Source organism: Typopeltis vanoorti, chromosome 10, assembly GCF_054136105.1.
Source record: "Typopeltis vanoorti isolate ZY-2024b chromosome 10, IOZ_Tvanoo_1.0, whole genome shotgun sequence".
NCBI classification, from domain to species: Eukaryota; Metazoa; Arthropoda; class Arachnida; order Uropygi; family Thelyphonidae; genus Typopeltis; species Typopeltis vanoorti.
The window spans coordinates 122,790,001-123,360,266 of record NC_143558.1 but is presented as its reverse complement, the minus strand read 5'-3'; the positions used below and the strand labels follow the sequence as shown (position 1 = coordinate 123,360,266).

At 36.3% G+C, this 570,266-nt stretch overlaps 2 protein-coding genes and 1 pseudogene across 4 annotated transcripts; 1 reads left to right on the top strand and 2 right to left on the bottom strand.

Annotated features, from left to right (window-relative positions):
- Positions 1-54,134: 54,134 nt before the first annotated feature.
- LOC150102758 (uncharacterized) lies at positions 54,135-228,829 on the bottom strand. The gene is made up of 7 exons (XM_090399294.1): positions 228,535-228,829; positions 196,967-197,053; positions 170,275-170,393; positions 149,502-149,658; positions 111,992-112,224; positions 81,418-81,489; positions 54,135-54,511 (listed from the first exon to the last, which is right to left on the bottom strand). The coding sequence occupies exons 1-7, from the start codon at positions 228,740-228,742 to the stop codon at positions 54,323-54,325; spliced, it is 1,065 nt and encodes a 354-aa protein (XP_090255420.1). The 5' UTR covers positions 228,743-228,829; the 3' UTR covers positions 54,135-54,322.
- A 1,259-nt stretch (positions 228,830-230,088) lies between these two features.
- Positions 230,089-233,022, top strand: LOC150102757 (uncharacterized; annotated as a pseudogene).
- A 13,199-nt stretch (positions 233,023-246,221) lies between these two features.
- Positions 246,222-488,230, bottom strand: LOC150102756 (guanine nucleotide exchange factor for Rab-3A-like). Of its 3 annotated transcripts, none has more exons than XM_090398866.1 (11): positions 488,169-488,230; positions 468,952-469,440; positions 441,495-441,621; positions 418,081-418,176; positions 391,806-391,883; positions 364,163-364,354; positions 338,714-338,842; positions 301,919-301,998; positions 289,734-289,830; positions 275,999-276,065; positions 246,222-250,779 (listed from the first exon to the last, which is right to left on the bottom strand). In XM_090398866.1, the coding sequence occupies exons 2-11, from the start codon at positions 469,431-469,433 to the stop codon at positions 250,694-250,696; spliced, it is 1,434 nt and encodes a 477-aa protein (XP_090254992.1). In that variant the 5' UTR covers positions 469,434-469,440; positions 488,169-488,230; the 3' UTR covers positions 246,222-250,693. The 3 variants fall into 3 exon arrangements, with proteins under 3 accessions (XP_090254992.1, XP_090254991.1, XP_090254993.1); XM_090398865.1 differs by lacking the exon at positions 488,169-488,230 and adding an exon at positions 487,677-487,717; XM_090398867.1 differs by lacking the exons at positions 391,806-391,883; positions 488,169-488,230 and adding an exon at positions 487,677-487,717.
- Positions 488,231-570,266: the final 82,036 nt, after the last annotated feature.

Genomic DNA, 570,266 nt, shown 5'->3' with positions numbered 1-570,266 from the left:
CTTATCTAAGTATAAAAGGGAAGGAGATGGAAGGGAAAAAATATGAAAAAAGCAGGTGAGGAGAAACTAAAGAACAAAAAAAGCAGATATAAATGAGACAATGGAGATATTAAATTTAAATAGCCGAAAGTGTAATGGTATTTGAAGTAGACTAATACGCGCAATGTAAGGCAAAATTATGTGAGAAAATGACGTATACGTAATCATGGATGATATTCGTTATGGTCATCATACATATATAACTGTTAAAGATTGTAATTATGCTATATCAAGAACAATGCTATTTAAGTAATATAGGTTAAGGTAATAGCAGGATAAATGTTGTTGCGATAATGATTCTACATAATCTGGGGTTATAATACCACTATGTTCGAATCTAGAATAAGCTTTCATGAAGAGAGTATGACTGAGGATGTTGTCTTTTCTCTTTCATCTCCTACGCAACTGACATCTTGTTTAGCCGTTCACTTTTGCTAATTGTGCTTGCACTCTTCCATAGTTCAAGTTTTCGTGTAACTGTTTAAATGTTTTATGTTGTGTAACTGATTGTTGAGCTGAGTAAGTATGAGATGGATAAGTAAATGTACAAATGAAAAGTATGAATGATAATTTTATTAATAATTTATTATTATTTATTTTAAATAAATAGGATAAATAAAACATCGTTATCTTGAACAATCAGGATACTAAAAAGGTTTCTGCTCCTGATGGCAAATTCTTTTGTTAACTTAGAAATATTCTGGTCAGTGTCTACAAGTAGTTTTATACTACGCTATCACACTGTTGAATCAAGTATGTTAAGAGATTATATATTACAGGTGCTACATATATTGAGGACGCAGATATATATTGTACTCTAAATAATTTGAAATTAAATAAACAGTAAATGAAGATCAAACTACAAAACTGCAACAGTTCACTCAAGCTGCAGGCTGTAGACTCCATCTAACCTGCAAAGCGAATGTGCACGGAGACGTTCCCCCCCCTTTTTTTACGCAAATATGTATACAATGTTTCTTAATATAAAACTTAGTTATTGGATAAAAAAATGAACCATGCTGATTCAATTATTAGAAATAATTTATACCATTTAAAATGTTTTTATTCTCGGTTGTACGATGTGGTGTCAGTTAGGCGACAACTGCAGTTGAAATGTATACATCTCGATCGCCTTATTTCTATAGTCCAGGCATTTCATAGTCGTAATAGAAAATTTTCATCAGTCGTAAAAGCGCGGGGAAGGAGAATCTTAATGCGAGCAATCGTAAAGCGGGAGCCTGTTCTGTATAATAATAAATGCATATCGTATTTATTGCATATTCGCAAAATACATTAATCACATTGCTTTTAACTTTTTACTGACCTTCAGCTTTACAAATATCTGATTGCTTGTTCACACCATGTTCTTTACAAAAATGCGTAGTGTGTACTCCAGATTTTAATTTATCATTCCGGTCTAATTCCTGTTTCACAGTCAGTTGTTTTCCATTTTTATTTACACATGTATACAAATTCACTATACTCACGTTGCGATTGTGGTATCTTACCCACTGGTAGCCATGCAATCAACATAACATGTAATGTGGAAGTACCGACGTAATCCCAGTGTATACATGTCGCACGTTATGAGTTCTCGCCATCTTGTATTTTTACGATTTCCTTTAAGTCAAGTATAATTTTTACAATTCAGTTAAGTTGCGTAACAGTATACAGATATTACGGAAGTATAGTCTAGAGAAATCTATTTACATACTAGACATATCGTAGCTTGCAAGCTGACAACGCCCAACGAAAAATTTTGTCCGTTAAATCGGGGTCAGTTAAATCAAGGATGTACTGAATTTAAAAAAAAAAAAAAAAAAAAAAAAAACTTTGACAGAATTGCACTTATATTCACACTTTTTTTTTTTTTTAGAAGAAATATGTTTTGAAAAATAAAGCAATGAAAAATTCAGATCTCTCTCTCAGGTTTGCACAGAATACTTTATCTGATTTCAAGATGGTAACTTGATAATTTACCTTCGTGGCACTCAGGTGTATTCTGTCGACTGCACTAGGTTCATCCTGTTCATTGTTTATAATTGTTTCGGTATAAGAATGCCATAAAAGTTAATATGATCACTATGGAGAGAGATTGAGTTACATCCCGTTTGTCTGCTTGTGAATGACGCTTTTAATATATAAAAGACTAATCATGCGTTTCACCGAGGCAGAATTCTCTTTATATTAAATATCATTTATTAATAATTCCTCCATAATCCGCTGCGGGCATTGTGTAGTGAGTTGAATACTTCTTTTTTTTTTCTTCAAAACAAACCTAATAGCAGAACAACAACAAAAAAATGTACTTGAATTACTTTTGAAAACCACTTCCTGGCACTGGAACTACATTCGTAGTGTTTTGCTCATCTTTACAGATGGGAAGCAGAGTACTTTGTAAGTATTTAAGAAACCAAAAGTAAGTTAATATACTGTAATATGTTTTAGAATACCTTCCTCATTTCTACACATTCGCATTATTTTGGCAAATGGGAACTTGAAGTCTACCCGAATATCCAAGACGTTACAACAAATAATCATTTGTTCGTTCAACAAACAATACATTCTACAAGGCTGCGATGATCTCATATATGAACTTTTCTGAATGGGAGTGGATTTTAGTCGTCTTGTTGTGGTAAACTAGTTTTGACGTGCATATTTGAAGTTGAAAATTAAATCACTCTGGTATCTAGAAAATTCACTGAAAACAATTTATCGAACGACAATTTACCGAAAGGCAATTTATCGAAAAAAAAAACCAATTAATCGAATAAACCATAAATCGAAAGACAGTTCATCGAGAAAGCAGTTATTCGAAAGGCAGTTCAAAAAGAAATTCATCGAACGGCAATATGTAAAACCAACGAGTCATCGAAACTGCAAATCATCTAATGAACAGTTCATCGAAAAATGAATCATATTAACAGGTGAAGTGTATTTATCAAATAGAACTGCAATTTATTTTATTGGATTAACTTGTGATGCAGTTATGTAAAAAAAAAAATCTTTATATCGACATGGATACTTTACCGCATGCAATCCTCACGTTCCTAATTAAAGGCACTATTACTACTAATTATTATTAGTAGGTGTATTGTTATTATTGTTAGTGGTACTAATACACACAGATTCTGACACACAGAATCCTTAGCATTAAAAACCTGAAACACTACATAATATTAACAAGGAATTACTTCAACATCACCTATCGAAACAACAGAGACACCGTTTAACACGACCTACAACAACTCTCTACATCCCTACACCTTTCAACAACTCATGCGGTTCTTTTGGGAGATCACATCAGGTACCCACGCAACTCAACAACCTACCAAGAAATTTAAAACACATAGACAACTACAGAACATTAAAACACGAACTCTGGAAAATATACCAACAAAGTTAATATATCATTAACACTAATATACATATCACAAATCACCAGCATCCAATGCCTACATCCCATACATAAACAGTAACAACAACATAAATAGTGAAGGCTAAATCTCACTCTCTTCATAAAAGCTAACCAAGCTTCGAAGTAGGTGGGATTAATTAGCCTCATTCATCTACACGTAACCTTATAATCAAAGAATGCAGATTATGTAACAAAACAGTCAGTAAAGTAATGAAGTAAACAATAATGAAGATACTGATATTTAAAAAAAATTGTATATATGTAAATAGGCTGTATAATAATAAGCTATGATATTGATATCGAAAAAAAATTTATGCACATTTATACTTAAAGAAATCACTGTGCTCTACATTTGTACTGAACAGAAAATGCAAGTATACTTTATTGTATATATGTAAATACTCTGTATGATGTTAAATAAAACGTTATCACAGTTTTAAAAAAAATAATAATAACAATTATTATTATTCCGCCTCATCAGTCTCTCTCATAAACCAAATGATCGGTGGGATAGCAATGCTACATTACTATGGAATAATTATAGAACAATAGGTTTCCTATTGTCTTTCTTGTCCGTTAAGTGTTTCCTGTTTATAAACGTGTTTATGGGGGATTTAGCGTGTTTCCCCGGCCTGGATGAGACCTGCTAACTCGCCTTCAGTTGAAGAGGATTGATAATAATTATTCATGTCATAGACGGGATTCAAACCCGAGTCTTTAAGGTAAAAGGCTTCGTTTATACGGATTGAACTACAGAGGCTCCATTATTATTACTGGTATTAGTATGTGACTTCCGCGCGCACGCACGCACACACGCCAGTGATATGGGATGAATTTTACTCAGATTTGTATTTGAAATTTTTACAAACATTTGTCGAACCGTTCCATTTTGTAGTTCAACTATATTGGGGTCTACAAAGAGACAACGTGTCGAAATTCTATATAACAATAACTCTGACTTAGTGGAATTCGAAGAAGTTGTCCTTGCGGTTCAGTTTTAGTTTCAACTGGATCACTTTATGATAACATTTTCATAAAGAATTTTCGAAATGATATTAGTAATTCCGCTCTGGCTGGATGAAATTTAATGAAATTTTATGTTAAAATGTATCAGTTTTAATTTCAATCTGACCATTATTCTTGTGAAAAAAATAAGTAGAACAAAACTTGATGTGAAAGAACGGCAATATGTAAAACCAATAAATCTTCGAAACTGTAAATCATCTAATGAACAGTTCATCGAAAAATGAATTATATTGACATGTGAAGTAAAGTATATTTATCAAAAAGAAAGACCAGCTGTCATTATTATTGGCTTAGAAGAAAGTGGAAAATAAATATAGATCATCAGAACACTGCTCATAGAGAAACCCGTAGAAGCGACAAATTCTTGGTCCCTTCTCTAAATATACACATTCTGTGAGATCAAATTAATGACGAATTGTTTTCCAGACAGCATCAAGAATTTTAGAGAGAGAAAAGCATCTCTAAAAATTACGTTGAAACTGCCTTTGTCCCACTTGGAAGTAATTTCTCCAGCCTAAATTTACTAAACGTTGTCCATATTTTTTAAAGGCTGCAAAATCTTCACTTATGGTATATCTTTTTTTTTTTACCTTATATCTTGATAACACCCAACGCTCTCACACACACAATGGTACAACAGTATAGGTGGACATGTTTATATATGATATAATTTTTCTGTTGTTCTTTGTTCTTCGTAGAGTGTCCTTGAACACCTGGAAGAAATGCATTTCATTTAATATACGTATATGTTATTAGTGAAATGCTATTTCTGCAAACAAATATGAACTCTTTTCTTGCTGACACTGTCCAAATTAACATAATTATGCTAACTGTCAGATATGGGTACCTTCTATGGCGAGGAACATTTCTAAGGCATTTATTCTCTCCTGAAACTCTAGTTCAACACCTGCATAAAAAGAAAGACAAGCTGGACAGAACATACACATAAAAAAACCTTCTGCCAAATACCTTTCACCTCATCTCATGTCCGATTTTGTCTCGCTTAGACCCCATAACAACGTATCTTCTCTCACTTGTTATCCTCCTTATGTTAACATAAATTGATCCATATTGATCCACAATTGATTTAAATTGATTCACAATTGATTATTAATTGTGTGTTTGTCAGTTTGTTTATTTTTGATTAACAAACACACAATTAATAATCGTGAAGGTATAGCTTCAACAGAAATGTGAACAGAAATACAATCGAAGTATATGTCTTGTTAATGAGAGTTGCAGGTGAGGGACTGACGATATTTCACTTATGTTAAACTTATAGTGAAATTCTGAACAGTTTTTCAGTTTTCTAGAAAATTTACCTAATTAAAATATTTCAAATCAAAAACTTCTGATTTTATCTGTTTGATTACAAAAATAAAGATTTTTCTCTGCGTACTAACTGTTTAGTAATACATGCCCAAACTTAAAGATTTTTGCAACTTTTTTCAATGTTATATTCATTCATTATTGCTCTTTTTATTTTCTAATTTCAGTTAGTAATATGTTTAACACAATATTTTTCTTCCTTCTTATCATTGATATCTATCCTAAACAATATCTATCCTAAACAATATGGTATACTCCAACGAAACTTATGTTCTAGCAGTTACTTCTGCTTAAATGACATGGATATATGTTTTTACAAAATCATTTCTATTTCCTTATATCCTCGTTATAATGTCAAAAGATATTAAAGAAATATAAACTTATTTTAGAATGCTATGAAAGATGAGTAATAAAAATGTGTTATAATCAGTGTTTGAAGTGATGCAGAACATTTGTACTTCTTTTTCGGTAGGTCTTAATTACCTCAATAGATTTTTTTACCATCGATACTGCTGATTCTTCGCGTTGAGGTCGATGTGAATCCTCTTAAGTTACAACCTTATGAAAAATGACATAGGCAAAATAAAAATGAATACTGCACATGTGCTATTTAATTAAACTGAAGTAATTCCAGTGGAGGTAATTTCTTAAGTTTTAACTCCACTAAACTGAATACTTTAAACAGTTGCCCAACACATAGAGTTTATGATCTCTCCTGTATGGTTTAATATAAAGATAACATCGTTAGTAATCTAACGATGTTTATATTTGAGAAATATGGCGTAAAACATATTTGAGAAATATGGCGTAAAACCCTGTCTTAAACCATTCCGATATCAACTTTCACTCAAATGAAGCAGTAAATATTGACTGAACCATTTCATTTGCATTTTTTTCTTTCTTGTTTTCTTTCTCTTCAGTCATTGGCTAAATGGAGATATGGTAGCTTCTTTTCCATTTCATGTGATGGCAATGAAAAAAAAATATATATATATACAGTGGTGCCTCGTAGTTCGTATTTAATTCGTTCCAGAAACCCGTTCGAACTATGAATCGTTCGAAGTCCGAATCAAGATTTTACATAAGAAATAATGGAAGGCGAAATAATCCGTTCCCATATCCAAAAAATTTCAATATTTTTTTATTTTATCTATTTTAGATTTTTTAATGTTAATAACTTAGAAAAAATTAAACAAAATAATCTTATATTTATTTTATTAATTTTAATTATTACAACAAAAATAACAGTGAATAATGTTTTTTTAATATAAAAATCACAAAAACGAAAATAATGCTCCCTTTGTTAAGCGTCTTCTTTCTGCTTCTTAGCTGGAGTTGAGAATGCTGATTCATGTTCTCTTTTTTCTGCAGAGAAGAATCTATCTAATGTTGTTTGCGCTGACGATTTTCTTTGATATTTTTAAAATAACCCATCATGTTGTCATCGAATAAGTTGATATTCCTGGTCACTATTGTCTTATTAGGGTGCCATTTTTCGACAATGGCTTGTGTTCTAACCCAAACAGAGAACAATTCTTGAAGGTCGGCATTGGAAATGCATCCTTTGGCGTCCTTCTCTTCCATAAAAATTTATTTTTCCACTTCTTTTTGTTGTTTATCGTGAAGATGTTGAAGTTCTTCTGTGCTGAGTTCGGTTTTATGATCATCTATTAACTCCTCTACATCCTCATCACTCACCTCTAATCCCATAGTCTTACACAAAGACACAATTTCATTTACAACAGACTCTTCTTCACAGTTTACTACTTCACTGACTGAAATACAATCTGGCCAGAGGTTTATCCAAGCAGAAATCATTGTTTTAATAGAAACTCCTTTCCATGTCTTATCGACGATCCTTAAGCAATGAAGAATGTTGTAATGCTCTTTCCAAATTTTTATAAGAGTCAGTTCTGTGGCTTGGTTATTTCAAAGCACTTTTGAAATGTAGCTTTAATATACAGTTTTTTGAAGTTTGAAATCACTTGCTAGTCAATGGGTTGTATGATAGAAGTGGTATTGGGCGTCAAAAACTTTATCTTGATGAAACTGAATTCACCAACTAAATCCTCCTCTAAATTTGGGGGATGAGCAGGAGCATTGTCCATCACTAGAAGAGCTTTTAATGGTAGATTTTTTTCAGTAAGATAAGCTTTTACAGTGGGAGCAAATTCTTGATAAATCCACTCAGTTAAAAACTCTCTGGTAACCCACGCGTTGGTCCTCCACATAACACCGAATTTGCTTTTTATGATATTGTTCTTTTTAAAAATGTGTAAATTTTCAGAATGGTAAACGAGCAAAAGCTTTATCTTACAGTCTCCACTAGCATTACCACAAAGCAGCAAAGTAATTCTATCTTTCATAGGTTTATATCCCGGTGCCGTCTTTTCTTCTTTTGTGATATAGGTCCTTTTGGGCATTTGTTTCCAAAAAAAAAGACTTGTTTCATCGCAATTAAAAAACCTGTTGAGATACAAATCCCTCACTATCCACGTACTGCTTAAAGGTTTTTACAAATTTGTCCGCTTCTTCTACATCGGCACTCGCATCCTCTCCGTGCATGACAACACTATGGATCCCAGTTCGTTTTTTGAATTTATCGAACCAGCCTCTACTTCCTTTAAACTTCCCATTTTCAGTACTGGTCTCAGGTGTGCGTTTCTTAAGTTCACTATGCAAATGTTTGGCTTTCTCACAAATAATTCTCTCAGTAATAACATCACCACGTAATCGCTCTTGTTTATCCACACTAAAAGGAGTTTTTCCATCTCTTCAATAACATGTGATCTCCTGGAGATCAATGTTGTCACACCTTTAGCCACATTTGCTGCTTTTATTGCTTCCGTATTCTTAAGAATGCTACTTATCGTTGACTTTGAAATTTTAAACATCGTCGCCAGATCCGTTAAACGTGTACCGCTTTCGTGTTTCATGATAATTTCTTTTTTCATCTCAATTGTCGATACTACAACTTTTCTTTTAGGTTTTGTTCTTTCCACATTCTTGGATGCCATTAGCAATAAAATGAAATGCTAAAAAAAAAAAAAAAAACAGTTAAAAATTCTCTACGCAAACGTATCGAGCAATGACTAGGCTGTGTAAAGTAAGGGACAACGCACAACGGACTGAGACAGACACACACTGCGCAGGCACGGGGAAATGAGTGAGGATTAGTGGGGGAGAAGCATGCCCAATGGCGTGCCGAAACTGTCTAATGCTATATGACTCTGAGTTCCTGGACTGCAGTTCGAACTGCGAATCAAATTTCTTGCGTTCTCAAGCGTTTGAACTCTGGAACGTTCGAAGTACGAGACACCACTGTGTGTGTGTGTGTGTGTGTGTGTGTATATATATATAAGCTGAATATACATTAGTCGTTTTGGCCTGATGCTTCCCCTTATAACAAACATAATGTCATTATATTTGTTCAAGACATAGGATCATTTTTTATCTAATTGAGCTTCATAAATGACAAAATTGGGAGCTGCATTAATGTAATTTGATATTAAATGATGTAAGCTCTTTTTTATATTTTTTTTTGTTTTGCATTTCCAAGGTTTTGATTTTGAAACATCAATATCAATTTTATCCTCACTAGTTATAAGAAATTAAACAAATATTTGTTACAAATGATGTTTTGAGGTTAATGCATATCGTATCGTGATTGATGTAATGTCGTTATTACGAGCATTTTGCCTGATAGTTCATTTCGTTTTAACCGACATGTATCGCTTTGCGTGTGCGTAGTATAGTAATTGAATATAGTCCAAAGCTCACTGTCCTTTTATTAGAAGGCAATGGCAGGACATTTCTATAGCTACATTGAACACAGTTGAAATATATAAACATGCTATAGATTAGATATCAGATATTAGAACAGAGTTCAATCGCAGTTGTGAACTACGATCTGTGTAATGAGTTACCCAAGAGTCATACAGAATCAGTGGAAGGAGGAAATTAGTGATGTCCTTCAAATTGTAGGTCGAAAAGATGTTTCTCCCACCTCTTTCTATCATTATTAGTATGCATTTTAACATACACACATATATATAAATACATATGTGTGTATGTTAGTGCTTACTTGCAGGTGCGGTTGTCTATACTTTTGTAATTGTCCAATCAAATGTGACCTATTGTGAAGGACGTTGCACGATTTCGTAATCACCCTTAGACAGCTGTAATTAGAACAAGGTTACTGTAGTTGCCCCAGTAAGTATTTCTTGCTTCCGTGAAATTATTTATAATTTTATCTTATACTGTAAACAGATGGAGTAGACTCAGATATTAAATGCTACGATGTTCAAAAAGTGAACAAGAAATCATAGTTCGAGACTGCAATCAGAACTTGTTCATGTATAATTATTTAATGACAGTTGCTTGATGCAGTAATATCCTCATGCGTCTAACAGCTGGATAATTTTCTAGGCCTTTTTCGATTATGGTTAAGTTAACTGGTCTTAAAAAAAAAGCAGCTCTTTTCTTTAGAAAATTCTGGATTCCATTTCTCATGAAGTTCATGGGTCCGTGAAAGCATGCACTTACAGGAATACATGTCAAATGCAGTGTGTCCAGCGAGCAATTGTTGGACCGACAGCTAATTGTTGGAACACTGAAGGTTGGGTTACCATTATTATTGTAATCCCATAGAATCATAAGACTTATCAAAGGAAGCACGCTAAGTAAAATTCTAACTAATGCTGTACTCATATAAATGCTTATTCGGATTCAAACTTTCACTGTATATCTAGGCAGTGCATTTCATACCACCAAGTAATAATAATAAAATCCTTGTTCACCCTACTTTTATATAATTTCCAGAAATTACCTCCTGTTTCACATTCCAGATAACCGCTCGATTAATTATGAGACGTTATTCCTTAATTCCAAATACTTTTTCCACATCTTGCTTCAGTTCAGCACCCCTCCAGTAGAGTAAACAGCTTTCCTCTATCCTACTTTCCAAAGAGAGTAACACGGTTCACTTTTAAAATCGAACTGCAATTTCAGCTCAACAGCTCATAATGCAAGTCTATTCAAATTCTCTGCAGAAGACATTACACCATTTTCACTCTTTATTACCCTACGCAACTTTGTTCGTAAACGATTGAATGTCACTACTCAAATAATTCCGACTATCATTAACATATAATAGCGATGAACAGAATCCTGAAAAACTCCTTGTCACATAATTTTCTGTATTTCTTTAAAAATTAATAAAAAATGTTGAAGTTTACCATTTAATGATAGGCAAGTGTTTTTGTCTTTTATATCCATTGAAAATTTCAGTTCTAATTTTATTCGTCAAGCTGTGCTTTAAAGATATTCTTTTGTCCACTCTGATTGCATAGAATCTTATACTTGGCGGAAGAGATAAGTTACGCCAATTCGAAATTTCCTACTGGTCAAAGCTTTCGAATCTGATATTATGTCCACTACGTAGCAAATTCTTCTTTAAACATTAAAATTTGTGGCGTTAACTTTAGCCGGCCGAGTGGTTAACGTATTCGCCCTCCACCCAACAGGTTGCGGGTTCGAATCCCGCCTCGCGTATGGATATTTGTGATTGCCGTTAGGTGGAAGATGAATTTCATCGCCCGGCGTGAGGCCACCTCCCCGCTTCTAAGAGGTTCTGTGAAGTTACTTGAAAAGTTTCATGTTTGGTCTCCGGAGGGTTTCCGGATTATATAAAATATAAATGAAAAAACAAAAAATTGATTGAAATAAATAAACAGATCTTAGCCCACTCAGGTTAGCATATAGCCTTTCGTGGGTGGGGGAGCCACATAAAAAAAATAAATAAAAACAAACTCCAGTTTTCCGTGAGGATAGCTCTCGAACCGATATGATGTGGATTCGAATCCTACCGCAGGCCTGGATGCATGTAAAGGTAAATATTTTTAGATAGTTGATGAATTTCATGTAATGTGAGATCATCGTGCTTATTAGAGATCTAAAATGGCTTACCACGTTTCGTCTTTAGAGCAGGGTTTCCATATTATCTAACCCTTAAATATCTCCCCACGGTGTTAATGTACAACCTTTCGTGGAATTAATTCACACAAAACAAATTAAGAAATGCTTTTCTTAATATCTGAATCCTCAGATCTTAAAAATTAAATTTTATCAAAACTAAAATCACTTTCGCACGTGATACTATCCTATAGATGTTCGTAAAATCAACATTCAGAAAATTAAGTCATCTTATTGCCTTCCTGTGAAATGAATTTCTCAAAGCAGTCTTTTATCCTCTAAACATGAAAAAAAATGATAGTGCTATTAAAGCACATACACGTACTCACGTGAATGAACTAAATACTAGTTCATTCGGTATCGATGCTGTCCTTTGGTTGGAATCCCGTCTAGATTGCGAAGAACCCTTATCAGGACTTCTCAAGTGAAAGCGAGTTAGCCGGTCTCATATGGAAGTAGAAGGCTTTTCCTCAGGAAAACTCGGATTTTTCATCTCACAAAAAACAGGTAGATTGGTCAGAAGAACATACGCAATTTACATAGTACATTGCCTTCATAGCCTTAGTTGCTTCAGCCATAAAACAAACAAGCAAGCAAAAAAGAAAGCACCAAATATTACATTAAAAAGTAATATAGATGAAACATGTTTCGGACTGTTTCATTAATATTTTCTTTTTTATTTTACGCAAATATATTTTCGTATTCCTGCATGGTTTCAGGTTTGGTTAGAAGTATAGTCGAGGCAAGTAAGACTGGTACATTATTATATACGAGATTAGTTTAATACAGAAATCAGAAGCATGTGATGTCAATTTACATACAAGTGTAGTAGTCGGTATCAATGATCTGGAAAATGGTGAAAGTAACGTGCTTAGGCTTATGATAGAAGTGAGTCTGAAGAAAAGATAATTGCAAAAATGTAGTTTGCTAGAAAAGTTAGTCAAGATTTGAGATAAGGAAAATTGTGATAAATAGCATAAAAATATGAACGTAGCTGAATTTGATGGAAAACTGAAGTGTTGCATACGAGAAAGAGTGACAGTATATAAGAGATTTATGGTCACAGGGAGGAGGAGACACCATTGACAGTTGACTGTAAATGTGCAGGAAAATTAAGATTGCAGGATGAAATAAGGAGCGATTCGGTACATGTAATAAAGAACAGTCTGTGTAGTCTCAGTACCGAATGTCGTCGACCCACATGATTAGTATGCACGCGGATCTAGAAGTTGTTAAATCTCAAGGAATGGTATTGAACTCAGCAGAATCGAGATGGCATGAAAACTTAGGAATAGAAAACGTTGCGGTTAACATGGGAGCTTGGAACATAATGAGCCAGTATTTGAATAGTAACAGATATCAGGTTGTGAATTGTTATGCTTGTCATAAACTCCTTCTACCTTAAGAAATAAGGTAGAAGAGTTTATGACATCATTAGTTCAGTTTGTCAAGAAGTTATTGGTGTAAGTCATTCATCTTTGACAACTGACAGAAACATAACGAATGCATAATACTCTCTAGGAAGAGACATGGTTAGATTTTCTTTGGTTTCAAATTGACATAAACATTACAAGATATTAAGTAGGATGCTACTATACCAATTTAAATGTAAAGCCAAATAACTATGAAATGTTTTGGAAGTTTAGCTTACAGAGTACATGGATTAAAATATTTATTTATATTTGAGAATAGCATACGAGGACGAAAATTTAATGAGGTGTCATTTTCCCTCGTTTAGTAATAATCTTGTGTTGACAACGAACATGTAGAAGTTTTGTCTAGGAAATGAGGTATGTGGAACTGCAGAATAGAAGACTGAGAAATTCGGAAGAGTGCTGAGAGAAAATGCTGTGAACAGGAAACTATGATTTTATAATTTTTCCTTTATGGCTTCTTGTTTCCCAAGAGATAAAATAAACTGTATTCATACAAATTTGACTCAGATTGTGTCACAAATGTCGAAAACTTGTACTGCGGCGGTTCAAGAAGAAATTTGATTTCAACTATGAAAATATGTTTCCATGGGATGGATAAAAAAAACAAGAAATAAATAAATAAAGATTAGTTAATTACTGCAGTGAGTTTGAAAATAAATTGAGAATATATGTGCAGTTTGACACTAAGGTGAATGATGGGATTATATATACATGTTCAGCGAAATAATGCTGTCAGGTATTCTTATACCACATACTCATATCAGGTGTCACGGTGATGACTCTTAAGCCAAGCATTGTAAATAGTTTGACTACTAGTATTATAAAAATCATTAAGATCCAAATTCGACTTATTACTCCAGTGACACCTCGAATCTTATAGATCTGCCACTTTTATTCGACAGAGGTATTAAACCAACGTATATTCAACAGAATTAATGAAAGAACTACAGTACTTCTAAAATGAAAAATAAAAACAGCTAAGGTTTTTCTTTTTTTGTCTTTCTCTTTAGATACTTCTAAGATCACATCATTCATCTGATTTACGACATTCGGAACAAGTCGGTGTGTGGCTTAAGGACTCTGAAAATTTCGTCACAATCGGACAAAAATGAAAGGGGTGAGGGCAGTTGGTTGTGAGGGAGGAAAGTAGGTTGATAGCAAAATACCAATACCTGAATATATATCGCATACCATTCAACCCATTTCAAGCAGTTCTTCGTCTAAATTTTTCTAATAAAATGAATAATATGTATCTCTGAGAATCGACTCATAAAAGTGAGGCAAGTAGTAAGAGAAAGTACTGAGAGCTTTGCTACAAATTAAAAGTGACTACCTCACCTCATTGACATCATTGTTATAATGTTGACACTGTAAATTACATCAACAACGTACCATCAATTAAAATATTAGGAAATAACTCCAGGTTGGTGGGTGGAGATTGACCGTTGGGTTGGTAACGATAGCATTCTTTATGGAACCAACATAAGCTTATGGTGGGAAGTTCTGTTTTGGTAAATTAATTATATTTTACAAGAGAATGGCTACTCTATTAAACAAAGAGGATATGTTCACATTTTTTTTTAGTTTGCTAAAGCCATTTCACTATTTAAATTTGAAGAAATGCAGGTACAGCAATATTAGCAGTCTGACAAAATTGGCTATCTGAGAGGTTTCTTTATAAAAATAAGTCTTCTATACAAAGAACATGAAGTTGAGTTCTCTCATTCCAATATCTATGAAAAATGCCAGAAGTGCTGTTTTCACCTCACTTCTTTGGTTATGATCTTTGAGGAGACATCCCGCAGATAGTCAGATGTTTCTTGCAGTGACCGTTTTATATTATCTTGTGTTATGTCGAACATAGAAGCTGTAAATGATGTGATGAAGTAACAGTTGCAGATTTTGTGATCTTGCTTGTGCGTGACTGCGGTTGAAGTTGTCAACTTCAGTGCAGGCAGCTACAGGCGAGACTCGCAGTTTCCTCGAAAAGATCTAATAACTTCTCGGATAATTCTGATTTTGATTTGTGTAACATGGTTAAAGTGGAAAGGAAACTGTGCCCACATTCTCAGCCCACATTTCTATTTTCTTACAGTGTTGAATTAGTACGTTCTAGTCCCTGTTTACATAAGAATATGTATTTTCTATAGGAATTCTTTAATATTTATTTCCATTACAACAGCAAGGCAGAAGGGGGGGGGGTGCTCGAACCTTTCATTTATCATATCACAAGTTACATGTGGATTTAGTTCGGCTTCAGAAAGTGCCTGATGTTGCTGGTATGTGAGCTGCCTTTATGTGGGAGAAATCTTCCTACTTTACACACAATCCGGGGATGATATTCATCTCCTAGCTGAAGAAACATAACCAGATTGCCACATACAGTATATGTTGTATAACCTTATTCAGCTGTGAACGTCAGTGGCTTTCAAGCAGCAGAATTATGAAAGGATGTTCAATGAGGTCAAAAGCTTTCTATTGTTATAAGGACCATGCTTGTGCTATTGTGTTTACCCATACTTATTTACCCATAGTTTACCCATTCTAATGAATGAATGAATCTTCCTGCAACGGAACAGCTCGTATGCGTCTTTGTTAATTAATTGGATGTTTAGTCCGTTAGCAGTGACATTTGATATTATTTTGCACAGCCAGCATTTATAATAAGAGATGCGTTGCCAATTTCCTATTTTGGTAAGCACGCCATGCATGATGACCAGTGTTGTCATAGTAAATAGAGTCACTGGTACAGATTTCGATACTGATCTGTGGAGAAACGGATATCTATTCCTGGAAACTTATCTTTTGGTAAAGAATTGCAGACTTTGCTGGTGGCACTGATATTGCTGTATTAGTTTAGTACATATTTTAGTAGTAATGCAAAGTGTACAAGAGAATTTTATTTTGGAATCCTCTGTGGTGCTTCTGCTATCTTGTAATGGAGGAGTAACTGGATGCTTGCTAACTTTTTTCTAATAAGAATAACGATTCAGTGTGTGTGAAGTTTAGGTGCTTGTTTCGTGATCCTATTAGGATCCACTTTGGTAGAATATTCCAAATGTGAAAATATTGTGGTTTCTAAAGATTGGCATTCTCTGATTCTATTTAATCATTAATTATTCATCAAATTCTAGAGAAGTTGAACCAATTTCAGACGGTGTTCTTGGCTTTAGTATCTGTGAATTGCAGTTTAAACTTGCTGTTAGTATGAAGTGATCTTCATTAGCATTACCAAGGTACGCTGCTTGGAAAGAAGTCAACGGAAACCACAGTGTATGGAACAAACAGCCATGGCGCCCACCTTAATAAGATGTAGGACTTCCTTTTGCTGCGATGATTGCAGCAATCCCATGGGATATATTTTCCACAAGTTTACGATTGCAATCAATGAGAATTTTGTACCATTCTTCCTGTAGGCATGTAATGAAGTCCTGGACTGTTGTGGGGCGGACGTCCCTTGACGTCACCTGACGCACGAGTTCATCCCTCAGATTAACTGGATAGGGTTAAGATCAGGGCTCTGTGGAGGCCAGGTCAAGTGCGGTGATGTTCATGTCCACAACCCACACAGTAGCAGCAGCCTTATAACGCGGTGTATTGTCTTACTGAAAGAGGCAGTGACCAGTTCCATAGAAAAATCACAAAGTATGAAGCATTGCATTGTTCAGAATGTCCAGATACCTCTTGGAGTTCAATGTTCGTGGCATCTCAAACAGAGGTACGAGGCCAAACCAAGAAAAATAGGACCATACCATCACATCACCACCTCTGAATTTCATAGTTCGGGTTACCTACTCTGTTAAGAGACGTTCACCGGGCATCCGCTACACCCATTCATCTGCGCGGTAGATCATAGCGTAATTCGTCACCTCCATAACACCGCTTTCCTAGCTTCCACGTCCCATTGTACATGCTCTTTTCACCACTGAAGACAATGCTGCATGTTGGTTTGGGTAATGTGGGACTTGCATATTTCAGTCCTACCATGGAAGCCCATGTTGTGAGCATAGGTTCAATATTTTGTGCAGATTCGTGTTTCAGTCGATGCTTGGAACTCCGCACCATGTCGGCCGACAAATAGCGGTTTTTACATATTATCCTTCATAGCACCCTATGGTCACATTCGGTGAATGTTGTGGGTCGTCTCTACTGCGGGTAGCATTTGCAATTGACTCCTTGCGCTTCCATCTCAGCATGGTATCACTGATTGATGACCTGGTATGACCCAATTTGTCAAACAATTATCCGAACAGATAGGCCTGCAACATGGCATCCTATCACAATGCCTCTTTCAAACTCATTCAGTTCCCTTCTCACAGCGATTTCAGCTAGACACAGTTGCACTGACTTGGGAGCATCATATTCTTCCAATTTATACCAGTTACAAACACGTAATTCGTTACATGCCACGATTCACCTTTCCCACCCTTTCCAAGCAGTGTAGTTTGGATGAAATCCAGAATCTGTACTGCAAACAGTTTTACTTGTATGTAGTCATTGATTACGTAAGAGTTCGAGTTTCAATAAATTCAAAAACAATACAATAAATTATGGATGGTTTGCTATAGCTGTGATTCAAATTATTTGATTATGCTATACTTCCATTTCCAGACATTGATGGCATTTCTTTATGCAGCTGGACGGTTTCTTGAATAATCCAAATTGAATAATAAGGGCACTGACATTAATATAGTATTAATATGCTGTGAGGAAGACTAGCATCATCTGTTTCCTCCTCAACATCACCTGAGCATTTGGGAAAACGAGCTTGTCGTTACCCTCTTCAAGTTGCTGAATGAAACCTAGCATGCTAATGAAAACTTATATTTTCCTCTATTGTTTCTCCTCCTCCCCTTTCTTACTGTGCTGAAATGATTTTGTTGTTTGACTCTTCTCATCTCTGTAAGGGAAAAGGCGCAAACAACAAACTTTTAGCTAGGAAAGAAAGAGGAAGGGAGACTTCTGAAGATGGAATTTCATCAGCAGTGATTTAGACTGGTCACTGTTTTCTGGGATGTCTTGAAATAAGGAACTCTGCTGTGTTTACTGAGAATATGCTTTCCTCGTATAGCCATCTTTGTGGCAAATAGAAGAGGCCTACGTGCTTATTATTTTCGCCATAATGTTGGCCTGGCTTTTAGAGTAGATAACCTCCCTTCTAAACTTCAACTCTCTTTATCTGCTAATTCCCCTAAATCCCTGGTTTCATTAATTTCCTGGAGTACATTCCCTCGACGTGGTACGATGTGTACCACATCGAGGGAATGTACTCTTTTTATCCCAAAATGAATAACTTCACACTTTTCTAATTAAATTGACATCCATTATATTTTGACCCTACTATCAGCCTATTTAAATTACCCTGCAAGCTATCTACTCTATCCAGGAAATTAGTGAAACCAATTTGCATCAGCAGCAAACAACTGAATATTTCTCCTCACATTATTTCATATATCATTTATGTACAAATTACACAACAGTCGTTCAAATACAGAGCCTTGCCGCACACCATTAGTCACTTGCTTTCTCCTGGTTTCTACTCTTCCATAAACTACTTTTTGGTATCTGTCAACCACGCATGCATCAGTAGTTTCATATCCATCCCCATTTATGCCATTCTACCCCTCAGAGTATTATAGTCTTATCCACCCATTCCTAAATTCTCTATTTTCTACTTTTACCACCGCTCCTTGGATACTGATTGATCTATAATTCACTACCACAGACTCCTTTATGCCAAAGTAATTGTTTTGTCCTCTTTCCGCTCCCTTGGTAATTTGTCAGAGCTGGCTTAAATTAAACAGCCTAGCCAACGGCATCGCCAGTTGTCTTTCACATTCTCGTAAAATGCAAGCTTATATCCCATCTAATCCTACAGCTGTATTTACATTCAGATTCTGCAGTATCATAAGTACCTTCAATTCATCCACCTCTGTTTTCACATCAGTCTCTGTCACAGCTGACAAGCAATATCTTCACTTGTATTATATACCCTTACAAAGTGGTCGCTCAGTATCTCAACTATTTCGTTTACTTCTGTCACCCTACTTGCCATCAGCACTCATTAAAATGATCTTTCTCATTCTTCTTCCTACTCACCACATAACGAAAAAATTCTTTTGGGATTTCCTTTGCTCTTCTCGGATAATTTCTTCAAATAATCAGATTTCGTCTTCCTTATTTTTATTTTCGACTTCCATATACCGTCTTATCAAACTGTCACCTTTTTTTCGTGATCCTTGTGCTCTTTATGAGCTTGCTGGTCTCCTTATACTACTCAGCCATCTAATACTTACCTGATTTATCCTCCTGAGCTTGGGTATACATTATGATATTGTTTCCTCCAGATACTCCTCGACTTTACCCCATGGTGAACATCCTTCCCTTGGAGATTTTTATGCTAGGGTAATGTTTCAAGCTACCTCCTAAGCTTGTCATAAGCACCTGCCTTGTGGTTTCACAAATAGTCCTTTTAATTGAAAATTCCGCGTTAGGTTATCTCCCAAGTGAAGACTTCATGATAACACTTTCCAGTTGGAGGTAGTGTAGCTACCTAAGTTATGGACAGGTCATCTCGTCCTGTAACCAGAGTGCTGTTTGAAGTAATTATCTCTCAGTAAGTGTATAAATTCCATTTTCTTCTGTCATGTGATCTTTCCTCCTTCCAGTCTGTCTCTGAAATTCAAGCCGTCCATAACAATCACTCAAGTTCCACTCATTGCAGAAATTGCTGATGCATGTCTTCCACGTCATCCTTGGCGCCCCCTAGCCTATAGCAGCAACCAGTTTTATATCTTATTCTGTTAGCCTCAATCTCACCAGATTATTTCAAACAAGCTGCGATCTGCCCGAGTGATTCATCTTGTTGGGTGCGGTTTACTATCATCATCACTATTCCAATCCCCTGTCCTGTCTACTCTATCCTCCCTGAAAATACTGTGACCATCACATTGTATCCATGTAACTAACGTCATCTGCTGTTAACCAAGTCTCACTAATGCCTATAAATTTTCGACAAGGTTGCACTAACCAATGCCAAAAACTCCTCCCTCTTATTCCTGATACTTCCAGCGTTGGTATATATAGAAACTGTAGCATCCTCTTGGGAGAGTAGTGTTCACATTTTTGTCCCTCCACACTTATTTGCTTAATGAATGCCTTCATGTTAGCATTATCAAATCTTTCCGTCCATCAAACTCAGACTATAAGTGAACAAATTCTACATCCCTTCTGCGCAACCTGGTTATTGATTCATTAGCTATCATCACCCTCCTCAGTTCGCCTCTATCATAGCTGGCAACAGACTTACAAACTGCATCCTCTCTCTCGCCCTGCCTTTTCGCTACTTCCAGTAACTCTTTCACATCCTTCCTCATACAATACTGCCCATCTCTCTGTTCATTGATGCCGGCTAAAACGATCAATTATTTCACCTTGCTCTTCTGAGTATCAATAATATTATTAATTTTTGAACCAGGAAAACAACATTTTGTCGGGCTTTCCTGGAGCACTTCTGTTATCATCGAATCATTGTAAAAATTAACTCTTTACTCTCTTGATCTTGTTTATTCAAACTATCTTCTTTTTTACCTCGTATCTCTTGCTTTTTTCTCTTCTCAGTTGACTACCTTGCACGTAATAATGTGGCTATTCAAATTCTACTCATTCAAACACGAAAAAAACTACTACTGTTTTTATACGTCGAATCTAGTCCTGATGGAGTATTTTAGTAACCATGAAAAACTTCGAGCGAACTTTCGCTGAGTGAGTAATGTCTGCGTTCAAACATAAGCACTTATGTGTATTTTTATGGAACGTCTTGTAAATTTTATTCTTAATCCGCACGAGATTTGCAAAAGCAATACATAATGGATTAAACTGAAATATACAATAAATAAGATATAAAAAGGTATAAAATATAAAAATGTATACCATCTTTATATGAATATTTGTTCATATAAAGATGGTATAAAAAGTATTATATGATAAATTCTACAATATATATAGAATATTATAAATACTGTAACTGATTATTTACAACAATTTATATAACATTTATCATTCATGAATTAATCTAGTAAAAGTTAAGTGGGTCTAGTTCAGTGACTTGTTCGCGTGGTATAGACGAGAGCGGAATGGTTCGATAACAAATTATTTCCGTTTCTGGAATCCAGATATCTGGTAACCTGAAAAAAAAAAGAAAGAAAAAGCAAGAATTGTAATAAGCATGGTTCTTCTCTTTTATTCGCTTCATTCTCTATAGTATATCACAGTTATTTCCTTTTAATTAATGAAATAGAAACTTGCCATCTTATCCAAAACTAATATAGCTTCTGTTTAACATACATTATCTAATGACTATAACGAAATAAAATATAACCAATATTAGTATTATAGCAATTCTAATTAAAGTTTCAAATGCAGTTTGGATATTATTTCTTCATTGAAATAAAACTACAGCATTGCATAATATAAACTAGGGCCCTTTCCTTTAGTGTTACACGGTGATCAGCATTCATTTCAGACAAATTATGGAAACTACAGTCGTGTTAGAAATAATTACTTTAATTTCCCAACTTTCGACCTTCATATGAAGGTCATCATCTGGAGTATGCACGTTTCAAATGTGCAGTCTGGAGTATATCCAAACTGCATTTGAAACTTTAATTAGAATTGCTATAATACCAATACTGGTTATATTTTATTTCATTAGATAATGTATGTTAAACACACACACGTGTGTGTGTGTGTGTGTGTGTATATATATATATATATATATATATATATATATATATTTACACAGACAAAAAAAAAAAAGCTATATTACATTCCAAACAGTATGACAAAGAGACAATGATTTGAAATGTTGTTCTACTGGCCTGACCTCTAGAGGAAAAAAACTACATCAAAGCTATTTTCAATTTATAACATCATCAGAGAACAAATTCATACAGATAGTTTTATTAAAGCAAAAGTGGTATCCTAATTTAACATGAGTTGTTATATTAGAGTTAAGATCCTGGGTTTCTTATTCATAATTAACTCGTAGGCGAAAAGGCTGTGGATAGAATATGTACCTTCGATATTCTTGGGATTTTTAGACCATTGTTATTGCTAAGATTAGGGTTAGTAGTATGGGAGGCACTTCTGACAAGATCAAGATAAGATAAGGAATCGTGACGTGATTGGTTGATGACGTCATTGTGTGCATGGCTTCATGGGTCTGGAATGTTTGGAATTTCCGTGTGGGCAAATGTGTCACTGGCTTCAGCTCTTGTGTTTTGGTTCGCGTATGGGATTATGGGTGATGGTAGAGATAAGGATTCGTGTTGTGATTGGTGGTGGCATTCTGACAAGATGAAGATCAAGATAAGATAAGGAATGGTGACGTGGGTGTGTGTTGTTTTCAGATGTAGATAGTGACGTCATTTGTTATTTGTAAATAAATGTCGTCATTTGTTATTTGTAAATAAGTGACGTTGTTGTTTTGATTGGAAAGGATGATATTAATGGATAAGAAATCGTGTCGTGATTGGTGCTCACTTCTGACAAGATGAAGATCAAGATAAGATAAGGAATCGTGTCGTGGGTGTGTGTTGTTTTCAGATGTAGATAAGTGACGTCATTTGTTATTTGTAAATAAATAAATGTCATTTGTTATTTGTAAATAAGTGACGTTATTGTTTTGAATGGAAAGGGAAATATTAGTGTATAAGTAATCGTGTTGTCATTGGTGGACACTTCTGACCAGATCAAGATCAAGATAAGATAAGGAATCGTGACGCGAATGTTTGTTGTTATTGAGTTTGGAATGATAATTTAATTTAACTGTATTCTATGTCACACAAACATACAGTTTTTTTTTTTCTTCTCTAGATGGTTGTACTAATTTTCCAATACCTTTTGGGTATTTCTTTCCTGTTAAAGTGTGGGAATTCTTAGAGAAAGTCGTGATGGCTCTCGTGTTTCGATCTTTTCTGAATAATTAATTATATTCTTAAAGTACATGTCCTTAAACACACACACACACATACACATTAGACATAAAAAATCGCTAATGTGTCCATGTTGATACTCTAATATATAACCTATGATTATTCTTATGGAAAAAAAAAACTATTCAGTATTAGAATTACGCTTACCAAACAACATGCGATCAGTTATGTTTAAGTTAAAAAAGTACTTACAGCTTTCCAGATGACTCTTCAAAATTCGATTATTCCAAAATAGTTCAATTTTATATCCACAACACAACACAAACACAAAAACCACAAAGAATGAAATTTCTGTAAATACTGTAACCTGAACTAGTTACTTCGTCCTTTAGATTATGGAGCGTAGATGGTGAGGTTTCATCATTGCAATATCCCCCAGCGAGCGCTTTTCTTCAAAGGGGATGACATGAGTCACATCCGTAAATTGGGAATTTATTTTCCAACACTGAATATTTCTCATTAAGTCTTTTACAGTAGATTTTCTGAATATTCCAATTGTTGATTAACATGTATTCACAGAACACAAACACAAATCTGAAATGAACATTTCACTTTTTCATTATAGCTTACTGTGGCTAACATATATTCACACCACAAAACACACAAAACATAGGAGTTGATAGATATTTCTGTAAATAACCAGAAAACCTAGTGGACTACTTAATTTACTTTAGTATCCATTTGGTTCTCTGTATTAATCTTTCCCACGGGTGTCCATCCTCGGTAGGAAGCTGTATGCGCTGTTTTGTTTAGGGTAAGTGTTATTTCCGGTTTCGAATTCCGATTGCTGTTAGAGTATGGAATTCAGACAAGTGAAATTATTATTTTTTTTTTTCAAATTGATTGGTTATTTTCTGTATTTTACTTTTAAAAGTCATATTCTAACAGAATAACTGAGTAGAATTAATAAATATATAAAGTATATGTGAATTTATTTTCCAACACTGAATAATTTCTCATTAAGTTTTTTCTTAAAGTTCCCCAAGCTGGGGGGTGGGGGGGGGGGGGGGTGGGGGGGGGGGGGGGTGGGGGGGGGGGGGGGTGGGGGGGGGGGGGGGTGGGGGGGGGGGGGGGTGGGGGGGGGGGGGGGTGGGGGGGGGGGGGGGTGGGGGGGGGGGGGGGTGGGGGGGGGGGGGGGTGGGGGGGGGGGGGGGTGGGGGGGGGGGGGGGTGGGGGGGGGGGGGGGTGGGGGGGGGGGGGGGTGGGGGGGGGGGGGGGTGGGGGGGGGGGGGGGTGGGGGGGGGGGGGGGTGGGGGGGGGGGGGGGTGGGGGGGGGGGGGGGTGGGGGGGGGGGGGGGTGGGGGGGGGGGGGGGTGGGGGGGGGGGGGGGTGGGGGGGGGGGGGGGTGGGGGGGGGGGGGGGTGGGGGGGGGGGGGGGTGGGGGGGGGGGGGGGTGGGGGGGGGGGGGGGTGGGGGGGGGGGGGGGTGGGGGGGGGGGGGGGTGGGGGGGGGGGGGGGTGGGGGGGGGGGGGGGTGGGGGGGGGGGGGGTGGTATATTAAAATACTGCAGGTTATTTCTAAAATTTCTTTGGTATTTTATCATAAAGTACACTGCTGTCCAAATTCTAGGCAAACACTCTTTCTGAATATTACAACCACATATTTAGACGAATTAGCTTCTGTCAATTTGTATCAGTAAAGATTTCGAGCATGAACCGGGATTTAAGGATGGTCTTTTATCTGTAGATGGGTATGTTCATGGGGCTGGTTTCTTTGTTCTGAGGGAGAAAAAACCCGAATTTCCCGGTTTAAAAATGCTTTACCTCCCTATGAGACCGGCTAAGTCACCTTTCGTCTAAAGAGACTAGATAATGTTTCTCACATCATAGACTGGAATTGAACCCAGGCCTTTCCGACCAAAGGGATTCGTCTATACTGACTGAACTACGGAAGCTCTGGAAAGCGGGTACAAATTCAAATTTACGATTCGTGCGCGGAAACGTTTCACTTGGTAGCACTCAACAGGTTAAAAGGCAAAAGGCTGTGCTAAGCGAATTGTGTTTGAAGGAAGCTCTTTGCGCGAATGAATAAAGTTTGCAAACTTGGATGCCTATAACACGTTTTCAGTGTATTGTATCCACGAACATTAGAAAAGACCCCAAGCCCTAATATACTCTATACAGATGAGAATCGTTTCAGACTTTCCTCCGATTTTAGATGATCTGGAGTGAAAGTAGTGCTGTTTACCATCGTGGGAATGTTCTTGAAAGGGATAGATACTGTGGTGATGGGGAGTGGTCATGGTTGGTAAGACATTATGCAAATGTATGACATATTTTTGTGGAATATAATTGATTAGTTTTCTGGCAATAAATTTATGTCCACATTTGGCTGTAGTCAGGAAAAGTTTTTTTCATATATATGTTAAAATGTGGTTCGTATTTAGCTTTTGGACACCACTGTATAATCCAGATTTGCATTCAAATGCTGATTTGTAGTTTATACATAAAATATTATTGTTTTATTAAAGAGAAATAAAATGGATCCCATTGTTAAAATGCGTATGAAGTCCTTCCAGTTTAGAATTCCCCCGATTATTAGCGATACAGGAATAAAATAAGTTATATTGATTTCAAATCGATTGATATTTAAATAACTTTTTGAATTAAATGCCCGCCTGCTTGGCTGGGTGGTTAACGTCCCACTCACCAACCAGAAGTACCGAATTCCAGTCCGGTAGTGGACTGGAAGTTTGTGAACAAAATGCCATTGTTTTATTTTTATTTATGGAAATTTTTATTCGAACTGTTCTACTAGGAGCCTGTGTAGCTCAGTGGATGTGGCGTTTGCACACCATCGCGCTAGGCCGCACGAAGGAAGTCTTGGTTTCGAGTCTAGTCGGCGACTAGAGGAAATTTTTCTAAGCCTTTTTTCGACCGGTTCCCGAGTTAGTCGATCTCTGGCACGGGCAAGCAGGTTTTTCCTCCCGGAAACTCGGGTTTTTCGTCCTGTAAACTCAAGAAAATCGACCGTAGAACCCACATTATTTCAGACATTAAATATATTGTGTTAGGGTTAGTCACCACGAGATGGCGGCACATTTGAGCCGTCTCTCTTCACTGCGTACCGCTTAATTAGTGATAGGCTTGGGCCATCTGTCTCTGATTGGGTACCAGTGGAGATTGAACTGCCCACTCAGTCTCCAAAAGTTAGATAGGGCTAAATGGCCTCGCCTACTCCCGTATATACGGGAATAAAAAAGGAGTTAGCTGACTGTTCTACTATAACATTTAAATTATATATTGCTCTTGTAAATTGTCTTCCTTATCCGATATTATTACCTGATCATCTGCAAATAATAGCGTATTTATTTGTAATTCCGGGAAATTTCTATACCTGAATTGTTTAAGGTGTTCCGCTTGATTAATATTTCATTAATGTAAATATTGAAAGTTGTTGGAGACAGAGGACATCCCTGTCTTACTCCTTCTTTCACAGATTGTTTTGCAGACATTTTTCATTTATTATTATTTTCATTTCATTATCTTTGGATATATTCAGTATTTCATGTAGTAAAATATTTGGTATATTTATTCTTTGTGATATATCAAACAATATGTATCTTATATAACATTATATACTATATAACATTATCTTATATAACATTTTTAGTTATGTATAACTGTATGTACGATAAAGCGAAATATTGCAAACTTATCGTACTTGTAGTTCTGGGGTGGCGCAAGAGATAGCAATAATAATTTCTCTCTGGATTTAAAGATTGGAAACGCATCCTAGATTGATAATAAAGGAATTTTGCCTCGGAGATCAAACTGAGATATTTTTCAAAGCCACTTCAATGATGTTGGGGGATGTCCTCATCCCTCAACATCATTGGAGTTCTCACATGGGCCGTTCAGGATGTTCTCATCGAAACATCGGGATGTTCTCACATCGGCCGCAAAGTTTTTCTACAATCTAAAAACATTCACGAACATCCATTTCCAAACTGGAATTCGAATAAACATCCCCTTGCTTGGCGACACGATATCCACCCTGCCAACCAGACTTGTATTTAGGATTACGTTTGAAATTTATGATTGAAATTATTGGCAAATTTAGACAAATAATTTTGCCTAATTTCATGATCTAAAAAATAGATAATGAAAATTTCATACTTTTGCAAATAAATATTATAAATAAATTTTAGTTAACGATTTAAAAATATAATTCAATAATATTATAAATATAATAATTAAAAAGAACGCAGTGCTAATTTACTTTTTTAACTAATATTTCATTGTGACTAATAAATTCATTTATTAATTAATAATAAATGAATTATTATTGAAGTTGGCGTTGAAGTAATTAATAAATTACTTGAAGGCGTTGAAGTAATTAATAAATTACTTCAACGCCTCCTAGACCTAACTTAAAAATCTAAAATGCCACTTGAATTTTCGAAATTTCTATGTCAATATGACATGACATAGCATTATTATATAGAGAAAGTATTTGGCAAGAAAAGGCTCAACCTATCTAAGCGTTTGGGAAAAATATTCATATCCTAAATACGTGCTTGAAGTTCATCGATAAACAAGTACTGCATCAAACTTCTAGTTTCTAATTTAAACTTATCAATATCTATATAATAATACTGCATTAGTAATTTTCTAAAAAACGCAATAAGAAATGAATTAAATGTTATTATTTGCATGGAATACTTAACAAGATTCATGTACACCTCTTTTAATATTTCATTATTTAATTATATAGAACACTTTAATTGATAATTTCGTGAAAAGATCAAATATATTTAGAAAAGATTGGATCGGCTGTTAGATGCGGTGATTAATACCCTTGGAGGGTAATGTAATGGATGGCAGTGCTATACCAATGAAGTTTAACTTAGGTTCGGCTGTTGCTGTTACCTCCTTGGGCGCAGAGTTTCGAGAGTTTGAGTTCGCTCTCTTAAGGTTTTTACCTTAAGGGAGCAATAAATATGAGTCTCCGGGGAAAGTGTTTTCCGGCACGGCCTGGTAGAGGGGCTTTGTCGGTGAATGCTTTTCTTCGGAATAAGAGTGGTTCTGCTCGGTGGTGGGGGAGCCCGTCACTGAGTGGAACCAACGCTGAGATATGGACGATCTTTCGCCCACTATGGAGTGGCCTAGAGATCGTCCGATTTTTTGAGAGTTCACCTTTACTTAAACAGTCGGTGAGATGCGGTGATTAATACCCTTGGAGGGTAATGGATGGCAATGCTGTAGCCAATGAAGTTCTAACTGAGGCTCGGCTATTGCTGTTATCCTCCTGCCATGATCAGAGCTTTAATAGCTCAATAACACCTTATCCCAACACTGTCCTCTACAGATAACGGGGAATACGAAAAGCATTCTTGCTTCGCCCCTTTAAGCCAGTCCTTATAAGGATACGTTTCGTGAAAGAAGAATGACGATGATTTTTTCAATGACTTAAGAAGGCATGTATTATTACGAAAGCTTGTGGCGCTAAGCAGATTTTGTGGATAAAATAAATAGTAAAAAAATTAAGTAAGTATATGGCAAACCAATATTTATATTTATGTGTTTCATTGTCTTACGAAGGCTCTTGATAGAATAAGTTTCAAGATGTTTTCAAAGTGCTACTATTAAGAAATATATTACTTCTAATAGTCGAAATGATTGAGGATATATTCAGTAAATGAAATAAGTTAACGAAATATCCAATTGAATTGCGTAGAAATTCCTGTAATCAAACAATTTAGACAAGGCGACTCTTTAAGTCCACATTTATTTAACACTATGGATGATATGAAGAAGGGATTTAAGTGAAACAAAAACAAACGTAGATGAATTTAAACTTTGCTGAATTTGCAGATGATACTCTACTTGACGAAAATGAAAATGATCTTTGAAAGTCGTTGCTTAAATTCCAATTGGCATGCAGCAGTTTTAACATCCTGTCCTGTCTTGTCACGTGTGATCATCAGAGATGGTTGACTATTGAGATCTCCACCTCAGATCCGTAATATGCAGCAGAAAGATGAAATTAGGAGGGCGTAATCTCTTCCCTCTAGTAATTACTGTCCTATTTCAGTAGCTGTGTGTGTTCACGGGCCTTTTGATTCGAAAGACCATTCTATAAAGAAAGAGACAAACTCGCAAAGGGGAGTTTGTCTCTTTCTTAGTATTATTAAAGATAGTAAAGATATATTATTAAAGATAGTATTCTCTTAAGTTGATCATAATTTCTAGCTTTGTAGTTCAGCATGTAACCTGTTTTAATCGGAGCATCAATACAATTAGATACTTCCCAAGAAAGTACAACAGAGATCACTGTTACCAATTGGTGGTAAAATAGCCATATTGCTGACAGGAAGAAATTTTAATGACTATATACAGTTTCGTTTCTTAAAAGGTTCTCATATATATACATGATATATTTCTCTATTTGCGAATGTACTTCCCAGCGGTTTGTTTTATTATAAATTTGCTTTCTAAATCAGCATTAGTATATGAATCAATGCATCGAGTATTCAGTTTCTTTTTTTCAGTTTCTCTTTCTGGTCCAATTTTTATGTCACTTTATTGACGTAATCGATGGAAGAGAAATATGTCCATAAGTTTTAACTTATTTTATTTTATTTTACTTAGTACATCTTAGTCCTGGAAGGTATTTCTTCAATCACTGGACGTTGAAAATGTCCACGAATATCCTGCATCATCCTCCTGAGATAATAAAATTTCTTATTCACATATTTTAATAATGCATCATTCGCTTTATAGCAAAAAGACTCATGTACGTACCGAAATTGTACAAAGTTTATACATTTCCGATATATCTGATACTGTATTTTTTTCGTATTTTTATATGCATTAAGTCTATTTGCAGGGGTATGTACTACATCATTATCCTCTTAAATTTACAAAAAAAAAAAAAAAAAGCAAATATACCAAATTCCAGCTTTAAATCATTATAACCTCATTTACACAAACTTGAAACTTTGAATTTCTGGTTTATATAATTGCAATGTAAATTTTCGAATTTTGAAGCTTGTGGATAATTTAAATCTCTGCTCGACATTGAAGTTTAATGGATTGTACTAAAACATACTCACACGATGTTCCGATTACTATTTTCCGAGTAACTCCGTCGCTTTGTTTCGCTTCTAGTATAGGCATGGCGCTTTATCGCGTACGAGTATATTATTGCACAAAACTTCAAAATATTTGCTTGAAAAACTGGTCATAATCGTGTGCTGCTTTGCCATGTAGTGAATGTGAATTACAACTGATCCTAACAAGTGCAACAACTTCGGGGAGGTCGAGAGGCTATCCAATTTTATCATTATGTCTATTAGTAGTTGGTCGCGATGAGTGGAATGATCCCCAAGGATGACTTCGTGTTTAAGAAGATGGGGATGAAAGAAGAGCTTCTTTGAAACGGAAGAAAAACAATAGCAACACGGAAAACAAAATGAACAACTGAAGGCACGGTTAACGTATCCAAATACGTTATTTTGAACATCAGTTCATTTTCATTATAAAATTTTAAACTACACAGTATGAGCTTAGCTTTTCCGTCATATTATGTAAGCTTCAAACTAACTTTCATTGAATTAAAAGAACAGTTTATTTTTCATTAGTTTCAGAAATTAGGATTATATAAAAGAAATTTATTTTTGAATGATATTCATTTTCTTTCTTATGGAAGCGCGAGCGCACGCACAAATTTATGTGTCAGAAAATGAAAATGTTTCCTAATGATCTTGTATTGTTGCTAGTCATCACAGGAAAGGGCGAAATGTGACGAGATCTAATTTGGTCATATGTAGACTCCATATTTAGTTTTTTGTAGGCTTGAAATGACTTATATAAAGACTAGTTTTCTTGAGCGGAGGTTCTGGATTATCCAGTCTCACCCCGGGGGGGGGGAGGCCCGTCCCCTCAAAGAAAAAGGAAAAAGACCAGAAAAATTTCCAAAATATCTTTTCCTAATTAATAAAATTCTTCGTTTTTTAAATTTGTGTTGTGTCGGGTCTTCTATTTCTATACTTATGAATTCGCGATCATTGCAGATGCTCAGTGATAGGTCGTATGCGATGCGTAGGGTGTATTCTCAAATTGTCTACTCAACTTGCTCCCCTCCCTCCAAGATTAAACCCTGAGTGCGCTACTGGTCCAACCCACAGTAATAATCCACTATGGATTTATAACATATATATAACTGTAACGGGGTAAAAACAACGCTGTAGCATTTTATGTAACTAAATAATGTATGTTTCCTTAATAGCTTGCCAGTCGACCTACCTGGTTTCATCACCACCCAGGATTGCCATGAATTTTAAATCGCGATACCGACGGCTGAAACATTCATCACTAAGCACTCATTAAATTCCACCCTACATAGGTAAGCGATCGGATCTCGGGAGAAAAGTGCGGTTGTCCGCTCGTTCAGTATCAAAAATGAATTTAGTATCTCTTCAGGATCAAAAAGAATTTTTTTCCCCTAATCAGTAACGAATTTATTAATAAACAAATTTACATATTAAAAATTGCTTTATTAAAAATATTTCATCCTCGCCACGAACAAACACCAATAATGAAAGTTTCGTATCAATAGCAATGACAAGCCCAAACGAATATCGGCGTTAGATCGCAGTGCATTTGTTTCGTGTAACGATAATTGAACAAAATATAATTCTTTTCATATTTTCAACAGTGACACTCGTCATAATTCAGCCTTGTATCTATAATAAATAAATAATTGTATGTTATTTTAACAACATAAAATAAGAAGATTTACAAAAAATAGTTCACCAGGAACACTCACCAAGAATAAACGTTTCATATCTCAGAAATAATGCGCAGAAGCATGATACACTGCCCAAACTAAGGCTCTAAATAGAGCCTTAGTTTGGTACACCAAACATCTGCCTGAGGTACACCACTGGTTACCTTCAATCTGGCAGATTCACACCCACTGTATACCACTTTTTGATATTTGTCCTATAATTATTAAGGTACAATAGAATAAAATATGATATTCCAATATAACCTCCTGACTTGAATCAGGAGGTAATATTCCAATCCCATATTCTCCAGTTTATTCAACAGCCTTTTGTGTGGTATCCTATCAAATGCCTTAGAAAAATCCAACATTATCATAGTGTATCCATTTCATTTATCCAACTCGGCCATAATATTGTTATAAAATATGAGCAATTCTCGTAGAAAGGCTTATACGCTGGTTATACATAATTATTAATTCACTTAAGGAATTCACAATGTACAATAGAATAAAATATGAGCAAATTGCTAAAACATGACCTTCCTTTAGTAAACCCATGCTGTTCCTTGCAGAGTATAGCACGTTTGTCTACCCATTTCTGTATGCGAGTTCTTACCAACTTCTCTGAAATCTTCATTACCACATCAGAGATACTAATAGGTCTGTAGTTAGACACATCAGTTTCTGCACCACCCTTGTACAATGGAACTATCATACATTCCTTCCATTCCTGTAGTATTGTTCCTGAGCTGAGACTCAAGTTATACAAATGTGTGAAAGGCTTAGCTAGTTCGGCTGAACATTCCTTTAGCAAATGGGCCGATATTCTATCTGTCTCTATAGACAAATTCTTATCCACGTTATGCAACAGCTCTTCGACCTCATTTTCATGACCCTCTAACTCTTCATCCAACATAGCAGTAGCACTGGGAACCATGTTACATACATCTGGTTGATACATCTTAGCAAAGTGAACAATCTTCTTAGCTTCTGACACTCGAGTACCATCTGCATTCAATAACGTTATTCTTCCACATTCATTCTTTCTTTTGCTTGCAGTATAAGGATAAAATTCTTTTGGATTGCCTTTAGCTTACATTGCCAATTTCTTTTCATACTCTGTTTTAGCTTTCCTCACAATACTCGTTACTTCTCTGGCCTGAGCTTTATACATTCCATAACTCTCCCACTCGTATTCTCATGATATTCTTTTCACATCATCTTCTTCTTGTGGATCTCTCGCTTAATAAGGTTGCACATCCATTTCACTCCCAACCTATTTATTCTTCGAACACTAGGGATACATTGAGATACCGCCTCATTCAAGCACTTTTTCAAAGATTCCCATGAATTGCTAACATTTTTCCATGGTATCAGTAACTGATACCATGGGACCAAAGATAGTATTCTCTTAAGTTGATCATAATTTCTAGCTTTGTAGTTAAGCATGTAACCTGTTTTGATCGGAGCATCAATACAATTAGATACTTCCCAAGAAAGTACAACATGATCACTGTTACCAGTTGGTGGTAAAATAGCCATATTGCTGACAGAGACCCCTTGTGATGCTATGAGCAAATCCAACACTCTTTGACCTCAACTTCCTTCTTTCACATGCTGCTTGAGAAAGTTGTCTTGCAACAATTCAATAAATTCCCCTTTCTTTCTTATCATGAGAATTCTCTTCTACCCAATCATTGTCTGGAAAATTAAAGTCACCCATAATGATCATTCGCTTGGTACCCATAAGGCTAAATTGGCAATGCATTTCTTCATCTCCTACAACTGAGCTGCCAGGTCTGTAACAACACCCCACTAGTATTTCATTCTGTTAACCTCCACTTCACACCAGATAGACTCAAACTCACCGCTATATGGGAGATTGTTACCATCACTGTTTTCTTGTGTTTCTACCCTAACTGGACTTAGGTCATCTGATATCATTAGTAGCACTCCTCCTCCTCTACTATGTCTTCTGCCATTGCTAAAAATAGCATACCCACTACACTCGATCCCACTTACCATATCTGATTCTGAGAGCCAGGTCTCACTAATTCCAACAATTGTAGGCCACATCGTATTCCATAAAGCAATGAACTCAACCCCTTTGTTTCTAATGCTCCTGGGCATTTGTGTATAGACATAATGAATTACCACCTAGCCTATTATAATTAGATATGCAATCTATTTGGTTTTGCTCTAGAATTTTCTCTTTTCCCTCCCAAGACATAATGTCAGAACCCAAACATATTTTTTTCACTCCTTCGCCACATACATAACGATATTCGAAGGTATTCTTATCTTTATCACGTTTGCATACCATAGCTGAATTTTCACACACATTTTTCCAATTCCTTCCTTGATGACCTAGTTTCCCTAACTCTCTGCATTAGGTCTCATACCAAGAAGTCCAGGTTTCTGAGCCAAATTATTATTATTATTATGTGACACCTCCAGGGAGTCCAAAGACTCATCGAGGGAGAGTGTGCCAACCGCATCGAATGATTGAACCCCTTCCAACTACTAACCGCGCTCAAACTTGCTTAACTTTTTGCTCTCAGCACAAAGTTAAGCAAGTTTGAGCCATTAGTAGCAGAGGCTCTACCAATTGACTAACCTTTCAAGTGCAGGCCATCATTCTTATACAAGTCTTTTCTGCCATCAAACACACGGCACACTAAAAACTTGCATCCATATCTTCTACACAGCCTGCACGTGAAATCATTTGCTAACATCGCCCTCCTTCTTAACTCAATACTATCATATCTGGGTAGTAATCCTACAATTTTTACTCCCTCACATTTTTTTTCTCACATCTTCCAACAGACCTTTCATATCTTCTGTCACACAAAATTTTCACCACTTAAATTATTAGTACCTACCAGAACTACCATTTCTTTTACTTTTCTTTTTTTGGTTTTCAATTACTTTTGTCATATTTTTAATTTTCGCTCAGGAAACTAGAAGTGGTGACTCACTCGGAAAGTGCAAATTTTAAAATTGAGTCACTATACCATATTATCCCTTTTTTCTTAGATATTAACTGATTTACCTTGTTATAACTATTATTATTAAGAGAGACCTCCAGGGAATCAGAGACTCTTTGAGGGAGGTCACATAATACACGTACCAGCTATCATACTTATTCTTGAATTCATTTTCACACTGCTTGCACTGACAACATCCAATAGCAATCCATTCCAATCACACCACCCTCTGAGAGAAAAATCTAGCCCTCGCACGCTTCTTGGCGGCCTTCATTCTCAGCTTCCAAGGATGCCCTCTCATCCTTTCCAAACCATCCATGAATTGAAAAATTCCATCAATTGAAATCCTGTATGACCCTTTCAGAAGTTGTAAGTCTCAATCATATCATCCCCCTCTTTCTCCTGTTTGTTAATGTCTTCTTAATCTGTCTTCATAATCAGTATTCCACAATCCTGATATCATTTTTACACTCTCCTTTGTGCTCTCTCCAATATATCAGAATCAAAACAAACCAGGAGACCAGACCTGCGCACAGCAGTCCAAGTGAGGTCTTATCAAGGCCTCATAAAGAGGCAAAACAACATCCTTATCTTTACATGTGAACGTTCTTTTCAGCATTGCAATTATCTTTTGAGCTGTATTTGCAATCTTTGACACATGGCCCCCGAACTTCAACTTCCTATCTAATAACACTCCAAGATCCCTAGCCTCATCAGTTTCTTCTAGCCTAATCCCACCAACATATAATATAATACGACATTGGATATCTAATCATGCCGAAGTGAATGACTTTACATTTACTGACATTGAACTGACACCCATTTTCCCATGCCCACAATTCCAGCCTATTCAAATCATTCTGCAAAGACTGCATATCAGCAGCATTCCTGATTACCCTACTTATCTTTGCATCATCAGGAAATAACTGTATGTCACTTGTCAAATCCTTCCCAATATTATTAATGTACAGATCGAATAACAGTGCACCAAGCACTGATCCTTGTGGTACACCACTTGTTATTGTTATTTTTTAAAATCTTTGTATGGTTATGGGCAGTACTATCCTTATATCACGTCCAGACATCTCATCCAGATTTGATATAGGCCTAAGCCTTTACAAGCGTTTTACCCTATGCCTGTTATAGTTATCATTGTAGTCATTCTCTGGTGGCAATGCCATGCCACCAGTGTGCCGTGCAGGGCCCTCAGGGAAAGAACTTTTATATATCCTTCTGCATAAGCCCAAGCTGTTTTAAGTGCTTATAACTATCTGCGCTCCATACCGCACGTAAAGAGATGGTGGCGCTGGGTCATTGGCGCACCCAGGGAGGGGGACAAGTTGCCCTGGCCTCACCCAAAAGAAAAAAAAACACTGGAAAATTTTCAAAAAATCTTTTCCAAATTAAAATTAATTTTTTTTAAATTTATGTTGTGTCGTGTCTTCTATTTCTATTTCTATGCTACTTATGAATTAGTGGTCACATAAGGTGGGAATACCCTATAGCGCTCGGGAATCCTGGCCTATGTGAACGCAAGGCGAACGAAGTAGTACCTGTGCACTACTTCGTTTGTCCTAGCCGGGCCAGAGGAGATCATGAATGTCATATATTGGCGATCACTGCAGATGCTCAGTCATAGCTCATATGTAATGCGTATTGTGTATTCTCAAATCGTCTAATCAACTCGTCCTCCCCCCTCAGATTAAATCTTGAGTGTTCGCCCCCCCCCCCCAAGATTAAATCCTGAGTGGCACTCAGAATTTAATCTTGGGGGGGGGGGGGGAGGTTTACCAGCGCCACTGGCGCTGGTAAACCTCGCAGTTGCCCATACTCCTCCCGTATCTTAATAACTAGGTCTTGGTTATTATTATAGAAGTTTAATATTGAAGAGAAGATGGTCAAGCACCTTTATTATTATCACTATAGGCTAGTGGGCACCCTGTTCCCACCACCTGGGCATCAACTACCCAAACGTCACCATCTCTTTTAATCACTAAGTCTGGCTTATGCAAACCCACGGAGGTCCTATAATGTGGTCTTCCAACCTTTGTTCTTAAAGTGGTTGTTCAGAATGGAGACCACGGCATCATGCCTCCACACACGGACCCCCATGGGTGCGGAAGCAACACTGGGCTATATGAGACAAAGTCTCACTGTAGTGGTAACCAGTCCTACAGTTGGGGTCGTCACTACCCAATCTAGCTGTGCGGGCTCGAGTAGGCAGGGCATATTGATCTTATCAGGACAAGGATCAGTATACTTGAACCCAGCGAGGAGTCTGGTGCCATCCCATACCAATCATGCTGTGGAGGCACCAGATACGACTCTTTTAAAGGAGCACCGTCTACAGAACAGTGCAACAGAGATGCCCACCTCTTGTGTTGTGCAGGTGCTGACTCAATTAAGGTATCCTGATAATGGGACCAGCCTTTAGCCTGCCTAAAGTCATATTGTATTAATGGGCTATAGAAAGCATCTCTGCACATGGGGGAAGAAGATAGTTCTAACTTTGCGATTCTTGACAGCTGCAGGCGTAGGAACAACTATCTAAGTGATGGAACCCCGAGCCCACCATCCTTCACCCTCGCGTGGAAATATGCAGCAGGGGTGTCAGGCGGCAGTCAGAGCCATGATCTCACGGCTGAACGGATAGCCATGTTCATTCGGGATGGTACCACGATATATGTCCTACCAAGCACCAACTTGTAGTAAAAGCGAGGTAGGAGATAGTGGGAAAGGAGAAACAATCTTTGCTTTAGCTTGAGAGGAGCTTTCCTCAAAGAAGCTATCCCAGCTTCTAGGATAGAAGGGACAGAAGACTTTCCCTTTGGGGTGAACATGATACCGAGGTATCCCCACTTTTCCAGGATGGTCAAAGCATGCAACGGCCTCCTGTGCAGGGAAAACCCTATAGTCTCGACCTTAAGCTTCTTGTCATGACCAGAGGGGGCAAGAGCTGAAGAGCAGGACTTCTCTACATTAATAGAAAGGGCTCGAATAGAGAAGTCAACTGCCCGGTGAAGCTGTTTCTACAGGCCTATCTTACTAGAGGTTACGAGAATAAGTTCATCCGCAAAGGCCATAGCATTAAAGGAAGAGGTGCCTAGAGAGTAGCCTATATGGCTAAGAAGATGGTGAAAAAACTCATCTATGCTGTAGTAAAGAAAAGGGGAGATAGAGGATCACCCTGGTGAACACTCCACACTCTGGAAATAGAAGTTGCATGGGACCCTGTACTGATAGAGATGGAGTTACCTAAGTATAGCTGCATAACATAGGAAAGAAAAGGGTTCTGGACATCCAGCAATAGACAGCACTCGAAGGAGAGCAGGAAGGGAGACGCTATCAGAGGCCCAGCAACACCATATAGAGAGTTTGGTGTTGGGAATCAAAGAGAAGAAAGAAGATATATATTCTCGTCACAGCCGTCCGACGGGACAAAAGCTCTCTGTCTATAATTATGCTGTATATGTGGAAGTCTGAAGTAGTTTGATTGTTTAAAAAAAAAACAAAAAAACGACCCATGGTATTAATTTACTGTAGGTTTTTACAGTTTTTCATTTTTTCACTTTCCCTTTCACTTCGATACTAAATAAACTCTTTAACTCAAATACTTATTTACTCTCTGCTTACAAATTAAACTTATTAAACTTCTAGTTTACTCTCAAAGAGGTTAGTTAACTCTCTGTTAAATTATTTTTATAATTCATCTTTAAATTTATAATTTAAAACATCTCCACTTGGGCCTGGCTCCCACTGAAGAGACCTCAATAAAGGTCGAAACTAGTCTGGGTAGTGGCCCTTCCCTTAATGCATAACATTAGACATATCCGCAAGGAGACGTGTTTAGCATTATGGGAGATACTGAGATTAGGAGTGTCGGTAGCTTGCTCCACCTTTGCAAGGGGTCGCCCTCGTGTTGTACCACCTTACCCCAGTCCTGAAGATACTTTCAGGCACAAACTTTGTTTGCTCACACTTGGATAAAGGATTAAACTAAATTTATTATATTCTAACCAATGAAAAATAAACTTTCAACATCATTAGCCTCTATATACAGGGTGTCCCAGAATTAGCTATTTCAGTGAAATGGGAGGAATTTTTTAAAAATTCATGTTTATTGATGTTTATCATGTTTAATGTGTCATAAATGTAAAAATTTCTAAATTATTTCTTAATTTTATTTTCATCTCCTTTCAGAACCCTAATAATGAATACACAAGAATGTATCTTTATTGAAACATTATGTTCATTACCTAATTATGATACAAAAACATATTTATAAATTATAAGTCAAATCTTTATTGAGAACTTTCAACACGTGCTCCGTTTGTATCCTTGCAAATTTCAAATCTATCCTTGTCATTGTGAAACGCATTTTGAAGCATTTCAGGAACTTAAAGAATGCATTCACTGCCAACTGAATGTGTTCTTTAAGTTAAGCAAAACTATTGATCTTTTGGAGATAAACCTTTGTTTTTATGAAACTGCATGCAAAGAAATCCAGGAGTGTCAAATCCGGAGCAAGCATAGGCCAAGGTCGAGGTCCTCCACGTCCAATCCACCGATTCGGAAAGTGTCTGTTGAGGTATTCTTGGACAATTAATGCATAATGATATGGTGCTCCAGCTTGTTGAAGCACAACATTATCAACAATGCCATCATCAAGAAGCTCTGGTTCGAGAAACTACTGAAGCATTTCAAAGTAGACTGTATCTGTTACAGATGCTTCCCAAAAGAAGAATGGGCCATAAGTTTTGGATTTAGTCATTCTAAGCCACATGCTAACTTTTGGAGAGTCTCTTTGCTATCCTATGACTTCAGATGGTTTTTCATTGGACCAGATACGAAAATTTGTGTCAACTGACTTTATGTGCTGTCCTTGAGGCGTTCTCTTCCCACCTCATTGTGAACAGATCCAGTTCTTTTAAATTTGTTCACAAGTTCACGAATTGCTTTGTCTGTAGGACCAGTTCTGTGAAATTTCCTTGTAAATCTTTCTCTGATTTCATTACATCATGCTCCTTTGATACGGGATGTTATAGTCCCACTACAGAAGCGAGAGCCCTTGTTGGCAGGCTGCCAAGAAGAGTCAATTCATCTTGAAGGAGAAAGAAATAAGGTGATGCATGAATTGGTCACCAACACGTGAATACAAGCAGAATAGTTACCACTTTAAAAACTACAATGATCATAAAAGAGAAGTTAATTTTCTGACATGTAATAATAAACAACTCATCCCACAATACGGACTGATTACCCTATAATTGGAATGGATTCTCCTTCTTTTGATATGCACAGAAATGTCGAAGGGTCTCGCATATGTGGGTGTACTATACAACAAAGATGATTTCTTGTGTATTCATTATTAGGGTTATGGTTCTGAAAGGATGTGAAAATAAAATTATGAAATAATTTAGAAATGTTTACATTTATAACACACATTAAAAATGATAAACATCAATAAACATGAATTTTTAAAAAATTCATCCCATTTCACTGAAATAGCTAGATAATTCTGGGACACCCTGTACAAGTAGCCCAGTTGTGAAGTCACTTCATGTGCAAACTCTGTTTGCTTACACTTGGATAAAGGATGAAACCAAGAATATAATTTCTTGGCATCTTTAATTTATAATTTGTATTTGGGGGGGGGGGATTATTAATATTATTATTATTATTACGTGACACTTCCAAGGACTCATTGAGAGAGGACACCTACTGTACAACTCTCCGTCTCCATCACTCAATCCACCAACTACAATGAACCGCCTCATCTACACCAATGGCATCTACTGTGCACTACCACCACTAGGTTTTTCACAAACATCCATGCCCACAGCGGGATTCAAACCTGCAGCCTTTTGGCTGGAGAGCAGATATGCTAACCACTCGGCCAACCAGGCTGCCAATTCTGATAATGCAACCATCGAAATATTTGTAGAAAACACAATTAGCAAAAACTGAGATCTTATATGTGAAAGAGTGAGTAATGGATCATTAATTAACCTAACTGCTCTCTTCTATACTGTACACAAAGGATTTTTAAGAGGTTCTTAGGAGCACAACAACCCCAAATGTGAGAGCAGTATTTAATGGTTGGATGGATTTGTGGTTTTTGCAGAGTCAGTCATTGTTGAGAGGTAAAGGATTGCCTGAATCTAATTTCTTGTATACTGAAGAGGCAGTGTGTGTATGGGATACCAGTCATCTGTACATATTATGCCCTTCCCAACTTTTTGTTGTTGTTGTTATAGATAACTTCTGCTATACAGTATCTTTGAATCCAGATTTATTCCCTTATTTCACTGTGTCTTATGCAATCTTTCTTACTTATGTTATAGACTCTTCTTTTACTCTTTGGGTTGCTATTAGGCTTTGTTATTTCTTTTTTTGTTGTGTTCTGTGTCTTGCTGCCATAGGTCATCGCTGGTAGAATAATGTTGTTAAAAGATTAGCTCTTATTTTGATATCTATTTTTTGTTTGCGATAGTGTCTTTTATCTGTTAAAAGCTTTCTAAGCAGCCTTTTTCTATTTATTTATTTCACCTGATATATCATTGTCCATTTTAATTAATTGTCCTAAATTAATGTGGCTCTTCCATCTCTCTCTTTATGATTTTATTTTGCTATTTGATTTGTTGATCATGACAGCATTCCTTTTTCATCCACTATGTCTTGTCAGGGTGAATTTGTAACCCTTCCATTGAACAGTGCAAGTCTATTTCATTCAACCTTATTTCTAGTTCAGACAGTTGATATCAGAACCACATCATCGACAAATAGGAGTATTTTACTCTCCATCTATATTTAAACTTCCATCCAGGTTTGTGTTTATGAGAATGTTTTTTAAAGTTGCTGTAAAGAGAATGGGGAAGATCACATCTTCTCTACTGAGAGGAAAGAGCAGGTTGCTCTGTCCTGTTGGAATACCTATGCACGAAATGGAATATATTTTGCATGACACATCCTATCCAAATCCTGGGTGAATGGAACCAACACATTCTCAATGTAGCATTCGCTATTCAAGGTCACAGTTATGCCACCCTCTTCAATAAAATAAGGCCCAATAATGCCATGGCCAGAAACTGCACACCATGCAGTGATCTTACTGTGAAGAGATATATCTATTGGACAAATTCAGGTCTCAAGAAACCTGCAGGTTCTTTTGTTTACATGACCTCTTAGATAGAAATGTGCTTTGTCTGAGATTCAGACATTATGAAGGAAGAATGGATCTTCATAGAGATTGGCCAGCACTCATGCACAGTATCCCACCGTGCAGCATAATCTGTTGCTGTTAAACACTGACCCACCTGAATGATGCACGAAAAGGCACCCAGTTCCTTAGGGATTCTCTGTAGTGACCACCTTGGTATCTCAAGTTTTACCACTGTTCTGTGTTGACTGTGCTTTCAGAGACTGTAACACTTGCTCCTGATTCTCATTTGTGTTAGCAGTTCGTGTTCTCCCTGAATGCCCTTTGCATTCCAGCAGAACACTCTTGGTACATCAGAACTTCTCGATTAAAGCAATGATGACACTATTGCTTGGCACATGCTTATGACGATGAACAACTGCTTACAAAGATGTCATAGGCTTGGACCATTTGCTCTACCATCTCCATATGAATGAAAATAATGCTCAACAATAAACATCTTTTCTTCCAAAGTCAACCTACCATTGCTACAGCTAAATGTAATGCTATAGACTTTACGTGTGCTCTTCTGTTAACCTCCCTACCGGCTGAGGTGGATGAAATAGTGAGACAAAATTGCACTTCTTATCCATGTTATTCAATAGGTGTTACAGAATCGTATCTAGATTTAGCTGGACATCTACAGACGTCATGGCCGGTTGGGGGGGGGGGGATTAATGTGCCTGCAGTCGAATGGCATATATCTCATACTTCATTTACTGTACGGATTGTGGAGTTTTGTTTATGGAAGTTTTTTCACTTGGCTATGCTACTAATTATATATTTGGTTTTATCCTTTATCCAAGTGTAAGTAAACAAAGTTTGCACCTGAACTACTTTCAGGACTGGGGCAAGTCGTGGTAAAGGTAGTATAATTTATCACCACTTGCCTTAGTATCCCATAATGCAAAGCACATCTCCACAAGTTGCCCGAGTCCTGAAAGTACTTCAGGCAAACTTTGTTTGCTTACACTTGGATAAAGGATAAAACCAAATATATAATTAGTAGCATAGCCAAGTGAAAAAACTTCCATAAATTTATCTCTAATCCAGAGAATTTTAATAATAGGGTGTGACACCCTTTGGCAACTCGTACAGGTAAATATGACTTCTCCATTACTTTCACTGTAGTATCACCACCTCTGGGTCTGGCTCCCACTAATGAGAACTCAATAAAGGTCGAAACTGGTCTGGGTAGTGACCCTTCCCTTAACGCATAGCATTATACATGTCCGCAAGGAGATTATTATTATTATTTGACACCTCCAGAGAGTCCAAAGACTCATCGAGGGAGAGTGTGCCAACAGCATCAAATGATTGGGGCCCTTCCAACTACTAACCGTGCTCAAACTTACTTAACTGAGCCATTAGTAGCAGAGGCTCTACCAATTGACCAACCTTTGCCAGCTAAGGCAAGTGATGAGAACTTATACCACCTTTACCATTAGTGGTGAAGTTTTTTTTTTTTTTTTTTTGCACCATACTGTATGTGGAATTATAAAGTGGGTTTTAATGAGAAGCTCTGTAGTTAAATAACATCAATACGTTAATAGATCAGCTGCACAGAAAAGATGTTGACAGTGCACTGGAATTTATAAGGCAGTATCTGACAAAGGCAATGTATAATTGCATACTAAGAGTTAAAAGCGTAAATAAAGTAGGTGAGAAATAGATGAACAGTCAAATTGAGCAAGCTATGTAGGATATGAAAATGTTATGGAGTATGCATACAAGACAGTTGGTGGCATGAGGAGTATAAAGTGCAGGCTAGGAAGGTGATGAGTATGGTAAAAAAAGACTAGGTGCAGTATGAGAGTCGATTGGTTAGTCAGGCCAAGTTTAATTCAAGGAAATTCTTTTGCTATATGATAAACAAGAAGAAGAAGAATTATGGCAAGTTGACACTGATGAATAGCCATGGCAACAGAGTGACTGTTGCAAAGGATATAGTGGAATTATTGCATAAGCACTTTATCAGTGTATATCATAGGTAGAATAGATAAGGTAGAATCACGTACAGTGATATTCTTGGACTTCGCAAAAGCATTTGATACATTAACACATGATAAGTTGGTGTACAAACTGCAGAGGATGGGAATATATAATATATTGGTTAGAGGGATTGATGATTAGCTCTCTGAACAATACCAGCAAGTTGTGCATGATGGAGCAGTGTCTGAAAAAAAGAAGGGTAACCAGTGGCATGCTCCCAAGGTTCTGTTTTTTAGGCCCCCTCGTGTTTAACTTGTTTGTAAATTACATATCATGTGGACTGATAGAGGAGCTTCAGTTGTTTGCTGCTGATGATGATTATGATGCAAATTTGGGAAGAATTATAACTAGAAGTGCTGATGCTAAGGTATTGCATTTTTCAGTGCAGAAATTATAAGGCTATGTACTATACTGATGATGCTGTACTGCAGGAGATGGATAAGATTTAAGATTTGGGAGTGGTGGTTGATAATAGCATGAAGTTTAGAGAGCATATTGCAAGTGTTCCAAAAACTGCACAACATCATAGTGCCACTATGATAAGAAGTACACTAACATAGCAGTATTATGAGGTGTAGTCTTTGGGAGGTGGTTGTACCACTGTATAAAGTACTGGTCAGACCACACCTGGATAATTGTTCTCAGATTTGGTCACTTGATTTTCTCTGTGATGACAAAACATTGGAGAGGGTCCAGAGATGAGCAACTAAGATAATATCAGGACTCTGGAATGTTGGCTATGGAGAGAGTTTGAAGGAATGGGATTGCAAAATTTGGTAAATAGGAGGGAAAAAAGTCAGACGATAGAGACATTTAAGTTAGTGAAGGGATTTTATCTGATTATTTCAGAGGGTATTATAAAAAAGAGCAGAAGGCAAGAGAAGAAGAACCAGAGGCCATCTCTGGAAGTAAGTGTGGTGAAAAGGAATTTGTGAGGAGTAGAATTTTTACATAGAGAATTGAGAGTGAATGGAATATATTACCAGAATATGTTGTTAATGCAGGGAGTGTTATGCATTTTAAGATTCAGTATGATAAATATGTTGTTAGCTGAATCAACTTCCCATGATGAGTCTGCTGACTCCATGGAGGGTATAATAATAATTTTTGATATGCCTTCTTTTCCATGTTTTTCCATCTTTTTTTTTTCCAATGTTGTTTTTTCAGAATCTACCATTGAGTCACCAAGGCTCTTGATTTCAAATCCTTTCATTTTTTTTTATTGAATATATATTTCATCTAAGAGGTGTATATTTCCATCTACACCTCTAAGAGCTGCTTGACTGATTCTTTTTGAAACTTTCTTATGCATTTTTCTTTTGAATACGATAGTGAATTTTTTGCTGATCAAAAATAAATGTCACTTCTTATTTCAAATTTCCTGGATACTGTGTCTGAAACAGCATGAAGTTATTATTGTTAACATTCATACTGTTAGCATTTCAAGACTTACTTGTGTCTTCTTTCCACATGAATGTATGCATCTTTGTTGGAACATATGAATAGTCCATGTTATGAACAATAATATATCAAGTATTTACCATTATTACTAGCTTTGCTACATTCCCCAAATTTCATATATAAAATTATAAATATGAAATACATATATATATACATATTAGGATAACCAAGTTATTTTATATAAACTTGTATATAAAACTTGTTGTATCATCTTTAGACTTGAACTTTGTTTCAGGCGCAAACTTAATTGTTTGTATACTTGGGATTAGGAGTTAAAATAACCAAGTTTATATAAAATAACTTGGTTATCCTAATATACAATATCCCCAAGGTAAAAAATTTATTACATATATATATATATATATATATATATTATTGTTCATATTTACTCGGTAGATAACGTTATAAAAAATTAGTTTGAATGACTATATACTGAGAATGAAAAAGAATAAGGTTTAATGTTAAGATACTACTAGTTTCGTTGAATAAATCAACTTCTTCAGGTATCACAGGTAAAGAATTATATAAAATAACAGAGACATGATAAAATTACACCAACAGATCTAGTATAAAAGACAATAGTACATTTTAAAACAGGAATGCGTGCTGGAGTTCCAATTGAAATTGACTACGTGCATGTCACGAGTGCGCCAATACTGGAGAGTGGCAATGTGTACGTCAGAAAGATTGTAGCTAAGGCTGTTGTTAATATAGGATGAATCTAGGGATATTTCTCTAGATTCCATAATCTTTCTTTTGAAGTTCATCATAACACACATGGATATTAGAAGTTGTTCGTGGCCAGTCTATGAGGTGTTGGCGGCCTTCATCCAAGTTAATAGAGAAGAGAACGTGGCTAGAGAGAGCGCTGGCCCTGGTACTATTGTAGGATATGTCTCTTTGGTGTTCTTCCATATGTAACAGGATTGATTTAGCTGTCTGGCCTTAATACGGTTTGCCACATTCACACAAAATCTTGTAGACTCCTGGATACTGAATAGGAAGATGTTTCACTTTAGGTCTACTTAGTATGGAGCGAAATTTTGGAAATGTAGTGAAGAAAGTTCTAATGTTGAATTTCTTAAGAATTTTTGCCAGTTTTGGGGAGAGAGAGAGAGCTGATGTATGGCAATGATATGAAAGCTCTTGGGGGAGAAGAATCTTCAATAGCTGTTGAGTGATGGAAAGAGAAAAACTTATCAATCTTTTTAAGAGAGAAACCATTGTTGACAAAAGTCCTTTTTAGTAAATGGAATTCATTTTCAATTTCTGTTTCATCTGTTAGTAAAGATCTGGCTCGATGTGCCAGGGTTGAAATAATACCAAATTTTTGCAGAGGGTAGTGATATGAAGAAGCATGAAGGTATCCGTCTGTGTGTGTGGGTTTTCTATAAATGGAGATTTTGATATTTTCAGCGCATCTCGTAAGGTTCAAGTAAAGAAAGGGGGGACAGTCGTTTGATTCCAGTTCGTAGGTAAAATTGATTTTCTCATGAAACTTGTTGAAGTGGTCAGAGAAAAAAAATAGAGGTTGTTGACACTATGTTCCAAGATGAGGAATACATCGTCCATATAACGATACCATATTTTGGGTTTAAGAGTTGGGGAATTAATTGTTTTTTCTTCAAAATCCTTAAGAAATATATCACCAAGAATCGGAGAGAGAGGATTGCTCGTAGCCAATCCTGAGTTCTGTTTGTAAATCTTGTTTTCAAATTTTAAGTATCTTGAATTTACATAGTGAGAGAGTAAGGAAAAGAATTTCTTGGGTAGTTTGTTCTGGAGAAGATGGAGGACTTCTTGAGTAGGTACATTCACGAAGAGAGATATTATATTGAAACTTGCCATTAAGTCTGATTTGTTGAGTTTGATGTCTTTGATTTTGGATACAAAATCAGCTGAATTTTTTATATGAGAAAAGGAATTTCCAGATAGGCTTTTTAAAAAGGATTAGAGGTATTTAGATAGGTTGTAAGTAGGGGAGTTTATGCCTTCAACGATTGGTCTGAGTGGAGAGTTTAATTTATGGATCTTTGGGAGTCCATATAATCGTGGGATTAGGGGATGAATCAATCTGAGGGAAAGAGAGATGTTTCTTGGTAACTCTGAGGTGGTTTCAGTAAATTGTTGGTACTGTTGTGCAGTTCTTTTGTAGGGGCACTATTTAGTTCAGAATAAGTGTCAGTGTTTAGTAGTTCTAAAATTTTATTATGGTAATCAGATTTGTCTAAGATGACAGTAGCATTCCCTTTGTCTGCAGAATAATGATGTCATTATTATTTCTTAAGTTTTTAATAGCTGATCTTTCAGAATGAGAAATGTTGTCAGATGGTGGTCTTGCATGATTCATGGTTAATATAGATTCCATACGAAGAAGATTTGCTTCTTGGTTTGGTAATAAAGATGCTGCTTTTTCTATCTTGGTTAAGAATAGTTCTTTAGGTATGGAAGTAGGAGCGATAACAAAATTGAGACCTTTAGCAAGCACACTTTCTTCTGCTGATGAAAGTGGATGGGAAGAATTATTTATTACAACTTTTTTTAAAAAAGGTAGAATTATGATGGGATGTAGGACGATCCTGCATACATATTAGAGAAGCAAGTTTTCTGATCAGATTAATTTTATTTGTATTCTGGACTTAAGAAGCTTTTAGAGTGCTAATTTCTTTTAAACTGTTCCAAGGTGAAGTGTCTAGAGAATTAAATAAACGGATTTCAAGAGAGATCTTCTTAGAGAAATAAGCAGTTAGACTACGTTTGGTATCAAAAATGTGTTCGGATAAAAGCTCCAATTTAGCTCTGTGGTAAATTCTTTGGGCTCTAGCTGTTTAAGTGGATTGCTTAAAATTAATAAAACAGGGGATGATAGAATGGCATTTACATCTTTTAAGAAAGACTAGCCTGTTAATAAATAATCCAATGGTCCTGAGAATTTTCTGAAATTCTTTGATGAGCAAATTTAATTCCTCGTCATCAGGAAAATTGATATTATCGTTCATATTTATTTGGTAGATAATGTTATAAAAAATTAGTTTGAATGACTATATACTGAGAATGAAAAAGAATAAGGTTTAACGTTAAGATACTACTAGTTTCGTTGAATAAATCAACTTCTTCAGGTATCACAGGCAAATAATTATATAAAATAACAGAGACATGATAAAATTACATCAACAGATCTAGTCGATGTAATTTTATTACATCAACTAGATCTGTTGATATAGATATATTGTCATTACGATTCAGGTTAGGACAATTGAGCAAGGCGTCCATGCTTTCCTTGAAGAAACGTTCGAACCTATAACAGGATCTATGTAAGAGGCAAGTCCTGGACCAAAAAATGCTGTGGTCAGTTTCAATCCAGTGTTGAGCCAATCCAGACTTTTCAGTTTTGTTGTGAATCAAAAATCTGGGAAAGTCTAATCAAGATTACTCATAAGTTTTTTTTTTTTTTTCCAATCATGTCTCTACTTCAAAATATTATGTTTCATACTTAGTGATATAACATCACGCTGGGTGTTCTATTTTTAACGATCTATTGTTAGTATTCTAGCTTGTATTTTTTTTAAAACTGTTCTTGTAATACCACTGAGGATGGTCTGCTATTTCCAGTTAACCAAATTAATTAATAAACCAATTAATTAACCAAATTCATTAATTTGGTTATTTAATGAATTTGGTTAATTAATGAATAATTAACCAAATATTAACAAAATATTTGGTTAATTAAATATCTTTCTTGTGTTTACGTGCATATATCATAAATTAGCACTCTAAAAGCTTTAAAGCCCAGAATACAAATAAAATTAATTTCATCAGAAAATTTGATTCTCTAAAATGTATGCAGGATTGTCCCACATCCCATCATAATTCTAAATTTTTAAAAAAAGTTGTAATAAATAATTCTTCCCATCCACTTTCATCAGCAGAAGAAAGTGTGCTTGCTAAAGGTCTCAATTTTGTTATCGCTCCTACTTCCATACCTAAAGAACTATTCTTAACCAAGATAGAAAAAGCAGCATCTTTATTACCAAACCAAGAAGCAAATCTTCTTTGTATGGAATCTATATTAACCATGAATCATGCAAGACCACCATCTGACAACATTTCTCATTCTGAAAGATCAGCTATTAAAAACTTAAGAAATAATAATGACATCATTATTCTGCAGACAAAGGGAATGCTACTGTCATCTTAGACAAATCTGATTACCATAATAAAATTTTAGAACTACTAAACACTGACACTTATTCTGAACTAAATAGTGCCCCTACAAAAGAACTGCACAACAGTACCAACAATTTACTGAAACCACCTCAGAGTTACCAAGAAACATCTCTCTTTCCCTCAGATTGATTCATCCCCTAATCCCACGATTATATGGACTCCCAAAGATCCATAAATTAAACTCTCCACTCAGACCAATCGTTGAATGCATAAATAAACTCCTCTACTTACAACCTATCAAAATAACTCTAATCCTTTTTAAAAAGCCTATCTGAAAATTCCATCTCTCATACAAAAAATTCAGCTGATTTTGTGTCCAAAATCAAAGACATCAAACTCAAAAAATTAGATTTAATGGCAAGTTTTGATATAGTTTCTCTCTTCATGAATGTACCTACTCAAGAAGTCCTCCATCTTCTCCAGAACAAACTATCCAAGAAATGCTTTTCCTTTCTCTCTCACTGTGTAAATTCAGGATACTTCAAATTCAAAAACAAGATCAACAAACAGAACTCAGGATTGGCTACGAGCAATCCGCTCTCTCCGATTCTTGCTGATATATTTCTTAAGGATTTTCGAGAAAAGGCAATTAATTCCTCAATTCTTAAACCCAAAATATGGAATCGTTATATAGACGATGTATTCTCATCTGCAAACATGGTGTTAACAACCTCTATTTTTTTTTCTCTGACCACTTCAACAAGTTTCATGAGAAAAGCAATTTTACCTACGAATTGGAATCCGACTGTCTCCCCTTTCTGGACTTGAAACTTACGAGATGCGCTAAAAATATCAAAATCTCCATTTTTAGAAAACCCACACACACAGACGGATACCTTCATGCTTCTTCATATCACTACCCTCCACAAAAATTTGGTATTATTTCAATCCTGGCACATCAAGCCAGATTTTTATTAACAGATGAAACAGAAATTGAAAATGAACTCCATTTACTAAAAAGGACTTTTGTCAACAATGGTTTCTCTCTTAAAAAGATTGATAAAGTTTTCTCTTTCCATCGCTCAACTGCTATTGAAGATTCTTCTCCCCCAAGAGCTTTTATATCATTGCCATACATCAGCTCTCTCTCCCCCCAAAACTGGCAAAAATTCTTAAGAAATTCAACATTAGGACTTTCTTCACTGCATTTCCAAAACTTCGCTCCATACTAAGTAAACCTAAAGTGAAACATCTCCCTATTCAGTATCCAGGAGTCTACAAGATTTTGTGTACATGTGGCAAACCATATTATGGCCAGACAGCTAAATCAATCCTGTTACGTATGGAAGAACACCAAAGAGACATATCCTACAATACGACCAGGGCTAGCGCTCTCTCTAGCTACATTCTCTTCTCTATTAACTTGGATGAAGGCCACTAACACCTCGTAGACTGGCCACAAATTTCTAATATCCATGTGTGTTATGATAACTCAAAAGAAAGATTATCGAATCTAGAGAAATAGCCCTCGATTCATCCCATATTAACAACAGCCTTAGCTACAATCTTTCTGACGTACACATTGCTACTGTCCAGTATTGGCGCACTCATGACAGCTCACGCACATAGTCAACTTCAATGGAACTCCAGCATGCATTCCTGTTTTAGAATGTACTATTGTCTTTTATACTAGATCTGTTGATGTAATTTTATCGCATCTCTGTTACTTTATATAATTCTTTGCCTGTGATACCTGAAGAAGTTGATTTATTCAACAAAACGAGTAGTATCTTAACATTAAACCTTATTGTTTTTCATTCTCAGTATATAGTCATTCAAACTAATTTATATAAGTTTGTAGATCATATTTCTTTGCAGATACAATCTATCACCAAATCACTGAAAACTTATCCTTTGTATACCTCTACAACAAGGATGGATTATCTCATTTATGCTTTCCTGGTGTTTAGCTGGTGTAGTATCCCCCTATCACCCATAATATATTAGACAAACAGATCAAGCTGCTGAAGTCTGCATTAAAGAATACAACATATACATAAAATAATTAGAAGCCTACAAATCTGAACTTGCATCACATGCTACTGATATGAATCATATAGTTCACTATAGCCAGACAAAGCTATTTCACAATTGAAATGTGAGCATCTTTTCAGAAGTCTGCAAAACGATGCTTTTCTGCGCATGTGATTTCATATTATATCCAAATATCAAACTTTTGGAAATGATTACTGTAATCTCTTGCTAATTTGTCACTGCGAAATTCTGAGACATGTCACTAGAATCTTTTACAGAGGCTGTTATAATATACTATAGTAGATATTTAGGATTGTTCAATGGGTTCTTTTGAACTAACAAATTGCATTATCCGCACATCTGGCTGTGCCCATGACTCTAGTTGTAACTACATACCTTAACACAAGTTTCACTGTGCAAGGTCAATCTTAAACAACTCAATCTATCTTAACATTCCTTAAACTAATTCACTGTTCATGCTCTCACTACTATCAGACAATGTATTTCCCAGCCCAATCATGCTCCATTCAGAGAAACCACTCCTCATGCTTTTACTGACCACTTCCATTTGTAGCTACCAGGAATGGCTGCTTGTGGCTAGTCCTCCTCTTGATCTACCATATGAAGGAATTCCCTAGTGTCTATTCTATAGTCATATCATTTTTGTTATCCACCTTTGCACCCTCTCTAAGGTTAATTTTTCCACTTCAAAAAATCTTGGATTGTTCTTTACTGTGCACCAAATCTGAGCACACTAATCTAGATGAGGTTTGATCAGAGCTTTATACATTGGAATTGCAACTCTTCTATCTCTGATGGTCAGCATCCTTCTCAACATAACAGAACCTTCTTAGTTATTTTCACCACCTTTGCAATATGTTCCCCTAAACTTCAAGTTTCTATCTGTCATCATAATCATCATCATCCCAAGATTCCCTGCCTCTTCCACCTGCTCTGGTACAGTTTTCTCCAACAGAGCATACAGCTTCCCATCAATGGATCCCAAATTTCAAGACCATACATTTAGTAACATTGGACTGATACTCCCATTCATTTGCCAATCTGGTTTGTCGAGTGGTTAGCATATCTGCTCTCTAGCCAAGAGCATGGATGTTTGTGATTATTCTACTAACCAATTACCATATGTACTGCTGTGATGTTTGTCCTGGTGCAGTATGACCTTCGATGTCTTTACACCATAAAAATCAAATGCCCCTGGGCTACTACATTGGCACTATTACTAATGACCCTTCTCTATCCACGATGTTAACTAGAGTGGCTGCATACTGCATATTGTAAACTTTGTGATCCATGGAGATATTTCATTCTTCTATATTCCTGAAATCTGAATTTGTGTACTTTTTGTGAAACCAGGCCTGGCGAACACATAGTATACAATTCTGAAGTTATCATTTTCTTTAATCATGAAAAACTACGAGGCACATCCAGAAAGTAAGGTCCATTCAGAATTTACTGCCAAATAAGATATGGGGGGGGGGGGAGATCATGTGTGATAGCATAGAGTGATTCATTAGTTAGCTATCGTTGATCGTTTTACTTTCCTTCCATTATCATTTGTTGTCTTCTATGAATAATTTATAATTAGTTCTGTGATGAAAATCCTGCCAGTTGTGAAGTTGCGATACAGTTTTTGTCGCAGAAAATAATACTACTCCAGAAATTCACTGACAGGTTGTGTAAAGTTTACAGTCCCAACATGTGTGGTGTGTTTGTTTAAAAGAGGGTGTAACAATATTCACAATAAACAGCGCAATGGCCAGCCAATTGTGGTGACAGATGATTTAGTGGAAAGGACACTATTGCTAAACCTTAACGTCACTCGTTATATTCCTGTAAACCTTACACAGTGGTCAGTGAATTTCTGCAGCACTGTTGTTGTTGTTGTGTAATAAAAACATAACACACCACTAATCTCACAACTGGTGGGATTTTTTTATCACAGCACTCATTATAAATAATTCATAGAGGACAACAAACGATAATGGAATGAAAGTAAAATGGTCAACAGGTCAGTCAACAGGCTGCTGGTGTGGATAATTTGTGTTATTATTTATTACTAAAGGTCTAAAACAAATGTTTGCAGTCATTTTCAGATAATTCTGAAAATATTAAAGAGTAGTTAATAGGAAATAAGCTACCCAAGTAACCCCCACCTATACTGCATCTGAACAATAATACATATTAAATAATAATAGTTGCCTTTCAACTGCTCTAAAAGGCAGTTGACTTTAAATTTTATTTTTTTGTGCCAATTTTGCTTTACTTTTTTGCTCAGTATTATTTTTCTGTACACTGATGATTACATAGTGACTGAAAAAACATGAGCCCTAAATATTTATTCCATTTATTCTATGTGCTTTTATACCAATTAATCTTTAGAGCATAAGATGTTTTTACAAAGCTTTTGTTTTCTATATATAACATATTACATATTTTTAAAGGTCTGGCAGCATCAGTCTTAAGTACCATTCTTTGTGTTGACAGACTTGACATGTGGAAAAAAACTTTCAGTGAAATTAAGGTGTTTCTCCCATCATAAGCTTCTTATTAATATTTGTTACAATGGCAGGAAGATCTTTTACAGAATCAATGACATAATGAGCACCAGAGTCTATCAGTATATCATAAGCATGTGACAATTTTTGTTCCATCTCAGCTTTTGGCATTTCTTCAAGCTGCTGTTCTGTTAGGCCCATGTAGTTACTCTACAAATATAAAAATAAAGAACAGATAACCTCATTTTAAATAAGCATTATCTGAAATTAAATGAAGAACCTACCTTAACTGTTTTTTCTGTTAATAAAATAAGTCAGTAAGCAAGAAATCAAAGAAAAGAGTAGTAAGTTTTTTCACTTGGTGAGAAAAAATCACCAAGTGATTTTCATGTGCAAACTTTTGGTAGTTTATGATTAGGTAAAGGATAAAGACAGGAATATAATTCCTTGTGAAGTATAACTCAGACTGAATTATATTAAAAGCTTAATTATTTCATAGTTTCTTTCCAAACAAGAGTTTTCCTGATAGGAACATTCTTGCAATTTTAACACCAATAGAGGGCAGTCCACAGATCATATAGTGATCTGGGTTTACAGTGTTTACTAATAAAGAAACATGATCACAGAACTTCCTGTGTGCAAGCCATGAGTCACTTGGTTTGCACTTATGACACTTGAAGATGTGATGCTTTTGGCAGGAAATGAAAATTATTTTTTTTGTGCCAATTTTGCTTTACCTTTTTGCTCAGTGTGACAAACTCATGTATTGTACACTTTAAAAATCAGTTAATCCATGAATGTGAATAATTTTATTTCTCTCTGCAAGTGTGTTTGAATAAAATTATGTTTTTAATTTTTTCCTTTTGTCAAGAGAAAGTCAAAGCATTTTACAAAGTGTGTGTGTGTGTGTGTGTGTGTGTGTGTGTGTGTGTGTGTGTGTGTGTGTGTGTGTGTGTGTGTGTGTTCATGCTTCCTGCTTTGAAATCAGTGTTTCTGTGGAAAATTGAGTTTTTACAATGCTTTCAATTTGATTTTGTCCTTTAAAATGTGCAAAAAGAGAAGCTCTAGTAATGGCGATGTTTCTGACTCTTAACAATACAATAAAAGAACATGAATCGCAACACTGGAAATTGTTATATTATTATTATTATTTGACACCTCCAGGGAGTCCAGAGACTCATCGAGGGAGGGCACTTGATCTACAACTCCATCTTCACCATTCAATCATCAAATGACCGAAACTACACCAACGCCATCTATCCTGGTATTTTATTTTATTTTTTTTTATTTCCACAGACAATCACAAACATCCATGCCCACGGCAGGATTCGAACCAGCAGCCTTTTGGCTGGAGAGCAGATACACTAACAGCTCTGTAAACCAGGCCGGCAATTATTAAATAATTAACCAGAAATTATTTTAATTAAATACTATAGAATGAGAATTAAGTATTTGTACTATTTTGTTTAATCTGATTTCATCTTCTAACAGAAGTAACACTTGCAAAGAATCAAATACGTATATATTTGTGAACAAAATGCTGTCTAAATGAAGAACAGCTTTGCTGAGCTATTAAAAATATTTACTTGTCAGTGTTTAATTTTATCATATTTAATTGTCATCTACAATGTAGATGACAATTAAGTATCAGAATCTTAAACACAGGCACATAAATTTAATTTTTAATAGTACAGTAAAAGGAAAATATGATTCAATTTATGAAACATTATAACATGACTTTTAGGAAGGCCTTAATCAATACTGATAATTCAAACAGAAATGCAAATGATAAACCTGAATATCATGCAATTTAGAAAGCTCTTGGTTTGACTACCATGTGTCAACCATCACACTCAATGCGAAGTTCCAGGCATCGACTGGAACACGAATCTGCACAAAAAACATTCAAAACCGAGGGTCACAACATTGGGTTTCCATAGTAGGACTGCAATATGCAAGTTCGCACATTACCCAAACCAACTTACAGTTTCGTTTTGAGTAGCAAAGAGCATGTACAGTGTATGTTGTGACATATCATACTCACCCTCTAACAAGCAGATGGATGAGTGTGGGTATGGCAGATGTCTGGTGAACATCTTTTACCATGGTGCGTAACCCCAACTATGATATTTGTAGGTGACGACATGATAGTATAGTCTGGTTTTCCTGGTTTTAACTCAGACTTCAGGTGTCACGAATGTTGAACTATGACAGGAATCTGAACATTCTGGACAATTCTATGTTTCCTACTTTGTGGTGTTTCTATGGAAATGACTTTGTCTCTTTCAGCAAGACAATGCATCATGTCATATGGCTACTGCTTTAACTGAGCAGTTTGCGAACATGAACATCACCGCACTTGGATGGCCTCCACAGAGCCCTGATCTCAACTCCATTGAACATCTATGGAATGAACTGGAGCATCAGGTAAAGTAAAGGTACGTCTTTCCCACAACAGTCCAGGATCTCATTACATGCCTACAGAAAGAATGGTCCAAAATGCCCATTGATCGCTACATATGCTTGTGGAAAACATGTCCCGCAGGATTGTGGCAGTCATCGCAGCAAAAGGAGGTCCTACATCTCATTAAAATGGGTGCCATGGCTGTTTGTTCCTCACACTATGGTGTCCATACACTTCTTTCTATGCAGTGTATGGAAAGAAGTGCATGTATATATTGAAAGAAGTGTGTGTGTGTGTGTACACACAGTAGATTCTAGTTTATTGGGGGTAGTTGTTTATTTGGGTCAAATATTGAAGAACAGAAATAAATTGTGATAATCCAAAGTTGCTTAACTTATTTAGGCCACCTTGCCTCTTTAATGGGAGTTGCTGTCAGTCAGACCCGGGATACAGAGTAGAGAGGACATGCGTATTTTGATAGTATAATGATTCTACTTACAGTGACTGCTAAGTAGTGTACTTTTGATTAAAACAGGTGTGTGTGTGTGTGTGTGTGTGTGTGTGTGTGTGTGTGTGTGTGTGTGTGTGTGTGTGTGTGTGTGTGTGTTAATTTTTTAGTAAAAAAGTGTAACGGTATAGCAATTTAATTAGTTTTTTTGTTTTTATAAGGCCTCTGCCAAGATGTCAAGGAAAGATTTCACATTAGCAGATAAAAAGATAAAATCGTCTTACATGACAAAATAAAAAGCCAATCATCTAATACCAGTCATCCTCAGCTGGCAGAGATAACTAGTGTTGCAAAATCTACAATCACACATTTATTAGGCCAGTTGGAAAGCTGCAAGAATGGGCATCACGTGATGGACAACAGGGAAAATCCCAAAAATGGAAGTGTGAAGTCAAGGATCCATATGTTGAGGAGGCTCTCAATCAATGGTTCTCTATTGTAACTAGACAAGGCATGTACTGTATTTACTCAAATATAACTCGCACTTTTTCTCCAAAATTAAAGTTAAAAAATCATGGTGAGAGATATGTGCGGGGTTTTTGGAAATTAAACTTTTTCAATTAAATCCTCAGTATTCATTATAATTTATAATTGGTCACATTATTTATAAAATGAATGCATTTAAATGTTAATTATCAATACTATTTACACGATTAGCTGCTCAGCTTCATCACATGATATGTTTGAATCTTTCAGCGACAATGCTTCTGTAATTAAATTAATTATTTCTGGTGAAATCACGTCTCAAGCTCTCAAAATCCAGTTCCACAACAGATCTAATGATGGTCTCTTAATCTTAATCCACCCCCAAGCAACCCAAGATCAAGAATTCAATGTCCTCACTCCCACATTTCCTCTACTGGTTGCTTCCATATGCTATGCATATGATTAGTGCAGTATTAACAAAAGATCATGCAACTCAACGACAAAGGCAGGTCGACGATTGTCGACCTACCTTCAACCAAATTCCAAAATACCTGAAACTACCATAACAACGTTCATTATCTATTTTTTAAAATTTTTAAATTTTTTTGTGTGCAAACAATATGCGAAACTTTAATTTCTTTTTTCGTAAAGTAAAATCGGGGGTGCAAGGTATACACGAGGGCAAGTTATATTCAAGTAAATATGGTATGTTAATGGTCAAATGTTGAAAACCAAATTGGAAGAGTTAGCTAAAAAGATGGGCCATGTGAGCTTTAAAGCTACTGATGGTTGGTTATCGCAATGGAAAATCAGACATGAAATAAAATTTGAGGCGACACGTGGTGAGATGGACAGTGCTGATACTGCAAGTATTGAACAGTGAAAATCAACTAAACTACCCAAATCGCTGCAAATATTTGGTCCTTATGAAATCTATGATGCTGAAGAAACAGATCTGTTTTACCATGCCACACCAGAGAGTTCCCTAAGCTATAAACTAGCACCGCTGTCAGGTTAAAACAAGAAAAGCAATGGATCACATTACCGTGTTGTGCTGCTGTAGCATGTCAGGAAGTGACAAACAGAAGCTGTTGATTATTGGAAAAAAGCACCATGCCTTGATGCTTTAAAGGGATTTGAATGGACAGTTTGCCAGTTCTGTATTATCAAAAGAAGAATGCATGTATGACTTCTAATTGTTCAGAAATGGCTAATAAGCTGAGATGCAGAATTGCAACAAAATTCAAGAAAAATTCTTCTGCTCCTCTACAATTGTGCAGCACACCCTCAATTAAATTGTTTGAAAAAAATACAACTTGAATTTCTCCCTGCTAACACTGCATTCTTGGTATGGCAACTGGACAAGGGAATTATAAAAAATTTGAAGATGTATCACAAGGCTGGTGCACTACATCCATGAAGCAATTGAAGAAATCTACTAATGTCATCTTCAATGGCCAAAGAAATCAGTGCAAAGGTTATCATCTCTACAATTGTGCAGCACACCCTCAATTAAATTGTTTGAAAAAAATACAACTTGAATTTCTCCCTGCTAACACCGCATTCTTGGTATGGCAACTGGACAAGGGAATTATAAAAAATTTGAAGATGTATCACAAGGCTGGTGCACTACATCCATGAAGCAATTGAAGAAATCTACTAATGTCATCTTCAATGGCCAAAGAAATCAGTGCAAAGGTTATCATTTTAAAGGTAATACAATTTGTTGCCAGAAGAAACAGCAAAACATTTCAAAAACTGCTTTGCTCATTGTCATTTTAAGAATTCAGACCAGGAAATGCCAGTAATCCTTGTAGAAAGGCTTATATGTTAGCTACACATGATTATTAAATTATTTAAGAAATTCACAATGCATACCGGAATATAAATTAAAATAAACTTTAATAAATAGTTCCTATATTTCAGCAACGTCCTATTGCCATCTTCATGGGAACATATAACTATGACACGTGTATGCAGGCACTACAAAAAGCAAATGAGGTAGAAGAGAAAAAACTAATGTTGTTCCTAACGTCCTGATGGTGCCCCCTAGCAGGCTATATTAGGTATTCTTGGCCGTTGGGCTGATGCCGAGGCAAATTCTATGAATAATCTTTAATACTTAAACTTGCTGTGGCGGGAATCCATAGCATGATCTGCAAGCCCAGAGTGGCTGTACTGGTGAAATCGGATGTAGTCTTTGTGTTTAGAAATTCGGATATTCGCTGTCCTGCCAGGTTGGCCAAAGTAGGACAGTTTACAGCTGCAAAGGACCTGGTATACCCCAGGAAGGTCTAAGGGAAATGGTTGGTCTTTTGTGGAGCGGATAAGGGATGTCAATTTTTTATATGGTTTGTAACAAGAGATCAGGTCATATTTTTTTAGAGGTGCCCCAGATGTAGGGAATGGTGATAAATTTAGAGTTATCTTTATTGTGAAGGTGGGGAGGGGGGGATTGGAGTTAACTGGTTTTAATATTTATTGGGGATTGTAGCCATTGACTAAGAAAGTGTTAAGGATATGATTTAGTTCAGTGGTTAGGGCATTATCTTTTGAACACATTAGTTTTGTCCTGTTATCATCATCATCATCAAATTCCTGACATGTACCCTCAAGGGGTGTACAGGATATGATAGTACTACATGAAAAATTGACATCATTACTAACTTCCTATCTACAATTTTCCTCCAAATCAGTCTGTTACTTGTCAAGACTCCAATATTATCATTATCAGATCATATATTTCTATCATCTAAGGCACATTGTACCATATCAATCAACCTATATCTTGGCCTTCCTCTGGGTCGTTTTCCTGTCAACCTAGCGGAGAACACTTGTTTTACTAATCTTTCCTCGCCCATTCTGTTTAGGTGACCATACCACCTGAGATTAACACATTCCTGGATGCCGACGATGTCAAGTTCTTTCCTAATATCCTCATTTTTAATATGATATTGCCATTGATGCCATCTGTTCACGCCTCTAATCTTTCTCATGACCCTCATATCTGCGGTCTCTAGTCTTTGGTCAAGTGTTTTACTTCTGACCCAGCTCTCAGATCCATAAGTTAAAACTGGTTTGAACACTGTCTTGTATACAGCTAATTTAGTGTTCCGACTAATTTCTCTCTTATTCAATTGACTTCCTACCATACAAGCTTTGTTGATTCTGTTGTTTATTTCCGTATTTAATTTACCATCTTCACTAAAAATATTGCCTAAGTAGCTGAAATGTTTTAATTGTTCCACAGGTTCCCCATTCACAACACAGTTGACATTTTCAACAATTCTACCTATTTTCATCGTCTTTGTCTTTTTAATGCTGACCTTCATACCATATCTATTACAACAGTTATTCAATTTAGTCAGGGAATCTTGCAAACTTGTAGCTGATTTATTTAGAAGTATAACATCGTCTGCATAAAGCAAAGAGCTGACATTAACATCTCCAATTCTCATGTCATGTTTAATACCACTTTCCTTCATAATGTGATCCATATAGATAATGAATAACAACGGGGATAATGTACATCCTTGTCTCACACCAGATTTAACATTAAACCATCTTCCTGTACTTCCTTCAATTCTAACTGCCAACTTACAACTCAAATACAGACTAAGTATTGCTTGATATAATGCCCCATTGACACCATATAACTGATCCTGACAGCCTCCATTTGGCCTGAATCCAGCTTGTTCTTCACCAAGCTTTTCTTCCACAATTCTTCTCAACCCTTTCTCAAGTATACTTGCATAGATCTTGCCAGGAACACTCAGTAGGGAAATACCTCTGTAATTCTCAAATTCAGTTTTATTTCCCTTTTTTATATATGGATACTATTAGAGCTCTACTCCAATAATCGGGAATTTGTCCCTCTGTCCAGTCTTTCTGAACTATGCAGTGCAACCACTGTAAGACTTTTATACCATCATACCTCAGCATTTCTGGTCGAATATCATCTACTCCTGCTGCCTTTCCACATTTCAAGCCTTTGATGGCTTTTTCTACTTCAAGTATGGATATGTATTCCTGACTGTATGCCTGTTGAGTGTTTTGTACCACTGTGCTATCACTGCTTGTTTCATTTAGCAATTTTTCGAAGTAATTACTCCATACTTCAAGGATATCTTTTTCTCAGTTTTCATGTTACTTTTATCATCGCTAACTCCTTTTACAGCACTCTTTCCTCCATTTCTAAGCTTCTTCAACAACCTCCAGAATATCTTACCACCTTCTTGATATTTATTTTCTATGTCCTTTCCAAAGTCCTCCGATAGCTTTTGTTTAGCTAGTTTTACACAGTGTTTCGCTTCCTTACATTTGTCTCTGTATTCTCTAAGAGCAAAAGCTGACTTATTTGCCAGGAACTTTTGATATGCTTTCTTCTTTTCCTTCACTTCCTCTTTAACTTCCTGTGTCCACCATGGAGTTCTGACTTTTCTATCCTTGCAGACAACCTCACCACATGCCTCTCTAGCTGAATCGACCGAATCTCCAAGGTTTGGTTCCTGTTCTCAAATTCTTTCATTTTTCCTTCAATAATATTTGTGTATTTTAGTCTACAGTTCACATCTAAGAGCTGCTCAACTTTTATTCGCTTTAAAACTTTCTTACATGTTATTCTTTTCAATATGAAATTCAATTTTATCCTGCTCAAGACTAAACAGTGATCGCTTCCAATTTCAAATCCTCTGTAAAATCCTGTGTACACTCTTGTGTCCTGCACCAGGGAGAAAACATCACTATCAACAATAACATAGTCGATGAGACTTTTCTTATTCCTAGCCTCTTCTCTCCATGTGAATTTGTGCACATTTTTATGTTGGAACATGGTGTTAGTAATAATCAGTCTATGTCCTGAGCAGAAATCCAACAGGTAATTGCCATTATTATTTGCTTTGCTCTTTTCTCCAAATTTTCCCAAAATATTTTTGTATGTCTGACAATCATTTCCTACTCTGCTATTTAGATCCCCAACAAGGACCAACTTTTCCTTTTTCATTGTGTCAGTTGCTTTTTCTAAAGCATCAAAAAATTCCTCCACTTCTACCTTAGTAGAACCTTCTGTCGGACCATAGACACAAATATGTCTCATTGTCCAATTCCCCATTCTGATATTTGCCCACATCGCTCGACTTGAGACTGCCTGCCATTCAAGAAGATTAGTCTCGTATTTTGCGTTGAATACTATAGTGTTTTAATAACCCCATATTGTTGTGTGAGGGGGGGGGGATTGCTGGTGAATGTATCTGCCTGTATGGGTGGGGTTTCTATAAACTGAGAAAACCAAGGTTCCCTCAGGCTGGTGAGTAATTAGTGTGTCTACGAAAGGGAGGCTGTTGTTTTCCTCTTTTTCTAAGGTGAACTTGATTCTGGGGGTGTTGGTTGTTTAAGTGTGTTAAGAAGGAGTGGAGTGTATCTGAGCCATGTGGCCAAATAGTGAACACATCATCAACATAGCGAAGCCATATAGTAGGTTTTTTTGTGGGAAAGAATTTAAGGCTTTCTATTCAAAAGTCTCCATTAAGAAGTTGGCCAAGGGTGGGGAGAGTGGTGAACCCATGGCTGTCCCCGCTATCTGTTTGTAGAAGTTTCCTTGCCAAACGAAATAGCCTGAGTTCATTGTTGTGAACTGAAATACGGCTGAGATTTTGGGAGGAAATTTGGCTTGTATGAGCTCTAAGGTTTCCTTGAGTGGGACATTTGTGAATAGGGAAGAGACGTCAAAACTGACCATTATGTCAGTATGTTGGAGCGAGAGGTTTTTCTATACTGGCTTTGAAGTGGGCTGAGATTTTTATGTGTGACCAGTATAGTGTGTGAGTGCTTTGGCTAAATGTTTAGCTAATTTGTATGTGGGGGAATCAATACCATCGTCTCCATGTGGGGCACCTGTTCATGGTGGAGGGACCTCCCAGTGATGGTACTGGCCCTTTTCATTCTTCCTCTTTTTCTTTGCTTTTCTTCCCATATTCTTTGCTCTACTTCTCCTGAGTCTTTTTCACTATCCTTTTTCCAGACCACCATCACTGGGATCCAACACCCTGCTGCCGTGTTTGCCGTGCGTGCGACCCGTGGACATCCAGAAAGGTGGGGATCCTGGTAGTCTTGCACTACTTTGGCCCAGCCAGGATCAATGGTGTTGCAGTAAGTCTCTCGCCCCATGGTCCAGGGTCGGGATCCTAGACCTGCTGCAGTGCCGGTATAGCGTCCAGGGTAGCCCTGGCGTTCCACTCCTGAGCGCATTTTTTGCTTGCCAGGTAGTGGGTGTCCATGTGTTGCTCCGTGGTGGGGAGCTTTGGCACCGAATTAAAAATTCCTTAAAATATGAATTCTTCATCCTCAAATATTTCAGGGACCCTAACAAAGTCCCAACCAGTACTGATAATACAGACACAGCATATGGGAACAGAAGTAAGAAACAAAAGATATCAGATACTAACAAAAATGTACCAACCTTTTTAATCATTCATGCAACAGGTGAAAAACCAATTGGGAAAATGTCACCCTTCTTTGTCCAAAAAGGTTTAGGACTGGCAGGATCTCCCAAAACTGTCAAGAAATTGCGTTCTGGTGATATTCTCATGGAAACAATGTGCAAACAACATTCTGAGACACTACTGAGAGCAACGACAATGAGTGGAATACAAATTGCAGTAACACCTCACAGAACACTCAATTCCAGTAGAGGAGTGATATCAGAATGGGATCTCCTTGAGGTTCCTGATGAGTTGATATGTTCAGAGCTTAAAGATCAAGGAGTGACGGGTGTGAGGCACATCCTGATATGCAGGGATGGTCGCCTGGTCTCAACCAAAAACATCATCCTTACTTTGATACGCCTCGGCCTCTGACATCTGTAAAAGCAGGATATCTCAGCTGTCCTGTTAGAATATATATCACTAACCCGCTGAGATGCTTTAAATGTCAAAGGTATGGACATGCCCAAACTGCCTGTCGTGGTTCTACTACCTGTGTTCGATGTGATACTAAAGAACATGAAAATAAATCTTGCTGTGAAAAAAAAGCCAAATGTGTCAACTGTCAGGGAGATCATCCAGCATACTCTCGTGCATGTCAGAAATGGAAAGATGAAAAAGAGATACAAAAAATAAAAACAGAACAAAACATTACATATCAGGATGCAAAAAGAAAGCTAGCCACCATCACACCTGTTCTACGAATCCTCTTATGCTGAAAAAGTAACAAAAAAGTGCCAATAGCAACTCAAACATGTATGTCTATTTCACCATATCTGAACTTTACAATCGTAAGTGCTTCTCTGTTGAGCACATTAATCACAAGACCTATGGCCTTACTCCAGAGACAACTTCAAAAATGGTCCCATTCAATGAAAACTCATCTGTCAAAAAAATTATGGTGGAGGCTTCACTCAAAGATAAACCACCAGACACTTGCACAGAAAAAATGGATACCTCAATACTCACTGAAAGCAAACTAAGAATACCAACTGACCCTAACACATTTGATGTTTTAAATACTCTACCAGAGGAAGAGATGGACACTGGCTGTCCATACTTCCCTAAAACAGTGGATAAATATGAATCTGATAAAGGTAAGCCCTCAACCTCTCGAAAACCAGACAAGTCAATAAAATCAAAACAATAGGAAAATTTTTACAATGGAACTGTCATGGGATCTGCCAGAATATTGACTATAACAAGATGTTGTTACAGAAACACAAACCTTTCTGTTTCTGTCTACAGGAAACTTACTTAAAACCCAATGAGGACCATACCTTTAGGAATTTCACTGTTGTACGTAAGGATAGAACTGGAGATGGTCCTACTCATGGAGGAGTAGCTATCCTAGTGGGCAGTCATACTCCTTTCCATCAGGTCCAACTTAATACTTCTCTGGAAGTGGTAGCGATTTGCTTCTCTGTGGGATTCCTTATTACAGTATGTTCAATTTATTTACCACCAAATGCTGAGTTAAATGAAATTGATCTTGATAACCTTATCTCGCAATTGCCTGAACCCATACTTTTGATGGGTGACTTTAATGGTCACAATACTCTATGGGGTAGTGCCAACACTAATAGACGAGGACGAAGCATTGAAAAAATTCTTGATAATAATAACCTTTCCCTTCTAAATAATAAACTCAATACTTTCTTCCATATGCCTACCTGCTCATATTCTGCAATTGATCTTACAATCTGTAACCCTTCCATTCTTCCACTGCTCATGTGGGACGTTGAAGAGAACATATATGGAAGTGATCACTTTCCTGTTCTTTGTACAATGTCTTCACAGGAACCATGTTCACCCACACGGATACCTGTATGGAAAATGAACCAGGCTGACTGGAACACTTTCTCTCATTTTGCAAAATTTAATGCTGATGCCATCAGTCAAACACCTATCAATGAAGCTGTAAAATATGTAACAGAATGCATTGCCCAGGCAGCAACAACCCTCCATTCCAAAAACATCATCTCAATTTCCAGTCTATCCAAAGCCTTGGTGAAACCCAGAATGTCAGGCAGCCAAAAAAGATCAACACAGAGCATGGAGCATATTTCATAGATACCCCACTACATCAAATTTAATAACTTTCCAGCGTGCTCGAGCCAGAGCAAGTTTTGTAAGACGTCAGAGTCAAAAACAATCATGGATCCAATTTACTACATCAATTAATCAAATGACCAGTCCAAAAATTGTATGGGATAAAATCCGGAAAATGAAAGGCAGATATAGTACACATTGTTTGTCCACTTAGACTATAATGGAAGTGTTCTTGCTGATCCCAAAGCTATTTCAGATACTTTAGGAGAAACTTTTGCTAAAATCTCAGCAACAGCTTCATATTTTCCAGAATATAATGGAAGTGTTCTTGCTGATCCCAAAGCTATTTCAGATACTTTAGGAGAAACTTTTGCTAAAATCTCAGCAACAGCTTCATATTTTCCAGAATTTTTAATGCTGAAAGAGCAGCAAGAGAAACAAAGGCTTAATTTTTCTACCAACATTCTTCAGCCATATAATCAGCCATTTATCAAGGAGGAACCAAAAAGAGCTCTCCTACAATCTCACCTTAGTGCAGCAGGACCTGATAACATCCATTATGAAATGATAAAACATCTACCATCATCTTCTTCTCTTATTATACAATAGAATACTTGAAGAGGAAGAGTTTCCAAATTCTTGGCATAAGTCAATTGTCATTGCTATCCCGAAACCAGGAAAAGATCCAACACAAGCAAATAATTATCGACCCATGCTCTGACTAGCTGTCTTTGTAAGATACTAGAGAAAATGGTTAATGCCAGACTTCTCTGGTACTTAGAAAGCAACAGTCTTCTTTTTAATACACAATGTGGTTTCCGTAGACATCGATGTATAAGAGATGCATTTCTGAAGCGAGAACATCTTGTCTCTGTTTTTTTTTTTTTTGACATGGAAAAAGCTTATGACACAACCTGGAGATATGGCATATTAAAAGACCTCTATAACCTAGGTCTCAAAGGACACCTCCCTATATTTATTAAAAACTTTCTGTTCAAGCGAACTTTCCAAGTCAGCGTAGGAAGTACGCTATCTCAACCATATCGTCAAGAACAAGGTGTTCCCCAAGGCTCTGTCTTAAGTGTAACCCTTTTTGCTATTAAAATCAACTCAATCATTGAACAGCTTCCTCCCACTGTAGACAATGCTCTATATGTTGATGACTTCACAATTTACTGTCACTTGCGTAACATGAGGGTAATTAAAAGACAACTTCAGCAAGCAATTGATCATGTCTCTCTGTGGGTTCTTAATAATGGGTTTAGGTTTTCAACAGAAAAAAGTATCTGCATACACTTCTGTCAAAAACGCACTCATCACCCAGATCCTGAACTAAAAATGGGACCTACTGTTATTCCAGTAACTACAGAAACCAAGTTCTTGGGACTCATTTTTGACAGAAAACTCACATTTCTAGCACACATTCGTCAACTAAGAGAAAAGTGCAAAAGAACTTTGAACCTCCTTCGCTCTCTATCCTCTACTGAGTGGGGTGCTGATCGAGATTCATTGCTCCATCTTTATCGTGCACTCATACATACAAAGCTGGATTATGGGTCCCAAGTCTATGGTTCGGCAAGACAGAGTAACCTACGATGGTTGGATTCCATCCATCATCAGGGTATATGGATAGCTACTGGTGCCTTTCGCACCTCACCCACTCCAAGCCTCTATGTAGAAGCAAATGAACCAGCTCTATCACTTCGACGAAAACAACTGTCTCTTAATTACGCCCTAAAAATAAAATCTCTCCCAGATCACCCTACATGGAATAGTATCTTCTCTCTGCATTGGTAAGCTCAATATCACACACATCAAACTGCTATACATCCTTTTGGTATGCGTATTAAAGAAACTATGCAAGCTGTTAGTATAAATGTTGACAACATTAGCTACACTAAACATTACAGCATTCCTCCATGGCAGGTTTGCACACCATCCTGCAACCTCTCACTTTGTCAGCTACAGAAATCTTATACCCCATCATCCATCTACCTGCAATTGTTTAATGCACACAGAGCAGCACATGCTGATTTCTTACCCATGTATACTGATGGTTCAAGAACTAACATCTCTGTTGGCTGTGCTGCTATGTTTCCTGACATTATTATCTCAAATCAGATCCCACCTGACTGCAGTAATTATACAGCAGAGTTACATGCCATTCAGCTTGCACTTGTGCATATAAAAGAAAACTGCTACCAAAAGTGTATAATTTATACAGACTCATTGAGCTCTTTACAGGCTATCTCTTCTCCTATGTATAATCCTCATCCAGTACTTTATGAAGTGCTATACCTGCTTCACAAAATGAAAATCCTTAATTTCGATGTTCAGTTCTGCTGGATTCCCAGCCACATCGGAATCAAAGGAAATGAGGCTGCAGATGCAGCTGCTAAATCAGCCCATACCTTCTCCACATACTATTTCACAGTTCCATATACAGACAACTTATAAGATCAAAGCTAATTGCTCAGTGGGAGTTAACATGGCAAGAAACATCAACAAACAAATTATATAACATTAAACCTGAAATTAAACGCTGCCATTCTAGTCAACATACAAAGAGAAGGGAAGAGATTGTCCTTGCTAGGCTCCGCATAGATCACGGTCACCTTACTCATTCTCATTTACTGAGAGCTGATGACCCTCCCATATGTGAAAAATGCAACACACATCTCACTATTCATCATATTCTGGTAGACTGTCAAAAATTTACACGAGAGAGAGAGAGGAATGAAATTTTCACCTATCTAACCAAGCCATATACACGCAGGGAAATGCTAGCAGACTCAGGCAAATTGCATGATGTTTTTAATTTTTTAGAAAGAATTAATTTGTACAAACACATTTGACCATAAATTTGTTTATATGTAAATACTTTTTTGCTTAACTTAACTTTTATACATACATATTATTCATTAGGTTAAATCTGACCAATTATGTATTACCATAGGCCTTGATTTTGTATATTTGTATCACCCTGCTGTAATTTTGTTAATATGTAAATACCATAATGCTAAACTTAAATTTTATGCATCAATGCTGTATAATAATTCCTTTTATTAGTATAATAATGTTTGTTATAATCTTACTAGATGTAGACAATGCTTTCCTTGACTTGTTTTGTATATACATATGTTAACCTATAATTATCTATTTATGTACTGCTGAAACTTCTGCAGTAATTTTGTTTATATGTAGATATTGCATCACTTAACATGCATTTTGTGTATGCATCTTATTTACTACTTTATTTTTTGAATAATCATGTAGTGCTGTAGGACATCTTACCTATTTGTGTACTTTCTAGAAATTCTGTTTATATGTATTCTAAATTCTGTTTCTACTGCATTGCTAAATTTAATTTTCATCCATGTATATTGTATAATAATCCCTTTTTGCCTATTTTTGTACTGCTATAAATGCATCTATTATAATCTTACATATATGTAGATACTGCATTCCTTGGCTTAGTGTTTCATATATTATGTATTAACTTATATTGCTAACTATTTTTGCACTACTGTAATAACCTCTGACCTTGTGTGTTGCTGTGCCCTCTGCAGCAGTTCTGTTTACCTAGAGATGCTGCTTTGAGAAACTATTTTTCTGTAAATGCTAATGTTATAACCTTTAGTATGGTATGACCTTTGTAGTTTTTGTACCAAATAAACTATAAACCAACCAACCAATCAATCAATACCATCCACTATGGGACGTAATGGCACATTTTCTTTATGTATTTTTGGAAGTCCATATATTCGGGGGGATCTAGAGTTGAAAGGTTTTAGTTTGTTGGTAACTTCTACAGGCCAAGAAATGACTTTCTTAAGGAGCCTGTGGAGTTTTCTAATTTGTGAGTTGGTGGGATTATATTCATTAGGGAGGTAGGTCACCCGATCTAATAATAAAGCATTAAGCTTACCTGTGTAGTCCATTTGGTTGAGAACCACAGTGGCGTTTCCCTTATCCACTTTGGTAATTACTATTTCTTTATTTTTCTTCATTTCTTGTAGAGATTTATATTCGCTTTTGGATATGTTGGTTTTTGGTGCTCTTACTTCGGTGAGAACACCAGCTACATCCAGTCTGATATTGTTAGCGATATGGTTTGGAAGGTGACCAACCACTTCCCCTAGACCTTCCTGGGGTATACCAGGTCCCTTGCAGCTGTAAACTGTCCTACTTTGCCCAAACTGGCAGGACAGTGAATATCCGAATTTCTGAACACAAAGACTACATCGTACCAGTACAGCCACTCTGGGCTTGCAGACTATGGTCTGGATACCCACCACAGAATACGTTGGAAGAAAGCCACAATAATACACTGCAGTAAGTTTAAGGATGAAAGATTATTCATAGAATCTGCCTCAGCTCTGAAAAATGTTCCAAACCTCAACAAATTTGGTGCTAGGGGGCACCATCAGGACTTTAGGAACAACATTAGTTTTCTCTCTTCTACCTCATTTGCTTTTTGTAGTGCCTGTGTGCACGTGTCATAGTTATATGTTCCCATGAAGATGGCAACGTGACGTTGCTGAAATACAGGAAGCATTTATTAAAGTCTATTTTAATTTATATTCCATTATATGTTGTGAATTCCTTAAATAATTTGATAATCAGGAAATGCCAGATATGACTGATAATGAAAATGAAAATGAAATCATTTTGGTACTGCAACATGTCAGAAACTGCGAAGAGTTTTATGCATTGACTATAGCCAATGTTACAATGAAAATGAAGATTCTGAGAATGTGATTGTGGAACAAACTGCAGCAAAACACCTAAAAATTCCAGAAGAATGAAACACCTGAACACGATCAAGTAACTAACCAGGAAGCCAGGAAATTTATCGTTGAATTGTTATGCCACTCTATGTAAGAAGACAAGAAAGGCAGTCCTTGATCTGAATTAGATATCTGTGCTGATTTTGTTCGGTTGCAGTCTAGAAAGGAATTTCTTCAAAACAAATGTTAAGAGAGATCCTGTGTCGCTCAGTAGAAGTGGCGTTTGCACTCTACAGCGGTTGACTGCACGAAGAAAGGATTTTGTGGTTCAAATCTAGTTGCCGACTAGAGGAACTTTTTCTAAGCCTTTTTTCGGCCGGTTCCCGAGTTAGTCGATCTCTGGCACGGGCTAGCAGGTTTTTTCTTCCGTAAACTCAAGAAAATCGACCGTAGAACCCACACTATTTTCAGACATTAAAAATATTGTGTTAGGGTTAGAGACCATGAGATGGCGGCACTAGCTTGCCGCCTTCTTCACTGCATACCGATGAATCAGTGATAGCCTTGGGCCAGCTATCTCTCTGATTAGCTACCAGTGGAGATTGAACTGCCCAATCAGTCTCCAAAAGTTAGTAGGGTAAATGGCCTCGCCTACTCCCTATACGGGAACAACATAGGCGTTAGCTGATTTTTTTTTTTTTTAATGTTAAGAAAAATGTGCTTCTTTGATCGATACTTATGTATAATTAACCTCTTGAGGGATACTGATTGTGTACATTTAGTTTTTAAAATAAAAACATTCTTAACAAAAGGTATACTGATAGTTTGTCTATTTCTAAACATTTTAACTCTTTGTGATATTTTAGCTTTTTCCATAAAATTTTGCATAATTGGGACAAAGTGTTCTTCTAGTTCTGATGTGTCCCAATTAATCAGAATCCACTGTGCGTGTGTGTGTGTGTATACACACACACATATATATGATATGACAATATGGCACGTTGTTTCAATTTTATGCTAAGCCTCTCCAACCTTCTTTGACCTTTCTTTCATAATACTAATATCTCCACTCTTTAATTTTCATCTGCCTAAATATACTTTTTGTTAACTTCACTCCTCATAAAATTTCAATTTTTCATATTTCTCACAAGAAAAAAAAAAGCTATCCAGATATTATCAAGTGTATCCTCACTATTACCTTTGTTAATATCTGGTTTTACAAAATATTTTCTTTTTATCCTTGGAAATATTGTCTGAAAATCTTCTTAACAATATATATGACACATATTTTTTTTTTCCTTTATATACACTTGTTTGACATATAACGTCAAAAACAAGAGGTGAAAATAAGATTGTTCAAATTTTCCAATAAGTAATGCAGTCATCCCTCACAGCAGTATGCTTACAATAATATTTCATACTGTTTATAATGATGTCCAGGAGCTTAGTAATAATCACCAAAGCTCTCATAAGCCCATCAAGTTTTTTTTTTTTTTTTTGGGGGGGGGGGGGGGTTAAGAACAGTAACATGTCTCCCTAGAGCAGCCCAATCATGCTCACTAGGATTAAGATCAGGAGACCTGGCTGGTCAGTCCATATGTACAATAGTTTCTTCTTTAAGACATTGGTCTGCAAGCTTCACTCGATGAGGATGAGCATTACGTTTTTTAGAGATAAATGTCTCTCTTATCACACCTGCATAAGGATGAACATAGGAGGGTCCAGGACCCATCTCTATAAGTTGCAGCATTCTGGTTCCGCTAGGGAGCACATACAGGTCAACACATCCACCCAATGAGATACCTCTCCAAACAATCACATTGCCTTCACAATAAGTGTCCCATTCACAGATATAACAGGGATGACAACATGTTTCTGGTTCTCTCCAGATCAGAGTATGCCTAGTATTGTTTTGTAAAGGAAATCAAGACTCATCTGTAAACAATACTGATCCTCATTGGTCTTGGGCACAATTGATGTGGAACTTGGTCCAGTTGAAATGTTCTTTCCTGTGGTCTGGGGATAGGGACACACAAACTACTAGTCACCTAGCATACAGCCCACTTTTGTAAAGCCTTCTGCAACACAGTGGAAGCAGACGCCAATGTTCTTGTAGCCTATTCAACTTCAGATTGTAACCATTTTGGAGTGGCACTTCTTTTTTGGCAAGCAGATAATCAGAGATATCAGTTACCCACTGAGGTCATAGCCCATGATCTTCCTTTCACTGTATCTCTGGGATGTTGTTCATGACTGTTGAAATTGATTCTACAGTCTGTGAACCATAGAGCAACACACATGCAACCATTTACCGCCTCTGCCTGACTTTGGTCAATCTCTAGTCTAATGATGGCTCACCACCTAAATTCATAAGTTAAATGATGTCCTGCAGCCATATCTAAAAATTCTGCTATCCCAAAACATACTGTTCTCACTCCAGACAAGAAACGAAAAAAACACTCCAAAATGCTTACTTTTATGCCATGGTTCATTTGCATGCCTATTGCCAGTGCCACTCATTTGTGAACAATATAACAAGACTAGCATCACTTTTACATAATATACTTTTCATGTTTTTTTTTCTTCCTTTTCCTCTGAGTTATGCTTTTTTTTCTGTTTTCGTTTTTTCTTTATGTATGGTCAAGATATTGCCCCCCCCCCCTCAGTTTTTGTATAAGAATTAGGGTGAACAGTGAAAAGTCAGCTATTGAAGTAAATGCAATCTAAGCTGAAATGAAGATAAGTATCATCAATATAAAAAATATCAACAGAAAAGTAGAACTAACAGGATAATTGCACTCCTCGTGCAATTGATCACTACAAATTGTCTTGTATCTTTTTTTCATAACACTTTCTTTTCACCACACTGCTTGCCTAATTTTACTATTGATCTACTTTATTACTATTCTATTATTCATGCAACTCCTGAAATACAGTTGTATATTGCTTATGTGAGATGTATCCTAATCATTGCCTGCACTTTGTCAACCTATTTTCCCCACATTTCATAAACTGGTATTTATTATTATTGAATGGGTACCTCCCTGGAGTCCAAAGGCTTGAAGCAGAAAAACTGAAACTATCCATGCAGTATCTGCTGTACTTCTCCTTAAACGGTGATAAACAAAAGCATACTCAGACAACTATTCTATTCATTTATCACTATCTAAGAAGGTAAACGAATCCAGAAGAATATTTCTGAAATATTTCCTCTGCATCAATTCTGTAATACATTTTTAGTAACAAAATGTTTTTATCATATCCTATCAGCAAACGTTTGCAACCCACAAACCCTCAACATGTTGTCATAAAAAGCACTGCACACAATCTTGGTGACTCGCTCCTTGATCCTCTCCACCAATTTCTTATTTCCATGAAACCCACACCTGAGTACAGTAATACAGATGTGGAGGAATTGAGACCTTATAAACAGTAATGACAATCTCCTTATCTCTGTTTATTAATGTGTCCCTCGATATCCAAATAATCCTATAGACTTTGGCTACGTTAGCAGTATATCCTCTTGATGTATAGAGTTCAGGGGACATATTACTAAGATGGCCACATATTGTATGTTAATACAATACAGTACAGTTTCATTAATGTGGTACACAGCTTGTAATCTTTTCATCCCAGAATGCATAACTTTACACTTTTTTACATTAAAATGGCACCCGTTATCTTTTAAACAACAAATTACGCAATTAACCACAGTAATTAACTTTAAAGAAATAAAAGTACAGATATTTCGTACTGAAAATAACAGTACATTATCAGTGCGTAGAACAAGCAAATAGAAGAAATCAGAATACAAGGTACATACAACAATCGGTGTTTACTAATTAAAAACTGTTGCCACATGTTAGAAATTAATATATTAATAAATGATATTATTAAAACTATTTTTGATGGTTACATAAGTTTAGGAGATCTCATAAAATGAGAATCTCCTAAACTTTTGGGGAGATAGAGAGAGAAAGAAAGACAATCATTCCAATTCAGATTTGGCCGATATAAAAGAGCTTTGCAACTTTCTTTGAAAATGCATTCTTATTTAAGACTGCTTCTACAGAGAAGATGAGCTTCATCCCACTAGATACTGTGTTTGGTGTCAATACTATGTTGTACCAGACCAGACTTTTGAGGTTTTATGTATTCAATATAATACTGATGTTCATTAATTCTTTTTTCCATAGAATGGCCTGTCTGCCCAACGTATGTCAGATTAATTCACAAGATATCTGATAAATGCCAGCGAATGATGGAGGTGACAGTTTGTCTTTGATGGCAACAGACGAGAAATTTTGTTAATAGGAAAATATGTGGGAATAAGGTGATACTTCTTCAAAATTCTATGAACAGGTTAAGAGATACCAGAAATATAAGGAATTGGAACCCTGCAGTCTGTTGATTGTAGTCATTAAATTCCATTAAAGGTTTGATAGTGAGAAATTCTTGTTGTAAGCTTGAGGGAAACACACAGTATGTGCTCTATTAATTAAAGACTTGATAACACCAATTTTTTGAGGGGTGTCATGAGCAGACTTTGATGAATGTATCTACCAGTAAAAGTAGGTTTTAAATAAACACTGGTTGATAAATTACCAGAGGCTGTGTGCATAAGGATGTCCAAGAATGGTAACCTACCAGCTTTTTCTTTTTCCATGGTGAATTGAATATGTAGATGAAGGCTACTGATGAGCTATAGGAAAGTTATAAGTTCATTTTCAGAATGAGACCAAACAGCAAAAACATCATCAACATAGCGAAACCAATGAGAGGGTTGGGGATGAATGAATGAGAACAAGGTATCTTCCAGATGGTTCAGAAAATAATTTGCCAAAGGTGGAGACAGAGGGCTACGCATGGTAGTGCCTTCAACTTGTCTATAGATCTTGTTTTTCCAGCTGAAATATCCTGATTCTATAAATTCAAAGAAAGTTAAAAAGTTTGGGAAATTCTCGTTTTATTTAACTATCAAAAATAGTTTGATGTATTAATTTCTAGCACGCAGCAACAGTTTTTAATTGGTAAACCACTGACTGCTGTATGTACCTTGAATTCCCATTTTTTTATTTGCTTGTTTCTATGCACTGATGATGTGCTGTTATTTTCAGTATGAAATATCTGTACTTTCATTTCATTAATAGTTGGATAAAGGGAATGGCTACATAATGATTCTGTTGGATTTTGCAAAGACATTTAATAAAATAACACATGGAACTCTGTTACACAAATTTGAACAAATGGAGATGGATATGACACTGGTTATATGAATATGAGGGTGACTGATGGAAAGATATCACAAAGTGGCATATGGAGGAGCAGAATTCAGAAGAATGCAAGTGACTAGTGGTTTGCTGCAAGGTCTTGTGCTAGGACCATTACTATTTATTTTGTGCATAAATTATATAGGAAGTAATCTGAAGGGAAACATTCAGTTGTCTACTGATGATGCAAAATTGGGCACAGTAATAGTTAATCAATGCAATGTGGAGAGCTTGTAGGATGATTTAAATCATCCTACAATCAGTATGGGCAAAAGATAATGGGTTTCAGTTTAATGCGGAGAAATGGAAAGTTATGCATTTTTGGGATAAACAGATTACATGCTTTGTACCACACTGATGGATCTATACTCCAGGAAATAGATGAAACTGAATGGGTTTTGGGTGATGGTAACTGATAGCGAGTTGAAGTTGAGAGGGCATGTTACTTAGGTTGCCCTTGTAGCTCACAGGATTACTTAGCTATTGAAGAACACAGTAACAAGTAGAGACAAGAAACTTGTTATTCCTCCGTATATCTACATCTGGATTAATGTGCTCAGATCTGGTCAAATGGGTTTCTTGGGGATGAGGAAGCAGTAGGGAGGATCCACAGGCAATTGACTAAGATGGTGACTGGCCTGTGAAATGCTTCCTGTGAGGATAGACTGAGAGTTTGTGAGTTACAGAAGTTGGTTGACATTCAAAAAAGAGGGGATATGTTATAAACATAAAGAGAAAGTGTTTATGGGGGTATATAAGACACTTTATAAGTATATAAGTCTCCTCTTGTTCTGCCCCTTGTTCTGCCAAGGGGCAGAACAAGAGGTCATTCCTGGAAGTTGAGTAAAGAGTGTAGTTAGCAGGGATGCGAGGACTAGATTCTTTGTTTGGAGAGTGGTGAATGGATGGAATGGGTTGCTGGAGTCAGTTGTGAGTTCTTTGTCTGTTAATGGATTCAAGGAGAGGTATAATAGATAATGTGTGGATAGTTTGGATTTCCTTTCATGAGTCTTCAGACGCCATGGAGGTGCCTGTACAATAATAATAATTACCAGGAGAAAGGTGATGACCAGACCCAGGAGAAGTGCAAAAAGGTGGCTGGGAAAGTGACAACTGTAGGATGAAATAAGACTATTAAAAACAGATACAGGCAAAACAAAATTCCAGAGAATTTTATCACTACATGGCGAATAAAAGGAAAAGTTACCGTGGAAGAATAGTCTTAGGGAACATAGAAGACAGGAAAGTTTTGGATGCTTTAGATATAGCTGAGTTATTAAGCAATCACTAAGGACAATCTTATCTTAGACAAACAAGCTATCTGAATACTGAGATGGAATCAAATGTAAGGGTAAAGGCAGATAAGTTGGATGTATTAAAACTATTTCAAGAACTTCATTCCAAGAAGGCAGTGGGATTGGATGGAATATCAGTAAGGTTGCAGAAGGAATGTGCTGGGAAAAAATAATAATGATAAAAAAAATGCCTTTGAATTGGTTATTCAACTTGAGACAATAGGAGCAGAGTTTCTAATTAGTAGAAGAAGGCAAGATAATTCTATTATTTAATGATTCAGCTAAGCTGGAAGCAACCAGTTACATACTAAATTGCTCTCTGTGCTCATTTAGGCATTTGAGAGCCTAATTAGGATTTGCATTCCAAAGCACGAGGGTGGTTTGAAAAGTTATCAGCCTTGACCATAGATGGCAATGCTATCAGCAAGATTTTTTTTTTCTAAGTTGGTACATCTGTCATAAGCATCCATGTGAAATTGCAAGTTATTCTATTAAGTAGTTTGTTTTATACAGCTGTCTGAAGCAAAAGTGTTGTCTGTATTTCTTGAAATGGATAAAATTGAGTATCATTCGGTTATGAAATTCTTTGTAAAAGAAGGTTTAATGGCAAAAGAAATTCATTGAAAGTTCATAAAAGTTTATGAGCACTTTCTCCTTCATTTTCGACAATTAAGAAATGGGCTGCCGAGTTTAAACGTGGCCATACCAGCCTCAAAGATTATCCACGTGAAGGATGTCCAAAAAATGTAACAACACAAGAAATCATTGATCAAGTGCATGATATGGTATTGGATGACTGGCGAGTCAAAGTGCGTGAAATTGGTGAGACTATAGGCATTTCTAAAGAAGATATAGGATATATTTTGCATGAAGAATTGCAAATGAAAAAGTTTTGCACAAGATGGTTGCTGCACTTGCTCACAGCAGATCAAAATCGCACACGTATGAAAATCTCCGAATAGTGCTTGGAGCGTTTTAACAAGAATAAAACTGATTTTGTGCATCAATTTATTACTATGGATGAGACTCGGATTCACCACTACACACCAGAATCCAAACAGCAGTCAAAACAGTGGACAGAAATTGGTTGTTTGGTGCCAAAGAAGACAAAGTCAGTTCCATCAGCAGGAAAGGTCATGGCATCAGTGTTTTGGGATGCTAAAGGCATTCTGTTTATTAATTATCTTGAAAAGGGTAAAACAATAACCAGGGAATATTATTCCAATCTTTTAAACAGTCTAGATGAAAATATTTGTGAGAAAAGACCTGGTTTGCAGAAGGAAAAAAAATCATCCTTCATCAAGACAATGCACCTGCCCACAAAGGTGTTTTGGCAATGGAAAAATTAAGGGATCTGCACTATGAATTGTTGGAACATCCACCTATTCCCCAGATTTGTCTCCCTCTGACTTCTATCTCTTCCCAAAACTAAAACTCTTCCTCGCTGGTTTTTCTTTGAATCACGAGGTGATTGCAGCTGTAGAGGGGTATTTTGCAGATCTTACTGAGAACCAACTGCAGGGATGGGATAATGGTGCTGGAGCATTGCTGGATTAAATGTATTAGTCTTAAGGGAGATTATGTAAAAATAATTTTAAAATTATAAATTCGTTTTTTCATTGTTAGGCCGAGAACTTTTCAGACCAACCTCATAGGTAGATAACAGCTTTATCCTCTACAGAAGACAGAATGGTTTTGCTTTTAATGGTAGGTCATGCTTTAGCAATTTGCTTATTTTTTATAATATGGTGACTGCACAGTTAAATAATACTTCAAGATTTTTCCAAGGCATTTGCAAAATATGTAAAATGCTCGATATTTTGCACATGGATAGAAATGGCTGAAAGTAGATAGCAGAGAGTTCTAAGGTATGGAAGTGGTGAGGTCTAAGAGAATGAAGATCAGTGGGATACTCATAGTTATTTAACTTGATCTTGAATGGCAATGTACAGTTATTTGCTGATGATGCAAATTTAGGAAGGATGATAAGGACACTTTAAAAACAAAATTCTTGCAGGGATGCATCCTTGAACATGATGGTAGTCAGGGAGTAAGTTTAGATATTACAGTGGCTGCATCACTCACCTATGAGATAACTGCATTAAGAATAAGGAAGTTATTCTTCAAATATACAAGACTTCAATAAGATCACATCTTGACTACTGTTCTCAGATATGGTGTTCAGATGAGATGAAGTGAAAAGATCTAGTGCACAGTAGACCAAAGAAATGTGGTCTTCTTCCAAGAATGAGTAATAGATTGAAAGAGAGGTGACAGGGTAGAAGCATATATAAGTTGGTACTTAAAGTACAGACATAAGTGAAAGATTTTACAGCCCATGGTTTCTTGGTGTCACCCAAGGAAACCAAGTAAAGGTATGGTTGGGAAGCATGCAAGGTAGGTACAGTAGGTTTTTGCAGTGAGTGTCTGGAATGGACTGTCAATGTTGTGAATACATTTTTGGTAATATTTTTAAAGAAAGATATAGTAGGTATTTAGGCATTGTGTCTCCTGGAGGAAACCCTTCTCAATGATCCTACCCTCTTTAGAGGGAGTCTGTATAATAATATAAGCTCATGGGTTGCTGGCCTAGTGCTTTCCACTCAACAGATTGCAGGTTTGAATTCTGACATGGGTATGGATGTTTGTGATTGGTTTGTAAGACCACTGTCCCAGACTAAAGTGGTTTGAAGAATTCCTTGTTTGATCTCTAGAGTAGGGTTTTCAGATTATGTAAAAAAAAAAAAAATAAATAATAAATAACATTAATAAAAACCAGAAACCAATGAAGAATTCCTTGTTTGATCTCTAGAGCAGGGTTTTCAGATTATGTAAAAATAAATAAAATAAAATAACATTAAAAAAATTAAATTAAAAAAAGAATAATAATAAAAATCAGAAACCAACCCATGGTGCTAATGTGCTTCAGTTCACAACATTTCAAAGGTGAGAGAGTCACATAAAAGAAAATAATAATAATTTTGAAGCATTTTTCTCCTTTGCACCTTGCAAATGATGAAATTGAAAAGAAAATTTCAGATGGCACAATTAAGGATTCCATATAATAAAATCCATCAGGCAGAATAACCTTATCATTATCTTATATAATGTTTATTTATGATTGATATGAAATATCAAGGATAAACATTATAGTCACTGGGATTTGAAGGAGATGAAGTAATCTTAGAGAGGGTACAGAGACTGATAACAAAAATGATATTAGGACAGTTCAATGTTGATTATGAGGGCATTCAGACTGCAGAATTTGGTTGATAGAAGACAAATGGGGTGGATATGATTCAAGACATTTAAGCTATTGTAGGGTTATTATCATGTTAACATTGAGGAGATTTTACATATGGTAGAATCAAGAGAAGGAGCAAGGACAAGGGGCCATCCCTGGAAGTTGCAAAAGGGAGCCATAGGGAAAAGTGTAGGAAGTAAGTTTTTTGCATGGAAATGGAAGGAGCATGGAATGCACTGCCTGAAAGGGTGGTGAATATGCAGATAGTAGATGAGTTTAAGGAGTGGTATGATAGATGCTTTGTGTTAACCTCCCACGATGAGTCTTGTAACTCCATGGAGGTTAGGAAAATAATAATAATCTTATTATACAAGATACACTGCTTTTCATTTTGTTTATCCTTGATGTGAAACATCAGATAAATAAAATGGGGATTGGAGAATGGCATTTTGCAAGCCCCAACTCTACAGATTACAGCAAAATAGGAACAGAAACATTCTATTATATATAAAAAAAAAATGTCAAGTGGAATGAGAGGGAGAAGGCATCTGTAGGAAATTAATCATTCATTAAAGAGAAATGTATTTAATTATGTATTTAACAATATTATTCATCATGTTAATTAAACCATGGCATGAAAACAGAAATACATTTTAAGATGTAACATGCAGACTAACTGAAAAACAGAATTTAGGATAAATTCCTTACTGTTTTAGCAACTCCAACTGTCCAGCAGCCTGCTTCTAATCCTTCTCTAATTCCATCAACAGTGTCATCTACCTATTCATAAGCAGATAAGTATATATTTGAAATATTGTTATTATATGACACCTCCAAAGAGTCTGAAGACTCATCGTGGGAGGACACACACTATGTATTAAGAATGAAAGCTCAAATTACAGATAGCAAATTTCTGTTACTTGGACTGCAAAATGTACTGAACTTATGTCAGAGAAGTTAATAATAAATCAGAATGTGATAATTTATGTTTCCAGCATGTGGAAATTTCTGTTAACTTTTCTTTTAAATGAATTAATCAACAATAATATTTATTTCAAAAATGATTAAAATATAAATAATTCTTATATTTAAATTAAGGGGATATTAAATCCCACATTATTTCCAAGCTGAATAAGAAACTCAAAGATAGAAATCAAAGAGTTTCATGCCAAATATATAGCAAACTATAGAAGTTTCGACAAATTGTAGCGTAAGCTAAAACACTAGGGCACTAGGTGGTTCAATACTAGGGCAACTCATAGCAAAGGTGGGTAAAGTTCTGATCACTATTCTTAGTATTTCCCATAATGTAAAACACATCTCCTAGGAGATGTATGATGTTATACATTATAGGAGGGTCACTACCCAGACTGGTTTTGACCTTTTGTATAGGTGAAGCGGGCTCTAAAAATAAGACGATCCCGAAAGATCGTCCAACTCAGCATTGTTCCACTCAGTGACAGGCTCACCCTATCACCGAGAAGAACTTCTCAGCATTGGCTCTACCCAGTGGCAGGCTCACCCCACCACCAAGCAGAGCCATAATCTCAGCGGTGGCCCCACTCAGAGACAGGCAAAAACCTACCTCCAAGTGGAGCCTCTCAAAGCCAGATCCTTCCCGCACCAGTTTCCACCCTCATTGGGGTCTCATCAGTGAGTAGGTAGACCTAGATAATACTGAGATTATAGTGAAGAGAACTTATATACTTTGCTATACGAGTTGTCAAAAAGGTGCACCAATAAATTACTGAAATAAAGAGCCAAAAGGCTTCACTTCGGTGATGTAAAATTATTTAAATTAAGGGGATATTAAATCCCACATTATTTCAAAGCCGAATAAGAACCTCAAAGATAGAAATCAAAGAGTTTCGTACTGAATATATAGCAAACTATAGAAGTTTCGGCAAATTGTAGCATAAGCTGTACAAGTAACAACCAAATTATTCAGTTTCATTTTAATGGTTTGATTTTCTATCTATTAGCACTGATGAAGCCACACATGGACTACTGCAGATCATGTCAGATCACATTAGAACAGGACTCAGCAAATTAACTCAGCATTTAGCATTATCTAGCACAGGGCCCCTGAAATGGCACATTAAACAAATTTTTATAGAAAGTTTTTCACATGGTAATCAAGTAAATTATAATAGTTAATAAAATATATTCTTGTTTTAATTCTAGCTTACACAAAGTTTGCATGTGAAATATATCCACAATCAGGTTACTTATATATAGAGGCTGTTGATTTCACATCAAATGCCTCAGAATCTTGCAGTGCAAAGCACACTTCCTTTTGGACATATATATAGCTATGCATTATGGGAAGGATCACTATCCAGACCAGATTCGAGCTTGATTAAGGTCTCATCAGTGGGAACTGCCAGGAAGATACTAAAGTTGAATCAATGCAGAAATCTCATATCTTACATATATATCGCTGAAGAATGTGACATGGGATTTGAGCTGTGTTGTTAAAAAGTGCTTTTTTAATTGGTGAATAGTGTGACTTCTGTCGAGATTTGTGCTACGTTGTTTTTCTGTAATACAAGTGTCTTTCAGTGGTTGTTTTTGGAGGTTACTGAGGGGGCAGGGTCAGCATCAGATGCATGTCAGTGGACGAGAAGAAGATAACATAAGTTTTCATTATTTAGATATTTAGTATACTTAAATATGTTTTATACTTATAGCTAACTTATACTAATATAGTTATACTCACATATACTTATTTAGCATTTAGTTGTAATAGTTCCTCAACACTATTTTGAATAATGGCAGCAGCAGCAGCAGCAGCTAAAATTGCAAATGGCATAACACCAAGTCCTCCCTCATTTAAGGACTGCATTTTGCATGATATAATAAGGGATTTTGTGGCATGCAGGACTTGTGGAACGTATGCGTCCCGGTGATTGTATATGTGGCAGGTGAGAGAAAGGGGAAATATGTATATGTGCAAAATGCAGGCAATAGGAAGAACTTGGTGAGTTAGAGATGACTATAACTGACCTTGTTGAGACTATAATGGACATCAATGAATCAGAGGCGGGAGATTCTCCATGTAGAGAGATGAGTGGTATGATAGAAGGCGAGAATAGCGAGAGAAATATGAATGATAAAATGAGAGTGGGGAGTATGGAAAGGTTGAATGATTGTGAAGTTTTCGGAGATGGTCTCAATTGGGAGGATGAATGGCAAACAAGAGTGGCTGACTCGCAGAGAGAGAGAGAGAGACAGATGAGCTGTAAGAACAGGTGGAAGATGAGATTAGGCAAATGGAGGGATGAATGCAAGGCTATTCAGAGTAGGAGTGAAAGAGTTATGGGAATGATAGAAGAGGAGAGGAGAAGAACAGTAGAAGGGAGGGAATGAGAGAGTTATCGGAATGGTAGAAGAGGAGAGAGAGAGAGAATAGGAACAGTAGAAGAGAGGGAATGAGAGCGTTATCGGAATAGTAGAAGAGGAGAGAATAGGAACAGTAGAAGAGAGGGAATGAGAGAGTTATCGGAATGATAGAAGAGAAGAGAGGGAATGAGAGAGAGTTATGGGAATGATAGGAGAGGAGAGAATAGGAACAGTAGAAGAGTTTTTTTTTAAAGCTTCTGACACTTCACATTGACAGACAAGGAAAAACAAATAGATGAGACGATATTTGAGGAAGTATATCATGAATTCATCAGACTAGATGAGATGCTTAATAATAACTGGCCAGGAAAGGTGAAACTTTACAATAGGTTCTGCTACAGCTGAGAAAACAAGAATACCTGTCTCTTCCCTCTCACTCATTTTATCTTGGAAAAAATTGTCAAAGTACTCCGGGATTACATTGGACCTGTTCCTCATATAAGTTCAAAAGATGTTGAAACCACAGTCACGAGCCTCACCAAACAAATTAACTCAGCTATAATGGCAGCCACCTCCTACAAATCAGTCCCCAAGCCTGGTCGTCTACCTGAAGACATTATGAACTTCATCAGGGGAAAAAATAGATCAAGGAAAAGATTTCACAATACCTGTGCACCACAAGACAGTTCTTAACAGACCTAAATGGGGCAGTGAGAGATACACTCAAAGCTTATAGGGATCAACTATAGGAAAAAAAGTTAGCTTCTATCTCACCTAACTGATCACTCTATCTGGGGACTACTGAGGAATATCAGAAACAAAGGCAGATCCCTTTCCCCTATACTTTCTGACCAGGGCCTTGTTCACACATAGAAAAGGCAGAAGCCATAGCAAAAAATTTAGAAGAGCAGTGCAAACCTTCATATGAAAACTTTAGACTACAATCACTTGTATAAAAATCTCAGACAGGTCAGACACTCATTAAAATCCCCCGATACCAGTGCTGACCATATTGCACCCATATCACCTGCTGAAATATATGATATCATAAAAAATTTAAAGAACAAAGAAGCTACTGGTCCAGATGACATCACAAATAAAGTGATCAAACTGCTGCCCTGAAAAGCTGTAGTGCACTTCACCATAATCATAAATTAAATCATAAGGTTTTGCTATTTTCCTACCACTTGGAAATTGGCTGATGTAATCCCTATACATAAGCCAGGCAAGGACCCATACCTGCCTCAAAATTATTGTCCAATCAGTCTATCTCCAACACGGGTAAGGTTGCAAAGAAAGTCATCCTCTCACAACTTCAAGCTTCAGTAAATGAACTAAACATCCTTCCTAAAGAACAATTTGGTTTTCGGCAATACCATAGTACTACCCAACAAATCCTCAGAATAGTTGAATATATTACTACCAGCTAAAACTGGCATCAATACACTGGAGCTGTTTTTTTGATTTATCCAAAGCATTTGACAAAACTTGGCACTTTGGATTGCTACATAAACTTATCTCAGCCAGCATCTCACTACATCTAGTTAGATCATATCTACAGAATAGAAGCATGCAAGTCAAGATAAATGGTACTACCTCATTCAGGGGTCATATCTTGGCTGGAGTATCACAGGGATCCATACTGGCTCCATATACATGTTAGACATTCTGCACAACCCATTGTCATCCATCATGGCCCTATATGCGGACGATACAGCATTATTAGCCAGATCTCTTCGGCCACAACTTTTTACTAAAAAATTTCAAGAAAACCTTCTAAAGTTAGAGAAATGGTTCTCCAAATGGAGACTACAAGTAAATCCTCAAAAGAGCTCAGCCATTCTCTTCATGAAAAGATCAATATCTCCTGAAAGAGACATCTTACTATTCAATACTAAAATCCCTTGGCAGACAGAAGCAAAATACTTTGGTTTCGTGCTTGACAAAAAATTAACTTTTAACCAGCACACCAAGACTATGTGTGCAAAGGCATCTAAAGCCATTGCACAGATTTACCCCCTAATCAACAGGAACATAAAGCTAAACATCAGAATCAAATTGCTTTTATACCAACTTCTGATTCGTCCCACAGTCACTTATGCTTCTATAGCCTGGAGCCATACCTCCAACACTAATATCCTCAAACTGCAACGTGTACAAAATAAGTGCTTACAAATGATTCTAAACGTTTCATGGTTCGTCAGAACCAAGCAACTTCATCGAGATACAAATATTCCATATAGTTTTCTCTTTCCTACAATCTTTAGCAACAAAGTTTTTCCTAAAATCATTCATACACCCCAACAGTCTAGTTCAGTAAGCTGTAGCCTACGATGCAATGGATATATTTAAACATAAATGACCAAAAGTCATTTTAATTTCCTGTAGCGATACATAATCTCCATGCCATTCAGGGCGAGCAAACTGCTCACAAAATTTTTCCCTCACTGTAGCCGTAATATAAAGATAGCAGGGAATATGAAAAGCATCTTGCTTCACCCCTAAAGCCATTAATGTCAAATGTCAAAAAGCAGGGTTCAGCATTTTTCGGCAGGATAGGAAGGGAAAGCGTGGTGGTGGTGGTGGAGTACTGCTATGATAAGTGACGACTTATGTCCTCTAAGAGTGGAGACTTTGGAAGGCAGAGACACTAATGATTTTGAAAGCATATGGTGTGATGTAGAGGTGGGCAAGACAGGATATTTAGTGGGGGTGTTGCTACAAACCAAGAAGCACAGAGGGTGGGGAGCAGGAGATGTTTACAGTTGAGCTTGCCAAGTGCAAACTCAACTGTAAACATCTCCTGGTCCAGCTCCTTTGATCTGGCTTTCCAACAAAAGTCATCTAGCTATGGGAAAGATGCCCAGGGAATGATAGGAAGATAAGATAGTGCCACTGAATAAGGGTGGTAGCAGACTGGAAGCATCTAATTATAGGCCAGTTTGTGTGTCATCAGTAGTTGTTAAGATCTTGGAGAAATTAGTGAGGGACCATATACAGCATTGGGCAGATGAGGGTAATGTTATCTGTGAGAGTCAACATGGATTTGTTAAGGGGCACTCTTGTTTTAGTAATATGCTAGCCTTTTATAATAAAGTTACAAGAGCAGTAGATGAGGGAAAGGCATATACTGCCATTTTCTTGGATTTAGTGAATGCATTTGACAGGGTGCCACATGATAAGCTGATGTTTAAGTTGCAGCACATGGGTTTGGATGTCAGGTTGGTCAACTGGATTCAGGATTGGCTGTCCGATAGGTATCAGTGAGTTGTGTATGGTGGGGAAGTTTCAAGGAGGCAGAAGGTTATAAGTGGGGGGTCCCCCACGGCTCAATACTGGGACCTATTTTGTTTAACCTTTATATTAGTGACATTGTCAGTGGATTGCAAGGGGATATTCAGTTGTTTGCAGATGATGTGAAGCTGGGAAGGGTTATTATTGATAGTGCAGATGTGGTAGCCCTGCAAGAGGATTTGAATAAGCTAGACAGATGGGCAAAATTTAAAGTCTTAGGACACATCGATGGGACACTTCATACTCTGTTGGAGGAGTTGTACTGGAGGAAGTAGGGGAGACAAGAGATCTGGAGTTGATGACTGATAGAAACCTGAAATTCAGGGGACACATTGCAAATGTGGTGAAGGTAACCCAGAGGATTTCTGCAATACTGAGAAGAATGCTGATCTGCAGAGATAAAAGAGTTATCATTCAATTGTATAAGACCCTGATCAGACTTAGACCATTGTTCTCAGATTTGGTCCCCAGGATTTGAAGGGGATAAATTAACTGTAGAAAGGGTATACAGAGGCAGATAACAAAGATGGTTTCAAGATTGTATAATGTTAGTTATGAGGATCAGCAGAGGGAATGTGTACTGCAGAGTTTGGTAGATAGAAGAAGGAGAGGTGATATGATTGAGACTTTTGAACTGTTGAGAGGTAGTTACAGGATTGACACTGGTGAGTTCTTTTGCTTGGTTGAACAGCAGGAAGGAGTGACGACAAGGGGGCCATCCCTGGAAGCTACTTACTAAAGGAAGCTGTGAGAAGAGGATGAGGAGTGGTTTCTTTGCATGGAGGGTGGTTGAACCGTGGAATGCATTGCCTGATAGAGTGGTGAGAGCGAGAATGATCAATGAGAGTAAGGAGTGGTATGACAGACTTTGTGTTTCCTAGGAGAGACCTCCTACGAGGAGTCTTTTGACTCCATGGAGGCCTGAATAATAATAATATACAAGTAATATATGGAAAATATATGATGTATAAGAAATATGATATGCTATATTACAATTACATACTGTTATTAGAAATTAGATACTGTATGTCTCATTTGTAAAGACACTGTTGCTGTGTTGAAAGAATACAATATACGCTGCCACTATGAAACAAAACACACTTCAATGTTTTTGGAATTTAGAGAAAAGGAGCATTCAAATAAATTTGAATCATTATGTCATTGTTTGCATTCTCAGCAAGGCTTATTTACAAAAGAAAACTCAGAAAATGCCTTAACCTTGATAAGCTACAAGGTTGCTTATGTGTTGGCTAAAAAAGGAAACCATTCATCGATGGCAATATCATCAAAGAATGTATGATGGAAGCAGTGGCCGAGTTATGCCCAGAAAAACTTAATATTTTTAAAATAATAAGTCTTTTGCCAAATACTATTGCTCATCTGGTCGAAAATATGGGAAATAACATTATCCAGCAAGATGTAGGCAAAGCACAATGTTTTAGTCGGTATTCTTTCGCGCTGGATAAATTAACTGATGCTTGTAATACCTCGCAACTTGTAGTATTTTTATGTTGTTACGTCTCTATATTTTCATTTTCTTATTAGATTACGTATTTAAGTATGATCCAAATTGATCCAGTCTTCTCTATATCCTTCTACCTTAATTTTATATCTCTCTCATTAATATATAACCCAGTTTGGCTCCTAGGGATATTTCCTCTTCAGAAACTGGCAAATTTATATTTTAACTGTGCCAGCCAGCTTCCTACAACAAGAATATAATTCAGGCTCAGAGAAATATTCCTAGGTTTTAGGCATATACGTTAATCTAGAATTCACACGCAAGTATATAGATCTCAGTACCTTGCAATCGTGACCTTAGATCTAATCTCAATTATATAATTATCTGAATACTTTCCCACTATTTGGTTCAATTTTCATAAGTGGTAGTTTGACACCTCGAATTCAGGCAAGACTCAGGTTCAAGTAAAAAAAATGTTTATTAATGCTAAAAGACAGGTACATAAAATCTTGTATTAAGTTATCAAAACTTCTGAATTGCTAGCTAAGTGAATGTCTTATGCTAAGTATACAAACTGTTCAATACTAATCTAACCTTCTCACATAAACTGACATGCAAAATCATGTAATACAAATGGATAATTACACAATGTCACACTCAAGTCAAGTTCCTTCATTCACATTTACTTTAAGTAGATATTTCACACTCATTTCTCTCTTAGTTAAATTTACTCAATCATATACTTCAATCATATACAAGTTAGAGATTTATCCTATACAATTCTTTGTCTAATACAATTCATCATCATGATCATCATCAAATTCCTGCCATGTACCTTCACGGGGTGTACAGGATATGATAGTACTACATGAAAAAAAATTTACATCATTCCTAACTTCCTATCTACAATTTTCCTCCAAATCAGTCTGTTACTTGTCAAGACTCCAACATTATCAGATCTTATATTTCTATCGTCTAAGGCACTTTGTACTGTATCAATCCACCAATATCTTGGTCTTCTTCTGGGTCGTTTTCCTGCCAACTTGGCAGAGAACACTTGTTTCGCTAATCTTTCTTCGCCCATTCTGTTTAAGTGACCATACCACCTGAGATTAGCTCTGCTAACGCATTCCTGGATGCTGACAATGTCAAGTTCTTTCCTAATATCCTTGTAATATGATATTGCCATTGATGCCATCTGTTCATGCCTCTAATCTTTCTCAGGACTCTCATACCTGTGGTCTCTAGTCTTTGATCAACTGTTTTACTTCTGACCAAGCTCTCAGATCCATAAGTTAAAACTGGTTTGAACACTGTCTTGTATACTAATTTAGTGTTCCGACTAATTTCTCTCTTATTCCATATGAATTTATTCAATTGACTTCCCACCATACCAACTTTGCTGATTCTGTTATCTATTTCTATATTTAATTTACCATCTTCACTAAAAACCGTGCCTAAGTAGCTGAAATGTTTTAATTGTTCCACAGGTTCCCCATTCACAACACAGGTGAGATTTTCAATGCTGCCTATTTTCATTGTCTTTGTCTTTTTATTGCTGACCTTCATACCATATCTATTACAACACTTATTCAATTTAGTCAGAGAATCCTGCAGACTTGTAGCGGATTTATTTAGAAGTATAACATTGTCCGCATAAAGCAAAGAGCTGACATTAACATCTCCAAATTTAATATCATGTTTAATACCACATTCCTTTATAATGTGATTCATAAAGATAATGAATAACAGAGGGGATAATGTGCATCCTTGTCTCACACCAGATTTAACATTAAACCATCTTCCTGTACTTTCTTCAATTCTAACTGCCGACTTACCACTCAAATACAGACTAAGTATTGCTTGATATAATGCCCCATTGACACCATATAACTGTAGCGTATTGAATAGCTTCTCTCTTGGCACCTTGTCATATGCCTTTTCCAGATCAATAAAACTTAAATACAGATCTTTATTATATTCCCATGCTTTCTCAACTATTTGTCGTAAAGTGAAGATCTGATCCTGACAGCCTCCATTTGGCCTGAATCCAGCTTGTTCTTCACCAAGCTTTTCTTCCACAATTCTTCTCAACCCTTTCTCAAGTATACTTGCATAGATCTTGCCAGGAACACTCAATAGGGAAATACCTCTGTAATTCTCAAATTCAGTTTTATTTCCCTTTTTTATATATGGATACTATTAGAGATCTACTCCAATAATCGAGAATTTGTCCCTCTGTCCAGTCTTTCTGAACTATACAGTGCAACCACTGTAAGACTTTTATACCATCATACTTCAGCATTTCTGGTCGAATATCATCTACTCCTGCTGCCTTTCCACATTTCAAGCCTTTGATGGCATTTTCTACTTCAAGTATGGATATGTATTCCTCACTGCATGCCTGGTCAGTGTTTTTTACCACTGTGCTGTCATCACTGCTAGTTTCATTTAGCAGTTTTTCAAAGTAATTACTCCATTCTTCAAGGATATCTTTTTCTCCCATTTTCATGTCACCTTTATCATCTCTAACTCCTTTTACAGCACTCTTTCCTTCATTCCTAAGCTTCTTCAACAACCTCCAGAATGGTTTGCCACCTTCTTGATATTTATTTTCTGTGCTCTTGCCAAAGTCCTCCCATGACTTTTGCTTAACTAGTTTTACACAGTGTTTAGCATTCTTGCATTTGTCTCTGTATTCTCTAAGAGCACAAGCTGACTTATTTGCCAGGAACTTTTGATATGCTTTCTTCTTTTCCTTCACTGCCTCTTTTACTTCCTGTGTCCACCATGGAGTTCTAATTTTTCTATCCTTGCAAACAACTTCACCACACGCCTCTCTAGCTGAATCAATCAGGGCTTTTTTCAAGGCTTACCACTGAATCTCCAAAGTTTGATTCCTGTTCTCAAACTCTTTCATTTTTTCTTCAATAATCTTTGTGTATTTTAGTCTACAGTTCACATCTGAGAGCTGCTGAACTCTTATTCACTTTAAAACTTTCTTACATGTTATTCTTTTCAATATGAAATTCAATTTTATCCTGCTCAAGACTAAATAGTGATCACTTCCAATTTCAAATCCTCTGTACACTCTGGTGTCCTGCACCAGGGAGAAAACATCACTATCAACAATAACATAGTCAATGAGACTTTTCTTATTCCTTGCCTCTTCTCTCCATGTGAATTTGTGCCCATTTTTATGTTGGAACATGGTGTTAGTACTAACCAGTCCATGTCCTGAGCAGAAATCCAACAGGTATTTGCCATTATTATTAGCTTTGCTCTTTTCTCCAAATTTTCCCAAAACATTTTTGTATGTCTCACAATCATTTCCTACTCTGCTATTTAGATCCCCAACAAGGTCCAACTTTTCCTTTTTCATTGTATCAGTAGCTTTCTCTAGAGTCTCAAAAAATTCCTCCGCTTCTACCTTAGTAGAACCTTCTGTGGGACCATAGGCACAAATAAGTATCATTGTCCAGTTCCCCATTCTGATATTTGCCCAAATCACTCTACTTGTCAGTGCCTGCCATTCAGGAAGATGAGCCTTGTATTTTGTGTTGAATAGTATGGCTACTCCTTCTTTTCCTTGATTGTCATTGCCTGAATATAATATTTTGTATTTATTGGTCAGACAGATCTCACCAGTTTTGGTCTTTTTTGTTTCAGTCACCCCTATTATGTCGATCTGGTACTTATCTAATTCCTCAGCTAGCTCCATTTCTTTGCCATTCAGGCTTCTTATGTTGATAGTACCGATCTTTATCTCTGGTGATGTTGAGTTGGGGTGTGTTTTCAGATTTGTTCCAGTAGCTGACTTTTCGCTGTTCGCCCTGGTTCCCTGGCGAAAACAATGGGGGCCTTGTTTAACCGGGCGACACCCCAGCCTGCATGAAATTTTGTCGTGTTGTACCATCATTTTTTATTTTGGTTTAACCAATAAGAATACAATTTGGTCGGCTAAATCCCAAATTGCCAGCCCATCCTCGTTCGTTCAGTATCCAAGTAGATACCCAACAGGGTGCACCACGTGAAGGTGAGGATTGGACATTAGGTCAGAAGCCCTGATCAGTTCTCCGCATTCATTGAAAGGCTATGTGGAGCTCTCCTCTCAGTTATACAGCTTTGACCCTTAAGCACCCCGTCTAATAGAATTAGCTGTATTAATTACTCTATCCTATCAAAGTTCTCTAAAATGTCCTCAGTCTTGCTTTATCAAGACACAAATTCTACCTTCAAACAATCTCAAGATATAATAGGTGTCCTCCCGCGATGAGTCTTCGGACTCCTTGGAGGTGTCAGGAATGATAATAATAATAATAATAAAACAAAAGAATCTTTACTTTACCAAGTCCCTCCGAAGGTCTATTAGCTGCCACGTGTTGCTCGGGTCATCCTTCGTCTTGGTTGGTTCTGGGTCAGGTGTCGTGACTGAGTTGTTCCGTTCTCTCCTACCGGACACAAATCAGGAAATGGCTGGAACTACGAGCCTTCTCCGCTTGCTCGGGTGTGTTGTTCATTGTTTGGCACCATTCTGCATGAGCTCTTGATTCTCGTACAGGTCTCCGCAGAATACCTCTCAGCACAAGTCATGAATACGGCCGGCTGTCCATCAACATAGCACTCTGGGCTTGTCCTATCTCCGATCACTCGTCGAGAGTCCTCGATCTCCAAAATTCCCGAAGAAAACAGGAAAAAACCATAGAGCTTGCCGCGTATTGCCTTAAATATTCTTTCTCAGCACCCTCTTTTTTTGTATTGTTTTTTCGTACGATCCATAACTTATATCGCCCTTAGGTTGATCCCCGTTGCTTTCCCTCCTTGCTATTAGGTGTTGCTTTCGAGGAAAGGCGCTTACATCAGCCTTCCCTGTAAGCTGCAGCCTTCGGTGTTACGGTAGGCACGTGAGGCCCGGATGTGACTTTTGATCTGTTAGTCATTGCCTATCTGGCGACTTACGATTTTATGATAGCTTAAAATACATAAATTAAGCCATTATTCCTTTACATGAATTGCTAATCTGACAATTCTTGATTTTAGCTTTCCGTTTTACAATAAATATTTCCAATACATTACACATACTGATATACACTTTCACATACAACAACTTAGGTGTTTCTCACCTTCCGCTGGTAAGCAGCTATTATGCAAATTTCTTTGCTATTTTGTAAAGCTTACATGTTAGATCCTGAATGAATAACTTGTCAAAAAGTTCTCCATTCAATATCTAACAACGTGGCATTGACGATGAACTTAATGTCACACAGGAATTAGCATCACTTCGCAGCATGCACGGTACTACAACAGGAGAAGACATCTTCAAAGAAATTCAAAAAACACTAACAGAATATACTTTGGACCGGAATCGTCTGCGGTGCGTGACAGTTGATGGAGGAAAAAACATGTCTGGTATAAAAATGGGATTGGTTGGGCAAATCACAAAAGCTTGTGAGGATGTAGAAATATCAAAACCAATGTTTCTTCACTGTGTTATCCACCAACAATCACTTTGTGGAAAATACGTTGATATGAGCTGTGTCTTGAAACCTGTTATTTCTATGGTAAATTTCATTCGCTCTCATGCACTTAACCATCGCCAGTTTAGGTCTTTTCTCGAGGAATGTGATTCTGAGTATGTTGACTTGACATATTATACTGCAGTTCACTGGCTTAGCTGTGGAAAGCTTCTTTCACACTTCTTTCATCTCAGGAATGAAATTGATATATTTCTTACCGAGAAAAACTGTTACGAACCACTTTTATCAGATACCGAGTGGGTTTGGAAATTGGCATTGTTTGCAGATCTGGTGAACCATATGAACAATTTGAATTTAGAGTTGTAGGGTGAAAATAACTTAGTCTGTGATTTATTATCTCATATCAAGGCATTCAGAGCAAAGTTGATACTTCTGGAAGGCCAGGTGAAAAATTGTAACTTTGCTCATATGCCATACTGTGCAGAATTGCATAAAAAGGGTGAAGCAGAATTTCCTTTCTCGTTTGCAAATTTAGTTATTTCAAATATCTTAAACAACAATTTCAGAAACTATTTGCTGATTTGGACGCCAATGCTAGGGAAATAAGATTGTTTCAAAATCTGTTTGACTGTGCTGTTACTGATCCCAAGTCAACTTCAAATGGAAATTATTGAAATTCAGGCAAATGAACATATTAAAGATAAATACAAGGAAGGAAACTTGATCGATTTTTATAAATTGTTGAACTCTGAGCAGTTCCCAAATTTGAAGAAATATGCTTGTAAATTTATCTCTATTTTTGGGACAACATATCTTTGCGAACAAACTTTTCCCCCGAATGAAATATATCAAGTCAAAATTTGAACTTGAGTTTAATCAGATTTTAAAAACACAAACACAGTTACATCATTCACATTAATGGTTTTATTATAATTTGTGATAAAAATATGAGAGCTTGCTGATAGTGTTCGTTGTCATTAATATACGATAAATTAATCTCACATACTCTGTAATCAGTTTCATCTGCTTTCAATAAAATTTTAATATTTTATTGAAAGCAGATAAAACAGTTGAAAATTTCAATAAACTCACTTATCTAGTTCTAGAGGTTTTTTTACTACAGCCCGCTGAACAGTGCTGAAGTACCCAATGTGGCCCTCACGGCGAAAAGTTTGGAGACCACTGTTCTAGAGGATGCAGTTGATCTTTAAGAGAATGTATGAAGGCAGCTAGCTGAATGAAAGGTTTGAAAGTAACATGGATATCATATTTGCAGAGAACTTTGGCAATTTTTTATGATGTACTTATATGGGATGAGCATTCCCATATCCCAGTTGGAGGTAAACATCTAAATTACAGAGAATTCGTTATAGGATTGAGAGACTATTTTAAGAATCAGCGTTAGATATGAATCACAGTGGAAATAACATCAATGGCTTTGAGAGTATATGGTGTAAGTTGGAAATGTTTAGGCCATGTGCAAAACCAGTGATCATTATGGGGGAATTCAACTATAGCAATATAAACTAGGCAGAGAAAACAGCATGCAGTAACAACTAAATTTTTGGATTTCTTGAGGGACAATTGTCTTAGGCAAGCATGTAGTGAAGGGAACATGAGGATCAGTTTTGAATTTGGTCATAGTGTCAGAGGATATGATTGTGTCTGAGATGTCATACTTGCCCCAATTTGTGAGAATGATAATGTAGTCCTGACTTGGAGGATGAATAGGCATGCAGAGGTATCACAGACAGATGGTATTTATGTAGAGTTCACAGGCAGATGACTATCAAAGGTTCAGAAACTAGCTTGAAGCAGTACAATGGATTAAAGAATTTAAAGTAAGAAGGGTTTAAGAAAACGGTTGACACCAACAGCAGATTGTATACCTCAAGTTTAAGAAGATAAAGTAATTTAGAACCAAAAGGAAAACAAGAGAAATAAAAGAGGAACTGCAGATGAAAAAGGGATTATAGAGGAGAGTTGTGTGAGGAATATAATTAATAGAGGAATAAAGCTTAGGATAAGAAAGTGACTACTATTGTAAGGAGAGAAATATTAGAATATGAGAGGAGAATCTCAATGAGTTTTTTTGCTATGTGGCGAACAGGAGGGGAAAAAAATGATAGTGGACAGATTACCTTGCTGAATGGTGATGAGACTCTGGTGACCAATGCAGATGACATAGTTGAGCTACCTAATGATCACTTTTATTAGAGCATTCTATCCTGATACAGCAGGTTTTATTCCTAGATGGATTCAGAAACAAAAAACAAAAAAAACCTTGTTCAGAAACAACGGGATAGAGTTGGTTGCCTTAGTCCATATGCTGCGACCTCAGATTGTAGGTATTAGTGAGACCTGGCTATTAGAATTAGACCTACTAACTGGTATCGAGTATCAACGGTACAGTATTTTAGGGCAGGATACAGAGGACAGGAGAGGAGGGGATGTGCTGCTAATGATATTGGATGGCTTGAATCCATTTAGAGTTGAGCCCTATGATGGGTATTACTACTAACTAACAATATTTCATTTGGCAGTAAGTTTGAAGCCATCTGGTGTGAGGTAGAATCTAACAAGATCAATTACATAGTGGGATGTTGTTACAGACCTAGTGGATCAGTTGCTAGTGATGAAGAAATGCATCCCCAAATAGAAAAGATGAGCACGAAAAGAATAATCATAATGGGAGACTTTAATTATTCAAATATTGATTAGGTAGCAGTAGAATCTCGCGAGAAGAATGAAAATGCATTTATTGAGTTGTTGTGGGAGAACTTCCTCAAGCAGCATGTGACAGAAGGAACTCGAAGACAAAGAGTGTTAGATTTGATTATAGTGTCAGAGGGCATTTCAGTTAAAAACGTAACTATTCTGCCTCCGGTTGACAGTCATTCGGTACTCACTAGGGAAGTGACTAGCTTTATGAATGTTCCATTCAGAAAAGGTTAAATGCCAAACTACAAAGCAGGAAATTATGACTAACTGAGGTGTACACTGAGTTCAGCGGAATGGTATCGATTGCTGGATGTGAAGGAGAATATTCACAGTGCATGGGAAGCATTTCAAAAATACTTAAATTATGCAATATCAGAATGTGTCCAGAGAGTTCAAAGAAATAATAGAGTAGAAGTCAAATGGATGTGTAATTTTATTAAGTAAAAGATTCATAAGAAACGGATGATGTAGAAGGAATACCGCCTGCATAAGGATGATGTATTATGAAAATTATAAGCAGTAAGCCAGAAGAGTCACAACTATTGTATGGAAAACTAAGTCTGAGTATGAAAAGAAACTGTATCTACAAGCTAAAGACAACTCACAAGAATTCTATCTATATGCTGCAAGTAAAAGAACAACTTTTCTGAATGCAGATAGTGTGTGGGTGACAGATACAAAAGAGGTTGTTCAACTAACGAGTGCCCATTTTGCTAAAAGCTATCAACCTGGTCTATGCAACATTGAGTTCACTGTTACCTCTTCTGAAGAAACTCAAATGTATAAAGAGAGGTATTAGAGTTATTGCACAAACTGATGGGATATCAGCCAGGTGCTAAAAGAGTAAGTAAATAAAGCACCGTGCCTCCATGTGCATAAAGATGACGTCCGTTATGAACTTTATAAGGAGCAGGCTAGAATAGTCACAACTGTTGTACGTAAAGCCAAGTCTCAGTATGAAAAAAAACTGGCTGCATGCTAAAGACAACCCACAAGAATTCTATTGACATGCTGCAAGAAAAAGAAAGAATGAATATGAAAGAATATGAATATTAATGAGTGCCCATTTTGTTAAAAGCTATCAGACCCCAGTGTACGCAACATTTTAGCTCACTGTTACCTCTTCAATATATGAAGAAATGCAAATGTATGAGGATGAGATATTAGAGCTGTTGTGCAAATCGAATAAGAATTCAGCAATAGGGACTGATGGGATATCAGCATGTGTGCTAAAAGAGTGTTCAGCGGAACTGGCCATTCCTTTGACCAGGCTGTTTAATATAAGTCTCAGAACAGGGAAGATTCCGCAAGAATGGAAGGAATGTATGGTAATTCCATTGCACAAGGGCAGTGCAGAGACTGATGTATTCAACTGTCGATCAGGAGTGGTGGTGAAGATCTTATAAAAATTGGTTAGGGTTCGAAATGAGTGCCCATTTTGTTAAAAGCTATCAGACCCCAGTGTACGCAACATTTTAGCTCACTGTTACCTCTTCAATATATGAAGAAATGCAAATGTATGAGGATGAGATATTAGAGCTGTTGTGCAAATCGAATAAGAATTCAGCAATAGGGACTGATGGGATATCAGCATGTGTGCTAAAAGAGTGTTCAGCGGAACTGGCCATTCCTTTGACCAGGCTGTTTAATATAAGTCTCAGAACAGGGAAGATTCCGCAAGAATGGAAGGAATGTATGGTAATTCCATTGCACAAGGGCAGTGCAGAGACTGATGTATTCAACTGTCGATCAGGAGTGGTGGTGAAGATCTTATAAAAATTGGTTAGGGTTCGAAATCAGAAATGGGTTGACAGTGACTCTCTACTTTACAATGAGCAACATGAGTTTACTAAGAGAAGGTCATGTTTCAGCAACTTGCTCACATTCTATAACAATGTTACCATTGACCTAGACAAGGGGAATGGATAATTCCTTCCTGGAGAAAATGGATTTGGGTTACAGAATATTAACATGGATAAGAGGATGGTTGACTGACAGATATCAAAAAGTGGTATACTGGGGATGTGAGTCTGCAAGATTTAAGTCGTGACAAGAAGCTTAAGGTCGAGACTATAGAGTTTTCCATGCACAGGAGGCCGTTGCATGCTTTGACCATCCTGGAAGAGTGAAGATACCTCGGTATCATGTTCACCCCAAAGGGAAGGTCATCTGTCCCTTCTATCCTAGGAGCTGGGATCGCTTCTTTGAGGAAAGCTTCTGTCAAAAGCCTTAGCAAAATTCAAAAGTATCATGGTGTATCCATTCCCCTTGTCTAGTTCAATAGTAACCATTTCTGATTGCAAACCCTAACCAATCTCCTACCTCGCTTTTACCACAAGTTGGTGCTTGGTAGGACATATATCTCGGTACTGTCCTGAATGGAGAGGGCTATCCATTCAGCCGTGAGATCATGGCTCCGACTGCAACGTGACACTTCTACTGCATATTTCCATGCAAGAGTGAAGGATGGTGGGCTCGGGGTTCCATCACTTAGATGGATGATTTCACGCCTGCAGCTGTCAAGAATCGCATAGTTAGAACTATCTTCTTCCCCAATCTGCAGAGAGGTTTTCTATAGCCCATTAATACAAGAAGAATTAGACAGGCTAAAGGCTGTTATCATAATCAAGGTACTTTAATCAAGTCAGCACCTGCAGAACACAAGAGGTGGGCATCTCTGTTGCACTGTTCTGTAGATGGTGCTCCTTTAAAAGAGTCATATCTGGTGCCTCCCCAGCATGATTGGGTAAGGGATGGCACCAGACTCCTCCCTGGGTTTGAGTATATTGACCTTATCAGGACGAGGATCAATTCCCTGCCTACTCGAGCCCGCACAGCTCGATGGGGTAGTGATGACTCAAACTGTAGGGCTGGCTGCCACTACAGTGAGACATTGCCTCATATAACCTAGTGTTGCTTCCTCACCCATGGAGTCCGCGTCTGGAGGCATGATGCCGTCCACATTATAGGATCTCCGCAGGTTTGCGTAAGCTACACTTAGTGATTAAAAGAGATGGCGCCCACTAGCCTATAGTCATAATAATAAAGTAAGCTATTGTAAAAATAACAAAGATCTAGTTTGTAAGTACGGGAGGAGCATGAGGCAACTCCGAGGCTTACCAGCACCACCATCTCTTTACATGGCTTATGGAGTGCAGATAGTTATAATGACTTAAAACAGCTTGGGCTTGAGCAGAAGGATATAAAACTTCTTTCCTTCAGAGCCCTGCATGGCACACTAGTGGCATGGCATGGCCACCAGAGAATGACTACAATAATAACTAGAACAGGCATAGGGTAAAACACTTGTAAAAGCTTAGGCCTATATCAAGTCAGGACGAGATGTAAGGGTAGTACTGCCCATAAACGGTAAAAAAAAAAAAAAAAAAAAAAGTGGTGTACCACAAGGATCAGTGTTTGGTCCACTGTTCATTTGGTCAATCTGTACATTAATGATATTGGGAAGGATTTGACAAATGACATACAGTTATTTGCTGATGATGCAAAGATAGGTAGGATAATCAGGAATAGGTCAGTAAATGTAAGTCATTCACTTTGGCGTAATTAGATATCAAATGTGATATTATATTGGTGCGATTAGGCTAGGTATCTTGGAGTGTTAATAGATAGGAAGGTGAAGTTCAGGGGCCATGTGGCAAAGATTGCAAATACAATTAAGTTAAGGGGATAATAAATCCCTCATTATTTTACAGCCGGATACAAAACTTAGAGATCGAAATCTAAGAGTTTTATGCCAAAGAACTATCGGCAAGTCCAAGCGTAAGTCATCACTTGGGTAGTACAACACCCAAGTGATGCAAGTAATTGCAAATACGACTCAAAAGATAACTGCAATGCCGAAATGAACGTTCAGATGTAAAGATAAACATCTCATTTTGCTTCTTTACAAGGCCTTCACAAGACCTCACTTGGACTATTGTGCACAGATCTGGTCTCCTGGTGTCCATTGTGATTCTGATATATTGGAGAGAGTACAAAGGAGAGTAAAATGATATCAGGATTATGGAATACTGATTTTGAAGACAGATTGAGAATTGTAGACTGCAGACACTAGCATACAGGAGAAAGAGGGGTGATATAATGGAGACTTACAAACTTCTGAAAGGTCATACAAGATTGCAATTGATGGAATTTTTCAATGGAGGGTGGGGGAAGGACGAGAGGGCATCCTTGGAAGCTGAGAATGAAGGCAGCTAAGGAGGGGGATGAGGGCTAGATTTTTCTCTCAGTTGGTGGTGAGTGAATCCATTGGATGTTGTGAGTGCAAGCAGTGTGAATGAATTCAAGAATAAGTATGATAGCTGGTGTGTATAATATGTGGCCACCTTGATGAGTCTCTGACTCCCTGGAGGTCTCTCTTATTAATAATAATAATGAGTGGCGAAGTGTTAAAAGTTACTGAAAAGGATATATCCCAAATATTAGAGTATGCTAAATGTCGGTAACACAGAGAGACTACAGGAATTTCACCTTGCATTTTAAGGGAATGTACTGTGGAAATATTGGTACTATTAACTTGGCTGTTTAATGAGTCTTGCAATGGGCTAGTTCCTGGAGAGTGGAAGGAGGGTAAACATAGTGCCATTGCATAAGAGTGGTGGTAGAATGGAGGTATCACATGTCACACTACTACAGGCCTGTTTATATTTCTTCTGTAGTTGATAAGATTTTAGAGAAATTGGTGAGAACTTGTACACAAAATTATGCAGATGAGGACAATATCATTTCTACAGAACATCATGGATTTGTTAAAGAACACTCTTGTTTTAGTTATTTAGCAATAGATTAACAAGAGCAGTGGATGAGGGTAAGGTAATTTTTTTGGATTTTGCAAAGACATTTGACAGAATCCCACATGATAAGTTGGTTTTTAAGTTGAAATATATCCTAATCCATATGTTTCAATTTAAACCAACTTAAAACTAGTCACCAATCCAATCCACTAACTGAGGTTAGTGGATTGGATTGGTGACTAGCTTTCTGATTGATATCAGAGTTATATATGGGGGGGGGAACAGTATCAGGGAGTAGGAATGTTACAAGTGAAGTTCTACAGGGTTCAGTACTGGGACCATTACTGTTTATTACTGTTTATTTATGTCAATGATATTGTCACAGGGCTACAGGGAGATATTCAGTTGTTTACAGATAATCTAAAGCTTGGGAGGGTTATTAGTGATAGTGCTAATGTTTTGGCTCTTCAAGAAGATTCGAATAAGCTGGAAAGATGGGAAAATGAAATGGGAATGTCAGTTTAATGCAGCTAAATGCAAGGTTTTAAAATTTGAGATCCACAGATGGGATGATTCATATTCACTTAGTGGAGTTATACTGGCAGAACTGGAGGAAGCAAGGGATATCATCATAATCAAATTCCTGACATGTACCCTCAAGGAGTGTACAGGATATTATTCTAGTACTACATGAAAAACTTACATCATTACCAACTTCTATCAACAATTTTCCTCCAAATCAATCTGTTATCTATCACGACTCCAACATTATCACAGGGCTACAGGGAGATATTCAGTTGTTTGGAGATAATGTAAAGCTTTGGGAGGGCTATTAGTAATGGTGCTGATGTTTTGGCTCTTAAAGAGGATTTCAAGACCCTATATTTCTGTCTTACAAAGCACTTTTTATTGTATCAATCCACTTCTGAGTTTTTTTTACTGCCAGCCTAGCAGAGAACACTTGTTTTGCTAATCTCTCCTTTTCCATTCTGTTTAAGTGACCATACCACCTGAGATTAGTTCTGGTAACACATTTCTGGATGCTAGCAATGTCAAGCTCTTTCCTAATATCCTTATTTTTAATATGATATTGCCATTGATGCCATCTGTTCATGTCCCTAATCTGTTAATACGGCTAATTTAGTGTTTTGACTAATTTTTCTCTTATTCCATATAAATTTATTCAGTTGACTTTCTACCACACTGGTTTTCTTGATTCTATTGTCTATTTACATATTTAATTTACCATCTTCACTAAAAATTATGCCTAAGTAGCTGAAATGTTTTACTTGTTCTATAGGTGCTCCATTCACGATGCAGTTGATATTTTCAATATTTCTGCCGATTTTCATTTGTCTTGTTATTGCTGATTTTCATAACAAATCTTATTACGCATTATAATACACTATATTACAACAGTTATTCAATTTAGTCAGGGAATTTTGCAGACTTGTAGATTTATTTAAAAGTATAACACCATCTGCATAAAGTAAAGAGCTGAGGTTAACATCTCCAATTTTGATATCAGGTTTAATACTACTTTCCTTCATAATGTGATCCATATAGATAATGAATAACAGAGGGGCTAATGTACATCCTTGTCTGAAACCAGATTTAACATCACTCCATCTTCCTGCCTCCTTCAATTCTAACTGCTGACTTATAACTCAAATAAAGACTCAGTATTGCTTGATATAATGCCCCATTGACACAATATAACTGTAGTGTTTTGAATAGCTTTTCAAATGGCACCTTGTCATATGTCTTTTGCAGGTCTACAAAACTTAAATATTTGAATTATTATAGATAGAAATTTGAAGTTCAGAACATATTGCAAAGGTGGTGAAGATGTTTCACAAAATTTTTGCAATATCGAGGAGGACATTGACCATGAGAGGTAAAAGTGTGGTAGTCTCATTTTACAAAGCTTTGATCAGAACAGCTGGATTTCTGTGCACAGATCTGGTCATCAGGATTTTGAAGGGATGAAGTAACTTTGGTTAGGGTGCAGAGATAGATAACAAAAATGACATCAGAACTATACAATGTTGATTATAAGGAGAGAGAGAAAGAGACTGAGGGTATGCAGTTTGCAGAGTTTGGTGGATAGAAGATAAGGGAGAAGATATGATTTAGACATTTAAGCTGTTGAAGGGTTATTATTGGATTACACCGAGGAGATTTTTCATATGTGGTAGAATGAGGAGAAGAAACAAGGACAAGGGCCATCATTGAAAGTGACAAAAGGAAGTAGCGAGTAAACTTTTTTTTTTTCATGGAGAGTGGTAGGAGCATGGAACGCACTGCCTGAAAGGGTGGGAAAAGTGCAAACAGTGAATGAGTTTCAGGAGTGGTATGACAGACTGATAGACTTTGTATTGACTAGTGTTGACCTCTCACAGTGAGTCTTGTGACTTCATGATGCTCGAAAAGATAATAATAATAATGTTATTTTTTGTGCTAGAATATAGTGCAATTACACAAGAAATTTGTATTTCCCAAAGAGGAAGTTGATATAGTGAGAGAGAAAAATAGAACAGCTGTTGCTGTATTAGAACAGAATATGTTCTGAAAGTTGGAAGTTTAAGGAAGAAATAGTTTAAAGGAATTTCAAAACCAAAAAGTTGGAAAAGAGTGTTATGAGGGAAACAAACAGTTATCCCAAAATTAACAGATGAAATCTTGGAAAAGATGGTTTTATTACTAGAGGGTTGGTGAGGATTCAAGGTTGAGAAGTGCAAGAGCAGAGTGTGTTATAAATACTCAGTTCTCAGAATGTCAGTAAGGTAATGAGCACTGGATGGGATTTCACATTTAGTAGAGAATGTGCTAAGGAACTGACAGCTCCATTGACTTGGCTTTTCGATGAAAGTCTGGCTATGGAAAAGGTGCCCCAGGAGTGGAAGAAGGGTAAGATTGTTCCATTGCATAAGGGTGGTGACAGAATGACAGTGTCAAACTATGGACCAATTCGTATTTCTTCTGTAATTATTAGGATTTTGAAGAAATTAGTGAGAGATTTTATACAACCTTAGGCAAATTAGGATAATGTTATCTGTAAGGATCAGCATGAACTTATTAATGGGCATTCTTGTTTTAGTAATCTAATTGCCTTTTACAATAAAGTAACAAAAGCAGTTGATGAGGGAAAGGCATATACTGCTATATTTTTGGATTTTACAAAAGCATTTGACAGGTTGCCACATGATAAGTTGATATTTAAGTTACAGCATATGGGTTTGGATATCAGGTTAGTGAAATGATTGGCTGTCTGGTAGATATCAGAGAGTCGTGTATGAGGGAGCAGTATCAAGGAAGCAGAAAGTTACAAGTGGGATCCATATTGTTTAACCTTTATATCAATGACACTGTTAATGTTATTTGCAGATTATTTGAAGCTGGGAAAGGTAATAGTGCCAATATTATAGCCTTTCAGAGGTTATAATATTAGCAATAGTCTGTCCAGTTTATTCCTTCAGGAGAAATAAACTGGACAGACTGGCAAATGAATGGGAGTATCAGTCCAGTGGTACTAAATGTAAAGTCTTGAAGTTTGCAATCTATTGATTGGAAGCTGTGCTGGAGGAAGCGGAAGAGGAAAGGAATCTTGGGATGATGATGATGATGACACATAAGAACCTGAAGTTTAGGAGACATATTGCAAAGGTGGAGAAGATAACGAAAAAGGTTGCTGCAAGACTAAGAAGGATGAACGCTGACCAGAAGAGATAGAAGAGTTGTGGTTCCATTGTATAAAGTCCTGATCAAACCTTATCTAGATTTTGTGCTCAGATTTGGTCACGGAATATTTGAAGGGGATAAATTAACCTTGGAGAGGTCCATAGACAGATAACAAAAAAAGATATCAGGACTATATTCAGTGTTAGCTCTGAGGATAGACTAAGATCTGCAGAGTTTGGTCAACTGAAGTAGAAGAGGTGATATGATATGATTGAGACATTTAAACTGTTGAGAGGTAGTTACAGGATTGACACTGGGGAGTTCTTTTGTATGAGGAAGGAGTAAAGACAAGGGGAGGACATCCATGGAAGCTAGAAATGGTGAGTAAGAGGGTGAGGAATAGCTTTTTTTTTTGTTTGTTTGTTTGCCTGTTTTGGCTTTTGTGGTACTCAAATGTGAATGGAGCCTCAAGATCTTTCATAACCAGTGACATAAATACTGATCCCCTCACCTTTCTCAAGTGGTGTGAGGACAATTTAGTGAACTATCTGTAAGACAGATTCTACTTCATTCACACTTACTTTTTGGTAATGTATCCTTTCCAGATCAGTTTTCTCTTAGATATAGAAAGGCTTAGGAGCTGTTGATTATTCATAATAGATTCCAAAGAACAGAGATGGAATGAAGGATGATGAGAAGTTCATTTGGTATGATGTATTTGGATTCGATCAAGGTATTAAACATACCTTCTCTCCCTGCCAGGATGTAAAAAGGGAAGAAAATAAACTCTTCAATAAACTACCCAAAAGTTGCTAAACAGTAGAGTGGAGTCCTAGCCTGCAGAGATAAATTGTCTGATTAATCTCCCCCCCCCCACACACCAAATCTATTCCCATACATTTCTTACATTTTGGATATATAAATGTGAATACTAAATTTTGTCAATTGAGCTTCTGTTGATTGGAAAGACCTGGGTTCAAATTCTAGGTCTTTCCAACTAAATGTAAAGAGCCTTCATCAGGATTTTCCAATTGAAGGTGAGTTAGCCAGTCTCATATGAAGATGGCAGGGTTTCCTCCCAGAAACTGTTTTTTTACTCTGCAAAACAGGCAAACTGTCCAGAAGAACACACATGATTGAACAGGAAGGATACTATGGGGATAAGGATTAATTGCCCTATTCTATCAGATTTGGTTTCAAAAGTCTGCATAGTCTACACATAAGTGTAAAAACAGGAAGGTAGTCAATAATTGAAGTTTGCTATTTGCAGTTTTTCTAATTTTTAAAATTTTAAGATTTTTAAAAGTGTATTTTTCTAGGATTCAAAGTTTTATTTTATTTTATTTTTTAAATTTAATTTTTTTTAAATTTGTTGTTGTTGTTTATAGTACACAATTTTGTAAATTTCTCTCAAATTTCAAAGAAAAATCACACTACCTTCACCAGCACTCTAAATCGCAGTATAAATATTTGTGTAGCTGATAATTATAGAGTACAACTGTTGTTCACATTTTAAAAAGAATTAAAAGACCTATAATACCCTATGATCAAATAAACAGCCTTTCAACTTTAATCACTGAAATGGACTTCTTTTGATGTCTTTGAATTATGGTGAAGCCATCAGTACTCTGTGGCTCAGATGTTTTTAGTACGGTCTATACTAAAATCTGTATGAGAATTTAAAGGCCTTCTACATCTCAGAAATAACAAAAAAATAAAAATCTTGAAAGTGCACAAGGACAATGTTACTGTCAATCTAAACTACGTAGATTATAACATAAAAAATGACCACTTTTCTTAGACCAGTTCCCCTAATCTAATCTAATCCTGTGGCCTCCTCTTCAAGAGGGTTGCAGCTAATGAACAGTCCACTTCCATGCCTCTCTATCTCTTGCTTCTGTAAGATTCTTGCCTGTCCAATCTTTGATGTTGTCTTTCCACTGCTTCCTCTCTTTCCCTCCACCATCCCCTGCAATACCATTCTGGGAAGCTCTTCAGAAGAACCGCCTCATCAAATGTCCTGCAAACGCTATTTTTCTTCTTTGGATACTAGCCATATAGTCTCTTTTCATTTTGGATCTTTTAAGAACCTCTTCATTGCTCGCTCTTTCAGTCCAGTTGATACGATCCATTTTTCTCAAGCACCACATTTCAAATGCATTCAATCAGTCACTCATCTCCTTATTGATTGTCCAGTACTGTGGGTACATCCATATATCCCCATGCTCCAGATCATTGTCTTGAGGATTCTTACTTTTAACTGTTTGTTCAGATTTCTGTTTCCTAATATGTGGTATATTTGGAAAAATGCTGCTTTTTCTTTTTTAATTCTGTTCTTAATTTCATAATTAGATCTACTGGCTTCTGTTATCCAACTCCCAAGGTATTCAAAACTTTTTACATTTTCTATTCTTTGTCCGTTCAAAGTGATTTCCATCCCATCATTTCCTTTCCTTGAAATCTTCATCACTTTTGTTTTCTGAATGTTTATTTTCATTTTATATCTCTCATTTCCAACCCTGTTCAGTCTGTTCAAAATTCTTTGCAAGCCTTCCTCTGTTTCGCTCATAAGTACAATGTCATCTGCATATCTTATATTATTTATCAGGTGTCTGTTTATCTTTATTCCATCCTTCAGATCTTCCAAGGCCTCCCTCATCATCCATTCATTATAGACATTAAAAAGGAGTGGGGACATTCCACACCCTTGTCTCACACATTTTCTTATGGGGATCAATTCAGTATCCTCTCCTTCAAATCTGACCCTGGCTTCTTGAGTTTTGTATATTCTGAACAAAATTCTCATAATATTTTTATCTATTCCTATTTTATGCAAAATATCAAATAAAATAGAGTGATTAACGTTATCAAAAGCTTTTTCATAGTCCACAAAGCATAGATATAAATCTTTATTGCACTCAATCATTCTTTCCCCCAATATCTGTAGTGTTGTGATAGCTTCCCTGGTTCCCCTGAAACCAAACTGTGCTTCATTAATTTCCTCTGTTCCATTCTTCTATATATTATGTTGATTAGGACTTTTGCAGCGTGGCTAATCAGCTGATAGTTCTGTGCTTGTTGCAATCCATTATTCCTGTAGTCTTGGGAATAGGAATAAAAATAGATCTTATGAAGTCTTTAGGTATTATAACCTCCTCCAGACTTCTATTAAAGATGATGGATAGAAGTTTTATTCCTTTCTTTCCCAATGCCTTCAGTATCATCCACTCCTGGAACTTTCCTATCCTTTATTCTTTTAATGGCTGCTGCAGTTTCCCATTCTTTAATTTCTGGGGCATCATCATTTTCTATCTGATCACATTCCAGATTATCTTCATCTCCATAAAGTTCTGTAACATACTTCTTCCATCTTATCATTTTTTCAAACAAAATCTTTCCTCTTTCATCCTTCAAAGCACTGCTTTTTATTCTTCTCTTCTTCCCTGAAATCAAGTTCAAGCCTTCATAGACCTTTCTCATATCCTTTGCTGTATCATTTTCCTTGCAGATCTGATTGAGCCAGTCTTCCTTTGCCTTTTTAGCCAAAATTTTTACTTGTTTATTCATCTCTTTATACCTGATTTGGGCTTCATCGCTGTTCTTATTCTTCCATTTTCTTCTTTCGTCCATTTTTTCTATCACCTCTTCAGTAATCCAGGGCTTCCTTCCTCTTCTCTCTGCCTCACCCAGAAGACCTTTAGCACATTCCTTGATTTTCTCTCTTAGATCAGTCCAGATTACTTCTAGGGGTCTATCAGTATCAATACTGCTGATCTTATTTTCTAGTTCAGCTTGATATTTCTCTCTAATATCTTTTCTTTTTAGTCCATCAATTCATATTTTTATAGTTGCATTTTCTTTATTTATTCATTTTAGTCTGATTTTTATTATAATTGTGAGAAGGTTATGGTCACTATTGCAGTCTGCTCCAGGATAAGCTTTTGCATTTTTTATTACATTTCTATATTTTGAGTTCATTAATTAATCAATCTGATTTCTTCACCTCTCTGCCCAGGTGCTCTCCACGTATACAGTCTTCTCTCATGTTGTTGAAACCAGGTGTTAGTCACTATCAATTTGTGTTTTCTGCAAAACTCCACCACAATAAAAGGGGAGAGCAGGCTGTCTCCCCTTTTATTTCTTTCTCCCAAGCCCCAAGGGCCCACCAGACCATCCTCTCTTCCTTTCCCTATCTTTGCATTTATATCTCCCATCAGTATTATATCTCTGTTATTTTTTTCAAATGTAAACATTCCTCATTTGTTGATCGATCTCTTCAACTTGTTCATCTGTATGATCTGTTGTTGGTAAGTATACTTGAATTATGAGGATATTTCTATGTTTGGCCTTTATTTTCAAAGCAATCACTCTTTCAGATCTCTGCCAATATCCCTTTGCCATTCTTCTCCTCCTGAGTAAATAAATCTAAATCCATCATCTGTTCTAATATCTCCTTTCCCTTTCCATCTAACCTCTGAGAGTCCAAGAACTGATATCTTCATTCTTTTCTAAAATAAATTTAGTTTAATCCTTTATCCAAGTGTTAGCAAACAAAGTTTGCGCCTGAAGATACTTCAAGACTGAGACAACTCATAGCAAAGGTGGACCAAGTTCTCATCACTCCTGTCTCAGTATCTCCCATAATGCAAAGCACATCTCCTTACAGATATGTATAATGCTATGCATTAAGGGAAGGGCCACTACCCAGACTGGTCTCGTCAGTGGGAGCCAGACCCAGAAGTGGAAATACCAAGGCAGAAGCAATGGAGAGGTCCTCTTTATTTATACGAGTTGCCAAAAGGTGCACCACCTTATTCTTAAATTACTCTGGATTCAGAGAAGATGTTGAAAGTTTATTTTCCACTTGGTTAATAAATTTAGTTTAATCCTTAACACTTGGGGAAAAAAAAAGTGGAAAATAAACTTTCAACATCTTTCTCTGAATCCAGAGTAATTTAATAATAAGGTGGTACACCTTTTGGCAACTCGTATAAGTAAAGATGACCTCTCCATTGCTGCTGCCTTGGTATCTCCACTTCTGGGTCTGGGTAGTGGCCCTTCCCTTAATGCATAGCATTATACATATCTGCAAAGAGATGTGCTTTGCATTATGGAAGATACTGAGACAGGAGTGATGAGATCTTGGTTCACCTTTGCTACGAGTTGCCTCAGTCTTGAAGTATCTTCAGGCCAAACTTTTTTGCTAACACTTGGATAAAGGATGAAACTAAATTTATTATAGTCTAATCAAGTGGAAAATAAACTTTAAACTTCATTCTTTTCATTTCTCTGATCACATTGGCCATCTTTCCTGCTTGATACATGGAATTAACGTTCCAGGTGCCCATATTTGTATTTTATTTGAGGTTCAGTTTCTTATGTTGTTGTGTCCTTACATTAGTTTCAGAACTTCTCGGAGGATAGATCTACAAACCTCCTCCCTGGTAGGAGTGAATTATGCACAAGAACAGATGGGACCAGGGGTCCCATCTGTTCTTGTGCATAATTCATTCTTCCGTATTAACTTGTTCATCATTATTTGGAGAAAGAGAAAAAGTATGCATGGTGGTTCTCCGTTGCCTTCCATGCAGTTCCCCTACCACCAACAAAATTAAGACACCCCCCCACTTATACACAGATCACAATCATCCTGACTCCTAAAATATGTCACTTCCTGGCCAACAGATGTGACCACAAACTTTTAGGTAGTATTAACTCACCCACCTACAAACTAGTCAAATATTTAGTCCAAGTGCTTTCTCAAACTGCTCACAATACCTCATCACATATTACAAAAAAAAAAAAAAACCTTTGCCTATTTTAAGTTCAGTATACAAGACCTCATGCTCCCCAAATATTGACTTAATGGTCATTTTAGTGTCTTCTCCTTATTCACAAATAGCCCACTTAAAGACATTCTGGCTTTTATCCAAGCAGAATTTCTTCCTGATATCTCAGCCCTATTTCAGTTCACCATGAACTTGGACTATTTAGTTGGCAAGGAAAATTACTCTACAAACAAACAGAGGAAGCAGTCATGCACCTTACCCCACCAGCTAACTTTTTCATGGAGACATATGAAAAGAATGCCCTTAATTTTTCTCCCCTTAAACCCACTATTTGGCTATGCTGTGTGACTTTTCCTATCCCATTTGAATAGCCAACATCCATCGATCCAATTCACACTAGTCTCCCCTTCCTTAGACACCCTGGTTACAAGACAACCAAATGGATCTCTGACTTTCACAGTCTATAGAAAACACACACACAAACAAAATGATTCAATGTGAAGTCATTAGCATCTATATACAAGTAGCATAGTCATGAAGATATTTCATGTGCAAACTTTGATTACACTTGGATAAAGGATTAAGGAAGAATATAATTTCTTGGCATCTTTAATTTAATTTGACTACATTAGTAAGTGTATCTTTATTGATATATATATATATATGAGTAACATGAAATTAATAAATAAATATTTTTCAGTAGCTGTGAAGTTTTTGAGTGATCAGATGCATTTACAATGATTCAAATACTGGGACACTTACCTTTAATACAGCATCAATTGGATGCACTCCCAATCTCATGCAGCATGCCCATACCATGTATGGACAAGGTCTGGCTTCTGGAACTTCATCAGCAGCAACATCTGCATCTGTGTGATACCCCTGACCAGCAGCAGTCTGCTTCAAAACATTTAAAATCTGTGTAGGAAAGCCTGTTGTAGAACCAATCTTTAGTTTCAAGTCTTTCCTTAAGGTATTTACAGTTTCACTGACACCTGGAAAAAAAAAAGTTATGATTGTTTTGAGCAGTATGCTATAGTAATAGTGTTCTCAAACCTTTTTAACTTTTAATATGTACATCCTTTCAGTATGAAAGAGATGAATTTTCTCTGTTTTGAAAACTTGGTAAGGAGGACTCTTCTTTTACCTCCCACCCCCACCTACTTTCCAATGCTCATTTTGTTTCAGAAGGCTGACTGCAGATAATTCACCACTTACAGTATGTGATAAAAACACACCATTCAATAGAGATGATGATCTTTCAATACTGTTATTATACAGTTGACCCTTAAACAATGTGGATTCACTTATATGCAGATTTTTTTTTCAATAAATATACTAGAAATATTTTTGGAGATTTGCGAAAATTTGAAAAACTTGCAGACAAACTGCACAGTTTAGAAATATTGAAAAAATTAAGAAAAAGTTAGGTATGTCGTGAATTAATAAAATATATGTAGATACTAGTCTATGTTATCATTTATTACCATAAAATATACACGGATCTATTATAAAAAGTTAAGATTTATCAAAACTTACGCACACAAACTATCAAACCATCCATGGCCATTTACAGTCAAGGGAAATGTAAACAAACGTAAAGATGCAGTATTAAATATCATCACTGCATGAAATCAACTGTTTTTAATTAATTAGAATAAAATAAAAATTTTATAACGATTTATTCATTAGTATATAGGCTAGACTACTGTGAAGCAATCGTATCGATTACACTACCATAAAACAATCCTATTGCTGCTGCTTCATTATCAATGCATGAATCGTTATACCTGTAAATAAATATGAATTTCTTTTTCGTATTATTTTTTTCATTTTTGATGTCTAGAGTTAGTAATATGTATAACCTTCACGGTGTTTTGTATCATATAAGACAATACTGATGTAGGTCAATTCATCTTGCAAACAGATGATGTAAACTTACAGTATTGATAAATACAGTACTGTAAATGTATTTTCTCTTCCTTATGATTTTCTTTTCTCTAGCTTACTTTATTGTAAGTATACAGTATATAATACATATAACATACAAAATCTATGCCAATCGACTGTTATCAGTAAGGCTTCCGGTCAACAGTAGAATATTAATAGTTAAGTTTTTGGGGAGTCAAAAGTTATATGTGGATTTTCTAACAACATGGGTGAGGGGTCAGCACTCCACACCCCTGTGTTGTTTAGGGGTCAATTGTATTATTATTATTAACATTCGACTTCCATGGAGTCAGAGACTCATCACAGGAGGTACACACCATCACTCACAAACCATGCCTTAAACTCATTCAATATGTCTGCATTCACAACATGCTCAGGCAACTCATTTCACTCACCAATCCCTCTCTATGCAGAGAACCAACTCTTCCGCTCACACCCTCCTTATACAGTTTCTAGGGATAGCCTCTTGTTCTACCCCTTTGTTCTACCATCTTTGTGAATCTTCTCTGGACTCTTTCTAACATCTCCTTATCACCATGAAAACCAGGTGACGAAATCTGTGAACAGTAATCCATGTGAGGCCTGATGAAGGCCTTATATAATGGAATCATAACCTCTTTATTTATGCATACCAAGGTCCTCTGTATCATTGCAATTATCTGATGTGATAACTTCAAGAACTTGTGTAATGTGGTCCCTGAATTGCAGGTCCTTGTCCACCTCCACTCCAAGCGCTCGCATCTCCTCTACCTCCTTCAAAGTTTCTCCACCAGGTGTATACTTTGCATTCCATCGTTGCTTACCAAATTTCAAAACCTGACATCTCTCCCACCAGTTGGAGAGAGTGACCATATGGTTTTGACTTGGAAAATATCAAAGAGACGGGAACATATGTGGAATTATAAGGCAGATGATAATAATAGTCTAAGACATCAACTTAGGGAAGTTTCATGGAGGGAGGAATTGGAAGGCCGGGATATCATTAGTGCGTGGGAAATTATGAAAGAATATTTGTTAGCAGCAATGGTAAGTTGTATTGTATACCACAAGTGAACAAGAGGACACAATTTGGAGTAAAGTGGATGACAAGCAATATTAAACAGGAATTGCATGCGAAAAAGAGGCTGTGGAAGAGATATAAGGAGAAGAGAAGATGCATGAAGAGTATAAGACACAGGCCAGAAGAGTGACTAGTATGGTGAGGAAGACGAAACTGGAATATGAGAGGAGATTAGCCCTAAGATCCAAAGAAAATCCTAGGGAATTTTTTAGATATGTAGCCAGTAGGAGGAGAAATGACTGAGGAAGAATGATATTGTGGGATAAAAATGGGAATAGAGTGGCTGATGCAGAGGACATAGTAGAATTGTTCAATGAACACTTTATTGGAGTATTTCATCCTGGAGGAGTCAGTTTTAATGCTAGAGGGATAGGTCAGGTTCGAGGTTTAGAGGTACAGGAGGAGAGCATGTTTCAAATACTGAGTACTCTGGATGTCAGTAAAGCTGTGGGACTGGATGGTATTTCACCACGAGTTTTGAGAGAATGTGCTAGGGAACTAACAGTGCCTTTGACCTGGCTTTTCAATGAAAGTCTGGCTGCTGGAAAGGTGCCCATGGAATGGAAGGAAGGTAAGATAGTGCCATTGCAGTATCAATTTACAAAAAATGTCCCTTTTTTCTAAATTCCAAAAAGCATGACACCTAATATATTACAATCCCTTACCTGTGGAATGTCACAGCGCAACCAAGCGCCAAAATGGATAATCCATATTTTTTGAATTAATCCAATTTTTAACAGGAACTCTTTCCTTTCCAACTGTCCCTTTTTTAACATGGAAGTCTATGGGCGACCGCTGTGCATGTCGTGATACGTTAGCAGGCGCCTCGTCCTCGTTCGCAAATGGAAGTGACGTTACCGGAAGGAGGATGAAGCGGATGTTACATCAGGCAGATGTCACAATGACGCACCGATGTGTAGAGGAGGATAGCGTCTCGCTAGTGGAATAATTATGCCCGCCGATTTTGAAACGAACATTCCTTTACCAGAGAAACTGAACTTACGTAGGATATAAAGAAAACAGCTATAACACAAATAAGAAGTATTTTTGCTGGATGTCACCACAGATGAAACCTGTTAGAGAAGCTGACGTATCTTTCGTAATATTACGGGTGCTGGAAGGGCATATGCGGTGGAACTAAATATATCCCAAAAAGATATAAACGTAAAAATTGCAAAATATTTAAAAATAACAGGTGTAATTAACTCTATATTTAAACCAAACCTAGTTCAAAAACAAACCAGGCTAAAAGTATACAATACATTAGTCTTACCAGTCTTAATGTATGGAAGCAAAATATGGACAATAAAACAAAAGGACAAACAAAGATTAACAACAGCAGAAATGAAGTTTATGAGAAAAACTGCAAAGTATATCCTATTTGATCACAAAAGAAATGAAGATATTATGAAAGAATTAAACCAAGAACCAGTAATAGAAAAAATTAAAAAATATAAACATAAATGGATGGAACACGTTCAAAGAATGAAAACAGAAAGATTACCAAAACAAGCCATTAGGAAAAAGAAAACCAGGACGTCCTCTTAAACGATTCAATGATGACTTCTAAGGCCGGAACAGGCCATGCTAGGCCTAAATCCTTGCTACGCATGATGATGATGACGATGCAGTGTTGTCGGTTGAATAGTAGTCGATAACACTTAACAAGCACAAGCAGCACTGAGGAGAATATAAATAAAACCAGCATACCAGAAATGAAGTAAAAATGAGTTGGGTATTCGTTTCGTGTTTGCTATCACCACACAAATGCTATCATGACTCTATATTTTTGGCTACTGTTACGGTTCCGTCACTGGCGGGAAAATGCAGCCGAACATGGTATACGCAGACATTGGTGCGATTGCTGGATGTCGTGGGTTGTATGGTAGCGTCGGTTTCCATACAATGGACAATTCCTAAATACATACATACAGATCCAAACATAACCAATACAAGCAGCACATACTAAGTAAGAGAGGACAAAGTTAGATTTTTTTTACAAAACGAATGCGCACATATCACGAACAGCAACTAACTCCCTACAGCTGGCAACCACCACGTGGATGAAGATGGCCAATAAATGCAACAGCTGTGGTAAGATGGTGCTTTTGGTCATTGTTTTCGCGGGCGATTTGTATAGCAGCATTTACAGAGCGATGAACATGATATATTGTTAATATCACATTTTAATCTACGAAGTGCTTATTTAATAGTTACATTTGAATTGGGAATTCGTGCATTAAATATGTCTGTGATCATTCTTTTATATATATATATACTCTATAATATAAAATGATAATTAAAATTAAGTGATATTACATCCCATTTTGTTCTGCTACAAAACCTTCATATTATATCTAGGTCTACCTACTCACTGATGAGACCTCAGTAAAGGTTGAAATCAGTCTGGGTAGTGACCTTCTCTCATAATGAAAAACAGTAATACAGCTCCTAGGAGCTGGGCGACACACATAATAAGGGTGGAGCCTGCTCTACCCAACTCATAGTCCACCTGCACTACCAGGTGGACTATGAGTTGCCCTGGTGTTGTACTATCCAGATATTTGCTTCATATCAGTTCATATTAAAATTTAAAAAAATAATCACTAATAACTAAAAATAATAACTATCCAGGTTTGCTGGACATGTATATACGTCCAGCAAAAAAAACGGTACACTTACATACATTAATTTCATGGAATACATACAGCAGTTCCTGTTAGCTTTATATTCTAAGGAAAAAACAATGTATTTCAAATGGAAGCAGGAGACCTCACAAATTTTTCAGCGGCCTCTAGTTTTTATATTATGAATTTAATATTTATAAATAAGTATTTTATTTTGCAACTATTATTATTATTATTACGGGCAACCTCCAAGGAGTCCTTAGACTAATAGAGAGAGGCCCTAAACAACTACCCAACATCCACACAGTGAACTCATTGACAGTCATGGCACCCACAACAGACTCTGGCAACTTATTTCACTTGTTCACCACTCTTCAAGTAAAAAACATGGTTCTAACACCCTTGCTAACCACACTCTCTTGAACTAGGGGCCATCCAATTTCCATGGATGGACCCTAGTCCTCTCAACTATAACTATGCTTTTTTTTTTTTTTTATTGTTCTCTGTGAGGAGTAAGGTGGCCCCACCCATAGAGAGTGAGACCTCCAGCTTGTGCATCATGCACCTAATGGTAAATGCAGCCCTGAATATATATATATATATATATATATAAAACGATCTTCTATGTGTATATATATAGAATGATGATATATATGAAACTCCATAGATAGAGAAAATATATGAGCAATATTCTGCACAGACTGATTCAAAATTTATGCTAAACTCTCTCTCCCATGAATTATAAAGAACTACTCTAATTTTCTACTGAAAGTTTTCACTAGACAGTAATCAATATCTATTTTTTCATTTTAACATTTATTAAAATAAGAATACCAAGAATATTGTTGTATTCGGCGAATTCCGGTGTATTTCTTTGTGGGTGTGTGTTGACATTATTCCCAGTTAATAAAATAAAATATATAATAATAAACAAATTCAGTACTGGAGTGGCAGTTTGTTTCTTAAAAAAATTCAAATACTGATAATGTTACTGCGACTGGAAATAAATTTTTATATTTTCATCATCACAAACACTAGACAATAATGTTCTCTTCCCAGGAAACACTTTGGTCTCCGAAATACTAGACAATAATGTTCTCAGCTGGAGGTAAAGGATAAAAGCTTAGATTACTCTCAATGCTATTGAGAAAGAATGGTTGTATTCCTTTAGAAGTCGCATTAAACAGCCTCAAGCAGTTTCGAATTAATTCATCTATATTGATTGTAGATGCAATTTCATGCTCTATAGATATTATTAGACCAGTGAGTCGTTCCTGAGCCATCGTAGAGCGAGTGTAATTTTTTTTAAGTTTTAAGTTTGAGAAACTCGGGGGGGGGAATTGCAAAATTATGTAGGATCATCAGCGAGCAGCAGAACGGCTTGACTTATTTAATTTTTTGGTTTTTTTAATTAGTAATCAAGGTTTTACCAATTTTTTTCGAAGGTTATAATTTTTCCACAAAATATGTAGCAAAATCTGGCTCCCAGAAGTTCGCCTAATGGTAAAACCGGACCTTTGCATAAGAATCCAGCTTTTCTCTTTTTTTTTGTGTGTGTGTGGGGGGGGAGGGGGGGAAGGACCTGCCTATTAATCTGCTGATGTTAAAAAAAATTTATTTTCAGTATCGTTCATAACACAATTGTTACGAATGAAAAGCGCTTAGGTTAGGGAGCATACTCATGCATTTTATTGTACTAAAAGTACATAGCTATTTCAAAAATTGCCACCAATCTTAACTAGCTGAAACATCTTTTATAAATATGCAGTCATTTCTTGTTTATACTGATATGCCAGATAATGATGATAATAATGATTAGAAAAGATGTGGTACTTTCATTGAGTGGAGATTATCAGAATGAAGTAATTTATAACGTACTTTCTTTGTGTGATTTTAGAAAAATGCACATCATTATTTTCTGGCTATTACTGTCAACTGAACATTGGAAATAATGGAAATGACTAATTATAGGGGATTTGTAATGGTTTTGACCTCCTGACATAGAAGAGTGAACTTGTGTTACTTTGGATTTCCTTAATTAGGAAATTCAAGCTCATATTTTGGTGATTTCCAAGACAGATGTATGCTTACAGCTTCAGATATACTGCTGCTGTTTGAGAACAACTCTTTTCATATATTTAGTAACTCTTTCCGCTTATATTAATGTGATATATATATATATATATATATATATATGAAAATGTGATATATATATATACATACAGGGTGTCCCAAAATTCACGCAAGATTTAAATTTAGCGCCGTTTGTGCGGTAAAGTGTTGCCAATGAGAAAAAAAAGACAGCGTGACAGCTGACAGTTCAGGGTTATTAAAAATGGAGCGCTACACGAAAGAAAGAACAATGCATTTTCATTGTTGAGCAATATTTTAAAAATAATGAAGGTTTGGCAGCTACAGTTCACAATTTTCGTACAAAATATGGTCGGAATAGTGATTTAACTTCATCAACTGTGAAAAGATTAATTAAAAAATGCAAGGAAACTGGATCAATTAGTGATCTTATACACTATGGCCGTCCTTCAACAAGTCGTTCAACAGAAAACATCGAAGTAGTTCGTGAGAGTGTTGTTGAGAGTCCAGGAACATCAATTCGGCACCGTGGTCTTGAATTGGGCTTCGAGAAGCTCTCTACAGCGTATTCTCACGAAAGATTTGCATCTTTATGCTTACAAAGTTCAATTGACTCAAGAACTGAAGCCTACTGACCACACACAGCAAAGAGAGTTCGTTGAATGGATTATGGAACAACAACAAATGGATGCTTATTTTTCGAACAAAATCATCTTCAGCGACGAGGCTCGTTTTCATCTTGATGTTAATCGACAAAATTGTCGCATTTGGGGTTCAGAAAATCCACGAGTGATTGTTGAGAAACAAATGCATCCACAACGTGTCACTGTTTGGTGCAGAGTTTGGGCTGGAGGCATCATCGGTCCATTTTTCTTTGAAAATGCGGCTGGTAAGGCAACAACAGTTAATGGTGCTCGCTATCGCAACATGATAATCCAGTTTTTTGTGCCTAAGATATGGATGTGAACGACATGTGGTTTCAACAAGACGGTGCCACATGCCATACAGCCCTAGAAACAATTCAATTACTGCATGAGTCATTTCCTGGTCTTGTAATTTCCCGTTTTGGTGATCAGAATTGGCAGCCCAGATCATGTGACTTAACGCCATTGGACTCTTTTCTTCGAGGTTTTTTGAAGTCTAAAGTTTATGCCAACAAGCCCACGACCACCCACGCCTTGAAGGAGGAAATTGAGCGCTGTATCAACGAAATTTCAGCCACATTTATGCAAAACAGTCATGGAAAATTTCGACAAAAGAGTGCGTATGTGCCAGCAAAGCTGTGGAGGCCATTTACCCGATATGCTATTCCGTGCATAACCCTATGCTGTGTACTTTACGAATCAATAAGAAATTACAATTTTTAATTAAAAACCTGTGTTTTCTATCAAAATTACTTCTTGCGTGAATTTTGGGACACCCTTTATATATATATATATATATATATATATAAACGATCACAGATGCTATGTGCTGAAAAAAAATGCAAATATAATACATGAGAATTTATTTATTTTCATTTACAATATAATAATAAATATTTTGCCAATTGTTGCGAGGTAAACCAGCTAGATATAAGAGGCCTAAAATGCTTAGAAATTTGTGCTGTCAATTAGTTTTGACATCTCTTTCTCTTGAATGCTGTTTCGAAATGCACTATTGGACTTTTCTTCTTAAAATACTTTCTCCAGAGCCATATAGCAGCGAAGACAGTTTCACAGAGCACACTACACGTTTTGACTTATCAGGTCCATTGAAGTAGTTATGGATGATTGGGTGGGGATGCAATGTGCTTTTATTTATTTTTCGGAAACGAAAATCACAAGTGCGGCAAGCTTTTTTCACCCTGGCCACATATGGCAAAATACCGTAAAAAGCAAACATTCCGCGTGTGCTCGGCCAAATATGCATGCAAGCAACCGATCGTAACCAGAGACACATAGGGGAGATCACGCCGCTATGCTAGTCTCCGATGGAGAGAGAGATACAAGCGTCACTGTGACGTAACTTCCGCTTCATCCCCCTTCTGGTGACGTCACTTCTGGTAGCGAACGAAGACAAGGTGCCTGCTCACGCATTAATGCATCTGCTGCGGTCTCCTATAGGCTACCATGTTAAAGAACCAGCCATTTGAAGGGAAAGAGTCCAATTTTCGAAATAGATTAATTCCCAAACCTGCAACGAGCCCCAATTTTAGTAAGTTGCGCTATTCTCACTGAAAGGTAACAAATTGCATGGCATGCTAATATCGGAATTTAGATTCGAGACAATCTTTCTGACGCTTTGTCGATTTGAATAAGCTAGATAGATGGGCAAATGAATGGGATGTTGGTTTAATGCAGCAAAATGTAAGGTCTTGAGGTTTGGGAAACATTGATGGGACACTGCATACTCTATGGGAGTAGTTATAGGGGAAACGAGATCTGGGGTTGATGATTGATAGAAACCTGAAATTTAGGGGACATATTGCAAAGGTGGCGAAGGTAACACAGAGGATTGCTGCAATAATGAGAAGGACACTGACCTGCAGAGATAAAACAGTTATCATTCCGTTGTATAAGACCCTGATCAGACCACACTTGGACTATTGTTCTCAGATTAGGTCCCCATGATTTGAAGGGGATAAATTAACTGTGGAAAGGGTACAAAGTCGGATAACAAAGATGGTTTCAGGACTGTACAATGATAGTTATGAGGATCGGCTGAGGGAATGTGGACTGCAGAGTTTGGTGGATAGAAGAAGGAGAGGTGATATGATTGAGACTTTTAAACTGTTGAGAGGTGGTTACAGGATTGACACTGGGGAGTTCTTTCGCTTTAACTTTCCCTGGAAGTTACGAAAGGAAACTGTGAGCAAGAGGGTGAGGAGTGGTTTCTTTGCATGGCAGGTGGTTGAACCATGGAATGCATTGCCTGATGGAGTGGTGAGAGCGAGAACGGTCAATGAGTTCAAGGAGTGGTATGAGAGAGTTTGTGTTTCTTGGGGAGGGACCTCCCCTTGATGAGTCTTGATAGACTTTGTGTTTCTTAGGAAGGACCTCCCACGATGAGTATTTTGACTCCGTGGAGGCCTGAATAATAATAATTACATTTTGCAACATTGAACTGATAGTTGCACTTACTTGCCCATTCATACAATCTATTCAAATCCTCCTGTAAGGCCACAACACCTTCTTGACTGCACTTTTCCCCAATTTTGCATCACTGACAAACAGTTTGCATATCAACAGTTAAACTTAATCCTTAAAGGTACCTGTGGCATGACTATAAACAATAAATTACATGATAACCACAGTAATTAACTTTAATGAAAAGAAAGTACAGATATTTCATACTGAAAATAACTACATCATCAATGTGTAGAAACTTGCAAATCAAAGAAATGGGAATATATGGTACATACAGCATTCAGTGGTTTACCAATTAAAAACTGTTGCCGTCTGCTAGAAATTAATATTAATAAATAATATTACTAAAAATTATTTTTGATGGTTACATAAAATAAAAATCTCCCAAACTTTTGGGAGAGAGAAAGACAATCATTCCGATACAGATTTGGCTGATGTAAAAGGGCTTTGCAACTTTCTTTGAAAAGGCGTAAATATCTAAACCTGCTTCTATGGAGAAAACGAGCTTCATCCCACTGGATACCGTGTTTAGTGTCAATACTATGTTGTACCAGACTTTTGAGGTTTCAGTTATTCGATATAATATTAATGTTCATTAATTCTTTTTTCCACAAAATGGCCTGTCTACTCAAAATATGTTAGATTACATTCACAAGGTATCTGGTAAATGCCAGCTAATGATAGAGTGACAGTTTGTTTTTTACAGATGGCAACAGATGAGAAATTTTGCTGATAGGAAAAATGTGGGAATGAGATGATACTTCATCAGAATTCTACCAATCGGTTCAGAGATGCCAGAAATATAAGAGATTGGAACCGTGCAGTCTGTTGAAGAATTCTGATGTGTTGGAACATCGGAGTTAATTATCTGCTGGATTTGATTAGGGTTGTAATCATTAAATTCCATTAAAGTTCTGATAATGAGAACTTCTTGTTGTAAGCTTGAACAAGAGGAGCACACATTATGTACTCTATTCATTAAAGACTAGATAACACCATTTTTTTAGAGGTGTGATGAGCAGACTTTTGATGAATGTATCTGCCAGTAAAGGTAGGTTTTCAAGAAACACTAGTTGATAAATTACTGGAGGCTGTGTGCATAAGAAGAATGTCCAAGAATGGTAAACTACCAGCCTTTTCTTCTTCCATGGTGAATTGAATGCATGGGTAAAAGCTATTGATCAAACAAATTGTAGTTCATTTTCAGAAGGAGGCCAAACAGCAAAGACATCGTCAACCATCAAATCATTTACATCATTTATGTAACCATCAAAAAAGTTTTAATAATATTTTTAATAACATTATTTATTAATATTAATTTCTAGCATTTGGCAACAGTTTTAATTGGTAAACCATCAACTGCTGCTGTGCCTTGCATTCCCATTTCTTTGATTTGCTTGTTTCTACACACTGATGATGTACTGTTATTTTCAGTACGAATTATTTGTACTTTCGTTTCATTAAAGTTAATTACCGTGGTTATTGTGTAATTTATTGTTAACAGTTAAACTTGTCTCATTATCATTAATATACAGATTGAAAACAATGGTCCCAATACAGATCCCCGCAGCACACCACTAGTGACTTTTCTCTTTTGGAATGCTGCATTCCCATATACAACTTTCTGATACCTATTTGATAGTCATTCATCATTTCAATTTAACAGCTTATCATGTGGCAATGTATCAAAAGGTTTTTTGAAAATCTAATACCATGATATATGCATCTCCCTTGTCCAATACTTATCACCTTATTATAGTACATAAATAAGTTGGTAAAACATGATCTCCCTTTAACAAACCATGCTGATAATCACAGAGAATAATGTAGGTTAACTCATTTCTGTATCCTTGTTCTCACTAATCTCTTTCTCTCTATAATTTGTAGCTACCTTATCACATTTATGCAGTGGAATAATTTTACCTTCTTTCCACTCTCTCTTGGGTCCTGTGCTACTGTAATACTCTTATTAAACAAGCATGGAAATGCTGCTGTCAACTCCCTAGAACATTCTGTTAAGACATGTGATGATGTCATCAAATTCTATGGCCTTATTCACATCAACCTTATTTAATTTTTCACATACCTCCTGCTTGCTCACAGATTGTCAACTGTGAGCAAGCAGGAGCCATCGTATCCTATCCTATTTCTTCTACACTTGAGCTTCTCAATGACTTCCCCCTGATGAGGATGAAACACCCTTATAAATTGTTTGCTGAATAAATTTTAACATTTGTTTCTCTTGTTTCCTCATTCCTACTTGCCTTCTCATCCATAGTGTCACTTACTTTCATTTCATCAGCTATATTTCTTTCGCTTCCAAAGCCTCACTCACTTCTATTCTGTGATTCATACATTCATTTACTCCTGTAATTACACTCCCTTTCATTCCATCGGTCAGTTCTGCATTTACCGATAATTCATAGTCCAACAGAATATCACACTTTTGACATATTCACATCCTCTCTCAACTCCTGTTCAGTATTTCCACACGCACACACTCCACATTCCGCTGCGTATACATTGCACTCATGACAATGAACCATTCTCGAAAAGTCCATGCTATTGATTACATTTGATTTTCGGAGTATGCAATGTGCAGATCTCATTTGTACTGCCATTTTGTTATCATTTACTGCAAGTTTCAAAAAGTAGTAAAACAAATGACTGTTTCAAACACACAAAACTCCACTATGAAAAATAAACAAAATTAACAAAAAAATGTGAACCACAAATTTATTACAAAATAAAACTTCTTTTCAACAGCAAACTTTCAATGGCCTTTCATTAACTAGCCCTTTAGCAGCATTCGTGATGATCTACTATTACATGTTAATATGTTAAGCACATATTATATGATGATCATTTAATATGTTTAATAGTGATCAGCAAGCAAAAAAACTCTCATCGGTATCCTTGGTAAAACATATAATGAAAATCAGTGAATAAAATGAGCAAAACAAAAAAAATTTCTTCTGTTCATTAACAACAGTAACTTATTCTGTATTGGCTCTTTCTTTTTTGGTTTTACTGACACTTGCTGAATATATCATGAATCTGATAATCTAATGAGGAGTGGTTTCTTTGCATGGAGGGTGGCTGAACCCTGGAATGCATTGCCTGAGAGCGTGGTTGGAGTGGGGATGGTTAATGGGTTCAAGGAGTGGTATGATAGACTTTGTATTTCCTTAAAACGACCTCCCACGATGAGTCTTTTGACTCCATGGAGGCCTGGATAATAATAATAATAATTAATAATCAGAGTCATAGGGAAGATTATTTAAAACTTCACTAACAAATCGGGTAGTGGATGAATAATAACCACTTTCTTTAAATTAGAATACAGAGCAGAATGATATGAGAGATGGGATGCAATTATTAGTCTCATATTCTTTGCTGAACTTGAAGTTAGTAGCATAACACTTCATATGAAAAATTACTCACTAGATGATTTCTCACTGGATGTAAACCACTGTCCTGCTTAAAGTAGGGTTGAAGTAGCTTGAAAATGTTCCATGTTCAATCTAGAGTAGAATGTCCAGATGATATACAATGTATCCTCATTTTCATCAACCCAGTTTCAAATTTTGCATCCTTTTTTGTTCTTATTCACTCTTGCTATTTTATCACCAGTCACAAACACTTGTTCATCGTCAATCCTGCTCATCACCTTATGCATTCTGTTTTTCAATGTCATTATTAATGAAAGACTAGTGAAAATCAGGATCCAGAATTGGGATGACAACAATCATGTTATCTTTGATAATTGGATGTGGGAGATGGATACACTGTAATATATTTAGACCTTGCAAAGGCTTTTATAGATTACTGCATGGTAAGTTGATAGGCTAACTAGCACGGATGGGGTTGAATGTTAGACTAATGCAGTAATCTGATAGGTATCAACAAGTTGTATGCAGGGAAGCAATATCCCAGAAGAAGAAAGTCACTAGTGGTGTGCCTCAAGGGAATGTTTTAGGACCATTGCTGTTAAACCTATATGGTTTAAGATATTGGGGAAGGTTTGAATGGAGATATCCAGTTGTTTGTAGATGATGCAAAGTTAGGAAAAACTATGAGGATTAGAGCAAATGTTGTGGCCTTACAAGAAGACAAGACTTGAATAAACCAAGTGAATGGGTACAGAAATGGGGATGCCAGTTCAATGTTGCAAAAAAATAAGGCTTTAAATTATATAGGAAAAGTGAATATTAGATCCAACATTATTTCAAAGCCAAATGTTGTTTGTAGAAACTATGAAAGTTTCATAAAATTGACCTGAGAGCTTACAAGAATACAGTCCTTGGCTCCTTCAGCATTGCAGTTGCCTTAGCTTTCACTACTTAAGACATTAATGCTGCCCAATCATCCTTATATTTGCCTTTTATTAGAGCATTTTTAAGGTTCTACTGGCATGTTCCAACCAGTTCAAAACAGCTAGGACAGTAAAACCTTAAAAAATGCAATAATAAAAGGAGAATATATGGATGCTTGGCCAGCACTCATGTCTTTTAAGTGGAAGGATTGTATTCTCGTAAGCTCTCAGGTCAATTTTAAGAAACTTTCTTAGTTTCTGCAAACATTCACCTTTGAAATAATGTTGGTTCTAATATCCACTTTGCCTATGCAATTTTACATTGCCAAAATGAAGCTGTATGGCTGCTTTCTTTACTAATTATAAGGTTTTAAAATTTGGAAAACCAACATGGAATATAGAATTTACTCTCTGTGGGGATGGAGGAAATAAGAGATCTTGGAGTGATGGTGTATAAGGATCTGAAATTTAGGGGGCATATTGCCAAAACTGTGAAGGCAACACAATGAATTCTGGGAATAATGAAGAGGACACCGACTTGTATAAGTAAGGAGATTCTGGTTCAATTATATAAGGCTGATTACGCCAAATATGGACTACTGTGCACTTATTTGGTCACCTGGTTTTCAAAAGAATGAAGAGATGTTGGAGAAGGTCCACAGACGATTGACCAAAATAGTTTCTGATATCTGGAATGTTGAATATGAAGAAAGGCTGAGACGATGCAATTTGTAGAGTCTAGTGAATAGGAGGAAGAGGGATGATATGATAGAGACATACAAATTAGTAAGTGGTTGTTATAGGATGAACGTTGAAGAGTTTTTTTTCATAAAAGGTTAGGAGATTTGGGGAAAACAAGAGGTCATTCCTAGAAGCTGTATAACTGTGAGCAGGGGTCTGAGAAACAGGTTTTTTGCATGGAGAGTTGTTAATGATTGGAATGCATTGCCTGAGAGTGTGGTGTCTATAGAGAATTTGAATATGTTTAAGGCACAGGATGATGAGCTATGTGTGTATGACAAAAGGGACCTCCTAGATGAGTCTGTGACTCTATCGGTTGGGATAATAATAATATCTTATCCTTAGCACACCTATGGTATTAATGTATACATAGGTTTTATAACCTATCATGGGTGAGATTCACATTTAAAAATAAAAAGAATCTTTCCAGGAAAACTCAATAAGCAAATTTCTCTAATTTTCACATTTACTTTTTTTTTTGTCTCCTCTGTTTTCCACCTCCGAATCAAAAAATTCGAATAATCAAAGAATATGTGTTGAATGATTTGCAATCCTAATTTATTACATAGAAAATAATTATTACCAAATATGAATTAGCATAATCTAAATCTATGTAACTTGTAGATTATATAACCATGTAAATATATAAAAATATAATATAAATTATACGAAAACTGTTATTTGAAAACATTCACAAAATTAGAATAATTTTTAATGTGGTCCAAAATATTAGAATATTCAAAATTTTTTAGATTTGCTTTGAGGATAGCATAGAAATAGTATTTATTTCAGTAGCTGTGGGACTGACTCATATGTGCAGAATCATTTGCACGTGGATTTCAGTTAATCGTTTGCTAAACATGGGTTGAATGGGTAACATATCAGAAGCTAAGAAGTTTCGTATGGTGTCTCTATACAAGAAAGCTAGACTCAACAGTTTATAGCTAAGGAATTGAAATGTTCTCAAGCAAGCAAGCATGAGTAGAGTATTGAGACAACATTCTAATAACCGGAGTTTTCAAAAGAATTGCTGCAATAGCAGTCGAAAGGTAATAACTACACCAAGATATGAGAGCAGATTGAAGAATATCGTGAAGAAAAACTGCTTCTGAAGTGTAACGTATTTTCACAGGAGACAAAAATAATTAGGTGTGAATGTTTCTAAATCTATGACGTTGAGATGACATCTCAAATTGGGTTTTAAATCACATATGCCTAAGACGAAGCCGCTTATGACTTCCAAGCAAAATGCTGCTAGAGTGCAGTGGTGTAAGCAAAGACAGTTCTGAGATCAAGAGGACTGGAAAAAGGTACTTTTTAGCAATGAAAGTATTTTTTGTGTGTCCCATGGTCCTCAAGGGATATGTGTTTTGCCGTCTTAAGCAAGAAGCATTTGATAAAGAATGCATGAAATGTTCGGTGAATTTTGCAACCTGTGTCATGGTATGGGCTTGTATGAATGCAAAGGATCCAGGAAATTCTTGAGCACTTTATGTTACTGGCATTGGAAGATTTATGTGATGATGATTTTCTTTTCAGCAAGATTGGTGGGAGATTATGAAGAAATTTCTTCAAGAAGTTGTCCCAATAGACAAAAATGAACTTGTTTCTAGTCTGCAGACGATATGGGCATGTTTTGATAAAAAAGACAACTGTGAACTGCTAACAAATAATATGCCCAACCTTTATGAATTGTCATAAAAGCTAAGGGTAATGTTGATTTCCTTTGACTGTAATTTTTGTGCATTTATTTTCACATTATTCCAATATTTGAACCATGTTAAAAATTATTCTAATTTTGTTGAATGTTTTCAAATAACAGTTTTCTTATAATTTATATTACATTTTTATGTGTTTACGTTGTTATGTAATCTACAAAGTATGTAGATTTAGATTATGCTAATTCATATTTGATAATAATTATTTTCTATGCAATAAATTAGAATCGCAAATCATTCAACACGTTTTCTTTGATTATTCTAATTTTTTGATTTGGAGGTGTAATGGTTGGCGCAGTAGAAATCTATTCCAATTATTTGGAATCTGACCTTGTGGATGAAGCAAAATTGGATATTAGGGGGAAAAAAACCTAATCAAAAAAAGTTCAAGATCATCTTCCACCTGAAAGTGCATGCTGATTGTTTTTTAGGACAGCCAAGACATCATTCCAAGACTATTGTAAAATGGATTATAATAAATTTGGAAACATAAATTGAAGATCACAAGACTGCTGAAATAACAAATTAATCAATAATCATAATATACTGAGGAATAGCCACTGCTTTTGCAACATGAGGCTGTACATGAGCATGTTCACTTCAACAGCAATTTAACAGATCAGATTTGGAGTGGTGGAAAAGTCTTCCTACAGTCTGAACTTGGCTCCTTCAGACTTCTGGTTATTCCCTAAATTGAAACACAAATCTCAAGAGTATATTTTGAAATTAAGAGGCAGATCAATGCTGAGGTAAATCAATTTCCTCCCAAAACAACCTGAAATTTATGATGGCTTTGAAAAACATGTTATGCAGCAGAATAAATATATTGAAATGAAGGAAGATTATGTTGAGAAATATCATGTGAAAAAAAAATATAGACTTAAAATGAGCTTTTATTATTTTTTTTTTATTTCACTTAACATTTCTTTTAGGTGGAAGTTATCATAATGGAGACACCACACTCAGAATATTCCTCATAAATTAAAAACTGGAATAGGATATTGGTATAGAAAGAGTCAATAAAATCACAAGAGAATTCATAAACCTTTAATTTCATACTATGACTTTTAATTAAATGAGAATGAACAATTGTAACCAGAAATAATGGGAGGAAAATGAACCTCAAAATTGCTTCCATAAAATTTCTTGTTCTTGTGAGAAATAACTAGTCCTGTGAAGGATGCCTTCACAGAAAAAAAAAAGCATGAAATCAAACAGCTACACAAATGTCAAGCACAGGGTGGAGCTAAGAAGAATAAAAAAAAGAAAGAGGTGTAGGGTAAGAAACAAGAATGTATAACTAAGCAAGAGAAGGAAAGTAAGTAGAAAAATATTTATGGTTATTCTATGATGAGCAACATTTCCATACTGCTGTGATTTCAGAGTTCTGGAATTGATATTTGTGGGATTTCAAGTAATGAAGAAGTTGGCTGATGATAATCCTCTCCATTATTTTTGATAGATGTGAGGTAAGGGCAATAAGGCTTGAAGTTTATTTTATTTATTTATTTTTTTGCCTAGGTGAATATAGTCTTGTTTCTATGCCATAGAGATCTTGTTTATAGATCATAAAGATAATGCAGGTTGGATATTAATTTGAAGTGAATTTGTGGGAAGGATATAATCAAGACAATAACTTGCATCAAGTTATCCAGAATTCCTCTCTCATGTCTTTCTGGTAAAAGGCAAGAGGAAGAATGCAGTAGCTTGTTTTTAGTATAGTAGAGTGATGATGCCAAGAAGTCTAGTTGGTCTTTAGATACAGTATATTATAATTGTACCATCTGAATGAAAGAAAGTGGTAGAAACATGGAAGAGCAGAAGTTTGAGTGACTTTATTGACTTTTTCTTTTATATAGGAGGGGGGAAAAATGCTAATATGTATTAAATTCAAATAAGCACATTATTTTTGTTTTTGATACTCAACATTTCAAAATCATTTAAAAACAGTTTATTTCTTATTGAACTGTAATAATTTTTTTTTTTTTTCTCTAGCAGCTTCAAAATAAAGCCTTAGAAGTATGAAAAACACTTGAAAATATTGTAGTATTTCACTATAGACCTTGTTCTCGTCATATCTTGTAAAGATACATTATTTCATCTATATCTTCTTAAAATATATTATTGGTATTACTGTTGTTGTACAAGCACCTCCATGGAGTCTGAAGACTCATTGAGGGAAAAACTATTCACACAACCTATCATACCTCTCCTTGAACCCATTTACAGACAAAGCACTCACAACTAATTCTGGCCACCCATTTCACTCATTCACAACTTTCCAAGCAAAAAATCTAGTCCTTACACTCTACTAACCACACCTTTATTTAACTTATAGGAATGACCTCTTTTTCTGATCCCTTCAGTCAAGTACCAAAACATTTCCCCTGCATCAATCCTATAAAACCCCTTAAGCAGTTTAAATGTTTGTCATATATCCTCCTTTACTCTTATCAACCACCTTCTGCAATCCACACACTCTCAATCTATCGTCATAGAGATCATTCCATAAACCATTTTAGACGCTCACCTCTGAATCTTCTACACTGCTTTCTCATCCCCAAGAAACCCAGGAGACCAGATCTGAGCACAGTAATCCAGATGTGGATGTATCAAGGCCTTATAAAGTTGAAAAACAACTTCCTTATCTGTACTTGTTAGTGTGTTTTTCAATAGCCAAATAATCTTATGGGCTACATTAGCAATATGGCCTCTAAACTTTAACTCTGTCTACCACCACCACTAAATCTCTAGCTTCATTTATTTCCTGGGGTACAGTTCAATCAATGTGGAACATAGCTTGTAATCTATTTATCCAAAAATGCATAACTTTATATATTTCTCCACATTAAACTGATGCCCATTATCTTTTGTCCATACTGATATCATATTATTTAAATTGTCCTGTAAGCTCTCCACATCACCTTGATTAACCATTACTCTAACTAACTAACATCAACAAACAATTGAATATTTACTTTCAGGTTATTTCATATATCATTTATGTACAAATTAAACAGTAGTGAAGTGGTTCCAGCACTAGACCTTGTAGCACAACACTAGTCATCTGTTTTCACCTTGATTAGGCACCAATGATGTAAACATGATCAAAAGAAAAGACGTAAGAATAGAAGAGAAATTACTGTGGTGCAATGACAACATGATTAGTGTTATTGTCACTGTGCTTCACTTGGGCATGAATGAAATGTTAAAGATCTTATTCAGGCAACTTGGGATCAGGAGGGAATTGCTATAATATTCAACACCAGGCATTAAGGATACACTGTAAAGGACTTAATTTTAAAACTTGACATATTTAACTACCATCCAAAATTGATTACGGGCATAAATAATTTTTATTCCTAGGATGGGAGTTAAGTTTGCAAGACTTCTGCAATGAAAGTTATGCACTATCCAACCGCTTGAGAAAGAAATTGAAGATAAACTAATTTCAAGCAAAGTAATTGTGGGCAATTTTCAAATTGAGCACGTGGGCAATATGACTTATTTGCACATATTAGTCTTCTAGATAATTACTGATAGATAGATTTTTTTTAATTTTTCAAATCAGAAAAGGAATTTGACATAAATGCTAGTTCTTGTTGGAAACCAAAATGGTAGAGCAGAAAATATATTCCACACTTATCAAAATGTTGAGAGAACTCTAAAGAAAAGCCCTGTCTTTTCTTTAGAGTTCTTTAGATGACAGAAACTGCTATTTTTCTGCTAAGACATGGACCTTTACAAAACACCATTTTCCAACATAAAAATATACAGAATTCATTCACATAGAAAGAAAAGTGCACATGTGCTCTTTCTCTTTCCATATGAATTGTGTATATATTTCTTTATGATGGGTGTGTACACACACACACACACACATATATTATAGGGTGTCTTCAGATTAGTCCAAGATATGGAAGATTTAAAAGGAAATGACCATCACCTAGCGTTGAGAAAGGTAAGAATGATGATCCCATTGAAAACAGAAAAAAAAATACATAGTTTGAAAAAAGTCAAAGCATTCTCAGATGTAAACTATAGACTCAGATAGAAATATCACTAGGGAAAATGAAGAAAACATTTAACTGTTCACTTATCTGCAAAGAAAGAAACCTAAGATCTCCTTGGTAGACATAGGAAGTTAAAAAAGAAGTACCTTAAATATAAGTTAGCATGCATTCTTATATAATTACAGAGAAAAATGTAGTAAATCTAAGTTATGTGTAAAAGATGTATCAAAATCTATCCTAAACAAATATCAGGATAGATTTTGCAAAACATAAAAATAAATATAATAAAGGTAGTAAAATTGTTTCAGGAACTACTAAGCAAGCTTAGAATTGGAATAATAATAATTATTATGATTCAGGACCTCCATGGAGTCACAGGACTCATTGTGGGAGGCCCACCCTAGAAATTGCAAAGTGTATTATACCACTACCTGAATTAAGCAAGTCCTGGGATACCAAGAACTATGACAAATATATATATATATATATACATGCGTTCAGGAACATTGACTCGGTTGTTTTGATACATTTTTATAAAGAGATTTAATGACTAAAACCGAGAATAATTGTAAGGCTTTAATGATATAAAATACTACTAGTTTCGGCTTTTGACAGCCTTCTTCAGGTGTCTTCTAAAAATAGAAAATAGCAATAAAAACACTGAAGTTTAAAACTGAGAAGCACAAGAAAATTGCACATAATTGACATGAAAAAATGTTGTATTTACATTTAAGTTGTTCTTTCAAACGTGGCATTGTTAGTTGAGTGTGTGCTTACAGAATCTCGTGAATGCCAGTACTGAACAACAGCAGAGTGGCTATCAGGGATGTTGTAGCTCAAATTGTTATTTAAATGTTCATGATTAAGGATGATTTCTCTGGACTCCACAATTTTTCTTTCAAACTCATCATGGCAACGAAAGATGTTTTCGTATCTTCCCAGCAGACGAATGACCCTGGTGTTCATCATCAGGATTGTTCGAGAAAAGAACATGACTAGACAAGGCACTGGCATGTGTTCTTTTGTAAGAGATGTCTCTCTTGTGTTCCTCCATACATAATTCAATAGATTTATTTGTTTGACCAAAATAAGGGCTATTACAATCACACCACATCTTATATACGCCAGGATATTTCAGATTGTGATGATGATGAGGCTTTGGATGGCTTACTAGTGAGCAGAGATTTGGAAGTGTAGTGAATAAGGTCCTCATGTTGTACTTCTTAAGAACTTTAGCTAATTTTTTGAAAACTGAACTGACGTATGGGATGGAGATGTTACCCTTAAAGTCGGTTATTTCTTCTGTGCGGTGGCTAGGAGGATTTAGAAGAAATTTTTTAATGGTTTTATCAGACTATCCATTTTGTCTAAAGACATGTGAGAGGTAATTAATTTCTTTTTGAAGTTCATCTGGGTAAGGCTGTATTCATGGGTGTGCACACTGTGCAGCGGCACAGGGCCCCGCATCGATTAATTTTTTTTAAATGATTATATAAATTAATATTGTAATTATTATATAAAAAATATTATTATATAGAAAAATATACATATATAATTTTACAACCAACTATTGTTGTTATAGTAAGTGAAATAAGATCGTAGCGGTAGTATTTGAAACTACTCTAAGATATATAACAATATTGTACAACATAGTGTTAAATAGAGAAAAGTGCATTTTAAAACATGTGTTTTTAATAATTTCAAGGAGTTTTTTTTTTTATTTTAGTTTATGATTTTATGAACAAGTAAGTATATACATGTACTGTCATGGCAATTTTTCTATGTGACATTACTTGCAACACATCTTAAAAAATATAAACCTGTAATTGAAGGATTGATATTGAAGAATTTTTCTTCAATAGCAGTTTTCAATCTATGGAAGGAAATGTCATCAGGAAGGTGAGGGACTTTAGATACTTAGGTTCAACAGTGAAAAAAGATGGAGGAGCTGAGAAAGGAGTGGGATGCAGGATACAAGTGGTTTGGAGGAACTGGAGGGAGATGGCTGGAGTGTTATGCGATAAGAGGGTGCCGATCAATCTGAAAGGCAAAATCTATAGGACAGTAGTGAGGCCAGCTATGGCGTATGCTATAGAAACTGTGGCCCTGAGGAAAAATAACATCAGCAGGATGGAAGTAGTAGAGATGAGAATGCTTAGGTGGATGTGCGATGTGACCAGAAAGGATCGTCTGAGAAATGACTATGTGAGGGGAACAGTGAAAGTTACAAACTTAGGAGCGAGGATACAGGAGGCAAGGTTGAGATGGTTTGGTCATGTGATGAGGAGGAAGGACTATAGAATGTGGGAAGAAGGGTCATGCAGATGGATGTGCAAGGAAGGAGGAAGTGTGGGCGGCCAAAGAAGAGATGGAGGGAGCTGATAGAAGAGGACTTGAGGATAAAGAACTTGTATGTGGTGACAGCCTAAGACAGGAGGATGTGAAGGAGACTCATCATCAACAGTAACCCCACTTAAGTGGGAGAAGCTGCAGAAGAAGAAGAAGAAGAGAGCAGTTTTCAATCTATATTAGATTTATTTATTTTCTAATATTATCTATTTTAGATATATTTTATTTATCAGGTAAGCAATTTTGTTTTAATTTATTAACTTATTTTATAATTAAATCTATCGTATTTAATTCTAGAGTATGACTAGTTGTGAGAGAGATTATTATGGAAGAAAATACCCAAGTGGGCATGAAAAACAAAAGCGAAAACAAGAAAAATGAGGAATGTCAAAGAAATTCACTGTTTAAATTTATGAAGTTGAACTCATATATTTGTTCAGTTATATCAGTTGATAACAGGAGTTCTGAAATAACTACAAACAGTTCTTCGGCTTCAACATTAATTAATAATGAGAGTTCTGAAATACTCAAAGGAAGCAGAGAACATGATGCGTTTGGTCAAACAATGAGTATTGAAGATCCTAAAATTGAGACACCAGAGAAAGGTGAACTATTTACTATTGATGATCCAGCAACATGGCCCAAAATTTTGAACAACGCAACACTAACAAAAATTGTACAACATGGTCCACCGTCTCCTCCAACAGAAAATGATTTTCCAAAAGAAGACAACAAGAGATGTTTTTCCACAGCTCACTATGTTAGGACAATTGCAAACGGAGAGAAGCAAAACAGAAGATGGCTTGTATATTCAAACTCTTCCAACTTTATTTTTTGTTTTTGTTGCAAATTATTTTCTTCTGATGATAATTTTTATCTAATAATAGCTTTTCTGCCTGGCGACATGTAAGTGAAAGATTAAAGTCACACGAACGATATCCAGTGCACATGAAATGCATGTATTCATGGACACAAATGGAATGTAATTTAAAAAATCACGATACAATTGATCAGGCAAATCAAAATGTCATAAAATTTGAAGCAGAACAGTTAAGAAATGTTTTAAGACGAATAGTAGCAGCAATTCTTTATTTATCCAAACATAATTTAGCTTTTAGAGGTAATTTTGATACTTTGTACACAGCCCATAATGGTAATTTTTTTTTGGAATCATAGAATTAATTGCAGAATTTGATCCACTTTTAAAAGATCATTTAATGCGATGTTTTGGGAAAAAAATTATAGGTGAGAAAGAAAATTTGTATCTATGACCCATTGTGCAAAATGAATTAATTGTTGATATGGGAACCAAAATTCAACAAAATATTGTAAATATGATAAGACAGGCAAAGTACTATTCAGTAATTCTCGAACTATACTCCTGATGTTAGTCATCAGGAGCAAATTTCAGTAATTTTTAGATTTTTACATATATTTGAAACAGATATTGAAATTCGTGAACACTTTTTTACGTCTTTAACAACTAATGACACTACTGGTAAAAGGCATATATGAAAATATAAAATCACTTTTGAATAAATTAAATCTTAAATTGTCAGATTGTAGAGGGCAAGGGTATGCTCCTTGGTAATACTCCTTGCACCTGTCATAATTTAAATTTGATTTTAGGGGATGTCGCAAAATCATCAATTATAGCAATAAAATGTTTTAATGTTATACAAAAAATATATACATTATTTGCTGCCTCAACTTCCCGTTGGGAATTATTAAAGAAATTTGTTACACAATTAACTCCAATACCATTAAGTGATACAAGATGGGAATGTAGAAGAGAATCAGTTAGAGCTGTACGTTTTCAAATTCCAGAATTTTTAAATGCGCTAAAAGAATTATTTAAAACTGCATCAGATAATACTATAAAAGTAGAAGTGGTTTCAATATATGAACAAATAGATTCATTTGAGTTTATACTAAGCCTTGTATAAATGTAGTAAGCCTTGTAGTAAGTCAAGTATTACAAAATGCAAAAATTCCCATAGACGTAGCAACAAAGCATATTAAAGAGTTTGTGCAGTACTTGGAAGAGAAGAGAATATCAGGATTTGATAGCTGTTTTGAGATTGCTAAAGAATTGTCAAATCTATTAGAAATAGAAATTAAATTTAAAGAAAGTCGAGTACGTCGAAGAAAAGTATTTTTTGATTATGAAACGCCTGATGAATCACACATAGATGATAACAAAGATAATTTTAGGATAAATTTCTTTTTTGTAATTTTAGATACTGCTCTACAATATGTCAAAAACTGATTTGAATTGTATGAAATTCACCAAAAATCATTTGGATTTCTTTATGATATGAAATTAATAAAAAAAATTAATTAAAATTTTGCTGCAAACAGCTGTATCAAAAATTAATTACAGATATTGATGAATCTGAATTTTACAATGAATTAATTATTTTTAGAAATATTGTTTCAGAAGATGCACCCATTAATATTTTAAAATTCATAATTGCAAATAATTTGTGAATATTTATCCAAATATTACTACAACATTTAAAATATTATTGACCAGTCCAGTTACGGTTGCATCAGCAGAAAGGTCATTTTCCAAATTAAAATTAATAAAGACCTATTTTGAATTTTGATAACGTTATAAATGATTTTATTGATAAGCACATTAGGTTAAATAAAATTTAATATATTAAGATTGCTTTTAAATCTTATAAGTTGTTGTACATATATTTCATTCTTTATAGTAAAAATTGATATTTTTTCATATTTTTATACTATTTATATTATTAAATAAATCATTGTTCTGGCATATTTTTATATGATAATGTGTACTTACATAATAAAATAATATATCATGTACATACAAACACATTTATTTTTTAACTAATTTTTTCCCTTTACTTAAATTGATGCTAAAGAGCATACTTGTTTATTTATGTGCATAAATATTTTTTATATTTGATTTAATTAATTAATTAACAAGATATTCTTCTATTTAAAATTTCCATAAAAGTTACTAACTTTCAGGGAGCCCCACTTTTCCATTTTGCACAGGGGCCCTGCAAAATGTAGAAACGGCCCTGCATATGGGTCATTCAGAAGAGAGCGTGCTCTATGACCCAAGGTAGAAATAGTTCCAAGTTTTTGTGGAGGAAAATGATGGGACTGACTGTGAAGATATCTATTAGTTTGCTTAGGTTTTCTATACATTGAGATTCCAAATTTTCCAGAGCAGCGTGAAAGTTTTATATCCAGGAATGGTAGGGAAATGTCATATTCAAGTTCGACTGTGAATTTTATATTAGGATGCTGATTATTGAGATGATTAAGAAAATCCATGAAAACCTAAGCTACCTTCACAGTCAGTCAGTCCCATCATTTTCCTCCACAAAAACTTGGAACTATTTCTACTTTTGGGTCATAGAGCACGCTCTCTCTTTTGAATGATCCACATGAACTTCAAAAAGAAATTAATTACCTCTCACATGTCTTTAGGCAAAATGGATATTCTGATAAAACCATTAAAAAATTTCTTCTAAATCCTCCTAGCCACTGCACTGAAGAAATAACCGACTTTAAGGGTAACATCTCCATCCCATACATCAGTTCAGTTTCCAAAAAATTAGCTAAAGTTCTTAAGAAGTACAACATCAGGACCTTATTCACTACACTTCCAAAAATCCGCTCACTAGTAAGCCATCAAAAGCCTCATCATCACAATCTGAAATATCCTGGCGTATATAAGATGTGGTGTGATTGTAATAGCCCTTATTTTGGTCAAACAAATAAATCTATTGAATTACGTATGGAGGAACACAAGAGAGACATCTCTTACAAAAGAACACATGCCAGTGCCTTGTCTAGTCATGTTCTTTTCTCGAACAATCCTGATGATGAACACCAGGGTCATTCAGTCTACTGGAAAAACATCTTTCGTTGCCATGATGAGTTTGAAAGAAAAATTGTGGGGTCCAGAGAAATCATCCTTAATCGTGAACATTTAAATAACAATTTGAGCTACAACATCCCTGATAGTCACTCTGCCGTTGTTCAGTACTGGCGTTCATGAGAATCTGTAAGCACGCACTCAACAAACAATGCCACGTTTAAAAGAACAACTTAAATGTAAATACAACGTTTTTTCATGTCAATTATGTACTGCAATTTTCCTGTGCTTCTCAGTTTTAAACTTCAGTGTTTTTATTGCTATTTTCTATTTTTAGAAGACACCTGAAGAAGGCTGTCAAAAGCCGAAACTAGTAGTATTTTATATCATTAAAGCCTCACAATTATTCTCGGTTTTAGTCATTAAATCTCTTTATAATATATATATATATTATAAAGATTACTGTTAATCAGAAGCTCTGTAACTGAGTTAGTGACAATGTTCTTCTGGATGAAAAGACTTCATAAAAGTTTTTCATATGTAGGTCTAATATGGAAGTGGATTTTTCTTCCAGAGACTTGAGTTTTCCATCCCACAAGACAGATGGCCATAGAACGTGTGCAATTTACAGACACAGCAGATTATGTAGAAAGGATTACTGTATTTTTCCGTGTATGTATAAGCGGATAAATTTTCCTAAAATTTTTAGACCAGAAATTGGGGGTCATCTTATACACTGGGGGTAACCGGTTGAGAGACCCGTGGTTTCTGTGGCAAAACTGCCGGTACCTTGTCTCCACGAACAGGCTTCTGCCAATCACTAACTTTGTTAACTCTGTCGATTGATGTTATTAAATGCTGATTGTGAATAAACTAATCAGAACTCTGAAAGCATTCATATGTCTGCAACTCGTTGGTGGGGTAAGTTAATGCATTAACAATATTTTGAGCACTAGCCCATAAAAATGTACGAAAATAAACAATTATCATATTCTTCAAAGTTAAACATCAATTACTCAAAAGAACATGGAAATAAATCTTCAGACAGTTTGGACATCCTCCTATTGAGTGTATGATTAGACAGTGGAGAAAACAGGAAGAACTACTCAAGATGCCAAAAAAGAAGAGAGCCTTAAGAGGAAAACCAGCAAAATGGCCAAACTTGGAGCAGAGCAGGATATGAGTGTCAACCAAACTTATTCAATATGAGGCAAAAAGGTTTGCAAGAGAAATGAACATTGTTGATTTCAGAGGAAAGGCAAAATTATGCTTTAACTTCATGAAGAGAGAAGGGTTGGGCATGAGAACAGGAACCAAGTTGACCCACAAAATGCATCTTAAATATATTACCTAATTACTAAATATACTTTGAATATTAAAAAAATATCAAATGTGTTCTGTTTTATGTTTAAAATATTGATTTCTTAATTTTGGGTTAGAAAAAGTAGGGTTCGTCTTATACATGGAAAAATATGGTAATTGTCCTCTCAAGCATTAATTAGAGTTCTATAAAGCTAAGTTAGTTATGACTGGTCACTGAACTTGTAACATAAGGGAAAAGACAAACCACTTTTTAACTTTTTGTAAAAATGGGAGGAGAATTGGGATTTTTGGAATTAAGGCTGATGTAACCAAAGTGAGAAAGCCAGTATATTATTGACTTAACTGTATGTGTTTTCTTGCTGGTTTGGCTATTTCTCCAGTGGTGTGAATAGGACCAGTGAGAACAACCCTGTAACTTTCATATAAAACTTCCTGCCTCACTTTTAGCTGAATAGCTCTCCATGATAGTATCTCCATGAGTCAAAAGACTCATTGTGGGAAACCCACACTAACCATTATTCATATAATAGCTATCATACCTCTCCTTGAACTTATTCACTGCTGGGATGTGCATAATTACCTCTGGCAATTCATTTCACTCATTCACTACTTTCCGAGAAAATAATTTTTTTTTTTCTCTCAAAAGGTTATTAATAAACCTAATGTACATTTGTATCATGGGTGGGCGAAGGATTTTTTCTCCCCATTTTTATCAATTTTATAATTTTTTGTAAATTATGTTTATTTATTTTTTATAGTCTGAAAATCCTGGTCTAAAAACTAAACATTGAACTTTTTCAAGACACTTCAGGCTTCCAATAAGCAGGACGGTGGTCTCACACTGGGTGATGAAATTCATCTCCCACCTAATGCAAGATCTACCTTTTAAAAAACTGTGCTGCTCCTTATAGTATCTTATTCCTATCCATTCATTCCTGAGTTTAATCTCTTTCAATACTTTAAGCACCACTCCAGAGTGGCGCTTAAAGTATTCACATCTCGTCCTCACATCTTTACTAATCACACTTTTACACAACTTCTAGGGATGACCCATTGTTCTCATCCTACTATTCATGTATTGAAAAATTTCTTTTGTAGAGATAGAATTTGTAATAGAATCCCTTTATTAATTATAAGTTTCTATCATGTCTCCCTCTCTTCTGCCTATTAACCAAACTCTGTAACCCACATACCTTCATTCTATCATCATAGGGAGAATTGCACAAACCTGTCACCAGCTTGGTCACTTGTGTCTAATTCATCTCCATCACCTCCTGATCTCCAAGAAACTCAGGTAACCAAATCTGAGCACAGTGGTCAAGATGTGGCCAAATCACAGCCTTATAAAGAGAGGTAATAACCTAAATTTCTTTACCTGTCAATGTGTTCTTCAACATCCAACCATTGCAATATGTCTTCTGAACTTCAAATCTCTATTCACTTTCACCCCAAGATCTCTACATTCATCAGTCTCCTGTAATCCACTACCATCAGTATGATACAAGTGTGCAATATTTCATCCCAAATTGCATTACCTTACATTTTGCAACATCAACTTGACAGCCATTTTTCTTTGCCCATACTGTCAATTTATTTACATCATCTTGTAGGATATCTACATCACCCTTATAACTATTGCCCTCCCCAGTTTGCATTGTTGGCAATCAACTGAATACCCACATACCTCCCTTAAATCTTCTACTATATCACTATATACAAATTAAAGGGCAGTGGCTCTGGGGCACTCCACTAGTCACCTTCTGATGTCTATCTGTTATCCCCCACCCCATCAATGCCACAAGCCTCATCCATTCCCATTTTCTCCAACTTAAGTAATACTTTCCCATGTGGTATTCTGTCAGATGCCTTTGCAAAGTCCAGCAGTATCATGGTTTAGCATTTCCTTTATCCAGTTCCACTCTCACATTTATTATAAAAAATGTGAATAAATTACTAATGCAGGACTAGCCTTTTACAAAACTGTGTTGTCCCTTATAGAAATATCTTTTTCATATCCACTGTTCCTGAATTTTATCTTTAACTAACTTTTTTCAATAATTTAAACACCACTCCAGAGATACTAAATGGTCTTTAATTTGCTACTTTCGTCTTGGAGCCACCTTTATGTAATGGAACTATCTTACCCTCTTTCCACTTCCTTGGAATCTTGCCAGAGCTGAGACTTAGATTAAACAACTTCATCAGAAGCACTGCCAGTTCTCGTGCACATTTTCGTAGCATGAGCTGATATATCATCCAGTCCCATTGATGTATTCACATTGATATTTGTTTGGTATGTTGATGATACAACTCCCCCTCCCGTGAAAAATCATTACTTAGCAACTCAACTATTTCTTCTGCTTTGGTCATTTTCTTACCATCAGTACTGAGTGTAAGATTATCCTTCTATAATCAGTCTTTCTTACTTGTGGCAGTAAGTAGGTTTATCCTTCAATAATCAATAAATTCTTACTTGAATTTACTTTGGCTTGCTCGGCTAATTTTCTCTCTCAAATGAATTTAGCCTTCCTTACCATACTAGTTGCTATTCTTTCCTGGGCTTTGTGTTGCTCATGCACATGCTGATCACCTTTATGTTTACAGTCAACCCTCCAATAACGCGATTAATTCGTACCGTGTTATATGGAAACCGCGTTATAAGAAACTCAGATTTAACGTGCAAACCAGGTTAATTCGTGCCGCGTTATATGGAAACCGCGCTATAAGAAACTCAGAATTAGTACGAATCAAATTGATTCGTACCGCGTTATATGGGAACTGCGTGGAGTGAAACTCGGAAGTAAGTAAAATCACTTGTTAATCAGTTTGATTCGTTCTGCGTAAGATTTGATAAAATTTCCACTCATTGGAATCTTTTTGGCTATACAGTCTTCCAACCAGATCATCAATGCTCGTTCCATTTTAACCATATTAATGTTTCGCGTGCGGGTGACACGTTCCACACCTAAAGGACAGCCATCTGCCATAGTTTTCCTTATCTTTTCCGCATTTTTCTTTACGGTTCGAATTGTAGATTCATTCAAATTTATCGATTTTGCAACAGACGATATTTTTTCTCCACCCTTTAAATGATTTAAAATTTGGATTTTCTCCTCAAGAGATATAAACTTTCTTTTTAACTGTTTTCTTGTTTCTTTTGTGTCTGACATTATGCAAACCTGGGGTTAACAATTATTTTACAACAAATAAAAAATATTACCTACAGTATTGTGTAATGTTGTCCAATTACGATAACACAAATTAAGCGAGCAAAAGGCACTTTATTGAACACCAATCATGATATGTACGTCTGCACGGATTTACAGACAGTTTCCTACTAAGTTGCACTTAAAATTGATGACAAAGTGGGTGGTTGCAACAGCGAAAGTTCGGCAGCGCTATTGGATAAAAAAATTCATGCAAATACGCAACAGCCACTCATACGGTCTATTTTAAGCATTAAAACAGACCACTGTGAAAAATCTTGCATCGTTTCTTCGCTTATAGGGGAATTCCCTGATAACTGAAATTGGAAAATGGTGATGTACCAAAAAGAAGGGAATTCCCCGTTAATTTCAACTGTAAAAATTTAACACATAGATAAATTCATGCTATAGAGAATCTTCTTAAACCAATTAAGTTGATGGAATGTTGTTGAACGGAAACCGCATTATAAGAGTACCGCGTTATAGGAGGGCTGTCGCAATTTTGGCTCCGCGTTATATGGAAACCGCGTTATAAGAGTACTGCGTTATAGGAGGGTTTACTGTATAATCCTTCCACAATGTGTTTTTTATTTTTTTTTTGTAACTCCTGTTTTATATTGCTAATCATCCACTTAATACCTACTCAGTTTATCCTCCTGACCCTGGATATGGTGTGATACTACCGCTTTAAAACAATATCTCACCACTTCCCATGCAATTCTGACATTCATTCCTTTCTTAAGCCATGGCACTGCTCCAAGCTGCCATCTAACTTTATCATAATTGCCAACATTATAGTTCCACATTAATCCTTTCTTGACTGAGAATTCCACATGTTGAGCAAACTCCCAGAACACATCAAGGTCACTTTCCCAATCAGTGATAGGGTTGCTACTGTTGGATACTACTTTCTACTCCGATGTGTATTCTAGTTGTTGATTGACTCCTCATTCAAACACAGAGAATATTTATTTTAACTACACCACTCTATGTTCAAATTTGCATGAGCAACGATGAGGAATCAACCATTAACCAATCTATATTATTACTAACATAATTTTAGGCCAAGGTTCTCTTTATTATATAGGGTTCCTACTAAGATTCGAATTATTTTAATGAGCGGTGCAATGAAGAAATCAGGCAAATACGAGATTCAATTCAAATAAAATTATGTAATGCAGTGTTACATAAATTTACATCAAAGCAAAGATTTCTAGTTGGGAAAATACAGTTAAACAATAATTAATTATTATTAAAACACTTAAGGAAATTGAACAACGTAGTAAAGGATATAAATTAAATTAAACTTTAATAAATATTTTCCGATATTTTGGCAATGTCACATTGCCAAAATATCCGAAATATCTAAAGGAACTTACAAAAAAAGCACGTGCACGTAGGCACTACAAACACAGTAACTGGGAATGAAGAGATGAAGCTATTGTTCAACTAAAAGTACTGATGGTGCCCTCTAGCGGGCTAAGTAGGTGTTCTTGGCCGTTGGGCTGAAGGTCTGCTGATGTAAGCCTCCCAGATTTGGGGCAATCACATACAACCAAATTTGTTGAGGTTTGGAGAATTTCTTAGGGCTGAGGCTGATTCCATAAATAGTCTTTCGTATTTGTATTTGCTACGGTGTATTACTGTAGCTTTCTTCCACCGTATTCTGTGGCGTGTATCCAGAGCATGGTCCGCAAGACCAGAATGGCTGTATTTGTGAAACCGGATGTAGTCCTTGTGTTCAGAAATTCTGATATTCGCTGTCCTGCCTGTTTGGCCAAAGCAAGACAGATTACAACTGCAAGGGACCTGGTATACACCAGGTAGGTCTAGGGGAAGTGGTTGGTCTTTAGTGGAGCGGATAAGGGATGCCAATTTTCTGTAAGGTTTGTAACAGGAGGTCAGGTCATGCTTTTTTAAGATTTTGGTAATCTTTTCCGAGGTGCCTCGGATGTAAGGAATGGTGATGGATTTAGAGTAATCCTTGTCGTGGAGGGGGGGGGGGGATCTGTGGTTTGTAGGTTCTAATATTTTTTGGACTTTTTTTGGGGAGGTAGCCATTGGCTGAGAAAGTGTTGAGGATGTGATTTAGTTCAGTGTTTAGGGCCAAGTCGTTTGAACAGATTAGTTTAGCACTGTTGTGTAGTGTTTTCACTACTCCATATTGTTGTGTGTGGGGGGGGGGGTTGTTGGTGAATGTATCTGCCTGTATGGGTGGGTTTTCTGTAAACTGAGAAAACCAAGGTTCCATTAGGCTGGCAGGTGACTAGTGTGTCTAGGAAAGGGAGGCTGTTTTTTTCCTCTTTTTCCAGGGTGAATTTGATTCTGGGGTGTTGGTTGTTTAAGTGTGTTAAGAAGGAGAGGAGTGTTTCAGAGCCATGTGGCCAAATAGCGAACACATCATCAACATAGCGAAGCCATATGGTTGGTTTTTGTGGGGCAGAGGCTAAGGCTTTTTCTTCAAAGGTCTCCATAAAGAAATTGGCCAAGGGTGGGGAGAGTGGTGAACCCATGGCTGTCCCCTCTATTTGTTTGTAGAATTTTCCTTGCCAAACGAAATAGCCTGAGTTCATTGTGAACTGAAATAGGGCTGAGATATCGGGAGGAAATTTAGCTTAGATTAGTTCTAAGGATTCTTTGAGTGGGACATTTGTGAATAAGGAGGAGACATCAATATAATACATATAAAGTATAATGATAATACATGTAATTTAATATAGTTTTTATCCTGCCGTGGGCTGCACAAAATCATGTTACGGGCCGCATGCGGCCCGCAGGCCTGCAGTTGGCCACCTATGCTCTAGATGATCCTTAGCTGGATGAACCATGCACTACTAACATCCTTTCCTTGCAGTGTTTTTATGCCATGGCAGAAATTTAAGCAATTCTTCTAAGCTTGTCATAATCATCTGCCTTGTAGTTCCATAAATAACCCTTCTTGATTGAATATTCCTAATATTTTACAATCTCCCAAGTCAAGACCGCATGATCACTTTCGCCAATCGAAGGCAATGTGGCCACTTTGGTTATGGGTAGCTTTTCTGATCCTGTGACCAAGTCCAACATTCTCATGCCCCCAGTCCCCTCCAACACATGTTGCCTCAAGTAATTCTCTCTCATTAATTGATGTATAAATTCCATTTCCTTCCTGCCATGTGATCTTTATTTCACTAATTTGCTGATGCATGTTTTCCAGATTCATTTGTGGAACCCCTAGGCCTATAGCAAAAACCAATTGTATATTTTGTCTTACTAGTCTTGATCTCCACCATTCAAATGAACAGCCATTTCTCTCACCTATCCTTTATAACTACAATTCATCCACTATCAGCAGTACCCCTCCCCCATTCCTATCTTCTTCATCTTCCCTGAAAATACTAAACTCTTCAAATTCTATCCCTGTAACTACATCATCAACTGTGTGGTATTCTTTCGTGACTATAATGTATATAAACTATTACACTTTTTTATAATGTTAGTCAAGTGGTTTTTTATTTTATCGTCCTACATGTTTCGCCGATTTTTCTATTGGCATTTTCAGGGAATACAAATTAGTAAGCTATATGAAGGTAACAGACTAGGTTATAACTGATGGTTCTAATTCATACAAAAAATTAGTATTGTGCGAGACAATGCGCGTGTCTCGGGAACGTGATTTATTTGTTATGACACATGATGTAATTGGCGTGAAAGTTCATTTCCTTGATGTTTAATGATCTGATAAAAGCTTTCCAAATTTCTGGTAGTTTTAGACCTTGATTCTTGTTTAGGATTCTAGTTGTGTGGGTGACTGTAGCTGCATCCTTGAAGGTTCTTGAATGGTAGTTCTCTTCTATATAGGGCATATTGCTCTTATTCCACTCAATGAGATGGTTGGTAGAGGCAAAGTGGCAAGAAAAGCCTGAAATGTCTTGTCTGTTGTTTCTGACATACCCTATGTGTTCTTTCTTTCTTGTTTCGAAGCTTCTAGAGGTCTGACCAATGTAAGTAATACCACATGAGCAAGGTATATTATATACTCCAGAGTACTTATAGAATGGATGAGGGTTTTTCGGTGATCTTAAACATTTCCGAATAGTGTTGACTGGCTTGAATGCTACTCTGATATGATGTGGTTTTAGAAGGTTAGCCAATTTTTTGGAAATGCTGCTGACAAACGGAATAGGAATAGTACTGATGTATTGGACGTCATCACGTTGTCTTTGTGGTATATCAGTAAAGAGAATCTTGTTGCAGAGTCTTTTTGGATAACCATTTAAAGATAGCTCTCTGGATATCGTAGTTAATTCCTTTTGTTAATTGCCATTCCTAGACATCCTAATAACAGTATCAACCTATCTGTGTATAGAAAACCTACGAATACTGGATGTTACCTCCATTTCAACTCTTCTCATTATATATCCCAGAAACTTAGCATTATCCATATGCTCAAGAAAAGAGCTATACAGTACACAACAGACCAAGATGACCTACAAAAGGAATTAACTACGATATCCAGAGAGCTATCTTTAAATGGTTATCCAAAAAAACTCTGCAACAAGATTCTCTTTACTGATATACCACAAAGACAACGTGATGACGTCCAATACATCAGTACTATTCCATTTGTCAGCAGCATTTCCAAAAAATTGGCTAACCTTCTAAAACCACATAATATCAGAGTAGCATTCAAGCCGGTCAACACTATTCGGAAATGTTTAAGATCACCGAAAAACCCTCATCCATTCTATAAGTACTCTGGAGTATATAATATACCTTGCTCATGTGGTATTACTTACATTGGTCAGACCTCTAGAAGCTTCGAAACAAGAAAGAAAGAACACATAGGGTATGTCAGAAACAACAGACAAGACATTTCAGGCTTTTCTTGCCACTTTGCCTCTACCAACCATCTCATTGAGTGGAATAAGAGCAATATGCCCTATATAGAAGAGAACTACCATTCAAGAACGTTCAAGGAAGCAGCTACAGTTGCCTGCACAACTGGAAAACTAAAAAAAGAATCAAGGTCCTAACCCTACCAGGAAAGCTTTAATCAGATCATTAAACATCAAGGAAATGAACTTTTACGCCAATTACATTATGTGTCATAACAAATAAATCACGTTCCCGAGACACGCGCATTGTCTCGCACAATACTAATTTTTTGTATGAATTAGAACCATCAGTTATAACCTAGTCTGTTACCTTCATATAGCTTACTAATTTGTATCCCCTGAAGATGATAATAGAAAAATCGGCGAAACATGTAGGACGATAAAATAAAAAGCCACATGACTAACATTATAAAAAAGTGTAATAGTTTATATACATCATCAACTGTTAACCAAGCCTCACAAACCTATAACTTTTGACAAGATTGCACTGACCAATGCCAAAAACTCCACCCTCTTGTTCCTGATACTTCCGACATAAGTATATTGAAACTGCAGATCCCTTTAGGCCTTCATCCACCTTTACTTTCTGAATTGACTACCCTATTCAATATTTCACACAAACTCTCCTGCTTCCCCCCTAATTGCTTAAGTTTTCCTGAATTTGCACTTCTGCATGCTAGGTGAACAAAGCTTTCTCCCTAAACACCTAATGCCAAAACTGTTTAGATGCAGTCCATCATCGTTATACAAATCCTTCTTTCTGTTAAACACAGACCATAGATCCTATAATACATATGAAAGTACTGATATGGCAGTACTTTCATATGTATTAAAGTACTGCCATACCTCTAATTCATATTAAAGATTTATATTATATTAATTTATTTATTATATTAAATAAATGTACATAAAGTTTAATTTCACCAAGATATTTTAAAATAGATGCATAATTTACTTTTATTGCACTGGTGATTTAAACAGTTGGAAATAATTAAATAAAATACTTTCATACCATCTACAACATTTGAGTACTTGTGAAGGGAAGCCAAAACATTTGGTACAAATTGTTCATACATCCTTTCGATATCAGTATTTGTTGGTGATTTGCCATGCTTTTGTATCCACCGCTGTTTAACAGATTCATTCTCCAAAATTTTTGTAATATGAACCTACAGGTTAAAATAATGCTATACAATTATATAGATCATCTCCAAATAAGCAGAGAAGCATAAACAATTTAATTATTCAATTTAACATAATATAACAGTACAATCAGAATTACTTTAACATAATAAGGAAAAAAAATCATAAATGACAAAATTTATGTATTTTGGATCCCCAAAAGATAAGGTGCCATTCTATAAATATCCAGGAGTATATTACATTCCTTGCTCCTGTGGTCTTGCCTACATTGGACAAACTTCATGGAGTTTAGAGATCAGACTAAAAGAACATGTTGGTGATGTAAACCACAACAGAAGTATTTCTTCCAGCTTAACACATCATTTCTGTATGTCTAACCACACGATAGGGTGGCAAAACAGCTCCATGCCATATTTGAATGACGACTACAGACATCGTTTATTCAAGGAAGCTACAATAGAGTTAATAACTGGCAGAAACCTCAACAGAAATCGGTACTATTCTGAACAGTTTGTGGAAAAGCCTGATCCTCTCTCTCTCCATCTGAACTACAGCTAGCCAGTAATCACATTACGCATTTACAACAAACACGCATGCGTGATAATGAATAAGAACAATAAGTCCTCTCAGTCTCTGTCACGAGAAACGTGTAACCTTAGCTACTAGATTGTTTCCAACGTTTTTATGTTCCTTTCAATTTGCATTTACTAGTATTTTTATGCTTTTCCGTCAAAGGCTTGAAAAAGCTAGACAATTTGCTAGCGAAACCGGTAGGCAAAGAATATAAGATGTTTGTACGCATTACAATATGGTCAGTATTAAAACAATAAGTTTTTATGTTAAAATTTATGAAATTATCCAAAAAATTCGCATTACAATATGGTCAGTATTAAAACAATAAGTTTTTATGTTAAAATTTATGAAATTATCCAAAAAATTCCAAACATTTCTGTACATTATTATTTTTGTTTGTTTTGTTTACAGCATTAGTATGCCAATTCTTTCTTTATGGTTACATGATGGTGGTGGTCAACATTCATAGTGAAGAATTTATGGAGATACAACACACATTGCCTAAGGGGTGGTTAAGGGTCAAAGCTGTATAACTGAGAGGAGACCTCAACATGGCCTTTAAAGGAATGCAGAGAACCAACTAGGGCTTCTGACCTAATGTCCAATCCTCACCTTCTCATGGTGCACCCTGTTAGGTATCTACCTGAATACTGAACGAACCAGGATGGGCTGCCAATTTGAGATTTAGCTGACCAAATTGTCTTCTTATTGGTTAAACTAAAATATAACATGATGGTACAACGACAAAATTTCAAGCTAGCTGGGGCGTCACCTGGTTAAACAAGGCTTTGTTTTTGCCAGGGAACCAGGGCAAACAGCGAAACATCAGCTATTGGAACAAACCCTAAAACAAACCCCAACTCAAAATCACCAGAGTTGAAGATCGGTACTATCAACATAAGAAGCCTGAATGGAAAAGAAATGGAGCTAGCTGAGGAATTGGATAAGTACTAGATCGACATAATAGGGGTGACTGAAACAAAAAAGACCAAAACTGGTGAGATCTTTCTGAGCAATAAATACAAAATATTATATTCAGGCAATGACAATCAAGGAAAAGAAGGAGTAGCCATAGTATTCAACACAAAATACGAGGCTAATCTTCTTGAATGGCAGTCAGTCTCAAGTAGAGTAATGTGAGCATATATGACAATGGGGAACTGGACAATGAGACTTATTTGTGCCTATGGTCCCACAGAAGGTTCTACTAAGGTAGAAGTGGAGGAATTTTTTGAGGATTTAGAGAAAACAGCTGACACAATGAAAAAGGAAAAGTTGGTCCTTGTTGGGGATCTAAATAACAGAGTAGGAAATTATTGTGAGACATACAAAAATATTTTGGGAAAATTTGGAGAAAAGAGCAAAGCTAATAATAATGGCAAATACCTGTGGATTTCTGCTCAGGACACGGACTGGTTATTACTAACACCATGTTCTAACATAAAAATGTGCACAAATTCACATGGAGAGAAGAAGCAAGGAAAAGTCTCATTGACTATGTTATTGTTGATAGTGATGTTTTCTCCCTGGTGCAGGACACCAGATTGTACAGAGGATTTGAAATTGGAAGCGATCACCGTTTAGTCTTGAGCAGGATAAAAATGAATTTCATTCTTTTCAACTATTGAAAAGAAGAACATGTAAGAAAGTTTTAAAGCAAATAAAAGTTGAGCAGCTCTCAGATGTGAACTGTAGACTGAAATATATAAACATTATTCAAGAAAAAATGAAAGAGTTTGAGAACAGGAATCAAACTTTGGAGATTCAGTAGCAAGCCCTGAAGAAAACGTTGACTGATTCAGCCAGAAAGGCATGTGGTGAGGTTGTCTGCAAGGATAGAAAAATCAGAACTCCATGGTGGATATAGGAAGTTAAAGAGGTTGGAATTTTTTTTTTATTTTATAGTCTAACTACTTGGCTAGACTATAAATTATAGATTTAGTTTAATCCTTTATCAACGTGTAAGCATACAAAGTTTGCGCCTGAAGTATCTTCAGGACTGGGGCAACTCGTGGCAAAGGTGATCAAAGGTGACTAAGAGTTCTGCATTGCTTCAACCTTGGTATCACCTCTGGGTCTGGCTCCCACTGAAGAGACCTCAATAAAGGTTGAAACCGGTCTGGGTAGTGACCCTTCCCATAATGCATAGCATTATACAAAAAATAATAAAAAAAAAAATAACAAATATCAAAAATTTTAATAAAATAACAGAATCAAATTACTATTTTAGTTTTCCTTTGAATGAATGGACCAGTATTGGAAATAAGATATATTTAGTACTGTTGTTCAGATGAGGCAAAGTTTTAAAATTAAGATCTGTTCCTATCCTCAGAAAATATGGATCATCAAATGTTCAAAATACATTTTGTGGTCGTTAAGAATAATTTTGGAAAAAAAAAGCTTTTTTTTTGTTGTTGTTATAATGACAGATGAAGTAAGAATGAATCAAAATATCGATGTGTAAGTGCAGCTCAAAATTTGTCTTAATTATGATATTAATCTAACAGTTGTTGACACATATTTTAAATATACATTAAATAATAAATATACATTTAAAATAATTTTCAGGTGCAAAATTGTATAGTTTCAGGAATTCCTTTGAATTAGAAAGAAATGTCTTAAATCCCAGGAACAATCCCAGGAAAGAATAGTGACTATTCTCACTATTCTTGTAGAAAGAGTTCATGTTTAGTTTAGCAAACATATCTTGTAAATATATTTGCTATTCATAACAATTATTTTTGGGGAAATTACGACAGAAATTGAATATCAATTAGAATAACTTTAATTAATAGTTCTGACATTTCAGCAAAGTCAAATTGCCATAGTTAGGGAACACGGAACAACGATATGTGCTTGCAGGCACACTGCACGCATATATTATTGTTCTGTGTAAATGAGACAACCAAAGTTGAGAATGCAGTCTTAAATGCCATCTCCTAGTTGGCTAAATTGGGTAGTCTTCACTGTTGGGCTAAAGATTCTGAGGATGAGCTTCCCAGATTTGGAGCAGTTTCATGCACCTAAATTTGTTGAAGTTTGAAAAGTTTCTCAGGGCTGAGGTAGATTCCTGAAATAGTCGCTCATATTTATATTTGCTACAGTGGAGTAGAGTAGCCTTCTTCAAGCATGGTCAACAAGTTCAGAGTGGCTGTAATAGTGAAACCGGACGTAATCCATGTGTTTAGACATTCTGATATTGGCTGTCCTGCCTGTTTGAATGTCTAAACACATGGACTACATCCGGTTTCACTATTACAACCGCTCTGAACTTGCTGACCATGCTTTGGACACCCACCACAGTGTATGCTTGAAGAAGGCTACTCTACTCCACTACAGCAAATATAAATATGAGAGACTATTTCAGGAATCTATCTCAACCCTGAGAAACTTGGTAAAATGAAATGGAACCTAGTAAATGCTTGGCAGGTCTAGTGAATGTTTCTGGTCTTTGGTAGAGCAGATAAGCAATTCCAATTTTTTATGTGGCCTGTATGTAGTTGTAAGGTTGCATTACTTTAGAATTTTTGTTAATTTTTTTTGTGTGTCCCAATATATGGAATGGTGATTGATTATGTGTAGTTTCTGGAAGGGAGAAACCAATATCTTTCACCAGTGATCAGTGGTGTGCCTCAGTGTTCTGGTCTTGGGCCCCCCTGCTGTTCATCAAATATTTCATGTAGATTGATGGGAATCTTCAGTTGTTTGCTGATGATACAAAGTTTGGGAGAATTACAAGGAGCACTGCTAGATTTTAATTGTGTGGAATGTTGAGATATAAGCCTGCATCCTGTATAGATGAAGCTGTGCTTCAGGATCTTAGGTGATTGTTAACAGTGGGCTAATGTTCTGATGGCACACTGCAAATATTGTAAACACTGTACATCATAATGAATATGATTAATATACATTGACAGGTAGAGAAAGTGAGATAATGGTTTCAATGTATAAAGCGATCAGACCACACATGGACTGTACTCAAATTTAGTCATTCAGCTTTCATTGTGATGTGAAAACACTAGAGTGGATGGACCCAAAGATGAAAGATCAAAATAATATGAGGCCTCTGTAATGTTGGTTATGCAGAGCAGCTGAAGGAATATAGACTGCAGAATTTGGTGAATAGGAGAAAAAAGAAGTGATATGATAGAAATGCTCAAATTTGTGAAAGGACTTTACCAGATTAATACAGAAGGGATTATAAAAAAGAGTGGAAGGTAAAAGGGAAAGAATGAGGTCATCATTGGAAACTGTGTAAAAAATGCAGTGAAGTGTGAGGAGTAAGTTTTTTATATAGAGAGTAGTGAGTGATTGTAATTTATTATCAGACTGTTCTGGAGGTAGGAAGTGTAAATTATTTCAAGGTTCAATATGATTATCATTAACTTCAGGTATCTGTGAGGTTATGCACTTTGGTGTGACAAGATATTCACTGGTATACGTTACTGGTGGGACTGTGCTAGAAGAAACCAATCAGGCTAGGGATATTGGCATGTTAGTAGACTGGAAGTTGACGTTTTATAGCAAATATTTCAAATACAACCAACTCAGAGGATAACTGCAATGCAGAAACGAACATTGACATGTAAGATAAGGAAGTCATTTTGCCTCTTTACAAGACCTTAATACAACCTTACCAACTGTTGTTCACAAATCTGGTTTCTGATGGGGATGCAGATACATTGGAGAGAGTGCAAAGAAGAGTGTTAAAGGTGATACTAAGACTGGAATGTAGACTATGAAGACAGATCAAGAACCCATGGACTGTACATGATAGCAAAAAATAGAATTAAAAATTTCTAAAAATCAAGGATACCAATAGATGGAATTATTCATTTTATGACGTGTGAGGAGTTGACAAGTTGTCATCCATGGAGAATGAGAATGAATGCACTCAAAGAGAGTGAGAGCACTAGATTTTTCTTTCTGAGAGCAGTGCATGATAGAAAGGGCTGTCTCTGGAGGTGTTCAATGCAGATAGCACGAATGAATTCAAAAAAAGTATGGCCAGGTAGTGTGGGTGACATGTTGTCTCTCTTGATGAGCCCCTGAGTTCTTATTTTCAAAAGAGATCTCTGGTAATAATATCAATATTTCCCCAAAGAAAACACCATTTCATTGTTTAGTGTACAGAAAATTGGAATTTTAAGAATATAAATCATAAAGAGGGTTTTCTAAGTTTGGAATATTTTGACATGGAATTTCATGTTTGATGAATGAACAATTAACACTGCCACTAGCATTATAAATATTAACAAACATCCCTGATAGTTTTTCCACCACATATTCTGACATGACAAGAAAAACAAAGCATGATTATAAGAAACATAAGGAAGTCTATTACCAAGTGGTGAGTAAAAAAGAAAGAACTGTCAGAGAATAACCATACTGAATGCAGGTAATAGCCATAGAGGTAGTCAGTGAAAGAATTACTTGCTAGATCAGTAATATTAATCTATCAATCTCAATTACATCTATCATATAATCTGATATATGATCCAATCATATGACTGGAGCACTTCATAGCACAGCTGGAATTAGTATATTTTTTTATTTACATATATAGTCTGGAAACTGTGGTTAAGTTGTTGGAGAAGCTTGTAAGAACTAGGATCCAGAGTTGGGTCGACAACAATAATCTTTGATGGACAGCATGGATTTGCTAAAGGGAAGTCATGTTTTAGTAATCTACTTACTTATTACAATAAAGTGACTGCTTCCTTGGACAGAGGAGAAGGATACACAGTGATATACTTGGATTTCACAAAAGCTTTTGATAGAGTACCTCATGATAAGTTGACAGTCAAACTGGAGCAGATGGGGTTGGATATTAGATTAGTGCATTGGATTGGAGACTGGCTATCTGATAGGTATCAACAAGTTGTGTATGGGGGTGCGATATCCAGAAAAGGAAAGTCGCTAGTGGAGTGCCTCAGGGGTCTGTTTTAGGGCCATTACTATTTAACTTGTATATTAATGATATTGGCGAAGATTTGGATGGAGATATTCAGTTGTTTGCAGATGATGCAAAGTTGGGACGAACCATAAAGAGTAGTGAAGATGTTGTGGCCTTGCAAGAAGACTTGAATAAATTGAGTGATTGGGCAAGCAAATGGGGATGTGAGTTCAATGTTGCAAAATGTAAGGTTTTAAAATTTGGAAAACAAAGATGGGATGCAGAATTTATGCTTGGTGAGAATATATTGTTGGAAGTAGAGGAAATAAGAGATCTGGGGATGATAGTGGATAAGGATCTAAAATTTAGGGGACACATTGCCAAAATTGTGAAGGACACTGACATGTAGAAGTAGGGAGATACTTGTTCCATTGTATAAGGCTTTGATTAGGCCACACATGGACTATAGTGCCCAGATTTGGTCACTGGGTTTTCAGAAGGATGAAGAGATGTTGGAAAGGGTCCAAAGGCGACTGACTATGGTAGTTTCTGACCTCTGGAATGTTGAGTATGAGGAAAGATTGAAAAGATGTAATTTGCAGAGTCTCGTGGAGAGAAGGAAGAGGGGAGATATGATAGAGACCTACAAGTTGGTAAGGGATTGTTATAGGATCAATGGTGGAGAAGTTCTACAGAGAATAGTGGGAGATCAGGGGAGAACCAGAGGTCATCCCTGGAAACTGTATAAAGAGGGTGTGAGTAAGGGAGTGAGAGGCAGGTTTTTTTTGTGCAGAGTTGTGAGTGATTGGAATGCCTTGCCTGAGAGTGTGGTGTCTGCAAGGAGTTTGAATGTGTTTAAGACACGGTATGATGAGATGTGTGTGTGTGAGATAAAAGGACCTCCTAGATGAGTCTTTGACTCCATGAGGTCTTGTTTAATAATAATAATAATAATAAACCCTGCTCTAGAAATGAAACATGGAACTTTTAGTTTTTCAAGTCCTTTAAGCCATCAAGTAAATTGAGCAGTGGTCTCACACTGGGCTATGAAATTCATCTCAAACATCCATGCCCATGGCAAGATTCAAACCTGCAGCCTGTCAGTTGCAGAGTGGATATGCTAACCACTACTACTTCTTGTATGGAGGGTCCCAGAAACTCAGAATTTTCATCCCACATATAGGCAAATCAGCAAGAGAACAGTAGCAAACAAATTAATCCGAACAAGCCAAATCTATCCAACTACTTATCCAACAACTTAACCACAACACCTGATGCACAGATAGGCCTATAATTTGATGCTGTAAACATGATTATATAATATAATATAATCATGTTTACAGCATCAAATAATAGTGTTCTTAACTCTAACACGTTTTCAATACAAAAGCAATTTCTTCCGCAAATTTCATTTCTAGAAATTTCTAATACAAGGCCTTACTTGGTCGTATAGTCCACAATTGTAGATCCTTTAGATCATCATCTTCATCTTTTATCTTCCATTATAGCTCACTACTGGGCTCTTTTTACGGAATCGAAGATATTTCATCGACGGAAACCTTTAGAAAACTTGGCTGCTGGAATTTTAGAACTGACCATTGTTACTGCATAATCGAGCCTTCCATTACTTCCAAATGTCTATTAGCAGGACATGGATCTGTGACCTTGAGTCGGTAAGACACACTGGAATTCCTTCCATCTAGGACTGGAATCTAGAGACATTACAGTGTCTGGGTAAAGACGATGACAAAAACCAAAAAAGTGCACACCTGAGTGCCACCAACGAGAAAGAACCTTCTTAACTACCTGCGGGAAAAAGAGCATGCCTTGATCTATTGATCTGTCTCCTTTTTATTCTCTTCCTTCGACCGTGTAACTGCTACCGACTTTAATCCCTTGTGTCTGTACCCACCACCTTTTTCGTCGTTGCATTAAGGCAGGAAACCCTGTACATACTTTATGAAGTGTGAGGTCATAAGTTAATCCATCTGGAATGTTTCTTTTGTTACAATTTAATTTACACTTACCTTTCTTTGTTCTTTACATTAATTTGGCGGTTACATTATTTAACAATTCACTTTAAAATATTTCTATATTATGTAAACATAAAAAACATTGCTGATTAACAACAAGTATTTTGTATGGATTTTTGTTTTCCAGTAAAGTCGGTATATAAGGAATATTTGAACAAAAATCCTTCTACACAAGATTTTATAATGCCTGAGTTCTATCACCTCCATTATGAAGTTACACAATCTTGCCCTCCTTCCACTCTTTTGGAACTTGACCCAGTGCAAGACTCATATTAAAAAAATATGTCAAGGAGATGTCAACTCCCTGGCACATTCCTTCAGAATACATGGTGATATATTATCAAGTTTGACAGCCTTATGAACATCAAATTTTCTCAACTCCCCATACATCTTTTGCTTATTTACAGTCAGTCTCTCCTCTCCATCATCAACTGCTCTCAATCTCTCCATGATGTCACATTCACAAGAATGAAATGCCTTTTATGAACTGCTCATTAAGTATCTCTACTATATCTTCTGCAGTAGTTGTCCTTATACCATTTTCTCCAATCAGTGTCATCTTTCCATAATCATCCTTTTTTTTAATTTTTTTTTTTTTTTTTGCTGGCTACATATCAGAACTCCCTAGGATTTTTTTTTTTTTGCTTCATTAGCTAACTGCTGCTCCTGCTTTACTTTTGCTACCCTTACCAACCAAGTCACTCTCTTTGCCTGGTCTTTGTAATCCTCATGGAATTGGTTATTACCACTTCTCTTATACTTACTCCATAATATCTTTTTTCTCTGCATTGCATGCTGATCCATTTCACAGCTACCTTATTTAACCTTCTGACCCTTGGAATATGTTTAGACATTGCTTCAACCAGACAGTTCTTGAATATCCTTCAAGCTGCATTGATCTCTTTTCCATCTAGCTATTCATTCCATGCTACACCTTCAAGCTGTTTCCTGAGCTCTTCATAATCACCAGCCTTGTAGTTCCACATATACCCTTTTCTCACAGAGGTACTCGCACTGCTGGCAACCACCCATGTAATCACTTCATGGTCATTCTCACCAATTGGAGGGTGATTTGACCTCATTTATAATTACATCCTCTAATGAGATGATCAAATCCAAGATCCTCAATCCTCGTGTGCCCTCAGTTACACACTGCCTGAGGTAGTTGTCCCTCAAAAACTCGAGAAACTCATTTTGTTTACTTCCAGTTGCTATCACATCATCCCAGTCTATATCACCATAGCTAAAACTGCCTTTATTATTAAACCATAATAATCACTCTTTTCATATTTACTTGGCTAATTTGATTATACATTTCATAGTCACTACCATCCACATTACCAGGTCTATAACAACATCCAACTAAGTATTTCATTCTATTCACCTCTATCTCACACCATACTGCCTCAAAATCACTGGCACTATTTCCCTCTTGCATTTCTACTTTGTATGGACTTAAATCTTTTCTACATCAATAGCATGCCCCCTCCCTTTTTACCCTTTCTATCCTCAAGAAACACCTCATACCCTTCCATCTCTATTCCTGTCAGGATTTGTCCTCATCCAACCATATCTCACTTATTCCAACAATTTTTGGGTGAACAGACTCAATTAATGCAACCATTTCATTGGCCTTGTTTCTTACACTTCTGGCATTTGTATTACTGGATCTATAGCTAATTCCACTGACACCGCTTATTTGACATGACTTCTCCATGCTTAACTCAAGCCATTCCTTTTTCTCCTTATTCATTTTTGAACCTTCTTCAGATCTAACTGTTTTCCCTTGATCCCAGATCATCCCTTCCCTTTTTTGTCTACAAGTGCATTCACATCCTCTAGGAGCATCTACCTTTCTCACACTGTGTTCCTCTGTCCATCTTAAGACTTCCCATTTTCCTGTCTGTCTTGCGCACCTGTTCTTTCATTCTCTATACCAGTGGTGGCAAACCTTTTTATGTGCGCATGCCAAAAGTTTACAAATCGAGTTGCAGACATGCCAAAAATTTACAAATCAAGTTGATGACGTGCCAGGCAGTTTTTAGTAGGGGAAAAATTAATAGAAAATCTATTAATTAATTATTAATAATATATAATATTTTATAAATAATATTTATTTATATATAAATTTAAATATTATTCAGTGTAAAATTGATTTTAATGCTGGTTTGAAAAAAAAAAAAAAAACAGTAGGGAGAAAAATATTTATGCATTGTAACTCACCATAGAAGTCAGCTGAGCAGGGGAAGCTCAACTTGTCAGCGAAATGCTTACCGTATTTACTCGAATATAACTTGCCCTCACGTATAACTCGCGCCTCTGATTTTACTTTACGAAAAAAGACATAAAAAAGTTTTGCATATTACCTCACACACAAAAAATGTTTAAACATGTTCACGTCGAGGCAATAGTAACTCGCTCCCCCTTGGATAAAAACACACCCTCCCCAAAGCAATTATACTGCAGATGCAAGAAAAACAAGTGTAGTTTTATTGTATCGCTGAATAAGGTACAGAGGCTTTTGCAGTCTGTGTAATATATCTCTCAACAAATAGTGTGATTCATTAGTTAGCGCCATTTTTATTCCAACTATCTCTAATTTCACTATTATTGTCCCCTCCCACAGAAACTATGCTATACAGACTCAAGTCAACAACTGTTGTTGAGTTGAGACAGTTATCTAACAGTTGAAACAGTTATCTAACTAAAAGTATTGTCCGATTTTTAAATTACATGAAATAAGTGTTTATTTTATTCCATTTAAGATTCTCAATGTCATTATGACAGATCACAAAGACTAACTTCAAATAAAATTCTACCACGAATTAAACATGCTGTATAATTACGATGACCACACGTCTCCTTTATTTAAGAGGACAGTCCTTTATTAGAAAAAAAAAAAAAAGATTTTTTTTTCTAAAATAGTCATTTTGTCCTTTATTTTGTGAATTGAAATAGTAAATTGAAAATTAATGCCAACATATTTAAAGATGCAATTCATAAATTTTATCAAACCTGCATTGATTATTTAAATAACTGGGACAGCTGTTTCGTGGAAATGGAAGTATTTGAATGGGTCCTACTATGAGAAATCCCTCTGCAGGCAAAGGTCGAGGAAAGTGTTTTGTTCATTTTCAGTCCCTGGAACTTAAATATAAATGACGGCGAACTATTTGATGAAGTTTCATGTATTAAAAGTTATGTCACCAGTGAAAAGATTGAAGAATGGCGATAAAATGACGTAGTAGGGTTGAAAATTTTAAATATTTCGCAGATTAACATGTACAGTATCTTTTAAAAACATTTTAAAATTTGTTGAATTTTGCTTATGTCTCCCTGGATCTAATGTCCCCACTGCACAAGTATTTCCATTAGTGAAAAATATATCCCGTGTGGGGGACACCTGTAACTCCCATCGGGCGCATTCCCTGGTGATGGATCAGGGAATGCTCGTCATAGTTTACTATGAAGGGTATGAGGGAAATAAAATACCTGCTATGGACCAACAGGATAGCACTTCCCTCATACGCCGGTCTGGGGACCTCGAAGGTGGCAGCCCCACCATCAGACTCAGGTGTTGAAGGCTAATCCCCTGCACACCTTAAAATTTCACCCATTAAAAGAAATAACAAAGAAATAGCCGAACTGCCTAAATGGTTAACGACAAAGCGAGGAAAAAGGTACATGAGATACGGAACATGGAACGTTAAAAGTCTACATGGAAAAGAAAACAAATTAATAGATGAATTTAAAAAATCAAGATTGGGTCTGCTAGCAGTCACAGAAACAAAAAAGAAAGGTCAAGGGTGCTAGAAAATGAAAGATGGGTATATACTTTTCTTTTCAGGGGTAAACCCAAGAGAATGGGGAAAACAAGGGGTAGCTTGCATAATTAAACCAAATCTCAAAGAATATATTACTAAATGGCAACTAATAAACGAAAGGTTGTTGACAATCACTATAGATTTTAAATCAGACAACCAAGTATTCACTGTAATTGTTGCATATGGCCCAAACGATAATGCTAATAAAGAAATTAAAGATGAATTCTTCGAACTCTTACAAAAAACAATTGAAGAAGTTCAAGGGCATATCATACTACTAGAAGACCTTAATGGCCGGGTAGGGAATCAAGTAGATGAAGAAACGAAACAAGTGTTGGGATCACAAGGAGAAATAACCTGGAATAATAATGGAGAAAGAATAATAAATCTTTGCCTTACAAATAATTTAGTAATAGCAAATGCATGTTCAAGGATAAAGAAATCCATAAGATTACCAAGGAAGAGCCCGATAGAAATGAAAAATCTATAATTGACTACGCCATCATAAGCAGATCATACTGGAAGTATACAAAAAATGCAAGAGTCTATAGAGGTCCTGAAATAGGCAGTGACCACTACTTATTAGTATTGAAAACAATCCATAAAATAAAAGTTGAAAAATGTAGAAAAAGTAGCAAGGAAATAAATGTTAAGATAAAGAACTACAAACTAAAGAAAGAAGAAACAGCCATTGAGTATAAAAGTAAAATAGAAGAGAAGATGAAAGAAGTAGAAAAAGAGATATATGAAGACCAAGATGTAGAAAACCTATGGTACAGGTTCAAAGCACTTCTTCTAGAAACAAGCAAAGAAATGTGTGGTGTATCATTAAATAATAAACAGAAGAAACATAAAACACCTTGGTGGACTGAAGAACTAAAAGAAGAAATTAAAAAGAAAAAGCAATTATGGAAGAGATATATAACATCAAAGCTGCAGGTTGATAGAGAACTATACGACAACAAAAGAAATAAAGACTTCGGACATACTTTAGAACAAAATTTTAAAGGAAACCAAAAACTCTTCTATAATGTTTTAAGAAGAATGAGGTCAGAGAAAGAATGCTTCATAAAGTTTATCAAAAATAAGGATGGAAAGTTACTCACAAATTCCAAAGACATCATGGAAAGATGGAAACAGTACTTTCAAGAATTATTGGAAGATGCAGGATATGGAAAAAATAGAACCCTAAGAGCAAGACATGCAAGCAAAATAGAAGATCAGAGTGAAGAAATTCATGCAAATGAACTGTTAGCAGCAATAAATAAAATAAAACTGGGCAAATCAGCAGGCCACGACCAAATAACATCAGAAATGGTAAAGAATTTAGGAATGAAAGCCATAAAATTTCTTTTACACCTATTCAATGTTGTATGGAAAAAGAAAATTATTCCCAAAGACTGGGAAGTAGCTACGATAATCCCTATATTTAAGAAAGGAGACAACTGCAAATGTGAAAACCATAGAGGAATTTTGCTTTTAAGTGTTCCAGGAAAATTATATGCCCGTATTTTAGATGTGAGGCTTAGGAATCAAATAGAGGATACACTAGATGAAATGCAATATGGCTTTCGAAAAAATAGAAGCACACAGGATCTTATTTTCAGTCTTAGACAAATATCAGAGAAAACATTGGAATATGGAAAAGAACTATATTCATGTTTTATAGATTTTGAGATGGCCTTTGACCGAGTTCCCAGACACTTAATATAGCAAACATTAAAGAAAAACAAGATACAAGATAACTTAATAGCAGCCATACAAAGCCTCTACAAAAGTAATAGAAATTATGTCAGAACCTGTAATAATAGATCAAAAGAATTTGAAACAAATGTAGGAGTGAGGCAGGGTTGTATCCTCAGCCCTCTTCTCTTCATCGTAGTAATGGATGAAATTTTAAAGGTATGTCAAACAAAAACAAAAAAGTTCCACTTAGGATACAGGAAACTGAAAGAAACCAGGATTTCACACATGGCTTTTGCAGATGATGTAGTGATTCTAGCAAATACAGCTGAAGATCTGCAGTACAATATCAACATTTGGTATGAAGAAACAAAGAAAAGGAATATGAACATAAATATAAATAAAACTAAAACAATGATCATATCTAGAAACCAACAAAAACACATAATAAAAATAGAGAATCACCAACTGGAACAAGTCCACTCCTTTAAATACTTGGGATCATATATACAAGAAGATGGTAGACTAGACATAGAAATTAACAACAGGAAAAGAGGGGGGAACAAAGCTATTCTATGCAATGAAAGGCCCACTCCTAGATAAGAAAGAAGTCACCCAAAATACCAAAATGGCAGTGTACCGTTCAGTGTGTCTACCAACATTAACGTACAGCTGTGAGTCTTGGTGTTTAACAACAGGAAACACAAATAAACTACAAACAATCGAAATGAAATATCTCAGGAAAGGGGCACAAAAAATAAGACTAGACCAGATAAGAAATCAAACCATAAGAGACAGCCTTCAAGTTGCACCTCTGAATCAATTCATAACACAAGCCCAAATGAGATGGTTTGGACATCTTAATCGAATGGAAGAAGGAAGAATAGCAAAAACTGTATACGAAAGCCAGAAAATAGGAAAAAGAAACATAGGCAGACCCAGGAAAGGTTGGCAAAAGGAAATTAAAGAAAAATTGGAAAAGAAGGGAATTAACTGGAAAGAAGCGAAAAAACAACAAACCTTGGACAGGACGGCATGGAAATCTCTTTGGAAAAATCTTGATGCTTGAAAGCATAAGAAATCATAGACAAAGAAGAAGAAAATATATGGACCTGTGAAAGAAACCCAATTAAAAAATCGAAACATACATTGAAAGCATACATTTATACCAAATGGAACTTTGACATGAATCGTATACAGTTTTATGAATTTTTAAAACACAAACCTGATTTATTAAAAAAAGTTCATTCTTGTGAAAAGTATCAAAAGTAAATTTTTTAAGTAACAATATGATTGTTTAAAATGCTATGTATATGCTTATATTTTACAATAAACGTTATAAAGCTTTTTAGTTTTAGTGAAACAAATAAACGCAACCTTTTTTTTTTTTATTTATTATGAAACAATTTCTGATTTGTCCTTTATTTTCTCCAAAAAAATATGGTCACTGTACATATAAAGTGTGTGTGAGTTCGCCTGCCAGCTCAACCCAACCAAGCAGCAATAAAATTCAACCAAGGGATGAAACTTTATGTGAGTTGAGCTAGCTGGTAATGAGAAGTTCTGTCGGAACGATAAACGACACCCCATTGTGAATGTGTTAAAACTAGGAAATATATAGCGAATGTTGTTACGATAGTTTCAGATGTTATGGGATTTGGTTGAAGAGAATTAGTATTTCAACTCAACACTTGTCGGTTGCCTATGTCTTTAGGGTCGCGTGATCTTTTGTTAATACTCCACCAATCATATGCATGTCTTCATAGCTGCTCTCTAGTGTAAAACAAAATTTAACTTGTACGTATTGTAATAATTAAAAAAAAGTTTAATAATTTATAAGCGTATAAAAGGATATCGCCTGTAAATCGTTGACGTGCCAGCAAAATTATGGGACGTGCCATAGGTTCGCCATCTATGCTCTATACTCATGCTGATAATATATTTTGCCACCTTCCTGATATTTATTTTCTATCCTTTACTTTAGTGTTACACGTGATCAGCATTCATTTTACACAAATTATGGACTCTACAACCGTGTTATAAATAATTATTTTAATTTCCCAATGTTTTGAAATCATCTGGAGTATACACATATATATATATATATACAGAGACAAGTTAAATTACATTTCACACAGTATGCTGAAGAGACAATGATTCGATCAGTAGTTATTCTACTGGCCTGACCTCTAATGCAAATAAAATAAAATTACAATAAATAAATGAAATAAAATAAATTAACTACATCAAAGCTATATTCTATTTAAGACAACATCAATGAAACATTCTTTCATATAGATAGTTTTGTTACAGTAAAAATGATTATTATTATTATTATTATTATTATTCAGGCCTCCAAGGAGTCAAAAGACTCATCGAGGGAGGTCCTTCCTAAGACATAAAGTCTGTCAAGACTCACTGAGGGGAGGTCCCCCCCTGAGAAACACAAAGTCCATCATACCACTCTTTAAACTCACTGACCGTTCTCGCTCCCACCACTCCATCAGGCAATGCATTCCACGGCTCAACCACCCTCCACACAAAGAAACCACTCCTTACCCTCTTGCTCACAGTTTCCTTTCGTAACTTCCAGGGATGGCCTCTTGTCATCACTCCTTCCCGCTGATCAACCAAGCGAAAGAACTCCCCAGTGTCAACCCTGTAACCACCTCGCAACAGTTTAAAAGTCTCAATCATATCACCTCTCCTTCTTCTATCCACCAAACTCTGCAGTCCACATTCTCTCAGCCGATCCTCATAACTATCCTTGTACAGTCCTGAAACCATCTTTGTCATCCGTCTTTGTATCCTTTCCACAGTTAATTTATCCCCTTCAAATCCTGGGGACCAAATCTGAGAACAATAGTCCAAGTGTGGTCAGATCAGAGACTTATACAACGGAATGATAACCCTCTTATCTCTGCAGGTCAGTGTCCTTCTCATAATAGCAGCAATCCTCTGTGTTACCTTCACCACCTTTGCAATATGTCCCCTAAACTTCAGGTTTCTATCAATCATCAACCCCAGATCTCTTGTCTCCCCTACTTCCTCCAGTATAACTCCTCCCATAGAGTATGCAGCATCCCATCGATGTTTCCCAAACCTCAAGACCTTACATTTTGCTGCATTAAACTGACACCCCCATTCATTTGCCCATCTATCTAGCTTATTTAAATCCTCTTGCAGGGCTACCACATCTGCACTATTACTAATAATCCTTCCCAGCTTCGCATCATCTGCAAACAACTGAATATCCCCCTACAATCCACTGGCTATGTCATTGATATAAAGGTTAAACAATATAGGTCCTAGTACTGAGCCCTGTGGGACCCCACTTGTAACCCTCTGCCTCCTGGAAACTGCTCCACCATACACAACTCTCTGATACCTATCAGACAGCCAATCCTGAATCCAGTTGACCAATCTGACATCCAGACCCATGTGCTGCAACTTAAATATCAGCTTATCATGTGGCACCCTGTCAAATGCCTTCGCCAAGTCTAAGAAAATTGCAGTATATGCCTTTCCCTCATCTAATGTTCTTGTAACTTTATTATAAAAGGCTAGCATATTGCTAAAACAAGAGCGTCCTTTCAAAAATCCAAGTTGATTCTCACAGATAACATTACCCTCATCTGCCCAATGCTGTACACGGTCCCTCACTACTTTCTCCAAGATCTTAACTACTGATGACACACAGACTGGCCTATAATTAGACACTTCCAGTCTGTTACCACCCTTATGCAATGGCACTATCTTACCTTCCTTCCATTCCCTGGGCACCTTTGCCAAAGCCAGACTTTCATTGAAAAGCCACGTTAAAGGTACTGTCAATTCCCTAGCACATTCTCTCAAAACTCGTGGCGAAATACCATCCAGTCCCACAGCTTTACTGACATCCAGAGTACTCAGTACCTGAAACACACTCTCCTCCTGTACCTCCAGACCTCGTACCAGTCCTATCCCTCTAGCATTAAAACTGACTCCTCTAGGATGAAGTACTCCAATAAAGTGTTCATTGAACAATTCCACTATGTCCTCTGCATCAGTCACTCTATTCCCATTTTTATCCCACAATATCATTCTTCCACAGTCATTTCTCCTCCTACTGGCCACATAGCTAAAAAATTCCCTAGGATTTTCTTTGGATCTTAGGGCCAATCTCCTCTCATATTCCAGTTTCACTTTCCTTACCACACTAGTCACTCTTCTGGCCTGTGTCTTATATTCCTCATGCATCTCTTCACCTATCTCCTTATATCTCTTCCATAGCCTCTTTTTCGCATGCAATTCCTGTTTAATATTGTTTGTCATCCACTTTACTCCAAATTGCATCCTCTTCTTCACTCGTGGTATACAACTTACCATTGCTGATAACAAATATTCTTTCACAATTTCCCACGCACTGGTGATATCCCGGCCTTCCAATTCCTCCCTCCATGAAACTTCCCGAAGTTGACGTCTAAGACTATTATAATCACCTGCCTTATAATTCCACATAAGTTCCCGTCTCTTTGATACTCCTGCATGTCTATTCATTTTCCAAGTCAACACCATATGGTCACTCTCTCCAACTGGTGGGAGAGACGTCAACTCAGTTATTATCAACTCTTCTGATGCTATAACCAAATCCAAAATTTTTGAACCTCTTGTTCCCTCTGTTACATGTTGCCTAAGACATTTGTCCCTCAAGAATTCTAGAAATTCCATTCCCCTATTGCTACATGCATCTTCCTCTCTCCAATTTATACTACTGAAGTTAAAATCTCCCATAACAATCATTCTTCTTGCACTTGCCAAACTTAGCTGTCTAAACATCTCCTGGTCCCCATCCTCTGTGCTCCTGGGTCTGTAGCAACACCCCACTAAATATCCTGTCTTGCCTACCTCTAACTCACACCATACGCTCTCAAAATCATTTGTCTCACTTCCTTCCAAATTCTCCACTCTTAGAGGACATAGGTCATCACTTATCATAAGCAGTACCCCACCACAATGTCCTAATTTAACATGACGATTTAGGATCCTGGATTACATATGGTCCTATTTATAATTAACTCTTAGGGAGAAATATTAAGTAGGTAGAATATGCATCTTCTATATTCTTGGGATTTTTAGACCATCTTTATTGTTAAGATTAGGGTAATCAATAAGAATCTCACAGGCCTCCTTAAAGTGTTCAGGGCATGATCAGAAAGACCAGCTTGACTATAGTAATTATATTTAATGTGTCGTTTATGTTTCCCCAATATAGGGCAAATTACAGGTGCACTGAATATGGTATACTCCATGGTGGGCCAGCAGAGGGAGTGGATCCTTGGATGAGCTGAGTAAGTTCTTTAATTTTGCAGGAGGTTTAAAGATGGTTTTAAGGTTGTATTTCTGCAGTATTCTGTTTATTTTGTCTGATATCCCTTTAATGTATGGAATCATTACAGTTTTATTGTCGTCTTGTTTATTTTTGTTTTTAAGTGAGGTCTTGTAGAGAATTTTGTTGATAGCATTTTGGCTGTAACCATTTTTTAGGAATGTATTGCTGATAACTTTTAATTCATCTTTAAGTGCTTGTTCATTGGAGCAAATCTTCAAAGCCCTGTTTTTTAGTGTATTAATGATCCCTGATTTTTGTGTTGGGTGGTGGTGGTGGTGGGAGTTTATGTGTATATATTGGCCAGTATGTGTCGGTTTCTGGTAAACAGTGAAGGAAAGACTGCCAGAAGGAAGACGTGTGACAAGTGTATCTAGAAATGGAAGTGTATTCTGCTTTTCAATCTCAATTGTGAATTGTATGCGTTTGCATTGTTTGTTTAGGTGGCTGAGGAATGTGTCTAATGTCTGGTGGGCATGGGGCCAGATAGCGAAAACACTGTCAACGTATCTAAGCCAGACTTTGGATTTTAAAGACTTTGGGAAATTAAAATAATTATTTATAACAAGGTTGTAGAGTCCATAATTTGTGTAAAATGAAATTTATTTTCTATGTTCTTACCAAAGTCTTCCTATGACTTTTTTAAGGTAGTTTTACACAGTGCTTTAATTTCTTACATTTTTCTCTGTATTCTCTAAGAGCACAAGCTGACCTACTTGCCAGGAACTTTAAATATGCATTCTTCTTCTTCTTTTCCAACCTTGAGCAATACAACCAAACAAAGGTTTGGTTGTAGTGTTCAACCATTTTTTTCTTCAATAATATTGGTGTATTTGAGTCTGCAGTTCACCTCTGAAAGCTGTCACTTTGATTCATTTTAAAACTTTCTTGCACACTCTTCTTCACAATATGCAATTTGAATAGCAAACACTTCTTATTTCAAATCCTCTATACTCTTGTGACCTGAACCAGTGGGAATACATCACTATTGTGTTCCTCTTTTCCAGTTATTGTCCAAAATCTGCAGTCTGCACACCCTTAATCTATCATATTCAACATTCCATAGCACTGTGATCATTTTGGTTATTTGTCTCTTGATCTCTACTCTTTTTTACATTTCTCTAAAACTGAAGCAACCAGACCCACACTTATTTCCTCTTGTAGAAAAAAACCTGAAATCAAAAGTATTCATTTATGTAGGAAGGGAAAAAAAACTAAATTTTTACGAAAGAAAGATACAGGACATTTTAGACACCTGTACTTACTCTCTTATGAACTCCCATTGGTCCTCGTGCCTCCTCTTCAGTTATTGCAACTCCTTCCTGCTTGAACAGTTCCACAAATGCCAGAACAGGAGAGTATACACCACAATCCACAACAGTTCCTAACAAAATATTCAACATATAAATTGTAAACAACAGTATACTATAAAACAGATGTCTGATTGCTATCCAAGATTATTATTTTTATTATTCTATATTTTATATAGCATTATTATATTATTATTGTTCTCTTGGCTATCTCCATAGAATCAAAGACTCATCGTGAGAAACTCATACTAACCATCACTCACACAATACCTATTATACTTTGCCTTGAACTTATTCACTGATGAAGCATTCACTCTGCTCTGGCAACTCATTTCACCCAAAAAATCTAGTCTTAACTTGCCAACTGCTTTATACTATTATACAATTTCCAGAGTTGATCCCTTATTTTCTCCCTTACTGCCATGTATTAAAACGTCTTTGTGTCACTCCTATAAAATCCATTTAATATCTTATTTTTCTATCATATCCCATCTCCCCCCCCCCATCAGTCTCTGTAACCCACAGATCTTCAAGGGAACATGCTACAGACCTACCATAATCTTGGTCACTTGTTCATGAATCATTTCTATGACTTCATCTCCCCTCTCCAAAGAATCTAGAAAAACCAGATCTGCACCAAACATGACCTCATTAAAGCCTACTTATGGAGAACGATATCCTTTCTATCCCTGAGTGGTCATGTGTTCAATATTCAGGTAACCTGATGTACTATTTTGGCTATCTTTGCAGTGTACCCTCTCAATTCTGTACATAGTCATCTCTCTAAAATTTCTGACCTCATCAATTTTCTGCAGTCCATCTTCCACTTTCTTCCCCAAGGAATCTAGAAAAAAAAGATCTGTACACAGCATGACCTCATTAAAGTCTACTTATGGAGAATGATATCCTCTCTATCCTTGATGTGTCCATGTGTTCAATATCCACTTAATCTTGATGTACTATTTTGGCCATCTTTGCAGTGTAGCCTCTCAATTCTGTGCATAGTCATCTCTCTAAAATTTCTGACGTCATCAATTTTCTGTAGTCAAAGTGCATCAAGGTACACCACTAATCATCCACCTTCTCTCAGATTCAGTTCTTCCATATACTATTCTTTGATGTCTATCAGCCACCCTGTTATCCAAATTATAGGTAAATATGACCTCTCCTATTGCTTCTGCCTTGGTATCACCACTGCTAGGTCTGCCTCCTGACGAGACCTCAATAAAGGTCGAAACCGGTCTGAGTAGTGGCCCTTACCTTAATGCTTAGCATTATACATGTCCACAAGGAGATGTGCTTTGCATTATGGGAGATACTGAAACAAGGAGTGATGAGAGTTTGGTCCACCTTTGCTGCGAGTTGCCAAAGTGTTGTACCACCTTACCTCAGTCCTGAAGATATTTTCAGGCACAAATTTTTGTTTACTTACACTTGGATAAAGGATTAAACTAAATTTATTATAGTCTCACCAAGTGCAAAATAAACTTCCAACCAGTTTTACATCCATTTCCCTTTACTCTAAGTTATATAACAGAGTTCTATGTGGTAGTCTATCAATGCCTTTAAAAAAGTCATGCAGTATCAGTGATTAGCCATTAACCAACTGAAGCATCACTTTATTTTAAAAATTAAGCAAATTACTACGGCAAGACCTACCCTTCACATAGTATGTCCCCCTCCCCACCTTATAAAATATCATATTCCTGTCCACTCAGTCCATAATTCTGTCTTTTAACAACCACCACTCACTTCTGTCTTGGAGCCATCTTTATTTAGTGGAACTATTATATTTATTTATTTTTTATGTGGTTCCCAATAAAAATGTTTGTAAACTTACAGTATAATAAAACAATAATAATAAGATGGGTAGAATACTTCAAGGAGATAATGAATACAGAAAAACCTGAAAACGAAATTCAGATACTAGAAAGCATTAAAAAAAACATTAAAAAATAGATGCCAAAAATAAATAAATAAATAAAACAGCAAAATACAAAAAGCACTAAAAGAAAGTAAAAACAGAAAAGCAGCTGGTATAAGATGGTAAATCAAATTAACTATTTGCTTTACCATCTTATAATGTCTATATCTATAATGATATAGATGTAACAGTCGATCCATTTCTTAACCAGTTATCAATGTTCAAAGAATGGTCAAATAAATGGAATATTCAATTACTAATCAATAGTATACTTTCTACCAATCATTACATTGAGGAGAAATGCACAATCAAAAAAAAAAAAAAAAAAAAAAAAAAAAAAAAAAAAAAAGATTTTATTGATTGCAATAACTAACAGAAATACAAACAGGCAGATCAAATAGCAACACACTCAGCATAATAAGAGAACAGAATGGTAGTCAAATCTTTATATCACTTTGTTGATTTCAAAAAAGCTTTTGACACCATTGATAGAGAAGCAAAGTGGAAATTAATGTTGTATTATGGAATACCATGCAAAATTATTAACTTAAGAAAATTTATAAAAAATATAAAATATAAATCATACACAATGGAGAACTTTCAGAAAAGTCTGAAATTAAAACAAGAGTTAGGCAGGGCTGTATTCTCTCCCCACCAGTATTTTTTAATGATGTAGGCTGGGTTACGAGAAATGCCATAAAAAGCACGAAAGGAATACAATGGAATCTTAACAGAGCAGCTATGCAGCTACATGACCTAGATCTTGCATATAACATGTTTACTGGCACATACAACAAAATATGAAGAAAAAATCCCTAAAACTAAATGGAAAAGCCTGGACTGTCATGTCAGATTAAAAATATATAAAATGCAAACATAAATAATGAAAACAAATAACAAAGAATAGTAGCCACTAGGTGGCAAGTGTAACACCAGTTATCATATGGGCTGCAGCGAGGTACGTTAATTTTATATTTATTATGTGATGATATTGTGTAATTTTCAGACTGAGTGTTGCTTTGTGATATTTGAGATTGGAATGCAGTGTTTCATTAAATATTTTAGCATTCTTTGTTTAGTACTTTGGAACACAATGGCAATAGAGAGACATAGTTGCATAAGTTGGCATGAAAAACAAAGCGAATGGTGTGGATTTTTTGAAAATGGTGCAGTGCTGTGAATGTAATATGCATGCATGGAGAGATGTTGCTGATGTTTATGCAGAGAGGCTGAATAAGAGAAAGGAGCAAATGTGGATATGCAAATAGTGTGATATGCTGATGGACCACATGATTTATTTGGATAAAAGTAGGGAACATAGCATAGTGAAACAGATGTTGAGGAAGATTGTGTGAATGTTCGGAAAGTGTGAAGATGAATTGGTGAAGAAAAGAGTGCAACTGACCATAAGAAAGTGTGCAAGAATGATGTTGAAAAACAGAGGGTAGTTAATGGTAAGATGGAAGATGGGGTGATGGCAAACAAACTTATGCAACTGATAAGATAGCAAGAGTGAATGATAGCAATAAAAATGACAGAAGATTTGAAGGATGAGTTAGTAAAAATGAAGCAAGAGATGAAGTGGATTCAGAGTGAAATGAAGAGAATTGTAGATATATGTGAAAGAGTGAAGCAGATGGAAATGAATGATCTTGGTATGAAAGAGATAATGAAAGATTTGGGAGTGCCATTGTATGGTGATTCGATTGTTAGAGGCATAGTGAACGAGAAGATTCACAAGGTTTGTTTTCTGGGAGGTAAAATGAATCGAGTGATTGAGTAGTAGGATATGAGAAGTAAGTGAGCAAAATAGTAGGCTCAATGTAAGTGTAGATATTAGGAGGTGGTAGAGAAGAATAAAAGATAATAATGTGACAGGAAAGGTAATCAGTGTTGCAGAGATATGAGAGTGACGAGATGACACAGAGAGAAAGGATTATAAATGATATGTTAGTAGAAATGTGTGATGAGAAAGGAGTGCAATTTGTGAATGTGTGGGATGAGTCTGAAGGATGAATAGAATTGCAAAAGAGTGATGGACTACATCTGAATGGTTTTGGTGTGAGTCATTTGGAGGGATTACTGAGAGAGTAATGAGTGTAGAAATGTATCTGCAAATAAGAAGCGATGTGGAAGAGTAAGGAAGGAGGGATTGAAGTGCTTATGAATGAAGATGTGTGTAACATGGGTGTAGAGAATGAAAAAACAAGTGTGCAAGACAGACAGGGAAATGAGCAGGAGGGAGAGGAGTCAGGATAGACAAAGGAACATAACATGAGAAAATCTCAAAGAGGAACTGAAAGCTTGATTGGACAAGAAAGGAATAGGATGGCATGACATGTAGAAGGAACAGTTGGGTTTTAATAGAATACTGGGATGGGTAATGAGAGAGGAATGGCTTGAGAATGTCAATAACAAGTGGTATCAGTGAAACATAATCTAGAAAAGACCTGCTATGTATGTATATGAATGCTAGAAGTATCAAAAACAAGGGGGAAAAAATTGCTGCATTGATTGTGTTCATTCACCCAAAAATTGTTGGAATATGTGAGACATAGTTGGACAAGGATGTCCTGACAGGAATGGATATGGAAGGATATGATATTTTTCATGACAGAAACAGTAAAAAAGGAGATAAAGTGCTGTTGATGATAGGGAAATAGTGGCAGTAGCTTTGAGGCAATATGGTGTGAGCTAGAGGTAAACAGAATGAAATATTTAGTTACATGTTGCTACAGACCTGGTAATGTGAAGGGTAGTAACCATTATGTTCAATGCTATTTAATGTATAATTGTATAAGCAAATTAATCAAGCATATAGGAAAAGGGTGATTGTTATAGATGATTTTAATTATAACAATATAGACTGAGATGAAAAGATAGCATCTAGAGAAGTTAAGATAATGAATTTCTCAAGTTTTTCAGGGACAACTACCTCAAGCAGTACATAACAGAGAGTACGCGAGATTGAGAATCTTGGATTTGATCATCTCATCAGAGGATGTCACTATAAATGAGGTGTCAAATCTCTCTCTCCAGTTGGCAAGAGTGACCATAAAATGATTACCTGCTTGGATTGGCAGCCATGTGAGGTAAGGAGATAATGAAAGTTTTTTCACTTGGTTATATTATAAATTAAAGATGATAAGAAATTATATTCTTGGTTTTATCCTTTATCCAAGTATAAGCAAACAAAGTTTGTGTATAAAGTGTAATTCATGACTGGGCAACTCGTACTAAGCCAACTGAAGTGAAATCATTAGCATCTATATACGAGTTCCCCAGTCATGAAGCTAATTCATGCACACACTTTGTATGCTTACACCTGGATAAAGAATTAAACCAAGAATATAATTTTTTGGGATCTTTAATTTATAGTACAGTTACACCCCGAGTTATGTAAGTAATGCGTTCCGTAAACCTTTACGTAACTCGAATTTTACGTAAGTCGAATTTGTAAATATTACATACATACAATAAAATGTTCGATGGCTACTCATACCACTGTCTTATATTAATTTTTTTCACATTAAATCAGATATTTTCCATTTTTAATATTTTTCATTTTTGGGGTATTTGGGATGGAGTGCATTCGGTTTTGCGTTTGCATTCCATTTTAAAAGTAAAAAAATAATGAAACTAGCAGTGATAACAAGTGACTGAGCTAACCGCATGAGGCATCTACTTACTGTACTGCAATAATGCTGTCAAAGTTGCACCTGCACAAACGTGTTCATATGCACTAGTAGATTTATTACATAACTGCAAATTTATGTAAGTTGCATGTTATGCAACTCAGTGTGCAACTGTATAACTTTCAACATCTATCTCTAATCCAGAGTATTTTAGTAATAAGGTTTGACACCTTTTGGCTACTCTTATATAATAATATGACTTCTGCATTATTTCAACCTTAGTATCTCTTCTGGGTCTGGCTCCTACTGATGCGCTTTCGTTTGAAGTGGTCGCCACACTGAGATATGAGAGGCTCTGCTTGGGAAGAGGTGGGTTTTTGCCTGTCTCTGAGTGGGGCTGCTGCTGAGCTTATGGCTCTGCTCAGTTGTGGAGTGAGCCTGGGTAGAGCCAATGCTGAGAGTTCCTCTCAGTGGCAAGGTGGGCCTGTCACTGAGTAGAACCACCACTGAGTACACTGATCCTTCGAGTCACTCACACTTGCTGAGTTTAGAGTGATCTGAGGGGGATTGCCTGAGTTTTTGGAGACCTCCTTTCCATCCCTTCACTTATATAGTAAAACTGGTATCGGTAGCGGCCCTTCCCATAATGCATAGCATTATACATGTCTGGAAGGATATTTTTTGCATTATGGGATACTAAGGCAATTGATGTGAAGCCATTAGCCTCTATATATGAGTTGCCCATTCATGAAGTTAGTTAATGCACAAACTTTGTTTGCTAATGCTTGGATAAAGAATGAAACCAAGAATATAATTTCTTGGCATCATTAATTTACAGGTAAGGAGATATGTGGAAATAAAGGCTGAGGATTATTGAAGAACTCAGCAGCTGTCACATGGAATGAAGAGATTAATGCTGCTTGGGTGATATTCAAGAATTATTCACTAGAAGCAATGTCTTCTGGGGGTCAGAAGGTTAAATGAGGTAAGTGGAAAATGGATTAATGCAGAGATTAAACCTGCAATACAGGGCAGAAGGCATTATGGATGTAACATAAGATGAGTGGTACACCGTCTGAAAAAATTTTAACTTTTTTTTTTGTTTCCTTTCCAGCTGTATCTGATTCTTACTCAATTTATCATGCTGATTTCAAAGATGTTTTTAATTATTTCCTATCACATATAGTTTTTTGAAAAACAACTCTATACTTTTTTTTTATGATATAAATACTATTAACAATATCATACATGCAGAATGAAAGTCAACTAGAATTACCATCCTGATGCCTTCTCTGTTTATAAGATGAACTTGTGTTGTCTATTTCAGACCCCAACAGTAATCAGCTAAAATAGCATGACCCTGCTTCCCACTATTGTCTTCCATCCTCATAATCTGCTGATGAAACCTCTTGCCATGTTCATCACTTCTGCTTCTGTGAAAAATTCTAGATGTGAATCCAGCAAGAGTATTTTCAGAGACATCTTGCACCCCATGTCATGATATGCTTTAAGAAGAAACAATTTCTTTGTAACCTGAAGATTTGTAGTTGTCCAAAAAAGTTTTCTGCAACTAACTTAAAAAACTTTTCTTTTGCATCGTTTATTTTTGGAAATTTTTTCAAATACTGAAACCCTGCTTCTTCCTGATTCATTGCTTTCATAAAGTTTTTTCATGAGTCCAAGTTTGATATGAAGTGGTGGCAAATAGATTTTTTTGCCTCTGACAACAGTGCATATTTAACATTTTTTTTCTCCAGGTGTAAAACGTGCATGCAAAGGCCACTGTTTAACAACAGAACGATTACTCCTGGTTCTGCTGTCCCATTCACACAGGAAGAAATAGTACTTAGTTTAGCCTGTTACGCTTGTAGGCATCATAATTAATGTTTTCCAGCACTATTTTCATGTTTCCTTCATAGTGAATGAATGGACTATTGGGATGGATAGATGGATGGATATATATAGAAGAACAGCTTTCAGATGGATTTTGATGGAACTGCTTTCAAATGGATTTTCAGATGGATTTGATGATTCATCAAATTTCAATAAAAAGTCTTCATTCCGATGGTGTGTGGTCAATGCTATAGGACTCATCAGTCCATCTCAGTTAGTGCAAAAGGTCAGGGTATCAAAGAACATCAATTATTCACTGGAATAATTGATGTACTTTGAAGGTGTCTGAAACATGTGACCTTAGTTCCATCAGGTAGGAGATTCCATCCTTGCAGCTGTGATGCTAACAGTTTTGTGTGATCCTTTGTTACAAGATCATTCAATGCCCTTTAGGTGATTAAGTACGGATCTTCATTTATGACTCCAAAATCATGTTCTGTATCAGATATTTCCTATGTTTCTTCACCACCACTCACTTACTCTCAATGTCTACAAATGTTGGGTGTTTCAGTACTGGCAAATCAACAGAATGAGGTACCAGTTGCAAAGCCAATAGAACATTTTGATACACAACACATTTCTTATTTTTTGATGAAAATCCTGAAACTTTTGTAAGGCAGAAATAACAGTCAGTAAAATGACTGATTGGCTATTTTCAAATCCTTGGAACAGCAAATGGGCATGCAGAATCTGGTTCCTTTCAGCCAAGCCTGCAGATTAACCACACAACTTGCAACACACACATACAAAGCCCAGCTTTGTATGTGTGTGTGTTGCAAGTTGTGTGGTTAATCAATGTATGTGTGTATATACACACACATACATTGATTAACCACACACTATCTGTTATCTTGATCATTACCTTACAACCGAAATAACATTTGTAGGCTTCCTTAATTAACTTTGTAAATGGTCTTTGCTTCTTCTTCTTCAGAATGAATTCCGAAGAAAAACAAATTAGGAGAAATGACACACATACGAAGCACTTTTCTGTCACATAGAGAATACAACCCAAGCTATATCCAAGACTCACACACTAAATGGATTATATAGGCTAATGTGGAATGATTTGATATTTTAAGGATACTTGTGACATAAAGATTGAATAATATAAGCACATAAACACAAGAAAGATATTTAATGAGCCAAATATTTCGGTCTGAAAATTGCAGACCATCTTCAGTGGCACTACAAGAACAGTTTTAAAAAATACAAGGTGGAATACTAACAATAGTTCATTTAAAAATAGAACAAGCTGCATGATGTTATATCACTAAGTATTAAAGGGAATATTTTTAAGCAGAATTATGATTGAAATAAAGATATTAATTACTAATATTAAATAACATAAAATTAATATGAATTAATGAGTTATCCTGATAAGGCTTTCCCAGATTTTTGATACAGATATACAGTCATTCCGATTCAGGTTAGGACGATGGAGTAAGGCCTCTACACTTTCTTTGAATAAACGTTCAAATTTATAGCAGGCTCTATGTAAGAGGTGAGTTTTTGACCAAAGGATGTTGTAGTTAGTTTCTATCCCGTACTGAGCTAATCCAGATTTTTCAGGTTTGTTGTGATGAATGGAAGATTGATGTTCTTGGATTCTTTTTTCAAGAGAGCATCCAGTTTGTCCAAAATAGGAGAGATCACAGTTGCAGGGAATTTGATAAACTCCAGGAAGAGACATAGTTGAGCGTTTGTCTTTAGGAGAAGGAAAATGGGAAGATAATTTGTTAATAGGTGAATACGTAGCTGTTAACTCATATTTCTTCAGAATTCTTGAGATAGGTTTGAAATATTTGGCTAATTAAATATCTTTCTTGTGTTTACGTGCTTATATTATTCAATGTGGAATGATGTAATGTATGCAAATATATATACATCTTACACAATAGTTGGATACATATTTTGTCATCTCTTGATAACTAGGCAGAGTGGATGCAATAACAGCAGAATGTGCATCACAGTAGGCAACAATAGCTCATATATGGCTTATTGTTTTTCTCCAGAATAGTGATAGAAAAATTTTAAAAACATATTTGAAATCTTCATGAAAAACTGATCCAGAAATACATTTTCTTACAAAGGAAACAATATGTGTCAGAAATCAGTTCTATGAGGAGTATGAAGAACAGGCAAGGAGGGTGACTTTGCAAGGATAGCAAAAGTTCAGTATGAGCAGCAGTTAACTAATGAACCTATTTAAAAAGAATCCTAGGAAGTTCTTTCAATATGTGCCAGCAGAAAAAATAATGATTATGGAAGGATGGCACTGTCTGAAGAAAATGGTAAAAGGATAAGTAGTGCATACAATACTGTTGAGATATTAAATGAGCAGTTTATAAGATATTTCATCCCTGTGAATCATTCAAAGTTCGAATGGGGAGAAATTAGCAAATTTGATGTTAATAAAGCTGTAGGACTTGATGATATATCATCACATTTTTAAGGGAATGTGATAGGAGATTGATATCTGCTTATGCATACTTGTTTAATATGAATATTACACTAGATAAAGTTCCAAAGGAGTGGAAGAAAGGCAAGATTGTATTGCTTCATAAGGGAGGTGATAGAACTCAAGCTTCAAATTATAGACCAATTGTGTCAGATGTTGTGGTTGAAGTGTTGGAGATGCTAGAGAGAGGGAGAGCAAGGACAAAATTGGACTGACAAGAGTGGCATTCTCTTTGATGGACAGCATGGATTTTCTAAAGGAAGATTATGTTTTAGTAATCTGCTTACTTATTATAATAAGGTAATAGAGGCATTGTACAAGGGAGAGAGAGAGAGAGATTGATACAATAGTATACTTAGATTTTATAAAAGCCTTTGATAGATTGCCACATGATAAGGTTATAATTAAACTAAATGAATGAGGTTGAATATTAGATTAATGCACTGGATTGGAGATGGCTCTCTGATAGGTAACAGTAAATTGTGAATGAAGTGAGCAATATCGCTGAAGAGAAAAGTTACAAGTGGTGTGCTTCAAGGGTCTGTTTCAGTGCTGCTGTTTTTATATGTATGTTAATGATACTGGGAAAGGTTTGAATTGAGATATTCAGTTGTTGCAGATAATAAAAAAAAGTTAGGCAGAAACCAGATATTGTGGAGAAGAAACTAAAGTTGAGAAGTAAAGCAGATATCATGGCTTTACAAGAAGACATGAATCAACAGAGTGAATGGGTACAGGAGTGTGGTTACCAGTTCAATGTTGCGAAGTTTAAGGTTTTAAAATTTGGAAAACAAAGATGGGATGTAGAATTTATGCTTAGTGAGAATATATTGTGGGAGGTAGAGAAATAAGAGATCTTGGGAATATGATGGATAAGGATCTAAAATTTAGAAAACCCATTGTCAAAATTGTGAGGACAACATGACAAATTCAGGCAGCGATACAGAGGACACTGACTTATAGAAGTAAAGAGATTATTTTTCCATTGTATAAGACCTTGATTAGACCACATAGGGACCACTGTGCACAGATTTGTTCTCCTGGTTTTCAAAAAGATGCACTTTACTGGAAATGATCCAGAGGCAATTGACTAAGATGGTTTCTGGAATGTTGAAGAATTCACAGAGTTGGGGAATTTACAGAGTCTAGTGCAGGGATGATATGATAGAAATATATAAGTTGGGAAGAGGTTCTTAGCAAATTAATGTGGAAGAGGTTTTTCATAGAATTTTTGGGAGAGTTGAGGAGAACAAGAGGTCATCCCAGGAAGTTGTATAAGGAAGGTGTGAGCAATTATAAGAAGGATTTTTGCATGGAGAGTGGTGAATGATTGGAATGCATTACCTGAGTGTGGTGTCTGCAAAGAATGTGAATGTATTTGAGACACAACATGACAAATGAACCACTCACGATGAGTGATTCCATGGAGGTCTTGGAACTAAAATCTTCACTACCACATCAGAGATACGGATAGGTTGGTAGTTAAACACATCAGTTTTTGCACCAACCTTGTATAATAGAACTATCATACATTCCTGTAGTATCATTCCTGAGCTAAGACTCAAGTTATACAAAGATGTGAAAGGCGTAGTCAATTTGGCTGAACATTCCTTTAGCAAATGGACAGTAGCAGTAGCACAATGTTATATACACTTGATTGATATACCTTAAACAAAGTGAGCACTCATTAACTGAACAATCTCATTAGCTTCCGACACTGGAGTACCATCTGCATCCAATAAAGTAATTCTTCCACATTCATTCTTTCTTTTGCTTGCATCATAACGATAAAATTCTTTTGGATTGCCTTTAGTCTGCATGGCCAATTTCTTTTCATACTCTGATTTATCTTTCTGCACAATGCTCATTACTTTTCTGGCCTGCACTTTATATATTTCATAACTCCTCTCACTCTTATTCTCATGATATTCTTTCCAAATGTTTGTAAAATATCTTATCTTATCAACTGTTTGTAAAATAGTCATATTGTTAACAAGAGATCCCTTCTGATATTATGAACAAATCTAAGACTCTCTGATCTCAAGTTCTTTCTTTCACATTCTGCTTGAGAAAGTTGTCTTGCAACAATTCAATAAATCCCTCTTCATTTTTATCATGAGATTTCTCTTCTACCCCAATCACTATTTGGATAATTAAAGTCATCCATAATGATAACTTGTTTAGTTACCCATATGGTTAAATTGACAATGCATTTCTTCATCCTCTGCAACTGAGTCATCAGGTCTATAGCGACAACCCACCATATATTTCATTCTGTTAGCCTCCAATTCACACCAGATATATTTCATTCTTCTTCTTCTTGTGGATCTCTTGCTTAATAAGGTTGCACATTCATTTCACTCCCAATCTATTTATTCTTCAAACACTAGGAATACATTCAGATAATGCCTCATTCAGTGGCGTCACATGCCCATTTCGGTTGGGTGTGCTGTCGTGTGGGTTATGCAACTTGCGCTACAAATTTCATGTCAGTTTGACTGTATGCATGGGCATACGTCTGCAGAAAATTTTCAAGGGGGGGGGGAAGCTTGGAGACAAATAATTGCATCAATAAATTTTTATTTATAATTATTGAAATTATTGTAAAAAAAATTTTACATCGATTTTAATGATCTTTAATTCTTGGGAAAAAAAAAGTATTCGGAATTAATACAGTTTTTAGCACAATTTCATATATAGAGAAAATTGACCGGCATATTTCATTTTAAAATCAACTAATTAATTAATCCTAAATTAAATTATTTCAGTTTAAAAGCAAAAATATAAAACTAACAAGTAAAATAATATTAAATTACATACACTTACCTTTTAAAAATGTTTTTTTCTGTTTAAATTTACAATTCACACTTCACTCAGTGACTCACTAGACACAGAGGACAAAGGAACTAGTCTCTGTTCACAATAGTATGAACATTTTTTTCACAAATCAGAAAAAGATGAACCAAAAACAGGAACACGTGTTTTATTGCTGCAAAAAAACACACGTTCTATGGCTACCCTGCCGTGGGCCGAAACAGGCCAACCCATAATAAAATTTTAAGATAGGCAAAGTGTCCCAGGGTCGAGGGTGTAGGATTACATATCTCAATCAATTTTACGATTATAATTTGTGGAATTTTTTAATTGATCCCGGGAGAAGTGCACCCCCCCCCTGCAGATGCTCATGACCATGTGATTGCATTTTTATCGATGTATGAAAGTTTTGAGCGTGCATAGCGCATCAGCGCTCATCTTAATTGGTCCAATATAATTAATTGCAGGATAACTTTGAATACTTCTGCATAGAACAATCTGTTTGTTTTAGGATTTATTAGAAAAAAAACAATGAAGGTGAATGCTATATATGGTTGGTATATTTGAAATACTCAAAAATGAAAATATGTGAACCATCATTTATAAGACGTAAGAATAGGAAAGAATAAGTGTGATAGAAGCACTTTCGTTAATGGTAAATGAATTATTAATAATAATCATTTGTGATATGTGTGTCCTATAAGTTGCTGGGTATAGCGAATAGCATGACCCTATAAAGTCTAAACATGAATAAGTGAATTTATGATGACATAATTAAAAAAAAAAAAAAGCTTATGAAGAGAGAGAGAGTATTGCAGGAATAAATATGGTTGGATGGAGCAGCAAATCATCTCGTAAAATTTGTTGCACATGTTATGTGTATTTCTCTGGTTTGTGTATATTTCGCTCCATTTTCCAAGAATTTTATTTTGTTTACTGAGACTCAGTATGCATAACATCCGATCATTATCGGAATTATCCACACTTTTGGGAATCCTACATTCATTAGTTTTCTTTTTTTTAGTATCAGCGGTTCTTCTGTCTTATCAATCTCACATTTGCCAGTATTTTGTTGTAGATCAACAATGTCTTATAATACACAGAATATTCATTTTTATTCAGGAATAGATTTTTTTTACTGTCTGTTGTTTCCGAAGACTAGAATAAAAATGTTTCTACACTGTTAAAAAACTTTGCAACCTCAAGAAATGCTATACTGCACAAGCAAAAGAAAAAACAATTAGCATTTTTCTCCTAACATCCACTTTCAAATTTTCAGTTCCAGAAAACATGTGTAACAACTGTTTGTAATACAGCCATTGGATAGAGAAAGAGCTCAACTCATTACAAGTGACAACATACAATTGGATTGGTTGACACAATAACCAATCACAGCCATTAGGTGCTGGGTGAGCTCAAAATGTTAACTCACCCAGCCTCACCTTCTCACCGATTTTAAAAATACTAAAATGCTAAGAATTTGACCTGCTGCACCCTTTTTATATCTTTTTGAAGGGCTCAAAGGTGTATTCATTTTGAAAGCACACCCAGGCTATTAATGTGATGCAACATTCACTCGTCGAAAAGTGCCCTCTTCATGAAGCACTAATGCCTTTATTACCCTCATGAAGAGGACAATGAAGCATTAGTATATTGTGTTCAATTTTAGGAATTGCACGAAGTCTGCAAACAATTGGGGGGATCTTTAATGGGAATAATTGCAAAAATATAATATCGGTGATACTGATATTTAATGGATGAGCACCGCACACCCGGAATATTCGCCTCTGGCCTCATTCAGCACTTCAAAGATTCCCATGCATTGCTGACATTTTTCCCATTCAGTTACTGATATCATGGGACCAAAGATAGTATTCTACTAAGTTGATCGTAATTTCCAGGTTTGTAGTAACCTGTAACCTGTTCTAATTGAAACATCAATATAAATAGATACTGCTCAAGAAAGTATGGCATGATCATTGTTATCAACTGTTTGTAAAATAGTCATATTGTTAACAAGAGATCCCTTCTGATATTATGAACAAATCTAAGACTCTCTGATCTCAAGTTCTTTCTTTCACATTCTGCTTGAGAAAGTTGTCTTGCAACAATTCAATAAATCCCTCTTCATTTTTATCATGAGATTTCTCTTCTACCGCAATCACTATTTGGATAATTAAAGTCATCCATAATGATAACTTGTTTAGTTACCCATATGGTTAAATTGACAATGCATTTCTTCATCCCCTGCAACTGAGTCACCAGATCTATAGCGACACCCCACCATATATTTCATTCTGTTAGCCTCCAATTCACACCAGATATATTTCATTCTATTAACCTCCAATTCATAGCCTCCAACTCACCACTACATCAGACATTGTTATTATTATAGTTACAGGCAATTCCAAGGAGTCCTTAGACTCATCAAGCGAGGCGCTAAACATCATAATTAGAACTATTTGAACCCTCTGAACTATTCGAAGTTCAAAGCACAGTATGATAGATACTGTGCTTGGAACTCATTTACAGTCATGGAATCCACAACAAACTCTGGCAGCTTATTCCACTCATTCACCACTCTCCAAGTAAAAAACCTAGTTCTAACACCCTTGCTAACTACAGTCTTGCTCAGATTCCATGGATGGCCCCTAGTTCTCCCATCACCAGACCTGTTCTGAAAAATTTCCTCTGAATTAATCTTGTAAAAACCCTTAAGTAATTTGAATATCTCAGTCATATCATCCCTTTCTGCCAATCAACCAATTTCTGTAACCCACAGATCTTCAACCTGTTCTCATAAGGTTCATTTCATAGACCAGCTATCATCTTGGTCACTCGCCTCTGGATCCTCTCCACCTCCTCCCCATCAAGAAGAAACCCAAGGGTCAGATCTGGGCACAGTAGTCAAGATGGGGTCTTATCAAGGCTCGATAAAGAGGAACAATAACTTGCTTATCTCTGCTCGTCAAAGTATTCTTCAGTAACCAAGTAATCTGATGAGCTGATTTAGCCACTTTTTGCTATGTGCCCTCTAAACTTCAACTCCCTATCCACCAACACACCCAAATCTCTGGCTTTGTCAACCTCCTGGAGTACAGTTCACCAATGTGATATACTGTTGCTAATTTTTTCACCCCAAAATGCATAACCTTACACTTTGATACATTAAACTGACATCCATTCTCATTAGCTCAGACTGCCAATCTATCCAAATCATCCTGCAAAATTTTGACATCATGTGCATTCACTATTGCTCTACACAACTTTGCATCATCAGCAAATAAATGAACAGTTCCTCTCAGATCCTTTCCCATATCATTAATGAACAAATTAAATAGTAGTCATCCAAGAACAGAATCCTGCGGCACAGCACTAGTAACAGGCCTTCTTTTGGACTCCACTCCTGAATAAACTACTCTGTGATATCTCTCCATCAACGACCTTCCTATCCATCTCACCAACCCTATATCCATCCCCATGTGCTGCAGTTTACTGATTAGAATTCCATGTGGTATCCTGTCAAAGGCCTTAGCAAAGTCTAGCAGTATCACTGTAAATCCATTACCTTTATCCAGTTCAGCCGTCACTGTATTATAAAACACGAGCAAGTTACTGAGGCATGATCTACCCTTCACAGAACCATGCTGTCCTCCATACAGTATCCCATTTTCATCTATCCATTCCTGTATTTTTCTCTTGACTAATATCTCCAAAACCTTGACAATGATTCCTGATATGCTGATCAGTTGGTAATTTGCAACAGCAGTCTTGGAACCTCCTTTATGCAATGGAATCATTTTCCCCTCTTTCCACCCCCTCAGGACTAACCCAGAACTGAGACTTAAATTAAACAATATGGTCAAGGGAACTGACAATTCCTTTGCTGCTTCATGTAAGACTTGAGCTGGTATACCATCCTATCCCACAGATGTATTTACATTAAGGTTCTGTAATATACTATTCACCTCCGTTTCATTCACTTCAATTCCTGTATCAGCCATTCGTCCTCTCATTCCTGCAATATCACACCTGGATGATATACTCTTGTAAAGTGTTCATTTAGTAATTCTACTATTTCATCTGATTCAGTTACCTCCTTGCCATTGGCATTCCTTAGAATCATTTTGCCGTATACATTTTTTCTTTTACTTGCAGCATATCGAAAGGACTGTTTGGGATTCACTTTAGCTTGACTAATTTACTTTAGATTCACTAATTAACTTTCATAATCTGCTTTAGCTTTTCTTACCAAACTAGTTACCCATCTGGCCTGTGTTTTGTACTGTTCGTGTGCCTGCAAGTAAGCTTTCTCCTTAAATTTCATCCACAATTGTTTCTGCTTTTGCAGCTCAAGCTTAATGGTGTTGTTCATCCATTTAACTCCCACCTGATTTACTCTATGGACTCGAGGTATGCAGTCAGCCATTACCACTCTCAAATGCTCCTTAACCACTTCCCATGCACTATTGTTGGCTTCTGAATGAAGAGAAATTAAAGTTATTGGTATTTCTTTCAGAATCCAACATGATCTTCCATAACATAAGCAAGTCTTGTAAATATTGTTTGTCTCTTGCTTAAACTGTATTACTCATACAATTGCTCTGTATTTTGTCAGTTATTAATTACTTGTATAATTTTAGGAAATGCCATAATAATGAAAGGAGTTTGTAGTAAATGCAATTTATTTTATTACTTTATTCCTAATTTAATATTATGAGGAATTGTATATATAAGTTTAATATGCCTTATGCCTTATGAATTATAATATTTTCATTTTTATTTATCACTACCAGTATGTAAAGGTATAATGTTATGCAATATTTCTGTTTTTATTATATTTTGTTTGTTACTATGGAGATAGGCTAGAAATAGCTAGCACGTGCACGGATTGCGAGATATGGTATTCAAAGGGAGATGGAATTGATATGAGCTAGACTGTGAGAACAAGTTTTGGCAGAAAAGAAAGTGAAGGTATATAAGCAAAAAGCGAGAGTATACATGGGATGAGTAGACCAGAAGCATTCATGATAGTGCAGTGAAGAAAGAGGGGGGAAGCACTGACGACAGTGCGGAGAGGCAGGAAGCAGGGAGCACTCATAGCAGCATGGAGTAAAGTAAGAGGCAGTAGTAATAGGAATTAGGTGCTGTAATTAGATTAAGAAGAGATGAGGAGATAGCTTATTAGCAACACTGAGTAAAGTAAGAGGCTGTAGTAATGGGAATTAAGTGTTGTAATTAGATTATGAAGGATCGGAATGTGAGGGGACTCTTCTCTTTTTCAGGACTGACCATTTGGGGACACGAGAGCACTGAATATAGCATAGTAGCATAGAGAGACAGCAAAGTGAATGCAAAGGATTGCTGTGTCTAGAACTTTAGTGCTGTAATTGGACTAATTGAGGACCGGGAAAGTAATAGGCAACTGAGAACAATTCTAGAAATTAAAGAATTACTACGCATTCCATTAGTTTCATGGAACTTTAACAGAGACCTGAATTGGTCGAATAGTGTTAAAGAAGGAATGAGCATTTTCCTTTATCCAAGTACATCTATACATGTGAAGTGCGACCATTAATAGTTCAGTTATCATTGAGAAGATTTATTCTAAATAGTGTTGCCATAATGTGCTAAGTAAATATAGTTATAAAGTGTGCCCATAGTGAAATTAATGAGCAAAGGATTTATCCGGTAAGAACTGTCTAATTTTATGTTACTTCATTGCAGAGATATATGTGTAATTCCTCCTCTTATTCCCCACATTAACTATAACGTTTTTTGCAGAAATCAGCAGGAGTATGAAGTATGAAAGTGTATACTCATGAAGCAGTTGTTGCCACCATTAATGTATTGAGGTTTTACTGACTATGTGATAATATTAAAATTTGTTAATAAGAGATTTGTGATATTGAATGCTATTAAAAGTTATTTTAATATTGTGAAAGCTATAAATCTGATAGCAGAATGCCCATAGACTGAATTTGTAAGATGTTATGACCAGTTAAGTTAAGACATTTATATTATCTTGTTCTCAGAATTGAGTTTATATGTATAATATATTACCCAGAATTAAATGTTTTGTTTTGATGATTTTAAAATTGTGTTTGCCTGAATCTCTTTTACTGCACCGTTCATGAAATTATCGGACCTAGAGGGAGCTTCAAACATAAGAGATAAACTCGGCCTACGTAAGAAATAATACTGATATAAATTTAGTTGATGCTCGGTTTCACTACATTTCATTAGACTAATCTAGATATAGAGTGGCACAGTCTAAAAATATAAATTTCTCTATATTTAAATTGGTAATCAACCAGCAACTTATTACTTGTTTAAGAACAGAGTTAAAACAAGATGGTGGATCAAAAACAAGGAAGTACGATCCAACACTATCAACATCCAGCTCTTGCGGTTTAACATGCCATGGCACTGATCCTAGCAATCACTTAAGCTTGTCATACTTACTAGCCTGGTAATTCCACATGTACCCTGTCTTAATTGAAAATTCCACACATTTAGCCACTTCCCAGGTGAAGACCTTATGATCACTCTCAACAATTCGTAGAAATATGGTCATATTCATAACAGTCAATTTCTCAGATGCAATTACTAGCTTAAGCACTCTCGAACCCCTAGTATATTCCATTACATGCTGTCTCAGGTAATTATCCTTTAGTAACTGCATAAAATTCATTTCCTTCCTCCCATTTGTCCTCTCCTCCCTCCAATCAATGTCACCATAGTTGCAATTCCCCGTAATAATTACCTATCCTCCACTCATTGAGTCTATTTGCTTATGCATATTGTCTCCACCATCATCTATTCCATCACTATAGCATTTGGCCCTATGGCTGCGAAGCTCTAAATACATTCCTTAGCCACCTAAACAAACAACACAAACGTATCCAATTCACCATTGAAATGGAAAAAACAACTCTCTTCCTTTCCTAGACACTCTTGTCACATGTCTTTCCTCTGGCTGTCTCTCCTTCTCAGTTTACTGCAAACCTACACACACACACACACACACACACACACACACACACACACACACACACACACACACACACACACACACACACACACAGGCCAATACATACACAAAAATTCTTACCACCACCCAACACAAAAACTAGGTGTCGTAAGCACCCTTAAACTCAGATCTCTAACTATTTGTTCTAATGAACGGGCTCTAAACCAGGAATACAAAATCATCAACCAAACATTTATAAAAAATGGATACAGTAAAAAAACTATTCACCTCCATAAAGATACCAGTAAGAACAAAAAAGATTTAAGGAATGCGATTGCCATTCCTTATGTTAGAGGCATTTCTGAAAAAATAGACAGACACTACGCAAATACAACATTAAAACCACCTTTAAACCCACAAATAAGTTAAGACACCTACTCAGTTCTTCTAAAGATCCTCTTCCACACCGAGCCCACCCAGGGGTATACAAAATACAATGCATATGTAACATACCATACATAGGGGAAACAGGGTGAACTATTCCAATCAGACAAGACGAATATAAATGACACATTAAATACCTCCATTTTGGAAAAACCGGCCTTTCTGACCACGCACTCCAAACATATCACAGAACTGATTGGAAAAATACCAAGTCCCTACACCACACCAAAACCTGGTTTGAGAGAAAATTTAAAGAGTCATGTGAAATGCTCAAACACAACCCAAATCTCAACAAAAATGATGGCCTAACCATTTCAAGAATGTGGAGGACCCATCTACAACCTGTATAACAACCTAAACTAGCCATAAAAAATCCCACTACAAGAAGACAACTTGGTGAAGTGTTTGTAACATCCAACAACAACTGAAAGAAATCATATAATAATCAGAACTATCCAGAAGAAGATTAATACATAGGACTTGAGCAGTTTATTGTAGTTGTATTTAATTAATTTTTTTTTTATTTATTTATTTATTATTATTTTATTTTTTTATCACCAGAGGTCAGGCTAGGGAAAAGGATTAATTAACTATGTAGATTTAGTTTATCGGTATACAGGGCATGAGCATGTAGCTTGGTTCCTTATACACTTGTATTCTTCCAATGATGACCTCAATACAGGGGTCGAAATGTCAAGTTTTATTTTGTTAGTAATTAATAAAATAATCTGTTCAACACTTGTGTTTTTGTGTCCCTAAATTTACAAATATGAGTGCTGATCACCGTGTAACCTTAAAAGAAAGAATACTCTATAGCAGTACACAACTGTAAATTTTGCTCTGCTGACCTCAATCTCACACCAGACAGCCTCAAATGTGCTATTTTCACTATCCTGAAATTGAACTTCTGTTCTCTTTGTTCTCATCAGCTATCATCAATAACACTCCTCCCCCATTCTTTTCTCTCTGTCTTTCCTGAATGCACTATACCCCTCACATTCTATCCCACTAACTATATCATCTTCTGTTAGCCATGTCTCACTAATGCCAATAACCTGTGGCCAGGAAGAACTAGCCAAGGCCAAAAGTTCCTCCTTATTCCAAATACTCCTGGCATTAGTGTACATAAAGTGCAGAAGTCCCCTAGCCCCACCCTTATTTTGATGCCTTAAACTAACTATCCCATTTTGGTTTGTAATACTTCGTCCTACCTCAGGCATATTATACATATTCTTACACTCAACTGTCTCGCTGATGTCTGCATGTCCACTTAACATCATTCCCCACCCTCCCTAAAAAGCTCTAGTTTCCCTGATTCTGCACATCCACTTTCACTTCATTCAGCAACAATTTTTCCAGTCTCTGAACACCAAATCCATTCAGATGCAAACCATCCTTCTTGTATAAGTTCTTTCGCCCGTCAAACTCACTCAGCATATCCACAAACTCCACACCACTCCTCCTGCATAACCTACACATAGTTATTAGCAATTATGGCCCTCCTTCTCAACTCTACTTTGTTATACCATGGCAACATACTAACTATCTTAACTCTCTCACTCTTTCTTTTCTTTTGCTACCACTAGTGATTCTTTCAAGTCCTCTCTCTCTCTCTCTCTCTCATAGCAAATTTTTCACCTTTTAAATCATTTGTTCTGGCCACTGCTATCATTTCTTTCACCTTATGCTTCTGTGCTCTAATAGCCTCACTTATATTATTAATTTTCGCTCCTAGAAAACACGATTTTTGTCAAACTCTCATCTATTACACCTTTTACTCTGAATCACCATATAATACTCGCTCCTTAATTCTTCTTTTGCTTTCAAGCATGTTCTCATTTATCTTATAATGTACTTGCTTCTTTTTGTTAGCTGATCCACTCAGCAGACATTTTTGTAATCGCTCCAGCTGCCGCTTCGCCCTATGTATCACTCCATGCAACCAAGCTATCTCCATCATTGCAGCTAACTCTTCATTTTTTTATCAGTCAAACCATTCTCTTGCCCTGTTTTCACTTTCATCATCAACTGCATCACACTCTCTCTATATATGCTATCTGGCATTACATCACAATTTTCTATCGCATTCTGACTTTCATCCACCACATCAACCTCACGACCTGAGAACACTTCAGATCCTCGCTTTCATGACACTTTCCCACTCCTATTACTCTCAAACTAAACTCCAGCCACTCTCGGCAAAGCATACATTCCACAGACTTTACACTGGACGAATTCCCTTTGGTTAAATTCTTCAAGCAAATACGGCGATTTGAACGGCATTGTGTTTCTTTGCTTTGGTGCCATGTGCTACGCTACGTAACTAATGTGTCTTATCAAAATACTAAATTAACTCTATTTAAAACAAACTTTTTAAGCTAAACTAATTAACTCCACAATATATTCTAATTCTAGCACAATTTTTAAACTAATAACGCAATTTTTTTTAAAAAACTAAATAACTTATCTTTCAGAGCTCTTCAATCACAGTACTACCATCAACGCGTTTCTTGCATTTCTATCCTAACTGGACTTAGGTTGCCTGATATCATTAGTAGTACTCCTCCTCCCCTCCTAGCTCTTCTATCATTCCTAAAAATAGTATACTGATTATACTTGATCCCAGTCACCATATCTGATTCTGATAGCCAGGTTTAACTAATCCCTACAATCTTAGGCCACATCATATTCAATAAAGCAATGAACTCAATCCCTTCGTTTCTGATGCTTCTGGCATTTCAGACAAATCCTGAAGATGGGACCCAAGCTTCCTGAACTTGTACACCCAGTATCTCGGGAAGAGGTACAGGTAGCCTTAAAACTCACCAAGAATGGCAAAGCTGCAGGAGTGAATAGTATCCTTTCTGAGTTTCTAAAACATCTTGGTCAACAAGGACAAATATGGCTGGCTGCCCTTTTCTCAGAAATTATAATGACTAGTAAACTACCAAATCTGTGGCGGGAAGCCAAAATAATTGCCATGCCCAAACCAGAGAACGATCCAAATTATATGAAAAATCTATGACCTATCTCCTTGCTTTGCTCCACCTTTAATCTCTCTGAAATAATTCTCCTTAAAAGAATTTCACCACTCATCAAAAGAGCACTCCTGATTGAACAAGCTGGTTTCAGGCCAGGAAGAAGTTCCTGTGACCAGGTCCTGGCCCTGACAACACAGATTGAAGCAGGCTTCCAGAAGAAACTTAAATCTGAAGCCACTTTCATTGACCTAACATCAGCTTATGACACAGTCTGGATCAGGGGCCTCCTCCTAAAGCTAGCGAATATTATAAGGTGCAAAAAAACTTTCCACCTTTTTGAATCCATTCTTTAACATCTAAGTTTACGACTTACCACATACCAGCTCAAGCAAGTATATGTATGCTGATGACTTAGCGATCCCACATCAGTTTACCTCCTTTGCCAACCTGGAATCATCCTTGAACACAGACCTGAACATCCTGGAAGAGTACTTCAAGAAGCCAAATCCAACAAAAACTGTGTCCACAGTATTTCACCTGAACAATGCAGAGGTGAATCGACACCTCAACCTTTCTTTCTGTGGAAAAGTGGTAGAACATGAGCCTCACCCAAAATACCTTGGAGTGAGCCTGGACAGAAGCTTAACCTATAAAAGGCACATCACCAACCTGTCCAACAAAATTAAAACGAGAAACAATATCATTTCAAGGCTTGCTGGAACAACCTGGGATTGTGGTGCAGAAGTCCTAAGGTTGTCTGCACTAGCCCTCACATTCTCTGTACCAGAATATTGTGCCCCTGTCTGGGAAAGAAGTGCACACACACTAACATTATAGACACCCAGCTAAACTCTACCATGCATACAATCAGTGGGACAGTGAGAAGCATCCCTCTCTCCTAGCTACCTGTCTTATCTAGCATTGCTCCACCAAACATATGGAGAAGACATGCCTCGATTAAAGAATTTAATAAAGCAATGAGCAACGCACTCCTGCCCCTGCACCAGACTCTCATAAATCCACCTAGTCTTCGCCTAAAATCTAGAAAGCCTCTCGGGTCCATGGACGAACTCTCTTCAGCTGCCCTGCCATCAACACATGACATGTGGAGAGAATATTGGTCCAATAATCTCCCAACAAACAGCTTCCTGATAGAAGATCCATGTGCTCTGCAGCCTGGTTCTGCTCTTCCTAGGAAGAATCTGGTCATCAATCAACAGGATCAGAACTAACCAGGGCAGATGTGGCTGCCTACTACATAAATGGGAGCTGTTAGACCACCCTTATTGTGATTGTTCTCTCATGGCTCAGACGATTACTCATATTGTGTACGACTGCCCAAGGCACCAATTTCATGGTGGTGGCCTACAGGACATCCACAAGGTGACGGATGAGGCCTTGGATTGACCTGTAGTTGGTATGGTGGTGGTTATGGAGAAAACAGAAGATCAAGGTCCCTTTTCACCATGAAGACGTTATTCTCATAGTCGCTCTCACAGTCCTTGTTGAAGTATCAGCAGAACTCCTCCTCATGCTAGAAGATGATGATGATGATGCAAAGTGAAATGGGTTTTCTCTAATGGATCAAGATTTTCACACAAGTCACAACTGCTCTCTAATAAAACCTCGGATACAGCTACATTTGTGTTGTGATGTGTTGAGAGAATATGCAATCTTGTCATATTTGGTGCAGTAGGATGATAATTTTTCCCTCGCTTGATTATAACAAATTACTTTTGCTTTTTTTAAAAAAGGAAAGCAGATTGTGCCTTTTATGTAATGAACTTTTACATGTTAAGGTTTTCATCATTTGTTTCTGGAGATTGTGATTGTACATTTCACTTGCCAGTTTCACAAAGCCATATGCGTAAATAAATAAATAAACCACCTAGCCTATTCTTTTAATCAGATATGCAGTCTATTTGGCCTTGTTGTAAAATGTTCTCTTTTCTCTCCCAGACATACCTAAAAGGTCTGATGACCCAAAGCATATATTTCCACACACCCCCCCATTCCCAGAAGCATAACCACGTTCAAAGTCATTCATATATTTATCACGCATTTTTCTCATTTCTCCCTTGATGATCTAGTTTCCCTGACTCTGCAGGTCCCAGTAAGTAAGTAATTTTTTCCATACTCCTCATGTCAAATGAATTCAAGTGCAGGCTGTGCCTCTTATACAAGTCTTTACTGCCATCAAACATGTTCCGCACATCTAAAAACTCACATTTCTTCTACACAGCTTGTGCATGGAGTCATCTGCTCCTGATGTACTCCTACTCTTTACAATTTCATTTCTTCATGATATCAGCAGCAAAACTTCCTCCTCTCATCCTGTTTTCTTTGAAAATACTCTGTCCTTTATATTCTATTCTCATATCAATTATAATCAACAAAGTCTCACTAATGCCTATAACTTTTGGCTAAGTTGAACTAACCATCAAAAAGAACTTGCCCCCTCCTTCTTCCAAATACTTCTGGCAATAGGAGTAAACCCTTTATCCCACACCTCCTCTCACAGTTTGTGATGATTATTTCACTAGAGTTCAGAACGTGAGAAGATACATTCAGCATCATGTGAGCATTCTCCCACTCACTAACTCCACTTTAGGATGCTTGCACATACTTGCCTGCATTTCCATGACTTTGCACATTCAAACTCTTCCTGAACAATACTTCGAATGTAAACCATCTGCCTTATACAAATCTTTTCATTCATTAAATTCCCTCCACAAATTCCAATTATGCACTGATTCATTTGCAATCACATGGCTCTTCTCAATTTATCTTATCATGCTGTGGCAGCAGACTTACAATCTTTACTCTCTCACTCTTCGTATTTGCATGTACCAGCAAAAAAATAATCACTTTCTCTCTCTTTACATCCTAACAACATTGCTAACCATCGTATTCCCATATTTTCATACTCCCTCTCTTGCTCTGCTTTCTCTTCCCTCACATCTCTTCTTTTGTTTCTCTGCCATACCACTTGCTAAGCATTTCTCCAGCCATCTGGTCTCACATTTTGTCCTATGAAGAACTATAAGTAAGTGTGCTATCGCTCTAATTGGCATGTTGTGGTCATTCTCTTCGTTTCTGCTATCACTCAACACACATGCTTCTTTCGACCACTTTAATTACAACATTAACCTCACCACCATTTGCTTGCATTCATTATTCAACTTTCTGCCTGTCATACTTCTTATGTCAGCAAGAGAAGTATACTTCTTCCTGTAATTTCTTTCCTTGCTGTCATAATTCTTACTCTCCCAAATCGTTTCCCTGTTATGGGGTAACAGTTATCTAAAAAAAAAAAGAAAAAAAAAAGGGTGATGACGCATGGCTGTTACAAGTATTACTGCTTAACCCGTATTACTGAGCTATCATGAACAGTTTGTATGTTTAAGATTAAGCTCTCAGATGCTAATTCAAAATTACAAAACACTCAAGCCTGACATTAGTATGCTCTCCAAAGTTTAATAAATGAACATTACTTTTAAGCAAGAAATGTATACTTCCTACCTGCCCAATCAAATATAACTGCCTTTAATGGTCCCTGGTACCTCCTTATTTGACGATAATCCGCAAACAGTTTCAGACATGAGTCATCTGTTAATCAAAAGATAAAAAAAAACAATAAATAAATAAATAAGAAACTCCTTTAGAGAAATGAACAATGAAGTCAAAAGAAAGTATGTTACAGTATTGTTACTATATTTTTTATTTCACTATGTTCCAAACATAGTGAAATTAATGAATTAATATGGATTTAATGTTTAGTATTCATTGTATTTTGTTTTTATTAAACATTAAGTTGCTGAAAAACACCAATTGGGATACCTATCAAAATGGTGGATTGCATAAAAAAAAAGAGCCTCCATAGCTCAGTCAGAATAGATGAAGCCCTTTGGTCGAAAAGACCGGGGTTTAATTCTTGCCAGTGATGTGAGCGTCTCTGGACAATTCATCACAGATAAAATTGATCACAGAGACTGTTCATCACGAGGAAAATTCATCGCCGAGACTATTCATTGCGAGGAAAATTAATCACGGATAAAGGTAAAAAAAAATTTCCCATGTAAGAAATATTTTTTTAAAAATTTAAGAAATATAAGGATTAAGAAATATTTTATATATTATTTAATATTTCGATTATATTTAGCTTTTTGAAAGTTTTTATTCGGTATAAAGTTATTCATCACGGACATATATGAAAAAAAAAAGAAGAAACAGTTCCCATATAAGAAATATTTTTAAAAATTCTTTTAAATGTAAGACATATTTTTTAAAAAATTAAGAAATAGTCAGCCTGGTTGGCCGAGCGGATAGTGTATCTCATCTCCAGCCAAAATACTGTATATTCGAATCCCGCTGTGGACATTTATATTTGTGATCATCTGTGGAAATACAAGTGATGATTGGGTAGATGGCGTTGGTAAACCAACTTTCAATCACCAACTGACTGCAACTAAAGTTGCAGTCAGTTGGTGATTGAATGTTGAAGGCAGAATTCTAGACCAGGTGCCTTCCCTCAACAGGCCTGGAGGTGTCAAATAATAATAATAATATTTTGATTATATGAGGGTGGTCTAACAAGTTCTCAACCATAGATGGTATCACTATCGGCACGATTTTTTTTTCTAAGTTCATACATCTGTCATAAGCATCCATGTGAAATTGCAAGTCATTCTATCAAGTAATTTGTTTTATACAGCTGTCTGAAGCAAAAGTGTTGTCTATATCCCTTGAAATGGATAAAATTGAGTATCGTGTGGTTATAAAATTCTTTGTATAAAACAAACTACTTAAGGTTTAATGGTTAGCATCCAGGAATTTCAGGTGGTATGATCACTTAAACAGAATGGGAGAGGGTGAGGACAGATTAGCAAAACAAGTGTTCTCTGCCAGGTTGGCAGGAAAAAGATCCAGAGGAAGACCAAGAGATAGGTGGATTGATATAGTAAAAAAAGTACTTTAGAAGATAGAAATATAAGATCTGATAAGTTGGAGTTTTGACAGGTAACGGTTTGATTTAGAGGAAAACTGTAGATAGGAAGTTAGTAATGATGTAAGTTTTTCATGTAGTACTATCATATCCTATACACCCCTTGAGTGTACATGTCAGGAATTTGATGATGATGCATAGCAGTAACTAGATTTCTAAAAAGACACATTACCTGGCCATGTGAGGCCACTGAGCCTAACATGAAAGAGGAAGGAATGGTAAACTTGATTAAGTGAGGATGATATTGGGCAGAAATAGAAATGAAGGAATATCAGAATCTTCCAGAAGGATATGATGGAGAAATAAAGAGAGGAGAGTACTTTTAATGACAGCAGAGAAAATGCGTACACTAAGAATGGAAGTGAAAGATAGTAGCATGTGAGAAGATTTAGAGGCCATTTGATGAAAATTGAAAATTATTACAATAATGCATTTAATAAGATGTTGTTAGCCTGGAACGTACCAGGCAATGAATGATGTTTAGACAAATTAGTTGGGCATTTATAAAGAAGGTATCCTAATGTGTGGAAACTAGGATGGTATTGTTGAGTTTCTGAGAGACAGTTATCTTAAGCAGTATCGGGTGGAAGCAACATAAGGTTTTAGAGTGTTAGATTTGGTGATATCTTGCCAGGATGTGGTTGTGAATGCAGTATAAACACTGCTGCAAATTAGTGAGATGTACTAATTAGCTTATGAGATGATCAAAGAGGCTACTATTAAAAGCTTAAAAGATGGTAAGGCAAGAGATGGTAAGCAGCCCATGTTATTAAAGGGTTGAAGAGATAAGATAAAGTAGTTTTTTTTTTTTTTTTTTGTAACAATAAGCTGTTACTCATTCTTTGCTGATGTTGAAAATTAAAAGGGGAGGGGATCACATTTCATATCCGTAGACAGCGTGTGGTCACTGCCATATCTCACCTTGCTTTGGGAGTGAAGCCTTCTGTTAGAAGAAGTGATGGAGTTGAAGATGTCGTTTTCACACAGAGTTAGCAGGACAATCACAAATATCCATGCCCATAGCAGGATTCGAACCCACAGCTTCTTGGCTAGAAAGCAGATATGCTACCACTTGGCCAACCATTTCATAGCATGATAATGTTTTTTGAATAAGAACAGTAAGTTAAGTATTATCTAACACAGTTTATTAAGTATAAAGTTATTGTACAAATATATAAATAAATAAAATGTGTATGATAATTTTTAACAAAAATTTTATATAAGATATATCAAAAAATATATATATCAAATATCTTAACAATAGAATTAGAATATACTGAAAAAAATAAATTTCGTTAAATAAACTAGGGTTATTTGCATACTAGGTAAATGTGTAAAAAATGACTGAATATTACAAATTTCTAAAGGAAATACTGTGAGTAGACATATTACTTACCATTATAAAAACAGAATTAACTCATATAAATTATTCTTTATTCGTACAAAAAAAAAAAAAAGCAGTATGAAAGAAGAAAATCAAGAGAATGTTTCTGTTAAGTGATGTAAGCAAGAGGAAGAATAATTACAGAAAGGGTGACGTCAGCAGATGGTTTATAGTAGTAAGTGATCATTGAAAAGAATGTGGTGGAATTATTTAATGAGCACTTTGTCATGTGTATTATACTAGTATAAATGGTGCTGTGCAACCTAGAAGGGTTGTAAATGTAGCGGTATCTGAGACAAAAAAAAATTCACATGTATCAAGTGTTGAGGCAAGATGTTAAAAAGTCTGCAAGAATAGATGACATATCATTACATATTTTTAAGGAACATGTGAAAGAGTTAGCTATTCCCTTGACTTGGTTGTTTAATGAGGGTCTTGTAATAGGACAGGTTTGCAAGTTGTGGAAAAAAGGCAAAACAGTGCCATTGCACAAGTATGGAACTAGGATAGAAATTTCCAACTATAGACCAGTCAGTATTTCTGCATTTTGTAATTAAATTAGATATTGGAGAGGTTAGTTTGGAACACAGTACAGGATTGGGTTGATTAGTTTATTAGCAATATTACTTGCGTTTATGATAAGGTAATAAATCTGTTGGAAGGGAGATCCATATACAGTAATATTCTTGGGCTTTGCAAAGACTACAACATGATAAGCTGGTGCACAAGCCAGGGAAGACAGCGCTTGTTAACAAACTGGTTATATGGGTTGTACATTGCCTCTCTAAATGATACCAGCAATTGTATGATGAAATAGTGTGGAATAATATTTCTTTAGGAAGGTAAAGAGAGATGTGTTGAATGTTCTGTTGTTAGGATTTGCTATTTATCTTATCTGTTAATGATATTTAATGTGGACTAAATGAGGCTCTTAATTTACCAATGCAGCAAAGCTGGGCAAAGTTATAAGGAGCGATACAGTAATTCTCTTCAGAAAAATATATCACATTGATAACACAGTCCAACACAATTTTTGCTGACTTTTACATGTGACTTGTTTTTTACTAATTTGGGTGCACTGATTTCAAATATCAAACACATTTTTCTCTATCATGTCAGGTTTTTCCTCTATGGCATTTTCTTTTTGCTAATTTGTAAGTTTTCATCATCATCATCTTCATCATCAAATTCCTGCCATGTACCCTCAAGGGGTGTAGAGGATATGACAGTAATACATGAAAAAATTACATCATTACTAACTTCCTATCTACAATTTTCCTCCAAATCAGTCTGTTACTTGTCAAGACTCCAACATTATCAGATCTTATATTTCTATCGTCTAAGGCCCTTTGTACCATATCAATCCACCTATATCTTGGTCTTCCTCTGGGTCGTTTTCCTGCCAACCTGGCAGAGAACACTTGTTTTGCTAATCTTTCCTCTCCCATTCTATTTAAGTGACCATACCATCTGAGATTAGCTCTGCTAACGCATTCCTGGATGCTGACAATGTCAAGTTCTTTCCTAATATCCTCATTTTTAATATGATATTGCCATTGATGCCATCTGTTCATGCCTCTAATCTTTCTCAGGACTCTCATATCTGCGGTCTCTAGTCTTTGTTCAAGTGTTTTACTTCTGACCCAGCTCTCAGATCCATAAGTTAAAATTGGTTTGAACACAGTCTTGTATAAAGCTAATTTAGTGTTCCGACTAATTTCTTTCTTATTCCATATGAATTTATTCAATTGACTTCCCACGATACCAGCTTTGCTGATTCTGTTGTCTATTTCTATATTTAGTTTACCATCTTCAGTAAAAATTGTGCCTAAGTAGCTGAAATGTTTTACTTGTTCCACAGGTTCTCCATTCACAACACAGTTGACATTTTCAATGATTCTGCCTATTTTCATTGTCTTTGTCTTTTTATTGCTGACCTTCATACCATATCTATTACAACAGCTATTCAATTTAGTCAGAGAATGTTGCAGACTTGTAGCGGATTTATTTAGAAGTATAATATCATCCGCATAAAGCAAAGAGCTGACATTAACATCTCCAATTTTGATATCAGGTTTAATACCACATTCCTTCATAATGTGATCCATATAGATAATGAATAACAGAGGGGATAATGTACATCCTTGTCTCACACCAGATTTAACATTAAACCATCTTCCTGTACTTCCTTCAATTCTAACTGCTGACTCACAACTCAAATAAAGACTAAGTATTGTTTGATATAATGCCCCATTGACATCATATAACTGCAGCGTATTGAATAGCTTCTCTCTTGGCACCTTGTCATATGCCTTTTCCAAATCGACAAAACTTAAATACAGAACTTTGTTATATTCCCATACTTTCTCGACTATTTGTCGTAAAGTGAAGATCTGATCCTGACAGCCTCTATTTGGCCTGAATCCAGCTTGTTCTTCACCAAGCTTTTCTTCCACAATTCTTCTCAACCGTTTCTCAAGTATACTTGCATAGATCTTGCCAGGAACACTCAGTAGGGAAATACCTCTGTAATTCTCACATTCAGTTTTATTTCCCTTTTTGTATATGGGTACTATGAGAGCTCGACTCCAATCATCGGGAATTCATCCCTCTGTCCAGGCTTTCTGAACTATGCAGTGCAGCCACTGTAAGACTCTTATACCACCATACTTCAGCATTTCTGGTCGAATATCATCTACTCATGCTGCCTTTCCACATTTCATGCCTTTGATGGCTTTTTCTACTTCAAGTATGGATATGTATTCCTGACTGCATGCCTGGTCAGTGTTTTTTATCACTGTGCTGTCATCACTGCTTGTTTCATTTAGCAGTTTTTCAAAGTAATTACTCCATACTTCAAGGATATCTTTTTCTCCGGTTTTCATGTCACCTTTATCATCTCTAGCTCCTTTTACAGCACTCTTTCCTCCATTCCTAAGCTTCTTCAACAACCTCCAGAATATTTTGCCACCTTCTTGATATTTATTTTCTATATTCTTGCCAAAGTCCTCCCATGGCTTTTGTTTAGCTAGTTTTACACACTGTTTAGCTTTCTTACATTTGTCTCTATATTCTGTAAGAGTAAAAGCTGACTTATTTGCCAGGAACTTTTGATATGCTTTCTTCTTTTCCTTCACTGCCTCTTTAACTTCCTTTGTCCACCAGGGAGTTCTGATTTTTTTATCCTTGCACACAACCTCACCACATGCCTCTCTGGCAGAATCAATCAATGGTTCCTTCAGAGTTTGCCACTGAATCTCCAAGGTTTGATTCCTGTTCTCAAACTCTTTCATTTTCTTTTCAATAATATTTCTGTATTTTAGTCTACAGTTCACATCTGAGAGCTGCTGAACTCTTATTCACTTTAAAACTTTCTTACATGTTATTCTTTTCAATATGAAATTCTATTTTATCCTGCTCAAGACTAAATAGTGATCACTTCCAATTTCAAATCCTCTGTACACTCTGGTGTCCTGCACCAGGGAGAAAACATCACTATCAACAATAACATAGTCAATGAGACTTTTCTTATTCCTAGCCTCTTCTCTCCATGTGAATTTGTGCACATTTTTATGTTGGAACATGGTGTTAGTAATAACCAGTCCATGTCCTGAGCAGAAATCCACAGGTATTTGCCATTATTATTAGCTTTGCTCTTTTCTCCAAATTTTCCCAAAATATTTTTGTATGTCTCACAATAATTTCCTACTCGGTTATTTAGTTCCCCAACAAGGACCAACTTTTCCTTTTTCATTGTGTCAGCTGTTTTCTCTAAATCCTCAAAAAATTCCTCCACTTCTACCTTAGTAGAACCTTCTGTGGGACCATAGGCACAAATAAGTCTCATTGTCCAGTTCCCCATTGTCATATTTGCTCACATTACTCTACTTGAGATTGACTGCCATTCAAGAAGATTAGCCTCGTATTTTGTGTTGAATACTATGGCTACTCCTTCTTTTCCTTGATTGTCATTGCCTGAATATAACATTTTGTATTTATTGCTCAGAAAGATCTCACCAGTTTTGGTCTTTTTTGTTTCAGTCACCCCTATTATGTCGATCTGGTACTTATCTAATTCCTCAGCTAGCTCCATTTCTTTGCCATTAAGGTTCTTACGTTGATAGTACCGATCTTTAACTCTGGTGATGTTGAGTTGGGGTTTGTTTTCAGATTTGTTCCAGTAGCTGACTTTTCGCTGTTCGCCCTGGTTCCCTGGCGAAAACAACGGGGGCCTTGTTTAACCAGGCGACGCCCCAGCCGGCATGAAATTTTGTCATGTTGTACCATCATTTTTTATTTTGGTTTAACCAATAAGAATACAATTTGGTCGGCTAAATCCCAAATTGCCATCCCATCCTCGTTCGTTCAGTATCAAAGTAGATACCCAACAGGGTGCACCACGAGAAGGTGAGGATTGGACATTAGGTCAGAAGCCCTGGTCGGTTCTCCGCATTCCTTTAAAGGCTATGTGGAGGTCTCCTCTCAGTTATACAGCTTTGACCCTTAAGCACCCCATTTGTAAGTTTTTGATAGTTTTAAGGAGGCAGTACTATTTAGAGGATCAAAAAAATCGATTTTTTAATATTATTTTCTGAAAGTATGTACTTTTAAAATTATTATTCAAAGCGGTGCGCAGATCAGAATTGGAGCACTCACCGCTCTCGCTTGTTAGTAAACGAATAAATGCGTAAGAACCTGCAACGGCACGTACTGGCGCTTTGAATGCGAGAGAGGCCGATATTAGATACATAACTACTTAACAATATTCATTAAAAATTACAAGAATATTTATAAAAAAATAACAATTTTACTTACACATGAGTTTCAGGGAATAAATTTTTGTTTGTAGCAATTTCTGCTGTGTGTTCTGTTTTGGCAATCCCTTTGAATACTCCAACAGTAGTCGGCCATCATGTGAGAATCCCATCTTCCTTGGTACCGATCTTCCATAGTTTTTAAGTCTTGATGAAATCTTTCGCCTTGTTCATCGCTTACAGCACCTAAATTCTCAGGAAATCTATCAAGATGACTGTATAGGAAATGAAGCTTTATGCTCATGTTGCAACCTAGGCACTGGAAATTTTCAAGCATTGTTTCCACTAGATCTTTGTAATTGCACGCTTTTTTTGTTTCCAAGAAAATTATTCACAACCATCGTAAATGAAATCCGGGCCCCTTTCTCAATTTCATTCATAGAGTTGATGAAATTCTCATTAAAGTTCTAATTTGCAGTCCATCAAATACACCGGCTTTAATTTTTTAATAACTAAGTCGTGGAAATTTTTCACATATGTATTGGAAACAGTCACCTTGTAAATCTAAAGCTTTAATATACTGCTTCATAAGACCTAGTTTGATGTGTAGAGGTGGAAAAATGATTTTTTCTCTGATTGATTTATAACATTCTGTTCTCCAACATTTAAGGATATTCTAAGAGGCCAATGTTTCTGACTCCAGTGTTGGTTTCTAGCTCGACTATCCCAGAAGCATAGAAAACACGGAAACTTTGTATATCCTCTTTGAAAGCCAAGCAAAAAGTTCACCATTTTAAGATCCACACAGATGATCCAGTTATGGTCTGTATATTTTAATAACTTCAGAACCTTTTTAATGTCCTCATATGTTTCCTTTAAGTGGACTGAATAGCCACTTAAATTGAGCCATATACATTCCCATTGTGTAGTAAGACACATTTGAGACTTCTGCTTGAACTGTCGATAAATAAATGCCACTCATTTGGATGATATTGTACAACACTCATTTCAGTTAGTAAACCTGACACATTGTTAAAGTAAACAAACCCACACTCGTGTTTAAAATATTGTGCAAGATTACTTTCCCTGCTACAATAAAAAGTTATCTTCGTATCTTGCTCCAGTAAGTTTTTTTCATTTAATCTTGAAGCTAACAATTCCGATGATTCCTTTGATAGGCCCAAATCTCTTACTAAGTCATTCAATTCCGCTTGAGTAAAACGTTGCGGTCCAGAACTAGAAATTAAATTTTCATTGTCTAAATCAACATCCGGGTCTTGCTCCTCAAGAACATCTGGCATATCCCGATCATGCTCATTCTCAAGTAAAGGAAGTCCTTTATAAATTGGCATGGCTATTTCATTGGAATGAGCAACTGGCCGAAGTGCTGAGTCGAGATTTGCATACACAATTTTTTTCTTATTCTTCTTATTATAACCAGAAGTCTGAACTAAACAAAAATAGCAATCATCTACGTGATTTTTCGGTTCACGCCAAATCACTGGAATGCCAAAAGCTAATTTTTGGCATTTTCCCTTGCTCCTGTCGTAAATTTTCTACACATCACTTACACACTTTATTTGGAGCCCATGAATTGTCCTGATCTGCAAGTTTTACGTCAAAGTATGCAAAGTACACTTTCTTAACGAAATCAGTGATATTTGTCCTTTGACTGGGAACAGTAAAGCTGCCACAAATGTAGCAGAAGGAATCTACACTATTGACACATTTTCGAGTAGTAGACATGATGTATTTTCTTCACTGCCAACTAACATGCAATTAACAAGACAAAAAAAACAGAGACTTTATTGAAACGTTATAAGCGCTTATCATACTTTCATGATCGATTAATGATCTACTGATTTCGATCGTTCTTTGTCCTCTATGACGCATACAGCATTAATTTGTTTTAGGCAGTTGTCATCGCCTACTTTTCATCACCTAAATGTATTAGGTCGGTTATCGGCCTCTCTCACATTCAAAGCGCCAGTATGTGCCGTTGCAGGTTCTTATGCATTTATTTGTTTACTAACAAGCGAGAGCGGTGAGCGCTCCGATTCTGATCCGCGCACCGCTTTGAATAATAGACTATATCTTCGGGAATTTTTTGAATGCCTTGATAAAAAGTTAGGAACAGATTTTTAAAAGTACATACTTTTAGAAAATAATATTAAAAAATCGATTTTTTTGATCCTCTAAATAGGTACTGCCCCCTTAAAACTATCAAAAACTTATAAAAATTAGCAAAAAAAAAATGCCATAGAGCAATATCCTGAGGTGATAGAGAAATATGGGTTTGATATTTGAAATCAGCGCACCCAAATTAGTAAAAAACAAGTGTCAGATCATAATCAGTAGAAAAAAAATTTTTTTGTTGGCCAGGGTAATATATCACCACGTATTCTGAAGGAATGTGCCAGGAAGTTGACACCTGCCTTAATGTATTTTTTTAAAATGAGTCTGGCACTGGGTCAAGTTCCTAAGGAGTGGAAGGAGGGGAAAGATTGTGCCACTTCATAAGGTAGGTGATAGAACCGAAGCATCAAATTATAGGCCTATCTGTGTGTCAGGTGTTGTGGTTTAAGTTTTTGGAGAAGCTTGTGAGAACTAGGATCCAGAATTGTTGACAACAATGGTATTATCTTTGATGGACAGCATGGATTTGTTAAAGGGAGATCATGTTTAGTAATCCTTGCTTATTACAATAAGGTAATGACTGCGTCCTTGGACAGAGGAGAGGAATACACAGTAATATACTTAGATTTTGCAAAGGCTTTTGATAGATTACTGCATGACAAGTTGATAGTTAAACTAGAACAGATGGAGTTGGATATTAGATTAGTACAGTGGATTGGAGACTGGCTATTAGGTATTAGCAAGTTGTGTATGGGGGAGCAATATCTAGGAAAAGGAAAGTCACTAGTGATGTGTCTCAGTGGTCTGTTTTAGGGCCACTACTGTTTAACTTGTATATTAATGACATTGGCAAAGATTTGGTGGAGATATTCAGTTGTTTGCAGATGATGCAAAGTTGGGACGAACCATGAAGAGCAGAGAAGATGTTGTTGTGGCCTTACAAGAAGACTTGAATAAATTGAGTGACTGGGCACAAGAATGGGGATACAAGTTCAATGTTGCAAAATGTAAGGTTTAAATTTTGGGAAACAAAGATGGGATATGCAGAATCTATGCTTGGTGAGGATATATTGTCAGAGGTGGAGGAAATAAGAGATCTTGGGATGAATAAGGATCTGAAATTTAGGGGAAACATTGCCAAAATTGTGAAGACAACACAAAGACTTCTGTGAATGATGCAGAGGACACTGACTTGTAGAAGTAGGGAGATTCTTGTTCCATTGTATAAGGCTTTGATTAGACCACACATGGACTACTCTGCCCAGATTTGGTCACCTGGTTTTCAAAAAGATGAAGAGATGTTGGAAAGGGTCCAGAGGCAACTGACTAAGGTAGTTTCTGACCTCTGGAATGTTGAATATGAGGAAAGATTGAGAAGATGCAATTTACAGAGTCTGGTGGATAGGAAGAAGAGGGGAGATATGATAGAGACCTACAAGTTAGTAAGGGGTTGTTATAGGATTAATGTTGGAGAGATTCTACAGAAAACAGTGGGAGATCAGAGAAAAAACAGAGGTCATCCCTGGAAACTGTATAAAGAGGGTGTGAGTAGGAGAGTGAGAAGCGGGTTTTTTCCATGCAGAGTTGTGAATGATTGGAATGCCTTGCCTAAGAGTGTGGTGTTTACAGAGAATTTGAGTGTGTTTAAAGCACAGCTCATCATACTGTGCTTTAAATACTACCCAAGACTTCATGGGGTCTTGGGTAGTAGTAGTAATAATAATAAGAAGAAGATATGAATAGTCATTTTAGCTTGTAGAAATGAGTGGGTTTCAGTTTTAATTTATAAGTGCAGAGATATAACGTTCTGTACTGTTCCATCAGTACTGCGATTCCAGAATTAGATGAGATAGAATTGAGATCTAGGATCAGGGCTCAACAGTGATCTGAAGGATAAAGAACAAATTGCAAGTGTTTCAAAGACTAAGACTTCACTACTGCAATAAGAAGGTAGTTGTGCAACAGTATAAAGCATTGATCAGATTACATGTTGACTGTTCTGACAAAATTTAGTCAGGCTAGTTTATGCTGCAAGCAAGAAAAAACTGTACATGGCAAAATGATTTTCAGGAATGACGGTGGTAAGGAGGTCACTGAATCAGTCGATATAGTGGAGTTACTGAGCACGCACTTTGCAAATGTATATCATCCAGGTGGTGACATTGAAGAAATGAAGGAACCATTAGTTTATATGGGAATTGTGATGAATGAAGTGGAGGTGAATAGTCTATTACAGAACCTTAATGTGAATACATCTGTGGGATTGGATGGTATACCGGCATGGGTCTTGCTTGAAGCGGCTAAAGATTTATCAGTGCCCTTGACCATGTTGTTTAATCTGAGTCTCAGGTCTGGTTTAGTCCCGAAGGTGTGGAAAGAGGGGGAAAATAGTTTCACTGCATAAAGGAGGATCCAAGACTACGGTTGCAAATTACCGACCGATCAGCATATCAGGAGTCATTGTCAAGGTCTTGGAGAAAGTAGTCAAGGGAAAAATACAGGAATGGATTGATTAAAATGAGATACTGTACAGGGGACAGCATGGCTTTGTGAAGGGTAGATCATGCCTCAGTTATAAAACTTGCTCAAGTTTTATAACAAGGTGACGGCTGAACTGGATAAGGGTAATGGGTTTACAGTGATTCTACTGGACCTTGCTAAAGCCTTTGATAGGATACCACATGAAATTCTAATCTGTAAACTACAACATATGGGAATGGATATAGGATTGGTGAGATGGATAGGTGGGTGGTTGATGGAGAGATATCAAAGAGTTTTATTCAGGAGTAGAGTCCAAAAGATGGCCTGTGACTAGTGGTGTGCCATAGGGTTCTGTTCTTGGACCACTGCTGTTTAATCTGTTCATTAACGATATAGGGAAGGATCTAAGTGGAACAGTTCATTTGTTCACTGATGATGCAAAGTTGGGTAGGGCAATAGTGAATGCAGAAGATGTCAAAATCTTGCAGGATGACTTGGATAGATTGGAGTTCTGGGCTAAGGAGAATGGATGTCAATTTAATGTGACAAAATGTAGGGTTATGCATTTTGGGGTGAAAAGATTAGCAGCAGTATACCACATTGGTGGAACTGTACTCCAGGAGATTGATGAGGCCAGGGACTTTGGAGTGTTGGTGTATAGGGAGATGAAGTTTATGGGACACACTGCAAAAGTAGCTAAATCAGCTCACTCACTTGGTTGTTGAAAAATACCTCGACAAGCAAAAACAAGCAAGTTATTGTACCTCTGTACCGAGCCTTGATAAGACCTCATCTCGACTACTGTGCCCAGATTTAGACAACTCGGTTCCTTCTTGATGGGGAAGAGGTGGAGAGGATCCAGAAGCGAGTGACTAAGATAATAGCAGGTCTATGGAATGAATCATATGAGAACAGGTTGAAGATTTGTGGGTTGCAGAAACTAGTTGATAGGCGGAAAAGGGGAGATATGATTGAGACATTCAAATTGCTAAAGGGATTCTACAGGATTAATTTAGAGGATATTTTTGAGATCAGGACTGGTGGTGGGAGAACTAGATGACACCTATGGAAGCTGGGCAAGAGTGTGGTTAGCAGGGGTGTTAGAGCTGGGTTCTTTACTTTTAGAGTAAAGAAAGAGACTCTGGAAGTGGAATAAGCTACCAGAGTCTGTTGTAGGTGCTATGACGGTGAGCGAGTTCAAGGCAAGGTATGATAGATACTGTGAGAATGTCGTATAGTTGTGTGGACATGATGTTTAGGGTCTCCCTCGATGAGTCTAAGGACTCCCTGAAGTCGCCCATAATAATAATAATAATAATGTGGAAACATTGGAGAGAGTCCAGAGACATGTGATAACAACAATATTACAGCTCTAGAATACTGGTAATGGGAAGAGGATCAGGTGAAATAAACTGCAGAATTTGGTGGATAGGTGGAAAAGAGGCAATATGATATAGATATTTAAGTTAGTGGGCAGATTTTATCAAATTAATACAGAGGGATCAGAAAAAAAGAGAAGGTAAGAAGGGAGGAATAAGAGGCCATCCCTGGAAGTTGTATAAAAGTATGATGAAGAGGAGAAAGAGACACAAAGAGGAGTAGATTTTTTACATAGAGAGTGGCATGGTGAGTAGAAGGTGCTGTGAATGCTGAGATCATGAACAAGTTTAAGTGTAACATGTACTCATCAAGTAAAACCTCCTATGATGAGTCTATTAACTCAATTGAAGCTGTTGTAATAATAATAATATTTCATCCTGTCAACCTGCAGCATACTGCCTCAAAAACATTTCCTCCTTACCTCACCATTCTATGTTGTACTGGCATAAAAGTTGTATTAAGGGAAAGAAAAAAATGAGAAGTAGATGTTTTATGCAGAGCATCACAGGTGAATGTAATACATTACTGGAGTACACTGTAAATTAGTTTAAGACTGAATCTCCCGTGAGGCATCCTGTGATGAGTCTGTTGACTCCATGGAGATTTATTTATCGAATAAATATACAATTATTTATTGGATAAAAATTATTACATTATGCAGTTCAGTTTATTAAATATTCAAAACAACCACCTTTATATTATGTGTGCATTCCAACTCATTCAAACTTATAGAAATTGATATTATGAAACTGCAATCAATACTACATCTTGGAAACACTGAAATTCATTGAATTAGTTCATCTGTTAATATATTAATTGTTCTAGATTTTTTATTATAAATAAATCTTCAAAATAATCACCTTCATATTATGTATACATTCCAACTCATTCAACTTTGGAAATTCTGCCATTATGAAATTGCAACAATACTGCATCTTGGAAACATTGAAATTCATTGTACTAGTTCATCTGTTATGTCCTTACTTTCATACTCTGATCTTTTTGTATAACCCAACACCTTATGGTGTTGGGTTATACAAAATATGTACAAAAATGGTCACTGGTTATACAAAATTATACAAAAATGGTCACTGGATCCAGTGACCAAGGCTAATTTCGTAGACTGCCAGGTAATCAAGCAGTCAGAAATTGCTTTTTAGATACTATGTGATATTTCTCATGAAATGTGGGGAAACCTCTCTACTGGCCATGGTGGATGAAATAGTGAAACCAAATTGCACTTCTTATCAATGTTATTCAACAGGTGCCTGAATCGTATCCAGATTTTGCTGAATATCTATAGACGTCATGGCCAGTTGGGATGTTAATGCTGGGAGTACATTTGTAATCCTGTTCGTATTCTCTAAAGAGAGATTGGCAGTTCAATTTGAAAACAGTGTAAAAATTATTACGGCTGGGTATAAAATTGTGCTTTATAATAGCATTTGTTGTCACAAATGAAACTAGAGCATGTACAATGCAAACATAACCTTGGTTTGTCTAATTTTGCTATTAAAATGGCACAACTAAAAATTTATTGCATTCCATCAAAGCAGGATTTATCATTTTCAAATCATTTTGCTAATAAAAACAATCTAATTATACAAAAAAGGGGAAGAAAAAAAAAACTAATGCTTCAAGTTATTTTGCCAATAAAAATGAAGAATCAGAAGTGAAAAGTTGAAATTAAATTAAAATCATTGGAATGATAACAAAAAATTCTTTCATTAAGTAGTTTTGAAATTAAGAATGGGTTTTAATTATGAAAATTACTGCACATAACTTGTTGGACCAAATATACTACACAGTTGCACGCTGTGTTATTAGTTTACAGACAGTATAGTGTTTGAAATTTGTTCACAGTTGAATTTTTGCTGTGGTTATTTTACTCTGTGTATTTTGTTCTGTTGGTTTCTATCTCACAACAGATAGCCTCAAATACACTGCCTCCAATGATCCTGTATTCATGCTGGACTTGCAGTTCTCCTGCTATCATTAATAATATCCACTCCAACCTGTTCTCTATCCTTCCTGAAAATACAATACTATTACATCTTATTTCTCTATTATATCCTACTCCATCAAACAAGTCTTGCTAATGCCTATAATTTTCAGGTTGAGTCCAATACAAAAATCCAAACCTTTGATGCTTCTGGCATCAGTATACATAAAATGCAATATCTGGGCCCACAGGTGCTCTTGGAACTTTTGATGACTATTTCTCAGATTTCAGACACGATAAATTACATTCTGCATTCTTTGACATTTCCCATTCTCATGCTCACTCACTTCAAGGATGTTTACACTTACTTGTATCTAACCTCAAATAGCTTTAGTTTTTTCTTATTTTGCATTTCCATTATTTCATATTGCCAGCCTGGCTGGCTGAGTGATTGGCATATCACTCTCCAACTAACAGGCTGCAAGTTTGAATCTCGCTTTTGGGGAGGCTTTCATCCAGCAACGGACAGAAAATGGCTGATGATGATGGGCATGGATGTATTGTCTTTAGGTGGAAGATGAATTTCATTGTCCAGTGTAAGACCACCATCCCATTTATTGAGGCCTGAAGTCTTGAAAATGTTCCATGTTTAGTCTCTCTCTCTCTCTAGCAGGGTTTCCAGACTGTGTAAAAAATAAATAAAAATACAAAAAAAAATAAAATAAAATATTATAAAATCAATAAAAATGGAAAGGGGGAAAAAAAATCCTTTGCCTGCCCATAGTATGAATGTACTATAGGTTTATTAACCTTGCATAGGTGGGATCCCCATTTAAAAAAAAAGAAAGTCATCTTGTCCATCATATTCATTGCATATATCTACAAACTGCACATCATTCTTTCTGCATATGTAACCTATGACTAATTCATTCCAATCATGGCCGTTTGACCCACCTTGTAACAGAGAATCTATAGTCTCTCTCTCATTCCATACTTGTCATTTGTACCATTTCAAATTATTTGCTTCTTGAAAACACACTCACAGCACAGGCAGATGACATATACAAGCAATCACAAAAACAACCATCTAAATAATGATATCCTGCACCATTAATGACGAGTTCTTTCCATTGAATTCAATTATTTATGTCACGCTTTGTTTTGTCTAATGATTGCTATTTTCAAAAAGTAGATAAAGTACTATTATTATTGTTATCATTAACATACTAACTTTTATGAAGTGAACAGACTCATCATGGGAGGTTCACTTAACCAACAACATATTTATCATACTTGAACCTTAAAATCTTGAACACTCCATGCATTCACAAAGCAGTCTGATAAGCATTCCGATTCACTCACTTCACAACACCCTTACACAACTTCCAGGGATGCCTCTTGTTTTTTCCCTCTCACTTTCTACTTTTTTTGATCATCATCTCTGTAATAATTCAATAAAATCTCCTCACTAACTTAAATGTCTCTATCTCTTCTTTTCCTTCTATTCACCAAACTCTAATTCACACACCTTTAACCTCTCTCCATAACTAACATTCCAGAGGGATACTGCCATAGTCCACAAGTCTATCTGTGACTCCAATGTTTTTACCTTATGATGAAAACTAGGCAACCAAATCTAAGCACAACAGTCCAAGTGTGGTCTGATCAGTGTATTATGCAGTGGCACAAACACCTCCTTAACCCTACATGTCAGTGTACTCCTTATCATAGCAACAATGTACTGTGCAGTCTTTGCAACACTTGCAATGTGCTCTCTCTGAACCTCAGTCCAATGTCAACCATCACCACTACATCTCAAATCTTATACACAGTTCCATTAATGCAGTACACAGCCTTATATGAATGAATGAATGAATGAATCTCTCACCTAAACCAAAACATGAGAGCCTAAAGTATTCAGGAATTTATTGTCTTTGGTGTAACTCGATTTACCTTATTTTAGTCAGAAATCCAGTGAGTTGAATATGGAAGAACATGTGAGAGACATTACATATGGCAGAACCAGAGTCACTATCTAATCACGTTCTTAATTCTGCTTGCCCTAACGAGGAAGATTCTGATATTCATCCAGTGATCTAGATCCAATCAGAATACATTTTTAGATACTACAATGAACTGGAGAGAAGAGTTGTGGAATCAACAGAAACTGTCCTCAATCCAGTCCATTCTAATACTAACCTCATCTATAACCTATCTGATTATCACTCCTCAGCTATCCAACTTTGGCATACATGAGATCATGCCTAGGTGAATGTGTGCCCAACAATACTATGGCATCCAGAATGGCCTCAAATATCAGCAATATGTTTGCCAGTTAATTTATTGCTGCCTCTTCTAATGTATATTTTTGTATTTCTCTTTTCATGTCATGTACCCAATGAAGTTTTCTAAAAAAAAACTAAGAAACTAGTTGTGTGATCAAATAATAAATAGTATTTTTTCTAATTTGGTATCTCTCAAGCTTCTAGTCATTAAATTTATTTAATTGCGTGCGTGCACACACACAAACATTAAAAACCTCAAGTTGCTTCCATCACATGCTGCTTAAGATAGTCCTCAAAAATTCAACAAATTCATTCTCCTTGATCCCTGTAATCAATATTCCTATAATTAAAATATTCTAGTAGGATAACTCTCTTTTCATACTACCCAAGCAATTTGCCTTAACATTTCACCATTAGTGCTCTCTACATTATTTGACCTATAAGATATACTGTTCTGTTAATTTCAACTTTATGCCAACTAGATTCAAAATGTAGTTGGTGTAAAGAAAAACTCCTCCATCCCTGTATTGTACCTGAGTTTGAATCCCACCTATCATACAGAGATGAAACAGCTTCTTTTTTTTTTTTTTTTTTCCCCTGTAAACTCAGATTTTTCATTCCTCAAAACAAGCAAACCAGCCAGAAGAACATAAGAAATTTAAAGTCATAATGTACTGGCATCATAGCTTTAATTGATTCAGCCATAAATCCAAACTTTCTTTTTCATCGGTTGTTGAAAGTTTATTTTTCACTTGGTTAGAATATAATAAATTTAGTTTAATCCTTTATCCAAGTGTGAGCAAACAAAGTTTGTGCCTGAAAGTATCTTCAGGACTGGGGCAAGGCGGTACAACACCAAGGTACTTCACCTTGCAAAGGTGAAGCAAGCTACCAACACTCCTATCTCGGTATCTCCCATAATGCAAAACACATCTCCTTGCGGATATGTCTAATGCTATGCATTAAGGGAATGGCCACTACCCAGACTAGTTTCGACCTTTATTGAGGTGTATTTAAGTAAAGACCTCTCTAAAAATTAGGACGATCCCTAGACCACTCCATAGTGGCCAAAAGACCGTCCAACTCAGCGTTGTTCCACTCAGTAACAGGCTCACCCCGCCACCGAGAAGAACTTCTCAGCGTTGGCTCTACCCAGTGGCAGGCTCACCCCACCACCACCACCAGCCAGAGCCATAATCTCAGCAGTGGCCCTACTCAGAGACAGGCAAAAAAGCTATCCCCAAGCAGAGCCTCTCGAAGCCAGCCCCCACCAGTTCCGACCCCTATCGAGGTCTCTTAAGTGGGAGCCAGGCCCAAGTGGAGATACCAGCCAGAAGCATTAGCAAGGTGATCTCTACCTATAGGAGTTGCCAAATGGTGTGCGACCTTTTTAATAAATTACTCTGGATTTAGAGAAAGATGTTGAAAGTTTATTTTTCACTTGGTTAGAATATAATAAATTTAGTTTAATCCTTTATCCAAGTGTTAGCAAACAAAGTTTGCGCCTGAAAGTATCTTCAGGACTGGGGCAAGGCGGTACAACACCAAGGCACTCCTTGCAAAGGCGGAGCAAGCTACCAACACTCCTATCTCAGTATCTCCCATAATGCAAAACACATCTCCTTGCAGATATGTCTAATGTTATGCATTAGACATCCCTTAATGCATAACATTAGACATATCCACAAGGAGATGTGTTTTGCATTATGGGAGATACTGAGATAGGAGTGTTGGTAGCTTGCTCCGCCTTTGCAAGGAGTAACTTGGTGTTGTACTGCCTTGCCCCAGTCCTGAAGATACTTTCAGGCGCAAACTTTGTTTGCTAACACTTGGATAAAGGATTAAACTAAATTTATTATATTCTAACCAAGTGAAAAATAAACTTTCAACATCTTTCTCTAAATCCAGAGTAATTTATTAAAAAGGTGGCACAACATTTGGCAACTCCTATAGGTAGAGATCACCTTGCTAATGCTTCTGGCTGGTATCTCCACTTGGGCCTAGCTCCCACTGAAGAGACCTCAATAAAGGTCGAAACTAGTCTGAGTAGTGGCCCTTCCCTTAATGCATAACATTAGACATATCTGCAAGGAGATGTGTTTTGCATTATGGGAGATACTGAGATAAGAGTGTTGGTAGCTTGCTCCACCTTTGCAAGGAGTAACTTGGTGTTGTACCGCCTTGCCCCAGTCCTGAAGATACTTTCAGGCGCAAACTTTGTTTGCTCACACTTGGATAAAGGATTAAACTAAATTTATTATTTCTTTTTCATCTTCCTATCTTTCAGAAAAATTCTATATCATTCCATTTCTATTTCCAATAGTTCATCATCCTTAGACAACCAAGTCACACTTATGCCAATTATCTTTGAGTATACTTAATCAATGCCTCAAACTCATCTCCCTTATTTCTAATACTCCATATATAAATATACAAACATAACATTCTACTCTCTTTGAAGCCATTCCACCAGCACAATCACTTTCTATCCCAGCTGTTTTCTCTCTCTTTGGCATGACAAGTCCCATTTCTCTAATCTTGAGTCCAATTTCTATTCATATTCATCTCATCCCCACCTTTTTGCATTCTGTACTTTGTCATGTCATAATTAATTTCGTCTTCCATCTTGTATTCCTCTGCCTCCTGTCCTTTCCACAACCTACTAAACAATCTCTCTTTCTCTCTCTGATCCTTAGCTACACTAACTTCATCTTTATTTTGTGCTCTCTCTCAGTAACATAAGATTAATAAACAGTATTAATCTTACACATCCATGACATCCTATAATCATAAAATTTAATCCTATTCCATATGTTTTAGGACAATTCTTAAAAGACAACCAAAGTGTGTAAATGTGAAAATTATAATTTTTACACGATGTTTAGGCCATATATCAAACTAGCAAACTTGCAGCTATTCACAAAATATGACTGATGGAAAAATAACTCATGAAAAAATAACCAGACTAGTACTCAATATAGGTCTACATCATATTCAGCTGCTCCCATTTCTATATGGGGTCGCTGTTTCTGATGAGTCTTTTCCACTGGTTTCTATTGTAGACTGCATCTTTGTCTATGTTTTTCTCCTTCAGATCTTCCTCTAAATTATCTTTCCACTTCTTCTTTGGTCTTCCGCCTTATATTTCCATCATCATGATACTTCATCCATCATATTTTTCATTTTGCCTCATTACATTCAAAATTTATGTAGACCTAATATAGGTCTACATACATTTGTCAGTTTTATTTTTTGGAATATTCAAGACAACTAAATATAAATTATTTATAAAAATTGCTGTACTGGTTAGCTGAGAGGATAGTACTTCTGCTTTCCAACCAATAGGTTGTGGGTTCAAATCCACTGCAGGCATGTGTATTTGTGATTATCTTTAGGTGGCAGGTGAATTTTCATCATCCAGCATGAAATCACTAATTCACTGCTTGTTAGAGACATGAAGTGGACTCTAAAAGTCCCACGGTTTCTATATGGCAGAGTTTCTGGATGATCTCTCCTTATCCACAGTAAGGCTACAATCATTCATGAGTAACAATTGTTTAAAAAAATACACAGAAAGAATGAGGAGGATCATTTTAAATGTTCTCCACACCAAACTTTGTAGTCAATGATGTCAAACATATATTTTCACACAATCTTCCAAACAATCTCCATTCTGCCTAGGGATCCCAGACGTCCTGTAAAATATGGGATCGTCCCGTTTTTGGCTAATGCATCCCGTTTCATTCTTCAGAATGAAACGGGACGCATTCTTTCTTCAGAATAGTATTGCAAGAGTGAGCAAGACTGAATGATTAATAAGAATATTGTCAGGTGAGAAGAGCATTACTGTATTAACAATCTATTTTGTATCTATAATAGTAAGCAAAAAAACCACTTGAAGGCAACTTAAAGTGGCTTAATGAAAATATGCAGTCAAACAATTGGATTTACTATTTGTTTACTTATACTTAGCATAGTGTGTGCATAGTAAACCTTACCATGCACATACTAGGATACTAGGAAAGTTAGAATCATTTTGTAAGACTGGCATATGTGATGGATGTGCTTTTTTTACTAAGTAATTTAAAAAAATTACAACGTCACTAGGATATACATTAAAATAAATTTTAATATACTTCAATATTTCGGCAACATCACGTTGCCATTTTCAAGAAACTTAAGAACAAGACAAGTGCACACAGGCACAACAAACAGTAAATGAGGAAGAAGCAGGAAGGTATTATTTCTCCTAAAGTCCTGATGGTGCCCCTAGCGGGCAATGTTGGTATTCTTGGGTGATTGGGCTAAAGGTCTTCTGATGTAGGTTTCCCAAATTTGAGGCAGTCTCATGCAGCCAAATTTGTTGAGGTTCGGATTGTTCCTTAGGGCTGAAGCTGATTCCACGAAAAGCCTTTCGTGCTTGTATTTACTACGGTGTACTATTGTGCCTTTCTTCCACCGTATTCTATGGCAGGTATCCAGCGCATGGTCAGCAAGACCAGAGTGGCTGTACTGGTGAAACCGAATGTAGTCCTTGTGTTCTGAAATTCTGATATTGGCTGTCCTGCCTGTTTGGCCAAAGTAGGACAGCTTACAGCTGCAAGGAACCTGGTATACACCAGGTAGGTCTTAGTAGAGCGGATAAGGGATGCCGATATTTTATATGGTCTGTAACAAGAAGTAAAGTCATGTTTTTTTAGGATTTTTGTAATTTTTTCTTTTTCTTTTTTTCCAGGGTGCCTCGGATATAAGGTATGGTGATGGATTTAGAGTAATCCTTGTTGTGAGGGGGGGGGGTTACTGGTTTCAATATTTTTTGGATTTTTGGGGGGGGATAGCCATTGGCTGAGAAAGTGTTGAGAATGTGGTTTAGTTCTGTGGTTAGGGCATTTTCATTTGAGCAGATAAGTTAAATCCTGTTGTGTAGTGTCTTAATGACTCCATATTGTTGCGAGGAGGGGTGGTGGGATTGTTGGTGAATGTATCTGCCTGTATGGGTGGGTCCTTCTATAGACTGAGAAAACCAAGGTTCCATCAGGCTGGCGGGTGACTAGTGTGTTTAAGAAAGAAAGACAGTTGTTTTTTTCTTCTTCCAGAGTGAATTTGATTCTGGGATGTTGGTTGTTTATATGTGTTAGGAAGGAGAGGAGTGCATCGGAGCCATGTGGCCAAATAGCGAACACATCATCAACATAGCAAAGCCAAATGGTTGGTTTTTGTGGGCAGAGTTTAAGGCTTTCTCTTCAAAAGTCTCCATATAAAAGTTGGCCAAGGGTGGAGAGAGTGGAGAACCCATGGCTGTCCCCTCTATTTCTTTGTAGAATTTTCCTTGCCAAACAAAATAGCTTTTATTGTTAGATCAGGCTACTTACCTCCCTATCAAGTACAATCCCACCAACTCACAAATTTGAAAACTCCACAGGCTCCTTAAGAAGGTCACTACTTGGCCTGTGGAAATCACTAACAAATTAAAACCGTTTAACTCCATTCCCCCCCCCCCGTATTTATGGACTCCCAATAATACATTAGGAAAATATGCCATTATGTCCCATAGTGGATGGTATTGATTCTCCCACATACAAACTAGCCAAACATTTGGCCAATGCTCTCTCACACTATACTGGCAACACACCTTCACACATAAAAAAACTCAGCCCACTTCAATGCCAACATAGAAAACCTTACGCTCAAACACACATAATAGTCAGTTTTGATGTCTCCTCCTTATTCACAAATGTCCCACTCAAAGAATCCTTAGAGCTAATCTAAGCTAAATTTCCTCCCGATATCACAGCCCTTTTTCAGTTCACAATGAACTCAGGCTATTTTGTTTGGCAAGGAAAATTCTACAAACAAACAGAGGCGACAGCCATGGGTTCTCCACTCTCTCTCTCTCTCCACCCGTGGCCAACTTTTATATGGAGACTTTTGAAGAGAAAGCCTTAAACTCTGACCCACAAAAACGAACCATTTGGCTTCGCTATGTTGATGATGTGTTCGCTATTTGGCCACATGGTTCCGATGCACTCCTCTCCTTCCTAATACATATAAACAACCAACACCCCAGAATCAAATTCACCCTGGAAGAAGAAAAAAACAACTGTCTTTCTTTCTTAAACACACTAGTCACCTGCCAGCCTGATGGAACCTTGGTTTTCTCAGTCTATAGAAGACCCACCCATACAGGCAGATACATTCACCAACAATCCCACCACCCCTCCTCGCAACAATATGGAGTCATTAAGACACCACACAACAGGGCTAAACTTATCTGCTCAAATGACAATGCCCTAACCACAGAACTAAACCACATTCTCAACACTTTCTCAGCCAATGGCTACCCCCCCAAAAAAATCCAAAAAATATTGAAGCAGTAAACCACAACCCCCCCCCCCCTCACAACAAGAATTACTCTAAATCCATCACCATACCCTATATCCGAGGCACCCTGGAAAAAAGAAAAAATTACAAAAATTCTAAAAGAACATGACTTAACTTCTTGTTACAGTCCATATAAAAAATTGGCATCCCTTATCTGCTCTACTAAAGACCAACCCCCCCCCCCCAGACCTACCTGGTGTATACCAGGTCCCTTGCAGCTGTAAGCTGGCCTACTTTGGCCAAACAGGCAGGACAGCCAATATCAAAATTTCAGAACACAAGGACTACATCTGGTTTCACCAGTACAGTCACTCTGATCTTGCTGACCATGCGCTGGATACCTGCCATAGAATGTGGTGGAAGAAAGCCACAATAGTACACTGTAGTAAATACAAGTATGAAAGGCTTTTCATGGAATCAGCTTCAGCCCTAAGAAACAATCCGAACCTCAACAAATTTGGCTGCATGAGACTGCCTCAAATTTGGGAAACCTACATCAGAAGACCTTCAGCCCAATCGCCCAAGAATACCAACATTGCCCAGTAGGGGCACCATCAGGACTTTAGGAGAAATAATAGCTTCCTGCTTCTTCCTCATTTACTGTTTGTTGTGCCTGTGCGCACGTGTCTTGTTCTTAAGTTTCTTGAAAATGGCAACGTGACGTTGCCGAAATATTGAAGTATATTAAAATTTATTTTAATGTATATCCTAGTGACGTTGTAATTTCCTTAAATTACTTAGTAAAAAATGCATAACCAACGTCTAAGCCTTTCCATGAGAATAGTGATGGATGTGCATACTAAACTTTCACCCCCAGTCATAAGTGTCCCATATTTTTTTCCAATGTATCTGGGATCCCTAATTCTGCCATATTACCGCTACCCAATGTTTGGTTAAGTCATGTATTTCTATCAGTAAGTCTTTCTTGTGATGTATTTTATAAGTTGGGTCTCTCCAGAAACTCTCATTAATGGCTGTAAAACATTTAACTTGAAGAAAAGTTTACCTAGGAGTGATTTATTCAATCCAGTTGGAAAGTGAATTGAATAAATCTTCCCCCCTTCTGCAGCTCAGGATCGAGCTGCAGAAGGGAGTGGGGAGCATTTCCAAATCCATAAGATCAGATAATTGTGAAATGCGATCTCAGACTGTCATGCAAAATAAGGTCTCTGGCTGTGAACATGTGAGGCCTTTTGCTGCAAATTTTCATGCACAAAATGTCTTGCAAAGCACTCCTGTGGTATGCTACTGTCACAGCCAGCTCTTCCGGTATTCTGTTTCTGTCATTTCATTTTTGTTGTAAACCATTATTCATTAATTTAACCTTCAGTTGTTGATACTAACTCCCTTTGTGTGTGTTTTCGATGATGTTACATGTTTCAATTTGAAGATCAACTTTTCAGCTCCAGTTCAAAATCTTATACCCTCCTTTTGTTTATGGCAAGAATTCTGTTCAAAAATTTTTCACATTCAGTCTCATAATTATGGAGAGGTTCTGCCATACTCTTCTGAGCTGCCTAATGGTCTTCTGTCAGCTGATCTGAGACTTATTTGGAAGCAGTAGTATCTCTTTTGACTAACATTACCTTGACAGATACTGTTAATTTACTTTAAACAAGATTTGCTCCCTGACATCAAAAATTTTAATTCAAGAGAAATTATAACAGATTATAGCAGATTGAAGGTACAGCAATTACAAGGAGTAATTAGATCTCTAGTTGTTTTGATGCTCATTGTCCAGGAACCATACAAGAAGATGGATCTGCTGGTTGCATGGTATAGTCTTAATTTTGTCTCTTTCCAAGGGTCTACTGTTGATATGAAGTATAAGATTTTCATAACCTATTGAGAATACTTTGGACTTTTAGCACAGTAGAATTAGCAGCATGGTCCATCCAAGTGTATCCAAGGATCAGTCTAAGACATGTAGTTCTGAAGGAGTTAATTAAATCTCTAGTTGTTTTGATGCTTATTGTCCAGGTTTCAGAACCATACAAGAAGATGGGTCTGCTGGTTGCATGGTATAGTCTTAATTTTGTCTTTAATGATATTAATGGAGTTTTCTAGATGGGACGGGATTTGAATGGAAGACTAGAGCCAGCTGTTTAGGTTTTCTAATATTTTCTGTATTGCTGATGTATAATCCAAGATATCGAAAGTCTTTTACTCTTTCCAAGGGTCTATTGTTGATATGAAGTATGAGATTTTCATAACCTATTCAGAATACTTTGGACTTTTGGATGTTAATCTGCAGACTAATAAGTTTAGCCTGTGCTAATGGAGTCAAAGGCTTTTTTGAAATCCATAAAGGTTAAAATGAGTGGTAAGTTTTTATCACATGAACTTTCTATGATCCTTCTGATGCAATGTATCTGTTCTATTGTACATTTTTTTTTAGAAATTCAGCTTGGTTAAGCTGAATTTCTAAAAAGTGTGTTAAGCGAGGTTCTGTTCTATCGAGCATCATCCTATTGTAGATTTAAACTGTGGTTGATAGCAAAGTAATACCTCTGCAGTTCTATTCTATTATCCATTCTATTAAGATTGCCATTTTTGGATATAGGGACAATAAGGCCTTGTTTCCATTGTTGGTGTATTATTCCAGCATTTAATGCTTGATTCATTATGGCAAGGAGATTGGAATATGTGTTATCATTGGGAAGGATTTGACATGTAACTTATAGCTATTTGCTGATGATGCAAAGATAGGCAGGGTAATTGGAAGTGCTGCTGATATGCAATACTTGCAGAATGATTTGAATAGGCTGGAATTGTGGGTGAAAATGATACTAATTTCAAGGTTACTAAATGTGAGGTCATGCACTTTGGTGTGATTAGATATTCAGTACCATTATATTGTTGGGATTATGCTTGAAGAAACTGAGGATATGGATCTTGGAGTTTTAGCAGACAGGAAGTTGAAGTTCAAGGGTCATATAGCAAAAATTGTAAATACAAGTCAGAAAATGATCGCAATGCTGAAACAAACCTTGATTTAAAGATAAGAAAGTCATTTTGTCTCTTTACAAAGCCTTGATGAGACTTCACTTGGTCTATTACATGCAGGTCTGGTCTCCTGGTTTCTTGAGACTTACAAACTTCTGAAAGGGTTATAGAGAATTTTGGTAGGTGGAATTTTTCATTTTATGGAGAAGGGAAAGGACACGAGGGCATCCATGGAAGTTGGGAATGCTTGGAAGTAGGGCTAGATTTTTCTCTCATCAGGTGGTGTGATTGGAATGGATTGCTGTTGGAAGTTGTGCATGCAAGTAGCATGAATGAATTCAAGAACAGGTATGACAGCTGGTGCAAATAGTATGGCCTCCCTCAATGAATTCCTGACTCCTGGAGGTCTCTTCAACAAGAGAAAAGTACGAGGTTGGTACACATTTGGGTTATTATTGTTGTTAGACTGGTTACATTGTCCCCTAGTAAGAAAGGCACTGTGGAAATACAATTTAAGGAAAGAGTAATATAAGCTTAAATTAAAATAAACATGAAAAGGGTAATAAAAGATAAAGCATGCAATAGCAGTGTATGGAGATTCCGTTGTTAGAGGATTTGTTAATGGCATTCCATAAGGTCTGCTATCCAGGAGATAGAATAAGCAAGAAAGTTCATGCTTTGGACACGAGGAGGAAACAAACAAGAGAATTAGTGGTGGTTGTAGAGAGAAATGGTTTAAGTGGACATATAGAGAATGTAAGGGTTGTATAGTGGATTTGTGTGAGGAGAAGGGAGTATAGTTTGTGAATGTATAACATGTATTTGAGGAAAGAATGGAATTATACAGATGTGATGGATTACATTTAAATGCTCTGGAGTTTCCAACTGTTGCTAGATGGAAGTGCAGTGTGTGATGAATGCAAGAGATCAGAAGTAAGAGATGAAGTGCAAGATCATGAGAGTGGTATTGAAGTGCTTTGCAATGGAAGCAGTAGTAGCGTGAGAGATGAAAAAGGAACGGGAATGCAAGAGGAACAGGAAAACAGAGGGGAGGGGGTATAGGGAGAGTGGATGTTGGAAGTAGTAATGAATATATGAATGGGGATGATCAATATAGAAACAGAATAGATCAGGATGTGAGTGGGAAAGTTGACACCAAGCAGAAATATGTGGTAAGAGGTGAAAAGGTGATTGGCCAAGGGCAGGTATAATAGGAAAATCACAACCTAAAAGTGAACTGCTGTGTTTATTTACAAATGCCAGAAATATCACAAATAAGGGAGATGAAATCGTTTAATCGATTGAGTTTATTCATCCCCAAATCATTGAATAAGTGAAACATGATTGAATAAGGATAATATCCTAATGGGAATAGAAATTAAAGGGAAACACTCTTTTTCACAAGGTTAGAAAGGACAAGAAGGGGAATTGTGCTCACATAAGATAAACATGAAAGAGGGAATGTGGCAATGGTTATGAGGCAGTGTGGTGTGAAATGGAGGTTGACAGAAAGACATATTTAGTTGGATGTTGCTATAGGCCAGGGAATGTGGAGGATGGTGATGAAGAAATGTATAAACAACTTGAGTTAGTGAAAAAAAGAAGAATGATTATTATGGATGATTTTAATTATGGCAGTATAGATCAGAATGAAGAGATAGCATTTATGAATAAGGAAAATGAATTTCTTGAGTTTTTGAGAGACAACTATCTCAGGCAGCATGCAAAGGAGGGCATGCAAGGACTGAGTTTTAGATCTGATAATTTCATCAGAGGATGTAATTGTAAGTGGGGTTTTGCACTTTCCTGCAGTTGGTCAGAGTGATCATGAAGTGATAACCTGGATTGTGGCCTATGAAGACTTCTGTGAGGAAAGGATATATGTGGATGTACAAGGCTGGTGATTATGACAAGCTTAGGAGACAGAGTGGAGCTATAGCATGGAATGAGGAGTTGAGTGGTAAGGAAATAAATGCTGCTTGGGAACTGAAAAAGTAGGTGTAAAATTGCCTTCTTTTTCCAGCATGAAATCTGGAAGAAGGCAATTTGGAGGCAGTACAAGATGAATAATGGTAATAATCAGTTACATGAACAGTATAAAGAACAAGCCAGGAGAGTGACTCAGTAAGGACAACAAAAGTGTAGTATGAGCAGAAATTAGCATATCAGGTGAAGAAAAACTCTAGACAGTTTTTTTTAAAAGATATATGGCAAGTAGAAGGAAGAATGATTATGGTAAGATGATGAAAATGGTAGAATAGTAATTGCTACAGAAGGCATTCAGTGATCAATTTATAACGATGTTTCATCCTCATCAGGGTGAAATCATGAGAAACTTAAGTGTAGAGGACAGCTTAATTGTGAGCAGGTAGGAGGTATCTGAGGAAATAACTTTGATGTCAATAAGGTGATGGGATTTGATAACATGTCACCACGTCTTAAGGGAATGTTTCCACAGGGAATTGGCAGTAGCACTGATATGGCTGTTTAATAAGAGTCTTACGACAGCACAGGTTCCAAGGGAGCAAAAAGAAGGTGAAATTGTTCCACTGCATAGAAGTGGTGATAAGGCTTTGGCTAGAAATTATAGCCCAATCTGGAATTGTGATAAAGGTACTACAGAGATTGGTGAGAAGTAGGCTACAGAAATGGATTGATAACAGCAATATCCTCTGTGGTTATCAGCATGGGTCTTTTTAAAGGGAGATCATTATGTACTATGATAAGGGAGATGCGTAATACAGTGGTATACTTAGATTTTGCAAAAGCTTTTTAAAGATTACTGCATCACAAGCTGTTAAATGAACTGAAATGAATGGGATTGGATAACAGACTTCTGAGTTGCATTGGCGACTGGCTGTCAAATAGGTATGCTGAGCCTCCAGAGGTCAGTGGATATAGCAGATGCCCTATCTGGAAAGTCCTAGGTATGAATTCCATCTATTCAAAGAACCTTTATAATGGCTTTTCAACTGACAGTGAGTTAGCTGGTAACCTCATACAGATGTGACAGGGTTTCCTCCAGGAAACTCTGTTCAAAACAAACACATACACACAATTAACAGACATAACATAATGGTCTCACAGCCTTAGTTGCTTCTGGTATAAATCAACAACTTCCTATGTCAAAACCCCTGTATACTCTTTATCCTGAATTAATCTGAAGGTATCAGTATCAACAATAACAGAGTTAAGAATACTTTTATATCTAGTGTAGTCTCTACATGTGAATTCATGCATGTTTATAATGAAATATGGTATTAGTATGAAGTAGTCCATGACCTATAGAGAAATGCAACAGGTGCTTACCATTATTATCAGTGTTCTGTTCTCCAAATTTTCTCAAAAAATTTCCATGTCTGGTATCCATTTCCAACTTAGAAATTTTTTTTTTCTTTGTCAATAGTCTGTGTTCTCTAATTCTCATTTCTTAGAACCTTAGTATCTTAGAAGTATAGCAACAAATAAGTCTCAACATCTAATTTCTTACTTCGAAATTTGTCCACATTCCACTTGAAGATGTTTACTAGAGCTACTGCTTCCTTTACCTGATCGCTGCCACATGAATAAAACATCTTATAGTGATTATTTAGCATTTTATCTGTTTTATTCTTCTTCATATTATGTTGAGAGGGTATTTCTGTAATTGTTATGCTGGCTAGATTTCTTTTCTGTTGTTGCTTCTTATTGGGATCAGTTACCTTCAATTCTGCTTAAGTTTGTTTCAGTACTGACTTGTCGTTTTGTGGTTTTCTGAAAAAAAACAGCAAGAAGTTTGTTAAACTGAGTGATGCTTAACCAGAACGACTTATGGTTATGTTGTGCCATCATATTTTGTGTGGTTTAAGCCAAAGACTGATACTTTGCCCAACTATGTCTGTCCAAAAATGCCAATCAACCCAGTTTATTCAGCATCTAGGTGGATGCCTAGTAGTGGAATGCACCATAGGGAGTAGCTTCCTGAGATGAGTCTAAGCATTTGGAATCCATGGAGATGTAGCAACAATGAAAACACAAATGGTTATTACTCAGCATATTTGCATACCTATTTTATATAACCTTGGGCAAAACTGAGGCAAGTCACCTAATAATATGCTTGTTTTACGCTTATTTATTTATGCTATATTCAAAATTTTCCTTCCTTTTTTTTATTTTTATAATACCGAAAGCTTTCTAGAATTTGAGAATAACTCAGTGAGCGGGCAAAATATCAAACCATTACAGAAGAAATTGTGGTACTGCAAATCATTCTTAGTAAAATATTTTGATAACAAAATCCGACTTATGATTAACATTGAAAAGTTTTGTCATGAAGGACTTAACAGAACTAGATATTACGTTATGCAACATGTTGCGTGATAAACGCAACATGTTGCATAACGTGTTGACTCCATACCTCTTCCATTTTGTGCATTCATATGAAATGATGCTTTGCGCACTAATTGGGTGAAAATAGGAATCAGTGTTATGCAGGCACTTCGTTTAGCCGCCAAGTGAAGCAATAATGCCATATTCAAATAACAGATCAATTTAAGATATTTTTTAAATGATACGGCTTGCAGCTTGATGTACGCTTTGGTACTAAAGAATAAAGATGCCAACATATAACTGTGAAGTTCGCATTTGTTAAGAGCAGTTGGTGCATTTACTGTCGATATGTCCAACGTTAACTAACTGTGAAGGAATGGACGGGAAATATCGTTACTTCCATTCCTAATCACACATGCTTATCAATATCATGCAAGGTTATCACATGGATCAAAGGTTAAAATCGAACTCTTCCCCGCCACTTTTTTTTAAAAGAAAAAAAAAACATACTGGTGAAGTACAATGCTTATGTCAACCATTGGTTTAATGCAGCGCAGATCTTAGCGGTGCATTAGTAATTTTTTAAGTTATTAAATGCGAGATCGAGCATTCCTGTCACCACAAAGGCGAACCTGTAAAAATCTCTCGTAATTGTTTTACTTATGTTCCTTTTTATACATACACACATATATATGGTGCTTTATCCCTCAGTCGTTTCCGACCCTACGTGACTTTGTAGACTTACCCATAAAGTGTTCTTGGTGAGATGTTCACCATTGCTTTCCCCAACCCCCTTCCCCCAGTTTTATCCGGACTCGGGACTATATATATATATATATATATATATATATAAAATGGGTGGTGCGTGTTTAAGTTTATTAACGTGATTATGCTCCTTAGTATTACCAGAATGGCCATACAGATAACCGGTGGTGAAACAGAAAACAAATGTATTTTAAATAGTCTGCTTGCTTACCGTGATATTGTAATCTTGAAGGGATTACATAAAAATAACGTTGTATGTGTATTATAAATATAAATATTCATAGTAGTTTCCTGTGTCATACACTTGTAACGTGTACTGACAGCAGCCATTTTTTTTTTTCACTTGAGCTTCGCTTTAATCTCGGTAACGGATATATGCGTTAGTTGTGAATTTTGAATTAGCTGATTTTTTTTTTTTTTTTTTTTTGTTGAAAGGTGACTAAAGCCGCCAAAGAAGAAAAGAGCTGCAAAGGAGGAAAACTATTGAATTTCATCCTGTAATCTCGGAAAATATTTTATATGCACGTTTATCTACTGTGCAAGGAGGAACTATGAAGTTAATATTGAAGGACAGAACAATTTATCCAGCCTTCTTATATTACTAAGATTGTAAATTTCACTTTCCATTAATCACCTAACCCAGTCATGTTATACGATTAATTATCATTATTATTATGTAAGACCAAGGAGTCCAAAGCCTCATCGAGCGAGGGCACCCACTCTGCAGCTCTATCTCCGCCAGTCAATCCAGCAACTACACCAACGTCATCTACCACACGCCACCACGACTAGTATTTTCAGACAATCACAAACATCCATGCGGCGGGATTCAAACCCTTTTGACTGGAGAGCGGATACGCTAACCAGACCACGATTAATGGGAAGTAAGAGGTATATGTTCCGTGAAGCAAGATGGCACCTGTAGTGAAGTTCTTTTCTTTGAAGTGCCTTTGGAAATGATCAATTAAATGTATTCGTAAGAACGCTAGGCAAACCAGAGAATAAGGGAGGCCGTTTTAGCCCTAACTTTTGGAGACTGTCCCTTCAATCTATCTCCACCGGTAAGATAGAGCTAAAATGGCCTCGCTTATTCTCTATAGGGGAATAAAAGGCGTTAGTGGATTTATATTTATTTCATATTCAGTATGTATAATATACTCTATAGCTAATGTTCCCTCTAAGCTGCGCGTGTACGCGCAGCTTAGAGGGAACGATTATCACTAAAAAGAGAGAAGTGCACACATCTAGTAACTGACGCTGATATCAGCAAGTAGCAGAAGATTTGTTTAGATTGCCTACTGTTTAGACAGTATAGTAACTTGAACTCATGCAAACAATGATGGATTTTTGTAACTACATAGATTTAAGCGAATTAATTTTGTGCTCGCAATTTTAATGTAGCTGGGCGAAGATTATCACTAATTATAAATTGTGTCCAGTAAAGAGACGGCAGACAAACTGTGCCATGTCGTGGTCCTAGCCAGTGGCGCACTCAGGATTTAATCTTGGGGGGGAGGGGGGAGGAATCGAACTGAACGGATAAAAATATTTTTTAATGCAGAGTCGATAAATTCATTAGGTGATTATAAAAATTTATTTAAAGAATAAAACCAGTTTTCTTTTCTTTTTACAAAGCTCTTGAATTAATTCAGTCGTGGTTATATTAATCTCTCTGCGTGTATATATATAGCAAAGCTAGTCCGTTTAATCATCTCATACAGAGGTAGTAGGGTTTTTCCTTCCGCATACAGACAAATCTGCCCTTCAGAACACACGCAATTTACAGACATAGTATAACAGTTGTGGTGGTGGTGGTGGAGGTGGGCGGTAGATGGCGTTGATTCGTAGTAGAGGTTCGATGTAGTGGTTGAGACAGTTGTAGGTGTGTCCTCCCGCGATGAGTCCTCGGACACCTTGGAGGTGTCAGGAATAATAATCATGATTGTGCCATGGTAGGTCTTAAATAGGTTTTTAAAAGGAATAAGGTAGAAAATGACCTTTCATTGATATGTTACCAGAAGCGTTGCAAATATTTTTAATAAGTTATAGATGTTAGGATATATCATTTTGTCGCACTTTGAAAAAATTGCATTTTTGCATGGAGCTATTGCAAACGGTTTTTCAAATTTTTTATATCACAACTTGTGCCAGGGCAAACGAAGTAATGCTCGGTACGCCTGAGCACTACTTCGTTTGCCTTGTGTTCACAGCGGCCGTGATTCCAGAGAGCTATGGGGTATTCCCACCTTATGTGACCGCTAATTCATATGTAGTTCAGAAATAGAAGACACGACAGAACATAAATAAAAAAATGAATTTTGGGAAAATTTGGAAAAAGATTTTTGGAAATGTTTCTAGTGTTTTTTTCCTTTTCTTCTGAGGGAGCCAAGGCCCCTCCCCCCTCCTCTGGATGCGCCACTGGTTCTAGCGCTAACACAGTATATTTAGTGCCTGAAATAAGATGGTGTTATACGATAAATTTTCTTGGGTTTACAAGAGAAAAACCCGAGTTTTCAGAGAATAAAATCCACTTGGCAACACATCAGTTCACTAAGGAAGCAGCAGAGCAAAAGGTTAAAAAAAAAATCCTCTTGTCGGTGACTAGATTTTAACTGAGAACGGCTGTCTTCGGACGCCTAGCACCATTGATGCAAATTGTACTTCCGCAAGGCTAAACAGGCCATTTTATACTTCGTATGGAATTACATTTTATTTATCTAAGGCGATCGAATCTAGTCGCCGACTAGAAGAACATTTTCTAAGCCATTTCCTGACCGGTTCCCGAGTTAGTAGATTTCTGGCCCGGTGAATATTCTGTATTCATGAAAACCGGGATAGTGGGTTTTTTCTCCAGGAAACTCGGGTTTTTCGTCCTGTAGACTAAGAAAAGCTATCGTAGAACCTACATTATTTCAGACATTAAATATATTGTGTTAGGGTTAGGGACCACAAGATGGCGACCTTGTTGTGCCATCTCTCTTCACTCGTGCTGCTTAGTTAGTGATAGCCTTGGGCCAGCTATCTCTGATTGGCTGCCAGTAGAGATTGAACTGCCCACTCAGTCTCCAAAAGTTAGATAGGGCTAAACGCCCTCGCTTACTTCCTATATACCAGAATAAAAACGCATTAACTGATTTTTTTTTTTTTTGAAGAAAAGATCATAAAGCGATCAAATTTAAACGCACCTGCCCGTGGAGATTATGAAGGAGGACTGAAGGCATCCTACAGTATCTCTCTTAATATAGCAAAGAAAGGAAAACCACATTGCACTGGTGAGGAAATCATCATACCAGCCATTAAAGATGTGATTGAAAACTGTTATGAAGAAATACTCTTAACCTGTTTTAAAACGTATACCTTTAAGTACCAGGACAGTGAACCGGTGAACTGATGAGATGACCAATGATGTGGAGAAAACTTTGGATGCAGAGCTTCAGCATCGCAAGTTTTCCATCCAACTCGATGAGTCAATGTTTGGTAGTTCAAATATTCTCATGGGCTATGTGATGTATAATAGTCAAATCCTAAAAGGATTGACGATTTTTTTTTTTAGCCAACTATGTTAAAGCTGATGCAAAAGGTAAGACAATTTTGCAATGATGCCTAGAGGATTATTTGAATAAACTTAATGTTACCCTCGAAAATATTACTGCAGTGTCTACCGAAGGTGCACCAGCAATGGCCAGCCTTTACAGAGGATTTGCATCCTTACTCACGAAAAGGTTCCTGATGTACGTAATGTTCACTGTCTGTGACACAGAAACATCTTGTAGCCAAGAATCTAAGTGGAGAACTGCATGCTGCCTTATAAGTGTGTATCAGGTCAGTGAATACAATTAAAGCACATTCTTTGAATTCGCGACTGTCTGCAATGCAATGTTGTGTGAAAAAAATGATGAAACCTTTAATTAGGCTGACCACATTTCCTTGAGACAAAAACGGGACATTGGGATGGCAAAACCTGGACAGGAGTTGTGTAATATTCTGTATTCATGAAAAAGTAGACGATTAAAAAAAATGTTTTATTACATAAACATATTGAGCTAACCATTATTCTTAAGTGACAGAACCCATACAAAAATTTAGGTAGACGTAAAGGGGATGACTGTATTTCACCACGATCGTACCATAAATTACTTAAATAAATAAAGAATCAATAGGCTTCATTTCGGCGATATAAATACCACAAATATTTCTCCGATGAAGTGATCTTACGCAGAAAATTTCGATCTTTCAACATCGTATAAAACTTCTCACACTCCATGACACAATTTTGTCTTACAATTAACATAGCCCTCATCGTTCCAACACTTAATCTAGATTTCTCCTTTGACCACATACTGTTCATAACAGAAAATATTATTTTAGAAAGTTTTTTATCTAGTGCAAGTCTAGGACTCGTGGTAAAGGAGGAATAAGCTCTGATCACTATTCTTAATATTTACACTTAATGCAAAGCCTTGAGGTGATGTATGATGCTATGCATTAAATGGGTAGTGGCCCCTTCTCTTTAATGCATAGCATCATACATCTCCTCAAGGAGATGGGCTTTGCATTAAGGGTAAATATTAAGAATACTTATCAGAGCTTATTCCACCTTTACCACGAGTTGCCTAGACTTGCAATACTTGCAGGCGCAAACTCGACTTATTTGTCTGTTTGCTTACTTGGGAATGGAGTAAAACCAGGTTTAAAATAGCTTGGCATCTTTAACAGAAAATATTCTCTCAATAGGTGCTGTACTTCCTGGAAGACAAAGAATAAACTCTACAATATTACAAAAGTCTTGAAAGTCTAGGCGTTTTCGCTCATGTCAGAAAAAAATCTGTACTTTTGTTACATCACTTGTACACAACTTGTCCAGTTAAATAAATTTGAATTATTTCTGGAGATCGCCATTAAAACTGCAGTTTCGCCTCTTTGACATTGCAACGATAGACGTAAAGCTTTAAAAAAAAATTTAAACCACAGGCATTGAATAACAAAGCTGCAGGTTTGCATACAGGCAAAGCTAACGCTACAGCAGAACAGACGCCGCGTCTGAGACGCGCACGTGTTACCAATATGCATTTTTTATTTTCTCTGAATAAATCAGTGCAGTTATCGATATTTAGTATTGAACAATGCGACTCCATAGTTATACAAATTACTGGTATTCATGATACTGATATACGATTAGAGGTTATGAATAATAATTTATGATTGACCAATATTAAAGTATAATAATTTTTTTATTAAAAAGGACAAAATTGACATTTTTATCAAAACGACGGGACGGCCTGGAAATATAAAAAATAAAAAAAAAAAAAAAAAAAAAAAAAAACGTATGGTCAGCCTACCCTTAATCAACGTTTTTGCACATGGGGGGTAAGGCGATTCCTTGCAAAGACCTGTTGACTTATATGACTCCACTATCGAATTTTTTACGGCTGCGGACACCAATCACTATGTAACGAGTTAAAAAAGTGTAAAAAATAACATTTTCTATTTGGCAGACCTATAATTAAAATTTAACGAAATACAGAAACGTCTTGCAACGTTACAATTATTCATGCCCGAACAATCCTAATAGGCTCCCAAGCTAAAATAGGCCTTTTAAATCTTCATTGGCACATAAAGTTTACAGCTATTTTTCAAACTTATGGCAACTGGAGGACGGAGAAGAGGGAAAATTTTTGAGAACTTGGAGAAAATGCACGTGCCTGACTGGATTGTTACACCATTTGATTTGGAAATAGAAAATGCAGACATTGAATTTGACTTGCAAGATGAACTTGTTGATGAGCTCGTGAAGCTTACCGAGTGGTTAGCGTATCCGCTCTCCAGCCAAAAGACTGTGGGTTCGAATCCCGCCGTGGGCATGGATGTTTGTGATTGTCTGTGAAAGTAATAGTGGTGATGGTGGACAGTAGATGGCGTTGGTGTAAATGAGGCGGTTTGTGGATGAGGTTGAGTGGTGGAGACGGAGAGCTGTAAAGTAGGTGCCCTCTCTCAATGAGTCTTAGGACTCCCTGGGTGTCAAATAATAATATGTGAGTGTGGATCTCAAAGCCAAATCCTTGTTTAAAAACAAAAGCCTCAGTGACTATTGGAGCAATGTAGATAATAACAAATATTCTAAGCTTAGTGCAGCAGTTGAACCCTTTTTACTTGCATTCCCAAGTTTACATGGTTGAAGCAGGTTTTAGCTATGCAAATTCAATTTTAACAAAGTAGAGGAATAGAATGAACATGGAAGAATGTGGTGACCTAAGGATAAAAATTTATCAATATCCAACCAAATATTGATGCAATGGCTAGTATTCATCAAACACACCATTCTCATTAACCACTCCAAGTAAATCAATAAAATGTAAGTAAATTTTTAATGTCCTTTATAAATTCCTTTAAGTATTTTCTTTAAGTTTAAATTTCTTTAAATATTTTTATTGAGAGCAGTAATGAAGTAAAAGAGTGAGGAATTATTTTTAAATTGAGAAATTTATTATTGATAATATTTATTTAACATGATGGAGATCGATGATCAAGGAGTCCATGAAGGGGTTAATGGTCTAAAACGTTTGCTGGCCCCTGTTCTAAACTCTTATGAATAATAAAAGGATGACATTTTTCATATGGCTTTTTACCTGTTGCATGAATGATCAGAGAAACTGGTATACATTTATACTGCTATCACATTATCTGTGTCTTCTGTCATCCAATGATATATCTCTGGTATCATTATTTGGTTGGGACCTTGGTAGGGATCATGAACATTTGAGGATGAAGGATTCAGTGACCCATCCATCACAGCCACACATTTACACCTTTATGCTGGCAAGCAATGACTGCACTCAGGAGTGGATTGCTAGGGCTACCCTAGATGCTATACCCGCACCACAACAAGCCTTGTGTCCCTAACCATGACACGAGAGAATCACTGCAACACCACTGATTCTTGCAGGCAAGCCCACTAGATGAATTATCCTGGGTGGGCCATCCAGCACCTTCCATCTTGTTGAAGCAGAAACCAGAGTGGTGCACGACTACTAGGATCTCCATTTCCAGATGTCCACAGGTCAAATCACATGGCAAACTTGATGGCAGAATGTTGGGTGTAAGTGATGTGGGTCTGGAAGGATAATTAAAAAGACTCAGAAGTAGAGAGAGAATATGGAAAGAAAAGCAAAGGGAAAAAAGTGCCAGCACTATCATAGGGAGATCCTCTCCATCATGAACAGCTGTCTCACTTTTTATAATTTGACAGTTGAGCTGGATAAAGTAAATGGATGCTACTGGACTTTGTAAAGGCATCATTTTACAGGATACCACATAGAACTATAAATTAAAGATGCCTAGAAATTACATTATTGATTTCATCCTTTATCCAGGTGTAAGCAAACAAACTTTGCACGTGAAGTAACTTTATTACCTGGATACTTGTATATAGGAGCCTCCATAGCTGTCAGCATAGATGAAGCGCTTTGGTTGGAAATACGTGGGTTCCCGTCCATGGCACGAGGAATGTTTATCTCTTTTGACTAAAGGTGAGTTAACTTTCTCATACGGAGGCAGCGGGTGTTTTCTATCCCTCAAACTCAAAACAAGCAAACCAGTCCAGTGAACACACATGGCTACAGCCATAAATACTTACGAAAAGGAAGGCAATCAGAAACTACCTTGCAGTTGCGTTCCTGTAGATTTGATAGAAATGGGAGACATAATGGCAGAGTTCTGCTGAACATGGTGCCATGGAAATATCTGTAAAAGAGACACTGATCTTCTATGGGGGAAAGAGGCTGAAGAGTTTTGAAGAGAAGTGTATTAATTAGTGGACTGCTCTGTTTTGAACAGTATGAAGAATTTTTAGGGAAGTCTTAGGTGCACTACCCCAAACATGAGAGCAGTATTCCAATGTTGTTTGGATTTATAGAGAATGAGTAACTGTTCAGCAGAGTACTGTCTTAATGGAAAAGGATGCCAAGTTTTTTGGAAGCCGAGGATGTTATAGATGTGATATGAGTGTGACAGGAAATATCTGGCACACTCATCACATTTATTGCTCTTGATCTGTTAACTATCCTGACTTCTTTAACGTAAGGGGCTCTACCAGTAACTGTTATGGCTGGCTCAGCATTCCAATAATCGGACAACGAGCTCTTCAAGCTACAACAAACGGGATGGGGTGTATTATACTTGACAAGAAATTAAACTAATCCCTCAATTTAGTTATCCGAACACACTGGAAAATCCATCTGTTTGGTCAGACAGTTGAAGGCATGTTATATGGTTCTGTACCAGAATTCAGCTGACACATTAACCTATTGGAAGGTTAATTATTTGAAGGTCAGATAATTGAGAGATCAATGTATAATATATAATCTTCATAACTGTACTTGGAGTAGCAGGATGAAATGACATGGCCCTGAAGGACACCGGAATTGACAAGTATGAGGGGAGAATACCATTACACATAGGGATAAATCTGAGAGAGCACTGCTAATCTATATCATAAACGATACCCATCCAAGAAGAGAGATTTGGTCATGACTGTTGAGCTCAGAATATCAAAAGTGGAGAAGATGTGAGGGTTTTTTTTATGAGAAAACAAGCAGAACTGCATCTCATAAGCATTGAAGTAGATTAGTTTTTGATCTGCTATGAGCAAGTGCAGCACCCATCTTGTGCAAACCTTTTTCATTTGCAATTCTTCATGCAAAATATATCTTACACGTTCTTTTGAAATGCCTATAGTCTCAGCAATTTCATGCACGTTGACTCGCCAGTCATCCAATACCATATCATGCACTTGATCAAGGATTTCTAGTGTTGTTACACTTTTTGGACATCCTTCACATGGAACATCTTCAAGGCTGGTGCAGCCACGTTTAAACTCTGCAGTCCATTTCTTAATTGTCGAAAATGAAGGAGAAGAGTGTCCATAAACTTTAATGAACTTCTTTTGACTTTAAACCTTCTTATACAAAGAATTTTATCCAAGCTTTGACAAGGGAGCAGAAGGCACAATTGTCAGTAGCACGAGCAGTTGGTTTTCTACACTTATCCCTGTTGAATTTAGACTTCATCCTTTTAATGGTCGTTTTCTAAGTGTTGTGGGCAACTGTATAAGCTGATGTTTTGTTGTCAAGCCATTTGTGAAAGGCTGTTTGCTTTTCTTGGAAAGCCCTGGCACACTTGGAGAACCATGGTTTAGATATGGGTTGGGAAATTTGAACAAAGTGAGGAATGAAAGGATATTGCTGGAAGTTGTATAAAGTGAGTATGAGAGGAAGTGAGAAGTGGATTTATACCTCAGACGTTGTTGGGTGAGTGAAATGCAATGCCTGAATATGGTGCTCAACACACTTGGGCAATGAGTGTAAAGGAGCTTATGCAGGGGCACACCAATGGTGTCCGGCGCCTGTGTGCAAAACTTTAGTTGGCACACCTATTCCCCCCTCCTCCAATAAAAAAATCACTTCAAAAAAAAATGTTTTTTAAAAATATTTCCTCCTCTTTGGCGACTGTGCACGTCGCACACATTGCATATATGGCCGACACACCCCTGAGCTTATGATATAGTTTGATGAGAATGTCTCATTATGAGTCTATCTCCATGGTGGTTTGCTGGCAATAAAAATTTTGTCATCTAAATATTGGGAGAATACTATCTGTATTCCATAATCTTAATCAAAAATGGTGACTACAACAGTTTAAAAAAATAAAAATGCATGATTTTTTCTTTCTTTTTTTTTTTTGACCACTTGGCACGTTCTAAAGACCGCCAGGTAATTTTTGTTAAGATTAGGCAGGTGTAAGAGTATCTCATTAGATTCTTTAAAAATATGTTCATATTTAGAGAAGGTAACAGAAGAGAATTAGGTAATAGATTAAGTAATGAAATTCTTATTGTGTCCTAGTTAATCTTATGATCATGCCAAGCTTAGACTGTTTCTGTAAGCAAGTTGATTTATGATTTTTATTATTATTCAGGTCTCCATGGTGTCAAAAGACTCGAGGGGAGGTCCCCATAAAAAACACAAAGTCTATCCTACCACCCCTTAAACTCGACTGTTCTTGCTCTCACCACTCCATCAGGCAATGCATTCCATGGTTCAACCACCCTCCATGTAAAGAAACCACTCCTCACACTCTTGCTCACAGATTCCTTTCGTAACTTCCAGGGATGGCCTCTTGCCATCACTCCTTCCCACTGTTCAACCAAGTAAAAGAACTCCCCAGTGTCAACCCTGTAACTGCCTCTCAACAGTTTAAAAGTTGCAATCATATCACCTCTCCTTCTATCCACCAAACTCTGCAGCCCACATTCCCTCAGCCAATCCTCATAACTATCATTGTACAGTCCTGAAACCATCTTTGTTTTCCTTTCCACGGTTAATTTATCCCCTTCAAATCCTGGGGATAAATTAACTGTGGAAAGGATACAAAGAACAAATCTGAGAACAATAGTCTAAGTGTAGTCTGATCAGGGTCTTATACAACAGAATGATAACTGTTTTATCTCTGCAGGTCAGTGTCCTTCTCATTATTATTGCAGCAATCCTCTGTGTTACCTTCACCACCTTTGCAATATATCCCCTAAATTTCAGGTTTCTATAAATCATCAACTCCAGATCTCTTGTCTCCCCTGCTTCCTCCAGTATAACTCTTCCCATAGAGTATGCAGTGTCCCATCAATGTTTCCCAAACCTCAAGACCTTACATTTTGCAGCACTAAACCAACACCCTATTCATTTGCCCATCTATCTAGCTTATTTAAATCATCTTGCAGGGCTGCCGCATCTGCACTATTACTAATAATCCTTCCCAGCTTCGCATCATCCACAAACAACTGAATATCCCCTTGCAATCCACTGACAATGTATAGGTCCCAGTACTGAGCCCTGTGGGACCCCACTTGTAACCTTCTGCTTCCTTGAAACTGCCACACCATACATAACTCTCTGATACCTATCGGACAGCCAATTCTGAATCCAGTTGACCAATCTGACATCCAGACCCATGTGCTGCAACTTAAATATCAGCTTATCATGTGGCACCCTGTCAAATGCCTTCACTAAGTCTAAGAAAATGGCAGTATATGCCTTTCCCTCATCTACTGCTCTTGTAACTTTATCATAAAAGCCTAGCATATTGCTAAAACAAGAGCACCCCGTCACAAATCCATGTTGACTTTAACAGATAACATTATCCTCATCTGCCCAATGCTGTGTACAGTCCTTCACTACTTTTTCCAAGATCTTACTAACTACTGATGACACACAAACTGGCCTATAATTAGACACCAGTCTGCTACCGCCCTTATCAGTTCCCTAGCACATTCTCTCAAAACTCGTGGTGAAATACCATCCAGTCCCACAGCTTTACTGACATCCAGGGTACTCAGTATTTGAAACACTCTCCTCCTGTACCTCCAAACCTCGAACCTGCCCAATCCCTCTAGCATTAAAACTGACTCCTCCAGGATGAAATACTCCAATAAAGTGTTCATTGAACAATTCCACTATGTCCTCTGTATCAGTCACTCTATTCCCATTTTTATTCCACAGTCATTTCTCCTCCTACTGGCCAGATATCTAAAAAATTCCCTAGGATTTTCTTTGGATCTTAGGGCCAATCTCCTCTCATATTCCAGTTTCATCTTCGTTACCATACTAGTCACTCTCCTGGCCTGTGTATTAAATTCTTCATGCATCTTCTCTTCACCTGTCTCCTTATATCTCTTCCATACCTCTTTTTTGCATGCAATTCCTGTTTAATATTGTTTGTCATCCACTTTACTCCAAATTGTGTCCTCTTGTTCACTCGTGGTATAGAACTTATCATTGCTGCTAACAAATATTCTTTCATAATTTCTCACACACTAATGATATCCCGGCCTTTCAATTATGATGTAACAAATATATTTCATGTGCTCACACAGTATGGGCAGATTAGCAGAAATCACTTGATTTCTGCCAATCTGCCCATAGTAGTTAATGCTGCACATGTAAGGGATTCTACACTTGGGATGAAAAAAATGATGACATTTGTCCTTTATAAAACAAATGTAGATTTACAGTAATTTTATTTCTTTGAGTGCATTAGGCACCAATTTTTCCTGATATGTCTTATATGTGGAAGTCTTCTGTCACATGGAACTTGGCATTTTTGTCAAGTAATTTAGCAAAAAAAAATTCAGGTGGTGTAATAATAATCTTGTGAAAGCATGTCTGATGAACATATTGCCTATTGTGCCTATTGTTTGACATGAAGGATGATAAGCAAGTTGTATGAACATATCGACTGGTAAATGTGTTTCCTATATAAAACATAATGTTTCATTAGTGATAAGACAATTGTGAAACTGTCTTATCAGAGAAGATAATAGAGAAGTGACATTCTTTTTCAATTTTCCTATCAAAACTCCTTCATTAATAATCACAATTAAAAAAAAAAAATGCTTTCAAATTCATTATCAAATTCCCTTTAGACACAGTCAGGGATTGTGGGTTAGAGAATATCATGTTAGTACCACATGAAAAGTTTAGATCATTACCAACTTCCTATCAACAATTATAATATTAAGACAGGATCTTTTTCCTGCCATTCTGTAAAAAAAGCTTATTTTGCTAACCTTTTCTCTTCCATTTGGTTTATATAATACTACTTTAGATAAGCTCTGCTTGCACATTCTTGACTGCTAATCATGTCAAATTCCTTCCTTATAATCTTCATTTTTAATGTTTCTGCCATCGATTCCTCTTTATGCAATCTGTTTGCTCCTCTATTCCCCCCTCCCTGCCAAAACTCTCATATCTGTGGTCTCCAGTCTTTCATCAAGTGTTTTATTTCTAATCTAGCTCTCATATTCATAAGTGAAAACTGATTTGAACACTCTCTCTTATTCTATACAGATTTTTCATCCTCTGTATTGTCATTTGCCATGCTTTATATAACCATGCAGTTGACTCCCCACCATCAGGGGCACGCCAGTAGTGTCTGGTGCCTGTGTGCAAAATTTAGTTGGTGCCCCTATCCCCCCCCCCCAATAAAAAAATCACTTAAAAAAATTTTTTTTTTTTGTATTTCCTCCTCTTTGGTGCCTGTGTGCGTTGCATGCATTGCACATATGGTTGGCACGCCCCTGCCCACCATACCAGCTTTGCTAATTCTGTTGTCTATTTTTATATTTACTTTGCCATCTTTGCTAAAAATTGTGCCTAAATAGCTGACACATTTTATAAATTAAAGATACCAAGAAATTATATACTTGGTTTAATCCTTTATCCAAGTGTAAGCAAACAAAGTTTGCACCTGAAGTATTTTCAGGACTGAGGCAATTCGTGGTAAAGGTGGTATGACTTTACATCACTTGCCTTAGTATCCATAATGCAAAGCACATCTCCTTGCGAAGGATCACTACCAGACTGGTTTCGACCTTTATTGAGGTCTCCTCAGTGGGAGCCAGACCAAGAGGTGATACTAAGGTTGAAGTAATGCAGAAGTCATATTTTCCTATATCAGTTGCTACACCTTATTAAAATACTCTGGATTAGAGAATGGTTGTTGGAAGTTTTTTCACTTGGTTATGCTATAAATTAAACATACCAAGAAATTAATAATAAAGTACAACACCTTTTGGCACTAGACTGTAAATTGCATCATCTCAACCTTTCTTCATATTCAACATTCCAGATATCAGAAACTATTTTGGTCAATTGCCTGTGGACTCTCTCCAACATCTCTTCATCCTTTTGAAAACCAGGTGACCAAATCGGTGCACAGTAGTTCATATGTGGCCTAATCAGAGCCTTATACACTGGACTCCTCCACATCATTGCCAGAATTCGCTGTGTTGTCCTCACAATTTTGGCAATATATCATCTACAATTTAGATCCTTAACCACCATCACCCCCAGATCTCTTATTTTCTCCACCTCCAACAATATATCTCCACCAAGAGTAAATTCTACATTCCATCTCTGTTTTCCAAATTTTAAACTTTATAACACTGAACTGGCATTCCCATGCCCATTCACTCCGCCTATATCTACTCCTCATAGTTCATCCCAACTTTGCATCATCTGCAAACAGCTGTATATTCCCATTTAAATCTTCCCTGATTCATTAACATATAATTTAAACAGCAATGACCCTAAAACAGGCCCCTAAGGCACACCATTAGTGACTTTCCTTTTTACTGGACTCGCATATTTACTTTACTTTCATCTCTTTATGTAGTAGTTTCTAGTTCTGTAATTCAGTAAAAAAATTCTGTGTTAATTGTAATTCTAGAATTACATTTCCTTTAACTTTAATAACTGCTTATCTTTTCTGCACACTCTCCCTAATATATATGTGAAAAAAAAACTCAGTAGCCCATGCAAATGTGACTTTATTGTGCACACTCATCTCTTCTTTACAAAATAATTTTACTGAAAATAATGTAATTTAGAATTATCTAACAATTATTTATAAATCAAAATGCACAACGAATAAGTATATTTCAATTAAAAATAAATTTCAGTACATATAATTTAGACTGAAATACAGAGTCAACAGAACAGTTATATTTTGGTTAATAAACAACGGAAAAAACAAATCAAACTTAATGCAAGCTGAGAGTCATTATCATTTTAGAAATGTCACTTTGCAAAGCTTTTATATAAAATATGAACATGACTTCAATTTACAATGTGTATGGCACTGTATGAAAGTATACTCTCTAATCAATAAAATGATCAAATTCTTTAATGCTGTATACACTATATTTCACATTATCATATAAAAATATGTTTCTAAAATAATGAAAGTGCAGCTATCTTACTTCGAGTACATGATTCCCTAAATAACATCTGTATGAGTATTATTTATACTGTTCAATAAATTCAACTTTTACATTTTTATAAATATAATACCTTTTACATTCTTATAAATATAATACAAACCAAAATTATTTACAATTTATTATATAAACTATAAAAACATGAATTAACATTTGTATAATAGTATTAAAGTTTATGATATTCAGAAAAATATAAAAATAGCAACTGTATAGTAAATGAAAAGGTCAATAAAATATACAGACTAGTTTGTTAAATGTCATATAGAATATAATTGAAGCAATTACATATGTGACTAGTAAATTGCACTTCAAGGTTTGAGTAGCTGAGTAGTACAAACTTTTTTTTATATATATAAATACTTTGACCTGATTAAGTTAGCATAGGAGATGAGCACAAAACTTCTACAATGAACTGTAAACATGACAGGAATATTCTAATTCCTTTTTTTTTTTTTTAACTTTAAAAGAAAAACATTGTCAAATAATGCTGTGGAGTCAGAATAAAAATAGCAAACAAGATTTGAATAGTATGAAAAAAAAAATCTTGACTGCTAAACAAGGTGATTAAAAGAATCAGATACAGTCATGGAGGATAAAAATATGATTAATATCATAAGCAAATAATAATAGCAATTTAAATATTACAAGTACTTTAAATCTGATAGCAGTACCAGTGTTGTAAGTGTCAAGGATATGCTGAAAGAAATGCCTGTTGTTTATCCTAAGTGGGACTTGGAGTTTATTTTTTATTTATTTTTTGTTAAACTTTTTGAACTAACTTTCTATAAAATAAATATTACAATTTCAGAAGATACAATTCTTCAATTTCTCAGAGAGAGTGGGATAAATTCTTTTAGCTCTAAATTTTGTAAATTCATACATAGCCAGTTTCCAATCTGTTATTTTTGGCAGTTGTGTTCATTTATACTGATGATTTTGTAGACAACTGCTGCCATTTAGAGGTCCTAATCCCAACTGGTGTGAAACAGTTCTACAGTTGATTCTTCTGGGCTGCAGGGTTATAATTTAAGGCAGGGTATAACAAGCTGTGTGTGTATGACAAAGGGACCTCCTATATGAGTCTTTGACTCTGTGGGGTCTTAGGATAATAATAATAACCCAGAGTTCCAAGCAAAAATAAACCTACTTACTTTCATTTAAGAATGACTCACTTGAAAACCATCAAAAAAAAAAAAAAAAAAAAAAAAAGAAGAAGAAGAAGAAGAAGAAAGAAAGAAAAGGTTAGAAAAAGTTTCTTTGCTCAGAAATGAACTTGTAAGTCTTTTTTCTGCTAATATAGTATCATGGAAATTATCATGAGGTCCCTCAAGCACCCTTGTTGTGAAGAGATGGTTTACAAAATATATATATATATATATATATATACAGGGTGTTCGGGATAAATTTGACATATTTATAATTAATTATATTTTTCCGTAAGTTACATGTATTAACACACACTTCTCTTCATTTAAAAGTTTGGACCCTTCTTCATTCATATACAAGATGTCAGAAAGGATGGATAGCTGGAACCCACCTGAATCATGGAAGAGAATAACTTGTATCATGATGATTCGTGCCTGCCATCAAAATAAGGATATTACGACTGCTGCCCAATGCTCCCTGAATACAGTAAAAACAATCAGGCATGAACTAGAGACTTGCAATGGTGACTACGAGGATGTAGCAAGAAGAAAGATCCCTAGCAGACGATCTGATTGCGTTCGTACAGCAGAATTCCTCGCAAATCTGCAGGAACAGGTGTTGAAGAACCCTGGCATTGGAATTCGGGCTTTGTTCGTGGAGTTGCTAACTGTAGTCAAGCCCTGGATAACAAGGGTAGCCAATGGTAGGCCGTATGTATGGCAGCAGGATTCGGCCCCTTGCCACACCTCTGGGAAAAGTCAAAAATGGTTGTCTGAAAATTTCTACGACTTCACCAGTCCAAATGTTTGGCCTCCAAACTCCCCAGACCTTAACCCCATGGATTATTTTGTATGGGGCGCAGTTGAAAAAGACACCAATCGCACTTCCAGTAATACAAAAGCCCAGTTAATGGATAAAATTAAAACAGTTTTTGCGGCCCTTCCCAGGGAGACTGTAGCATCAGCTTGTTCGAGGTTCCGAAGCAGAATTGAAGCTGTGATCGATGCTAATGGTGGTTATTTTGAGTAAATCTTGTTGATAGTATTGTAATTAACTCTGCCTGTAATGTTTTTTTGTCAATTCATTAAATTTAATAGATACAAAGAAGATTTTCTTTTTCCTTACGAAACTGTCAAATTTATCCCGAACACCCTGTATATATATCAGGACTTTGGAATGCTGACTATGGAGAGGTTGAAGAAATGTGGATTGCAGAGTTTGGTGGATAGGAGGAAAAGAGGTGATATGATAGAGACAATTAAGTTAGTGAGAGGATTTTATTGGATTAATCCAGGAAGGATTATAAAAAGAGTAGAAGGCAAGAGGGGAAGAATTAGAGGTCATCTATGAAGTTATGTAAGAATGTGGTGGAAACAGGTGTGAGTAATAGATTTTTTACATGGAGAATTGTCAGTGGACGCATTACAAGAATGCAAATGTTGTTAATGCAAGGAGTGTTAAAGATTTTAAGATTTCCGTATGATAAATATCCTGTCAGATGAATGAGCCTCCCATGATGAGTCTTTCGACTCTATGGAGAGTACAATAATAATAATAATGCTGTTTAAGAAAAATACTTGCATATAAAAATAAAATCTATCTTAACAAACAATGCATTTTGGGAAGCAGAAATTAAATCAGTAATCTTCAACTCAAGTAATATTAGAACTTCTTAAGTTCTCAACTGCTTTAACTTGATATTAAGACTATAAAAGAGAAAACTAGAGAAATATAACTAAAATTGTGTCTTTAGTATTTTAACTAAGTGCCAGTTAATACTTCAATTTAATTAGACTGATCATACATTTAAGATTCTTAAAACTGATAACGGTATACTGTGCAGTATATTTCATTGCTTCTCTTCATTTCTTTTAAACTCTCGAAACATACCCTTCAACATTATTTAATACTGGGCACAATGGACTGCCTCAGTGCAATATGTGATTTTGCAAAATATGTCCCTTAAAATTAAGTTAATAAACAAAAGTAATATATTTTTTCTCACTGTGATGTTTTTTTGTTTTAGAATAGGTACTGTTCATCTTATGAAGTACTAACAAAGGTTCCACTGAGAAAGAGCTCATTATAGTTATGTCGCATTCATGTTATAGCTTAATGGAAAGAAAGCTATCTAGAAGAATTAAAATAGAATTAATTTTAATAATATGCCACCTCTGTCATAGTGGCATATTTTTGATTACCTCAAAAGATAAAGATGCTGCAAAGTGGCAAACTAAAAATGTACACTGAAGTCTAGTTAGTGCCCTTAATTATACAATTAGGTGGTCTGTGTTGCTGAACTAACATAATTGTCTCAGATATTTTTATATGCTTGAGACAATCTCATGTATTCACAGTGGAGAGTGTTTTGCTTGAGGCAAATTCGAAGAAAAACTTTGTTTGGGACTTTTTGATGCAGCTTGCTTTTTTATATATTAGTTTTGTTCCTTTTCTTAAGTTTCATTATATAATTTTTAATTCTTAATATTTCAAAATCAATTGTCTATAGATCCATTACTGGTTCTATTCATGTTTCATTTCAGACAGTGAACATATTTCTTTGCTCACATATTTGTTCTTCATCTTCATTTACTTATCAGACATTGTTGGCATGATCAAGTTCAGCACATACTTATGTCATCCCTACTTTCTAAAAATATTCATCCCCACTACTTCATTTTAATTGTCTTCTAATATAATTTATAACAAATTTATATCATTAGTAAGAACTAAATTTAGCTTGAGATTGGAATGTAGGGGTGGCTCCATTACCAGATAAGCTTTGCTATTTTGGTGAATTTTTTTAAAAATTATTATTATTATTATTTAATTTAACAAATGTGCTGTTCTCTTTCAATGTATTTTTACCAGGCATAACAGTATCAAGAATTTTAAGGAAAGTTTTGGGTGCTCTGTACCAAATGTGAACAGTATTCTAAAGGTAGGCAGATTTGGGATTTGCGTAAAGTTAGTGACTGGGAGAGAAAAAGCAGGATTGTATTTTGGAGAATTGAAGGTGACCAAGTTATCCTTGCCCCATTGAAGGATGGTATGGAGATTAGTGCTTAATCCTGTGGAGGTCATGGCTGATCTGACAAATACAAACAAAGTGCCTCTGTAGCGCAATTGCAAGAACAACAATACAATGTGCCATTCGATTGGAAAAGGCCTAAGTTCAATTCTCGTCTATAATAAATTTAGTTTAATCCTTCATCCAAGTGTAAGCAAACAAAGTTTGCACCTGAAAATATCTTCAGGACTGAGGTATTCTCATCACGATAGGAGGAATCTTTATATGGACGTTTTCAATCGAAGGAGAATTAGCTAATCTCATACGGAGGTAACAGGGTTTTTCCTCCTGGAAACTTGGGTTTTTCATCCCGCATACAGACAAATCGGCCCTTCCGAACACACACAATTTACAGACAAAAAATACTAACTGTGGTGATGGGCAGTAGATGGCACTGATAGATGATTGGCAGCAGAGGATCGGTGTAGTGGTGGAGACGGAGAGGTGTACAACAGGTGTCCTCCTGCGATGAGTCTTCGGACTCCTTGGCGGTGTCAAGAATAATAATTAATGGCATTATATCTGAGCAAATGTAGAGGTCTTTCTTGCATTTATCTAAATCTCATTTCAGCTACTTTTCTAGTATGGACAAAATAATGCTAATCTGAATAAAGAAAGGGCTGTAGACACTAGGATAAGCAAATAAATCTTTGGTAGAACACATAAGTACAGCATATTTGAAGCAGTGGAAAAGTGATGTCAGTGTTAAATATATTTAGAACTTGTCTAGTTTTTCAAAAATGTCCCAGATGAATAGGACAATTATGACTTACTGTTCTGGATGGGTTCATATATGATAACATACTTTGGCCAGACTAGATAAATGGTTAACATCAAATTAGATGAACAAAGGAAACACTGAATCTGTATGTATGCATACAATAGATCATGCTAATAATTCCTGCAACATCATAAAATGGAAGAAAACCAACCACAACAAAGAACCAGACACAGCTGACACCATAATAAGTACAATTATAAAAAACTCACTCACTATATAAAGGTACAACTATTTTAAAGAAAATTACAATAACAAACTATTTCTTGTGGTCTCTGCGAGTTCACTAAAATGAGAATCAGATGGATAAAGAAAAGAAGCTTTTCCTGGAATCTACCTCAGAAGAATTTGCGATCTTTAAAAAAATAAGTTTCCTTCATAATGAAAACTTTAGGAGACATGATTTTCAGTCTAATGACTTAAGATCATTTTTTGTTTGCCATTTTCCTGTAGAGTTTACATACACACTTAGTTTGATTATACCTAAGAGGAGGCTTTTAAAACTGACAAAGACAAATACTGATAGTAATTAAATCCAACATTAATAATTATTCTATAGATACTTGTGGAAACAAGTATCCTTCCATGAATCCTGAATGGTATTCATATCTGAATCAGCACCATTATTTTCAGCTAATAACATTATTTTGCATTTTTCTCACTGAGATAACAACTAACATTTATGTTCTTCTTCTGTGGGTCACAAACTTAATTGTGCAAGGCAGAAATGCACTTCTTAAACTGGATAAAGTTTTAAACAAGTGTTTAAGTGCAGTAAACACTTGTTTATTCAAACTTATCAATAATAATTGGTTCTTATAAGCTTTATGTTAACCTGTTTATATTAGTCAGCTGCGTTGTCTACTTAGTGAAAAGTGGTTCTTTTATTCTTATAAAATAACCACAAAAACAAAAGTTATTTCTTTTGTCTCACAGAAACAATTAACTTTCTCTGCTCACTGAGTCCCATGAGAGCACGATGACCAATAATGTATCATATGTATTATATGCAAGATTAGCAATACACATGCTGCTTAGAACAATGAAGTCTTCACAGTTAAATTTAAAAGAACATTAATGACTGTACTAGACATGTGTTTACATGTCAATAAATACACAGATGAAATGTCCACTGAAATTGAAATAGTAGAAAGTGATATATTTCATCCATATGGCCATTTGTGTAATTAATATCTTATGTCAGAACTTAACAATTTGGAAAATATTAATAAAAGAGAAATATGACTTGGTGTCTGATTAAAGAATAAAAAATATTTTCAGCAGCTTTAGGTTTCCATAAAAAATATAATCCTAACTATTCAAATAAAGGAGTTAGAGAAACTCATTACAATACAACAGCCTTGACTCAAATTTTGCACTGTATCATGTTAATGAAGGTATGATTAATGATAAAAAAAATAGGTGATATCTTCATTTTGAACAAGAATAACAATGGGAAGTACACATTTGCTATGACATTGTGGTTCATGGTCTGCTATATACTATTTTGTTTTATAGATAAGAGTAAGTAAAAAGAAACCGACAAATCTGTGCAATAAATATCATTTATAAAAAAATCAAAATATTTTAAAAGTATAGTCGATATTCTTTAAAAATTTAACAAAGAAAAGACAACTGTGAGTGAGTACAAATATGGCACATTAACTGGTTTCTGTTTTTACAAGACCTAATCTTGCTAATATCATCCTCTTTCTCTTCTGGAGAATCTCCCAATACACCTTATGGACTGCAGAAAATAAAGCAAAGAAAGTATAATACATATACATAAATCAGCAAATATATATCAAAGTGGTTTTTAATTAAATGTGTAGAAAGGCTTATGTATTTGTCATACATGTTGTTTAATTTTGACGGTATATATCAGAACACAGAATTATAAGTAAATAATTATTTATTGACTTATTTCTGACATTTTGCTAGTGTTATAATCAGCATCTTCAGAGCACGAAAACACAGTTTGTCACAGTAGAGTGACTACAACAACAACATAGTGTAACCAAGGGACTAGTTTAAAAAAATTGTAGCAACAACACAACAAAGACTAAAGTCCTAATTAGGAGCCCTCTATCTAAAAAATAAATAAAAAAACAGAGAGAGAAAGCAGGTACTAGTTATGTCTTAAGATGACTGCCTCCCAAATCTTGGGCAAATTTACACAGCCATATTCATTGAGATTTGGAGTATGTGTTTCAAGGCTTCTATTGCTTCTAAAAACACTGACTTGTAAGAGTTTCTCTGCAGTACTTTTTTCTTCCAGTTGATCCTCTGTGCAGGATATTATTTCTGGGAGGCTTAGAATGAATTAGGATGTTGGCCACATCTAAAATGTATTGGCTATTCTGGAGGCAGGTCGTATATTCCCTGTTCGATGGACGCCATTATTTTGGCTTTTGGAACTTGTTTGGGAGTAATGGCAAAATTGTTCCCCCGACTTAAAGCACTAATGGCTTCTTTGGTTAAGGTGAGCGATGATAAATTCACAAAGATGCGATCTTGTTGTAATTGCAGTCGTTGTGTAGTACTGCATTGTTGGAGAATTTCAAACCTTTTCTGGTGCCCGTTTTTAACTTTGATGAATTCTTTTCTAGCTGTTGCATCAGTGATATGTCTAGGATCTTTCTGTAGTATATATATATATATATATATATATATATATATATATATAATTTCCAAGACAACAATGTATGTCTGTGTATCTATAATCACTCACACACCATGTATAGCAATGCAAAAAAAAAAAAAAGTACTTTTACAAACCTCAGTAAAATGGCCCACTTCTATCTGCAGTTACAGATACCATGCTGAAAATGAGACTCAACTATTCTGTTTTCATAGACAAACAGAACTGTATAGAATAAAGGTGTGGTATTCACTTTATCTGAGTCCCTCCAAACAAGGAAAGCATTCTGACCCCATATCACCACACTCAGCAGATGAAATATTACATTTTTTGTAAATATGTTATGAACTGCTATACCCAAACATATCCAAATGATTTTAAGCGAGTGCTTTGTTTTGTCACTCTCTACCATGGCTTTCCAATAATAGATCATTGGAGAACTATACCAGCTCTCAAATAAACCTGTCTTATCATGGAAACACTGAATCACTTGAGTTGAAAACATGGAGCATATAAGCTTTCCATCCAATGAAAGTGAGCCATTGAAGATATTGTACATAATGATCTGGCATACCTTAACATTTCTATTTTTATATATATATAAAAAAGAAATGATGGTTTTAAATGCTAGGCAAACTCCTTGAAATTTTCAAAGTAGCTTATTTTTATGTCGTTATCTGAACAAATTTAGGTATAGGCTTTTTATGTCCTGTTCCTGTTCTGCAGATGAGGTTGATTTTCCATCTTAATCTTGGACGTCCACAGTCTCTTCTTCCTGTGAGTTTATATTCTAGTTTAGGAATCCTATTGTTATTCATTCTTTCTATGTGGTGTAGCCAATTTTGCTGGTATTCTTCTATTTCTTGTATGATGTTTTCTGTATTTAATTGTTCTCTTATTTCTGAGTTTTTATTTTTATCTAATCTAGTAAGTCCCAGGAGAAGTCTTAGAAACTTCATCTGTGCTGCTTCCAATCTTTGTCAGTTTCGTTATTTTAGAATCCAAGTTTCACTTCCACATTTGAGAGATGTTTTAGAGGTCATATTATGTAATCTTAATTGAGTTTTTTTTAGTCATGTATTTTCCAAAATTTCTTTTAATTATGCCATTCATTATATTGTGAATCTCTTGGGGGGACCCTGTAACCCCTAGAGAGCGTATCTCCTGGGTAGCGGATAGGGGAGCCCACCATGTATGCGTGTGTGTGTGTGTGTGTGTGTGTGTGTATATAGTGGGGTGTCCGAATATACTAATAAACACTCATGGACTAACAGGGTCATAAGGGGCAATCATCTTGATTGTAAGGGAAGTGGCACTCCCATGGATCCCTAGCTGGATCTATCCTCTTCTTCTTCTTTTACTTTGAGGAAGATCCACTCACTTTAATCTTTCCTATAAGGCCTATTCAGCCAACTCTTCTTATTTTATGACCCTTATGCTATTAGAGTACTTGAAGGCCATGGGGTCTTTCCATTTCTGGCCTTACAACTATGCACCCCCTCTATAAACCTTTACTATAATTCTACTCTATTCTCCTATAATCTACTCTTTCCCCTTTAATATACGCTATTCCTCCTATGGGTTTAAATTTTGAAGAAGGCTAGTTCACAGGCCTTAAGGTAGCAGCCCTACCACTGAACTATTCCATCGTTAGGCTAGTCAGCCAACATGGAGAACATAATTATACTTTTAAGCTGACAGAAAAAGGTAATTGGAATGAATCTATGGAAAACGACCCTGGAATGGAAAAGGTAAAACGAAAATGGAAATGACAAAATATAATACATATAGCAAACTGGAATGTAAGAGGAATAGCATATAAAGAAAGAGAATTAGACCAAATATTAAATGAAAGAAATTTTAAAATAACAGTAATTACTGTAACAAAACAGAATTAAAAGGAACCATGAGAACTGAAAATTTTAATGTGATATACAGTGGAGTTGACAGAGACCAAAGAGCACAAGCAGGAGTCATGATTTGGATTCATAACTCCCTTTCAAAACAATTAAAACATTATAAATTATGGAAAGAAAGAATAATAGAAGCTAGAATAAAAATAGAGGTTATTTAACAATAACTGGTTTATATGCCCCAGAAGAAGGAAGAGAACAGGATAATATTGAATTTTATAATCAGCTACAAAATATATACAATAAAATAAACCACAACTACACCAATGCCATCTACTGCCAACCACCACCACTAGAGATTTTCCACAGACAATCACAAACATCCATGCCCACAGCAGGATTCGAACCCACAGCCTTTTGGTTGGAGAGCGGATACGCTAACCACTAGGCCAGCCAGGCTAATTTTAGTAGGAGACTTAAATGCAAGAATTGGAAACACGAAAATTAATAATAATATAAGAATATATGGAAAACATACTCTAAACAGGAATGATAAAAAATTGATTGACTTTGTAGTTTATAATAACCTAGAAATAATGAATTATTTCTATAAACATAAAAGATATACATAAGTATACTTGGGCAGCAAGAGGATGGAAATCAATATTAGATTATTTTATCTTAAATGAAAAGACAAAATTTTCGTTAGATGTTAGAGTTCACAGAGGATATGAAATAAGCAGTGACCACTTCCTCGTTAAAATAAAATTAAGATTACCACCTAAATGGCTACAAGTAAGAAGAACAGAAAGAAAATTTAAAACATTTGTTTATAAAACTAGACTGTTAAATGATACAAATATACAATGGCTACATGAACAAAGAATTAACCAATATCTAGATAAAATAAAACAAAATGAAGAAATAGAATGGTTTAATATAAAAATGATACTAAATGCAGCAGCAAATGAAAGCTTAGGAAAGACCAAAAAATTCAATAAAAGGAAAAAACTGAAGATCTGGGATGATACAATCAAAGAAATAAAAAGTAAAAAGAAGCCTATCATAAATGGTTAAGCAGTAAAAGATTAGAAGATGAAACAGAATATAAAAGAATATGAGCCATAGCTAAAAGAGAAGTCAGAAAAAGACAGAGAATCATGGAACAAATTCGTTTCTAATTTAGAACATGATTTATATAAAATAAGACAAAATGTATATGAGATTTTGAAACACTTAAATGCAAATACTAAAGAAAACATAAAATTAAACACTGAATTGAAATTAGAAGAATTTCTAAATTTCTACACAGAATTGTGGACAGATAAATATTTTAAAAAAGACAACTGGCAAACATTTAATAAAAATGAAAAGGAAATAACTAAAGAAGAATTAGAAATCAGTCTGAAAGAAACAAGAAATGGAAAATCACCTGCAGAAGATAAGCTAGGTTCAGTATATAAATATGCAGGAACAAGATTCAAAGAAAGACTCCTATTATTTTAAAATAAAATTTATACAACTGGTAGCCCCCCAATACAACGGAAAAAAGCAATTGTGATTCCTATCTTTAAAAAAAGGTAATAGATATGACCCTAAAAACTATAGAGGTATAAGCATACTAAATTCCTGTTACAAAACATATAGCAGAATTTTAAATAGCAAAGTAATGAAATATTCCGAAAACTTTATTTTAGAAGTACAGAATAGATTTAGAAAAGGACGATCATGTACAGACTAAGTCTTTTGCCTAAAATTAATAATAGAGAAAAGAAGAGAATACAATTTAAAAACACATATTGCATTTATTGACTTTGAAAAAGCATTTTATTTAGCATATTAAATGAAAGACAAACACCAAATAATATCCTAAAAGCTGTCATAAGTATATATGAAAATAATCAAATACAATTATGATTAAATCATGAGCTATCATATGCAAGAGAGATAAACCAAGGGGGTCAGAGAGGGATGTCCCCTCTCAGCAACTCTTTTTAATATTTACCTAATATTAAAAAGTTTTTAATATTAGGTAATTTGGAAAATTTTATTCCATTTTATTATTATTAAATGGAATAATAATAAAACGGAATAAAAATTTCCATCAAGGTATTAAACTTTCTCCTACCGCAAACTTAAACACTCTCCTTTTTTGCCGACAACCAAATAATAATTACAAATTCTGAAGATAACTTACAGAAAGCTATTTTAGATCTAAATGAGATAGCCACAGATTATGGTATGATAATATCAACAGAAAAATCAAAAACTATGGCCTTTCAAGGACAAGATCAAGCAATAACTAAGATAGTAATAGATAACAAGATCGTAGAACAGGTGAATTCATTTAACTACCTAGGATATATGATCACATATGAAAATGAAAAAGATATAAATGTAAAAATTGCAATATATTTAAAAATAATAGGTGTAATTAACTTTATATTAAAACCAAACCTAGTTCAAAAACAAACCAGACCAAATGGCCAGTAGGAGGAGAAATGACTGTGGAAGAATGATATTGTGGGATAAAAATGGGAATAGAGTGACTGAGGCAGAGGACATAGTGGAATTGTTCGATGAACACTTTATTGGAGTATTTCATCCTGAAGGAGTCAGTTTTAATGCTAGAGGGATTGGACAGGTTCGAGATTTGGAAGTACAGGAGGAGAGTGTGTTTCAAATACTGAGTACTCTGGATGTCAGTAAAGCTGTGGGACTGGATGGTATTTCACAACGAGTTTTGAGAGAATGTGCTAGGGAACTGACAGTGCCTTTGATCTGGCTTTTCAATGAAAGTCTAGCTGCGAGAAAGGTGCCCATGGAATTGAAGGAAGGTAAGATAGCGCCATTGCATAAGGGCAGTAGCAGACTGGAAGTGTTTAATTATAGACCAGTTTGTGTGTCATTAGTAGTTAATAAGATTTTGGAGAAAGTAGTGAAGGACCGTATACAGCATTGGGCAGATGAGGGTAATGTTATCTGTAAGAGTCAACATGGATTTGTAAAGGGCCGCTCTTGTTTTAGCAATATGCTAGCCTTTTATGATAAAGTTACAAGAGCAGTAGATGAGGGAAAGGAATATACTGCCATTTTCTTAGACTTAGCGAAGGCATCTGACAGTGCCACACGATAAGCTGATATTTAAGTTGCAGCACATGGGTCTGGATGTCAGATTGGTCAACTGGATTCAGGATTGGCTATCCGATAGGTATCAGAGAGTTATGTATGGTGGGGCAGTTTCAAGGAAGCAGAAGGTTACAAGTGGGGTCCCACAGGGCTCAGTACTGGGACTTATATTGTTTAACCTTTATATCAATGACATTGTCAGTGGATTGCAAGGGGATATTCAGTTGTTTGTGGATGATGCGAAGCTGAGAAGGATTATTAGTAATAGTTCAGATGTGGCAGCTCTGCAAGAGGATTTGAATATGCTAGATAGATGGGCAAATGAATGGGGGTACAGCATTAAACAAATGAATTGGTTTAATGCTGCAAAATGTAAGGTCTTGAAGTTTGGGAAACTTCGATGGGAGGAGTTATACTGGAGGAAGTAGAGGAGACAACAGATCTGGGATTGATGATTGATAGAAACCGAAATTTAGGGGACATATTGCAAAGGTGGTGAAGGTAACACAGAGGATTGCTGCAATAATGAGAAGGACGCTGACCTGGAGAGATAAAACAGTTATCATTCCGTTGTATAAGACCCTGATCAGACCACACTTGGACTATTGTTCTCAGATTTGGTCCCCAGGATTTGAAGGGGATAAATTAACTGTGGAAAGGGTACAAAGGCGGATAACAAAGATGGCTTCAGGACTGTACAATGATAGTTATGAGGATCGGCTGAGGGAATGTGGACTGCAGAGTTTGGTGGTTTGGTGGATAGAAGAAGGAAAGGTGATATGATTGCAAATTTTAAACTGTAAAGAGGTGGTTACAGCATTAAAAGTTGACACTGGGGAGTTCTTTCGTTTGGTTGAACAGCAGGAAAGAATGATAACAAGAGGCCATCCCTGGAAGTTACGAAAGGAAACTGTGAGCAAGAGTGTGAGTAGTAGTATCTTTGCATGGAGGGTGGTTGAACCATGGAATGCATTGCCTGATGGAGTGGTTAGAGCGAGAATGGTCAATGAGTTTAAGGAGTGGTATGATAGACTTTGTGTTTCTTAGGAAGGACCTTCCACGATGTGTATTTTGACTCCATGGAGGCCTGAATAATAATAATAAAAGTATACAATACATTAGCCCTACCAGTCTTATTGTATGGAAGTGAAATCTGGACAATAAAACATCAAGACAAAGATCAATAACAGCAGAAATGAAGTTTATGAGAAAAACTGCAAAGTATACTCTATTTGATCAGAAAATAAATGAAGAAATTATGATAGAATTAAACCAAGAATCAGTAATAAAAAAAATGAAAAAATATAAACATAAATGGATGGAACACGTTCAAAGAATGGATATAGAAAGATTACCAAAACAAGCCTTAAAGTACAAGCCATTAAGAAAAAAGAAAACCAGGATGTCCTATTAAACAATTCAATGATGACTTCTAAGGCTGGAACAGGCCATACTAGGTCTAAATCCTTGATATGCATGATGATGATTATATTGTGAATTTGTAGTTTTGTTGCTTCCAGTTGTGAATCAATATTGTATTGTGAAATTATATTTCCTAGGTAATTGAATTCTGTAACTTCTTCTATTACACTCATTAGAAGTTGAATTAGAGGTACCTGCTGTGTTCCATTTGCCGTGGCGCATGACAAGGATGTCGTCAGACCTTGTACTGACTGTCTGAGTAATAGTCAAGCACAGAATGGGGAAGACTCGAGATCTCAGTGAATTCGAACGCGGCCAGATAGTCGGAGCCAGACGTATGGGCACTCCATCTCCGAAGTCGTGCAGGCACTGGGATTTTCATGGGCCACTGAGTCAGGAGTGTACAGTGAATCGGGTAAAACCACAGCCACCAGGGAAAACTGCCATGGTGTACAACGTGTCGATGACAGGGGATGGCATCGGCTAGCTCAGATGGTAAGACGGGCCTCAGATCACTCGCCAATTCAATGCTAGACGACAACGTGTGAGCAGCTGCACTATCCAGAATCATCTCCTCGCTATGGAGTACAGAAGCCACCACCCTACTAGGGTACATCTGCTTACTGCATGTCACAGGGCACAACAATTAGCATGGGCACAGGAACACTGCCATTGGATCCTCAACACATGGAAAAAGGTCTCCAGGACTGATGAGTCGAGGTACATGCTGATGGCAGGATATGAGTGCATCGCCAAGCACATGAAGCGATGGATCCCTTGTGCAGCAGGGTACAGTTCAGGCTGGTGGTGGTGGTATCCTCATATGGGGACTGTTTAGGTGGGATGAAATGGGTCCCCATGGTACATCTACCATTGTCCCTCACTGGTGAACAATACAGGGACCTACTGTCAGATCATGTGCACCCATTTCTGCACCTACAGCACCCTGCAAGAGTCTTGTACCTACAGCAAGAAAATGCAACAGTCTACCGCTCCCAAATTGTGGCCGAGTGGGTAGATGAACACTCCACAGACATGAGAATGCTTGGCTGGCCTCCAAGGTCCCCTGACCTTATTCCTATTGAACACATCTGGAATGCTGTCGAGAGAGAGATATATATGTGCCCCTGGCCCCTGCTGTGACCAATCTCCATGCAGCAGCCACCACCCTACTAGGGTACAGAACCAGTTTGGCTCCCCAATGCTTCCTGTACCTTGTGGAGTCCATGTCACGCCGCATTCCTGCTGTCATCAATGCGAAAGGGGGTGCTACCTGCTACTAGGTAGGTATATCTAATTCAACTGCTCATGAGTGTATTTTATTGTTATGCATAATTTTGACTTTTTTGAATGGTGTTTCCACACACATTCCATACAGTATTTTTATGTATTTATTTTTATTCAAGAGAACTAATAAGAAATCTTAAAATTTTTAATAAGCATTCAAAAAAAAAAAACAAAAAAAAACTTGAGAGTTTTTTAATACAACATTTTTTTAGGAAGAACTTAAGACCAAATCAACAATTTTTGTATAGAATAACAAATTGAGTAATTGCACAGTCAGTATTCCCTCTAAGCTGTGTAACTGTGCACACAAAATATTTGCATTCAGAATTTCTAATTTACAATCAATTTTTGAATGTATTACAAAAACAATTTATGATAAATCATACTTGTCACTTATTTTAATTAGTAATTTCTCAAATGTCTCCACTCCAATATTATTCAATTCCATTCAGAATTAATACACATTCTAATCAGTTACTTTTAGACTGTACTGTGTAGAAAAACTGATGCTGACATCAGCATGTTGCAGAGGCAAATTTGTTTAGTGTCTTCTGTCTAAACAGTAGACACTAAACAAACTGTTTGCACTACTTCATAACTTGAAGTAGTGCAAACAGTGATGGATTTTAGCAGCTAAGCAGATTTAAGCAAATTAATTTAGTGTTCATAATTTTACAGATTATAGCTTTAAAAAAAAAAAAAAGCAACATTAATATGAGAAATATTACATTAGCAGTTTTAATGCATTATACCCTCAATTGCATTGAAATATTTTGCATGCAACGTACAACATCTTTTAACAAAGGCAAAAGATGTTACACCAATTTGAAGTGTATAAAATTAAGAGTTTGTGAGTACAGGCTATAGTACATTGACTCTGAGACTGGACACTTGCACACATCGCTGATAAAAAATTAGATAGAGCATTGTTTGTAGTGCATGGTAGCAAGAATATAGAGCATGAGAGAACAAGTGTGCAAGACAAACAGGGAGACTCAGGGTGGACAGGGAAATGCAGCATGAGAAAGGTTGATGCTCCAAAGGATATGAATGTTTTTGTGTGTGTATGTGTGTGTAAACAAAAAGGGAAGGGTATGACCTGAGATCAAGAGAAAACAATCGGATTTGAAGGTTCTAAGATGAATAAGAAGAAAAAGAAATGGCTTGAGTTAAGTATGGAGAAGTCACATCTAATAAATGGTATCAGTGAAACTTGTTATAGATCCTGTTATGTTTAAATAGAAATGCTGGAAGTATAAGAAACAAGGCAAATGAAATGGTTGCATTGATTGAGTTTGTTCGCCCAAAAATTGTTGGGATAAGTTAGACATCGTTGGATGAGGATAACATCCTGACAGAAATAGAGATGGAAGGGTATGATGTGTTTCGTGAAGATAGAAAAGGTAAAAAGGGAGGGGAGAGTGCTATTGATGACAGAGAAAGAGTTATGTCCATAAAGATACAGATGCAAGAGGGAAAATAATGACAGTGGTTTCAAGGTAGCAGAGTGTGAGATAGAGGTGAATAAAATGAAATAGTCGGATGTTGTTATAGACCTGGTAATGTGGATGGTGGTGACCATGAAATGTATAATCAAATTAGCCAAGTAAATATGAAAAGGGTGATTTTAATTATGGCAATATAGACTGGGATGATGAGATAGCAATGGAAGTAAACAAAATGAGTTTCTCGAGTATTTGAGGGACAACTACCTCAGGCAGTATGTAACAGAGGGTACACAAGGATTGAGGATCTTGGATTTGATCACATCATCATCAGAGGATGTTATTGTAAATGAGGTATCAAATTACCCTCCAGTTGGTGAGAGTGACAATGAAGTGATTACCCGGGTGGTTGCCAACAGTGTGAGGACTTCTGCAAGGAAAGAATATATATCTGAAACTACAAGGCTGAGGATTATGAGAAGCTCAGGTAGCTTGTAGGTGTAGCATGTGCAGAGATATTTAATGAGATATTTAATGAATTTAATTTACTTTAATTTAATAACAGTTCATAAAGGTCTTTCATACTTGAGAATGTGACATCATGGAGAGTTTAAAGGAGTGGATGATGAGGAGGAGGAGAGACTGACTGTGAGTGAGGAAGAGGTATATGGGGGAATTGAGCAAACTTGATGTTAATAAGGCTGTGGGACTTGATAATGTATCACCATGTATGTTGAAAGAATGTGCCAGGGAGTTGGTATCTGCCTATCCTTTCGGATGTGTGCTTTGAATTATGGGATATATATAAAAAGGCAATTGATGTGAAGTCATTAGCCTCTATACACAAGTAGCTCAACTTTGAAGATACTTCACGTGCAAAACATTGTTTTGCTTAATTGGATCAAGGATTAAATCCAAGAATATAATTTCTTGGTATCTTTAATTTATAGTAGAACCAAGTTAAAAAAAAAAACTTTCAATATCATAATATCCTGCACTCTCAATAAAGATACATATAAGGAGCGATGGTTATAATATAATGGCAAAATTATTTTGTAGACAGGTTACCCCAAAAAAGGAATCAAAGGCTAGAAAGGAAATATTAAAAAGCTAGAGATAAGGAGAATATGGAACGCATAACAAGTAATTACTTTGAAAAATTAGTAAATGAAACATCTAGCAACTGAACTGTGGTAGAAGATAGCTCAGAGCAGCGTTTCCCAAATGGTGGATCACGACCTGGCACTGAGTCACGAAAGCTAAATGCCAGGTCACCTAAAAAAAATCTTGAAAACCTAGGTATTTCATTTTGGGGTTTTCTTTTTTTCACGAAACTCTAAAATACAAGTAAATAGCTTTTAATCAGCACTAATGAATAAATAATTTAATTAATAGAGATTAGGATCTTGGCCTTTAAAGGACAAGATCCAGCAAGAACAAAAATAGTAATAGATAACAAGATCTTAGAACAGGTGAATTCATTTAATTACCTAGGATGTATGATCACATATGAAAATGAAAAAGATATACAAATATTTTGCAATTTTTGTAAAAATTGCAAAATATTTAAAAATAACAGGTGTAATTAACTCTATATTAAAACCAAACCTAGTTCAAAAACAAACCAGACTAAAAGTATACAATACATTAGCCCTACCAGTCTTAATGTATGGAAGCGAAATCTGGACAATAAAACAAAAAGACAAACAAAAATTAACAACAGCAGAAATGAAGTTTATGAGAAAAACTGCAAAGTATACTCTATTTGATCAGAAAATAAATGAAGAAATTATGAAAGAATTAAACCAAGAATCAGTAATAAAAAAAATGAAAAAATATAAACATAAATGGATGGAACACGTTCAAAGAATGGATGTAGAAAGATTACCAAAACAAGCCTTAAAGTACAAGCCATTAGGAAAAAGAAAACCAGGACGTCCTCTTTTAAAGGATTCAACAATGGCTTCTAAGGCCAGAACAGGCCATGCTAGGCCTAAATCTTTGATATGCATGATGATGATGATGATTAATAGAGATGAAAAACTCGCTCCATCCACATCTGTGTTGCCATTTCACAGTAAAGTAGCTCAACTAATGGCGAGGCTGTGCAGCAGCAACTGTGCCACCAGCCGAATCGTTTTGTGGTCTGGTGTTTGTTTTACTCGTCCACCACGTTAAGCATCGAGAGAGATGCTTAAATTTTGCTTATAAACTGAATTAAAAGCCTTTTTGAAGTCAACAAAACATGCAATTACAGATTTCTCTAAACATTTGTGACTTTGGAATTTCTACACATACCAAATGTGTGGAAAGTTTACATTTTGAATTTTTTAGTACATTTTGTTTGTGTGTATTGCCCTGTCTCTTTCAATAATGGTTTCAAATTTCAACTGGTGTATACATGCATCAGTTAACTGATGTTAGTGCCCAGCCTACGTTTAAAGAATAGATTCTGAAAAACATCCTGTAAGATTTTGTAGCATGCTATGCTTGCAGCATTTATGTATGTATCCTGGCAATTAAAAACATTGGAGGTAAGAGATGAGGGGATGATATAACATTAAAAAGTGTGACAGGGATTTAACAGATTTGAGATCTGGAGGACAGTGCTGGCTGGGTAGGTAAAGATCAAGTGAGCGTACAATACTTTGGGAGAGAAAAAAGGTACTAAGAGAAGAAGTGTGAAGTATGAAATATACATCAAGAAGCATGAAGAGAGAGATTGGGAGATTTGAAAGGCTGATGTGTGGCAAATAACAGTAGGAGTGAGCATTATGAGGATGATAGGGGAGAGAAAGAGAAAGAATGGGAGAACCATGGAAAAAGAGGAACTCAAGATAATACAAGACAAAAGGATGTGGAGATGAGAGGAAGGCAGGTAAATGAAAGAACAAGCAGAGTATCAGAGGAGACAGGGTGAGAGATGCAAGCGAGCAAGGAATGAAGAGATTTGTGAGATGGTGTATGAAGATTTGTGATTCATGGTGTACAAAACAGAATGTAATGTTAGAGGAGTGTTTGCCTGGAGGAATGATAGCAATTAAGTGAGGTGAAAATGTCAAGGATAGTGAAGATGGATGAGAATGACCAGAGAGATAGTGTGAATTAGGTGGTAAAAGATCTGAGTTTAATGTTAGAGATTGCGCAGCAGAAAAGTATAAGAGGGAAGACTGTGAGTGCATTAACTAGATGTGATAATACAGAATTGAGGAGAAGAGCAGCAATGACAGAGAGACCTGGCTTATGTGGATGCCTGGATGCATTTCATGATAGAAGAGACTATATGTGAGATATGGGCTGCATCTAAATATGGAAGAACACAGGCACCTGAAGAGAGGGTTGTTCTGTGAGCAAGTTAGTGTCAGGATAGGAGAAACTAGATTTATGAGGGTGTCTGGTAACAGTGATAGCCTCTTGTGGGGGATAGTGTGAGAGAATATATGGTATATCACAGAAGCAAATGGAGTCTGGAGGGAATGATAATATACAGATGGTTCTCTACACAAATGCCAGGAGGATCAGGAATGAACTTATGGCATTAATAGCTTGTTTTCAAAAATTGTTAGAATCAGTGAAATGTGGCTCCTAAGAGGATGTCCTAATAAGAAATGAAGGGTATAGAATATTTTGACAAGATAGGAAAGGTAAACTGGTTGGCGGAGTCTTATAAGCATTGAGTTGTGCTCTTAGAGCAAAGAATTTTGAGAAAAATGGTACTAATAATTTTAAGAATGTAAAGTGGACAGGATAGTACAATTAGTTTAAAGTTGCTACAGATCAGGGAACATAGGGTGAGCAGCAGGAGATGTTTATACAATTTAGTTTGACAAGTACAAAATTTTAACTACAGTAGTATAAACTTGGAAGAGGAAATGGTACATAGTAGTAAGGGAAAGGAATCTGAAATCTTCGAGGGAAACATTTTGGAAATACAGATTTCAGATTTGGTCCTATCATCAGTGGATCTCATTTTAACTGAAATATCATCCTTGACCCTAGATGACAAGAGTGACTATATATTCCTGACTCGGAGGATAAATACATATGCAGAAGTATCAAGGAGAAAGAAATTTAAGTCAAGTGATTGTGACAGTTTTAGAAATCAATTTAGGACAGTTCAATGAATGGAAGAATTGGAAGGTAGAGATATCAACAGTGCATGGGAGCCAGTTAAGAAATATTTATAAACAGCAATGAAAAGATGCATAAAAAAAAGATAACATGTTTGGTGTAAAATGAATAACTAATCAAATCAAACAAGAACTGCAGATGGAAAAGTATAAGAGAGAGAAAGATAGAGAGTAGTTGCATGAAGAAAATAATTGACTATATAGTAAGGAACACAAAAATGGAATATGAGAAGAGACTAGTACTACAATTCAAGAAAAATCTTAAAGAATTCTTTCATGATATAACCAGTAGGAGGAGAAATAACTGTGGATGAATTACCTTGTTAAATGGAAAAGGGGTTAAGTGATTAGTGCAAAAATCATAGTAGAGCTGTTTAGTGATCACTTTATTTGAGGTATTTCATCCCAGAAAAGCATATTTTATTCCTAGAGAGAGAGATGGGGAAGGGGGGGGGGTGTAAAGTTTAGAAGAGATTGTATTTCAAATACTAAGCACTCTGGAATTCAACAGGGCAGCGAAACTAGACGGGATTTCACTGTGTTTTAAGAGAAAATGATAGGAAATTGACAACTCCACTGACCCAGCTGAGAATCTAGTTCAGTGAGAATCTAGCTATGGGAAAAGTTTCCAAAAAAGGTGAAGGAGGGAAAACAGCCAGGTCAATGCCATTGTATAAGGATAATAGTAGAATAGAGGTGTCAAACTATAGAAGAGTTTGTATTTCTTTTGTAGTTGTTTAGATTTTGGAGAAATGAGCGAGAGATAATATGCAAAATTGGATACAAGGGTAATGTTAAATATGTGGGCCAGCATGGATTTTTTACTCGTTTCAGTAATCTGATTGCCTTTTATAATAAAGTATCGAGAGTGGTTGATGAGGGAAGCACATGTTGTCTTTTTTATTGGATTTTACAAAGGCATTTAACAGGGTGCCATATAAGCTGCTATTTATGTTAAGTGGGAGTTCCAAAGGAATCAGTACCAGTACTGCTACAGTTTAACTTTCACATCAATGACTGTCTGTGGACTGCATACAATACTCAGTTGTTAGCATAGAGATGATCTGGGAAGGGTTATTTTTAACAATGCTGAAGTTGTGGTCCTCCAGCAGGAGGATTTGAATAAGTTGGAGAAGTGTGAAAGAATGAATGAGGATACAAGTTAATGCAACAAAATGTAAGGTTCTTGAACTTTGGGGTCCATCAAATTAATGTTGCATACTCTACTGGAAGAACTTAGAGGAAGTGAAAGAGGCAAAGGATCTTGGGGTGATTATTAACAGAAATTTAAAGTTTAAGAGACAAATTGTAAAAGTGGTGAAGGTAATCCAGAGGATTACTTCAATATTGAGAAGGATGATGATTATGGATTGTTAAGGGGTACTCTTGTTTCAGAAGGATGTTGACATGCAGAGGTAAGAATAGTGAATCCGTTGTGTAAAGCACTGATCAGGCTACCCCTAATTATTGTACTTAGATCTGGTCTTCTTCTCCCGTATTCCTAAATGAACCGTTGGGTCATTCGTGGCTGGTAGGTGATACTCTTTGCTAGCCTCCTCCAGTTGTCTCAGTCTCTTGTTCTTGATGTCAGTTGAGAAAGGAAGGAATTTGTCCATTTTTTGATGTTATCAGTCCATTTTAATTGAGGTCTGCCCCTAACCCTTGATCCCAGAACGATTCCTTCTAGTGTTTGCTTTGGAATGCCATTAGCCCTCTCCACATGTCCAAACCATTTCATCTGTCTTCTTCTGACTGTCAGAATATTTTCCCTTTTTCTCCCATCTAGTGAATCAATCAGTTTTCGGACATTTTCATTGGTTTCATGAGCAGTATAGGGAATTCTCAAAAGTCTTCTGTAAGTTTTCATTTCGAAAGACAGGAGTCTCCTCTCATCTTCCTTCAATAAAGTCCAGGCCTCACAATCATACAAGAGGACAGAATTCACCAAGGTGTCAATTAGTCTTAGTCTGGTTGTGATTGCTATTCTGTTATCTCCTCACAATGGTTTTAACTTCTGTAGGGCCACGGTTGTCTTAGCAATTCGGTATTTAATGTCAGTTTTTGAATGACCATCTTGACTCAACGTGCTTCCTAGATAAGTGAACTTCTTTACATTCTCAATTTGCTTATTGCCAATTTGTATCTTTAAGAATTCAATGTCTGATTTTGAGGTTATCATTGTTTTTGTTTTTTGTAGGTTTATGTATAATCCATATTTTTTTAATGTTCCGAAAACACGGCTGGTTATCTCTTGTAATTCTTCTTCACTTTCTGCCAGAAGATCGATATCGTCAGCAAAACATAAGTTATTTATTCTTAGTCCGCCAACTACCATTCCAGTGTCATATTCATAAAGAGCTTCATCTATGACATATTCCAGAAAATAATTAAAAAGAAGAGGGGACAAGATACATCCCTGTCTTATCCCCCGTTCTGCCGGGAACGGTTCACTGCTGTAATTTTTAATTTCAATTCTCATATCAGATGAGGAATAAAGAGATTTAATAATCCTAATGATTTTGTTGTGAATACCATAATGTTCTAAAATTTTCCACAATGCCTCATGCCATATTGAGTCAAAAGCTTTTTGAAGGTCTAAAAAGTTGTGACAGATGATTTTGTTATGTTCTATGTATTTTTTGCCTAGTATGTGTATTGTAAAAATATGGTCAATTGTACTTCTGGACTTCCAGAAACCTGCTCATTCATCTGATAGTCTGCTTTCTATTTTCTTTTCGATTCTTGACAATAGTATTTTTAACAGGATTTTGCTTGGATGACTAATAAGGCTTATTGTTCTATACTTGCTACATTTATTGCTGTTTCCCTTTTTAGGAATAGGTACAAGGACAGAAGTCCACCAATCAGAAGGCCAAGTCTCTGTGTTCCATATGTCCTGGAATAAATTTAGCAAGGTGTCTATGATGATGTCACCTCCTTCACGTATCAGTTCCACTGTTACACCATCACTTCCCGGCGATTTTCCTTTTTTGAGGAGCTAACTGCTGCAATAACTACTTCTTTTAATATCAGGTAATCTCCTTCCTCTGAACCTCCTGGCAAAATTCCATCCAAAATATCATCAGTCAGTTGAGGGTCTTTTTGAAAAAGTTTGGTTGCGTAACATTTTCATCCATCAACTATTTTCTGGTTATCCGTGATAGGAGTTCCATCTTCATCTTCTATGCTCCAATTAATTGCAATAAAAGGTTTGGTTAACTTATTGATAATTTGAAAAGCACTTTTAGAATTATTTTTATTTAAGTCCACTTCTATATTTTTGCATTCATCCAATATCCATAAGTTTCTAGCAAGTTTGATTTCTTTTTTAATAACATTAGTAATATTTTTATACTGTTCTCTATTATCACTGCTATTAATATGAGATTTCAAATATCTTCTTTTGTCGCATAGGTCCAAAATATTTTTGGTTATCCATGGTTTATTTATTTTCCTTTTGTATCCAAGGGTTTCTTCAGCTGTCTCAGTTATCTTTTATGAGAAGTATTTGGTTTTAGATTTGATACTATTATATTTCTTGAAACTTGTGTAAAAAATTTGTTTTAATTTGTATTTATATAGTGTATTTATTTGGGGATCTTTTAATTTTCCTATATTATATCTTTTACGAGTTGATTTTGTAGGTAATCTTTCCCTCATTTTCATATTCACAGTTGCGATGACCATGTTGTGGCCACTACCAATGTCGGCTCCAGGAAATGATCTGGTTCTTGTGAGGTTGATGAAGTTTTTAAATCTTGTGCTTACAAGGATAAAGTCAGTTTGGTTGTGTGTTTTACCATCAGGGGAAGTCCATGTCCATCTTCTGGAAGGTTTATGGGGAAATAGTGATAGTAATGATCAATTCAAAACCTCTTTTGTTTGTTTCCCCATATCCATACCATAGATCTGGTCACTACAATTTAAATGAGATAAATTAACCTTGGGGCAGGTACAGAGACATGATTAACAAAAATGATATCTGGACTGTATAATGGATATGAGAATGTGGGGATATCTTTCATATGGTAGAAGAAGGGAAAATTGGCAAGAGCAAAGGGCTATTCCTGAAAGTTGCAAATGGAAGTGGTACATAAGGTTTTTTTTTTTTTTTTTTTTTAACATGGAGGTTGGCTATACTGTTTGTTGAATGAAGAAGTTTAAGGATTCGTATGATTGAATCTATTGTTTAAGATGGGACTCCCGCAGTGAGTCTTATGACTCCATGAAAGTCCTGAATAATGACAAATGCTTTATTATTTTATTTACTTTATTATAACAATGCTAAAGCTATCTTTAAAGAAGAACAGAGATAATCTGTTTTCAGGTGTTATTCCTTTCATATTCCATTAATGCATTGTTATGCAAATTCAAAGAGTTAATCAAATACATGCAAAACAAAATAGTTAAATGCAATCCAAATAAGGTTTACTGAAAATGCAAATCATGATGCATCATGGTGCAGAAATTTTTAATATCATAATGGGGGTGCTTAAAGGTCAAAGCTGTAAAACTGAGAGGAGACCTCCACATAGCCTTTAAAGGAATGTGGAGAACTGACCAGGGCTTCTGACCTATTGTCCAATCTTCACCTTCTCGGGGTGCACCCTGTTGGGTATCTACCTGGATACTGAACGAACGAGGATGGGCTGACAATTTGGGATTTAGCACAAAATTGTACTCCTATTGGTTAAACCAAAATACAAAATGATGGTACAACATGACAAAATTTCATGCCGGCTGGGGCATCGCACGGTTAAACAAGGCCCCCGCTGTTTTCGCAAGGGAACCAGGGCAAACAGCGAAAAGTCAGCTACTGGAACAAACCCTAAAACAAACCCCAACTCAACATCACCAGCGTTAAAGATCGGTACTATCAACATAAGAAGCCTGAATGGCAAAGAAATGGAGCTATCTGAGGAATTAGATAAGTACCAGATCGACATAATAGGGGTGACTGAAACAAAAAAGACAAACTGATGAGATCTTTCTGAGCAATAAATACAAAATGTTATATTCAGGCAATGACAATCAAGGAAAAGAAGGAGTAGCCATAGTATTCAACATAAAATATGAGACTCATCTTCTTGAATGGCAGGCAGTGTCAAGTAGAGTGATTTGGGCAAATATCAGAATGGGGAACTGGACAATGAGACTTATTTGTGCCTATGGTCCCACAGAAGGTTCTACTAAATTAGAATTGGAGGATTTTTTGAGGCTCTAGAGAAAGCTACTGACACAATGAAAAAGGAAAAGTTGGTCCTTGTTGGGGATCTAAATAGCAGAGTAGGAAGTGATCGTCAGACATACAAAAATGTTTTGGGAAAATTTGGAGAAAAGAGCAAAGCTAATAATAATGGCAAATGCCTGTTGGATTTCTGCTCAGGACATGGACTGGTTATTACTAAAACCATGTTCCAGCATAAAAATGTGGACAAATTCACATGGAGAGAAGAGGAAAGAAATAAGAAAAGTCTCATTGACCATGATATTGTTGATAGTGATGTTTTCTCACTGGTGCAGAGAGAAACAACCTCCAGTTTCTCTCTGGACACCAGAGCGTACAGAGGATTTGAAATTGGAAGCGATCCCTATTTAGTTCTTGAGCAGGATAAAATTGAATTTCATATTGAAAAGAATGACATGTAAGAAAGTTTCAAAGCGAATAAAAGTTGAACGGTTCTCAGATGTGAACTGTAGACTAAAATACACAAAGATTATTGAAGGAAAAATGAAAGAGTTTGAGAACAGGAACCAAACCTTGGAGATTCAGTGGCAAGCCTCTCTAGCTGATTGATTCAGCTAGAGAGGCATGTGATGAAGTTGTCTGCAAGGATAGAAAAATTAGAACTCCATGGTGGACACAGGAAGTTAAAGAGGCAGTGAAGGAAAAGAAGAAAGCATATCAAAAGTTCCTGGCAAATAAGTCAGCTTGTGCTCTTAGAGAATACGGAGACATATCTAAGAAATCTAAACAGTGTGTAAAACTAGCCAAACAAAAGTCATGGGAGGACTTTGGCAAGAGCACAGAAAATAAATATCAAGAAGGTGGCAAACCATTCTGGAGGTTGTTGAAGAAGCTTAGGAATGAAGGAAAGAGTGCTGTAAAAGGAGTTAGAGATGATAAAGGTGACATGAAAATGGGAGAAAAAGATATCCTTGAAGAATGGAGTAATTACTTTGAAAATTTGCTAAATGAAACAAGCAGTGATGACAGCACAGTGATAAAAAACACTGACCAGGCATGCAGTCAGGAATACATATCCATACTTGAAGTAGAAAAAGCCATCAAAGGCTTGTAATGTGGAAAGGCAGCATGAGTAGATGATATTTGACCAGAAATGCTGAAGTATGGTGGTATAAAAGTCTTACAGTGCTCCACTGCATAGTTAAGAATGCCTGGACAGAGGAAAGAATTCCAGACAATTGGAGTAGAGCTCTCATAGTACCCATATATAAAAAGGGAAATAAAACTGAATGTGAGAATTACAGAGGTACATCCCTACTGAGTGTTCCTAGTAAGATATATGCAAGTATACTTGAGAAACGGTTGAGAAGAATTGTGGAAGAAAAGCTTGGTGAAGAACATGCTGGATTCAGGTCAAATAGAGGCTGTCAGGATCAGATCTTCACTTTACGACAATTAGTTGAGAAAGCATGGCAATATAACAAAGATCTGTATTTAAGTTTTGTCGATCTGGAAAAGGCATATGACAAGGTGCCAAGAGAGAAGCTATTCAATACGTCACAGATATATGGTGTCAATGGGGCATTATATCAAGCAATACTTAGTCTTTATTTGAGTTGTAATTCAGCAGTTAGAATTGAAGGAAGTACAGGAAGATGGTTTAATGTTAATTCTGGTGTGAGACAAGGATGTACATTATCCCCTCTGTTATTCATTATCCATATGGATCACATTATGAAGGAAAATGGTATTAAACATGATATCAAAATTGGAGATGTTAATGTCAGCTCTTTGCTTTATGCAAACGATGTTATACTTCTAAATAAATCCGCTACAAGTCTGCAAGATTCTCTGACTAAATTGAATAACTGTTGTAATAGATATGGTATGAAGGTCAGCAATAAAAAGACAGACAATAAAAATAGGCAGAATCATTGTAAATGTCAACTGTGTTGTGAATGGAGAAATGTTTTACTTGTGGAACAAGTAAAACATTTCAGCTACTTAGGCATAATTTTTAGTGAAGATGGTAAATTAAATATGGAAATAGACAACAGACTCAACAAAGCTGGTATGGTAGGAAGTCAATTGAATAAATTCATATGGAATAAGAGAGAAATTAGTCAGAACCCTAAATTAGCTGTATACAAGACAGTGTTCAAACCAGTTTTAACTTATGGATCTGAGAAATGGGTCAGAAGTAAAACACTTGACCAAAGACTAGAGACCGCAGATATGAAAGTCCTGAGAAAGATTAGAGGTGTGAACAAATGGCATCAGTGACAATATCATATAAAAAACAAGGATATTAGAAAAGAACTTGACATTGTCAGCATCTAGGAATATGTTAGCAGTGCTAATCTTAGGTGGTATGGTCATTTAAATAGAATGGGCAAGGAAAGATTAGCAAAACAAGTGTTTTGCTAATCTTTCCTTTTGCTAATCAACTGACCCACTGATCATTCACAACTCCCACACCCCTATTAACCACACCTTTATTCAACTTCCAGGGATGACCCCTTGTTCTGGTTCCTCAAGTACTGAAAACATTTCCATTGTATCAGTCCTATAAAACCCTTTAAGCAACTTAAATGTTTCTATCATATTCCCTCTTCTCTTATCAACCAACTTCTGCAATCCACAAACCCTCAATCTATCCTCATAGGGAACATTCGATAGGCCACTCACCATCTTGGTCAATTGCCTCTGAATCTTCTCCACCGCTTCCTCATCCCCAAGAAACCCAGGGTACTATAACCAAGTAATCTTATAGGCAACCTTAGCAAGATGTCCTCTAAACTTTAACTCTCTGTCTACCACCATCCCTAAATCTTTAGTTTCATCTATTTCCTGGAATACAGTGCCATCAATATAATACATAACTTGTAATTATTTATCCCAAAATGCATAACTTTACATTTCTCCGCATCACTCTGATTAACAACTACTTTCACGTCATCAGCAAACAACTGAATATTTCCTTTCAGGTTATTTCCTATATCATGTATGTACAAATTAAACAGTAGTGGTCCCAGCACTGACCCTTGCAGCACACCACTAATCACCTGTTTTTGCTTTAATTCTGACTCCCCCCCCCTCCATATACCACTTTTTGATATCTGCCCAGCAGCCACCCTCTTATCCATTTAACCAGTGTCATATCCATTCCCATTTGTTCTAATTTGCGTAACAGATTTCCATGCGGTATTCTGTCCAATATCTGCAAAATCCAGCAAAATCATCATGTTGTAATTTCCTTTATCCAACTCAGCTGTTACTCTGCTGTAAAAAGTTAGTAAATTACTAAGGCATGACTGAACCCTTCACAAAGCTATGTTGACCCTCATACAGTATCGTGTTTTTTTTTTTTTTATCTACCCATTCTTGAATTCTTTTTTTTGATCAATTTTTCTAGTACTTTGACCACTATGCCTGAGATACTGATTGGTCTATAATTTGCTAATCTAATATAAAGAACTATTTTGGTAAAATAAATGCTTCTTCCTCAACTTTCCAAGTATTAATATCCACTATTAATGGTTAAATTCATTATATTCTATCACTGGCTAAGAAAAGCTAATCACTGCTGTCTGCTACATATCTATTTTAGATTGCCATGTTGCAATTAACTGGTTACCTTGCAGTACGACTGAGTATTCTCTGAAGATAAAATTATTATTATCATCATGTGTTACCTCCCATGGAGTCAGAGACTCATCGTTGGAGGTAACACACTATTGCACACAATGCTCATTGCCTGAGTGTGTTGCAATGTGTCTACATTTGCAACACACTCAGGCAATGCATTCCACTAAACAGCCACTCTCCATGCAAAGAACCTGCTCCTCACCCCTCTGCTCACATCCTCTTATACAGTTTCCAGTGATGGTCTCTAGTTCTATTCCCCTCCCCCTTCCATTCTATGAAAAATCTTCCATGTCAACCTGATAACCTGTGACTAGCTTATATATCACAATCATACCTCTCTCTCTCTCTCTCTCTCTCTTCCTCCTATTCATGAGGTGTTGCAACTTGCATTCTCTCAATCTTTCCTTGTACTTCACATTCCAAAAACCACTGACCACCTTTGTGAATCTTCTCTGAACCCTTTCCAGCATATCCTCATCACTATGAAAACGCAGCGACCAATTCTGTACACAATAATCCATATGAGGCCTTATACAATGGCATCATAATCTCTCTATTTCTGCATGTCAGGGTCCTCTGCATCATTGCCATTATCCGATGTGATGTCTTCACAACTTCTGCAATGTGGCTCCTGAATTTCAGGTACTTGTCCACCATCACTCGTAGATTTCTCATCTCCTCTACTTCCTTTAAAGTTTCCTCACGAAGTGTATACTTTACATCCCATCGTTGCTTACCAAATTTCAAAACCTTACACTTTGCAATGCTGAACTATCAGTTCCATTTACTGCCCATTCATGCAATCTATTTAAGTCCTCCTGTAAGGCCATAACATCTGCTTGACTATGCATTGCTCTCTCTTCCCAATTTTGCATCATCTGCAAACCACTAGTTAAACCCATTCCAAATGATGCAAGTATATGCTGTTCCTACCACTGGTCATATTCCATTATGACGAAATCGATGATAATACACAACAGACATTTGATATGACCAGCATTCCACAAAAGATACAACAAATCAGGTAAATATAAAAAAAAAAAAAAAAAAAAAAAAAAAAAAACATTTACAACAAGAAACGGAATCAGCATTACATAAATAGAACTGATGATTAAACTGAAACTCTTTCGATCCCCCCCCCCCCCCATCACTCATCACAGACCAGCACATAACTGCATTTTTGAAGCCTGTTGATAGGAGATTAGTAATAATGTAAGCAATTATATTAATACTGTTCATAAAATCCCTTCCTAACGGTACACAGGAATTTCATGATGATGCCTGCTATCCCATTACCCCAAAATGTTTAATAAAGTTCTCTCTATAATCAATTAGTTAAATATTGTTATTACTTTAATTATATTACACCTATATCCAACATTTTTTCTAATTCTAAAATTTTAAGTAGTTCCCACTGACAAGCTTATCAACCAGATGACAAATAGCTTTGTTTTACCACTAATAAAGTTGTGAGTTCAAAAACGCACTGTGACAAATAAAAGGTTTCTGGAGCAGGATTCCTAATTTTATCTTATTTTTGGATTGTCCACAGTAATAACATGCAGTAGATATCCGACACTTCACAGCATTTAAAAAAAAGGACAGGCTCTAAAAATCAATAATTTTGTTACAAATGATTATAAATTTGTCCCCGTTACCTTTTCAACGAGGTATTTTGGATTATATTCAGCCATCATGCAAGGCATCTAATCTGAATATTATTAATCTTTTATTATTCTTAATAATCACTATGGAAGGTCAAACAGGTATCTGAGTGGAATAAATCATATTCCTATTTAGTTTAGAGCAAGCACTGCTTAGAAAATAAACTAGCATATTTTCAAATCAAAGAAACTACAATTTCAGATAAGTATGTTTCCTAACATTTTAGTTATCAAAGTGTCTTTCAACATGGTGTGCATTTACTAAAGCACACTTATCTAAATATCCAAAGAATGTAAAGAATCCAAGAATGCCAGGAACACCATTAAGTACATGTATTAACATTCTGTTTAGTATCTTTAAATCTATTAGTGTGTTTTTCTGTTCTGTATTTTTTTTTCTTTAATCTATGTCAAAGATGTCAGTGAGATAATAATAAAACACACTCATTTAGTTGGATTTTTTTTTTTTTATTCACAAACATTTAAGTAATTGTTCCTTGTAGTTAATATAAACTGATATTACTTAAACAGTGATTTAGAGATATAACTATATACTTACTGCTGATTTTTACTAAGCCATGTTGGATGTAACGCAAATACGACAAGAAATCACAGACTGCAGTGATCTGCAATGATTAAATTAGTCAAATGAATTTCGTTTAATCAAATATCATAAATTTATGATTCCAAGAAAAGATTGTATTCAGCACATATTTTCTAGTAGATAGTCAGGAATATTAACAATCTCAATAGTGTTTAATTAAGCCAGATTTAATAGAACAAAAGGTAGAATCAATGTAACAGGTGTTGCATCCTGACTGGCAGTTGAACTTATAAACTACATTATGGCAAAGTAACATGTCAGCCTGAGTTAGTGTTGTTTTATGTATTAGTAAATTTTGTACATCAGGTCTCTTTTTATGCGTATCTTTTTTATGCAGATTTGAAGTTATGCGGTGCGTAACTTCAAAACTTATGCACCGTTGTACATAACGAACAGCATGTTGCAGCACATTCTACTTACTTCTATTTCTAATTCTACTTCTACTTACCAGTCTGATAAAGAATATTCGGTTAGCAAAGGATGGTTAACTGGCTTTTTAAAAAGGAATGCACTTCATAACGTGAAGACATACAGGCGAGATTGCAGCAGCAGATGAAGAAGCAGCCAAACATTTTCAAGAGAAGTTAGCCAAAATTATTGAAGATGGTGGATATTGTCCTGATCAAGTGTTTAACGCTGACAAAACAGGATTGTTTTGGAAGAAAATGCCTAGTCGAACTTACATCACAAAATCTGAGAAAAAAGCAAGCGAGTTTAAAGCTAGCAAAGATCAAGTAACGTTACTTTGTAGCAATGCATCAGGAAATCGAATGTTGAAACCCCTCCTAGTAAATCGATCTCTAAGACCACATGCTCTAAAAGGCAAAGATCTAAAACAGCTACCAGTACATTGGATGGCTAATACAAAGGCCTAGGTAACAACTTCTCTATTTACTGATTGGTTCAATAATTGCTTTGTACCAGAAGGGGAAACATATATGAAGCAAAAAGATCTGGATTTTAAAGTTTTATTAATTGTTGACAATACACCAAGTCATCCACATTTAGAACATCTAAATATGCAGGTAGTGTTTTTTCCACCCAATCAACAAGCATTATTCAGCCATTAGATCAAAGCATAATTGCTACTTTTAAAAAAAATATTACGTTAAGCACACTTTTCAATTTATACTGGATAAACTAGAAAATGAATCATTAACAGTAACTGACATTTGGAAAAAATTTTCTATTTTGGACTGCTTAAATCAGGGGTCGCCAAACTTCTTTGACCGTCGACCCCTTCAAGAGTTTCTTGATGTTTTATCGACCCCCTCTATTTTACTATTACATAATTATAATAGGACAAGCAAAGAAGATGCTTATGAGAGTTTTTAGATTGTTTATTTTATAGTTATACACATACAGTGTTTTATTGTATGTATAATATAGTATATATTATCGTTTATTTTATAGTTATACACATACAGTGTTTATTGTATGTATAATATAGTATATATTATTGTTTATTTTATAGTTATACACATACAGTGTTTATTGTATGTATAATATAGTATATATTATTGTTTATTTTATAGTTATACACATACAGTGTTTATTGTATGTATAATATAGTATATATTATTGTTTATTTTATAGTTATACACATACAGTGTTTATTGTATGTATAATATAGTATATATTATTATATTACTATTACTACTACTATCACTAGTAATATCACTGGTATTACTAGTGGTATTAATATACTGGTATTAATATCACTGGTATTACTACCAGTCCTTCTCAATTCTTCAACATAGAGATGTTGATGAATTTTAGAACATTAATGCTCACTTGTATGTCGATGGCAAAAATGAGACTGGGATCGAATACGTGTAAGTATAAGTAAATAAGCAACAGCACACGTGTTGCCATCTCGCTCCCGCTGCTCCGGCCAGGCGGGAACCACAGACATCCGTTTATTGGTAAATACGCCATTTTGGCCTACTTGATTGGCCTCCGTAACTATTTTCATGACCTTGCTTCATCTTACAGGTCCTATTCATGTCACTGTTCCCACGATTCACTCTTAATTTCGTTGTCATTCAGGATGGAGGTAATCCAAGTTAACCGAATTAAATATTACCCGTACAATGATGTCTTATATTTTTCTATTGATCCCCAATCGACCCCTAACAATGTTATATCGACCTCTGGGGGTCGATATCGACCACTTTTGGCAACCACTGGCTTAAATCATGTTACATCTGCTATTGAAATAAGACCACAAATGCCTGCTGGAAAGCAGCTTGGCCTGGATGTGTTGCAAGCAGTGCAACCATGCAAACATCTACATTATCAGCTGAAATCATTACTTTGGTACAGGAAATTGGTGGAGAAGGTTTTGATACATTTAGCCAGAATGATGTAGACGAATTGCTTGTGGATAATACCTTAAGTGATGATATTATTGGACATTGATTAACTTTAGATATCATTGAAGAGTCTGGAAAACGATAGTGATGCAGAAGAAAAGCCTATCCCCCCTCACTAATTCTGTTTGTTAAAAACTATTGCCTTTACTATACAGATCTGATGAGCTGACTATCTCTTCTGGTGATGAAAGTGATTTCGCACCAGTTCGCAAATGTTGCCGAATATTGTCTAATTGCGACGATAATTCTGATGACCAAATGTAAAAAAAAATATTGTTACTTTTCAATAAAATTAAATGAATAAAGCTTTAAAACAAACTTACGCATTCTTATTTGCCTGAATTTTTATAAACTTTTTTATGTGACTTTAGGTTTAATTTAATCCATTGCTCTGGTTTTATGCAGTTTTAGAAAGGTATGGAACATATCCCTAATTTTTCAACGTAAGTTAGGTCTTTTTTGTGCAATTTTTTATATGTGTTTTTCTGTGGAACGTATCTACCGCATAAAAGGTAACCCAACTGTAGTCTGTTATTGGTAACAATTCTGTAATTTGAATATTCGTTTTATAGCTTCATAGATGTTTTGGATATATAGGAATTTTTATATTATATGTGGTGTTAATATGTGCAGCTTTGAGAGGAAGAGACACATGATTTTGGTAACTGAAAGCTATCAAGATTATTTAAATTAAGGGGATATTAAATCCCACATTGTTTTAAAACCGAATAAGAAACTCAAAGATTGGAATCAGAGAGTTTCATGCCGAATATAGTATAGTAAACTATAAAGTATCGGCGACCACTAGCGTACGCTAATGCAGTGACCCTAGTACGCGGTACAATACCGGAGACTTGCAGCAAAGACGGTAAGGTTCTGATCACTATTCTTAGGTATTTTCCATAATGTAAAAACACATTTCCCAGGAAATGTATGCTGTTTTTATATTATGGAGGGAGGTCACTACCCAGACCGGTTTCAGCCTTTTTTGAGGCTTCATCAGTGAATAGCTAGACCAAATTAATACCAAAGTGTATAGCGAAAAGAACTTATACTCTATTATACGAGTTTCCAAACAGGTGAAACCCTTAAGTTACTTAAATATATAAAGAGCTAATAAGCTTCATTTCGGCGATATAAACATTATTTAAATTAAGGCGATATTAAATCCCACATTGTTTTAAAACTGAATAAGAGACTCAAAGATTGGGATCAGAGAGTTTCATGCCGAATATAGCATAGTAAACTATAAAGTATCGGCGACCACTAGCGTAAGCTAATGCAGTGACCCTAGTACGCGGTACAATACCGGAGAACTCGCAGCAAAGACGGTAAGGTTCTGATCGCTATTCTTAGGTATTTTCCATAATGTAAAAACACATTTCCTAGGAAATGCTATCAAGATTGTAATATTTCCATACCTGACTATTTACTTTCCACCACAAAGAAAAAATGCAAACAAAAACATACCAGGAACAACAAAAATCTTACTACTGAAATATCCTCATGCAATACAATCTAAACATACTGATGAAATCACAAACATTATCGTTATCAATTTCCAGGAAAATTAATCCAAATTATGTTGTTCTTAATCACTAGCAAAGAACCACCCAATATGCCATAAACACAAAAAGACTATTTACTATCCCTATCATGGCAATTAAACAAAATAAATTACTCCCAAACCAGCCCAATTTCCAAATACTCTCAAACCAACCAATCTCTTCCTAACATGCTTTACAAAAACCATGTTAGCTCGTGGTTAGTTTTTGGATTTTCTCATTTGATAGCATTTTAACAAAATGACTAGTGCCCATCATGTTGGTTGCTGACGCTAGCATCCAAAACCTAAGGACAAACAGTATTTCTAAGGATTAAAACTGCAAAAATTCAGACAAATCAGCTTGTGGCAATTTGAATAATTGATGATTTTAAGTAGAAAGTGGAACACATTCAAATTTTCAAATCACACACAAAGGGGTCACTTGGTAGCATTCGACAGGGTAAAAGGCTGAATTATGTTTTAAGCAAATTATGTTTGAAGGAAGCTTTTTTGTGAAGAAATTAAAGTTACAAACTTGAATGCCTTATAATGTCTCAAAGACATCATCTAGGTGATTTCACACAGGGAAGAATTATTGGAAAGCTTGAAGAAGGCTGCAGAATTACTGATATTGCTAGAGCATTTGGAATCTCGCATTGTGTTGTATCCAAGTTCTGGGCAGCATTTCAAACCAATAGAATATCTTCCAGATGTTTGCTGAGAGATCTCTACCACTGAGCATGAAGACAGATTTTTGATTATAACAGTAAGTAATAATGCACCATGGCAAGTCAGCTTGCAAGTTGACTTCATTCAAGCACAGGTATGCAGATATCTCAACTGTGGCAAGCCATTTGCAACAAGCAGGCCTAATAAGCCCAAAGTCCTGTAGTCTGTGTCTCTTTATACACAGCTCATTGTACAGCATGTTTTCAGTATCCATAAAAATTGGACAAGACACCAATGGGCTAATGTGCTCTTTAAAGATGAAAGTCATTTTTGTCTTCCCTCTGATTCTAGACAACACTTGATCCCTCATGAAATTGGTACTGTTTACTATCACGAGAATGTTCTTGAAAGGGATAGATAGATTTGGTGGTGCTGAGATCATGGTGTAGAGAGGCATTATGCTTAAAGGACAGCACTGAGCTACAAGTGCTGGAAAAAGGGACTGACTGGTGAATGATATTGCAACAAAGTGCTTCATGTCATGTTTGACAGTTCTGTGGTGCTGTAAGGCAAACAATTCATTTTTATGGATGACAAAGCCACACCAAGTCATACACGAGCAGTGGAGATACTTCCCATAGAACACGTTTGGGATGCAAGAGGGAGAGCACTGCAGCTCAGAATTCTCCTTCAAAACAAGGCCTTATCCTTGCTCTAAAAGAGGAGTGGGACAGTTTGGCTCAAGAACTCTTGAATTACTAGGTGTTAAGCATGGTATGATGTTTTGGGAGCTGCATCACAGTTCAGGGTGGACATATTCCATACTGAAATGTCTCTCTGCATAGCTTTCTGTAAACACTGTATATTAATTCCTTAACAACATCCTTAGCAAATTTGTATGAAATTTATAACATATTTTTTGTGTAATATAATTTATTAGTATGCTGGCAATAAATTTATGTCCATATTTGGCTGAAGTCAAGAAAATTTTTCATATACAGATAAAAATGCAATTTGTCCTTAGCTTTTGGATACAAGTGTATATAACAGTTCTTTCAAAATCCAAAATTTACATAATTTATCCTTTCAGTGTTAACTTTTCCGTCATTAGTTTTTTTACATCTTGTTTATCTTAATATATCTTAAGTGGGGTGCTTAAGGGTCAAAGCTGTATAACTGAGAGAAGACCTCCACATAGCCTTAAAAGGAATGCAGAGAACAGACCAGGGCTTCTGACCTAATGTCCAATTCTCACCTTCTCGTGGTGCACCTTGTTGGGTATCTACCTGGATACTGAACGAATGAGGATGGGCTGGCAATTTGGATTTTAGCCGACCAAATTGTATTCTTATTGGCTTAAACCAAAATACAAAATGATGGTACAACATGAGAAATTTTCATGCCGGCTGGGGCATCGCCTGGTTAAACATTATGATGTTGAAGGATTTCAAATATTTTCTGGAGCTAGCTTTTAAATTTTCTGATTCATGAAATACTCAGCTCTGGAAATGTTGAGGACTCCCCACAATGTGTTACTATCAAAGAAGAAAAAAAAACTGTCGATGGTCTACATGACCATCTGTATGAAATTTTAAATCCTGAACTGTGAATAGTACTTTTCAATATTTCCAAAGTTTCAGCAGGTAAGGAATTCAAAAAAGTTAAATGTTGGTACCAGAAGAAATTTAAAATTCTCCAAAATTGTAAGGTCACCTACATCTACAATGACCTGAATGGAAGAAGTTGTCAGTATATTAAGCCAAGGCCATAACTTCACCCTAACACCAGGTACATTCCCAAGTTGAAAATAATGACATCAGTTGAACGTGGGATATATATTTTCTTTAACAGTTAATTACATTTGTTTGAGTGTAGTGAATATCATACAGTAACAAGAAAGACATTGTTATAAAAAAGGGCTCCAGAAATCCACTCATCCACTTGCAAGTTATTATTATTATTATATGAAACCTCTGTCCAAAGACTCATCGAGGGAGGGCACCTACTCCACAACTCTCCGTCTCCACCAACTACATTAAACAGCAACTACCTTCATCATCTACAGTCAACCACCATCACTAGTATTTACACAGACAATCATCACAAACATCCATGCCCACAGCGGGATTTGAACCTGCAGCCTTTTGGCTGAATATGCTAACCACTCGGTCAACCAGGCTTTTTTTTTTTTCTTTCCTAGACAAGTAGCAAGTGAATTTTTAGAGTCCTAATTGCATTCAAAATCATGATAATTTTTCACGAAACACTGGTGTTCTCAGAACATAGTTTGAGAAACGCTGCTATAGAGTAATAACAAGAACATTGTTATAAACAATGCATATAAAGATAATGCTATTCTTATAATGAATTACACAGACTATGATAACACATTACATAATCTTCAACAGATTATTCTAAATACAAAATTATAGATCAAGATAATTTCAGGGTTTTTTTCAAGGCAAGCCTTGAAGAAATCTCTGACTGATTCAGCCAGAGAGGCATGTGGTGAGGTTGTCTGCAAGGATAGAAAAATCAGAACTCCATTGTGGACACAGGAAGTTAAAGAGGCAGTGAAGGAAAAGAAGAAAGCATATCAAAAGTTCCTGGCAATAAGTCAGCTTGTGTTTTTAGAGAATACAGAGAGACAAATGTAAGAAATCTAAACACTGTGTAAAATGAGCTAAACAAAAGTCATGGGAGGACTTTGGCAAGAACATAGAAAATAAATATCAAGGTGGTAAGATATTCTGGAGGTTGTTGAAGAAGCTTAGAAATGGAGAAAAGAGTGCTGTAAAAGGAGTTAGAGATGATAAAGGTGACATGAAAACTGGATCCTTGACGTATGCAGTAATTACTTCGAAAAATTACTAAATGAAACAAGCAGTGATATGGAAGTTTTTCTATTTCCATACTTGAAGTAGAAAAAGCCATCAAAGGCTTGAAATGTGGAAAGGCACCAGGAAGTAGATGATATTCGACCAGAAATGCTGAAGTATGGTGGTATAAAAGTCTTACAATGGCTGCACTGCATAGTTCAGAATGCCTGGACAGAGGGCTGAATTCCCGATGATTGGAGTAGAGCTCTCATAGTACCCATATATAAAAAAGGAAATAAAAATGAATGTGAGAATTACAGAAGTATTTCCCTACTGAGTGTTCCTGGCAAGATTTATGCAAGTATACTTGAGAAATGGTTGAGAAAAATTGTGAAAGAAAAGCTTAGTGAAGAACAAGCTGGATTCAGGCCAAATAGAGGATGTCAGGATCAGAACTTCACTTTACAACAAATAGTTGAGAAAGCATGGGAATATAACAAAGATCTGTATTTAAGTTTTGTCGATCTGGAAAAGGCATATGTCAAGGTGCCAAGAGAGACGCTATGCAATATGCTACAGTTATATGGTGTCAACGGGGCATTATATCAAGCAATACTTGGTCTTTATTTAAGTTGTAAGTCAGCAGTTAGAATTGAAGGAATTGTCTCACACCACGTTAAATGTCAGCTCTTTGCTTTATGCGGATGATGTTATACTTCTAAATAAATCCACAACAAGTCTGAAAGATTCTCTGACTAAATTGAATAACTGTTGGAATAGATAGGGTATGAAGGTCAGCAATAAAAAGACAAAGACAATGAAAATACGTAGAATCGTTGAAAATGTCAACTGTGTTGTGAATGGAGAACCTGTGGAACAAGTAAAACATTTCAGCTACTTAGGCATGATTTTTAGTGAAGATGGTAAATTAAATATGGAAATAGACAACAGAATCAACAAAGCTGGTATGGTAGAAAGTCAACTGAATAAATTCATATGGAATAAGAGAGAAATTAGTCAGACCACCAAATTAGCTGTATACAAGACTGTGTTCAAACCAATTTTAACTTATGGATCTGAGAGCTGGGTCAGAAGTAAAACACTTGACCAAAGACTAGAGATCGCAGATATGATAGTCCTGAGAAAGACTGGAGGCATGAAAGATGGCATCAATGGCAATATCATATGAAAAACGAGGATATTACAAAAGAACTTGATATTGGAATGCGTCATTTAAATAGAATGGGCGAGGAAAGATTAGCAAAACAAGTGTTCTCTGCCAGGTTGGCAAGAAAACGACCTAGAAGAAGACCAAGATATAGGTGGACTGATACAGTACAAAGTGCCTTAGATGATAGAAATATAAGATCTGATAATGTTGGAATCTTGATAAGTAACAGACTTATTTGGAAGAAAATTGCAGATAGGAAGCTAGTAACGATATAAATTTTTTATGTAGTACTATCATATCCTGTACACCCCTTGAGGGTATATGTCATGTATTTGATGATGATAATTTCTTAATTATAGACGAAAGTCATATCTTGCCCAAAAGAAACTATTAAGCTCAATCCTTAAGCCTTTTCACGTCAAGTCACCAGAATAAATGGAGCACCAATCTGTAGCTGAGTAGGTATAGATGAGGCCCTTTGGTCGGAATGACCTACGTGAGGAACCTTTATCTGGGCTCTTTCCACTAAAGGCGAGTTAGCCAGTCTCAAACAGAACTGTGTGTGTGGGGGGGGGGGCACCCAGGAACTCTGTTTTTTTTTTGTTCTCCAGAACAGGCAAACTGGCCCTGTGAACACACATGGATTTCCATCATGAATACTTATGACAATATGTGGAAGAGATAGTGTCCTCACCATATGTCGTAATGTCCATAGTTAACCATGAGTCACATCATGGTAGTCAACCTCCTAGATAGGAGATGGCACTTGAATGGGATACTTTCAATTGTTCCAATATACAGACGTACTTACAATCTTGCTAAACAGTCGGCAAAATCACTTGCTTCCAACATGTAACTCTTTCTCCTTTCTAAAGAATTCTGTCAACTTTTAAACTATTACATATACATATATATATGTTATAAATTTTTTAACTTGGGGATATTGTATATTAGGATAACCAAGTAATTTTATAAGCTTGGTTACTTTTACTCCTAATCCCAAGTATGCAAACAATTAAGTTTGCGCCTGAAACCAAGTTCAAGTCTAAAGATGGTATAACACCAGGGCAACTCATTGTAAAGGTGGGAAAAGCTCTGATCACTATTCTTAGTATTTTCTCATAATGTAAAGCACATCTCACTAAAAGATGTATACTGCAATACATAATGAGTGGGGTCACTACCCAGACCGGTTTCGACCTTTTTTGAGGTCTCCTCAGTGAGTAGCTAGACCCTAAATACCAAGGTTTTAGTAATACAGAACCTCATCAACTTTACCTATAGAAGTTGCAACAAGGTGTTTTTATTTTTAATGAGAATCTCTGGAGGAGATATAGATGTTATAAATTTTTTAACTTGGGGATATTGTATATTAGGATAACCAAGTAATTTTATAAGCTTGGTTACTTTTACTCCTAATCCCAAGTATGCAAACAATTAAGTTTGCGCCTGAAACCAACTTACTTGGTTATCCTAACACACACACACACACACACATATATATATATATATATATATATATATATATATAAACTATCCTGAAAAGTAAGACAATGATTGGCTTCAAGGCCACTTCACTATTTACTTATGTACTGCTAACTCAGGCCATTATGCACTGGTGGTCGTACAATACGTAGCCTCTTCTAGCCAAGTCATACCACCTTCTGTTGTACTTTGGCCTGTTTACACAAATAGGGCTATGGTACTGTGAGTATTGTCACCTTAAAAGCATACCTTCTTCCTCAGTTGGAGGAAATGCAAATTAGCCTTCTAAGTAGTAGACAGCCTTCATTACCTGGTGGAACATCACTGCCTGACTTATTGGAGACATGTACTGGCATTGCCACTTTCTTCCTACATGCAGTGTGGGTGAGGGCTTCCCAGTTGATGCTCTACACTGAAAATATTTAACTAGGAAGCCATGTGCCTCCTCCATTTGAGGGTACAGCAGTAAAGCTGTTTTTACAGGCCAACTGCACTATACACTAGACTAAACCTGTTTGTAATTCTTTGGGAGGCTTCCTGATCAAATGGCAACTAATCCTGTTGCTGCCTGCTTGGCCTGGCTGTGCCTGGAAGGAGTCCAAGTATAGTAGCTTGCAGGAAAACACTGTCTGAGCCAACGCTCACTTGGATTGGAGTATAGGCACTTCCTGTGTGGGAGTGGTGACCTTGACCATCCCTGCTGCATGCCCTCACTTATAAATTTTCCTATTATTTTATCCACTATAATTATAAACAGCTTAAAAAATTCTAGAGTCAAAAAACCAACAAAGCTGCCAAAAATCTCAAAAAATACTCAAAAGGTTCCAAAAATTGCAAAATGTCATAACTGCATGCCATAAAAACTTACAGAATGACTTCACCAACATCAATGACCAATGCACAACTTACAGACATCCAGACCTGATATATTATTCATCACTGAACCAACAATAGGAATACTCTGAAATATCTCACCTCAACTCTCCTCACTACAGACTCCATGAAGCCTTTCATAAGAAAGATAGGACTTGCACATTTGTCAGATCTGCTACCCCACACATCTTTGAACACTAAGACCACATCCGTCTTATCAAACTGCACAAATCTGGCCTCGCACAACATGAAGTTGTAAAGTTTTCAGACTGGAAATCCTCTTATGTGATCTGTTTTGATTGTGAAATCCTTACCTCACTTTGCCAACCTATTTGACTTTCAGAGAAAGTCAATCATATACAATCTAATTACTATAACAGAGATAATTCTCCTAGGTGATTTTAATGTTCACACTTCAAGCGTCCCTTCTCCAACTTACAGACAATGCTGAAAGAGAAGCTGAACTTGTTTTGCCATCAGTAATGATTTAACACAAATTGTTCACCACCCACCAGAACTTTTGATAATCCTAATCATTCTCCTGAACCATTTCTTAACCAGCTCTCCTCTTGGAAAGTCTGACCATAACTTTGTCCATGTTTAATTTTCTACAGTTTGTCCTTCTCCCAGTCATTCTTAGCCTCACATCCTGTGGCACTACAACAGTGTCAATTGGGATTACTTCTGGGATTTATATGCTTTGTTTCCATGGTCTGATTACTGCTTCTGCTCTTCTGATCCAAGCAACTGTTCTGGTCTAATAACAGAACCCAAAGTAATCCAAGCCCAATGGCTCGAGTCAAGAACCCCAACACCTCATTCAGTTTATACTACAGCTTGTAACAACTGCAAAAAAAAACATCAACACATCTAAAACTGATTTTGTAAGGACAAAATGCGCTTTGTCTCCTGTTCAAATGGCAGTCGACCCTTCTGATCAACTGCCAAGGTCATGAGATGCAACTTCTGTCCTTCCATGTTTCCATTCCTCTCATGTCCTGAGGTACAATGTTAACATCTAAGATAAGGCTCCATTTCCACTTCTGTCTATCCTAAACCAACTTTCTCAGGTCATTACATCCACAATTCATCGGCTCACCATCCATCTCAAAAATATGACATTATAAAATCTTTGGTATCAAGAGCACACAAATTTTGTTTCTCTGAAGAATTGTTAAAACAAGAAATAGAAATTATTAAAGATACAGTCTTATTAAATGGATACAATCCAAAAACAAACTCAAAAAATAATCAGCCACTCTCCTACACATCAACCCAGACAAGAAGCCCATAGGACTTCTATACCATAGGTCAAAGACATCTCAGAACGTCTGTCAGAAATTATGAAGAAATACAAACTCGCCGCTACCTATAAACCAATCAACCAGATCCACAATTTGCTACCTTCTCCAAAAGACAAACTCTCACCAATGAAGCTACCTGGCATATATGAAGTTCCATGTTTTTGTAAGATGCCTTACTATGGACAAAAAGGAAGATCTATAAGTAAATGCATCTCAGAACATCGTGACCACATCTGTCTTATCAAACAGCACAAATCTAGCCTAGCACAACATGGAGTTGTAAACCCTAACCATAGGATCCAATGGAAAAACACCAAGCTGCTACATAGAGCCTTATATAAACATGAACGTTTATATAAAGAAAGTGCTGAAGCATTATGTCACAGACCCAATCTGAACTGTAATGACTGTTTCACTATCCCAAAAGTCTGGGAAATTATTATCCTCAATTGTATAAAAGAAATTTATCAGATATACTTTAATTTAATGATTAATTACAGCCAAAATTTTTATTTTTTAAGTCCTCAAACATGCTACTGTACACATAGAGGGGATCCCAATGTAAGCATGCGCACTAACTGTTTCTTTGAATGTAATTCCTAGTATTGTTTGTAATGAACTGTACTGATGATGTCTTAAGATACTTAAGATGAAATATCTACATATTATTAAAATTTAATTACTGTGGTATATGTGTAAATTTTTAGTTAAGCTTCTGTATACGTAGAGGGATTTCAATTTAAGCATGCATGCTAATATTTTTTTTAAATTTAGCTCCTATTGTTGTTTGTTAATTGTACTGATGATGTCTTATGCATAAGGCAAAATATTTACATATTAAATATTTTGATAATCTGATTTTATAGTTCAGTCAAATAATATCTACTCCAGCTGCCTTTGCAATTTCTGGTTTTTGAAATTCTAGTATACATGAATTACATATATTTATAAATGAGCAATTAAAAAAAATGCAGGTTTAATTTATTTCTAATAGCAATAACATTATGAAAAGCTTCAAATATCATTTGTTATTAAATGACCACTGTTTATGTGAATCAAACCGACAAAGTAGCTTAAACTTACACTGCATCACCAATGTGAGTTGACTTGGTTTAGATTTAGTATGAGCCATTCAAGTTGGCCCATATTAAATATAATGTATCTGTGATAAAAAGGATGGATGTCTCTGGCTCATGTTACTGGAGTATGACAAAAATCATCTATCACCTGAAAAATGACAAGAGATTAGTGAATATTAAGTTATCAGGATTTAATTTTGTAACCGAGTGGTGATTTCCTCACAGATATAGCAGTTCTTGTTTGGTTCACTCACAGTTTTATTTATTCTGACCTTATGACTTCAGTATATATATATATATATATAATATTAGTCTGTTGTCTAAGATTATTTTCATAGCATTAAAAAATTAAGCATATTACTTTCTTACCCTGTTTCTGCAAAGCTCAGATATGTGATACCAATCATCATTTCCCAAATTCATCCTATATTTACACAATCGTGGAACATTTAAAAGGCTACACATTCTGTCAAAAAACAAAACAATATATATATATTACACACACATTCTTATATATATACATTTGGTATAATGAATATCAGTTACCATTATGTCTTGGTTTTATTGATTATGAGAAAGCCTTTTATTCAGTAAAAACTTGTGCACACTTAAAGCATTATGAAACCAACAAGTGGAGGAGCCATATGTCAGGACCATCACATCAGCAATTCATTTCAATGGAAGCATCTCTACTGTGGAAATACAGAGAGATAAAGGCAGGCTAACACAATATCTCCAAAATTATTCACAACTTGCCTGGAAGAAATATTCAAACTTCTTGATTGGAAAGGGAAAGGTCTGAAAATAAATGGAAGATATTTAAGCCATTTGCGCTTTGCAAATGACATGGTTATCTTTGCTTCGACTGCACATGAATTACAGACTCATATCTACGAACTCCAAATTGCTAGCAAAACAGCTGGCCTAAAAATAAACCTAAAGAAGACCCAAGTTATGTTTAATGGCTATGTCCAATCAGAAATAATAAAAATCAATAATGAAGAAATTAAACAAGTAGATCATTACATATATTTAGGACAACAGATATCAATGGAACAGAATCAACAAAAATATCATGAACAAAATTAAAAGATGCATGATGCCATGGTTGTGAAATATCAACATTAAATGCAAAGGAAATTCAAAAATTAAGAACAACACAATTTAGTATGGAAAGAGGTATGCTTGGTATCACAAGACTGGATCACAAAAAGAATACGTAGATAAGAAATCAAACCAAAGTCTTTGAAATCATAGGAAGAGTGAAACACCTGAATTGGCAATAGGCTGGGCATATTGTTTGAAGACAAGATCAACGATGGACAAAAGAAGTACTGAATTGGATTCCACAAGAGAAAAAATGACCACGATGCTGACCTAAATCATGGTGGATTGATGATATCATCAGATTTGCAGGAGTGACATGCGAAAGGAGAGCTATGGACAGACAGTTTTGGAATAATCTTGGTGGATTGATAATGGCTGCTGTGGCTGATGATGATATATATATTCACACAGAGACAGAAAAAGATAACTAAATACAGGAAGTCTCCCACTTGCATAAAAGTTACATTCCACAGACTTTGCGTAACTCGAATTTAATTTCTTTGCCCACTAATCAAACCATATTTCTTATGTGTTTACAATATGTGTATATAGTAGTGCATTAACATGTTTTAAAGGTTATTTCTGTTAGTTTTTTTTTTAACAGAATTCATACATAAATTGGATTTTAATGTGTAATTATCAATGTAAAGTAATATAATAGAGTATAAATAGTACAAGAAAACAGAAAAATAAAATAAATAAAATTAAAACAAATTTGAATTCTTCAAATTTGAACGAAACTATTAAGACATGACTGAACATGGCTTCCCGATGACTGAACATGGCTTCCTTCTTCTCTTCATAAATCTCTCCATAACAGGCTAATGTATGTATTTCTCTTTGGACTTTCAGGAATCATTAGGCTCCAAGCAAATACTAAAAATATATAGCATGCAAGCACTAAAAAGACATAACACTAAAATACTAAAAGTATAGCATGTCTGTACTGAAAGTGAGACTGAGGAAAGTGAATGTATACAAGCATGCAATGAACGGGCTGTCTGCCTTGCAGAAGACCATTGTTAAATGGTGTGTGAATAATGTACTCAGGTTAAGTAAAATTCTTATAATTCACCATTTTCCTAGTCCTTTCTAGCCATTTCATAATAATATGTGCAAGTCCAAATTTACATAAGTCAGGGACTGCTTGTAAATAAAATGCAATATAAATAATGAAGCAATTTTCATTAAAAATAATTTACATGAAAAAGATTAAATTAAGATACAAATTTATAAATAAATGTTATCATTATTCTAGCAGTTAATAATTCAAAACCAGTTTCTAGAAATTAGAAGCAATATAACACATGTTTGACATCTGATCCTGAGGCATGTTTTTCAAAAAAAAAAAAAAAAGTTCTTGCACTATATTAAAAATGAAAGATATCTAGTGTCTTGTAATAATCAAAAATTTGATTTTTCCACGGCATGTTTTGTAATTACAAATGCTTTCAACTATGAAGTGACATACAAGACCTGAATGTTATAAACAAAAGTTGTTTTCTATTAAACGGTCATTCTGTACCTTCCAGTAAATGCTCATTATAGTTCCACAGAGGTATTAGTTTTTTCATATGTATGCACTCTCAGGAGGGAGGTTACAAGATATTATGACAGTTCTACATAGGTTGCATCATCGCTAACTTTCTATCAGTAATTTTTCTTCAACAAATATCAAATATTAGGTTTAATGCCACTTTCCTTTATAAAATGATGTGCAAATGATGAATAACAGTGGAGATAATGTGCATCCTTGTCTCACACCTGATTTAACATCAGATTCTTCTTCTGGGTCTTTTTCCTACCATACTGGAGGGGAAAAAAAAAAAAAAAAAAAAAAAAAAAAAAAAAAAAAAAAAAAAACAGTTTTGTTAACCTTTCTTCTTCCCCTCTGTTTATATGATCATATCCACCTAAAGTTAGCTGTGCTCAGAATACTGGAAAGGAACTTGATATTGTTGGCATTCGAGAGTTCTTTCTTAATATCCTTGCTTTTAAGGTGATTCTGCCATCATTGCCATCTGTTAACTTCTCTAACCTTTCTAAGAACACTCATATCTGCTATCTCCACTCTATGATCAAGTCTTTTATGTCTAATCCAGCCTATTTGTCTTTATCTTTTTGGTGCCATATTTAATACCAAATTTAGTACAGTAGTCATTCAATTTAGTTAGGGAATCCTGCACTTGTTCTAGATATATTTAGGAGTGTAGTATCATATGCATAAAGTAAAGATCTGAGATTACGTCTCCAATTTTAATATCAGGTTTAATGCCACTTTCTTTAATAATGTGACATGTAAATGATGAATAAATAACAGTGGAGATAATGTGCATCCTTGTCTCACACCTGATTTAACATCAATACTCAACTAATATTAATAATGCATATTAATATTAGTTGAGTATTAATCAGTAAAAATTGTAGCTTCTGCAATGCTTGCAACTTCACTTACAGCAGAATTTTGATTGTATCTATAATAAATGACTGTTCAAATAAATTATAATACTGGAATAAACTCACAACATAAAATATTTTATTAATATAATTTTCGCCTAAGTATCAAAGGCATCTTCAGTACAAAGCTATTTTTTATTTATTATTATTTTTTTTAATAAGTTAGGAAATTTAATGACCTTTTTTTTAGTTATTTTTAGTTATCTTACATTAGCTACTTAGGTGGCACCTTTTGGAATTGTCAGTTATTGTTCGATTAGCTTTGTACTGAAGATGCCTTTGATACTTAGGCGAAAATTATACTAATAAAATAATATTTTAAGTGAGTTTATTCTGGTATTATAATTTATTTAAATATGCCTACTCATGGTATTTCCTTATTGAAATGACTGTTCATTAATTCCTTCCTTGATATTTAGCAGTATAATTTCAATGTAGGGTAATGTAAAGCTTGAGTTATCTTGAGTGGTTTAAAAATGACATCCTTGCTGAGCTTGAGTATTCTCAAGTATGCTTTTAAAAGAATCTCTATTAAAACATTTAAACATGTCTGAATTTCTCAGGCATGTGCCGATATATATTATAAATATAATTCTGTTTGACTCGAGTACTTTTCTGTCTAGCAGATGTGCTATTTGAAGCAAAGCATTTTGGCTGATGCACATAGTAGAAAAAATTTCCAGGCCAATGTGGCATACAATTCATGTCTTCCCAGGTGAAAAATAACAGAAGTGTGCAAGCTGACCACAGGTCATGAAAATTGTGTAAAATCATCAGGAAGAGAGAGAGAAATAATTAGACCAATCACCAAACAATTAAGTCTCATAGTGTAACAGAATATATACAATAAGAATATGGAAACAGTTGATAGTTAAAGCATGATGATCAGTTCTGTTGAATGTTTATGTAAAGACTGGAAAATGTACAGAAAGTTTGTTTTTTTATAACTCCTGTGCAAAACTGTTTTGAATTATCACTGTACAAAGTAAAAACAGAGAAAAACATAATACTTGCAGATTTACAGCTAATCCTCATAGCAGAAATTTTTCAAGACTTCCTTCCATGCAATGAGAGCAACCACTAAAATGTGAATCGTAAGTTAACCAACCCATACTGAGAGGAAGATACTTCCAATCTCTGCTCTTCCCACACCAAAAGAGAAAAATCCCACTGGGTACTGGTGTGGGCGTGGGTGTGTTCTAACACATCACATGAAGAGAAGAGCATGAGAGCAGATATGTATAACAAATGTTGCATTGTCCTATGTATATACCCCGTGTTTCAAAAAATATACAATGGTTAAATTTTGAAATGATATAGGTGGTGCAGAATGTTTGGTATTATATAAAATTACTGAGCAAGATTTTCAATGAAATGGAATTATAAATATCAGTTTTGGTTTATCTCTGATTTGAAAACAAATAGCCTAAAGTTTATCTTTTTTTATTTTTAATTTAAAATATAAAAGATTTTATATTTTTAATTTAAAATATAAAAGAAAATTGTGAAAATAAGACAAGTCAGCAAGGAGAGGCTGGCTGGTTTTAATTTTTTTTAGCAATGAAAAGAAAAATTGTGTGCATTCTTTGGCCAATTCTGCAAGATGAAAATCCTGAACTACTAGGAGCAAAAATCCCAATTTCCATATGAAACACACTGATGATGTCCAACATGTAACAACATGTTGGACATCATATTGAAGAGCCAGATTTAAAGCAGCTGAACTTGCCATGTTTAATTTAGTTAAGAAAACCAGTACTTTATGTAAATTCATTTTTTTTAACAATCATATTTCCAAACTTCTTCAAGGATAGCATGTTTAAAGTTTTCTACTTGAAGATCCCAATTCAAAACCGGTATTTTTGTTATTTATTCCTGTGGTCAAACATTTCAGAATCAAATCACCCATAGAATTTTCTATGGACATAAAAAGATTTCCAACTTGGAATATGACTTCTCATCACAGTGTGTGATGTGCAACTGGCACAAATCAAAAGGCATCGATTTTTTTCCCCCAATAATTTTTAGTGGAAAGGGAATCTATGAACAACTCTTTTTCTTAGAAATCAGGGCTTGTCCTGCACTGAGTAATAAACAAACTGAGATCACTGCTCAAATAAATCATAATAAACCTATGTTGAGAGAGCTCAGAAACAATGAGCTTGTTTAGTTTAGAAAAAAATAGTGATATTAGTTAAAAATTTATTAGAACTAGATTGTATTGTGGTGTTAATTAGATATACGTTAAAATTTTTATTTAAATATAGTTAATCGTTAATATAGTCTTACTGTGGTAAATTGCATAGCATGGCATATGGCACCAATGCAAAGCAGAACCATGGCCTCCAAGGCATCACTGTTTAAAGAAATCAGCCAAAGGGACTTCGTCTAGTGCAATGTCTTTGAGATATATGCATTATTGAAGGTAAATGGACTTTGGTTTGAAAGTGATAGTAGTGGGAGAGTATGCTGAAAATGCTACAAAAGTGAGGGTCAGAAGTGCATGTGTCAGCTCAACAGATTGAAGCAGTAGTCGGAACAGAGAATACTCATGAAAGTGTGCATGACGGAGTAATGGAAGACTGACTGAAAGAGAGTTCGAAAATGACACAATTGAGAGAGAGAGAGAGAGGGACAGAGAGTAAAAGTGATGATCGAAAGAATAGTATGACAGATGTAAAGAATGAAGAGTTGGCCATAATGAGGGCGATAGCATGCTGCACAGAGTGATAAAAGATAAAGTGTAAGCTGGAGTGAATGCAAGAAGTTCAGCTGAGAACAGAAAAAAGGATGTGCAAGAATAGAGAAAAAATGCTTGACTAAGAGAGAAGGAAAAAATTAAGGAGAGAGTCTTGTACAGTGATTCTACTGTAAGAGATGTGATTAGTGAGAGTGGCAAAATCATGTTTCTACGTGCAAAAATTAATGATGCTAGCAAGGCTATTAGGATACAAAAGGATAAAGTGAAAGAGTTGATTGTTTTAGCTGGAACAAACGATTTGAAAGGAGAAAAGTATGATATGAGGAAGGGTAGGAAAGAGTTACTAAAAGTAGCACAAAGTGAATGAATTAAGATTGCAAGTCTGTTGCAATGGTATTACAGAGTTGAGCTGAGGAGAGCCACAATAGTGAACAAGTAGATGTGTAGGTTATGCAGGAGGAATGATATGGAATTTGTAGAGCGAGTTTGATGAACAAAAGGACTTATACAAGAAGGATGGTTTCCATATACATGGATTTGGTGTTCAGAGTCTGCAAAAGTGTTCTTTTGATGAAGTGAAAGTGGATATGCCAAATCAGGGAAACTAAAGCTTTTAGGAGGAAAGCTGTTGAGTGAGCACACAGATATCAGGGATACAGCTGAGTGTAAAAATGTAGAGAATGCTGGCCTGGTTGGCCAAGTGGTTAGCATATCTGCTCTTCAGCCAAAAGGCTGTGGTTCCAATCCTATCATGGGCATGGATGTCTGTGACTGTCAGTGAAAATACTAGTGGTGGTGATGGGCAGTAGATCATGATGGTTCATTGTAGTTTGTGGATTGAGTGGTGGAGATGAAGAGTTGTAGAGCAGTGCCCTCCCTCAATGAATCCTTGGAAAACCTGGAGGTGTCATGTAATAATAATAATAAAATGTCTAAGTTAGTACCACTGATAACAAACTGGAATGGAATAGTTAGTATAAAATTTAAGGACAGCAGTGGGGATAAGAGGCTATTGCACATTAATGCCAGGAGCATTTGGAACAAGGAGGAGGAATTTTTGGCATTGATTATTTCATCCAGGCTAAAGGTTATTGGTATTAGTGAGACATGGCTGAGAGAAGATGATATAGTGAGAATATAGAATGTAGAATGTGAAGAGTATAGTGTGTTCAGGGAGGATAGAGAGAAATGAATGGGGAAGGAGTATTATTCAATGATAGCTGATAAATGGCAATCAAAAAGAGTAGGAGTCCAACTGCAGGCCAGTGTAAATAGCACATTTAAGGCCATATGATGTGAGATAGTGGCCAGCAAAAAAAAAAAAGTTATATGGTTAGTAGCTTCTACAGACCAAAGGGTGTAAAGGATGATGAGGATAGTATGCATGGGCAAATAAGTTCAATGGGTGCAGGCTAGTACTAATTATTATCGAGAACTTCAACTATGGGAACATAAATTGGAAGGAGGAAAGGATCCATTGGAGGCAGGAAATGAAATTTATACAGTTACTAAAGAATAATTACCTGAGGCAGCATGTGATGGTATGTACTAGGATTTGAGAGTGCTAAATCTAGTAACTGCACCAGAAAGATTGCCCATAACCAACATGACCACATTGTCACCAACTAGTGAGAGAGATCATATGGTCTTGACCTGGGAGTTGGTTAAATGTGTTTAAAAGGGAGTATATGTATTGAAAGTTTATTTTCCACTTGGTTAGACTATAATAAATTTAGTTTAATCCTTTATCCAAGTGTTAGCAAACTTTGTTTACTAACACTTGGATAAAGTGTTATCCTTAGTCCTGAAGTATCTTGCGCCTCAAGATACTTCAGGACTGAGGCAACTCGTAGCAAAGATGAACCAAGCTCTAATCACTCCTGTCTCAGTACCTCCCATAATGCAAAGCACATCTCCTTGCAAATATGTATAATGCTATGCATTAAGGGAAGGGCCACTACCCAGACTAGGTTTGACCTTTATTGAGGTCTCGTCAGTGGGAGCCAGACCCAGAAGAGGTGATACTAAGGCAGAAAGATGTTGACAGTTTATTTTCCACTTGGTTAGACTATAATAAATTTAGTTTAATCCTTTATCCAAGTGTTAGCAAACAAAGTTTGCACAGTCCACCTTTGCTACAAGGCAACTCATAGCAAAGGTGGACCAAGCTCTCATCACTCCTGTCTCAGTATCTCCCATAATGCAAAGCACATCTCCTTGCGAATATGTATAATGCTATGCATTAAGGGAAGGGCCACTACCCAGACTAGGTTTGACCTTTATTGAGGTCTCATCAGACCCAGAAGAGGTGATACTAAGGCAGAAGCAATGGAGAGGACATATTTACCTATACGAGTGATGAGAGCTTGGTCCACCTTTGCTACGAGTTGCCTCAGTCCTGAAGTATCTTCAGGCGCAAACTTTGTTCACTGACACTTGGATAAAGAATTAAACTAAATTTATTATAGTCTAACCAAGTGGAAAATAAACTTTAAACATCTTTCTCTGAGTCCAGAGTAATTTAATAATAAGGTGGCACACCTTTTGGCAACTTGTATAGGTAAATATGACCTCTCCATTGCTTCTGCCTTAGTATCACCTCTTCTGGGTGATACTGCTGATGAGACCTCAATAAAGGTCAAAACCGGTCTGGGTAGTGGCCCTTCCCTTAATGCATAGCATTATACATATCCACAAGGAGATGTGATTTTCATTATGGGAGATACTGAGACAGGAGTGATAAGAGCTTGGTCCACCTTTGCTACGAGTTGCCTCAGTCCTGAAATATCTTCAGGGGCAAACTTTGTTTGCTAACACTTGGATAAAGGATTAAACTAAATTTATTATTGGAGTATATGTATAATTGAATGGCTGTTAAGTATGACAAACTTAGGAAATTGCTTGGATCAGTGCTATGGCATGCAAAACTGCTAGGGCTAAATGTAGATAGCGCATGGGAAGTGGTACAGGAGTGTTTAAGGAAAGTAATAGACTGCATACCTAGAGTCAGGAGATAAATCAAGTAGGACTTAAATGGATGAATATCATCATTAAGCAGGTGCTATTAAAAAAAAAAAAATTTGGAGGGAATTCAGAGGAGAGAGGTGACCAACAGGCACATGAGCAGTACAAAGCACAGACCAGAACGACAACCAGTGTGGTAAGAAAGGCAAAGACAGAGTATGAAAGGAAATTAGCAGTACAAGCCAAAGGTAATCCCGAACTTCTTTTGGTACACTGCAAGTCAAAGGAAAAATGTTCATGGCAAAATGATTTTAAAGAATGCCGATTGTAGGCAGGTAACTGAATCAGATGAAATAGAATTACTAAGTGAACACTTTGCAAGAGTATATCATCAAAGTGGAGATATTGCAGTAACAAGAGATGCAAAGGCTTATATGGAAACTGAGGTAAATGAACTGGAGGTACAGAGCATATTACAGATCCCTGATGTGAATACAGTATGGAATTAGATGGTATACCAGATCGAGTTTTACAAGAAGGTGCTAGGGAATTGGCTATGCCTTAGACTACATTTAATCAAAGTCTTGGCTCTGGGTTAGTTGCAGGGGGGGGGGGGGGGAATAGTTCCACTTCATAAAGGGAGCCCCAAGAATGATGTAGCAAATTATTGACTGGTTGGCATATCAGAAATTGTAGTGAAGGTACTGGAGAAGTTGGTCAAGAGCAACCTACAGGAATGGATAGACAGATATGGGATACTATGGGGCAACATGGTTTCATGAAGGGGTAGATGGTGCCTAAGTAAGTTGCTCATATTTTATAAGACAGTGACAGCTGAGTTGGATAAAGGTAATGGATTTCCAGTTCTACTGCTGGATTTTGCAAAGACCTTTTGACAGGATACCATGGAATTCCAATCAATATATTGCAGCACATTGTGATGGATATAAAGTTGGTGAAGTGGATAAAGAGAGTGGATGATAGAGAGATATCAGAGAGTAGTTTATTCAGGAGTACATAGTCTTGCCATAAATACTGTCACAATTTCCACACATCCCAACTCTGCCCACAGAATTATGCCACTGATTCTATTAGAGCTGCTGTGTGTTCACACATTTATCAGTAGAGAGTTGTCTAGCTATATGGGTTAATATGCAGTGGGAGAATTATGAGAACTGTATAGCTCTAATAGCACTTCACAAGTTTTATTTTCAACATGCTAAAAATGCTCAGGATCAATAGGATGTTTGTGTGTTGGACTATTAACGATTATAACGATACAGAAGATGCATCTAACCGCCAAGGAACAGGTCAACTACATTGCATTAGGATGCAACAGCTTGTGAGAGTTGTGAAGGCATGCCTCCACTGTATTGCTGTGAGAACATAGAAAGTGATGTCGCAAGAGATGAACATTTCACAGAGAATGATGTCATGTGTACTAACTGATGACCTGGGGAGGGAGAGCCTATCATTGTTCTACTAGACATTTCCTAATACCACAACTTATGCAGCAGAGGGTGATAAAATCAAAGGCATTTCTCTGGTGGTACATGAACAACAGATACAGCAATATCCTCTTCACAGATGAGAAGATTTTCATTGAAGAGTCTTAACTGCCAAAACGATCAGGTAGATACCCCAGATGGTCGCACACAGCATCTACTATAGCACCCAAGATTCAGAGAGGTTATTACCCCACATAAGTGATGGTTTGGTAGAGGACAATGTATCAGTCTATATTCAAGGTGCATTTCTGCAAGAAACAAGTTAAAACCTCTGCCAAAGTTTATCAACACACTGTGCTGGAACCTGCGGTATGGCCTGTGAACAACACCTTGTTTCAGAGTAGGCAGTGGACCTTTCAACAGGACTCAGCCCCTGCACACAAGGCGAGGACCACACAACAGTGGTTGGAGGCATATGGCCCAATCACATATTGCATTCTGATTGGCCATTTGGAAGCCCCAATCTGAATCTGTTGTCTTCAAATTGTGGTTGGAGCTTGAGAGATTAGCCTGCAAGAAATGACACCTCAGTATTGCCTCAGTCTGAAGGTTGATTTGGAGCTAGCAGTGATAGGGTTTCCATTGAATGTTGTGCATGCTGCCATTGAATATGTGGCCTCAGCCTTCAGGTGTGCATCAAGGCAAAAGGGGACATTTCAAATGTTGAGTGCTGCTACATGCATGTTATACATATGGTTTGTATGTGCTGAAAGCTGTAAATGATTAGTAATAGATTAAAGGTTTATACACTGTTCACGTTGCAACAGTATTTATGGCTAGACTAAGTAGAGTCCAGCAGAAGGCCTGTGACTAATGAAGTGCCACAGGACTCTGTTCTTGGGCCGCTACTATTTAATTTGTACATTAACAATATAGGAAAGGATCTGAGAAGAACTATTCAGTTGTTTGCCAATGATGAAAAATTGGGTAGAGCAATAGTTAACAAAGTTGATGTTATAATTTTGCAGGATGATTTCAATACACTAGGGGGTCTAGTCAAAGGAGAATGGATATCAGTTAATGTGGCAAAGATTAAGATTATGTATTTTGGGGTGAAAAGATTCCAAGATGGGTACCACACTGATGGAACTGTATTCCAGGAAACTGATGAAACTAGATATTTGCAGGTGTTAGTGAATAAAGAGTTAAAGTTTATATGGCATATTGCAAAATTGGCTAAAGCAGCTCATTGGATTACTTAGTTACTGTAGAATACCCTGATGAGCAGAGATAAGAAGGCTATTATACCTCTTTATAGAGCCTTGGTAAGATCCCCCATCTTGACTACTGTGTGCAGATCTGGTCACCTGGGTTTCTTGGGAATGAGGTGGAGAGGATCCAGGGACAAATGACCAAGATTGTGGCAGATCTATGAATGAACCTTATGAGGACGGGTTCAAGATTTGTGGGTTAAAGAAATTGGCTGACAGGAAAGAGGTGATATGATTGAAACATACACATTACTGAAAGGTTTTTACAAGATTAATATTGAGGAAATTTTTCAGAACAGTTGTTATATTTTTCAGTTATTAATCATTTATAATAACTAATTATAATCATACTTGTAACCGATAAAGTGAGAGCAAATTACAAATATTAGATCTAATGATGTTGGAATCTTGACAGATAACAGATTAATTTGGAACAAAATTATTGATAGGAAGTTAGTGATGCAAGTTTTTCATGTAGTACTATCATGCTATCCTGTACATTCCTTGAGAGTGTACATGTCAGGAATTTGATGATGATGATTTGTAACCAATAATTTAATGTGTATCATATTTAGATTTTACTGTTCGTATTTATAATGAACTTACTTGGAAAACTTAGACTTGTCAGTAAGTAATTCGATTACCATATTGTTATTCTCAACAGCATAAAGGACTCTTTTTGAAAGCTGAAAAATAAAATTAAAATGTTGCTATTAATAATTCTTGAAACAACAATAAAATATGACTCATAGTAAATCTTATGAGAAGAATAACATTTAATACTGTATAAGATCCGTTGCCCCCCCTCCCCACACCTACTGAATCACATACATCATTATATTCTTGATAAGTACCTTCAGGAGATATACAGGATAACTATGATAGTACTACATGAAAAAGATACATTATTACTAACTTCTGATCAATTATTTTCCTCAAAATTAATCTGTTATTTGTCAAGATTCCAATATTATCAGATCTTATATTTCTGTCTTTTTAGGCACTTTTTACTGTATCAATCCATCTACATCTTGATCTTTCTCTGAGTCTTTTTCCTACTAATCTCGCAAAGAACATTTTGCTAATCTTCGTCTCCATTCTGTTAAAATGACCATACTACCTGAGATTAGTTCTACTAACACATTCCTGAATGCTAACAATGGCAAGTTCTTTCCTAATACCCTAATTTTTAATGAGATAATGAAATTGATGCCATCTGTTCAATCCACTAATAATTATTAGCTTTGCACTTTTCTGCAAATTTTTCCAAAACATTTCTATATGTCTGGTAATTATTTCCTACTCTATTGTTTAGATCTCCAACAAGGACTGACTTTTTCTTTTTCATTGTGTCAACTGCCTTCTCTAATCCCTTGAAAAATTCCTCCATTTCTTTCTTAGTACCATCTGTGGGACAAAAAGGCACACAATTCCCCATTCAACATAAGGGGAACTCTAATGCCCCAATCACATTATGTGTAAATCCTAATTTCAGGCAATTTTTATCCTTTGATTCAGAGTATACAGGATAATGCATTCTGTTAATTCTCAAATAACATTCCTTCTTGTTTTACACTTTCACTGCACAAGAGTTCGAAACTATATTTGATGGAATAGGTTGGTTAATCCTTATTCCCAAAGTGGCATATATCTGTATATTGCTTCTGTTTTTCCAGCCGGTTTGCCTGTTTTGAGGGACAAAAAACCCGAATTAATCATATGAGAATGGCTAAATCGCCAATTGATTGAAAAGACCTGATAAAAGTTCCTCACATCATAGATGGGATTCGAGTCAAGGTCTTTACAACCAAAGGGCTCTTCTAAACCAACTGACCTATAGAAGCTCCCAAATTACATTAATGTATTTATATTTTTATTAGTCTGTAAAGATTTAAAAGGAATTATAACAAAATTATTAAAGAAAAGTTTTAAATTTAAAAGAATTTAAAATGATTTAAATTACAGAATAAAAAAATATATGCATTAATTTCTTCTACTATATACAAAACTGGTCTGTTTATTAGACCATTCAGATCCAATGAGATATGTACAGCTGACAGGTAATACACATCTAACACAGAATGGTCTGCTCAGATGGTCAATGGGAAAATCACTTTAAAACAAGTACAGTAAACTCTCAATTTTACAGATCTCGATTTAACAGACAAAATTTCTGGTCCGTATGTCACATGTGAAAATTAACACTCTGTTAATTTTAAAATGCTTTTAACTAAGATTTGTTTATAATTAAATTAACGGGTTTTTTTTAATTCATTTCCTGTTATTTTTAACAAATTTTGGCAAATAGGTTACTACAGTGTTTTTCCAACATGTGATAGCCTATTTGCCAAAATTTGTTAAAAATAACAGAAAATTAATAAAAAAAAACCCTGTTAATTTAATTATAAACAAATCTTAGTTAAAAGCATTTTAAAATTAACAGTGTTAATTTTCACATGTGATTGGTGTGATCAAGTGCTAATCACAGCAAATGATTAGCACGTGATCACACCAATTATGCTGTAATTGGTTCTTCTGTTGCTTAGCGTGACTTTCTGCAGCAGTTTTAATGCAATGCCAGCTGATGTTCCGACATGCGCTAAGCCATGCCCAGTAGTGTGCATTTGTTTACTTGTGGTGAACAGTTTATTTCTGGATGCACTTTATTGACCTATTCAATATAAATTTAAAATTAGAGATGAATGAATGGTAGAACACATCTTTGTACCCCTAACCTTAAAATATGGACAAATGGAAAAGAGTTAATTTCAAAGCAGGATTACCTAAACCAAGCACCTCAACACTGAACATTAACTTCACGCCAGAACAGAAGTGTCTGGATATATCATCATCTGAAGACGAATAAATAGGGAAAATATTTTGTGTTTTTATAAAATTTAAATTTTGTTTTGTTTTTAAGAACATTGTTTATTTAAATATAATTAAAGCTTATTTTTGGAAAAATATTTGCTTATTTATTTCGATATAGATCGTAGACTTGTTTTTAGAGTCTCAAAACCACGGTGAGGTTATATGCAATAATATATATAGAAAATGTTTCTGTGAAATTAAACTTTTCATAGATACAGTACTTAATTTTAATTACATAAAAGTTTCTACATAAGTAAAAACGTAAATAAGCTAAGTTGTCAATTTTTTAACATACACATTTGGAAAATCTACTTTATTATATAACGTACTTTCAGATTGACACCCTCTCATCCAAATTAGTCTGTTATATTGAGGTTTTACTGTAATGCAGTAGTAGCAAGATATGCTGGTTTTACACACACACACATATACACATACACAAGTGTAATGGGCAATCTTGTACTTTCTATCATACACCTTAAGAATAGAGTAAGTAAACAGGTAACTGAGTTGCAAGCATGAAGCATCTGATGTTTCAAGTTTGAAATACATAATATGTTGTTAAGATATACAAAAAATGATGCAATAGTCTTCAGCTGAACAATTTCTGTTTTAAAAATTTCATGCAATTTATACAAGCGTGTGCTGAAAAGTTGGGATAATCACCATGAAGGAACTGAAGTAGAACTATGTGACTTACACGTTATTCTACATATTTCCCATGAAGGGTTATACACTTGTTATGATGCTGCTGCATCATTTGCAATCCTCTGAGTAAAAAGTTTTTCCTTTGTTGTGCAAACCAGTCCTCAGCTGCAGATATGACTTCATCATCTAAATTTTGTTCCTCTCAAGTGTTTCTTTAAATTTGGAAATAGGAAATAGATGGGATGGGTGAGGAAGACATTGAAAGCCCAAGTTGTGTGTTGTCTGTTGGGGTTTGTGAGCAAGTGCATTGTCCTGCAAAAACAACATGCCTCTGCTCAGTTTCCCATGGTGTTTTTCCTTCAGTACCTCCTTCAATTTCTCCAGAGCTGTCGAATAAACTGCTGCTGTAACTGTGTTTCTTTAAATTTGGAAATAGGAAATAGATGGGATGGGTGAGGAAGACATTGAAAGCCCAAGTTGTGTGTTGTCTGTTGGGGTTTGTGAGCAAGTGCATTGTCCTGCAAAAGCAACATGCCTCTGCTCAGTTTCCCATGGTGTTTTTCCTTCAGTACCTCCTTCAATTTCTCCAGAGCTGTTGAATAAACTGCTGCTGTAACAGTTTCACCTTTTTTGAGGTACTTGGTAAGGATTACATCATTCATATCCCAAAAGACAATGGCAAGAACCTTCCTAGCTGACTTTTGGGTTTGGAAATTCTTTGGCCATGGAGAACCTTTGTGTCTCCACTCCACTGACTGTTGTTTGGTCTCTGGGCCATAGTGACGAAGCTATGTTTCATCAACACGCAATACGAGCCAAAAAATGTTCACCTGATTTCACAAAATGACCCAAACTCCCCACATTCTCTCTTTTGGTGGGCATTCGAACATTTGTGGACCCACTTTGCAGAGGGCTCCCAGATGTTGGTGGATAATGACCCCAACTCATTCCCTGGATATCCCCAGGATCTTGGCAATGCTTTTGGCTAGTATTTGTCTATCATCAAGGATCATATCATGCACTGCATCGATGTTTTCAAGGTGTGATCACTGTGGAAGGTCTTCCTGACCTGGGAGCATCTGTTTTCTCAGGATGCCCAGTTTTAAACTTGGCCACCCATCTGGCAACTGCTGGATATGCTGGGGCACAGTCACTTAAAATCTCAAACAAAGTTTGGTGAATCTCAGTTGTGGACTTTTCTTGCAGTACGAAAAACTTGATGATGGCTTGCACCTCTGTGTTTTTGAAATTCTTCAAAACCTCTGACATGTCTTTTTATATATCCTAAAAAAAAAAGAACAAATTATTACAATTTGATGAAATATGGAGATTAAAGGGATAAAGAGATATTGTGGTTATATCAGTTGCTTTAAATATCATTATTGTTCTAGGTGTTTATCAGAACTTTTCTGCCCCCCCCCCCCTTGTATATAATCATTTTATGCTGTGTCCTTTGATCCAAGCTATAATCCAAGTATTCTGTTTCTGACTTTGAACCAAGTATTTTGTTACAGACTTAGCAATGGGTAAAGAGTTGTCTCTACCCATGCACCAAAAATTTCTCTGAGGAAAGATCACAATATCAGCAACATCCTACTTTGTATGGTACAAAAATGTTATTTACAATTAGATGTGTAAGGACTTTGTCAGTAGCTCTAGGAGGCATGGCAATAACGACACACCTTACCAGACAGAAGAACATTCTGATTAGAAGAAAATTCCAGAACACACCCAATATTAATGCCTCTTTGTGAAAGCTGGAATTGTCAGATTGCTTGAAGGAGAAGATAAAGAAGTAAAGAAAGAACTCTTTCAGTTCTGGAGACACAGACACTCAACCTTGGACACTACTAAAAATAGTGCCAACTAACAATTCTTGCTTTATTGTGATCCCATCTGCCTACTCTAGCAAACGCAGTAGGTGCATCAGAGTGCATCATCTATTACTCATATATAACAAGTGTTTTGCAGTTCTTAAAATAAAATACATCACTAAATTACAGGAAAGATTTCAGAACGGGTAGAAAAGATTTACACTTCTGGCAAATAATTTTATAAACACAGATAGCTCCTACATTATTGTAAGAATTACTGTTGTGTATAAATTTCTTGTGGCATACCACTGATCTGCTTTCACCTTAACTCAGCTATATTCTTCTCTGAAAACTGTCTATTAGCCTCCTATTCATCATCAGTTTCATGTCTATCCAAATTTACTTCAATTTATACAGTCAAGTTCCATGCAGTATCTTGTCCTATCACGGTGCAGCAATTTCCTTCATCCAATTTAACTGTCACTTTATTGTAGACAGATGAACAAATTACTAAGAAGACATTTCTTTCACAAAGCTACACAGCTCCCATAGGGTATCAATATTCCAATGTACCTATTCCTGAATTCTAAACTTAACCAACTTTTCCATTATTAGGCTTATGCTAATGCTGAGACAATAGCACCTTGCTAGGGACACTGCACTTTCTGCTGTGCTTTTTCATAACGCATTAGCTGATATTCCATCCAATCTGATAACTGCATTTATGCTAAGATTTCTTAATACAAAACACTTCCAGTTTATATCAAATCCTGCATTATCTTCACCTGGATAACACATTCTTGCAAATCAATTACATATTAAGCTTTTCTTTCTGCTTTTGTTAGTGTAAAGTTATCCTTGCTGATTGGATGGTGGTGGCTGTTGCTGCAAACTTGTGGAACAAGTTTGCAGCAACCTGATCCCAGAGATGCTCTATTGGGTTGATGTCTGGGGGCTAAGCTGGCCCCAGACTTCAGAAGGTGGTGCCACTTGTTAGTAAATACTGTTTCTAATAAAGTGGTCACTAAGTGTATATTCCAGATGATATTAATGTGAAGGTCAAAATGTAGAATTTTAATATTAAAGTCTTTATCTCAAACAGTAGTTGACTCCATAAATCGAATATAATGGATGTTTGGCATCAAGAGTAGAGTTTCCAAATCAGCTAACCCACATCTCACCTACGGGACTAACATACTACAAGTTTACAATCCTTTGTGGGCAAGATTTACATAAAACCTCTAAAGCCAAGTCAATATCAATCGTGCCCTTCATTGAAAAGGCATAGACTCAAATCCCATCTAGAATATGATAAATTTTATATGAGACTTTTCACTGAAGGTGAGTTAGCCATCCCATATAAAGGTAGCAGGGTTTTCATCCTACAAAACAGGCGAACTAACCAGAAGAACACACAATTTACAGACAACAAAATAAGGCAAGATTAACCACTGTATCATAAGCAGTAAGTTTCTAAGAAGCCAAGTTACTTGGTCATGGCCTGTCATGTCCAAATAACATGACAAAAGGAAGTGTCACAACATGAAAGGTAAGATGGAACACACAAACATGCACATCCTTCCCAAAGTCTTGTGTATGACTACTTTTATATATAATTAGCTTTATTTCATTTTCTCTATATTCTTTAATGATTCTCATGGAATTCAATGGAAGATTTGATGATTTTGGTATAGATAACTATGAATGAAGCAAGGTAAAATGTTCATTCCAGAATTAAAGTAAGGTAAGGTAAGGTAAGTAGAATCTTTCTTACCTTACCTTAATTCCCTCTCTTATATGCAATTTGTTAATTATGTATTAATTGTTATTCTGTTAATGTAAAACTAGATTAGGATACCAATGCCAATATTCATACTTCTGGAAGAAAAAAAAAAAATAGCATGGTCATAGTATGTCTTAAGATTACTACTCTTTCCTTTTTAATTTTGAATTTGGTCACAGATCTCTGTGTTTATGCTAAATTTCTTTCTTTTGATGCCTGAATAAATTATACTGCTAAGTTTTTATTTTAAATGTTTACCACATACTCAGTAATTCCACAGATGCTTGTATAAAATTATAATTTATTAATTAATGGAATACTGACAGAAAACTTAATACACTGATGTGTAAAAATATGAAATCACTATTGTTCATTTCAAATTTAATAACCTCAATAACTATAAGATTTACATGTGAAATTTACAAGAGTATTTTATATATGTATATATGTTTAGGGGATCACTTAAGGGTCAAAGCCAAATAACTGGGAGGAGACCTCCAATTCCTTTAAGGAAAACTGACTGAGGCTTCTGACCTAATGTCCAATCCTTACCTTCACGTATTAGTATCTACTGAGTACTGAACAAATGAGGCTGACCCAGCAATTAATAACTTAGCTAACCAAATTGTACTCTCTACTGGCTTAAACCACAAATGCATATGATGGCACAGCATGATGAGGTTTCATGCCAGCTTAAGCATCACCCAGTTAAACAAGGACCCCACTTCTTTTTTTTTTTTTTTTTTTTTGTCAGGGAAAATCAGTCTAGGATGAACAGTGAACAAACTGTTCACCCTGGACTGCTGGAACAAACTCCAACTCAACAGCTAAAAGAAGATAAACCTCACATCAGAAGAGCTACAACCATTAATACATGGAGGATCAATGGAAAGGAAATCAAATTTGCAGAACTGGAAAAGTACCATGTGAACATAACTGGCATTACTGAAATAACAAGTGAGGGCTTACTAAATAATAAGTATAGGATGTTATATCCTGACAATAATGATAAAAGAAAGGAAGGAGCAGCGATAATATTCAATAACAAACATGAAGATGAACATGGTAAGTGGAAGGCAGTTTCAAGTAGAGTTATATGGGCAACTTACAAAATGAAGAAATGGACAATGAAACTCATTTGTGCTTATGGTACACAGAAGGTTCTTCTAAGGAATTTTTTGAGTCATCATTAGAGCAGACAGCTAACATAAAGAAAAATGGAAAAAGTGATTCATGGAGATCTAAACAGCAGAGTAAGAAATGAATCCCACTAGGCATATAGGAAAGTTTTGTGAAAAATTGGGTAAAAGGAAAAAGATAATAATAATGGTATGTATCAGCTGGAGATTTCCACTCAGGACATGGACTAGTCATCACTAATACCATGTTCAAACATAAAGATGTGCACAAGTTCAGGTGGAGAGAAAACTCAAAAAATATGTAAAGCCTCATTGACTATGTCCTCATACTGTTTCAGGTTAAAGGTTTACAGAGGATTTGAAATTGGAAGTGACCATTACTTAATGATAAGTAAGATAAAAATGGATATTGCACTGAAACGACCAGTATAAAGTTTTTAAAATAATTAAAGTTGAACAGCTTTTAGAGGTAAATCAGCTATATAAACATTACCAAAGAAAAAATGAAACACTTGGAAAAAACAAGAATCTCGCAGTCTCAATGGCAAGCTCTGAAGAAAACACTGATTTGATTCAGCTAGGAAGGCATGTCATGAAGTTGTCTGCAAGCATAGATAAATAAGAACCCCATGGTGGACACAAGAAGTTAAAGAAGCGGTCCTAAACAAGAAGAAAGCATACTGAAAGTTTCCAGAAATAAGTCAGAAACTTCCTAGAGAGACCTCCAGGAAGTCAGAAACTCATTGAGGGAGGCCATACTATTTGCACCAAAAAAGTGAAAAATGGAAGAAAAATCTATCTAACTCCATTCTTGAAAGTATGAAAAACTCCATCAACTGAAATCCTGTATGATTCTTTCAGAAGTCTGTGAGTTTCAATCATATCATCCCTCATTCTACTGTTTGCTAGTGTCAGCAGCCTACAATTTCTCAGTCTATCTTCATAATCTGTATTCCACAATCCTAATATTATATTTGACACTCTTCTTTGCACACACTCTCTCTCCACTATATCAGAATCACTACAGAAACCATGAGACCAGACATGTGTGCAATAGTTCAAACGAGGTCTTATCAAGGCCTTGTAAAGATGCAAAATGACTTCATTATCATTACATGTCAAGGTTTGTTTCAGCATTGCCATTATTCTCTGAGTTGTATTTACAATTTTGATATATGGTTCCAGAACTTCAACTTCCTGTCTACTAAAACTCCAAGATCTCTAGCCTTATCAGTTTCTTCAAGCATAATCCACCAATATAACATGAAATGGGATATCTAATCATGTCAAACTTCATGGCTTTACATTTATTAACATTGAAATGACAACCATTTTCACATGTCCACAATTCCAGACTATTCAAATCATTCTGCAAGTACTCCATAACAGCAGCTCCTGATTACCCTACCTATTTTTGCATCAGCAAATAGCTCTATGTCACATGTCAAATCTTTTTCCAATCTCTTATCTTTTCTGCAGTCTGAAAAAAATATTCAGTATTCTCATTATGTTAATATGTTTAGGGAACTCATCATTCCCTAACACAAACACTGTGCTTCTGATCAGTGGCCATAATTAAGCAATACCCCCCCCCCCGCCAAAAAAAAAAAAATAAAAAAAAAAAAAAAAAAGGAAAGGTTTCTTAACTTTTCTCACTCAATTATTTATATAAAATTAAGACAGGATATAAAATATATCCTGTCAGTGCTGCACCATTTATATGTCTAGTTGTATACCACAGTACTGGGTTGGCAAATAAGTTCATTCGAAGTTTACGCCGCTTCGCCTGTCGCTATTGTTGCACGGTAGCACAACACTATTGCGCAGTTGAAAGGCGACATTTCACATAATCTTTCAATGAATTTTCGTTCAGCCTACTTCAGTTGTGTGTGTGTAACATATTTTTAGAAATGAAAGGAAATAACATACATTATTGGCATATTTTCGGAGTCAGTGATGCGCCTCATGCTCGACCGAAGGTGATTCGAGTGTTGTGAAGGATGTCATCGAGAAAAATCCGTCACAAACAGTGCAGGAGATTGCTGCAATACTGAACATATCCCGCAAGCGTTGAAAACAATTTGCACAAGCTCAGATATGTTTCAAAACTTAATGTTTGGGTGCCGCATGAATTGACTGAGGCCAATATGACTGCTAACATATCCATCTGTGATTCGCTGCGACATCGCAGTGAATCACAGATGGATATGATGGAAAAGAAAATGACCCATTTTTGAAGCAGACGATTATGGGAGATGAAAAATGGGTCATGTACAATAACATGGTACATAAAAGATCAATAGGGCACAAGAGCGAACCGCCGCAAACAACCTCGAAAGCAGGATTGCACCCAAAGAAGATCATGCTCTCTGTGTGGTGGGATTATAAAGGAGTCGTCCAATACAAAGTGTTACCGTCAGGCAGAACGATTGATTCAACTGTCTACTGCTCACAGTTAATGTGACTGGCCCATGCAATTAGTACAAAACGTCCTGAATTGGCAAATCGGAAAGGAGTTGCCTTTCACCATGACAACGCTAGACCCCCACACACACATCATTAACAACCCAGAGTAAATTGTTACGTCTTGGCTGGGATGTTTTGCCGCATCCTCCATATTCACTGGACCTGGCACCTTCTGATTTATTCATTTATTCATTATTCCGATCATTGCAGAATTCTCTGAAAGGGAAAATCTTTGCTAATGAGGAGGCTATTAAAAGACACCTGGATCAGTTTTTCGCCAGTAAACTTCAGGAGTTTTTATAAACGCAGCATAACGAAGTTGGTGGACAGATGCAAGAGGTCACTGATAAAGTGGGTCAATATATAACTGACTAGTATGTATTATATATATTAAATAACGTGTTTCATTCCACTCTGAAAAACCGAACGAACTTATTTGCCAACCCAATAGTATGTACTTGAGTGGTAGTTAATATCACGGATTTGGATCTGGAATATTATATATATAATAATATATTGTAAAAGGAATGGATTACACCTGAATGAGTTTGGTATCAGGAGTCTTGAAAAACTAATAACTGGTATGAAACCTAACACTGAGTATCAGGGAAACTAAATTATAAAGGGAGGAATGGTGAGAATGCAGTTGTAGGAGCGACAATGTCATATAACTATGTTAATGATGGGAATGGGCTTTATCATGGAAATGTAGCCAAGGAGAGAATGATTTCAACTTTGTGTTTGCCACGTTTGTAGACATCTTTGCACACATTTGATGGGTCCAAACATGGCGAAAACAAAGTTGAAATCATTCTCTCCTTGGCTACATTTCCATGATAAAGCCCATTCCCATCATTAACATAGTTATATGACATTGTTGCTCCTACAACTGCATTCTCACCATTCCTCCCTTTATAATTTAGTTTCCCTGACACTCAGTGTTAGGTTTCATACCAGTTATTAGCTTTTCAAGACTCCTGATATAATAGCGAAGAATAGTGATCTGCAAGTTGTTCAACTGTGTCATGCAGACCAGACAAGAGTATACAAAAGAACATGCAGGTAGATTATTATGTCTGTACATGAATGCTAGGAGTATCAGAAACAAAGGGGTAGAGTTTGTTGCCTTAGTCAATAAGTTATGACCTCAGATTGTAGGCATTAGTGAGACCTGGTTATCAGAATCAGACATACTAACTGGTATCGAGTATAAAGGGTGCAGTATTTTTAGGAAGAATAGAGAGGATAGGAGAGGAGGGAGGGGTGTGCTGCAAATGATATCAGATGACTTGAATCCAGTTAGAGTTCAGACCTATTGACTGTAGTACTACTACTTACAATATCAGGGCCACATTTACCATTAGGCGCATGAGGTGCAAGCTGGGGGCTCACTCTCTATGGGGGCCACATTTTAAAACCTTACTCCTCACAAAGGACAATAAAAAAAACAGCGTAGTTATAGTTGCAAAATAAAATACTTATTTTTAAATATTAAATTCATAATATAAAAACTAGAAGCCGATGAAAAATTTGCGAGGCCTCCTGATTCCATTTGAAATACATTATTCTTTCCTTAGAATATAAAACTAACAGGAACTCCTGTATTCCATAAAATTCATATATGTAAGCATACCATTTCTTTGCTGGACGTATATACACATCCAGTAAACCTGGATAATATTCTGTCCACTTGTTGAAAGAACATGGATAAGATGTGCAGTTTGACCATCATGTCCATTAGAAGGGACAATAATCCTTCACGCTGAAAAGAGCACTTAACTAGATTACCTGGCGTACGTAGTAGCTACGTCAGTTGCCTTCAGCAAGAAACGCAGTTCCTTGCCATTTGCTCGGTAACCGAAATCTAAGTTATATCAGATTAATACCTATGAATTATATAAATTTTTTGCTGCTTGTTTTATCGTATAATTATAGTTTTTAATGCACACAAAATAAGAAATCCTTTCATACTTTCTTCACTTCATATTGTTTCACTCTAGAAGATCAATGTCACTATCAATTTTTTTGCTAATTATTTTAATCGTCAATACATTTTAAAATTCTCCCAGAACTTGATTGAAGATAATTATTTTTGTCAAACAGTTATTTTATAAATTCATGAAAATCCGAATCTAAAAATGAATACAGCCTCCATCTGTCCAAATTAAGTTTTCTTTTTTCTTCGTAATCTTAGTTCGAAGGTTAGTTCACAGATTGTGCAAAGGTTGGCACTTTTAAATTTTGCTTTATAGAGAATCATACGTAAATCTTGAATCATATCATGTACTGCATAATTTTTATAACGTAATCTGTAGGTTTTTGCATTTCAACTTTCTTGGGTTACCCTAATCACTGATTACAAATCGAAATAAATGGCAGTTTTGAAGTCAATTGTTATGTACATATTTTCAGCTAATTTCGATATTATGCGGCAGTTTTGAAGTAGCAATATTTTCCCTACAGTTTATCTTTCAAAACATGTGTAAGTGCATGCGTCAAAATGAAATTTTATTTCCAAAATTTTCATAACAGAATTAATTCGCCTTTAATGGCAAACTCCCCCCCCCTCCCAAAATCATCATCACACAACATATTTCCTGATAAGTATAAATCATTAAATTATGTAATATTGGGGAAATTAATGTTTAAAAAACAGTTTCATGCCACAAAAGCAATATCAGAATAAACTGTTTTGAACAGCTGCAAAGCAATCAGAAAGGTGAAAAACATAATAAAATAAATAAATTTCTGTTGTGTATTCGGCTATTGTTAGGGACTTTTCAGTGCATCTACATGTTTGTTTCTCACTTTCTCAATAATTTTTGTTAGTTTACAGACTGTTACTTGAGCAGAAAGAACTCTTAAGTTACTCGCTTCCTAAATGGGATTCGAAATGTTTTACCAACCGAACGAAGTGTTAAAAAGTGTTGTTTCTATATCTAATTTATTACTTGATTAGTTTTTGTTTCTCATTTTAAAAACCTTTTTTTTTCAATTAATCCTACCGGTTCCTCTATTGTTATATATTTAATTTATCTTTCGTTATTTATTCCTTCTTCTCTTACTTTAATCTTATTCTTATATCTAGGATTGTTTCCTCTTCGGATACTGGTGAATTTATATTTTGCTGCGCCAGCCAGTATCCTATAGTAGAAAAGATCCTTACTTAGGGAGACAATACTAGATTCTTAGCTTTCTTACACAATATCTTATTTAAACTGCCGTATAGATTCAGATTATTGCAGTCGTGACCTAATCTATATTTATATTCACTCTCTAAATCCTTCCCGGCAAAATAGGTTCCATTTTTATAAGTGGTAATTTGGAATCGTAATCAGGCATGACTCAGGTTCAGGTAAATATGACATGTTTATTGGAATATCTAAAACACAATACAAAATTCATACACTCAATTATGCTCAATACTAAATAAAAGTCGAATTAAGAGGTTAACACTTTCTAAATTAATTAAATCCTATAAAGCATGCTAAACACAGTAACTGCATATTGAGATAGATAGCAAATGATATGAAGTTAAGCTAAATACCTTTCGGTAGTATTACTCGCAAAAGAAAACTAACAAACATTGTAATGTTACTGAGATACTAAATTCTCCTATTCTTATCGCATCAAGTTAATCCTATCACATACAAAATTTACAAAAGATCTCTTCCAAACAATTCTTCTTATTCTCAAAGGAGGTTAACTTTCTAAATAGAGACTGTCCACAGAGTTCTTTACAATACAGTTCTTAATTTCACATTCGTAAACAATCTTCTCTCTTCTAATGAACTTTCACACAAAATTAGAGTAATTGCACCTTACCGAGCTTTTTCCGCGTCGTTCTGCACCACATGTATGTCTGGATACTTCTCATCTATTGGCTGTCCATATGCCAACATAGGGGTTACGCTATATCTTCATTCCTTCTGCTGAAAACGGACTCTAATCTTTGCATTTCAAGAACAACTCGATGGGACTTTTCAGCGACGGCTTGATTCTGCTAGGACTGGAAATTTTTACCTTCAGTTTTGCATAGAATCCTACTTAATTTTAAGAACGCTCACAGTCTGACATCTTATCACAGACTTCACCCCCCCCCATCCTTACATGAAACTGCCTGCTAACTTCTGAACCACCAAAACAGGAAAACATTATGACCAGAGAGAGTGTTCCGATACGGGCTCAACCCCTTATATTCTTCTATAAAGAACCCTCTTTTCTCAGTCCCCCTTTTGCACACGGCCCTTATCTTTTCACCCTTTGGGTTCATCCTTCGCTTTTACGATGCTGTTATACTTGGATTCACAGAATACAAGGAAACTAATTTTCCGAGTAGGCTATTAGCCGCTAGCGTTACGCTGTACACGTGTAGCTTTATGCCTTCCAGGAATTATTACTTAGCAACTTTTTAGATGACTCACAGTAAATTTTACATAGCTTAAGTGAGGCTTAAATTTAAATCAGATTATCTCTCTTTTTAGACATACTTAAAAATGAAATCTTAATATAATCACATCAGCTTAAATATGAGGCACTTGAAATAAAGAATACAAATTTTACATAAAGTGAAGAAGTTTCACTTCTAATTACAGCTGATGTGCAGGTATTTCTCTTTGTCAGCAAGTTTTACATGTTAGATTCCAAATGAATGATTTCTTTCCAAGATTCCTTCATTTAGGATCTAACAGTGGCTTGTATGTAGTTGTGGTAAGTACTTTGTTATCAAAGTGTTCCATGTAAACATTTGCTGAGAGGGGGGAGAGGGGGAACCCATAGCAGTACCATTAATCTGTTTGTAGATTTTTCCTCTCCATGCAAAGTAACCTGCATACATGCACCACTTATAGACATTCTGGATTTGATAAAGTCTAAATTTCCCCCTGATATTTTTGAATTATTCAAATTTACTATGTATGCAGGTTACTTTACATGGGAAGGAAAAATCATGGGACTATATGCTATCGACTATGGGGCACAGGGGCTAACATCTGTTAACATCTGCCTGGAAGTAACAAGAAATACATTCGCTACTATTACTATGGCAAGTCAGGACTGGCAGACCATGTTTTGGATACTCCTTCACACAGGATTAGATGGAAGAAAACAAATGTGCTATTTAGGAGTTGTTACAGATCTGAAAGATTATTTTTTGAATCAACAATGGCTTTGAAGAATTTTCCTAACCTCAAGAAGTATGATTGCATTAATTTGTCAAAAATATGGGAGTCTGCGATCCTAAGAGCAACTCCCACATAGCTGTAATGATTTTTTAACATTAGAGGGCGCCATAAATAGGACTTGAGATCTTTTGTACACTGCAATTTTATTGTTTTACTTACTCACTGTCGCGTGTACAAGTGTGTTGTGCTCTGATGACTGATTTGAAATTCAGCGAAATATAAGCAGTTAATAAAACATCTTTTTATTAAATTGTTTTGGTGTTGTTAATACCGTTAAAAACTCATTGTAAAGCTAGGCAATTTAGCGTGATTTCTGGGGACACTTTCTCTTGTGCCTTTCTCAATAGCAGTGAGAGTAATCTATGATTAGCGTGTCCTCCAGCTAAGAGGATTACTATGGAGTATTTCGAAGACGTAGTAATACTTATAATAAAAATAATAATAATAAATAACAAAAATAACACTACTGAAATTTCATCAGACCGCTGAACAACTGATTTCAGATTGCAAAGAAATAGTACAGAATTAGAAGCTTCGATGGCACAACAATATTATTGCTTTATTTTATTTTATTTATTTTTTTTTTGTCAAAACGGTAAACTGAAGTAACAGATTTTGAATACTGTCTGAAAGCTTTCAAACCAGTAGAAATTTAAAATAGTTATATAATTGAGTTCCAGGAGAGGAGAAGGGAGGTAGATGCAGTAGAAAATCTTCAAAATGACATAAATTTTGAATTATTTTGTATAGGATATCCTTCATGTTATATTTTCAGCATATCTACAGTGGTTACACTGGATATTATAGTAATGTGGATCCTAAAAAAAAATAGAAATAAAATCTGTTGCAGTTTTCAGCAAAAGACAAAGGCGACGAGTCTGATAAAATACCATTAGATATATATTTTTGATATTAAAAAAATTCACAATCGGAAACCCCGAGTAATGCAGTTTAACATCATTTGTTGTTCACAAAAAAAAGTTCCTAAAATTGAAATGTTACGATTCATATAATAGTATTTTGCAAGGAAAGAAAGCAAAATGTCATATTTATTTCAATAAATGTTATTTAAAAAAATATAAATATTTAACACAATATTTTAAATGAAACAAGATTTGAAATTTCATGAAAAAAAAAAAAATCTATATTTTCAGTAAAGTGAAAGAACATAAAGTTGTCTTGTTCCATGACACTGATTTGAAGAATAAAAGGCAGCAAATTGACTATTACTAAATAGATTCATCGCAAAGACTCTGGTCATTTCAGGATTGATTATTTTTGCACATGTGAAATTCGTTTTAATTTTTGGGAAAAGACACAATTATTGTGTAGGAAAACAAAACAAAACAAAACAAAAAAATAAAAAATAAATAAATCAAATATCGTAGGACAGTAAAGGAAATTCCAAGTAACAGTACATGTAAAGTCAAAGGTTGTTCCACCACAGTTAATCCGTTAATGGCTCTAAAATCGCCATTCAGGGATTAACGGCGAAGGGGGTAATTGCATGATAAAAAGTAGAATGCCGATGAAGTTTTGATCCATTAAAATTGAACTGGCAACTATGCCCCGGAATCTTGTCCGGAAGCAGTGCAGTATTTTTGTTTTATTCAAAATGTATATAATTACTTTTCATCTTCAACAAGAAGATGGAGTATACTCCTTAAACATTTAGAAAATAAAAACAATCTTTACCAGTTAAAAGATAAAGTGGAACGAGGTGGTCCACAAGAGTTGACACTGTATTGCTTTGAAATCGTGGATATAAACAAATTAAAGAGGCATTACTTGAAGTATCCATTTCTCCTCATGAAAAACCTATTTCTAAATTAAAGCTCATCATTGGCTGATTGTTTTGACAATTCAGAAACAGCAATTTTAACAGTTGTGTGGGACAAAATTTTACAACGAATAAATGCTACTAGTAAATATCTATAAGATCCCGATATGGATTTGTTTTTAGCTAATAATTTGTTACAGTCTTTAGTTGGTTTTATTTTAGATATAAGAAATAGTTTTGCTGCTTTAAACGAAGAAGCAAATTTATTAACAGATGAGACAAAATTTAAAGATGAGAAGGAAAGAGTGAAAAAACGAAAAAAATGCCGCAAAAAATTTCACAATCTAACAATGAGATTATATTACATGGGAAAGAAAATTTCATTGTTAATACTTTTAATGTCTTTGCGATAAGCTAATTTTGGAAATTAATGAAAGAGCATAAAGCTATTTAGACAGATATGTTTGACATTTTTTTGAAGAAAGATATAGATCAAGACAAGTACAAGACTAGTATTAATAAAATTTTACAAACTTATGGGACTGATATTGATCCAGAAAAATTTACTGATGAAGTTGAGCCATTTTTAATAATGATAAAGAAAGAAAATTCTTCAATTAAAAATATGTACAAATTTATAAACGATGGGTTAAGGTCTACTTTTCCGAAAGTAGAAATAATTTTAAAAATATTTTTGACGATACCTATTTCAAATGCAAGTGCTGAACGCTCATTTTCAGTGTTGAAACGAAAGAAGCAACTTGCACCAAAATAAAACAAGTGACCTGTCATTATTATGCACTGAATCAGATGTAATGGACTCGATTAATTATGATGACATTATGATGAGGATTAAGGGTCTTGGATTTGGTCATCTCATCAGAGGATGTAATTATAAATGAGGTGTCAAATCATCCACCAACTGGTGAGAGTGACACCATGAGGTGATTACCTGGGTGGTTGCCAGCAGTGTGGGGACCTCTGTGAGAAAAGGGTATAGGTGGAACTACGGGGGGGGGAGGTGATTATGAAGAGCTCAGTAGACAGCTTGCGGGCGTAGCATGGAATGAGGAGTTAGCTGGAAAAGAGATCAATGCAGCTTGGGGCATTTTCAAAAACTATCTAGTAGATGCAATGTCTAAATGTATTCCAAGGGTGAGAAGGTTAAATAAGGTAGGTGTGAGATAGATGAATAAAGAGATCAAGCATGTGATACAGAGAAAAAGGGCATTGTGGAGGCACCGTAAGAGAAGTGGAAATAACCAATTTCATGAGGTCTACAAAGACAAGGCAAGGAGAGGGTGACTTGGTTGGTGAGAGTAGCTAAAGAGAGGTATGAACAGCAGTTAGCTAATGAAGCTAAAAAGAATCCTAGGGAGTTCTCTTGATATGTAGCCAGCAAAAGAAAGAATGATTATGGAAGGATGACACTGATTGGAGAAAATGGTATAAAGACAGCTGTTGCAGAATGTGTGGTGGAGATACTTAATGAGCAGTTCATAAAGATCTTTCAATCTTGTGAATGTGACTTCATGGAGAGATTAAGAGCAGTTTATGATGTGGAGGAGAGACTGACTGTAAGTGAGCAGGAGGTTTTTTGGGAGTTGAGTAAACTAGATGTAAATAAGGCTGTGGAACTTGATAATATATCACCGCGTATTCTGAAGGAATGTGCCAGAGAGTTGACACCTGCCTTGACATATTTTTTTAATACGAGTCTTGTACTTGGTCAAGTTCCTAAAGAGTGGAAGGAGGGCAAGATTGTGCCACTTCATAAAGGAGGTGATCGAACTCAAGCATCAAACTATAGGCCTATCTGTGTGTCAGGTGTTGTGGTTAAGTTGTTGGAGAAGCTTGTGAGAACTAGAATCCTGAGTTAGGTTGACAACAATGGTATAATCTTTGATGGACAGCATGGATTTGCTAAAGGGAGGTCATGTTTTAGTGATCTACTTACTTATTACAATAAAGTGACTGCTTCCTTGGACAGAGGAGAAGGATACACAGTAATATACTTGGATTTTGCAAAAGAGTACCTCATGATAAGTTGACAGTGAAACTAGAGAAGATGGGATTGGATATTAGATTAGTGCATTTGATTGGAGACTGGCTATCTGATAGGTATCAACAAGTTGTGTATGGGGGTGCGATATTTAGGAAAAGGAACGTCACTAGTGGAGTGCCTCAGTGGTCTGTTTTAGGGCCATTACTATTTAACTTGTACATTAATGATATTGGCAAAGATTTGGATGGAGATATTCAGTTGTTTGCAGATGATGCAAAGTTGGGACAAACCATAAAGAGTAGTGAAGATGTTGTGGCCTTGCAAGAAGACTTGAATAAATTGGGTGATTGGGCACGGAAATAGGGATGCGAGTTCAATGTTGCAAAATGCAAGGTTTTAAAATTTGGAAAATAAAGATGGGATGCAGAATTTATGCTTGGTGAGAATATATTGTTGGAGGTAGAGGAAATAAGAGATCTGGGGGTGATAGTGGATAAGGATCTAAAATTTAGGGAACACATCACTAAAATTGTGAACACAACACAAAGGCTTTTGGGAATGGTGCAGAGGACACTGACATGTAGAAGTAGGGAGATTCTTGTTCCATTGTAAGGCTTTGATTAGGCCACACATAGACTATTGTGTCCAGATTTGGTCACCGGGTTTTCAGAAGGATGAAGAGATGTTGGAAAGGGTCCAAAGGCAACTGACTAAGGTAACTTCTGACCTCTGGAATGTTGAGTATGAGGAAAGATTGAGAAGATGTAATTTGCAGAGTCTCGTGGAGGGGAGGAAGAGGGGGAGATATGATAGAGACCTACAAGTTGGTAAGGAGTTGTTATAAGATCAATGGTGGAGAAGTTCTACAGAGAATAGTGGGAGATCAGCGGAGAACCAGAGGTCATCCCTGGAAACTGTATAAAGAAGGTGTGAGTAGGGGAGTGAGAGGCAGATTTTTTTCGTGCAGAGTTGTGAATGATTGGAATGCCTTGCCTGAGAGTGTGGTGTCTGCAAGGAGTTTGAGTGTGTTGAAGGTTCAGTATGATGAGATGTGTGTGTGATAAAAGGACCACCCAGATGAGTCTTTGACTCCATGAGGTCTTGGGGTAATAATAATAATTATAGATATATTTGCTAAAACCAAAGCCAGAAAAAAAACTTTTAGTTATTATTTTTCTTTTTTAATTTAAATTTGAACCGATTTATATATATATATATATATATATATATATATATATATATTTTTTTTTTTTTTAATGCAAATATATGTATACCAATGTTGTGTTATTTTTAGTTTATTAAAATGATTTATTATGGAAGTGTTGACTTCCATAATAAAAAAAAAAAGCGTATGAATTTGATTAACTGAAATGGACTTGTTCTTTTGGGGCCTCATTATGATGTTGCGCCTAGGGCCTCAAAAAGTATAAATGCAGCGCTGTACAATATTTCATGTGGCAGTGAGTATGAAGCCATCTGGTGTGAGGTGGAATCTAACGAGATCAATTACGTAGTGGAGTGTTTTTATAGATCTAGTGAATCAGTTGCTAGTGAGCACGAAAAGATAATCATTATGGGAGACTTTAATTATCCAAATATTGATTGGGTAGCCAGTAGAATCTCACCAGAAGAATATAAATGAATTTACGGAGCTGTTGAGAGACAACTTCTTCAAGGAGAATGTGACAGAAGGAACACGACATCAAAGAATGTTAGATCTGATTATAGTGTCAAGGGGTTTTCGTTTAAATACATTACTATTCTGCCTCCAGTTGGTGACACTTATGCAGTTCTCACTTGTAAAGTGGCTGCTAAGTTTATGAATGTTCCATTTAGAAAAGCTTATATGCTGAACTACAAAGCAGGAAATTATGACCACCTGAATGCTACGCTGGGTTCTTTTCCAAGGTATCAGTTATTGGATGGAAAGGATATCGACAGTGCATGGGAAGTGTTTAAACAATACATAAATGATTCGATATCAGAATGTCTGTAGAGTTTGAAGAATAAATAGCATAGGAGTGAAATTGATGTGTAATCTAATTAAGCAATAGATTTGTAAGAAAAAGATGATATGGAAGGAATACTATGTGCATAAGAATGACATCAGTTACAATAATATAAGCAGTAGGCCAGAAGAGTCACAAGTGTTGTACAGAAAGCAAAATCCAAGTATGAAAAGAAACTGGCTCTGCAAGTTAAACACAACTCATAAGAATTCTATTGTTATGCTGCAAGTAAAAGAAAGAATGAATTTGAAAAAATAACCCTACTGAATGCATATGGTATGTAGGTAACTGATGCAGAGGTGATTGTTCAACTAATGAGCAACCATTTTGCTAAAAGCTATCAACCTGGTATATGCAACATTGAACTCACTGCTATCTCTTCACAGTATGAGGAAGTACTAGTAAAACAAACTGAATAAGATTCTGCAATAAGAACTGATAGGATATTAGCATGGATGCTAAAAGTGTGTGTTCAGCAGAACTGGCTATTCTCTTGACTAGGCTATATAATTAGAGTCTTAAATAAAGGAAGATTCCACAGGAGTGGAAAGAATGTATGGTAATCATATTGCACAAGGGTGGTGTAAAGACTGATGTATCCAACTATTGGCCAATCAGTATCTCAGGAATGGTGGTGAAGATTTTGGAAACGTTGGTCAGGGCTCGCATTCAGAAATGGGCTGACAGAGAATCTCTACTTTGCAATGAACAGCATGGGTTTACTAAGGAAAGGTCATGTTTTAGCAACTTGCTCACGTTCTATAATAATGCTACCATGAGTTAGTAATGGATACACCATGATACTTTTGGATTTTGCTAAGACTTCTGACAGAATACAGCATGGAATAGCCTCCTGGTTGGACGAGTGGTTAGCGTGTAAAAATAATCATATTAAAAATTCTGAATATTTTTACGTATTAATTTTGCTTGTTAGTTTTTGTTTTCATACACGCAGTGTCTGCACTTGTGATGTGCTCGTTATGAAAATATTATGTTAGAAGTAATATGTAAAGAAGTAAAAATATTGAAGTACTTACTAATTGATTATTTGTATTATTTATAAGAAAGTTTGTTGTATTTTAAATGTTGAATTTTGTGTTTGTGAAAGACTTTCTTCAGCGCTGGTGGATACAGCGAGTCAGCCATATTTATACAATGCGTAGTTTCTGACGTTGTTGAAGTGCGCATGCTCCCGGAGTGAACTTGATGTTTGATTGACAGCTGACAAGAAAAGCGTTGCGTATCCAAGTTACAGTGGTAAACAAGAGAGCGTTCGGAAAGTTTTTTAGAACACTGGCCGAGGAATATTCAAGTTGGGAGGAACTTGATTTTTTGTGTGCGGCAGTCAAAAGGAAATTTCATATTGTATTCCGAAAAAGGAATAGTGGAAATAATATGTTTCAAGAAGGAATAAGTAAAGAAAAAGGAAATCTTGAAACTAAGTTTTTATAAACTGGCCGAGGAATATTCAAGTTGGAAGGAACTTGATTTTTTGTGTGCGGCAGTTAAAAGGAAATTTCATATTGTATTCCGAAAAAGGAATAGTGAAATAATATGTTTCAAGAAGGAATAAGTACAGAAGAAAAAGGAAATCTTGAAACTAAGTTTTTATAAACTGGCCGAGGAATATTCAAGTTGGGAGGAACTTGATTTTTTGTGTGCGGCAATTAAAAGGAAATTTCATATTGTATTCCGAAAAAGGAATGGTGAAAATAATATGTTTCAAGAAGGAATAAGTAAAGAAAAAGGAAATCTTGAAACTAAGTTTTTATAAACTGGCCAAGATATATTCAAGTAGGAAGGAAATTGATTTTGTTTTGTGTGAGGCAGTAAAAAAGAATTTTTAAAGGGATCTTGAAAAGAGCCTTAACAGGAAGAGAATAAGACTATGAACATTTTTTTTTGTGATTGTAAAGAAAAAGTGTTTTGTCTTAAGAGTAAGTTTGTATTTTTTTAATAAGGCCTTGGATCCATATAATCTGTATTTGTAGTTATGTATTTTACTAGAAGTGTATATATATTGTTTTAAGTTTTATTAAATGTGTTTATTTTGTACTTGGTGTTGAGTTAATGATTAGCTGGATTCTGAAAAAGTGAGTTAAAGTCATTGCACCAATTGGAGTGAACTCTTTGTGCAAATATAATAACATATAGGGACACTCGGAGTCAAAAATAAAAATAATTGTTAGTAAATGAAATATTATTTATAATACACATTATAAATAACTAATGGCGCAGCCTATATAGGATAAATCATTAAATATTAACAATGGCACATATTATAGGATAATTCATTAAATATTAACAAGCGTATCCACTCTCCACCCAAAAGGTCACGGGTTCGAATCCCGCCGTGGGCATGGATGTTTGTGATTGTCTGTGAAAATAGTAGTGGTAGTCAGTGGTAGATGGCGTTGGTGTAGATGATGAACATAGTTGTAATTGGTGGAGATGGAGAGTTGTGGATTAGGTGCCCTCCCTCGATGAGGCTTTGAACTCCCTGGAGGTGCTATGCAATAATAATAATAATAACGAAAAACTATTGCATAAACTGGAGAATATGGGATGGGATTATAAAATATTGGCATGGATAAGAGGATAGCTAACTGACAGATATCAAAAAGTGGTATATGGGGGTGGTGAATCTTGCTGATTCACGTTAACCAGTGGTGTATCACAAGGATCCCCTTTGGTCCATTGTTATTCAATCTCTACATTAATGACATTGGGAAGGATTTGACATAGAACTATTTGCTGATGATGCAAAGATAGATAGGGTAATCAGGAATGCTGCTGATATGCAGTACTCGCAGAATGATTTGAATAGGCTGGAATTGTGGGCATGGGAAAATGGACGTCAGTAAATGTAAAGTCATTCACTTTGACGTGATTAGATATCCAATGTCGTATTATATTGGTGGGATTATGCTAGAAGAAACTGATGAGGCTGGGGATCTTGGAGTGTTAGTAGACAGGAAGTTCAGGGGCCATGTAGCAAAGATTGCAAATACAAATCAAAAGATAATTGCAATGCTGAAATGAACATTCACATGTAAAGATAAGGATATCATTTTGCCTCTTTACAAGACCTTGATAAGACCACTTGGGCTATGGTGCACAGGTCTGTCTCCTGGTTTCCATTGTTTCAAAATGATATCTGGATTGTGGCATACTGATTATGAAGACTGATTGAGAATTTGTAGACTGCAGACACTAGAAAACAGGAGAAAGAGGGATGATATGATTGAGACTTACAAATTTCTGAAAAGGTCATACAGGATTTCAGTTGATCGAATCAATTTATGGAGGATGGGAAAAGGACAAGAGAGCATTCTTGGAAGCTGCGAATGAATGCTGCTAAGAAGAGGGGTGATGGCTAGATTTTTCTCTCATAGGATGGTGCATGATTGGAACAGATTGCCACTGGATGTTGTGAGTAAAAGCAGTGTGAATGAATTCAAGAATAAGTACGATAGCTGGTGCATGTAGTATGTGGCCTCCCTTGATGACTCTCTTAATAATAATAATCATAATCATAATAATAAGTTAAAGTGTAAATTTATGGTATTACTTTAATAATGTGTGTAAAATGTTTATGTTTTGTAACCACTATATACAAATTTGTATTACAAATAACTTATTTCCTAAAGAGAACAGAGCCGATGAACTTAAACAACATAAACACCACACAGGATTTGATGAGAATATACAAACATCAAACATATAAAGAACAGTTTCTTCTGCTCTACACAGTAGCCATAGAAATCTAATTAGCTCATACCTGTTTTTCTTTGAAAAACCATTAAAAGATTATTTGTGTGCAACCTTTCTTGAGAGAAATATTTCTTTCATATTTTCTCTAACATACCTGTTCCTTTCTGTTTGCGTTTCCGTGAAACACAAAAGTTGCTTTTTGTAACTTTTTAAAGTTACTTTTTCCTTATGGAAACTTCTTTCTTATCCCTGAACACAAAAATTTATTGCTTTCAGCTTCACAGTGTTTAACCAGAATAGATTTGCTGCATAATGTATCAAAGGAAACTGTCTATCACTTTTATCTAGCTACAACTTAGCTTCCTTTGAAAGAACTTCATCTGTTAACTTTGGGATAACTGTTTGTTTCCCTCATTACACCCTTTTCTACTTTTTTGGCATAAGAATTCCTTTGAACTATTTCTTCCCTAAACTTTCAACTTTTCAGAACATCTTCTCTTTTCTAATATATGCATCAGCTGTTCTATTCCTCCCTCACACTAATTCAATTTTCTCTTCAGAAGTACAAACTTTACACAAGCACACTACTAGCTGGCACGGCAAGTAACATTGCAGTGATATCAAAGAAAAAATAATTGCTTGTTGTAAAGAAGGCTACAGTACTTTAATAGCATGAAAATGTCATCAGAAAGTTCAATATTTTCTTCTCTCAAGTTTGAGTTACAGAAATAAAAAATTACATTAGAGATTGAGTGATTTTCACAAATAAATATTGCATTTAAACAGTTTGTGACAGGCATAATTATATAAAGATTTTTTTTTACATTTCTAATTATAAGAAATAATGCATTTTTGCTTTACATATAGGAAATGTTTACAATCATGATATTAAACTAAAAGTTATCCTTTCCTTTTTATTTATTCAAAATTGGCTGTTGCTAAAAATTAAAAAATAATAATGTTATATTAATTTGATATCGCTTAATAACAGACATCCTACAGTTCCCTCTACTATAAACTTACATATATTGGCAAATATCCACTTGTCATTTTGCATTGCCATATTGTCCAGAAATTAAGATCTTTCAAAATTTTAGCCTTCAAGGCAAAGTGGATTTCATCACAGGATGACAATTGCAAATGCAATACCAGAGTCTGTTATCATTAGAACAAAGCAGACAACAAAAATAACTATTGGCATAGCAGAAAGTAGTGATGGATGCATGGAATATGAACAATAATGGAAGTGGTAGAATGTAAAATTGTGACAGCATACTAAAGATGTGAGAGTGTCGAAAAATGATATCAAGAAAATAAAAAACTGAAGAGTAAGGACGCAACACTAGAAATTTCGATGCTTTAGCGAGTGCTTCACAATACCAGACAGGATTTGGTGTGAAAAAAGATACAAAAGAAAATGAATAAAAAACGGATATAGTGATATACAATGATTCAATGATTAGGAGTGCACTGGATGAGCAAGTAATGGAAGCATGTTTTCTGGGAGTGAAGACGTGATGTGACTGAGGCAATGTTTAAGCAAGTATGAGTAGATGATATGATTGTGTTGGTTGGAACTAATGATTACAAAAGAAATACGTATGAAATGAGAGATGATATGAAGGAGTTGATGAGTGAGGTGAAAGAATAAAAAGTCAAGGATACGACAGAAGTGAGCTAAGAAGGAAACCTGCAAATGAGTCAGTAAATACAGTGTATAGGAGACATGGTGTAAACTGAAAATGATTCAGTAAGTAGATTGCACAGTAACCAGAAAATTCACCGAAAACAATTCATCAAAAGACAATTTATTGAAAAACAGTTCATCAAACAATAGTTAATCAAAAAAGCAATTAATTGAAAAGCGGTTCCTCGAAAAATCACAATTCACCAAAACTACAAATCACTGAAAAATGAATTATAAGACAGGTGAAGTGAAAAGTATTTATCAAAAAGAACTGCAGTTTTAATTGGATTAATTTTTCATGAAATTGAAGCTTAGCATGATATTCCCTTTATATATATTATGTAGACACGTGAGGCAATTTTTTTTTTGCGAGGTAATCCTTTTAATCAGTATAAACATTTTGTTTATTTTGTGTGTTTTACACAATATTGAAAAGATTATGCAAAAAATCTTACTTATTAGTCCTTATTCTCCTCTCTCCTCAAGCGAATGGTTGGTTGGGTAGCAATGCTATTTTACTATGAAATAATTAGAGAACAGGATGGTTTCCCATCGTCTTCCTCATCTAGTAAGTGCTTTATGTCCATAGATATGTGTGTGTGTGTGTGTTCATGGGAACCAGTTTGAGAGATGAAATGCCCGAGTTTCCAAGAGTAAAACCCTGCCATCTCCATATGAGACCAGATAACTTGCCTTCAGTTTAAGAGGACTTGCTAAAAATTCTTTGTGTCATGCATGGGATTTGAACTCAGGTCTTTCTGACTAAGGACTTTGTTTATAACAACTTAATTACAGAGGCTCCATTATTAATTAGTAGTAATAGTAGTATTAGTGTGTGACGTCCACATGCACACATCCACACACCAGTTATATGAGATGAATTTCACTCAGATTTGGTATTTGAACCTTTTACAAAAATTTGTCAAACCATTCCAGTTATAAAGTAAATTTTTTTAGAGACTACAAAAGGGACAACATGTTGAAATTTTACATTGCAATAACTTTCTGACTTGTGGAATATGCCCAAACATCGCAATTTGCAAAATGTGCAAGAAGTCTGTGTGGTTCAGACTTCTTGTTCATACAAAACTAAAAGGATAATTTTTATTAGAAAATTTTGGTAAAGAACTTTTGAAATTATATTAATAATTCCACTCATTAATACACTTAATTCCACATATTAATATAGTTAATATCTATATTAAAATTTGTCATTTTGATCTCAATCTGATCACTGTTGTGAGATAATTAGGGAAAATTAGGTGAGATAATTAGGTTTTTTTTTTCCAATCTGGAGATAAATCACCATCTACACAATGAAGTAGCAGGTATGCTTACAGAATAATGTTGTAAAAAACAACAAAATAATTACAGCATCTCAATCTTTTAAGGTTACATGGCGACCAGCATTCATATTTAAGAATTTAGAGACACAAAACACATGTGTTGAAATGATTATTTTACTAATTATTAATAAAATAACACGACGTTTCGGCCCCTGTATTGAGGTCATTCATCAGGATACATGCATATAGGGAACTAAGCCACATGCCCTTGCCTCTATACCAGTAAATGAAATCTATGTTGTTAATTAATCTTTTTCTTAGCCTGACCTCTCGCGATAATTAAATAAAATAACATAAAATAAATATTTTTTTAAAATAAATAAATAAAAATAAATGAATAAATAAAAAAAATTAAATAATTAATAAATAAAAAACTACAATAAACTCTGCTAAAGTCCTTAGGTACTAAAATTCTTCTGAATTTGTACAGTTCAGATTGTTATACTATGATTTCTTTCAGTTGCTATTGAATGTTAAAAAACACATCAAGTCGTCGTCTTCTTGTAGTGCAATTTTTCTTTGGCTTGTTCTGGTTATTATACAGGTTGCAAATGGGTCCTCTGCATCTTGGAATGGTCAGGCCATCATTTTTGTTCAGATTTCGATTATGTTTAAGCATTTCACATGCTTCTTTAAATTTCCTCTCGAACCAGGTTTTGGTGTGGTGTAGGGATTTGGTATTTTTCCAATCAATTCTGTAGTATGTTTGTAGTGCATGGTCAGAAACTGTTTTTTCCAAAATGGAAGTATTTAATGAGTCGTTTGTGTTCGTCTTTCCTAATTAGGGGAAACAGGGCAAACTATGCCAATTAGGAAAGACAAACACAAACAACACATTAAATACATCCATTTTGGTTTGGAATAACTGGCTTTTCTGACCATGCACTAGAAACATACCACAGAATTGTGTGGAATTTATTATTCACTATTATGTATAAGACTATTACACTTTTTTTATATAATGTTCGTCAAGTAGCTTTATTTTATTGTCCTACACGTTTCGCCAATTTTTCTATCGGCATCTTCAGGGAATACAAACTAGTAAGCTATATGAAAGTAACAGACTAGGTTATAACTGATGATTCTAATTCATACAAAAAATTAGTATTGAACAAGACAATGTGCATGTCTCGGGAACGTGATTTATTCGTTATGGCTCATGATGTAATTGTCATGAAAGTTCATTTCTTTGATGTTTAATGATCTGATTAAAGCTTTCCAAATTTCTGGTAAGGTTAGACCTTGATTCTTGTTTAGGTTTTCAGTTTTAAGGGCGACTGTAGCTGCTTCCTTGAAGGTTCTTGAATGGTAGTTATCTTCTACCATGGGTAGCCCCCCCCCCCCTCTCCCATCCTTGTGCTGACTCATTCATGGAAGATCTAGAAGAAAAAATCTTATCCCAGATCATTCCAAAACCGAAAATTTGGTAGATATGTGGATGATATCTTTCTCATTTGGGATCATACGAAAGAAGAACTAATGGATTACCTTAACCAAATCAATTTCCACCATACCATCAAATTCACAATTAGAAATTGAAAAAGATGGAAAATTGCCATTCTTTGCCATCCTAATAAAGAAACAAACCAATAATAGTATCAACCTATCTGTTTATAGAAAATCTACAAATACTGGACGTTACCTCCATTTCAACTCGTCTCATCATATAGCTCAGAAACTTAGCATTATCCATATGCTCAAGAAAAGAGCTATACAGTACACAACAGATAAGAATGACCTACAAATGGAATTAACTACAATATCCATAGAACTATCTTTAAATGGTTATCCAAAAAGACTCTACAACAAGATTCTCTTGACTGATATACCACATAGACAATGTGATGACGTCCAATACATCAGTACTATTACTATTCCATTTGTCAGCAGCATTTCCAAAAAAATTAGCTAACCTTCTAAAACCACATAATATCAGAGTAGCATTCAAGCCAATCAACACTATTCGGAAATTTTTAAGATCACCGAAGGATCCTCATCCATTCTACAAGTACTCTGGAGTATATAATATACCTTGCTCATGTGGTATTAGTTATGTAGGTCAGACCTCTAGAAGCTTTGAAATGAGAAGAAAGAACATATAAGATATGTCAGAAACAACAGACAAGACATTTCAGGCCTTTCTTGCCACTTTGCCTCTACTAACCATCACATTGAGTTGCCTCTACTAACCATCACATAAGAGCCTTATGCCCTATATAGAAGATAACTACCATTCAAGAACCTTCAAGGAAGCAGCTACAGTCGCCCATAAAACTGAAAACCTAAACAAGAATCAAGGTCTAACCTTACCAGAAATTTGGAAAGCGTTAATCAGATCATTAAACATCAAAGAAATGAACTTTCATGACAATTACATCATGAGCCATAATGAATAAATCACGTTCCCGAGACACGCTCATTGTCTCATTCAATACTAATTTTTTGTATGAATTAGAACCATCAGTTATAATCTGGTCTGTTACCTTCATATAGCTAACTAGTTTGTATTCCCTGAAGATGCCGATAGAAAAATTGGCGAAACATGTAGGACGATAAAATAAAGCTACTTGATGAACATTATATAAAAAAAGTGTAATAGTCTTATACCACAGAATTGATTGGAAAAATACCAAGTCCCTACACTGCACCAAAACCTAGTTCGAGAGGAAATTTAAAGAAGGATGTGAAATGCTCAAACATAATCCAAATCTGAACAAAAATGATAGCCTAACCATTTCAAGAATGTGGAGAACCCATTTGCAACCTGTATAACAACCAGAACAAGCCAAAGAAAAATCCCACTACAAGAAGACGACTTGGTGAAGTGGTTTTTTTTTTTTTTTTTTGTTTTGTTTCTTAACATTCAATAGCAACTGAAGAAAATCACAGTATAACAATCTGAACTGTACAAATCCAGAAGAATTTTAGTACATGAGGACTTTAGCAGAGTTTATGTTATTTTATTTAATTATTGCTAGAGGTCAGGCTAAGAAAAAGATTAATCAATAGCATAGATTTAATTTACCTGAAGATGCCGGCAAGAGCATGTAGGGGGCAAGAGCATGTAGCTTGGTTCCCTATACACATGCATCCTTCTGATGATGACCTCAATACAGGGGCCGAAACGTCGTGTTATTTTATCAATAATTAGTAAAATAATCATTTCAACACCTGTGTTTTGTGTCGCTAAATTCTTAAATATGAATAACATCTGAATGACCACCTACATATGTTGTCTACATATTGGGTGACGTTAGGTATTCTTGGTTTTCAAGAAAATTAATCTTCCGATGAATTGTAAAAGAATTAATTGAAAAATTATTGGTGAATTTTTTTTTCAATCATCTGTTCATTTAACGAATTATTTGATAAACTGCCTTTTCAATAAATTGTCATTCTTTACATTGTTATTCAATTAATTGTTTATTCAAGATGATATGAGATGAGAGAGAGAGCTGAAGAGTTGCTAGCACCATTAGATGTAGTGAGAAAATAAATTATTGGCATTAGTGAAACCTGGCTAACAGAGTAGGATAGCATTACAAGAATAGAAGGTGACAAATTCAGAGTATTCAAAGAGGAAAGACAAACAAGAGGCAAGTGGGAAGTTTTCTTCCGAGCTGCCTCTTGTTACTGCCTTTTGCTACTAATTGCATAAGATGTAAATCCAACCAGAGAAGAAATCTCCAGCAATGGTGGTTGTAGCAATATGAGTAATATAGGCAGTTTTGAAGAAGCGGTCTAAAGGGTCTGGAGAGGGGTCAGGATTATCTGATAATTTGGTAGGCATGTGGGAGATCAGTGATGATAGCAAGTACATCATTATCAGTATTTTGTTGCTGAAGTGTCACCAAAGATTGGCATATTCTATGTAGTGGTGGCCTGAACATCAGTTCCATCAGCAATTTCAGCTTCTGAGGATTATTAGGTAGTATAGGTACTGCATAAAAGTTATGCGATTATTACCTTGAGAAGTTTCAGCTCATTTTAGATCCTAAGATTTAAAAAAAAAAAAAAAAATCTGGCACATCACCTTATCATTTCATCAACTAATTACAAGACATTACCGTGAGAATGCAACTCTTGCATCTAGTTCATATTTACGAATTTAGGGCCACAAAACACATGTCGAAACGATTATTTTACTCATTATTAATAAAATAACACACTTGTCGTTTCGACCACTGTATTTAGGTCATCATTGGAAAAATACATGTCTATATGAAGACAAGCTACATGCTCTTGCACTCTACAAAGGTAAACTGAATCTATGCTGTTAATTGATCTTTTACTTAGCTTTTACTCCAGTGGTAAAAAAAAAAAAAAAAAAAAAAAAAGCATGCTAAAGTCCTCCTGTACTAAGCTTTTCTTGAGGACTTGTACCGTTCAGGTTGCTATTGAATGTTAAAAAATAAAAAAATAAAAACTTCACCAAGTCTTCTTGTATTGATATTTTTCTTTGGCTTGTTCTGGTTTCTATAATGGTTGTAAATGGGTCCTCTACATTCTTGGAATGGTTAGACCATCATTTTTGTTCAGATTAGGATTGTGTTTGAGCACTTCACATGCTTCTTTAAATTTCCTCTCGAACCAGGTTTTGGTGTGGTGCAGGGACTTCGTCCCTTTCCAATCAATTCTGAAGTGTGTGGTCTGAAAGGCCAGTTTTTCCAAAATGGAAATATTTAATGTGTCGTTTGTGTTCATCCTTCCTAATTGGGATGGTTCGCCCTGTTTCCCCTATATATATGGTAGGTGACATGTGGATTGTATTTTGTAAATCCCTGGGTGGGCTAGGTGTGGAAGAGGATCTATGAAAGAACTGAGTGGATGTCTTAATTTTGTAAGGGGTTTAAAGGTGGTTTTGATGTTGTATTTGTGTAGTGTTCTATTTTTTTTTGAAATGCCTTTAACATAAAGAATAACAATGGCATTCTTGAAATCTTTTTTGTTTTTAGTGGTGTCTCTGTGGAGGATCTTGTGAATAGTTTTTTTACTGTATCCATTTTTTATAAATGTATGGTTGATGATCTCATATTTCTCGTTTAGAGCTTGCTCTGTGTTTGAGCTCTGTGTTTAAGGGTGCTTATGAAACCTAGTTTTTGTGTTGGGTGGTGGTAAGAATTTTTGTGTATGTACTGGCCTGTGTGTGTGTGTGGGTTTGTGGTACACTGAGAAGGAGAGACGGCCTGAGGGGAGATGTGTGACAAGTGTGTCTAGGAAAGGAAGAGGGTTGTTTTTTTTCTATTTCAGTGGTGAACTGGATACGTTTATGTTGTTTGCTTAGGTGGCTAAGGAATGTATTTAGTGCTTCACGGCCATGGGGCCAAATGGCAAAAATATCATCAATGTATCTAAGCCAAATTTTGGGCTTTAGGCATGCTAATTCTAGAGCTCGTTGCTAAATGTCTTCCATATAAAAGTTAGCTATTGGGGGAGAAAAGTGATAAGCTCACAGCTGTATCTTCTTTTTGAAGATAAAAATTGTTCTGCCACACGAAATATCCAGAGCGGAGTATGTGGGCAAAGAGGGCCATGATGTCATGTGGGAATATGTTCTGTAGGAGCACAATATTATCGTTGATCGGAATATTGGTGAAAAGGGCAGTTATTCAAAGCTGACTAATAAATCTTGATCGTTGGGCATAATGTTTTTAATTTTGCTTATGAAATGTGTATTTTTTATGTAGGAAGGGGAATGACCTACCAATTCCTTGAGTGTGGCCACTAATTTTTGGGCTAAGTGGTAATTCGGGCTGTCGATTCCTTCAACAATCAAATGTAGCGGATCAAAACAAATCAGATGTTTGTTTTGTGTATTTTTGGCAGGCCATAAATTCTGGGTGTTTGGGCATAATGAGGTATTAGTTTTTTGGTAGTTTCTTCTGGCCATGTGTTAATGGATTTAATTAATTCAGTTGTTTTCTTTCTGGAATACGAGATGCGTTTTGTGGGGTTGTAGTTTACCATTTGGTAGGTGTTGTGGTCCGATACCAAATGGTTTATTTTTTCTATGTAGGTTGTCCGATCTAAAACAACAGTAACAATCCCTTTATCTGCTTTTGTGATTATAATTGTCCTTGTTATTTTTCAGGGATTTCATGGCCAGTTTTTCTGCTTTGTTTAGGTTGGTGCTTAGTTTTTTGTTTGCATTTAGTGTTTCCATAAGTATTTTTTCAGCTAGATTGGCGGGGAGGGATCTTAGACCTCTCTCTCAATATGATAAATGATATCCAGTTTGTTTGCTGACCTTGGCGCAATGGCATAGTTTAGGCCTTTTTCCAATAGCTGTTTTGAGTGCGGACTGTAGTTTTCCAAACTCTACAGTCCACACTCCCTCAGCCGATCCTCATAACTAACATTTCTACAGTCCTGAAACCATCTTTGTTATCTGCCTTTGTACCCTTTCCACAGTCAATTTATCCCCTTCAAATCCTGGGGACCAAATCTGAGAACAATAGTCCAAGTGTGGTCTGATCAGGGTCTTATACAACAAAATGATAACTGTTTTATCCCTGCAGGTCAGCGTCCTCTTAATTATTGCAGCAATCCTCTGTTACCTTCACCACCTTTGCAATGTGTCCCCTAAATTTCAGGTTTCTATCAATCATCAACCCCAGATCTCTTGTCCCCCCCTATTTCCTCCAGTATAACTCTTCCCATAGAGTATGTAGTGTCCCATCGACGTTTCCCAAACCTCAAGACCATACATTTTGCTGCATTAAACTGACACCCCTCATTCATTTGCCTATCTATCTAGCCTATTCCAATACTCTTGCAGGGTACCACATCTGCACTATTACTAATAACCCTTCCCAGCTTCACATCATCTGCAAACAACTGAATATCCCCTTGCGATCCATGGACAATGTCATTGATACAAAGGTTAAACAATATAGGTCCCAGTATTGAAACAGGAGGCAGAAGGTAACAAGTGAGGTTTCACAGGTCACTGTGGAACCCCACTTGTAACCTTCTGCCTCCTGGAAACTGCCCCACCATATACAACTCTCTGCTACCTATCAGACAGCGAATCCTGAATCCACTTGACCAATATGACATTCAGACCCATGTGCTGCAACTTAAATATCAGCTTATCATGTGGCACCCTATCAAATACCTTTGCTAAGTCTAGGAAAATGGCAGCATATGCCTTTCCCTCATCTCACGCTCTTATAACTTCATTATAAAAAGCTAGCATATTGCTAAAACAAGAGCGCCCTTTCACAAATCCATGTTGACTTTAACAGATAACATTACCCTTATCTGCCCCAATGCTGTATACTGTCCCTCACTACTTTCTCCAAGATCTTACCAACTACTGATGACACATAAACTGGCCTATAATCAGACACTTGCAGTCTGCTACCGCCCTTATGCAATGGCACTATCTTACCTTCCTTCCAATCCCTGGGCACCTTTCCCGCAGCCAGACTTTCATTGAAAAGCCAGGTCAAAGGCATTATCAGTTACTTAGCACATTCTCTCAAAACTCATGGTGAGATACCATCAAGTCCCACAGCTTTACTGACATCCAGAGTACTCAGTATTTGGAACACATTCTCCTCCTGCACCTCAAAACCTGGAACCTGCCCTATCCCTCTAGTATTAAAATTTACTCCTCCAGGATGAAATACTCCAATAAAGTGTTCATTGAACAATTCCACTATGTCTTCTGCATCAGTCACTCTATTCCCATTTTTATCCCACAATGTCATTCTTCCACAATTGTTTCTCCTCCTACTGGCCACATTGCTAAAAAATTCCCTAGGATTTTCTTTGGATCTTAGGGCCAATCTTTTCTCATATTTCAGTTTCACCTTCCTTACTATACTAGTCACTCTCCTGGCCTGTGTCTTAAATTCTTCATGCATCTTCTCTTCACCTGTCTCCTTATATCTCTTCCATAGCCTCTTTTTCGCATGCAGTTCCTGTTTAATAATGTTTGTCATCCATTTACTCCAAATTGTGTCCTCTTCACTCGTGGAATACAGCTTACCATTGCTGCTAACAAATATTCCTTCACAAAAATTTCTCAAGCACTAATGATATCTCGGCCTTCCAATTCCTCCCTCCATGAAACTTCCCCAGGTTGACGTCTAAGACTATTATAATCACCTGCTTTATAATTCCACATATGTTCCAGTCTCTTTGATACTCCAGCATGTTTATTCATTTTCCAAGTCAAAACCATATGGTCACTCCCTCAAACTGGTGGGAGAGATGTCATCTCACTTATTATCAACTCTTCTGATGCTATAACCAAATCCAAAACTCTTGAACCTCTTGTTCCCTCTGTTACATGTTGCCTAAGACATTTGTCCCTCAAGAATTCTAAAAATTCCATTCCCTTATTGCTACATGCATCTTCCTCTTCCTAATTTATACTGCTGTAGTTAATATCTCCCATAACAATCATTCTTCTTGCACTTGCCAATCTTAACTGTTTCAATATCTCCTGATTCTCACCCTCTGTGCTCCTTGGTCTGTAGCAACACCCCATTAAATAACCTGTCTTGCCAATCTCCACCTCACACCATATGCTTTCAAAATCATTAGTGCCACTGCCTTCCAAAGCCTCCACTCTTAGAGGACATAGGTCATCACTTATCATAAGCAGTACTTCACCACCACTCTTTCCTTTCCTATCCTGCCAAAAAATGCTGTACCCAGCGACTTCTATTCCTCTTATTATATCCTCTTCTGTCAACCACATCTCAGTGATCACAGTAATCTTTGGCCAGGCTGATGCTATCAGTGCCACCAATTCCTCTCCCTTATTCCGAATACTCCTGGCATTAGTATAAAGCATAAAAACAGACAATGTCATTGATACACTGATTTTCCACACAGTTATTTTCCCAAAAAGACATTAGTGACTGCAAGAACTACAGAAACTTAAATATAGAAAGAACAAAATTTCTGTTTATGCTAATTATATCAATAGATTAAAAGATACCTCTTTATTGGGAAAGTTCAAACATGGTAAAATATCTTCTTCATAAATATGTAACAGGAAAGGATGATTTTTGTCAAGCTGTGGATTTTGTTTCCATTCAACAAATTCAACATACGAACCTGGATCAACCTGTAAAAGGATTAATTATAATAGTTATAATAACACTGAAAGACAAAATACAAACATTTTTTAAACCAAAACTTAAACCAAAGAAATTCTTTGGAGCCAGAAAAGTGGTGAAACAGAGCTACTACTATTTAGGAATACCTTCATGGTGTTCCTAATAGAAAATTCATTCAATTCTGTCAAGTAAGAAAGGAAGGAACTGTTAACATTTTAAACTGTTTTGACATGTGAAATGCTCAAACACTGACAACCATCTCTGACCAACAGTCAAATTATAATGAAAAAAAGGGGGAAGAAAAGAAAGAAAGAAAGAAAAAATATATTTTTTGAAATGATTTAGCCAATAAAGAAGTTCTCATCAACAGGTACTAAATCTAGGGGTGAAAATCATTGCACTGCCATATATGCATATAAATACACCGATCAGAGTTTTTATATTATTATACAAGTATCTCCACAAAGATAAAACACTCATCATAGGGGGATCCATTATCTACACAATCACTATCATATCTCTGCTTAAACTCATTCACTGATGAAGCACTGACAACCATCTCTGGCAAACTGTTCACCATCCACAGAGCAAAAACCTCTAGTTCTAACACCTTTGTTACACAATTTCCATGATTGACTCCTCATTCCTGCTAGTTTCAGTGTCAATTCTATAAAACTCCTTTAGTAACTTATATGCTTTTATCATATCTTCTCTTTTTTTTTCATAATCAGGTAGTTTTTGAAGTGCCGTCAATCTGTTCTCATAAGGAGCATTCCACAGACCTACCACAATCTTTCTCACTTACCTCTGGAAATGCATATCTCCACCACTTCTTCATTCCCCTTGGAATTCATGTGTCCAGATCTGCCTGCAATAGTTCAGATATGGCCTTATTAAAGGAGGAATACTAACTTCTTTTTCTTGCTTGTCAGTGTGTTTTTCAATAACCACATAATCTGATATCTTCAACTTCCTATCCACAATCAACCTCAAGTCACTGGCCTCATCACTTTCCTGCAGTGTATTTCCATCAATATAGTATATTGCTTGTGATCTCTTCTACCCTAAGTGCATAATCTGATATTTAGTCACATTAAATGCTAGTCCCTTTAAGTCTTCCTACATCTTTGATCTTTGCATCATCTTCATTTACTATCACTTTTGCGAGTTAAACATCAGCAAAGAACTGAATATTTTCTGTCAATTCATTTCCTATATCACTGATGTACAAATTAAACAAAAGAGGGGCAAGTACTGAGTATGAATAGTACACTACTGGTTACTTGCCTTCTCTTGGACTCAACTCCTCCATAAACCAATCTCTGATATCTGTCCATTAGACATCCTGTAACCCAAATCACCAGATTCATATCCATCCCCATTTGCTAGAATTTATGCAAAAGAGCTGTGGAATCAAGTCAAATACATTAGTAAAGTCTAGCAACTTCATTAATTTACTACTATTTCTGAGTAGCAGTTTACCTTAAGTAACTCCATTGTCACTTTATTATAAAAAGTAACCAATCACTAACTTTTTCTCATAATTAGCTTTGGCCTTCCTTACCCTACTGGTCACCTTTGTTACCCGTGTCTTATACTGCTCATGGGCATGTTGATCACCCTTTTCTTTATATAATTTCCACAACTCTTTCTTTTTCTGTAACTCCTGCTCAACAATTCATCCATCTAAGTCCTACCTGATTTATCCTCCTGAATTTGGGTATACAGTCTGATATTGCTTTCTTCAAACATCCTATGACTATCTCTGTATTACCATCATCTCTCCTCTCCAAATTCTTAAGCCACAGCACTGCTGCAAGCTGGCCCTTCAGCATTATAATTTGTAATTCCATGTATATCCCTTCTCACAGATAATTCTGAATATCTGGCAATCTCTCAGGTCAAGACTATATGATCACTTTCCCTAAGCAGAGGCAGCATAGCTAAACTGGGTTACTGTTAATTTTTCTGATGCTATGATCAGATCCAGCACTCTCAAACCTCGTGTCCCCTCCGTTACATGTTGTCTCAGGTAATTATTTCTCAGCAGCTGTACAAATTTGATTTCCTTCCTTCCCTGTGACAATTCGTCCTTCCATCTATGTCCCCATAGTTGAAATCTCCCATAATAATTACTCAGCCACTACTCATCATGCTCATTTGTGATTGTATGTCATCTACATTCTTCCTTATATCCCCTAGATTACAGCAGCAACAAATTACATATTTAGTCCTACTGGCATCTAATCCCACATAATAGCTTCAAATGAACTGCCCTCTGAATTCCTGTAAATGTGATGTACTTTTACTCTTTTTGGCTTTACTTCCCCTGCTATCATTAGCCAACTCCCATCCTGCACCTTCTGCCCTCTCTGAAGACACTTTATCACTTGTATTCTTTATCACCAAAGCTTATCATCCTCAGTCAATTATGTCTCACCAATGCCTCTAACTTTTGACAAAGTTGTGGTAACCAATTCCAAAAACTCCTCAACCTTATTTCAAATACTTCTTGCATTAGTACATGGGGGCGGGGAGATGATATTAAAGCAACTGATATAACCACAAGAAAGAATATACAAGCATATAAGAACATAAGTTACCTTCATAACTCTGCTACTAATATGTTTTTCCTTGTGATTATATCAGTTGCTTTAATATCATTTTGTTTTAGGTGTTTATCAGAACTTTCCAGACCCTACCCTCTCCCCTTGTACATAAACTGCAATACACCCTTCATCCCACAAACTCCCTTATACTTGGTGTTACTTAGCCTGCTAAAGTTAACTAGACTGCTACATTTAGTATCATGTGATCACTCTCCTACTTACTAACCTCTATCTAGGTTGCCTGGACCTACACTCACCCTGCATACCCCCATCAAAAAAATTTTTTTTTGGTTTCCCTGAGAATGCACTTCCAAATCTTACTGAACAACACTTTCTCAAGATTCCTGCCCCAAAATCATCCAAATGTAAACCATCCATCTTAAATAAATCCTTCCATCAAACTCACTCCATAAACTCCCCACCATTCCACCTGCACAATGTGTACTGACTAATTTGCAATCATACCTCTCTTTTTCATCAACAGACTTAACTTTTATTCTTTTGCAACCATTAGCAACACTCATTATTATTATTATTACCCCAAGACCTCAAGGAGTCAAAGACCCATCTGGGAGGTCCTTTTATCACACACACATCTCATCATACCATGTCTTAAACACACACTCAAACTCCTTGCAGAAACCACACTCTCAGGTAAGGCATTCCAATCATTCACAACTCTGCACGAAAAAAACCTGCCTCTCACTCTCTTTATACAGTTTCCAGGGATGACCATTGGTTCTCCCCTGATCTCCTACTATTCTCTGTAGAACTTCTCCACCATTGATCTTATAAAAACCCCTTACCAACTTGTAGGTCTCTGTCATATCTCCCCTCTTCCTCCTCTCCACCAGACTCTGCAAATTACATCTTCTCAATCTTTCCTCATACTCGACATTCCAGAGGTCAGAAACTACCTTAATCAGTCGCCTTTGGAACCCTTTCCAACATCTCTTCATCCTTCTGAAAACCCGGTGACCAAATCTGGACACAACAGTCCATGTGTGGCCTAATCAAAGCATTATACAATAGAACAAGAATCTCCCTACTTCTACACGTCGGTGTCCTCCACATCATTCACAGAAGCCTTTGTGTTGTCTTCACAATTTTGGCGATGTGTCCCCTAAATTTTAGATCCTTATCCACTATCACCCCCAGATCTCTTATTTCCTCTACCTCCAACAATATATTCTCACCAAGCATAAATTCTGCATCCTTACATTACATTTTGTAACATTGAACTCGCATCCCCATTTCCGTGCCCAATCACTCAATTTATTCAAGTCTTCTTGTAAGGCCACAACATCTTCATTACTCTTTATGGTTTGTCCCAACTTTGCATCATCTGCAAACAACTGAATATCTCCATCCAAATCTTCGCCAATATCATTAATATACAAGTTAAACAGTAATGGCCCTAAAACAGACCCCCTGAGGCACTCCACTAGTGACTTTCCTTTTCCTGGATATTGCACCAAAAGGACCAGTCTCCAATCCAATGCACTAATCTAATATCCAACCCCATCAGTTCTAGTTTGACTGTCAACTTATTATGAGGTACTCTATCAAAAGCCTTTGTGAAATCCAAGTATATTACTGTATATCCTTCTCCTCTGTCCAAGGAAGCAGTAACTTTATTGTAATAAGTAAGTAGATTACTAATGTTGTTGCAGGTGTAGCATTCCATGCTACACCCGCAAGCTGTCTACTGAGCTCTTCATAATCACCCCCCCCCCCATAGTTCCACATATATCCCTTTCTCACAGGGGTCCCTGCACTGCTGGCAACCACCCAGGTAATCACCTCATTGTTGCTCTCACCAATTGACATTCACCTCTATCTCACACCATATTGCCTCAAAACCACTTGCACTATTTCCCTCTTGCATCTCTACTTTGTATGAACATAACTCTTTCTCTATCATCAACAGCACTCCTCCTCCTCCCTTTTTACCCCTTCTATCCTCACGAAACACATGATACTCTTCCATCTCTATTCCTGTCAGGATATCATCCTCTTCCAACCATGTCTCACTTATTCCGACAATCTTTGGGTAAACAGATGCAATTAGTGCAACCATTTCATCTGCTCTGTTTCTTATACTTCTAGCATTTGTTGTATACAAACACAACAGCTCATTTCTGGATCTACAGCTAGTTTCACTGATACCACTCACTCGATGTGATCTCTTCATGCTCAACTTGGGCCATTTCCCTTTCTGCTTCTTCATTTTAGAACCCTTTTCAATTCCAACTGTTTCCTCTTGATCCCTGGTCATCCCATTCCTTTCCTGCCTACACATGCTCTCACCTCCTCTTGGAGCATCCACCTTTCTCACGCTGTGTACTTCTGTCCACCCTGAGTCTCCCCGTTTTTCCCTGCTCCTCTTGCACATCCATTCTCTCATTTTCTATACTCATACCACTCACTTCCCCATTCATATCCACCTCTTCAATCTCTCCTGCTCTTCCACATCACTTCCCTCTTGATCTGATTCATTCTCTCTATTCACTTCTCTACCATCCAGCAGCAGTCTCTCCAAGCAACTCACACCATAACCACTCAAATGCAGTCCATCGCTCCCATACAGCTCACTTCATCCCTCAAACTCATTCCACACATTAACAAACTGTACTCCCATCTCCTCACACATTTCAGCCAGCATATCATTCATAATCCTTGCTCTCTGCCTCATTTCACCACAGTCATACCGAGGCAACACACTGACTACCCTTCCTGTCACACTATTCTCTTTTATCCTTCCAAGTAGCCTCCTGATATCCATTCTGACACGCTCTTTCCTCACTGAAATCTTTCGTACCAATTAATACTATTAACTCTTTTGCTCGCTCCCGCCTCATATCCAATGCCTCAATCACTGTACTCATTTTACCGCCTGGAAAACATACCTTGTGCATTCAATCCTCTAACACACCTTTAATAATGGAGTCGCCATACAGCTCCACTCGCTCATCTTTTGTTAACTCTTTCATGCCATCATGATTTATTTTAATAGTTTTGACCTGAATTCTCTTAATTTCATTCCGCATCCATTTCATTTCTTGCCTCATCCAATCCAATTCAACTTCCAAATCTTGCAACACATTATTTCTCTATCATTCAATCTTTCTAACTCTCGACCCCCTCTTTTCACTTTCACTCTCATTTATCCTTCGTTTCCGTACTTTTGGTCCATCATACGTCCAACTTTCACTATCATTCTTTTCACTTTCACTCTCATTCATCTTTCTTTGTTTCCGTACTTTCAGTCCAACATGCATCCAACTTTCGCCATCATTCATTCTTTTTTCGCTATCATTCATTCTTTCGATTTCTGCATCATGCCATTTCTAATATCATTCGTTCTCTCAATTTCGTTTCCTTCTGCCACTCTCACCTCACTTTCGTCCCTTTTAACATCCGTTACGATTTTCAAATCGCTCTTTTTCTTTTTTACTGATTTTTTTAACATTTTTTCACCTCTCTTTCTCACCATCCTTCTCTTTCAAACGCACTCATTTTCCCCGCGACATTCTTGCTACTAACACTTTCTGTCATCAATTTCATATTTGCATTCATCAGTTCCTCGTTCAGGTCACACTTCACACACACACACCCTTCTTCCATCTGCTCTAAACATCCACAAATCAGTTAAAAGAATACATATAACAGCCTCACACTTAACGAAATGACTGAAATCTAAATTAAAGTCATGGAATGACAATGCTGCTGCCATTTTTTTTCTCCTGCAGGTTACTAGTTCTAATAATAACGATTTCGTAATTAAGTTTAGGCAAGAAAAATCCCCCACACTAATAATAACGGTAGCGCACAATGTTTAGAGCCACTCTTACTCAAACAATTACGCATATATACTTAATTATTCCTAGTATAACTTATCTCAATCAGGAGCTCTTCTTAGACACATCCACAGCGCTTGGCTCACTAGCACTCTCCCATACCTTTTATCTCTTGTATCTTCTTGCATAGCACATTTGCTAAATCATTTGTACTAGCCAAAATAATAATCTCTTTTACCTTCACTCTCAGCATCCTTATAGCACCTTTAATCTTGGCACCAGGGAAACTGTTTCATGCTGTCCTCAAGCATTCCTCTTATCAATGAATCACATACAAAATCTACCCCTTATTCTCATGCTTTCACTATTTCATACACTTCTTGCTTTCTCTCTGCCCTTCTTTCACTTCTGTGTCATACCATCCACCAGGCATTTCTCCAACCAATCAATCTCACATTTTGTTCTCTGGAAACTCTATGTAAGTCCACTATCTTTTCAATTATCATCTAGTTATTCTCTTCATTTTCCAAAGCTTCATTTGTATTCATACTGCTTGTAACACTAACCTCATCAATCACATTAATATGCATTTCATCTTTCAACTCACCACTGTCATTCTTCTTACTCTCTGTAACGTTTGCAAATGTAACAAAAAATTCGACACTTTTAAATGTTGAATTTTCAATTGTGATCATTTTTGTGAAAATGAATGAAATATTAACAACATCTATGACAAATTTCTTCTTCTTTCTCATCTGTCAGATGGCAGAGTGAGTCCCCTATGTGCAAATTTTATTCTTACTCATTCCTCCCAATGCTATTAGAGTATTCAAGGGTTTGGGATGAACCCTTATTCTTCTCATGCAGTGGAAGCCTTCTCTCCCAACATGCCCAGCTAAAGCTGGGCATGTTGGGAGAGAATGGCAAACTGGCTACATTAAAATTGCCCAAATTCCCTACAGCAAATTTATGTTGTTTAAAAAATTAGTAGTAGTGATGACACTTCTATAAAAATTGAATCTGTGTTAAGAATTATGTATGAAGAATTCTAATTATGCATTGCAAAGTTCAACTCCAATGTCCAAACCAAAAAAAACACATGGGATGCCTGATGGATGCAAATTCATTAGGAAACCTGGACTTTCTCATTAACAGGAGTCTGGTGAAGCTTTGCCATACCGAGCAAGCTAGCAGTGACTTTATTTATAGCTAAAAAAGAAAGAAAGAATCAAATCCACATAGATATAAATGGTAAATGATCTGAACTGAAAAAGAAACTGGGAATAGAAATATTGAACATACTGATACTTATAGATAAAGATATGTTATTAGTGAAGATTATGATGTAGAAGAAATTAGATATTTTGGCCTTGAGTAAAACAAAATAGAAAAATCGAGGAAAGAGGAACTTAAGAGGAGACTTGTTTTGGAAAGGAGCTGATGACCAGTCAAAAACAGTGTTGATTTTGTCATTAGAAAAGAAGTGAATGACCAACTAAAAGTGTGATGAAATTAGTGATGCACTACAACAAGGTATGGAGAAAAATGCATTATTTCAGGAGCAGTTGAAGAGAATTATTCACAGTAAGAGTGCAATCATCTTAGGAAAACTTAATGCACAGGCTGGAGAACACTGAATAGGAAAAAAATTTTGGACCATTTGGTTATGTCAAAGAAATGAAGAAACAAAGGTTATCAGATTTTGCATCAGAAAGGATCTCAAAAAAAGAAACAGCTGGTTTGAGAAAAGGCAAAGCCACACAATTATAGGGTATAGTTGGAAAATGGTGAGCAAAAACTAATAACAGATTATTTCATCCTTAATAAACAATGGATTAGGGAAAACACAGATATCAAAGTTCTGCCACCTATTGTCTTAGATTGAGATCATAGGCTTGTTGATCTACGATACCATGATCATAAGAAATGCAATCAACTTTCATTAGTTTTATAATGATTTTTGCCTATTTTCTTTTTTAACCTATTAACTAATTTAATGAGAAAGTTGACCAAAAAATACCTAATTTTGTTATTTGTAGTTTTATTATGCCTTAATGATGCTTGTTTAGAAAAATAGCCACCCCCATTTAAGAAGTGATAACACTTTCATGTCTGGTTGAACTTTTTTTTTTTTTTTTTATGCACATAGTGCAAATATTCTGATTGGGTTGGTTTGCTTTTCTATAAGAGGAATAGTATCTGGAATGACAGGCAGTAAGCCTAAAAAGAAGTTGGACTGGTTCCCGAATGACCATGAGCATCCATTTCTCATCCACAAATTACTTGTATTTTCCAAAAGGAAGGTCCATTAGTACCATTCTGAAATCAATGGATTTCTTTGATTGGCCTGATTTTCTGTATAAAATGTACAAATTCCATACAGCTACCTCAGCAGATTGATGTTGAATGTGGCATTCAGTGAAAACAGGTGTGTGTTCGATTAATGGAAGTAATTAATTCACCTGATGATGAGAGGAGTAGAATATCTAAGAAGAATAATTTGGTATCTTTTTCTATTTCCCGGTAAATTTAATTCACAGATGTAGACTGCTTATATTAAATAAGAAAGTAGATAATGTTTCTTCATTATGGGGTGAGATTGTAAGAACGTTGTCGATATAACAAATCCAAAAGGCTGGGGTGTATGGATGAGAACAGGATGTTTTCTAAATGTTCCAAGCTAGAAGTTTGCAAGAGCAGAAGAAAGTGGACTTCCCATAGCAATTCCTTAAACTTGAAGAGAAATGAAACATTATATACTTTTTTTTTTTTTTTTTTTTTTTATGTAATATCAACAATCTACATTCATGAATTAAATTTACTATGGAAAAAGACAGCAAATTATCCCTCTTAGATATTCTCCTCCTTCATTCATCATAAGGTGAACTAATTATTCCATTTATCAAAATGCCTACTTTCATTCGATGCTATAGTGAACATCAATCTGCTCACACCCCTCACAGAAGATTGGAATTATCAAAAAAAAACTTGAGCTTGATGTGCTCACATTATATGTTCTATGCTTCAACAATTACAGCAAGAATTCTTACACATATAATATATGAAACTCCACGGCTTCTTCTTCAACATCATCTTTTTGATTCCTATAATCCTAGCTCATATAACAAGGAAACAATATGTCAAGTATCTGTCCCATACATTTCTTTCATCTCAGATCCAATTTCCAGAATTCTTAAGAAATAGAATGTTGTGGCTACTTTTCTTCCTATTAACAAATTATCATCATGGTTTCCTTCTTTCAAAGATAAATGTTTCTATTGTATCTTCATGGCATGTACCAAGTTCCCTGTGACTGTCATTGTTCTTACTTCAAATAAACTGGACACTCAGTGGAAAAGAGAATACAAGAACACCAATCTTACATCAGCAACAGGAAATCTGAATTAGCAGAGCATGGATTAGATACAGACCACAATATCCTATCATCTGAAATATGCTTACTTCATCTGTGTCACTATCAATTTGAATGTTTTTTTTTAAAAAAAAGTGCTGAAACCTTACTTCACCCTCCGAACTTAAATCAGAATGATTCTCTCTCTCTCTCTCTCACTATCTAAGATATGGGGGGGGGGGTCTTATTCTAACCACACAGATCATTAGAGGTTTTTAATTCAGTTAAACTAATAATTCAATGTTTCCTCAGTTATTATCTTTGCTTTGTTTTATGCATAACATCATGCAACTCTCACTGTTTCAAATCATTCCATTGCTTGCATTCTACTTTGCAAGTAACTAACAGTGCCACTGATGATGGCTTGTAATATTCAGGCTGAAATATGGCTTTAAATAAATGCTATTCACTTATTTCCTTGTGTTTCATGAGAACTGAAGGAACCTCATGGCACAAGTATCTCTTAAAGAATATTTATATTTATTAACAAACACTGGCCTGGGTTCGCCGAGTGTTTAGCATATCCACTCTCCAGCCAAAAGGCTGCAGGTTCAAATCCCACCATGGGCATGGATGTTTGTGATTGTCTGTGAAAACACTAGTGGTGGTGGTGGGCGGTAGATGGTGTTGCTGTAGTTGCGGTTCATTATAGTTGGTGGATTGAGTGGTGAAGACAGCAAACTGTAGAATGGCTGCACTCCCTCGATGAGTCTGGACTCCCTGGTGGTGTCAGGTAGTAACAATAATAATTAACTGTGAACTGAACAGCCATTTTCACATGCCCACAATTCCAGCCTATTCAAACAATTCTTAAAGTACTGAATATCAGCCACATTCCTGATTACCCTGCTATTTTTGCTTCATCAGCAAATAACTCTATGTCATCTGTCAAATCCTTCCCAAAGACAATGGACAAAGATTGATCCTTGTGGTATACACTGATCACCTTAAATCTTTCAGAGTTACAAATACTACTTTTTGATATCTGTCAGTCAGTCATCCTTTTATCCATGCTATTTTATAATCCAATCCCATTTTCTCCAATTTATGCAACAATTTTCCATGCTCTATCCTGTCAAAATCCTCATTTTGCCCATATCGAACTAAAATGCAAGCAAATGACTCGTATGGAGGTACAAAAAATTTTACAGTGGCTGTACAGAATAATTCAGGAAGGAGGTCAAATTCGTGATGACTGAAGTAGAGCTCTCATAGTACCCAACTATGAAGGAAATAAAACTGAATATGAGAACTACATAGGAATTTCCCTACTGAGTGTTTCAGGTAAAATTTATTAAAGTATATTTAAGAAGGGCTAAGAGAAACTGTGGAAGGGAAACTTGAAGAAGAACAAGCTGGGCTCAAGGCAAAATAGGTTGTGATATCAGATCTTCACTTTAAAACAGGGTTGAGAAATCCTGAAAATATATGGACTAAGTTCTGTAAATTTTGAAAAGGAACAGAGCAAGCCAAGAGAAAAGCTGTTCAAACTCTACAATTGCTTCTATCCTTGAGTTATTGGAAAAAGATCTGTTAAATCACTCCAGTACTCCAAAATATGATTATTTAGTTTCTATGTCATTTGTCATCTGATTTATTTTTAAAGTACTCTTTCCTCCATTTTTAAACTTTTTGAATAATCACCAGAGCATTTTGATAACTTTTTTTTTTTGTGATACATATATTTTTGGTATTCTTACCAAAGTTTTCCTGTTTTTTTTTTGTTTAGCTACATTTACAGATAGCTTAGTTGTGTTATATTTTTCTTGGTATTCTGATAACATAAGTCCAGGAACTTTTGACATGATTTCCTCTAACTTCATGACTCTAGCATCAAGTTCAGATTTTTTGTCCTTACAACTTTACTACTATCTCCTTGGCTTTTCCTCTTTTGGTTGTTTTCAAATGTTTTCGTTCTTTCTCCCCCCCCCCCCCCAATAACATTGCATACAATGTTATTGGGGGGGGATTCACTCCAGCAGAAGTGAACTGTAGATTCACTTCTGCTGGAAAGGGTCCAGAGATGACTAAGTTGGGTTCTGGAATGTGGAATATGAGGACAGATTGAGAGAATGCAAATTACAGAACACAGTGGATAGAAGGAAGACAAAAGACATGATTGAGACATATAAGTTGGTAAGGGATAATTACCAGATTAGTGTCAATGAGATTTTTCATAGAACATCTGGAAACGGGGGAGAACGAAAGGTCATCCTAGAAAGTTCTATAAAGTGGGTGTGAGCAAGAGGATGAGGAGTAGATTTTTTGCATGGAGAGTGGTAGGTGATTGGCATGCATTGCTTGAGAGTGTAGTGAGTGCAGGGACAGTGAATGTATTTAAGTTAAAGTACAATGAGCTGTGCATGTGAGAGCGGGACCTCCCATGATGAGTCTCTTGACTCCGTGGAGGTCTGTTGATGATGATGACGATGATGACAATAATAATAATGATGAAAGCTGCTCTAATTTTGATTATTTTAAAAACTTTTCTTACATAGTTTTCTCTTCAGTATGATATTCATTTTCATCTTGCTTAAAACTAAATGATCACTTCCTATTTCAAATTTTCTGTATACTCTTATGTTCTCAACAGATGTTGAAGATCATCATCAACAACATACACAATAAGACTTTTCTTATGCCCATCTTTATGTTGTCATATGATGTTAGTAATGACTAGTCAATATCCAAAACAGAAATCTAGCAGCTACTTACCAATTATTATTAGCTTTCCCCTTTTCTCAAAATTTTCTCCAAACATTTCTGCATATCTTGTATAATTCTAGCTCCGTTGTTTATATCTTCAACAAGAACCACCTTTACCTTTATGTTAGCTACCCTCTCTAATGGCTTGAAATATTTCTCTACTTCTACCTTATTATAAATTAAATAAATGTGAGCCCATATGCACAAAGTCTTAGTATCCAATTTCCCATTTTGAAATTGTCTACTATTCAAAATGAATATCTTCGTATTTAATGTTAAATACTCTAGCTACTCTTTCTGTTCCCTCATGACTTTTGCTCAAATATAATATTTTACAGTCATTATTTAACCATATCTCACTTGTTTTCTTTATCTTCTTGGGAAACGTACTCCAGGAAATTGATGAAGCCAGGGATTTGATGGCAGTGGTGGTAGAAGTAGACAGAGAGTTGAAGTTTAGGGCATATTGTTAAAGCAGTCAGGGTAGCACATGTGATTACTTGGTTATTGAAGAACACAATAACAAGCAAAGATCAGGGAGTTATCATACCTCTTTATAAAGCCTTGATTCAACCAACTGGATTATTGTACTCAGATCTAGTCACTTGGGTTTCTTGGGGAAGAGGAAATGGTGGAGGGGATCCAGAGATGAGTGACCAAGATGGTGTGTGGTTTAAGGAATGCTTCCTATGAGGATAAATTGAGGATTTGTGGGTTGCAAAAGTTGGTTGATAGGCAAAAAAGGGGTATGTTGTAGAAACATTTAAGTTACTTAAAAGATTTTATAGGATTAATACAAAGGAAATATTTCAGCACTTGGCTAGAGGAGGGGGGAAGAACAAGAGGTCATCACCAGAAGTTGGGTTAGAGAGTGGTTAGCAAGGTTTCAAGGACTAGATTTTTTACTTGGAAAGTGGTGAATGAATGGAATCAAGTTGCCTGAGTAAGTTGTGAATGCTTTGTCTATTAATAGTAAGGAGAGGTACATAGGTATTCTGTTGACAGTTTGGGTCAATCATGAGTGTTAGCTCTGGAGTACAATGTTTGAGAACAAATGGAGATATGCCATTGGGACCAGAAGACTTTTTAGTATTTAAATTATTTAGTAGTTTCCTGATGTATTTTTTTCAAAAAACTATAGAGGCATATGGTGCTTAGATTTCGGTGTGGTGGAGGATTTCTCTTGGTCATCTATGTAGCAACAGTTCGAGGAAAAAAGTGATACCAGGTGGTCAGCTTTATCTTTGGGTGAAGTAATAGTGGTGTATCATGATGAGAGAGAGTTAGAAGTGTAGGAGAGCAGAAGTTGCATCCAACAGCCTTAGCAAGGAACCAGAAGGCATGGCTTCCATTTAGACAGGAGGCAGGTTTTCTGTTGTAGGCATTTATGAAATCTGATTTGGATCAACTAATGACTGATATTAGGCAGAATATAAAGCTGGAATTCTTGATGCGAGCCACATACAGTAAGCTGAATTTTTTTCTTTGAGTGCACTGATACATTTTTGGTCAAACAAGGGCTTGGAAAGTGAACAAAGATTATGGGTTGAATTGCAGATGAAGGCCCTCATACCAGTGAGAATAATTTCTGACTCATTTGCTGCAGAAGTGTATCATGATGAGAGAGAGGTGGAAGTGCAGGAGAGCAGAAGTTGCATCCAATAGCCTTAGCAAGGAATCAGAAGGTATGGCTTCCATTTAGACAGGAAGCACGTTTTCTGTTGTAGGCATTTATGAAATCTGATTTGGATCTACTAATGACTGATATTAGGCAGAATAAGAAGCTGGAATTCTTGATGCGAGCCACATGCAGTAAGCTGAATTTTTTTCTTTGAGTGTACTGATACATTTTTGGTCAAACAAGGGCTTGGAAAGTGGACAAGGATTATGGGTTGAATTGCAGATGAAGGCTTTCACACCAGTGAGAATAATATCTGACTCATTTGCTGCAGAAGATAGGGTAAGGTGAGCGGAAGCCATAGTAAGACCAAGGAAAGAAGGAGTAGAAATTCCAGAGGTCAACCCAATTTGCTCCTTTGTAGTGCCAGAGGATGTGAGGTTAAGAATGGTTGAAGGAGGGATATTCTGTGAGAGAGGAGACTGGTACAAGATAGTGGTCTGAGTTGCTGAGAGGAGCGGTGACCTCTATGGTGTATCCAGAAGGAGAACTGGTCAAAGAGAAATCCAGAGTATCTGGAGAGTGAAGAGGATTATCAAGAATTTGAGTGGGTAGATGTACTATTAGGTCATTACTTATAGAAGATTTCTGTTTCTTGTCCTATTTGTGGTAGAATAGCAGTGCCAGTTGAAATTGTGGACGTTGAGGTCACCCAGGAAGATGATCTCACAATTTGGATAGCTGGATTGCAGGTGATTGAATTTTATGAAAAGGAATATGAAGAGATCCGAGTGGTTATCAGTGTTTGGAGACTGGTAAATGCAAGAAATGAATGTTACTAAATGGGGCATGGAAACCTTGAGCCAGGGAGGGTCAAAAGCAGGGGATTCTGAATTAGCCATTCTCTGGAAGGTTATGTCCGATTTTACAAAAGCACAGGCCTCATCCTTGTGAAAAGAATTGTGAAGTGTGTAGTTTGAGTATTGGAGGTGGATGGTAGTAGATGCGATCTAGGTTTCTGTCAGGAATAAGATGGCTGATCTGGAAGGCTGCAAATGATGGTGAATGCCATTTATGCTTGTGTTAATGTCATGAATGTTAGTAAAGTGGATGTGAACATTTTTAGTGAAGAGATTTGTTTTTTAGTGAAGAGGCATGGTTTGTATGTTGTGACTGGTTGCGATGTAACTTTTTTTTGATAGTGCACTAAATGGTCCATTTTAAAAATTTATGAAATTTACAACCGTGTTAAAAAAACGTTTTTATTATCCTGACGTTTCGATCTTCACATCAAGATCATCATCTGGAGCATACATCAATATACAAGACAAGCTGAGTTACATTATTAACTGTAAGCTAAAGAAACAATGATTTGATCACATGTTATTCTACTGGCATGACCTCTAGTGGGGAAAAATTTTTTTTTTTTACATCAAGCTAAATTCTATTTATGATGACAGGAATAAATATTCTTTCAGAAACAATGATGTCCTATTTTTAGTATTACAATTCTTATTTTTGCTTTTAAGATACTGGATTTTCTACAGTCCTGTTTATAGTTGTTCTTAGCGAGGAACGTTCCGTGGGTCAAATATATACCTTCCATATGTTTGGGATTTGTTTGGGAAAAGAAAGGATTGCACTAAATGGTGGTGCTGCAGGCAGCACTACCATTTTAACTGATGTATCCTCGAAATGGAGGAGGTTATAGGTCTCTAAGTATGTTTCTCATGGCATCTCATACTACATGGAGAAGAGGGAAGGGTGGGGATGGAAACCAGAATCCTTGCTCTGGAGACCAAACATGGCATTTGCTACTTCAGACCTCCAATAAACCAGGTGGTGGTATTTCACCAGGAGATGAAGAACATCTCCCATCTAGGGTCTAGTTAGCATTTCCTCCACTAGTAAGGTATTACTGTGTAGTGGGAATACTCGCTTGTTTTGCCAGAGGCTTTTTTCTGGACATAGGCCACACTGTGGGAAGCTAGGTTGACTTGACAGGGATAAGCTGTATATTGCAATCCTTGCTCATTAGTGGCCCATCATCATGTTTAAGTGACCATACTAGCTAAAATTAGCTATCCTTGCACATCTCTCAATGCAAACAAATTCAAGTCACTTTCTAATGTGTTCATTTTTAATGTGATTCTACCACTGCACTATTGACTAAACTTTGCAACCCGCACACCTTCAACCTATCCTCACAGGAATAATTCCACAGATCTGTCACTAGTTTAGTCACTCATCTCTGAATCCTCTCTATCACCACCTCATCCCCCAAGAAACCCAGATAACCAAATCTGCATACAGCAATATGTGACTGAATCATAGCTTTATAAAGAGGAACAAATACCTCTTACCTTTACTAGTTGGCATTTTTCAACATCCAAGTAATTTATTTTAGCTATATGCCAACTTTTGCAATATGCCCTTTGAACTTTAGTAGTTATTCCCTGCCACCATTAACCTCAAGTCAATAGCCTCATCAATCTTCTTCAATTTAGCACCATCAATGTGATACACAATGTAATCCTTTCAACCCAAAATGCATAACCTTTCATTTCAAATAAATAAATTAACAATCACTGTACTTTATCCATACTGACAATTTATTTAAATAATCCTGCATTATTTGAATCATCAGCAAACAAATGAACAATAGTAGTAGCCTTAGTACAGAATCCTGAGGCGCTCCACTAGTTATCCTCATTCTCCTAGATTCCATTCTGCCATATATTAAATACCTCTCTGGTGTCTGTCAATCAGCACCCTCTCCCCTATCCATGCTACCAGCTTCATATACATTCCCATTTGCTCCAACTTTTGTAATATTTTTCCAAGTGGTATTCTATCAAAAGTCTTTACAAAGCCAGCAGTATCACTATGTATCCATTTCCCTATCTAATTCTTCTGACAGTCTATTATAAAACATTAGTAAATTACTATGACAGGACCTACCTTTTACATAACCATGCTGCCCGCCCAGTAATTTATTCACAGTCTGCCTATTGCTGGAGTTTACCTTTAACTAACTTTTCCACTGCTTTAATTACTACTCCTGAGATAGTAACCGGTCTGTATTTCTGCCTTGGAGCCACATTTATGTAATGGAATTATCTTACCCTATTTCCTCTCTCTTGGAATCTCGTCAGAGATGAGACTTAGATTGAACAACTTCATCAGAGGCAATGCCAGTTCTCTTGCACATTCACGTGGCACACAGATCAACATGCCATCCAGTCATACTGCTGAATTCACATTGATAATTTTCAATATGCTGGGGACCTCCTGTTCATCTGCCTCAATTTTGACATGCATTCTGTAACATCAGTAACTTCAAAACCTACACCTGGATTAAAAATTGCCTTTGCAAAATGATTACTCAGCAACTCCACTATTTTGCCTCTTTTGCCTCCCTCACACCTTCCTACAATCAGCACTGATTAAAGACTCATCAGATCAGCGCTGATGTGATGAATGACTGACTCATTGGCAGTCAAAAATCAGTCATTTTTTCTTCTTGCTATCCACTATACAGTATTGTATTTCTATCCACTCGCTGTGTTGGATTTTACCTTTAACAACCACTCTTGACATATTAATAAGTTTGTAGTTTGCTACTTCTGTCATAGCATCACCTCTATGTAATGGAACTATCTTGTCCTCTTTTCACTATCTTGGAACCTTGTCATAGCTGAAACTTAGATTGAATAATTTCATTTGCGGCATGCTAATTGTCTTGCACATTCATGTAACACATGGACTGACATGCGACCCTGTCCTACTGCTTTATTCACATTGATATATTCAATATGCTGAGCACTTCTTCATCTGCCTCAATTTGAACATCATACTCTGCACCTTTCTACCATCGACATTGATTAAAATCATCCTTCCATGGTCATTCTTACTTGCTACATCTCTTTGGCCTGCTTAGCTGATTTTCTCTCATAATTGATTGCACATTATGCTGATCACCTTTCTCTTCATATTATCTCTACAATTATTTTTTTTTGCAGCTCTTACTTTATATCTTTACTTATCTGTTAAACCACCACTTGGTTCATCCTCCTGAATGTGGGTATATAGTCAGATACTGCTTCTCTCAAACAATCCCTGACCACTTCCCATGCATGAGTGACATCCTTTCCTTGTAGCTTCTCAAGTCACAGCACTGCCTCCTAAGTCTGTCATAATTATCAGCTTTATAGTTCAACATAAATCCTTTCTTGGCAGAATAAGAGTGACCAAACAGTCTTGTTTTTGACAGAACAAGCTGCATGGTCACTCTTCCTGATTGGCAGCAGAGTGTTTACCTTAGTTATGGCACTTCTTGTGATGCTATTACCAGATCCAGCAGTCTTGAACCCATGGTTACCTCCATGACATGCTGTTTCAGATAATTATCCCTTAGGAACTGCATAAATTCTATCTCGATCCTGCTATGCCCCCTTTCTTCTCTCTATATGTCTCTATAGTTGTGGTCTCCCATAATAACTGCTCACCTACACTCATTGTGCTAATCTGTCAATGCATGGCATCCACATCTTCCTGTGGCCCTCTTAGTCTATAGCACAATGTACTGTGTCCTATTGGCCTTTATCTTGTACCAGATAGCCTCAAATTAACTATCTACCCCAGACCTAAAATCCTCTTTAACTTCTAATTTTGGTAGTTGAAGTTCATCATGTATCATCACTAATACTCCACCTCCTGTTCTATTCTCTCCCTCTCTGAAAATACAATACCCTTTACATTGTATTCGTGTAACTATATCACTCTCTGTCAACCAAGTTTCACTAATGTCTATAATTTTTGGCCAAGTCAAGCTGACAATGCAAAAAAAACTCCTCTCCTCTATTTCTGATACTAGTGGTATTCATACACATGCATTTCAACATGTGTATGAATTGCATTTAGTTTAATGAATTTTTTAATAAATTTAGTTTAATTCTTTACCCAAGTGTAGGCAAACAAAGTTTCTGCCTGAAGTAGTTCAGGACTGAGGCAACTCGTAGCAAAGGTGGACCAAGATCTCATCACTCCTAGACTCAGTACCTCCCATAATGCAAAGCACATCTCCCTGCAGACATGTATAATGCTATGTATTAAGGGAAGGGCCACTACCAGACCAGTTTCGACCTTTATTGAAGTCTCATCAGTGGGAGGCAGACCCAGAAGTGGTGATACTGAGGCAGAAGCAATGGAGAGGTCATATTTACTTATATAACCAAGCTCTCATCACTCCTAGATTCAGTATCTCCCATCCGCAAGGAGATGTGCTTTGCATTATGGGAGATACTGAGTCTAGGAGTGATGACAGCTTGGTCAAACTTTGTTACGAGTTGCCTCAGTCCTGAACTATTTCAGGTGCAAATTTTGTTTGCCTACACTTGGGTAAAGGATTAAACTAAATTTATTATAGTCTAACCAAGTGGAAAATAAACTTCCAACATCTTTCTCTAAATCCAGAGTAAATTAATAATAAGGTGGTACACCTTTTGACAACTCAGGTGCTTCAGGTGCAAACTTTGTTTGCTTACATTTGGATAAAGGATTAAACCAAATATATAATTGGTTTAATCTGTTTAGGGACCTAATTTTTCTAAGAACTCTTCTAACTGTCGTAGAAATTATCAAATATGAACTTGCTGGATTCGGTGCCTAGAGTCAATAGCCTGAAAAGCAAAGCAAGACTTGGATTCCTAGTCTCAATATTCTTCACCATCATCATCAATTTCCTGATATGTACCATCAAAAGGGGTGTTCTGGCTACTGTGACAGCACTACATGATTAAGTTTACATTACTCTCTCTCCTATCAACAATTTTACTCCATATGGTATATTACTTGTGAGCAGTCCAATATTGTCGTATCTAACATTTCATGCCTAAGACACTTCTGAACTGAATCCATCCACCTAGAAGTTGGTTTTCCTCTGGAACTTTTTCCTGCCATCTTGGAGTAAACACCTGTTTTGCTAACCTTTCCTCACACATTCTGTTTAAGTGGCCATACCATCTTAGAATTGCTTGGCTTACACATTCTTAAATGCTAGCAATGTCATATTGAAAGTTTATTTTTCACTTGGTCAGACTATAATAAATTTAGTTTATTCCTTTATCCAAGTGTGTGCAAACAAAGTTTGCGCCTGAAAGTATCTTCAGGACTGGGGTATTACCCCAGTCCTGAAGATACTTTCAGGCGCAAACTTTGTTTGCACACACATGGATAAAGAATTAAACTAAATTTAATACTAGCAATGTCATGTTCTTTTCTGTTATCTTCATTTTTAATATGATTTTGCCACTGATGCAATCTGTTTAGGGCCCTAATTTTTCTAAGAACTCTTCTAGCTGTGGTCTCTAGTCTTTGATCAAGTACTTGATTTCTAACCCAACTCTCAGATCCATAACTTAAAACTGGTTTGAACAATACCTTGTATAATGCCAGTTTGGTGTCTTGGCTAATTTTTCACTTATTACATAAATGTATTCAACTGGCTCCCAACAATACCAGCTCTGCTGATTCTGTTGTCTCTTTCCAATTTTAATTTTCCAGCTTCACTAAAAACTGTGCTTAAGTAGCTGAAATAATTTAATTTTTTTATAGGTTCTCCTAATTGAGAATGCAGCTGAAGTTTTCTATGTTCCTGCCTTGATATTCTTGGATTCTAATGAAAAAAAAAAAAAAAAGAGTGGTCACTTTTGTCGAAAGTATAAAATGAGCAGGGTACTTGATAGACACCTGTTTAAGGAGAGAAGTGGTAATGTATCCTTTGTGGATGTTAAGAAAGAAGACAGTTTCTGAGCTGATTTGAAAGAAGCGTATAGTTTGCATCTGCAAAGAATCCATGCTATTTGTTCAGAGGTTCCTGTAAGGTTGGGTAGTGAAATTCTTTTCTTAACTGATTGTAGTCTGGTTGAAGGATGATAATTATCTATAATTTCTGAAAGATAGTCTCATCTGATCCATCAGACCACTTTTAATTTTATTTAATTCATCTAACAAAACAGAATCAGAAGAGCAAATCATATGAGCTCTATGTATAAGAATTCTGATAATACTGATCTTCTGCAATGAATGATGGGGCATGGATGAGTGAATGTATCTGCTAGTAAAGATTGGTTTTTGATAAACCAAAAATGCAATATGATGTGTAGAATTATGAATTATTGAGGTATCCAAAAAGAGGAGATGGTTGTTGGATTAATGTTCGATAGTGAACTTCATAGAGGAGTACAAAGTTTTCTTTCTCCAGGAACTGAAAAGGAAGTAATTAAGACTCAGAGTGGGATCAGACAGCAAGACATCAACAAAATGCAACCATATATGAGGTTGAGGAAAAACAGCATAAAAGAGTTGAGATGTGTAAGCCATATAAGAACCTACCTTAAAATAAGTTTAGTGTTCTGGCTTTTTTTTTTTTTTTTTTTTTTTTTTTTTTTTTTTTTTAACTTATTCCATATAAATTTATTCAACTCTCTCCCCACCATAACAAGCTTTGCTTATTATATTGTTCTATATTTAATTTGCCATATCACTAAAAATTGTGCCTAACAAGCTGAAATATTTAGGCACTTATTGAAATCCTGCTTATTTTCATGTGTTTTTTTTTTCCTTTTTATTCCTGCTTTTCATACCAAATTTGACAATTATTTCATCAATTTAAAGAATCACACTTTAAATAATCTTAATTATTTAAAGAATAACTAAAGACTTTCGTTATTTAGGAATTATTTAGGAGAACAAGTTCATCAGCATAACGTAAAGGGCTTAGTTCAATATCTCCAATTTCATAACAGATTTGATGCCACTTTCTTTCATAATGTGATTCACAGAGATTATGAATAACAGTGGAGATAGTGTGCATCTTGTCTTTCACTTGATTTTACAAACCATCTTCCTATACCTTCAATTCTAATTGTTGACATTCAACAATTAGAATTGAATTAGAATAATAAAGTCTACATTTTGCTTTGCATAACATACCAATCTGAAGATCTGAAAAAAGCATGTGTAAGGTGACAAGAGAAAAGCATCTGAAACACTTAAGTTTTATTGATCTACTGTGTAGCTCAGTGGATGTGGCGTTTGCCAACCACAGCGCTTGGCCGCACGAAGGAAGACTTGGTTTCGAGTCTAGTCGGCGACTAGAGGAAATTTTTCTAAGCCTTTTTTCGACCGGTTCCTGAGTTAGTCGATCTCTGGCACGGGCAAGCAGGTTTTTCCTCCCGGAAACTCAGGTTTTTCGTCCTGTAAACTCAAGAAAATCGACCGTAGAACCCACATTATTTCAGACATTAAATATATTGTGTTAGGGTTAGGGACCACGAGATGGCGGCACATTTCAGCCGTCTCTCTTCACTGAGTACCGCTTAATTAGTGATAGCCTTGGGCCATCTATCTCTGATTGGTACCAGTGGAGATTGAACTGCCCACTCAGTCTCCAAAAGTTAAATAGGGCTAAATGGCCTCGCCTACTCCCCGTATATGGGAATAAAAAGGCATTAGCTGATTTTTTTTTTTTTTATATAAATATGAGAGCTCCACTTCAGTCATCTAGATTCTGACCTTCTGAATTATGCAGGGCAGCTAAAAATGTGTGCCTCCTTATTTGAGCATTTTTGGTCAAATATCGTCTACTTCGGGTACCTTCCCACATTTCAGGTTTTTGATGGCCTTTTTTAACAGTCTTCCAAAGTAATTATTAGAGACATTCTTTTATAGGTACTCTTTCCCTCTACTTCTAAAGTTTTCAGGCCTCCAGAATATTTTGTAACCTTCCTAATATTTATCTTCTATATTCTTACCTAAGACTTCTTATGACTTTTGTTTATCTAGTTTTACACCCAGTTTAGCTTTTTTTTTTTTTTTTAAAAATTTTCTCAATTTTCTACATTTTTTAAATATTTTCTCAGAGCATCTGCCAACTTTCTTGCTCTAAGTTTTGATGTGCTTTCTTCTTTTCCAGGACTGCCTATTTACTGAGTTAACCAAGGATTTTTCTATCCTTGCAAACAACTTCAGTACATGCCTCCCTGGCTGAATCAATCAAAATATTTTCCAAAGTTTGCACTCAGACTTCAAGTTTTCATTCTTGTTTTCAAACGCTTCCATTTTTTTTCTCCAATAACATTTGTCCATGGTCCCTCACTGAAAGCTGCTCAACTTTGATTCTTTACAAAAAAAAAAAAAACTTTCTTGCATATTTTTCTTTTCAATGTTCTGCTCAAAACTAAATTGTGACCACTTCCTATTTCAAATCCCTGAATAACATAGTCAATGAAACTATTTTTATTTCTATTATCTTCTCTCCATCTGAATATGGGAATGTCTTTATGCTGGAATGTGGTATTAGTAACTACTATCAACGTTCTGAACAGAATCCTAATGGTTTCTGTTCAAAACATCGATTACCACTGTTATTATTGTTTCCCTTCTCTCCAAATTTTCCCAATGTATTCCCACATGTTCTGGTATTAATGTTTTACTCTACTGTTTAAATTTCCAACAAGAAATTTTTTTTTGTCTTTTATGTCAGATGCCTTCTCTAATTACACAAAAAATTCCTCCAGTAGAACATTCTGTGCAAAGGCACAAATAAGTTTTTTTTCATTGTACAATTCCTCAATTTGAAATCTACCCATATCACCCTACTTGAAATCGTTTCCCAATCAAGCAGTTTATCATTGGGTTTTAGAGTGTCATACCATAGGTAGCACCTACCTTTTCCTCATCAGTATTTACTGAGTAGAACATCTTATATTTATTACTACCTAGCAGATCTTACATGTTTTGGTCTTCTTTGTCTCAATAATGCTTCTCTAGTCTTTCCACAGCTGCAACTTCTCTGTTTATATCTCTTATGATGATAGTGCCTGTCATCAGTTCTACTGATGCTGAGTTTGTTTCAGTAGCCAGCTTTTTATTGTTCACCTGGTTCTTTTATATAACGTTTGAACACCCACATTCAGCATAAAATTTCATTATGTTGTGCCATCCTTGTTCATTCAGTATGCAGGTGGCTACCTACCAAAAGGTTACATATGAAAGATTGGATATCTGGTCAAAAGTCCCAATTGGTTCTCCACATTCCTTAAAGGATATGTGGAGGTGCCACTCAGTTATCTAGCTTTACCTTTAAGCTGCCCACCACATATACTTAATGTACAATTTGACCTATAACATACTTACCTGACATTCTCATAATGAATATAAACAATTACAATTGAAATTTAATTTATGAAAATTGAGATGAAGGAGCAATTACTGTTCTTTATATTGTTAATTAGAATTAGTAAAAATTTAAAAGAACAATCAGGTTGTTCATTTACAAAAATCTACATTTTTGAGCAGATTTCCTGCCACAATCTTTTCTAACATATCAGTATCATTAGGATCTAGTAAACATATAAACACCTGTCATGGAAAATGTTTTGAAACAGAGAAACTTGCTACATACTACACTCATAACAAAATGTCAAAGTTTAAACAGTTAAATTTCATCATATCAGATCAATCACACAATACAGTGAAACAATTTACAGGAATATAATTCACAATGTAAATAATCACTCAGTAATTTAACTAAAATGATTATCCAAAGATCAGAACTATTAATAAACCTATTAATCATGCCCAATTCCTAGTGTTTATCCATCATTATGAAAACAATCTGTTCTGAAAATGCCAGAATTAGCTGTTTTACATATGGATAAACAAACGTTTAAACATATGTAAAAATGTTTAAACTTCTTCAGCTCCTACAGAGTAGCAATATTCTGCTGCCAGACTATGTACAGAAAGGGTGAAATCTTCAGTTTCCAATCAACAAACTGAAAATCTGAATCTCAAAGATATAGATGTTTGTGAGTATTTAGATGTAGAATTCCATCCTTCAGGTGGCATATGCATCTGGAGGCTTTAAGGTGTAATGGGAAATACCAAGTTTGGGCTCTGGAGCAGAACACCTGGCTTATCTGATTTTCTTAGTCCATTCATGATAATCTGTGCTACAGGTTTCAACAATTAATGTGTGGGAATGTCATAAAATCTCACCCATGAATTTTATGGGAAGCATATGTTTCAAAATTACATGGAACAGTGATAACAGAATGAACATAACTAAAGTGCCCCTTAACAGTATTTCATAATCATATGAAACAATCATAACATACCTCATAATTAACTTTATAGTTATCAGTAGCAGAAGATAATTTAAAACAGTTGTTATTACAGCTTGCACACCATTCGCATTTTTGAGTATTTGGCATTTCCTGATAACTGTCTGAATAGCAAACATTATTTGATAAGCACGAGTTCTGAAGTAAATTCTTTAACACTAAAACATCTGCTTCAAGGGCTGCCACCTAAAATTGAAAAACTTAGATTATCTTTTCTTAAAAAGGTAAAGTGAAAATGAACTAAACAGAAAACAAATGGGGAAAAAAAAAGATTAATCATAAAGTTCTACAAATATAAACATAATGCTATTGAATCTGAAAAATTTCAAGAGAAACATTAATAAGATTAAAAATAACTACATTTAATTTTTATCCATTATTTCATTCATTTTACAGGAATCAGTAAGACTACTACTACTACCTCTAGAAGTAGTATCACTCTCCAACATGGTGGAAAATATGGATCCTGAAGGGACAAATATCATCTACTTTAGCCACTATTCAATATTTCAGATAGAATACTAATACCTTTCTATTTCTAGTGCTGACATGTACTTTAAATGCATTCTTCTGAGTATTTTCTAACACAATCTATGTGCTTGGTGTCTTGTTTAATAATTTTTTTCAGAATAATTATTCCAGACATTCAGAAGATTAAAAATCATTACTTCCAGTTTTTATACACCATCCTGATTATCAGAGGTCTGCAATGGCTTGAAAAAGCACCATATTTGATCTTCAAAATAAAGTTCCTTATATTATCTAACCCACAGCACTAATTTTACAGTGCTCAAACCTTTTGTAGGTGGGATTCACATTTAAAAAAAAAGAAAAAAAAAGCTGTAATTTATTTCCTTTCATGATACTTTTTTCTCCATTTCTAATCTTGCTGAAAAGCTTCCAGAATCTTTTGTCACTTTCATATCTGCCTTCCATAATTTTCTTAAAATCTTCCAATGACTTTTGTTTAGCTACTTTTACACAAAACTTTGCATTCTCTGTATTTATTGATTAAACATGATAACTGACGTCGGCAACTTTTGACATAATTTCTCCTTTCCTGTAAACTGCTTTCTAACTTCTTCTGTCCACAGTGGAATAATGATTTTTTTTGGTGTATATATATATATATATATATATATGATTCTGGCACTTGGTCTGTAAGGACTGGTTCCTGTTTTCAAAGTTTCCCTTTTTTTCTAATCATACTTGTAAATTTGAGTTTACAGTTCATATAAAAAACGTTTTCAGATTTAAATCTTTTTTCAAGTTTTCATATACACATTTTTCTTTTCAATGCAATCCACATCTTCATTCTGCTCAAAGTTACATGTCAATAATTTCTTATTTCAAATATCCTGTAAGTTCTTGTATTTGAAAACAGTCTAAAAATATCATAATTATGATGATGATTCAGGACCTCCATTTAGTCACAAGGCACATCATGGGAGACACAACCTAGAAAATAAAGTCTATCATACCACTCCTTAAACTCATTCACCATTCGTGCTCTCACCACTCTATCAGGTAATGCATTCCACAGTTCAACCAACCTCCATAAAAAGAAACCACTCCTCACCCTCTTCCTCATGACAACCTTTCACAACTTCCAGGGATGGCCATTGTCCTTGTTCCTTTCCATCTGTTCCACCAAATGAAACAACTTCCCAGTGTCAATCCTGTAATTTCCTCTCAACAGCAAAAATATCTCAATCATATCAACTCTTCTATCTTACCAAACTTTGCAGTCCATATTCCTTCGGTCTGTCCTCATAATTAACATTGTACATTCCTGATATCATCTTGGTTATCTGCTTCTGCACTCTTCCAAGGTTAATTTATCCCCTTCATATCCTGTGGACCAAATTTGAGCACAATTGTCCAGGTGTGGTCTGATCAGGATTTTATGCAATGGGATGACAACTTTTATCTTGGCTAGTCAGCATCCTTCTCAGTATTGCAACAATCTCTCAGGTTACCTTCACAACTTTTGCAACATGTTCCCTGAATTTCAGGTTTCTACAAATTATCACCTCAAGATCACTTGTCTCCCCCACTTCTCCACTGCAGTTTATACAGCCTCTCATTGACATATCCCAAACGTGAAGACATTACATTTAGCTGAATTAAACTGGCACCGCAATTCATTTGCCCATCTATCCAGTTTATTCAAATCCTCCTGAAGGGTTACCACATTTGTTCTGTTACTAATAACTCTTCCTAGCAGAATTTAAAATAGAAATTTTAAAATGTTAAAATTTCTATTTTTAATAATTATTGATGAAATACTTTGTCTATAGTTTGACATTTCCATTCTTTCTATTACCTTATATCACTAACAAAAAAAGCACTCTCTCTATCTCTCTCTCTTTGTGTGTGTGTGTGTGAATTTAGTCCAATTTTTATATTGAAACACAGTATTAATAATGATGAGTTCACTTCCTGAGAATAAATCTATCAGGTACTTGTCATTATTATTATTATTATTAGTTCTGCCTTTTTCTCTAACTTTTTCCATAATTCTAAGTGTGTGTGTATGTGATTCATCATTTTCTTTTTCAAGAAGAACCAGTTTCCTCTAACTGGCATCTTCAGTAGGACAATGAGGGAAAAAAAAAAGGTAATGACCAATTTTCCATTTGAAATCCATCCACTTTATGCTATGAGAAATTATCTCCTGTTCAGAAAGTTTTATCTTCATAATTAGGATTGCTTAGCTATCTCTTGCTTTTCCCTGATTAATCATTTCCAGAATACATCTTATACTTATTAAGCACCTCCATAGCGCAGTTTGGAAGAATTAACTTCGACTGTAAAAGACTTGAGTTCATTTCTCATCGTGATGAGAGGAATCTTTATATGGACCTTTTCAAGTGAAGGAGAAAGAATCTTTATATAGGCTTCTTCAACTGAAGCTGAAGAAATCTTTATATGAGCTTTTTTAATTAAAACTGAGTTTGTTTTTCCCCCCTCCAAGAAACTTGGGTTTTTCATCCTGTACACATGCAAAACAGTCAGAGAATGCATGCAATTTACATTGACAAAAAATGCTAATTCTAGCCAGTTAGTGTTGTGTGCAGATGATGGACAATGCTGCAGCATGCAGATGGGCAAATTGTGGAATGCTCTGCTGCAGTGAGTCCTTAATATCCTGTAATAATAATCATTATATTTAGAAGGATCTCACCTGTTTTATTCCTCTTGGTCTGCATCACCAGTCATATCCTTATGATATTTCTATTACTTTTTACCCTTCTACTGATGCTTCATATATTGATGGAGCCGAACTTCAATTTTTTTGAGGATGCTCCAAAGCTAACCATTTAGCGGATGGTTAGTATGTTACCTAGACAGAATGGTAACATTCTGTCTAGGTAACATACTAGACAGAATGACATTTAATTATGTAGTACCAGTATAATGTATATGGAATACAAATGAGTCAGCAAAGGCCACCCCTAACTGTCAACTACTCCTTATTTGTTCAGTATCCACCTTGTCAGAAAGTAGATATCTAATAACAGCATACACAACAAGAAAGGACTGGACAATGGGTTCAAAGCATCATTCAATTCTATTCATTTATTTATGAGTTTTGTTGAAGTATCCCTAGTATCTAGATTTAACCCTTCAGCAACTCTCATGGTGACATGAATTCTTCAAACCTCCCTACTTAGTGGAGGCCTGAAGTAGCACAAAAACATTTATGTTATGTCTCTAGAGCAGAGTTTCTGGATTATTTAATCCTTAGCCTAATCAGAGTACTAAAGGACTATAACATCCCATGGATGGGATTCATATAAAAGAGTACTACTTATTTTTTTTGATAAAATGGCACATATTTTCTAGGATTCACACAGACAAAAAAAAATTACTTATAAAGAGAGAGAGAAAATGAATCATTGCATCCAACAATCTTAAGAGAAAAACCACTTCTTGAAAGGGAAGTAAAAAGTAAGGAAGTAATAAAGGAGCACATTTAAAAGACCTTATTTTAAATTATAGTTATGTATTAATAAAATTTTCAGTATTCAAAACAGTCTCACAACCTATCTTTATCTATTTAAGAATACTGCTAAGGACTAATAGAAATAAAACAAGTATATTTGTGACATGTATATACAAGGGTTGTTTGAAAAGTTTGGTAAAAAAAAATAAGTTAAACACAGTTTTTTTGGAAAAAATCACCTTTATTTCTGAACACAGTCTCCATCGAAGTCTACACATTTGGTGCAGCGAGTTTCCAATTTTTCATCCCATCTAAAAAGTAGGATTTATCAAATTGTGCAAAATAGTTATTGACAGCCTTGATGACATACTCATTCTAAGAAAATTTTTTCCCACCAAGCCAAATTTTTAAGTTTAGGAACAAGAAGAAGTCACACGGGGCCAAGTCCGGAGAATATGGTAGATGTGGAACCAATTTGAACCTCAATTCGTGCAATTTTGCCATTGCGATGGCTGATGTGTGAGACGGTGCATTGTCTTGATGAAAGAGCACTTTTTCGTGTGCCAATCTTGGCAGTTTTTTCTTCAGTTATTCTTCTTCTTTTAAATGGTCCAACAAAGATTCATAACAGACTCCTGTTATCGTCTTACCCTTTTCCAAATAGTCTATCATGATAATTCCTTCGGAATCCCAAAAATTAGTGGCCATCACCTTCCCAGCTCACAAAATAGTCTTCGCTTTTTTCTGTGCTCTTTCACTGGGCACTGTCCACTGTTTTGACTGCTGCTTGGACTTGGGTGTCTGGTGGTGGTGGAACCAAGTTTCATCTACAGTCACGATTCAAAGCAAAAAATCCTGCAAATTGTGAGTAAACATTGCTAAACACTGTAGTGAAATGTTTTTTTGCATGCGTTTTTCATCATCATCAACAATTGCGGCACCTATCATGCACACAGCTTTTTATTATTATTATTATGTGATACCTCAGGGAGTCCAAGGACTCATCGTGGGAGGGGCACACTACTTCGCTAAATACAGCTCATCCTCTCTACTACTTAATTCTCCAACTATGACACTACTACCACCAATGGCATCTATCATCCATCATCATCAGCATGGAAGCTGGGCAAGAATGTGGTTCGCAGGGGTGTTAGAGCTAGGTTTTTTACTTGGAGAGTGGTGAATGAGTGGAATAAGCTGCCAGAGTCTGTTGTGGGTGCTATGACCATGAATGAGTTCAAGGTGAGATATGATAGATACTGTGTGAATGTCGAATAGTTGTTCTTGACATAATGTTAGGGCCTCACCATTGGAATGGATTCTTCTTCTTCTTGTGACATGTGCAGAAGTGTCGAAGGATCACACATCTGTGGACGTACTATAGCTGCTTCTGAATCATATGTAATCTCTGGTATGGTGAAGTATGATGTCTGCTGTCATTGTGCCAATAAATCAGTCAATCAATCAACCAATCTGAATCATAGCCTCAATTATAAGTTGATTTTATTTTTCTCTAAAACAATAAGTGATATGAGATATTGCTTACTGTTTTAGGTGAAATAGTTCAGGAGTAACTGGGTGACCAATTCAAACTTGCAGAGAAGCCTGCAGTTCACTTGTCTCATTTTTATAGTCACCTTCCACAGTAAACAGAATTCACCATTTTAATGTGAATTCTGTCCACAAAAGGTTTTGGAGCTTATGGCATATTAATATTAGTACCATGGGTGAGTTAAGAGTTATGTAATCCACAAATCCACATGGAAGTTTTTCAAGTCATCAGGACTCCAGGAAGTGGGATGTAGTCTCACACAGAGAAATGAACATTTCTCACATAAATGATCCTTTCTGGGTGCTTAAAGGTGAAAACTGTATAACTGAGAGGAGACCTCCACATAGCATTTAAAGGAATGTGGAGAACTGACTAGGATTTCTGACCTAAAGTCTAATCCTCATCTTCTTGTGATACACTCTGTTAGGTATCTGGATACTAAACGAACGAGGATGGACTGGCAATTTGGGATTTAGCTGACCAAATTGTATTCTTATTGGCTTAAACCACAATATAAAATGATGATACAACATGATAAAATTTCAAACTGGCTGGAGCGTCACCCAGTTAAACAAGCCCCCCCCCCCCGTTGTTTTTGCCAGGGCATCATAATCATCATGAATGGCATCATAGTCATTGTAATCATCATGAATGTCAAGGATTTAGGCCTAGAGTGGCGTGTTCCAGCCTTAGAAGTCATCTTTGAATCTCTTAAGAGGATGTCCTGGTTTTCTTTTTCCTAATAAAGCTCTCATAGTACCCATATATAAAAAGAGAAAAGAAAACTGAATGTGAGAATTACAGAGGTATTTCTCTACTGAGTGTTGCTGGTAAGAATTATGCCAGTATACTTGAGAAACAGTTGAGTTGGATTGTGAAAGAGAAGCTTGGTAAAAATCAAGCTGGATTCAGGCCAAATGGAGGCTATCGGGATCAGATTTTCACTTTATGACAAATAGTTGAGAAATCATGGGAATATAACAAAGATCTGTATTTAAGTTTCATAGATCTGGAAAAAGCATATGACAAAGTGGCAAGAGAGAAGCTATTCGAAACGCTATGGTTGTATGGTGAGGCATTATATCAAGCAATACTTAGTCTTTATTTGTGTTGTAAGCCAGTAGTTAGAATTGAAGGAAGTACAGGAAGATGGTTTAATGTTAATCTGGTGTCAGACAAGGATGTATATTATCCTCTCTGTTATTCATCATCTATATGGATCACATTATGAAGGAAAGTGGTATTAAACCTGATATCAAAATTGGACATGTAAAGCAGCTCTTTGCTTTATGCGGACGATGTTATACTTCTAAATAAATATGCTACAAGTCTGCAAGATTGAATAACTGTTGTAATAGATATGGTATGAAGATCAGCAATAACAAGACAAAGACAATGAAAATAGGCAGAAGCACTGAAAATATCAACTGCATTGTGAATGGAGAACCTATAGAACATGTGAAACATTTCAGCTACTTAGGCACGATTTTTAGGGAAGATGGTGTTAAATTGTGAATGAAGAATTTTATGATTTATTAATACTTCATTCATGATTTAACATGTATTGTATTTCCTGAGCTAAGTTTGCTCCTATGTACATTATAAATTAAACCCTTACTGTTAAATTTTTATTGATATAATAATTGTTAATTTTTTTAGTTATTTATTGTGTATAAATTCTTTATATAACTTGTAAATATATCCTATATGAATTGTAATATATCTTTTTTTATTTTTGTTTCTGTATGTAAGAATGATTTTATGTAATTCTTCTGATTAGATTTGATTGACTGTTGTCAAGGAAACGGAGTTAATTTTAGATAGCGCATGCGTGGAGCGAGAGCTATGGTAATCGAAGGGAGGAGTTGATATGAGCTGGACTGGCTAGAACCAGGTTTTGGAGGGAAGAATGAATGATTTTCATTGGAAAACGAAAGTAATGGGAGGGGAGAAGCGTTCAGGACAGCAAGGAGTGAAGTAAGTGGTGGCAGTAAAGGGATTTGGGAAATGCTTTAAATAGATTAAGAAAGGACCGGGAAATTAATAGACAATTTGGAATATTTCTACGGAATTCTAAAATTACGATGGATTCCAATTGTTTTGAGGAAGAATAGTGCAAAGCTGAATTTAATGTATAGAAGAAAATAAGGAATAAGTTGATTACCTAAAACGAGCACGTCAAGACTTGTGAAACTCTATTTAATATTTCAGTTATTATAGTGAAGATTTATTTTGAATAATGTTGCTTCAAAGTAATAGTTAACTACAGTTTTGAGTGTGCCTATAGTAAATCCAGCGTGTAAAAGGTGTAACCCGGTAAGAGCAGTCCTTTTTGTATTTCAGTGTGAAGAAATAAAAGTTAACTCTGCCTGATGTATTTTTATCATTAACTGTGGCGTTCTACTAAAAATAGCCGAAGGATGGAGCTTTAAAGTGTTTCCCCCTTGAAATGATAACTGCCTCATAATTAAATTAAGTGTTTGTTGACTAAGAGAGAATTAGAGAATTCTACCTTAAGAATAATTACTGTAAAATTCTGGAACATTGAACTGTGTGAACCATTTTCAATTATTCGGAAGAATATAGAATTGACAGCTGAATGTTTAATGCCTAATGTTTTATGTTTGTTATGAGTATTTGAACTAAGTTGATGTATAAAATAATTGAATTATCTCATTGAATAGAGACAAGTTGTGATAATAGTATTTAAGTGTTGGCGAATAAGATATTTAGCTTCGATCTTTATACCAAACCGAGAGGCTACTAGTGTCTCAGAGATATTTTGAATATTGTTCAATTAGATTATCTTGCTTAGAAAATTATACTTAAATGTACATGTTCTATCCCTGTATTAAATGCTTATTTTATTGAATTCAATTTGTTGTTTGCCTGATTTTTCTTCATTGCACAGTTCATAAATTTATTTGAACCTTGTGGAAGCCTTAAATGATAATATTAACCTCGGCCTGTATAAAGTGAGATTGCAAAAGTTAGTTGATGATTGATTCCTCTGTATTATATAGACTAATCTGAATATAGGGTGGTGCAGTATAATATAAATTTCCTTATACTCTCATCAGTATCAATCAGCATCTAACAAAATAAAAACAGAATTTAAAGAAATAAGAATAGATTCAACTAACCAACATAAATGGATCAATTAGCAAGATAGGACGACACAACAGATGGTAAATTAAATATGGAAATAGACAATAGAATCAACAAAGCTGCTATGATAGGAATTAGGAATTATGATACCAATTTTAGCTTAAGGATCTGAATGCTGGGTTAGAAGTAAAACACTTGACTAAAGACTAGAGACTGCAAATATGAGAGTCCTGAGAAAGGTTATGGGCATGAACAGATGGCATCAATGACAACATTATATTTAAAACAAGGATATTAAAAAAGAACTTGAGATTATCAGCGTCCAGGAATGTGTTAGCAGAGCTAGTCTCAGGTGGTATGGTCACTTAAATAGAATGGGAGAGAAAAGATGAGCAAAACAAGTATTCTCTGCCAGGTTGGTAGGAAAACGACCCAGAGGAAGCCCAAGATATAGGTGGATTGATATGGTAAAAAGTGACTTAGAAGAATGAAATATAAAAAAAAAAAAAAAAAAAAAAAAAATCAGCTAACGCCTTTTTATTCCCATATATACGGGAGTAGGCGAGGCCATTTAGCCCTATCTAACTTTTGGAGACTGAGTGGGCAGTTCAATCTCCACTGGTACCCAATCAGAGACAGATGGCCCAAGGCTATCACTAATTAAGCGGTACGCAGTGAAGAGAGACGGCTCAAATGTGCCGCCATCTCGTGGTCCCTAACCGTAACACAAATATTTAATGTCTGAAATAATGCGGGTTCTACGGTCTATTTTCTTGAGTTTACAGGACGAAAAACCCGAGTTTCCGGGAGGAAAAACCTGCTTGCCCCTGCCAGAGATCGACTAACTCGGGAACCGGTCGAAAAAAGGCTTAGAAAAATTTCCTCTAGTCGCCGACTAGACTCGAAACCAAGACTTCCTTCGTGCGGCCAAGCGCGGTGGTGTGCAAACGCCACATCCACTGAGCTACACAGGCTCTGAATGAAATATAAGATCTGACAATGTTGGAGTCTTGACAGGTAGCAGATTGATTTGGAGAAAAATTGTACATAGGAAGTTAATAATGATGTAAATTTTTCATGTAGTACTATCATATCCTATACAGGAATGATAGTATTAAAATAATAAGTAATATGAAATGGGTTATTCTCTATTGAAATATGTACTTGCCAATGAAATCACTACTTTGAACTTCACAGGAGCAAAATTAAAGATGTCACATAGGTAACAAAAAAAATGAGAAAAGAAAGGAAAAAGGATGGTAGTACTTGTTGGAATCGATAATTTAAGTAGTGAGAAATATAGGATGAGAGAAAATATGAAAGGAATGCTAGAAGAAGCAAGAAATAACAGTGAGAGAGATAGAAAACTGTTACCTTATTATTGCGATATGACAGTACTGAGTTAAGGAGAGCCATAATTCAATACGTAGACCATGAAGAAGAAATGGGTGTAAGTTTTTGAATTTGTCGAGTGAATTTGATAGAAAAGACTTGTATAAGAGGAATGGCTTGCACTTAAATGGATTTAGTGTCAGGAACCTGGAAAAATTATTTACTGTGGTGAAACCTAATTAAGAGAGGGAGGAATGATGAGAATGTTTGTGTGTAATTTTTGCTATTGTAGGTAAACGTAGCAATGATATTAATGTCACTAAGCATGGTTATGAATACTATAAAGGAATAGAAATATGTGCCTTGGGTTCAGGCTTTCTGAGGTGTTTGAAAACAGAAAAGAGTAAGTTGCCTGATTGGGCTAAGCAGAGATGTAATTAAATGAAAAGGATAGACGGTAACTTTATGTCTATACAAAGATGTGAGGAGTCAGGAACAAAGACTGATGGTATTAGTGACAACTGACCATCAGAATAATATGTGACTGGAATCAAGTGGAAAGGTATAGTATTTTTAGGAATGACAGAAGAGATGGGGGGAGGGGAGTACTACAAATGATATCCAATGATTTGAGTGCAGTTATGAGTAGAAACCTCATGAAAGCAATAACAGTAATAATGTTCCATGAAGCAGTGAGTTTGAGGCTATCTGGTGTGAAGTGGAGGATAATGGAATGAAATACATGCTAGAGTGTTGCTCCAGACCTAATATTCAGCTACCAGGGATGAGAAAATGCATCACCAAATTACCTTGATGATTACTGAACAAACAGTCTGTAAAAGAAGGAACTCGAGATCAAAGTGTGTTAGAATTGATTATAGCAGCAGAATAGTCTCAATTAAGAATGTGACTGTTTTGCCACTAGTTGGGTAACAGTGATCATGCCATCCTGTCCTAGGAAGTAGTTAACTATATGGATGTTCCAATTAAGACAGGTCATATGCTGCACTACAAAACTGAAAATTATAACAAACTCAGGAGAACACTATCTTTGGATCTGCGGTATCAGTTACTGAATGAGAAAGATATCAGCAATACATGGGAAGCTCTGAAACAGCTGAAATGAGGCAGTATCTGAATGTGTTCCTGAGTTAAAAGAACAAATAATAAGGAAGAAATGGCAATCGCTCGCTTATTAAGTGAGAGATCCATAAGAAGATGATGCAGAGGAAACATGGTGAGAATAAGAATGAGAGGAGTTGTGAAATATATAAAGTGCAGACTAAAAAAATTATGAGTACTGTATGGAAAGCTAGATCAGAGCATGAAAATAAACTGGCTGTGCAAGCTAAAGGCAGCAAAAAGAATTTTTACCATTATGCTACAAGTCAAAGAAAAAATGTGGAAGAATAATTTTAGTGAATGCAGATAGCCTCAGGTCAGAAGCAGATGAAATTATTGAAATATCGAATGCTTACTTCGCTAAGATCTATCAACCAGGGCTATGAATATTGGCTAGACCCTTGGCATTTGTATAACTTGAGCACCGGTTCCGGAAAGATACAATGCAAAGAAATTAATGACGTGGATGAATTTATAGTGAAGAATTTACGGAGACAAAAAACACATGATTTGGAGTAATTACTTTGCTTATAATTAAGAAAATAACACTCGCCATTTCAACCTCTGTATCGAGGTCATCATCAGGAAAACATATATACGCAGAGGATACAAGCTACATGACACTACACATAAGTAAGATAAATTTAAATGCTTTGTTAATTGCTTACCCTAGCCTGATCTCTGGTGAGGAAAAAAAATTCAAAAATAAAAAAAAATAATAAAATATATACAAAAATACAAATCAACAAAATAAAATAAATTTTTATACATATCTCTATAATAATATACAGATGATAAAAAATTCGCTTTAAATAAATAATGTTTTATAGAAGAACTACATTAAACATCTCTACAGTCCTCTTATATTAAGGTTTTCTTGTGTGGGTTCTACTATCATGTTCTGGATGCTATACAGGCTGCAGATGGGTCCCCAGATTCGTGGAATTACTAATCCATCATTCTTGTTTAGATTCAGATGATGTTTCAGCATCTCACAAGCTTCCTTGAACTTTGTTCAAGGAACATTCCTTGAAATCAGGTTTTGGTGTGGTGTAGGAACTTTGTGACTTTCCAGTCACTTCTATAATTCTGTTTAATCATCTGTATATAATTATATGGATATGTATAAAAATTATTATTTTTTAATTAATTTATATTTTTGTATAAATTATCATTATTTATCATTCTTATCATTTGATTGATTTATTTGATTCATCATTATTATTTTTTATTTTTTAATTTTTTTTTTTTTCTCACCAGATATCAGGCTAGGGTAAGCGATTAACAAAGCATTTAGATTTATCTTACTTTTGTGTAGTGTCGTGTAGCTTATGTCCTGTGCATATGTATGTTTTCCTGATGATGACCTCGATACATAAGCTGAAACATCAAGTGTTATGTTCTTAATCTAATATGGAGCTAGCAAGGTTTTTTCTCCCAGAAACTAAGGATTTTCAGCCTGCATACAGACAAATCGGCCTTCAAAACACACACAATTTAAAGACAAAAAATACTGTTGTTGGTGATGATGGGTGGTAGATGGCATTGATGGCAGGTGTCATAGTGGGAGGATTAAATAGTAGTGGAGAGGGTGAGATGTATTTAGCAAAGTAGTGTGCCCTCCTGCGATGAGTCCTTGGACTCCCTGGAGGTGTCACATAATAATAATGATTATTATTATAAGTAAATAATTACTTATTACTCCAACGTGTGTTTTTGTCTCCATAAATTCTTCACTATGAATACTGACTACTGTGATGCAAGTAAGCTCAGGTAACGCAGGCATCCTCAATATAATAACTGTAATGAAAAAATGCAAATGTTAAAGTAAAAAAAAATCTGAATAATGTAGAGTGGTATGTTAAAATCTGTGCTAAGGACCTAATGATGTTAAAAAAACTAACTTTTCTAACTTAGGTGGGCATGCTTAAGGAGAAAAATTCCCACAAATGAGATAACTGTAGTAGAGTGTAAGATCTACTGAGATTGACAGTTAGCAAAGTTTTACAGTTCTCTTTTTATACAAATGTTCCATGAGAAAACCACTCATATCTTTTGTCAAAGTACCCTGTATTTAGAGGAAATTGCATGTTCTGCAAGCCCAGAATATTCTAGCTCATGGAATTTAATGAAGTTGCATATATATAAGCAGGATAAGACACAGGTGCAAGAAATTTAATAATACTATAGTATGTCAATGGGGGGAAAGTTGTTTTTTGCAAAGTCTGCTAGAAAGAAATCTTGTGGACAGGATGGAAGGTAACTTGAATGCCAAGAGACCTAAGTATATTTAAAATGCCTTTGGATTTACCATTTTGTTGCAGTTGTTACTGATTTGTTTATAGAAAGAAACAAAATACAGCATATCCACATTCTCATAAACGAGCATCAAACCACATTAAATTTCATGCTTGAGCCAGAACAATTTGGACTTGCAGAATATGCTACCTTGTGTAAGAGCAGAGTTCCAAGGAAAAAGGTTAAAGTCCAATATAACAGCAGTTCTCCTTATGGGGTGATGTTGCAAAAAGCACTGTGAAATGTGTACAAGCGTACACAAAAGATGTGGGGTAAATATCCTGATTTAGTTTTAAACAAGATAAAAATGAACACCACACTGAAAAGAAAAATATCTACAAAAGTTTTAAAATGAATCCAAGTTGGGCAGCTTTTATAGAGGAACTGTAGACTCAAATATATAAATGTTATTTTAAAAAAATTAAAGAGGTTGAAAAATAAAAAACAGTGGAGAACACAGACAAACTGAAGAAAACATTGATTTGGTCAAGGAGGTAGGTGGGGAATTGGTTTGCTTGTAAAGATAGAAAAATTAAACTTTGTGGTGGACTCATCAAGTTAAAGAGACAATTATGGAAAAGGAGAAACAAATTTCCTGGCAAGTATGTCACAAGTTGCCCTGATAGCTTAGCTTGTTACATTTTTCTCTGTATCCTATGTGTAAAAGTAGTTAAACAAAAGTCACAGAAAGTCTTTAGGAAGAATACAGAAAATATTGCAGAGGTTACTGAAAAAGCAATGAAATGGAAAAAAAGATTACTGTAAAAAGAATCAGAGATGATATAGATGACATAAAAACTGAAATTCAAGATGGCTGGAGCAACTGAAAGACTTAAACGAGTGTGAAGAGTGATAGAAAATATTCAAGAGGAATATAATCAGATGGCACACACACACACACATACATCAAAACCTGATGTTGAAAAGGCCATCAGAAACCTGAAATGTGGAAAGGCAGCTGGAGTAAATGCTCGAATATGGAAAGTATAAAGATTTACATAGTCTACACTGTATAATTCAGAATCCACCATTATTCATTCTCTATGTGGATCACATTATGAAAGAAAGTACCATCAAATCTGATATCAAAACCAGAATTATTACTCAGTTCTTTATTTTATAACGGAATTATACTCCTAAAAAATCGACTACAAGTCTTCAAGGATGATTTAATTTAACTGCTGTAATAAATCTGATATGAAAATCAGCAATAAAATGACAAACTATGAAAAGAGAACAAGAACGTGGAGATAATATGCATAAGCAAATAGAAGAAATGAGTGGAAGGAGGGTAATTATTATGGGAGATTTCAACTATGGTAACACTGATTGGAAGGAGGAGAGGACACACTGGAGGAAGGAATTGGATTTTATGCGGTTATTAAGGGATAATTATCTGCGACAGCATGTAATGGAAAATACTAGTGGTCAGAAAGTGCTTGACCTAGTAATTGCATCTGAGAATTTGGCTGTAACGAATATGACCACGTTACCACCAATTGGCGAGAGTGATCATAGGGTCTTGACTTGGGAGGTGGCTAAAGGTGTGGAATTTACAATTAAGACAGGGTACATGTGGAATTATCGGGCTGGTAAGTATGACAAGCTTAGGAGTTTGATTGGATCAGTGCCATGGCATGTAAAACTGCAAGGGCTGGATGTTGACAGTGCATGGGCAGTTAAGAAGTATTTGCAGGAGGCAATGGCTGGCTGTATACCTAGAGTCCGAATAATAAATCAAGTAGGGGTTAAATGAATGAATAACACCATTAAGCTTGAGCTGCAATAAAAGAAACAACTGTGGAGAGAATTTAAGGAGAAAGGTGACTGGCAGGCACATGAAAAGTATAAAGTGCAGGTCAGAAGGGTAACGAGTGTGGTAAGAAAAGCAAAAGCGGATTATGAAAGAACATTAGCCATGCAGGCTAAAGAGAATCCCAAACAGTTTTTTCGATATGTTGCAAGTAAAAAAAAAATGTATATGGCAGAATGATTTAAAGAATGCCGATGGTAAGGAGGTAACCGAATCAGTTGATATAGTGGAATTACTGAGCGAGCACTGTGCAAGAGTATATCATCCAGGTGGTGACATTGCAGGAATGAATGAACCAATAGCTTATATGGGAACTGTGGTGAAGTGGAGGTCAATAATCTATTACAAAACCTCAATGTCAATACATCTGTGGGATTGGATGGTATACCAGCTCGTATTGTACGTGAAGCAGGTAAAGAATTGTCAGTGCCCTTGACCATCTTGTTTCATTTGAGTCTCGGGTCTGGGTTAGTCCTGAGGGGATGGAAAGAGGGGAAAATAGCCCCACTGCATAAATGAGGTTCCAAGAGTGCTGTTGTAAATTACCGACCGATCAGCATACGAGGAATCGTTGTGAAGGTCTTGGAGAAAATAGTAAAGAGGAAAATACAGGATTGGATAGATGAAAATGGGATACTACATGGGGGACAGCATAGTTTTGTGAAGGTAGATCATGCCTCAGTAACTTGCTCACGTTTTATAACACAGTGATGGCTGAACTGGATAAGGGTAATGAGTTTACAGTGATTCTACTGGACCTTGCTAAGTCCTTTGACAGGATACCATATGGAATTGTAATCAGTAAACCACAGCATATGGGGATGGATATAGGGTTGGTGAGATGGATAGGAAGGTGGTTGATGGAGAGATATCAGAGAGTGGTTTATTCAGGAGTAGAGTCCAAAAGACAGCCTGTGACTAGTGGTGTGCCACAAGGCTCTGTTCTTGGACCACTACTGTTCAATTTGTTCATTAACGATATAGGAAAGGTTCTGAGAGGATTTGTTTGCTGATGATGCAAAGTTGGGTAGAGCAATAGTGAGTGCACAGGATGTCAAAATTTTGCGGGATGATTTGGATAGTTTGGACGACTGGGCTAAGGAAAATGGATGTCAATTTAATGTTGCAAAATGTAAGGTTATGCATTTTGGGGTGAAAAGATTAGCAGCAGTATATCACACTGGTGGAACCATACTTCAGGAGATTGACGAGGCCAGGGATTTGGGAGTGTTGGTAGATAGGGAGTTGAAGTTTAGGGGGCACATTGCAAAAGTGGCTAAATCAGCTCATCAAATCACTTGGTTGGTGAAAAATACTTTAAAAAGCAGAGACAAACAGGTTATTGTTCCTCTGTATCGAGCCTTGATAAGACCCCACTAGACTACTGTGCCCAGATATGGGCGCCAGGGTTTCTTCTTGATGCGGAGAAGGTGGAGAGGATCCAGAGACGAGTGAGTAAGATGATAGCAGGTCTGTGGAATGAACCTTATGAGAACAGGTGTTGAAGATTTGTGGGTTGCAGAAATTGGTTGATAGGTGGAAAAGGGGTGATATGATTGAGACATTCAAATTACTGAAGGGTTTCTATAAGATTAATTCAGAAGATATTTTTGAGAATAGGACTGGTGGGAGGACTAGGGGGCTATACATGGAAGCTGGGCAAGAGTGTCGTTAGCAGGGGTGTTAGAGCTAGGTTTTTTTACTTGGAGAGTGGTGAATGAATGGAATAAGCTGCTAGTGTCTGTTGTGGGTGCCATGACCGTGAATGAGTTCAAGGCGAGGTATGATAGATACTGTGTGAATGTCGAATAGTTGTCCTTGACATGATTTCAGGGCCTCCCTCGATGAGTCTATTGACTCCTTGGAGTTGCCCGTAATAATAATAATAATATCAGCTGCATTTTCAATGGTTCAGTATTAGTAAAATGCTATTTTAGGCACAATTTTTAGTGAAGATGGCAAATAAATATCAAAATAGAATAAGTAAGGCTGGGTTGGTCAGGAGTCTAATGATTAAATTTATATGAAATAAGACAGATATCAGTCAAAGCACCAAACCAGTAATATATAATACTGTCTGACCACAGATGCGAGACCCACTCGACACTTCTGCGCATGGCAGAAGAAGGCGAGTGCATTCCGATAATAGGGTAATCAATGTTTCGTGGGATGAGTGTTTATTATTACACATTGGAAAATTAGCTTTTGTTTTATGAAAATTCTAGTTTTTAAAGTGGTAACTATTTTGTTTGTACAACAGTTGGAAAATTTTACATATAAAGCACGTGATTTCGCATGCTGATGATGAAGTCATACATCGTCTTATTCCTTTCTCCCTTTCAACATGAATTGACTCTTCTTGGCAATCTGCCAGACAGGGTTCTCTCATCTGTGGTCAGACAGTACAGGGTTTAAGCCAACATTAGCTATGGATTTTGAGAGTTGAGTTTATGAACAAAACAGTTATTCAAACATACATACCACAATATGAGAATACTGAGAAAATTTAGAGTCTCTGAACAAATGGTCTCAATGGCAGAATCATATTGAAAATTAAGATATTAGAAAGGAACTTTACATTGTTAGCTTTCAAGAATATGGGACATAGCTAAAATAAAGTCACAAAAAAGTGAGATGACAGGGGGAAAAAAAAATTAAAAAAACATGAAGACTATGATCCTGGAAGATTGATGCAATTAGAAATATTTTAAAAGACCAAAATATAAGATCTAACAATATTGGATTCCTAATAAATAACCAAGTTTCTCATACAGGTACTATCAAGGCTACTATTTATCAAGCATCTGATGATGGTGATATTTTTAATTTTACTGATCGATATTTTTTTAATTTCAAATATACCATTATTCCTGGAACCATATGCATTATAAAACTATATTCAAACAGATTTACACATTAATAACTAACTAAATATACAGATGAATAAAGTGGATGGAAGATACTTTATTCAACATTTTACAGAATATTTTTCATAATGCAAACTTTAGATAATTTCATAAACAATATATAAACACGAACAGAAGAAAGTATTACTAAAGTGTATCATGAATATTTGCCAGCTTGTTGGCCGAGTGGTTAGTGTATCCACTCTCCAGCCAAAAGGCTTCGGGTTCGAATCCCGCTGTGGGCTTGGATGTTTGTGAAAATACTAGTGGTGGTGGTGGGGGTGATAGATGGCATTGGTGTAGTTGGGGTTCACTGTAGTTGCAGTTACAGCAGCAGTAATTGCCTTGTCATGGTGCATTGTCTTGATGAAAGAGACAATGGTCAATTCTGCAGAAACGCCACAAAGTAGTTTGCACTACATTGTCCAGAATATTCAGATGCTTCTGAGTTCCGTATTCATGGCACCACAAACAGAGGTTCAAGGCAAAAGAGGACCATACAATCACACTGTCACCTCTGAATTTCATGGTTTGAGTGACACATCCTGGTAAGAAACATTGACTGAGCATCAATCACATCCATCTGCTTGGTAGAAGGTGTAGGGTGATTCATCACTCGGTAACCCGGCCTTCCAAGCTTTCATGTCCCACTGTACACACTCTTTGCACCACTGAAGACAACATGTGGGACTTGCATATTGTGGTCCTACCAGGAAACCTATGTTGTGAGCCTCAGTTCTGAATGTTTTTGTGCATATTCTGCAGATTCATGTTCTGGTCAGTGCCTGGAACTATGCATTCAACGTGTTGGCTGACAAATGGCAGTTTTTACATATTATCTTTCGTATCACCCTATGGTCACATTCAGAGTGTGGTGGGTCATCTACTGTGACCCACCACAGTTGACTCCTGCACTTTCATCTTAATATGGGATCACTGATCATTAACCTGGGATGGCCCAATTTGTCAACAATTTGCTGAACAGATAGGGCCATTCACTGCAGGTAGCACTTACAGTTGACTGCCTGCTCTTCCATCTCAGTATAGTATCAATGATTGTGTGACCTAGGATAGCCCAATTTGTCAACAATTTGCTTAACAGATAGGCCTGCAACATGGCATCCTATCACAATGCCTCTTTCAAATTCTGTCAGATCTCTTCTCGCAGCCATTTCATCTGGATATAGTTACACTGACTTGAGAGCACCACATTCCTCCAATTTATACCAGCTAGAAACACGTGACTCCTCGTTGCATGGCACGATGTAACAGACACTCCCTTGTCCACGGGAGTGTCTGTTGACTTCTTTTCAAGCAGTGTAGACAACTTTTAAATTTGAGTGCTCATTCAAAGAGCATGCCGAAGTACCACTACATTGTCTGAACTTGAACTGGAATGATTATTTTCTTCCCAAAAATTTAGGAAAGGCTTATCCTTAATTGTAAACAATAACTTTTTTTTTTTTTACTGTATCTATATCAACTTTATATTCATTGTACTATAACACTAACAAGTGCTATGTATCTTGGTTGTGAAATCCACTGATGTTATTTTACCTTTCTGAATTGCATCAGTTACAATGAGAATGATCTGTTTTAGATTATCCTCAGTGTAACTCACAATTCAAAGTTTTAATAACAATATTGTTAACTTCTTCACGCATTACATGTGGTATCTGTTGAGACCGACTTCATCTTCTTTAATAGTATCTTTTAATCTTTTTCTAGGTCTTCCTGTTCTTTCTTATTCTTTGGTTTCCAACTATAGACTTGTTTTATTATTCTATCTTCACTTCTTTCCACATGTTCAATCCATTTTATTCTTGGGTTGCTACCCAACTGTTTATTGCTTGTATTTCACATTTTTTTCTTATATCCGTATTTTTTATTTTATCTAATCTAGTTTTATTTACTATTTTTCTTAGTATATTCATTTCGCCTGTGTTTAACATTTGTCTTGTTTTCCTAGTGTCTGGTCTTGTTTCTGCATTATATGTCATAATAGGCCTGATTACTGCTTTATAAATTCTGGTTTTTGTCTCTACTCTAAGATGTTTATTTTTCCATATTGTTCTGTTCAAGCATCCTGATATTCTTCTTGCAGCTTTTGCAATTTTTTCTCTGACTTCTAGTTGTGGCCTTCCTTCTCAATTCAGTTGTATACCTAAATAGTTGTAATTCATTATTTGTTCAATAATAGTACCTTCCAGTTCTAATTTGCATCTTTGTGGTTCTTGTGATATTATCATACATTTTGTTTTAGTTTTTGGTATCTTCATATTATATAATTTTGCTGCTTTATTAAATGTATGCAGTAATATTTGTAGCTGAGCTTCATTTTCTGCAATTAATAGTACATCAGCTGCATAACATAGTCAGGGCCAGCGGAAGTGGGCATGCAGAGCATGCAGGTGCCACCGTCGGGGTACGGTTCATAAGATCATTTTTTAAAAACAAAATGTTTATCATAAAAACAAAAAATTCTTAGAATGATCAATATTAAAATAAATAAGGCCAGATACACCAAATAAAAATTTTAAAAAATTGTATATTGCCACCTCTTTGATCAGCCAGCTGTTTACAATTTTGCAGTGACAGCAGGCTAAATGCTTGCCTGCAGAATGTTGTGTCTACTGCAGTCTATCTAAAGTGAAACGGTGAACGGTTTGTATGTGCTGAAACGAATTTCCGTACAAAACATTTGTTGCTAGTTAACCAGTCATATGGTACGCATCTGAGCTGTCCACACTGACAGCTCAGTGCAGACTATTATTTTGTCTCTGTGTCGTGTTGTGTAATAATTTCTTGTGGGCATAAAATAGAAACGGAATCAAAAATTTAAAAAAAGTTATCCGGTGCACAAAATCGTAAACGTCATGCTGCAAAAGAAGCAGCTATTAAGAAACAAACTGGGGCTCTTAATAAATTTGTTAAAATATCAAAATATTCAGATGCAGATTGTAACCAACTCGATACATCAGAAATCAGAGTTGAATAACAGTGCACATCATCCAGTTTTCATGAAAGTACTATTGCAACTATTGAACAAGATAACAAGATGTATGCTTTAAGTTAAAAACAGTTAGGAGAAGATTTAGTTGTAGTTGACCACAAAACTAACACATTGCTAGTCTCTGTAAATTTAGAAGATCCAGGAGAATGGGGAAATATTGATGAAAAATTACAAGTTGTTTTAATTGAAATGAGGCCTGTTCAAAAGAAAAATATAACATATCCTAGAGATATATGTGGTCGTAAATTTGGCAACACGTATTATAATAGAAAAATGGAAAACGGGGAGCTCGTGCCAAGAACATGGCTCATTTATTCCGAAACTTTAAATTCTGTTTTTTGCTTTTGTTGCAAACTTTTTGCACCTACTGAATCAAGTAGTCTTGTAGAAGGTTATAATGACTGGAGAAATGTAAGTACAACTTTGCATAGACATGAAACTAGTTTAACTCACATGAAAAATTTCTTAAAATGGAAGGAACTTGATAAAAATTTAAAAAACAAAACTACTATTGATTGCCATACTCAAAGCATGTATGAAATGGAAAAGAAACATTGGACGAGTGTTTTAGAATGCTTGATTGAAGTTATAAAATTCCTTGGTAGCCAAAATTTAGCTTTTCGTGGATCATCTGATAATAATAATAATAATCGTATGATGATACACGGCCGTGAGTCCCCTTTATGGGGATGTATGGCACCAAATCATTCCCTCCAAATTTTATCTGGGCTCCGGAACCAGTATAGCTGACGAAGCAGACCTGTGGCTGGGTTAGTATTCCTGACGGTAATCCGTGTGTGTTCACTGGACTGGTTTGCCTGCTTGCAGGATGAAAAATCCCATATAAACTGGTGGAAAAAAACTTTGCTGTCCACACCCAAGACTGGCTAACTTGGCTATGGCTGAGGAAGATCCTTAAGCTCCTCGCATCGACCACGCGAGGAGCTTAAGGATCGGAGTGACCATACAAATGCCGTATGGTCACTCCGATGCTCGATGATGTTCCACACTAGGCCTCGCCATGTAGTCCTGTTGTTTGCCCTTCTGGCAGCCTCAACTCTCTGAAGATCAGTCACCCTGCACACGTCATCCATCCATCTCATTGATGGTCTACCCCTGCCTCTTTTTCCAGGAATTTTACCTTCTATTACTGTTTTGAGAAGTCCTCCTTCCATCCTTTCTATGTGTCCAAAATATTTTAACTTTCTTCTGTCAATATCCTTAAGGAGCCTTAAAGTTCTACTAATCTTTTCTAACACCCATTCATTTGTATGCCTTTCAGTGTATGATATCCTCAACAGCTTTCTGTAACACCACATCTCAAAAGCAGATATCTGTTTCTTATCTGACTTCTTTAGGTTCCAGGTCTCGCATCCATAAGTCGCTGTTGGAAAAACAACTGCTTTTCTTGTATAGATTACTACAAATTAATAATGAAGATTTACGAAAAAACGGTGACGATTTAGAGATTCTCTTGAAGGATGGTTACAATAAAGACATAAATGCTTTCTGGGACATTTTTCGGAAGGATAATTTAAATATTCAAAACCCTTTCGATATTCTTAATTTTATTGTGTCCAATAATTTATCTTTCCCTAACTTTTCAATTGCTTTAAGAATACTATTAACCTTACCTGTTAGTGTAGCGAGTGGTGAATGTTCCTTTTCCAAGTTGAAATTGATTAAACCCTACTTAAGAACAAGTATGTCACAAAAAAGGCTTGTTAGTTTGGCGTTAATAGCTATTGAAAATGATATATGTGCGGAATTAGACATCATCATCATCAAATTTCTGCCAAGTACCCTCAAGGGGGGGGGGATGTACAGGATATGATAGTACTACATGAAAAATTTACATCATTACTAACTTCCTATCTATAATTTTCCTCCAAATCAGTCTGTTACTTGTCAAGATTCCAATATTATCAGATCTTATATTCTGTATAAGTGACCATACTGCCTGAGATTAGCTGTTAAGACCATTATTTCTAATTTTGTGAATATGAAATCAAAAATCCTAAAATTTTAATAAAAAAATTTCAAGTATATTTATGTAATATAATTTATTTTCTGTTATTCTGTAAAGATGTTATTTTTTGAATACTTATATTAAATGTTCTAATTATTTCTGAATTCTTTTCTTATTTTCTCATCTATCTTGAGTTTCTTTTATTTTCCTAAAAGATAGTTCCACTTATAAAAATTATTAAAAAATTTTTACACGTTAGTAAGAATTTAGTAACTTGTAAAATGCAAGAATTTTTTAAACTTTAGTTCAAATAAATTTTAACTTTGATTAAAATGCATTTTAAATTTGTTAGCAATTCGGGTCGGTGAGAAGGCTATAATCCTTGTATCATTACATATAAATGGTTCATTACATTTATATTCAAATTCAAGTGAAGTGGCTTAAACAAAATTTTCTAACTTTTGAGAATTTTTTGAATATTTGGGTTTTTAATGATTTTCCTGCCTAGTCAACACCCCCAGTTCGTTACATTTAGCGAACCAACATGTGGCTGTTCTATCGAAATTTATTTAAGAAATTTCAAATAATTTAAATTTTTATTATTGTAAAAGAACCACACATGCCCAAATGCAATTTCTATCTAAGTGCCCAAATACAGGGACACTTAGATAGAAATTGCATGCGGGCGACAAAGACCCTAGCGCCGATTCTGCATATAGTTATTATTCTCGTTTATTTTTACTCCCATATTTTGTATTTTATTAACTTTTTGTATTATTTCATCCATTATTATATTGAATATTGTTGGACTTAAAGAGTCTCCTTATCTAATGCCATTACTAATTTGTATCTCTTTACTTATTTTTCCTTGTGTTTTTATTATCTAGCTATCATTATCATATATTTTTTAATCACTTGTATTACGTTTTCTGCTACTTTTTTTCTCTGCAATATTTCTATTAAATCTTGAATTAATATTCTCTCAAATGCTTTTTCCAGGTCTATAAAGCATATAGTTTCTTATTGTATTCTATTGTTTTCTCTATGAATTGTCTGATTATGAATATTGCATCAATACATGATCTATCTTCTCTGAAACCTTGTTGTTCATCTAATAGATTAATTTCTTTTGTAATTTTATTATTTAGGATTCTTGTTAGTACTTTTAATGAGGTATTTAATACATTTATCCCTCTATAATTTTCTGTTTATTTTTATATCTCCTTTTTTAAATACTGGTATTGTTATACTTTTCTTCCATTCTACTGGAATCTTTTTTTCGTATTTATTATCTGGTTGTATAATATATTTAAACTCTGAATTATAATTTCTTTACCATTTTTTAATAATTCATTATTGATATTATCTATACCTGGTGATTTTCTATTTTTCAATTTTTAATTGTATCTTCAATTTCTGTTATTTCAATTTTTGTTTTTTCTGTTGTATTTATTTCTTCTTCTGGATTTGTATGTTTACCTAGTTCTACTTTTGTCTCAACTGTTTAATTATAAAGGTTTTTAAAATAATTTTCAAATTCCTCTATTTCTACTTTTAATATTGGGATATATTCTGCTTCTTCCTTCTTTTGTGTATTAATAAATCTCCACATTTGTTTCTGTATACCATAGAAATCACGTTCAAGTTCTTTTGTATATGATTCCCAAAATTGATTTCTGCTTTCTATTTTCTTTTGATTAACTTTATTTCTTTATATTTGTTCCAATTATCTGTTGTTTTCATTTGCAGATATTTTTCTTTCTTTTGTTAATATTTTTATTTCTTCATTAAACCATGAAGTCCATCTTTTTGATTTTGTTATTTTTTTTTTTATTCCTAATACTTCTGTTGCTATTTCAATTAAATTTGTTTTAAAAATCTTCCAGTTATCTTCTACACGTTGTTCACTGCTTAATGGGTTATCATGAAACTTTTGTTTTAATCTATTGTAGTATAATGTTTTTATACTTTCTTCTTTTAATAATTCCACTTTAAATTTTATTTATGCCCATTTCTTGTAAAGTCTTAGATTACATATTAACAGGTTATGATAATTTCTAATTTCTGCTATTATTTCTGCTTGTATTATCTACTCTAACATCTTCCATTTCTGATGGGTGCAGTGGTGAAGCTAGAGCTTTTGCCGCCCACTGCGGTCCCTGAGTTTGCTGTCCACAGCAAACTCAGGGACCAAAAATACTACAAAAAGTCAAAACGATGTATAGGGAAATAAATTAAAACGCTATGTTTATTTTTGAAGTAAAACTTTAATTCCACATTCTAAAATGTTATTTTTCTTGCTTTTCTGTTAGCAAAATCATCAATGACATTAGCGAAGTCTATTTGATATTAATGTAGGTAATTCTTAATCAGTTTTATTTAGAAAAATCCCTCTCACAACTAGTATCACTTGCAGAAATTGTGGGGAAATTTCACAATAGTATTACAATATTTGAAAATGAGTTCTCAAGACTGTATTTTAGAATTAACTGCAAAAGTTCAAAAAGGTTCAAAGTGCTACCCGGAGCAAAACGCCCCCTCAGCCCTTCCCTAGCTACACCTCTGGATGGGTGTATTACTTTGTTACATAGAATATAATCCATTATTGATTCCTGTCCTCTTGTGTTTCCGAAAGTTATTTTATGCTGATAAAATGTATTCATTATTTTTAACTTATTATTTGCGCAGAACTGTATCAATGTTTCTCCATTAAATCTTTGCATGATTCCATTTATTGGTATATTTCCTATTCTTGCATTTAAGTTTCCCATTATAATTAATTTTTAATTTTGTTTTATTTCTTGTATTATTTGTTGTAAGTGCTCATAAAATGCTTCTGTTTTTTCTTTTCTTCCTTCTTTTGGGGCATATACTGTAATTACAGTTATTTTACCTCTATCTGTTTTCATCCTAACTATTAATATTCTTTCATTTATATATTTATATTCTTGTATATTTTCATTTAACTTTTTATGTATTACTATTCCTACTCCGGCTTCAGCTCTATTTTGTTTTTTTACTCCACTGTATATAAATATATAGTCTTGTAGGTTCATTGTTCCATTTCCTTTTTTTTTTTTTTTTGTTTCTGTTATGCTGAATATTTTAATGTTTCTTTTGGCTATTTCTTGTATAAGTTCTTCCTCTTTTTCATTAATCACTCTTACATTCCATGTTGATAGTTTTAATATTCCGTATTGTTTTCTTTTCCGATCGATATCCAATTTTTCCATCCGATTCACGTATGTCTTGGTTTCTCGAGCAATATTGCTTTATGTCCAATGACAGGTTACTAGCCCAATCTCCAGATGGCTCCCAAGTTAGCCAGGAATATTGATGTAGCCTTCATGCCCTGCTGGAAGATCAAGCTTCCGACATACTTTGCCTACATCTCCCGTTCACCTCTCCAACAAAATATTGTTATACCTATTGATATTAAACTCTATTGTATCTGCATATTCATGTTACATTTTTCTATGTCATTATGCCTCTTAGATTGTTTGGATGATCTGAAGTGATTAAAACACACTGGATTTTCTGTCTAGTTAAAAAAAAAAAAAAACTTTATTCAGCCAATACATCTTGACTGATACAAAAGTGGAACAAGTTTAACATAGGCATCACATAAATGAAGTGGAATGGCCAACCTTGTTAGCATTTTATGACAGGATGGAGATGAATTAATGAGCCAATATGTTTTGTTGGATGCTCTGTGTGAAATATGTAGTGAGGAGAAAAGTTAATCCTGCCATGTGGCCAATGACACGTTTGCATTTTTGTCGGTAGTTGCTGAGGACACAAAGTCCTGGAATCCTTGTCTTAGCTAAAATTAAATAAAGATAGCCAAAATATAAAACTTAAGCTATTCAGTGCTTTTTACAAACACACAACCAATAACGGTTAGGCAATTTCCCTCTTCAAGCATTTTCTATGTGCATTCAGGTCCAGCTATTTGATTCATTTTAGTTTCAGTAGATTTTTTTTTAATTGAATTCAAGTGAATAGTAATTCACTTAGCTAACCTAGTTGATTGAGTGAATAGCATTTCTACTTTCTACTTCAGAGGCTGTATATAGGTTTAAGACATCACAAACATTCACTATGTATGGATGTTTATAAATGTCTTCAGGTGATGGATAATTTTTACGTTCGGTGTGCGATTAGCAGCCGTAATTGCTGGAAGCCTAAAGCGGCTTGCAAAGGTACTAGTTTCTAAAGCAAAGTTTCTGGATTGATTATCCCTTTCATTAAAAGATTGCAAATGCTTAGTGAGTGGGATGGTTCATTTAAAAACTATAGCAGATTATAGTATCACTGGGACTAAGGATCAGATAATCCACTTCAGGGCTTTAATAAGTAGGACAATAAAATCATCTGGATAAAAATCATTGCATTTTTCTATGGATTTTATATGCAAATGAAGTTTCACATACCATACTTACATTCTAGCAAGTTATCAATTCCAAACGATTCAGAATCACTTGAAAATATAAAACTATTATTTAAATATATTATATAAAACTATTATTTACTACTATTAGCAATTTTTTTTTATCTTATTTTGTTTTCTAATACCTGTAAATTGGCTTCCTTAAGATGTTTTTCTGCTGTTGCTCTTTTCATATTAGCTTCTCTTACCATATCATTAGCAGACTACCGAAAAAGATGTCATAACATGAATTATCGATAAAAATTTTAAAACATTACTGTAAAAAAATTAATTATATCTTGTGCCTCAAGAAGTGTACATTAAATTTAGTCTATTAAGGAGATGCAATAGAGATGAGGTTAATATCTTATGTGATCATCACTACTTAAATCAACTTAAATCTACCAGCCACAAAAAAAAAAATAAATAAATAAATAAATAAAAATAATAATAAAATAAAAAATACTCATCCCAGGTATTAACTACTTTATATAAAACTTGTTATATATAACAAGTTTTTAAAAACATCACTTGTGACAATTTTAAAAACTAAATGTTATAATGATAATATAAAGTAATATGTTATTTAATTTTTACTACACATTACTTAATTATAGAAAATATTCTTTCCTTTCCGTGTGGGTTTAAAATGTAAGCAACTACCTCTAACTGTTCCTTACATAAATGCATATATATATATATATATATATATATATATGCCCTGCAGTGTGTTTTCTTGAATAAAGTCCTGTAGAGAAGGGGACCATTCACATGTATCATCAATAAATCATACACATACAGAGTGGAAGTATTCAACGATGACCTTAACTTCCCTTTTATTAGATTCATCTGACTAAAACTTTATTCGCATAGCAACATACTTGCTGGTATACACTTCGAGCAGTTTTGAAAGAAATAGTAACCTGTTCTTTTTACTCATTGTTCTTCCATAAAGACCTTGTACGTTTAAATGATTCCCCACAAACTTAGAACCCATTACCACTTATTCAAATTTACTGAAACTGTTCCTTCGTTATCATCAAAATATTTGCTCAAATATTTACCCAAAAATCTTACTTTCTTTTCGTCAAGCCTTTAAAGACAACACTTTAGGTAAAACGCAGGTCTATGAGTGGTTTTCCTGTTTCAAAAATGGGGACATGTCAGCTGAAGACCAACCATGATCTGGCCAACCTTCAACAAGCAGAAATAATGAAAACATCAAAAAGGTTTGCCAGGCAATCAATGAAGTTCATCGAAAGACCATTGAGCAATTCTCTTAAGAGAAAAATTTGCCATGAAGTTTGTGCTAATGAATTTTAACAGATGATTTGCAAATGAAACGTGTGTCCACTAAATTTATGCCTCGTTTGCTCACAGAGGATAAAAAAAAAATTGCGTGAATGTTTGCCACAATTTGAAGGAGCAAATTCTTAATGACCAGAACTTTCTTCAAAAACTGTGACCAGGGATGAGTCTTGGTGCTAGTTATGATCCAGAAACAAAATAAGCATCAAGCCAATGGAAACATGCAAATTCAGTGAAACCTAAGAAGGCATGTCAAGTTTGATCAAATGCCAAGACAACGTTGATTTGTTTTTTTTTTTATGTAAATGGAACTTTTCAGAAAGAAATTGTTCCTCCTGGACAGAGAATGAAGTAACATTTTTATCTTAACACTTTGAGAAGACTGCATGATAGTGTGTGACGAAAACACCAGAAATGTGGAGTAGCAGAGATTGGTTGCTGCACCATGACAATGCCCCAGCCCACACACCCTTGTCTGTCCAACAGTTCTTGATGAAAAACAACATGGCAGTTGTTCCCCACCCTCCCTACTTGCTCGATCTCTCGTCATGTGATTTTTTTCAATTCCCATGGATAAATAAAACCATGAAAGGACAGCGATTTGTTGATGTGAACAAAGTGAAAGAAAAGTTGCTGAAGGCCATAAACAGTATTCCAGTTGAACAGTTACACAACTGTTTCCAGCAGTGGAAAAAATGTTGGAACAAGTGCACTGACTCACATGGAGAGTACTTTGAAAGAGATTAGAATATGGTATTATAAACTTTAATAAAATTTAAAAAATAATAATAATTGTGACCATTGGAAGTTCCTCTTGCAGCTGCTGCCCCCACAACCCAATTAGGAAAGGTGGGCCTTGAAGATGAATGAATGAAAAAAATAATTCCAGTTATTTGTGGGTATCTAATTGCACAATGTGTTGATATAAGATCTGGCTGTCTCTCTTTACTTTTGCCACTAGCCCATTATTTTTTCTCAGTATGTTATCAGCTCTATTTGTTCCAATACCTACTAACCAATTTCAAGTTCTTCATAAACAAACAAAGTTTGCATGTGAGGTATCTTCGTGACTAGGCTAATTCTATACAGAAGCTGCTGAATTCACATTAATTGCTTCACACCAGCCTGGTCATGAAGTTACTTCAAGTGCAGATTGTTTCCTGGCTTGAAAGGGAGTGCTGTGCATTATGGGCTACTGAGTAAAGAAGAACTTATTCATTTCACTCTCAAATTTATCAAAATACCCCAGCTTGCAGTGGAATTACAGTAATAAATGCCTTTTTCAGTTTCCGATTTTTATCTTTGTATCTTATACAGTATAATGGAAAGTTCATCCTCATTTGAAATATGTGTAGAAACATCTAGAAGTCTATCTCTACTGGAATCTTTGATTTCTTCAACTACTTCTTGTTCAATAGCATTCAGCAATTTGATACTGGCTAAATTCATTTAATAAATTAATTCTTTCATATTTACATAAGATGCTATCTTCTGGTTGGGAATAACACTTATTTAATAAATTCATTGGCAATTGCCTCTGATCAAATAACCTGACAGTGAATGAAATGTTTTAAAATGAATTTAAAAAAAAAGTGCAAATTATGCAAATAATTTATTTTGAATACATTTAGAACCTGGTTGAAAATTCACTCACTCACCACTTGTCTATAATAACTTGCCTGTGGCAAATATAAATGGATTTCTGAAGTAATGATCATCACAATTACATATTTATCTGAAACCTAACAATGATTTGTGAACTTTTCACATATAAACAGCAATCTCAAATTTGAAAAGATTAAAACATATAACACTACAGGTAGCACTATAGTGTTACCTGTGTTTATACCACGAAGCATTATTATAAACAATCAACAACATTTATTATACTGAACCTTAAAATCCTTAACATCCTCTGCATTCAACAACATGTTCTGGTAATATGTTCTAATTACTCACAATACTCCATGTAAAAAATCAATATCCTTACACAACTTCCACAGGTGGTCACTAGTTCTTCCCCTCTCACCTTTTACTCTTTTTGTAATTCCCTCATCATTCATCTGATAAAATCCCCTCACTATCTTAAATGTCTCTATCATACCATCCCTTTTTCCTCCAATCCATTAAGCTCTGTAATTTACAGTTCTTTAACCTCTCTCTCTCCATAGCCAACATTCCAAAGTCCTGATGTTGTCTTAGTCACTCGTCTCTGGACCTTCTCCAATGTTTCCACATCAAAATGAGAACCAGGTGACCAAATCTGAGCAATCATAGCAGCAATGCGATGTGCAGGCTTTGCGACACCTACAATGTGCTCTCTAAACTTCAGTCAAGTACCACTTGAAAATCACAAGTATCACCCTCCCCCAGTGGCATAGCTAGGGGTGTGTGGAGAGGGGGGGGGGGATCCGCCCCGGGCGACACTTTGAACCTTTTTGAACTTTTGCAGTTAATTCTAAAATACAGTCTTGAGAACTCAGTTCCAAATATTGTAATACTACTGTGAATTTTCCTCACAATTGCTGTAAGTGTTGCTAGTTGCGAGAGGAGTTTTTCTAAATAAAATTGATTAAGAACTACCTACATTATTATGAAATAGACTTTGCTAATGTCATCAATGATTTTGCTAACAGAAAAGCAAGAAAAATAACATTTTAGAATGTTGAAGTTAAAGTTTTACTGAAACCTAACAGTTTTATTTCATTTCCCTATAGTCGTTTTGACTTTTTGTAGTATTTTTGGTGTGTATTGAGAGGGGCGGTAACAGCTCTAGCTACGCCACTGTCCTCCCCGCTAAGTTTCAAATCTCATCCTGCAGCACAGCTCCATTGATGTAATACATAGTCTTATATCTCTGCACTTCAAAATGCAACACACTGCATTTATTAATATTCAAAATAAAGCCTTTCTCATCTATCCAAGTTAAAAGTATATACAAATCTTCCTGAAGGAAATTAACATCAGTTCTTTTTAGTTCTACATATTGGTAATTAATTAATTATCACATGATGATACAGAAGCTGCGAGTCCCCTTTATGGGGAATGTACGGCACCATCTCAGTTCCCCCAAATTTTATCTGGGCTCGGAACTGGCATAGCTGACAAATCAGGCCAATGGCTGGGTCAGTATTCCTGACTGTAATCCGTGTGTGTGTGTTAACGGGACTGGTTTGCCTGCTTGTGGGATGAAAAACTCCAGATAAACTGGCAGAAAAAACCCTGCTGTCCACACCCAAGACTGGCTAACTTGGCTATGGCTGAGGAAGATCCTTAAGCTTCTCACATCATCAATGGGAATCGAACCTAGGGCACTCCTTCCCCAGGCATATAGTTGCGAAGTGCAAAGCCACTAAGCAAACCGCACAGATCACATATTGGTATATGTGAAACTAAAAGGTTGGTGATTACAAGAAGGATTGCAAGTGTAGCATGAAATGAAGAATTGGGTGTAAAGGAGATCAATACTGCTCAAGTGCTAGTCAACAACGATCTAGTAAAAGCAATGCCAGTATGTATTCCAAGGACCAGGATGTTATATAAGGTAGGTGAAATGGATGAATGAAGAAATTAAGCATGCAATACAGAGAAAGAAGGACTTATGGAGGCAACATAAGAGGAGTGGTAATAATCAATTCCATGAGGAGTACACAGAACAGGCAAGGTGGGTGACTTGGTTGATAAGGTAGCAAAACAAAAATGCAGTATGATTAACAGTTAGCTAATGAAGCAAAAAAAAAAAAGTAGGATGGCATTAATTGGAGAAAATGATAAAAGTACAACTGCTGCACAGGATATAGTTGAGATATTTAATGAGCAGTTCATAAAGGTCTTTCACCCTTGTGAATGTGACATCATGGAGAGTTTGACAGCAGTGGATGATGAGGAGGAGACTGACTGTGAGAGAACAAGAGGTATATGGGGAAATGAGCAAACTTAATACTAATAAGGCTTTGGGACTTAATGATATATCATTCCATATTTTGACATCTGCCTTGACATATTTGTTTAATATAGAGTCTTACAGTGGATCAAGTTCCAAAGGAGTGGAAGGAAGACAAGAGCATTCCGCTTCATAAATGAGGTGACAGAATTCAAGCATCAAACAACAGCACAATCTTTGTGGCAAGTGTTGTGGTTAAAGTAATGGAAAGACTGGTGAGAATCAGGATCCAAAATTGGGTTGACAACAATGGTATTACCTTTGATGGATAGCATAGATTTGCTAAAGGAGGGTCATGTTTTAGAAATCTAATCTACTTATTACAATAAGGTGACAGCAGCATTGGATGTGAGACATGGATACACAGTAGTGTACTTAGACTTTGCAAAGGCTTTGATAGATTATCACATGATAATTTAATAGTGAAACTAGAGTGGATGGGGTGGGATATTAGATTAGTGCATTGGACTGGAGATGAACTATTTGATAGATATTAACAAGTTGTGTATGGGGAAGCAGTATCCCAGAAGAGGAATGTCATTAGTGGTGTGCCTCAGGGATCTGTTTTAGAGCCATTGCTTTTTAACCTGCATGTTAATGATATTGGGAAAGATTTGGATGGAAGATTTTAATATAATGATAGAAGACCTATATCATGAAAGCAGAGAAGTCTGTCTAAAAATAAATAGAGAAAAAAATTGTAAAAATCATTTTACAATGATTATAAATAGTAAATACAAATAGTAGTGTACTTAGACTTTGCAAAGGCTTTGATAGATTATCACATGATAATTTAATAGTGAAACTAGAGTGGATGAGGTGGGATATTAGATTAGTGCATTGGACTGGAGATGAACTATTTGATAGATATTAACAAGTTGTGTATGGGGAAGCAGTATCCCAGAAGAGGAATGTCATTAGTGGTGTGCCTCAGGGATCTGTTTTAGAGCCACTGCTTTTTAACCTGCATGTTAATGATATTGGGAAAGATTTGGATGGAAGATTTTAATATAATGATAGAAGACCTATATCATGAAAGCAGAGAAGTCTGTCTAAAAATAAATAGAGAAAAAAATTGTAAAAATCATTTTTACAAGAAATTGTAAAAACGATTTTTACAATTTCTTGAAAAGAATCTACTCATATAAATACTTAGGTCATCTCATTGATCTAAACTGTGGACTCCAAAAGGAAATAAATAGAAGAGTTCAACTTGCCTGGAGTACATTCAGAAAATTGAAAAGCATTTTATAAAACAATGATATTCCACTCTGCTTAAAAAGGAAGACCTTTAACCAGTGTATATTTCCAGTCATCGCATATGGTTTGAAACTTCGTCTGTAATAAAAGCACTGGCAAATAAACTAGTGACAACTCAAAGAAAAATGGAGAGGCTGATGCTAGGCATCACATTAAAAGATAAGAAGCCAGACTCATTCACTGACATCATTCTTCACCACAAGCAACTAAAATGAAAATGGACCAGACACCTATCCAGAAGAGAAGATGAGCAATGGACCACCATACTAACGAACTGGATTCCAAAAGAAGGGAAACGAGGCTGAGGATGTCCTAACAGAAGGTGAAGTGATGAATTGTCAAATTTTGTTGGGAAAAATTGGTCAACCATTACCAAAAACAGAGAAAGGTAGAAGGAACTGGAGGAGGCCTTCATCTAGCAGTGACAGAAAATGGCTGAAAAGAAGATGCAGTTGTTTGCAGATGATGCAAAGTTGAGTGAATATGAGGAGTAGAGCACATGTTCTGGCCTTACAAGAAGACGAGAATAATTGAGTGAATGGGTGCAGAAGTGGGGATGCTATTTCAATGTTGCATAATGTAAGGTTTTAAAATTTGGGAAACAAAGATGGCATGTAGAATTTACTCTTGTGTGGATATATTGTTGCAGGTAGAGGAAATAAGAGATCATGTAATAATGGGTGATAAGGATTAAGAGGACACACTGCCAAAATTGTGAAGATAACACAAGGAATTCTGGGAATGATATAGAGGAAACTGACTTGTAAAAGTAAGGAGATTCTGGTTCCACTGTATAAGACCTTGACTAGGCCACAAGTGGACTACTGTGCACAGATTTGGTTGTCTGGTTTTCAAAAGGACGAAAAGATGTTGGAGAAGGTCTAGAGGCAATTGACCAATAGTAAGGGGTTGTTATAGGTTTAACATTGCAGATTTTTCATAAAATGGTGGGAGATTGGGGGGGGGGGACAAGAGATCATCCCTGGAAGCTATATAAGGAGGGAGTGTGAGCAGGGAAGTGACCAGGTTTTTTAACTGGAAAGTTGTGAATGATTGCAATGCATTGCCTAAGAGCTTGGTGTCTGCAAAGAATATCAATGTGTTTAAGATACAATATGATGAGTTGTGTGTATGACAAAGGAACCTCAAAGGCAGTCTTGGGATAATAATAATAAATAAAACATTATATCAAGTAATACTTCATTTGTATTTGAGAAGATATGGAAAAGGCATATGACAAAGTGCCAAGAGAAAAGTTATTTAAAATGCTACAGTTATGATGCCAACAGGACATTACATCAAGCAATACTTAGTGTGTATTTAAGATATAACTGAGCAGTTAGAACTGCAGCGAAGACGGCTACTGGAACAAATCTTAAAACACACCCCAACTCAACATCATCAGAGTTCAAGATTGGTACTCTCAACATAGGAACCCTAAATGGCAAAGAAATGAAGCTAGCTGAGGAATTAGATAAGTATCAGATCAGCATAATAGGGGTGACTGAAATAAAAAAGACAAAAACTGGTGAGATCTTTCTGAGTAATAAATACAAAATGTTGTATTTAGGAAATAACAATCAAGGAAAACAAGGAGTAGCCATAGTATTCAACACTAAATACGAGGCTAATTTTCTTAAATGGCAGGCAGTCTCAAGTAGTGATGTGGGCAAATATCATAATGGGGAAATGGACAATGAGACTTATTTGTGCCTATGGTCCTACAGAAGGTTCTACTAAGGTAGAAGTGGAGGAATTTTTTAAGGCTTTAGAGAAAGCAACTGACACAATAAAAAAAGGAAAAGTTGGTCCTTGTTGGGGATCTAACAGCAGAGTAGGAAATGACTGTCAGGGAAAATTATCTCCAAATTTTCAAAAAAATATTTTGGGAAAATTTGGAGAAAAGAGCAAAGCTAATAATAATTGTAAATAACTTGTGGATTTCTGCTCAGGACATGGAATGGTTATTACTAACACAACATTCCAACATAAAAACATGCACAAATTCACATGGAGAGAAGTGGCAAGGAATGCGAAAAGTCTCATTGACAGGATGCGTGAGGAGTGTTTGCCAGGAGGAACAATAGAAAGGGTGGTTATGGCAATTAAGAGAGGTGAAAGGGTGGATGAGATGATTGTAATGGTAGGAACAAATGACTTGAGTGGTAATGTAAGTCGGGCAGCGAGAGATATGAGATTTTTGCTTGAGGCTGTATGGAAGAAGACAGAGAGAGAGGAAAAAATAGTGTGCGTGTTGCCTAGGTATGATAATGACGAGCAGAGCAGAAGAGCAGTAATATTGATTGACATAATAGCTAGAATGTGTGACAAGAGAGGACTGTTATATGTGGATGCTTGGATTGCGTTTGAGGAAAGAGAGGAATTGTATGCAAGAGACTGCTTATATTTGAATGAGAAAGGACGTAGGCATCTGGAGAGATTGCTGTTCTGAATGAGTCAGCGTATCCCAGGGAGGATGATAGCAGGGGTGGCCTCTTGTGGGAATGGATACTTGGGAGAAGGGAGATGACATCAGGTAACACTGAGCTCAGTGGAGTCTAGAGGGGACAATGTTGTGTATAGAAAAAATGGCATTTATATGCTTTTTAGATAACTCCTGGCATTAGTATTTATACTAATGCCAGGAGTATCTGGAATAAGGGAGAGGAACTGGTGGCGAAGATAGCATCAGCCTGGCCAAAAATTATTGGGATCACTGAGACGTGGTTGACAGAAGTAACAGGAATAGAAGTCGCTGGGTACAGCATTTTTCGGCAGGATAGGAGGAGAAAGCGTGGTGGTGGGGTACTGCTTATGATAAGTGATGACCTATGTCCTCTAAGAGTGGAGGCTTTGGAAGGCAGTGAGACAAATGATTTTCAGAGCATATTATGTGAGGCAGAGGTGGGCAAGACAGGATATTTAGTGGGGTGTTGCTACAGACCAAGGAGCACGGAGGATGGGGACCAGGAGATGTTTAGACAGTTAAGTTTGGCAAGTGCAAGAAGAATGATTGTTATGGGAGATTTTAACTACAGTAGTATAAATTGGAGAGAGGAAGATGCATGTAGCAATAGGGGAATAAAATTGCTAATATTCTTAAGGGACAAATGTCTTAGACAACATGTAACAGAGGGAACAAGAGGTTCAATAGTTTGGGATTTGGTTACAGCATGAGAAGAGTTGATAATAACTGAGATGACATTTCTCCCACCAGTTGGAGAGAGTGACCATATGGTTTTGACTTGGAAAATGAATAGACATGCAGGAGTATCAAAGAGATGAGAACTTATGTGGAATTATAAAGCAGGTGATTATAATAGTCTTAAAACGGCAACTTCAGGAAGTTTCATGGAGGGAGGAATTGGAAGGCCGGGATATCATTAGTGCATGGGAAATTGTGAAAGAATATTAATATTTGTTAGCAGAGCAATGGTAAGTTGTATACCACGAGTGAAGAAGAGGACACAATTTGGAATAAAGTGGATGACAAACAATATTAAACAGGAATTGCATGCGAAAAAGAGGCTATGGAAGAGATATATAAGGAGACAGGTGAAGAGAAGATGCATGAAGAATATAAGACAGAGGTCAGAAGAGTGACTCGTGTCATAAGGAAAGCGAAACTAGAATATGAGAGGAGATTGGCTCTAAGATCCAAAGAAAATCCTAGGGAATTTTTTAGCTATGTGGCCAGTAAGACGAGAAATGCTGTGGAAGAATGATATTGTGGGATAAAAATGGGAATAGAGTGACTGATGCAGAAGACATAGTGGAATTGTTCAATAAACACTTTATTGGAGTATTTCATCCTAGAGGAGTCAGTTTTAATGCTGGAGGGATAGGACTGGTTCGAGGTCTGGAGGTACAGGAGAAGAGTGTGTTTCAGATACTGAGTACTCTGGATGTCAGTAAAGCTGTGGGACTGGATGGTATTTCACCACGAGTTTTGAGAGAATGTGCTAGGGAATTGACAGTGCCTTTAACGTGGATTTTCAATGAAAGTCTGGCTTCGGCAAAGGTGCCCAGGGAATGGAAGGAAGGTAAGATAGTGCCATTGCATAAGGGTGGTAACAGACTGGAAGTGTCTAATTATAGGCCAGTCTGTGTGTCATCAGTAGTTGTTAAGATCTTGGAGAAAGTAGTAAGGGACCGTATACAGCATTGGGCAGATGAGGGTAATGTTATCTGTGAGAATCAACATGGATTTGTGAAAGGATGCTCTTGTTTTAGCAATATGCTTGCCTTTTATAATAAAGTTACAAGAACATTAGATGAGGGAAAGGCATATACTGCAATTTTCTTAGACATGGCGAAGGCATTTGACAGGGTGCCACATGATAAGCTGATATTTAAGTTTGCAGCACATGGATCTGGATGTCAGATTGGTCAACTGGATTCAGGATTGGCTGTCTGATAGGTATCAGAGAGTTGTGTATGGTGGAGCAGTTTCAAGGAGGCAGAGGGTTACAAGTGGGGTCCCACAGGGCTCAGTACTAGGACCTATATTGTTTAACCTTTATATCAATGACATTGCCAGTGGATTGCAAGGGGATATTCAGTTGTTTGCGGATGATGCGAAGCTGGGAAGGATTATTAGTAATAGTACAGATCTGGTAGCCCTGCAAGAGGATTTGAATAAGCTAGATAGATGGGCAAATGAATGGAGGATGTCTGTTTAATGCAGCAAAATGTAAGGTCTTGAGGTTTGGGAAACATCGATGGGATGCTGCATACTCTATGGGAGGAGTTATACTGGAGGAAGTAGGGGAGACAAGAGATATGAGGTTGATGATTGATAGAAACCTGAAATTTAGGGGACATATGGCAAAGGTGGTGAAGGTAACACACAGAAGATTGCTGCAATTATGAGAAGGACACTGACCTGCAGAGATAAAAGGGTTATCATTCCGTTGTATAAGTCTCTGATCAATCCACGCTTAGACTACTGTTCTCAGATTTGGTCCCCAGGATTTGAAGGGGATAAATTAACTGTGGAAAGGGTACAAAGACGGATGACAAAGATGGTTTCAGGACTGTACAATTTTCGTTATGAGGATCGGCTGAGGGAATGTGGACTGCAGAGTTTGGTGGATCGATGAAGGAGAGGTGATACGATTGAGACTTTTAAACTGTTGAGAGGTGGTTACAGGGTTGATACTGGGGAGTTCTTTCGCTTGGTTGAACAGCGGGAAGGAGTGATGACAAGAGGCCATCCCTGGAAGTTACGAAAGGAAACTGTGAGCAAGAGGGTGAGGAGTGGTTTCTTTGTGGAGGGTAGTTGAACCGTGGGGTGCATTGCCTGATGGAGTGGTGAGAGCGAGAACAGTCAGTGAGTTTGAGGAAGATGGTTTCAAGTTAATTTGGTGTCAGACAAGGATGTACATTAACTATATGTATCACATTATGAAGGAAAGTGGTATTAAACCTGATATCAAAATTGGGAATATTAATGTCAGCTCTTTGCTTTATGTGGACGACGCTATACTTCTAAATAAATCTGCTACAAGTCTACAAGATTATCTGACTAAATTGAATAACTTAATAACTGTTGTAATAGATATGGTATGAAGGTCAGCAATAACAAGACAAAGACAATGAAAATAGGCTGAAGTACTGAAAATATCAACTGCATTGTGAATGGAGAACCTATAGAACATGTGAAACATTTCAGCTACTTAGGCATGATTTTTAGTGAAGATGGTAAATTAAATATGGAAATAGACAACAGAATCAACAAAGCCGGTATGGTAGGAAGTCACTGAATAAATTTATATGGAATAAGAAAGAATTTAGTGAAAACACTAAATTGGCTGTATACAAGACAGTATTCAAACCAAATTTAAGAGCTGGGTGGGAAGTAAAACACTTGACCAAAGACTAGAGACAGCAGATATGAGAATCCTGAGAAAGATTACAGGTGTGAACAGATGGCATCAATGGCAATATCATATTAAAAACGAGGATATTAGGAAAGAACTTGACATTGTTAGCATCAAGGAATGCATTAGCAGAGCTAATCTCAGGTGGTATGGTCACTTAAACAGAATGGGTGAGGAAAGATTAGCAAAACAAGTGTTCTCTGCCAGGTTGGCAGGAAGAAGACCCAAAGGAAGATCAAGATATAGGTGGATTGATATGGTAAGAAGTGCCCTAGAAGATAGAAATATCAGCTCTGATAATGATGGAGTCTTGACATTTAACAGACTGATTTGGAGAAAATTGTAGATAGAAAGTTAGTGATCTAATTTTTTCATGTAGTACTATCATATCCTGCGCACCCATTGAAGGTACATGGCAGGAATTCAATGATTTTATTGATGATGATGATGATGATGATAGAATTGAATACAAGAAGATGGTCTGATGTTAAATCAGGTGTGAGACAAGGATGAACATTATCTATATGGATCACATTATGATGGAAAGGGGTATTAAACCTAATATCAAAATCAGAGATGCTAATCCTTACCTTTGGACCTTATGTAGATGATGTTATATTTTTAAAGAAATTGAATACAAGTCTGCAAGATTCCCTGACTAAACTGATTTATAAATTTACTCAGCTAATATCAGCTGAGTAAATTTATATGGAATTGGAAAGAAATTTACTTTCTTTAATTTGTTGTATACAGGACAGTGTTCAAACCAATTTTAGTTTATGAATCTGAGCACTAAAAAAAAAACACTTGATCATTGACTAGAGACCACTGATATGAGAGTTCTAAGAAAGATTTAGAGTGTGAACAGGTGGCATTAATGGTAGTATCATATTAAATATGAGGATATTTGGAAAGAACTTGACATTGTTAACATTCAGGAATGTGTTAATATAGCTAATCTCGGGTGGTATGGATACTTAAACAGAATGAGAGGGGGGGGGGGGAGAGGAGAGGTTAGCAAAACAATTGTTCTTAGTCAGGATGGCAGGAAAAAGATCCAGAGGAAAACAAAGATGTAAGTGGATTGATACATTTAAAAGTGCCTTAGAAGACAAAATTATAAGATCTGATAATGTTAATAATAATAATATCTTGACAGATAGTACATTAATTTGGAGGAAATCTGTTGATAAGAAGTAAGTAATGATGTAACTTTTTCATGTAGTACTATCGTGTTAAAATGTCAAGAATTTGATGATGATATTGATGATGGTATATAGTATGCAGAAACTGACCGGTGAGATCTTCATCTTAGCCTGGGTCAATTCTGTTTTGTGTGAAGACATTTAAATTGAAGCACATGTAAAATAGGCAATTTTTTTTAAATTTATTTATTGAGTATCTTTTTAGGTTAGTGTAATTTTACAATATTATTGTGGTTATTACTACTTTTTATGTATTTAGTGAAATTTTCTAATTATTTTAAAACTAATTGTTAAATTAAGATATTTAAAAAAAAAAAAAAACTGGGTCAAAACCATGACATCACAATTTAACAGTATCAAAAGGTAAGGATAACATTGAGTCAGAAAAGAGAAGCATTATATTAACGACATAAATTAAAAAAAATTAACGTTAGAAATTTCGATATAAAAAGGAATTATTTGAAAACTGTTTTGTTTCATCTGCAAGAAAAAGCATTTCTGAATCAGCTTTTCGTGCTGATCAAATGTTTTTAAATTCTACCTTGTACCATTCCAGAGAAAGTCAATAGGCCCTGTATGAGCTATTGTTGCCTATCGTGATGTAATTACATTCTGCTGTTATGGCATCAACCGTGCTTAGTTAACAAGAGATGACGCAATACATATGTAACCATTGCATAAGATGAAGCAACACATTATATCATTCCATGTTAGCCTATACAGTTCATTCAGTGCTTGAGTCTCAGATATAGACTGTCTTATTCTCTGTGCAACAGAAAAATGCCTCGTATGTGTGTAGATTCTCCTAATTTGTTTTGCTGTGTGTACGGCGAGTTCAACCCGAAGATGAAGAAAAGACCATTTACAAAGTTAATTATGGAAGTACAAACATTATTTCGGTTGCAAGGAAGGTGATCAAGATAAAAGCAAGCTGGGCTCCGCATGTATGTTGTGTAAGTTGTGTGGTTAATCTGCAGACTTGGCCGAAAGGAACCAAATTCTGTATGTCATTTGCTGTTCTAATGATTTGGAAAGAGCCAACCAGTCATTTTACTGAACTGTTATTTCTACTTTACAAAAGTTTCAGGGTTTTCATCAAAAAATAAAAAACACAATGTGTATCAAAATGTTGCATTGGCTTTGCAACCAGTACCTCATTCAGTTGATTTGCCAGTACCAAAACATCCAACACCTGCAGAAATTGAGATGGTGGTGAAGAAGCAGAGGAAATATCTGACAAAGAACACAATTTCGGAGTCAAAAATGACAATCCACATTTAATCACCCAAGAGGAATTGAATGATCTTGTAAAAGATCTTAACCTTACAGAGGATCACACAGAACTGTTAGCATCACGGCTGCAAGGATTGAATCTTCTAGCTGAAAGAACTAAGGTCACATATTTCAGACACCTTCAAAGTGAGTACATCAGTTATTTCAGTGAAAATGATAACCTGACCTTTTGTACTAACATATATGGGCTAATGTAGTCCTATGGCATTGAACACACACAAACCATCTAAACGGAAACTTCTAAATGATTTGTCAAAATCCAGTCTGAAAGCTGTTCTTCTTCACAATGGAGGATTATATCATGCCATCCCAAAATAGTCCAACAGTTACTATGAAGGAAATGTACGAAGACAAGAAAACAGTGCTAGAAAACATTAATTATGATGCCTACAAGTGGAACATTTGTGCTAATCTTAAAGTCATTGCCATTTTGCATTGGTTACAAATAGGATAAAATAGTACTATTACTTCCTATGTGAATGGGACAGCAGGTCCAGGAGTAATCATTGTGCTGTTAAATGTGTCCAGACAGTTCATTGCCGACAATCCATTGCAGAGAAAATTCATCATGAAGACTATTCATCGCGGATATATGTGAAAAAAAAAATTTTTTTTTTTAAATGTATGTATAAAGTTATTCATATTGTTTCTTACTACAGGTTCTGGAGATGGAATATTAATTGTTACAGAACTGGGATAGGATGGTGAGGGAGAAAAAGCACCATATTTAAGAATATTTAGGGAGAAAAGTTATATCCAACTAACTGCTGATTGTTGTCAGATTTCTTACAATAATCAGCAGTTGTAATAATTGAGACTTATTTTTAGGGGGTAAAAGAACACCGTAAACGATGTTATACATGAAAAGATAACATGAAATCTATTAGTGAAAATTTAAAAAAATTATTTGAACTGTTTGTTATCCGCTAAAACAAGTGTTATACACCTAGAAGGCATGAATGTTGTGATGTTCTGTTTTTATTTCATTCCTTCAAAATTGTACTATTAGCCACTTCGAAGGAGCAATTATTATTCTGTTGTTATTAACACAACTTAAAAATTTATCTTCAAGAGGAACTAGAATCAGTACAATCAGGCATCTCTCTATCAATATTTGTAGTCCTGAAAAGGACTGTTTTGATAATCATGAAAAGGAACACTTATTTCATACTATTCAAAATTGAGCAGTATGAAAAAAAAAAAAAAAATGAAACAAAAAAGATGAATGCACAGCCAAAAAGTTTTCAAAATAAAAAATGATGGGCAACTCTTAATAATCAAGAGTTTCACGATTTTCATAATCACTAACGATGAGCTGGTCTTTTCGCAGTATCTCGATAGCATTTCTTACCAGGAGAAGGTTGGGTGCCAGCTATATGTTGCTCTATTTTCCTCTCATTGAAATGTTGCTCATCCTTCCAAGTTTTTAGAAGCTTCCATATTGTTGAATGAGAAGCACCAATTAGTTCGCTGAATGCACGATGCCACCCTTCACATGAGTTGTTTGTCTTTGGTAACCCTTCCAGAGCAGCATGGTAACAATTCCATAAGGAATGGGGAAAGTGAGGTGTGGACGAAGAAGTGATCGACAATCAGATTTGCCAATCCAGATCTCTTCTACATAGTGCAGAACAGACTGAGCTTCAGCAGGATAGTCATTATTTTCACATAACACTTCAAAAGCATGTACAACATTTGTAGATGGCACAAAAGCAATTGTTGATATCGTGCACATTTTTATTGCAAATTCAGAAGCAGTTGCGCATCATTGTTGAAAACCATTTGCTTGAATGTTGCGAAATATACACTGGGAAAAGTGAAAAAAGCAACCTTACCTTTTTGCTGACTATTTGGAAATGCTTCATGGAACGGATTTATTGAATCTACTTCAAAATCTGTCATGATTAAATTTGGCGACAAATTTAGTTCCAAATTTTTTAACGTGTTTTATAACTCTACAGTATGTATCTTCATTTCTTCAAGGCATCAATGCATAAACAGCAGGAAGCATGTTATTGTTTATAATGCCATGAATTGTGTGCAGCTACTCAAAAAGAGGTGGTGTAGTTTTAAAAGTGCCATCTGCATACCGTGCTGTCAATTGCGACTGTAAATTTTGTTTAGTAGAAAATATCAGCAATCTGTTGCGGCCATCACTGCTGTCATGCAAAAGGAACTCTTCATTTCCATAGGTGATTTTATATATAGGCAGAATAATTAAATCACTTAATGAATTTGGATTTGGTGGTACCCGTCTTGCTTGATTTCGGGTTCTTCGAATACTTTTTTTACAGAGGCATTGTTCAGCAATGACGGCAGGAGATGTTTTTGTGTATGCTTCCGTAATAATTTGATGAGTCCCATCGTTAGTTGTACGGGCTCGATCTTTAATCTCATTAAGTAGCTTCGCTGCTTCAACCATGTTACCAGCATGATTATGGTTAATTCGTTTGATAATGTTGTCACCAGCTGTATGAATACGTGCATGGCAATGCATTTTTTGAAACTGATCTCATTTCCAAAAAATATTTTCATTGTCTTTTATAAATAAATGACCATTATCACTCAATTTATGCTTCATCTTCTAGCTTAAAATAAATTCCAGAGGCATCATGCAATAATTGTAATTAATTTATAAATTGGTTCTTAAACTTTGAACTTTAAAACACTTACCAAAAGAAAAAAATGGCAGGGATCAGACTTCTGAGAACACATGATGTAAAACTGTTTAATTTGAAATTTCCAGTGCAGAACTTCACTTACAAATATCTAAGCAGGAATATATTCACAGTAGCAGCTCCAACATAGTAGTGAAACGGCAGCTTTAATACTCTGGGCACCAGTGGTTAAATTCAGCCATGGACTCTCCGAGTCCCTGCCCCGGAACTTTTTTTATGCACCGGACTTGAAACATTTTTCTGTTTTGTGACTTTTCTCCATTTACAGTAATTAAGCCTAACGCGAAACAGACAGCAATGACAGGTTATTAAGAAGTGCATATGATTGGTGCAGTATTAATAAAAGAACACGTGATCGAAAGATAAAAGCAAGCTGCCAGTTGAGTTGAAATGTTAACTCTCTTCAACCGAATTCCATATGTGAAACTGCCACAACAACATTCACTATATATATATTTCTTAGTTTTAACATGTTTACAAATTTTAACATATTTGGTTCAATTTCATTGCTGCTTTGCGAACTCACACACATATAATTAATAACAATAGTTTTTAGTTAGATACTGTGTTTGCCATATTGGTTTTGCTTGAGTTTATACAGCATAGTTTCTGTATAACGGGACATGTGATTCATTCATTAGTGTCATTCATTCATTCATTCATTACACTATTTGTTGAGAAATATATTACACAGGCTGCTCATACCTTATTCACTGACATAATAAAAGTAATTGTTTTTCTTGCCTCCGCAATATTGGAGAGGGCATGTTGATTACCGCGGGAGCAGTTACTATCGCCTCGACGTGGTAAGCTTTTTTTCATGTACAAGGTATATGTGAAACTTTTTAATTTCTTTTTTCGAAAAGAAAAATCAAGCATAGTGCGAGTTATACGCGAGGGTGAATTATATTCGAGTAAGTACGGTATTTCAACTATGGATAAGTACATTGGTACCTTCTTTAACCCTGCGGAAAATAAATGTCGTGATTGAAAAAATGCAGCTTAGATCACATGTATCCGAGAGATACACTCATTACTAGTATGTGCTGAAATGCGATAAAACTTAAAAAAAAAAAAAAAAACCACTAGAAATATAATATATGATGGTTTATTTATTTTCAGATACAATCTAGAAATTATTGAAAAAAAAGAAACAAATAAAAAAAAAACTAAACCAATACTATACTAACATCGGAGTTCGCAGTATCTCTCAGATACAATTTATTATTGAATATCACACACCATTATATAACACGTGTTAAACCAAACTGACTTCAATTTTCTAGTGAATAACACTTTCAGCGAATTTTTTCTGTGACGATGATTTTTCCTGCAATGAATTTTCCCTGCAATAAATTTTCCCCTGCGATGATTTTTCCTTTCGATGAATTTTCTTCCGCGATGACTTTTCCATGCAATAAATTTTCCTCTTGATGAATTTTCCCAGTGATCAATTTTTGCGCGATGAATTGTCGGTGAATCATTGTTAAACAGTGGCCTTTGCATACACATTTCACACCTGGAGAAAAGAATTTTGAACATGCACCATTGGCAGAGACAAAAAAAAATCTATTTGCCTCCCCTTCATATCAAACTTGGACTCATGAAAAACTTTGTAAAAGGAATGAATCAGGAAGAAGCAGGGTTTCAACATTTGAAACAAAAATTTCCAAAAATAAGTGATGCAAAAGTAAAGGAAGCATTTTCATTGGGCAAGAAATTAGATTGTTAATGTACAATCCCAAATTTGAACAAGTTCTAAACCAAAAGGCAGTTAATGCACGAACACATTTTAAGTTAGTTGCAGAAAACTTTGTGAGCAATTACAAATCTTCAGATTACAAAGAAATTATTTCTTCCATGCTCAAAGCATATCATGACATGGGATACAAGATGGCTCTGAAAATATGCTTTCTGGACTAAAGTCGACTTTTTCCCAGAAAATCTCGGGTCTGTAAGTGATGAATATGGCAAGAGGTTTCATCAGCAGCTTATGAGGATGGAAGGTAAGTATAAGGGGAAGTAGAGTCGTGCTATGTTAGCTGATTATTTTTGAGATCTGAAACGGAAAACACCAAGTTCATCTTATAAATGGAAGATGTTAGGGCAATCATTCTAGTTGACTTTCATTCTGCATGTATGATATTAATAGTGTTTATAACATAAAAAAAATATATAGACTTGTTTCTCAAAAAACATACATGAGAGGAAAAAATTAAAAACATATTTGAAATCAGCATGAGAAATTGAGTTAGAGTAATAAACTAATAATATTTTAAATGCCTAAGTCATTTAAAATATATGAAAAAATATGTCATAGGTATGGTAATTCGATAATTAAATTTGTACTTGCCAATGGAGTCACTACAGAGAGTTCCCAGCTGCTAAAATAAAACATGTGACAAAGGCAATAGAGGAACAGAAAAAAAAAAAAGTAAAGTAAAAGACATAGCAATGCTTGTCAGAATTAATGAGTGAAGCAGAGATAAACATAGCATGACAGAGGATATGAAAGGCTTGATGGAAGAAGCAAGAAAGAAAAAGTGAAAAAGTAAAAATGGTTAGTTTATTACTGAGATATAACAGAAATGAGTCAGGGAGGCCTTCATAGCAAATGATTCAATGCACAGGCTATGTAGAAAAAATGGGTGTGAGTTTTTGGATGTGTGAAACGAGATTTGGTAGTAAAACAGACTTGTAAGTTTTACTACCAGACTTGTATAAGAGGTACTTGAATGGATATGGCAGGAGGTGCCTAGAAAAATTATTTATTGGAATGGACTTATTGCAGAGAGTCAGGAAAATAATCATCTTGACAGGAATGCTGAGGATGTGTAGGTAAGTTCAGCCAGAATGTGGAAACATAATAGTGATACAAATGTCAATGTACATGTGATTTGTCTGGGGTAAGCCAAGCAGACTGTAGGAAATATAAGAAAAAGCAAGGAGGATAACTTTTTTTTTCTATACTTGAATGTGAGGGCCATTAGAAACACGGTAGTTGGCATTAGTAAAACTTGGCTCTCAGAGTAACTGGACTCATGCGAAAAGGGTGTGGAATTTTTAGAAATGACAGATAGGAAAAGAGGTAGAGTACTAATAATGATATCAGATGATTTGAGTTCAGTTAGCATAGAAACGCATGAACAGAGGTAATAATGCCCCCATATAGCAGTGAGTTTGAGGCTATCTAGTGTGAAGTGAAGGCTAACAGGATGAAATATGTGGTGGGGATGTTGCTACAGATCTAGCAGTTCATTTGCTGGGGATGAAGACTCCACTCCATTCAGTCCTATCCTGAGCTTTTCTATGTCACTGAGTTCAAGCCATCTCTTTAATCTCATCCTCAAACCATCCTTTTGTTCTTCCTGTAGCTCTATTTTCATCTCTGGGATACCATTCAGATATCAATTTGTCCATTTTTGAGTGTTACTTCTTGAAATATGACTTGTCCACCACACTTGGATCTCATATTTTATAATAATGTTACCAATCAAGATGAAAAGCCAAACGGGTATATTGTCTGGCGAAGTTAGTTAAATTAAGGGGATAAAAATCCCTTATTGTTTTACAGCCAGTAAGTGAAACTCTAAGATCGAAAACTACGATCTACGAGTTTCATGCCGAAGGAAAAAAGTTTTCATGCTTCTTCGGCATGAAACTTGTAGATCGTAGTTTTCGATCTTAGAGTTTCGCATACTGGCTGTAAAACAATAAGGGATTTTTATCCCCTTAATTTAATATTACCAATCAGTTAGATAAGGGGAAATGGATACACTGTGATACTTTACTAAGGATTTTGACAGGACAAAGCATGGAAGACTGTTGCATAAATTGGAGAATATGGGATTGGATTATAAAATATTAGCATGAATAAAAGATAACTGATTGACAGCGCTATCAAAAAGTGGTATATGAGGAGATGTGAGCCTATGATTTAAGGGTGACCAGTGGTGTATCACAGGACTCAGTCCTTGGACTATTGTTGTTTAATCTATATACAATATCAGAAAGGGCATGACTGGAGATCTTTGTTTGCCACTGATGCAAAGATAGGCCTGGCAGTCAGAGATACTACTGATGAACAGTATTTACAGGGTGACATGAATAGACTGGAAGTGTGGGCAAACAATAATACTTGTTAATTCGACATTATTAAATGTAAAGTTATGCATTTTGGTGTGATCAGATTTCCAACAGCATATTATATTGTAGGGATTATGCTTGGAGTAACTGACAAGGCTAGAGATTGTCAAGTTATGGTGGACAGGAATTTGAAGTTCAAGGGACACATAGCAAAACTTGCAAATAAAATTCAGAGGATAACTGCAATGTTTGAAATGAACATTGACATGTAAAGATATCAGTCATTTTGCCTCTTTACAAGGTTGTGATACCACCACACCTGGACTACCATGTGCAGATTTAGTCTCCTGGGTAAAGAAGAGGTAAAGAAGCTGTGGAAAGGTTACAAAGAGTTACAAAGATGATATTGCGATTATGGAATATAGATTACGAGAATATATACTGAGAGTATGTGGGTTGCAGATACTGGTAGACAGAAGAAAGAGGGGTCATATAATATAGATCTAAACTTTTGAGAAGGCATTATATAATATCAGTTGGTGAAATTTTTTGTTATATGGAAGTTAGGAAGAGGACAAAAGGCACCCATGGAAGTTACGTTTGTGTGCAAATAAGAAAGGGGTGAGAGCTAAATTTTTTTCCTTCTCACAGAACCATGAGTGAGTGGAACAGTTTGCCTGTTTAAGTAATGAATGCATCTAGTTTGAGTAAGTTTAAGAGAAAGTATGACAGCTAGTGTGGGTAACATATGATATCTCTTGATGAGTCCTTGATTCCTTGGATGGCTGATAATAATAATAATGAGCAGAAATCTTTTAAAGATTTTGAAGCATAAATGTTATTCCCACATTTTTTTTTATACTCATTACAATCTGAGTGCACTAGGAAATAATATATCTGTGTATATTCCTCTTGATCCTGTTCATCTAACATTTCTTTTTTGAGGAAATTACAATGTATACTGAATATTAATTAGAATAACTTTAATTAATACTTCTGATATTTTGGTAAATTCAAATTGCCATTATCAGGGAATACAGAACTATAATATGTGCATACAGGCACTAATGCTGGATAAATGAGGCTGAAGAAAGGCAACTGAAGTTGGGCCTAGAGTCCTAAATGGCATCTCTAGTAGGCTAAATTTGGTGATCTTGCTGTTGGGTTGAAGACTTGAGGATTAGCCCTTCCCTAATTTGGTGAGGTTTAAAAAGTTTCTTATGGCTGAAACAGATTCCCGGAACAGCCTCTCATATTTACATTTGCTTCGGTGGAGTAGAGTAACTTTCTTCCAGTGTATCCTGTGGTGGGTGTCTGAAGCATGGTCAGCAAGTTGAGAGTGATTGTAATGGCAGAATTGGATGTAGTCCATATGATTAGAAATCCTGACAGAGGCTATCCTGCCTGTTTGGCTGTAGTAGGACAGTTTGCAACTGCAAGGAACCTGGTAAACACCTAGTAGGTCTAGGGAATGTGGCTAGTATTTGGTGGAGCAAATAACGGATACAATTTTTTATGTGCTATGTTAGTTGTAAAGTTGTATTTCTTAAGGATTTTTGTTAAATTTTCAGATGCACTCCAGATATATGAAATGTTGATTGACTCTGTGTAGTCTCTGTTCTGAAGGAGGAGGGGTGAGGGTGGTTACTGTTTTTTTTTTTTTTTTGGTAGGGATTATAGCCATTGGCTAAGAAAGTGTTGAGGATGTCTTTGGAGCACTGTTATGTTTGCTTACTTGGGAAATGGAGTAAAAAACCAGGCTTATATTTAAAATAACTTGGTATCTTTAACATCATTTGGCCCTGTGACATAGGATTTTTATAATCCCATATTATTGGGAGGCAGGGGAAGTGACTGTATCTACCAATATATGTGGATTCTCTGTAAACGGAGAAAACCAGGGATCCAATATAATTAATATTCATTGTAATTTACTCAAAAAAATAACAGTTATGAATAGGCAACATATAAGCCTTTCTAAGAGAATCCTATTCATCTGTCTTCATTCCATGGATGCTGATACTCATTTCTTCCAATTCTTATATGATATTTTATAATTTGCTTCTTCTTCTTCTTTTATTTAAAATAAACTTCTTATATTCTGTTGTGCTATATGAATTAGGTCAAATTTTTCCTTGTTTTTGTGTTCATATCAGAAGTTAAAGGTCCTTGGTCCTTGAAGGTTTTGTTCCAATATTCTCATTCTTTTATCTTTAATTTCTAGAGATGAGTATATGACTAACATTTGTTGTCTCATTTAGTCCTGAGAGACTCCTCATCACTTGCTACAATTTTCTACTTCCAATACTGTTATACTAAATAACTTATCCACCACTTCTATCAAATGTAGTCTTTGCCAAATTTTGAGTTAATTCTTTTCAGGGTTCCTTATGAAGTTTTATGCTTTTCCACAAAATCCCTACCACATATCACCTCATATTTATGCTGACCAATGCCATATGCATAAATAGACTGTACTCAGGGAATCTCTAATTCAATCACTATAGAAATAACAATACCTGACATCAGCTCTATAACTGGATTAGCCTAATAATATTTCATTTTTAATGAAACCCACAAAAGACTAAGTCCAGAGCACATTAGTACCATGGTTGGTCCAAGGATTAGAGATCAAAGGGACACATTCACAAACATCCATACCACAGGACTGATTTTTATAAATATATTTGGGTTCATAGGAATCAATGAGTTCACAACTGGCTTACCATAACATCATAATGTTTAGCTTTCTGGAAAATTAATCCCTGTTCTTCATGCAGAATCATCTTGAATTCTACTAGTGATTTTGGGTTGAAGGAAATACTCCTAGAACATTGTTCCACCTCATAAGTGAAATGGGCTCTGAGGCACCCAGTGTTCTAGGAGTATTATCCACTAAGGAATGGTACTTTGTTCTTTGTTGGGAGTGGGGGAGGGGGAAGCTTTAGAGCCCTTCACCACAGGATGATTCATTAAGTGCAGTGTTATCCAAAACATGGAGTAATTCTTCTGTTTATAACAGTATCAATAAAAACTAACAGTCCAATTCCACAGCCGACACCAGATACTGGTGTTTCCATTCAGTAAAAACAGACTGCAGCAAGATTCACTGCTTAAAAGTATCTATTTCTAGTCACCCAGAGATGCTTAAACCACAGTATTTGTAGTTTAAGCATCATTGCACCTCTTGGCAAGCTGGAATTCTGGTTATGAGACAGCAGCTCACACACAGAAATTCACTGCATTCATCGCTATGCACACTGGTATACTAATGGGCTTGGACTGAATAGGCTTAATTTTGTCTTTTAATCATAATAACAGTGGCAGCCATACATAAGCACTGTGACACTACAGCACCCCCAAGGAAAAAAATGAAAAAATTAAATTTTGTTTGCGTTTATAAATAATAACAATGCTTACAAATTATATAAATGCAATACAACATGTTAAAGGTTACAGCTTATGTTCCGACATTGATTGAATAGTTAATAATTGGAATTGTTCAATTAACGCTTTAGATTACGAAACAAATACACTGCGATCTAATGCAGTGTCGAAATTATCACATTCAACCAAATGCAGCCAGACTCGCTGATATTTGTTTGCGCTTCTCATTGCACGTAACTAATGAATCTGACACTGCTCTTTAGGCAGTGTATCGTATGCTTGTGTGCATTATTTCTGTGAGATACGAAAGGGTGAACTATTTTTTTGCAAATCTTATTTTATTTTGTTAAAATAACATATAATTATTTATTTATTATAGATACAAGGCTGAATTATGATGAGTGTCACTGTTGAAAATATGAAAAGAATAATATTTTTTCAATTATGGTTACACGAAACAAATACACTGCGATCTAACGCAGTGTGAGAATGATCGCGCCAATTGCAGGCAGACTCACCAATATTCATTTATGCTTGACACTGCTCTTTTGAGCAGTGTATCGTATGCTTGCGTGCATTATTTCTGTGAGATATAAAACTTTTATTATTGGTGTTTGTTTGTGGTGAGGGTGAAATATTTTTAATAAAGCAATTTTTTAACATGTAAATTTATTTATTAATAAATTGGTTACTGATTAGGAAAACAAGAATTTTTTTAAAATTTTATTTTGTATATGCAGCACCCCCACTTAAAATTTTCACTGGCCGCCACTGCGTAATAACCAATTCCCATCCTAAGATTATCCATTATAAAAGTTTAAATGTAATTAAAGGTTTATACATGAATTATTCTACATGAAATTCCATATGAAATTTATTATGTGAAGTTTATGTTGCAATTATAAGCCAGCCTGGTTGGCGGAGTGGTTAGCGTATCCGCTCTCCAGCCAAAAGGCTACGGGTTCGAATCCCGCCGTGGGAAAGGATGTTTGTGATTGTCTGTGAAAATACTAGCGGTGGTTGGCAGTAGATGGCATTGGTGTAGTTGCGGTTCGTTGTAGTTAGGGGATTGAGTGGTGAAGGCAGAATTGTAGAGTGGTTACCCTCCCTCGATGAGTCGTTGGACTCCCTGGAGGTGTCATGTAATAATAATAATAATTATTATTATTAAAACTGAACTAGCTGATGCTTTGAATGGGCTTAGTTTGCCTTTTTGATCTTAATAACCAATTCTAATATATCAATATTCCCTCCTCAGAACTCTGGGGGGGGGGAAGAACAATGAAGTACCCCTACATACTTATTAATTAAATTTAAACTTTTAGAATTATCTTTAATTTTCTTTTATAGCAAAGAGATATCATAGAGACAGAATTTACCTCAAATAAACTAGCAGTCAACTCTTCTAGTTCAGCGCCAACTTCATCTCTGATTTTATTTAGCTTGGCTACTTCTTCATCTTTGAGTTCTAATTCCTAAGCCAAAGAATAGTGTTATGAAAATGGAGCTTCTTTCATTGAAGCTTTGAAGAAATGAAAAAAATCAAATAGAATATTCAACATCTAATACTTTGGCAAGTTTAAATGATATTAAGATGCAAAATAAATGATCATGCTTGTCAACCTTTTCAAAGAATTATTACAAAAAGAGTCTTGGAATTTTGGGATGTGTATTTCGGGATGCGTGGAAATACCCAAATATTTTGGGATGCGTGGAAATACCCAAACTGGTCTCACAGTCAAGGCTGCGAGACCAGTGTATGATAGCTGTAAATTGCATGCAGTCTAATCAGATTGCCTGTTTTGTGGGATGAAATACCAGAGTTTCTAGGAAATGAAGATTCATAAGAGTCTCTCAAATGTACACTAGTTATTTCATACTGAGGCAGCAGGACTTTTCTTCATGAACCTCAGGTTCCACCCTTTTTTTTATTTTTTTTAATCAAAACAGACATAATACATTTAGCACAAAGTCTTAAATGGCTGAATCGAACTAAGCACTATTAATGTCAATCCATTCATTATAACAAATTACTGAAAAATCTCCAAATCCCTAAAGAATAATGCTGCTTAAAAGAAATTTACTGCAACAAATTTTCTGCCATAATAAAATTATTCCTTTTGTTCCTGTATGTTCACTACAGGAAGTCAGCAATACTATGAATAAGTGGATTTCCATTTTCAGCGTTCCTCAACTTATGGATTGCAAATAAACTTAATTAGTCTCTGGCTATCCTAACCATCTTGATTCAACTGTGCAAAAATGTTTCTATTAATTATATATTAATGTAACTACCCTTTTTTAAAATTATTATTATTATGGGCATCCCACCGACAAAAGGTTGTAAACCTTTCATATATTAGTACTGGCCACAGGCCTAAGGTTAAATAATCTGCAACCATGCACTAGAGACTAAACATGGATTCACAGACACCCATACCACCAACAGTATGGGATATGGAATTTGAATTCAGTCTGTTGGCTTGAGAGTGGAGATTATTATTATTATTATTCAGGCCTCTATGGAGTCAAAAGACTCATCATGGGAGATCCTTCCTAAGAATATAAAGTCTGTCAAGACTCATCGAGGGGGGTCCCCCCCCCCCAAGAAACACAAAGTCTATCATATCACTCCATAAACTCATTGACCGTTCTTGCTCTCACCACTCCATCAGGCAATGCATTCCACGGTTCAACCACCCTCCATGCAAAGAAACCACTCCTCACCCTTTTGCTCACAGTTTCTTTGGTAACGTCCAGGGATGGCCTCTTGTCATCACTCCTTCCCGCTGTTCAACCAAGCGAAAGAACTGCCCAGTGTCAACCCTGTAACCACCTTTCAACAGTTTAAACATCTCAATCATATCACCTCTCCTTCTTCTATCCACCAAACTCTGCAGTCCACATTCCCTCAGCCGATCCTCATAACGAAAATTGTACAATCCTGAAACCATCTTTGTACCCTTTCCACTGTTAATTTATCCTCTTCAAATCCTGGGGTCCAAATCTGAGAACAATAGTCTAGGTGTGGTCTGATCAGAGACTTATACAACGGAATGATAACCCTTTTATCTCTGCAGGTCGGTGTCCTTCTCATAATTGCAGCAATCCTGTGTGTTACTTTCGCCACCTTTGCAAATTGTCCCCTAAATTTCAGGTTTCTATCAATGATCAACCCCAGATCTCATCTCCCCCTACTTCCTCCAGTATAACTCCTCCCATAGAGTATGCAGCATCCCATCGATGTTTCCCAAACCTCAAGATCTTACATTTTGCTGCATTAAATGGACACCCTCCATTCATTTGCCCATCTATCTAGCTTATTCAAATCCTCTTGCAGGGCTACCACATCTGCACTATTACTAATAATCCTTCTCAGCTTCGCATCATCTGCAAACAACTGAATATCCCCTTGCAATGTCATTGATATAAAGGTTAAACAATATAGGTCCTAGTACTGAGCCTATTAACAAGATTCTTAAAAGAGTGAGTGTTGAATTCAATGGGGAAAAAAAATATGGGGAAGGCCGTTCCAAAGAACAGAGGTAGATGGAATGAAAAAAGAATGAGTTTTATTTTTGTGGTTTAATTCACAACACAAAAAGAAAATAATATATTTAATTATTTAGCTACTAATATGTCTTCAGTGCACAAACAATAACAAGAAGCTGAGAGACGAATACCATCCCTAAGTGTATCAAATTTAAATGAATGTTGATTTGGCTAAGGCCCAACATTTACAATCAGGCTAGTCTAGCAATAATTCATGAACAAATTAGTCTTACTCAGAGTTGTCAAAAATAAATACAGCTATCAGTGCTGCACATAGAACTTTGTGAATTCTCGTATCTCCAAAGCCACAGCAGGTGAGGAATTCAAAAAATAAAATAAAATAAAATAAATAGATAATAAAAGTTGGAAGCAGAAGAAATTTTAAATTCTCCAGCATCATGACAACAGGTCAACCATAACTACATCAAAATTGCATTGTTGTGAACTTATCACTGGTAACCTCAATGGAAGAAGCTGTCAATGTGATAAGTCAAGGTCATAACTTCGCCATTACACCTAAGAAAGTGCCCAAATTGAAAATAATAATGACAACCATTGAATGTGGATATAGAACCTACCTTCTGTACCAGCCAATAACAACTGTTTGGGTACAGCAAAGATTCTGATCAAATCCAAACCTCCCAAAAGCAATATTCCACATAAAGAAATGAAAGACTTAAAAAAAAAGTAAAGCTACTGTTATAATGAATCAAACATAATATAACAAAACGCATCAACTTTTACGAGATCATTCTGCATACAAAATTATAGATTAAGATCATACTAATACTCAAAAGAATAAGGTTCTTAAATTACTGAAGGACATTGTACCTTTGCCTTATAAAGAGAGAGATAACTTCCATATCTTTATTTGTTAACATGTTTTTCAACATCCAAGTAACCCTTTAAGCCATTTTACCAACTTTTGCAATATGCCCTCTCAACTTCAACTCTTTGTCCATCATCATCAATTTCCTGCAATCCAGCACCAATCAATGTGATACACAGCATGCAACTTTTTCAACTTGAAGTACATAACCTTACATTTTGCAACAATAAATTGATAACCATTATCCTTCATCCATAATGCCAATTTATTTTATTATTATTACACCCTCCATGGAGTTGACAGACTCATCATGAGAGGTTCATTCAACTGACAACATATTTATCATATAGAAGCTTAAAATCCTTAACACTACTTGCATTAACAACACATTCTGGTAATGCATTCCATTCACTGACAATTCTCGATATAAAAAATCTATTCCTCAACATTTCTTCACCACACTTTTACATAACTTCCAGGAATGACCTTCTCATTCTTCCCCTCTCACCTTCTACTCCTTTTATAATCCCCTCTGGATTAATCTGATAAAATCCTCTCACTAACTTAAATGTCTCTCTATCATATCACCTCTCTTTCCAAACTCCAGATATTGTCTTAGTCACTTGCCTCTGGATCGCTCCAATGTCTCCACATCACATTGAAAAACCAGGTGACCAGATCTGAGCACAATAGTCCAAATGTCGTCTGACCAGTGCCTTATACAGTGGCACGACTACTTCTTATCCATCCATGTTAGTGTACTTCTTATCATAGCAGCACTACGATGTGCAACCTTTGCAACATGCCCTCTAAACTTCAGTCTACTATCAACGATCACTCCAAAATCTCTAATCTCATCCACTTCCTGCAGTGCAGCACCATCGATATAAATACACAGCCTTATATTTCTGCACTGCAAAATGCAACATCTTGCACTTATTGATATTAAAACTACAACCCCACTCTTTTGTCCAAGTAAAAAGTCTATTTTTTTACTTGGTCCAAGTAATAAGTCTATTATTGAAATCTTCCTGAAAAGATTTAGCAGCAGCAGTGCTACTTGTAATTCTTCCCAAATTTGCATCATCAGCAAATAACTGAAGATCTCCCAATCAGTCCACATGATACATCGTTTACAAACATGTTAAACAGAAGAGGTCAAAGAACAGAACCCTGGGGCATGCCACTGGTGTTGTGTCCCAATTTACGATTATTAGGCTTTCAACTATCCTTATATGTGAAACTCTACTTGTCTTTATCCAAATCTTATCTATATACGAGATATCACCCAAATACAAATATTCAAGCTTCTTCTCCCCTTGGTGTCCCTAAATATTTATTTTATACTGCACCTTTCAGAACATTTAGTTTAAGATATAAAATTCAAAAACAAGGAGCAATTACCAAAATATGACTGAGTGTGAAACTAATATACAGTCGTGGCCTTTATCCCGTAACTTAACAAAATCCCCCCCCCCCGTGATTAGGTTAATACGTTGTTACAAATGGTGCACTGAGCGGCAATCTCAGACAACTGTATTTTCAAGGAACAAAAGTTTATTGAACTCTTAAACATGATACAATTCATTCTTTATCAAATAAAACTCAATTCAATACTAAGAATATATAATACAAATTAACACTAGCTAAACACAAGTATTAGGTTATGATCCTATATAAGAATTGTGATCATATCACCAGAACAGCTTCTATGCATACAAACATGTATAATTCTAGAACTAGTTGACTTTTTCTGTCTAACCCCTTACTGATCTGATCATGCTATAATTCAGTATTTTCTAGGACATATAATTCAGTTACTCAAATTTTCTTACTAAGACAATATGGATTAAATTCATCCTTTTACTTAGCTAATACACACTTTTGACCTTTAAAACTCTCTTAAATAAAATACAATGTACATGCATAAATCTCTAGGCACATGAATACTTATTAATGTATAGTAACAAGCTCATTTTCATTCTAGTCTGACATGTACTAAAGTCCTAGTATAATTCTCATTAATTCCTTCAACTGTTCAGTAATTGAACAATGATTACAGTTACATATGATTTGAATTGACACGAAATTTTACAGTACCTTTTGACTTGGGTCTTCTACACTGGTCTCTACCTTTTTCCGATTTTTACCTTCCTAGGACGAACTCTTCTATAACTTATCACTCCTAAGTTCTTTTGGCACTAAGATGGGCTTTCACAATCTTTACCTTACATGCTTCAATTAAGGACATACGTAGGATTATCTATTCTATGGCTGTGAAATTCACCACGTGGGCACTGACTTCTTTATAGATTTTTCCTTCTCTCGTTACGATCACTGGATGACGAAACACACTGACATTATCTTCTTTCTTTTTAACTAAACAGCGTCCCTCATTTCTTACTATAGGAACACGGAATCTAAATCCCGCACACTTTGTTTCCTTATTATGTCGGACGGAGAAAACTCCTAACCCGTCACTCAGGAAAACTGCGTGAGACCTATACGAAGACTCGTGAAGAAAACTCTGAGGAAAAAAGCCCTGTGTGTGTGGGGGGGGGGGGGGGGTTCCTAACCCGTTTATACGATGATCCCTACCGGCGCCTTCTTCAATTTCTTTTCTTCCTCCCTTACTGGAGTCGATTTCACTGCCCAATTAGAGTGGTGTTTTTCTGCCAAAAGATCATGCAGTCCGTGTGCATGTTACTGACACGTGACGAAGACTCAATTCGGGAATTATGAACTTGCGCTTTTGTTTTTGTTTAAGCTAACCTCTATGTCATCTATACTAAATTAATACCCTTTCCAAAATTTTCTAAGAATTAATTCAAATCTTTAATTTCTTATTTCAAGTGTAAAAACTAGCCTCTCGCATTCAAAATCCTATGACTAATCTTCTTTGCTTTACTTAACCTTATTTTATCATATCACAACTGTAATAACATCCTCTTCTTTTTTTATTTAGTTCAACAAACAATTTCAGCTATATTTTTCACTTGGATGCAAGCATATTTTTCTTTCTTTTAATTTTTTTGTATTTGTTACTTTCAAAGGCTCTTAACGATATCTGCTTAGGAACAAGTTTGCTTACTTAGTTATCTGTACAGGGTTTTTGTTTCTTCTCTTGTTACATCATGATAACTGAAATTTTCACATTCTTAAGTTATCAGGATGTAACTGTCACTAGCTCAATGTGTCATTTGTGCTACCGTTCTGGGAAATGAAGCTATAAAACCATCACATCTTACCCGACATCTCAATACAAAACATTCTGATCCAATCAAAAAAACCTATTGAATTCTTTATACGTAAAAGAGGTGCACTTAAAACAGAAAAAAAATTATTTCCCACGCTTCAACCACTGACACTTCACTTATGATGGCATCCTATTTAATATCATTAAAGATAAGGATATAGCTAAATGTAAAAATCCGTATTCTGTTGGAGAAGAACTCATTAAGTCTTCTTTGATTGTTGCTTGCAATAACGTATTAGGTCAGTTTGTGACAAGTAAAATGAAAGACATCCCATTGTCGAATGATACAGTTGAAAGGCAGATATCTGATATGGTGGAAGATACAGAAACACAACTGACTGAAAAAATTAAAAAATCGAAATTGTTTACATTACAACTGGACAAATTTACAGATATTCAAGAACAACAGCATTTTACTTAGGTATGTACGATATATTTACCATGTTGAAAATTACATGAAGGGAGATATTTTAAATGTTTCTGAATTACCAAAGCATACTACCAGCAGTAAAATTCCAAAGTTTTAAATGGTTTCATTGAAAAGAGAGAGAGGTCTTGAATGGAAAAATTGCATTGAAATTTGTACTGATGGCACTGCGTGTCTTCCAGGTAGAAATTCAAGTTTAGTCACTAAAATTAAGGATATGGCAGACAATAACTTATTGTCAAAGCATTGCTACATTAATAGGCAAAACCTAGACACCAAAAAAATGGCATCTGAGCTTAATGAAGTGCTGCCTCAATCTGTTAAAATTATTAATTATATAAAAAACAGTGCAATATATTTAGCATTGATAATAGTTTATTAAGAGGAGTAACATGGGAGTTTTCCCAGAAATAATATACATAAAAAACAGTGCTTTAAATACAAGACTGTGAAAAGCATTGTGCAATGAAATTGGCTCTGATCATCAAAATCTTCTTTTCCATTTGGAAGTTCATTGGCTGTTCCGCAACAAAGTTCTAAAGAGGTTATATGAACTCTGAAAGGAAGTTGGGCTGTTTCAAATTGATAAGAAAAGTGACCTGTCCCATTATTTACAGCAGGCGTGGCCAACTTCATTCTATACGAGGGCCAATATATGATGAGTGGTAGCATCAGGGGCTGCACAATTTTAGACAGAACTTAAATAAAAATAAACTGCATTTTTTTCAAGGCAATAGTTATATGTATTGAATTACTATATTTGTTAAATCATTTTACTATTGGGAGAACAATATAAAATACTTGATTGATTTAAATATGTTGCCAAGTTAAATTTAATTACATATTTCTGTTTTTTTTTTTTTAGATGTAATACAACTTAATGAGAACACTGTGGGCATTCATGTGTGGCAACAAGTTCAACAAAGTCGATTTTCAACGATGACGACGACATTCGTAATGAATCCTGAGGGTGGTCATCAGTTAGTTGGCTTCTTCGTGATGATTTAACCACCCTCATAGTTGAGAATGTGCATTCACATATGTATGTGCTTTCAAACATAGATGCAATTCTCAAGTTGAAATCACTCAATGCAGGATATTTTTCTCTTGGCCAGTTTCCAAAAGTCAATGCCTATCTCCACCATTGACTGGAAAAAGGGATCACTTTGAAGGTCACACAACTCCAATTGAATAGCGTCATGCTGGTCTGAAATTTCGCATTTCATTGGGTTGTTAAATAATGTCAGTTGTGGCCTCATGTCACTGAAGTCAGAAAATCGCTTACTGAATTGCTCCAAAAGTTGGTCTAACATTGGCACAGAAAACTTGAAGTCAATGTCATGGCTCCTCCTCCAACTCCCTGCAGGAAGGGATATGTACCAAATTTCCTCTGACTAGGGTGAATTTAAAAACCTTCACTCAACTTATGAACCCATCTCGGTGTCCAACTAAATCTGAGATTGTTTGGTTACGTCCCTGTAACTTCACGTTGAGTTCATTCATATGGCGTACGATGTCTGTTAGAAAGGCGAGCAAGCTGTTAAAATGAGGATCACATAGTTTTGTGTTTGGTTCTTTGTTTGTCTTCTCATGTGCCTCTAAAAACTGTTTTATTTCCTTTCTCAAAGCAAAAAAACCGTTTCAAACAGTTCCCTCTGCTTAGCCAACGTACTTCTGTGTACAACACTAAATCGTCATATTCTGCCTCCATTCTGTTAGAAAAGAAAGAAACTTGCAGTATGTCAAGGCCTGATTTCTGCCTTTAATTAGATTCAAACTCTTCTTTACAGTTTTCATAACATCCTCTATCTCCAGAATTTTACCACACAGAGCCTCCTGATGTATAATGCAGTGCAATACAGGGCAATTGATTCCAGCCTTCCTTAGTAAGCCAACAGCACCTGTTTGAGCATTGATTTATTGATTTGGCGCCATCTGTCACAATAGCTGTGAGATTGTTGCAATTACTACCTTCATAACAGCATCATAAATGTCTTGACCTTTGGCTGTGTTATGCAATGAATCTAATACTAGTAGCTTTTCATTAATAACAAAGTCTTTGGAAACAGAATGAAAATTAGAAGTTCAGCTGTATCTGTTATGTCAGGTGATTTATCCAGAGCCACTGAGAAGTAAGCTGAATCTGTAATAACACTTTTTTAATTTATTTAATATGTGAGAACCTATTTCCTCGACTCTTTTTGTTATAGTTTGTTTTGATAGTGGGACGCTATCAAACTCACTGGGAATTTTATCTTCCCCAAATGCATGTGCCATTTTCACAGAACAGTATTTTACAAATTCACTATCAGATAATGATTTTTTTTTGCTTTTGCTATCTCTGCGCTTACAACAAACGATGTCAAGAGTGAGCTTTTTGTATTGATGTTGATTTAGTAAAAAAAAAGATTTCTGAGCACTAATCTTTCTCTTCAAATTATGGACAATTTTAGTACGTACTTGTCCAACGTATTCTTGGTATTTAGCGGCATGGTATTGTATGTAGTAGGTTTGAGGTTATATTCCTTGTGTGCAGTGAGAATATAAATTGTTTCGGTCATCAGAAATAATGAGTATAACTAGTATATCAATCAGAAAATCTGCAGTCAAAACTAATAGCTAAATAGATAATATATATAATTTAATATAGTTTTTATCCTGCCGTAGGGCACACAAAATCACGCTACGGGCTGCATGCCTGCCGTTGGCCACCTATGATTTACAGGATAAGAAATAGGCAGTCAGGCTGGCATATCTCAGCGACAAATTTTCTTACATAAGCAAGTTGAATTTAAAACTTCAAGGTCCAGATACAACAATATTTAATGATTGGAACAAAATCAAATCATTCAAAAAGAAGCTCAAAATTTGGCTTAATATGATTGCAGAATGAAATAATGAAATGTTTCAGTCATACTCAGATTATATTATGGAAGCAGATGATTTCTGTTCACAGAATTCAGTTTCAGATATTATTGCAAGCCCGCTTGAAGATGCTGTTGTCATTTGAAAAGTATTATTCTGAACATGAGGATCACCAGAGGCAAAATATGTTGAACACAAGGAGACAGACCTTTCCCATGAAGAAACCCTTCAACTTATTGAATTATCATTGGGCAAAGGACTGGAAAGTACTTTTAATTTTTTGAGTAATTCGAAATTCTGGATAAGAATGAAAAACGAATATCCAAATTTACATAAAATAGCAATGAGATTTCTTCTTTATTTTTCCACCACATATCTTTGTGAAATTGAATTTTCTGCCATGACTGTGCTTAATTCTTCTTGTTGAGAGGCTTATACGCTGGTTATACATGATAACTAATAATTAAGGAATTGACAGCGTACACTAGAAATATAAATTAAATAAACTTTAATATATACTTTCCGATATTTCGGCAAACGTCACGTTGCCATCTTCTTGGGAACTTATTATAAAGACAAGTGCACACAGGTACTACATAACAGCAAATGAGAACTGAAGCTAGGAAGCTAACGTTTTCCTAAAGTCCTGATGGTGCCCCCTGGTGGGCTATATTGGTAGTTCTTGGCCTTTGGGCTGAAGTTCTTCTGATAAATGCTTCCCAAATTTGGGGCAGTCTCATGCATCCAAATTTGTTGAGGTTTGGCATGTTCCTAAGGGCTGAGGCTGATTCCATGAATAGTCTTTCATATTTGAACTTGCTGCGGTGTATTACTGTGGCTTTCTTCCATCTTATTCTGTGGCGAGTATCCAGAGCGTGGTCTGCAAGCCCAGAGTGGCTGTACTTGTGAAATCAGATGTAATCCTTGTGTTCTGAGATTCTGATATTTGCTGTCCTGCCTGTTTGGCCAAAGTAGGACAGTTTACAGCTGCAAGGGACCTGGTGTACACCAGGTAGGTCTAGGGGAAGTGGTTGGTCTTTAGTGTAGCGGATAAGGGATGCAATTTTCTATGTGGCCTGTAACAGGTGGTCAAGTCATGTTTTTTAAAAATTTTGTTGATTTTTTCTGAGGTGCCTCGGATGTAGGGAATGGTGATGGATTTAGAGTAATCTTTTTTGTGAAGGGGAGGGGGTGGTGGGTTGTGGATAACTGGGTTAAGTATTTTTTGGATTCTTTTGAGGGGTAGCCATTGGCTGAGAAAGTGTCACGGATGTGATTTAGTTGAGTGGTTATGGCTTGATCATTTGAACAGATTATTTTTGCCCTGTTGAATAGTGTCTTAATAACTCCATATTGTTGTGAGGGAGGAGGATTGTTGGTGAATGTATCTGCTTGTATGGGTGGGTTTTCTATAAACTGAGAAAACCAAGATTCCATCAGGTTGGCAGGTGACTAGTGTGTCTAGGAAGGGGAGGTTATTGTTTTCCTCTTTTTCCAGGGTGAACTTGATTCTAGGGTGTTGGTTGTTAGGAAGGAGAGGAGTGAATCTGGGCCATGTGGCCAAATAGCGAACACATCATCAATGTAGCAAAGCCATATGGTAGGTTTTTGTGGGCCGAGTTTAAGGCTTTCTCTTCAAAAGTCTCCATAAAGAAGTTCGCCAAGGGTGGGGAAAGTGGTGAACCCATGGCTGTCCCCTCTATCTGTTTGTAGAATTTTTTCCTGCCAAACGAAATAGCCTGAGTTCATTGTAAACTGAAATAGGGCTGAGATATCGGGAGGAAATTTAGCTTGGATTAGCTTTAAGGTTTCTTTGAGGGGGACATTTGTGAATAAGGAGGAGACATCAAAACTGACCATTATGTCATTATGCTGGAGTGTAAGGTTTTCTATACTGGCTTTGAAGTGGGCTGAGTTTTTTTATGTGTGATGGTGTGTTGCCAGTATAGTGTGAGAGCGCTTTGGCTAAATGCTTGGCTAGTTTGTAAGTGGGGGAATCAATGCCATCCACTATGGAATGTAATGGCACATTTTCTTTATGTATTCTTGGGAGCCTATATATGCGGGGGGGGGGTCTAGAGTTATAAGGTTTCAGTCTGTTGGTAATCTCCACAGGCCAAGAAGTAACCTTCTTAAGGAGCCTATGGAGTTTTCTAATTTGAGAGTTGGTGGGATTATATTGAATAGGGAGGTAAGTGGATTGATCTAATAGTAAAGCCTTGAGCTTACCTGTGTAGTCATTAAGATTGAGTACCACAGTGGCATTCCCCTTATCCGCTTTGGTGATCACTATTTCTTTGTTTCTCTTCAATTCTTGTAGTGACTTGTATTCACTAATGGATAAGTTGGATTTCGGAGGCTTTGCTTTTGTGAGAACACAGGCTACATCCAATCTGATATCGTCGGCGATGTGGTTTGGAAGGTGGCAAATCCCACGTTCAATTTGGATCATTAATTCCTCAGCCGTAATTTCTTAGGAGCAATGGCGAAGTTGTGACCAGGTGACAGAGTGTTGAGTGCTTCAGGCTTCAAGATAACTGAAGAAAGGTTAACTACAGTGTTGGTTTGTAGTTTAGGTTTGGATGCCGAGTTCTTTATTAATTTATCAAACTTGTTGATAAATCGGCTCCGTATTCGTTCGAATTCTTTATTAGCCGCCATACACGAGACGTCATGTAGGACTGACCAAAGCTCGTGATTAAGCGTATGTGAAAGCTCATTTTTTAGCGCTAATATAGCTCTGTTTATGTTGGCTAGGGAACTGCATGTAGTGGTAATTTGCTCCCGAAGTAAAGCCTGGCTCGCACGGTTGTAGATACGGGGAGCGTTCTGTGAGATGAAGCGGTGTTTAAATTTTATACAGTTAATGATGACTTGATTATCCCGGCAGCGTTTTAGGAATGCCAGACGGTTAAGTTGTCTGGATAACTTTAGCTTCAGTTTGCCGTAATGGCGGGCCTTGCGTGCGAAGGAATCTCTGTGGATGATCATTATTCTTGTTGAGAGGCTTATACATGATAACTAATAATTAAGGAATTGACAGCGTACACTAGAAATATAAATTAAATAAACTTTAATATATACTTTCCGATATTTTGGCAAACATCACGTTGCCATCTTCTTGGGGACTTATTACAAAGACAAGTGCACACAGGTACTACATAACAGCAAATGAGAACCGAAGCTAGGAAGCTAACGTTTTCCTAAAGTCCTGATGGTGCCCCCTGGCAGCTATATTGGTAGTTCTTGGCCTTTGGGCTGAAGTTCTTCTGATAAATGTTTCCCAAATTTGGGGCAGTCTCATGCATCCAAATTTGTTGAGGTTTGGCATGTTCCTAAGGGCTGAGGCTGATTCCATGAATAGTCTTTCATATTTGAACTTGCTGCGGTGTATTACTGTGGCAAGTATCCAGAGCGTGGTCTGCAAGCCCAGAGTGGCTGTACTTGTGAAATCTTGTGTACTTGTGACTGTGCTTAAAGCGAAACAGAGGAACCACCTGCAACTTTCTGAGTGTCTCCGTTTGGCTATGACTTCAATTCAGCCCAGAATTAAGAAGCTAATGGACAGAAACCAGCAATAAAAGTCTCACTAGCCTAACTAACCTTCAAAAACTCACTTGTAATAAAAGAAACTAAGTTTAACTTTTTCAATAATTTATAACTGCTGTGTTAAAGTGCTGTGTTTTTTAAATTCAAAATATTAATTAGCATTGGAACTAGTGTTTAGAACTGAGAGATTGATGCATCATTTTTATTTATTAAATTGCATACTTTGCACGCGTGCGTGCACACACACATATAAGTGTTTTGCCAACAAGTTGACATCCTTCTGCTGATTCTCCTGCTCAGCTGACTTCTTATGGTGAGTTACAATGTATAACTTAAATTCACATTGAATAATATTATAAATTTTTGGTGATCAGAATGAGATATGTCACTGAAAATCAGCACAATTAATTTAATGATGTTGGCCTTGGCCTGAGGAAACTACAATATTATTATTATTATTACATAACACCTCCATGGAGTCCAAAGACTCATCAAGGGAGGGCACCTACTCTACAACTCTCAGCATCCACCCACCGCAACTTCTACACCTTCATCATCTACACCAATGCCATCTACTGCCGAACACCATTGCTAGTATTTTCACAGACAATCAAAAACATCCATACCTAAAGCAGGATTCGAACCCGCAAGATTTCATTAGTCCAATGTAATGTTGTATTTGTCAACATGCCACACCATATACAAGTGTACTAATACTCTTTATGATTATGCCATAATTAATTATTAATACTTATGTTATAAGTTAAAAATACCAAGAAATTATATACTTGGTTTAATCGTTTATCCAAATGTAAGCAAACAAAGTTTGCACCTGAAGTATTTTCAGGCAACTTGTATATAGAAGCTAATGACTTCACATCACTTGCCTTATGTTACTTATACTTATGTTAGTTTAATGTATGAACTTTAAAAAAAAATTGGAAAAGTATTTACAAGTAAATTTGTTGGGATTGGGTCTTTGTCTTATAAATAAATAATTACAGGGTTGCAGTCTAACAAAGGTTGAAAACCACTGATGTACAGAGTATCAGAAATAAAAGGACTGAGTTTAGCATCGATTGATTCAGTATGCCCAAAGATAATTAGCATAACTGAAATTTGGTTGACTGGGATGATATACTGTCAGGACTTCAAATGGTGAGATACAGAATTTTCCAAAAGAATAAGAAGATGAAGAGGGGGAGGAGTATTGTTAATGGTAGCAGACGAATTGTGCCCTTCAAGAGTCAAAATGGAAAATAGTAGTATGTGTGAAGAGTGTGAAGTTGAGATCAGTAGAATAGTATATCTAATAGAATGCTATTATAAGCCAGGGAATGTGGAGAGTATTGATTGTGAAATGTTTAGACAAATTAGATGGACAAGTAAGAGGAAGATGATCCTAATGGGAGATTTTAATTATAGGAATGTGAATTAGAAAGAAGAAATAATGTATAGTAACAAGGAGAGTGAATTTGTGGCGTTTCTGCAGGATACTATCTAAAACAGAATGTGATGGAAGCAACATGAGGTTTACCGGTGTTAGATTTGGTGATATCCTAACAAGATGTGGTTGTGAATGAGGTATTAACACTGTCACCTATTGGTGAAAGTGATCATGAGGTATTCGTTTGGAAAGTAGTCAAACAGGAAAAAGTTATCAAGAAGGTCTATATATGGAACTATAAGGTGGGTGATTATCAGAAACTACATAGTCAACTAGCATCAATACACTGGTTAATGAATTGCATAGAAAAGATGTTGACAGTGCATGGGAAATGATAAGGCAGTATCTAACACAAGCAATACATAACTGCATACCAAGAGTTAAGTGAATAAATAGAGTGGGATTGAGATGGATGAATGGTGAAATCAAGCAAACTTATTTTGTAATAAGTTGTTATGGAAGAAGTACAAGACAGTTTGCAGGGAACAGATGCATGAAGAAGATAAAGTGCAGCCCAGAAAAGTGATAAGCATGGTTAAAAAAGAAAACATAGAATATGAGAGGAGATTGGCCAGTCAGGTGAAAGCTAATTCAAGGGAATTTTTCTGCTATGTGGCAAGCAATAATCAAGTCAGGTTGAACTGGTGGATAGTTATGGTAGCAGAGTAACCATAGCAAATGATGTAGTGGAATTATTTAACAAACACTTCATTAGTGTATATCACAGTGGTGTGAATGACTCTCTGCAACATGTGGAAGGAAGGCAAGCAATGGTGAGATATGGAAATTTTAACAAAGAGCTCACATTGTTGAGCAAAAAAAAGCCGTATTTCATACAAAAACGTTTATTAATACAGCTTGTGTGCAAATGCCAATCAAAACGTATGAAAGGACAATCAACCTGGAAAGGCTATCATATTTAAACCAATATTTCATGATCTCAACATGAAATATTTGCACACAATGATCTGTGTTAATTTATCTTACATAAGAAAAGCATTTTTTTACTATCAAAATATAATAAGAATAAAATCTTTTATAATCGCACATATGAAATAGTCCGCATTTTTTATAAACGAAATAAATTTCTTTTGTTTGTGATAGAAGTTATATTTCTCTTTGTTTTTATACTTCAAGTGATAATCAAAGGTATCAATCAAGGGGCATTATTTTATAGTCCTATTTATTTATATGTGATTACCAAAAGTGAATTCTTATGTGTAAAATGGTAGTAACAGTAACTATAATATTTTATTTAATAAAATCACTTTGTTAGGTTACCCTATGAGTTTGTCACTTAATATATTTCAAAAAATTATGTTTTATTTATTTTTTTTGAAAAATAAAAAAGTAAACAAGAGGCTTGCAAATTTGAGAAAAATTTAACAAAGGGTTCGGGCGAACCCCTTATAGTTCACCATAAGGGGCTCTGTCCTGGAGGCAAGTAGTAGGAGAATTAAAGGTGAAAGAATCAGAGGTGTATCAAGTGTTGCATGGGTTAGATGTCAATCAGGCTGTAGGAATGGTGACATATTACCACGTATTTTAATGGAATGCGCAAAGTTAGCTATGCCCTTGACCTGGTTATTTAATGAAAATATTGCAGTGGGGAAGGTTCCTAAGGAGTGGAAAGAAGGCAAAATAATACCTCTCAAGCATGGTTTGAGAACAGAAGTTTCCAATTATAGATAGACCAGTCTATAAGAGGGTGTGCTGAAAAGTTGCGATAATCACCATGAAGGAATTGAGATAGAACCATGTAACTTACACATTATTCTACATATTCCTCATGATATGTTATACACAAAGCTGCTGCATCATTTGCAATCCTCTGAGAAAAAAATCTTTCCCTTGTTGCACAAACCATTTCCCAGCTGCAGATATGACTTCATCATATGTGATAAATTTTGTTCCTTTCAGGTGTTTCTTTAAACTTGTTAATAGGAAATAGTCAGATGGGGACCAGTTATGGAAATTAGGGTGGGTGAGGCAGACAGTAAAAGCCCAAGTTGTTTACTATCTGTTGGGTATCATGAGCAGTGAGAAGGTGCATTGTCCTGCAAAAGCAACATGCTGCTGCTGAGTTTCCTGTGCCATTTTTTCTTCAGTACCTCCTTCAATTCCTTCAGAATTGTTGAATAAACTACTGCTATAATAGTTTCACCTTTTTTTTTGAGGTACTTGGTAAGGATTACACCATCCATTATCCCAAAAGACAATGGCAAGAACCTTCCATGGTGACCTTTGGGTTTAGAACTTCTTTGGCAGTTCTAGTGTCTCTATATGCGGCATTGGTCAGAACACATATGGACTACTGTGCTCAGATTTGGTCAACTGGTTTTCAATGTGATGCGGAAACACTAGAAAGTGTCCAAAGAAGAATAACCAAAGTGATATCAGGACTCTGTAATGTTGGTTATGAAGAGCATTTGTGAGAATGTGGATTACAGAGGTTGGTGGATAGGAAGAAGAGGAGATATGATAGAGACTTTCAAGTTAGTTAAGGGATTCTATCAGATTAATACAGAAGAAATTATAAAAAGAGTGGATGTTAAGACGGGAAGAACGAGAGACCATTGCTGGAAGTTGTATAAAGATGTGGTGAAGAAGAGTGTGAGGAGTAGATTTTTTACATGGAGAGTTGTTAGTGAGTGGAATGCATTGCCTGAGTGTAGGTAGTGTAAATAACTTCAAGGCTCATTATGAGAGACATGTTGCTGATAGAGTGGGCCTCCCATGATGAGTGTGTGGACTCCATGAAGATTACCAAATCATAATAATAATATAATTCTTTCTGCCACCAGAAAGAAAGGTTTGCAAAATTATTTACATCGGACATCTAGAACTTGTATTTGAAGTTTTGTTTCTATGTAGCCCTCCTATATGAATGATGTCTTCACAACTTAGCCTCACCCTCTTGCTGTACTTTGATCTTACAGTGTGCAGAAAATCCACTTTGCACCTGTTGGGTATCATGAATGGACAGCTGAGAATAGAAACATTGTCCAATAGATCATCATTATTATTATATTGGTTTTGCTGCCTGAAGTAGTATAGTAGGTACTTCTTGGATAAAAATTCCAGGTAAGTCCTTATCATCATCATCATCATGCGTATCAAGGATTTAGGCCTAGCATGGCCTGTTCCGGCCTTATAAATCATCGTTGAATCGTTTAAGAGGACGTCCTGGTTTTCTTTTTCCTAATGGCTTGTACTTGAAGGCTTGTTTTGGTAATCTTTCTGTTTTCATTCTTTGAACGTGTTCCATCCATTTATGTTTATATTTTTTAATTTTTTCTATTACTGGTTCTTGGTTTAATTCTTTCATAATATCTTCGTTTCTTTTGCGATCAAATAGGGTATATTTTGCAGTTTTTCTCATAAACTTCATTTCTGCTGTTGTTAATCTTTGTTTGTCTTTATGTTTTATTGTCCAGATTTTGCTTCCATACATTAAGACCGGCAGGGCTAATGTATTGTATACTTTTAGTCTGGTTTGTTTTTGAACTAGGTTTGGTTTAAATATAGTTAATTACACCTGTTATTTTTAAATATTTTGCAATTTTTAAGTTTATATATTTTTCATATGTGATCATACATCTTAGGTAGTTAAATGAATTCACCTGTTCTAAGATCTTGTTATCTATTACTATTTTAGTTCTTGCTGGATCTTGTCATTTTAAGGCCATAGTATTTGATTTTTCCGTTGATATTATCATACAATAATCTTTGGATATCTCATTTAGATTTAAAATAGCTTTTTGTAAGTTATCTTCAGAATTTGTAATTATTATTTGGTCGTCAGCAAAGAGGAGAGTGTTTAAGTTAACTGTAGGAGAAAGTTTAATTCCTTGATGTAAATTTTTACTCCATTTTATTATTATTTCATTTAAGTAGATATTAAAAAGAGTTGCTGAGAGGAGACATCCCTGTCGGACCCCTTGGTTTATCTCTCTTGTATATGATAGCTCATGATTTAATCTTATTTGTATTTGATTATTTTCATATATACTTGTGACAGCTTTTAGGATATTATTTGGTATTTATCTTTCTTTTAATATGTTAAATAATATGTTTCTTTTAACTTTGTCAAATGTTTTTTCAAAGTCATTAAATGCAATATGTGTTTCTAAATTATATTCTCTTCTTTTCTCTATTATTAATTTTAGGCAAAAGGCTGGGTCTATACATGATCGTCCTTTTCTAAATCCATTCTGTACTTCTAGAATAAAGTTTTTGGAATATTTCATTAGTTTGTTATTTAAGATTCTGCTATATATTTTGTAACAGGAATTTAGCATACTGATACCTCTATAGTTTTTAGGGTCATCTCTATTACCTTTCTTAAAGATAGGAATCACAATTGCTTTTTTCCATTCTATTGGGGGGATACCAATTGAGTAAATTTTATTTAAAAATAATAAGAGTCTTTCTTTGAATCTTGTTCCTGCATATTTATATAGTTCTGAACCTAGCTTATCTTCTCCAGATGATTTTCCATTTCTTGTTTCTTTCAGGCTGATTTCTAATTCTTCTTCAGTTATTTCCTTTTCATTTTCGTTAATTGTTTGCCAGTTGTCTTTTTTAAAATATTTGTCTGTCCACAGTTCTGTGTAGTAATTTAGAAATTCTTCTCATTTCAATTCAGTGTTTAATTTTATGTTTTCTTTGGTATCTGCATTTAAGTGTTTCAAAATTTTATATACACTGGGTCTTATTTTATATAAATCATGTTCTAAATTAGAAACAAATTTGTACCATGATTCTCTATGTCTTTTTCTGACTTCTCTTTTAGCTATGGCTCTTATTCTTTTATATTCTATTTCATCTTCTAATCTTTTACTGCTTAACCATTTGTGATAGGCTTCTTTTTTTCTTTTTGATTATTTCTTTGATTGTATCATCACAGATCTTCATTTTTCTCTTTTATTGAATTTTTTGGTCTTTCCTAAGCTTTCATTTGCTGCTACATTTAGTATCGTTTTTATATTAAGCCATTCTATTTCTATTTCTTCATTTTGTTTTATTTTATCTAGATATTGGTTAATTCTTTGTTCACATAGCCATTATACACCTGTGCCACTCAATAGTCTAGTTTTATAAACACATGTTTCAATTTTTCTTTCTGTTCTTGTTACTTGTAGCCATTTAGGTGGTAATCTTAATTTTATTTTAACAAGGAAGGTCACTGCTTATTTCATATCCTCTGTGAACTCTAACATCTAGTGAAAATTTTGATGTCTTTTCATTTAATATGAAGTAATCTAATATTGATTTCCATCCTCTTGCTGCCCAAGTATATTTATGTATGTCTTTATGTTTATAGAAGGAATTCATTATTTTTAAGTTATTATAAACTACAAAGTCAATCAATTTTTTACCATTTCTGTTTAGAGTGTGTTCTCCATGTATTCCTATATTATTATTAATTTTCGTGTTTCCAATTCTTGCATTTAAGTCTCCTGTTAAAATTATGTAATAATTTTTATTTATTTTATTATATATGTTTTGTAGCTGATTATAAAAATCAATATTATCCTGTTCTCTTTCTTCTTCTGGGGCATATAAACCAATTATTATCAAATAGCCTCTATCTATTTTTATTCTAGCTTCTATTATTCTTTCATTTCATAATTTATAATGTTTTAACTGTTTTGAAAGGGAGTTATGAATCCAAATCATGACTCCTGCCTTTGTGCTCTTTGGTCTCTGTCGACTCCACCGTATATCACATTAAAATTTTCAGTTCTCATAGTTCCTTTTAATTTCTTTTTTGTTTCAGTGATTACTGCTATTTTAAAATTTCTTTCATTTAATAACTGGTCTAATTCTATTTCTTTATATGCTATTCCTCTTACATTCCAGTTTGCTATGTGTATTATATTTTGTCGTTTCCATTTTCGTTTTACCTTTTCCATTCCAGGGTCGTTTCCTATAGATTCAATCCGATTATCTTTTTCTGTTAGCTTACAAGTAGGATTATGTTCTCCATGTCAGGGGACTAGCCTGACGATGGAATAGTTCAGTGGTAGGGCTGCTACCTTAAGGCTTCTGAACTAGCCTTCTTCAGAATTTAAACTCATAGGAGGAATAGGGTATATTGAAGGGGAAAGAGTAGATTATAGATAGTAAGGTTTATAGAGAGGGCATAGTTGTAAGGCTAAAAATGAAAAGACCCCATGGCCCTCGAGTACTCTAATAGCATAAGGGTCATAAAATAAGAAGAGTTGGCTGATAAAGCCTTATAGGAAAGATTAAAGTAAGTGAATCTTCCTCAAAGTAGAAGGAGGAGAGGATAGATCCAGCTAGGGGTTCATGGGAGTGCCGCTTCGCTTACAATCAAGATGATTGCCCCTTATGGCTCTCTTGGTCCACGAGTCCTTATTCAGTATATTCGGACCACCCCACCATATATATATATATACACACACACGCACACACACATGTACACACACATGGTGGGCTCCCCTATCCGCCACCCAGGGGACGCGCTCTCTAGGGGTTACAGGGTCCCCCGAGAGCAAGTCCTTATTATTACCCCAAGAGTAAGTCCTTATTATAATTTGTTTTAATGTGATATAATTCATGAAATCCTAAAAGACAAAACATGGAACTTTTTTGAAGACAGTTCAGGCCTCTAATAAGTGTTCTGTTTATGCAGAACGGGACAACTTCTTTGCTGATTTACCATTCTGAGACCACATAATATCACTAATACTAAGAGTGAACTACCAAGCACTTATTTCACAACTTGTGAAGGATGTTCTTTCTCTGGCAAAAACTATGGAGGACTGAATGGCAGCAGAGGGACGACATGGTTTATCTGTACATCTAAGTTAACTGCAAAGTTATGCGCCATTCACTATGGCAACAGCTATGATTTTACATATCCAATGATTTTACACATCATCAAATAGCAGAGCCATTTTAATATAAATTCTACTTGTGATAAAAAAAAAAAATCTTCCTTATGTCACAAAATAGTTTCCAACAGGCTGGATATCTGCAAAACCATTTACAGCAAAGTTCTGCACTAGAAGTAATTTCTTGCAAATACAAATACATCAAATGTGACCCACAAAAAACAGGGATGGAGGGCAGCTTTCCTGTTTGATAGTGCAGTTACATTTGGAGCAGAAAATGTAATCATAGCTATAATGGCTACTATTTCATTTCCAACAAAAATGTTCATCATCATCATCATCAAATTCCTGCCATGTACCCTCAAGGGGAGTACAGGATATGATAGTACTACATGAAAAAAATTACATCATTATTAATTTCCTATCTACAATTTTCCTCCAAATCAGTCTGTTACTTGTCAAGACTCCAACATTATCAGATCTTATATTTCTATCGTCTAAAGCATTTTGTACCGTATCAATCCACCAATATCTTGGTCTTCCTCTGGGTCGTTTTGCTGCCAACCTGGCAGAGAACACTTGTTTTGCTAATCTTTCCTCGCCCATTCTGTTTAAGTGACCATACCATCTAAGATTAGCTCTGCTAATGCATTCCTGGATGCTGACAATGTCAAATTCTTTCCTAATATCCTCATTTTTAATATGATATTGCCATTGATGCCATCTGTTCATGCCTATAATCTTTCTCAGGACTCTTCTATCTGTGGTCTCTAGTCTTTGGTCAAGTGTTTTACTTCTGACCCAGCTCTCAGATCCATAAGTTAAAACTGGTTTGAACACTGTCTTGTACACAGCTAATTTAGTGTTCCGACTGATTTCTCTCTTATTCCATATGAATTTATTCAATTGACTTCCCACCATACCAGCTTTGCTGATTCTGTTGTCTATTTCTATATTTAATTTACCATCTTCAGTAAAAATCGTGCCTAAATAGCTGAAATGTTTTACTTGTTCCACAGGTTCTGCGTTCACAACACAGTTGACATTTTCAATGATTCTGCCTATTTTCATTGTCTTTGTCTTTTTATTGCTGACCTTCATACCATATCTATTACAACAGTTATTCAATTTAGTCAGAGAATCTTGCAGACTTGTAGCAGATTTATTTAGAAGTATAACATCATCCGCATAAAGCAAAGAGCTGACATTAACATCTCCAATTTTGATATCATGTTTAATACCACTTTCCTTCATAATGTGATCCATATAGATAATGAATAACAGAGGGGATAATGTACATCCTTGTCTCACACCAGATTTAACATTAAACCATCTTCCTGTACTTCCTTCAATTCTAACTGCTGACTTACAACTCAAATAAAGACTAAGTATTGCTTGATATAATGCCCCATTGACACCATATAACTGAAGCGTATTGAATAGCTTCTCTCTTGGCACCTTGTCATATGCCTTTTCCAGATCGACAAAACTTAAATACAGATCTTTATTATATTCCCATGCTTTCTCGACTATTTGTTGTAAAGTAAAGATCTGATCCAGACAGGCTCTATTTGGCCTGAATCCAGCTTGTTCTTCACCAAGCTTTTCTTCCACAATTCTTCTCAACCGATTCTCAAGTATACTTGCATAGATCTTGCCAACAAAATTTGTTAACAAATCTTGTTAACAAAAATGTTAACAATCAAAAATCAAAAATAATGTTCAAAATCACTTCTGCAATTAATATCCAAGCTATCAGTCCAGTACTGTTAATTTATATATCCTACTCTTAATATGTCCACAGTGCTTAACTCATCTCCTGAAATGGCATTTAGATTCCTTGATTCCGAATTAATTATACAGTTCATTAATTAACAGTATAATTAACTATAATTATACTGTTTGAATAAATGACAGAATTAACCATAACTTAGTTATCAGATAGTAAATAATGGTAACAAGTTTATATTTTTAGAGCAGAAAAAGGAAGAAAAATCATTTGTACCTTTTGTGCTTTGCACAGTTCTGTCTGCAATCGTGAAAATGCAATATCTTTAACTTCTGCTAGACCATATACACAAGATTTTATTGTTTCAGGAGTTGGGCCTTCTGTCCCAACAATACTTGAAAATCTGTGGAAGTTATCAAAAATTATTTTCAGAGTTAAATTTAATCTTTAGTGTTAAATAATATGTTTACAATAATAAAACATAAATTAACAGGAAAAAAAAGATGTTTATTTGTTAAAAAAAAAAAAAAAATCTCCCTTATGTCACAGAATAGTTTCAAACAGGCTGGATATCTGCAAAACCATAAAATTGTAGATAAGCCTTATAAATTCAAAAAGCTACATCAACTTGTACAGAGCAAGATATTACAAACATCATGCCTTACGTAGAAATCAAAACACACAGCCTTGCAGTGAACAAGAAATGATTTTTTTTTTTTTTAATCAAGTGATCTAAAGTAAATAAGATATTTCATATATTTAGCTTTGTATATATACTTCACATATTTAGATTACTCAGTATTTAGACTACTGGTATGTAATACCAGTAGCTGGTATTTTAAATTTTAAATTAAAATATTTTAAATATTTTAATAAATATTTAAAATATGTAATTTTAGAAAGCTGGCATAATACTAAATATATGTTGTTCTAAAACAGTGCTTCCCAAACTTCTGGATGTCAGGACCCCCTTTGGAAAAATTAAAATATTTCATGGCTCCCTTCGAAAAAAAATCGTAATATAGACATATTATTGTAATATTTATTGCATTTATGACTAAATTTAAACACTCGTGAACCACAGTAGTAGGTTTTTTATTACATAAATATTTCGTCCTAGGTATCTTAGGACCTCATCAGTACAATACGGCAATACTAGGAATGACAAAAGAAAGGGTGCGTACATACAATGGAATCCAAATTGCATGCAGTGGCGCACTGCAGCCTGAACTTAAATCGAATTAAATTACTTATATTAAATTAAAATTAATTACAGTTAAGTTATTATTTTACACAATTTTGTATGACAATTTCCCATACTTTAGCAATGGCAAGAACATCATTGCGGTTTAGATTTGGTCTGTGAAGTAGGGCTTCAGCACTTTCTTTATATAAGTGTTCATATTTATATAAAGATCTGTGTAGAAGTTTTGTCTTTTTCCAATGGATCTTGTGGTTTGGATTTTGAACTCTGAGTTGAGCAAGACCTGATTTTTGCGGTTTGATGAGGCGAATATGGTCTTGATGTTCTGAAATGCATTTAAAAACTGATCTGCCTGTCTGTCCAAAATAAGAGTTTACAGGAGCATGGAACCTCGTATACACCAGGTAGTAGCATAGTGAAAGTTTGTTTTTAGGTGAGGGTAACAAGTTTTGGATCTGGTTGATGGGTTTATAGGTGGCAGCAAGATTGTATTTCTTCATAATCAGAGATGCCTTTGATATGCCTTCGAAAATTATGAAGAAATACAATCTTGCTGCCACCTATAAACCCATCAACCAGATCCAAAACTTGTTACTCTCGCATAAAGACAAACTTTCACCTATGCTACGACCTAGTGTATTATGAGGTTCCATGCACCTGTAAGCTCTCTTATTTTGGACAGACAGGCAGATCAGTTTTTAAACACATTTTGGAACATCAAGACCATATCCGCCTCATCAAACTGCAAAAATCAGGTCTCACTCAACACGGAGTTGAAAACCCAAACCACAAGATCCATTGGAAAAAGACAAAACTTCTACACAGATCTTCATATAAATATGAACGCTTATATAAAGAAAGTGCTGAAGCCCTACTCCACAGACCAAATCTAAACCGCAATGATGTTCTTGCAATCCCTAAAGTATGGGAAATTGTCATACGAAATTGTGCAAAATAATAACTTAACTGTAATTAATCTTAATTTAATATAAGTAATTTAATTCAATTTAATTTAAGTTCAGGCCGCAACACACCACTGCACGCAATTTGGATTCCATGGTACGTACATGCCCTTTATTTTGTCATTCCTAGTATTGCCATACGGTACTGATGATGTCCTAAGATACCTAGGACGAAATATTTACGTAATAAAAAAAATACTAATGTGGTTCACATGTGTTAAATTTAGTCATGAATTCTCCACAAGTTTCTCTATATAATCAAATTATTGTATTTATATTCAATACAAAACATACACAGCGAATATTGCAAAAATCAAATGCAAATATTATATTTAGCATCTTACATACACATTTGACATGGCACATTATCTCATATTTTTATATAGATAGATATATTGTTATTGTACATTTGCAGTACAAGCACATGAAACGTAAAACGATTAGTAATAAAGAAAGAAATAAAAACGTAAAAGAAGTTTAATAACAATTTAATGTGATGGATGTGTTTCAATACTGCTACACCAATATCGGATGAAATATTTGAAATTGCAATTCCTAGATTTCTGCTTTGAAATGAAACTTATATGAATAAGCATATATTTACAAATATTCATTAAGCGGCGAACTATGCAGGATGCAAAATTTGTAAACCCGCACCAATGTGTGATTTTTTCCCATTAAAATATAAAAAATAACAAAAAAGAAATAATAAATAATAAAAATTAAATATGTTTCTTTTAAGATAAAAAAAATCTACTTAGTCTTAAAAAATTTTAAATTTGTTTTCATTATTTCGCAGCCCACTTCAACAAAACCTATGGCTCCAAAGGGGGCCGCGGCCCACAGTTTGAGAAGCACTGTTCTAAAACATGCCAATTAATATTAAAATTGATAATTTATCCTTAAATAATTCTGATGTATCCACTGATACTTGCCTATTAATGAGACATATTTACATTTGTGTAGCAATTTTTCAGACAAGGCTGAGTTAATCCACATTAGATGAAAGACTTTATTTTCCAATAACTTAGGTTTTCCTCTAATAAAAACAGCCAAAACACTGAAATGACAAATAAGGTGGAATGAGGAAAATGTGACCCCCCCACCCCAAAAAAAAAAAAACACCTGGAGAAAATTTAGTTACTTGGGTTAATATAGTACAAATGGAATGAGTTTGTGATAATAATAATATTCTGTCAAAAAATAAACCCCATGGAATCAAAGATTCATCTAGGAGGTCCTTTTGCCATACACACACACACAGCTCATCATACAGTGCCTTAAACACACTCAAATTCTCTGCAGACACCACACGCTCAGGCAAGACATTCCAATCATTCACAACTCTGCATGCAAAAGCCCTTCTCACTCCCCTGCTCACACCCTCCTCATACAGCTTCCAGGGATGACCTCTGGTTCTCCCCTGATCTCCCACTGTTTTCGGTAGAACCTCTCCAATATTGATCCTATAGCAACCCCTTACTAACTTGTAGGTCTATATCATATCTTCCCTCTTCCTCCTATCCACTAGACTCTGAAAATTGCATCTTCTCAACCTTTCCTCATATTGGACATTATAGAGGTCAGAAACTACCTTAGTCACATCTGGACTCTTTCCAATCTCTTCATCCTTTTGAAAACCAGGTGACCAAATCTGTGCACAGTAGTCCATATATGGCCTAATCAAAGCCTTATACAATGGAACAAGAATCTGCCTACTTCTACAAGTCAGTATCCTCTGCATCATTCCCATAATTCTTTGCGTTGTCCTCATAATTTTGGCAATGTGGCCCTAAATTTCACATACTTATCCACTATCATCCCAGGATCTCTTATTTCCTCCGCTTCCGACAATATAACCCCTCCAAGTATAAATTCTACATCCCATATTTGTTTCCCAAATTTTAAAACTTTACATTTTGCAACATTGAACTCGCATCCCCATTCCCGTGCCCATTCACTCAATTTATTCAAGTCTTCTTGTAAGGCCACAACATCTTCTCTACTCTTCGTGGTTCATCCCAACTTTGCAGTTCTTCCCATTGACTACATTTTGCACATATATGTACCCCCCCCCCTTCTCTCATCTGCCACATACCCAACTGCTGGGACACATGTATACCACAAGCAATGCATGCCACAAAATCCTGCAGTATGTTATGCAAAATACAGTCCTTAAATGGGGGAGGACTTGGTGACACGCCATTCGTAATTGGAGCTGTGGCTACCGCCATCATTCAAACAGTGCGAAGGAACTACTACAACTAAATGCTCTACTATACTATGTTATATGCTCTACTATAAGCTAATTTACTTACGCGATACTATAAGTATAAACTATACAAAATAACGAAATCTTATCTTCTTCTCTTCCACCGGAGATGCATCTGACTCTGACCTTGTCTTCTCGGTAAGAATAAACCAAAAATAACACAATATAAGCAACAACTAAACTCCAAAAGCAGCAACACTGAAGGACACTTGTATTACTGAAAAAAATGTAGCACAATTCACAACAAAAGCCACACTATACATTGATTAAAACCATTTTTTTTTTAGCACAGCTCAAATCTACTACCATGTTCTTCAGCAGCTCTAGATGACTGCCACTTTAATGTTGCAAAATGTAAGGTTATGCATTTCAGGTTAAAAGGTTACATACTGTCTATCACATTAATGGTACTGGATTACATGAAATTGATTAGGCTAGGTATTTGGGGTTAACAGTGGACAGAGAGCTGAAGTTCAGTGGGCATATTGCAAAAGTTGGTAAAATAGCTGAAAGGATTACTTGGATGTTGAAAAATACACTTACAAGTAAAGATTGGGAAGTTATCATCCCTCTTTATATGGATATGATTCGGTCACATCTTGACTACTATGCACAGATTTAGTCACCTGAGTTTCTTGGGGAACAGGGGGTAGAAAGATTCAGAGAAAGGTGACTAAGCTGGTGACAGGTATGGATAGATTGAAGATGTGTGGGTTACAAAGTGGGAAATGATAGAAACTTTTAAGATATTAAAGGGATTTTATAAAACTGATACAAAGGAAAATTTTCGATATATGACAAATGGTCAGCGAACTAGGTGCCAGACGTGGAAGTTGTGTAAGAGTGTGGTTAGTAGGTGTGTGCAGACTAAATTTTTTGTGTGAAGAGCAAGGAATGAGTGGAATGGATTGCAAAATTGATTGTGAGTTCTCTGACAGTGAATGAGTAAGGAAAAGTATGATAGGTTTTGATCACCTTGAAGAAGTAGAGGACTTTGTATACCTTGGATCACACATCTCAGATTCCTTAACAGACATTAAAACAAGAAAACAGAAAGCACCGCAGTTCCACAGAAGTCTTAATAAAGTATGGAAGTCGAGCCTCATCTCAAAGGAAATGAAGATTGGTCTTTACAAGTACACCAGCCAGTCTATCTTTCTGTACGGCTCCCAGACCTGGAACATCTCAACAAAAGCAGTGACCAATATTATATATAGCTTTGGAACTACTTGTTTAAGAAATATCCTGCATTACTCCTGGGAAGACCACATTCTGAACTCTACTATATTAAATGAAACCCAACAAGATCCTCTAGTCAGCATTGTTCAAAGAAACCAAATAAAATTGCTCGGCCACCAACTTAGACATCTACCCTCTGTACCCTTTGATGCTCTGGTCCTCTATGCGCCTACAGATAGGGAAAAAAAAAAGAGGCCTCCTGTATCTTTGCTCCTAAGTTCGTAACTTTCACCATTCCCCTTACATAGTCATTTCTCAGACAATCCTTTCTGGTCACACCGCACATCCACCTAAGCATTCTCATCTCCGCTACCTCCATCCTGCTGATGTTATTATTCCTCATGGCCGCAGTTTCCACAGCATATGTCATAGTTTGTCTCACTACTGTCCTGTAGATTTTGCCTTTTAGATTGATCGGCACCCACTTATCGCGTAGCACTCCAGCCATCTCTCTCCAGTTCCTCCATTCTGCTTGTATCCTGCATCCCACATCCTTCTCAGCCTCACCATCCTCTTTCATTGTTGAACCTAAGTATCTAAAGTCACTGACCTTCCTGATGACATTTCCTTCCAGCTCCAAATCTGTCCCCTGGCTGCCATCCACTTTGCAACACATATACTCCGTCTTACTTCTGCTCAGTCTCATACCTCTCTCTTCCAGTACTTTCCTCCAACTTTCCAGTTTAGCTGCCACTTCTTCTCTTGATTCTGCACACAGCACGATGTAATCTACATACGACATAGCCCAAGGCACGTCTTCTCTCACCTCCTCCATCACAATATTAAACAGGAATGGACTTAATACTGATCCTTGATGCAAGCCAACTGTCACTGGAAAACTTTCTGTCTCTCCCAGGCAGGTTCAACCTCTTGTCCTCACATTTCTGTACATCTCCTGCACCAACCTGACATATTTCTCCGGTACCTTCTTCTCCCTCATACACCTCCAGACTTCTTGCCTTGGCACTCTATCATATGCTTTCTCCAGATCAATAAATACCAGATGTAACTCCCATTATCTCTCTCGAAACTTTTCAATCATCTATCGTAACCCAAAGATAGCATCTGTCGTCGATCGACCAGGCATGAATGTCTAATAATAATAATTCAAAATCTGAACCCAATACTATACCCTTCTAAATCTAACCAATGTTTTATATAAAAGAACAATATTTATTGGTACTAATAAAATTCATGAAAATTAATGAAAGAATCACATGCACAATTCTGGCTGTTTCTCGCTTTATTCTTTCTTTTCTTTTTTTTTAGATGTGAATTCGACCCAAGAAATGTCGTAAACGTATAGTACACTAATATTAGTACCATCGGTGGGCAATGTTTAGCAAATTTCATCTGTACTGCCCTCATATTCTCATATCTTTTTTAATCTTCTGCTGTTCTAATTTATTCAAATACAGGGGCTATCTTATCCTATCCTTAAATTTCTGTTAACCAGAGATTCTTAACATTTTAAGCTGTTAAATCTCAAATCTCATTTCTAACACAAGTGAAATATCCTATTTAAGTTTTCCTTAAGTGAGAGCCAACACTGAAATTTTAGTCAATTACAAACACGTTTATTCTTAGAACTGATTTTTTTTTTTTCAAATATTTCAATAATTATCAATAAAATACATTTGCATTTACTTATTTACAGAGCTTCTTTTGGTAAACAATGGGTGCCAGTATGCATTCTCTGCTAGCAGGAAAAGTTGAATAAAATGATACTGCATCCATATGTCATTGTCAATAATGGTGTGATTATTTATTATTATTATTATTGTTGTTGTTCCGGGCAACTCCAAAGAGTCGACAGACATATCGAGGGAGGCCCTAACATCATGTCAAGAACAACTATTCGACATTCACACAGTATCTGTCATACCTTGTCTTGAACTCACTCACGGTCGTAGCACCCACAACAGACTCTGGAAGCTTATTCCACTCATTCACCACTCTCCAAGTAAAAAACCTAGCTCTAACACCCTTGTCAACCACGCTCTTGCCCAGCTTCCATGCATGGCCCCTAGTCCTCCCCCACCAGTCATATTTTCAAAAATATCTTCTGGATCAATCTTATAAAAACCCTTCAGTAATTTGAATGTCTCAATCATATCACCCCTCCTTCGCCTATCATCCAATTTCTGCAACCCACAAATCTTCAACCTATTCTCATAAGGTTCATTCAACAGACCTGCTATCATCTTGGTCACTCGTCTCTGGACCCTCTCCACTTCCTCCCCATCACGAAGAAACCCTGGTGCCCATAACTGGGCACAGTAGTCCAGATGGGATCTTATCAAGGCTCAATACAGAGGAACAACAACTTGTTTGTCTCTGCATGTTAAAGTATTTTTCAGAAGCCAAGTGATTCGGTGAGCTGTTTTAGTCACTTTTGTAATGTGCCCCCTAAACTTCAATTCGCTATCCACCAACACTCCCAAATCCCTGGCCTCATCAATCTCCTGGAGTACGGTTCCACCAATGCGATATACTGCTGCTATTCTTTTCACCCCAAAGTGCATAACCTTACAGTTTGCCACATTAAATTGACATCCATTTTTCCTAGCCCAGTCCTCCAAAGTATCCAAATCATCCTGTAAAATTTTGACATCCTGTGCACTCACAACTGCTCTACCCAACTTTGCATCATCAGCAAACAAGTGAAGACTTCCTCTCAAATCCTTTCCTATATCATTGATGAACAAATTGAAAAGCAGTGGTCCAAGAACAGAGCCCTGTGGCACTCCACTAGACACAAGATGTCTTTTAGACTCCACTCCTGAATAAACCACTCTCTGGTATCTCTCCTTCAACCACCCTCCTATCCATCTCACCAACCCTATATCTATCCCCATCTGCTTCAGTTTACTGATTAGGGTTCCATGTGGTATCCTATCAAAGGCCTTGGCAAGGTCCAGTAGTATCACTGTAAACCCATTACCCCTATCCAGTTCAGCCATCACTGTGTTATAAAACGTGAGCAAGTTACTGAGGCATGATCTACCCTTCACAAAACCATGTTGTCCCCCATACAATATCCCATTTTCATCTATCCAATCCTGTATTCTTTTCTTGACTAATTTCTCTAAGGCCTTGACAATGATTCCTGATATGCTAATCAGTCGGTAATTTATAACAGCAGTCTTGGAACCACCTTTATGCAGTGGAACTATTTTACCCTCTTTCCACCCCCTCGGGACTAACCCAGACCCGAGACTCAAATTAAACAAAATGGTCAAGGGTACTGACAATTCTTTAGCTGCTTCTCGTACAACACGAGCTGGTATACCATCCAATCCCACAGATGTATTGACATTGAGGTTATGCAACAGACTACTCACCTCCACTTCATTCACCACAATTCACGTATAATCTACTGGTTTATTCGTTTCTGCAATGTCACCACCTGGATGATATATTCTTGCAAAGTGCTCACTCAGTAACTCAACTATATCAACTGATTCGGTTACCTCCCTACCATCGGCATTCTTTAAAATCATTCTGCCATGTACATTTTTCCTTTTTCTTGCTACATATCTAAAAAAACTGTTTAGGATTCTCTTTATCCTGCATGGCCAATGTTCTTTCGTAATCCTTTTTTGCTTTTCTTACCACACTCGTCACCCTTCTGGCCTGCGCCTTATACCGTTCATGTGCCTGCTGGTCACCTTTCTCCTTAAATTCCCTCCATAGTTCTTTCTTTTTTTTGCAGCTCAGGCTTAATGGTGTTATTCATCCATTTAACCCCTACTTGATTTATTATTCGGACTCTAGGTATACAGTCAGCCATTGCTTCATGCAAGCATTTCTTAACTACCTCCCATGCACAATCAACTTCTAGTCCTTGCAGTTGTACATGCCATGGCACTGAACCAAACTTCTAAGCTTGTCATACTTTCCAGCCTGATAATTCCACATGTACCCTGTCTTAAATGAAAATTCTACACCTTTAGCCACCTCCCAAGTCAAGACCCTATGATCACTCTCACCAATTGGTGGCAATGTGGTCATATTTGTTACAGCCAAATCTTCAGATGTAATTACTAGGTCAAGCATTCTCTGACCCCTAGTATTTTCCATTACATGCTGTCGCAGATAGTTATCCCTTAATAACTACATAAAATCCAATTCCTTCCTCTCGTGTGTCCTCTCCTCACCCCAATAATTGCGACCATAGTTGAAATCTCCCATAATAATCACCCTCCTTCCACTCATTTCTTCTATTTGCTTGTGCATACTGTCACCACCATCTTTTCCATCACTTGGTCTATAGCAGCACCCAATTGTATATTTAGATCTGCTAGCCACAATCTCACACCAAATGGCCTCAAATGTGCTCTTTTCTCTATCCTGCAATTCAACTTCTATTCTCCTTGGCTGTAGCTCATCAGCTATCATCAACAATACTCCTCCCCCCATTTTATTCTCTCTGTCATTCCTGAACACACTATATCCATCACAGTCAATCCCACTAGCTATATCATCTACAGTCAGCCATGTTTCACTAATACCAATAACCTGTGGTCTGGAAGTGCTCACTATGGCCAAAAACTCTTCCTTCTTGTTCCTAATACTCCTAGCATTAGTGTACATGAATTTAAGGCCCCCATTAACCCCAACCCTACCTTGATGCCTATTAACTATCCTACTCTGATTTGTTGTCCTTATTTGCTCTGGCATATTATATTCATTCTTACATTCAACTGCCTCCCTAAGGACTGTATATCTACTCCCTCCCCTTAACAAATCTAGTTTCCCTGAATTTGCACATCCACTACATTCAGCAACACTTTCTCAAGTCTTCTCACACCGTAACCATTCAAATGCAAGCCATCCATCTTATATAGATCCTTTCGTCCATCAAACTCACTCCCCATGTCCACAAATTCCATACCACTCGTCATACATAACCCACGCATAAAGTCATTCGCAATTATAGCCCTCCTTTTAAACATTTCACTGTCATACCGTGGCAAAAGACTAACCATTCTAACTCTCTCACTCTTTTCTTTTGCTACCTCAAACAATTCATTCAGGTCTTCTATCATTTCCATTTTATCTCCTTTCAAATCATTCGTACCTGCCACAACAATCATTTCTTTCACCCTTTCCTTTTGCTCTCTAATAGACTCAGTTACATCCTTTATGGTCGCACCAGGTTGGTACGATTTTGTCAAATCCTCTACTAACACACCTCGTACTAATGAGTCTCCATACAGCACTCTATCCTTCATTTTGTTCAAGTTCACATTCATACGTCTATTTTTCCTGTCATAATTTTTATTATTGGCTGGTTCATTCAGTCAACTTTTGTTCATGCACTCTAGCTGCTGTTTTGCCCTTTATATCGCACCATTCAACAACGCGATCTCACTCAATGCATCTATCTCATCTTTTTTATTCTCTGTGAAACCATTAATACTATCATTCACACTTTCTACATTCACACACTCACAATTCTCATGTACAATCTTGTCGTTTCTTGTCATATCCTTATTTTCTTCATTCTGAAGTTTGACAAAAATATCACACTCAGGATCCGAAATACACTTCAATTCCTCATTCTCCCTACATTTTCTACACACATTCACTCCTTTATCATCATCTAACCACACTCCGACCGCATTCCGCAAAGCGTACATTTTGCAGCTAGTACACTGACTTATTTCTTTTATACTACCGTTCTTTGATAAAGATGGTGAACCATCATTACTGGTGCCATTTTCCTTCGAACCGGAGCCATAATTATTTGCAACGTATTTTATCAAATTATAAGTTATAACACACCAAAAACACACAAACAGACGCACCAAAATACGCAAGGCAAACAAAACTACGCAATATTAAGTAAATTTATCAACGATAACTGAAAATAATACTTATCTTATCAGGAGCTTGCATGAACACTACACACTACGATATCAAAGATTTGTTTTTAAACATGTAATACATTAGTGCTGTAATACATTCACGTCGTCGACGGGAATCGAACCTAGGACACTCCTTCCCCAGACATGGTTGCAAAGCGCATAACCACTAGGCTAACTGCGCAGCATATAAACACACACACGGTATTTGACATGTTTTAGGATGAATCATAAGGTTCATCTTCACTGGAAACCATAACTGACTAATTCAGACAAGCAAAAAATTCTTAATTAACATAGCTGCTGCAGGCTAGGGAAAACAAAAATAAATGAGGCAACAATTCAGAAGATTTAACAGAAAGTCTATGGAAAAAAAAATTAATTACATCTATGGTCATTCCAATTTATATCGACTACGTAACAAGACCTCTGAGCTCTTCTTGAACAAATGTTCATGTTTAAAATTACTTCCGTGAAAATGCTGCATGGCAAAACAGAGGGACTTTCCAAAAATCTGGCCTAGTTGGCACAGTGGTTAGTGTGCACCCATTCTCCAACCAACAGGTCGCAGGTGAAAATATTGCCATGGGCATGGATGTTTGTCACTGTCTTTAGGTGGAAGATGAATTTCATCACCCAGTGTGAGACCACTATCCCCACTAATTTGAGGCCATTAGTGTTTAAAATTACTTCCGTGAAAATGCTGCACGGCAAAACAGAGGGACTTTCCAAAAATCTGGCCTTGTTGGCACAGTGGTTAGTGTGCACCCGTTCTCCAACCAACTGGTCGCAGGTGAAAATATTGCCATGGGCATGGATGTTTGTCACTGTCTTTAGGTGGAAGATGAATTTCATCACAGAGTGTGAGACCACTACCCCCACTAATTGGAGGCCAGAAGTGGCTTGAAAAAGTTCCATGTTTGGTCTGTATCGCAGGGTTTCTGTACTATCTGAAATAAATAAAAAATTACTAAAATATATAAAAAAAAATTGATAAAAATTAAAAAAAAAATCCTTAGCTTACTCACAGTACAAATGTACTGTAGGTTTACTAATAACATAATAAATTTAGTTTAATCCTTTATCCAAGTGTGAGCAAACAAAGTTTGCGCCTGAAAGTATCTTCAGGACTGGGTTAAGATGGTACAACACCAGGGCAACTCGTTGCAAAGGTGGAGCAAGCTACCAACACTCCTATCTCAGGATCTCTTATAATGCAAAACACATCTCCTTGCGGATATGTCTAATGTTATGCATTAAGGGAAGGGCCACTACCCAGACTAGTTTCGACCTTTATTGAGGTCTCTTCAGTGGGAGCCAGGCCCAAGTGGAGATATCAGGCAGAAGCATTAGTAGGTCATCTCTACCTATAGGAATTGCCAATTGGTGTGCCACCCTTTTATTAATAATTTACTCTGGATTTAGAGAAAGATGTTAAAAAAGTTTATTTTCCACTTGGTTAGAGTATAATAAATTTAGTTTAATCCTTTATCCAAGTGTGAGCAAACAAAGTTTGCGCCTGAAAGTATCTTCAGGACTGGGTTAAGATGGTACAGCACCAGGGCAACTCGTTGCAAAGGTGGAGCAAGCTACCAACACTCCTATCTCAGGATCTCCTATAATGCAAAACACATCTCCTTGCGGATATGTCTAATGTTATGCATTAAGGGAAGGGCCACTACCCAGACTAGTTTCGACCTTTATTGAGGTAACCCACTTGTCTCACACCATTCTGGTGTGAAACAAGGATGTACATTATCCCCTCTGTTATTCATTATCTATATAGATCACATTATGAAGGAAAATGCTATTAAACATGATATCAAAATTGGAGATGTTGATGTCAGCTCTTTGCTTTAGGCGGACGATGTTATACTTATCAATAAATCTGCTACAACTCTGCAAGATTCCCTGACTAAATTGAGTAACTGTTGTAATAGATATGGTATGAAGGTCAGCAATAAAAAGACAATGAAAATAGGCAGAATCGTTTAAAATGTCAACTGCATTGTGAACGGAGAACCTGTGGAACAAGTAAAACATTTCAAAAAATGTGCTGATAGGAGGTCGGTGATAACGTAACCTAAATCATTATAAATTATATTCTTTACCCAAGTATAAGCAAACAAAGTTTGCATATGATGCATCTAAACAACTAGGCTCTTGTATATAGAATGTTTTGATTTCACATCGATTGTATTAGTGGTATCCATAATGCAAAAAGCATTATGGGAAGGCACTACACAGACCAGTTTTGATTTTTAATGATGTCTCGTCAGTGGGAACCAGACTCAGGAAGATACCAAGTTTGAATATAATTTCTTATCAAATATAATTTACTTCGTAACAAAAAAAACTTTCAACAACTATCTGTACTTGCATTTGAAAAATACATGACTTCTAGAATCAACCTTTGTCTCTTCCTCGGTATATTTGGAGAAAGATTAAAATCTCACACACAATTGTCTTGGTTTATTAAGATTAAGGCACTAAAGTGATTAGAAGAGATAGTGCTAATGCTTAATGCTATATTTCCCCAATTTAATATTACTTCCAAGCCTCCATGGAGTCTGAAGACTTACTGTAGGAGGTTAAACAGTCACAGACCCAATAACAATCATACCTTGGCTTGAATACATTAAATGCCAGAGCATTTGCCACTCACTCCATCAATGCATTCCATTCATTAACCACCTGCTAAGCAAAAACTCTTCTTTTTGTTTCCCATTCCTCTCATTCACAATTCTCCAAACAAAAAATCTAGTCCTCACACCCCTACTAACCAAACCTTCATTCAACTTCCAGGGGAAAACCCCTTATTCTGGTCCCTCTAGCCAAGTGCTGAAATATTTCACCTACATGAATCCTATAAAACTCTTTAAGAAACTTAAATGTTTCTATCATATCTCCTCTTTTTCTCCTCAACCAACTTCTGCAACCAACACACACCCTCAATCTATCCTCATAGGCAACATTCCACAGGAAACTCACGATCTTGTTCACTCGCCTCTGAATCCTTTCCACTGCTTCCTCATCCCCAAGAAACCTAGGAGATGTATTAAAACTTTATAAAGCAGAATAACAACTTTCTTATCTCTACATGTTAATATATTTTTCAATAGCCAAGTAATCTTATGGGACTACCTTAGCAATATGTCCTCTAAACTTGAACTCTGTCTACCACCACCCATAAATCTCTAGCTTCATTTATTTACTGGAGTACAGTGTCACCAATGTGATGAACGGCTTCTAATTTATTTATCCCAAAATGCATAACTTTATATTTCTCCACATTAAACTGAAACCCATTATCATTTGACCATACTGACAACCTATTTAAATCATCCTGCAAGCTCTAGACATCGTCCTAACTATTACTCTACCTAACTTTGCATCATCAGCAAAAAACTGAATATTTCCTATATCATTTATGTACAAATTAAACAGATGGTACCAGCACTGAACCTTGCAGCACACAACTAGTCACCTCGATTCTGTCCCCCTCCATATACCACTTTTTGATATCTGTCCAGCAGCCATCTGGGTAGTGTCCCTTCCCTTAATGCATAGCATTATACATATCCACAAGGAAATGTGCTTTGCATTAAGAGAGATACTAAACAAGGAGTGATGAGAGCTTGGTCCACTTTTGCTATGAGTTGCCTCAGTCCTGAAGTATCTTCAGGTGCAAACTTTGTTTGCATACATTTGGATAAAGGATTAAACTAAATTTATTATAGTCTAACCAATTGAAAAACAAACTTCTAACAGTCATCCTGCTATCCGTTTAACCAGTGTCATATCCATCCCCATTTGTTCTAATTTGCATAACAGAGTCAAATGTCTTTGCAAAATCCAGGAAAACTGTTTAGCCATTTCCTTTATCCAACTCAGCTGTTACTCTATTATAAAAAGTTAGTAAATTACTACGGTATGACCAACCCTTCACAAAGCCACGTTGATCCTCATATAGTATCACATTTTTATCTACCCATTCTTGAATTCTCGTTTTTTTTTTTTTACCAATTTTTCTAGTACTTTTACCACCACGCCTGAGGTAATGATTGGTCTATAATTTGTAACTATAGTCTTAGAAACTCCCTTATGCAAACGAATTATTTTGCCCTCTTTCCACTCCCTAAGAACTCTACCAGAGCTGAGCCTTAAATTAAAGAGCCTAGTCAGAGGCATTGCCAGTTCCCTTGCACATTCTTGTTAAACCCTAGTTGTTATCCCATGTAATCCCCCAGCTGTATTTACATCGAGATTCTGCAATATCCTAAGGATAAGGACCTCAAATTCATCCACCTCTGTTCCCACATTAGTGTCACATAGGTTAAAGCAGTAACCTCACTAGGATGATACATTCTTGCAAAGTGGCCACTCAGTAATTCAATTATTTAATCTGCTTCTGTCTCCTCATAACTATCATCTCTCATTAAGGTTAATCTTCCATAGTCATTCTTCCTCTTACTTGCCACATACAGAAAGAACTCTGGGATTTCCTTTGGCCTGCTCGGCTAGATTCTTCTCATAATCTGATTTTGCCTTCCTTGCCATGCTGGTCACCTTTCTCTTTATATACCCTCCACAGCATTTTCTTCTTCTGCAGCTCGTGTTTAATGATATTTCTCATCCACCTAACTCCTGCCTGATTAACCCTCCTTACCCTAGATATATAATTTAATATCGCTTAATCTAGATGACCCTTAACTAAAGGGTCAGGAATGACCTCTCATTCTCATATCACCCATTATACTATGCAATCATTCATGTTTGATAGACTCCATTCACCAAATTATTGTCTCAAATCGTATCACTCCTCCTTTCCACCAAGCTTTGAAGACCACGTTTCCTCAATCTTTTTTTTACTCTTGAGAGACACTTGTGACATTATAATTAAGAATTACAGACAGGTTAACACAAGAATATTTTAATATTTCCAAATATTTCAGTCTGAAACTAAGAGACTATCTTTAGTGGCTACATAGGAACAGTTTTTTTAACAAGGTTAAAAAAAGATTGGCTCAGCATGGGATAGAAACAAGAAACAACATCCTCTGGTCCAAGACTCACCTTCTATATGGTTGTCGCTATAAATTTGAATGCCTATTTAAAGAAAGTGCTGAGGCCTTACTTCAATGCCCTAACTCGAATCAAAATGACTGTATATCCTTAACAAAAATATGGGGAAGTTTAATCAGGATAACACATTAATTAATTTTTTTTTTTCAATTGAGACTTTTAATTCCTACATTAGTCATCATCAAATTCCTGCCATGTACTCTCAAGGGGTGTACAGGATATGATAGTACTACATGAAAAATTTACATCATTACTAACTTCTTATCTACAATTTTCCTCCAGATTAGTCTGTTACTTGTCAAGACTCCAATATTATCGGATCTTATATTTCTATCGTCTAAAGCACTTTGCACCATATCAATCTACCTATATTTTGGCCTTCCTCTAGGTCGTTTTCTTGCCAACCTGCAGAAAACACTTGTTTTGCTAATCTTTCCTTGCCCATTCTGTTTAAATGACCATACCACCTGAGATTAGCACTGCTAACACATTCCTAGATGCTGACAATGTCAAGTACTTTACTAATATCCTTGTTTTTTTATATGATATTGCCACTGATGCCATCTGTTCACACCTCTAATCTTTCTCAGGATTCTCATATCTGCAGTCTCTAGTCTTTGGTCAAGTGTTTTACTTCTGACCCAGCTCTCAGATCCATAAGTTAAAACTGGTTTGAACACTGTCTTGTATACAGCTAATTTAGTGTTCTGACTAATTTCTCTCTTATTCCATATGAATTTATTCAATTGACATCCTACCATACAAGCTTTATTGATTCTGTTGTCCATTTCCATATTTAATTAACCATCTTCACTAAAAATCGTGCCTAAATAGGTGAAATGTTTTACTTGTTCCACAGGTTCTCCGTTCACAACGCAGTTGACATTTTAAACGATTCTGCCTATTTTCATTGTCTTTTTATTGCTGACCTTCATACCATATCTATTACAACAGTTACTCAATTTAGTCAGGGAATCTTGCAGAGTTGTAGCAGATTTATTGATAAGTATAACATCGTCCGCCTAAAGCAAAGAGCTGACATCAACATCTCCAATTTTGATATCATGTTTAATAGCATTTTCCTTCATAATGTGATCTATATAGATAATGAATAACAGAGGGGATAATGTACATCCTTGTCTCACACCAGAATTAACATTAAACCATCTTCCTGTACTATCTAACTGCTGAATTACAACTCAAATAAAGATCAAGTATTGCTTGATATAATGCCCCATTGACACTACATAACTGTAGCATATTGAATAGCTTCTCTCTTGGCACCTTGTCATATGCCTTTTCCAGATCTACAAAACTTAAATAAAAATCTTTGTTATATTCCCATGATTTCTCAACTATTTGTCGTAAAGTGAAGATCTGATCCTGACAGCCTCTATTTGGCCTGAATCCAGCTTGTTCTTCACCAAGCTTTTCTTCCACAATTCTTCTCAACCGTTTCTCAAGTATACTTGCATAGATCTTGCCAGGAACACTCAGTAGAGATGTACCTCTGTAATTCTCACATTCAGTTTTATTTCCCTTTTTATATATGGGTACTATAACAGCTCTACTTCAATCGTCTGGAATTCTTCCCTCTGTCCAGGCATTCTGAACTATGCAGTGCAGCCACTGCAAGACTTTTATACCACCATACTTCAGAATTTCTGGTCGAATATCATCTCCTCCTGCTGCCTTTCTACATTTCAAGCCTTTGATGGCTTTTTCTACTTCAAGTATGGATATGTATTCCTGACTGCATGCCTGGTCAGTGTTTTTTTTTTATCACTGCTCGTTTCACTTAGCAAATTTTCAAAGTAATTACTCCATACTTCAAGGATATCTTTTTCTCCCATTTTCATGTCACCTTTATCATTTCTAACTCCTTTTACAGCACTCTGTCCTCCATTCCAAAGCTTCTTCAACAACCTCCAGAATATTTTGCCACCTTCTTGATATTTATTTTCTATATTCTTGCCAAAGTCCTCCCATGGCTTTTGTTTAGCTAGTTTTACACACTGTTTAGCTTTCTTACATTTGTCTCTATATTCTGTAAGAGTAAAAGCTGACTTATTTGCCAGGAACTTTTGATATGCTTTCTTCTTTTCCTTCACTGCCTCTTTAACTTCCTGTGCCCACCATGGAATTATAATTTTTCTATCCTTGCAGACAACTTTACTACATGCCTCTCTAGCTGAATCAATCAGGGTTTTCTTCAAGGCTTGCCACCAAATCTCCAAGGTTTGGTTCCTGTTCTCAAACTCTTTCATTTTTCCTTCAATAATCTTTGTGTATTTTAGACTACAGTTCACATCTGAGAGCTGCTCTACTTGTATTCACTTTAAAACTTTCTTACATGTTATAACTAAGATGAAAAGCCAAACAGCTATTTTTTCTGGCAAAGTTAATTAAATTAAGGGGATAAAAATCCCTTATTATTTTACAGCCAGTATGCAAAACTCTAAGATCGAAAACTACGATCTAAGAGTTTCTCCTTGGGCACACCTTTCTGGCATTCATATAGTGAAGGTATGTAAGTTCTTTTCACTTAAACTTTGATATCATCCAGGTCTAGCTACTCACTGATGAGACCTCAAAAAAAGGTTGAAACCGGTCTGGGTAGTGACCACTCCTCATAATGAAAAGCATTATTACATCTCCTAAGAGCTGTGTGTTTTTACATTATGAGAAAATATCAAGGATAGTGAGGGAGCTTGCATCACCTTTGCTTTGAGTTGACTGGGTGCTGTACTACTAGGTGGTCACTTACGCTTGGATTCGTCGATAGTTCTTCAGCATGAAACTCTTAGATCGTAGTTTTTGATCTTAGATTTAAAATAATAAGGGATTTTTATCCCTTTAATTTTCTTACATGTTATTGTTTTCAATATGAAATTCAATTTCATCCTGCTCAAGACTAAAAAGTGATCATTTCCAATTTCAAATCCTCTGTACACTCTGGTGTCCTGCACCAGGGAGAAAACGTCACTATCAACAATAACATAGTCAATGAGACTTTTCTTATTCCTTTCCTCTTCTCTCTATGTGAATTTGTGTACATTTTTATGTTGGAACATGGTGTTAGTAATAACCAGTCCACGTCCTGAGCAGAAATCCACAGGTATTTGCCATTATTATTAGCTTTGCTCTTTTCTCCAAATTTTCCCAAAATATTTTTGTATGTCTCACAATAATTTCCTACCCTCTGTTATTTAGATCCCCAACAAGGACCAACTTTTCCTTTTTCATTGTGTCAGCTGTTTTCTCTAAATCCTCAAAAAATTCCTCTTCTTTTACCTTAGTAGAAGCTTCTGTGGGACCATAGGCACAAATAAGTCTCAATGTCCAGTTCCCCATTCTGATCACTCTACTTGAGGATGCCAGCCATTCAAGAAGATTAGCCTCGTATTTTGTGTCAAAAATTATGGCTACTCCTTCTTTTCCTTGATTGTCATTGCCTGAATATAACATTTTGTATTTATTGCTCAGAAAGATCTCACCAGTTTTTGTCTTTTTTATTTCAGTCACCCCCCCATATGTCGATCTGGTACTTATCTAATTCCTCAGGCAGCTCCATTTCTTTGTCATTCAGACTTCTTATGTTGATAGTACCGATCTTTAACTCTGGTGATGTTGAGTTGGGGTGTTTTTTCAGATTTGTTCCAGTAGTTGACTTTTTGCTGTTCACCCTGGTTCCCTGGTGAAAACAACAGGGGCCTTGTTTAACCAGGCGATGCCCCAGCTGGTATGAAATTTTGTCATGTTGTACCATCATTTTATATTTTGGTTTAAGCCAATAAGAATACAATTTGGTCGACTAAATCCCAAATTGCCAGCCCATCCTTGTTCATTCAGTATCCAGGTAGATACCCAACAGGGTGCACCACGAGAAGGTAAGGATTGGACATTAGGTCAGAAGCGCAGGTCAGTTCACTGCATTCCTTTAAAGGCTATGTGGAAGTCTCCTCTCAGTTATACAGCTATGACCCTTAAGCACCCCGACTTGCAGGAACATGTTGTTAATATAATTATTATTTTATTATTATAAGGTTACCTCCATGGTGTCCAATGACTCATCATGGGAGATCCAATCTATCCACACAATCTATCATACCTCTACTTGAACCTATTCCACTCATTCAAACTCTCCAAGCAAAAAATCTAATCCTCACACCCCTACTAATAACGCTTGCTGCAACTAGCTTTTCAACGGCAATGTGCAAGATTTTATTTTTTGGTCCCCCTTAATGGGGAAAAAAAAACAAAAAAAAAACATATACAATAGAAATAGTTTGATTAATTTTTAACTTTAACCAAAAACATCACAGAATTGGCCCCAATGTGGCAAAATTTAAGATGTGAAAATGAAAATATAATAGTGATTATTTTTTTGAAACCCCATTTCATCCCTCTCCATTGAGGTCTCTTCAGTGGGAACCAGACCCAGAGGTGATATTAAATTACTCTCTTCCAACTACATGTAAATGTGTTCTTCAGTAGTCAAGTAATCTTATGGGTTACCTAGCAACATTTCCTCTAAACTTTAACACCATCCCCTAAACTCCAGCTTCATCTATTTTATGGAGTACAGTGCCATCAATGAGATGAATGGGTTGTAATTTATTTACCTCAAAATGCATAACTTTACATTTCTCCACATTAAACTGACACCCATTATCTTTTGATCATACTGACAACCTATTTAAATCATATTGCAAGCTCTCCACATTGCCTTGATTAACTATTACTCTACCTAATTTTGCATCATCAGCAAATAACTGAATATTTCCTTTCAGGTTATTTCCTATATCATTTACGAGAAGGGGTCTGAAAGGTTCTTGGACTTGGCCATAATTGGCAAAGCTATTGGCACGATTTTCTTTTTCTAAGTTGGTAAATCTGTCATAAGCATCCATGTGAAATTGCAAGTCATTATATCAAGTGGTTTGTTTTATACAGCTGTCTGAATCAAAGGTGTTGTCTGTATCCCTTAAAATGGATAAATTGAGTATTGTGCAGTTATAAAATTCTTTGTAAAAGAAGGTTTAACAACAAAAGAAATTCATTTGAAGTTCATAAAAGTTTAGGAACTCTTCTCCTTCATTTTCGACAATTAAGAAATGGGGCTGCTGAGTTTAAACATGGTCGTACCAGCCTTGAAGATGATCCACATGAAGGATGTCCAAAAGTGTAACAACATCAGAAATCATTGATCAAGTGCACGAAATAATATTGGATGACTGGCGAGTCAAAGTGCATGAAATTGCTGAGACTATAGGCATTTCAAAAGAAAACGTGTAGGATATATTTTGCATGAAAAATTGCAAATGAAAAAGCTTTGCACAAGATGGTGCCGCACTTGGTCATAGTAGATCAAAAAAGCACTCGTATGAAAATCTCGCTGAACAGTGCTTGGAGTTAATAAGAATAAAACTGAATTTGTACTTTGATTTATTACTATAGATGAAACTTAGATTCACCATTACCCACCAGAATCCAAACAGCAGTCAAAACAGTGGACAGAAGCCGGTTGTTCAGCGCCAAAGAAGACAAAGTGGGTTCCCTCAGCAGGAAAGGTCAAGGCATTGGTGTTTTGGGATGTAAAAGGCATTTTGTTTATTAATTATCTTGAAAAAGGTAAAACAATGATGGGGAATAAAATTCGTGAGAAAAGACCCGGTTTGCAGAAGAAAAAAATCATCTTTCATCAGGACAATGCACCTGCCTATAGTTCACCCACAGATTAGAGACCCTTCGACACTTCTGCACATGTCCCAAAAAGGAGAATCCATTCCGATAATAGGGTAACCAATCCATTTTCTGGAATGAGGTTGTTTATTATTACAGGTTGGAAAATTTAGTTTTTCTTTTACGAACATTGTCATTTTTAAAGTGTAACTATTTTGCTATTATAACAGTTGGGAAAATGTATGTGGAGTATTAACAAAATTTTAAAAAAAATATAGTATAAAACAAAAATTTAACGAAATTTATTTTTAAGAAAGTTTTCTATAAAATAAAAATAATTATACAGAAAAACAGAAATTTTTTTCAAATGAACTTAGATATTCTAAACTTACAGTTGAGAGAACTGAGACACTTTAATGTCCTAAACCAATTAATTATTTATGACTTGTTGTGACTCTTTTAACAAACCCATGCAAAAAAAAAGGTTGGAAAAAAATACCATTATCAAATCCTTTTAATCTTCATAGTCATCTGAATCGGTGTCCGAATCGTCATCACTTTCACTTAAACTGATCACCAAAGGTTCGCATAATTCTTCGATAATTCTGTCTCTGTCCCAATACATATTTTCCAGTGAGGTGACATGACAGTAATATTTTCCCCAGTTTTGAACTGTAATACTTTCAATCACCTGTTCTGAAAGCTTAAAAAGTTTTGACATGTCATATCCCCAGTTATGTTGCGATGGCGAATGAAACTTTTCACTTCTGCCCAAACATACTCAATAGCATTAATATCACAATGATATGGTGGTAGCCTCAAAGCTAGAAATCCATGCTCTTTGAGCATTGTGTCGAATTTAAATAGTTTAGTTGTGGGCGAGTTTCTTTTGACCAAATTAAGCAATTCAATTTTTCGCAAATCTGGAATGAGAATCGTTATTTGCAGAGAGCCAATCCATAAGAACTTGCTTCTTATTAGACCCAATTTGGAACTTTGTTTAATCGAATAGAGTAATATGAAGCATTATCAATTATAGCAACAGCATTTTTAGGAAAGTTGGGAATCAGTTTTTCTTCTTCCCACTTTTCGAGGACAATAGAATTCATTTGTCCATGGTAATCTCCAGTAGTTGAATTGGCTTTGTATAGTGTTTGAATTCAGTAAAAAACCCCATTTCTCCACCCGCAAACAAAATTATTATGCGCTGCGAGGCATTTCCGATTTGTAGCACTCCACATTCTTCTTTAGACTGCCAACATTTTCCATAAGTTAAATTACTATCAATCCAAGTTTCATCTAGATACACAATCGGTCTTTTCTCCTCCCTGAAACTTCATATTGCTCTCAAATACTGTTCTAGATAAAACAATGTCACTTCGCTCAATTATAGGTTACCTTTTATTCTGGGACTTTTTAAAACAAAATCTGATTTCATTAAGTATTTTCTTTAAAGTTTCTTTCTTCCAAGGAAAATTAATTTTTTCTTTAAGCACAGGAATCAATTTTGGAACAGTTGGCACTCTTTTCTCGACCACGTAAAATTCGTGGATAGTTCTTCTTATAATGTCTACATCAAAATCATTCAAAGCTACGGTTTCAATGGTTTTCTTTCTCTGGTGCTTTTTTTTACGAGATTTATATTTTGGCTTACCTTCACCTTTTGATTCCCTACCAATTCTTTTAACAGTCGACCCCGATATGCCGCACTTGCATGTTTTATGACTTGAGAAAGGGGAACAAGGAGACTGCCTTTTAACGATTCTTTTTTGCAGAATGTCAGCACATTATTCAATATTCTTTTGCAAGAGCTACTGAAACATTTAACAACAGAACTTGTTGACTGTACTGGATCCATCATACAAATTAATAATAATAAAAAAAAAGCTACTACTAGTAAAGCGACAGACAAGAAAGCATGTGATTTTGCATGTTGGCGACCAATTCGTACATCCTTCATTTCTTTCTCCTTTTCAGCATGAATCGACTATTCTTGGCAAAACGCCAAGCAGAGATCTACAAACGGTGGGCATACTATACAAAGGTGTTTTGGCAATGGGAAAATTAAGGGATCTGCACTATAAAAGAGATAAATGGCACTGGAGTATCGCTGGAATTAATGTATTAGTCTTAAGGGAGATTATGTTGAAAAAAAAAATTTTTTTTTTTTTCAATTATAAATTCATTTTTTACTTGTTAGGCTGAGAACTTTTAACAGACCACCTTCATATGTACAAAATAAACAGCAATAGTCCCAGCACTGAATCTTGCAGCACACTATTAGTCACCTTTTTTCACCTCAATTCTGCCCTTCACATACCACTTTTAATATCTGTCCAGCAGCTGCCCTCTTATCCACTTATAAGAGGGAAGCTGCTGGACAGATATCAATAAGAGTGTCATGTCCATCCCCATTTGTTCTAATTTGCATAACAGAGTTCCATATGGTATTCTGTCACAATAACATGGAAACACGTAATTAAAATTCTAAAACACGTTTTAGTACAGCATACCAGCACCTCTGGTATGCTGTACTGTTGTGTCCTGTCCCAAAAAAAAAAAGCACTAACATATATAACACATATTACACAAGACAAATTTGTGACATTATCTTACTAAAAGTCATTAGTGGATTTATTTATTTAAATTAAGGGGATATTAATCCCACATTGTTTTAAAATCGAATAAGAAACTCAAAGATTGGAATCAGAGAGTTTCATGCTGAATATAGTAAACTATAAAAGTATCGGCAATAAGTGAGCTAATGCAAGTAATCCTAGTACGTAGTACAATCTCGGGCAACTCGCAGCAAAGGTGGTAAAGTTCTGATCACTATTCTTGGTATTTTCCATAATGTAAAAACACATTTCCTAGGAAATGTATGCTGTTATTACATTATGGTGGGAGGTCACTACCCAGACCGGTTTCAGCCTTTTTTCAGGCTTCATCAGTGAGTAGCTAGACCAAATAGATACCAAAGGGTATAGTGAAAAGAACTTATATACTCTGCTATACGAGTTGTCGAAAAGGTGCAACCCATTAAGTTACTTAAATATAAAGAGCCGACAGGCTTCATTTCGGCGATATAAACATTATTTAAATTAAGGGGATATTAATCCCACATTGTTTTAAAACCGAATAAGAAACTCAAAGATTGGAATCAGAGAGTTTCATGCTGAATATAGTAAACTATAAAAGTATCGGCGATTACTAGCGTGAACTAATGCAAGTAATCCTAGTACATAGTACAATCTCGGGCAACTCGCAGCAAAGGTGGTAAAGTTCTGATCACTATTCTTGGTATTTTCCATAATGTAAAAACACATTTCCTAGGAAATGTATCCTGTTATTACATTATGGTGGGAGGTCACTACTACCCAGACTGGTTTCAGCCTTTTTTGAGGCTTCATCAGTGAGTGGCTAGAGCAAACAGATACCAAAGGGTATTTAAATAATGTTTATATCACTGAAATGAAGCCTATTGGCTCTTTATATTTAAGTTATTTATTTATATTTACATCAACATATCCTGGAAATATTAATTTCTATCAAATTAAAATATCAATCTCTTACTTAAAATAAACAGCCAATAGGCTCTTTATTTTAAGTAAGATAAATAATGTATTATTTATCTTACTTATAAATATTGCCAAAATGTATCATTTAAATAATGATACACTTTGGCAATGTATCATTATTTAAATGAAGGGGATATTAAATCCCACATTCTTTCAACGCCAAATAAGAAACTCAAAGATAGGAATCAAAGAGTTTCATGCCGAATATAGCAAACTATAAAAGTTTCGGCGGATTGTAGCATAAGCTAAAGCACATAGTTCAACACTAGAGCAACTCATTGCAAAGGTGGGGAAAGTTCTGATCACTATTCTTAGCATTTCCCATAACATAAAACACATTGCCTAGGAGATGTATGATGTTAAATATTATGATGGAAGGTCACTACCCAGACCGGTTTCGACCTTTATTGAGGTCTCATCAGTGAGTAGGTAGACCTAGGTAATACTGAGATTATAGCGAATAGAACTTTTATATACTTTGCTATACGAGTTGTCAAAAAGGTGCACCCATAAATTACTTAAAATAAAGAACCAATAGGCTTCACTTCAGCGATGTCAATCTCTTATTTTAAAGTTCAACCTATGTTCATTTACAAAAATATGTCTCTTTCACAACTTAAGAGAAATTTTATTGTTGAAAGCTGTTTTTAAATAATGTCTATGTGCTAATTTCATATGTTTTGGGTATTCATTAAGTGTTTTTCATCTCCTTTGGACTGACAACTTAGTGAAATTAACAAACAGGTTACTTTTGAATCCAATTTGTTGCTTGTTTTTTTTTTAAATTTCTGTTTGTCAACATTAGGAATAATAATTTTAGAAATGAGGAAAAAATAGAACTGATATTAAAAATATAGGAAAAGTAGAAAAGCATATACAGACCATGTATATTTCACATGGAAAGTTACATTACTTTTCTGAATGATAATATAAGACGTGTTCAAAAAAAGACTGAACTTTTGCTATAAAGACCTTATTGCTCATTTTACAACATTTTAAGCACTGTCCTCTTCAAAGTAGTCCTCTCTACTGGCAAAAAGTCATTCCCAACATTTCTTCCGTTGTTGGAACGCTTCCCGGAACACTTTATTTCTGTGATGGTGAGCAGTTCTCTTATCGCATTTTCCTGAATCTCCTCTATGGTTTGGAAACAACATCCTTTCAAAGTGGTTTCAAGTTTGGGAAACAGGAAAAAGTCTGCTGAGCTGAGTCCGGAGAATAGGGCGGATGGGACTTCTCTTTCTGATTGTAAGTCAACAAATGCAGCACAAATTTTGCACTGACACAATGCATCTGAAGTTTTTCAATCAAAATTTGGTGGCAAGATCCTATGCTGATGTCTACTTCATCAGCAACTTCTTGGATAGTTAAACTACAAATTCTATGAATAAAAGCATGAACTCTCTCTCTTGACATGGTCATTGTCTGTTGATGTGGAAGGTTGTCCAGGCCTGGGATCTGAACTGACTGATGTTCGGCTCTTCTTAAAATGCTTAAACCACTCATAGTACTGCATTCAGCTCATACAGTCCTCCAAGTTTGCAGCAAAATTTCACACGCACACATTATTCTTCAAGCTCTTTCATTGTCATTATGTAACTAATCCAATGAACAGCTTGTGCACGTGCTCACTTCAGCGGATATAACTCAACGACTGATGCTCACCACAGAATCAGGCAAGTGGCAGTTTGTTGTCAAAACCTGCCACTAGGTGTGCTCAGCAGCCACAGCATGCTCTCTGTGCTGGTTGGCATGCTATTTAAAAAGTTCAGTCTTTTTTTGAACATCTCTCATACATGAAACACAAGCAATTAGGGGTAGTAGTCATCTAAACTTACCTCTGTGAAGCAGATCCATCAGCAATGTGAGATGCATTTTGAGAATTCTCATGATTTTTCATGCAATATTTGGTTTCTTTTGCCTTAGCTTTCATATCATTATGTAGTTCTTCGAACCGCTCTTCAATTTTTGCCTGTAACACAGCAGCTCTCACATCGTATTCTGACCAACTCTGTGACTTTTGTAATGAACTAGCATCAAGGAAATGACTTGCAATTACTACTTTTGCACTAGCATCACTTGAACTTCGCCTCTGGGAATGGTTACTGAAAGATTTGGATATAGCACCAGTAGAGTTATCTGACTGAGATAAAGAAACCTGGGCTTTAATATTTGCAGAATTTTCTAACTCAAGATTATTTTTTCTATCATCTTGAGAAGAATCAGGATTGTCAGTATTCTGTAGTAGCTGCGCTGAGTTCTCACAAATCAAGTCACCAGTGGGTTGCACTTTTGCCAAATCTATTAAAGGCTTCTCCATGCTTTACCTATGAGATAAATTGTTTTTATGTTAAATGTAGTGATAATGTACAATAATAATAATAAAAACTATCATTAATCTATATCAAAGTTTGGCAGCATCTTCATTACTTACTTAAGAGTGCCTTGATTCTACCATGAACAAATAAATTAACTAAGACCATTACATTTAGGTCACTCCCGCACATGAGGCCAGAAGGCATACAGAAAATAAATGCAGTGTGCAGGCTAATTAAAATAACTGCAATACTTTTAATTAGATGACTATCGTTGCATCAATGTAAATGATAGAAACATGAATCTCCAGCTGACTGACATCCTAAATTTTTCGTGCCAGAAAAAAATACTATTCATCATGGTCACAACATCTGGTGGTCACAAAAAAAAGTACAAAATCTGTTTTGATTGTAAAAGCACAGCCTTAAATGTCACTGAAGGAATGTTTTCATAATAAGTCTTTCTATCTGTTCTTTCTGCCATTTTGCTTTGTTGTGATATGTGAAACTGATAGTGATACATGTATAGTAATGAGTATAAACCTGAGCCAAAAATCAGTATGACATTGATTAAAATTTCCAATCTAAATTAATGCACATAGAAAAAAAATTTTCTACTCTCAAACTAATTTTTGGTTTAATTTTAAAAGCTCAGTATATTATAAGCTGAAATCAACATTACACCGAAAATATCCAAGTATGTTCGAATTTGTATTCTTTATAATACAATTAATATTTAAATTTATAAAAAGTTAATTAAGAAATAAAATACATAGCCTGTTGTTGACTGTTTAAAGGGCAGCTCCATTCTATTTTATAAGTCTAGCTACTAAAAATCACTCATATTCAGAATAAGATAATTGGCATAAGTCAAACTTGGTTGTCTGAAGATGATGTGCTGTCAAAAATAGAAATGGAAGGATATACAATTTTTTGGGAAGGATAGGAAGGTGAAAAGAGAAGGGGAGAGGGAGTACTGTTAATAATCCACAAAGTGTGCAAGGAAATAGTACATGTGCAGATTTTGAGTCTGTGTATGGTGTGAAGTTGGAATTAAGAGGCTAGTATATCTGATAGGAAACTATTATAGGCCACAGAATGTAAAGGATACTGACTGTGAAATGTTTAGATAAATTGGCTAGGCATTAAAAAAAAAAAAAAAAAAGTGATCCTGATGGGAGAGTTTAATTCCAGGAATATAGAATAAAAGGAAAAGATAAGATACTGATTGGTCGATGATTGGATACATCAGTCTTTACACCACTCTTTTGCAATATGATTACCAGACATTCTTTCCACTCCTGCAGAACCTTCCCTGTTCTGAGACACAAATTATCAGTGAATTCTTATTCAGTTTGTGCACCAGCTCTAATACCTCCTCCTCATAATCCTGAGTTTCTACATCCAGTGAAGAGGTAGCAGTGAATTCAATGTTGCATACACCAGGTTGATAGCGTTTAGCAAAATGGGCACTCATTAGTTGAATAACTCTGCATTCAGTAGAGTTATTCCTTCATATTCATTCTTTTTTTTTTTACTTGCAGCATATCAATAGAATTCTTTGGGATTATTTTTAGCTTGCAGAGCCAGTTTCTTTTCATACCCAATATGTCCTCTGAATTTCAAATCTCTATCCACCAATCCCCCCCCCCAGATCCCTAGCCTCATAAATTTACTGTAAACTAGTACCATGAATATGATACAAAGTGTGTAATCTTTTCATCCTGAAGTGTATCACCTGACATTTTAAGACACTGAATTGTCCTTTGCCACGCTGCCAATTTATTTAAATCACCTTGTAAGATATCTACATTACTTTTATCAACTACTGTCCTCCCTAGTTTTGAATCATTGGCAAACAACTGAATGTCCTCCTTCAAATCTTCTGCTATATCATTAATGTACAATTAAAGAATAGGGGTCCTAGTACAGAGCCTTGGGGCACTCCTTGGGGTTCACTAGGTGGTGTCAGTGAATCAGTGTTTTTCATCGAAATTAATCATCAACAGAAACCTTAACAGCAGGTACTGAGGAGTAGAATACTTCTGCACAACATGTAAGTACTTACAGTGCATTAAATCAGTTATTTTTTCCAATTCTAAATCAGTCATGTGTAAGCATCCAAATGCCTACCATACGCAGCAAAGATAGCGGCAACAAAAGCCAATGGCGAACGAGCCTCCCATGTCTCGCCAGCACAGTGCTAGATTGCTGCTAACAAACCTATTATGTGCCATAGCTGCAAAACTGGTGTCACAGATAGTAAAAAGGGTATTTTCTGTAAATTCTGTTGCCACTGGCTACACACTTCCTGTGCCAAAATACACAAATCTGCACAAAAGCTATTTATAGAACTTAACCAGCCGTTTTTCTGTTCGCTGTGCCTCCCTTCGGTAAAACAACTTCTGAACATAGGTAAAAGTGTCGAAAACCTCGAACAGTGCATTAATACTTTGAACAATCGAATAGCCACCATCGAACAAACTGACAACCAGTGCAACGCAAGCTTACCTTTGTCCACGAATGAGCTCTGCAACCTAATTACATCAAAGGTAAATGACTTGATGGAGGCCAAAAGCAAAAAATCAACACTGTTATTTTGAACATTCTGACAGAAAACCATTAAAAATGGACATCAACAAATTGGCTGGAGAATGCAACATCGATTCTAAGAATATTGTCAGGCCATCGTTTCGGGCCTATAAATAAAAGAAAGGACAGAATGAAATGTTCACGGCAGTAAAAGTGACTTGTAACACGCCAACAAGCACATCAAAACTAATAACAGTGATCAACAACAAGTTCAAAAACACTTGTCCCCAATCACACATACGTACTCGACCAGATTTAACATTTGCACAAAGGGAACAAGGACACTTACTTGAAGAAAAACATCAAAATCGTGACAACAGTTGGACCATCAACTACAGACAAATTAAACTGGTGCACAAACCAAGTCATGTCACTAGCAGCCACCAATGAGATCAGTATGCAGGTACTGCATAGGAAATGTGCAAGACCCTTGCAGTCAAACATGTGACTCACAAAACCGTACATATTCACTTCACCAACATCCGTGGCCTAAACTCTAACCTTAACAGTGTCCACTACCACCTTCAATCTACCAAAACCCACCCACTCTTTCTGGCAGAAAGACAAATCTCACCTCGCCCAGCACTATTTATCTCAACCTTCCAAACTACTCACTCTTTAACAACTTTCGTCCAAAGGGTAGTTAGTGTCTGTGCATAAATCTGCTCTGCCATACCTTGCTAGAGAGCACACAACCTATAATCACCCAACTTTGGCCTTCTTTGGTTGAAAATATCCCTTTCCCACTCAGTCAAATTCATATGCTGTCTCTATTGCTCGCCCAACGCAACCAACCACTCTGAGCTCTTTAATTTCCTCTCCTTAAAAATTGATTTTCTCCAATCCCACTTTCCCAACAGCAAAATTATCCTGATAGGAGATTATGTCCACAACACCAGCTGGCTTTCCTTCTCCAGTTGTACAGATCTTGCTGGCAGAGATGCTGAAACATTTGCCACCATTAACGACCTCAAACAACTTGTTCAGAATTGCGGAGACTGTCCCACTTGTTCAAGTGGGACAGTCTCCGCAACTTCTATGCCACATTCCCATGGTTGGACTGTTGCTTTTGGCCTTCCAATCCAAATATATGCACCGAACTCATTACCAAAGTAATCCTCACTGGCATGAAAACATATATTCCACACACTATTCTGATTTTGGTTCTTCTCCAAAAGATGTGTCAAGGCTGTACAGATGAAACACCAGACATACCGTAACTGGCTGAAATCAAGAACCTCATCCTCCTCTAGAACTTATACCAAAGCCTGAAATAGATGCATATTTTATAGAGATCTTATCTCTATAAAAAGAAAAAGTGGTCCCTTATTTCTTGATTCAACACTTCCAAGTACTGATGAATATACATACAAATATGGAGGTGGCATCCAACAACCTATCCACATTCCAAAAATCTACTTCTCAGAGCATTTTGAAGACCAATAAACAAGGTACTCTGTGCTGTTTCATTTACACCCATGCACTACTAGAACTTTGTGTTATTGCTAGAGTTTGCACTCTTCTATGTAGGTGTCTCAATATTTCCATGAAAAAATAGCATATTTATAGATAGTCGAACATTTTTATAACAAGCATGGAAACAACAAAATCATGGTTGTAATGAGCAAAAAGCCAAAATTATTTTAATTTATGCATATTTCCATACAACCTCTTTTATAATGAGTGTATTTCATGGATATGTATATATACATACAGTACAAATTTTGGTAACTGTGCAAACAGTCTTAATTGCTCAATTAGTCTTGGCATACCTAATCCTTGGAATAGACAAAAGTGAAAGCAGTGACTTAAGTTTTATGACCACCTGCATCAAATTACTGGATGGATTATATCCTAATCTTGTCTTTGGGGGAAACATCTCCACTCTACCTGCCTCTCCAGCATCTAGTCTCTGGGCTCTCCTTGCTCACTTTACTCAAACACTGCAATGACTATAAAATCAGTTAAAAACGAACCCTTCCTGTGGAGTCTCTCAGTTTGCAAAAAAAGTCAAAGATATTCATGAGTTAGAACGTGGTGCAAAAAATGTTGATGTGTATAAAAAGTTTTCTTTGTTCTCTTCAACAGTATCAACATTGTGGAGCTTACAAACATTGATGAAGCATTGCTTCAATGGTTCACTACACAAAGTAGTGCTGGATTTTCAACAGACAGTCCAATCTTGAAGGCTGAAGCAGAAAAATTTCCTGAATTTGGACACAATGATTTTGTACATAACAATGGTTGATGGAGCGATTTAAAAACCAACACAACATTGTTTATTATTATTATTATTAATGGTCAAACATAATAATTTAGCAATGATACAAGTGTTGCAAATGGCAAAAGACATTAAAATCAGCATTAATGCACTAAATGGTAGGCAACACAATTTGATGAAAGAGACATCCAAACTCCATCAAGAACTTCATTCTCTAAAACTACAATAGAAACATTTAAATCGGCCACAACATAAAGAAGTTCTTATCATAAATGGTCTTCCTGATACTGCACCTACAGAAAACTTCAGAGACATAGTTTTAAAATTAGGCCATGCAATTGATATCCCCCCTATAGCTTAACGACATTCAGACTAAATCGGATTCCTAGGAAGAGCAAAAACCATGGCTTGCCACGACCTGCACCAGTCATAGTTCATCTTACAAGCAAGTTCACAAGGGACAATCTCGTAAAAGCCAGCAGAGAGAAAAAAACCAGTTGCCAAGGACTTGAACGCATTGCAAGACAATACACCAATCTTCTTATCCGAATATTTAACACCATTCAACCAGAATCTGTCATACCAAGCAAGAAAAGCAAAAACAGAAAAAAAACTACCAATTTTTGTGGATCAGAGATGCCAAGATATTCATGAGGAAGTCGCAAACTTCGAAGCCAATACAAATTAAAAGCTCAGAAGACATAGAAAGGCTGCCACAGTGAAAAAAAAAAAAAAAAAAGTCTCCTAATTAGTTCAAAAAGAAGACCACATTAAAAAAGAATGTGTACCATCAAGACAGATGCAATAACACCAAAATATATTGGCAATTTCACTTTGATCAGAGACCTTTCAGATCATTCATTTGACCTCCCAAACATCAGCCTACTTCCAACACAGTAATCAAATCAAATAAAATAATAATAAATAAATATATATAATCGGTGTCATCCTCAGATAAGCTAATTAAAAAGCTTTGAGCATGTAAGCTAAGACATTATCTCCACCGAGATCTATAGAAAGAAATAATTTATTACATTGAAAAAAAAAAAAAAAAAAAAAAAAAATACATATATATATATATATATATATATATATATGACAGAATGATCATTGACTCGGTTAACATACATAGTTTTATGAAAAAAAAAAATTGAATGACTAGAACCGAGATTTAATTAAAAAGTTTTAATATAAACACACTACTAGTTTCGGCCTGTAACAGCCTTCTTCAGGTGACATTATAAAAGAAAAAACACTAAACATTGAGGGTTAAAAGACTATGAACATCATAGACAGTCTTTATACATAATGAGCATTAAAACGTTGTAGTTGTATTTGAAGCTGTTCTTTCATTTGTTGCATTGTTGGGAGAGTGCGTGCTTGCTGCATCACGTGAACGCCAGTACATGATTACAGCTGAATGACTATCAGGGAGGTTGTAGCTTAAGTTGTTATTTAGATGAACAGGATTGAAGATGATTTCTCTCGATTCCACAATTTTTCTCTCTATTTCGTCACTGCAACGGAAGATGTTTGTAGATTTTTCCCAGCAGACTTTGTGACTTTGGTTATCATCATTAGGATTAGCCGAGAAGAGGATATGACTTGATAATGCATTTGCTCGCTGTCTCTTGTAAGTAATGTCTCTCATGTGTTCTTCCATACGCATTTCGACAGATTTGTCTGTCTGCCCGAAATAAGGAATATCGCAGTCACATAATATTTTATATACGCCAGGGTATTTGAGTTGATGATGACAAGGTTTTGGGTGGCTAATTAAGGAACGGATCTTTGGAAGTGGAGTGAACAAGGTTCTGATATTGTATTTTTTTAGAACTTTTGCTAATTTATGTGAAACAGTACTTATGTAAGGAATAGATATATTGCCTTTGAATCTATTTGTTTCTTCTGAGTGATGTCTGGGAGGATTAAGAAGGAATTTGTTAATGATTTTCTTGGAATATCCATTAACTTCGAAAGAAGTTTTCAGATGGTTTATTTCTGTAAGCAATTCATTTGGATCATCAAGAAGAGAACGGGCTCTATGTCCCATGGTGGAAATTATTCCAAGCTTATGAGGAGGGAAATGATGGGATTGACTGTGCAGATATCTGTTGGTATGTGTGGGTTTTCTATATATCGATATTTTTAGTTTATCAGCAGAAGAGCGAGTCAGTTTGACATCAAGAAAAGGCAAGGAATTATCCGTTTCAAGCTCAGCAGTAAACTTAATACTTTGATGTCGGCTATTGAGATGTTCGAGGAAAACCATAAGGGATTCATGTCCATGGCTCCAAACAATGAAGACATCATCCACATAACGTTTCCAAACTTTAGGTGTTAAAATAAAGGAAGAGATAGCTTTGGTTTCAAAATCTTCTAAGTAAATATTTGCAAGAACAGGAGATAAAGGATTACCCATAGCCAGTCCATGATTTTGTTTGTAAATATTATCTTGAAATTTGAAGTAACCGGACCTGATGCAATGTGTAAGCAAAGCTAACATTTTTTTGGATAACTTGTCCTTGAGTAATGTTAGGACTTCATCTGTTGGGACATTAGTGAACAAAGAAGTTATGTCCAAGCTAGCCATGATGTCATTTTCATCAACTGTAATATCCTTGATGTATGTAACAAATTCTGTAGTGTTCTTGATAAAGGAAGGTGATTTCCCTGAAAAACGTTTGAGGTATTTGGCAAGGTATTTTGAAAGATTGTATGTAGGTGAATCGATACCTTCTACTATTGGGCGTAATGGGGTGTTCTCTTTATGGATTTTAGGAACACCATATATGCGAGGAATTAACGGATGGAGAGAGCGAAGAGATAAACGGACGTTTCGGGATAATTCAGTTGTTGTTTTTAACAAGTTGTTTGTACGATTTTGAAGTTCACGAGTTGGATCTCTCTCAAGTATTGAGTAGGTATCATTATGTAGTAAATCAATCATTTTATTCTTGTAATCTTCGGAATATTTCCGAAGATTACAAGTTCTTGCAAATATTTACTTAGAAGATTTTGAAACCAAAGCTATCTCTTCCTTTATTTTAACACCTAAAGTTTGGAAACGTTATGTGGATGATGTCTTCATTGTTTGGAGCCATGGACATGAATCCCTTATGGTTTTCCTCGAACATCTCAATAGCCGACATCAAAGTATTAAGTTTACTGCTGAGCTTGAAACGGATAATTCCTTGCCTTTTCTTGATGTCAAACTGACTCGCTCTTCTGCTGATAAACTAAAAATATCGATATATAGAAAACCCACACATACCAACAGATATCTGCACAGTCAATCCCATCATTTCCCTCCTCATAAGCTTGGAATAATTTCCACCTTGGGACATAAAGCCCGTTCTCTTCTTGATGATCCAAATGAATTGCTTACAGAAATAAACCATCTGAAAACTTCTTTCGAAGTTAATGGATATTCCAAGAAAATCATTAACAAATTCCTTCTTAATCCTCCCAGACATCACTCAGAAGAAACAAATAGATTCAAAGGCAATATATCTATTCCTTACATAAGTACTGTTTCACATAAATTAGCAAAAGTTCTAAAAAAATACAATATCAGAACCTTGTTCACTCCACTTCCAAAGATCCGTTCCTTAATTAGCCACCCAAAACCTTGTCATCATCAACTCAAATACCCTGGCGTATATAAAATATTATGTGACTGCGATATTCCTTATTTCGGGCAGACAGACAAATCTGTCGAAATGCGTATGGAAGAACACATGAGAGACATTACTTACAAGAGACAGCGAGCAAATGCATTATCAAGTCATATCCTCTTCTCGGCTAATCCTAATGATGATAACCAAAGTCACAAAGTCTGCTGGGAAAAATCTACAAACATCTTCCGTTGCAGTGACGAAATAGAGAGAAAAATTGTGGAATCGAGAGAAATCATCTTCAATCCTGTTCATCTAAATAACAACTTAAGCTACAACCTCCCTGATAGTCATTCAGCTGTAATCATGTACTGGCGTTCACGTGATGCAGCAAGCACGCACTCTCCCAACAATGCAACAAATGAAAGAACAGCTTCAAATACAACTACAACGTTTTAATGCTCATTATGTATAAAGACTGTCTATGATGTTCATAGTCTTTTAACCCTCAATGTTTAGTGTTTTTTCTTTTATAATGTCACCTGAAGAAGGCTGTTACAGGCCGAAACTAGTAGTGTGTTTATATTAAAACCTTTTTAATTAAATCTCGGTTCTAGTCATTCGATTTTTTTTTTTTTTTTTTTTTTTTTTTTTTTCATAAAACTATATATATGTATGTAATTTATCTGCATGTATAGTTTGTCCACAGTTTGTAGATCTCTGCTTGGTGTCTTGTCAAGAATAGTCGATTCATCATGAAGGGGAGAAGGAAATGAAGGACGTGCGAATTGGTTGCCAACACGTGAAATCATGTGCTTTATAGGTAAAAATTTCCAACTGTTATACAAGCAATATAGTTAACTACAATGATCATAAAAGAGAAATTAATTTTCTGATGTGTAATAATAAACTCATCCCACAATAACAACTGATTACCCTATTACTGGAATGGATTCTCCTCCTGTTGACATGCACAGAAGTGTCGAAGGGTCTCGAATCTGTGGGCATACTATACTTGTATGTGCAAAAAAAAAAAAAAAAAATTGTTAGCAATATGTGTAAACACCTGTATGCAGATTAGTGTGCAAGTAAATACTATATATGAATAATGATAAAGTTTGATTGGTTAAAAAAAAAAAAAAAATATATATATATATATATATCGTTTATGCAAAAATTAGTGGAGAATCTTGATTTGCAGACCTAATAATGGCAAATGAATGGGCTGATCATGTTTTTTGGCAGAAATAAAGAAAGATTTCAATGATGAAGACGTCTACAATGCTGATGAAATAGGACTTTTTTTTTTTTTTCGCACTTGACAAAATGTTTAAATTCAAAGGTGAAAAACATGTTGGTGAAAGAAAATCAAAAAATAGCTTGATAGTGCTCATATACGTAAATATGACAGGAAATTATAATAAAAGCTGTTTGTTATTGGTAAAACCTCGGTGTTTCAAAAGCATAAGGAAACTTCCAGTGGTTTACACTGCAAACAAGAAAGGCTTGGATGACTTCTGATATTTTTTGGCAGTACTTACATGATTGGAATAATGAACTATTTGAAAAGAAGAAAATAATTTATTGTTAGTTGATAACTGTTCTGCACATACCCAGATTCAGAATTTGTCCAATATTAAGCTAGTGTTTCTGCCTACCAATGTGACATCAATTTCATAATCAACAGACATGGGTGTCCATTGGTTTTTATAAAAAAAAGGATTTTATGCATTGGAATATGTGGAACTGAATGATGTGTGGAACAACGTTACCTCAACAACCATGTTCAATTACTTCTAGAAATCAAAATTCAATATCAAATAAAATTCCAATCGTAAATGAGGATGGTGGAAATGAAGAAGGCAACTTACCATTATCTGAATGGCTGCTATGTAGCAACATTCTAAGTTTTAATAATGACATCAATGAATTTGTATGAGTTGATGACAACTAATTAACCAGTGGTCTTCCTACAGTGACTGACTTTGTAGATGCTGTGCTCAGTGATTATCTTTATCAAAGACATTGATAAAGATAATCACTGTGATGAAGATATAATGACAAGTGAAGAAAATGAATCAAAATCAGTGCTGACAATCTCCCAAGCTCGCGGTGCAATGGACACTTAAATCAATTTTTTCGAAGGAAGTGAAGTAAATGGTGAGACTTAATGTGTTAAGGAGAAATTTGAGAAATATCAATGCAAAATCTTAAAAACAAACATCAGTTAAAAGATTCATAAATAAAAAGACTAATTGAAATTGTGTTTATTATCAATTTATTTTGTTAATTACAAAGAAATAAACTATGTTTATAAGTATTAATGTATTTTAAAATGATGGACAAATAAAATATATATATATATTCCTAAATTGATATGAATATGTGTCAGGCACATACTCTCTCCCAATTGGATTGATTGATTAGAACCTCACTTACTCGATGAAATTGACTAGCTCATCTTCCAATGAAAAGTTTTAAAAAGATTTACAGCATCCTAGATGGACTCAAACACATGCATTTTTCAAAGAGTGTTGCAATAGCTTCATGACTGTAGTACACAGGTATTCCTTTTTTCCAATGGAATTTTCAGAATTTCAAAATTTTATTTATGAATACAGAAAAGCTATTATTGCCGACAACTACCAAGATATCACCAAATCACCCAGCACTACTCACAGAAATAATGGTATACAGCTTCATAAAAGAGATAGCTAACATATTAAAATTTAAAAATTAACTAAAATAAGAAAACACACATAATAATAATAACAAAAATTCTAAATTGCCAACAAAAATAACTTCATGTTAATAATAAGTATATTACCATATCTAACTAATGTGATAGGAAAATAGTTAAAAACAAAAACAATACTCACAATGTTAATGAAAATAAATGAAAAGCTGTACTAATATTTATACAAACACATAACTAAGAAAAATAAAATAATTACAAATGAAACAAAATAAAACATAAGAAAAACTAAATGCATTATAAGCCATACAAAAACATACAAATAACCCCAGGGGCAAATATTCAGAGTGTGCTAGGTGTGCAGTATACACCCACAGAATAGTAATATCACCGTATCATATTATTATTATTATTTTTTCATTATTATTCAGACCTCCATGGAGTCAAAAGACTCATCGTGGGAGGTCCTTCCTAAGAAACACAAAGTCTATCAAGACTCATCGAGGGGAGGCCCCCTCTAAGAAACACAAAGTCTATCATATCACTCCTTGAACTCATTGACCATTCTCACTCTCACCACTCCATCAGGCAATGCATTCCACGGTTCAACCACCCTCCATGCAAAGAAACCACTCCTCACCCTCTTGCTCACAGTTTTCTTTCGTAACTTCCAGGAACGGACTCTTGTCATCACTCCTTCCCATTGTTCAAACAAGCGAAAGAACTCCCCAGTGTCAACCCTGTAACCACCTCTCAACAGTTTAAAAGTCTCAATCATATCACCTCTCCTTCATCGAACCACCAAACTCTGCAGTCCACATTCCCTCAGCCAATCCTCATAACTATCATTGTACAGTCCTGAAACCATCTTTGTTATCTGCCTTTGTACCCTTTCCACAGTTAATTTATTCCCTTCAAATCCTGGGAACCAAATCTGAGAACAATAGTCCAAGTGTGGTCTGATCAGGGTCTTATACAATGGAATGATAACTGTTTTATCTCTCCAGGTCAGCATCCTTCTCATTACTGCAGCAATCCTCTGTGTTACCTTCACCACCTTTGCAATATGTCCCCTAAATTTTGGTTTCTATCAATCATCAACCCCAGATCTGTTGTCTCCTCTACTTCCTCCAGTGTAATAACTCCTCCCATAGAGTATATTTGCATTTATTCCCATTAAAGACTCCACTAATTTTTTCCTGGCTTTGTGCGATTCCTAAACACAATATAATAATGCTTCATGAAGAGGACACTTTTCAACATGTAAACATTACATCACATTTGCATTAATAGCCCAGGTGTGTGGTCATAAATATAAACACCTTTGAGCCCTTTGAACAGATGGCGCAGCCAGTCAAACTCTAAGTTTTCCAGTGGTTTTAAACTGTCCAGAAGGGGAGGCAGGGTGTGCACTGAGATGTCAGTGCACGTAGAAATCAGTGTCTGTGATTGGTTATTGTGTCAACCAATCCAATTGAATGTTGTCATTTGTCACGAGTTGCTGTTTTTGTTTTCTGAGTTTCATTGTTTTGTGTGTGTGAAGTGTGAACTGATGTGGTAAAATTTTATATATAATATATAACATAGTCAACTCTTTAATATATAATATTCTATAAATTTCTAACTTTTTTTTTTTGCCCATGAGAAAACAGTTTTGATGATCTACTGAATATCCCCTTTTCTGACAGAGCTTTTGCAGAATGTATGACTGTAGTCAAAGGCAGTACACCTCATCCTCTTCCAAATTTACTGTTATATTTACACCTTTGAGTAATTCAAATATACCAAACAAATATAGCATTCTCCTTCATTATTGTTTTCCAATATAGGAATTTGAGATGAATTTGTAAGCAACTGTACACTTTGTATCCATATTATTTCTATAATATCCAAAGGTTAGACTTCAACAGACCCTTCACATCTACATAAAAAAGATCTATATACATGTCAAGGCTGGTATGGTGGTTAAAACTAAAGTAATCCAATAACATATGTACTAAAAAAAAAATTACAAGAATAACTAATAACAAACACCACCAATACTCTATCCTATAGCAGCGACGTCTGTCCCAAGGCCCTTGTACCAACTTAACCTTTTCAAGTCAGTAAAATTAAAATACTACTTCTGATGCAGAAACAAAGAGTATCAAAATCACTGGTACCAGAATATGCCTCACCACATCTGGCTTAAAAATTTCAGGCAATTACTGACTTGAACTTCTTTTAAACCACTAAAATCACTAACTATAGGCCAGTGTGTGTTCCATCAGTAGTGTTAAGATCTTGGAGAAATTAGTGAGGGACCATATACAGCATTGGGCAGATGAGAGTAATGTTATCTGTGACAGTCGACATGGATTTGTTAAGGGACACTCTTGCTTTAGTAATATGATTGCCTTTTATAATAAAGTGACAAGGGCAATTGATGAAGGAAAGGCATATACTGCCATTTGTTTTTTGGATTTTGCAAAGCCATTTGATAGGGTGCCACATGATAAGCTCATAATTAAGTTGCAGCACATGCATTTAGATATCAAGTTAGTCAATTGGATCCAAGACTGGCTGTCTGATAGGTATCAGAGAGTTGTGCATGGTGGAGCAGTATCAAGGAGGCAGAAGGTTACAAGTGGGGGTCCCACAGGGCTCAGTACAGAGACCTGTATTATTTAACCTTTATATCAATGACATTGTCAATAGATTGCAGAGGGTATATTCAGTTGTTTGCAGATGATGTGAAGCTGGGAAGGGTTATTAGTAATAGAGCAGATGCGGCAGCCCTGTAAGAAGATTTGAATGAACTAGACAGATGGGAAAATGAATGGGAGTGTTGGTTTAATGCAGCAAGGAGGATGCATACTCGATTGGAGGAGCTATGCTAGAGGAAGTAGGGGAGACAAGAGATCTGAGGGTGATGATTGATAGAAAACTGAAATTCGAGGAACATATTGCAAAGGTGATGAAGGGAACCCAGAGGATTGCTGTAATACCGAGAAGGATGTTGACCTGCAGAGATAAGAGTCATCATTCCATTGTATAAGACCCTGATCAGACCACACTTGGACTATTGTTCTCAAATTTGGTCTCCAGGATTTGAAGGGGATAAATTAACTGTGGAAAGGGTACAGAGTAGGATAACAAAGATGGTTTCAGGTCTGTACAATGTTAGTTATGAGGATCGGCTGAGGGAATGTGGACAGAGTTTGGTAGATAGAAGAAGGAGAGGTGATATGATTGAGACTTTTAAACTGTTGAGAGGTAGTTACAGAGTTGACACTGGGGACTTCTTTAGCTTGGTGGAACAGTGGAGAGATACAATTACACGAGGTCCCTGGAAGTTACGAAAGGAAACTGTGAGCAAGAGGGTGAGGAGTGGTTTCTTTGGATGGAAGGTGGTTGAACTGTGGAATGCATTGCCTGATAGAGTGGTGAGAGCAAGAACAATCAATGAGTTCAAGGGATGGTATAATAGATTTTGTGTTTTCTAGGAAGGACCTTCCATGATGAGTCCTTTGACTCCATGGAGGCCTGAATAATAATAACTGTGAAAAGGGTACAGAGGCAGATAACAAAGATAATTTTAGGTCTGTACAACATATTACACTTTCAACATCAAAACACATGCAGCTACAATCACTGGAAAGAATTATCATTACACATCATAGGCTCTTAATAACTATCATTTATTAATAATCTTTAAGACAATAAAATCAACATATTACTACTTCTGACACTGAAAAACTAACACAAATAACATAACCATTAGTGTCAAGAATCATCACTGTTCCATTCTACATTGCTGTTATTAGTTTACAAAAGCTACTGTGCAAGCAAAGGTTGGTTAATTGATAGAGCCTCTGCTACTAATGGCTCAGCAAAAAGTTAAGCAAGTTTGAGCACAAGTTAGTAGTTGGAAGGGGATCAATCATTCAATGCTGTTGGCACACTCCCCTTCAATGAGTCTTTGGACTCCCTGGAGGTGTCACATAATAATAATAACAACAGTAGTGTGTTTGCTCACGTTTGTTATTTATTGATTGGATTTTATTAATTTTTTATTGTTCTGTTTGTTTGTGTTTCTTTTTGATAGTGTTCATTGTATAGTTTTATGGTGATGGCAGTATGGTGTGAGGGGGTTGCATGTGTTCCCCCCTCCTTTTTTTCCCCTATTTTTGATGATGTGATTTTGCCTGAAAGTAGTGTTATTTGTTTTTGGCTTTTGTGTTTTTTTTTTTTTATTTTTTTATGCAGCATGTGTGTGCATATGCAGTGCACCCATGCATGTATTTGTGTTACTTCTGTGGTGTCTTTGTTTCTTAATAGAATGATGTGTTTGTTTTGGTGCTAACTTTTTTAATGTAAAGGGTTTTGTGTGAGTGCCTCTATTTGTGGTGGAATGGCATGATGATTTCACCAACTTAGTTAGTTTCGAGGGCCACAGAACAGAGGTGTTTGGTAGTTTTTTGTAACCTCATTTCTGATATTGGCTTTATGGCAATACCAACATACTATCCTCGTCACAAACAGAATAACCATAGCACTTAACAAAAATCCAACACTAGAAGCATAACTACCAAGAATCAAACACCTCTAGCCTTGCAGCCCTTGAGAGCAAACCTGTCTTTAAGTTCAATGAAACCAACATGTCATTCTAGCATAAACAGAAATAACCGCATGAAACCCAATTTTACATTAAAAATAATTAGCACAAAAACCATTACATCACTCCATTAAGAAACAAAATCACAGGAAACATGAAATAATAATAAATAAACAAATAAAAATCTATGCACTAAACACTATTCAAAAAGAAATACAACAAATAAAAAAGAACAATAATAATAATAAAAATTAAACAAAATCTGATCATACACAACAAAAAAAATAGAACAAACATATTACTAGACACACTACTGAAAAAAAATGGTTTTGATTTGGCTGCTTTTCATTTTGAAAGGAATATGTTGGTGTCACTGTTTTAAAAGTTCGGGTTAGCGTTCAAGAGCCATAGGTTAGAAGTCTTTATCATAATTAGTAAATTACCTCCCAGATGAGTCTTTGACTCCATGATGTCTTGGGGTAATAATAATAATTATCTGACCTCCATGAAGTCAAAGGACTCATTGTCTTTGGTGGAACATTGTGGGTTCTTGATACTAGTATTTGTAATTTTTTTTATTATATATGTTTTGGTGTTACTCTGATATGTTTAGTGTTTTATGTCTGTCAATGATATTCTGTTATTCGTTGAAAGTTTTTCCACTTGGTTATACTATAAATTAAAGATTTCTAGTATAATTATATAATATACTATATAATTATAATAGTATACTATATAAAAGATTTCTAGTCTGATTTCACGCGTGTGCCAATATCGGTATTGGCACATGTGTGAAATCAGACGCATGCAGCTACTTAACAATAGAACTTCAACACGGACTATAGCTACAGTTCAAATCTAACTGATTTTGTAATAGTCGTTTTATAGTGATACGATGTTTCTTATAGTGTTTACTTGCTTTCTATGTTCCCACACCTGAAGAAGTTGGACAATCCGATGAAACATGTTGCGTTTTGAATAAATTTAATTGTTATTCTAGTCTCGGTTATAGTCAGTATAAATAAATATGAATAAATATGAATAAATATATATATATATATATATAGAAGCTAATAACTTCACATCACTTGCCTTAGGATCCCATAATGCAAAGGGCATATCCTTATGATCATGTATAATGATATGCATTATGGAAAGGGTCAGACCAGTTTTGACCTTTATTGAGGTATCATCAGTGGAAGCCAGACACAGAAATGATATCAAGGTTGAAGCAATAATGGTCAAAACCGGTCTGGGTAGTGACGCTTCACATAATGCACAGCATTATACACATCCGTAAGGATACGTGCCTTATGTTATACTAAGACGAATGATGTGATGTTATTAGCCTGTATATATGACTTTCCCAGTCATGATGTTACTTCACATTATTATTATTATTATTATTTGACACCTCCAGGGAGTCCAAAGACTCATCGAGGTGTCAAATAATAATACACCACCACCACTACTGTAGAAAATCACAAACACAGCAGGATTCGAACCAGCAGCCCTTTGGCTGGAGAGCAGACATGCTAACCACTTGGCCAACCAGGCTGGCGTGCAAAGTTTGTTTGCTTACACTTGGATAAAGGATTAAACTAAAAATGTAATTTCTTGGCATCTTTAATTTATGGTAATTTGTTATGTTTGCAATAGTTAATTTTTGTGCTGTAACTTTCTGTCATAAATTATATGTAAATAAGAGTTTGAAAATCTTATCTTTGTCCTTGTGATACACACACACACACACACACACACACACAATTCAAGTTCCGCTGCATTCTGTAATTTATTATTATTATTCTTATACTTGTCAAGGTTAATGGCAATGACAGAACTGATTTATTATTATTCATGTTTCTGTGGATTCCTGTTAATATCAATGGTATTCATAGTATTTCTTCACTTAAAGGGATTCACCCTTTCCTCTGTTATGTTTACCTGAATTCTCTTGACATTTTACCTGTCAACAGAAAACAAATATCTTTGTTTGCTGCATTAGTTGTTGTTTATTAGTTACATACGTAGGTGTGGAGTAATTGGTAATATTTTTCACATCAATTCGTCCGCTGCGGTCTCCCGTAGACTTGCATGTTAACGAAAAGACAGTTGGATGAGAAAAAGTCCGATTTTCGAAATGGAATAATTCAAAATGTACTGATGGGCCCAATTTTCTTTGGTTACGCTGCTATAACTAAAAATACGAAATTGCACGATATGCAAAAATTTCAATTGTAATACTCTACTCTTCAGTTTTATCAGTCACAAGCTCCAGACTAAAGAGAATATATATACAATCAATATATTTACACAGAAAGAAACAAACTCTTTTAGAATGTAAAAAGCATCTCGCTAATGGAACCCCCACATCTATATAAATAATGTCTGTGACAGAATGTAAAAAATAATATCAAAACTAGTAACCATAATATCCAATAGAAATAACAAAATTCAGCATAAAATGAACCGGAAAGGCCTTTTCAATTATCTCTCCTGTAAGGAGCTTAATTACTCTCCACTCACTTGATTCATGTTCCCTTCCTCTTTCCAATTCTTTAACGTCGTTACAAACTAAATTTTTCTGTAATAAAAAGAATATCGTTAACTAACGACCTCTAATATATGAAACACGGAAACGAAAACCTTAAATCAAGTTCAAATTATTACAAATAAAATATGCAAATAACTTTGTAAAAAAATTCAAATTGCGGAATTAATATTAATTATTAATTCAGATTTTTTTGATTTGGATATTCTGAATGATGAAGGAGCAATTGGAATAACGTACGAGCACTGACCCCTTCATTAGATACTGATTAGAAAAGACCTGAGTTCGCTTTTCGAAATGGAATAATTCAAAATGTACTGATGGGCCCAATTTTCTTTGGTTACCCTGTTATAACTAAAATTACGAAATTGCACGATATGCAAAAATTTCAATTGTATTACTCTACTCTTCAGTTTTATCAGACACAAGCTACAGACTAAAGAATATATACACAATCATATATTTACACGAGAGGCATCTTTATACAAGCTTGTTCAATTGAAGGTGAGTAAACCGCTCTTATAGAGAGGTAGTAGGAATTTTGGTTTATATTACTTTTACAAACGCGGATTTTCATCCTGCATACATGCAAATTGGCGAAGAGAACACACAAATCTATAGACAAAAATACTGTTGGTGGGCGGTAAATCTCAAAGTGTGTAGATGGAGGATTAAATTCGGAAGAAGATGGATCTCGTGTAGTTGCGTACCCTCCCACAATGACTCCTTGGACGTGTCACGTAGTAATAATAATAATCCTTTACCAAAGCGCAAGTAAACAAACGTTTACGAGTGAAGTATCTTTACGACGAAGTTACTTGTAATAACGTTTGGGACGCTACTGACTTCAAAAAAGTACTAGAGTATTAGCTCTTTTAACTAACTTTTTTTTTACACCTTCAATAAAAATCGAAACAGTCTGGGCAGGGACTATTCCTATTGTTCTATAATGCACAGCATTGTACATTTGAAAAGGAGCGTGCATTATGGAACAGTCAGTCAATTCGATGTGAAACCAACTCCCACAATTCAAAAGTAACCTAGCTACAATGTAGGCCGTAGTTAGGACCAATGTAGGCCCTAACTAGGTTACAGGAGGGTTACAGGCCACAGTGAGAGAAAAAAAATCCATTCCAGCAAGGGTAAACTGGCTTATAATGACACTACCGAGAAAGACAAGCACATAAGCATTATAGTCGGTATGTACCGGATTTTCCCTCTTTCGTCAGCCTTGATCCTTTGGGAATATAGTTCGCTCCGAAACTTTTGTTTGCTGGATTTGAGTAATGGATAATAGCAAAAATGTAATAATATCATGTTAAGTATAATTTACTTTCTGACTAAAAGAAAAAAAAATGAGTGCAAAAGTCTATATCAAAACGAACTAAAGAGAGAAAAAAATAAAAGAAATTCTAAGTGGAGGTTTCTGTGGTTTAGAAGTTCATAAGGCATTTTCTGGTAATTGAACCACATTTTTTTATCAAGCTAAAAGCACAATAAAGAAATAAAACCGGACAAGTTTCGTAAGTCGTTTGACTTACAGCTTCAGAGGTAAAAGGTAATTGTAAATTAAAACAACAAAAAATTGTAACGACCGAAACTTGTCTGGTTTTATTTCTGTATTGTGCTTTAAGCTTAATAAAAAAATGTGGTCCAATTACCGGAATATGCCTTATGAAAGAAAAAATTGTTGGCATGCACAGAACAACAGCCTCTGTTAACATATCCAAACATCCTCAGCTAAACTCTCCAATACTTGATGTTACTCATGTTCAGGACATATCTTTTTGAGGAAAATATCCCTGCAAGGCACTCCATCAAATGTCATTTGTCTTGGAAAGCCACGTGGAGGCTAATCCCATCTATGATGAGATTCATTCTTGGCGTTTTAGATAGGAATGACAAGTTTAAGACACTTTTTTTCCTCTGCCCTCTCTTGAAAACAAACGCTAAAGTATGCATGTATAAAAAATAAATAAAACAATAAAAAAATCAGCTAACGCATTTTTGTTCCCGTATAGGATATAATCGAGGCCGTTTTTTAGCCCTATCTAACTTTAGGAGACTGAGTGGGCAGTTCAATCTCCACTGGCAGCCAATCAGAGACAGTGACCCAAGGCTATTACAACAACAACAACATTACTCGCTTGATGGGTGAAGCATAAAATGCTTTTTGTTTTCCCCTTTCTGTGTCGGGATGCTCGATGTGGGGGGAGGGTGAGACTTATGATTGCACTTTGTGGACTATGATGTTAGCTCTGTTCTGATGAGAGCAGGATTGCCTTGGGTCTTTTATGTTTGAGATAGTCGTGTACACTGTAATTAGAAGCTTGTCTGATGAGTGGGTTGGGATGAGAGTGTGCCTTGCTGAAGAACTTTTCTGCTTGGTCGTGAAGGAGGGAATGGATGTCTGGGGTTCTGGTTTCTCCATGGATCTCCATGTTTCTGATGACCCATGGGGCGTCCAGGATCATCCGTAGGCACTTATTTTGTATCCTCTGTAGTTTCAGGATGTTGGATTTGGATGTGTCACTCGATGCTGAGGATGCATATATAATTACTGGTCGTATTACCATCTCATATAGTAGTAGGTTGTTGTGCCTATCCAATTTGTTGTTGCGGTTGATCAGAGGGTAGAGTTGGGCTATAGCTCGTGATGACTTCGCGCCTATGAGCTTGATGTGATTGTTGACGTTTAGTTTTTTGTCTATCTATACTCCGAGGTGACTGCTTTCTGTCTGCCAAGGTATCTTTTTTCCGAGGAGTTGAATGTCATCTTGGATGAGGGCTTTGCATCTGGTGAATAGTATAGCTGAGCTTTTGTGGGGATTTAATTGTATCCTCCAGTCCGAGAACCATTTTTCTAGCATCGTGATTGTGTCGTCTGCGTATAGGGCTGTTATGGTAGTCTTCGGGTTCTGTGGGATGTCGGCTACATAGATTGTGAAAAGTAGGGGAGCTAGCAGGGATCCCAGTGTTACTTCTGCCTGGATTCCTAGTTGAGATGGTGCCATTTATTTTTATCTGTATGGTTCTCTCGGTGAGGTGTGATTTTATCAGTCGGATGAGGTTTGTTGGTATGTTAACCTGTATGAGTTGGTAGAGAAAGCCTTGAAACCATACCTTGTCAAACACAAGGTATGGTTTCTAGCTCAGTAGATGTGGCGATTGCCCTCTATAGCGCTTGACCGCACGACGAAAGGCGTTCGAATCTAGTTGCCGACTAGAGAAACTTTTTCTAAGCATTTTATCGACCGGTTCCAGAGGTAGTCGATCTCTGGCACGGGCTAGTGGATTTTTTCTCCCAGAAACTCGGCTTTTCGTCCCGTAAACTCGAGAAAATCGGCCGTCGAACCCACACTATTTTCAGACATTAAAAAAATATTGGGTTAGGGTTATAGACCACCAGCTGGTGGCACTTACTAGCCGCCTTCTTCGCTGCGTGCCGATTAATTAGTTATTAATCGGCACGCAGCGAAGTTATTAATCGCTTTCCTGTTCGTTCTTTACATCCACTCATTCCAATGTTATTCGTTCTCCCAAAGATACGCAAAGAAAATTGCCCAATGAGACCTATTCTGGATAGTATTAACTCGCCTACCTACCGGTTATCTAAATATCTGGCATCATCCTTAAAAGGTTTTGCAGGAAAATCTCCTTCATATATCAAAAACTCAACTGACTTCGTCTTTAAAATCAAGAATTTAAAATTCAAATCTTCAGATTTCATGGTGAGCTTTGAGGTAGTTGCTCTCTTCACCAACATTCCAACTCAAGAGGTTCTCGAAATTTTAAGCAACAAGATTTCAAAAAAGATGTTTTCCTGCTATCACATTGTGTAAACTCCGGCTACTTTCAATTTGAAGGGAAAATTTACAAACAAAATAAAGGATTAGCAATGGGCAGTCCCCTATTCCCAATACTAGCCGATATTTTTTGAAGACTACGAACAAAAGGCAATCTCCTCATCTACTCTTAAGCCAAAAGTCTAGCTGAGATATGTAGATGACATATTCTTTATCTGGAAACATAGTACTGATAACCTTCACACTTTTTTAGATCACTTAAACAACTTCCACCAAGACATCAAATTAACCATGGAGGTTGAAGAAAATGGATCTCTTCCTTTTCTGGACATAAAACTTACCAAGACATCTGACTCCATAAAAATCTCCATCTTTAGAAAATCTACACAGACGGATACCTGCATGCATCTTCACATCACTATCCAGCATAGAAAGTGGGTATCATCTCAACTCTAGCATATTGTGCCAGATTTGTACTGTCAATGCCAGATCTGGTGTGTAGTTGGAAGAGGGAGCCAATCGTTCGATGCTGTTGGCACACTCTCTCTCGATGAGTCTTTGGACTCCCTGGAGGTGTCAAATAATAATAATAATAATAATAATAATAATAATAATAATAATAATAATAATAATAATAATAATAATAATAATAATAATCTGTACCGTCATGATGATGAAGAGCTAAAAAATGAACTACAACATCTAAAAAGAACCTTCACGAGTAATAGCTACTCTTCAAAAACTATTAAAAAGCATCTATACCGCCACCATCAAAACAACTCAGAACCACAGGACAACCTCAAAGGTTATATCTCCTTACCATACATCAGCTCGCTCTCCAAGAAACCACGAAGAATTTTAAGAAAGTAACATAAAAACGTGCTTCTCTACTCTTCCCAAATCAAGATCAAATATAAGCAAACACGAACCAGCTCACAACCATCTACAGTTCTCAGGAGTGTCCAAAATTACGTGCGACCGTGGTAAGCCATACTATGACCAGAACTTAGAATCTTCCTACATCTCGAAGAACACCAGAGAGACATTGCCTACAAAAGAACTAGAGCAAATGCATTGTCGAGCCATCTCCTGTTTTCAGTAAACACAAATAATAAAGGCCGCCAACATGAGATAAACTGGACAACAACATCAAACCTTCATATATGCCACGACGAGGTAGAACGCCTCATAGTCGAGCTAAGGAAATTGTTATGGACCCGAATCATATAAACCAGTGTTTCTCAAACTTTTTTCGACTATGGAACACTTCACAAATCCTGAAATTTTGACGGAACACCTTGGTTATTTTGTAATGTATAAATTAATAATGAATTGATAACTTAGCTGATTTTTTATTATTAATCAATAATTGATAATTATTTATTGATTAATAAATAAATAAACATCAATTAAACCATCATTAAATCAATTTGTGCTGACAAATTAATTTAAAAATGAAAAATTCCAGAACTTCTCACTGAACACCTGTTCACCTTACGCAGAACACCAGTGTTCCGGTGAACACCGGTTAAGAACTACTGATATAAACAGTAACCTTAGTTACAATTTACCGGACTCATTCAACTCTACTATCAGATTCTGGAGTACTCGTGAAGTCACACGCGCACAGAAGCCTAACAATGGAATTTTAACATGGACTGTAGCTCCAGTTCAAAGTTAACTGTAGTTTATAATAGTCGAATTTCAGTGACACAATGTCTCTTTATAGTGTTTTTTTATTTGCTTTCTGTGTTTCTTAACGCCTGAAGAAGTCGGCCTTCCGAAGAAACATCTTGCGTTGTGAATAAATTTAATTGTTTGTTCTAACTCTCGGATCTAAGTCGGTTTATAAAAATATGAATATATGTGTGTGTGTGTGCGTGTGTGTGTGTGTGTGTGTGTGTGTGTGTGTGTGTGTGTGTGTGTGTGTGTGTGTGTGTGTGTGTGTGTGTGTGTGTGTGTGTGTGTGTGTGTGTGTGTGTGTGTGTGTGTGTGTGTGTGTGTGTGTGTGTGTGTGGACAGTTCAAATCTCTACTGGAAGCCAATCATAGATAGATGATCCAAGGTTATCAATAATTAAGCGGCGGTTCAACACGTGCCGCCATCTCGTGGTTCTTAACCCTAATACAATATTTTTAATCTCTGAAAACTTTTTTGGTTCTACGGTCGATTTTATTGAATTTAGGGGACGAAAAACCCGAGTTTTCGGGAGAAAAAACCCGAAAAGTTCTTTAGAAAAGTTCTTCTAGTCGCGATGAGCATAAAATCCGTGATGCTCTTTCTTCGGGCGGTTTAACGCTAAGGCTTCCACACGATTTCCACTGAGCTACACAAGCTCTCTCTCTCTCTCTCTCTCGCTCTCTCTCTCTCTCTGTGTGTGTGTGTGTGTGTGTGTGTGTGTGTGTGTGTGTGTGTGTGTGTGTGTGTGTGTGTGTGTGTGTGTGTGTGTGTGTGTGTGTGTGTGTGTGTGTGTGTGTGTGAATTTATATATATACCAAAAACAGTTTATACCGTAAAACCTTACATAACTTAATCGTAATGTAATTAATATTGCGAATAAATATATGCAACTAAAGAAAAAAAAATCAGCTAACGCCTTTTATTCCTGTATAGGGAGTATTCCTGTATAGGAAGTAGGCGAGGCCGTTTCAGTCCTATCTAACTTTCGGAGAGACCGAGTGGGCAGTTCAATCTCCACTAGTACCCAACCAGCTACCGCTGATTGGGTACTAGTTGGCCATCATTAATTAAGCGTCAGGCAGTGAAGAGAGACGGATCAATAAGTACTGCCATCTTGTGGTCCCTTAAACTAAAACAATACAAAAAAAAATCTGCTAACGCCTTTTTATTCCCTCATAGGGAGTAATCGAGGCCGTTTAGCTCTATCTAACTTTTGGAGACTGAGTGGGCAGTTTAATCTCCACTGGTACCCAATCAAAGATAGCTGGCCCAAGGCTATATATCAGTAATTAAGCGGCACATAGTCAAGATAATGATTCAACAAGTGTCGCTATCTCGTGGTCCCTAACCCTAATACAATATATTTAATGTCTGAAATAGTGTAGGTTCTACTGTCGATTTTCTTGGATTTACATGACGAAAAACCCAAGTTTCCGGGAGGAAAAACTCGCTTGCCCGTACCAGAGATCGACTAACTCGGGAACCGGTCGCAAAAAAGGCTTAGAAAAATTTCCTCTAGTCCCCGACTAGACTCGAAATTGACTCTTACTTCGTGCGGACAAGCGGCGTGGTGTGCAAACGCCACATCCACTGAGCTACGCAGGCTTCTCACAATATATTTAATGTCTGAAAATAATGTAGGTTCTACGGTCGATTTTCATGAGTTTACTGGACGAAAAACCTGAGGTAACCAGGAGAGAAAAAAAAAAAAAAATGAATGGCCATGCCAGAAATCGACTAATTGAGGAACCGGTAGAAAAAAGGCTTAAAAATTATTTTTCTAATCATCAACTAGATTCGAAACAAAGTCTTCCTTCGTGCGATGGAACACTTTGCTTTGCAAGAGATGTGGTTTGCAAACACCACATCCACTGAGCTACACAATCTCTTTGCAATTAAAGAATACTAATTAAATAATGTTTATTGATTATACGTTTGCAAAAAAGGAAACACAGGTATCCCTTGCTTAACACGGTTTTGTTTAACGCGGGATTTGATTAATGCTGCGAAATTAATTGCGGCAATCCTTGATATACGTGGCAAGAGTTTTGATTAACACGCCTTTAACCCTGCAGCTCTCGCAGCTGATCTGACAGATACATGCAAAATGTTTAATTGGAAATATTCTTACACAATGCAGTGTATAGCTTGGAGGTCATGAGTAGCTGTGCATTCATATGTTACGAGTGATATTCCGCATTGTTTTTTTGCTGTCAGTTTAGTTTACACATGTTATGTAAAGGTTCGTGATATTTGACAGTAAACTTTATGAGAGATAAATAATATATATCTATATATATTATTTATCTCTCAGATATATATATATATATATATTTTCAATAATTTCTAGATTGTAACTAAAAATAAATAAACCATCATGTATTACTGACATAGAGAGCCAAAGGCTTATTTATCATGCATGTCCTCTAGGAGATGTGCTTTACATTATGTAAAATCTAAGGAAAGTGATCAGAGTTTGCTCCACCACCATTCGAGTCTAGTTGCCCATAAGATTGCTTATGCTTGCATCCGTCGAAACTTTTAGTTTCTATATATTCGGCATGAAACTCTTGTAGTTTCTATATTCGGCTATGAAATAATGTTGGATTCGATATCCACTTAATTTGTACCATCGTGTATTATATTTGCAGTGTGTTTTCTTTATGTTTTATTGCTTGTCCGCCGAGGTCTGGGAAGTCATTTCGCTTGTTATCGTAGAATTCATGCCGATAAGAAAAAAACTAAAACTCTTCAAACGACTCTTGATAACTTTTGATAAAAAAAATTGCAGTAAATAAAGTAGGTAAAGTATTTATTAAACATTTATTTTGCATTCATTTTTTATCTTTCCTAAAAGAGTATCATATAAAACGAATTATTAATACAGTAACCGTTCATGAACGAATATTTACCATTGATTATTAGATTTGATTAACGCGATTTTGATATACGCGGTAACTTCGAGGGATACCTGTAGTTGTAAAGAATTTTTTCATGCTTTTTGTTCAGCAATAAATTCCAAAGTTTTATCATTTAAATTTATTTCATTTATAGCACAGGCCAGAGATATCACGGCTTCAAACGATTGCTTAGAAAACATATCCCAATACCATAATGCTAGCGCCTCCTGCCTGTTTCTGATGGAGATATTAAGGAGATGCATCAGTCATGTGTCAATAACGTCGCTTGCATTAATCTGTAGTCTAGTCGTTGATGATTAGAATTAAGCATACACAACTTGAGTGACTGCAAACTTTTGTGGTCAATATGTAAGACGGTACGTTCGATTTGGTCTTAGAAACACTACCATATATCTCCTAGTTAAATTCCATCTTTAGAGGTTCTGCATATTTCTATAACTAGAAAAAGATGAGTAATAGTGGTCGTAGCTACCGTTTCTCCTTCAACTGCAACACAAAATCACATGTGGTTTGCAGTCCGTCAAATCATGTCTCTTACTTATTACCTATAATTATCGTATGAAGATTACCTCACAACCCTCGAGTATCATTATGGAATATGATTATGCGTTATTGAATCAGTAAATCTCATGTGTTCTCAGATAGTAGTTTCTTGCGAGATTTAAAATATGCTTACAGTCTCCCAATGCACTGAGAGCTCCACCTGAGAGTACAATAATCGTGGTCCTCTCTTATTCAGATTAAGCAATATATTCAGGAGGTCACACATTAGTGACTCTTCTATAAGAGCCAGTAAAGTTACTGTAGCCATCTCCACTGATCTAAACAAGCGCTATAGACTGCAGTCTGAATAATGTGGTAGTGAAATTAGAATTTGAAGACGTTCTACGGTCGATTTTGTTGAGTTTATGGGACGAAAATCCCGAGTTTGGGGGGGGGGTGGAAGGCTTAGAAAAATTTCCTCTAGTGGCCGACTAGAGGAAATTTTTCTAAGCCTTTTTTCTACCGGTTCCCGAGTTAATCTATCTCTGGCACTGGCAAGCGGGTTTTTCCTCCAGAAAACTCGGGTTTTTCGTCCCGTAAACTCAAGAACATCGACCTAAGAACCCACACTATTTCAGACTTTAAAATATATTGTGTTAGGGTTAGGGACCACGAGATGGCGGCACTTGAAAACCATTCTCTTGACTATGTGCCGTTTAATTAGTGATAGATAGCCTTGGGCCAGCTATCTCTGATTGGGTTGCAGTGGAGATTGAACTGCTCACTCAGCAAAAGTTAGATAGGGCTAAACGGCCTCGCCTATTCGCTATACGGGAATAAAAAGGCGTTAGCGGATTTTTTGCCTTTTTATTTTAGAAGATACTTTCAACTATACTTCGTTTCGTGATGTGCAACGTAATTCAGTAGTGAAGTCAGAGGGTGAGTTGATCAATGTTTTCCTACAACATGGATTGTTCAAATTGTACCATTGAAGTCCGCAGTCAACTGATATAAATTTTATGGATTTTTATCTGTGGTACCATTTGAAATCATTGCTGTGCTCGACCCTAGTGGAGAATGTTGATTAATTTCAAGAACGTATTGAATATGCCTGCTCTGCAACAGAAGCCAGAAATCTTCACGTGTGTGAGGCTAGCGATGGAGCAATACAATCATCCTACTGTGAATAGATTCATCTTACTGGACGGCAAATCATACTACAATGCATCTTTGGCTGAATTCTTGGAGTTCGTGTTGTTAGTAGACAGGGATGTATGTGAGAAGTGCGATGGTAATCAACAAAGGTTTACTAAGTACATTTTTTACATTTATGACCGTTTTGGATGGTGAAATCGCTCTACATTTTGATTACATTTCAAGGCTTGCTCCTGCTACTTGTCTGTTTTATTTATTTTTTCTTCCTTATTCTAATGTACATAAATCTGATTATGTCCCAAAACTAGGACATACAGAGCAGGTAAGCACTTTTTTAAATTCTTTCAATATTGGTTAAAACGTTTTTTAAACATGTTGCATTGTAAGAAAAGTGCATCATATTCTTCTTTTTAATAGAAATTGCGTTTTAATTTTTGATATATCTGCATCAGGAACCTGAAATCCTTGAATGAGAGGAAGTGCAATGCACATGATAAACTTTTGTGTGTGTGTGTGTGTGTGTGTGTGTGTGTGTGTGTGTGTGTGTGTGTGTGTGTGTGTGTGTGTGTGTGTGTGTTGAATCTTGATCACAAAAAGACGTACATTTTTACTTTTTTGATTATATTGATATAAAGTTCAATCTGATTCAATTTCAAAATCAATTAACTGAAACTGCCAATATTTCATTTCTACCTTTACATCCCATTTTCCATCAAGTGAAGATCAGCTATCCAATCTCAAACAGAGGTAACGGTGTTTTTCTTGCCAGAAACTCGGATTTCTCATTCTGCAAACGGAACAGAAGAAAACACTCAATTTATAGATATAGCAAACATTGATAACCGATCGCTGTGATTGTCAAGGCCAAGTAATGTTCTGGCTTGTTTCGGGATGAAAAATTCGAAATTTTGGAAAGAAAAGCTTACCTATCATCATACCGGAACAGCTAACCGACCCTTCAGTTGTAAAGCCCTTATACAAATTTTTCACGTCTTAGACCTGAGTCGAACTCATGTCTTTCCATCAGAACTGTATCATCGACACCGATTGGGCTAAGGATTTGCTACTATGTTTTCATTTACTTCTTCGTTATTAGTCGTATTCTTTTTTATTTTTTAAAGACTGTGTTTTTTTCTCAAACTAATTCATTTACTTACTTATTTCTTTGACATATGGCGCTCCTGAACAATGTATTATCTTAAATATAGGATATAGTACAGTTTTTACCGAAAAAGTATTTTATGATTTGGCTATCTTTGGAAATTTGTGTAGTGTAGAAGACCACCAAACTGACTTTTCGAAGAGCCTCTTTCATTTTCTAGTGTGGTCGGCGAATTACTACAATTATTTTGCATATAGCTGTTATTATGACCGAATCAACTATAGTGATATTATGACTTATGAAGCTTATATTATACATAAAAAAAATTCCCTTTTGTATGAAATGGACCTGTGAAGGTTTTCAAATCACAGACTAGATTTGAACCCAGTATTACATCCAGTGAGACTTGTGTGGCTTTTCTTTCTATCAAGCATGTACTGTTCTATTATAAACGCTCAAATTTTAACCTTCATTCCACGCCATCCATCCATTTCTCATCCGTCCAAGACGGATCTATTCTCTTGATTACGGCCTTAGGCAACTTAATGAAGTCGGCTTGCCATCTTCTACTGCACCTTTCTAGGGGTATTTTATGTCTGTAGAACTGTGTTTCGTAGCCGGTTTGTTCTGGAAACGAAAAACCAGAATTTCCGGGAGGGAAAAAAAAACACATCTGACCAGCTAGCTCACCGTTTGATTTGAAATGGCCTAGTAAAGGCACTTCACGTTGTAAACAGAGTCAAACCAGGTTCGTTTCAACCAAAACCATCGTCTCTCCCAACAAAACTATAAATAAAGGCTCATTTCCCACCTCCAATAATACTATTCATTTCAATTGAAAAACTTTATTTTTGGCATAATTAGTAAACACTAACAAGTCATTTTAGATGAAACAATTAATCTGATTAAGGGTGATTTTTCTTTCATGCCTGCTGTGAATTAATTGTCATTTGCACAACTTACAAAGGAAGTTAATTGGAGATATATATGGGTTTTCTTTATTGCACCCAGTGAGAAGAAGTATATCATGTAAGAAGAAGGAATCAATTACACTGGTGTCCAAAACATAAGGGCAAACACTATTTCTGAAGGTTACAATTCCGAGATTCAGATGAATCAGCTTATGATAATTTCTATAAGTGACTATTTCGAGAAGAAATCCGGTACATATTCACATTTTTAAATCGCACAAAGGGATCACGTGGTAACACGCTACATGATAAAAGGCAATTGGCTGCTATAAGCACAACGTGTTTGAAGGAAACTCTTTTTATGAAGGAATAAAGTTGCAAACTTGGATGTCTTGTATTGTTACAACGACATCATCTAGATAATTTCACACGGGGAATAATTATTGGATAGCTAGAAAGAAGGCCCAAGAATTACAGATATTGCCAGATGTGTGGAATATCATATTTGGTGAGATTCCATAGGTGATTGGCGAAAGATGTTACAACGAAGTTCTTCAACATCATGTTCGATTGTTCCATGGTTCTGAAAGCGAAGAATTCGTTTTATGGATGATAATACCATACCACATCTTACAGGAGCAGTGCAGATACTTCTGGGAAGCATGGAAATTATTTGAATCGAGTGTCCAGTATGCTCCCGAGATCTCAACCCCCATAGAACATGTTTGATATTCAATAGAGGGACGTATTGCTTGCTCGAAATTATCCTCCAGAAAATAAATAAGGCCTTGTTTTTGATCGGAGTAGTGAGCTAGTTTGTCTCAAGAACTTCTGAATCACTTGGTGCAAAACATGGTACGACGTCGTGAGAGATGCATCGCATTTCGGGGTAGACACATACCACACTGCAATGTCTCAACGCATAATTCTATGTATCCCTTAACTACAACCATACGAAATTTGTAACTTTTGACAAAAATGCATGCAACTTAATTTGAGTAAAATTTATAACACATTTTTGCATAATGCAATTTATCAGAATGCTAGCAATAAATTCATATGCACATCTGTCTGTTGTCATTAAAATGTTTTCATATACATGCAAAAATATATATTCGTCCTTTCTGACACCAGTGTATAACTAATATTTATATCCATCATTTTTAATACTTTTTTTCCCTCTGATTAAGGGTACACTACTTTTGGGGCATATATTACTTATCTACAAAACTATATTAGTTAATGCAATCATAGCGAGTGAATTTATTTTTATCTATAGTAAATGTTTTAATATCGTAATCACTTATATTCATATAGTATATTGATATAGTAATGCTAATATAGTAATTTTGTCATATATACATATATAGCAATCCTTTTTAGTCCAGTGTTTCTATTAAACCCCGAAGTGTTATTAAAGACTTGATACCCTTGAGTTCGAGCAGAGATTTATTACCTTCGTTGTAAATTTATGACCTGCGGGTTTACTGCAACAGTTCTGTTTTTTTTTTTTTTTTTTTTTTGTTTTTGTTTTTTTTAAACTGAAATTCTTACTTTGGGGAAATACATGATTTTTAAAAGAAAAAAAAATAAACTTCCCTTTCATACTGAATGAGATTTTATATTCCTCGAGCTATAACTACAATACGAATGAATCCTCACTCTCCACGTAAAGTTTGCTTATCATGCTTTCGAGTAACTTGTAGAACGAGCAGTGGTCTCTAAAACAGTATTTGCTTTTCATAGCGCAAATCAGATGACAATTGATCCCACGTAACTTTAGATTGTATTCAACAAATCCTTACATGTCCAAGTAAGATTATCTTATGTCAGTGCAATCCTGTGATTATACTTTTGAATTCCAGCTGAATCGTATAGTTTAATTTTTCAACATGAGGATTTTCAAGATCATTTATATCCAACGAAACTTTCATAGTTTCTACATTAGGGTTTAAAATAATGCTGGATTTAATATCCATTTGATTTGTATAATTTTGCCTCTCCTTTTGGCATTTTGTCCAAAGGAGACGCAAAATTTTGTGGGTTCGTAAAGTATGTTAGCAAATACTTTACGAACCAACCGAGAGTTCGCTTATGAAAAATACACATCTCAGACACTTCGAGTTACTTAGTACTGAACGAGAGTTTTGCTCTCTAAAGGTTTCTGCCTAGTCTCTGAGGAAAGCCAATTTTATTTTATTTTATTTATTTTTATTTTACCTTTATTTTAGCACATACTTTACGAACCCACCGAGAGTTCGCATACGAAAAATACACATCTCAGACACTTCGAGTTACTTGGTACTGAACGAGAGTTCTCTAAAGGTTTCTGCCTGGTCTCTGAGGAGAGCCAATAGGTTCAAAACAGCTATCAGGCTAGTGAAACCTTATCGGAATGGACCAGTAGAAGGCGAATATATGGATGCTTGGGAACCGATCATATCATCTATACGGCCCACGCTAAGGCAACTTTCTAAATGCTGGCGAGTGTATTCCCGTAAGCGCTCTGGTCAAACTTCTTACGAAACTTTCATAGTTTCTATATTCGGATTTGAAATAATGCTGGATTTAATATCCACTTAATTTCTATAATTTTGCGTCGCCGAACTGAAGCCTTTTGGCTCTTTATTTTAGTAAATCATTTAAATCCTTAGCTAGGAAAGGCATAATTTTTTCTTGTTTGCACTGGTGATTTTTTTAAAAATCACTTCGTTAATTACCATGATTTTTTAATTTGTGCTTCTGGACAACAATTAAAAATGGATCATTTATTTGAAAATACCACGATTCGAATCCCATCTAGATAGGCTGACCATATTTCCGTGAGACAAAAACGGGACATTGGGATGGCAAAAACGGTACGGGGGTTATGTAATATTCTGTACTCATGAAAAAGTAAGAGGATAAAAAAATTTTCCTTTGCCCAGTATGATAAAAAGTTGAAATTATTGCTTCTTATTTGGTACGTGCTGAAGAAAATTTTGGTTCATAAATTTTATTTATCAATGTCGACAAGCATTCATTTGCGCGAAAGCTTTGGACGTGACGTACAGTATGATAAACAATAAGGGCTTCACTTGCTGCAATTTTATCGGTCGCTTTCACTGTTACCATCACATCTCACCATAAACGAGCTGATGTTTGTAACTGAAGCCAGAGTCTTTTCAGCATCCTTGTGTTTCTGGCTAGGTAGATTTTGTTGGTTGATGTCGCTTCTGCCTCCATGAGCGACGGAAAAATGGACATTACAATGTTGGCATACCACTTTTGTTGCATCACTACACAGCTTGTCCAGTTTAATAAATTTGAATTCTTTCTGGAGATCGTCATTAAAACTTTTAATAACTTTTAATTTATTATTTTCTCTGAATAAATCACTGCAGATACCGATATTTAATATCGAACAATGCGACTCCATTGTTATACAGATTACTGGTATCCATGATTTTGATATACGATTATAGGTTATAAATAATAATTTATGACTGACCAATATTAAAGTATATTTATAAGTTTTATTCAAATCGGGAAACAAATTTGGCATTTTTATTAATATGACTGGATGGCAGAGAAATATGAAAAAAAAAAACGGTACTATTAAAAAACGGTGCGTATGGTCAGCCTACATCCAGACCACTATTATGAAATCTTTTCAACTGAAGATGAATTAGACTCCTGTGAAGGCAAAAGGGTTTTTATTTAAAAAAAATCAGCTAACGCCTTTATTCCCTTATCGGACGTAGGCGATGCCTTTTAACCCTATCAAGTTTTTAGAGATTGGATGGGTGTTCCAATCTATCTCACTAATTATAAGCAGCAGCCAGTGAAGTGTCTGGCAAATATGCACTGTCATCTCTTGGTACCTATTCCTAACAGTATATGTTATTGTAAGGTGGATTCGACGGTCGATTTTCTTGAGTGTACGGGTCAAAAAATTCGAGTTTCTGGGAGTGCTTGCTTGTATGTGCCAGAAATCGACCAACTCTGGAACCAGTCGAAGAAAGGCTAAGAAAAAGTTCCTCCAGGTGGCCACTGGACTTGAACTTAAGTCTATCTTCGGGTTTCCTAGCGCTGGGACGTAAACACCACTTCCACTGAACCACACAGAGTTTTTATTCCAAACGAAATGAGCTCTTCGTCCTGAACACATGTAAACAAGACAGGAAAACTGTACTAACATAATACCATTGGTTACTTTGTTGTAATTTAAGCTGACTAAAGTTGTTCTTTTTTATTACCTTTATTTTTTAAGATTTTCTTTTCGTTTCATCGTGTACTGGATTCCCCAACCAAATAAGCACATACAGTCAAGAAAGTCTCTAATAAATATTCACTTAATTGGGAATTTAACTTTCTCCAAGGTATATATAATCAACTTTTTACTGTTTGATTTAGATCAATCTTTATTTTTCTCTCTTCAATGGAGTTCAAAACCTGTTTCATCTTCTTCTATATATTACGACTGTTTACATTTCTAATAATAGGCATTCAAATAGAATGTGAATTTCTATCTCTGTATATCATATATGATTCTCCTTTCAATTCTGAAAGTACTAACGATATTCATATCAATAATGTTTTCTTCACGTGCAGACAATATTTCTACTATGTTTCTTGATGTGTGAAGAATTCAATCCGCCACTCGAAATTGAAGGAAACTCAGTGACATTGGACAATGTTTTCTCTCAAAGTCTTATAAAATTTCCCCTCATGAAGCTGTGAAGAAAAATTGAAAGAGTTTTAAATCGTGAAATAGTGATATTACTTTCTTGTGGACAGCTTTGAGAACTGGCACCGCTTTCCACATTCTCTCTCCCATTCAAAAGAAGGTGCTTTACTTTCGTGCATTTTCCTCAGTCATTTTTTAAACTTCATTCAAATTCTGATACAGTTCTCTTCATAATTCCAAGTGCTAGGTTTGTAAATATCATCAGCTTCAAAGATGACGACTTGGTATTTTGGTAACTAATTCTTAAATAATAAATAATGACTCCACTAAAGTTTCTTTTTGGCAGAAGTTAGTTTTAACATCGTGAGTAGATTGTAATGCGTGAAAAAAAAGAAAGGAGTAGAGGAGAGAATATTACATGCTGAATTCATTTAACATTTCCCGACTTCTTAAATCTAAATAATACAGTGCAGAAAACGGCTCAATTAACTTATCATTAGTGTGGTCCACAGTGATTAGCCAATTCTCATTCTGGATATCTTGATTTATTGTTCGAAACGAAAATTTGATCATTCAGTAGTAAGGATTTTAAAATAAAATCATCAAATCAGCTATCGTCTTTTATTCTCGTATAGGAAGGAACCGAGGCCGTTTTAGCCATATCTAACTTTTAGAAACCGAGTGGGCAATTCACTCTGCACTGGTAGCCAGTCAGGGATAGCTGACCCTAGGATATCAATAATTAAGCGGCAAGCAGTGGCCAAACGGCTAGGTTTACGAAGATTGATTTAGATCATGATGATTAGATCATGAATTCGGATTGAGGTTTCGGAGGGGGATTTTGATTGAGAAGGATAATGGATTATAGGGTTCAGATTTAGGTAACAGTTTTTGGCGCGCCTTTTCCGGTTTGTTATTAGTTTTTTTTCTCACTAACACTGCTAGTAGACGACTTCAGTCTACAGGATTTTTGCTGTCAGGTTCTTAGACCTGCAGGATTTTATCAATTGCGAGGAATAGTGCCGTGATCGCCATGAGCGGGAAGGAAGATGATGCTTACATGGAATCTCTCGACAAAGGCCTGGCGCTGAGCATTTTCAAAAAAACTTATAAAAAAAATTTGAACACGAGTAGCCCGCCATCTTTAACTTATACTCCTTGTCCAGAGAAGTTGACGAGGGCGAAGACACTGCCCAAATCGAAGAGAAGCTGGATTTAGTGGTCTTCACTCCCAGAGATTTTGAAGAGGTCTGTGAGCGCAAGTAGCGTAAAACAATAACCACATAGACACCAAAAGACAATGGAATGGATGAAGATTACCCGATCTTGGACTCCCATGCCTCTTTTAAAGAGAAGGTATCCCGATCATTCTCCGTGAAAAGCGCAGATGGACGTCCATAAGGACCACCATCTCCGATCTGTAAATATCATACAAAACAGACAAAAATATAGATGACAGCATAAAGTTTCAGCTCACCATTGTGATGGACTACAGAAGATTGACCAAAGAGTTAGACTTGCAAGCTGCACAATATCACACTTTCTCCCTCGGCTCGGAGAAAAACATGAAGGTGGTTCTTTGAGGTGTTTCTGATGACATATCTGCAGATGAAATCGCTGCTGATCTCCGCTATAAAGACTATCACCTATCAAGGTCAGTAGAATGATAAAAGCTGACAAGATCCCGATACCTCTGGTCTTGGTTGAAACCCATCAGGCCTACAAAAATATATATGAGTTGACATCGATCTGTGATCTTAAGATCAGTCCTGAATCTCTTAGGAAAAGGGCTTCAACAGGACAGTGCCACAGATGCCAGAAATTTTGCCATGCTCAGAAACTGTGTCGAGAGGAGTACAGATGCCTTACGTGTGGGGAGAGTCACCCCACCAACACCTGCACCAAACTGAAAAACACCCCGGCTAAATGTTCGAACTGTGGTTGGCCCTCACCCAGCCAATTACAGGGGATTGTATTCAACACTCGAAGAACAGACGGTCGGAGACAGCCAAACAGTCTTCCTCCTCTAGTACACGAATACCAGAGGCTCCTGCACCACAGTCAGAGACTCATCGGCCACAATCAGAGGCCTTCAAGCAAAGAGACCACCAACGGCAGTTGGTGGTCTCTTTGCTTGAAGGCCTCTTTGCTTGAAGGCTAGGGGATGTGGCCCATTCCAACAAGTCAACAGAACAGAATCAGCCAGAAGCACCTACAAAACCTGACTGCTGTTATCACTGCCTCTCTAGCAAACATGCTACAAGATTTCAGCATGTTTAACCCTTGAGTAACCTCCATGAAAAGATTCCTACGTGAAACACAATCCATCCTCAGAGCACTTATAGATGAATAGAAATAAACTAATTCCAGCCTCTTTACAGATCGTAAATGGCCTCAAAAACAAAATTTTATAGCTCCAAGACTTCACTCAGAGATATCAGCCAGATATTGTTCTAATATGTGAGACACATCTAAGACCTTCGGACAGCCCTAAAATTAGGGGATGTCACTCATTCAGAACGGACAGGCTAAGCTGCAGAGGCGGCGGCACGGCCATCTTTATTTAAAATTATATCAAAAAGAATTTTATCTAACCTTGAGGTCACAGGCGTAGAGATTTTGACAAACTCGGCTGGCAGACAGAAAATCAACGCGGCCTACAACCGGACGTTAAAAATCCTACTACATACAGTTCTAAATGCCATCATGGGCACTAGAGAACAAATCATTATTGCCTGCGATCTAAATTCGAAACATCCTGCATGGAACCAACATGGACCACTGTAGAACCACCAAGAAGAATGGCAAAATCCTCTTCAGCTATGCAAGCTCCAACTCCGCAGTTGGGGCCCCTCTGAAACAACCTCTCACAGTACGTTCAGCACTGATGACATCCTGGATATAGCTATCCTGCAAAATATCGAATTCCAGTACAGCATCAAATCATTGAATGAGCTGACATCTGATCAGAACCCAATTCTGTTCCAAGAAAACAACAACATCTGTCTTCTCCCTCTCATTGATTTATATCTTGTGAGAAATTATCAAAAGTACCCCTGGACTACATCGGTTTTGCTCCTCATATAAGTTCAACAGAAGATGTCGAAACTGCAGTCCAAAATCTTACCCAATAAATTAACTCAGCTATAAGGGCAGACACCACCTCCAAAACTGTCCCCAAGCCTTGTCGTCTGCCAGAAGACATCTTGAACCTGATCAGAGAAAAACAAAGCAAGAAAGAGATTCCACAACACCCGCACTCCACAAGATAAAAAAGTTCTCAACAGACTAAATGGTAAAGTTAGACATGTGCTCAAAGCCCACAGAGACCAGCTGTGGGAAGATTTCATGTACTGCTCACCTTATCTTCCGACTACTGAGGAATATCAGAAACAAAGGCAGACCCCTTCCCCCCTCTACTTTCTGACCTAGGCCTTCTTGCATAGACGTAGAAAAGGCAGAAGCCATAAGAAAAAATTTAGAACAGCAGTGCAAATTTTCATATGAAAACTTAAACTTCAATCACTTGTATAAAATTCACAGACGGGTGAGACACTCATTAAAACTCCCTGATACCGGTCCTGGCCATATTGCACCCACATCACTTTCTGAAATATATGATATCATAAAAAATTTAAAGAACAAAAAAACTCCTGGTCCAGATGACATCACAATTAAAGTAATCAAGCTCCTGCCCCAAAAAGTTGTAGTGCATAATAATAAATGCAATCATAAGGTTTCATTATTTTCCTCCCATTTGGAAACTAGCTGTAGTAATCCCAATACATAAGCCAGACAAGGACCCACACCTGCCTCAAAATGATTGTCCCATCAGTCTCAACTCCAACTTGGGTAAAATTGCAGAGAATATCATCCTCTCATGACCTCAAGCTTCAATTAATGAACTAAATATCACTCCAAAAGAGCAATTTGGTTTTCGGGAATACCATAGTACTACTCAACAAATCCTCAGGATAGTTGAATATATCACTACAATTGGCATCAATACACTGGAGCTGTTTTTCTTGATTTAAACAAAGCATTTTAAAAAAATTGGCACTTTGGATTGCTACATGAACTTATCTTAGTCGGTATCTCATTGAAAATGATACATCTAATTAGATCATATCTACATAATAGAAGCATGCAAGTCAAGATAGATGGTAGAACCTCAGCCCAGCGCCATATCTTTGCTGGAGTTTCACATGGATCCTTACTGGCTCCATTACTGTTCTCTATATACATGTCAGACATTCTGCACAACCCAACGTCGTCCATCATAGCCCTATATGCAGATAATGCAGCATTATTAGCCAGATCTATTCTGCCATACCTTGTTACTAAAAAACTTCAAGAAACCTTGTAAAGTTAGAGAAATGGTGCTTCAAATGAATACTATAAGTAAATCCCCAAAATAACTCAGCCATTCTCTTCACGAAAAGATCTATATATTCTGCAGACATCTTACTGTTGAATACTAAAATTCCCTGGCAGACAGAAACAAAATACCTTGATGTAGTGCTAGACAAAAAATTAACTTTTAACCAGCACATCAAGACTATGTGTGCAAAACTATCTAAAGCCATCACCTAGATCTACCTCCTAATTAACAGTAACAGCAATCTAAACATCAGAATCAAATTGCTCTTATACCAGCTAACAATTCGTCCCATAATCACTTCCGCCTCGCTGGCCATACCTGCAATACTAATATTCTTATACTGCAACTTGTACAAAACAAGTGGTTACGAATGATTCTAAACGCTCGATGGTTTATCACAGACAATCAACTTCATCGAGATGCAAATATTCCTTGTATCTTCTCTTTCTTACAAACTTTAGCATAAAAGTTTTTCCTAAAAATGTTCATACACTCCAATGATCTGGTTCAACAATCTGTCTTCTACGATACAACAGATCTATTTCAAACATAAAAGACCAAAAGCTATTTTAATTTCCTGTAGCGATACATAATCTCCATGACCATTCGTTGCGAGCTGCTTGTACTGCATTTTGCTACCCTTATCCAGCTAGTCACTTTCCTCGCCTGCTCTTTGTACTTCTCATGCAACTGGTTGTTATAAATACTCATTTTGTGTTTCTTCCATAATACCTTCTTCTTCAGATTGCATACCTTATCTCTTGATTCATCCATTTTACACCTACTCTGTTTACCCTCTTAACCTTTGTAATACACTCTGATATTGCCTCCACCAAATAGTTCTTGAGTATGGCCCAAGTAGCATTAATATCCTTTCCATCAAGTTTCCCCTTTCCAATTTATTATTGCAAGCTGTTTCCTGAGCTTTTCATACTTACCAGTCTTACAATTCCACATATATCCCTTTCTAATAGACGTCCACGAATGACTATCACCCTGCAAGTGATCACCTCGTGGTCACTCTCATCATCTGGTGCAAGATTTGACACCTCATTTATAATAACATCATCTGATGAGATGATCAAATCCAATACTCTTGATCGTCGTGTACTCTCCGTTATGACGTGCTGCCTAAGGTAATTATCTTTCAAAAACTCCAAAAATTCATTTTCTTCACCCCTAGATGCAGTCTCTTTCTTTCAGTGTATTACCATAATTAAAGTCGCCGATAATTATCACTCGTTTCTGGTAGCTAGGCCAATTTGCCTGCACATTTCCTTCTCATTCCCCCCCCCCCCCATATTATCAGGTCTATAGCAACACCCAACTAAATATTTCATCCTGTTTACTTGTACCTCACATCATAACTGCCTCAAAACCATGACCACTATTTGCGCTTTGTAAATCCACCTGAAATGGGCACAACTCATCTGCTACCATTAACAGTACTCCTGTTCTCCTCCTCTGTTTCTTCGTTGTCTATCTTCACGAAAAATATCATATCCGTTCATCTCTATTCCTGTCAGTATGTCATCGTCATCTAACCACGTCTCACTTATACCAACAATTTTGGGGCGAATAAACTCAAGCAAAGCAACAATTTCGTTCTCCTTATTTCGAATACGTCTAGCATTAGTGAATAAACATAAGAAATCATTACTGCTTCTACAAATCCTACCAACGTCCCTCGTACGATGTGACTCTTCAATACCATCCCCAGTCGCTTCCTCTATATTACCACCCATTCTACAACTTTCTTTACACCTAAAATCTCCCCACCCATCCCAGGCCTACTCAATCTGTGTTTGTCCGCTTACACATTCACTCCTGAATTCAGGGTTTACCTGTTCGTGTTGTACTTCCACTCTCCCATTTACTTCATTCATAATATTCATCTCCCCATTTGCAAGTGAGCAAATACATCTCCCTTCTCTTCTCTTTTGCTCTTTCATATCACATATCCCAACCCCGAGTTAATAGTAGTAGTCATCATTTCCCTTCTGACGAGGGTAATTGTGCACTTACGAAAGCATATCAGAAGACACTCAGGAGCATTGGGATTAATATCAACAGACTTATCTTCTTGAAGAGATGTAAGTTTTCCTCAATTATTCCAAAGTTCCTACAATTTAAAGAAATCATTACTACAGAAAGAGCGCACCGAATTTACACACACACACACACACACACACACACATATATATATATATATATATATATATATGGTGATCAGCTTTTACTCGGTTGTTGTACATTTGAAAAAAATATAGATTTAATGACTACAAAACCGAGATAACATATAAAGATTTTAATGATAAATACTACTAGTTTCGGCTTATAACAACCTTCCTCAGGTATTTATAAAGGAAAGGAATATTAATAAACATTGAATTTTCTAAACAAAGTGGAAATTACAGGTAAAAATTGCCTCACATAATCGATACATAAAAACGTTGTATTTTTTCAAGTTGTTCCAACTGGCGTGCCGAAGGGCACGCCAGTTGTCCAACCTTAGGTAATCTGAGGGCCACATTACAAAAAGAAATTTAGCTGAGGGCCAGATCACAATGCGTATCTAATAATTATGAGCAGCAGCGACACAACCTCAATAGCTGAACAAACGAACAACACTAATAACATGCTCATGTTCTGCGTGAGGCCCAGAGCATGTGTATTAGAACAAAACAGTATAAGTACGCTTCTTTGACACATCTAATATTTGAAAAACACTTTGGTATATAGTGAGGTTAAAACACCAAATAAAATTATCAACATCGAGATTATCGATTAGTGATAGAATTAAAATATTTAATAAGCATTTGATTCAGATTATTTTATTTTTTTCTCTCGTGGAAATCAAAACCTATAGACGGGCCACATCCGGCCCATGGGCAGTGCTTGGACAGCCATGCTTTAATGTATAGATTTTCTCATGCAGTGTTTGTTAGTTTGCAGCAGATTAATTTATTTATTAATCTGCTGCAATTGGTTCAGTTTTCAAGTTGCACATAAATCAGTTTTGAAAGTAAACTTCAGTAATGTTAAATTTCATTTGTTAGAATTAGTGGAAAATATTTGTCCAGAGAAATTAATAATGATATAAAACATTATTGGAAAGAATTTGTTAAAACAGTTTTTTTAAACACATAAAACAAATGAAAGATTTTAATGTGGCACTGGATGATTATGTAAATGACACAGCCTGATATATCTTCATATATTTAATCAATGATAATTTTTTATCAGCTTTAAGTTTTAATAAGGGAATACCATGAGCTGACATATTAATACAAAATTAATAATGGAAAAACTTAGTAAAAAGATTATTTAATAGTATAATTTTGCCTGTGTGTCACAGGCATCTTCAGCTCAAATTAAACAATAACTGTCAATTCCAAAAAGCGCAACCTAAGTAGCTAGTGTAAGATAACTAAAAAGGTCAATAAATTTCCTAACAATCAAAAAAAAAATTATATATACAATAAAAAGTTAGGAAAGATTAGCTGATTTATAAATGTACTATCTACCATAAAGGGGATACACTTAAACCATCGGATCTGTTTAAGTTAGGAGAGTGAAGTAAAGTTTCACATGTTTCTTTATAAAGCCGTTCCATGAGGAACCGACTTTTGTGAAGAACTGTTGTCTTTTTCCACTGAACTCTATGATGGAATGTTCTGCAAGTCCAGACTGTTCAGGTTCAAGTATTGAATATAAGACTAGTGTTCTTCTAGCCGAATAGAGGCAGATCTTCCTGTTTGTCCGAAATAAGATAATCCACAAGAGCAAGGAATCTGGTAGACACCTGGATAATTAAGATGTGGAAGCTTGTCCTTAGGAGAAGTGAGAAAGGTGGAGATTTTTCTGAATGGTCGAAAGGCAACAAAAATATTAAGGTGGTACAACACCTTACCCCAGTCCTGAAGATACTTTCAGGCGCAAACTTTTTTGCTCACACTTGGATAAAGGATTAAACTAAACTTATTATACTCTAACCAAGTGAAAAATAAACTTTCAACATCTTTCTCTAAATCCAGAGTAATTTATTAAAAAAGGGTGGCATACCATTTGGCAACCCCTATAGGTGGAGATGACCTGCTAATGCTTCTGCCTGGTATCTCCACTTGGGCCTGGCTCCCACTGAAGAGACCTCAATAAAGGTCGAAACTAGTCTGGGTTGTTGCCCTTCTCTTAATGCATAACATTAGCACTTCCCTTAACCTTCCCTTAATGCATATCTGCAAGGAGATGTGTTTTGCATTATGGGAGATACTGAGTAAGGAGTGTTGGTGTCTTGCTCCACCTTTGCAAGAAGTGCCGTGGTGTTGTACCACCTTATCCCAGTCCTGAAGATACTTTCAGGTGCAAACTTTGTTTGCTCACACTTGGATAAAGGATTAAACTAAACTTATTATACTCTAACCAAGTGAAAAATAAACTTTCAACAAATTTTGAACAGTTGTCTAAAAATATCCAGCGTCAGTTATCTCATTAAACGTTTTGCCCATTACATTATTGTGTATTGTACTTAATAACATTTTTGAATATTTTCAGTTTTATCATCATTATATGCATTTATTCACCTTAATATTGAAAAACATTGCTCTTATTCAGGTTGTAAATTTTATAAAGTGAGCATGTAAAGCAAATATAAGGTATTTCTTAGAAAGTATTTAAAAATCAAAAGCAAATCATATTTTTATAGTTTTGATGAAATCTAAAAAATAACTTACTGACATAGATTTGTTGCACATAAAAGTGTTAGGAGTTTGCATTTGTCATATAGAGCCAAAAAAAATAAAAAATGGTACATATTCTAAAATAGAAACTTTTTTTTTTTACATATAACAAGATATAGAAAATGTCACACACTAAGTTTTCTCAAATCACTCAGTGAGGCCTTGAAAGAAATCTAACTTGGAATATGGTCCTTGTACAGGAAAAGTTTAGACACTGCTGAAGAAAGAAAGATTTTTCAAAATTTATTGAAAAATATTTATTGTTATTATAAATTAAAGATGCCAAGAAATTGTATTCTTAGTTTAATCCTTTATCCAAGTATAAGCGAACAGTGCTTGAGCATGAAGTTTCTTTACAACTGGGTTACTTGTTTATAGAGGTTGATGACTTCACATAAATTGCCTTAGTATCCCATAATGCAAAGCACACATGCTTTCAGATGTGCATAATGCTATGTATTATGGGAAGGGCCCCCATCCAGACTGGTTTCGACCTTTATTAGTATTATCAACATCTGACCTCCATGGAGTCAGTGACCCATAGTGGAAGGTACACTATCATATACAAAGCTCGTCCAACTGTATCTTAAACTGATTCACTCAGTCTGCATTCAGAGCACATAAGCAGTGCATTCCACTCACCAACACTCTCCATGCAAAGAACCAGTCTGGATGGGGGCCCTTCCCAAAGAAGGAAGAGAACCTTCTCTTCCTTCTTTGCTCACACCCTCCTTATTACTGTTTCCAGGGATGGCCTCTTGTTCTACTCCCTCTCCCATTCTGTGAAAAATTTCTTTCATGTTAGCCTACTAACAACCACTGACCAACTTATATATCTTAATTACATTTCCCTCTCCTCCCATTCACGAGGCTTTGCAAATTGCATTCTTTCAATCTATCTTCATACTCCACATGCCAAAGACTAGTTACCACTTTCAGGAATCTTCTCTGGATCTTTTCTAATATATCTCATTACTCTGAAAATCATGGTGACCAAATCTGATCAAGGACTCATTCTGCGTGTCAAAGGTCTTCTGTATCATTGCCATTACCAGATGCGATGACTTCACAACTTGTGCAATGTGGCCCTGAATTTCAGGTCCTTGTCCACCACCACTCCCAGATCTCTTCTTGTCTACCCCCTTCAAAGTTTCTCTACCAAGTAACTTAATTACTGATCCTTTCTCACAGGTCTTTATGGAGGATATTGTTTCTCTGCCATGTACAATTCAAATAGAACATTCATTGTATATCAGTTATGATTCACCTGCCTATGTGAAGTAATATCAAAACCCATCAGAAGTGTATGGAAAGATTTCAAAAGTTACTAGATGATATGAAACGTCAGGTATACTTGAAAAGTCTCATTCCCAATGAAACAGTTCTTTTATTTAAAAGGACTGTTCCATTGGGATTGAGAAACCAAATGGGAAACTTAGGTTTATCTTAGATTGCAGAGCTGTAATATATTGGTCTCCATAAATTAAGAAACAAAGTGATACTTGTTAGTTAGGAAGTGATAGTTAGGAAGACTGGAATGGGTGGGAACGTATGAATGTCAGGTACATTATGTAAAAAGTGATGCTCAGTGTCTGGTTATCGTATGCAAATGACTGGCTCTGTTAGCAGTATATACAAATGACCATGGCATAAAACAGTTGTTTTGGAATGATTTTCCATTTCATGTCTGAAGTGAGAAGACATTTTGTGATAGTAAAATTCTTCTGTATGGCGGACGTGGAGGGTTTTTCACCCAGAAACTCAGGTTTTTCGTCCCTCAAAATAGGCAAACTGACCTGTGAACACACACAGATCTACAGTCATAAAATCTATACTTAATCCCTCATTGGTGGGGGGGGCGCTCGACCAGTCCTAAGGGATGGTTGAGGAAGGGGGAAACCCCACATGAAATAAATAAATAAATCACTGAACTTTAAGTATGCTTCCTGCAGACAAAGCACACTGGTTTATATTTCCAGAAGAGAGCCCTGATGTCATCGATGTTTTGATGAAATTCACAATCCATTGTAGCAATTTTTCATTATTGATTTTTGGTTGTGTCATCTGGCTTCTGATTTTGCAAGGTCTTGTTTTTAATGATTAATGACATTGGCTTTTTTTTTTTTTTTCCAGAGAACTATAGATGGTCAGCGTCCATTATTTCTTCTCATTTAATGGAAGTATTTTTGGTATATCACCAGGAGTCAGTCCATATTGATTTTTCTCTCTGATATGCTCCAAAGAAACAGCAAGCATATAATACTGTTCAGAAATATTTTTGCTGTGAGGTGGGACAGACACGACTTAAAGTCTCTGTTGACACTTTCTTTACAGTTGCCTTCTCAGCAAAATAGGATTTATTACTAGAAATATCAAATGCAATAAGACCATGGTTAGTGCTCAGGACATTCTTAGAATTTAAAATGATAAACAAAACAGCGTTAGAGAATCATTTTAATATTATGTAAACAGAGAAAGGTGAAAACACAAACATGAACGGTATTGAACTTTTATTCAACAATATTATATATAATGTTATATAAAGTATTTAGTTTTACAATTTAGATGAAAGGCTGGACTAGGCTGAGCATCATCTCAAGATTTCTTCTGATCTTCAGCATCTTGAAAATGTAAGCAACCAATTGTCATTTCCTTTTTAGCCCAATTTCCTTTTTAAGGAGCTCTCAGTAGCAACATATTGCTTCTATAACACTCCACCTAGCTTTAGAGCTCTGGTCATAATCTGGATAATTTTCAAGGAAATGATTAATTGTGTGATTGTTGTGATACTTTTACTAAGAAAATCTTAAGAGCATGTTACACTGAGTTTGATCACCCAACCAAATGCAAAGGCTTTTTTTCATTTCTTCAAGAATATGACTTGAACAAGTTATCTTTATTGCTGAAAATTTTGAAATCATAGTTGCAATCTTATTTTGTCTGCATTTTTCATAATTGTTCTTATGGTAAACATTGCTAAGTTTCAAGAAGTTTATATTAACTTGACATTCACCCGCTTCTAACTGTCATGACACTCCTAATTTTATATCCAGGTTATTTTTATTTATTTTTATTTTTTTTCTGCATCTTTGATTTTTCACTTTTACTAGACATTTATGACTCAATAAAAAAAGAAATAATTTCTTAACCAATTCAAATACTACTATATGTATTCAAACATTAAATATGAAAATAAGCCTGAATAATTATAGCATCTCTGCAGTTAAACAAAAAAATAAACTTCTTCCAACCCTCCCCCCCCAAAAAAAATTTGTATTCACTTTGCCAACATTTGTGGCATCAACAAGAACTTAAATGGCATGTATCATCACCTTCAGGCATCCAAACCTGATGCTCTATTTCTGAGTGAACCCAAATTTCTGTTACATCAATCACAGCCCATCTTAACTGTTCAAATTACATCCTATATGATTCCTTCTACCATAAAGATTTTGATAAGGAATATCAGATTGTACCTTTGTACAATCTGATATTCCTTATAAAAAGATGTCTAATCTAGAATCCCACCTTTCTGACCTCTTGTAGCTTAAACTTCTTTGCCATATTTTGTTTCATTCATTTGGGGACTCCACCATTCTCCCAATTCTGAAAATCATTCTAATCTCTTTGATTTCCTATCTTTGAAGCTCAATTTCATTCAGTCCTAATTTCCAAACAGTGAAGTCATCTTTCTTGGTGATTTCAATGTCCACAATTCTGTCTCTCCCGTTTGAATTTCATTGACCATGCTAGAGAAAAGGCAAAAATTTTTTGCTGTAAGCAATGACTTAATACAGATCATCTCCCTACCACAATTCCTGACAATCCTCTACATTCACCCAACACTCTGGATCTCTTCTTAACTCAGTTCTCCTTCCAGGTACTCTGTTCATGCAACTGCTCCTCTTGGTAATTCAGATCACAATCTCATCCAACTTTCATCTCCAGTGGAACGTCCTTCCTTCAACCATTCACAATCTTGTGTACTCTGACATTACAATGCCAAGTGGGAGGACTTATGCAACTTTTGCTCTACCTTTCCATGGTCACACTATTGTTTTCATTCTTCAGATCCAGATACTTGTTACAATCTTGCTACAGAAATAATTCATTTTGGAATGGAAGCTTTCATTTTGAGTGAAGGATGGCAAGCAAGTGGTCCACTCGTCTGTTTTTTTTATTGATTCATAAAAATAGAAGAGCACACCACTAAAATAAATATTTTAGTGGTGTTGTTAGCAGTGGCGCACCCAGGATTTAATCTTGGGGGGGGGGGGCCGAGTTGAACGGATAAAAATATTTTTAATGCAATGAATTTGGATTAAAAATATTTTTATCCAATCAACTAAAATTCGTTAAATTTATTCATTAAATTCATTAAATAAAATTCAGTAAGTGATTATAAAAATTTATTTAAAGAATAAAATCCAGTTTTCTTTTCTTTTTACAAAGCTCTTGAATTATTTCCATCGTGGTTACATTAATTTCTCTGTGTATATACAGCAAAGCCAGTCCGTTCAATCGTGATTGTGTCATGGTAGATCTTAAATAAGTTTTTAAAAGGCGTAAGTTAGAAAATGACCTTTCACTGATGCATGTTGTTACCGGAAGCGTTGTAAATATTTTTAATAAGTTATAGATGTTAGGATATATCATTTTTTCATACTTTGAAACTGCATCAACGGCATTTTTGCATGGAGCTATTGCAAACGGCCTTTCAAATTTCTTATACTACAACTTGAATTCGGCGTTCAAAATTGCTGGATTTGTATAAGGCAAATCACCAGCATAAAATTCACATAATTGACGAAAATCTTCCATTGCACTTGCTGTTGGAGCATCTTTTCCATTTGGTATAAGAGAAAAATTTTCAAAATGTTGTGGGGGGGGGGGGGGTGGGGGGGGGGGGGGGTGGGGGGGGGGGGGGGTGGGGGGGGGGGGGGGTGGGGGGGGGGGGGGGTGGGGGGGGGGGGGGGTGGGGGGGGGGGGGGGTGGGGGGGGGGGGGGGTGGGGGGGGGGGGGGGTGGGGGGGGGGGGGGGTGGGGGGGGGGGGGGGTGGGGGGGGGGGGGGGTGGGGGGGGGGGGGGGTGGGGGGGGGGGGGGGTGGGGGGGGGGGGGGGTGGGGGGGGGGGGGGGTGGGGGGGGGGGGGGGTGGGGGGGGGGGGGGGTGGGGGGGGGGGGGGGTGGGGGGGGGGGGGGGTGGGGGGGGGGGGGGGTGGGGGGGGGGGGGGGTGGGGGGGGGGGGGGGTGGGGGGGGGGGGGGGTGGGGGGGGGGGGGGGTGGGGGGGGGGGGGGGTGGGGGGGGGGGGGGGTGGGGGGGGGGGGGGGTGGGGGGGGGGGGGGGTGGGGGGGGGGGGGGGTGGGGGGGGGGGGGGGTGGGGACAGAATCGGGTGGAATGACTGGAATATATACATAGCATGGACAGAAGGTAGTGGATGAGGAGAGGGTAGTTCCATGTTAAGAGAATGCTGCTTATATTCACTTTCGCACTTAGTTTATTTGTATATATATATACAGACTCCTGATTTCACTTTAATTGCGTCAATATCTCATAATGCAGAAACATTCGGGAAATGGTTAAACCTGGTCCAAACAGGATTCAGCTTTCACTAAAGTGTCTTATGCATTGATTCAACCTCAGTATCTTCCAGTGTCACCACAGGCAGCTAGACACTGGAAGATACTGAGGTTGAATCAATGCATAAGTCATAATCTTGTCACGTATATTACACTTAATTTAACCTAACATCCTGGATAGTATAATATAGTACAATTCATTTAACCTATTATCCTGGATTCTCCTCTCATGAGACATCATATAAAATTCAAAATCGGTCTGGTGAATAACCATTTCCATGTGTTCGCATGGAAATTGTCGAAACGTCTGTTCCGTCCTTTGATTGACACACTCCCGAGAAACACTTCACCAAAATCAGAATCTAGATGTTGAACCACAGAAGTACCTATTTTTTTTCATGTTCAGCCTGATGGAGGAGGAATAGGAACTTGTTCTGTGGTTTTCGAGGTGTACTGTGTAGGGATGTTGGGAGGTGACTGTACGTGTTCCAAAGGGTTTAGTAGAGAGTGGGGGAATTATTGATGTTGTTTCAGACGAGCATTTTCCATGAAAATATTTGTAGAATGTACAAATTGTAGACACTAAGCGTCTATGTGAGAGTGGGCAGAGTGAGTCAGTAAGAGATGAATCATTTATCAGCCTAATTGCTCTCCTCTGTACATTGAATCGAGCATTTTCAGGGAGCTTTTAGGCGTCCCACTCCAAATGTGAGAACAGTATTCGATAGCTTGGCGGATTTGCGATTTGTATAAGGTTAACAGCTGTTTTGAAGTGAAGTAACGTCTTGATCGAAGGAGAAAGCCTAGTTTCTTGGAAGCTATGGATGCAATGGCTGTGATGTGTTTATGCCAGGAGAGGCCTGATGTCATGGTAATTCCGAGGAGAGAAATTCCATCTTGTTTGGGAATTCGAGTGTTATCAAAAATAATACTGCGAGAAAATGGTTATTTTTTGTGGGAGATAAGACAGAACTGGATTTTAGTAGTGTTGAAATTCACGAGGTTATCAGAGCCTTGATGCACCTGTAAGTTCGGAGTGTCATCGCAAATCTTACTTGGCCAAAGACCAACGTCTTGTAAATCAACACCTAGAAATTTTTGTTCCTTACACTCCTTATTGCTTGTTGAAATTGAAGAATCACTTGACTTTTACGATGGTTTGAATTCGGAAATTCCTTCAAAAACAGCAGTAGTAGTAGTTTCGCGACCGAGGTATTTCCGTAGTGCACTTCATTCTTTTGAAATTCTTCCTGTCTAGCCTTTTTCTAAAGGATGCACCACTTAATTTCATTCGCTTCATCTAAAGTAAGGTTTAAAGAATAATAAAAAAAGAAATATATTCATAATAACAAATAAGGAATAAATTAAATTAAATAAATAAGGAATTATATGAATAAAAAATCACTTTTAAAATGTTAATTTTTGTAATCTGCACGCCTATAAAACTGTGATTCCTTATTTATTATTATTGTTTTTCATCTCAAAAACACAAAGAAGAACGATGTAAAATCAAAAATAAATTAAGTGCACTACGGAAATACCTCGGTGTTTTTTATAATATATTATAAAAATATATTATAATTTTACAAATTATAAAAACCTGATGGCTTAGTCACCGTCGCCAATCGTCAGACTAGTGGGCGTTTTCGCCACAGCTCCCTGATCGCCGTAAACTCCCAAATGCGCAGCAGCATGATGGATTTGTTAAGGGGTGGGCAACATTTAAGTGGCGTGTGAAAATCGCCAAATCTTTGACGCAAAATTTCGCACATGCCAACCGAAATTTTCGGCAATATATTATTATTTGATGTGTTTTACATGATTTATAATAATCAGAAATCACACTAGAATGGTAAAATCAAACAATCTTGTACAACTGATTCTTATAAATCATGTAAGATTGAACGAATATATAAATCAGTGACGGAATTTTTATTTGAAAGAGCTTTTTACCCTGCTGATCGCATGAATATTTTTTATTTGCATTTAAGTTTAATTCTAGCTGCCATATATAAAGCCGCACAATTTAAAGACGCAATTTTTAACATCAGCAAAAGAGTAAACAAATTCTGATTTTTTTTTTTATAATGATCAATCAGACAAGTTTTTTCACGTTTTCGAAATATATTGCAGTGCGCAATCTCATAATCTTTACTTGACTAAAGCACAATAAAAGACAATAAAATTAAAGATATAATTTTTTTTTAATTCTTAATCCCTTACGAGTAACACATAAAAATTACATATAAAATTAATTGTTATTTTACTTCATAATATATTATACAGAAGTTAATTTTTATTTAATCTTTTAGTAGAAAACGTAAAATCAAAAATCAAAACTAGAGAAAGAAAAATAATCTGAAAAAATAATACGTGACATTGAATTTATTGGAGAGCACGCGTGACATCAAACGCATAGAGCGTAAAGACTTAGTCATTAAAACACTATTAATCTTATATATATATATATATATATATATATTGCAAAGGTCCCCAAATTCAAATATCGTTGTCGTAGTTAGAGGACGCTGCTTACATGGATGGTTACATGGACGGTTTATTTGAACTGGTTTATTTACATCCAACATTATTTCATTAAACGGTATTTATATCGTTAAAACTCCCATAACTTTTCGTAGAATAGTGTTCACTAGGTGTTAAGAGTACAAACGTTTCTAGAATTGCTGCAAAGTGGCGCATGAAGTTGGTGTTACCTGTAAGGTTTTGTGGTATGACTCATTATTGTCGTATGACTTCATTATGACACTCGTTGTGAGTGCAGCATCCTGTTGGTGAACTCAGTTTAAGAGATTGGTCGTCTGTTATACTCCGCAGATTTTTTCAAATGGGTGATATGACAAACAGGTCTTTGTGTGTATGATTTAAAACTTCAAAATGAAAATATATCCGAAATAGTATTTGTCATTCTATAAAATACCTAGGGAAAGTATGTAAAATATTAAAAAAAAACAGACATTTCATACTTTGCCAAAATACTCCTAGGCATCGTATAGAATGCCTGCTTTTCACACTTTGCCGGTAACATAAATAAATGGAACACCGAATTCCACAAAAATTAATACTTAAAGCTGCTTTAAAATTTTCAAAATATTTTACGAATTCTTTCACTGCCAATTGAATAGTTTTAAATATTTCAGCTACTGAAGAAAACGTCAGAGCTAAATTTAAAAAATAAAAATAAAAATTCTACAGTGACGGGCTGCTATGGCAAATTTGATTGGCTCAAATTTATATCAATAAACGATACTGGATTGCATTAGCAACTATTAACAATAAACTACATATTCTAAACAGTGGCGTTTGCATTGAATGCTAACAAAAATATTTTCGTCAGGTAGCACTACGTTTTCTATAAACCTGAAAATAATAAATTTAAATTTATTTATATACGGAAAGTTAAATATATGCAATATCAGGTGAAATGACCGATATCAGAATAAAGAATTGTAAATATTCGAGTGTCGATATTAATAAATATGCTATTTATTTATTTATTCTATCTGGTTTTTTTTTTTTTTTTCTGTACTGATCAAGTTAAGCATTCCCACCTTTCATCAGCTTTCATGGATTCGTCTGTTATTTCAGAGTGTACTACTATAGATGTTTTCCCACCCACTACAGCCCATCAGGAAGTTCTGATGTATTAGACATAGTTATCCTCAGAAACATCAAATATCAATACCAGCTGGAGACAGTAGAACAGCTTAACTCAGATCATAATCCCATCCTACTCAGGTTAGGACTTCAAGACCAACTCTCTCCCCATCATTCTTTCATACCATGGGACAAGCTCTCTAAGGTTCTTCCAATCCACATCGGTCCTCCCCCTGTCATTCGTAAAAAAGAAGAAATAGATCATGCTGTAAACAACTTAAGTAGGCAAATCAACACAGCAATAGCATCAGTCACTCAAACCACTGTCTTCCACGCTTCCAAGATCCCAGAAGAGATAATGGACCTGATTAGAGCCAAAAACAAGGCCAGAAAGCGATATCACAACACCAGAGCCCCGCAGGACAAAGCAACCTTAAACACTTTGAACAGACAGGTTCGAGAAGCCCTCCAGGTACACAGAAACTCCAAATGGGAAACCAAACTGAAAGAAATCAACCCAGAAGATAACTCCATGTGGAAGTTTGTAAAATCTCTTCGTACCAAAAGACAACCACTTCCCCCTTTAAAGACCAATCTTGGAGTTGCACACACAGATGAAGAAAAAGCAGAAGCCCTAATTGACAATCTGGAAAATCAATGCAGCCCATCTTATGCAAACTTAAATATCAATCTTATTTACAAAGTCCATCGTAAAGTTAGAAATGCACTAAGTCAGCTTAAGGATGATTCAGAAACCATCATCCCCACATCTCCAACAGAAATAATAAATATCATTTCCCATCTGAAGAATAAAAAGGCCCCCGGCCCTGACGGCATTACCAATAGAATAATAAAGCTACTCCCACGGAAAGCCATAATTCATCTAGTTAATATTACCAATTCCATCTTAAGATTTCAATACTTTCCCTCTGATTGGAAAGTCGCGGACATTATACCTCTGAAAAAACCTGGTAATAACCCACAACTTCCCCAAAGCTACAGGCCCATCAGTCTTCTTTCCTGTCTTGGCAAAGTGACAGAAAAGGTCATCCTATCAAGACTGCAAACAGCAGTGGACCAACAGAAAATAATCCCAAATGAACAATTTGGGTTTCGCAAAGCTCACAACACGGTGCAACAAATTCACCGACTAACAGAACATATCACTCATGGTTTTAACTGGCACCTTCATACTGCTGCTGTATTTTTGGATGTTGCCAAGGCTTTTGATAAGGTCTGGCATCAAGGCCTTATCTTCAAACTAATTGAAAACAATATCCCAATTAAACTAGTGAAACTCATATATTCATATATCAATGAAAGATACATGCAAGTAAAACTCAACGGAATTGTTTCTTCAAGGCGCAGAATCCAGGCGGGAGTACCTCAAGGTTCTCTTCTGGCCCCAATACTTTTCACAACTTACATGGCAGATGTTCCTCTCAACCCAAAAACTACTACGGCTCTTTATGCCGACGATACCGCTATTCTGGCCAGATCGCTCAGCCCTCACCTAGCAATCACTAGACTTCATGGAAGTATCAATGAGCTAGGAAACTGGTTCACCAACTGGAGAATTCAAGTAAACCCCCTCAAAAGCTCAGCCATGATGTTTTCAAGAAGAAAGATCTGCAACAAAGAAGACATCCTGCTCTCTGGTCAAAAGATCCCATGGCATTCAGAGACCAAATATCTTCGGGTATTGATGGATAAGAAACTCCTTTTCAACAAACACATCAATCTCGTTTGTTCCAAATCTTCCAAAGTCATAGCTCAGCTCTACCCATTGATCAACCGCAAGAGCAAATTGAACCTACATAATAAATTGCTTCTTTACCAGATGGTAATACGTCCAGTCATTACCTACGCCTCACCAGCATGGAGTCACACTTCAAGATCAAACATTTCAAAATTACACAGAATCCAAAACAAATGCCTTAGGATGATCCTGGAGGCATCGTGGTTCATCAGAAATTCACAAATTCACTAAGAAACCGGCACTTCATACATCTCCTCTCTTCTTCGTGATCTTGCAGAAAAATTCTTCATGAAGTCAAGTTCACATTCAAACCCACTAATCATGCAAGCTGTCAATTACAATGAGACTGATTACTACAAACACAAAAGACCGAAGGCTATTCTTCTCTCAACTGATCATAGCTAACACTACTGCCCTCAGAGGGCGAGCTTAATTGCTCACAAATCTCCCATTCCCAAATAACTCTCATTACAGATAAAGGGGAATATGAAAAGCACTTGTGCTTCACCCATCCTGTCAGTAACGTCAATGGTCAATGGTATAGATGTTTTTTTTTTTTATTTCTGTGAAATTTCGATTTACGTCTATTAGTTCTTATGCAGTTAGCATTGCTTTTGTCTTTTCTGCTAATATTCCATACAGAATTTGTAACTGAGTTTGGTTCCGGATTCGAATTCCATCTTTGACAAGAGGAACCATTTTTTTTTTTTTTAAATGAAATCATGCGCTTGCCGGTCTCAGACAGAGGTGGAGAAATATTTTGTTCCAGAAACACAGGTTTTTCTTCCCTCAAAAGAGACAAACTCCCGAGAAACCGGCTAACGCACCCTTTGATCGAAAACAGCTCATAAAGGTCCCTTTCTTTATAGAATGGTCTTTCGAATCAAAGGGGCTGTGAACACACACACAGCTACAGAAATAGGACAGTAATTACTAGAGGGAAGAGATTACGCCCTCCTCACTCATTTCATCTTTCTGCTGCATATTACGGATCTGAGGTGGAGATCTGAATAGTCAACCATCTCTGATGATGATCACACGTGACAAGACTGGACAGGATATTAAAACTGCTGCATGCCAATTGGAATTTAAGCAACGACTTTCAGAGATCATTATCGTCAAGTAGAGTATCATCTGCAAATTCAGCCAAGTTTAAATTCATCTAAGTTTGTTTTTGTTTCACTTAAATCCTTTTCTCATATCATCCATAGTGTTAAATAAATGTGGACTTAAAGAGTTACCTTGTCTAAATTGTTTGATCACAGGAATTTCTACGCAATTCAATTGGATATTTCGTTAACTTATTTCATTTACTGAATACATCCTTAATCATTTCGACTATTAGAAGAAATATATTTCTTAATAGTAGCACTTTGAAAACATCTTGAAACTTATTCTATCAAGAGCCTTCGTAAGACAATGAAACACATAAATATAAATATTGGTTTGCCATACACTTATTTAATTTTTTACTATTTATTTTATCCACAGATTTTGCTTAGCGCCACAAGCTTTCGTAATAATACATGCCTTCTTAAGTCATTGAAAAAATCATCGTCATTCTTCTTTCACGAAACGTATCCTTATAAGGACTGGCTTAAAGGGGCGAAGCAAGAATGCTTTTCATCTTCCCCGTTATCTGTAGAGGACAGTGTTGGGATAAGGTGTTATTGAGCTATTAGATGTTGAAAGTTTATTTTTCACTTGGTTAGAGTATAATAAAATTAGTTTAATCCTTTATCCAAGTGTGAGAAAACAAAGTTTGCGCCTGAAAGTATCTTCAGGACTGGGGTAAGGTGATACAACACCAGGGCAACTCGTTGCAAAAGGTGGAGAAAGCTACCAACACTCCTATCTCAGTATCTCCTATAATGCAAAACACATCTCCTTGCGGATATGTCTAATGTTATGCATTAAGGAAAGGGCCACTACCCAGGCTAGTTTCGACCTTTATTGAGGTCTCTTCAGTGGGAGCCAGGCCCTAGTGGAGATAATGTTATGCATTAAGGGAAGGGCCACTACCCAAACTAGTTTCGACCTTTATTGAGGTTGAATGGGAGTTCATGTCTCTCGTCATCGGCCTTTGGAGAATAAAGCATGCTGAGGGTCAGCAAACAGTAAGAGAGGAGAATAATGAAAGATAGAGTAGGATAGTAGGAGGTAAAAGAGGCCTCAGTCAACCTGTTTAGCCTTATATGGCTAATTGGTCTGTGACACATATTCTCAATTTATCTGTTAAAAAAAAAGAAAATTTAACCATAAAAATTTTGACTAAAGTTCACTTGTAAATTTATCCTTAATAATTTCGTAAGTTATCTATGAAGGAGATCCATTGACCTTTTTTGAAAACAATATTTTCAGTTAGAACATTTTTTTTTTTTTAATATAAATTACATAAAAATTAAAGGACTTTAGGTCCGGTCAGTTGAGTTGAAAGGGAACAAAATAAGGAACTTACAGACCTGGTACCACTGGGACTTAGAATGGGGTAGAAGACTGGCCCGGGAGATGCCACTCACAAGGAGCAGCACCGCCTCGCAGTAAGCCTTCGCAGCCCGGGTTCTCAGATATACCCCCCTTATTTGGAGTAAAGGAAACCGTGCCAGCGAAAGCTTTGTGGCGAGGAAGAACAGAGTGGTTGTTACTTTTCCTAGGGAGAGTTACGTGGAGTTTTGGAGATACTAAAGAAATATACAGGGCTTGATGCGTCCCTGTATAAGAAAGCATATTTTCGGTGGTTTGCAGTATTTGTTCACAAATTTAAAGTCGCCTAGTAGATGTCTCTCTTGCGCAAGAAATTTAGGAAGGTAAAAAAAGAAACCTTTCCTTATTCCTGCCTACATTAAATTTGCGTCTGGTACCTGGGATTTTTTCCGTACCTTCCAGATGTGATACTTTAAGACGTTAATTAAAAAAATGGCGAATTTTTGGGTCTTGTTGACTGGTGGCGGGAATTGCAGGTGTATGACCTCTTCTAGTGAGAGCATCGGGATTCCCAGTGCTGTGCTCAGTCTTTGCCAGACGCGTTGGGCTGGTGGGCAAAAATAAAAGAAATGCTCCACCATTTCCACGCCCCGGCAGACATCACAAAAGGGATCGCACGGACTGGGTACGTACCTAGATTTAACCTGTTTCACCGGGAGCTGCCCATAAGCTATTCGCCAGGCCAGATCCCGATGAAAAGGCTGTCCCCAGCTATTCTTGATGTTTTTAAAGAGAATTTCATTGTTTGTCCCGAGGTTTGGTGTATCACGCCTGGAGAGTTGGAAGAAATCCCAGTATACTGCTTTGGGTTTGTGTGTGAGGATTTCTGTTCCTTTGTCTCTAAGTACTGCGAGTGATTTTACTAGTGTGCGGTACCACATGGGCACAACCCTTGCACGGGGTCCAGCATAGTCCGTGGTTCCAAAGAGGGGGAGGAAAAGTCCTATAATATATCTAATTAGGAGGCCTGAAATATGGTTTGAGTTTAAGGCCTTCCGTACGGTTTTGAATGTATTTGCATAAAGCAAGCTTTTGAGATCAGGCAGAGCGTACCCCCCTTCTTCATGTTTTAGTTGCAGGTATTGTTTTTTAACCTCATGTTTTTTTTCATTCCAGAAGAAATCTATGAGTTTTTTGGATAATTGGTTTTCTTGTAGCAGTGTGATGCCTGTGATATTAACTGTGTGCATCAGCATTGGGGTAATGATTGTTTTTATCACTGTGGCTCTGCCATAAAAGGAGAAAAAGGTCGGTTTGAATAGACTTATCTTTTCCGTACTTATTTCCTGTAATTTTTTAACTGGTAAAGCTAGCGACTCAGAAAAGGGAACTCCTAGTATTGTTAGCGGCTGCGTATGCAGCGCTAAACCGTAGGGCAGTCCGGTGTTATGGAAATTTCCAAAATTTTTGATTTTGGTTTTTTGGGCATTAACTCGGAGACCACTGACTATGCTGAAGTTTTGCAGTATGTCAAGATAGATGCAGATAGACTCAGAGTCTCTGAGTGTGGCCACTACATCATCTGCATATGCTACTATTTTGCACTGTTTGGAGACTTGGGGCAGTGGAATACCATTAATTGCAGGGGTGTTCTCTATTCTTTTGATGAGGGGTTCTAATGCTAGGGAAAAGAGAAGGGGACTTAGTGGGCAGCCTTGCCTAACCCCTCTCTTTATACGGATTGGTTCTGTCAGAAACCCATTAATAGACAGTTGTGTCGAGGCCTCCGCGTACGTATGTTTAATTGTACGCCGAAGTCTCGTGCCTATGCCTACTTTTTTTAGGGTGTCCTGTAAGTACGTGTGGCTGACTCTGTCGAAAGCTTTTTCCAGGTCGGTGGAGAGAAGTGCCAGGGGGTATTTTTTTCCCTTGACCAGTCTGATTAGGTCTCTTAGCAGGAAGAGATTAAATTCCATAGATCTACCTGGGATTCCATAGACCTGTGAACTTGTTATGTTTTCTATTCCGCCCTTAATGCGTGTACAGATAATTTTTGCGAAAAGTTTATAGTCTAGGTTAGTTAAGGAGATGGGACGCCAGTTATTTGACAAGGTCCGATCTCGGTCTTTTTTGGGGATAAAGATTGTATAGCTCTTAGCGAATTCCTCGGGGATGTTTCCCGAAGTGAGGAATTCGTTAAAGATCTTTACTAGTGCTGGCAGTACAAGGTCCCCGATAGATCTATAGAATTCTATCCCCAGTCCGTCTGGCCCTGGGGTCTTTTTTGTCTTCATCGTTTTGCATGTGGCTTTTATTTCAGCTACAGTTATCGGCCTGTCATGTAGGGCGCTAAGATGCTCGGGAAAACGTTTGACGTTCCACTCACTGAAGTCATCCGTGCCCTGCTGGTCAGCGAAGATGCCGAGATACTGCTGGTGAAAGTGACGGAGTATTTCATGGGTTGAATTTAGAATCTGGCCTTTCTCCTTGATCTGGTAAATCGTTCTTTCATCGTTTGCTGCCACCCGTTGTTGATTGTGGAATGCGGCGGAGGGTGTTTCCAAATTTCTGAGATAGAGTCTCGTGCGAAAGTCAAGGTCATCGACTCTACTCTGCCGCTCTTGCTGCAGCTCTATTTCTACCTGTCTGATAAGATGTCCGCAGGGAACTCCGCTCCGTTCACTTGACCGGTACCAGCCGAGTTCCCTGTAGAGATCCCTCACCCGTTTACGTTGTTGGTAGACCCTTTCGCGCCCACATTTTTGAAACCTTTCCTTAGCCTGCCACTTAAAGTGCAGCCAGTTTTCCCAGTCCCAGTTGATGTTTGTCCATTCATCACAGAGTTTCTGTAGCTGGTCGCTAAAAAGACTGGGAAAGGTAGGAGGAAGCCTCCAAGGACCTCTGGCTGTTTCCATAACTTCTGGGAGTGTAATTTTTAAAATGACCAATTTGTGGTCTGTTGACATGTTGTGTGCTGTGGTGTGACGTGTCCTTTGAACATACTGTTCCAAGTTTTGGGACACGTACACCCTATCTAGTCTCGTCGATATCTGGCCGCGGCACCACGTTGTTTCTACCTTCGATGGGTTATTCCTCCTCCAGACATCGACGAGATCAAAATTTACACAGCATCTTTTTAGAGCGGCGGTTCCGCCAGTTGCGGAGTTTGCGTTCCCGCCTACTTTGTCCAAACGTGTGTCTTCCACACAATTCCAGTCCAAGGCTACTATTAGGTGTTCTGCTCCCAAGAGGTAGTTTTCAAGGGCAGAGAAGAAACTGCTTCTGTGGTATGGGCTGTTCGGGGCATATACTGCAACAAGACGGATGGTACGGCCACCGTACTTCCAGTCTACCGTTATTAGACGTCCCATGGCGTCCTTCTGGACGTTGAAGAACCCCCCCCGCGATTGGGGGACGAATTAGTATCCCCGCCCCTCGCGAGTGAGCATCCCCAAAGCACCAGTAGCTAGTGACTGGGTAGCTTCTCGAGAAGTTCTCCACGTCCCAATGCTTATAAAAATGGGTTTCTTGAATCAGGAGGATATTAATTTTGTACCTTAACATTAGCTTCCAGACAGTACTTTGTGCGAAGGGGTTGCGTAAACCGTTGGTGTTTAAAGTGGGAATTTTAAAATCCATGTTGGTATTTGATGGAAGGGGGGTGTTGTCTGTTTGTTGCTCTACATGTTCCACCTGTGATTCACTATCGGAGCTGTTTGGAATATCCATGACGAGGTCGTTTTGAAATTCCATTTCTGTGATGCTATAAATGTCCGTGCTGCAGATATGTGAATGGGGTTCTGCAGGTTGGTCCGCTACTGGGGATAGGTTTCCTGTCTTTGTTACCGCCTCCTCAAGGGGCTGGGTGCCTTCGCGTTGGCTTGTAGTTTGGATGTTGTCCATTTCATCTTCTGACGAGAGTAGGCTGCTTTGTTTAGCCTTTTTTGCCTCTTCTGTTTCTGCCTCTCTTGTGCGCTTTATTGGGGCGCTGGTTGTTACAACTTCCTCTTTGCTGCAGGTTTCGAAGTTGGCTGCTGGGGAGGGCGAAATCATTATTTCCTTGATGTGGCGGGTTGCCCTGGGTGTCTTACCCGTTACGGGTTTCATGGAGGTTGTGTTTTCTGCTAGTGTTTCTTTTTCGGTCTGTTGCCGGAGCTCTGGAAAATCGCTCCCTGATGATACCTCAGGTGTACCGAGGGGTATAGCCCTGATCGGTATTATGGTCCCTCCGGCTGCTTCTGAGGTTGTTCTGTGCGAGCACATGTCCACTTTATGGGTCTAGTCCCCACATTTAAGACAAGCTTCTGTGCAGTTTACTGTTTTGTGCTCTGTTGATTTGCAATTTCTGCACTGTAGTTTTGGGCATTCTGCCCCTAGGTGACCCTCAGAGTTACATCGGAAACACAATCTTTTAACCCCCGGGTAGTTAACCATGACCCTTGTTTGGCCCACTAAAATGAAGTTGGAACTTCCTTTTTCATATCCATCTGTACTTCAACGTCGCCTGTTTTCCAGCCTTTGTAATCTGGATGTTCAAATGCTTTGATATTGATAATATCGCCCCATTGGCTAAAAAATTTCTTGACTTTGTCTTCATTCTCCAGGTATTCCAAGGGAAATCTAGTTATTCTTAAGGTTTTTCGTAAACTCCCTATTAAATAAGGTTTAATTGTTTGTCCCGCACAGGGAAAACCTTCTAATAATTTGCTTCTTGTTTGGTCATTTTTAACTACAATTTGGAATCTTTCTTTTGAGTACGGTGTGAAACCGTATATGTTTTCTGCCCCTACTGTATCAATCAGAGCTTTCACTAACGTCCGCTCATCTGGGAGCCGCTTGACTTCGATGCCAGGCGTTCTAGTTCTGGGTAAGAATAACGGCATTGTTGGGGGAAGACCTAACTACTGGCTGTAGAAGGGGGGGGGGGTAAAGGAGGGCGAAGTCGGGGAACGCCCGGTGTCCCTCACAACAAGCAAAGAGATACCAGAAGGAATGGGTAAAAGAGCCAATAATAAGAAAAAAGGTCTTTGCAAGAACGCGCAAGATGTTGCTGACTATAAGGGCGAAGCAAAATGCTTTTTTATTCCCTGCTATCTGATAAGGATTACTGTGTGAGGAAAAGTTTATGAGCTAAGAGCTCTGCCTGAGTGGGTGCGATTCAGAGATCTTCATTTGGAAGTAGGATGGCCTTCGGTCTCCTATATTTTGAGAAGTCTGTTTCATCATAATTTGCTGCTTGTTGCACTAATTCATTTGGATGTGAAGAGGACACTGAGAAGAACTTCACTGCTGAAGACTGCAGGAAAGAATAGATGTAGGGGATATTTGTATCCCGGTGAAGTTGGACATTTCTGACGTACCATGGTGCGTTTAATATCATGCGGAGACATTTGTTTTGCACTTTCCGTAGTTTGAGGATATTTGTACTTGAGGTGTGACTCCAGGCTGGGGATGCGTAAGTGATAATGGGTCGAATCAACAGTTGATAAAGGAGCAGTTTTATTTTGGTATCCAGCTTGCTATTCCTATTGATAAGAGGGTAAAGCTGTGCAATGACTCTTGATGCTTTTGAACATGAGGCTTTTATATGTGAACTGAAAGTTAGTTTTCTGTCCAGCAGTACACCCAGATATTTGGCTTCTGCTTTCCAGGGAATCTTGGTATTAAATAGGAAGATATCATCTTTGGGGAGTATTGAGTTTTTAGTGAAGAGCATGGCAATACTCTTCTGAGGGTTTACTTGCAGTCTCCATTCCGAGAACCAGTGCTCTAATCTCTGCAGATTTTCTTGCAGTTTCTTGGTGACAAGGTGAGGTTTAATAGATCTGGCTAGTATAGCTGTGTCGTCTGCGTATAGGGCAATGATGGATGACATTGGATTGTGCGGAATGTCCGCCATGTAAATCGTGAAAAGTATCGGTGCCAGAAGGGACCCTTGAGGAACTCCTGCCAAGATGCGTCTTTGGGTAGATAATATATCATTTAGTTTGACTTGCATTCGTCTGTCACTAAGAAATGACTTTATAATTTGAACTAGATCTGATGGAATGCCAGCTAAAATCAACTTGTATAGTAGTCCAAAGTGCCATAACTTGTCAAACGCCTTCTCTAAATCAAGAAAAACTGCCCCGGTGTATTGATGCCAATTATAACTTGTGATAATGAATTCTATTAGTCTATGAATTTGTTGGGTGGTACTGTGAAATTGGCGAAAACCAAACTGTTCTGAAGGATGTTTAATTTTTTTACTGAAAGTTCAATTCTGAAAAGGATAGTTTTTTCTGCTATTTTGCCCAGATTAGATATCAGACTTATGGGACGATAACTTTGAGGCTGCTGAGGATCCTTGCCTGGTTTGTATATAGGAACTACGTCTGCCAACTTCCATGCAGAGGGGAAGTACTTAAACCTGAACATAGCATTTATTATTGTTGTGAGATATACGATGGCCTTTCGGGGTAGCAGTTTAATAACTTTGTTGGAGATGCCGTCAGGCCCTGGAGCTTTTTTATTCTTTAAATTCTTTATAATGTCATAAATTTCAGCTGGGGAAATAGGTGTGAGTTGGCTAGTACAGGTATCAGGCCGTTTTAACACGTGTCTGACGAGGCGGTGGACTTTGTAAATATGATTGAAATTTAGATTATTGTATGAAGGGCTACACTGTTTTTCTAAATTTTTAGCTATAGTTTCGGCTTTTTCTGCATCTGTGTAAACAATGTTCAGGTCAGATTTGAGAGGAAGAAGAGATTTGTTTTTGTTTTTGATCTTTCTCAGGAACTTCCAAACGGATTGATCACCAGGTGATATGGAGGCTAATTTATCTTCCCATAGTTTGTTTCTATCGACTTTAAGTGCATCTCTCACTGCACTGTTCATTTTGTTGAGATATTTCTTGTCTTGAGGTGCTCTGGTGTTGTGGTATCTTTTTCTTGCTTTATTTTTCTCCCTGATTAAGTTCATTATGTCATCTGGTAGTCGTTTAGGCTTGAAGGCAACTGAATTTGAGGTGATAGATGCTATGGCTGTGTTGATTTGATCAGTAAGTTTATTGACTGCAGAATCAATTTCTTCCTTGGAATTAATATGAGGGATGGGATCAATGTAGTTTGGAAGCATTTTGGATAGTTTTTCCCAGGGAATGAAGGTATGAGGCGAATGGGGAAGATCCCTCTGATAACCCAGTTGGAGCAGAATAGGATTGTGGTCTGATGATAACTCATTCAATGATTCCAGGGAGTACTGTAGGTTAACATTCTGAAGGACAGCTATATCCAAGACGTCGGATGAGCCAGTAGGACTGTGGTGAGTTGGCACTGAGGGACCAGCCACAGTTGCGCAATTTGAGCTTGTGTAGTTATAGAGGATGCGGCCATTCCTATTTATAGACCTACTGCTCCAGGCGTGATGTTTTGCGTTAAAATCTCCTGCAATAATAGCCGGCAGTTTAATGCCGAGGATAGCATCCAGATCTGTGGTCAGCAATGTTTTTGATGGTGGGTTATAAGCAGAATATATGTTTATGTTTCCGATAGAGTTTGTGATGACATTGATACCTGTAAGTTCGAGATTGGTGGTTGTAGGAATGGCTACAGAATGATGATTGATGTGATTTTTGATGAGGATGGCGGTGCCACCACCTCTGTAATCCAGTCTATCATTTCTGTAGAGCTGATATCCTTTGAATTTAGGAAAAAAGGTCTTACCAACGCCGAGGTACTTCTGTAGAAAGTGAGCATGGGGTTCTCTCTTCGGGCCGCAGGAAATGGATCCTCTTTTCGACTGGTAGGCACAGGTTCTTCTTCGAACTGGAGCTGTCTTTCACGTCTTGGCGAATAAGGTCTCTTCAGTGGGAGCCAGGCCCTAGTGGATGAGAAAGAAGATGGCGTGGTACTATTGATGATGAAATTAAAGAGTCAGCTGAGTCATTGTGTTGTTAATTAGTGGCGATAGTTTTGAATGATAAATGATATATATAGAGGTAAGTGTTCTTCATTTTCTGAGGTTTTTTAAGGTGAAATATTTGCTACCGTTGCTAGTAGATCGATTTGATCTACGGGATATATATAATAGAGTAACATTTTATTGCTGGTAGACACCTAAGAGTGTCTATGGGATCTGCTAGTGGACCCTCAAAAGTCTACAGGATTGTCTTTGCCTGCTCGGGGCACCTGAGGGACCTCTACTCTTTCTCCATCTGTGTCTCAACACATTTTTATTTCTTGAAATGACAAAACTTCTAAATGAGACCCAATTCGAAGAAGTCTACAGGGAATTCCTCAGACTGGGAAAGCTACTGAGTGATAATTGGCCGGGAAAGGTTAAACTGTATGACACGTTTCCCCCCGAATGTGTCTCAGACGCTGTCGCTGAAGATCATTTAGAGTCGATGCCTTCTACTCCTTCAGACTTTGCAGAAGTGCGTGCTCACAAAGTCGTCGCTGAAGATCATTTAGAGTCGATGCCTTCTACACCTTCAGACTTTATAGAAGTGCGTGCTCGCAAAAAGCGAAGAACAACAGAAGAACCGCACAATGACAATACTGTAATGGAACAGGGTTCGGACGCCGCTACTTCTCCCAAAGAAAAGGTGCCTCCGGTCATCCTTAGAGAAAAACAAAAGTGGGCAGCTTTACGATCCACAATGTCCAATCTGCATATTGGCTTCATTAAGGCCAAAAACATGGATGAAGGCATAAAGATTCAGCCAGCAACAGTGACAGACTACAGAAGGTTGACCAAGGAACTGGACAACAGAGGCATCCAGTATCATACCTTTGCGCTCAGTTCAGAAAAAAATTTAAAAGTAGTCCTTCGTGGTGTCTGTGAAGACATTGACACAGCAGAAATCGCTGCTGACCTAAATTCTCAGGATCTGCCACCAGTCAAAGTGAGCAGAATGTACAAAGCAGACAAAACTCCCATGCCATTAGTCCTTGTTGAGATTCACAAAATATATAAGGATATCTACAACTTAAAATCAGTCTGTGGTCTCATCGTCACACCGGAACCACTCCGTAAAAGATCATCTTCTGGGCAGTGCTACAGGTGCCAAATGTTTGGCCATGCCCAGAATCTATGCCGAGCAGAATATAGATGTTTAAAATGTGGAGACAGCCACCCAACCAATACCTACACTAAGCCAAGGACCACCTCGGCCAAATGTGCCAACTGCAGTGGCCCTCATCCGGCGAATTACAATGGATATACTCAACACCCAAAGAACAGACGGATGGAGGCAATCAATCAGCCCTCCTCCTACAGTACAAGAACACCAGCGGCCCAGACATCAAAACCGGAGACTCAGCGACCACAGTCGGAGACCTCCAACCAAAAGCAAACAAGAAGTTATGCCGATGTGACCCGTACAACTAGGCCAATTCCAGAACAAAATCAACCAAGAGCACCTAAAAACCTAGCAGCTATTATCACGGCCTCACTAGCAAACATGCTACAAAATTTTAGCCTATCAAACCCTACTGAAACCTCCACTAAAAGATTTCTTCGTGAAACACAGGTCATCCTCACAGCTCTCATAAATGAATAGTAACAAACTCATTCCAGCATCTCTTCAAATAGTTGCTTGGAACGCAAATGGCCTCAAAAACAAAATCCTGGAACTCCGTGCCTTCACATCTAGGTATCAGCCAGATGTTATTCTAATCAGCGAAACTCATCTAAGACCCTCAGACAACCCTACAATAAGGGGCTATCACCTATACAGAAATGACAGACTACTCTACAGAGGTGGTGGCACTGCCATCTTCATTAAAAACTACATTAAGCACCACTCTGTGAGCATTCCTTCAACCACTAACCTTGAGATCACAGGAGTGGAAGTAGTCTCCAGCTCCACTGGCAAACTGAAAATCTACTCAGCTTACAACCCTCCCCAAAAATCTCTACTTCACTCTGATCTAAATGCCATCTTAGGCATCAGAGGGCCCACCATTATCGCCGGGGATATGAATTCCAAGCACCCTGCCTGGAATTGTTCAACCACAAACAAGAATGGTTGCATCCTTTTCAATTACTTAGGATCAAGCAACGCTGTTGTGGCATGCCCCACCGAACCAACTCATCTCAGTACGTTCGGCACTGCTGATATCCTGGATATAGCTATCCTGCAGGATATTAAACTTCAGTACAGTATCATATCTATGGATGAACTATCATCCGATCACAATCCAATACTGCTGCAGCTGGGAAATCAGGAATTCCTGTGTCCTCCTTCTCACTCCTACATTGTATGGGAAAGACTGTCAGCAGCACTCAAGGATTATATTGGACCTGTTCCTCACATACGCACAAAAGAAGAAGTAGAAACTGCAGTTACAAATCTCACACAACAAATTAATTCTGCTATAAAGGTAGCTTCCTCCTACAAATCTGCCCGCAAGCCAGATCGTTTGCCTGAAGACATCATGAACTTAATCGGAGATAAAAACAGAGCTCGAAAGAGATTCCGTAACACGTGTGCACCACAAGACAAAACAAATCTAAACAGACTAAATGGGGCAGTAAGAGATGCACTGAAAGCTCACAGAGACTATGTATGGGATGAAAAGTTATCCTCCATTTCACCTAGTGATCACTCCATCTGGGGACTACTGAAAAATACCAAAAACAAAGGCAGATCCCTTCCCCCAATATTAACTGATCAGGGCCTTGCTCACACAGATGTGGACAAAGCAGAGGTTATAGGGCACAGCTTGGAAGAGCAATGCAGGCCTTCGTATGGAAACCTTGACTTTGACCACATACATAAGATTCACAGCAAGGTCAGACACTCACTCAAACTTCCTATCACCAGCACTGACCATATTGCATCAACATCACCTGCTGAGATATATGACATTATTAAAAATTTAAAGAACAAAAAAGCTCCTGGACCAGACGGCATTACTAATCGTGTGATTAAACTTCTGCCCCGGAGGGCAGTAGTGTACCTGACCAGTATAATAAATGCAATTTTAAGATTTCACTATTTTCCTTCCACCTGGAAACTGGCTGACATAATTCCCATACATAAGCCAGGCAAAGACTCACACCTACCCCAAAATTATCGTCCAATCAGTCTCATCTCAAATCTGGGTAAGGTTGCAGAGAAGGTCATCCTCTCACGACTTCAAACCTCAATAAATGTCCTAAACATCCTTCCAAAAGAACAGTTTGGTTTTAGGCAACACCATAGTACTACCCAGCAAATCCACAGAATTGTTGAATACATCACAACCAGCTACAACTGGCGCCAGTGCACAGGCGCTGTTTTCCTAGACTTATCCAAAGCATTCGACAAAATCTGGCATTTTGGACTCCTGCACAAGCTTATCTCAGCCGGCATCTCACCTAAAACGGTTCATTTAATCCACTCATATCTTCAAAATAGATCAATGCAAGTAAAAATCAACAGTTCTACATCCTCCCAGCGCCATATCTTTGCTGGGGTGCCGCAGGGATCTCTACTGGCTCCATTGCTGTTCTCTGTATACATGTCAGACATCCCACACAATCCGATGACTTCCATTTTGGCCCTATATGCAGACGATACGGCAATACTAACCAGATCTCTCAGACCCCTTTTCATTACCAGAAAGCTTCAAGAAAACATTCTAAAGCTGGAGGGTTGGTTCTCTAAATGGAGATTGGAAGTCAACCCCCAGAAAAGCTCAGCCATTCTTTTCTCAAATAGGCCAATGTCTCCTGTAGGAGATTTGTTACTATTCAATATTAAAATTCCCTGGCAGTCAGAAACAAATTACCTGGGTGTAATTCTCGACAAAAAGCTATCTTTCAATCAACACACCAAGTCTGCATGCACAAAGGCATCTAAAGCCATAGCACAGATCTATCCGCTAATTAATAGAAATAGCAAGCTCAGCAACAGAATCAAATTGCAGCTATACCAGTTCACGATTCGTCCTATAATCACCTATGCCTCTCCGGCCTGGAGCCACACCTCTAATGCTAACATCATCAAAATACAGCGAGTGCAGAACAAGTGCCTGAGAATGATTTTGAACGCCCCGTGGTATGTTAGAAACACTCAACTCCACAGAGACACAAATATTCCCTATATTTTCTCTTTTCTACGATCCTTAGCAACCAAGTTTTTCCTAAAGACGTCCACACATCCCAACGATTTGGTTCAACAAGCTACAGCATACGATCCAACGGACATATTCAAATACAGAAGACCAAAAGCTATATTGGCCTCCTTTAGTGATGCATAATCTCCATGCCCAATCAGGGCGAGCATTCTGCTCATAAATTTTACCTTCACTGCAACCACAACAGATAGCGGGGAATATGAAAAGCATCTTGCTTCACCCCTAAAGACATAAATGTCAATTGTCAATTGTCAATTGTCAGGCCCTAGTGGAGATATCATTGACCACTGACCATTGACGTTACTGACAGGATGGGTGAAGCACAAGTGCTTTTCATATTCCCCTTTATCTGTAATGAGAGTTATTTGGGAATGGGAGATTTGTGAGCAATTAAGCTCGCCCTCTGAGGGCAGTAGTGTTAGCTATGATCAGTTGAGAGAAGAATAGCCTTCGGTCTTTTGTGTTTGTAGTAATCAGTCTCATTGTAATTGACAGCTTGCATGATTAGTGGGTTTGAATGTGAACTTGACTTCATGAAGAATTTTTCTGCAAGATCACGAAGAAGAGAGGAGATGTATGAAGTGCCGGTTTCTTGGTGAATTTGTGAATTTCTGATGAACCACGATGCCTCCAGGATCATCCTAAGGCATTTGTTTTGGATTCTGTGTAATTTTGAAATGTTTGATCTTGAAGTGTGACTCCATGCTGGTGAGGCGTAGGTAATGACTGGACGTATTACCATCTGGTAAAGAAGCAATTTATTATGTAGGTTCAATTTGCTCTTGCGGTTGATCAATGGGTAGAGCTGAGCTATGACTTTGGAAGATTTGGAACAAACGAGATTGATGTGTTTGTTGAAAAGGAGTTTCTTATCCATCAATACCCGAAGATATTTGGTCTCTGAATGCCATGGGATCTTTTGACAAGAGAGCAGGATGTCTTCTTTGTTGCAGATCTTTCTTCTTGAAAACATCATGGCTGAGCTTTTGAGGGGGTTTACTTGAATTCTCCAGTTGGTGAACCAGTTTCCTAGCTCATTGATACTTCCATGAAGTCTAGTGATTGCTAGGTGAGGGCTGAGCGATCTGGCTAGAAGTGCGGTGTCGTCGGCATAAAGAGCCGTAGTAGTTTTTGGGTTGAGAGGAACATCTGCCATGTAAGTTGTGAAAAGTATTGGGGCCAGAAGAGAACCTTGAGGTACTCCCGCCAGGATTTTGCGCCTTGAAGAAACAATTCCGTTGAGTTTTACTTGCATGTATCTTTCATTGATATATGAATATATGAGTTTCACTAGTTTAATTGGGATAGTGTTCTCAATTAGTTTGAAGATAAGGCCTTGATGCCAGACCTTATCAAAGGCCTTGGCAACATCCAAAAATACAGCAGCAGTATGAAGGTGCCAGTTAAAGCCATGAGTGATATGTTCTGTTAGTCGGTGAATTTGTTGCACCGTGTTGTGAGCTTTGCGAAACCCAAATTGTTCATTTGGGATTATTTTCTGTTGGTCCACTGCTGATTGTAGTCTTGATAGGATGACCTTTTCTGTTACTTTGCCAAGACAGGAAAGAAGACTGATGGGCCTGTAGCTTTGGGGAAGTTGTGGGTTATTACCAGGTTTTTTCAGAGGTATAATGTCCGCGACTTTCCAATCAGAGGGAAAGTATTGGAATCTTAAGATGGAATTGGTAATATTAACTAGATGAATTATGGCTTTCCGTGGGAGTAGCTTTATTATTCTATTGGTAATGCCGTCAGGGCCGGGGGTCTTTTTATTATTCAGATGGGAAATGATATTTATTATTTCTGTTGGAGATGTGGGGGGTGATGGTTTCTGAATCATCCTTAAGCTGACTTAGTGCATTTCTAACTTTACGATGGACTTTGTAAATAACATTGATATTTAAGTTTGCATAAGATGGGCTGCATTGATTTTCCAGATTGTCCATTAGGGCTTCTGCTTTTTCTTCATCTGTGTGTGCAACTCCAAGATTGGTCTTTAAAGGGGGAAGTGGTTGTCTTTTGGTACGAAGAGATTTTACAAACTTCCACATGGAGTTATCTTCTGGGTTGATTTCTTTCAGTTTGGTTTCCCATTTGGAGTTTCTGTGGACCTGGAGGGCTTCTCGAACCTGTCTGTTCAAAGTGTTTAAGGTTGCTTTATCCTGCGGGGCTCTGGTGTTGTGATATCGCTTTCTGGCCTTGTTTTTGGCTCTAATCAGGTCCATTATCTCTTCTGGGATCTTAGAAGCGTGGAAGACAGTGGTTTGAGTGATTGATGCTATTGCTGTGTTGATTTGCCTAGTTAAGTTGTTTACAGCTTGATCTATTTCTTCTTTTTTACGAATGACAGGGGGAGGACCGATGTGGATTGGAAGAACCTTAGAGAGCTTGTCCCATGGTATGAAAGAATGATGGGGAGAGAGTTGGTCTTGAAGTCCTAACCTGAGTAGGATGGGATTATGATCTGAGTTAAGCTCTTCTACTGTCTCCAGCTGGTATTGATATTTGATGTTTCTGAGGATAACTATGTCTAATACATCAGAACTTCCTGAAGGGCTGTAGTGGGTGGGCTCAGTGGGTCCAGCTACTATTGATGAGTTGAGTAATGTGTAGTTGTATAAGGTACGGCCTTTGGTGTTGATTGACGAACTGAACCAAGCCGTATGTTTAGAGTTAAGGTCTCCAGCTATAATTATGGAATCTGTGGAGCCGAGGATGGAGTCTAAGTCTGCTGTCAATAGTGGAATACTGGGAGGATTGTACGCTGCGTAGATTTTGAGTTTGCCAGCGTTATTTGTGTGCACCTCCACACCCGTCACCTCAAGGTTTAGAGTTTGGGGGTTGGTCAGCGAGTTGTGGCTTAAATAATTTTTGATAAAGATAGCTGTTCCACCTCCACTAGAGTTAAGTCTGTCTGTCCTGTATAAAATATAACCTCTTAGTTTTGGATTGTTTGATGGTCTGAGGTGGGATTCACTGATCAAGATTATGTCTGGATTGTATCTTTTTGCAAATTCTTGCAGCTCGAGAATTTTGTTTGTTAAGCCATTGGCATTCCATGCTGTTATCATGAGAGAATTTGGTTTAAATTTTTTAAACATTATAGAGAGCTGTTAATATGGATTGGGTTTCTAGGTAGAATCTTTTTCTGGAGGATGGTGAGGTGCTTGCTTTTCTAAATTCATGTAGCATTGTTGCAAGTGACGAGGTTAAAGCTGAGGTGAGATTAGAGCTTGTTCGCTCTTGTGATGAAGAAGTCTGGGTTCTTACCGCTTCTGCATATGATTTGGACATGGTTGAGGGTCTAGTGCCTTCCTGTGTTGTTGAATGTGAGGAAATATGTTCTGGAGGGCGAACTTCTTGGATGTGCATTGTGTCATTTCTTGGAGGAGCGTGGTTACTTCTTAATGATCCACGGTTTTTTGGATGGAAAAGGCAACCCTTGTAATTAGAGGGGTGTGGTCCTCTACAGTTGGCACAACAGGCAGGTGTCGACCTGGGTTTGGTGCAGGAGTTGGTTTGATGACCCTCACCGCATTTTAGGCATCTATATGCAGCTCTGCACAGTTTTTGGGCATGCCCAAACCTCTGGCATCTGTGGCACTGCCCTGCCGATGCCTTCTTCCTTAGAGGTTCGGTTGTGATTTTAAACTTACAGATGTCCGTTACTTCATAGATGCTTTTTTGTGTATTAGAGATTTCGACCAACACCAGTGGCATTGGTGTTTTATCTGACCTCAACATTCTAGTGACTTTGGTTGGAGTCAGTCCTTGATTGATGAGGTCAGCTGTAATCTCATCAGTTGAGATGCCTTCAGCCACTCCTCTTAGAACTACCTTTAAGTTCTTCTCGCTTGCTAGCGCAAAGGTGTGGAAGGGCAGTTTGGAGTTGTCAAACAATTTGGTCATCAAGTGATAATCGGTGACAGTGGAAGCGTGGATCTTTACACCCTCTTCCGTATTTCTTGCCCATGAAAAATTGATATTATGTTCTGGGGGTGGGGGGGGGGGGGGGTGGGGGGGGGGGGGGGTGGGGGGGGGGGGGGGTGGGGGGGGGGGGGGGTGGGGGGGGGGGGGGGTGGGGGGGGGGGGGGGTGGGGGGGGGGGGGGGTGGGGGGGGGGGGGGGTGGGGGGGGGGGGGGGTGGGGGGGGGGGGGGGTGGGGGGGGGGGGGGGTGGGGGGGGGGGGGGGTGGGGGGGGGGGGGGGTGGGGGGGGGGGGGGGTGGGGGGGGGGGGGGGTGGGGGGGGGGGGGGGTGGGGGGGGGGGGGGGTGGGGGGGGGGGGGGGTGGGGGGGGGGGGGGGTGGGGGGGGGGGGGGGTGGGGGGGGGGGGGGGTGGGGGGGGGGGGGGGTGGGGGGGGGGGGGGGTGGGGGGGGGGGGGGGTGGGGGGGGGGGGGGGTGGGGGGGGGGGGGGGTGGGGGGGGGGGGGGGTGGGGGGGGGGGGGGGTGGGGGGGGGGGGGGGTGGGGGGGGGGGGGGGTGGGGGGGGGGGGGGGGAATTTTTGTAAGACTTACATGAATGGTAAAATAGGTAAAAAATAATAGAATGGTAAAACTGCTTGTTACACTAAATTACGTTCTTCATAATTTCGAATTTATATATTTTTATTAATAAAATCATAATGGAATTATAAAATGGTTTATTATATTTTTAAAAATTTAAACATGTACAATATTTTATAAAACTATTTACATCCTAAAATATTTCATAGATAATCTTATAGATAATTTTGGATTCAATTAAAATATTAGAATTTAGTTATATTCTGCTTATTCCTATATTTTCCATTTACATTATGAACTTGAAAGTTCAAAAATAATATTTCTGTTTATATCAATAGCTTATTTAGTTCAAGAAATTCGAATTAATCCGACCGAGTTAGCGCTGATTCTTCTGTTGGGCGAAGCAGTGCATCGAAATTATATCTGTTTTCCTAACTAAGAATTTACATTCAGCTGTGATGTTTTTAATGATCATTGGAGGAAACAGGATTTTCTTTCTCCTCAGGAAGATAATTTCATAGAAAGATGCCTACAAGAAAATATGTTGAATTGATATTCGAGTTTATCGTTTGCACAGTTGAATGCGTTTCTTCCGTCCTGCTAGACAAGAGAAATAGGAAGTCAAAGGGATACTCTTGAACAAAAGTAGGCAAAACAGCCATAAAAATAAATTAATATTTATTTAGAGGGTTAACAGGGAAAATTTTCCAGAAATAATATCAGAAATAGGAAGCATTGCAAAAAACGTATTCCTAATCCCAGATCTTATTCTTAACTGTATTTACTATTACTATATGTTCTCTGCTCGATTTTTGTTCGTTCCACAAAAATTGAATATCTCCACAGTGTCTCACATGGAATGTTCAAATGTTTTGCATAGCTCTTATTAATTTTCCCGCCTTAAATTTATTCACGAATCAATGCACTCACACTATTCACGCAACGCATTTCATTCATTCGCTTCTTTCCCACACGAAAAATCGATACCGTACTTTATTCCCTTAATGAGCACTTCACGTTCCAAAGATATCTTTTATTTTTATGTTTCTACCACGTTAAAATTAATTTAAAATAAATGTATTTATGCATTAAAATACTTTTAGGAATGCGTTTAAAAATCCACACAATTACATTCGTATATATATTTTTAAATGCTTTTCTTTGATAAAGTACTGCCTTTTAATACTAGATAATTGAATGTTTCAAAAATTGTGTTGGTTACCATGAAAACTAATCAGGAAACAGCAAATGGAATATTTCTACCAAAACTCCTACCTTTAATTACATACTTGATCAGCTGTATATGATAGGGCGCTGTAGTCCTTAATGTCATCGACATATTTTGTCAATTCATATGGAACCAATAACAGTAAAGCAGGAAGTGCAAACTTATTTATTGAAGGTTATTCGACATTATTAATATACAATAAAAATTTCTTGAGAAACAGTTTTTAATTCCTGACTACCAGAAATTTCTAATGCGCTTTATTAAACTACTCTGTCAAAAAATATCCTTACGTTAGTTAAACTAAATTCATACTCAGATTTTCCTGTTAATAAATGACCTTTTAAGTTATGCGGTATACATTAGCCACTTCTTTTAGAAATGTATTCCTTCTTACAAGTGATCTTATAGTTATTAAATTACTCGTGGAATTATTTGAATAATACGGACTAATATCAAAAGTGTTATAAATATTGGACATCGTTAATAAAATGTAGTATCGACTAATTTTTCAGTAGTGAATTATATTCTCTTCTTATAATTTGATAATGAATGATAAAGACACATTAAGCAGATCTAATGCAAGCCCTTCAGACCCAACATAGAACTAAACCTTATTTACAGTCAGAAATTAACAAAGTGTTTTCCTACTTTAGCCATAATAAGGGCGTCAACATATGCTCCAAAATCAATGACAACATCACGTAGAATTCTCATGTGGTGGAGAATTGTACTAGTTACAATTTTCCAAACCATGGAACACATCACCGGTTTTTTGATTTGCATTAGAGGAATTCGGTCAAACTTCGAGTCAATATTGTTTCCATCTATCTGGATTACCACATACAATTGAATCCCTCACACGACACTATCCCACGTCGCACAGCAATAATTATAAATACCTGCCAATTAAAAATTCCAAATCTGTATGAAATCAATGGCGTGTGCGTAAAAAATGAGCTCATACTGGATTTGAACCCTTGATCTCTCGCAATTTCAACGAGAATCATAGCCATAGAACAAGGAGCCGCACCCTAGGATTTACTGTTTACAAATAATTTTATATTCTGTTTTTTCCCCCTCATATAATTTTGTATATGATATAAACCAATAACTTTCTTACTTTCATAACATGAACACAAATTACCTACAAAATTTCAAAAAAAGAAGAAGAAGAAATATTTAAAAAACAAAGCTGAGTTGTTTGTTATAATTTTCGTTATTCTAAGGATGTTGACATAATTAGATTTTAAAATTATTGTTTCTTAAATTTGGTTTGAAACTACCTTTTTGTGTATAAACTGTCAGTCATCCATTTAGAGAATTTATCTATTCCACGATTATCTCATAAAGTAATTATTATTATTATTATTATTATTATTATTATTATTATTTATTTCATTTTATTTTATTTATTTATTTTTTGATTAGAGGGCGCTGTATAGGCATTTGAATGGGGGCACGGTGATATTGCTGCTCCCATTTTTTATACTTTTACAGTGGTTCCGACTCATGTTTTTAATTGAAAGTGTTCCCAAGTAACTCTACTTGTCACGTTGAAGACAGCGATTCAGCTAAGAAGAAACAAATTTTGAAGTGTTAAGAAATGAAAAGAGAGGACCGCGGTCAACAACGAGCGAAGAACAAAGGATGTCGCTATCTTTACAATCACACCACAGTTGTTCAAGGGAAGAAAGGTGAATCATGAATTGCATCAATTGCCTGGAGGATTTATTCTCCAACGGAAATCAAATAACCTGTACGAAATGCAGTAGGATTCTATACTTAAAATGCCGGCTTTTATGAAACAACCTAGCAACGTAAATTCGATGCAACACGCGAGGAATGGAAGTGACTACTCTGCAGGAAAAACAAAGAAACGCACCTAAGGCACAGCCGATTATACCGGAGGCAAAATCAAACGACGAACTGAGCAGACAAATGCAGATGAGTCCTATATTTTCAACTCTTTAAATATACTAATAGAAAACGCTCTAGAAACTATAAAAGCCAGCCTAGTAGATCTTGTGCAAGAACTCTTTGACAAACAGAACGTACAAATAAAAACTAAATCGAGCGAATATGAAGATTTGGTCAAACATAATAATTTAGCATTGACAGAAGTGTTGCAAACTGTAAAAGACATTCAAATCAGCATTAACGCAGTAACTGACAGGCAACACAATTTGATGAAAGAGATCTCCGAACTCCATCAAGAACTTGATTCTCTAAAACTACAATACGAACGTTTAAATCAGCAACAACATAAAGAAGATCTTGTCATAAACGGTCTTCCTGAAACTGCACCTGCAGAAAACCTTACAGACGGAGTTTTCAAATTAGACCATGCAATTGATTTCCCCCTACAGCTTAAAGACATTCAGACCATCAATTGGATTCTTAGGAAGAGCAAAAAACAAGGCTATACACGACCTGCACCAGTCATTGTTCGTTACAAACAAGTCCACAAGAGACTATCTCATAAAAGCCAGCAGACAGAAAAAAATAATAAAACAGTTGCCAAGGACTTAAATCCATTGCAAGACAATATACCAATCTTCCTCTCCGAACATTTAACACCATTCAACCAGAATCTGTTATACAAAGCAAGAAAAGTAAAATCAGAAAACATAAATACCAAATTTTGTGGATCAGAGATGCCAAGATATTCTTGAGGAAGTCACAAACTTCAAAACCGATACAAATTAAAAGCTCAGAAAACAGGGAAAGGCTGCCACAGAAAACAAAAAGAGTCTCCTAATTAGTTCAAAAGAAGACCACAATAAAGATAAATGTGAACCATCAAGGCAGATGCAATAACACCAGAATATTCATTGGCTACACTAGAACTTCATTGGCTACAGCATTGCCATCCATTACCCTCCAAAGGTAATAATCATTGCATCTCACGGTCGATTCACCAGCCGCTGTATGGCTAATCCTACTCTGCAAACTAATTGGACGCAGGACGCAGGACATATATGGCACAGAGGGTGAAGTTTGACGCTTTTCATATTCCCTGTTGTCTGTTTCGGGAGCAGTGATGGGAAAGATTTGTGAGCTATTTTAGCTCGCCCTGAGTGGGCAGAAGTGGTTACTCGTCGTTTAGTGTCAGGAAGGTTTTCGGTCTTTTATGTTTCCAGTGATAGCTGAAAACACTGTTCTTTTTTATAGGTGAAATCATTCAAACAAACAGTCAAAATTTATAAAATTCTGAGCAGGCTTCAAATTAAGTCAATTGCATTGAATCAAGGAAGTAGTGCGTGAAAAGACGGTATAAATGTAACGTAGAATTAAAGTTCCTAATTGTTTAAAATCTATTTTAAATTTTTAATTTTTTAGAAAACGTTTTTGTTATTCAATACAGTCGATTTTGCTAAGACATGTTAACCAATATCTACTTCAGTTGGAAAACGTGAATACGTTTTTATTACCACATGCTGATAGTCGTTGATGCAATCTTTACTCACAATAGATAAATTGATTTGCTCGTTACAGTTCTACAATAAGTTACTGAATAAGTTTACTAAATATCTTTGTCTTTAAATGTAGTTCGACAGACAAGGACTGAACGTATATGGTTCACTATAGAGGTCACTAATAATAATAATAAGAAGAAGAATAAGAATATAGTTTCATATCAGGTATATTTAAATTAAATTTAAACATTCCAATTGAAAATAGGATTAAACAGGATTACTACTAAAATCAACCGTCTGTTTTGGTTTGTTTCGCTGCAAGGTCCAAAATAATTGCGTTGCTTCAACTCATTCAGCCGCATTCTAAATCATTGCGTATTTCGTATTATTAAATCCGTTCATTCTTCTTCATTATAATTCAAATGTGCCAGTCAATCTCTTCTTTAAAATTATTAATAGCTAAAACGTAAACTGAATATTCTCATTTAGTAGGAAAGTATTTCATTTGATACCAAATACTCTACTCAGCAATTGTTAGAATACTTGGAATGCACAGTTACTAAAGTTTATTTATTTTTGGATTCGATATTTTGTCTCATATCTCAATTTGTAGAAAATCATTATATGGTAAATTCCAGTCTTGAGTTAAAGATTTTCATTTATACTCTTCATAATTCTCTCAGCTAATAATCATAGTATGCAATTTATTTATTAATCAGTTCACATTTATTATTTGAACTGACTTCAAGTAGTAACGAAATAACTATTTATACACCTGCATCAAGAAACTACAACTGCCCAAAGCACAATTTCAAATTTGAATTTATGAAATTTGAAATTTGTTAATATATCTCTCGTTCTTGAGTGATGGAATGGATTACTATGTGGCGCTGCGATAGGTGAGTATTATTTGCTTACGTTAAAAAACCCACTGTTGCATTACTGTTAGTTGTCCATAGCGTGAATAGCAAATATATGTGTTATTCCCGTGCTTCCCAAACTTCTGGATGTCAGGGCCCCCTTTGCAAAAATTAAAATATTTCACGGTCCCCCCCCCCCTCGAAAAAAAATCGTAATAGAGATATATTATTATAATATTTATTGTATTTATATTCAGTACAAAATATACACAGCGAATATTGCAAAAATCAAATGAATATATTACATTTTTTGCCTCTTGGCGTTTGGTTCTGGAGACGATGCCGGCTGTTCTGGTAAAATATGAAATCCTGTCCTTTTTTTTTTTTTTTTTGAGTCTGTTTCTGCTTCTTCTGAATGTTCGCAGGATTTTTTCTTATTTTGTATCAGCCACTTATCCATCTCAGGGTTAAATTTTTTTAACGTAGAATAGATCAAATAATATCACCACTTACCGATATTGGCACACCACAGACTGATAACATGAAATGAGTGAATATTACCTGAATAAGGGAAACCCCGGACCAGGAACATTTTTCTCTTTTGTGACTTTTCTCCCTTTACGGTAATTAAGCCTAACGCGAAACAGACAACAAAGGCAGGTTATTAAAACGTGCATATGATTAGTGCAGTATTAACAAAAGATCGCGCAACCAAAAGATAAAAGCACAGCTGACAATTGAGTTGAAATGCTAACTCTCTTCAACCGAATTCCCTGTGAAACTAACTGTCTTAACATTCATTATATATATATTACTTAGTTTTAACACTTTTACGAATTTTAACACGGTCGGTTGAATTTTATTGCTGTCTTGGGAAATGGAACTCACACACATCTAATTAATAACAATAGTTTTTAGTTAGATACTGTGTTTGCCCATGCAACATATGGTTTTGTTTCAATCTATACAGCATAGTTTCTGTATGAGGGGACATGTGATTCATTAATCAGTGTGTTTTTATCCCAGTTGTCTCTAATTGCACTATTTGTTGAGAAATATATTACACAGACTCCTCATACCTTATTCACTGGCATAATAAAAGTACTTGTTTTTATTGCTTATGCAATATAGTGGCTATTGGCGAGTTACTATCTCCCCACATGAACTTGTTTAAGCTTTTTTTCATGTGTGAAGTATATGCGAACCTTTTATTGGTAACAGAAAACTAGCTCGAATGACAGTGATAATATAAAACGAGTTTTGATATGTATATAAAGTCAATATCAACAGTCCCTGATTACGAACGCGTGATGGATATGAATAAGCAATATTTACTAATATTCATTAAGCGCCGAAATACGCAGGAAGCAAAGTTTGTGAACCAACACCAATGTGTGAATTTTTCCATTAAAATATAAAAAAATAACAAAAAAGAAATAATAAAATTAAATACTTTTAAAATGAAAAAAATCTACTTAGTCTTAAAACATTATTGATTTGTTTTCATTATTTCACGGCCCCCCTCAACAAAACCTACGGCTCCCGAGGCGGCCGCGGCCCACAGTTTGGGAAACGCTGTGTTATTCAATATTTAAATATATATGAGGTTGCGACATCTACTGTTATTAGCAACCAACTGCTTGAGAAACCATTCAAATAAAACACAGTCTCGAATCGGATAAGAACTTAAACTTGTGTTTTTGAATTTTTATGACTCGATTTCATGCTTCGAATTGTTTAAATAAAAATATCCTTTGCTGGTGATTTTTAAAACTCAGCTAAGATGAGCTGTGCCAAAACTTGTAAGCTGAGTGGTTTGGTTAAGTGATCCTGAAGATAGTCTCGAATTTAAAGAGGGAAATAACAATGAAGGCATACTAATCAACTCATACAAACAATTAATATTGGTTTAACAAAAGTGAACCAAAGACAATTCTTGATCAACATATACGTAGAGTAACATGTCAAGGAAGACATAAAAGGCTGATGCTTGGTTGTTAGAAATGACCACCAAAGCCAATAATGCCTATGAGGCTTGTGTATATGTCTATTAATTGCCTCGTTCTACTTGCTACTTTGCTAATTTAGTTGGATAAAAATCCACGTTTTCGGTAGGAAAACTTGTTTTTCATATGACAAAAAGTGCCATTCAGTAGAAGAGATCTCATTAAGTCTTTCTCATTCTAGACAGAATTCCAACCAGCGTTTTACCATACGGAAAACGTTATCGTTATTGACCGCCTGATGCAAAAGCCCAGCACTACTATATTTTTGAAATAACGGTTTCACAAATGTAAGAACAAACTAAATATAATTTATTACTCCCCTATATTTCTATCAATATGTCACAAGTTTCTTTCAGAAAACAGGTCTCAGTCGCAGCTGCAACTTTCTCATGTTCTTCTGTTTAGTCAAGCACCACCTCCCAGCAATAGGGATTTCTGTTTGTTAGGCCCAAGAATCCCTATTACTAGGCGATAAATTTCGTTATTGACCATCTTATAAAAGAAGATAATCTCCAAAGAGGTCATTGGAAATTCAATTCACGATAAACATGATGAGATTAATTAAATAATTGTTTGAACTGTTCGTGCAGGTTGCATAATTTTCAGCAGCAGTGAGCTCAGATACTACATTTTGATTTGACTTTATCAACCAACAGAAATTTCTTATCAATCTATAACACGATTAACAGTGTATTCTGTTGCCTTCCGAACACTTTTTTTTAACGAAAAGCGTTCGGAAGGCAACAGAGGGATAAAAAGTAATTTAAGGTATTTTATTTTCCGAATGGGAAACTGCTCTGGAGAATGAAAACATTCGATAATTCAGTCAAAAAAATTAGAACTAAAAATGAAAGTTTAGTTCAAAGTTTTGAATCAGTAGGCGTCAGTTTAGTGCAATTCTGCCCAATAACTTGGCGAAGTAATTCCGAATAGTATTATTACTTCCAAGGGTAGACTCTTATATGTGCTTTGGTTAAGAGTCAAAATATTTCTCCATAAACACGCTATTTACCTGCACCAGAGGTTAATTCTTGGATCTGCTGAAAAAAATGGGCAATAAAAAGTGGTCAAGAATCGAAATTCTAATGATCCAACATCAGGGTAAAAATATAAACTCAGAACACTATTTTCTGTGTCAGTTATCTAAGAAGCTTGATTATCTGCATAAAATAGTTCTGATTTTCCTCATGAATCGGAAAAAGAAAGTATATTTCAATCCATTTTGCTTATTCAACTGATTTTTTTTTTTAAATTATTTTGTACATTAAAGAAAGGTAACTTTCATATAGCTTAATTACAGATCTGTCAGTTCTTTCAATGATTTCAAGGAGTGCGTCTCAACATTCACTCATACCTCTCAGCCTTCATATTCCATTATCAAGTCAGTATACTAAATTGTAATCTTTTACATATGAGTGGTTCCTCAGCACAAACGTCATTGGCAATTGTTTTTCAATTCACATCCTAAAAATGTACTAAGGTTTACAAGTTTATGTCATATTCCTTTTAATATAACACTTCTTTTTAGCCCAGTAGATATGTTAAATTTTAAACTTCATGAATGTATAGATTTTCCATAATAATTTCACAATCACGTAAAAGCGAAAAATATTAATAACTTCACATATATTTAAAAGTGAAATAAACAAATTTATAGATTTAAATTTGGTATAAAATTAGATTTGGTATAATTTTCTTGCATAAAATACAGAGTTTTAACACTATATGATGTTATTTGTTAAATTTCGAAGTTTATCATGAAAACTAATTGGAAAAATTCTATGATAAATTTAGTTTAATCCTTTATCCAAGTGTGAGCAAACAAAGTTTGCGCCTGAAAGTATCTTCAGGACTGTGGTAAGGTGGTGCAACACCATGCACCACCTTGTAAAGACTCCTTGCAAAGGTGGAGAAAGCTACTATCACTGCTATCGCAGTATCTCCCATAATGCAAAACACATCTCCTTGCGGATATGCCTAATGTTATGCATTAAGGGAAGGGCCACTATCCAGACTAGTTTCGATCTTTATTAAGGTCTCTTCAGTGGGAGCCAGGCTCAAGTGGAGATACCAGCCAGAAGCGTTAGCAAGGTCATCTCTACCTATAGGAGTTGCCAAATGGTGTGCCTTCCATAATTCTGTTAAAACGCCTATTTTTTTTAAAAAAAATTACGCACTGTCACAGCTATATCTGAGAAGGTTTCAGTTGCTGCATTTGACAAAAAACGAACCAATAATATAAAAGGAGAAATGAATGGAAACTTTGTGATTTATTGAAAATAACCAACATTATTAAATATACAATAAAACTCCTTGCAAACAATTTTTATTTCCTCATTAGCAGAAATTTTGAATAAGCATCTTGAATTACTTTTCAAACTCATACATGCTTAGGGAAGTTAACCTGATACTACACATTTTTGTTTGTTTGTCATTGGTTTTTATTGGAGGTGAATGTCATATCGTGTATCATCGATTGTGTGTAACATTATTGAGAGACCACATAAAATACTCTTTGTAGTACTACTACTAACAGTATTTTATGTGTGTTTTGAGTTTGAAGCTATCTGGTGTAAGGTGGAATCTAACAAGATCAATTATATAGTGTGGTTTTGTTTCAGACCTGGTGGATAGGAGGCTAGTGATGAAGAAATTCATCTGAAAAGATGAGCGCGAAAAGAGTAATCATAATGGGAGAATTTAATTAGCCGAACATTTATTGGGTAACAGTAGAATCTCATGAGAAGAATGAAAATATTTTTATTGAGTTTTTGGTACCTTCTTAGTACCTTCTTTTACTCCATCAAGAAATACTTAGAGACATAGCAAAAAATAAACAAACTACATAAGGATTCCGAAATAATTTTCCAATGGATCCCATCCCATGTTGAATTAAAGGGAAATGAAACAGCAGATTAAATAGCAAAAATGGCTGCAACATGAAGTGATATCACAGGTTTCGAATAAAACATAAAAAGAACAATTCTCCATGACATGACTCCCAACTGGTATGCAGCAAAAAAACCAGGAGCTACCATCAACTCCAAGTTCAATCGCTGTGCCACTACCATGATCTCTTGCCTCAAGGCCAATCAAGTTTAGCAATGGCATAAAAGTCTTCCCCAATTTGCAAAATCTGTCACATTGAGGAAGCATTGCCAATGCATTTACTAAATTGTATGAATATTTCCAGATTTCCACTTTATAATAACCCAGAAAAGGTGTTGTATAAAATACATGAATTTGACCTCTATGATCTGGTGTAATAATACCATGGGATAATAAAATAAAAAAATAAAATAAAATGTAATAAAATACCGCTAATCTTTGCACCCCTTCTCATTTTCAGTTGATTCACCCCCCCCCCCCCAAAAAAAGAATTTCTAATATAGACAAAATACAAAATCCTCGAGTATAATAAAGTAAACCAGAATCTAGTGATTTTTTTTCACCATTTGGAAGAATTCATGTGTAATACGTTTCAGAGAAACTTGCTATCTGTTCTGTCTCTTGGAAAGCTAAAATTTTTCACTTGAGGTGGTTTAATTTTCAATAAGGGTGTCCCATTGTTTAATATTTACAGTGAGATACTCTAATATTGCAGAAAGTACATTTGGTTGAAATTTATCATTTATGGTTGACATGTAGATAGAAAGCAAATTCACATCTTGCTCCATCATTACAACAAGACACTATATTACCATTATTCTGAAAACTGTTGTAATAAATATGTAAATTGGCCATATTTGGAGTAGTTATCAAAGTTATAATAAACAGATGAAAATTTTTCAAAATAATAAGAATGTGTGGGATGTGAATAGCACACCTTAGATGTTAGTGCTTTTGTGCTATACACAAAAGAATACCTAAATACCTTATTTTCATCTTTCTTCATTTTTTAATTCTTTATGATTATCGCTATTATGTGATATCTCCAATGAGTTCAAACTCTTATCTCCATCTACCCCACCCCTCACAACTGACAATCTACACTACTTAATCCTCATTTACACTATGTCACTATCTGCCATGCACACTATTCCATCTGCTATCTACTAATAGTATTTATTGTGTATTTGTAGGATGAAAAACCCAAGTTTCCAGGAGAAACTGCTCCTTCAATATTAGATTGGCAAACTCACTTTCAGCTGAAAAAAGCCCATATAAAGATTCCTCTCATCATGACAAGAATTGAACCCATCTTTTTTCTGATCAAAGGACATTGTCTCATTGTTCTTCTAACTGCATTACTGAGGCACTAATCTTAATTGACTATGCCAGAGATTATTAAAAATATTCATTATTAAGTCATTTGCATTTTAAAAAATATTATCATAAAAATTAGATTTTTTTTCCCCATGAACAATATATTCCAAATTAAACTGCAACCTGACTCCTGGATATAGCTGCAAGCCACCTGTATATCAACATAACCCAATGGTTCTTAACCAATGTTCCGCGAACTGGTTACAAGTGTTCCGCCAGTGAAAGATGTCACATGACACAGTTCTGAGTATAATTGGCTACTCTGAATAAAAATGTCGAAGGAATTATTTCCGTTATAACAGAACAATTAAGAATATTGGAAGAAAAGATTTCAAATTACTTTCTTTCCTTAAATACACACAATTATGACTGGATATACGAAATCCATTTGGCACAGTTAATACATCGAGTTGTGAATTTTTGTTACGAGAAGACAATTAGTTACTTTTTCAACGGATCGTACTCTGAAAATAAAATTTTCTGAAATAACTTGAGGAATTTTGGATTTTTGTCCAAGCCGAGCACCCAGCTTTCTTCACAAGGGCACTGAAAATTTTGTTACAGTCTTCAACAGCATATTTGTGTGAGCTCAGTTTCTCAATATTAATCCATATAAAAACTAAAATTATATCACATATTAGACCTGATATTGCTGAAAGCCGACAAGCTCAAGTATCGCATTAAAATAAGTTCCCTTGTTATAAAAAGCAAGTCCATGCATATTTTTATGGTTAGTTTTATGACCCTAATGCTCTTGATGTTCCCCAAATTTTTCTTATAATCAGAAGTGTTCTGTGACTTCGAAAAGGTTAAGAACCACTGACATAACCAATTCCCATTTTTTTTCAACTTCTTTTCCATGCAGCTTGGCTTCCTATGGTAATGGTAAGTAGCAAAATTAAGGGTGGTTCTTAATTTAGCAACTTACTTGCATCTTATAAAAAGTGATCAACATACTGGGTAAGGAAATACATATATATGATGAAGGAATTTCGCAGGCTGCGGCTTGGCAAGTTGATTTACAAACTGAAGGGGACAGAAATGTAAAATAGATTAGCCAAATTCAGCACTATTCATAATAGTGATGATTTGAAAGATAACAAAAAATTAAATGGGGAAAGCATCCCAAAAAATTCAAATAACCAGTGGCATGCCACAGGTTTCTGTTCTTGGATCGCTACTGTCCAATGCATCTGTTCATGTGGATTGAGAAGGGATATAGTTGATTTCTGATTATGTAAAGTTGTAAAGTATTATAAAGGGTAGTGCAGATGTCGGGTCCCTTCAGAAAGATATGAATTGTTTTAGTTTGCACAGGTGAGTGATGTCATTTTAATGTTATTGAGTAGAGCTTCTGTAGCTCATTCAGAAAGACCTGGGTTCAATTCCTCCATGATGTGAGGAACCTTTTTGGCCAAATCTGAATCGAAGTGATTGTCTCTCTCTCTCTCTCTCTCTCTCCCCCATAATGGGAGAGAGAGATCTTTGATGGTTACATAAGATTCTTATCTTATGTAACCATCAAAGAAATAGTTTTTAATAATTATTTAATAATATTTTATTAATATGAATTTCTAGCATGCAGCAACAGTTTTTAACTGGTAATCCACCAACTGTTATGTACTTTATATTCCATTCCTTTGAATTGCTTGTTGTCTACACTGATGATGTACTGTTAATTTCAGTACGAAATATTTGTACCTTTATTTCATTAAAGTTAATTACTGTGGTTATCGTGTAATTTATTATTGATTATTTATGAAAGGTGAGTTAGCCAGTCTCATATGGAGTAGGGATTTATTTTCATCCCCCAGAACATGCAAACTAGCCCATGAACACACATGGATTGCAGTCAGGAATACTTAAGATCCAGTCATTGGCCTCATTCTTCAGCTATGCCAGTCCCAAGCCTGGATAAAAATAGGAGGATTGAGATGGTGCCGTACCTCCCCGTAAAAGGGACAACACCACTTCAAAGTGCATGGTGTTGCACTTTGAAGTGCAACACCATTAACCAAAGAGTTCTTTCGTTATGTGGCAAGTAAGAGGAAGAATGACTATGGAAGATTAACCTTAATGAGTGATGATGGTCACAAGGAGACATCAAATTACTGCTTTAACCTATGTGACAGACACTAATGTGGGAACAGAGGTGGATGAATTGGAGGTTCTTAGGATATGCAGAATCTCAATGTAAATACAGCTGTGTTTTTAGATTGGACATCAGCTAGAGTTTTGTGAGAATGTGTGAGAGAACTGGCAATGCCTTTGACTAAGCTGTTTAATTTGTCTCATCTCTGTAGAGTTCCAACGGAGTGGAAAGATGGCAAAATAATTCCTTTGCACAAAGAAAGTTCTAAGACTACAGTGGCAAATTATACATCACTCAGTGTATAATTTACTGCTGTATTCCAGAATGGGTAGATAAACATATAGTACTATATGCAGGTCAACATGGCTTTGTGAAGTTTGTGTCATGCCTTAGTGATTTACTAACGTTTTATAATAGAGTAACAGCTGAGAAAAATGGCTAGACATTGATTTTGCAAAGGCATTTGACAGAATACCACATAGAACTCTGCTATGCAAATTAGAACAAATGGAGGATGGATATGGCACTTGTTAACTTGATAAGAGGGTGGCTGCTGGACGGATATCAAAAAGTGGTTATATGGAAGAGCAGAATCGAGATGGAAACAGGTGACTAGTGGTGCATTGCAAGGTTCAATGCTGGAACCATTGCTGTTTAATTTGTATATAAATGATATAGGAGGAAATAACCCAAAAGGAAATATTCAGTTGTTTTCTGATGATGCGAAATTAGATAGAGTAATAGTTAATCAAGACAAGTGGAGAGCTTGTAGGATAATTTAAATAGGCTGTCGGTATGTGCAAAAGATAATGGGTATCATTTTAATATTAAGAAATGTAAAGTTATGCATTTTAGGATAAATAGATTAAAACCATGTATCACATTGATAGCATTATATTCCAGGAAATAGATGAATCTATAGATTTAGGGGTAGTAGTAGATGGAGAGTTAAAGTTTAGAGGACATATTGCTAAGTTTGCTAAGGTACTCCATAAGATTTCATGGCTATTGAAGAACAGATTGACGTGGAAATAAGAAAGTTGTCATTCTTCTTTATATAGGATTTTTATATATGGATTACTGTGCTCAGGTCTGGTCTCCTGGGTTGGGATGAGAAAGCAGTGGAGAGGTTTCAGAGGTGAGCGACCAAGATGCTGAGTGGTCTGTGGAATATTCCCTATGAGGATAAATTGAAGGTGTGTGGATTGCAGAAGTTGGTTGATAGGAGAAAAAGAAGGGATATGATAGAAACATGTAAGTTGCTTAAAGAGTTTTATATAATAATATGCATCAATATAAAAGGAAATAAATTAGAACAGGTGCAAAAATATATATACCTCGGACACTTGATCACAGAGAATGGCAGGACAGAAGATGAAATTAAATAAAGGATTGAAATTGCAAGGTCAACTTTCAACAGGATGAAAAATCTACTAACATCTAGAGAATTAAATCTGAAAACAAGACTAAGAATCTCTAAATGCTACATATGATCTACATTATTATATGGAGTAGAGACATGGACACTCTCCAATCTGTGTGTGAAAAAACTGGAGGCCTTTGAAATGTGGATGCTGCGAAGAATTATGAGAATATCATGGAAAGACAAATGAGGTACTAGAGATGGCAGGAGCCTGATGAAAGAAATTAAAAAGAGAAAAGTCAGATATTTTGGACATATTCTGAGACAACTGCCTGCAAAGGACACTTCTCGGAGGAACTGTTGAGGGAAAGAGGAAGACAAAGACTGGAGTGGATGAAAAAAATGGAAGACTGGACCTATCTCTCATATGAGGAATGCAGCAAAGAGGCGCAGAATAGGACATGGAGACACACAGTAGTCAATCTCTTGGAGGGAGAAGACATCTGACAGGACAGGAAAGGCTTTTATAGGATAGATGCAAGGAAAATGTTTCAGCACTTGACTAGAGGGACCAGAACAAGGGGTCATCCCTGGAAGTTTTGTTGGATCCTACTTCTTCTTAATCTGTACTTTAGATTAACAAAAACAAACATTTAATTTTAAAATCACAAATTTTACACTTAACTTCAAATCACTAAGTAAGATACTATAAACATTATAGCTCTCACAAAATTCAATTAACTGCTTGGTAAAACTCGAAGTCACAAAGTTCCTCAATAACCGATTGCATAAATATCTCACAGTTTCTTAAGTTTCAAATACAATAAAAATGCAGTAACACCGCTTCACAAACAAACTTTAAATTTTACACTTCCGTTAATTCTCACCAATAATTACTGTTAATATAAGGAAATTCTAGGATGAAACTCGCTCTCTTCTCTGTATAGGAATATTAATAGTTGGAATAATCTTACCGATAATCTTCTATCTTCATCAACTTATACACAAACACTTTTTATAACCGGAAACACTTTTAACAATAAACAGCACTCATTAAAATAAATCTTCTAAGCATTAACTGAATTAATTTACTGTCATAATACATATAATCAGATGTTCTTGTGTGAATCACTACTGATTACTCTTGAATTAGGGCAATACACAATAATTCTTTAACTTGGGGTTTTATATGTACAGATGTTCATATAAAACCTCCGGCATTCAAATAATTCTTTAGGCACTATAATTCTAAACACCGCTATCATTAAACACAACCCTGTTGCCTCTATTTACTCTCTAGTTACTTCTTACTATGGTTCACGTTTCAGTGTGTCCTTGAAAGGTCGGCTCTGAAAATAAATCTCAACTAAAATATCGCTAGTCATTCAGTAGTCACTCAGCTATCTTCCGTTGCTTTATTTGTTATTTAGAAACTTATTAGCTAACTGCTTCTCAACTTGTAGACTTTATTTAGTTGCTTGAGTGACTTGCCGACTCGCTATTATCGCACTGTGATTGCCGAATGCTCGATTCCAACCTAATGCCAATCCTTCTCTCTCTAATAAATCTCTAATCTCCTAATTAATTAATAATTCCAGCGTTCGTCGCTTATATATATATATATCGGTTTTTCCCACCTAAACTGTTCTCGTACTCTCTCTCTCTCTCTCTAACTCCTTTCAATAAACCTCACGTGATGTTCCAAAACGTGCTCGCTCACTTACATACGCTTCCATGACAACAAAACAAAATATAATAAAATTGAGGCATTGCATAACGTTAAACTTTCACAAACAGGAATAAATAAAGAATATTTATATTTCAATTAATGCGCAGTTAAATTATCAAATATAAGTTCTTATAATATTAACATAGTAATAACTAAAAGAGCTTAATAATAATTAATACAGTCTTTTCATTATTAATACATATATCTTTGATCAAGTAATTTGATATTAGACAAAATTAAAGTAGTTATATGAATATTAAATTGTAAAATAAGTTTTTTACATTAAATAATATTTACAATTGTTGCCTTTCTGATGGAAGATCATGTTGGATTCTGAACCAAATATTAATTACTCTAATCTCTACATAATCAGAATCCAACAAAGGCTTACTCTTCCTTTGAAAAATTTTTCACATAAGTTCTATTGGTGGAGGAATCAGATCTTATATTTTCTCCATGAGATCTTACATAGTTTCCACACCTGCTATTCCAGTTTGTGCACTTACTTTCTTTTATTTTTTCTCTTGGATTACTCTTGTTCCATAATCTAGTAACTAAATGTATTTTATAATTATTATGTGGAAATGTCCTTTTAAGATACAAATCTCGTTCTCTATTACTAGAATTGAGTCTTAGCTTTCTCACAACTTGGTGATTTGATCCATGATGTAGTTTGATTACTTTGGCAAAATTAACTTCAACTGTTAATTTATTTTTAGTGGCAACTTCTGATTCAGGCTTGGGTACTACTTGTTGTGACGGTTCATCAGTGATAAGTTGTGTTTCAGGCTGATTATGCACATCAGAATTAGTATCACTATGCTTCACAGCTGGTTCAGTCTTAGACAGCTCTACCTTATCTGGAGCAATTTTTTAATTAGGTACACAAAACTTTTCCCTTTGTGTCCGTGCTCTATCATACATATAATCGCCAGCTCTTCTGATACTTCTTTTCCTGTTCATTAGGGATATTTCATTTCTAAAAAAATCACAGGAGAACTGATACCTTGCTAAGAAGTTTGTTCCTAAAATAATGTGGGAGCTTAAGTTGGATGTAGTGGGGACAACAAGTAAATCTTGCCACACACATAGTCCAAACTCTGGTAGGTATATCCTTGCATGAAGTGTCTCATATGCGATGAAGCTTGAGTTTGAGAGAGTATTAATTCTTACAGGTTCTCTCAGCTTGGCAGTGCTTTTCCATAATGTTCTTCAAGGTTAAGAAATAATCCATTCTAATGGTAGAGGCATTGCATCCTGTATCCAATAAAATATTACACTTAGAATTGAGGATTTCTCCTCTAATTCTCATCAATTGTTCATTAGATCCTTGGTGTTTCTGCATTCTATTATATCCTCTGTGGGGTATGTGTCCATACTTTGAATCCCAGCTTTTGTTAGAGTAATTTCTTTTGTTAAGAAAACAATTTCTAGCAAGGTGTCCAACTTTATTGCAATCATAGCATTTGGGAGGATCTCTATGTTCTCTCTTCATCTGAGGTTGAGATACAAATGATATCTGTTGTTTAATATTTTGTACTCCAAGTAACAACTCACTTATATTTGCCAAAATAGGTTGATTTTGCCTTTCTACTTCCAATTTAATTCTTTCATCAACCTTATCTGTTGTGGGGTTTTGGTTTTCTTTAGACTGTAGAGTGAATGTTGCCAATTGCTTCATCACTTTATTAAGACTATCCATAATAGGTTGATTCAATTTCTCAACTTCCTGGTGAATTAAGCTCTGTACATCTGCCATCAACTTCTTGTTGGTTTGATCTTCATTCACAGCCATGTGACTAACACTAATAGGACTTGCTCCAGTATCTTTTCTTTTCTCCTCTTCCTTATTATTCTTCCCTCCAACTTTAGGCTGGCCCAAGGGATAATTAATTTTATCCACAATATTGACAAAAGTTGCATTGGACGAGGGACAAATGTCACCAATCATCTGCTCTTTTTCTTTGACAGCTTTCAGGCATTCTTCTAGTGTGGTGATCTTTTTATAAGCTGTTTCTCTCAGTTCTGGCTTAACACCTTGACGAAATTGCTGATAAACTGCCCAATCCAAATGTAGTTTATCTGCATTTTATACATTCAGACTGTTAGAAAGAGTTATCAGGCGATTGTAGAAATCAGTAACACTCTCTTTATCTTTCTGTGTGATCCTTTGTAACTTCCATAGATTAGGTCCTACACTTCGCAGTTTACAGAATTGAGACAATAGTTTCCTTAAATTTTGAATATTCAAATGTTTCTCTAAGTATTGGAGATGAATATAAGAATGTCTTTGCTTTACCTATTAGTTTATTTCTGAGTAATATTAATAACTGAAAGTCAGTCCAATTTGCTTTTTCTCTGAGCTTCTCAACATCGGTAAAATATGACAATATATCATCTGATTCCTCTCCTGAAAATTGAGGAAATAGCTGTTGGGGGTTCACCATTCTGAAGAATTCATCATCTTCCATTTTTGAGCTAGATGCAATAGCCATACTAATCTATTAACAACTTTAAAAAAATTCAGAATTCTAAAATAACTTCTCTGTTTGCCTGATTCTAGTTTATAACCAATTCACTTGGTTCACTTAATTTACTTTCAAAGTTCTTGGGATCAATTTTTTTTTTTTGATACTCTTACAAAATCTAATACTTAATATTACAAATCTTTATTAGTGAATTCAAATCCTGTCGATGGCTGCGCCATTTTGTTGGATCCTACTTCTTCTTAATCTGTACTTTGGATCCGACATGTTAGTCACTATGATGTTCTTAAACAAAATAATAAGTTGCTAGTTGGTTTCTAATTCAAATATAGAGAAAAGTTATATTTAAAGACTGCGCAACTCTATATCTGAATCAGTTCATTAATTGAAGAAAAATCAACTTTCAACTATTTCTTCTTAAAATATATACTGGCCGAGTATACTAAACTTATTTAATTCACCCGCTTTGGTTCGAATATTTTATGAATGGTGCAGTAAAAGAGATTCAGGCAAAATACAACTTTAGATTAACAAAAACAAACATTTAATTTTAAAATCACAAATTTTACACTTAACTTCAAATCACTAAGTAAGATATTATAAACATTATAGCTCTCACAAAATTCAATTAACTGCTTGGTAAAACTCAAAGTCACAAAGTTCCTCAGTAACCGATTGCATAAATATCTCACAGTTTCTTAAGTTTCAAATACAATAAAAATGCAGTAACACCGCTTCACAAACAAACACTTTAAATTTTACACTTCCGTTAATTCTCACCAATAATTACTGTTAATATAAGGAAATTCTAGGATGAAACTCACACTCTTCTCTGTATAGGAATATTAATGGTTTGAATAATCTTACCGATAATCTTCTATCTCCGTCAACTTATACACAAACACTTTTTATAACCGTAAACACTTTTAACGATAAACAGCACTCATTAAGATAAATCTTCTAAGCATTAACTGAATTAATTTATTGGCACAATACATATAATCAGATGTTCTTGTGTGAAGCACTACTGATTACTCTTGAATTAGGGCAATACACAATACTGTTAACTGTTAACTTCTGTGGCTAGATGGATCTCAATCCTGTGGATTATAATCTCTACATCGCTAGGAAGTTGATTTAAATTATTAAGAGATTATTGAGCACCTGGCTCGTCCAATTTAGGGTTGTGTGGGAGCGCATGTACCGATGAGCAGAGCCGCTTTCGGGCCCTTGTGCTTGCACCTGTCGTTTTCATCGTAGTTAGATGACCCTCTAATGAGTTGGTTTGGGTGAATTGCTGCTTTGGTGAAAAATGCAGTGGCAATGTAACGGAGATACGTCGGAACATCCAGAATGTCAGCATCTCGGTGGAGGAGAGCATTCCTGACAAACCACGGAGCATCAAATATCATATGAAGGCACTTGTTTTGGATGACTTGCAGTTTTTTGATGTTGCTGGGGGCAGTGTGTCCCCAAGCCGGCGATCCGTATATGAAAGTGGGTCTGATGATTGTTTTATAGATCATAAGTTTGTTGTTAATATTCATTTTGCTTCTTCGGTTGATGAGGGAGTAGAGTTGGCTGATTGCTGTGTTGGCTTTATTACAAGCATAAGTAATGTGAGGGTTGAAGCTGAGTCGGTTATCCAGTTGTATGCCTAGATACTTGGTTTTGGTCTTTCATGGAATTTCTGTGTTAAAAAGTTTGAATACTCCGTGGTGTGTTGCTTTTCGTGTTGTGAAGAGGATAGCAGTGCTTTTCTCCGCATTGACTTCTACTCTCCATTTCCTGAACCAGTCTTCCAGGCTAGTTGCTGCGTTTTGTAGACGCTACGTGGTTAAGTGTGGTCTGAGAGATCTGCTCAGAATCGCCATATCGTCCGCATAGCTAGCAATGGTGGTTGATGCTGCGTTTGGGATATCTGCGACGAAGATGTTAAATAGTAGTGGCGAAAGTAATGATCCTTGGGGGACGCCCGCGGTGATTCTTCTCGGTGAGGATCTGAGTCCGCGCAGCTTCACCTGGAATTTCCGGTCTTTTAGGAAGGAGTCTCTGAGTTTGGTAAGATAGAGAGGTATGTTAGCTGTAAGTAGTTTATATACAAGGCCTTTGTGCCACACTTTATCAAAGGCTTTTTCAACGTCGAGAAAAATAGCTCCTGTGTGTTGTCCCCAGTTGAAACCAGTTGTAATAAATTCTGTCAACCTGTGGACCTGTTGGGTAGTGTTATGGTCAGCATGGAAGCCAAATTGTTCACCCGGGATCAGGTTGCTTTTGTCCACTTCAGCTTGCAGTCGGTTTAGAATGACTTTTTCCGCTATCTTTCAAAGGCATGATAAAAGGCTGATTGGTCTGTAGTTTTGCGGGAATTGTGGCGCCTTACCTGGTTTGTGGATGAGAATAATGTCTGCATGTTTCCATCGAGTGGGAAAGTAACTAAAACGGAGTATTGCATTAATAATGGCAATGAGGTGCATAATTGCCTTATGCGGGAGCGCTTTGATGGTTTTGTTTGTAATTTCGTTTGGTCCTGGGGCTTTTTTGTTGTTGATTTTTCTTATTATGGAGTAGACTTCTCTAGGCGAAGTATTGCAGATATTTTCACGGCTGCAGGGCTGGCGTAGTGCGCTTCGGACATGTCTGTGTATTCTCTCTATGGAAAGTAAGTCTGCATGTGCATAATTTGGCTACATTGAAGTTGTAGGGCGTCTGCAAAGGCTTCAGATTTTTCATCGTCTCTATAGACAATACCTCTTTCTCCGTGAATGGGCTGTATGGTAGAGCGGTTCGTTCGGAGAGCTTTAGTCATCTTCCATATGGAGTTGTCTTCCGCTTCAAGGGAACACAGTTTTCTTTCCCACTCTTGGTTTCTGTAATCTTTCAATGCGTAGCGAATTAAATTCGTCGCTCTATTTAGCTCCTGGCAATCTTGAGAAGAGAGTGTGGTGTGATAGCGGCGCCTGATCTTATTCTTATTGCGGATTAAAGTGTGGATGTCTTCCGGAAGTAGGTTTTCTTGGACTGGGATGTGGGCAGTGGAGGCTGCAGATAAGCCAACATGTATTTTATTTTCAAGGTACTGGACCGCTGCATCAATTTTTTCTCGCGACGAGATAGTTGGTACTGAGCCTATTAGGGTGCTGAGAGTAGTATTAAATTTTTTGAAGTTAGTACGCGTCTGGCTGGGAATGAGTTCTGGATCCCCTCCCAGGCTTAAAAGTACTGGATTGTGGTCAGAACTGAGGTCATTAACGACTTGTAGTTGAAAGTGATATGTGTTCTTGAAGACAGCAATGTCAAGCACATCTGGTCTGCCTCGCGGCCCGTAGTGCTTTGGTTCAGCCGGGCCTGTGATAACGATGTTCCTTAGTGAGGCGAAGTTGTGTAGAACGTGTCCGTTGCTGTTGAAGCCTTTGCTATTCCATAGTGGATGTTTAGAGTTAAGATCACCGGCCACAATTGTTGCTTCAGTTGTATCGAGCAGCTGAGAAAGATCAGAGGATAATAGAGTGTTACCAGGGGGGGTTATAGACTGAGAATATTTTGAGACTGCCTGCATTATTGGTGTGGATTTCGACACCAGTATTTTCCAGATTTGTTGTGTTGATCTTTTTTGATTTCATTATGTCGGATGTTCCTCTTGACGTAAATCGCAGTGCTGCCACCTCTGGCATTTGATCTGTCGTTTCTGAGCAATGCGTAATGTCTGAGTTTAGGGTTATCACAGGGTCGGAGGTGAGTCTCATTTATCAGGAGTATATCAATTTTGTAGCAGTCTGCAAATTCTCGTAGTTCCAGGAGTTTATTATTGAGACTGTTGGCATTCCAAAATGCGATCTGTAAAGAGTTCGTTGTGCTGGCCGGATTATCCATTGATCATTGTGAAAATGACTTGGGTGTTCCTCAGGAATTTGTTGGTGTCAGCTTGGGAGGGGTTTGTTTTGCTGAATGCCAGTAACATCTCTCTCTGAGTAGCGGCAAGCGTTGCGGTGGAGTTTTGGCTGCTCGATCCCGGCATGTTGTGTGAAGAGACCGCAGAGGCATATGATTTGTTGGGTGTTACTGTCAGCGCTATGACTTCCGGAGCAGGTTGTGTGCCACGCTTCTGAGTGGGCAGGGCTGTTGCCTCTCTCGTCTTCGACAGGTTAGATGGGCAGAAAGAACAGCCCTTATAGTTGGCTGGATGTGGGCCACCACAATTTGCACATTTTGCAGGCATTGTCTGTGGCTTAGTGCAAATGTGTGAGGGATAGTTGTTACCGCACTTTACACATTTGTATTCTTCCCTGCATAGTTTCTGTGCATGCCCATATTTTTGGCAGCGATGGCATTGATCTCCACTAAGACCAGAGGCATGGGACGCTTGTCTGCTCTATACATACGAGAAATCTTAATTGGCTCCAAGCCTTGTGATCTGAGGTCAGTAGCTATCTCTTCTGATGTTATGTTTTCTACCAATTACTTTTCACTTTTTAGTTGGTAAGTATGGTATGGTAGTTTCTGTTCATCCATAAGCCTGGTGAGCTGGCGGTAGTCCGTTGTTCCTTCCGGCTGTATGCGGACTCCATCATTTGTGTTTTTGGCTGATGAGAACTAGATGTTATTGTTCTTCATCATTTGTGCAAGTGACGACCATTTTTCCTTAGATCTCAGGATTACTGGTGGTATCCTCTCTTTGGGCTGTGTCAGTATATGTCTCTGTTCTTGCACCAGATAGCACTGATGTGTCCATTTGATGTACTATTTCAGGTTCTGCTGCTGGTGAACTCTTCTTACGCTTTTTTCTGCTGACAACCTGATAGTCTGTAGAGTTATCTGAGTCCACTACGGGTTGGTCGTTTACTGGTGACATAATCTCTCTGGTGTTATCTTAAGAAGTGCTGGGGAGAGGGTCAGGGGATTGACAGTCCTCTGTATCCACCTCTTCCACTTGGTGGATTGCAACCTTACCCGGCCATTTCCTTTGTAGAAGGCCTCCAATGTGTTTAAAGACAGCCAAAAGCTGTTTGAAATCAAGCTCGTCGTAAGAAGAGTCCATAGTTTGGCTTTAGAGAAACTAGCAGTTTCTCGGTTAATCCTGTAGACTGAGAGTCTACTAGCAAATCCTGTAGACAGCTTAGAATAAGCGTCTACCAGTAAAACGTTAGTCTGTTATACGAGACTATCCTAAAAACGAGGAAAAAGGAGTTTCAGGAGCTTACTTGGACACAGTGCAGCGATCTACCTCCCTAAAAAACCATTCAACCACCACTGGTCCTCATTGCGGGTGGGGCCTGCTGGCCATTAGACCTCTGCATATTTCATACAGAGGGGGAGATAGTATATCACAAACTGTGTTAATTCCAGTGCAATTCGAGCTTCCCGAAAAACCCTATATAAAAATCAACAAGGCAGAGTCTAAAGGAGTACGTCCGATCACAATGACAGCAAAAACAATCTCCTAAGATCTCTCGCAATACACAATAATTCTTTAACTTGGGGTTTTATATGTACAGATGTTCATTCCTCAGGCATTCAAATAATCCTTTAGGCACTATAATTTTAAACACCGCTATCATTAAACACAACCCTGTTGCTTCTATTTATTCTCTAGTTACTTCTTACTATGCTTCATGTTTCAGTGTGTCCTTGAAAGGTCGGCTCTGAAAATAAATCTCAACTAAAATATCGCTAGTCATTCAGTAGTCACTCAGCTATCTTCCGTTGCTTTATTTGTTATTTAGAAACTTATTAGCTAACTGCTTCTCAACTTGTAGACTTTATTTAGTTGCTTGAGTGACTTGCCGACTCGCTATTATCGCACTGTGATTGCCGAATGCTCGATTCCAACCTAATGCCAATCCTTCTCTCTCTAATAAATCTCTGATGCTCTAATCTCCTAATTAATAATTGACAATTGACATTTATGTCTTTAGGGGTGAAGCAAGATGCTTTTCATATTCCCCGCTATCTGTTGTGGTTACAGTGAAGGTAAAATTTATGAGCAGATTGCTCGCCCTGAATGGGCATGGAGATTAAGCGTCACTAAAGGAGGCTAATATAGCTTTTGGTCTTCTATATTTGAATATGCCCGTTGGGTCGTATGCTGCAGCTTGCTGAACCAAATCGTTGGGATGTGTGGACGTCTTTAGGAAAAACTTGGTTGCTAAGGATTGTAGAAAAGAGAAAATATAGGGAATATTTGTGTCTCTGTGGAGTTGATTGTTTCTAACATACCACATGGCGTTCAGAATCATTCTAAAGCACTTATTCTGCACTTGCTGTATTTTGATAATGTTAGCATTAGAGGTGTGGCTCCAGGACGGAGAGGCATAGGTGATTATAGGACGAATCGTCATCTGGTATAGTTGCAATTTGATTATGTTGTTGAGCTTGCTATTTCTATTAATTAGCGGATAGATATCAGCTATGGCTTTAGATGCCTTTGTGCACGCAGATTTGATGTGTTGGTTGAAAGATAGCTTTTTGTCGAGAATTACACTCAGGTAATTTGTTTCTGTCTGCCAGGGAATTTTAGTATTGAATAGTAACACATCTCCTGCAGCAGACATTGGCCTTTTTGAGAAAAGAACCGCTGAGCTTTTCTGGGGGTTGACTTCCAATCTCCACTTGGAGAACCAACCCTCCAGCTTTAGAAGGTTTTCTTGAAGCTTTCTGGTAATGAAAAGGGGTCTGAGAGATCTGGTTAGTATTGCCGTATCGTCCGCATACAGGGCCAAAATGGAAGTCATCGGATTGTGCGGGATGTCTGACATGCATATAGAGAACAGCAATGGAGCCAGTAGAGATCCCTGCGGCACTCCAGCAAAGATGTGGCGCTGGGAGGATGTAGAACCATTAATTTTTACTTGCATTGATCTATTCTGAAGATATGAATGGATTAAGCGAACCATTTTTAGTGAGGTACCGGCTGAGATAAGTTTGTGCAGGAGTCCAAAATGCCATATTTTGTCAAATGCTTTGGATAAGTCTAGGAAAACAGCGCCTGTGCACTGGTGCCAGTTTTAGCTGGTGGTGATGTATTCCACAATTCTGTGGATTTGCTGGGTAGTACTATGGTGTTGCCTGAAACCAAACTGTTCTTTAGGGAGGATGTTTAGGTCATTTACTGAGGTTTGGAGTCGTGAGAGGATGACCTTCTCTGCAACCTTACCCAGATTTGAGATAAGACTGATTGGACGATAATTTTGCGGTAGGTGTGGGTCTTTGCCTGGCTGATGTATAGGAATTACGTATGCCAGTTTCCAGGTGGAAGGAAAATAGTGAAATCTTAAAATTGCATTT

Bases quoted from the DNA above. Each gene is read 5' to 3' on its own strand.
- LOC150102756 (XM_090398866.1), bottom strand. From the start codon at position 469,433: ATGGAGAAGCCTTTAATAGATTTGGCAAAAGTGCAACCCACTGGTGAC. The intron at 441,622-468,951 runs GTAAGTTTAGAT...TAACTTCCACAG, and splicing joins GATGGATCTGCTTCACAGAG to ATTTTCAAGTATTGTTGGGA. The intron at 301,999-338,713 runs GTATCTTTTAAT...TTTATTTTTCAG, and splicing joins TGAACTTTCCCAATAAAGAG to CTTTCAAAAAGAGTCCTTTA.
- LOC150102758 (XM_090399294.1), bottom strand. From the start codon at position 228,742: ATGTTGGCATCTTTATTCTTTAGTACCAAAGCGTACATCAAGCTGCAA. The intron at 112,225-149,501 runs GTATGAAAGTAT...TTTTTTTTCCAG, and splicing joins GTACTCAAATGTTGTAGATG to GTGTCAGTGAAACTGTAAAT. The intron at 81,490-111,991 runs GTAAGTGTCCCA...GCTTATGAATAG, and splicing joins CAATTGATGCTGTATTAAAG to GTAGATGACACTGTTGATGG.